This window comes from Nylanderia fulva, unplaced genomic scaffold, assembly GCF_048542155.1.
Source record: "Nylanderia fulva isolate GAGA-0341 unplaced genomic scaffold, ASM4854215v1 Scaffold15, whole genome shotgun sequence".
NCBI lineage: Eukaryota > Metazoa > Arthropoda > Insecta > Hymenoptera > Formicidae > Nylanderia > Nylanderia fulva.
In genome coordinates this window covers 2,260,566-2,724,212 of record NW_028189730.1, presented here as the reverse complement: position 1 = coordinate 2,724,212, position 463,647 = coordinate 2,260,566, and the positions used below count along the sequence as shown (strand labels likewise).

Genomic DNA, 463,647 nt, shown 5'->3' with positions numbered 1-463,647 from the left:
ATTATTAATATTCTTGTAGAATATGCAAAAATAATAAATATGCAATTTACATATAATCCGAAGTTTAGTAATATGTAATAATGTCATGTTGCATCATGTTCAATATTTTTTATTATTAAACGGAAGACCATTCTATTAATATTTTTTATATTTTTAATCGCGCATTATTTCATTGTTTAAAGATTTTTCAACATTATAGCGGCGTCCTAGTTAAAGATATACATATTGCATATTTATTGCTTTATATACATAATGACATGTATGACGTAAGTAGAAAATATGACGTAAGTAGAAAATGCATTGAATATAAAATGCAGTTAAATGTATAATACTTCCTACAAAAGCAAAAGTCGCTTTATTATGCCATTATAACAGCAAATTCCTACTTTATTATGCATTTGCTGAACTTTAACACAATGTAAAATATTAAGTTGATTTTCATTTGAATATGTCATTATACTGATTAATTGTATGCAAGAACAATATCCGGCATTATGTAAATGTATAAAGAAAAGAATTAATTTTGCTGTTGTATCAAAAACGTCATTGCTTTGTATATATTTGATGTGACAGCAATTAAATTTTGCTGTATTATAACTAAGGAAGTATTATAACTAATTTTTTAATTTATTTAATGTTAGAGCAACGTCTATTTAATTGATAAAATAAAAAAATTTTGCTGAGTTAATTTGTTCATATAAACATATTAATTTGTTATTAAAGCAAAATAATCTATTTCTAACAAATATATATTTCGCTACTATACAGTAAAATCATTATTGCTGATGATCATTGCCAAATAAAGATAATTTTTGTCATTATAGTAAAACAATTTGCAGGATTAGCACATATATTTTCAGCAAAATAAAATTAGTATATAAAAAATTAATAAGCTAATATAAATCATTTCAATTTTGTTCTATCTTATTATTGATTTGTTTAAACCATTTATTGTTTAAATAATTTAAAAGAAACTTGCTTTACAAATTTAGTGACACGTTTGAAATCATTTATCTGAATAACGTATGAGTATTACACTATATTTTTTCAACCTTTTTGCTAATTTGTCTCAATATTTAGTTATTTAAACAAATAACTTTACTTTATATTTATATTTAGCAATCCAAAAAGCTTCTGTATTTTGCATTAAATTTTGTTTTTTTTGTGCATTTTCGTTATATATTATATATAGTATTTAAATGTAGAGATTTGGAATTTAGCAATCCAAAAAGCTTCTGTATTTTGCATTAAATTTTGTTTTTTTGTGCATTTTCGTTATATATTATATATAGTATTTAAATGTAGAGATTTGGATGTTGATGGTATATGAACTACCCGTAAAACTGCTTAAGGGCACAAATAAAAAAATACGTGTCAAATATTTTTGATAGTACTACATTTTTGCCAAGTTTGAAAAAGATTCGAGTGTATCACTTGGATAGGTTTACTTGTTAGTAACGTCCTAAATCACGATGAATAAGATATATTTAAAATATATTTAAAAAATCTAACTGTTTACGAACGATTTGGTACTTATTGAATTATTTCTATCTATTTTTACTAGAAATAATTATTTTGTTATAAATAAATAGTAAATTAAAAATTTTTAATTACAAGTTAACTTTGAAAATTTTTAAAACGGCATTTGTAAAGTATATATGTAAAAAATAACAATTTAATCAAAACAACGATAAAAATTAATGAAGTCGCCAGTGATGAGTAAATACTTATTTTACATACAAATTTAAATTGTACCATACAAATTTAAATTGTACTGGCCAGTTAGGTCAAAATTTCAATAAATTTGTATGGTTTTAATCAAAACAGTTAAATATATTTAACTGCAATTTTAACTTTCTTCATATCCTGTAAAATAGACTTTCTAAATATCGATATTGTAGACTTTTTCAATACTATTATTCGAATATAGTGAAAATTATCAATAAAAATTATCAAGAGTAAATTTTATAATTTTATTGATAATAAATAAAACAAAGTATTTAAAAGTATATTACATCTATACAATTTTTCTCGATTATTTTGGGTATTTAGCACTTTTTTCATTACTTTATATCAATAAAATAAACTAGTATACAAATTAAGAGTTTAACAAGGCTCTGTAATATAAATATAAATTTAAAATTTCGTTGGGATAACGCATTGTCATCCGCGATTTGGCTCTTATTGCCTGTTTGACACTTTAAATTTATACTGGTATATACAAATATTTTATTTATATTAGAGAGTTTTTGCAATATCATCTTTTAAACACGCTGTTTTAAACACGTGAACGCTGAAGTCACGTTGTTTCAATCGAATCTTTACAGTAGTCTACGTTAATTATGAACCTTATTTATTCAAAAATAACGTCATACGTTATCTGGATAGCGTTACGGTGAAACATGCGCTGCGTTTGTTTTTTCGATTAAAATAACATGACTTTAATGTTCACCATATCTGAAAGACAGTATTACAAACACTCTCTATTTATTAAAAACTAAAAACTTTTCTCTTTTCAAAAAATTTTTTTGTTTTCGCAATAACTGCATGCATTAAAAAATGACAGCTGATTAGTTTCAGCAATTTTTTATGGGACTCTGTATTTTTACTCTGTATATATATATTGTGAATAATAGTTTGTGTATAATTGAAATATTTCAACAAAAAATCTTTGAGGGAAAAATTTGAAAAAAGATTGTAACAATATGACTTAATATTAGTGATATGACTCAATATTAGAAAGTTCCGGGATAAACTTCATACCTGGGTTCATACATATTCGCACGATTGAAAATAGGAATAATTAATTAAATGATTTTGTCTATATAAAGAGTCTCTATCTATGATTTCCATTCACTTCTTATAGGCAGCGCAAACAAATTCGTACTAATATTACGAATATATTACTAATATTACTAATTGTGGGTAAATAAATTATTTTTTTTCAAATTTTTAATTATACACACCCAACTGTGATAATAAACAAAACAAAGTATATAAAATATATATACAAAAGTATAGATTATTTTTCTAGATTAAAATATTAAAAAATAATTATGGCGGAAGAAACATACGGAAGACCGTGCATTAATATTGATCCTGGAAATGAAATCGTTATATCTGGATTTGCTGGAAGATTTCCAAATTCAAACAACATGAATGAGTTAAAAGAAAATCTTTTCAACAAAGTTGATCTTGTTAGAGCAGATCATGACCGATGGAACATAGGTAATTATATAATTTACAGTTATATGTAATTAACTTGTGATTGGTTAATTTGTAAACTAGCTTTCTCTTCTTCAACTATTATAGTTATATAATATAGTTAAATGTTATAAAAATTATGTTTGTTTTTAGTAAAATGTTACATTAAAAATACACTAATTAAAAAAAAAAATAGAGAACACCTTTTAAACCCTAAAAATTAGACCATTTTCAAACTGTTGAAACTATTAAATAAAGCGTCTTGTAGGAAAAATTTTGTACTTTCTGAAACGTTAGTTGAATTTTTTGAAAGAAATTTTTTTTATCGAGTTTCAAGTTGTCAAAGAATAATTTTAAGAAACAAAACAGTATGTTCGTTTTTAAAGCATACAATAGAAAAGATTAACAAAATTTAAAAATCCATCGACTGTGCGTTAAAGTTGAAACTTCGAGCTTTAAAATGTTTTTTTAATATTTGTTCTACGATGATTTCTCGCCGAGTTTCAACAGTTTGAAAATGACCTAAGTTTTAGGGTTTAAAAAGTGTTCCCTATTTTTTTTACTAATGTAATTAAATACTATAAAAATTATATTTTTGAATAAAATGTTACATTAAAAATATACCAGAAATTATATTACACAAATGTTATAGTTTTTAAGAAATTATTTAATTTGTTAGAACATCCGGAATTACCAAAACGCATGGGAACAATTAATAATGTGGAAAAATTCGATGCTGATTTCTTCAACCTATCTTTCGAGCAAGCAAACACACTCGATCCTATGTCAAGAATGTTACTAGAACATACTTATGAAGCAATTATCGATGCAGGAATCAATCCGAAACAATTACGAGGAAAAAATACTGCCGTGATTATAGCGACATCTTTTCTTGAATCACAAGAGAAATTTCTTTATCAGAATCTTCAGGTAAAAAAAATTATTAATTAATAAATACCGAGACAAACTTAGTTGAGATGAAAAATTATCTTCGTATATGTTAAAATTTGTTATTGCTTACTTATAATTAGGTGGACGGTTTAGGCATTGTTGGATGTAGCAAATCTACAGTGGCAAATATGCTTTCATATGTTTTGGATTTGAAAGGACCATCTTATTCTGTTGACACAGCATGCAGCTCTGGTCTGTATGTTTTGGCACTTGCTTATCACGATATCATGTCAGGCCGATGTGATGATGCCATAATTGGAACTTCACAGACGTGCTTTAATCCTACTTTAAATTTGGATTTTTCTCGTCTTGGTATTTATTATACTAAAACTAATTAATATCTGATCAGATCATATACGTCCAGTGTTGTGCTTAAATGATTTGAAAATTACCTAGATAAATAAGTTGACATGAAAATATACAAATTCATCTTATAATAAATAAGATGAAGATGATTTTGAATTTAAATATTTCTACATAAAATGTACATAAAATCTATATAAAATAAATCTACATAAAATAAATCTACATAAAATGTACATAAAATCTACATAAAATCTACATAAACATATCTAGATAAAATTATATAGCGATTTATCTAGATAATTTCCAGATAATATTATTCTTAAAATTGTTTATATAAAGTTATTTTAGAAAATGTAAATTATAAGAAGGATACAAAAATATAATCATTTTTTTATATGTAAATTTTCATCGCTTACTGCTTATAGTTCTACTATTTAAGAATTTTTATGTGCTATGACTCTAAAGTAAATTATCTGACAATAAACATTATTTTAGATAATTTAGTAAAGATAACACTTTTTTTCTAAATTGCAAATATAGATAATATATATTTTTATTATCTATGCAAAGATAAGATTTTATTATCCATGTAAAAATAAGATGACGTCAAAATTTTATCTAGATGGTCATCTATATAATTTTATTTAAATAAATGTATAAAAATATATTCTAAATGATTTTAGGTGCTTTGTCACTGAATGGTTATTGTAGGCCTTTTGATGTCGCTGCTAGCGGTTATGCACGCAGTGAAGCGGTGTCTGTGCTATATCTTCAAAAAGCAAAAAATGCTAAAAGAATTTACGCCACATGTAAACATATTAAAATAAACAATGATGGTTACAAGAAAGAAGGAATTACGTTTCCTTCGATGCAAGTCCAGAGCATTTTACTGAAGGAATTTTACAACGAGTGTGGAATTTCACCGTTGTGCATAGATTACATTGAGGCGCATGGTACAGCTACGAAAGCTGGTGATCCGGTAGAAATAAATGCTATTAATAATATTTTGTGTAAAAACAGAACGACTCCGTTAATGATCGGTTCGGTTAAATCCAATCTTGGTCACGTTGAACCAGCGAGCGCTTTTACACAGATTGCGAAGGTAAAATAAATAGATAATTGTTATGTATTCATTATAATATGTTTATGATAAGAAAAATAATATACTGTAAATTTTGCGTGCATATCAAATGATTTTTATTACTCATATATGGTGAAACATATTTCCCGCACTCATTTCTGTATTACAAGCAAGCATGAAAATTTTGAAGTGTTCATTATTATAAAATAACTGATTTATAAAAGCACAAAATAAATTTTACCTATTTTTATATTTTTATTATTTAAATTAATTTTTGAATAAATTTAAAAAATTACAATTATATCTGCGATTATATACGCATAATAATTATAATAAAATAAAATATTAAAATAACATTACGCGATTTTATTCGGATAACTTTATAATACGTAAAAATATATTGTGACATAATTAATTTTATTGATTTTTAAGGTAATAATAGCATTCGAAAGGGGATTCGTTCCACCAAATATTAATTTTACATCGCCACGAGACGATATAGATGCCTTTGTAAATGGAAGCATTAATGTGGTTACAAATAACCTGCCACTTAAAAATGGTTACATAGCCATTAATTCTTTTGGTTTCGGAGGATCAAATGCTCATACGTTACTAAAATGGAATACCAAACAGAAAATTAATAATGGAACAGCGACTGATGGTTTATCAAAACTCGTGACAGTGTCCGGACGCACTCAACAATCAGTTAATTCGTTTTTAAACGATGTCAGTATAATTTAAAAGGCAATATTATAGTCAGTAATTAAAAAATACATTGTTACACAAATTTTAAGAAAATTTTGTTTTGTAGATCGCTAATCATTCGACAGACGCAGAATACATCCGTTTAATACACGATATCCATTCTGACAATATAGAGGGTCATCCATGGAGAGGATATATTATATTAAATACTTTGCAACAAAATTCAGTAAGGGAAATTCAAAATAATCAGAATATTAAACGACCTGTTTGGTTCGTTTTCTCCGCCATAGGCACACAATGGCCAATAATTGGTATTTATATTCAATATTTTGTTTCATGTATGATAGCACATTTGAAAAATAATTAAGATTTTAATTATTATTTCTAATAATAATTTAAATATATTCATTATTTTTAAATTTAATTATCTCTATTTTTCAGGTCACAGTTTATTAAAGTTTGACGCCTTTGCGAATGCTGTAAAAATGTGTGACGCTATTTTAAAATCATATGATATAAATATCATGAAAATTTTAACAAAACAAAACGGCTGTGAAAGTGCATTACATGCATTTGTTGGCATAGTCGCTATTCAGGTAAAATATCGTATATTATACAATATCAAAAATATATTTATTATATTTAAAATTATATAATATCGTAAATATATTTATAAATATATTTATAGTTAATAAATATTATAAATATTTATTATAACTTAATATAATAATGGTATATATTAAAAATATGAATAGCGTTTTTAAATATAGTATAGTATAATAAAATTATCTCTTATAGATTGGCTTAGTAGATCTCCTAACAGCCTTAGAAATTACTGCTGATTATATGATTAGTCATTTCGGTGGTGAACTTGGTTGTGCGTATGCGGATAAATGTTTAACTATTGAACAAACTATCCTATCGGCATATTTTATTGGTTTAGCTTGTATCAAAGGAAATATAATTCATAACTATATGGCACTTGTAAATCGTGATTACGAATGCCTTAAAGATATATGCCCTGCGGATATTGAAATAGTATGCTACAATAGTCAAAACAGCAACATTATAAGCGGGCCTAAAAAATCCATAAAAAATTTTGTGAAAGTATTACAGGTATTATTGTTTAACTTTTAAATTTACTTCTTAATCATTCATCTTTGACTTGCCTATTTTTGCTTTAAAAATATTTAACTATTTAACTATGCTACTTGTTTGTATTAATTAACTGTGTATTATTAGATTAATAATATTAACGTGAAAGAAATCTCCTGCGATATTCCATATCACAGTCATGGTCTCGCATCCGTGAAAACTCAGATTTTGAGTAACTTGAACCAAGTAATAGCGCAGCCGAAAAAACGAAGTTCAAGATGGATCAGTACTTCCGTACCTTGCATCGAGTGGTCCAATGAAGCATCGAAATTATCTTCAGCATTATATCACACGCATAGTATATTAAATACCATCCTCTTTGAACAAGCAACGAAATTAATTCCAAATAACGCCGTGATAATCGAAATTGCACCGGATGGCGTACTGCATCATATCTTGAAAGAATCTTTACATCCAAATGTGACAAACATTGTATTAACTCAGCGCACTGAACAAAATACCACCGATATAATTTTGCAAGGGATTGGAAAACTCTACAACTGTGGCTTACAGCCACAAATCGCTAATTTATATCCGCCAGTAGAATTTCCAGTTAGTCGAAGCACTCCTATGATCTCGCCGTCTATCAGGTAAAATGCAACCTTATATAGACAATTTCATTTATTTATATATAAATTAAAAACATTTAGAGATACAAGCATATACATAATATATATACTCCTCGAAATAATTATGAGATAAAAAAAATTGTCTAAAAAACAAACAAAATTTAATAGCAAAATCGATTTGTACAATATGTTAAGAAATCTTGAAGAACAATTGTATAACGTGGTAATTTTTTAACACATCGATCACTTTAAACATATGAATATCTATAAAGAAATTACCACAGCAAGTCTGTGATTTTTTGTCAAGTTTGGGGTAACACGAGGCACAAAACTTTCAATTGAGAAAATTTCTTTAGTCACTTTATGTAACTTTTTTTTAAGTTTAAACAACAAAAAAAAATCTCGCAAATTTCTTTGTTATTTTCACCTATTTGTAAAAATAACGATAAAATTAATGAAGTCGCCAGTGAAGAGTAAAACCATACGTATTTATTGAAATTTCGACCTAACTGGCCAGTACAATTTAAAACATTACGTTTCGACCCTTAGGTACGGGTTCTTTTCAAGTGTAACTGTCAAGATGTTGATTCGACAGCAGTAAAATTACTCAAGAGTAATTTTACTGTTGTCGAATCAACATCTTGACAGTTACACTTGAAAAGGACCTAAGGGTCGAAACGTAATGTTTTAAATTAAATTGTACTGGCCAGTTAGGTCAAAATTTCAATAAATACGTATTTGTAAAAAGTTCACGAATTAAAAAAAATTCAATGTCTATATCATACTATAGAGCAAAGATTCAGCTTTAAGAATCCATTCTTAAAATTGCTGTACAATGATTTTTAACGGAGTTATGAACGATTAAAGTGAAAATGACATTTTCTCTTCAATTTGCGATAACTTGATAAGGAAAGATCGAAATTTAAATTTAAAAAAACGATTTTGCAGGGAAAACTTCAGGCTTTAACGTAAAAATGTCAAACAATTTTTTCAAATCTTTATGTGTATACGACATGACTACAAAGTGAGAAAAAATTTTCCATTTTGTTATGATTGTTGTTTTCTGTATGTAAATAATATCACAATTGTGAAGAAACTGAGAAAAGCTATGATCTTTCCAAAATAGATATTTCAAGCTTTACAACCCTTTTTAAAAATTTAAATTATCATTTATTGAAACAAAGTTACAGCTTTTTCAAATTTGCTTAATTTTTGAACAATTTTTTCCGACACCTTAATTATTTCGAGAAGTGTATATAACAACAAACAAGATTTTAAGAACCGTGTTATACAGATGGGACCATTCTGAAGACTGGTTTGTGCCAATTTATCAATCACAGAAGTATATAAAATCTGGCGAAAGACATGTCGAAGTCAAACTTAGCGATCATTGCTATGATTATATGACTGGTCATGTAATCGACGGTAGAATTTTGCTACCAGCGATGGGATACCTCGCTCTCGTTTGGGAAACAATAGGCATGATGAAAGAAAACATATACACAACTATACCAGTAGTGTTTCGAGATATAAGTTTTATTCGTGCTACTCATTTGTCGAGCGTTGTAAAGTTGACAATATCAATACAAGAAGGTATTTAAAAATAATTTGTGGCCAGAATAATTTTAAAATTATTTTATAATTATCTCGTAACTATGTGCAATATTAAATATAAAAAATTACAGTCAGTGGAAAATTCGAAATTATCGAAGGAGATAGCGTTGTGGTCACAGGTACTGTGCATACTGTAACAAGTCCAGACCAAGAAATGATTCCGACTAATCTATTGCCAAAGATTGCTGACGAAAAAGAATACATGACTGTTCGGGACATCTACAAAGAGCTAAAATTACGCGGCTACCAATATAGTGGTTTGTTCCGCGGATTAAAAAGCGCATCTATTTCAGGCAACAACGGACATATTGCTTGGAAAAATAATTGGGTAACATTTATGGATACAATGTTACAGCTACATATTCTTGGATACGATACTAAGAATTTAAATGTTCTTACGAGTATTCAAAAACTGGTGATCGATCCTGCACTTCACACGTCAAAGCTGCGAGACGTGGTAATAGAGGAAGATACACGTATGTACCATATCTAGTCGATTAAAAATTTAATAATTAAACATTTTTAATTATATGAAATTAAATATAAATATTTAAAACATTGATATTATACTTATACCATTATTTTTAATATTATGTAAAAGAATCATTGTAGCAAAGTTCCTACTTTAATTATCTGATTATAGAATTACCAGTAAGGGTATACAGAGACGTAGATGCGATTATATCTGGAGGAATAGAGATTCGAGGTGCTAAAGCTACCACGATTTCTCGCCGTAAAATAATCCAGAATCCCGTTATCGAGGAATATGTATTTGTAGCTCACCATGATCGTGCGATAATTTCTTTGAGCGAAGCAATACAGATTTCAACGCAACTCGCGTTAGAAGATCATCAAATCGTTAAAGTAAAAGCTGCTGAATTAATAGATGAAATCGATGATGTAGCATTCGAAGATTTATCATCTTTGTCATTGATTGAAACTCTTAATGATATACCGCTAATACAAACGAATATTACTTTATTAACATCATCGAATCGTTTTGATCCAGCAAAATTGCCGCACAATGTTGTAGTCGGAAGTTTAAACAAATCATCTGTAGAAGATAAAGTTTTAATTGCTGTTGGATTTAATCTATTGACAAAACCACAAAACTCATTAGAACAACTTTTATCATACGTGAAAGAAGGTGGCTATCTTTTGTCGCGTGAAAAGTGCAATCCAATTGATTATGATAAATTGCGGCAATATGAATTAAATGTTATTCTTGAAAAGCGTACAGAGAGAGAAGTAATCGTGCTGCTGAAGAAAAAAATTCCGATAAAGCAAATGACTGTTGTCCATATAAACAATGACAATTTTCATTGGCTCAATGAGCTAAAGTTGCTTATGAACGATGAGTTGCAATTTGATAAAAACAGTAGAATCATAATTGTTGGAGAAGGAGAGTGCGGTTTGTTAGGTTTCGTCAATTGTTTGAGGAAAGAATCAGGCGGCGAGCTTGTCAGAGGTATACTTATTCAAGATCCAGAAGCTCCTAAATTCTCTTTACAAAATCCTTTTTATATGCAACAATTGCAGAAAGACCTTTCTATAAATGTTTTACGTTCTAATAAGACCTGGGGATCTTACAGACATTTAAAACTGGCATGTACCGAAGTAAAACCTGTTCGAGCCGCCTACGTTCGTCAAATGGTATATAAAAATTTTTGTATTTATATATCAATAAAGTATCAATATTAAATTTGTATTTTTTACTCTATGATATGCAACTTAGCTATTTAAATATTTGTTTTAATCATATGTATATATATATATATATTTTATATATAAAATGCTTTCTTATATACTTGTAGGTTCGTGGTGATTTAAATACATTTTGTTGGACTGAAAGCGATATACCTATCGATACTTGTAATGAAGATTTAGTACGTGTAGTATATTCATCTATCAATTTTAAAGATGTAATGTTAGCAACTGGTAAATTAAATTCGCACACAACAGCAATGTCTCAAGGACGATTTCAACATATGTCGCTCGGAGTGGAATATGTTGGGTTAGATACCAATGGACAACGCGTAATGGGGCTTTGTGATAATAAGTAAATATTAGAATTGTCTAAACAATTAATATATTACTTATAAAATATAATCAATGAACACTGCTCTTTCTAGAGGTATAGCAAACATCGTTGTCAAAGACAAGGATTTATGTTGGAACATACCTGATACATGGACGTTAGAAGAGGCAGCTACAGTTCCTTGCGTTTATATTACATGTTACTGTGCTTTATACATTCGTGGGAAGATGAAGAAAGGCGATAAAGTACTAATACATTCCGGAACTGGAGGCATTGGACAAGCAGCTATTCACCTTGCTCTACGAGAGGGATGCGAGGTGTTCACTACCGTAGGGACAATTGAAAAGAGAGAATTTATTAAGAAAACATTTCCGACTATTAAAGATGAGCACATTGGAAATTCTCGTGATACTAGTTTCGAACAAATGATAATGTCGCAAACAAACAATCGCGGCGTGGATATCGTGTTAAATTCATTGGCGGAAGAAAAGCTAATCGCGTCTATTCGTTGTTTAGCACGAAGCGGTCGTTTTCTGGAGATTGGCAAGTTTGATCTTATTTCTAACAATCCTTTCGATATGAATCTTCTTCGAAAAGGCATTAGCTTTTACGCAATTCTATTAGAAAATATGTTTGTCGGTCCTTACAAGGATAAATCCCTATTGTCCAAAATAATGGCTGACGGCCTAAGAAATGGAGCCATTAAACCACTTCAGGTGAACGTTTTTTCAAAGACAGAAATCGAAGCAGCGTTTAGATACATGGCGAGTGGGAAACATATTGGAAAGGTATACTAGTGTAACTTGAAAAAACTGATAATATAACCCAGTTCACGGTTCTTAGAAATAATAATATATGTATCATTTTTTAAAATTGCAACGTTTTTAATATATATTTAATTTTTTTAGATAATTTTAAAGATTCAAGAAGAAAATTTACCTTCTAAAGCATTTTCTCTCGCACGTCGTCATTTTTATTGTCTTAGCAATAAAAGCTACATTATAATAGGAGGCCTTGGTGGATTTGGTTTGGAGTTAACCGACTGGCTAATAATGCGAGGTGCCAAGAATGTCGTATTAGTTTCGCGAACTGGAATCAAAAATGGTTATCAGCGCATCAAAGTTAATTTGTGGAAATCCTACGGTGTAAATATTCTTATCATCAAAAATATAAATATCGCCAGTCGTGAAGATATCAAATATCTCTTGCAAATGGCGGAAAAAGAAGCACCGGTAGATGCGATATTCAATCTGGCTGTGGTCTTGAAGGATAATGTTCTGAAGAATCAAACTGCGGATACTTTTGTGGAGTCTTTTAAATCAAAAGCTTGGGCGACGCAAATGTTAGACGAACAGTCCAGGAAAATTTGTCCTAATTTACAGCATTTTGTAATGTTTTCTTCCGTTTCTTGCGGCAGAGGAAACCTTGGACAAATTAATTACGGCATGGCCAATTCTGTCATGGAGAGAGTGTGTGAGAAGAGGGTGAAGGATGGATTACCCGGACTGGCGATTCAGTGGGGAGCTGTAGGTGATGTGGGGCTTGTTGCTGATATGCAAGAAGAAGATAAAGAACTCGTTATTGGTAGCACTTTACAGCAAAAGATATCCAGTTGTCTTGAGGAGCTCGACAAATTTTTACTTCAAAGCCGACCAGTTGTTAGCAGCATAGTCGTTGCCGAGAAAAAAGCAGGATCTTTCGGACTTGACAATATGGTGGAAACTGTCGCTAATATTCTGAGTAAGTATTCGCATTGTTAAATTATTTCTCATATAAAGTATATAATTAATCTTTTACTGTAACTTTCCTTTATATTAATAGATGTAAAAGACTTGAAGAAGATCAGTCAAAATACATCTCTGTCCGAGCTTGGAATGGATTCTATGATGAATGTGGAACTCAAGCAAACTTTAGAACGAGAGTTCGATATCTTTTTGTCTATACAAGAAATACAAAATCTTACTTTTGCAAAACTCGTCAAAATGTCGAGCACTAATACGCATGCTAAACAATCAATCGACACAAAGGAATCGAATCTTCTGAAATTATTCGGTTTCTTAAAGGACGAAGATTTTACGACACAGGTCTGTTTAGATTTTCCAGCTAAAAAAGAGGAAAAGACAGTTCAAGTATTTCTTATACCGGGAATCGATGGTTGTGCAAGTGCATTTAATTATTTAGCATCAAAGATTAAATTCTCAATGACATTCTTGCAGTGTACCACAAACAATATTGACGCTGTAAACACAATATCGGAAACGACCGATTGTCTTATAAAGGTATCGTTATTGTATTCTTAATTTTATACACTAAAAATATGTGTTTTATAAATTGTAGCATGTATAATTTTTTTAATATAATTAGATATAAAGTTCATCGTGAATAATTTTTATAGCACGTAGCATCAAGATTAAAAGATGGAAAATATTTTGTATTGGTGGGATATTCTTTTGGATCTATTATCGCAATTGAATTAGCAAGAAGATTGGAAGTTATGAATTTTAAAGGACGACTTGTTCTCATCGATGGTGGTCCTGAACAAGTGCGAATATTAAATAAACTTTGTTTTCCAAGTTCTATCAATGAAGAATTGAAAATTGATGTTTTGATCTTTATTATGAAAGTTTACAATGTGAAAATCGATGAGAAGGTATAATCTATAATGTTTTTCTAATATAAATGAAAGTGTTTTTTATTATTGTTACACACAAACATTATATATGAAAATGATTTCCATCAAACTCTAATTAACTTAATCGTTAATTAACTTATGTAACAACCAATTCATCGAAATTTCTAACAAAACAATTTTCATATATACATATAATTTCGTATATAATACTAATTTTGAAATTTTTGTTGTTTATTCTGTAAATGAATCAACGATTATATCAATCGGGACAATGATAAAAGTAGCTCTCAGTTTCATTTATGTGAAACATCTTATGTTTCTTACATTACCTTCATTTTGTCATACGTTCTTTATAAGTCAACAGTTATTTAAATACAGTTATATCGGAATAGAAATTTTTACATTTTTTAAAAAATGATTTAAAAACAGAATATATATATATATATATATATATATATATATATAAATTTGACAGGTTCTGATGGAATTAAAGGAATGTAAAACTTGGGAAGAGCGATTTGATATTTTTGCCAAACACTTTTTAGCAGTAAATACATTACTTTCACCTATAAATTTAAAAACATTGTGCATTACGGTGTACAAACATTCCGTCGCAATTCGACGATATTATAATCCTTTTACTTTATCCCCAATACAATCACCGGTAATATTGTTGAAACCAACATCTTCGTATGCATTTGAGATCGAAGACGATTATGGTTTGCACAAGGTATTGTAAGAAAAAATTTTATTTAGATTAACTATATTTAATAAATTAAGTTTAACAAAATTTATTTTTAACGAAATATATATATTTTAGATAACTCAAAACAAAGTAGAAATACATTCCATCACAGGTAATCACGTGACGATTTTGCGAAATGAAAAAGTGGCAGCAGCTATTAATGGAGAAACGCTATAATAATATTATGTGTAATAATATTTCTTATAAATGATGGGCAAAAAGATATGTAATTTACAATACATATATATTTTTTCTTAAAATCAACTATGTGTTTTCTTTACACCAGTTTATTCTTCTTATTATTTTGTGCATAAAAGTATTAAGACAAGACCTTCGAAAATAAAAAAGTATGTAATAAAAAAATATAATCAAATGCACACACACACACACACACATTAAAGTCATTAAAAGAAAACATAAACTTCAATCTTAAATTTTTACATCGTTGTTTTAAGTAAGATCCATTTGAAATGACAGCTAATTATTTTTAATAAATTCTTAAAATAGGATTAAAAAATCCAAACAAAGTGGCGCCAAACTAGCTGAACTAGAAATAGACTCAATGATAATTTTAATTTCCACATTATGTACATAATTTTAAATTCCGCATTTTTATTATGTATACAATTTTTATTCTTAAATTTTTATTATGTTCATAATTTTAATTTGTCGAATTTCTATTATGTATACAGAATTATAATTCTCCAAATTTATATCACGTACATAACTTTATTTCATCAAATTTCTATTACTTATGTGCATAATTTTAATTTTCGAATTTCTATTATGTACATAATATTATATCTTAAATTTTTATTATGTACATAATTTTATTTCCGAATATCATTATTATTAATATATATATATATATATATATATATATATCATTTATTATTAATATATATTATATATATATATATAATAATATAATGATATATATATAATATATATATATAATATATATTAATAATAAATGATATTCGGAAATAAAAATTATGTACATAATAAAATTTAAGATATAATATTATGTACATAATAGAAATTCGAAATGGAGAAACGCTATAATATTATTATGTGTAATAATATTTCTTATAAATGATGGGCAAAAAGATATGTAATTTACAATACATATATATTTTTTCTTAAAATCAACTATGTGTTTTCTTTACACCAGTTTATTCTTCTTATTATTTTGTGCATAAAAGTATTAAGACAAGACCTTCGAAAATAAAAAAGTATGTAATAAAAAAATATAATAATCTAATTTTTACATCGTTGTTTTAAGTAAGATCCATTTGAAATGACAGCTAAATTATTTTTAATAAATTCTTAAAATAGGATTAAAAAATCCAAACAAAGTGGCGCCAAACTAGCTGAACTAGAATAGACTCAATGATAATTTAATTCCACATTATGTACATAATTTTAAATTCCGCATTTTATTATGTATACAATTTTTATTCTTAAATTTTTATTATGTTCATAATTTTAATTTGTCGAATTTCTATTATGTATACAGAATTATAATTCTCCAAATTTATATCACGTACATAACTTTATTTCATCAAATTTCTATTACTTATGTGCATAATTTTAATTTTCGAATTTCTATTATGTACATAATATTATATCTTAAATTTTTATTATGTACATAATTTTTTATTTCCGAATATCATTTATTATTAATATATATATATATATATATATATATATATATATCATTTATTATTAATATATATATATATATATATTAATAATAAATGATATATATATATATATATATATATATTAATAATAAATGATATTCGGAAATAAAAATTATGTACATAATAAAAATTTAAGATATAATATTATGTACATAATAGAAATTCGAAAATGAGAAGAAACGCTATAATATTATTATGTGTAATAATATTTCTTATAAATGATGGGCAAAAAGATATGTAATTTACAATACATATATATTTTTTCTTAAAATCAACTATGTGTTTTCTTTACACCAGTTTATTCTTCTTATTAATATATAATATTAATATTATTAATATATATATATATATATATTAATATTATTAATATATATATATATATATATATATATATTAATAATAAATGATGAATAACATGACTGTACTGTGCAGCAACCTCACGGTGCTTTTGGCGCGAAAACGACGCGGATGCGCGCGACGTTCGATACCTCGATATCTCGATCTCTCGATACCTCGCATGCGCGCGCAGAGTCGCAATATAACCTCGTTTAGTGTTGTATATAACCAAAAAATGACAGAATTATAACAAATGCTTCAAAAAATAATATAAGAAACCTACAAAACACAACAATTGAACGTAATGATTGAAAATGAGGAATATGTCATTACGTAATATATTTTAAAAATATATTTTATACAATTATCTTGTTCAATTATTTTGTAAACAGATCATACGATGCTAAAAATGTGTGTGTGTTTTGATATATAAAATCTATTGTTTTATACTATAATATTGTAAATAAGTAACATCAGTACGATCAGTTTATTCAAAATATTGTATAATAAGATCGATAATAGTATTGTGAATAATTATTACATGATAATTAAAAATGGTAAGTATACATACATATATATATATATATATATTTATATATATATATATATATATATTTATATATATATATTATATTATATATATATATATATATATATATAAATTCATAAATATTAAATATTAGTTTCATTAAATATTAATATATTACTTTAATTTTAATTAATAAATAAATTTTATTCTTTTCAGGCACGAAATGCAGAAAAGGCTATGTAAGTATATCTTTAATAGATTTAATTGAACTAATTAATAATCTACTTCTTTATTAATTATAATAGTAATTATATTAATCATAATTACTAATATCAATAATTAATCTTCAGGACAACACTTGCTCGTTGGAGAGCAGCACAAAACAACGAAGGAGCAAAGAAGGAACAGGAGCGAAGGCCATACCTAGCTTCAGAATGTAGGGATTTGCGCAAAGCAGAAAAATGGAGAATGCAGATAATTCGGGAAATTGCGAAGAAAGTTGCACAAATTCAAAATGCTGGGCTTGGCGAATTTCGTATTCGTGATCTGAATGATGAAATTAACAAATTGCTTAGAGAAAAGCGGCATTGGGAAGCGCAAATAAAAGAGCTTGGTGGACCTGACTATTCCAGAGTTGGGCCTCGCATGTTAGATCATGAAGGACGTGAGGTAAAATTGTAGTTACATTATTAATGTTACTTCCAACCATATCGAAGAATGTCAAAAGCTTTTCAAATATTAATTACAAGGAGTGCAATTGAATCAATCAGTGATGGGTAAGATACATTTAAAATGTATCTCGATACAGATACAGATACGTGTAAAAAAATATATCTAGATACAGATATAGATACACAAATTAAAATGTATATAGATACAGATACTCAGATACTTTAAAAATATCTCAGTTATAATGGTAATATGCACAAAATGTACTGAATAATTCTTTTATCTTTATTAATATTTCTGTTTATATTACGACTTTATTTGTTAGTCTTAACACGTGAAAAATGCCTCAAAGATATCGTCACTCAAATTATTTCATCACGGTACTAAAAAATTTGACCAATGCTTAATAATAGCTCAACCGGTGTTGATGACGTTATGTTGATAACTTGCAGTTTTGATTTTTTAATAATTTAAAGAATTGAAGTATTCAAAAAAATATGTGAAAATGTATCTGCAAATGTATCTGAAAAAAGCAGTTCAGATACCATGTTTTGTATCTAGATACAGATATAGATACTTCAATTCGAATATATCTTAGATACAGACTCAGATACACAAAATGTATCTAGATACTACCCAACACTGGAATCAATATACATTATGCTGGATAATTTTTGGATGCACTATACATATATGTATATATATTTCCTATATTTAATATAAGATGCTTATATTTGTAAAATTATACAGAAAAATGTTTAGATGCACTCTACATATATGATAAATTCTAATAATTGTCTTGATTAAATAAACAGGTTCCTGGTAATCGAGGGTACAAATATTTTGGAGCTGCCAAAGAGCTGCCAGGTGTTAGGGAGTTATTCGAGCAAGAACCACCACCACCCCCTCGAAAAACACGTGCAGAATTGATGAAGGACATCGATGCGGACTATTATGGTTACATGGATGACGATGACGGTATTCTGGTACCATTAGAACAAAAAGCAGAACAAGAAGCGAGAGAAAAATACATTAAGGAATGGACCTCCCGTGAGAAGGAACCAGAAGCCGAGGTTGAAACAACGGCGCAGAAACCAATTCCTTCTCAGCAAGATATTCAGGAAGCGCTATTGCTTCGAAAAAAGAAAGAATTATTGGAAATATATGGACTGGAATAAAGTTTGACTTGAGATATGTTCCGATTGCGATAATAACTATTCGTAAGTTTATTGATTTAATTATATATTAGAATACATTTTTATAAAACGCGATGGAGATGTAATAATTATTGTTAATTTATAAGTACGCGTAATAACATTGATTAAGATAATTAGTTTGTGCAGTAGACATTCAAACTTGAATTAATGTTTATCGAGAAACGGGTGCTGTAGATAAAATATAGATCAAAATCCAATATTATAGTCTGTTTATAATCTTCGCGATCTGGTATCTTTTTCATCATTCGATCTCGTATTTCGCGATTTTTTTGGGCAAATTGACAAAAATACAATGATTCAAATGACATAACGATTTAACAAGTAATCATTTTCTAATCTAAAAATTGTCGCACTCTCTTATTCTCACAAAGGTGTCTCTGGAATGTAACAAATCCATATGTTGAAGCTTGAGATCTCTCAGCTTTCTTATCGTCTCGATACTACAAGCGTCTATCAATTAATAGGAATGTTAAATGCACGTAACATCACTTTTTTTCTAAAAAGAAAAATTCGTGATTTCACCGCATTCTCTTCAGCTAGGGATCGTATAATCCCATAATGCGGTGTTCTAAAATTAAAAATGTATAATGGTGGTCCGATCACTCCCTACATAAATCCAATATTATCGACTTATCACGCAAAACACTAGAAAACGCTGTTGTAAGATTAACGTTATCACAATTACATTACATCAGATTCAAAGAGTTAAAAGGCCTAAAAGTTATCCTGAAAAACTACCCGCTAAAATTCAACATATATATTATTCACATAATATGATTAGAAATCTTGAAACTTTCTCAAATCCAGTTTGTATCTTGTGTAAAACAAATGTTGTTCAGTAATAATCTTACAATCGAGAGATATTAATACTACATCGCATTGATTAATTTACATATTTAAACGTTTCTCTCCTCTCTTCAGCATCGTGCTGTTTATAAACAGACTGTGCATTAAGATATACAATAATATCGCTAGGACTCAGAAGTACTATAACAATATCAATTAACACATAATGCAGCTAAAAAAACTTATCACACTTATATCCTAAATGTGTTTTAGAATCCGTTTTAATCGATTCTATTAGCTCACAGATATAGTTTTTTTACACCTCGTATAAGTACAATTGGAATAATTATAAGAGTATAAAAATCCCTTATAATTTTCTCTCATTATAACATATCCAGTGGCGATTAAAATCGAAAATGTGAATAATAACGCGTATATATATCCTCTTAGAAGAAAAAAATCCAGTTTAAGCTGCGAAAAGAGTTTATAAATGAGATGATTTTCACTGCATCTAGGACTTTGTATGCTTAGAATATTCTAAACTCTTATTTGCAATACATATAAATGCGTATACACAAAAGGAATTCGTACTGCGCGCATAAGGAAATTCTCTTCGTGTCTTAAAGGAGATTTCTGAGTCCCGGCAATCATTTTTTATTTCTAAAACGTAAATGAGACAAAATAGTTCGAGCATGGATTAATAACCATGATGAAAATTTACCACTAAAGGCTTGAAAAAGTCAAGCGTTAAATAATTCACAGCATCTGTTTGTCCGTTATAATCAGTGGCTGGTTTTATCCGCTGATCTGGGGGGTCTCCTAACGATTGTTTGGTCTAAACCCACCTTCCACACTATCAATGTACGTGTATATATGTATATGTTTGTGTGTACGCATTTTTATTACTAATATTAAATTTAAATGATCTAAAAATCGTGCTCAGGTAATAAAGGAAATGTGATTTTCTATAGAGAACAAATAAATAATTTTTATAAAGTTAATAATATATATCAATGGAAATAAACTAATTTGATATAACGTATCGTTAATTATTATATTACAGAAATAACTCTTTCATAAATTAAACTTTTCAAACGCGAATAGATAAATCTTTGCTCTTTAATTTTAACAGTAAATTTTACTTAAAAAAAGACTAATATATAATACTTAATTATTAAAATATTCAATATTGATAATTGTTTCTGTATCATATATCTCTCTTTATATCAAATGAATTTTATGATATCTAACGTGGACATTAAATCCATTTTTAAGTCGTATCATCTCTACTTCTGCGTGTTCTCTAATATAACTTTAGTATGGTGAGAAAACCCCCTTGCTCAAAAATTCTAATAATAATGCATATTTTATATACCACGTGACTACATGATCTAACGTGTATGCATGATCTCGTGTTTATGTTTCTATTTCATTTATATTAATTATTATATCGACTCTCCAAACACATCTGCGTTCACGGAGTGCGTTTTGCGAGTCATTGTGCGTCGTTGAATTGTGGATTTGCTCGTCCCGCGATTTTATTCCACTTCGATTCGAAGTCTCCCTAAAATCATCAATCCATTCTCGAACCATCTCGAGAGATGCCCGTGTTCTTCATTTCATCTTACCGCCATAATCTCTGCCGCTCTAAAATTCGTCCGCTAAGTCTAATCTTTTTTCCCCTTTTTTTTCCAGGCATACCTGAACGAAACGTAAAATAGCGTTTGAAAGATCTTTTAAAGTTAGAAGATTGGTGATTAATTATAAATTAATTGGAGATTAATAAAAATTGCGCACAAATAAATGTAACTGCATATAAGTACAGCGGTTTATAAGCGGTTTTGACAGATGAAAAATGCGGTTGCCATTTAAATTTTGCAAGACAATGTTGATTATAATATTGAGCATCTCAATGATCTCGAGATGGTTTAGCTTAACATTATTGTTAGATATATTAATTATTAATTTATTACACAGCAATAAATCGTTAGTTCTCTCTTAGTAACAACGTCCTTTCCACGTACTAGCTTCCTATTTTTGTGACAAATCTTGGCACTAGACTAGACTGATCTCTCTCTTGTCATTCCCTTTACAGTTACATATATATATATATATATATATATATATATATATATATATGTATATATATTACTAAGCGTGTACGTTTCATTCAGGTATGTTTAAGTTGTGATAGTAAGACTGAGTATCATATTATCGATACTAGGTAGAAATCTAATAGCTAATAATCTCTCAATGTTAAATGCACGGGGAGAACACGGGCTCAGTATTTGTCATATCGATTCATATGAGCAAACACAAGCAAATCGAATATCCGTCGAATGTATGTACAATACATACAATTATATACCGTAAGACGGGTAATATCGACACACTGATACAGTAATACAGCGGTGATTTATGATTTGATAAACAACAAGTATTACTGAAATATATGTATGTACAGCTATAATGAGCAACGTATTCATTGAGAATCACAAAAAATATAAATCAGAAGAGAGAAAATGTATTTTTGACAAGCAAGAACTACTTTTGAAAACTTGATTGTGCGAACTTATAGAATAATAATAATTAATAATTTTTAGAAGTTTACATTCTATAATATTAATAATTGTAGTTTATTTTGAGAAACATTTAAACTTGCAGCAGAGAAATAAAGAGAGCGAAACTTGATATTTTTTAATGTAAAAAATTAAAATAGCATAAACAAGTTCTAAGAAAAAAAGTGATATTCTCAAATTCATTAAAAGTGCTTATTATCGATATTAATTTACTAGTATTTGCTAAAGAAACTAAATTGCTTGGAAAAAAAACAAGGAAGATGTGTCTCAACAATTTCGTTACTCTATAAAAACAATAAGCATAATATAATAATAAATTCACTGTGTCGATGTTATCCAATTTCAGGGTGGACACACAAATCATTCGTTTCTATATAAATTCATCAAATCTCTAAATTCTCAAATTCATCAAATCAGAAATTTTTAGGAATGAAATATTACTTTTCTATCGAATCTCTAAAGATTTATGTAACTTTTGTTAGGCTCTCTCTTTAATGCGAGTTTTTAGGAATATTTTATAAAATTACAAGGGAACTTTTTGCTTCTCCTGAAACTTCGAGTCTCTCCAAAATATTTCCACGAGAGTTTTTCTCGCTCTTGAAATATTTCCAAACTTATTGGAAAGTTCTTTCTTTCTGTGTTGCATGACCACCCTATGTCTTACAATACTATGAAGTCAAAAGATATAACTATTTGTGTATTTTCGAAATGAAAATACACAAATAGTTACATCTCATTCCGCTCGGCCGCTCAAATTTCGCTTACACTTTACGACAATTCTCCATTTAGCGTGGCACGCGGCCTAAAGAGGGTGAAAGGCACAAAGTAAAAAATAAAGACGATCCAGATTGGCTCAGGCACATGTCGAGTCGGAGAGCGTCGTAGCACGTGACAGGACAGGCACGATGAGGCCCGGAGGTGTCGATATCGTCACGTGATCATCCGGGATCCTCGACATCGAAGATTAATAAATCGCACCGCTCCCATCAGCGTATCAAAAAGGAAATGTACTTGGTACATTTAGACAAAGAGTTTGTAACTCAGAGTTTACAGCATTCCAAACAGCATCCCGAACAAAACAAAAGCCCAAACAACTTTGAAAATATGTCTAAAATTTAAGTGACAATTAAAGCATCTCTTTCTTTTTAATACGTGTTACTTAAGATGCCATTTATAGATATTTGTGTAACTTGTCTCTAACAGATGTCTAAAGAACATCTATTCAGACATCCTTTGGTCTTTGTCGCCATTTGTGATTTTTATTTAATAGACATACAACACTGGAGCATCTTTACGCGATGTCATTTGGACAGTTGCGTTGTTTGGGCTCTGACTTATGATTGACAGACCGACTGGAATATTGACTTCCGTTATTTCAACCAGGCAGTACACAACATGTGTGTCTCCGCGCGAGATAAGAGGAAAGAGAAATCTCCTTCGAGATAAAGCCACGAGCAGTTATTCTTTCTCAGAAATGCGCATCTCCGTTTCCCATACTTGTCGCGGCAAGTATCGGTGAAATCGATTTCGCGCTCGAATGGCTGCGTCGAGAATGAATCCAAAAGGAGGCACTCACTCGAGAATGCCTCAAGGACGCAACAGCGAGTGCCAGCGTTGTACTTGCGTCGGTTGCCTAGCCGTCCGCATGTCGTTCCAGTGCTGCAGCTCCTCGGATCCGGAGCTGTTCAGACCCATCGAAAGCCAGCCGATCATCTCTCGTCCCTTTCTACCCATTCCGCTCCGCCGACGATTGTAAATGGATAGGAAGAGCGTCACGTCTCCCAATTGGAACAACGCGACCTATGTTCACAAAAAAAATTCCATATTTTAAGGATATAATTAGATATTAAGGCTCCTAAATCCTCGCCGCGGCTATGTTGGATTGTGACGTCAGAGGCTAAAAATTCTTAGATGCCTCTGACGTCACAATTTCAACATGGTCGTCGAGGAGACAGGCAGAGAATTTTCTCAGAAAATTACCTGAAATATAAAAGTTTCCTTGTAGAGGGGATTCGGCTGGGCGCGCTTTAGACCAGTTTTCGACCGGCCCATCTCGTGGTTGTTGCTGTCGACAAGAGCCAATTTCACGTAGGTGTCGGGTGGTTTCGTGTCGTTTCCGCCTCCGCCGCGGAAATGGGAGCCTTTGATTATCTCCACCGATAAGCGGCCGGTCGTGCCATTATACGCCAGACCGATTAAAATTTCGGCGACGCTGCCACCTTTCATACTGCTGCCATAAGGCGGTATAGCTGTGGAGGCATAGGACTGAACAGACTGCTGGGATCCCGTGGAATCGCTACGAGTTAGACTGCTGGTGGTTCCCCAATCCTGCGCCTGGAAATAAACAATGAACCTCCTTATTCGAATACAATTATTTTCTCGATAATTTTAAGAAATTAATTTCCTTCAAGTTTACTACAGAAAAGTATCTCAACTGTATCCTGAGCATGAATTCACAATATCTATATCTATATTATAATTGAAAGAGATTTTAAAATGGACTTACCGAAGAAGAAAGCGGCGGTTGAAGAGTCAACCAAAGAGTAGTTTCCAGCTGAAGATTAATCTGACCAAAGGATACCCTGGCCTCGCCCAACAATCTCTCCCGACGCATCATTCTACCACCCCAAAGGTATACCCTTAGCCGCACTCCCATTGCGTTCACGTCTTCTGGATTTACGCGAGGAAGTAAAAAGCTCTCCATGTATTGCGGCGATGTCCCTTGCCGAACTCGAGTCTTGCGTCTTTGCTTCTTTGATGGCAGCAAGACTAATCGTACCTGGCTGCCGCCGATGCCGGGGGGATAATTTCGTCCTTGTAACACGTGAACCTAGCAAAACAATTGTATTTCAATTGTCGCGCAATATTCATAATATAATATAACAAGATAGAAAATAATATAACAAGAATAAGAGAATATAACAATAATATAATAATATAATCATAACAATAATATAATCATAATATAACAAGAATAAGAGAATTTTAAATGCTTTTAAAACTTATAAAAATTAGGAAATAACATTTTCATTCCTGATTAAGTTTTTTAAGTAAATGTGTAAATAAATAAATGATAACAGTCGAAATGGTAATCAACTAATATCAAGTTATAATTTAAGATTGACGTTTGTTTTAAAAAAGATACAAGAAAATATAATTATAATAGAAATAATAAAGATAAATATAAATTCGAAATAATAAAATATTGGATATAATTATACGAACTGTCATCTCGCGCATTGGGGCATCGTACATGAAAGCGACTTCCAGACTACCAACTTCCTCGGCAGCCATCGTCCCCATTGTTGTGATGGCATCGTTGGTCGTCGATTCATTTTGCTCGACTTCTATCTCCTGCTCTCTATTGTCGAGTATAATGTTAGACGCCCCAACTTCTACTACGCACTGAAGATATGAAAAAAAGCGAGAAAGAAATACATGTATTGCATCTTGATTCGCTTGGAGCAATTTTTCTTAATTTTTCTATAAACAAAATCAAGAATTCACCTGCTGCTGATCCGTTGGAGAGTGTTCCTCGGTGCAGCTACTGGAAGTGGTCCCAGCATCTACAAATCACGATTATTAAGAAAATTCATTTGAATAAATACTATTATATATATATATATATATATACTAATTTCCTTAATTATTGTTGATTTATATATTTTGAATATATTTTTAATTAGTTTTATTTTCTTAATTTTTAATTTTCTTACTTATATGCGCATGTTATCAATATTAATTATTGCTTATTCTTACAATTCTACTTTATTGTTATTTACTGACCTACGATAGTTGTTGGTCCATCTTCTGCTTGAATAGTTAACGTGTCCGGTGGAGGATGTGAACGCAAATTTAATCGTCGGAGAGCGTCTTCCTCCGAATCGGAACTGGTTTCCGGATCTGTATAGGAGAATGTCTTCCCTAGGAAGCAGATATATCGATTATTAGGAATTATTTCTTATGTTTATTCTTCGCTGCGCAAAGAACCGAGCATTTCTTTCAAAAATTTAGCAATTATTCGATGCAATGAATGATTTATGGATCCATCCATCCGTCTTTCAATCTTAAAATTTATTTAGGAAATTTAAAATAAACTCATAATCTCGCAAGAGGAGAGAGAGAGAGAGAATAAAATTCAAATAAAATCGAAAATTTAGAAAGGGATGAAAATTTGCAAGAAGGGACCGGAACGGGGAGATCGATATAAATCATATACCTATGTTTTTCGAGATTTGAGATGTGGAGCTGTTGGTGGACTCACAGAGGGGTACACAGACTCCGCCGAAGAGCGCCGTGGAGGATGGCGGCGTGAAGCACCACTTCCGGGATAAGTAGAGGAAAAGGGCCAGCAGTAGTACTACGAAACCGGCAACGGCACCCAGAACTGCAGTCGCTTCCACAGGTACTGAAACATCCCCAAGAAATATTATTAGATTTAATATTATTCAAAAATATTTTATATAATATATATAGAAAAATATTTTAATTATTCAGAAATATTATTAAAAAATATATTATTAAATATTATTAAATTTATTATGATTCATGCAACAGAGTAATTTTGTAGATCCCTCTTTTTCTCCCTCTTTTCTCTCCCTTTTATTATACATGTGAATTTTTTAAATAATTGTATATATAAAAAAATCCAGAACAATATTAAAATTATAATTAAAAGTATAATATTTTTATTTTTATAATTTTTTTATTAATTTTTATGAAACTTTTAATTTTTACCGCTGTAAATATTCAGCAGGGTTGGGTAAGTTAATGATTTTTTAAAACTAAGTTGAGTTAAAGTTAGTTGGTTATAAAATAAGTTGCATGAACAAAAAATTAACTCGGTTAAAGTTAAGATTAAATTAACTGAAGTTACATCAAAAGTAAATTTTTAAAAACATTATTTATATTAAATTAGATTCTTCTAAAATTTATAATAACAAAGAAATTTTGATTTTTATATAGAAATATATCTTTTGATAATTATAACTGATGACAAATAAACATAAAAATTAATAATACTTTAATTAAAACAATACGTTTATAACTTATAAAAAACAATTATGATATTCAGAGATAAAACAAATTAAACTTATTAGAAAAAAAAATTAATACATTTTAAATTAACTACGCTAAGTTAAAAGTTATTAATTTTTTTAACTTTTAACTATTTAACTAGTTAAATTATTACCCAATCCTGATATTCAGCCATACGTAGCGTATAAAATCCTTCTAGTCATTGTATACAATTGAGAATCATCATATACATTCTGTGTACATAATAATGAAAAATAAATAAAGAAGGATAAGAAAAAAAAAATTTCTTTTTTGTGGGTCTTAAAAGTCTCTCTCTCAGAAAATTAATTCTAAAGAGTCAAAAGATATCTTCTTCTACCTAATGTGTTATAATATATATTTTAATTTTTTTTTTTCACTTAAAATTTCAACCCCGAGGCTAATGTATATAGGTACCGGTGTATCATATCGGTTGTCGTATCGAGCGCGTTAACGCGACGTCGACATATTACGCCGTAATGACCTGGAATAATTTATTATCGCTCCAGTTGACACAAACTACCTGCGACATGGAATTGCGCAGCGTCGCACGCACGTTTAACGCAGTCGATCGTAACAATAAAAAAAGTCCACGTCTCGGATATCCTCCCACCTTTTCCTGGAAAAATCGCGACCTGAATTCCAATGAATTTTTCAACGCGCCCTTCCTCGACCATTTTGACTCCGGAAATTCGCGGAATCCTCGTTCCGACAATCGTCAGCCCGTTTCTCGGAAAATCGGAGAATCCGCTTGCGCAATGCGGAGGATTCTCGATCATTCGAAACTTCATCTCTTTCCCCTGGATATTTTTCTCCCATCTCGAAAATCAATGTCGAAGGCAATTTCGCTCGCGGCTATTAATACGGATTCCCAATTGACGTATCTGCCTTTCAACGCCCTAATAAAAATAGGGAAAAGAGGAGAAGGCGAGCGCGAAGGGAAAATGGGATTTTCTCTATCTTTCTTTTTTAAATTTAAATTCTCACGATTTATACCGTCCTCGTCTCGAGGACGCTCCCTCGAGCGACCCTCCAGACCAGGCGTTCTCGGCTACTCCGAGACTCGTCGCGCAGCAGGATGACACTTAAGTCCGAGCGGACATAGTGGACTTACCCGCCAAGAAGTGGTCTGATCCAGCCAGAATCATGCTCGACCGCGGTGTCGCGTTAAGATCCTTCCTTAACGTTCGGCTCTCGGCGGCGCGGCCGGGGTTGCCTCTCGCACCGGAATAACGAGACGCATCATTCGCCTCGGCTGTCGCCGGGCGTCCTCCCGTGACAGAAGCGTGGCTGGCTGGCTTCGTCAGCTAGCCGCACAATAATACGTGGGCGGGGGTGTACACACAGCACTCTGTTGCTCGGACCGACGCGACGACGTGCGCCTGCCGCACCGAGACCCGTCGTACACGCATGCGCGCTCCGCCCGCCTCGCTCAGGCGCAGTTACGTCACTACTGTCAGCTGACACCTGTCACTGGCGGCGCGGCGCGCTGCGGGAGAAGGAAGACTCCTCTCTCTCTCTCTCTTTCTCTCTCTCCCTCTCTTTCTTCCTCGGAAAAGCTTTGGAATATTTCCTGTTGATTTGACCTTAGCGAGGATTATCGAATCTGACAGCTGTCAAATTTGACGTTTCATCTTACCGTAGAATTTGTCGAGTAATTAATTGTCAAATGATGATTTTCGTTCGGAGGCGACCGAATATAAATGTCGCCGCTTGTATTGACACTTTCGGAAGAGATGGTGCTTCTTCCTTCTCATCATATGCGCAGTTGCGACTGTTCATTCATGTTTGGAGAACTGTACGATGTGTGGACTTCGTACTCTCGCACTACGTTTTCCCGAATCTAACCTAGAAAAAGAGCCGCCACTTACGCTCGCGAAAGGAATACTCTTGTAAATATATGTGTAAAGTAATTTACGTTTAAGGTAATTTTTTTACAAGATTTTTCATCCCAGATTTAGCAGAAAATATGCGCATTATTTTACTTTATTCAGACGAAAGTGAATATTTCCTCGGAATGTCGAAGTTGAGGTTATATAGTCATTTTATCACAAATTACGAAATTTTAATTATATTCTCAATATTTTAATATAATTAAGCTACAATTTTCGATTATATCGATGCTGTCAAATTTTCTTGAAATAAAATTTGCTCGAAATTTGAAGCACTTTTTATCTTTGACAATTAAATATTTATTAAAAAAATGATTCAACTTGAAATTTATGAGAATAATTTATTCACTTTCTGCCAATTCTCTTGAGAAATATTTTTATATTAAATTATTATCATATTGCTTTAATGTAAAAACATTCAATAATTTTAGTTTTTATTCTGTTTATCAAATAGGAGAAAACATAATGATGAACTGCTTCACTATTTTGCAACTTAAACAAAGATCTGCAATTTTAAACAGAGGTCTAATAGAGCAATGTCTGAGGCAATATCTAATGTGTCAAAGCAGACTCTACGTCGTAGAAAGTAAAAACCGTTACAGACATTGTATCAATACAAAAGACCGAGCAATTCAAAGGAAAACATGGCGAACACGTATTTTGCAGGATATTAAACATACGAGAAGAAAAGTAGAAGAAATCATTGAAAAAGAAAATATCTGGACGATACCCAATTTGCTTTGTATGGGTCGTATAGTGACATCGCCATTTTTAAGTTATTTGATCTTATCGCAAGATTACCAGGTGCGATTCAATATTTTGACAAAGATATTATTGCTAAAATTTATCTCATCATCATGCAATATTAAGTTAAACACAAATATATTGCAACATAGCGTGAAATTCAATTTCTAATTTGTTAACTATTAAATGGATTTTATTTAGATTTTATTTAAAATTTTTTTCTATAATTAAAATAGAAAAATGTGTCAACTATAATTCCTTTGCAATTGAATTTTGCTAGCATCTATAATTGTTCTCTATCATATTATAATAGTTATATTTAAAACTATTTTTCTGCCATGGCATAGATAGCGCTATGGCTGCTTGCATTTGCAGGAGTCAGTGATTTAGCAGATGGATGGATTGCACGTACTTGGACATCGCAGGCTTCTAAACTTGGAAGCTTTTTGGATCCAGTGGCAGACAAGTTACTCGTGGGCACGTTATTTCTCTCTTTAGCATGGGTCGGTCTGATACCTGTTCCACTTACTTGTCTTGTTGTCTCACGTGATGTTGCTTTGGTGACTGCTGCATCTTACATTAGATATCGCTCCCTGCCTCCACCGGTATGTGTACTATATATACCTATTAATTCCATTATACATTTATTTAGCTCAATGAATTAAACATGATCTTTATAATTTCAGAAAACCTTGGCAAGGTATTTTGATCCCACACACGCTACTGTACAATTAGCACCAACCTTAACGAGCAAGCTGAATACCGGAGTGCAATTGATTCTGGTTGCTGGAACACTGGCTGCTCCTATTTATCACTTCGTAGACCATCCAGTTTTACAATATCTCTGTTACATAACAGCATTCACGACTATTGCAGGAGGTGTTAGTTATCTGTTGTCAAAAGATACGTATAAATTATTAACGAGAAAGAAGAGAACTCAGACTCCTTAAAACTAGACTGTACAGCATCAATATATTATATATACAATGTAAATTATGTAAGAATTTATTGTTTGCATTATGTGATATGTATTACTTTTGTATTATTATATCTGTACAGAGGTTAAAATAATAATGTTCTTATTTTTAAAATTTAAAAAAAAAGAAAGTATATATTACTCAAATTTCTTCTATAAAATTTTGCACAGTCTAGTATTTGATACACAGATTTATGTAAAGAATGATCCTTTTGGAGTAATAAATTTTCAATATATATATTATAGAAATATATTTTACAATATAATATTTTATATTTTATTTTATAATATATAATATTTGCAATATTATATGATTATCATGCATGTTTGTATTTTTTTGTGAAATTATTTTACTGAAATTGAAATCTGCGCATGCGCAGAACAGATTTTCTTCCGCGATGCTTCTGCGTGAAGCAGAATCTGCGTCTCTTTAAACGTGGCCTTGTAAATATATAAATAAAAATATTTATATATCGAACAGACACCGTGTGTCCAAAAATCGCGATTAAAAATATTGTAAGGCAAATGAATCGCAAATAACTCGAAAAGATTATTCGGTGATTCAACCTGATCTAACTTTTTAACCTCTGCATGTAAACACGAGAGTTTCAGGAGCGAATATGAATCCCACGCAAATATTTCGGAAAACACTGACGTGTTTTACGATCGGGAGAAGGAAATTACATATAACTGCTCACTCGTCCTTCTACGAACGAGATCGAAGATCAGGCTGGAAAATAGTTTATGATAGACCACCACCGCAGCAAAACTTGAGCCTTGTAGGCAGATTTCGCGAAGGATGCCGGCAGTTCAAGGAAGAGTTCGGTATCTGGCTGGAGGAGAGGAAGGAATTGATGAAAATGGATCCTACTATTATATACAGGACGAATGAAGTGGATGTTGTGTGGCGATTCAAAGGGGACCCAAAATCCTTGGATCAGTGGGTCACCACCTGTGACAGCGATTATGAGCAAGGCTTTTCAACAGCTAAGTAAGTATTAATAATACTTATTTATATATAAATATTATATATATATATATTAATATTTTAATATATATAATTTATATAATTTAATATATATAATATATATAATACATTTAATATATATAATTAAATATTTTAACTATTAATAAATATATATATATATAACATTTATATTATATGTATAATTTACTCATTTTACATTAGTAATTTGTCATCTTGCTTCTTTTTTAGATTAGAATTGTCTTCTACTGGGACCGGCCTATTTTCTGGCATATTAAGCACTCGTTTGCCCAAAGACGGTAGAGTAAAAAATGCTGGCTACTGTAATATTACCTCGGTACCTAAAGAAAAATCCTTCAAACGCGAGGTCCGTCACGATTGGACGCCATACACTCACCTAATTCTTCGTGTCAGAGGAGACGGCAGGTGTTACATGCTGAACATTTCAACCAGAGGCATATTCGACTTGATGTGGAACGACGTGTATCATTATGCCCTTCATACCAGAGGAGGACCTTACTGGCAATACACTAGGATACCATTCTCCAAATTTATCTTCTCCAGTAAAGGCAGCACGCAGGATGGTCAAGTGCCCATAATGCTGGGTGAAGTCGCAACTTTTGGAATTTCGATATCAGACGACGTTCCTGGACACTTCAAATTAGAAATAGATTATATTGGTTTGGAGTGTGATGAATATCACAATGAAGAGTTTGCTTATGAATCTTACAATTTGGCAGGAGTCAGATTTTAATTTTTACATACAAAAATTAATGAGATTCGCGTGACCTTGTTATTCTCTACACAAATGGAAAGTGTAAATAGAAAATATGAAAAAATATGGATTGTACAGTATGAATAATAAACTTGTATATAATTTATTAATACGTCCATAAAAAGCAAATTAATTAGTTTTCCTTTATTTTATCACTTAGCGGAAACACATTTGTTAATTATAATATTTAATTATAATATTATAACATATATCTAATATATATTTTATCTATTATTAGATATCTATATTTAATATTAATTAGAATGTAAACATTTATATTAATTTATATTTATTATATTTATATTTATATTTATATTTATTATATTTATTTATTATATTTATATTTATTATATTTATTTATAATTATATTTATATTAGTTTTTTTATGAAAAACACAAATATTTATCTGACACAGATTGGATAACATATAGAGTTTTTCTAAAAATTGTTATCAAGGATTAGAAAATCTCTAGTCGATAGCCAATCAGAATTAGAGAATTTCTGGTCGGCAGCCAATCAACTTGTCGATCAACTGAAATGTCAATCTTGGTTATGCGTATGTTTAGCGATCAGCTGATATCTGATTAAATCTGATATTCGTATTGTCGAATTGTGCAGAGTTTTAGACAATGGCATTTCAGGATTATTTGTATAAATATTATTTATATTTTTTTTGAAAATAATACTCTTTGAAACGATGGCGCAAAATGATCAATTAAACTTTCCTAAAAAAACAAAAAAATTATAAATTTATATTCGTGTTGTTTACTTTTGAAATAGATTTGAGGTAAATGAAATTATATATTGTTATTTTTTATATCAGAGATAAGATGTAAATTATAAGAGATTTATAACATAATATAATTATTAATATATTTATTTACATCTTGTTTTCGAACTTTACTTTATATTTTAAGCTCTGGTTAATTTTTAAGACTAAATTTCTAGATTTTGATTTTACACATTATTTTTTGATATAATTTATATATATATTGCATAATATAATATTATATGTATGCATTTGGATTTACATAGGTTTATTTAGTAGCTAAGATGACCTCAATGTTTGATCAGTACGAGCAAGCTTCTCAGCGTTCCAAGCAAGTGGTTGCACCACCGATTCGTCCAGACATTGTAAGTTTTTATTATTGAATATTAATTAATAACATTAATATTTAATTATAAACATTAAGATACAATTGTAATATTATTTTACAGAGCACAGCAGGCTTTATTCAAATGAAGCTGCAAGATGATGGGCCAATATTTACTAAACAAAAAGTTAACTTTTTGCCATCCGACAAAATTCTTCACTTGGCTGTTAGCAGCAACACGATTGTGATTGCTATGGCTAACAACATCTTGTTGCGCATTGATATGAAACAGCCTGACAAAACTGAAGGTGTGACAACTTTTTTTTTATTAAGTAATAATAACAATATATAATCTTGTAATGAAAAATTGTATTATAAATGTAGATATTTAATTTGTGTAAAGATTAATTAATTTTTTTTATTTACTTGACATTAATTATTTCTTTGTATTTAATTATTAAATGGAGAGCCTTATATTTTTGCTTACAGAAATCGACATTTCCAAATATGCATTGAGCATGAAGATGTCCAGTTTGTTTCTGGATCCATTGGGCTACCACCTATTGATAACTCTAGTGCCAAGACATGGAGATAGTCCACCTTCGGAGATATTCTACTTGCACAGGAAGACGACAAAGCTCAAGCAGGCTGGCAAGTTCAAAGGTCATGAAATCACTGCGGTGGGCTGGAACTTTTCCAGCACCTCAGAAACTACCTCTGGTCCAATTTTACTGGGCACTTCCAAGGGTCTGATCTTCGAAACTGAGATTGGACTGGATACTGACAAGATTTTTAATACAAGTTTGGAGCAATATTGGCGTCAGGTATTATAATATTTACATACAAATCGCACATTATTCCCTATACCTACCCTTAATCTCTCATCATTATCACTATTCATTGTTAACAAAGCTTCCGAATTACCTGCCTCTTTATGGTGCAAAAGAGGTGGGAGGATTGGTGAGTTCATGTATTCTTCTCTTCTACATTGTTATATATAAATTAATATTTATTATCTATAAATTTTTATATGTAAGTTATATATAAATTACATATAAATTAATATATATAAATTATTGTATATAAATTGATATATATAAATTATTATATACACATTAAAAATATATTTTAATATAAATTATTTGCGTGCATTTAAATATAATTTAAATTTATTTGAAATAGTATGTGAAATATCTTTGATTTGTTTAGGTATTTGACCTGGGGAAAAATAGTAAGCCTCCAATCACTGGAATAGAATTCCACAAAATACCTAACTCGGATAAATATGTGATTATTGTGACTACACTTATGCGCATTTATCAATACATTGGTACTATTGGCAATCCCGAAGAGAAACCTCTCTTGCAACAAGTATTCTATAAATATCTGAATGCGCAAGGTAAGAAAAATATATAAAAGTCTATATGAATGATGTTAATATTTTAAATCAAACTTGTAAGAATTCTGTAAAATAAAGGAAAAGGTTGTTTAATTTTCAAAGAAATTAAAAGAAAAACATTGTTACATGTTAAGGCTACCTATTTTAATAAATGAATACATATTTGTTGCAGAGAGTTTCAGTGAAGTGATAAATTCTCTGCCATATTCCAAAATGCAATTCTACTATCCATCTTTGGGTGTTTTACCAAAGTCATTTGGATGGTTGACAGAGACTGGTATTTTATATGCCCAGGTATAATTATGCTCTATGGCATTTTAAATTTCTAAAAATTATAAATCTAAATATATATCTCAATCTTTTTTACTCTCTTGATTTCTTTCTTGAATTTTCCTTTGTATTTAATTTATAACTCTTTAAAATTTTTATAACTTTTTTATTTCTTATAATAACCAGTTAAGAAATAGAAAAAGTACAAAAATAAGTACATAAAATATAAAAAGAAGATCAAGATTGTATGATGATTTTAGGTGGATCCGAAGTCGGATACAAACGTACTGATCAATCAGCAGATGTTGACGTGTCCGGAAACAAGTTTAATGGGCAGCAATGTTTCACAAACCAGTTCGGTACCATTATCCTTCGTATTGACGGAATTCCACGCGTTATTGTTATATCCAGATCATGTAAAGGGCATATCGCTCTTGAATCAGGAACTGATATTCGAAGATATTTACAATGATGTATGTGAATTTTTCAATTATATTTAAATTACAATTTATATTACAATTGCAGCTCATTAAGAATTAGAAAATGAAAAAAATTATAATTAAAATAACAATACTTAATTATTATTAATTGTAATAAAATGTAATATTACATAGCGCATTATAGCTAAATCTTCTCGCGAGATAATTAAATACAAACTGTGTACGTGTCATTTAATTATGTTTAGGCGATCGGCAAATTAATTGGCATCACCAAGGATCCCGCGACGAGATCGATTTGGGCTTATAGTGAGCGAGCAGTCTTTAAGTACAGAGTAACCAAAGAAGATAGGAATGTTTGGCAGGTAAAGAGAAAATAAAAATAACACTTTAGAAATGATGATAATATGGATGTGTCTTGTCCAGGTGTACGTTGACAAGGGTGAATTTGAGCTGGCTAAGCAGTATTGTAAGGACAATCCAGCGCACATTGATCAAGTACTCATCAAGCAGGCAGAGATGCTTTTCAAAAACAAAGAGTAAGTAGATTTGTGTTTAAAAGTGCAAAGTATTCTTTCTTCAAAATATCATCTAGTATTATCAAATATGTAATCCAAATTTGAATATATTATAGGTACGAGAAGAGTGCTCTAATATATGCTGATACTCATTCTTCCTTCGAGGAGATTTCATTGAAGTTTCTGCAGGAATGGCAAATTGAAGCATTGAAAACGTTTCTGCGTAAGGTAAATTAAATATAAAAATTATATTGATAAGTGTAAGAATCACCCAACACTTCTGTTCCTATTACAAGTAAATATTGAATACATAAACATGTGTAAACGTTATTTATTTCAAGAAACTCGACGGTTTAAAGACTCAAGACAAAACACAGATAACAATGATTGTAATTTGGGTGACGGAGCTGTTCATGAACCAAATGGGGGCCTTGCGCAGTAGCAACACATCCTATCTTCACGATTCGCAGTACATAGAATTACAGAAGCAGTTTGATAGCTTTCTTGCCATTCCTAAAGTCGAGGTAAATAAAAAAACAAGAACGGATTGTAAAATATAATTTAAATATATATATATATATATATATATATATATATATATTTGTTATATATTGCATTTTTTTACACTTTTGGCACTTTATAAATTAATTTGACTTATAAGTTTAATTAACTTTAACACTAATCAGAGCTTTTTTGGATGCTTAGGAATGTATAAAAAGAAATCGTAGTACGATATACGATTTGATGGCCAATCACGGCGACAAGGACAATCTAATACGTCTTACAATAATGCACTGCAACTACGAGGAGGTGATTCGTCAGCATCTGTACAAGAATAATTATCTGGAGGCGCTTGGAGTACTCAAAAGTCAAAATAATAAAGATCTCTTCTATCGATTTGCGGGGATATTGCTGCAAGAATTGCCACGGCCTACGGTAGCTGTTTTGATCTCACAGGGATCATCGCTGAAGCCAGCAAAGCTTCTGCCAGCTTTGGTCTCGTGCAACAGTGATGAGAAACATGTAAGAAACAAGTTATTACTCTTACATAATAATTTAGAAATTATATAATAATTTCTTTGATAATTTATCCTTTTTTTCTATAGGCGAAAGAAATTATTAAATATTTGGAGTTTTGCGTGTACAAGCAGAGCTCGCAGGAGCAAGCAATCCACAATTTCCTTCTATCATTGTACGCGCGTTACAAACAGGACGAAGTCATGCGATATATAAGTTCTCAAGGTAAATATCTCGCACGTTTTATGAATCTGCTTCAATTATAAATAAATTGATATATCTCTTAAAGTTTTTATTACAAATGTTAAAAAAGTTTTTATTATAAATTATAATTTAAAACAACCTTTGAGATGATCTATTACTGTTAATTCCAGGGCAAGATATTAGCATGGTGCATTATGATGTGCATTACGCATTACGATTGTGCCAGGAAGTTGGCTTGACAGAAGCCTGTGTGCAGTTGTCAGCTTTACTCGGTTTGTGGGCTGCTGCAGTTGATCTCGCGCTTACAATCAGCGTCGATCTCGCTAAACAGATTGCCGCTATGCCTTCTGATCATGATGACGAGCTAAGAAAGAAATTATGGTTAAAAATAGGTAAATCAAATTTATTATTAAAAAAGTCTCGTAAATCTGAAACTTATATTATATATATATATATATATATATATATATATATATGGTATATAATTATAATAAATATATAATAAAATAAAAATATATATATTTGTTTTAAATTATTGCTAAATAGATTATTGTGCTGTGTTGCAGCGGAGCATGTGGTGCGAGAAAAAGATGACATACAGCAAGCAATGGAATTTTTGCAGCACTGTGATTTAGTTAGGATAGAAGATATTTTACCATTCTTTTCTGATTTCGTCACAATTGATCATTTCAAGGAAGCTATTTGCAATTCTCTACAGGTACAAATTAAAACTTTGTGAATATATGCAATTAGATTTAAAAAATTAATTTCTTGTTACATTTTGATTTCAAAAACATTTCGAGAACATTCTGTATTATTAATTTTAGCATACTTTGACTTTCTATATATATAGTGATAATTTTATATAAATATTTGATCACAAAAAAGATTGTGTATACTGTGAGAAAAGTGAAGATTATAAAAGAAAGATAAGAGAACTTTCTTTCTATTAATTTTTCTTTTAATATGTAATAGGAATATAACCAGCATATTCAAGATCTTAAGGAGGAGATGCAAGAAGCTACAAAGGCAGCAGAACTAATCAGGAAGGACATTCAAGCCTTTAGAACCAGGTATTTGACAAATAATTTTTTAAAATTATTTTATTTCTTTAGTCCAATTCAATTTATTAACATCTTATTTCATATAAGATGATTGTTTATTACATTAATATAACATTATAAATGTCGTATGTATCGCACATTATTTCTATTTTGTATCTAATTATCAATCTACTTTCTTTCAGATGCACCTTTGTGCATGCAAGGGACACGTGCAACACATGTGAGGTGCAATTGCTGTTGAGACCTTTCTATGTCTTTCCTTGTGGTCATAAATTTCATAGTGATTGTTTGGTGGCGGCGTTAACGCCGATGCTGTCTATGGATCAAAGAACGAAACTGGCGGATCTTCAACGACAATTAACTGCTATCTCGAATCGCCCCGAAGACACCACCTCGATGACATCCGTGTCTTTATCTACGAGAGACCAAATCAAGGCCGATATTGACGAACTGGTCGCCTCGGAATGTCTCTACTGTGGAGAGCTTATGATAGAGTACGTTTTGTAAATACCGCGTTAAATAATTTAAAAAAAAGTATTAAAATTTAAAGATTATTCGTAATTATTCGTATCTGAGAATAATTTTGGATCTTAATGAATCTCAATGCGATTATTTTACTATTTGTATTATTGATTATTTTTCTTACAGGTCAATAGACAAGCCATTTATCGAGGAGGAGGATTATGAACGTGTGATGAAGGAGTGGTCATAATAAAGCTTCTGTGTAAAATTTGAGAATTTTTTTAAAAGAAGAAATTAATTATGACCTGTGTGATAATCATGACTTGGCCATAAATCAGCCATCTCAAAGTTGACGCTTCGAGTTCTGGTATGATTTTAAAAATTATATTTTCTTTCGTAATTATGTACATAATCGAAGATGTGTGAATTTAAGAAAATCCAAAAGGCTACATATTGAACTCCAACTTCAAACTTTTATTCGCGATTATTATAATTTAGAATATTAACGATTATTATAATTTATATGTATATTAGAATTATAGTCGATTTTTTAAATCTATTTTAGATTTTTCTCTATTCCAAGTCAGTTGTTTTTCTCTAAATTAGAAATCTCTTTTTATATTGCTCTTTCACTATTCACATTCGCGAAATTAGAACAAAATAGATGGTGCAATATTTTTATTCAACATAAATTTCATGTTATATTAGAATGAAAATGCATATTCAATCTTAGAGCAGAGGAGATATTCCATTTTAATGATCTTATTATAGAGAAAATCGACTGCATAATTGAAATTCTATATTTAATTATTTTATAATAATACGCTTAACTGTTGCAACAAACAGACTCAATAATTGTAATAAATTTAATTGTTCCAATCGACTCTTTTCATTCCCACTATCGAATAATTCATTTTATTCGCATACTCAGAAATAAATTTAAATGGTTTAAATGGTTACACAAACTATCAACGTTGAGATCAATACTCATGCCTCATAATATATTAATATTTTTTTATGATATTATCTTCAAACTCTTTGAACATTCACACACCAATTGTTACTTTGCAGTTTAAATAATTGTATCATTATGTATTAATATTAATATCAATGTTTACAGTATTATTATTAAAGATATTTGTTTTCATATAAGTTAATGATGATTAATATAATAGAATTCAATACATCTTTAATTATCAATCACTTTTATAGCTAAATGTTAATAAATTTTTTAACACTAATACACAATATTTCATCACTTAAAATAAGCAAAAAAATACAAAAAATTGCGCAAATAGTTTTCTGACGAAAAAGTTTGTTTTGTAATTTTCAGTACTATAAATTATTGTTAGTTAATTATCTCATTTACAAATATTCGTTTTTTTATTTTATAACTATTTAGATTCAGAGAGAGAGAGAGAGAGAGAGTATATATGCTATTAAAATTAATGCTCAATATCATTTTTTATCTGAAAAGAAACGCAGACTTCGTTTTTCTAATTTCTTTTTTAAAATTAATCTCGAAATATTAAGAAATCTCCATTTCTGCCTTTTTGTTTTTTTTGCTGACAGACTTATTGCCGTAAACGTAGTAACGTAAAGGTTTACTGGCCCATTCCGAACCACAACTGTCGATTCCGATTCTGGCGGATTTGACGATCTTGAAATCTCCCGCTGCGCCATCATCCTCGATCCACAGACCTTTCCATGTACAAAGAGAATATCTGTTGTGTTCCTTGTTCATCTGATATGCAATACAAAGCTTCGAAGGACCATTGCACAGTTCGTGTGGCTTTAGATTGGTTTTCTTCGTCTTCGAAGTGCGCTGATCAGCCATGTATGTGATACCATCCAGAGGCTCGAGAGCTCGGACCAGCACTGCGCATCCGTCACCTAAGATCTTACCAACAGGTGAGATGAAATCTTTTGAAAATATAATAGATTGTAGATACAAACGTACTCTTTTTAATTTTCTAAAGATATTGCAAATGACATTAGAAAAAATGCTCCTTTTCATATAGATAAAGAGGCAATCAAAGAGCGATAGGAATGTATAATTTATTTTTTTATGTTGTAGCTTAGACCCTGCACAAAATATATAGGATTTTGACCTTCGGTGGAATTGGTTTTTTTTTGTTCATATGTTGTAAATTATGTCCTACTGAACGAAAGATGTAATACTCTCAAAACTAAATATTGGATAGTTATTGAGTTACAGCCAGTCAAACAACTCGTAGAATCCAAGTTTTTCATATTTGATTGGCTGTAAATCAATAACTCTATTATTTAGCTTTCAGCTCATTCCAGTTTTTGGTCAGCAGATCATAAGCTACAACATATGAAGAAAAAAAACTAATTCACCCAAAGTTAAAATCCTACATAATGGTGCAGGATCCTTTAAAAGCAAAGAGCCTTTCTTTTAAAGAAAAACTCCTTGAAGACTAAAGATTGAATATTATCATGATTTTCATTTATAATCTTATTACATTATGCAGAGTATGTTATTATATATTATTTAATTCATAATAATAGGGCTACAGTTTCAAAGCATATGCACAGCATTTTAATTATAATTTTTCATAAAAAAATAATCGTTTTTTAATAATTCTAATTAAAAACTGAAAAAACTTTTTGAGCAAAAATATATGTATATTTGTGAAACAAAGATCCGAAATTCATCCTTCGGATATAGATATACTTGTAGACATGAGAAATTCTATATTTAATATCTACAAAACTTTCTTTAATATTAATTCATCGCGACATAAGCATGCTTCTCGTACTCGGGATCTTTATCGCCAACGCTGGCGCTTCCCAGGACATAATATCGCGTAGTTTTCGTACAGTTAACATTATCCGACGCAGAATCTTTGGCCGGTACAGCTACTATGGTAGGAGACCTTACGAAAGGTTGACTCTCGAGCCACAGATTATTACACGCGTAAGCGAGTTTTCGATCGAAAGCGTCCTGCTCGATCGCAAACGCGTCGCAAATCTTGAACGGATTGTCACAAAGTTCGTATTGTTTTAAGCGCGTCACACGTCTCGCGATTTGCTTTTCTCTTCCGTTAGCCTTGCGTTCCATGTTTCTTAGCAGTTCCATATACTCGAGGCCCATCAGCGGTTCCACCGCTTTGATCAATACATGCGCGTTTCCCTCTAAATATTCAATATTATACTAATATAACATTAATAACACATCAATGAATATAGATGATCCTTTAGATAAATGTTCTCTTTTGAATTCGATCCGCACGATGAAACCAAATTCTTCATTTGTTACATTTGATATAATATCAAATTATTATATTAATTGTCGCATTTATAATTGCGTGAGGATTAATTACTCTAGTGGTTGTTTATTTTAAATTTAATTGGAAACCGCCCATGATATTTGCAATATTTTTTTTTAGATTAATTATTAATATAAATTAAATAAACAATATATAATGTTACTTTAACATTTACGTGTTGTTTATTAATTATACTATAATAATATTAATTATATATATATATTATACTTATATATATATATATATATATATATATATATATATATATATATTAGTATAATTAATAAATATATTTTTTAGTATAATTAATCTAGCAAAAGTATTAAAGAATGCCCACCTTGACTAGAGATATTGAAGCAATGGTACATGCCATATGTCATGTAAACATAAATAGTTCCTGGCGGCATGTACATCGGCAGATTACGAGATGTAACTTTATTCTGATAAGTATGCGATGCTTTGTCGATCGCGCCCAAATATCCCTCAGTCTCTACAATTCTCCCTTTGAGGATAGTGCCGTTCTCCAGATACCTTACAAGTATTTTCCCTGTAGAAAAAATAAAAATTTTATTAAACGAATATTGCTAAAATGCAGAATAAAATTTTGAAAAATTATAATACTTTGGAAATATATATATATATATATATATATATATATATATATATATATATATATATAAGCATATATATATATGCTTGCTGTAACAAATTGAACATTTTTATCATTACACATCTTACGTAAGAGAAGCTTAATCCACAAACCTAGGAGTTGCTGTGCTAGTTCCTCACACGGAGTATCAAAGAATTCGTATTGCAATCGATTGGAAGATAGCTCCTTTTCCCAGGGTGTCACAGGAGGATCCTCTAATTGACTCAATTCTTTCTTCATCATCTGTAAGTCCACAACAGCTCTTAGTTTTCCTTTGCCAGGACTCGTGTTTGGTTTCAACTTTTCTCCTATATAAAGTAATTGATTAACAAGAATATCTCTATGGAATCAAGAGTCTTGTAATTAATCAATTACTTAATTTTGTAACCAACCCTTGATGCGAATTTCGGTATTTGGCTCTTTCTGATTACTCTTGGATTTCTTAGAGGATGTAGTAATATGAGCATCGCTTGTGTTACCTGCATGCTTGCTATTTTGATTTTGTAAAGACTTGAAGTTCAGTTTTTGTCTCTCCTTCAATGCCACCTAATGACAGAAAACAATAATGAAAATGCAGAATTGTATGCCATTTTAAATAAAATATTTGCAACTTGGAAAAAACTGCAAATGTTGAACAAAAAATTGCCATAAATTAAATCAATAAAAAATTATTTTGATAATAGTCTATTAGTCAGAAAAGCTTAATTTATTACAAAAATTATAAAATATTATATAAACCATTGATGTTGTTTGGATCTTTGATGTAGTTTCCTCATCAATCTTTTCAATAGTATTTTGCTGCTGAATTTTTGCAGCTGCTCTCGTTCGTTTCATCAATTTATCTTGTGTCACAAATTTAGTTGTCTCACAGCTTTCAATTGTCCGAATATGAAGTATTTCTACAAAAAAATAAAAGGAGCATTAATATCAAAATTGGAACAAAGTTTACAATTGTACTTATTTCGTTATCACAAATAAAAGGATCAAAGACATCAATTCCAAGAAAATGTAAAAGAAATTTTACAAAAATAACAAAAATAGATTAGAAATATTCTTGAATATCTTTTAGTCATGAACATCTGTGTTTATTTCAAGTTTGTTCGACAACGAAGTTTCAAAATTGAACATCGCAAATTCTAATTATATACATTTTCTACAACACTTAAAATATTTATTCGTAAATTTATATATGAAATATTATTGCATAGTTTTACGATTGATTAGTAAGTTTTATGTATCATAAAAATATATTTCTCATTTTTATTTAGCCTAATGTAACGAGATAAAACAAGTTTACATATACATGTAATATTTACATATATTTATACATGCATGCGTATAAATCGTAACAATAAGCAGCAACAAAGCATCCCGCGTGAAGTGACAGATGACAGCTGACAGCTGACAGCCGGCGTTGACAACCGTAGAGAATAAATTAACTAGAAGTGAAACTTGAGCTGCAAGCGAATCCGATCAATCGCGATCAAAATGCTCGACTGTGATTGGTCGACCCACTTTACCATCTAACATTTTCCATACTTCGTGACCTTGAAGTTCCATCCGAACCACTCGCGTAGCCATCTATATAACGCGGAGCGATAGACGAACGAACTTGGCGGTTCTGTGCTTTTCATATATTTGCCCATTTTTTTCGACGCAAAATCCTTACAGGACTTCGCCAGTTTGTGTCAATTTTGACATTTAAGCGGAGGACGAAGCGAAGAAGGCGAAACGCAGAAGGAGGAAGTCGAGAGAAACCGGTGAATGAAGAGAAAATCAAGTCTCCTCGTTCCAAACTCGCGCTTTGCCGCTCGACCAATCAGATGCGTTCCCTCTATTTTGTATCCTCTCCCCCTTTTCAGAAACACTTTCCTGGCTTCGTCGTCTTCCGCGAAATCGTGTGCGCGTTCGAATTCTGGTGTTTTCGCTGGTTTCCTGCGGTTTTTGGGCTGTCGAGTGCGAGTGCTTCACGTGGACGAGGTTGCTGCCGTGAAGAAGGTGTTCTCCACCGGGTGCAATGCCGAAGGTGAGTCGATCCAAGGAGATCAATCAATGTCAAGGTCACGCGCGATCTCAACCCGATAACGCGAGATTGCGTTTAGCCGTAATAAAATAATTTGCAGGTGATATATTGCGTGCTTCAGCACTCATTAATGTAACAAATATGAAAATAATGACCATTAATCAAACTTCCATCCGATTAATTACAGAGCCAAACATATAATTAATATATACATATTCTTATTTTTTCCCCCTATTTTGTCATAACTTATATATATATATATATATATATATATATATATATAATAAATATAAATGTTAAACATATATATATATATATATATATATATATATTACATAGTATCTATATATGTGTACTATATAAACATTTATATTATATATATATATATATTTGTACTATATAAACATTTATATATTATGTTATGTATATATATATATATATAATATAATATATAAATGTTTATATAGTACACATATTATAGATATATACTATAGAAACTAGTCTTATATAAGACGATGATACAAACATTTACATTTTTGGTTAAAATGGAATTTTTCATAATGAAGATAATAATGTATGTACATACCATGTCGACATAATCTAATATTTGAGGGAAATTGAAGATACTTAATGAACGCCAATAATAATCTCATATTTAAATGTACGTAATTGCAGTAATTAACTATGAGCTTGTTGTTACAATATTTAATTGACATTTGTTTCCAAAGACAATTGAATGAAGGATTTCGATGTTTCAGATCTGAATTATATTATTGATTTATAGATTTTTGAGTTATTATTAATAATAAATTAATTGATGAGCAAGACATAATTATCAGAAAGGAGAGGAGGAAATTAATTGATAAAAATAAAATCCAAATGACAAATACGTATATATAATAAATATAATTAAATATAATAAAGATTTGTGTGTCTAGGAAGATTATTAATATTGTTTAATGTCGCACATTGTATTTTATATTAATATAAAGAATATTTCAATATATATACTATTAATATACAATGAAATTTTACTATATAATATTATTTTAATATACATTTTCTATGCTATATTGGAACATTATTTATTTCATATTAATATAAAATATATTTTATATTGATATAAAAAATATCTTAACACATATAACGCAATTTATTTACTATATAATATAATTTTAATATAAATTTTCTATGCTATAATTGGAACATTAATTTATATGAAATTTACTAACTTAACTTGGTATACTTTTTTCTAATTATATAGCTCCTTTGATAAGTATCGAGATTGATTATCTCTTTTCAATGAGAATCAATTGAACTTTTCATCAAAGTCGAGCTCGATAATTTTCGAGATTTTTATTGCTTAACGGACTGCTGGATCTCCAGCAAGCTCTTGCCCTTCGTCTCCGGGATCAAGTACCATATATAGGGCACCGCTGTAAGAACGACAAACCCGTAGCTCCAGAAGACGACTTTTTCCCCAGCCGCAGCGATGAAAGGCTGAAATGTCCTGGCGAATAGGAAGGATAATGTGGCATTTCCCGAGGCGATGCAAAGAGACGCCAGAGTCTTGAGATTCGCCGGAAACATCTCTCCCAGAAGAGTCCCGGGTACCGGGATCAAGCCGTAGGATACGAAGAGATTGAACGAAAGCAGGGATGTGATCGGCAACCACGTCAACTTTTCGGGATCGAAGTTCAGGGAAAGAAGATGAAAGTGCAGACCGAGAGCGACGAGCGAAACGAAGACGCCGACGCAGGAAACGATCAGCAGATTCTTCCGGCCGAGAGTATCCACCAGCAGAACCGCGGTGGAACCGGCCACAATCGTGGAGAAACTCAACGCCATCACCACGATCGACGGGGTGATGCTTACCCCGGAATTGGTCACGACGATCTCCGCATAAGAAGTCATCGTGTTGTACGCGCTCGTGTAAACGAAGACGTTCAACCCGAACAGGATTAGGATTTTTTTAAAATTTTCTGTAAATTATTTTGATTAATTGATTCATTTTCATTGGAGTCTTACGAGTTTTCTGTGATGTAATGTAAAGGAAGAAAAATATTTGTATTTAGAACAAAGAGAAAAAGATATCAACTTGTACATATAGATTTTTGATTCAATTTTTCAAACTTAGCTTTTTAAATTGTTTCCAACAAAATTTTTGATACTTGATTAGACTTTTTTTAAATATTGAATTTTTGAAGCTTATAAAATATTAAAAGACCTAGCACCAAATCCATAGGATTTTGGCTTTCGGTGAAATTGACCTTTTTTTCCATATATTGTACTTTATGATTTGCTGAACAAAAGATAGTTTCAAAGCTAAATATTCGATAGTTATTTCATTACAATTAGTCGCATTACAATTTTCGTGTTTGGCTAATTGTAAATCATTAATCATTTATTATTTAGCTTTCAGTCTATTACATTTTTTGTTCAGCAGGACATTTGTAACAGCATATGGGAAAAAACAGTTAATTCCACTGAAAGTCAAAATTTTATATATTTAGTGGAGTCCTTTTTAAAACTTTAATCTTTACTATTTGAGAGTTTTTGGGCAACTTTATAAAATGTCAAAACTTTTTAATTTTATTTGAATTCTTAATTTGTGGATTCTTTATTTCTGTCTTCGAAAAAGAAATATTTGTTATTTTTTCAAAATTTAAGACCATTACCTGGTAATAGGAAGTCTTTAAGCTTCGTCAGAATACTGACGCTGGCGCCGTTAACAAAGTCCTGGAGCTGCTGCAGCTCGGCCTTGACGTCAGCTTCTCGTCGGAACCACTTGAGAGATGCCTCGGCCTCATCGATATCACCGTGAAGAGCGTAATGATAGGGCGACTCGGGTATCAAACTGAAGAGGGCCACAAAGAGGATGTTCGGCACGAGGCTCACGTAGGCGAACATTTCCATAGACAGATAAGGGCCCATCACGGTGGCCAGGAAAGTACCCACGGATGCTACGTTTACATTCATAGATATCTGAATAAGCAATCACATGTTATGGTTTATTACTTTCGTCACATTGTAAAACTTGGCAAACATGTGGATTTTATCCTCGAGATTATTCAGTTAAAATAGCGATGAGAAAGAGAGAGAGGAGAATTAAAAAAAAAATAGAATAGTAATCAATATTTCTCTTATCATATATATAGTATTGAGTTATTAATTTTAAAATATTTGATATTATCTTGTATTACATAATCGCATAACGTTATGTATAATATTTGGATTATTATTTGTATTATACTACTATTATTGATTTTAATAAATTCAATTTATTCGTTATTAGTAATTAGCGAAATGTAATAATTAAGTGATAATAAGTGAATACGGCGAAAGAATTGATAATAGAGAGACGAATTTTTTATAAGAAATCTTTATAATTCTTTAATAATTTATTTTAATATTATTTAATATTATCTTTAATTACTGCGAATTGTTTGAATAATTTCTTTAATATTAATCATTTAAATCTACGAAAGGATTTCTTGATATAATTGTAATAAATCACAATCTGTCGCTCTGTTTGTAATCTACTTTAATAGTCTTGAGAGAAGATAACGAAGTTTAAATATTGAAGATATCGTTTAAATCGAAACTCGATTGATCTCGTTTTCATATCAGTCTGTCTTTTAATACTCATAATGATAGTAAATATTATAAATGTTACATCCAGAATCTAAATTTTAGTAGATATTATTTGTATAGAAATGTCAAAGAATATAATCTCAAACTAATAATTTAAAAATCGTATATATTTCGTGAAAAAAGGTCTCGCATGATGATTTATTAAGGATATTTTTAAGAAAATTAAAGAAAAAGACTATGCGAAGAAAGAGGAATTTTAATGAAATAATGAAGTTACCAGAGAGCCACGTATGGCAGGGTCAGCGACCTCGCCAAGATACAAGGGCATCGCGGGCCACAATATGCCCGATCCGACTCCGGAACAGAATCTGGAAAGGTAGAGCGACGTGACCGACGTGGCGCAGATGTTGAAGATCCAGCTGGAGATCAACGGCAAGCCCGATAACAAGAGCGTCCTTTTTCGTCCGACATACTCTGAGGGATTGTGTCGTGGAGAGACGCGTGTTAAAGACATATCATCCTGAGAACAAGATCACCACAACTCAGAACTGCGGCTCGATCTCTTCGAAGGCGAGAGACGCCATTCTTTACTTCCATTTGCGCTGATAACTCATTTTCTTGACGACGGATATATGCTGAAGAAAGGAGGGAAGACGAAGGATTTCAAGGATTCAAGGACAATTCAAGGAAAAATAATAGTTTTAATCGCAAGACTTTATGGAAATATTAGGATTAGAATTTTGAAGAGATTTCGAAGACACGAGAATTTTAATTCAAGGTGTAAAAGGATGTAAAAATGTGTAAACGATATGGACGATCTCCAGGATGTCTCTAAGGATTTTTGTGTCGCTATATTTCACAGCTCTATTGTTGAGACACGAAGACTTGCTTCCGATTTTCGGCTATTGCTACTGAGTCGTGGCTGGCTTGCTCTTTGGAAGAAGATTCAAAACAGTTTAAACGACAGATCGAAGAAAACATTATTGCACAGAAAGGACTAGATTTTTGTTATCCTGTAATTGTGTGATCTAACAATTTGCCTGTTGAAGTAAGAAAAATAGAATAATGCACATGGTATATAAAAACATGTATTAATGATGAAAACATTATACGGTTTATGTTAAAGTATTAATGTACAGACAATATATAAAAATTTATAAGAATAATTAATTATTTGTTAATTATTATATTTAACGTGATATGTATAAATTATATTAATAGAAAGATAATTAGCAATTAGATCTATGCGGTTTTTTTTATTTTTTTATTTTTTTTTTACAATAGAACTTAAGCGACGAATTTGACCGAATTAAAGATTTATTTCTCTAAAGTTATGATTGATGAATCTTGTTTCCAGCAATGGGAGCGATGGCGGAGGATTCTTACCTTGGCAAAAAGCACCGAGAAGCGCCCCAAATAGACGTCCGAGGTTCAAAAGGGATGCCACCCAAGATGCCTCGGTATCGGTCAGTTTCAAAGGAATATCCGCCTCCGCTGATGTTAGTTGTGCTAAATACGGTGATGCCCAACCAGTTGCCAGACCGCTAACGATGGCTTCTAGACTGACTGTTTGGCAACGTATCGGAAACGTATGGGACGTCGTTTTAAGTGCAGCAATAAAAAAAGAGAGGAAGAGAGTAAAGAGGTAGGTCTTATTTGAGCAAAAGGCACTTTGTTACGCATAATATTCTTTGAATACGAAGTACACGATTTTTAATTGAATATATTTGACAAAATAATTTATTTATAAATATAATTATGATATACATAAAATATAATTTACATAATTTTTCAACGAGTCATACTTATTTTATAGTTGGCAGGTAGAGAAAAGAATTAAGAAATATAAGTTTCAACGCTGTTTTATGTACAAAACTATAGTATAGTTTAAAAGTTATTTCTAACATAGTCATTTTCTAGCGAAACTCCTTTCTCCTTTTCAATATACATAACATATTACATTTAGTTTTCACGGTTAATTTAATGCAAAATATCAAAATGTTTATTCATAAATAGATTTTAATTAAATTAAATACACTTTACACGTGTCAATATTTTAAAATAAATTTTGTTTAATTAGATGAAGGAGACTTACTCGTGAGAGCAGCTAGCCATTGCGGCCAAATGGTGATCTTTCTTTTGTCGTCGAGGACTTTAGGATTCTTGGCACAAAACATCTTTCCTTCAAAAATACGTACAAGGTATATGTAAATCACATTTCACGCGTCTCGTTACACAGTCGACTGATCCTTGCGGGTTCGGGATCGACAGTTTCGCTTCGGAGAAAAGTCGAGGTAAATGCATTTACATTCCGATAAGGATGCGATTTATTTATGGCGTCATCACGCATCGCGTGATTTCATGATACGCTCTCATACAACTACCGGTGTATTTACACTGGCGTAGGGATCTATAAAAAGATATGTCACGGTCGATCTACCATAGTATAAATTCGACCATGTGATGATGATTTTACACTCTAAGACAGCATGATGAAGTTGCAAAAAAAGTTTTGCGCATGTAAAATAATCTTGAATTTTCTTCTAAACAATTTAAATTGCAAGAATTAACCGATCTGGTGATTAAAGCAAAGAAGACCGACTTGACAAAATTATGACATACTTCTCAAATAGTCACGTGTCTAGGAACAATTGGAAAATTTTAAACTTTTCAACCAAAAGCTCGACTTTTTAACCGGGATTATTTAGAGTTGGAAAGGTCAAGAATTTGAATTTCTATGTAACACTCTAAAATTCTGAAAATAACCAAGTATTTAATTATTTCAAATTGAAAAGAATAACAATTTTTAATTATATATCATCTCAAAGACATAATTAATATTAAATAAACAGGAATAATGATTTTATGACTTTTTATTGAAGATATCAGAATTTTATATATATAATTGTTTATCAAAATGCATATTTATACTTGTATATGTACATATGTATATTTGATATCTTATTTTTTTTACTTAGAGTAATATTGACATAGATAAACAGAATATTTAATGTGTCTTAACGTTTAATTCCTTGAAAGCTAGAGTGGCTTTTCGGTTTTGGGAAAATACCAGGCAGCGTATGTGTAAATATTGATTAGAAATCGTAGCGGTAATTGACGGGAATATTGTGCATTCTTATCGCGAAAACATGTCTGAGCACCTCTGCTAGTAAAAATACCGAAATTCCAGCCACCTTTATAAATTTATTGCCTTGACGCGAATATAATCACATTTCACCTTTTCTGGGACATTCTTGTTGAGAAAAAAAATCTCGTTAAAAATCTCTATCTTTTTATATATACTATATCTGTTTAATATAAAAAAATATTACAATGTCGTGATATTTTTTTTATTTTAGAGAATGTGAGCCTTATTATATAATTTAAAATAAGAATTTTCCTTCTCGATATATATGTGCATGTTGATCACATTTTATCCTACTATCTTTAAAAAAACTAGATATTCTTTCAATAACAGATTGTTATCAGACATTTTAAAATCGATTTTTCTTTCAGCGAAAATATCAAGCCATATATTATAATATTTCAATTATAAGTGGCCGAGAAGGAAAGAGAAAAAAAGGGAGCTTTCGGTGACCTAAACTAATCCCAGGTGGAATTCCCTCTTTAATAGAATTTTAATTCGAGGCTTAATTATAAAAGTATATAAGTGATGCTAAAAATTGCAAAGTCGCGATAAATAAAATAATTGCTTCCCTTGGGAAGGAAAAATCGACTTTAATCACCTTTATTATCGCTTCTTATTTGCTTTGCGTTTTGCGCAAATAAAAAAAGAATTGACAGCGTAGCAATGGAGGAATTTTCTTTAATAATTTCGCATAATGAAGGGAGAAACGTCGTACTGCGAATTTGTAATATGCAATAAACACGAGACGAAAATGGCATGCGACTCTTCCGAGCGTATTCCTCTCGTTCGTTTCTCTTTTTTCTTTCTTTTTTTTTTTTTTTTTCAAATTTCATACTTCGTATTTCTCCTCCCTAATCGCAGCATTCTTTCGCTCGCTGCCGAAAAGCACCGTAACTTCCCCAAAAGCACCCATTCGCGCGAGCGCACTCTCTGATTATTCATATCCAATTTCGGCGACAAAACAACCCACTCGCGCGTTCCCGTTCGCCAACCCTCGTTTTCATCCCCTTCTCCGCCTTCATCCCCCTTCACCCTCTGGCGCGGCGCCCCGAAAAGTGCCTGAAAACGGCGCGATGCCTCCGCGAGAGCATCGTTTCACTGCGGACGTCGCGCATTTCCGGCAACATTCGTGCGGCCCTGACAGGGACGGGATTGTCAGGCGAAATTATTTTCTGCTCGCAAATTATAATTTGTATTTTTTATTAAATGATTTTTCGCTTAAATCAGAAACGATTACGAATCATCCGAAGCCTCGCTTAACACTACACTGTAAAAAAAATATGTAAAATTACATAAATAATAAATGTAAAATTATACATGATAAATAATGAAAAAGTGAACATTTCTATTATTTATTGTGTAATTTTACACCTATTATTTATGTAATTTTACATATTTTGGTGTAATATTTTACATATTTTTTTACAGTGTATCAAGATCAGAATCTATCAAACGTTTCGTTCAAATTGAAATTTTAATTTGAATTTTAAACATCTCTTGCAATCTTGCAAGAATAAATATATTTTTATATATTTGTGTAATTATATAATATATTTTTTATCGCGTTTTATTAAAAGAGAGACTTCTCTTTTCTCTCGGAATTATTTGTTTTTAAGAAAGTGTTTTAAGATATTTATTTTAAAAGTATGCACGTGTATTACTTTCTATCTTTTTTGCTTTAGAGAATATTTTACAATGGAAAATGTTTTACCTGAATAAAAAATATTTATTCTAAAATATTCATGCTATGCTGGGATTAACTAAGTACTTTTTTCCAGCTCTTAAAAAGAAAACAATTTTTTTATACGTTATTATTATGTATATTAATGTATATCAGTTTATTTCTATAACTTACATCCTGATAAGCAACATGTAAAATTAAAGCTATCAAAATTTTCAGGGGAAAGAAGAGAGAGAATCTCTCTTTCAATAAAATACAATAAATAATACACTTAATAATTATATGTATATCTGTAAAAATGTATTCTTGTAAGATCTTGATTAATTATTGTGCGAAAATGTATCTTGAATTCCTAAATGTTTTATATGATGTCTTTTATATACACATATTTAAAAAAAAAAAAAAAAACATTTATATACAGCCGCAAATATTTTTAAACGTAAAATAGAGAAAGGTAAAATTTCTTAATTAGTTTCCTCGACCCTCTTTCACGCGCGGCAAATCGGAATTCCCTTTAATGCGGCTGACGGGCTTTAAATTCAAAACCGCGAAAAAAGAGGGATAAAAGACGCGCGTGTCGCCGAAGTGTTTCTCCTGGAGGACGAGATTTCTAGTCACATTCCTGGCCGGCGCTCGCACCCTCTCGGCTCCCATGCGGGGGTGCATTCAGTGCGAATCGCGCAGTCGCCCGAACACCTCGGAGAGGCTGGCTCCGGCGTCGTGATCGCGTGCGAGGGAAAAAAAAGGGGAAAAGGGAAGAGAAACGGGGGCGCGCACGGAGACGAAGAGAGAAAGGCGAGGGTAAGAACTTCAGGAAGAGAGAGAGAGAAAGAAGAAAGCACTCTCTTAAAGCCGAGAGAACTCAACGTGTCCGTGCATCCTCCTTCAGGAGAGGATGACGTTGTTGCCCATGACGTCGCGTAGGCGCTGCGGCCGCGGAATCCGCGTCCGCTGCTGGCCCTATTATTGACTCGGGCGGGTTGGTCCGGCGGCCATGACAAGGAGTTGTATTTTCCCGCGAGGTCGACAGATGGCGCGGCGTGTGCGGTCCGCCACCCTCCGCCTGGAATGCTCTTGGCGAGGATCCTGCCGACGCTATCCTGCCCCACGGGTCCATCCACGACGCTGAGGGCGACTCGACGACGGCCAGCCGGAGGGTATCTCGACGCGGAGCGTCCCCGCGAAAGCGCGAACGTCACCGAGTGAACGCGAGAGCGCGCCCGCGCGCGCGCGCGCGCGTCCGAGTGGAATCGTGCGGGGCGGAAGCGGTGCGGAAAGTCCATTTCGGAAAGGCCGTATCTAGGGTGGACCAAGGACACCCCAAACAGGGGGTGATCTGCCCTGTCGGAACGCGGGTGTTAATCCCTCGCCGGGAGAGACTCGTCGCGGTGGAGGATCGCTCGCGGAGGATCTCCGACGTTTCGCCGAACGGGGTTATTCGAGTGGCGCCGAATCAGGCGGAGCGAAACGTCACAATCTGCCCTCGGGAGTGCCGTCCACCATTTTGGCTGCGCGGAGGTTATTCTCGAGTGGAAAGCGTCGGGACGTCATCCGGAGACGACATCCGTGGAATTTCGGAGTAATCTCTTCATTCTCTTTCTCTCTCTCTCTCTCTATCTCTTTCCTCGTTCTCTATCTATCTCTATCTTTTTATATCTCTAAGCTCTCTCTCTTTCTTTCCTTCTTCCTTCCCCTTCCTTTCCACTTTGCTATCGCCACGGTGAGCTTTCCGGTGATCAAGTAGAGTGATTTCCGGGGGAGAATCCGTGTCGCTTGCATAGGGATCAGCTGAAGCGGATCGGGAAAATCCTGGGAAACCTTTCGGGAACATCGCGACGCCTTGGGACTGGAGCCATTTTTATGCGCTGCATGCCGGGAGGAGCGGCTCTCCCGCTGGAAACTGGGTTACCGCGTCGCTTCCGCTGGAATTCCTTTCCTGCTCGTCGCCCGGAGGCTCGTAGATTCGTGTTACGGGGCTGAAAAGCGTGCTCTGCCTTTGGCTCGGGAAAGCCTTTGCGCGCGATTAATGGCTACTTGGTGAAGGAACTTGGTGCGGGCAGGAAAGGCGTGGATTTCGAGAGAGAGAGAGAGAGAGAGAGATTGAGAGAGTGTGTGTGAGAGAGAAAGAGAGGAAACGTTTTGTGTTGGAGTGATTAATATTTTGACAGAGACAGAATCGAGATATATATATATATATATATATATATATATATCGCGATTCTCTCTCTCTCTATATATATATAATATATATATATATGTATAGAGAGAGTGAGAGGGAGAGAGAGAAAGAGAAAGAGAGGCGTGGATTTGTATCCACGATAGAAGAGATTTGTGCGTTCTGGGTGGAATTCTGTGCGAGTGGGAGAGAAACGGCGCCGTGGATCAGTATTATTGAAATGTGTCCAGGTTTTTAGGCAGCGAAAGCAGTGCGCGGGTTCGTTTGGTGGATCGGTGCAGTTTTTTCTTTCCTCGACGAATCTATCGTCATGCCGGAAGAGGAGATGCGCGGATCCATTAGTTGATGAAGAGTAAACTGTGCTTCGAGGAAGAGTCACGCGGGCAGAGAGCTGGATCTGTATATGTGAAAACTGCGAAGGGACATTTCAGACTGACGGACACTAATCGATCGAATCGGTGAATTGTTAAATGGATACGTGGAGGAATGGAAGAGGCAAGATTTGTACATCGAGGGAGAAGAGAAACATGGATTAGCGAGGATACTTCATTGATCGAGAAGGGTGGCTGCGAAGAAGTAAACATCGTTTCGCATCCGACATCGATTTATCGAGGAAAGTAAGATGCTGAGCAAGTCTGCAGGAATCTTCGGGAAGGAAGAATCGCGCGCTTATCGAGTGTCGGGAAAGATATTCTGCAGAAGAGCGAGATGTAGATCTGTGATCCCCGTCTGTTGAAAAGCATGACGAGTTAATATCATCTCCGACAAAGGCGTCAAAATTAATTTCGCGCTGAGGGAAAAAATTGCGACTTTTCCCATCAAAAGATGAGGGATTTATTTGATTGAAAAAATACTGCTCGCTCGAATCGCTTTGGAAAACTCCTACCTGCGTGGCCTAGAAAACTCAGCATCCCAGGAATATCGAGGGTTTTTGCTCGCTTAGACAAAATTCTTCACAAAAGCACATCCTGGTACCAAAAAAAAAAAAAAAAAAAAAAATTCTTTTTTGCCGCCAAGAATGCGATTTTTGTTTGCTTGAAAAATCGCTGATTTCTTGAAGACTTCTTTATCTGTCAACGTGTCTCTGCTTAAAGGATATTTATTTGGAAGAAGAATTTGCGATGGCAAAAATTGCAGATCCCTCTCTGCGATTCTAAAAGTCGGAACTTTCTCCACCTTCAAGGAGAGGAATCCTTTCGCGAGAGGATGCAGCGAGAGCCGAAGGACTCGTGGGAGCTGAAGGGATGATTAATAAAGACTCCATGGAATTCGCGGGGCGGCAACCGATGGTGGTTCTTCATGGAAGGTGGCTGAATCTGAAATAGCGTCTCTCCGAGAGAGTCGTCAGATGTAACGTTTCGCCTTTTTTCAAGGACATGGCCGAGAATTAAGAGACTCCGATAGGCGTCCGGTACGCCAGGAAGGACGATGGAGCTCGAGTGATTTCGGCAATGGACCGATAAGTAGTTTTAGATGTTTCGTACGGAGTCCGTGTAAGATTGTCGAGATTGTCGAGTGCTACGGAAATAAAGTGATACTCCTCGCTTCGAAGGATTACGATTACGAAGGGCCAGGTTTCTCCGTTTCGCGAGACGTGAGTATTTCGTCACGCCATTTTGTATTATCAAAATATGCGAGAATTGATCGTGAATACAGGGTGTCTAGCGGCCAGGGAAATCTGGAAAACCGGGAAAAAAATTGTCAGGAAATTTTAGAAATCTGGAATTGCCAGGGAAAAGTCAGGAAATTTTACTATTTATCTGGATTTTTTCACATTACTCTAAATTTGTCTCAATAATTTGACATTTTTTATTACATAAATTTATTGGGGTAATATTTTTTTTTAAATAAATTATATTTTTATTATTTTTTTTAATACAAAATATTGCCCGAAATATTTGTAATATAAATTGAAAAAAATAAATTATTTTATACAACAACAATATGTATACTATACAAAATATATTTTATTAGAAATATTTTATATAATAAAATATTTTTATATCATGAGATTATATACACTGTCAGGGTATCTAGCGGTCAGGGAAATCTGGAAAACCGGACATTGTCAGGGAATTTTATAAATCTGGAATTGTCAGGAAATTTTACTATTTGTCTGGATTTTTTAACATTATTCTACATTTGTCGCAATAATTTGAAAATTTTTATTAAATAAATATAAACTTTTCCTCGACTCCCAGCACGCTAATTTTCTGTGTTAAATATCGATTCATCTACAGCGTGTTTGTTCATTTATATTTTCATCGTCGTGTTATTTTATTTCAATGTGTTTGATAGAGACAAAACTAAAAATTTGATTTAGTATAAATTAAATTACGGAATTTTTTTCATTGAGTCTGCTGGACACCCTGGAATAGATCTTTAGAAAGAATGCAAAACGCGTGAATTATTTACGGCTTTTTTTTCTTTCTGTATCCCGAAAAAGTATGGTTTTGCTTTTTTCATGGTATTTTTTTATGAAGATACTTGCGTACACTGACAAAAAATTTATCGTATAAATATTTATTTCAATGCTGCCTGATAAATCATTTATTTGGAACTAATAATATTTATTTAATGTGAAAAATATTTATTTGATATAAGAAAATCCTTTTCAAAACAGATGAATATTTATTTGTTTCAAATAAATGATTTATTAGATAGTATTGAATAAATATTTATTTATTTAATACGTTTTTTTCACTGTATAAAAAGAAATTCTACACTGTTTTATGTAAGATAAAAATAATAGAAGTGAGTTGGTCAGGAATTTCTGTTCTTTCATTAATTGCATTTTAAATCGTAGCTCGATTATTAATACGCGAAATGATCCTTTTCATAAAAAATATCGAATTTCAGTTTGCATAATAAATTGATCCGTAAGATTGACAGAAAAAGAATAATGCGATTAGTCTAGGCGACAGTTCGTCAATTAAATTAATTCGATAAGTATAATAATAGACCGGCTCGCTTGTCTGCGATTATAGAAACAAGGATCTAAAAATTGAATTATTAATATCGATATGAAAACGACTTGATATAATAATATAAGATAATAGGATTATTTAATTTCAATAAAGTGAAATTGCTGGCAACGTCGACATTTTATTTGAATATAATTTTTGAGAGCGTCCATATATTATCCATTTTTATATTCTAATTTCTGTTCTAGCATTTCTTCGAATTTAAGGGATAATAATTTGATATATAATTTTTTCTTTGCAAACTATTGATGATTATTATGTATTTTTTTCAAAGGATGTATTTATAAAAATATATTATTACTCTTTAATTGTCGCAGAAAATAATAATTTACCAGCATGAAAGAATAATCAATAATACATTTTTATGACCGACATCCCATAAAAAGTACATAATATAATCAATATTTTGCAAAAAAAAAAAAAAAAATTTTGAATATTTAAGAGAAAAATCTCTTAAATTCGAAGAAATGCCAGCACATGATAGAAGTTAGAGTATAAATTTAATCTTGACGACAGATTTATGCGATATTATATTTTTTTTAACGACACACCCTGTTTTATGAAACTCTGAAGCATCGGAAATAATAATGAAAATTAACAGCCACGAACTTTTCGCAGAGTGCGAAAACGGCGGAGCATTGTGTTACGGAGTAAACAGCAACTTAAGTTTTAAGCATTTCCCTCGGGTGGAGGATGGCAAAAGAGGGTGCTCTCGAAGGAGGGTCAGGATCCCGCAACCTGCAGTCCCATCTCTCACCCCCATGCACCGGTATATAAAGCCTCGGGAAAGCGCTAACCCACATGCTCGTTCGTACGGCAAATCATATTCAGTTCGCAAAATGAAAACCACCCGCGATGCACACGCCATCGCATCCGTTTCCGCCTCCTTTTTCCCTTTACCTGCTCTCCCTCGCTGATGGATAGGTATAAATGCGACGGAGAGGGAAATCGTCTTTCGCGAAGGAAATCTTCGATTTTAGATAGAGAAATTTATATACCTTCTCTTAAAAAAAAAAAAAAAAAAATTGCAATTTTGCTTTTTTTTATCAAACAAATTCAGGGTATCTAGCGGCCAGGGAAATCTGGAAAACCGGGCATTGTTAGGGAAAAGTCAGGAAATTTTACTATTTCTCTGGATTTTTTCACATTCTACTTTTGTCTCAATAATTTGAAATTTTTTATTACATACATTTATTGGGGGTAATATTTTTTTAAAAATAAATTGTATTTTTATTATTTTTTTTAATACAAAATATTGCTCGAAATATTTGTAATATAAATTGAAAAAACAAAATATTGCTCGAAATATTTGTAATATAAATTGAAAAAACAAAATATTTTCTACAACAAAAATATGTTTACTATACAAAATAAATATATTTTATTAGAAATATTTTATGTAATAAAATATTTTTATATAATGAAATTATATACACTGTCAGGGTGTCTAGCGGTCAGGGAAATCTGGAAAACCGGACTCATTGTCAGGGAATTTGATAAATCTGGAATTGTCAGGTTTTACTATTTATCTGAACTTTTTCACATTATTTTTTGTCTCAATAATTTGAAATTTTTTATTAAATAAATATAAACTTTTCCTCGACTCCCAACACGCTAATTTTCTGTGTTAAAAATCGATTCATCTACAGCGTGTTTATTAATTTATATTTTCATTGTCGTATTATTTTATTTCAGTGTGTTTGATAGAGACAAAACTAAAAATTTGATTTAGTATAACATTTAATTTAACATTTAATTGATTTATCATACAGATATATGCAAATTATATATTTGGAAAAAATACTAAAAAGTCAGGGAAAAAATTAATTTCTGGTCTTGGAAAATCTGAAAAAGTCGGGGAATTTTTTTCACGGAGTCTGCTGAAAATCCTGAAATTTTATACTAAACAACTAGATTAAACTCGACGCAAATTTAGAGAGAATTCCCTCTAATTAAACCGAAGAAAATATTAACAGATGTAATTCGCACGAAAAACAGAATTTAAACGTGGGATAAACAGTAGGGTAAATTGTTGAGGTTTATAATGAGCGAATAATACTTTCTCCAACCTCATTGTGGAATTAATTACCGTATAATTCCCACCGGTCTTATTATATTATAATATTTGTGCTCCTCGATATTTATTTTATTAATTGTAATTAATTAGCCGACTTCGCGGTTTGCTTAACGTAGCATATAACGCCAAGCATATTATGAATATGCTATTAAAGGCAAATTTATATATTAATTTATACGTGAAACGAGACGCAATTAACTGCTTTTGTTATTCTAAAGATGTCGATGTATAAAAGAATCAATTTTAATTTAATAGAACAAAAATCAATCGACAAATTTAAATTATTTATATAATACACGCATAATAATAATAATTACATGATAGAATCTTTCTAATTTTAATCTATTCTGAAGATTTCTTTAATATAAAAATAGAAATAAAATTAAAAACTTTAATAGGTATTAGATATTATTTTTATAATATTTTAGTTCAAAATTTATTTACTGTGATTTCTAAGGCTGAATATATTTGAAAACGGCAAGAAATTTTTTTTTCAAATTTTATTCAAGGAAATTGACTTCAAGTTGACCCTAAAAAACTTACAATTTAAGTTATTTATTTATTTACTTTATTTTTTAGAACGGATTATGTGTAAATAATATTTCAATTCAAGGATGGGGGATGATTCTCTGATCATTATGTCGAATTGAAAACGAGGGAAAAGAAGGCTGGGAGACAGAAGGGATGCGATGATCGCGCTTCTTTCAGCATCGGGATCATTATATACAGTGGTGATTTGTGGCGCCATTAGATAAGGGGCGCATCCGAAATGCGTTTCGGAAAAGCGAGAGCTCGAAATTAATTGCCGGAGTTTGGTGCGAAAGGATGAGGAAGAAGGAAGGAGGGGCATAAATTTGGAGAATCCTGAAGGATATGGAGAAATTTTTCGCTGCTCAGCCGAAATCCGATGAGTTTCGCGACAGTCACAAACAGAAAGCGCGTTTATCGCGGCTGATCTAGTAACACTGTAAAAAAATATGTAATATATTACACAAAAATATGTAAAATTACATAAATAATAAGTGTAAAATTACACGATTAATAATAGAAATGTTTATCTTTTCATGTAATTTTACATTTATTATTTATGTAATTTTACATATTTTTAATGTAATTTTACATATTTTTTTTTTACAGTGAAAGTTAGCACCCCCGTTTATAGAATTTTGATGTAAATGATAGAATCCGGACTCTCCTTTTCTCACAACAAAGTATTAGAATTATTGATACATTTCGAAAAGGGCGATCAAAGTGAAAAAGTGCAAAGAAGGTAATTTTTCGTGTATCTTTAAATAGATTGATTTTAAAGTTTTTTTAGCATATTAAAAAAATAGAGTAGAAAATAATAGGTTTTTTTTAGAATGAAATTGTTTACTTGGCATTAAAATAGATGTAAACTTGAAATAAATTTAAAGGAGATTATTTTTATATACTTTTTCTCGTGATAAAATATGTAGATGTAAATAAAGATTGCAGGCAAAAACACCTTGGGGGATAAATAACAATGATATACGTATATGTACAGAGTAAATATGTAGATGGGATGTTTTTCCAATTTGATGCAGATCGCAGAGATATTTAAACCACAATTTAATTAGGTTTATTAAGCTCATTATAATTGGGATTATTATAAAGGATAAGTAAAAAACAGTGGCTTTTAAAAGTTTGTAATAATGTATAATAAATTCCATGTTAAAATTTTACATTAAAAGTAGAGCATATTGTAATCTAGGATGAATACAGAATAAATTTTAATTTTAAACCAAACACAGGAGATTAGGATTTGAGATAATCTCGGAAAATCCAGTGCTTCTAGCTGTATATTTCCTAACGGCGTTATTAAACTTGGACAGAAGTAAAATAAAATTTTTTATATTGTTATTATATTCTTATAAAAATGAAAGAAGTCATAAAGAGACTTTTATATTTGCATTAATGTTTTATTTATATATGTATATAAAAATATATTTCACGTAGAAAGAGCAAATTTATTTGTAGAACCAGATATTGCTGACAAATTATTATTTAATATATATCAGATAAAACTTTTATCCTTGTAAAAAAAAAATCTCACTAGTTTTTATAACTCACAATTTTTATTAATGAAATGTTACATATGTATAATTAACAATCTTATATACATATATATTTATTCTTTTATATAAATATTTTTTTATTCAATTGAAAAGCAATAAGAGACAGAGGGATGGGAGAATGTTTCCGAAGCGTGAGAAATTGATTAAAAATGAAGGAATTGAGTGTGAAGGGCAGGGTTAAGCAGATGTGTATCTAAAAGTACCTGAAATACGTATTTAAATATACATATATCTTATTTAAATATTGAATAATCAAGTATTTTGATTTTTCTAATTAATTATTTAATTTAAATATATCTGGTATTTAAATGTATTTATGCTATTATATGTTTATTTTAATTATTATTATTTTTTTTATTTATTATTCTATTTTATATTATTATTTTATAATTATTATTATTATTTTATTTTATTTTATTATTATTTTATAAAGTTTAAAGCTCAAATAATTTTTTATTACAATAAAATCATTTACTATTATTTAAAAAAATTTAATTTTCTAAATAATGATAGATAATCTTACTGTAATTACTTCAATGTCAAGTATATAATGAGAAAATTAAAAAAATAATTGTATTTAAAAGTATTGATAAGTGTATTTAAATACAATTAGTATTCAAAAATATATTTGAAAACCAAAGTATTGAAATATAGGTCAAACGGTATCTTGTATTGAAATCTTGGATTTCGAAGTATCTGCTCAACTCTGTAAGGATAAACGCATATAGGGACACACGTTCGATGACTCGCGATTGCGCTTTTCCGCGGCATGGCATCGTGTTCGTAACTTTAAGAAAGTATAACGACGACCGATGCGCACGGAAGAATTGATTTAGTATGCTGTAAAGTAGTGCGGCGGTGACCCCTTTTCGCGAAATCGATATGTACACTTCGATACACCCGCACGCGTTACCTAAGTTCACGTGCACCCACACGAATAAAGGTACATATGTGTATGTGTAGACACACACGTATGTATCAGGATATACCTACATCTCTCGAATCCCAATATCCATTTTGCTCTCCCTCACTCGTTGCTTTTCGCTCCTTTTCGTCCTTAAATTAAAACGTCGATCGAAAGAGTTCTTCAGCTCTGCATCTCGCAATCTATTGCATTTCTCCCTCGCATTTTGCGCTTAAACGAATAAATATAATTTGCTTTGTTTAAAAGCGTGATTAAAATTCTTGAGACACTTTTTATTTCTATGATAACAAAGTATATTTTGCTAAATTGTTATATATTTTATGGGAAATAAAAAATATTAATATGTACATAATACATTTTATTTCGTATTATGGTAGATGATATTAATATTTTTTATTATATCTTTGTAATATATTGACGATGCACAGAGAGAATTTTTTTTTTTTTAGAATCTACTGAAAATCGTGATAATCTGGACAATATATGGTATTGGAAGAATTTTATAAGTTTCTCTAATTAAATATTTACCAAAATAAAATATAAAATATGTTTGATTAATTTTACTATGCATGTACATATTAATATTTTTTATTCTGATAAAATATTAATCAGAGAAACTCTTATAAAACTCTTCCAATACCACATAATCGTGGGATTATCATGATTTTCAGGGTAAATTCTAAGAGAAAATCCTCTCTGTGTATATTGATCACTTTCTTCTAATCGAAGATGCTTATAAGAAATTAATATAATAATTATATGGTTTATTTTTTTAAGATTCTGGCCGTGTATTTGAATATAATAATTTTATTAGGATTTATAGCAAGACCAAAAAATATAAGTATATCTTTACGAGAAAGAAAATGTAGAGAAAAAATTATCTGTAAATAATTTTTTTTATAAGATGCATGGCTTATTTTTTAAAGATAAATAATAAATATTTTAATAAATATTATTTTATAATAAATATTTATGTATTAATAATTTTTTTAAGATAATATTAATGTCCTTATTTGTTTCCGATCCTATTTGAATATAATAATTTTATCAGAATAGATCAACATAAGTATATTTTTACGAGAGAGAAAATACATTTTTACATTAGCATTTTATATACAAAAAAAAAATTAAGTAAATAAATTTCACAGAGAGCTGACCGAGCATAAAGAATAATTAACCTCGCGGTTAGTTTCCTGCAGATATAGGAGGAGCGAAGTAGTTGATTCACTCTTTAAAATGATAATGTGACATTTTATTTTATAGGGAGGAGGATTTTAATCAAATATGCGACTTTCAAAGGGGAGGCCGGACAGGAGAGAATGCATTCTATCGATAGTCCGAGTCGGATAATAGCGAGAGGACGGAAAGGAGAACGAAGGGGAAAGGATTCTTAAAAATGTTCCGGTTTTTTGGAATTTCCCTAAATTCCCCGCCGCTAATGGCATTGAGGTCGCGAGTTGCCCGAGCTATCCGAAGATATTTCATAATGATTCACGGGCGCATCCTGCAGGGGTAATATCCCCGGTGGGAGGGAAGAGGGTGGGACGACAACCACCCCCGATGTAAATCACGTCCCGTTCTTGTCGGCCGGAAGGGCGAGCAAAGTGGATGGGAAAGCCCGGGTCTCTCCCTTCCTCTCTCTGGTCCCCGAAAAATCATTCCGGCTTTTCCATTAAAAAGTTTGATTCGCGGATTCGTGGTCGACGTATACCCAAGTCTCTCTCTTTTTCTCTCAGGGTGGGAAGTTGGTCGTCCGTCTTGAGAAAAGGGAGGAGAGACACTTGGCTCTTCTTCTTCTTCTTCTTCCGAAGTCCGTTTTGTCTTCTCAGTTGTTTCCGTAATGTAGCGAGGTGTATTTTCGTTGGAAATTCTTAAACTTTCGCGCACTGTGACCATATTGGACGGTGTCAGAAGCGAGAAATCGCGCGTCATGTTTCCTCGCGATGAGCAAAGTTGAAGTAGACACGAAATTTCTCCTTCCCCACGCCGTCAATTCCCTTTTTAGACTGACAGATAAGGGATATCGGTTGCTCTCGAATGTAACTCTCGCGCAAAATGGCTCGTTCTCGTGTTAATTAATCGTATGTATGTAAAACATAATTAATTTTGTATTACACGTGCAGGCAAAGTGGTACTTTGTGTGCGTGTTTTCTGTGCGGAAAGCGGCCGATTTCCCACGCCGCCATCCGGCTAAAGCCGTGGGCAATAACTTTGAACACGGCTATTCCCGCACCGTGTCGCCGCAAGATGGCGGCGTGCGATCGGCCACCTCGCGCACAGAAAACGCGCACAAAGCCACTTTGCCTGTACTTGTAATACAAAATAGTACACAATATACTATAGTATAATGAATGTACGTATCAAGCGTGGAAATTATTTATTTTTTTTTTTTTTTTACTGTTTGAATGAATTTTGGAAAAGAATGTTTATTACGTGCAAATAAAATCTCTTTTATATTTAGTTTTTTTCTTTTTTACTTAAAACAGAATGAATTTCCTGCACATATTTATCTACCTTTATTTTTAAACATTTTCAAATATTAAAAAAATTATTGGAAAGTTTTATCTTTTATCTAGTTTACATATTTGCCAAAAATCTTTTCACGGAAACAAGTAAAAAAATTTTTATTTCTCTTTTTTATATATCTATGTATATATATTATTTGTATAACGTTATTCATGTTATATAACTTACTTTTATTTCACTATTTCTGCAAAATACATTTTCTCTAAGAGCAAACAGAAACGTTTTTGTATTATTTGTACATGAAAAACACATCCGCGCAATCGAGAAATATCTTGAATACAAAAATAATATAAAAATATTTCATGTAATTATAAGTTTTCCGTATTTTCTATTGTAGAAAGTTATATCGTGAAAATTTATTTTCTGATTTTTCGCGAGGATGCGGTATATGTTTATAAAATATGTATGTATTCTACATTTTTCAACACTATTTTTATATACATACATATTTCGATTGAAAAACAGAAAGTTTTTACAAATTTCCTGCATTTGTTTCTAACGAAAATAAAAAAATAAAATCGAACAATTTCGGAAATATTTTTTTTCCCTCGAGCAAGAAAAACAGAGAAAAAAATGTTCTCCATCAAACGTTCCGGATTTCATACACTGAAAAAAATTTAGTTAATTCTTATAAGTATTTATTTAAATACTATCAAATAAATCATTTATTTGAAACTAATATAATAATATTTATTTCATATAAGAAAATCCTTTTCAAAACAAATAAATATTGATTTGTTTGAAATAAATGATTCATTCGACAGTATTGAACTAAATATGTATTAATTTAGTCTTTTTTTTTTTCAGTGTAGGAATATTTTCTCGCGGAGTTGCACGTCTTCTCTCTTGATGCTTACCATATCTTTTCATTTTTCCACCATCCGCCACTATCTCCGGGTCAATTTGAAGGAAGAGGTGCGCGACCGTTCAAAGTCTCGTCTAACTTTAAACGACTTCGTACCTCCGGCACCTTCTCGTCATCAGGAGACGAGAAAGCGACGCCTTCGTCCTCTCATCGTCGTCCTTATCGTCGGCCTCGGCTTCTCGCAACAGCGCCAGTTTGCAAAGTCGCGATGTTCGCCGATAAAAGTTACGTCATTTAGTGAAATTCTTAACCCCGACCTCTTCTCTCTGCTTCGTCTCCTCCGAACTCCGGGAGGACGAATAGGATGCGCGTAGCGAAGAGAAAAGAAATGACAACGAGAAATTTAGGAAGGAATGACGTTTATTTAATACTTAGGAAATTCTTCGGATGTCGAAAGTAAATTTCTTCAAGCAGGATATCGCGTCACGTGTAGGATTTATCTGACAAGCTTTTTTTAGCGGAGTATATAAAACATGGTTTATAGAGAGGAACGAGTGAAATAGTAATATGGAATTAAAAATGAAAATTCTCTCATTGATATTATCATATTTATTATTTATACATGTAAAAATTTTGCGATAAATGTGAGAGTGTAAGAAAAAATGGGATAAAATTTAAAATATATATTTTCTGCGAGATTAAAAATTAATTATGTAAATATTCTGAAAAGTGCTGCTGGAGAATCGTTCTATAAATTTGAAATATTTTTAAAATACTTTTTGCACTAATCTTATGTAAAATTGGATTTCGATCAAATTGGCTGACTTTTTGATATATTGTACTTTATGACCTACTGCACAAAAGATGTAATAGCTGCAAAGATAAATAATGGACAATTACTGAGTTCACCCAATATCCCTGTTTATTATTTACTTTATTAGCTACAACATATGAGAAAGCCAGCTAATTTCACCGAAATTTAATTTCATCTGGGATTTCATATAAATTAAATATCCCGCATTAATCTTGTGTAAAATTGAATCTTACACAGAGAGAATTTTCTCGTAGAATTTATCCTGAAAATCATATAGAAATTGAGGGATTAATATTTACCAATAAAAATATTAATATCTACCAATAAGATATAAAATATGTTTGATAAATACTATGTACATATTAATATTTTTGTGATAAATATTAATTAGAGAAACTCTTATAAAATTCTTCCAACACTGTCTCTCGATTACCATGATTTTCAGGGTAAATTTTAAGAACAAATTCTCCGTGTAGCAAAATCTGCTGGTTTTTTCATTTGTTATAGCTTTTGATTTACTTAAAAAAATGTAATATGCTCAAAACTAAATAATATAAAAAATTGCTAATTTTACAACCAGTGAAACATGAAAAACTCGAGTTGTTTGACTGGCTGTAACTCAATAATTATTTATTATTTAGCTTTGCAATTTTTTGGTTCAGCAGGTCATAAGCACATGAAACATATGAAAAAAAACCAACTGATTCAAACGAAATCCATTTTTACACAGAATGAGGGATACCTTGCGAAAGGTTTTCGAATTTTTCCAAAATAATTGGCAACTCGAAAAAGGAAAAATGCACAACATTCTACGCCGAATATTAAGATACGCGTGCACCGGAATGACGTGGAATGCCTTCTGATTGTTGCAGAATTCCTGGCATGCGTAGTACGGGCGAGTCGGGCATAGGGCTCGTTCCGGGACTAGCGAAGGGATCAAAGGAGGGTCGTCTGGCCGCTCTCGAGCGGTTTGAGGACCGGTGAGCACGACAGGGCGAGCAACCCCCTTGCCGAAGACCAGCAACCCTCCCGTCCGTCACTGTCGACGAACAACAGAACAGGTTCGTACGTACACATCTCTGGTGATCGATATATCTATCTATATTACATCGAAACTCGATCCCTACTGGGATTAGAATTTCCGCGTGGGGGATTGACATTTTTTCGCTTTTGATCTCTATATAATTGGAAATGCTATTGCGCGAAAATAAAAATTTTTGCATTTATTTGAAATCGCTTTTCATCTTTTATCGGTTTAAAGAATTCTCCGTATATATATATATATATATATATATATATATATATATATATGAGACGATTTATATTAAATTATTTTTTAATTATATTTTAAATTAACGAAAGTGAATTTTTGAGATACTTTTTTCAGTTAAATTGTCTTTCTCTGTTGAAAGTGCAAAATTAATTATCCAACTTATTTCATTTTAAGACTAAATTGGTGATTTTTTATAAATAATTTTCTGAAATTATGTATGAAAAAATATATGTGCAAATTCAAGAATATAAGTGTCAAAGAAGAAGATATATGCGGAACAGCTGATCTTTGACATTTCGCCTAATATTTATTAAATTATTGATTGTCCAACTTTCTTCATTTTTAAGACTGAATTGGCAATTTTTTTCAAATAATTTAAAATAATATAAAAACATATATATGTGCAAATTTAAAAGTATATAAGCGTCAAAAAGGAACAGCTGATTTTTGACAGTTCAATATTTCTACGCGCGCGCGCGCGTTAATTTTTAAAATAATATCTATAAAATTAATGTTAATTTAAAGTTTCAATATACTCATTTCAAATATGCAAAATTTGCATATATGTATGCCGAAATATTGGTATATAATTATATTTGTCGTTTTCGGGATATCTCGCACGCGCGAGAAAATAATATCTCGCGATATCCGTGACAGTTTTCGCCAGTTATGGGAAAGGGATTAATCTAATGTTGGATTGGATAAGGGGTGCGAATTATGACGTCGGTCTGCACGTGCGGGTCGACGTCTCACGTGGAAGTGGATCGATCATCCCTTTCGAGAGCGGATGTTTGCGCTAGGAATCGCGGAAGGGGTGGAAACGGGCCGGGAGTTATCGAAGACCCGGCGAGAACGGTGAGGGGGCTTATCTCGACACGTGAGACGGTATTCTATTATACGTTTCTAACGGAGGGTGCACGATCGCTCGGTTAGACGCATTGTAAACAGAACCATTTGTCAGAAGCATCGTCGCATCCCCTGCAGGCCGGGAGGAATGTTACTAGGAGCGGTGTCTCTTGAGCGGCCGAGGGTGGATAATTGAATATCGCTTTCGTAGATTTTCGTATATCAGTGTCGTTCGCTGAAGAAGTGTTCCGATAAATGATTTGTAATCTAAAAGAACTTATTGGTTAATCGAGCACTTTTTTTAGCTATATATCTTATTTTCTTTTTGACGTACAAAATTCCACGGATTTTATTTTGTATACTCTTAAATTTGTACACTTTCTTTAACTTTGTATGCAATTTTAATTTAACATTAATTTAAGATATTAAGATATAAGAATTAACGCGCATGCGCAGAAATACTGACCTGTCAAAAATCAGCTGTTTCTTTTTGACACTTACATTTATACTTTTAAATTTGCACATGTTTTTATATTGTTTTAAATTATTTGAAATAATTGCCAATTCTTAAAAATGAAGAAATAAGTTGGATAATTAATAATTTAATAAATATTATTTTGGACAAAATTAGGCGAAATGTCAAAGATCAGCTGTTTCGCATATATCTTCTTTTTTGACACTTATATTCTTGAATTTGCACGTATATTTTTTCATATATAATTTCAGAAAATTATTTTAAAAATAATTGTCAATTTAGTCTTAAAATGAATAAATAAGTTGGATAATTAATAAATTAATTATAGATATTATTTCGGAAAGATTAAGCGAAATGTCAAAGATCACCTGTTCCGCATATATCTTCTTTTTTGACACTTATATTCTTGAATTTGCACGTATATTTTTTCATATATAATTTCAGAAAATTATTTTAAAAATAATTGTCAATTTAGTCTTAAAATGAATAAATAAGTTGGATAATTAATAAATTAATTATAGATCTTATTTCGGAAAGATTAAGCGAAATGTCAAAGATCAGCTGTTCCGCATATATCTTCTTTTTTGACACTTATATTCCTGAATTTGCACGTATATTTTTTCATATATAATTTCAGAAAATTATTTTAAAAATAATTGTCAATTTAGTCTTAAAATGAATAAATAAGTTGGATAATTAATAAATTAATTATAGATCTTATTTCGGAAAGATTAAGCGAAATGTCAAAGATCAGCTGTTTCTCATATATTTTCTTTTTGACATTTTACTTTTAAATTGACATATATATTTTTTCATATATAAATTCAGAAAATTATTTGAAAAAAAATTGCCAATTTAGGTTTGAAAATGAATAAATAAATAAATTTGATGGATATTATTTTCGGAAATTGCGCGAAATATCCAAGATCAGCTGTTCTTTCTTGTTGACCACGTTATCATGTCGAGTTTTTATCTCTTCAACGTCATCTACTCTTAAATGCGACGGCGGGCGCGTTCGGGGAAACTTTTCGATCCTCTTTGGTGATTTAAAGCGGTCAAATGTTTTTTCGTCCCTCTTCCACCCTTCTTATTCGGGGAGGAGGATGCGGCAAAGTTAGGGAAGTAGATCGACCGGTGTACATCGGCGACTTTTCGAACTTGTCGAAGAATGTTGACGTCGACAAAGGCGCCCGCTCTTCAACAAAGGATCACGAGAGTTGAAACCCTACCGGGATCCCGTGGGAGATCGGCTCTTGCCTTACGATTCACTTTGCAAAGTGCATTCAGAAAGCGATCATATTGTTTTCTAGCATCGTTATGCTTACATATGTGCGATAATGCGTTACACACATTGCATACGTGGGCGTCCGCAAGATTTTTTTTTCAAGAGAGGGCATCATTAAATTAAAAAAAAATTTTTTTAATTTAATTTTTTTATCTTCATTTTTTTAGTATTAAATATGCAAAGAAATTCCGGTTTTTATTCAAAAGGAGAGCGAGTGCTTAATTTTTTTATTGAATCCAAGGGAGAGCAAATGCGGACGTTCATGATGTATATATATGCATATTTTCACGATGTAAATTCATAGAAGAATTATAACAAAATTCTCGAGAAACAATAAAATATAAAAAATTGATAAAGTTGCCAAAAGTGCAATAATAAAAATTTAATAAATTAGAGTAGTAAAAATAATTAGAAAAAGATTCGAATTAAGGACCACGAGAAATTAGGATTTTAAATAAAATGGAATCAAAACGTAATCAAAATTACGAGTCTGTAAGGGCAAACTGAAAATGACGGAAGTTCTTCAGAATGGGGCACGTTTCGAGATTTCTCGGCGACCAGTCACGCTCATCGTTCAACCCTATCTACCCGAGAATGATTTATCTACCCCGCGAGAGGGTCAGGATGATCAATCTATATCAATCGCAACTGCGTGATAAAACCAAAAGCAATTTCTCCCGCGGAGATAACAGCTTGTCTTCCCAGCCATAGTCTCATGGATGAGTTAGCAACATAAACATTGTCTTAAAAACCACACTTTAATAATGTATAGATTTATTTAACAAATTTTTATAATATTTTTATTAACATCTTTCGCGCGAAACAAAGTTTTATTTATCTGTATATATTTAGGTATAGGAAATCTACATTTATATTTGAAATACAGTACAATTTTTTTTAGTACCTAAACCTTCCAACTAAATGTAATTTTGTTGGTTGAACATATGAAAACATTTTCAATCAAATATATTTAAATTTAACAAAAGGTATATTTGATTTAAATACTAATTATCCAACTTATTTCTTTATTTTTAAGAATTGGCAATTATTTCAAATAATTTAAAATAATATAAAAACATGTGCAAATTTAAAAGTATAAATGTAAGTGTCAAAAAGGAACAGCTGATTTTTGACAGGTCAGTATTTCTGCGCATGCGCGTTAATTCTTATATCTTAATATCTTAAATTAATGTTCAATCAACGAAATAGTAATTTAGTTGAAAGGGTTTACAATCTTTTTTTACAAAAAGAATTGTCATATCTTTTTTTTTTTTTTTTTTTTTTTATTAAGACACTTGCTTTCAAAGCAAGAGTACATAAATCTTTTTTTTTCTCAGGCGAGAGAATAAAGGAATACTTTTATTTTGCTTTATCGTAAACTCTCGACGCGATCTTATAAATGATGGAGACAAGTCTCGAAGAGATCGCGACACCCTTTCGGAATTAAAGCCGCATAATCGTCGGCTCTTCTCGTTAACTAGCGAAAATAATTGGCCGACGAAGAGCCGGCAAACGTCGCAGTCTATCTGCGATAAGGATTCGAGACATCTCGAGAGGAGTCTCGAGAGGGTAGGTCGAGGAGGACGTCAGTTTTTCCGTAAAGAGAGATAGAGAGAGAGGTGGAAGATACGGACAGGAATGGGGTGGAATCGGAAGAGACGGGGTGGAAATTCATTTCCTTAATGGAGGCTGGAATACTGTATACTTAACCGACGGTGACTAAACACGTCCCCCTGTTTCTCCCCATCGTTTTCATTCTATCTCCAAATCACCCGATAGAGTATAACGTGGTGCTACACACAAGGGACTCGGTTGAACAATTATACAAACTGTCCTATTGCTTTTTTGTTATTTTAAATATGTATCCCAAGAGTATATAATAAGCATGTACCAGTGTGCAACCTGACACATTTTATATATTTTAAAGAGTGCTATACGTCAAGGATAGAGAAGCTGTTTTTTAATTATACACAGAGAGACTTTTCTCTTAGAATTTACCCTGAAAATCATGGTGATCGTGCGACAATATGGTACTGGATGAATCTTATAAGAGTTTCTCTGATTGATATTTATCACATAAAATCTCACTAATTTCAGTATGGAGTTTGTATCGATTAAACAATTGCAGAGAGACTAAAACCTTTCTAAAAAATTTTATTAATTTTTGAAATCTATTTATTTTTTGTTTGAAAGAATTTACAAGACTATGCAATACCTAAGTATCAATTGATATATAATAATAAGAGACGTATATAAATTTACATCTTAAAATTAAAACATTTCTCCGTGTTCTCCCGAATTGAACAAATCTCTTATTCATGGAAAAAATATTAGTTATTATGTCTAAATTTTAGCTATTGTAAATAATATTTTTAAGCTATATATAGCACATAAAAATAATTTAATAATAATAATATCGATATTTTAATATTTTTTAATAATATTTCATAATAATTTCAGATTCTAATATAGGGACACCTAAAAAAATTTCTTTTTCCGCGTTTATGTCATCCCACGTCGCAGATCGTAAGTGCATAATTTTCGTCGGGTTATCACGGGACATGTTATAAATGTTGTAACAGGAAGGAAGGAGGAGATAATATTATATTTGATGAGGAATGCAATTAAATGCGGCCGAATATCTCTCTGTAAGTCGGGAAATGCGAGGGCCGCGAGATGTAAATGGGTGAAAATCGCGACGGAATATAATATGTCGCCGGCTATAAATAATATCGCGGAGAGAAGGAAAAGAGACGACGGTGCTGGGTGGGCGACTGCTGTCGCAGCTATTAATTAGACGAATTAATTGCGCTCATTAACGAGTGCGCAGGAGTTCGCGCGATGAGGAATGCTTTTTTTTTGTTATATCCTTCGTTGTTGCATCGGAGATTTGCCCGGGTTTTGTTGCACCTCCTTGTTCCTCGATAAAAATGTTCATTTCCGCGGAGAGAAAAATATGAAAAATTTTTCAATCTTATATATGAAAATGTAATATATAAATGATACGTGTGATGGAGCTTCGAGCTTTTATTTCTATTTGTTGTTATTGTGGATTTTTTTTAATCATAATCCATTATTAATACAAAGATTTAATTCAAAATTAATTAGTACTTTTTAAAGAAACTTGCCTTGTCACTCTTAAATAATAATATTATTGTATAAACAAAACAGTAGTTTCTTTTTTTATGTACATTCAAAATGAGAAAGTTTCACTATAAAATATCGCTTTAAGTTTATTTAATGCACAGTTGATATATACCAACTTTTATCTACCTATTTATATAAAATTTCTATAATATATTTTAAGCTTCTTAAAGTATAAAACCTTCAATTTTTATTATGATTTACGGGGACAAGATTTTTTTATTACCTTAATAAAAATATAAGCTCTATTTATAAATAATGTAATTTCTCGATTCAATTTATAATATACTTATCAGCGACAAATAACTATATATAATCGTATCTAGGAGCATCTTTTCGCGCTCGTGAAATTCTAATTCTGTTATTTTCATCGAGGGATGATTCTCAGGTGGATAAAATTCCCTCTATTATCGAGTAGACGTTCCGTCTCGCTCGTGTAATCGCGATGATTTTATCAGGCGATAAAATGTTCAATAGCCTTACCCCTCGTTTGCCGTGGAATTCACTTTTCCCCCGGTTCGTCGAAGGGGATGTAAACAAACAGAGGGGAGATATGAATTTTACCCTCGAGCAAGAAATTTGTACGAAATGTATAAAATAAAGACGATTCGAATGAAAAAGGCACATGAAAATAACACGGAGAAAATTTTCTACACTGTAAACAAAATATGTAATATTACATAAAAATGTGTAATATTACATAAAAACATATGTAATATTACATACTTTTATGTAATATTACATTTATGTAATATTACATTCATGTAATATTACATTTATGTAATATTACATATTTTTATGTAAAATTACATAAATAATAAATGTAGCAGCTATATACATTTTCATCATTTATCGTATAATTTTACACTTATTATTTATGTAATTTTACATATTTTTATGTAACATATTACATATTTTTTACAGTGTAGGTTTTTTTAAATCCAGAATCTCGAATTTATAAATGCGCACAATTGATCTTATCAATTTTATCGAGCTGACTGTTCGATATAATTATTGCGTGAATAAGTTGATTATTATATTTGCGATAACGATATTACTTGAGAAAATATATATGTATATATATTGTATTTTGTATTTGCTTGTAACATTAATTTATCATGAAATTATCTACTTATTTATTATCGATTACACGTTGAACGAGTTTTCAAGGAAAGATTGGAAAGCCCGAATGGCATAAAATGTCGATTAATTGAGCATTGAGTTAATTTATTTCTCGAATTCCGGTCAATATCGCCGCGATGTCGATAATTAAAATAAACAACTTATATATCAGTCTCATTCGCGTGTAAAAAGTTTTCAAATCAAATCGCGATGCAAATAAAAGTAAGTTTGGTACTTTGCGAACTTTGAATGCCTTTATAAGCTAGCTTGGAGGACAAAAGGGAACAATGGCGCAAAATGTAAATTGTCCGGAATAATAGAAAAGAGAGGATATTATTATACTTAAATATTTCGATATTTAATGATAAAACACGCGGGAGAACAAAGTAAAGAAATAAAAGCTATATTAAAAGTTATACCAAAAATTCACAAATTCATTTCTCATAAAATGAGTATAGACGATAACTATATTTAATATATACATTTTTGTTGGGATAAATTAGTGAAATAAATTATTAAATGTACCCACAGATAATTTTTTCTTAGAATTTTCCCTGAAAATTATGACAATCGTAGAACACAATATGGTATTGGAAGAGTTTCTCTGATTAATATTTACCACAATAAAAAAATATTGATTAATCTACCACAATAAAAAAAATATATTCGATTAATTTTATATATTTCTATTGTGGTAAATATATATAATATATTAATCAGAGAAACTTTAAATATTTTTTCAATACATGATTTTCAGGGTAAATTTTAAGAGAAAAAATCTTTTTAAAATTAATTATTTAATAAAAAATACAATATAAAAACGAGCGTTTGATGTTAGATTTGCTCAGTTATAAATCAAAGATGGAATTATGTGCCTAATTGAAATTGTAATGTTGACCGTTCTAGGTCGGGCTTTTTAAAGCGAAATAATTCGGGAATCTCTCTAATTTGTGTTTAAAGAGGTGCCTTTGTACAATATTTTCTATTATTTTTAATCCAGTGAAAGGGGAATTATTCGAGGAAAGACTGCCAATTAATTATATATCCAGTATCCTCGAGTGATTCTCCTTTAAAAAAATATTAATACCATCTACAAAATTAATCGACTATTTTGTATCTTATTATGGTAGATATTAATATAATTACACTGAAAAATATTTATTGAATTTGTATAAATATTTATTTGAATACTGTCTAATAAATTATTTATTTGAAACCAATAATATATTGATTTGATATAAGAAGTATTTATTTGATATAAGAAAATCCTTTTGCAGTATTGAAATAAATATATATTAATTTAATAATTTTTTCTTCAATGTAGATATTAAAATTATTATTTTATTATCGTGATAAATATTAATTAGAGAAACTCTTATAAAATTCTTTCAATACCATATTGTCCCACGATTACCATGATTTTCAGGATAAATTCCAAGAGAAAATTCTCTTTTATTAAAATTAATTATTTAATTTAAAAAAATACATACACAATATAAAAACGAGCGTTTGATGGCAGATTTGCTCAATTAAATTAAATATGAGATAATATGCCTAATTGAAATCGTAATGTTGATCGCTCTAGGCCGGGCTTTTAATAAAGCGAAATAATTCGCGAATCTCTCTAATTTGTCTCAAAGCGGCGCTGATCGCCTTAAAACGATGAAAGGAATCGAATTTGATCGCATTGGTCCGGATCTCGAATGGGTCAGGAATTAATTCCTTCATGTTTGCTTCGATGGCCGGCACTTTCGCTCGAGTTGGCACACTCGATGTCCGCCATGTCCTCGATGTCAAAGGCATGCTTTATCTCGAAACGTCGATAACGCGCGATTCGAGAATCAACGTCGGAAAATAAACGCGAAATAACGTAATAATTTGCGCTGTCCCTGACTCTGTGTCTGACAACCATAAGACGTCATTTATCAGAATTGCGATTCTGCGGAGGAGAAAAGGGTGAAATTGATTATAGAGATAATATACACGTGTTTTTTCTCTTTTTTTTTGTCTCTCTAACGAGAGATTGAAAACCGATTCACGAAGATTATTCATTTTTAATTTTATCCAGGCTTCTTTTTCCTTCAAATTCGTGATACATTTTTTATATATTTTCTCAGGAAAGAAAATATTGAAACGTATGTTGGAAATATTTTTTGACTTTTTTTGTGTGTGCGGTGTTTCGATTGCAATAAACTTCTGGCTTTCTTTCTCTCTCTCTTTTTCTTTCTCTCAGATATCCAGCTCTTAGACTTTTATTATTGTATATAAGCTACATAGTGTATATATACATAGAGAGGTATGAAAGGTATATAAAAGAGCTGTAAAAGAGCCGTATGCCCTCATTCCACATGTTATCTGGATGAAAACTTTTCACAAATTGTTACGTGACTGTAGCTTAATTAATTGTATCCTACAGATAAGCTACTTCGGAAATCGCTATTTCAATTCTAATGACAAATGATAAATCTGGGTTGATTTTTTTATCGACCATAACATTAATAAAAAATCATACATCGTAATTTCAAAATGTTTTTTAAATCTTAAATTAAAACTTCAATTTTTTTTTTGTGCGGGATAAAAAATTTATCTTTCTCTAAGCTTAGAGTAATTCTAAACGTCCTGGAGAAGTCTGTGATTTCCGTTCTGTTTTATCGACAAAATGTGGTTAGATAAACTATAAATCTATTTATTGGCTATACAGATTGTTTTTTCACCTGAAATTAGAACGCTTCGCCCTCTGTTAATATTTATACTTTAATTTGTACAGAAAAAGATTTATCAATCTGTATAATTTCATATATCTCGGTTACAGAATTATGAATTCTAAGCATTTATCATAATGCTGTAATCAAGATATACGAGACTATACACATTGATAAGTCGCTTTTCTCTGTACAAATTAAATTATTAATATTAACAAAGGGCGAAGCGTTCTAGTTTCAGGTAAAAAACAATCCGTATAGCAACGTATAACAATCAATAAATAGATTTATAGTTTACATAACTTCACATTTTGTCGATAAAACAGGAAAGAAACAATAGACTTTTCAAGGACGTTTAGGATCCCCTTAAATAAGATATACAATTTTGTTCGAATATCGATTATTTATTATTATTATTATTATTATTATCATTATTATTATTATTATTATTTTATTATTATTATTATTATTATTATTATTATTCTATTATGAGCAATCGGATAGAAATCGCCGAAAATGTGATATCGAAACTCGATTTAACTCGAAGTGCAGGGTCGAGTGAGATGTGTCTCTACGCAATGAAACTCCTTAATTAATTAGTGTTAATTAACAAACGTGCGGCGAAGCTGTTACACCCTCTCTCTCTCTCTTCCCCCTCTCGGTTTTACCCCGGTTCACCTCGGAACTCCCGAGGGATACTTGAGTGCTGCCTTTGAAGCTGCATTCGGTTGCAGATTGCAGGTTGCGAAAGGGCCCCAGCCCTTTCCGCACAATATTCGGCAATGTGCCCTTTGGCCGTCTCCTAAGGGAGGGCGGGTCTGTCGCTCGTTAATTAAATATCGCTGTCGCGCTAATTTTCGCGGCGATGTTTCTCTAATTATTCGCCGGTCGAAGCAACCTGTCTCTCTCCGATTACGCTTAGTTGCTCAAATAAGACGACGAGCCGCGGAATAATTTCCGAATTCCGATGCGCGATTTAGACTCCCTTTTTTAAATTGGCTTTCTCTCATTCTCGTATAATGTGACAATTTTCCTGTGTAACGAAAACAGAGAAAAGGTAACGTAAACGTAAAGAGCTTTTCATGTTTTTGTATTACACGTGCAGGCAAAGTGGCACTTTGTGTGCGTGTTTTTTGTGCGGAAAGCGGCCGATTTCCCACGTCGCCATCCAGCGGCGACGCGGTGAGCGAATAAGCCGCATTCAAAGCCATTGCCTACGGCTGAGCCGCGTTCAAAGTTATTGCTCACGGCTAAAGCCGTGGACAATGACTTTGTACACGGCTATTCCCGCACCGTGCCGCCGCAAGATGGCGGCGTGCGATCGGCCATCTCGCGCACAGAAAACGCGCACTCGTGACCAATTGTCAACTTTCCGCACTTGATACACAATATACTATTGTTGATGATATAAAAATACCAAATACAACAAATGTGTATTAAATTAATATATCTTAAATTTAATCATCTGCAAAAATATGAAAGAACTTTTTGGTCTCACTTCAACCCCTTTTCGTATACACATGACAAAATGTTTCTGGCTTTTGACTTGCTTTTTAAGGAGGGTGGACTCGCCCACCCTCGTTCTTACGTCCGACTCGTCTGTTTTTCCCCGGGGAGCAATTTTTGAGTGACAAATTGTTGCTGCACGGCCGTCGGCGTTCCTCGAGGGTTGGGAAGGGAAGAAGGGTTGTTTCGCTGTCCCACCCTCCTCGCTCCCGCCGACGTTACGTCACTATACGGCGCGTTGCTTTGCGCGGAGATGCGGAGTGGCAAAAGGGAGTAGGGTGGCGGAGAGAAGGTCGATCAATATCAAGCTAAGCGTTCAGCACCTCTACCAACCTCTGTGGCGACCCGAGCAACGGCACGTCCCGCTCGTTGCAGCCGAATAGATTTCGCGAATCCAACGTGGAAAGCCGCGACAGGTCCTCCCCTTCTGCCGATAAATTATTATATGTCCAGAATCCTCGAGTGATCCCCCTTTCGCTGGATTGAAAATGGGAGAACTCTTCGCCCAGAAGAGTTTCTCGGATTATTATTTTTGTCGCGATAAAAAAGAATTAAATAATAACGTCTACCGCAATAAGATAGAAAATGTGTATTCATTATTTTTATTATTAAATATTAAACTCTTAGAAAATTTTCTCTCTACAATATATGATTTTATTTTTAATCCAGTGAAAGGGGAATTGTTCGAGGAAAGGCTGCCAATGAATTATATGTCCAGTATCCTCGAGTGATTAATATTTATCATATAATCAAAAATGATATTAATATCTATATTACAATAAAATATAAAATATTGTTTTTATTATTAAATATTAATCAGAAAAATTTTTGGAAAATTCTCTTTGTACAATATATTCTATTGTTTTTAATCCAGTGAAAGAGGAATTATTCGAGGAAAGACTGTCATTTAATTATATTTCCAGTATCCTTGAGTGATTCCCCTTTAAAAAATATTAATACCATCTACAAAATTAATCGAATATTTTGCATTTTATTGTGGTAGATACTAATATTATTACACTGAAAATTATTTATTGAATGCAAATATTTATTTCAATACTGCTTAATAAATTATTTATTTGAAACCAATAATATTGATTTGATATGAGAAATATTATTATTTGATATAATAAAATCCTTTTGTGCAATATTGAAATCAATATTTATTAATTTAATAATGTTTTATTGTAGATATTAATATTATTTTTTTATTGTGATAAATATTAATTAGAGAAAAACTCTTATAAAATTCTTCCAATATTGTTTCACGATTATCATGATTTTCAGGGTAAATTCTAAGAGAAAATTCTCTTCGTGTACGTGTATAAATAGAGTGTGTCTTATTAGATACGAGTTTGCGATCTATAATTTAAATTACAACAGTAATATACATTTCTAAAATGAGCAATTAATTGTGAGGTATCTTATTGTAATCTCTCTTATTTCGTTTTACATTTCCTTTCTTATACTTTAATTGCGTCTTCCTCCAATACTTTGTACAGATATGAGCAAGAGTGGCTTTTCACTTTTCTATAGTTTCTTATTTTCTTTGTATTTTTTTTTTAAATTCTTTTATCGGAATCCGGTACCAATCTCTTTTGATTTGTACGACTCTTTCCATTTTTTTTTTGTCATTTAATTTTTTTACACGAAAAAATCGTAAACTATGAAAAAAAATTCTTGCAGTAAGAGAAATAAAATTGGGAGATTTTTTTTTTAATTAAAGAATCAGAAGCACGGATTGCCCTCTTGGAATCAATAAAAAAATTAAGCATTTGCTCTTCTTTTAAATAAACGTTGGAATTTATTTTCATATTTAATATAAAAAAAATGCAAATAAAATTTAAAGAAATGAAGAAATAAAAAACAAGAAATTTAATTATGCCCCATCTTGGAGAAAATCTTACGGATCCTACTTTGATTATTTCAGCGGGGATTTCTGAAAAAAATCTCGAATAATATTGTACAATAATGTAGAACCGAGACTGGGATTTGAATTCCTCAATTTTGACGACACATAACTTCTTGGCGGAAGTCCGAGTCGAGATTTCCGGGACGGCGCGCAGCGGAACACGTCGGAAATTAGAGCCCTGCATAATGCAAGCTTGCGCGCTATTAGGAGCCAGGCAGGCGGTCCTCTTTGTTCTTAAGTCACCGATGCGAATTAGCGACGTAATAAACGTATTCTACGTTTATTAGCGGAAGTTTCTAGTGCCCGAAACTCGGCGGCTTCCGGCGGCGACACGGTTAATTTGACGCGCTCGGCGAATCCGAGGGAGGAAACATCTTGGAGAACGTCTCTTATCTCGAAATATCGAAGCGACGAAGTAAATTCGATATTACGGCGAATTATCTTCCGCTCTATATGTGTACGTGTGTATTATTGTACGTATGCGTACGTCGATATATATACATATATATAGGGATTGCTTCGCGAAAGCAGAACACCTTTGCTGGTTGGTAACTTTGCCGTAAGCGGAGTTAGTTTCCGATTTGCAATGTACTTGTGTACGTGCAAACAATTAGTATCATTAAATAGGAGAATGTAATTTCTTATTTAGGATCCAGTCTTTGGCAAAAGAAGATAATTGCGTGTCTGGAAAAATTGGCTGCATAGAGTCTGAAGATTTTCTCCAAGTTTAAGACAAATAGTACACAAAATTATGGTAATCGTGGAACAATATTGGAAAAATTGATTATAGATTTCATAAATATTTATCACAATAAAAAAAAAGATTAATACGTACATAATAAATTTTATTATATATAATAGTAAAATTAATCCAACATGTTTTATATCTTATTGTGGTAGATATTAATATTTTTATTGGGATAAATATTAATCAGAGACTCTTATAAAATTCTTCCGTGATTTTCAGAGTAAATTCTAAGAGAAAAAAATGTCCTCCGTGTATTCTTTCAATTTTTTTCTTACTTTTACGCAAGTAGCACGCTGACGTCATTAAACGTCAAATGACGTCAAGATGACGCGCGCTTGCTACTTCGCTAACTTGAAGAAATCCTTCATTAAAGCTCGAAGAAGGGAACATTATTCCACATTTTTTCCCGTGAAAAGGGGGAAAATATCTTTAATTGAATGGTCGATTGCGCACGAGATCTATTATCGGGACACCCGGTAAATATTGCACCCTCGCGTTCAATTTCTATCCCTCATCCCCCTAGTATGTCGTTACGTTATACAAGTTCCGCGATAACGTGCCGGTAACCGTAAGATATAACTTTCGACGTAGTTTCCTGTACCCAAACACGTACGGGTGCATCTGTACGTGGACGTGTGTGAGCATATATTAGGAATCTGTATATACTGAGCCAACAGTATCGCGTGACAGGCGGTTAACGAGGCTGCTGCGGCTACGGAAGACACGATCTTACAGAGCACACACAGGACGTATTTCCGGGCTCTCATATAATTAGCGTCCAAAATTCATTTTTTTATATACTGTCATTTTTCTTCACGACCGATCTCTGATTAATCGCGAATGTCAGCCTCATCCGCTCTCGATTATAAGATCAGCGTTTACCCTTCTTTCTTCCTGTCCCGTGCGATAATTTTTCCAATTTCTATGAAGAATATTGTGGGTAATATTTAAAAAAAAATCAATTGCATTTTTTTATTTATTTCTTTGTTTTTTAATATAAAATATTGCTCGAAATATTTGTAATATATAAATTGGAAAAAAAGAAAATATTTTATACAACAAAAATATGTTTACCATACAAAATATCTTTTATTAGAAATATTTTATATGTAATAAAATATATTTTTACAGAGTAAAATGATAACACAATGTGTATTATGAAGCTTCCCGATGTTCCACGTATGCGAAGCATTTGACGTCTGATTGGCCCTTTGTATTCGAAGGGGTTGAATTGAGCGCGAACTGGTCTTACGATGACGATAATCATATCGATCGTCCCTGATGCTATAGAGTGCAGTGTACCACTGATCAACTGTAACAAGAGCACGATTGCATTGTGTGCACTGCTAATTTTGCTGTCGCGGCTGCGACACGTCGGCATGCGTGCGCCGTTTAAGCAGAGTTAATTATCATCGGGACAATAATTAATTACGTTTGTTCGGTTCATCTTGTAACGTTGTTTTCGCAACGTCAATCAGTCGTAACGACGATAAAACCTCTATACGTATAAATGTATTGCAACAGTCTTTCCGACGAGAAATGCGTATAGTTGCATTATTATACAACAGTGCAAAGTAATACATATTTTTTCTATTAAATTCGATAGAATATATTGGTTTTATAGAATTAAAACAATTAAATGTAGAATTTAATCTTCTCAAAAGTATAAATGTAAAAGATTGAAAAAACAAATAAGACCTTAAGCTTTCGATGTGAATGTGTATTTAAACAATAATATTGATATTTAAAAATAGTCTAGCCAAATATACAGATGTCTCGAAATTGAAGAATTATCTGTTAATGGCAGATTTCTAGTTGGAACGAATAATTTTCAAGTTATAAGCGTTTGAAAATAAAGGATTTTTCGCAAACTAAGCTTTGTAGAAATAAAACTACAATTTTCAATTAATTTCACATAGAGTTTATTTTAATTTAAAAACTTTAATTTAAGGTTTAGTTATGTATTAACAAAAATGGCCTCTCCCGATATTTTAGATTAGTAAAAAATCGTTTCCAAATGATCCTAGAAATCTGCCAATAATATAATAGATGCTTCGCAAATTTTAGAACATCTCGTATATCATAAAAGTACAAGATAATTGAATTTCGATTTATTTACAAATAATATACCAATAAATTATTCAATAAGTAAATTAACGATTGAATAAATATGTATATTAAATTAAATGGAAAGGTACAGTTGCATATTAAAAAGATAGCGAAATCATGAGTAATAAGGACCCGAGTAGAAACATTTCTGTAAAAACTGATCAATATCTAAAAACTATCTAGTTTTTCTAATTAAGATTTTTCCATTATTTATTAACCAATAATTAAATAATATTTTTTTCGAAATTTTATAGCCAGTTATTAGCTATAATATGATATTCGTTTTTCATTCACCAGATGGCGCTTGAGAAATATTAATATTTTGCTCGAGCGGCGTATAATTTTCGTAGATTGAAAAGTTGAAAGGGATTCCGGGCTGAGACGAGATTAACGAATGCGATAAATAAAATGAAACAATGGCGATTACGAGTAGCCTTTTCCAGGAGGAAGGAACGAGGGCTAATGGAGAATGCGCGATACAGACCAGCCACGTCTTAACGTCGCCATTACTCGACCAACAAATAAGATTTTATGACCCCTACGACCCATTTGCCGGTCACCGGTCATCGACCAACCGGCTCGTTCGCCATTTATTTTTTTTTTCTTAGTCTTGATAACGAGAAACGCCGCACACGTGGAATTATAAATATTAAGGCTCGGTATAATATTTACATATGCAATCGATTAATTGTTCCTCACTAATTGGAGGCTAATGGAGATAATGGCCTGTGTACGCAAATCAAGCTTCAAGGAAGGATGGGTGGAATATGTAAATACATGAAAATCATAATTGGTAGCGGTTTTTTCTAAATGGATGGATCTTGATTTAATTATGCGTTTTTAAGATACATTTTTAATTGAAGTCGCGACGAATTTTTTTGACGGATGATTTACGCGATTTTTTATTTCTTTTTTTTTTATAAGTAATCTATAAAATTATAAAAAAAATTATGCAACAAAGACGAGCGTCGTCGTATTTTTTTTCTCACCACTAACGTTATTTCCGTTCGATACTTTCTCGTTCGCAACTTTGCCGGGCGAAGAAAAATGGGGATCGGATCGGAAAAATTTTAAATTAAAGTCGTGACGAATTTTTTTTGACGGATGATTCGCGCGATTTTTTATTTCTTTTTTTTATAAGTAATCTATAAAATTATAAAAAAAATTATGCAACAAAGACGACCGTCGTCGTATTTTTTTTCTCACCCCTAACGTTATTTCCGTTCGATACTTTCCCGTTCGTGACTTTACCGGGCGAAGAAAAATGGGGATCGGATCGGAAAAGACAAGAGGAGGAAATATCTGCAGAGGGCGAAAGTCAACGGACATGAATTTATTGCATCCAGACGAGGCGAAATCGGTCGAAGGGAGTGGACGATAGAGGAGCAATTCTGGGGGATAAAAGGGGGCTGGTGCGTCGCTTATTATACTTATTATTTATCATCCTTCATAAATAGATCTCCTCTCCGGGTGAGGATGCTTCGAATAGCCAGATAAAGGACGGGATAGTGATTTATAGGGGTCTCGAATTAGTGTCACTCACATATGGCCTTTTTTTTCGCGAATTAATCCGGATACGTGATAATATACCGTATTTTCGGAGATCAATCAATCGGAATTATATGATCGCTCTATAAATCGATTATTTAGTCGTCAAATATAGTTTCTCTATACATTTTCGTCGACAATATTTTTGGGAATGAAATTTTCGGATTTTATTCCAGATTCTTCTCTTTTATTTATTCGATGAGTGTGCATTTTTTAGAATTTTTTGAAAATATTTATTATCTCGAATTATGACTTGTGAGTTGATTTTTAAGAGGAATTTTTTGACAGCTTTGATGACGTTTATAATTTTAAGTTTTGTATAATAATATTATAAAAAATGAATTTTATTTCAGATTCTTCTCTTTTATTTATTCTATGATGGTGCATTTTTGGAAAATATTTTATCTCGAATTACTACTTATTGATTTTCCAGGAATTTTTTGACAGCACCGATGACGTTTATAATTTTAAGTTTTGTAATATTATAAAAAATGAATTTTATTTCAGATTCTTCTCTTTTATTTATTCTATGATGGTGCATTTTTGGAAAATATTTTATCTCGAATTACAACTTATTGATTTTTCCAGAGGAATTTTTTGACAGCACTGATGACGTTTATAATTTTAAGTTTTATAATATAAAAAATGAATCATAATTATTGCAAAAGACAGTTTATCAATTTTAATATGTCACAATATATAATTTTGATAATTTATAGAATTACATATCTCTAAATTGTAAACGACGTTTAAAAAATGTAATTGTTAGCTAGACAGTTTATCAATTTGAGTCGGCGCAAAAGTCACAATATGACGGAGGAATAATAATTGCCTCGCATAGATATCTGAAGCTAATCCAACTTGGAATCTACTAGAATGGCATACTAATTCGGGTACTTTTAGACTCGCATGACCTGGAAGTAAAACAGACGGATGGAATCGAGAATCCATTAGTGACCGATTGAAATTCCGATCTAGTTCGCTTAAGAGCGAAGTACTTAAATACTTTTATGCGAGCGACGAACATCTTTCGCCGTTATTATAGTTTCGTAAGAGTCCATTACCACGTCGGTGGTTATGAGATTAAAAATTTTCCAGCTTGGAAGGCTTTCGCGTTGCACGAAAAGCTGTAGAATTGCGGGATTACTCAAATCAAATTTGTCTCTAGTGAACATTTACGACAAGGATCTTCTTTTTTCTTTGTTATCACAATAAAAATCAAATGACGCGAGCAAACTTTATTTTTTATAATTAATTATAAGAATAAAATTTATGATCAAATTTCCGATTGAATAATGTATATAATTTATGGTATAAAATTTATAATAATTAAAAAAGTAATAGTATATAACGCAATATTTTTTTAAATATAATTCATTGATTTTCGAATTAAATATCGACTGATATTATATTACAGAGTAAGTTAGCGAAAAATAAAACTATAAGAATGAAATTAATTTTTTTTTTCTTTTAGATCGAATGCAATCGTTATTAATTAACAGTTTCTTGCGTTGAAGTTGCGGCGAATCTCGTAAAATCGGAAATTAGGGGGCCATGTCGGTGGGTGGGCGATAGCCCAGGTATTTAAATGGATTCAATTTGGATCGGTGCCAGGCAGACTCGTGCCAACCCGTCGAAAGATGCTCGTAAAAGATGAAACTCTCGACTCGTCATCGGACGAATTAATCGCCATTCGACAATTAATCTCGGCGAATCGAGTCGCTATTAAAGAAATCTCGCGATGCGATAGATCTGATTTGAGAATGATGAAGATTCGTGTCGGACTCAACTCTTCTTCCTACATTATGTTATTGTATAAAGCAATATTTTTATTATTAATTAATTTTTTATCTTATTATCTTAATTAATCTTTGATTAATTCTTTCAATTTTTTATTTATTTAATTTTATATTTTATTATATTAATTTTTGTATCTCATTATAATATAAAAAACATAATTGGTGTTATATATTTAATTAGTTTGTTTTGTTGCATAAAGCGATATCTTTATTATTAATTGATTTTTAATTAATTTATTCAATTTTTTATTTTGCATTATTATTTTACATATTTAATTTTTGAGTAATTCATTCAATTCTTTATTTATTTAATTTTATATTTTACATTATTCGTTTTTGTATCTCATTATAATATAAAAAACAATTGGTGTCTCATATTTAATTAGTTTGTTTTTTAGTGTAAAGCGATATTTTTATTATTAATTAATATTTGATTAATTTATTCAATTTTTTATTTTACATTATTAATTTTTATATCTCATTAATATAAAAAACATTGGTATCATATTTAATTAGTTCCAAACAAACTATTATTTTTTATAAGAAGGAGAGTATTGAAAAATAATGTTTCGTAAAAACATTGTTTCTAGAACTCACATTTTTATTTAATTTATTTCCCTGGATTTGTTTAATTTTTTTGACTCATTGCTGAAATTTTTCTTTCCTTTACAGAACAAAGCGTCCCTCGTCCGAGTATTACCACTATACTCTGGAGAATTTGTCGTCATAAATATTTCAAGCGGCGTCGTTTTGACTTAGGAATGTCGTCCGCGTCGCGTTTCCGCGGACGGGCGACGACATTCTTCGACGTGACTTCCGAAATTTCGTCGGCATTCCCGGCATTCGGGAAAACGTGGCCGCACGCGTGACACGTGTCGCACGCACGTCGACTGCCGAATAAAACCATTTGTCAAATTGCGTTCCACCGAAGGGAGAGGGCGCCCCGAATTTCTTGACGCTCCAATCGCGGGAATCGACAGCTCGCTCGAACCAGAAGTGATGTCCAAAGATGTAGGGTGGATAAGAATGAGAGCAAAATATTTTATATGTATAAAGGAAAGGGAGAGGCCGACACATTTTTGAGAAAAAAAATAATGCTGGATATTTCTTGTGAAAAATATTCTAAAAATGTTTTTTTTCTTTAATGTCAATATTTTTCCAGCTAAAAAAATTCATTCCATTCTTAATTTTATTTTTGTCTAACTTACTCTATAATATTAATCGAGATTTAATTCGAAAATTAATGAATTATATTTTTCAAAAATATAATTTATTGACATTATAGACAAAAAATATCTTTAGAATATTTTTCACAAGAAATATTGTCTATGTAAAGATCACATCTATTAAATAATGAATAATGGATGCATTAAATAACTCAAATAAATTAAGTAGAACGAAAAAAATAAATAAGACATATATCGTATTAACTGGACTTGAACTTAAAAATTGGCAATTTAAGTTGAATTTAGAATTGGGAAGAGATATTTTTTATCGATCTTAGAAATCGAAGGACGCGAATCTTTTTCTTTCTCTCGGGATTTTTTAATCAAATTAGTAAAAAATGAAATATCGATGTTCCCTCTCGATATCATATCTCTGCGTCGATTCCGAGCGGCAGAAGCGCTTTTCCAGGTCAAACGAGACAGGAAACACCGCGGGCGGTTTTCGCAATTAGCGAGTTTAACGCGTTCCACTCGTACGAGAGGTTTTTCGGTTGCGCTTCCAGCGCATCGACATATCAAACGCCGTTACCAGATGTTTTTCGCATTGTTTTCAATATTTTTTCGCCTGACTTCCTCGAGATGACGCAAATATTGCTCATAAGAGTAATCCATGCAAAATAATTTATTTTATCTCTTTATATTTCTAGGCGAATTTTAATATTCCTATTATATACATAAGAAGTATTTCTTATTTACTAAAGAAAAATATTTTTTATTTTTAATATTCGTCGATCTCGACTTTTTATATTAATATTATCATATTTTTTTAATACTATTTTTCTCAAGGATTTTATGGTTAATTATTTTGCAGATGTCCTGACAGTGGACCGTGTAAAATAATTAATTTTATCTCTTAATAATTCTAGGAGAATGTCATGTATATAATAAGAAATATTTTATTCTAATATTCGTCAATTTTCAAATTTTTTTATATTTATCACGATTAATTAATATAATTTTTCTCAAGGATTTTATGGGGTTAATTATTTTGCAGATGTCCTGACAGTGGACCATGTAAAACAATTAATTTGATCTCTTAATATTTCTAGGAGAATGTCATGTACACATAATAAGAAACATTTTTTTCTAATATTCGTGAATTTTCGAATTTTGTCATGTTCGTCAGGATTAATATAATTTTTCTCAAAAATTTTATGGTAAATTATTTTGCAGATGTCCTGACAGTAAACCATGTAAAGTAATTAATTTGATCTCTTAATATTTCTAGGAGAATGTCATGTACATGACATAAGAAACATTTTCTTCTAATATTCGTGAATTTTCGAATGTTGCCACGTTCATCAGGATTAATATAATTCTGGATGGTAAATGATTTTGCAGATGTCCTGACAGTGGGCCCCGGGCCACCAGGATGCCGACAGACGACGACTATGGCCGAAGAGATCGTCTCCTGTTGCACCAGCACCCTATCGCTCAGTACGGATCCTCGTCAGCTCCGCTTCCCGGATCGAGCGCGCCGAATTCCGGTGGCGTGGGGACCCAGATCGGTCCCAACAATCCCAGCGACTGCTTCACGAAGCTACAAGCGGAGCAGCAGCAGCAGCAATCGTCCGACTTGCGTTCGGTGGCGAGCACCGCGAGCCAGTCGGGCCAAGAGCGTTACCAGTCGGATCAACAGACCCAAAGCAGCGAGCATGTCGGGAGCCGAATGGTCGATCGGCACGAGAAATCCGCGGAGAAGCCTACGATCGACTTCTCCAAGTGCGGTGAGGGTCGTTCGTCGGGTTGCGAGCGCTTCGGGCATTACCAGGCTCCGAGCGGTGGCGAGCATGTGGGGAACCGAATCGGTAGTGAACGGCACGAGAAGGCCGTGGACAAGTCTTGCATCGATTATCCCAAGTGCGGAGAGACCGGTCGTCCCTCGAGTTGCGAGCGTTTCGGACATTATCAGACCTCGACGTTCGGCCAGTCCTCGAGCTTGCACTACGGCGCGCATTCTAACGCCGATCGTTTCGCGCGATTCAACGATCTCAGCGCGTTGCACGGCGAGCAACGGGTGGTCTCCGCTGGCGATCGCTACTCCATCTGCAACTCGGAGCTGCACTTCGATCCCACGGGCTCGAGCGGCTCGGGCGAGTACGCGAACGCGAACGCGCTCGTCGGCTCCTTCGCCTCGGAGACGTTCCCGTCGCCGCCGTCGCCGGCACCGGCCAACGATCGCTTTGTCCCGCCACCGCCACTGTCGCCCAGTCCGAGCGAGAAGTACGCCTCGAGCCAGAGCCTGGCTGGTTACCCTGCTGCTGATCGCATTTTGCCCCCCAATTCTCCGGGGCCCAAGTATGGCGCCGACGGCGCCTCTTCAGCATCGCCGATGCCCGCCAAGGAGCGCTTCGCCTCCACCGAGCGGCTGTTGGCCACTCAGCAGTCAGCCAGCGGCGACCCCAAGGATCAGCAACGCTACCCTGGATCATCGTCCGATCATCGTCTGCTCTCGGGCTCCTCCCCGGTTCTGGAGGGACTTCAGACGGGACTTCAGAGCGGCGGAGGAGGCGTCTACGCCAAGGACACTCGCTACGCCGCTATTTCCGCGGACAGGATACTGTCCTCCTCGCCGATACACGCTCCGGTACCGGAGAGATTCAAATCGGAAAGGTACTTGGCCGAGTCGCCCGTTCACGATAGATATCCTCGACAGGATCCATCAGCGACAGCACATCACGAGCGGTATTCGGCGATTGCGGCGGCCACCGAGAGGTGAGTCCATCATCTGTCAACTTGCCAGAGTTTATTCATTATTTTGAGACTTATTACTTCATACATTATTGTATCCCTGTTACTTGCGAGTAGTTATGATACTTTATTTACTTTTGTATTTTAATATTTTATTAGTCTCTCTTTATCCGTTTAATATACCTGACTGATGTCTATTAGACACTATTCTCTTAAAACATTTTTGAATTTTAATCATTCTGTTCTTTCTTTTTTACAAGTACGTATTAATCTCATCTACCTTTAGAACATTAATAGCAAAATCATTTATGTTACTGAATCTCCTTTTTGTATAGTTGTATTACTAGGACTAAAAATATAGTCGAAACGTGATTTGAAGTAATAAAGAAAATTGCCAGTTTGGTCGAGAGAAAGGTGTTTAAATTTATTCTTCATTCTGACTGGCGAGACTTGAAGAGTGACACGGTTAATTAATTTAATATTTTAATTTATTTTCTGTAGTATTGTTCACTTGATAAGGACCACAATCACATGGTCGATTATTGAATTCTTCTTATTGCTTCATATTTTTCGTTTGACGTGTCCGCAGGTTCCTCTCGAATTCGCCTAATCCTGAGAGCGCGCATCAGCGCTATTCATCGTCAGAGCGCGCGTCTCTTCAAGCCTCTTCCAGCAGTTCCGAGCAAAATCGGCGCCTCTACACTGACAGAGGCGTCGAGACAGTTTGTCAGAAGTATACGGATCGATCGATCGGCTCGCCGGCGTCCACCGATTTCGGCAGATACTCTGGCTTCTCGGAAGTCGGCAATCAGACGCGATCGTACGTGTCCAGCAACGATCGCTTCAACGATCTCGCTCTGCAGCGCTGCAGCCAATCGCGCTCGATCGACAGATTCTCCAGCGACCGATACCTGGCTGGATCGTCGCCCGCGCACGACGGCAGGCTGTCCGGTTCCGAGGCGTCGCGATACCTCGTCTCCTCCACTGAACGTCTGCTGGCGCCGACGTCTTCCTCGCCGTCCTCCTCTTCAGAGACTGGTGAGTGCGCTCAAATTCTAGAAATATCAGTTAAAAACCCTGTTTTCATGGTAAATAACGACATGTATTGAAATCAGGGTATTTTTCATCAACAGAATTCTTGCTTCAGTGCTTCTATTTAACGACAGATAGATAAATTGAATAGAATAATCAATGTATATTGTGTCTCTGCCAATTTCCATATTTAATTTTTTGTTGTATCGAAATATCTGTAATTGAAAGATGTTATCGCGCGATGTTTCTCTTTCGAGCTTTTTATTTCACGATTCACAAGCGATATGATTCTCTGTTTGACGCTCAGGCACCAGGTACCACTCGCCCTACACGACGTCCACCGGCACTCAATCATCGGCTTCCAACGAACGTTTCCCGTCAATTTCACCAACGCCCGAAGCGTCGTCGAACGTTCACCGCAGCAATGGCGGCAACAACGGCTATCAAAACACGAAGAGCACCGTCGACAAGTATCTGGTTTCGAAATCTGTTCAAAGCGGCTATGATCGCTATTCGGTCGGCAGCCAGAACGATCATCAGTTTGGTCAAGATCGATACTTTGCCTCCGGCGGCAACGGCGACCGTTTTCAAGCTACATCCGGAGCTGAGCGTTTTCACGCTTCTGCTGATCGCTATTCACCGGCGCGCAGCGTCACCGACAAATATCTGTCTCTGCCGAAGCCCAAGGACAGGTACACCGGCCGTATAACGCCCATTTCTTGCGCCACTTCCGTCGTAGCGACCTCCTCGACCGATCGCGCTTACGGTTCGTCGAGCGCGAGCTACGTGCCACCAACTGCGCATACCCCTGTTGAACGATATGTACCACAGCCGCCGCCCGAAGTGCTCTACCCGGACAGGTAAAGGGACAAACACAATAAGGAATTTCATTCCTACTCCTTCCCTTAACTCTCATTTTATTACAATCAGAGTTCATTTGAGAACATTAGCTGATTTGTTGAACGGAAAATTCATTTTTTTATTCCAATTTTATGTAAAGTGTGAGGTTTTTTGTAAGGAAAATTGTTTGATTTTTTAGTATTTTTAATTTCAATTTTATAGTAAATTAGTGTGAGGTTTCTTTGTAAGGAATTGTTTGAATTTTTAGTATTTTTAATTCCAATTTTATAGTAAATTAGTGTGAGGTTTCTTTGTAAGGAATTGTTAAAATTTTCCTTACAATAAAATTGGAATTGTTCATTTGAGAACATCAGCTGATTTGTTGAAAGGAAAATTAATTTTTTCATTCCAATTTTATGTAAATTAGTGTGAGGTTCTTTGAAGGAAAATTGTTCGAATTTTAAGTATTTTTAATTCCAATTTCGTATAAAATTAGTGTGAGGTTTCTTTGTAAGAAATTGTTAGAAATTTCCTTACAATGAAATTGGAATTAGAGTTCATCCGAGAACATCAGCTGATTTGTTGAAAATTGATTTTTTAATTTCAATTTTATGTAAAATTAGTGTGAGGTTTTTTGTAAGGAATTGTTCGAATTTTCCTTGCAATGAAATTGGAATTAAAAAATTAAACAATTTCTTGTTCAGCAAATCAGCTGATTTTCTCAGGATCCAACTTCACATAAGATTAGCGCGGAATTCTTGATCAGGATCGTGCTATATAAATGCCAATTGTTTTTCCACCGCAAAATCTTGTACTTCCTATCAACATTACCGCCTTCCGCGAATTTTCTGTTGAACCATAAGTCTGAAATTTTCCTGTTTGTCTAGGTATGTGGACAGGTACGTGCCACCCGCGGCGCACACGCCGACCGATCGATACGTGCCCGCGAGCGATCCAGGCGATCCATACATGCGTCGGGACCTTGGCTTTCATCATCATTACCGGCTACCGCCGCCCGCCGGTTTTCCATACCAAACGCCGCACTTCCGGTTCCGCGGCTTCGCGTACGCGACGTCCGCGGGCGGCCGGCACGGCGGCAGCCCCGGCTCCAGCAGCTCCAGCAGCACGGCGTCCAATCAGAGAGAGACCTTCGTCACGTCGCCGCTGCTGAGGCCCAAGGCTCGCGCGTCCGCGGTCGAGTTCGGCGCCGCCACTTCCGCCGCCGCGACGCCGACGACGACGGCCGGCCGTCACGTGTGCGCGAACCCGGCCGCCTGTTGCGGAGACGCGTCAGCCAACGGAAGAGGCTGCTGCCAGATGAGGAGGTCCCTGCCGCCCGGGACCCTTCCGCCGATACCCACCCAGACTTCTTCATGGTGAGTACTTTTATTTGCTTTATTCGAGGCGGAATGATTTATTGCGAAATTAAAGTGCGGTAATAATTATCAAAATACAAATATATAAATTGACGGGTAATTATATACGCATATTCCACAAGATTATTTATCTTCATTTATGCATTTTAAAATGCATGAGATGTTATATGTATATTTATCTACAATGTTTCTATGACGTTTGTTAAACGTGAATATTATGCAAGCTGCTTTTATTATAATGATAATTATGAAAATATGCTTTTAAAGAGACGGAGCAATTTATAAAACTTAATAATGCAGGATACATTTATTTCTTCATTTATTATTATTGCTTTACATTTTATATTCCCGACTATCGTTGTTAGAAAAGCATTTTTATCTTTCAGTTTTTTCCTTGTTTTATTCATATAATTCTCGTAAATCCATGATTGCCCTCTTTTAAGAGGCATAAAATAAAAATTAATACAAGTCGATATTTCGAAATGCGCGCACAGATATTTTTCTAAAAAAATTATATAAAAAGCTTTTTTTGAGATAAACTTTACGAAATAAAAATACAAATTTCTTCATCTAAATAATTAAATAAACAAATCGTGAAATAATGTTGAAATAGACAATCATATTTATTAATACAAAAATATGAATTCTATTATAAATATCTGATGAAGTATTTCAAGTGTACTCTAAAATAAAAGCATTGAAATATCTCAAATGCTTTTTATTATTCAGCGATGCAAAAGCTTTTTGCTACTAGAGATAAACAAGCAATTAATTTCACAATTAATAAATAATAATAAATTGAATAAGAGTACATTGGTCCATGAATTGCTCCACTCGTTCGATGCTACTTGCTGCTTCTTCTTCTCTTGTTTATCTTTTGCGCAGCTGTCACTCGACACTCACTCGCGAGAATAATGCGGTTAATTATGAATTCGTGCTAATCAACAGAATGCAACGATCGCTCGGCACTTTGCATAGCACTATATCAACGTTAAACTTTATTATACCGCGACTGGAGAACAATGCGAGTACTACGATTCTCTCGGAAATCTGCGGTCTTACAATTCTGTATCTCTGTTGCTGATAAACAATGTAAAGAGAGAGGCAGAAAGAGAAATTTATTAGTTTGAAAAGAAACGGAATATTCTAAATATACACTTATTTTTGATTGTATTAAATATTATTTCTAATTGTATTATAAATATTTAAGACAAAGAAAAAATCCTCAAACATTCAAATGTCAAAATCAGCTGATTTCTCGCAGAATTTTCTCTCTCATATGATATTATAGATGTCATAGGAATTTATTACTACGAAAAGAAACAATATTCTAAATATATTTTTATTTTTGATTGTATCAAATATTTAAGGCAAGGAAAAAATCCTCAAATATTTAAATGTCAAAATCAGCTGATTTCTCGCAGAATTTTCTCTCTCATATGATATTATAGATGTCATAGGAATTTATTACTTCGAAAAGAAACAATATTCTAAATATATATTTATTTTTGATTGTATCAAATATTTAAGGCAAGGAAAAAATCCTCAAATATTCAAATGTCAAAATCAGCTGATTTTTCGCAGAATTTTCTCTCCTTCTCTCTCTCTCTCATATGATATTCATTCGGCTCTCGTTCCTGCGGTGTAATAACAATATAGCGCCCTTGTTTGCATATCGTATCCTTATATCGATGTATGCTTATCCGATGTTAGTCGTGCGACGAAGCTCGAGATAGCAAGTATAGTATTAGCTATGTCTTTGTTATTATCCTTCGAAATGCGATTATTTGTCATAAATCGTGATTATAAGTTTTGGCGCGGTTGATTGAACTCTCTCGATAAATGTATTTTATATTAACAGTTTCGCGTTATGACACAATATACATGCATAGAAATGTAAAAGTTAAAATTACACATAACTATATAGCGTGCATACAGAAAATTGCAATATTCGAAAAAAAAATTATATAATTAGATTTGTTAACTTTTCGCACGGACAGATTTCGATCAAATTAAACTCGTGATTAAAATCGGTGAAAAATTCAAAGCGCGAAAGGCAAAATATAATCTATTGCGATCGTATTTGAAGAAATAATTGTTATATCCGCACATAAAATCTCGCAGATATATAAAACAATTTATAATTACTGTCACACTTTGATTCTTAGTTCGAGTGAATATATCCGCTTCGATAAATAATTGTCGCTTCAATACGAGCGGATTTATGACTATAGGCTAACGAGAGTCATTTAATCGCAAGTATTTATTAGGCAATGATTATTTACGAAAACAATGATGATGAATTTATATCTCGCGTATTTATTTTACGCAGAAATCAACTCTCTCTCTCTCTCTCTCTCTTTCGATGGAAATCACAAATTATTGTGATTTCATCGAGATCTTTACGCGGGCGATAATTATTATTTCTTTCAATATGCCTGGATTATAAAATATATTTCGAGCTTTGAATTTTTCACCGATGTAATTTGCTAGTTATTATCGGATTGAGAACGCGGCTGCGATTGTACAATTGAATAAGCCGTATATCTGAAACGCGTATTATTAATTAATTTAAAAAGGGACATATTTCGCGCATATTTTTTATTTTTATTATATTAATTATTTCGGACAAGCAATTAATTATTTATATTCGGGGCTCATTCTGGGAATAACAGCGCGCTGTTGTTACGTCAACGCGTCAATATATCGATTTATCGATATTTCGATATATCGATTTATCAATATTTCGATATATCGATATATCGATTTATCGGTATACTTATATCAAATCCTTATTTATTATATTTCAAGTAAAGAATGATTCGTTCATGTATAAATTTGACGTGAATTTTCTTTCTCGCTCCGTAACAATTAACAGTAACAAATAATAACTTTGTTATAGACTCGTATCGATGCGTCTTTATACGCGTCACTTCCGTAACCCGTCAGTCGTGCTGCGAGACTCGAACGAGCCGGTCGCGAATCGCGATATTATCCATTCAAAACACCGATTATTCGCCTAATATTAATTATCAGTTCGCGCATCGTGATTAAATCGCGCGATAAACGACACAGGTAATCGCGACGACGAGGCTGTCTGATCGAAGTAACGAAACGGTATGACGTATCGATTTGTTCTGCAATGTATACCTAACCCGTACACGTGTATCTCGCGCGTCGAAAATATCTCGTGCTCGCGATATCGAATTTCGATTATATACATTTTCTGACAGTTCGTATCGCGTCATAGTCATTAATTCTTCTAATATCGGAGCAGAATCGACGCGTTTCTCTCGATCAATAATAATAATAATAATAATAACAATAATAATAATAATAAATAAAAACGTTGCGGTTATGATATGGATCGATTTGTGGAACAACATCGCGTTTAATTATAATAAGTAATATAGTATCGTTGTAATTCGTAAAAACGAATATCGAGTTTTTTTTATTCCATCGATATCTGTAAATTTAATTATCATTACATATTTTTGAGCGTGACGAAATCAGCCAGCATTTACTTTATTTTACCGTGAAATAAAATAATCTAGCTTCTCGCATTCTTCGATTGTCATTAAATTAAGTGCGATTCATGTCTGGAAATGTCTCTGCAAAGTGTCACGTGATTGTTGTATATTCTGCTGATTAATTTGCGCATGCGATCATAATTAATTGCGAATGAGTGTCAAGTGTCATGAAGTAACAATAACAACAAAGTAAACGAGAGAGGAAGAGGAGGAGGCTTGAACAATTGGTGGAATCAATTAACAAGGCAAGATATTTATTTAATTTGTTATTTATAAATTGTCAAATTAATTGTGTTTATTTATTTCCCCGTCATGCGATATATTTTATACATTACTGTATATGTAAAATTTTTTTTAGATTTTGTTTTGCAAACTTGATTAATTATCATAAATGTGTAACATTTACGATAAATAATACTAATAATAATAATAATAATACTAATAATAATAATAATAATAATAATAATAATAATAATACTGTAATTAATTATTAATACTATAATAATAATAGAGAGAATTTTCTCTTAAAATTTATCCTGAAAATTATGCTAATTGTGGGACAACTTGATATTGGAAGACTTTTATTAGAGAGTTTCTCTAATTTTAATATTTACACCACAATAAAAAATATGAATATTTACAATGAGATATAAAATATGTCATAGTAAAATTTGCTATACATATAATTAATATTTTTTATTGTGATAAATATTAATTAAAGAAACTCTTATAAAATTCTTCCAATACCATATTAGAGTTACATTAATATTTAGATTATTGATACAATAATGACATTTATGCGCAATAAATTAATTTTTATTTTATGATCTTGAGGAGTAATGCATTTTTGGGAATTCATTAAAATATGGAAATATGTACAATAAGGAATAGCCAAAAAAAGCGACTAAAAATAAGTTTTTTTAAACGTGATTATATAAAAATGTTAAAACATCCGAATTCTAATTTTTTTTTTTTCGAAGGTATATTAAATACGAAAGATTTACATCTTCCTAGCTATAAAATAGCTATAAAAATTTACAAAAATTATAAAACTGAAAATACAAGAAATATAAAAAAAGCCAAAATATAAATATAATTTTTTTAAACATGATTATATGAAAATTCAAATTCAAATTCAAATAGTTTTAAAGCATTCATATCTCAATTTTCTTTTTTTTTCTCGAAAACTGTACGGTATACAAAATTTCAGAGCACCGAAGGATTACCCTCGTATCTTTCGATAGTTATGAATTGCGATGTATATTGCGCGTGTAATCGCCAGAGCCGAGAGAAAAAGCAAATCGTTGATTAGGGCGAGCTTAAGAACAGGCGAAAGCCCATAGTATGTGTGTTGAGAGCTTGCTCGTGTAACGGGGAGATTATAGAGGGTGATGGGGGGAGGAGGGGGAGAATGGCTTCCGCAATATGCACATGCTCTCGCGTAATAATGCGCCTGTATATAATAGAGCTCACGAATTAGAATGGAAGAGCCCCTTAATTGAGGGATAAATATTATTTACGAGAACGATGGGAGGTGTGAATAAGAGATTTTTTTTCAGCTCCGTCGTTCTTTTTTATGGAGATTTTATCGAAAAATTAATTCCATCTTTAATATATACAATATTTTATATGAAAATTTTATATAAAATATATATTTTATATGAAAATTTTATATAAATATATATTTTATATGTTTATAATTTTTTTGGCATTTATTTATAAGTTTTTCATATATTTTAAAATGATTGAAATTTTACTATATATTTTAGTAAAATTAACTAAACACTTTATATGTATATTATTGTGATAAATATTTTTTTATTGTGTTAAATATTAATCAGAAAAATTTATAAAATTCTTCCAATATTACTCTCGATTCTGTTAAGTTATATATTTCCTGTTAAATCAAGTTATAATTGATCAAGTTATAGTTATTCTCCTGTCCCAATTTCAATTTCTACTCTCCACGCTTGTTTATTTCAATTTAATTAGCAATTATTTTATTAACATTGATTGATCATAATAATTACAGAAAACAATTACGCGCAAAATGCTGCGGATGAGTGTTAAATATAAAAATTGAAATATTGTATATATAATATCAGAACGAGCAAAAGTAAATTGAAATATTACGTTGTTTATAATTGATTTTGCGATTCAGTTTATTATTAATTCGAATGATAAATTGATCACGTATGAAATCCACAATAAATATATCTCCGGCATCGGTCTGCACAAATATTTTAATTAAGCATTAGAGACCGGGACATTACTTTTGAATATTAATTATTATTATTGTTTTTAAATAAATAACGGTAAAAAGCCATTTTTTGAAGCAGAAAATTTACACAATTAAAATTATTCAGTCTGACGAATTGTAATTAATGTTCATAATTGGAGAACACGCGATATTGCATATCTTGTGTCTCTCGCGCCCTCTTTCGGACAGATCAATAATAACAGATATAACTACGTCATCGAGCGAGAGAGTATCTCGGCTCGTTCGCTATTAAAGGTATCTTAATTGTCACTGAAACGATTTTACGCGGGATGTGAAAGATATGGAAAGGAGTAAAACGAACTTTGTTCATCTCGCGATACTCCATTAACCTGATTGCCGCGACTCTTTTGGAGCTTTCAATTTTTGCACCGCCAAATGCGGTCTCGCGTTCTAAATTTCTCCGGCTCGCGTTTAAAAAACCCCTCCGTTCTTCGTTCTTTTGAATCCTCGAATGGATGCGCACCGAGAATGAAAGGCGGCTAATAATCAATAAAGGAATCGCCGCGATTGTTGCCAGACGTAAAAAGAGAATCGAGGACACAGAGGACAAGATATATACTTTCGCGGCAAGTTTCAACAATTCGATGTTGTGTATCGCGAAATAGAGTTTTTTTTTCAATCATTTTTTGCGCTTTGTTATGCTAAATGTTTGCATTCAATTTAATCGATACACGGAGAGAATTTTCTCTGAAAATTATTAATCGTGGAACAGTATTGGAAGAATTTTATAAGCTTCTCTGATTATTATTTAAGACAATAAAATATATTTGTCACAATAATATACATATACAATGTTTGGTTAATTTTCCTAAAATATATAGCAAAATTTCAATAATTTTAAAAGATATTAAAAATTTATACCTTCAGTGTTTTGAATAGAAGAGATGTCAAAAAAATGTGTGATAAACTTAAAATATGTATTTTATATACATTTTTTAAATAAAAACAATGCAGAATTTTCTCTTCGAATTTATCCTAAAATTCATATGATAATCGTGAGTTTTTTTTTGGTATTGGAAAAATTTTTATATAAGAGTTTCTCTGATTAATATTTAACACAATAAAAAAATATTTATCACAATTATATACATTGATTAATTTTACTAAAATATATATAAAATTTTAATAATTTTAAAATATATTAAAAATTATAATTCTTTAAGTGTTTTGAATAGAAGAGATGCCAAAAAAGTGATAAACATATAAAATGTTTTATATAAATTTTACAATACGGAATTTTCTCTTAGAATTTATCCTAAAATCTATGTGGTAATATAATAATAAAAATATTGATGTGTATATATAGTAAATTTTATTATGTGTATAATAAGATTAATGGAACATAAAATGAAATATTTGTGTATATAGTCAATTTTATTATGTACATAATAAAATTAATAATATTAATGGAACATAAAATTAAATAAGTAAAACTCTTCTCTCGACTGTACTGGCAAATATTATTTATTAAATCACAACGTTTCGCAAATCACTTGATTAGGACTCAAAGAAGGGTCAAAACGTTGTGATTTAATAAATAATATTTGCCAGTACGGTCGAGAGAAGAGTTTTACTTTTTTAAATTCTGTCTGGCGATTCTCAAATATCTACGTTTTTATAAAATTAAATAGTTTAATTCTATTTTAGATAATTATTATAACTATACTAATTATTCTAGTACTTAATGGGGCTATCCTTAAATTACGTAAGGCTTCTTTTTTTTCGATTTTTGATTCCTCTCTTTTGTCCTTTTTTTAACGTAAAATTAAAAAATTTTATTAATAAAGTTTTTTTAAATACTCTAATTCTATTTTAGATAAAGAATTGATTAAATGAGTGATGTGAAACTTGAATAAATTTATTGTACCAAAGTACATCTTTTCCCAAAATATCAGGTCACATATTTATTATTTTTACGTAATAGTTAAAATTAGTTGATCAAAACTAATCAATGAATAAATGAAATTAAAAATTCATGCTTATTTGACGAATAAGAATTTTAGATTATATTTTATTAGAGGACATTTTTAAATATCTTACGTAAGAATTATTTCAATCCTCCTCTCTTTCTCTATTATATATTTTACGTAAAATTTAAAAATTTTATCAAGATTTCTTAAAATATTTTAATCCTGTTTTAGACCAAGAATTGATTAAATATGAGTGATGTAAAATTCGAATACACTTATTATACCAAAGTAGATCTTTTCCCAAAAAATATCAGGTTACAAAAATGAAATCATGATTTTTTGACGAAAAAAATTGTTTAATTTTCTCTTATTAGAGAACATTATTAAAAATAATAAATATGTAAGAATGATTTCAACCTCCTCTATGCAAGAAAATTCTGACCTTCTTCTCTACCCAAAAGTCTTACGTAAATTCGGGATATGTATAAATCCAGTAAAATCCAATGAAGAATTTGACAAATAACATTATATAAATCATATCAACATTATTAAACATATAACACGCATGTACGGAATATAACGTCAATTTAATTAGCAAATGTTCGTGGAATATCTCGAAATAATTTTCGACCAAGTCGATCTTCACGTAATGAGCAGAGTCCACTTTTGCTCCGAAATCCTTCATTCAAATTTCATCCAAATTAATCCAGATTGCTTCAGTATGATCTCTCTCTCTCTCTCTCTTGCGAGGGTGTGGGATGGGAAGGGGTGGACGAATGACCCGGAAGTCGTAAGGGGAGCATCCGGGCATTGTCTCGCGTCGGCAACGACGATGTTCCACGAGCTGCTGGCAACTTCGGTAATTATGTCGTGCTCGTGAGTTTAACTGGCCCCGTCGCACGAAATTGCAATCTGACACCGGCCGTCGCCATGTCAGTTTCAATTAAGGATTTTATCCTTGCGGTGGTCGTCCCTTCGCCCTCTGATCTTCGACAAACAAATGTGCCGACCAAACTATTAGCCTTTCATGAATACCTGTATATATCATTCTTAATGAGCTCTGACTTCAGCATCTTTTATTTTTTATTGGCGACGCGATATATGCTCGCTATTTTAAATATAATATATAATAATATACACATAATATATAATATATTTAATATTTAATATATAATGTATATAAAATATTTATATATTTTATATATATATATATAATATATAAATATTAATATATACATAATTTGTATAATATATACAATAAATAATAAATTTATATATATATATATATAATATAAATATTAATATACATAATATATATAATACATATAAATATTAATATATATAAGATATATATAAATAATATATATAATATCAGGATCAATTGTCAGGGAATTTTATAAATCTGGAATTGTCAGGGAAAAGTCAGGAAATTTTACTATTTATCTGGATCTTTTCACATTATTCTACATCTGTCTCAATAATTTGAAAATTTTTATTAAATAAATATCTCAAGGATTTCATGATTTAACGTTTAATTAATTTATCATATAGATATGTGTAAATTATATATTTGGAAAAAATAATACTAAAAAGTCAGGGAATTTTTTTCATCGAGTCTGCTGGACACCCTGAAAGTTGAAAACTATCTCTTCATGTTTTGTCGTGAATTTCGTGCACTTTTCCTTTTATGTTGAAAATGAAGGAACAATAAAAAATGATATGCGTATAAATTTATTTTTAAAGAATTATAATTTAGGAAAATATTTTTTTATTTATTGCAAAAAGAAAATAAAACATTAAAGTAATATATTTGATCCAATTATCGAGTGTGAAGAAGCAGGAGATTTATTTTCCGAATTATACGTCCGTGTTTATATATAATATCTAACACAGCCGTACGATAAATAAATACAATTTAAGCTAATCTATATTCTCCAGACATGCAAGTTGCATAATAATGCGTTAGATAATGCAATAGTAACCCATGCTGGTTTGGAGGCTTTTAGTGGAATCTACGCAAACCGCGGAATCCCATTAGATCCCATCATCTCGTTTATACCCTCTTAAAATACTGTTCATGCATTATTATCGCGCATGTGTACAATCGATTATCTCAAAAATATGGCAAAGAGGAGGGTGCACTCATTTTCCGGGAGACCGAAAATTATCGTAGAAATATAATATCACGGATATTCGATTATGCACGAGAAAGCTTATTGCATAAAGAATTCAAAATACGTATAGGTACATTTTCATTCGTTGAGAAAACAGGTCATGCATTTTGTTTATTCACTAACAAAACATCTGATTTATTTTTTATTATTTTTGGTATATTTTAAGTACAGATTATTCGTGCGTATTTTTGCGTTAAAAAATTTCTTTTTGTAAAAAAAATAACAAAAATTAAAAAAATTAGTTGTACGTAAAAAATAAGTTTTTACAAAAATTAATTTTTAATATATTTTGTATTAAAAAATTGAATTAATTTTTTTTACAAAAATTAATTCAATATTTTTAACACAAAACTTATTTTTTACGTACAACTAATTTTTTAATTTTTAATCTACAAATAAAAAAGGCAATAAGAGCTAAATAAGTTCTATACTAGAATTATATTTGTGAAAATTTTTAATTTTCATTAATTTTTTTTTTACACAAATTTTTTACGCAAAAATACCCACAAATAATCTGTGCTTAAAATATACAAAAATAATGAAAAATAAATCAGATGTTTTGTTAGTGAATAGTTTCGTATTAAAAATACTGAATTAATTTTTTTTTTTTTTTTTTTTTTTTTTTTTTTACAAAAATTAATTCAATATTTTTAATCCGAAATTTATTTTACGTACAACTTATTTTCGTCGTGCTATATATTTTAAACGCAAAAATAAGCGTGAAATCAACTGCACGTTTAAACGTTCCAATCTAATCCGCTCGGCAGGTGAAAGTAAACCTTCGTACGATATCTAGCTACATATCTGCACGCTATAAAGTGTATATACACATGAAAATACACCGGCTAATAGTGTACATGTGTGTCTTTTTTCTGCGAATCGAATTGCGTAAGAATTCTCGACTAGTCATCATTCATGTTTATTTTTTGTTCTCTATTCTTGTGCATTTTTTGTCCTCTTTAACGTTTCTTCACGTCTTACCTGTTCAGTTCTCTTCTCTGTCGGATTGTTTTTCTTTTTCTCTCTTTTTCTGTTTCTTTTATTTTTTCTCTTCTTTTTTTAAAAATTAATCTCTTTTACTTTCCGGTGTATTTCTTAGGTTTTTAACATAAGTCCCGTGTCTATTTTCGTAGTTCATTCTATTCGTTTCTCTATCTCTCTTTTTCTCTTTTCTTTTCACACATTCTCTTCTTTCCTCTTCCAGATCTATTTATAAGAATTTACTCACCTCTTTGTGCCATCTGTTACTGCGCTCGTCGCAGTATCTTTTAAATCTTTCAAGTTTACTCGATAAATTAATTTTGTTATTTTAGGTAACGTTTTTATTAGCGAGAAAACACCTTCAAAGCTCATTTTAGTTTTATTCGCTGTTCATCTATATTGCTATTACATGAAAGTTAAATTACTTCGTATAATGGAATAGATAAACTAAACTTTTTTTTTATTAAAATATTAAACCATTTTGTTAAAAAACAAGCAATCTATTTATTCGATGCTTATTTGTTTGATAAAATATTTAAAATAAATATCTATCATATATATATATACAAATCTCTATATGAAAGTAACTTTAAATTGTTCTCATTGAAAAAAAAATTGTTAACTTGATTAAATCGTTCAACTAAATATTATTTTGTTGATTGAACACATACAAATATTTACATTAAATATAATATATTAAATACTAATATATATTTAATTAATAAAATTGTAAGTTAGTTGAATGATTTAGTCAAGTTTACAATTTTTTTCAGTGTTTTTAAGGAGGAAGTATAAAAAAACCTTATTTTCATGAATTTTTTCTCAGAAATATTAGGAATGTTAAAATGAGGTTTTTACTAGTTTATTATATGTATATTTAGTAATATAAAGGTAAAATTTTTATTGAAAAATGTGGCAGATATTGCTGCTGATTTTTCATTGAATTTTTAAAATTCAATATTTGTTAAGTGACACTTATTTGAATATAAGAATGAATTTTTTACTTAAGAAAATCATTTTTTTACTGTTAAAAAAATCCTACGACAAAGATTTATCAGTATATTTTAAGCATCATTCCAGCTTTTTTTCTAATGAATCATATAGATTGCACATTGAGTACTCTAAAACGCAATAGCATGTGACGTCAGCAGCAATATTTGTCGCATTTTTAAATATTTTTTAATGAATATTTTATTTTATAAGATATATACATAATAGATTGGTATTTGAATTCTTGAAAATAGAGTTTATTTTGTTTAGTGCTTCTGCACTGAGAGAGGAGGAAGGATTTTTTCGGAGTGTCTCTAATTAATATTTACCACAATAAAAATATTAATGTCTACCACGATAAAAGAAACAAAATATTTAATTAATTTTCAATTTTATACGTTTTAGTAATATATTTTACTAATTACTATATAGTTTTCATCCACGTTTTAGGGTATCTCAGCGGTCAGGGAAACCGGGCATTGTTAGGGAATTTTATAAATCTAGCATTGTCAGGGAAAAGTCAGAACATTTTATTATTTATTTGGATGCAATTCTTTAACTGTAAAATGTAAGGTGTTTCCAAACTTATGGAGGGTGTATATATATATATATATATATATATATATATATATCGCTAATAAAAAATATATAAATAAAAGTACATTTTACTACAATAAAAGATACAAAATATTCGATTAATTTTCAATTTTCTTTGTTTTAGTACTAAATTTTACTATATATTTTCCATCCACAATTATCATGATTGTTAGTACTAAATTCTGAGAGAAAATTCTCTCACTATTGTCGAAATGCTGCGAGGAACGCGAAACTGCGGAGATTGTCCCGTTCCGTTCAAGCGGTCGGTAACAGAATCCAGAATTCCGCCGTTGCTAGGCATAGCGGGACTTGTTGACGCCCAACAGCTGACAGCCACCGCGCCACGTGCGACGCGCGACGTGACGCATGCGTCCGTTCAGTTCGCAGCGCGTTTCCGCTGGCGGAGCACCTGTTCTAGGACGCGTCGTGAAATATCGCTCGCTTCTTCGCGTCTTAAATCTCGCATTTTCCCTCGTGTTAAACAGCGAGCGGCGAAATGTTGCGGGCGCGGTGGTGACGGAGTGCACATCGCGGTGTAACGCGAAGTAATTTACGTAAAAATGACTCGGGAGACGAGACTGAAAGAGAGAGAGAGGTAGGATATTTATGTAATAATAACCTGTTGGTTAGATTTATACGCGAACGTGGAATAATAGTGAGAGAGGAGCATATTTTTTATTCATTCGGTCATTTACAAGGAAAACTTGTAGGAAAATATACATGTATATTTCACATTTCTCTCTCATGTGTGTTTAGAAATGTGTTTTTATAAATTATATTTCAATGTTATTGATTCAATTTTATATTGAAAATTTTATGCTGAAGTTAGCAAGATAAAAAATAATTTAAAGAAATACTGCATTAATATTAATTAATCATATTATTGTTTAATACAAAAAAATACGAATATTGTAATGCATACATAATACTATTTTTATAATAAAAATTGACTAAAAATATATAGAAATTGTTTGCTGCCTTTAAATAATATTATTAATGTACGAGTTTTTACAAAAGTCCATTTTATGATTCACTATGAAAGGTAGTCTTGTTTAGTTGTGAAGTGATGCGCGAAATTCCGGTGTTAATGAAATAATTGATATCAAGTTATGTCTTATCAGTAAACCGATATCAGTAAACCGATGATATCATCTTCGGCACCTTGTCATTTGATGCGTATCGGTGTTAAAACTATAATTGAATAAGATTTCTCGTGCGTAATAATATCACACATAAATCAATGAAAAGTGTGTTTTATATTCTAAATATTATATTAAAAAAGATATATCTATATTTAATTTTGCTGAATAAATTTATACAAATTTTTTTATATTATTTTAGACGATTTTTTTTAACAAAAAGAATTGAAATATAGTTGAGCAAACTCGTTTTTATACATGAAAATAGAATAATATTGAAAAATGTATCATATGTTATTAGAAACACGTGTCCTGCTTTACTGACGTCACTTTTATCCTTGGAAAGCGCAGGTGTAAAAAATGTGTCGTACTTATATAAAATCATTTTTCTTTTCATGTTAACCATTAAATAATAATGAATAATTTCTATATATATTTTTAGTAAATTTTTATTATAAAAATAATATTGATATATATGTATTACATACAATATTCATATTTTTTACTTTAATATAGTTAATTAATATTAATGAAGTTTTCTCTAAATTATTTTTATTTTTTAACTTACTAATTTCAGCATTATTTTTAGTATAAAATTGAATAAATAATTTTCGAAAATGATATTCAAAATGTATTATTTTCAGGAAAAGAATATTAAACATTTTTTCTTAGTTTTAACTTGACGTGAAAATTCTCTTTCTAAAACCACTCGTTTAATTTATTACGCTATATATTATCATTATAGTAACCTAATTCTACTTTTGTTAATAATAATAAGAATGATGCAGATTCTAAAAAATGACTATAAAATGCAGATGTAAAAATGAATATAAAATAAAAAAAAAATATATATACAAAATTAATTTTCTACAATAGACTAAATAAATAAAAATGAAAGATTTATATTATCACGAAGGTTATCAGTCGAAGACAGACAGTCGATTCTAAGAAAGGGGGCAAATTATTGATCTTTGTGTGCGTATATTTTCATAAAACCTCGATCTCCATCGTCCATGCTATTATCAGAACACCATTATTTCCAAGCTGCCTTAAGCATTCGTTTTCATATAGTCGACACTTATTGATTTTAGCGTCGAAACGCACACAATGGCATCAGGGGAAGGAAGATGGAAGTTGGTGGCTCTAATTGGATTAAAATTTCATCGACGGGTGCACCTCTTTTGCGATATTGTGAGTCTAGATTTCGCTACAAATCCGTGGTATAATGACTCTTAAACGTTATGAAACTGCGGGGGAGATATGAAGAATGATTGATATTGATACGTGAAATTTTCGTATAAAATCGGTATAAAGTGAGCGACGTTAAATAACAGGATATATCGAGAATTAAATACGATTAAATATAAATAAATATAATTTTAATGTAATTTTATTAACGAATTCCTGCACGTATAAAGTGACCTAATTGCTATATAAATGATCGATTATACATTAATATCACGTGCTACATTAATAATTCGTGAGTGCCTTGTAAAATTATTCAATGTAATTTGTTGAATAGTTTGAATTATATGTGATTAATTCTCCAAAACACATTTGACAAGTAATTAAAATGATTCTCTCATTCGAAGTTTAGGATTATTCAAAGGAAGATTCTCAAGGAAATTGACAGTTAATTTATATAAAAAGTGTTTTAAATTCTAACATTAATTAGAAAATCTATATACTTGTTTGATGAGTAATGCTTCGCAAAATCGAAAATTAATTTGTAAAAAAATTTATTCGAGTTTAATGCAAAGAGAGAAAATTGGATAAAATTACAAAAGTATTGAGTCCCTTTTTCTTATACAGGGTGTCTAGCGGTCAGAGAAATCTGGAAAACCGGGAAAAAATTGTCAGGGAAAAGTCAGGAAATTTTACTATTTTGCCACATTATTCTTTGTCTCAATAATTTGACATTTTTTATTAAATAAATCTAAACTTTCCCTTGACTAATTTTCTGTGTTAAAAATCGATTCAACTTCGGATTCTTTTCACTGTTGACAAAAATATCTCAAGGATTTCACATTTAATTGATTTATCATATATAAATATATATATGCAAATTATATATTTGGAAAAAATTAATTTCTAGTCTTGGAAGAGTAATTTTTTTCATAGAGTTTGCTGGACACTCTGTAATAGATCGATCGATTTGAAAAAAAAAATAAAAATAATAGAGTAATGCGAATGTAATCTCGTAAAATCGACTCGGCACAAAAGCAGCGAAAATTGAAGCGGAATATATGCGATTCTTGCGAGAAACTGAGAGGTGTCCGACGCGGGTAATTATCGAATACCATATCAAAGCTATGCGAGCAATGCATGGTATTCTACGGGATCCGACCGCAAGTCTCGCCGCGGAAATCGCGTTCTCGCATGATTGCGGTCTGGATTGGAGATTGCGATCGATCGATTCGATTTCCTCCGAGAACGAATCCCCTACTGACGTATTGTGTGTCATTTTATTTTTCATTAATTGACATTTAAAGCTTTCTCCTTCTATTTAAATCGTGATAATACAAGCACAAAAAATTATTATTTGATTTATAATGAAAGAACTTTTTCAACGTGTTGCTAAATACTAAATAATATTTTATGCTAAAAATATTTTACGTGTATATGGAGAGAATTTTCTCTTAGAATTTATCTGGGAAATCGTGGTATATTATTGGAGGAATTTTGTAAGAGTTTCTCTGATTAATATTTATCACAATAAGAAATATTAATATGTACATAATTTAATTAATAAAATTAATCGAGTATATTTTACATCTTATTGTAGTAGATATTAATATTTTTATTGTAATAAATATTAATTAGAAAAATTCTGGTACACAATTTTTAGGATAAATTCTAAAAGAAAAATCTGTGTATTATGTATTAAAAATTTTTCCAAAACATACATTTATATTAAAATGCAAAATTGTGGTATATTATTGGAGGAATTTTGTAAGAGTTTCTCTGATTAATATTTATCACAATAAGAAATATTAATATGTACATAATTTAATTAATAAAATTAATCGAGTATATTTTGCATCTTATTGTAGTAGATATTAATATTTTTATTGTAATAAATATTAATTAGAAAAATTCTGGTACACAATTTTTAGGATAAATTCTAAGAGAAAAATCTGTTGTGTATTATGTATTAAAAATTTTTCCAAAACATACATTTATATTAAAATGCAATTTTGCAAGTTTCGCACGAAAGAGAATAAAAAAGCCCAGGCAAATCGACATTTTTACGCTCTCTAAGATGGAAGCACATTTATGTAAAAATGTAAAAAAGTTTTTAAATAATTTCGCGAAGAGTACTCTCTTTGGGAATAATACTCTCTCTCTCTCTCGCAATTGCCGTGGTAATTTTTCGTCCTTCGCGTTGCTTTTATTTCTCTGCGGGAAAAATAAGAAAACGCGAGGGTTGGCGGTCGAAGGAGAGATTTAATCCCTCCTCGAGAAATATCCTTTGTATCTTACCCTTTCCGGAACCTTAATGGATCGGGGATAGCTTTACGTCACGGCCGCAAGAGCTGTTTTTCGAGAATACGCCCTCCTCCACCCTTGTTTACGGCGGTTTTCCGCGCTTCTCGACGATGGCCACAAATTCGAAAGTTTTATGACCTGTTTCGATCGTAGAGAAATTCTAAAAGTACTTACTGAAGGATTAGAGGTGGATCAAATATTTTCGTGTTTTTCTTTAACAAAGTTTACGAGCGCGATAACATTTCAGTGAAAAGTGTCATCTTTTTTATATCGTAAATTAACATTTTTTTATTTCCCTTAAAAAGAATGTATTACTGGATTTTTGGAAAAGAGAGACTCGAGAGATTGTAAAATTATTTTAACATAAAAATAACACATATAATTATATTTATGTTGGAATATTATTTTAATGTAAACAATTACAAAATGCGTATGGAGAGGATATTACCAAAGTTAGATAATTACGAGATTTTAAGCTCCCTTTAAACTTTACTTCTCTATATTTGAATTAATATTACATGTTACATTTATTATTACATTACAAATAATTTAAATAATTATTATGCAATATTAAAGTTATTACATATATTTGCATCTTTATCTCTCTAATTAAAATTATAAATTTTACATAATTATATACATAATAAATAATTGTATAATTCTCTCTCGCGTATCTCTGCGCACTCTTATTTAAATTAAAATGCCGGGTAAATGAACCTCGGAGAGAGTGCTGGGACTTTGAAAAAAAAAAGGGTCGCACGGATTCCCAAGGGACGTGATCGCCCTGAAGGAGATTCGGCGGAGAAGCGGAATTCGAAAGCGGATTCCGCACGCGGGCGGACAGGAAGCTATTCCTTAAATATTCATCGCCGCTGCCATATTTAAGCGCGTGAAACTAGAGGAAACTCCGTGTAGACTTGGTGAATCTCCTTCGGGGAACGCCGCAGGGAATCTCGGAGTCCTCCTTTTATACGCGACGCTCTTCGTACACTGTCTATAATTTCGTAATTCATCCTCCGTTGCCGAAGAGAATATATATATATATATATATGCTACGTTACACAAAAGCATTTCGGGAGAAGATGTAAATACTTTGAATACAAATTTATTTATTTGTAGATTTAATTTGAATATATCTATTTTGAGGATTTTATATTTAATTTTAAATGGAAATGTTATAGGTAAATATCGATCGTGCTGTTTTTTTTGCACACAATTATAAGATAATAATAGAAAAATTCTCTGAGACATTTAATTAATTGGTTAAACAAGGCGAAAGAATTGTGGAATTTTTATTTCTTCTAAGACACTCGAATTTCGTCTCGTCATTTTGACGTCTTATATATATTAATTTTATTTATTTACATTGTATATTTAATTATATATTAATTTTCTTCGTTTTTATATCCCAGAACGTTTTATGACGTCATTTGGTGTCAAAATTACGTACACTTTCTTCTTCGCTTCTTTGTTCTTTTATTTTATTTATTTATATCGTATATTTAATTATATATTAAGGGAATGCTGCTGTTGTTCTGTTTTACCGAATTTAAGTTAGGTTAGGTTCACTTTTATTGAATATACAGATTGAAAAATCCTCCACAATAAAAGTACTGATAATAATGAATGCGTTCTTTCATGTCATCTCTATTAGGAGTGTCATATTTTGTGCACAAATAAACTACAGAACTTTTGTATTAAATAAGTATTGTTATGAGGTGATGCAAGAGGCCGATAAAAAAACTATAATTTTTTAACTGTTATTGTTTTTTAATACGAAATTACGAGCGCTTCCCATTCATTATTATCAGTACTTTAATTGTAGAGAAGAATTTTTCAATCTGTATAGTCAATCAAAAGAAAAGCCCTTGAACTCAAAGTCGGTAAAACAGTCACGGTCAGCATCCTCTTAATTTTATTCTTTTTTTATATCCCAAGGAGCAAGCGTACGCCATTTTGACGTTTCATGGCGTTAGCTCCCTGAGATAAAAAAAAAGAGGAAAATTAATATATAATTATTATCAATATTGTATTATTAAATTCTAAATAATGAAAATAATTCCAAGTATTCGCATTTTTGCTGGTTTTGCAAGCGCGCTCGGTATATATCATTTCTTCAATGAAGTGCAAAGAAACATGTTGAAGAAGTACGAAGAAGTATTGTTCTCGGTTCTTTGTTCTTCCTCGGGGAGAAGCAGCAAAGTGTGTGTCACAGCGAGAAGAATACTTCATTAGGTAGGCAATGCCGGGCCTGTCTCGGAAATGGCGACAGCTTTTATTGCGGGATTCCCCCTTTTCATGAACTCGCAAGCTCCGCACATGCTATTGCTTGGAATACTTGGGATTCTAGAAAGCCAACGGAAAATCCACGCGCGATAACGTCATCTCTTTCTGCTGATAATCTCAAAGATGATCCTTCAAAGACCTATAATTTTATGATTCTTGCATTTTTTTGCAATACTTATATTTTGTAATTTTAATTTTTACAATACGATATATAATATATAAATATGATAACAGAGATATGTATATCCTGTATTTCTTAATTAAATAATGATCTTTGAATTTAAAAAATTAAAAAAAAAATCATAGAATTTTGAATTTTTATTTATTACATTCTAAAAATATAAAATTTTACACGAGAGTATATAAAAGAAGATTCAACTTTCTAAAGTAAATGTAGGATGAAATAAAATTAATACTGGAGAGACTTTTCTAAACTTAATTAATTTTCGGAAATTGCAGAATTTCATATTAATGAAAATCACAATTTGTGTTCTGAGGTTATAACATTTTTCGTATAACAATATTTTTAAACGATAATACTTCAGAAAAAGAATAAAGGAAAAAAGTTGAAAAATTACGTAATTAAGAGAGATTAAAAGTATAATGGTGGAATTATAAAATCCAAGGTCTCTCCCTTTGTTTTTTTTTAATCATATACGCGTAGAACTGCAATGTAATATCCGTTGTATAACTGAGATAGTGCAACGTAACTATATCGTGGCCAATATCATGTTACTGCTGGCATCATTATAACGTACTGCGATCCCGCACTTGCAGCGGCTTTAATCTGCCGTTGAAATTCATGCGGGTTAAACACTAACCCTGGATTTTGCGCAAGACGGCCTTCATTGCACATTGCAATGCACCTGCGCGGATGCATATGAGCTCTATCCTGCATAATACCGGGATACATTTTAATGTGGCCAATATCCGGCAAAATGGAATAATCAGATCGACTGTATGCACTTAATCGAATCGACATATTGATCTGTACAATCCTTGAATCTAATATTAATGTCAATTAAGATGCATCAAAAATCTACTTATTCGTTTATTCGCGAATAACAATTTATTTCATTATCGCGTCGCCTTTTTTAGGGCTGTTTATTTTAAGAGTCTCCAAGAATGCGTATTTAGAATTTTATAATTATTTAAAGTTGTTTCAATATAAATTATTATATAATTTAAAAAATTGTTATATGTATCATATTAACCTGAATAATTTAATAAACCTGAAATAGATAAAATTTCTGCAAAATACCGATATATATATGAATGTAAAGAATAAAATATAATATTTTATATTATTAATTTTTATTTTTTATATTCATATATGTCGATATTTTGCAGAAATTTCATCTATTTCAGGTTTATTAAAATAATATGATATATATAATAATTTTTCATTATATAATTATAAATATATAATATATAAAATATTATATTATATTTTTTATATTTATATGTCGGTATTTTGCAGAAATTTCATCTATTTTAAGTTTATTAAAATAATATGATATATATAATAATTTTTATTGAAACAATTTTAAATATTTATAAAATTCTAAATACGCAAGTTTTGTAATATGAATTAATGTAATCAACAACATAATGTAAAATACTAGGATATTACAAGAAATGCACATTCTTGCATAGAAGGAAAGAATGAGGAAGACAAAATTTTTTTGCATATAAAATCAGGTTTAGATTCTATTATAGTAAACAATAATTTTGATCTGAGTGCCAAATATCTTGGCGTCATGCAAATGCTTGGCAAATTGTCTTACATAATTGATCGTGGATTAATACCATAATCTTCTCCAACAGCCATTAGCGAACTAATTTAATCTCCGAGTTAGATTCGAATTAATCGACTAAATCACTTTCCCGGTAAGATTTGAACTATATTTAATTTTTTTTTAAGATTTCGCGAGCGTCATAAATGTTTTATCTTTACTCTTTAAAAAATGACATACTTTCAAAAACATAATGCAATTACGTTATCTTGACATTTCCAAATTTAAATCATCGAGAGGAACATGAAGTCATTTTTAGATTACTTTGCGAAAGTTTCTTTCAGTTTTTGGAACACAATATATATATTTGCAGTTTTTTTTACCATAATTTTAGATTGTTATTATAGCAAGATAGTCCTGTTTTTTTTGGAAATAATGACATATTTAAAATATTCCTATTTCATAATTTTGTTTTCTGCAATTTTAGATAAATCCGGATATTTTAAGATGATAAAATTTTAATATCCGGTTATCTCGGACTAAAATAAACTTGTAACTTTCGCGTCGTTGTAGTTTTACGAGGTAATATCGACTGTTCTTGCAGATTTTAGCACTCTGCGCTTTTAAAACAATATTTTAATACCTCGAAATTCTCAAAAGTTACTATTCAGCGTCATAATATTTTGAAACACTCTTCTATTTCTCTAATTCTCTATTATTAAATGTCTTTTTCTAGTAGCAATCAAATACATCATTGCAATCTAGTAGTAGAGACTAAAATTTGGAAAAATAAAGCATTGTAAGGGATTTGTTATTTATTCGTATAAAAATCGTTTTACTCTCAATTATTTCGAAAGAGAAATTTTTACGAGAGAGGTGCGTATTTACGGAAATGTTTCTCCTCTCATTTCGAATATGATACACATTTATCTCTTCAGATGCTACCCAGCGGAATAATTTGCGATGCAATAGCAATTGCTCTTTTGGCGTTTCGATGAGAATTATTTGGCGTCATTACAATCCGGGATAAAGTGGGAGAGAAATCGCGCCGCTGGGTCGCACATTGTCAATCGTCACACAATAATAATTACGAATTTGAATTTTATTGCAAATTATGCGCAATGCGCATACCGCGTTAAGCTGAACCGGCATTTCGAGGGATTGAATGTGTTTTGGAAATTAGGATCGATACAGAGCACGAGCACGTTATAAGGGCGATTGCTGCTGGCATTATATTAATTAATGGCGATGCATTTATTACGAATGCCTGACATTCACAATGGATCTTGCCTGTGAGAAGCTATAATGTTATGCTACCATTAATGCAACGTTTGGGATAATTGAATGTATGTGGATTTGACTTTGGGTTAATCACTAATTATTCTTCTCGTACGTGCAATGTTTATCGATTCTTTTTATCAAACTGGGTTTTGAAAATGTGTCTTGTTTCTACGTTTTCTTCAATTTAATTTTAGGAGAGGAAAAATCGACGATTATATTTCGAGAAATTCTCTCACTTATTTATTTTTCGATTGTCAATCTTAAGGATGCTGCCGTTGTTCTGTTTTACCGACTTAAAGTTAGGTTAGTTTCATTTTTTATTAAATATACAGATTGAAAAATCCTTCACAATAAAAGTACTGATAATAATAAATGAGTTCTTTCATGTTATCTCTATTGGGAGCGCTATATTTTGTGCACATATAAACTGCAGAACTTTTGTATTAAATAAGTATTGTTATGAGCTGATGCAAGAGGCCGATAAAAAAACTATAATTTTTTAACTCTTATTGATTTTTTACGAAATTACAGCGCTTCCCGTTTATTATTATCAGTACTTTAATTGTGGAGGAAGATTTTTCAATCTTTACAGTCAATGAAAAGAAAAGCCCTTGAACTCAAAGTCGGTAAAACAGTCATGGTCAGCATTCTCTTAATATTGCCGATTTAATTCTGTTTCTATTTTATAATCAGAAACTGTACACATATAATATTAACTTTATTCGGAATAATTCAAAAAAGTTTCACACAGAAAAATTAATTTATATATCAAATTATATTACAGAAATTTAATTTTCTCTTAGAATTTATCCTGAAAATCAGAATTTTATAAGAGTTTCTCTAATTAATACTTATCATAATAAAAAATATTAATATCTACTAAATATTTTTTTGTAGCTATTATTAATCAGAGAAACTCTTATGAAATTCTTCTAACATCACACTGTAAAAAAATATGTGAAATTACATAAATAATAAGTGTAAAATTACACTATATAAAAATAATGAAAATATTTACATTTAATTTTACATATTTTTATGTAATATGTTACATATTTTGTTTACAGTGCATGTTGTTCCATGATTACCATGCTTGTCATCGTAAATTCTAAAAGAAAATTCTTCAATCAATATTCCAATTTTTTAAGAACGTATCACCGACTCTTCTAATCGTTAATGTCACACCGGTAAAAATTTGCAAGATTCTCAGGAATAAAAAAAAATATTTTTGCAGGACATTTTTTCAGTTTTAAAGAATGCTGAAGAAAAAATGTCTTCTCTCATAAAACATTTAACTTATTGTTAAATACACTGCACTATATGGTATTATTGTTCCACGTATAATCTTGATAAAAAAAAAGGGGGAAAAAAATTCTCTAGAGATCGGCATTGGATATTTTCCCGTCTGCTTCCTATCTTCTCGTCACAGCTCGCTGGTCGAGCGTGTACTGACTAGTATCCGAGTGGCAAGTATCCGAGTATCGAACGCGACGGCCGAAGCGGCGCGAGCGCATGCGAGACGGACTCTAGGTCAGGTCACGCGGGTCAATCGCCGAGGTCGTTAACACCGATGCGAGAGTGAGAGAGAGAGAGAGAGGCAGAGGCCTTACACTGCCTGTATAAAGCTGGTCTTTGTCCGACGAGCACATACATAGGAAACAGCGGTTTCGAACGAGCCTGAAAAATCTGCTCGACGATTTCGGGGATCCATAAGTAAAACTCGATCTGCACTCTTCATTCAATCTCTCCTTCGGTTTTTACATTTTTTTTTTGGATTTTTAACATTTATAAATGATATCGTCGAAAGTAATCTCGGTAGTAATAGGGAAAATGAATTATTGGTATTTGAAAATTAAAGGGAAAATATATGTAGAAAAATATTTTTGTGATAAAATAATTTTTATAAATGATATACATATACATGATAATAAATGATTTATGATGTATAAGCATGATATATAAATGATTATAAAAGGTTTATAAATGATATTGTCGAAAGTAATCTCGGTAGTAAAATATAAAATGAATAGTCGGTATTTAAAAATTAAACTGAATATATGTAGGAAAATATTTTTATAATAAAATAATTTTTATAAATGATAATAAATGATTTATGATATATAAAATATGATATACATGCTATATAAATGACTATAAACGACTATAATGACTATAAATGATTTTTAAATGATATTGTCGAAAGTAATCTTGGTAATAATAGAGAAAACGAATAATCGGTATTTCAGAATTAAACTAAAAATATGTAGGATATTTTTATGATAAAAATTTATACGGGGTCCTGTTTTTTCAAAATTTTTTAAATATATATATATATTATTTTCCCCAATTTGTCAAAGTTTCGCAAATAGTCGCATGTTACATTACATTTTTAATGCGTTGCACGATCGGATATATCTAATTATTACAAGACTTCGTAATACGATATCGCGGATATATTTTATTTCAATTACAACGTTATATATAACGGAGTGTTTTAAAAGCAAGGGGATGACATTTATGTACAGAAAGATGCGAGGGGCGATATTCCGCATCCGAGCGACATTTATAATCGCAAAGTCGCTAAAAAGAGATAACACTTTAATGTACTTGTGTGTGTATACGGCCAAGAAATATTATCATTGTAAGACGAGACGATAAGAGAAACGGATATAAGGGCGAAAACTTTTCTACTCGCTCTGTCGACGCCGTTAATTTCCGGCTTCAATTTTCGACAATTGAATTATATCGCCCTTTTTTGACCGCCACATGCTGATGACAAAGTGGTTCGATCGTAACTCAGATAGAATTACGTTTCTTTCGCGACCGACTGCTAGTTCTCATCTCCGGGCATCTTTATTTGGTCAACAGTGCGCGAATTTTGCTAACCGATAGTCCATTTCTTTATATATATATAGATTATATATATATATATATATATTTAAATTATTTAATATTTATAATAGACATATTGTGTGTGTGTGTGTGTGTGTGTGGATTTCCATTAATTTTATGAATATAAAAACAGGAAACTTTCATTTGGTAAAGAAAGTCTTCATATGTATTCTTATATTATTTTTAAAAAATTTTATTTTAATTTCTAATTTTTATTTCTTTCTATTAATTTAATCGAAATAATTTTTAAATTCTCTGGAAATTTTTTTTTTTAGTAAAGATTTTGAATATGCATCTATACATTTTTAAAGATTCATTTTTCCATAATTTTATTCTATGGAATAATCCATATTTAAAATATTTTTTTTTGTAAATTTTATATGGAAGAATTTTTTGAAATGATTAAATAGATAAATTGTGTAAAATTACATATACACGATTTTTTAAATATTATATCAATTACCGAATGTTTAGATTTTCAATTGATTTTATAATTATAAATGCAATAATTAAGAGGGAAATTTTTATTTGGTACAAAGGAAATATTCAATATGTATTTTTATATTATTTTTAAGATTTATTCTATTATAATTTTTATTCCAAGCAATAATACATTTTTTTGAAAGAATATGATTTTTATTTCTTTCTGCTAATTTTATCGAAAGAATTCTTAAATTCTGGAAATTTTTATTTATAGTAAAGATTTTTAATATGCATTTGTAAAGACTCATTTTTTCATAATTCTATTCTATGGTATAATCCATAATTAAAACAAATATATTTTTTGCAAATTTTATATGCAAGAATTTTTTGAATTAATTTTTATTTCTTTCTGCTAATTTTATAGGAAGACTTTTTCGTCTTAATTAAAAAGATAAAATGACAGGTAGACGATTCTTTTAATATTTTATCGACGATATCGATAGTTCAGACTCGCATTATTTCCGTATAAAATCGCGATTGTGCGCAACCTTTTTTGTATCGTACAAGCTTTTTAGACATCGTCGACTCGAAATCGATTGGGCGAGTCTCTGGTGGATTCGCGAAGTGGCTCTGATTAAGCGGCGCCATTAGAGGGTGGTACTCGAAAAACGAACGTAATCATTAGTAACCGAAGGAGTTTCCGGCACTCCCTCTAATAACCGACTCGCACGCGATCGTAATTATTATTTGCGGCTTATGTCGGCTCGCTTTCAACGCAAATCGGTTTATCAATCGAAGCGATAACGCGTCGCTATCTCAGAATCAGGGCAAATCACATCATCTAATTTAGCAGTCGTAAGTCAAATATATATCTAGGCAAAATTGAATTTTATGTTTTAATTTTGTATTTCATTTTTATTTTTTTATATTAAAGAAAATATTAGCAAGGACGTCCGCAGGATTTTTTCCAGGCGTAATTAAATTTTTTGTTTTTAATTCTTCTTTATTTTCTTAATTTTTTAAATTTAATTCTTTATTTTTTTTTTATTTTTTTATATTAAATAAAAATTGAGATCAAATAAAATATATTAAATAAACATGTAAATAATTAATTTCAGCATTTTCCCGAATATCGACAAATTAACCAACCATACTCTTATCATATTTTTCTTCTCGATCAAGTAACTTTATTACATATTATTGGGAGAGAAGGATAGAGGAAAAGTTTTAATGAAGAAAACAAGACGCTATCGCGACGACATAAATATTGTAATCTAGTATATAAATTTCGCGCGCGTAATTACAGAGAGGGATATTCATTTACGCTCAACTTGTCTTTTACATCATGCGATTGCAGTATCGTTTTACGCAGTGCGGCTATTACTGCAGCTACACGAGATGCAATTTTAATTCGCGCGCCGCATCGCGATTAAGGACGATCAGAAGTGATGGCGAGAGAGGCGGAAGGTGAGGTTGACGAGAAAGGAGAGTTGAAAACTTTATTTTTCTCGAGGCTACACATTTATTTTATATCTTGAAGCAGCAGCGAGAAAACAGGTAAAGCGATTATGAAAAAAGGGTGTACAACACTTTGCTTTACTTTTTTCACAATCAATACATTGCAATATCAGGGTGTCTAGCGGTCAGGGAAATCTGGAAAACCGGGCATTGTCAGGGAATTTGATAAATCTGGAATTGCCAGGGAAAAGTCACGAAATTTTACTATTTATTTGGATTTTTTCACATTATTCTACATTTGTCTCAATAATTTGAAATTTTTTATTAAATAAACTTTTCCTTGATTCCCAGCACGCTAATTTTCTGTGTTGCTAAGGAGATGCTGCCGTTCTGTTTTACCGACTTAAAGTTAGGTTAGTTTCACTTTTTATTAAATATACAGATTGAAAAATCCTTCACAATAAAAATACTGATAATAATAAATGAGTTCTTTCATGTCATCTCTATTAGGAGCGCTATATTTTGTGCACAAATAAACTGCAGAACTTTTGTATTAAATAAGTATTGTTATGAGGTGATGCAAGAGGCCGATAAAAAACTATAATTTATTAACTTTTATTGTTTTTTTATGCGAAATTACAGCGCTCCCCGTTCATTATTATCAGTATTTTAATTGTGGAGGATTTTTCAATCTGTATAGTCAATAAAAAGCAAAGCCCTTGAACTTAAAGTTGGTAAAACAGTCATGGTTTGGATTCTCTTAAAAATCGATTCATCTACAGCGTTTGTTAATTTATATTTTCATCGTTGTGTTATTTTATTTTAATGTGTTTGATAGAGATAAAACTAAAAAATTTGATATAATATAAATAAAAGGGTGACTATTTAAATAATCTATAGTGACATGTTTGTTTCGATTATCGTGCATAATGCAGATTATATAATTAATTTAAATGGTTGTTTTTTTTAACTTTTGAATCTTTTCATTTTGTTGACAAAATTATCTCAAGGTTTTCATGATTTAACATTTATTTGATTTATCATATAGATATATGCAAATTATATATTTGGTCTTGGGAAATATGAAAAGGTCAGGGAAATTTTTTATTGAATCTGCTGGATACCTTGAATATGTATATTGATAGAATGCTTAATCGAGAAAAAATATAGAAAGTGCAATTATAAAATTTTTATTCGTAATTTAAATCCTTTGAATAATTTAATTCGGGAATTATAATAATGGAGATAGCGTTAATGCAGCAATAACATCTGCTTAATTTCACGATTGCATGGAGGAATAATTTTTGGAGATTCGTAAACATCATAAAAAAAGAGAAGAGTATTGTATTTTTATATTTAATTTAACAAAAAAGTTCTTTATGTGTAACGCCGTGTTAATTCTTTAATTTTAAGTACAATATGCAAACATAGACTTGAAAAATTGCAATTGCGAAGAAAAACAGAAAAAATTTATAATAAAAATTTACATGTGTAGGGCTAATAAAAAAATATATTAATAAAAGTACATTTTACGAACAATATTGAAAAAATGAAAACATCGAAACAGACAACTGCGCAAGAATATAAATTGCCAATTAATATACATAAATAATTACAAAGAAATTGCGCGTTAACGCCTTTCTCTCTCAAAGGAAAATACATATTTATTAATAAAAATATAATTTCAACCAACGCAAAAATATTTCACAATTTGATGAACTTTAAACGTTCTGTATAGAATTTATATACATACATATATATATATATATATATATATATATATATATTTTTAGAACAAGTTTTCACGTTATTACGTCGAGTTTCCGGATTGCAGTTATCAGATAAAAATAAATGGAAAATAAATTGTAAAAATTTTAAAAAGTTTATCGTTTACACGAATAAAATGCGCAAACATATGTGCGACATGCATTTTGCGTGTGAAAAATCGGCGAATCGACAAAACGAGTGGAAAGTCACAGCGAGAAGAATCGGTTTTATACATCAAACGACTAATTAGCCGGTGTACGTGATGAGGGTGTACATGTCGAGAGAAGAAAAACAGAGGAATCGGTCGAGGGTCGGTTTTTCTAGCGACGCCGAGGTATCATTGTGTAATAAATGAAGGTGGCGAAGCCGATAATTAAAGACAAGGGTCGCAACACACAAGCGACGTGCATGTATGTGTGTTTGTGTTGAAAAAACGATGTGTGCACGGAGAGAATTTTTCGTTATATTTTATCGCAAAATTAATAATTAATTTTATTAATTTCTATGTTTAGTAATAAGTCGAAATTTTATAAAGTTATTTTAATTTTACTATATATATTTTAGTAAAATTAATTAAATATATTTTATATATTATTGTGTCAGATATTAATATTTTTTATTCTGATAAAAATATTAATTAGAGAAGTTTTTAAATAATTCTTCTAATATGATATTGTTCCACGATTATCGTGAATTTAAAACATTTTATACATATATTGTTGTGGCAGATATTAATATTTTTTATTGTAAATATTAATCACAGAGAAACTCTTATAAAATTCTTTTAATATATTATAAATCCACGATTATTATATGAATTTCAGGATAGATTCTAAGAGAAAATTCTGCATTGTAAAATTTATATAAAACATTTTATATGTTTATCACTTTTGTGGCATCTATTCTATTCGAAACACTTAAAGAATTATAAATTTTAATATATTTTAAAATGATTAAAATTATATATATATATATATATATATATATATATAATTTTAAAATATATTAGAAACTTATAATACTTGAAGTGTTTTGAATAGAAGAGGTAGATATTTTATATGTTTATCATTTTTTGGCACCTCTTCTATTCAAAACACTTCAAGTATTATAAGTTTCTAATATATTTTAAAATTATTAAAATTTTACATATATTTTAGTAAAATTAATCAATGTATATTATTGTGGTAAATATTAATCAGAGAACTTATATAAAAATTCTTCCAATACAAAAAAAAAACCCACGATTATCATATGAATATCAGGCTAAATTCTAAGAGAAAATTCTCTTCGTGTGAAAGTTGCAAAGAGAGAGAAGGAGCGAGAACGCAGGCCACACCCTGGTAAAGTCAGGGGTGGCGCGAAGGGAAGAAGGGAAGGTTTGAGGAGGAGGGAGAGGGCAGGGGAGAGTAATATCTCGCGTTGTAAAAATCCATTCGCGTGAAAAACAACCCGGGCATCGTCGCTATACCATTTACCGCTTGATAGGTGGTAGCTTCTCTGCGCTTTAAGCCCCATCTTTCCTCCGGAGCGGATGACACGTATGTGTAGCCACCCTCTTTCCACCCTCTCTCTCTCTTCCATTTCATCTTCTCCCTGGTCCTTTCTCTCGGTCTTCTTTTCGCTCGATTTCTCCCCGTCCGCTTCAGTCGCTCCTCGGCTCGTTGCAGTTTCTTCCGATTCATTTTTACAGACATACCTCGGTCCCTGTCGACATCCAGCAGTCCATCGTTCGAGTCTTTCTGAAGTCTCCTTGCTTCTTCCTTTCTCCTCCCTCTTCCTTCTTTTCTTCGTTATAGCTGTTCTACAAAGTCTATCAGATCTATTCCAGTTTATTCCTTCCAGTTACTCTTCTTCTCTTGATTCCTCTATACCCATGTGGAAATTGCGTTAAGGCTTTTATAAGGCCCCTGTTAATTTTTCTTAATTTTGTTAGAATGCTAATGTGGAAGCCCAATAAGAACCCTTTAAGGTCGGTCATGCTTTTCCATTGAAGACCCTGAAAGGTTAAGTAAGCAGGGTTTTGTGGAAATTACGTTAAGGCTTCCTAATTTTGTTAGGGTGCTAATGTGGAAGCCCAATAAGAACCCTTTAAGGTCGGTCACGCTTTTCCATTGAGGACCCTTAAAGGTTAAGTAAGCGGGGTTTTGTGGAAATTGTGTTAAGGCTTTGATAAGGCCTCTGTTAATTTTTCTTAACTTTGTTAGGGTGCTAATGTGGAAGCCCAATAAGAATTCTTTAAGATTAAGTAAGCGGGGTTTTGTGGAAATTGTGTTAAGGCTTTGATAAGGCCTCTGTTAATTTTTCTTAACTTTGTTAGGGTGCTAATGTGGAAGCCCAATAAGAACCCTTTAAGGTCGGTCACGTTTTTCCATTGAGGACCCTTAAAGATTAAGTAAGCGGGGTTTTGTGGAAATTGTGTTAAGGCTTTGATAAGGCCCCTGTTAATTTTTCTTAACTTTGTTAGGGTGCTAATGTGGAAGCCCAATAAGAATCCTTTAAGGTCGGTCACGCTTTTCCATTGAGGACCCTTAAAGGTTAAGTAAGCGGGGTTTTGTGGAAATTGTGTTAAGGCTTTGATAAGGCCTCTGTTAATTTTTCCTAACTTTGTTAGGGTGCTAATGTGGAACCCCAATAAGAATCCTTTAAGGTTGATCACGCTTTTCCATTGAGGACCCTTAAAGGTTAAGTAAGCAAGGTTTTGTGGAAATTGCGTTAAGGCTTTGATAAGGCCTCTGTTAATTTTTCCTAACTTTGTTAGGGTGCTAATGCGGAAGCCCAATAAGAACCCTTTAAGGTCGGGCATGCTTTTCCATCGAGGGTCCTTAAAGGTTAAGTAATCATGCCTTATGAAATCCTTTGTGTTATCCTAAGATGGCCCAATAATTTCCAGGACTGTACCCGCTTTTTTGAGATCTGTGTGTGTAAAATTAATACAAAAATAAATGCAATTTATTTTTTTATTGCCCTAACAATTTTCTACATGGGTAGATGCTTCTCTCTAGTTTCTCTTCCAGTATTTTAATTATTCCAATTCTTCTTTTCTTATATTTTCCAGCTTTCTAGACTTTCCTAATTTCTGAAAAATTTATCACATAATTTTTTTTTATTTTTATCAAATATATAAATCAGTTCTTATCAATTTCTCTTATGCACGATTTCGATCGCTGAACTCTATATAGACTTCTATTACACTCTTGTGCAATCTCATGACATAAATTTTGCATACATAAAATGGCTTTTCGCAGAGTGAATTATTCTAGAACATCCCGTGTTATTTGTTGTAATTTATGCACGCTTATTTATACATCTGACGTACAATTTATCATCGAGTCACGCATTTATCCGCGGTCTTATCAAATCGAAACGGGCTAATGAAATTGGGCGGGAGGCGGGAGAGACGTCCCTTAATTTCCGGTCCGGGGTGGCACGGGACGGCGGCGAAACAAGCGGAAACAAGACGCTGTATTTATGTTGAAACTTATATATGAACGTTCAAACTTAAGCACTTGCGGAGATACACCGTCGCCGAAGCGACGTCTCCTGGTGTGAGGAATTTTCACGCGGCACTTCCGATCGGAGTATTTCTTCGACGGGAACTTCCTTCGCGCCTTGCCAGCAAGTTTCCGGAAACGACGTAGAAATTATTAACAAACATCGCTAAAATAGAGTCCCCAATATCTTACTCAATTTATTGTTGGATGGCTAATTTAACCGCGCGTTCTTCAAACGCAATTTTACATCAAGCACAAGTATTAAAAAAAGATTTTTTTATCATATATATATTAGCTACTAAAGATTTTTTTTTTTTATATTTACAGTATCCGTATATATTATTATATCCGTATAATATATTATATTAAATATATAATATAAAATGTATATTATATATATTAATTTAATATATTTTTATATATAAAATTGATATAATATATAATATATTTTTGTATAATATATATATATATATATATAAAATATAATATATATATAATATAAAATATATATATATATATATAAAATTTAAATATATATAAAATATAATATAAATAAAATATAATATAAATAAAAATCTATACTATTTTGAATCACACTAATTTGAGTGAAAATGAACAATGGGGGAATTTAAAAATAATTTTATTGTCTCTCCCTGGTTCTTTTCATACCTGGATTTGCATACAAATATTTCCACCTGCTTCTCCATATGTTGTATACGTACATACATATTTTTTTCAGTGATCGCAAGTTCATAAGTTTTCCCGAAGCATATCCGAAATCTAGCGCCTCGCGAAACGGTGTTTTTTTTCTCTCTTTTATGCACTTTCGTGTGCATTCAAGTTGCATGAAAGCTGCAAGCTCGGCGAAGTCCTCAATTCTATCTCTCCTCATCTATTCATGAGACGGTTTCGTGGCGCGGCATTCTTTCAGCGAATTTTCGCTTCGGCGCCATTCTCCTTTCTGGCACCCAAACGTTTTCTTCTTCCCTTATGGTTTAGAACTTGCATACTTTAATAAGTCATCGTTTCCCCTTTACGTCATCCCGAAAAAAAATATAAATGCCCGGTATTCACTCTCTTTATTTTCTATTTCGCAAATTAGATCTTTAGCTCGCGAATCCTTCGATTAATCGCGATTAATCGATGCGTTTTTTTTTTTCGCGCGCATTTTTCCCTTTCACGGTTGTCAAAGCTCTCCGGACCGCGAATAATCTCTTAACCGTATTTTCCGTGCAATTTATTTGGAATTAGCGTGGTGTGTCGGATTAAAAAGAGACAAAAAAAAATTCATGAGTTTTTTTTTATCCCCCGGGAAAAAAAATTAACTGAAACACGGCACGTGCGTTTTCGAGGCAAAGCGACGACAGCGCGTCTAAGAAGGGGCGGCTTGCCATTAATTACCCTTGATGCACGCGATATCGACTCCCTGATACTGCACTCCGCCTAAATGAATGCAGGCGAGGGATGCAGCTGCCGCGAGAAAAATGTGGCGTCGCGGAAATTTCCCGGCGCCAGTTTTCCTTTTTATTTGCGCGAGTATAAATCACGCCTGTGCTGCGTTCCAGCCGCATATTTTCTGCGAAAATATATGTATATTTTCCTATAAATATATTTGCTATAAAAGTGCTATTTATCGCTAATGGCGTAATTAGCAAATAATTTATCATTTTTAATCTCTCCCGAGCTGATAATAAAGGTGGCAGACAGATCTTTTCTTCTGCTTCATATATATAATTTATTTATTACTTAAATAATAAAAATAATATTCTTGAATAATAATTAAAATAATACGAATAAAAATACACAGAGAATTTTTCGTTATATTTTACCGCAAAATTCACTACAAATTTTATTATATTTTGTAATAAGTCGAAAATTATTATATTATACTTTTTTTTTAAATTATCAATGATGAATGATTAAGCTGGATTGAAAATATTATACTACATTGTTAAAATTTATATGAAATGTTTGATATATTATACTTATCACTTTTTTGGTATCTATTCTATTTAATATAGTTTTTAATATATTTTAAAATTATCGAAATTTTATTATATGTTTTAGTAAAATTAATCAAACATTTGATATCTTATTGTGGTAGATAATATTTTTTATTGTGGTAATTATTAATCAGAGAAACTTTTATAAAATTCTTTCAATACTTTATTGTCCACGATTAACATGAATTTCAGGATAAATTCTAAGAGAAAATTCTCTCAGTGTAGTATACATGAATAATAATAAAAATAATAAATTTGAATAATAATGAAAATATATATTTCATATATTTGTATATGTTAAATAATATATTTTATTATTTAATGATATATATGTACAAATAATATATAAAATATATTTCATATATTTTTATATATTAAAAATAATATACTTTTAAGATATAAAAATAATAAATTTAAAAATAAAAATAATCTTAACCTGCCTTCTCATTGTAATAAAATTTAATTTTGTCCCTTTTGTTTTCAGGCCGTCGCCGAGTTCCGGAACAACGGGCACATCGACGGTATCGTCGACGTCCGGCGAGGGCGACGTGACGCAGAGCATCGGGATGTACCCGGTGGGCGCCACGACGTCCTCGACCACGACGGTGACTCCGGTTACGACGGCATCGGCGACCGTGCCGTCTGCCACTTCCGGCATCTCCGTCGCTACCGGAAGTGTCAGCGGCATCGCGAGGAGTGTCTCCGCGCCGAGTGCCCCGCGACCGGTTGTCCAGGTCAGCAGCTCCTCGGCGAGCACGTCGACGACCCAGCGGCCGAGACTCAGAAGGAACCAAAGTCGCACCGATGCTATTCGAAAGTGAGTAGTCTTCAAGAATGTTATTTTTATTATTCAAGTATACCAGTTTTATTATTATTCAAGTATATATTATTTTTGCTAATTATTCATGCAAATTATTTTATTTTTATTTTATTATTCGATTATATTATTTTTATTATTATTTTCACTATTACTCAAATATATTATTTTTATTATTCAAGTATATCATTTTTATTATTATTATTATTATTTATTATATAGTTTATATTATTTTTATTAATTATTCATGTAAATTATTTTTATTATTCAACTATATTATTTTAATATTAACATTCAAGTAGATTATACAATATTCGAGAACATTAATTAAGAGCATGGGGAGCAAGATTTACCTTCCTTGGAATCAGTAAAAGAATTAAGCATTTATTCTTCTTTTGAATAAACACTGGATTTATTTAATATAAAAAAATGCAAATGAATTAACAAAAAAAGTTTTTAAAGAAAAAATAAAATTTAATTCCAGTTACATTAAACGCGAGACAGCGCAGTTCTTCGGAGTCGACGAGGACTCGGAGGCCCTGGAGAAGCAGAGATGGCTGGATCGACGACGACGCATGGCGTCGAGGAAGTACGGCGCGTTGCTACCGGAACACAAGCCCCCGGATCCGGACATCACCAGGGACGTACCGGACACGACCGAGACACCGGAGGTAATCGCATTATATCATGCGTTTTAATGCGATTACAATCGTATTAACGATATAACACGATAATCCCGTGATAATCGATCAGCTGATTGCGCAAAATAGCGGAATGAGATATCGAGAGCTTTCATGTTGCAGGAATAAACTTTCTCCAAGTTTTTCAGCTCGAATCAATTTTTCACGAGAACGATGTAATTTGTGACGTAAATTGTTAAGATGTATAGGAATTTATTATGAGCTTATCGAGGCTTATAAGTTGTTGCGAAAACTTTGATTAAGATAAAGTAATCAGAGAGAACGATACATAGTTGAATTTCTGTTAAAGTTAAAAAATATCACGTGTCTCAAATGATTTATAGAAATTTTTGTATTATAATTTAACATAATATAGATGTGTTAAATGGAAACGTATACTGTGTTAATATTTTAAACTTAATAAATGCAAAACTTCAAGTAGTTTAAAATAAATTTTGTGTAGAATATGTTAATTTTAGATTTTATTATTCTCACTTATATTATAAAATAAAAAATCAACATGTTTGCCTGTAAATTTTGACAGATGAATCTTGTGATGAATGTGTTATTTTTTTTACATCTTGTTTTATTAATTTAACATTTATGTTCAATTAACATACCAGCAATATGTTAAATATTTAACACAAAAATTTTAACGGGGACCATTTTTAGCAAGAAGACTACTGTATAATATTGTTACTCGAACAGAAAAAAATTGTGGCTCTGAGAAATTTGCGGAAAAACTGGCATTTTTAAATATTTACAGGGTGTCACTCTCAGACGATGGCAGCAACCGGTTCGAAGGAAAGATTCTGTGGCAAGGATGACACTGTCGGGTCTTCATTACATCGTCGAGGTGAGTCATTGAACTTAAAATCTATTTCAACAATTTTCTTTTATGAAATGTTTTGCAAATTCCTTCAAAATTTTTGTTTATTCGATAAACGTCGCTTTAATAAATGCGTGTAGAATTTTTCGCGTCGAATGGGTTCCGCGGACGAATTTTTACCGTGATTACGAAACGCAACGTCGATGTGACGTAATTAGCTAGCCGGGTGTAAACCACCTTTTTGCTGAATTACGTTACATTAACTTTAAAGTTTAGATTAGCCAAAGTAGAGAGTAATTCCGGTCATAAAAGTGGAGCGACCCGTGCGCCCCATTACGTAACTTTGGTTTTAGTTTACGCCAGAAGGGCTTATTTCCGGCCATGCAAACTTTGCACTCGCCGAGCTAAGACAAAATTTTACCTTTGAATTATTCAAGTATTTTACTACCCGCGATTGTTTTAAAGATATTGCGCCGCACAATATCTGTGTGACTCATAATCAAAGATCGAACTTTTGGGAAAGGATTTCATTTATTTTAGTGATCCTTCAATAATTTTTTTCTTATTTTTAAAGGTCAGGATATATTATTTATATTAATTTTTTTAAAATATTAATTTTTAAATATTAATAACAATTTTATTTTTTATTTTTAAAGGACAGGATATATCATTTATATTAAGGGGATACTGACCATAAATATTAATAACAATTTTATTTTTTATTTTTAAAGGACAGGGTATATTATTTACCGACTTTGAGTGCGGATCAAAATAATTTCGACGATTTTTCGAAAATACGTTCAGATTTGTATTTTTGGCGGCCCTTCGATTGGCCATAATTGAATATATCGAACGCGGATGTTGCACACACACATGCACGCGTCACACAATGCACTCTGCTGCGCTGCGAACGCGCGGCTGGCCATATTTCAAAACTTACCACTTAACTTGAACTAGCCGGACAACGCCTGGAGCATGTATCGCTGGAGGAAAGTGTGTTTCTCTTTTCGTATATATACACGGTGGACCATTAAAATATTTTACTCGCGACCCAGAAAGCATCGTCGCGTCGCAGTCGCTTCGAAAATCAAACGCAAAATATATATATATTCGCGGTCGCTCATTATTTTACGCAATCAAAAATATTCCGCTTCGAGTATTCGTGCATTTTTTCGTTAATTACGAATTTTTTCGAAGTACATGCCTTACCAATTATATTAAATCGCTATCTATTATTTAAATATTTAATTAATTAACGCTCGATTTATTTCTAAAAATTGTTTTATATAAATTGCGATTTTTGATTGATTTTTAGTTGATTGTTTGAGTTTGCTCCGAATCTAACGATACGTAATATAATTATAATTTAATTGAAATGAAAATTGTTTAGGTTTATACTTTAGAATTTTTATATTTTTTGCTCGAATCATCTGTTTTTCCTTTGACTACTATGTCGCGAGCGGAGTATAAAATACGGGCGAAAATATAATCTCGAAAACGGATAACGCAAATTAATTTTGCCGCGATCCGTTCCGCGCGATCGAATCACAATTCCGCGATTCTTGCGATTGCGTTCTCGCAATAACGAAATTTATTAAGCGGAAACGCGGACTGCGATGCTGCTTAAAATTGTTTTGCGAGAGGCTCTTTTTAGCCCAGATAAATCTGGAATAAAAGCTTTTCGCGCAAACACACATTATTATTTTATCGCGCACACTCGACATTTGCAGACAAAACGGGAAGAAAATTGTCCCTGTTAACTTACGTTAAGTATTCCTCCTAATTATTATTTTTATACTATTTTCCTCTTTTCATATATCTTTAGAAATTTTTAGATATCTTTAGAAATATGGCTGCCAATTATATTGCATTTTAAATAATGAAAAGTACTCCGAATTAATCTTGTGTAAAATGGATTTATTAGCTGATTTTTTTATATGTTGTAATTTATTGACCCGTTGAACAAAAAATTTAATAGCGTCAAAGCTAAATAATGGATAATTACAGAGATACAGTGTCAATTTGTTAGACTGATTGTAAACCAATAATTTATTATTTAGCTTTGAGCATTTTTTGTTCAATAGCTCATAAGTTATAACATATAAAAAGCCAGCTGATTTGATCGGGATTCAATTTTATCTAGGATTTTATATAGATTCAAATTTTGCACTAATTCTATATAAAATTAAACCTTTGTAAAATCTTTCTCATATGTTGTAGCTTATGACCTGAAAATGACAAAAAATGTAATAAACTCAAAGGTAAATAATAGTTCCTGATTTACAGCCTGTCAAACACAAAAAACTCACTTCTGCGAGTTGTTTGACTAGCTGTAGTTCAGTAACTGTCCATTATTTAGCTTTGAAGCTATTATATTGGGTTGTTTGAAAGTTTGTAGCGTTATTTTATGAAATTTAAAGACTTTGTTTAAATTTAACTGCTGTAAATGTAAAAAAAAATATATGTAAAATTGTATTTAAAATATAGTATAAAATCATACAAATAATTAAGTGAGTAATTTTACATATTTTTATGTAATAAAGTACATATTTTTTACAGTGTGTAATATATCACAGGCTGTTTTCGTGCCTTGATTTTCGTCAATTTTAGTAAACTATTTCCGAACGAGAGTCTTCAACAGAATTATTCCCTTAAATAGCACATAATCTTTTGTTGTTTACATTGATTGTGAGTCTTTCCGGGAAATAAGCAAAGATGACGAAAATATAGACTTTATTTTCTTCCATTTTATATGAGTAAATTTATCTGTTAAAACTTATTAAATTTGAAAAAATTTTATATTAAAAGACGCGTTGAAATATGACTTTTTAAAATATGCTGATAAAATATTAACAAAGGACACATTGCTAATTTAAATACAATAGCAGGTAATAAGCTGCAACATGTGAAAAAATCAGCCGATTTACCCGAAATGCATTTACATAAAATTTGTCGTTGTTGAAACAGGATGTCTATAGTCGTCCTTAAAGTCCTTGAAATGTTCTGGAATTTCGTTCTTTAAAAATCCTGGTAATATGTATTTAAATTTTTTGTAGCTCCTTGATTTTCTTTGTTGCTTCTAAACATTTAGCTAAAAGAGCAGTTGAGACTATATTCGAGTAAAAATATTTTATCTTTGTAAATAATATAATTATATTTTATTTAAAAGTCTAAAAATATGTGTTACGCACAAGTTACTTATAGATTTTAAAGAGAATATTGTATTTAATATTTGTAATGCATATATTAATTTTCATTAACACGCAATTATATAGATAAAGAAAATAAAGTGTTTTGTACATCTTTATTGTACTATTGAAAAATCGTGCAAATTTCCTTGAAATGTTCTTAAATTTTATTTTGAAATTTTACTAGACACCTTGTGAAAAAATTATAAAAATGCAAAATATTGCATTTTATTTCTTTCTTCATTTCTTCTCCATTTCTCCTTTATTTCTTCTCTATTTCTTCATTATTTCTTCTTCATTTCTTCATTATTTCTTCATTTCTTCTTCATTTCTTCTTCATTTTATTTAAAATTGCAGTCGATATAAAGGCAAGTTCGAAGAAGTGCAGCTGCTCTAATTAATGCAATGTCGATTTTACTTATTAATGCGGTTTATTAGACTTTCGTTAACAGATGGAAACTGCTGTCTTCTTATTACGTCGCTCGTGCGATGTAGATTTTAATAAAAATTCGCGTGTAAAACGCGTGCACCGGCCGCCATTAATTACATCCCTTGAGCGGAACGCATAAAGGGCGAGTTACGAGGGTAATCTACTCCCTTCGTTACACGCCGCCCTAAGATTTAAAACACCTCGTTACACTTGTGTGACGGCGGTTCTCCTCTCTCTCTCTCTTTTTCTCTCCTCTGTTTCATCTTCCTTTTTAATTTCGCGGAAACAACGAGTCGCCAAGCATTATCACATTTATGCGAGAGATAAATAAAGAAAAATCCTTGTCTCTTTTTTACTTCCTAAGGAAAGGAAATTTATTCCTTTGATTTTCCAGTTATTTTAACAAAAACATTTTTTTTTTAATTGGCAGAATCCTTTAAAAATCCTGGAAATATACTTGAATTTTTCTTAGATCCTTGATTTTTTTTGTTGCTTCTAAATATTCAACTGAGATTATTCGAGTTGAATATATTTCGCAAATAATACAAAATATTTTGTATTTACCTCCAAATCCAAAAATATGTATTATATAAGTTTATAGGTTTTTTTTACTTTCTAAGGGAAGGAAATTTTGAAATTTATAGCTTTGATTTCCCAGTTATTTTAACAAATTTTTTTAAAATTTGGCAGAATTCTTTAAAAGTCCTGGAAATGTACTTGAATTTTTCGTAGCTCCTTGATTTATTTTGTTGTGCTTTTAAACATTCAACTGAGATTATTCGAGTTAAAAATATTTCGCAAATAATACAAAATATTTTTTTATTTACCTCCAAATCCAAAAATATGTGTTATACCTATAAGTTTATAGGTTTTAAGCATTTAAATATACTAAAAAAAATATTGCATCGAATATTTGTGATGCATATATTAATTTTTGATTTAAATATCGACTTGATAAAAAAAATAATGGAAAATCGTGCAAATATCCTGGAAATGTCCTTAAATTTAATTTTCAAATTTGACCAGACACTCTGATTATTGATCCATATAAACGTTATCTTTGCTCGATGATGCAACATCCCGTTAAATTTCAGCGTGTTTGTAGGCCCGATGAAATCGTAGAAATCGATACACGAGCTATAATCATTTGAAAGTTGTTACTGCGCGATGCGATCGGTAGATATAGTCGTTAATGCCGGATTATGCTGATCTGCGTTTAATTACACGCTCGCGAAATGATGGATTTTCCAGTAAATACTCATTACACGTTCACCCATCAGCGTTGATCGATATTAATGGGCGGCCAATAATATTATTCAATAATATAGCTCGGATACGGATTAATAAACTCTCTCTCGAACTATTGCCGATCGAATTTTTGCAAATCAATTCTTTCCCGCAGGTTTTCTTCCCTCGTCTTCTCTTTTAACGATAAATTACTAATTGTGTCATCTCACACTGAAAACAAATTTAGTTAATTCTTATAAGTATTTATTTCAACACTGCCAAGGAAATCATTTATTTGAAACCAAAAATATTTATTTGATATAAGAAAATCCTTTTCAAAACAAATAAATATTTATTTGTTTCAAATAAATGATTCATTTGGCAGTATTGAATTAAATATGTATTATATATATATATAATTTAGTCTTTTTTTTTTCGGTGCACTTTTGCCAAGAATAATGTAATTTGATGAAGTAAAAGTGCATAACAATATAGGCTCAATTTGAGATATATGTGTAATTAATTATACCTTATATCGTCTCTGGAAAATATATGAATATAATATTTTGAATTATTAAAATTTAACGAATTTTTTGCGATTAATAAAAAACGGAGGTAGAATATATGAAATAATTTAAAATTAAAATTAAATTTTTTTTATACATCGCTTTTTAGTGGAATATTAATAAAAATATATATTACAAATATATATATATATATATGTTCTTCTCTTTTTATATCAAAGAATTTATATAAAATTGAGATATTGAGCACGGATGAAGATAGCAAGACGAGGTGCGTGTTTTCTTTTGCGATAATAGCGGGCTCGTTAAAGCGGAAAAATTCCAGAGAAGGCGGGGATCTACGCCTCTATAAAATTCGACGGAATTTAATTTCGCGCACGGCTTGCGTGGAATTAACATTTATCCTGTTTATTGCTCCGTATCGAGGCCCTTCCGATCGGATTTTATATTGTCGCGGCACGATGTCGTTCTCGATCGTTAATCGTCGTTCCCGCAATTAAACGGTGTATTTTGAAAAATGTGCGCGAAATATCAAAAAGAAAAAGGTTCCACAAATCTCTATAAAACTATAAGTATATACATTGGAAAAAATATTGTTAACTTGACTAAACCTTTCAACTAAATTACTATTTTATTAATTGAACATATATTATAGTATTTAAGTCAAATATACGTTTAATGTATTATATTTAATTTTAATATTTTTATATGTCCAATTAACAAAATAATATTTAGTTAATAAAATTTTTTAATACAATAAATTTTTTAGTTAATACAATTTTTTCCCAGTGTACGATACTTCGAGAATGACGGCTCACCGTAGTTATTTAACTTGATAAATCTCTCGCTTAATAAGAAAATGTGTTACGCATTAATGTAACATATTTAATTTTAATACTTTTACATGTTCAATTAACAAAATAATATTTAGTTAATAAAATTTTTTCTCCAGTGTACGATACTTCGAGAATGACGGCTCACCGTAGTTATTTAACTTAATAAATCTCTCGCTTAATAAGAAAACGTGTTACGTATTAATGTAACATATTTAATTTTAATATTTTTTACATGTCCCATTAACAAAATAATATTTAGTTAATAAAGTTTTTCCCCAGTGTACGATACTTCGAGAATGACGGCTCACCGTAGTTATTTAACTTAATAAATCTCTCGCTTAATAAGAAAACGTGTTACGTATTAATGTAACATATTTAATTTTAATATTTTTTACATGTCCCATTAACAAAATAATATTTAGTTAATAAAATTTTTTCCCAGTGTACGATACTTCGAGAATGACGGTTCACCGTAGTTATTTAACTTGATAAATCGCTTAATAAGAAAATGTGTTACGCATTAATGTAACATTTAATTTTAATACTTTTACATGTCCCATTAACAAAATAATATTTAGTTAATAAAATTTTTTCTCCAGTGTACGATACTTCGAGAATGACGGTTCACCGTAGTTATTTAACTTGATAAATTTCTCGCTTAATAAGAAAATGTGTTACGCACTAAAGTTTCGCTCGTTTATTACGGGACACGGCGTATAAACGCGCCAACTTGAACGAAGATGTCTCGTTAAACCGAGGGCCGCAACATCCGAAGAAACAATATCGGCGGAAGTTGGCAGGCTAAACTGCCGTTTAACGCGGTTAGTTTTACGAAGTTTCGCAGGGATAGCGGGGAGCGTACGGTCAGACACGCGGCCGGGCGAGATCGGCAGTCTGACACTTATACTACTGGCAGCCAGTAGTAGATGCCAGCCGATGCTCGGCCGCCGCGCGCGGTCAGAGACTGCTTTCGACAGCTTGGACAGTTTATTAGCGATATCGGAATCGGAAACTCGGGTGTGGCAGCGCAGTTAGCCGCACGCTATTTTCACCTCGATCCCTCCTTCAACATATATATATATATATTTTTTTTTTATTTCTAATCGTTATCAGTACGATCGAAGCAAAACTTTACCGTACAGGCCGCGCCCTTTTACTGTTTACGAAATTCGATGATTTTTTACTTTTATTTTATTTATTCTTTAATATTATTTTATATTTTTTTACATTTTTTATTTTTAAGAAATTATAGATTTTATTATCAATAAATATTTATTTACATAATAAATTTTAATACTGTAATATTCTAGATAAATTTAGTACTAATTTAGTTATACTAGTAATTTAGTATTAATTTTTTTAAAATCAGAATCAGAATGATTTCTAATCATTATTAATATTAAAAATCGTAATGGCACCGTATGTTTAAATCTTATATTTTTATGAAATGATAGATTTTATGTATTATTAATATATGTATATGCGAGTAATAATATTACATAATTTTTATGTAGGCATTAAACTTGATATTTAATTTTTTTTGATATCGGAATCAGGTGTACAATTAAACATGATATTTTAAAATCGATCTTTGTAACATATACATATAATATTTTGATTTTTAATCGTTATCAATATACGATCACAAATTCCACCATATGTTCGTGCCCTTTTTGGAATTTTTTGATATTTATAAGAAATTATTTACAAGGTTTTATTGTTAATAGTGCGTATTAATATTACATAATTCTAATGTAGGTGTTAAATTGATATTATAATTTCGTTGATTTCTAATTATTATCAATGTACGATCGCAAAACTCCACTGTATGTCCGCACTTTTTTTAAAATCTTTCGATATTATTTTATATTATTTTATATTAATATTTTTTATTTTATTGTTATTTTTCACTATTTTTATTTTATATTACTATTTTTTATTAAGAATTTTTATTTCCGGTCTATTTTCAAATGTATATTTTTTACATTATTTTCAAAAAATTGTAGATTTTATTATCAAAATAGCGAATATTAGTATTACATAATGCTAATGTAGGCGTTAAATTAATATTAAAATTTTTTATTTTTTTGTTGAAATAAAATTTAAAAAAAAAAATTTTTTTTTTTAACTCACACAAAAAGGGACCAATTTGTAAGCATATAAACAAAGTCTTTTCGAATCTGATTAATTGATGAATTATTTTTCCTCTTTCACGAGGATTCTAAAGAGTATAATATTTTTAATTCGCACATTATATAAGAATAATTACCAAAAATTTTTAATTTTATATTCTGTAGAAATTTTGTAGGACCTCGGATGTTGCTCTAGCTCTTATATTGTTTATTTAATTAATGTATGTCATCATAATTTTTCCTTTCCCATGTACATCTCTACAAATCTGTTTAATATTAATTTAATATTAGAATCTAGGAATGTTGGGAATGAAAAGGAAGAATCTCCCAATGTGTATTTGTACTCGCGTGCGCAAATATCGCATAATGCCATTAGATTGAAGCACGTCTGTCTGTTTGCCAGTCGCTGACGAGGCAGCGTCCCCGCGAGCGCTCGCAATCGCGTCCGGAGTCGCGCAGCTTCCCGCCGAGCACGATCGCCTACTTATCGAGAACGGAGGGAGTGTCGTATCCCGAGAGCGGCCCGGACGAAGAGCAGTCCTTCTTCGAGAGGCCTCCGCCACCTCCACCGCCTCTTCCGGCCCAGCAGTCGCAGCAAACATCGCAGATCGAGCAGGCTCCCGGTGGAGGACTCGACAAGGACGAGGAGGTCGGCGTCAAGATCGCGGATATCCTCGACGGCGCGCAGGATCGCGAGAGGATCGGTTCCGAGGATCTGGTTGGGTAGGTTCTACTCTTTTCTTAGGAGGATTTTTTTTTAGATTTTTTTATTAAGGCTTCTGGATCCTCGCCGCGACTATATGTCAGATTGTGACGTCAGAGAAGCACACGATGAAAATTCTTGGATGCCATTTTTAAATAAAAGACATGGTGTGTACTTCTTGGAAAAATTCTGGAATTATCATGGAATTTGATTTGAACTCGGGGAATTTTTAAAAAAATTGCCCCTTTGATTTTGAAATATAGTTTTAAAGAATATAAAATTTATTAGTTCTATATAAAGTATATATTAAAATATATTTTGTTATAGTATAATACTATTATAATATATCGGTTCCGAGGATCTGGTTGGGTAGGTTCTACTCTTTCCTTAGGAGGATTTTTTTTAGATTTTTTATTAAGGCTCCTGGATCCTCGCCGCGACTATATGTCAGATTGTGACGTCAGAGAAGCATACGATGAAAATTCTTGGATGCCATTTTTAAATAAGAGACAGGATGTGTACTGCCTGGAAAAATCCAGGAATTATCATGGAATTTGATTTGAACTCGGGGAATTTAAAAAAAAATTGTCTCTTTGATTTTGAAATATAGTTTTAAAGAATATAAAATTTATTAGTTTTATATAAAGTATATATTAAAATATATTTTATTGTAATATAATACTACATTATTATATTAAAAAAATACTTTATTTATGTTAAAAAATTATGTATAACATATAAACTTATTTCAAAGTTGTGTTTCAAATATTATTTAAAATACTTTAATTTTATTTGGAATTTTGAACAAAAGTACCTGGAAAATCATGGAATCCTCAGGGAATTTATTTCTAAGATTTGAGTATACACCCTGAAAGAGATATTTTGAAACACTACTTCAAATGACTTCAGCATTCTTTTAAAATACCTCGAAAACTATTATTTTCCCTTGACAGTCAACCAACAACTGTAAAATGTTACTGTCATTTTACAGCTGTTGATTGGTTATAAAAGGATGAGGATAGTGTTCGAGGTATTTTAAAACCTGCTGTTTTGTCGAAATATCTTTTTATTTCGAAATGGCATCTGAGAATTTTTAGCGCGCGTTTCTCGCCTCTGACGTCACAATTCTCGCCTTTGACGTCACAATTCCAACATGATCAGCGAGGAGCCTTTAAGAAAAATCATAAACGTATAGATTTATCGTAGATTAAATTATTTTCCGAAGGGAATTAAGTCAGTTGTAATTTGGAGTAATTAAAGACTTATCAAAGTGTTTCCCGTTCACAGGTTCGTACAGCAAAAGGACGACAGGACGACGATCGACGGACAAGTTAGACGACCCCGTTCGATCACGAGGGACCACTATATTTCCAGGTGACGGCTCATTTCATTAATTTTTAGTCGAGTTTCTCCAACGGAGGATTAAATATCGTAATCTTTATGAAATATTAGAGATCGTCAGAGATAATTAATTTCTCTCAAATTAATATTGTAATTAAAATTGAATGATCGCAAAAAATTATTATATTTTGTATTTATGTTTGAAAAAAGAATCATCTTTTTCATTTTATAATATTAACATAAATATGATTTTAACATAAATGTCAAGAATATAAAATGTCGTAAAAATAATCAGCTCAATTAAATGGCAAAGAAAAGTTTCCATGCTTCGATGTTTAATTTGTATATATAAGATTTCCACCGCTCTTGATGAATCGAAAAACCCTCGACGTAAGAGAGAAGAGTAGTTTGCCGAGATCGCGCAGTCTATACTTTATTCGAGCAAAAGCAATTTGCAAAATAGATTTGTCGTTGTCCTCCGACAAACTTGCAAGCGTGTATAACGAGAATGAGATTACAGAAAGACAAGTTGGAGCAGGTCGAAGTACGACGCGCCCCCGACGGAGGGTACGAGGCTGCCACAGGAGGAAGGGGTGACTCTCCGCAGGGAGATAACCGGGGCCACAAGGATCTCCCGCAGCACGATCGATCGTGTCTTCGACAACAGCAATCGACGGAGATACGGAATGGGCATCGTCGGTCGTTTCTTCGGGTACGGTTCCTCTCTGCGCCTTTGTGCGATTATTAAACCAGAAGTCGAATTCATTCAATTAATTCCCGCGAGAGAGAGAGAGAGTAAAATTACCTTAATCGGAAAACGCGATTCACTGCGAGACAGAAGTTCGAAAGCAACTTCGCATTTTGCAAGTTGTATGTTAGATGGCGCGAACTTCGCATCGTAAATACAAGTCTTACTAATTATTACCGGTCTTTGCTTAGAATACTATACAATTGCTATTTTAGAATTTTATATATTTTACATATTATATATTTTTATATATTATATATTTTATATATTATATTTTTATATATTTTATATTTTTTATATTATATATTATATATATTATATATTTTTATATATATAAATTTATACAATTGCTATTTTAGAATTTTATATATTTTACATATTATATATTTTTTTATATAAATTGTTATTTTATATTTTTATATTATTTGAAAAATGATATCTTATGATATTTTTTATGTGTCGATATTTTGTACGTATAATAATATTATAATAACATTGTGTATCTCTTCCTGATAATTTTCTATCGAAAACATTTTTCGGAATATTGGGTTTATAGTAAGCATGTTGTAAAGAAAATAAAGCGGATCGTTAAAAATGTTCCTTTTTGTTCCAGACGATCTTTTCGAAAGAGCGTCGCGCAAAAGGTAGACGTAAGGAAACAGTTGGATGACTTCGAGGATCACCGACCATATTTCACGTACTGGATTACCACTGTGCAAGTATTGATTCTGATAATATCTCTGGCGTGTTACGGATTTGGTCCTGTTGGCATGGATATCACTCATCGGTCAGGATTGGTAAGCAAATACAAATTATTATCCCTTGACTTCAGTTGTTCTCATTCGAATCTCATCGTTGACATTTTTCAAAAATTATATTTTGGAATTAATCGGAAAATTCATTCTGCTGTCTCTTGTGCAATAAAATGAATTATTTTTGCATCTGTGCTGAATAAAAATAGATATCTATGATTTCTTTAAACATGATTGAGTGCAACAAAATTCTGAATTTTCTGAGATATACATTTTTGTAGAATGTAAGCTGTGAAGACACTTGATTAAATTGCTGTTGAGCATTTGATTCAAGAATGGTTAAAAATTCTATAAATAAATATATAGATTGAAAAATGATTAAATCCTATCCAGGTTCTCGTGACGAGTTTGTCGTTGCAACAAGTCGACTATCAGGAACCCGCGAACTTCTGGTTAGGTCCTAGGGCCGCGGATCTGATTCATCTTGGTGCCAAGTTTGCGCCGTGTATGCGTCGGGACATCAAGATCCTGAAGGAGATCGACATCTGGCGGGAAAGGGAACGGGATACCGCTTGCTGCATCAGAAACGACGATTCCGGCTGCGTTCAATCCAGCAAAGCGGATTGCTCCGTGAGTTTTCTCGATCTTGAACATTTGTATAAACTGGCTCTTCACGGTCGCGTTCATGTTAATGTAATTTTCTTCCATGCGCGCCAATAGGTTCGAGGATTGAGATCCACTGTTCCGGTAAATCATGTAATCCTTACTTTTTTGATACGAGAAAAGCACTTAAATAAAATTAGGAAATTTAAACGCAGTGTTTCCTTGCTCGCATTATAATAGTCAGTATCATAAACGTGATAAAAGATCCTAATTTATATATAAAAATTTATTTCAGAAATATATTATAAGTAATTTTGAAACATGAATTAAAAAAAAGAAGAAAGTGTAAATATATATATATATATTTTTTTTTAATTAGATTTGTGAATTAAGTGCTTTTTCTCTATTATTAGACACCTTTAGACGTAGTTAATGATTAGCACAGATTAAGAGCACGTATATTTAGTAAAAAGGCTTGAATTTTAGCTTAACTAGCGATAGGATCTTATTTTCCTCGAAAGAAGTTATTCTTGGATAGCATTTTTAAGGTTTTGAATTTTATAATTTTAATTTTCAAGTACAAGAGAGAAAGAATAAACATGTTATTTGTCAATTTTATTTTACTTTGCAATGTACTTTTTTACCTTTTGCACACGAATACGCAAAATCTTGTTGATTTGTGCATGTTTGAATCTGGATATACATATATTCAGAGGTACTTAGAAATCTCAACTTTATTGGTGACGAGGATAAATTGTGGCCATGTTAAATTTCGCAGAATACAATCTCGAACTGGAAGAAGTGGGGACCGTCGGACAGTGGACCCGGGGGCCGCATCAGTGGATCTGTTTGCGGACTGGATCCAAAGTTCTGCGACGCCCCGGCAAGCATCGCGCCTTATGAGTGGCCGGATGACATTACCAAGTGGCCGATCTGCCGGAAAACCAATCCCTTTAATCACCGTTTCAGGTATCGAGCGTCCTCATCCCTTGTCCATTGCGTTTATTATCCAAATTAAGCCTCCTGGCTCCTCGCTTCTGACGTCACAATCTGACATGACCGCGGCGAGGAGCCAGAAGCCTTAACAGAATATCGCTGAGAATTTGTTTGCAAAAAAATAAATAAATAGAATATCACTGAGAGTTTGCAAAAAAATAAATAAGTTTTTAAATTCTATTATAAAATAATATAAATAATTTTTTTTTTTTTTATTTAAAAAACATACTTTATACAGGGTGTCCCATTTTAATGTCCCACCTCAAATAAGTTTTTTTATTTTTGATTGTAGAAAAAAATGTTTCAGACAAAAGTTGTATGGTTTCGAGGAGGACATAAGGTGGTGCCATTAGTTTGATCTTGAATAGTTGCTTAAAGGTCACGTAAAGGTCACCTTGAGGTGAGGAGATCTTGTCTTATAACTCAAAAAGTACTTGAGATAAAAATGTTTCATTATAGTGTTTTGGAAAGCTCTCGATGTGGGATATTAAAATGGGACACCCTGAATAGTTTATTTTCGAAATAATTAATATTTGACATTTAGCAAAAATAATTTGATATAATTAAATGAGGATTAACGGAACCAATTCCCAATAGTAAAAACGGAAATCAAAGGGGCAGCGGCAATTTTCCCATCGGCCGTTACAAGGATAAGATGGCGGAGCATATGGTTTGCGAGATAATCGGTCATCCATGTTGCATCGGGATTCACGGGATGTGTCGAATCACCACCAAGGAGTACTGCGACTTCGTCCACGGTTACTTTCACGAGGAGGCGTCGCTCTGCTCGCAGGTGGAGTGTTTGCACGACGTCTGCGGAATGATACCGTTCCTGCATCCCGAATGGCCGGACCAGTTCTACAGACTCTTCACCTCTATCTTCCTTCACGCCGGGTAATAAAGGGAAAACCAATGAATGAAGAACCGATTTACATATATTTATCGCGATATCTATTTATCTGGAAAGAGCGGAATCGATTTTACATTCGTCTTCATAAATTTAGTTTCAATTGTACATAAATTGCGCACAAAACCAATTTATTCACTCGACTAAGTTATAATCTAAAGAGAAAAAAATATGTATTCCGATTTATTTATTCCAGTAAATTTATTCCGATAAATATCAAATCGTTATATTTGTCACAATAAATTTATTTTGAAAAAGCCGATAAACATAGTTTATTCGTCTTCATCAAAGTAAAACCGACTGCAAAATTTATTTCGATAAATTAATAAAAAAAATCAAATCAAATCAATTTGCTTATCCCATTATTTTGGTGTTACAGAATCGTCCATTTGGTAATTACGTTACTGATCCAGTATTTTCTGATGAGAGATTTGGAAAAGCTGACAGGATCTTTGCGCATCGCTTTGATCTATTTTATTGGTGCATTTGCTGGGAATTTGGCCAGCGCAATTTTTGTCCCTTATAGAGCAGAGGTAAGTTTTTAAATTCTATTATAAAATAATATAAATAATTATTTTATTTAAAAAACATGCTTTATACAGTTTATTTTTGAAATAATTAATATTTGACATTTAGCAAAATAATTTGATATAATTAAATTGAAGAAAAAAAAAACTAAAATTTGTTGAAATTATTACACTACCTTCTTTTATAAATGACATTTTAATCTCTGCTATTTATCGAAGCTATTATAAAATACATTTTATTTTCTCTTTAATATAGTCCTATCAGAATAGCGTTTGTTCCCTAAAATTACATATTTATTTTTTATATATTGGACTATTGATTTCAAACAATCGTCTGTCTACAATGTCGAGTAATTTAAGTTTTATTGCTACAATTTGTATTGCTGTATTTACAATACTGAATTCACTTTTTCCCCTAAAACACCAATTTATTTTTCGATGCATGTTGTGAAAGCAAGCTTTATATTTTTCAGACTTCGTTGATCAATAACGTTTGTTTTCCAGGTCGGCCCAGCTGGCGCGCATTTCGCGCTGCTGGCCACGCTGGTGGTCGAAGTACTGCATTGCTGGCCGATGCTGAAGCATCCGCGTCGCGCGCTGTCCAAGCTGATCCTGATCCTGGTGGGATTGTTGACGCTGGGCATCCTGCCGTGGGTGGACAACTACGCGCATCTGTTCGGCTTCATCTTCGGCTTCCTGGCGGCCTACGCGCTGATGCCGTTCATCTCGTTCGGCCATTACGACCGTAGGCGAAAGATACTGCTCATCTGGGTATGCCTGATCCTGATCATGGGCCTGTTCGCCCTGCTGCTCGCCCTCTTCTACAACGTGCCAGTGTACGAGTGCGAGGTGTGCAAACTGTTCAACTGCGTGCCGTTCACCCGCGACTTCTGCGCCTCCCAGAACATCAATTTCAAACGGGAAGAAGTATGACACACGGGGCCGCGGTTCATGGTCGAGCGCGAAATTGTTCCGTTCGGCCCCCGTCTTCACGCTTCTAATCATCGCGCACATCACTATTATGGTACACCGTCATTCACCGCGCTGATTTTGGCGATTCTCCTCATCGAAGCCCGAAGCCACAAAATCAGTTGAAGCTGATCCAAGGACTTTTTCGGTTTTTTTTTATGGATAACCAAAGCTCGAAATCTTTGAAATCATCAAAAGCTTATTATAATTGTAATAGAAGAAAGTTTTCAGAAAAAAGAATAGACATTTTTTCAATCTTTGGAAAGAGTGTTCTGCGATCTTTGCGAAAGCTAAATGCAAAATCAGAAGAATTTCTTGAATTGCTGAAAGAAAACTGGAAGAGGATGAATAAATATTTTTCTTTGTTAACTGGAGGAAAGATCGGAAGAAGAGCGTTTAAAAATATTGAATCTTTAAAAAATATAAACACGATATACAATATATTAAAACCAAAATTTTATGAATCTTTAAAAAAGTTGCAAGAACAAAGAAAATCGAAGAAAGTCTCTTAAATTTTGGACAAAGTTTGAAAGAAGATCGATGAAGATATTCTCTTAAATTCTTAATCAGAGAAAAATTAATAAACAGGGAATCTTGCATTTCTGAAAAAGCTGAAAGAAAGTATCGAAAAACTAATTTGTTGCCTTTTTCTCGATAAAACTGAAAGAGAGATCCAAGAGGAACATCTCTTAGGCCTTCAATGAATTTTTAACGGTCTGAATTGTCGAGCTTTGAAGAAATTGTGAGAGGTGATGCTTTGAAGATAATCCGGTTATTTAACGATTGCGCTTCCACGACGATGAAACAAATCGGATCATCGAGCTTTTGGATGAGAAAATTTCGCAGGATCTTTTATTATCCAAGTTTCGACGAACTTTGGAGATCAACAACAACGATCCCTTTTTCGGATCGTCCGCGAGAGGGTGGTATGGTGCATTCGGGGGACATGGGGGGTCTGATAGTGCCTGGATCGAGCGGGTGAAGGTGATGGAACCCGACCGACATTTTCGCTACTGCCAACGAACGTCAGAGAGGAACTCGTGTTCGTCGACGCACGACGATGCCTTAACATTATTAAGTCCCAGCGTAGTGATTGGCTCCCAACGTGAGCTGGCCGAGGCCCAGCGGGCCTTGATGGGAGCCCAGAACTCTGAATCGCCGACGGAGTGTGTGTGTGTGTATATATATATATATATATATTATATATATATATATGTGTGTGTGTATATATATATATATATATATACATGGATCTCTTGGATGACCCGCTAATTACGACGGATGGGATGTTCCATGGATCATTTAGGATTCCGCAAAGTTTGCGACATGGTAGCATCCATCTCCTCAAGGTCTGTGTTAATAGGGAGGGAGGAGGAGGAGACGAGAGAGCTGCGGATGTAAATAGAATCGAGTCTTGTTACCGTTGTAAGAACGACTTTAGTAAGTTAACTTTAGGGAGAACTTTGAAAGTGCACACGTCTTTCGTCTCTGCACAATATAGTCCCCCGCACCTCCGACATCCGGAACTATTGTCTGTGATGGCTTGACCTTGGAGATATTTTTCGTAGCACCGCGACGGCCGCGAGCCTTCCTGCAGGGACGATCGGCCGATGTTCACCATCTGGATACCAATCAGGAGCTCGCGAGCAAGCAAAATTTGCAAAGTATCACATTTTTTAAATGAACGATATATTTGTAGAAATGGACAAAATTGTATTATATGCGCAATAATTAGTTGAAGCAATACGTTACAAACTGCTAATTTATTAATATTAATAGGAAATATTGATAATTTCAATTAATCACGAATTTACGAATATTTCAATAATGTAGTTTTAAACAAAAAGATTAGGGTGTTACATTTTGACGATGAATTTCTCTCTTATGAAATTGTAATATATAAAATGTAGTACAAAATATGAAATGTGTAATGTCGTGAAAACTAACAGATAAGCGAGATGTCTGATTGGTGTCCAGAGAGGATACGCTCCTAAAATAGGAGGGAAGAGATAGTCCGAGGCAGAGGAGGCGGAAGGAAAGTGTTAACGATTTAAGGTGAAACGAATCAATTTTTTATAATGGCGTGAGAGAGAGCGAGAGAAAGGAAGGCGCGAATATCAGAATTCTTAATCAATTTCCAAGTCTGTAAATACATATTTGCGATAAGTGAGAGAGATGAGGGAGTAGTTAAGAGAGGCGGTGGAAGAAACAGATACACGATATATAATATGTGCGCGAGATGATTTGCTGAGTTATTTTTCTTTTTTATTTCGAAAGGATCCAGACGCTACCAGCGTTTCATAATTATTATACAAGAGCTTCTTTTTTTTTTTTTTTTTTTATATATATCTATGCGACGTGAATAAATTCAATTCTTTCTATCCGAGTCTGTTTTAATCCGTATTTTATCTACAATTCGTCGCAATGATACATACATGTGTGCATATGTCATTTTGTTAGAGAAATAAATTAATTCAATGATGTATACACGCATGTATATGTCATTTTGTTCCAGAAATAAATTAATTCTGCGGGTCTGTAAAATTATATTATAACCGTGGTCAGATCAAAGTAAAACAGAAATGCATTATTCGTTCGGTCAATCAAGACGATTTTAAATAACGAGAAACCATGTTCAGAGCAAGGAAATACAATTTTAACCAGAAAAATATTAAATATGTAAAATAGATCGTGCAAATTTGCAACTAAAATTATTAAAATTATGAAACAGCAGCACTCTATCGCATGTGTATCTTCTTTATATGATATATTTCTGTATGAACGTGCGTATATACATTTATTTATTATTTCATTATCAATTATTCGAAATACTACTTTTCCCCGGCAGAGCGTCCACACATACGTAATCACTTTTTAGTCCTTTCAAAATAGTTGAACAGATTGAGTAAAGGCGAGTCTACGGCGATACTTCAGTGATGATTTGCATACGAAAATTCGATTATATTACGAATAACATATACGTGCGGGATGCAAATGTAGCTTTACAGAAAAATGCCAATTGCAAGCGTATCATACCGATATTATAACTGACATTATTTCATCCAAATCTGTGCATTTTGGAAACTTTGTGATACACGATTCGATGATCGCACGAAGGGAAAAGATGGATGGAATCTCGAAAAGAGAGAGAGGAAAAATAAGAGGGAAGCTCTCTGTGTATGTGCGTGTGTATGTGTGTACGCGTGTGTATGTGTGTGTGTGTTTGGGGCGATCCACCGCCCTATATTATAAACTTTTTTTCCAATTAAATATATATATATAAATATTAAACGTATACATACGCGAGTTAAGGCGAATCGTCGATGATGAGCAACGTATTGTTATTATTGTAAATGTGTCATATACAGATAATAGCAACACAAACACACAATACACGCAGAGACAGGTATACACGAACGTACGAAACAATCGTATATACACATATACATGGGATAGATCAATTCAGAACTTTCGATAATTCCATACCGATCACGGCGAGGTGGAATGTCTCGCCTTCTCTTGCGGCAGAGAAAGAGAGAGAGAGTGTGTGTGTGTGTGTGGGTGTGTGTGGTGTGTGCATTTGTGTGCGTATGCATGTATGTGAGAGAGAGAGAGAGAGAACAGAGAGAAAAAAGGAAAAGAAAAGGCGTTTTCATCTCGGTCATGGTTGTTGTAAAAGCCAAAAATTGCGGGCGATTTGCGCGATCGAATATAGTTTGTGTTCATTAATTTGGGATATAGTTTACGAAATTTTCGTTATATGGATTGTTTCAGAAATCGCCTACTGAGCCATACTGTAAGAAGCCAAATTAAGAAAACTAGCAGCTCGTTAATGTTTTTAATAATATTGTCTATATTTTATAATTTTTTAGATAGTTTTAATAGATTTTGAATTATAGGCGAGTATAAGAAATTTATTGGGCAAGAAGAGACTTTTTTTTTTAATATAGAATTATCTTATTTTTTCTTTAATTAAATTTTGACTTGATCTTCCGTTTCCAATACACTGAAAATTGATGAAAAAGAGTTTGCCCTCTTTTAAGTATATATATATAATTTTTTAGTTCTTTCTCTTTACTTTTTTGATATTGGATATTTATATTATTGAAAAATGAAGGAATTAAAAAATTGATTAAAACCAATCTTTGTACATTTTTTGTAAGTTTTAATAGCTAAAGAATCATATTATTTTGCACTTAAAATTTACACATCGTCCTATGTTAAAAACACATGTATGATATTGTTTTATTATGTGTATATAAATTTGTCATTTTTTGTTTCATGTGTGAGGAGAATAGAAATAGAAAATTTTTCTTCGCAATGCTCTTGCTAGAGTCTCTCCGATCGCGCGGTTGACTTGCCATTTTTTGCGATGCGGCGAACCACCTTGTAAATAAACGTATGCGTCAAAAATGGACCAAGGATCTACATAGTGCAGCTCGTGCGTGTAAAATTGATCGGCAGTAGGATTGTAAGTAAAAAAAAAAAAAAAAAAAAAAGAACTCTACGATTGAATCTCGATTATGAAGAAAGCCCCGTGAAACGTGAGCGAAACTTCAGGCGGGAAATTTCACGGAGATTCTCTTTTGCGAAATAATCCACAATCTTCGAAATCAAGAATTCATTAAATGGCCAAACCGACTTTCTACAAGTTGAAAATCTTTAATTAATTTAATAAAAATTTCATCCGTTCCGTTTTAGTCTAGTTTACTGTTTAAGACAGATATTTTTGTACGACCTCTAGTATTTTACATCACGTTACGTCATTCAGTCATCGGTCCATGTTTCTGATTTCTTTTCTTATTTTGAAACATTTATTAGTTTGCATCTTGAGATGTTTCTTAACGAGTTTAAATATTTTATATCGCTCTTCCTTATCGGGAACTGTGATTTCGAAGATTAGCGATTCGATTTCGCACGTAATGAACTTTTCAGTCGGTCTTTCCTCCTTTTTTGAATTTGCTTAATTTTTGCGATGTAAATAAAGACGGGCGTCGGCGCGGCGGCGCTGGCTTGTAATTAATTAATTAGGCGCTCTCGCGCCTCTTTTATATAAATATTATACATATATGCATATATTATATATATATGTATATTATATACGACTTAAGAACATTCCACCACGGCCGCGCGGTATTATTTTTCTGTATCCCTGTATCAATAAAAGCGCGATATAAGTATTAAGGACGGACTTTAAGGGAATATACGACTGTATTAAAAATTAAAGATCGAGACAACTTATTATTATTATCATCACATTCGCCATTATCACGCCCATTATTATGATTGTCGTTGTTAATATCATTACGATGATTACCTCGACTTCAGTTCTCACTATAGTCATCGGTGCCCTTCGATTACGATTATTATTAATAATCATAACTATACATTGTACTTGTCGCTGTTATATACATACACATATATAAATATATAAATATATAAATATATAAAAAAATATATATATACGAATGATATATATATATACATATATATATATATATTAATTTAATAACAATAAAGAAAACGTGAAACACGTGATCTAGTTGTGCATCACGGATCATTGATCCTTTCAACCAATAATGATCATTGAATGATTAGCCAATTTTAGTAATATTTTTCTTAAATTCTTGTTTAATTTTATTTTAACATTTGTATGCCATTTTTGAAAAAACGCTCCTTGTCTTTATTTAATTCGAAGTTGTGATATGTTCCAGGGCTTGTTGTTTATCATCATGAAATTGACCCAGCTTCGTCCATGGTTGTTTTAATTTGTTCATTCGTAATACGTTCCCACAACGAGTCCCATCGCGGCGAAATCCGGAGTCTCGATCACATGGGTCGAATAAGTATCTTTCTGAACGTCCCACAATTTGCCGAAACCGACGTGCACGTCTTGCCCTAATTTCTGGACGATTGTCATGATAATTACAACTTTGAATCTGGAAACGAGAAGAAAATGAATTGCAAGAATTGCTCACAATCAGTCAGATAAGAAACTAATTTCTCCGCAACAGCTTGCAAATGGTGTGTAATTATGAAACATTTTTATATACATATATATATATATATATTCATTTAGGAAATTAAAATTTATATTAATAAAAATAATATATATATATATATATATATAAATATAATATAAAAAATAATTAATAATAATATATATTATTAATTTTGTGCTTTCTAAAATATGATAATTTAATTTCAATTATTTTAAAAGTTACATATTGCGATTATTAGATGTAATTATTATGTCTGTTTAATTAGTTGATTGATAGAGATTAGATTACCGATCGTAGTATTTTCTGTAAATTCTGTCACGCACTTCTGCCGACATTTTCTGACAAATTCGGGTGCAAACCTGAGGCTCATATTTCAAACCAGTTAAATAATTCCGCATCACATCGATCAGTATTAAATCTACGGTTTCGCACTTGAATGGTTTGTAAGGCTGAAGGCGGTAAGTGTTTTGATATCTTGGAATCTGGCAAATAATTTCCATCATTTTTTACATCATTATAATATGTTATATATTATATAATTTAATGTGTCAAAATATTAATGCAATTTTTATTTATTTTAAAAAGAAATTGGGAATATTGCAATCTTTATTCTTTTACGATTATTATTTTTTGGATAATTAGATTTTTAAATTGATAAATGAGATTAATTAATATATGATACCTTGAAGCCACCTTTGCCTGTACGAAAGGATAAGCTACCCTTGTATAATCCCGCTAAAAGAGATACAGTACTAAGGTAGGCTCTTGCTTGAAGGGTTTTTCCAATTATGGACCAGCCTTTCATTGTGGGACGTTGTGCTGTCAATTAAAAATATTTTCAGGTTTTATAAATTATTCACAATATCATTTTATTAATGCTATTTAAGATTTACTTACCCATACTCATACTCATGTTTGTTTAGAATATTGCTCCTGGGTCTTTCTTGTCGATTAAAGAATTATTATTAGCGAATTTTCAAAATTCGATTTAGATTCTTATCCCTTTGAAGCTGCCGCATTTATTAGTCTGTCACAATCGCATAATTTTTTTTCTATAAAGATATTTTCTTCTAATGTTATATTTGAACATAGACATATATATATTTTATATATTAATATACATAAATATATATTTATATGTTAATATATATAATATATATACTATTAATGTACATAAATATATATTTATATATTAATATATATAATATATATATATATATATATATATATATTGCAGCTCTATGTTTTGTTATTGTATAAAGATAATTCACAATATTTTCTTCTAATGTTATATATTTCCTGCGTCTGCAATCGAATATTGCGCGCACAAAGCGTAGTAACTTTTCGCGAGTTCTGATTGGCTGCGCCATGTTTAGCTTCCAATCGTGTCCACCCGAGGCGCCACGAGCGTCGTGTTTGCAATCTTCATGAAATAATCTTCGATGACAGCTCGCATCTATGTAATCTATGTTCTGTGTTCTATCGTTCGCATCTGATCGCATCGCATCGTTTATTTGGATTTGGAGTGTCGGTGTCGTCAAGCTGGATCCGCGTTTTCTCTCGCTCGTCACGTGACTATCCTCTCTCCGTGGGAAAGCGGCGTCGAAACTGGTCGCGTTCCGGAATAAACCTCTCTGCAACAAGGATGAGCGACGACGATCGGGACATCGACATCGAGAGCGATGTGAGTAGAATGAAATTTCGATGCGAGAGACTCTTCTCGCTAACCGAGCTCGCGTGTCCCTTTTTTCCAGGACGGCGAAGATTCAGATTCCAGACTACGGCATTCCAACAACACGCAATATTGTTCTCAGGTGAGCGTCCTTGCTCCTCGTCACCTCAATTAAGTCTTGTTGACGTCCCACCGAGGATTTCCGTATTTTTTCTCCTCGATATCTTCGAGGAGATTATGATCGGCGTATCTAATCTAATTAGCGGGTTAGGTTTGCGAAGGAATACTGATTTCTCCATTGAGATACATTGTTGATGAGAATGTTGTGTCTCTTTGTCTTCTTTGTAGAGTAAATCACTGCTGGATTTATTTCAGATTCTGTTAGATTATAATAGAACATGTTTCTTAGCTTAAAGGTGCCTTTTCACACGCAGTATGCTGCAGCAGCAAATCAGTACGATTTTTACTTTTATATTCTCAAAATAATTAATTTCATTCTTTAAAAAATCTGTTGTTTAACTAATACAATATATTTGGCTTTACTGCCTTTGCTGTTCGTTCAATTGAACTTTACCAATAGTAACAAACTGGTGCGGCAGCATGCTGCCCATGAAATGGTACCTTAACGGATGAAGGAGTAGGTGGTTATTTATATATATTCTGTGTAATTCTAGGCAGAGAAAAGAGCGCATCATAATGCTTTGGAAAGAAAGCGGCGGGATCATATCAAGGACAGCTTCTCGAATCTGCGAGATTCAGTACCATTTTTGCAAGGAGAAAAAGTTGCCAGCAGGGCGCAAATCTTGAAGAAGGCAGCAGATTACATCCAATTTATGCGGCGCAAGAATGCTACTAACCAGCAAGCCATAGATGATCTCAAGAAACAGAATAGTATTTTGGAAGCTCAGAGTAAGCATCTTACTGTTGTACATAAAGAATGATCATTTGTTCCTGATCAATCAGGAATATATTTAAATTGAGAAATTATTATAACGACCCAACTGGCTTCAATTTTCTCTATTAATCAACACTTCGTAAAAATATGTAATCAGACTACGTTTTGACCTTTGGTTTAGGTCCTTTTCTAAAATTACAAAGTACATACAAAAATTAAAATTACAGTTATATACAATAATTACATCTTTACAGAACAAGCGTAATAATTTTAAACTTTAGTTTTTATGAAGTGTTGATTAATAAAGAAAATTGAAGCCAGTCGTTATAATAATTTCTTAATTTATTCTTCACTGCTGACATATTTAAATTTATTAGAAATTAAATATATACTTTTAATATCTATACAGCGAGGAAAAAGAATTATAGTTCATAAAAAGGCTTTTGTTTTCAATTATTTATATCTCAAAAATTCATTATATAGTAAAAAGTTACTTCAGACTCGACAAAGATGCAAGATTACGCTCCAACTTTGCTTGTTTTACAGATATTATTTTTCATGATTATTTTTCAAGACGTGTTAATAAGAAAAGCTGTATATGTTAAGACATTATCTCTTCGTAATACATCATATATCATAAAATAATTATTTATTGTTATTGTAATTGCAAAATAAGTGCGATTGGAGTTTTGTTCATTTGTCGATATTTGTTTTTGCAGTTCGTGCGTTAGAGAAATCTAATAAGATTACCGGCAACTATGCCGAGACTTGCGAGATAACCAAGTCTGAATCAGGAGGTGGCTACAACGATACCGAATCGGAATCCTCCGACAGCGAGACTGGCCGAGCAATTCGGCAACCAAAGAAGCTGAAAGTCACCGGCCTCCATCATTGACCACGACGAAATACTATTTTCCATCTTTCTTTCAATGTTATTTTTGTATGCTGATTCTTCTCTCTCTCTCGTTGTTTAATAACAACACTTAATTGTATATTAAATTATAATGTGCGAATGTAGATACTTAAGTGAATGATTTAGATGATATCCTGTTACACATATGTGACATAGGCGATTGCAATCGACCAGATGTCTATTAAAGACTTATAATCAGTCATATAAGTTGCGGGTCTGACAATTCTACGTACAATTTTTAATTAGTCTGAAGAATGTAGGTTCTATTTGATCTTTCATTTTCTATTTTTACTGTGCGAAATAATGCGACTCGTATAATTAAGACTTGTCAAATTTGTAGCATCTGCAATATGTTTATGTTTACAATTCAATGTGTATATATATATATATATATTATATATAATCTATTTGTTAGGTGAAAAATATTGTATACAAATTAATACAATATAAATATATAAATCAATCTGTCGATAGTATATACAATCGATTGCACGTTTTATTGCTGCAATCGATTGTGCCTCCTCGTCAATTCTGGAATCGAAATATTATCAACACAGATTAATTACATAATGATTTTATTTGATTTATCGATAATTGATAACCAAATGTTATCACAAATATTACAATATTATGTCGATGTGTCATAATTTTGAAAAAAATAATTATTCTTTACTAAAAGCATCTGCATTAAATAGCAGTATTATGCTTTTTTTATACTCATAGTGCGATTATTTTTCTCTCTATTGTTTATTCTTCTTGAGACATTTTTATTCAAATTTGCTTCCTTAATCCAGGAATTAAATATTTATTACTTGAAACTGCGCAGAAAAAGTTGATCATGTTTATTGCATTAGAATAATTAGATAGAACATCGATGCTTCGAAGAAACTATTTATAGTGTCAAATTGAAAGGATAAATTGAGCAAAAAAAACAGACTAGGTATAATGATGAATATTTTTATATTTAATTACATTTCTGAATCTATTAAATCTATCAAAATTCGTGAGCGCGTGTCTTATTATTGATATAGAGTACGAAAAATAACAGTTTAAATTATATAATAATTAAAGAGATATAATTTATCTCTACGATCAGAAGAGAGGAGAATAATCACAGTAGTGCACACATCCTCTATACGCATGAAGCTGTTTTTTATGGGACATCTTAATATGACGAGAGAGAGATAAAAGATTGAAGTGTCATTAAGTTTATTTAGGTACGAGTTATTTTACAAACAGGAAATGACACGCGATCCTAGAATCCTGTTCTTCACTTAAAGCCCACTAAGATGACAAATAGATGTATAATCAATCACGGAGAGATCCTAGATGCGACCAGCAAATGTGCCAGCGTCGATCTGTCCGTCCCACTTCTCTACCCAGGCGTTTGGACACATTGAGGTGTAAACTCTCTTAAAGTATTGGCAGGCCTCGTAATTCTCATTGTGCTTCTTCTTGCATCGATGGAAGTCTACATAGCTCTGGTAACAGTATCTATGGATCATCGCATTTAATTAAAGACACTATTCGTATTAATAATGGATGATGCACAATAGTCGATTGATATGTATCTATTTTCTCTGTTTTTGCACAGATTTTTCTACATGTACATTTGACATTGCGTCACTGATGAGAATGTAACTGAGGGAAATGTAATGGTGTAACGATGATGTAAATATGATTTCATTGCACTGCATGGTATAAGATGTGTTAATGTAATTAATTATGTATCTCTGTTCTCTGATTATTCTATTTGCACAGTTTTTCATATATACATTTTCCTTCTTTTTCAAGTGTAATCTTTCATATAAATTTTTATATGGTTGGACTCATGTGTTTATGACTGATGAATCATGAATGATATGATAAAAAGAATACAGAGAGAAAACTGTGAAAATATATTAATTATATTGCACTTTATCGTAAAAAAAAATTGAGCTTCTTAGATGCAAAGTAAAAAATTAATCATTTTACAATCTTGACACACAAAATTAATAAAAATTAGACCATTCTTTTTTTATGCTTACCTGCTCTGATTTTGATTAGGAAACCTAGGATCGAACGGTGCAGTTTGCATGTTATCCTCGGTGAGATCCCTTTGATTCCTCATGCTTGCAGCAATATAGAGCACTGCCTAACAAGTCATAAATTATTTAATCCCTAAATCTTAGCACAGACTCTCTCGCGGATTGTATTTCTCCTCTCTTCCTCCATCTACCCTCTTTCTACGTAAATTCTACGTTTCTAGGTTTCTCTCTCGCTTTTGTCCATTTGTCTCTTAAAGCACACGCGACACTATATCACAAAATGAATCTGCTTCTCTCGGCCACTTTTCCCTTCACCGTCATCGTCATTATCATCATCATCATCATCATCATCATTTTTTCGTTTCGCTTTGAGAGATTCTCACAGAGAAATCTCGTGTCGCTGAACTTGGACGAAAGAAGGGCTGCCTCCAGAAGCATAATTTGTTCCACGTACTTAAGAATAAAACTACAGGTGTCTTATAGAAGAAAATTAATGAGCCAAGTATGTATATAAAGAAGGGAAAGTTATTCGACGCGAATAAGTGTCCAAGTTATTTGACCAGTGGTCGCGTGTTGTCCTCCTCCTGGCAGCAAACCTCCCGATACTTCTTCACCTCCGCCATGTACAGGGACCAAGCGTCCTTCGGCTGTTCCACCGTCTGCTCCGTCTTTGGTTTCGCCACCATGCCGGTCTTCAGGATCCTGCCGCCTCTTCTCTTGCCCACCATCAACGGCGGTGGTACCACAGGCTTCTCCTCTAGCACAGTAGAGGTGGTGGGTTTCTGCGCCGCAGGCTGCATCTGTTCCTGCATCTTCTTGAACATCTCCATGAAACTACCGTCGTTCTTGAAGGCGTTCGGTTGCGGAGCAACAATCGCCGCCTGGTGCATCATCTGGCCACCTGTCCCTTCTCCGTGCTCCTCCAACGCGTCCGACTCGTAGGACGGCGCTCGGTTGGAGTGATGCCTGCGGCTCTCCCTGTACCTGTGTCGATCCCTGCTGCGATTACGACTGCGACTACGTCTCTTGTCCCTCGAGCGGGATCTGCCACGCGACCTCGAGCGCGATCTGTCTCTCCTCGAGTATTTGCGCGACCTGTCTCTGTCGCGATCCCGGTCCCGGTCGCTGGATCTGGATCGTCTGTGGGAGCGTGACGGAGGGGACGATCTGGAGCCACTTCGACGACGTTTGGAGCGTCGTTCCTGAAGGGGCGAGCTGTTACGCGAGGTTCTACTGCTCCGATGGTGCTGGTCCGTGCTTGGTGAAGGAGGCGAACGCTGCCGTGAGCCTCTGCTTTTGTGGTTGCTGTCGTGTGTTGTCGTACTGTAACTTGTGCTATACATAGGAGGCGAGGGCGGAGCAGGTGGCGATTCGGAATTCGACCTGGCGCTGCGTTCGTACCGCTTTGAATCCATCACGTTGCCGGGGCCAAAGGACTCAAGGACGGACACACCTATAAGGATAGAAACTGCCTTCCATGAGTTACACAGCTCATTCCAGATCCTCGCGCCTTCATCTGAACTTGGGCTTTTTAAGTGTGTGCATTCGCGCGAGATATATACATGTATATTTAGAGAGAGACAAGTGGACTTAGAGCGAGAGAGCATAATGTAGTTCTGGTAGTTCAAACAAAAATGGATAGACAGCGAGAAAGAGAGGATGCTCGCTAATGAATCAAGGGCATTGCCTGCGATCACCAAGCTATCGATCCAATTTTATCAGACATGGCCTAACGTTACAAGAGGACACAGCATGGTGATCGCACTGTTCTGGCAGTGTGTCTCGAGGCAAGATGTTGATCATACAGAGGAGTTCTTTGCTTCGTACATGATATCTCTTTTTCTCTGACGCATCACTGCAGATGCAAAAACAATCAAAATTAGATCCAGAAGAGGAGTTAACTTTAATATTAATCAAACTCTGTTAATTTCAGGAATTCCTCATCCCTGGAGGAGGTCAACAGAAGGATGGAAAACTGATGGATGTCACATCCTGCATGAGACGTAGAGGATCACGTTTCCAGAGGATCCAGGATACTGGTATTCAGATATAGGGAGAAGATAGGCATCGCTGTGGATGCAAAAACAATCAAAACTAGATCCAGTAGAAAAGTTCCTTGGAGGAGGTCTAACGCATCACTGCAGATGCAAAAACAATCAAAATTAGATCCGGAAGAGGAGTTAACTTTAATATTAATCAAACTCTGTTAATTTCAGGAATTCCTAATCCCTGGAGGAGATCAACAGAAGGATGGAAAACTGATGGATATCACATCCTGCATGAGACGTAGAGGATCCAGGATACTGGTATTCAGATATAGGAAGAAGATAGGCATCGCTGCGGATGCAAAAACAATCAAAACTAGATCCAGTAGAGGAGTTCCCTGGAGAAGGTCAACAGAAGGATGGGAAGGGATGAAAAACTGATGGATATCACATCCCCTGCATGAGACTAACGTAGAGGATCACATTTCCAGAGGATCCAGGATGCAGGTGCTCTGATATAGGAGGAAAAGAGGAAGAAGGTAAAGGCGAACCGTCCCTCGGATGACTTCCCTCGAGATCTACCACCGCGATGGCGATACCCTCCTATCTGTCCTGCGCGACCGTCTCGTCGAGCGTCTCGCTGGACCGCCTAGTAAGTAACGCTAATTGAGATTTGTGTGCGTAATACCTTAATCAGCCGTGCGGTGCGGAAACAAAATGGCCACTAAGAAACACCGCGCCAGACGACGACTTCGTTACGTCATGCGCTTCAAGGAGACGATCCCTCGTCTCGTTCGGTTCGCCACGAAGCTCGCGACGCGACCCAGACGGGCGTACCACGTGATCGTTTGACAGCTCACAGCTGATTTGACAGCTCGGCTGGACAAGGAGTCCGGCCGGCCAATCCGCGATCTCGCGCGTCGATTTCAGCGCCATCTCTAGGTAGAGATTACTCTTTTAGCGTTGACTTTTCTCTGTTCTTTTCACTTAGTTCATGGATTTCGTAGAAATTTGAGTTGGAGTAACGGCGCCAAATGTCCGGCGTTAATTTTGTATCCCGAGTATACCTGATTATTTGCAGTTTGTCTTGTCCGATGTTTCGTAAGTATATTTAGTCGCGATGTAATATATTGCGACTGTATTTCTGTTGAACTCGAGAAGATCAGTAATTCGCGACGAAATTCGAAGCAGAAGCCCATTTATAACCTTCCATGTGCCGGCACATAAAAAGTTTGGTGGGATACATATATGCATCTATAATAAAATGCATATCAAAACACACACAGATATATATTTAGATATAAGACGCATGAAATTAAGGATAAATTCGTGTTTCGAATTTTGTCCTGAATCATGAGATCATCAAAACCTGGTCATTCAATTTTCCTCGGGTTGACCTTGACAGCGACAGACTTTGCATCGATATATCTGCAGTAATTAGTTGACTATTTTTGCGGGAGATGATAACAATATTATATTTGATTGTTTCCTAACATATCTCCAAAAGGTGTTCAAAGGATATCCAGAAAACCTTCTCTGGATGTCTTCTGAACGTCTCTCGGATATGTTAGGGTTATATCATGTGTTATCATAGATGTCCTTGGAGGAGGAAGTGGGAGAGGCAAGGGGAGGCATTTGCCCCCCTTGGAATTAATAAAAAAATTAGGCATTTGTTCTCCTTTTGAAAAAAGAAATTTAATATAAAAAATAAAAATAATAAAATAAAAAAAAATTATAAAGAATATTATTTTATATTGATATAGATATATTTGTTGTATAATAAGTGTTTTGTATTAAAAATTAAGCAATGTTTCAAATATTTTTTTTTTTTACGTTGAAGTTTATCAATTTGTAATCTCTGGTTAATATATTATTAATTATCTTATACATATTGAGTAAAAAACATATTTCGTATCACGCTTTTTTTACATCAAAATTATTAATAAAATATTAATTATAAGAGCGTGATATATTTTTTGCATTTAAATTTATGCATTACATATATAAGAAAGATAAATGTATTTATCAATAATTGTGTTTTAAATCCTTGGTAGAAGTGGAATGTAAAATTATGATGACGCAATCATTAATTACTGCTCCCTTGCAGAGATTATTAGTTCTTATAATTTATAATCGTTGAATATGAATCATAGAAAGTGTGGATATAATTAATGATAATGAATTTTTATTTTTTTTTATTTATATGATTAATTTTTTGGACACACATAATTAAATTAATTATTTTTGTAAGATATATAAATATAAAAATATAAAAAAGAACAAATTGTTGCATTTGAATTATATAATCAATATTTTTATTTAATTTTATATTATTAATTATCAACTATCATATACTTTAATGTATATGATAGTTCTATGATGAGCTCATTAATTCTACTGATAAGTTCACAATACAGGATGTAAAAGACATTAATTTAACTATGTATGTTTTATCAAAATCTATCTATTTTTTTGAGAGATCTACCAATCAATTTTTTTGGACATTATTTATATTATGACTATTTTAATATGTATATAGATAGTTTCACAAGGTTATAATAAAATTTGCAATTTTGATATTTTTACGCATTTTTAATGTTAATAAGTTTCAACAGATAGATGTCGACTTAATACTTTGGATATTCGTATAACATATCAATTATAAATTTGGAAAAAAATTAATGCAATTTAAAATTTACGAGAGTTTTTGAAATAAACTTATTATGCAAAACAAAATACATTTAAATCTGTTTTAACTATAAAGGAAAGAAATGATAAATATTTTTACTTAAAAAAGTCACAACTCGCTACAGTTTGACTTATGATATTTCTCTAAATGAAAATATTTTAAAAATAACTTTTGCGTCTTAATTTTTCTCGCGAAAAAAGTAAAAGCTTTTATTTAATTCAATTTTCTTTTTCATTAATAATTATAATGTGTACATGCAAAATGCTATATGCTCAAGTAAAATATAATAATATAGAAAATTTATTGCATAATAATTAAGCGATTTATTTTCAGGTCTCACACAAGTCACGATATGAAAATAACACACCAGCTATTATAACCCGGCATTAAAATCTCCTGACGTCACATCTCTCTCTCCGAGCATCGATATTACTTTCCGATGATGCCAATAAACTGCCTGCTTCTTCAATCATCTTTAACTGAGCACACCAAATTTGGTATGTACGTAAGTACATTTATATGCATTTCACATACGATAGTTAATTGTTTAAAAGTAGCTCTTAGCTTAGCCTCCTTCCAATCAATCGGCTACTGTTTGACGAAGCAGAGTTCTTCAGAATTATTAATTGCGTTAATTCGTGACGACTCTCTTCAAATAATTTGTCAAATAAAATACCGTGAAAGGTTCTCCACTTAGAATACATTAGGACTAGTTATATGGAATTTTTTCGAAATTAAGTATTTCTTAGGAAAATATATGTATATAATTATAAATTAATTACAAAAAAGTTATGTGTTTTTAATTTTATATATATGTTTGTAGGTGACAAAAAAGTTGGTCGTTTCTTCCAAACCACGTTATTGCATTGGCACGTAAAAAAATGTTCACGCTGGGTATTACGGGAATCGCGGAAGTTATTGTTTTGTAACATGAAAAGAGACGGAGAAGGAGAGAGAGAATAGAGAGTGAGAGAGAAAAGAGAAAGAAAGAGATGCCAGTGGAGCAATTTCATCACGGCGATGGGACCAGGCATCTCTCTCTCTCTCTTATCGCGGTAGTCCTTGAGGTTCTCCACGGATCGAAAGAGGAGGGAATCGTGCACCAAGCTCCACGCGCGTTGTATGCGAGTTTTGACCTTGTGGCATTTGGTACCTGTCCGTACCAGCCGACGCGCATACAACTCCACACCCAATCCCACAAGCGCGCGAGCAAAATAACTAAGTGTACCATCTCCTTCCCTCGTGAACGTCCGTCTCTCTCTCTCTCTTTCTCTTCTTCTCGCTCACCTTTCCTCTATCCGCTCGCTCACGCAACTCGCGCGCACGCGTACATCGCCGGGGCTTTTAATGGCGATGTAACGGGGACGTCAACTACACGACGCGATAATGACGAAGTTGATATCGCGCGTCGCAAAGATGCGTCTTGACCTTTTCATTTCGCCGAGGACATTGATTTTGCGCATCCTTCGAGGAATTGCGAGTTCCGGTTTCTCCTACAATTATTTAACTGGGTCAAATTGGGTTATTGACCATTGTTTTGTGCGTAAAGAATATGTACGGGTTTTTTTGAAAAATAGATTTAGTCTCTCTTCGATTAATAATGTATATAAAACTCTCGTATTTTTCTGATAGTTTTTGTATCGGCAGTCGAACGAGGTTGAAGAGACAAAACCGAGAATATATAGGCAGGATAATCTCAGATGAATGAGTCTCCAAAAAAAGTCTAACTGTATCTATATAAATATGTAAAAAAATACATGAAAGGAGTATTTAGGAAGCTTAAGAAGTATTTAATAGGAGAGAGAGATAATATGTTTAAATATGGCAAATTTAAAATTGGTATTTCATTATAATATAATAAGTTTCATTATAATATAAAATATAATATAAATTATACTATAATTTGTAAAATTTAAACTACTGTAAACGATTTCTCCTGTTAAAATACATTACTAGTTATGGACATTTTTTCAAAATTAAATGTTTCTTAAAAAAATATATATATATATAATAATAAATTAATTACATAAAATTACATGTTTAAAAATATTAATTTTATATATCTTTTAAGCTGACAAAAAATTCCTTTCAAAACACGTGATAAATGATATGATAATTTATATTATATTATAATGAAACTCATTTAATTTAATATCGCTTATAACGAAACATATTTCTCGGTACTTCTATCTAAAAAAAATCGACTTTACATTCCTCAGAGAGTGAATTTAAAATTATTCATTATTGTTAGTGTAAGACATATATCATATAAATTTGGTGTATGTTTAGATCTCTATCGAACGACGCGGCTACACGATCCTGCTGAATGCTGCCGGGCCGAGAGGATATTCGCGGGTTCTCCAGCAAGATTCGGAGAGGCCTGGCGTCTGGAGAGAGGTGGTAGAATCGTGCGTCTCGGTGTCACCGCATGACACCGCGCGAGCCGGCCGTATTTACGTCGCGGGACAATGGAAAAGGTCGCACCGCGGCAGCGGGGCTGTGGCATTTGCGGCGTTCATCGCTAATAAACGTGTTCACGAGAAAATGCGCAATGTACGTACATCGTACACACACACACACACACACATATATATATATATATATATATATATATTGTATATTAGACCGATCAGTATATGAAACGTCTCGTGGACGGGCCTTTTTGCGAGAGCGGAATTCCCCGCGAAAGAACAGCGCGAGTTGTGTCTCTCGCATTCATCTAGATGGTATTTATCAGCACACGCAGCTGTACGATTAACCCAACAACCTTAATTCTCAGACGTTGCATTATGCGTTATTATATATTATTTTCACAATTTCAATCGTAGGCCCAGGTTGGCGATTAAAATTTTTTGAAGACAGCGTGTGACATTTAAAAATATAATTTTACGACACACATAAATTTCCGAGGAATCCAGAAATTTAAGAGAATTTAAGTGTATAAATAATATTATTTGTACTCACACACACACACACACTTAAATTATATTATATTATCATCTATTAGTATCTATTATATTATTATATTATTTATTTTACTCTATACTTATTACACTCAATAATAATATTTGAAAATGTCAAGTGTGTCTAGGAAGTAGAAGCAGAGGAATTCTATCGAACAAACTCTCATCTTTGACGAAGAGATTTAATCGACACGATAAGAATTATATACATGCGTCTATAATATTATTTCTTTGTAAAAGGCAAACACACACACACACACACACACACTTGCTTATATCTACAATTTATTAGCATATATTAAGTGTAAATTTCTAAGCTGCATTCTTTTTTAATTTGTTTTGCATTTGATGACAAGACAAACGCGTGCATTTAAATGAGGAAAGAGAGAGAGAAAAAAAAATGAGAAATCTAAACGGATGTACAGACGGAACTATATTTTTGTATTAATATTTGATTTGCACTGTTACGATTGTTAATCGCAAGCTTCTCGAGATCTCTCTTCATAATGCAAGGCGACGAAGTCCGGATACGCGGTAAACGTCAATTAAGCCAGTTTGTCTGAAAAAAAAACGCTTAGTCAGACGGCAAGGTTGATCGTCGACGATTTTCCTCGATGTTTGTCCGGCCAGATTTGAAAACTGTCATCGAACGGCGGATGTATCACATTAAATCGTCTTTCATCTCGTCGCGATCGCTTATGAACTTGTAATAATAAAACTCCGCAAAGTGGGAGGCGGAAGAGCGACAGTAATTTTCAGTTACGTTGCGTGGAATTTTCCAAATTCGCGTGCACTGACATGTACGAACGATGTTCGGTGTAAAGCGATCTTGTCAGAGAGATTTCGAGAACCGAAGAGAGCTGCCGCGTGACGCAAGATCTAAAATGACATAGCCGTATTCGTTGAGGATTGTCAGAAAATGTGTTGTTGATGCTAAACAATTCGGAGAATTCGATAATTGAAAAAGATTTGAAGAATTCGCGGTATATTTAGAGATTTCTCAATCGGTTGGGAAATAAAGAAACGCGACACATTTAAGCGTGTGAAAGTTTCCACGGAAATTGTACTCTTCTTTGACGTATATAAAATCGCGTCGTTTAAATTCTGGGCCTATGAAAAAGACCCTCTCGACTTTCGTTTCGCACGCTTAAACTCGCAGTTTCCTAGTTTGATTTTTAAAAAATACTCTCTCTTTTATAAATCATTACATTTTAACTATATTTATAATTAAAAACAGAATTTTTTTCCTAATTATTTTGCTACAATTACATTGCGCTTATAAATATACACGGAGAGAATTTTTCGTTTTAACACAAAATTCACTACTTTTATCATGTTTGGTAATAAACCGAGAATTTTTATGTTTATCACAAAAGAATCACAAGTTTTTTAATACAGTTTTTACTATATTTTAAAATTATTGAAATTTTTTTTTTACTATACATTTTATTGTTAGTCAAATTAATCAAATATATTTTATATCTCTTATTGTGCTAAATATTATAATCACAGAAATTTGTAAAATTATCCATCATGTTATCCTACAAATTATCGTGAATTTCGTGAAATAAAATTCTCTGTGTGTAAATCGTCATAAAAAAAGTGATGTAAAAAAGAATTGAGATAAACGAAATTTTTTCTACCAACAGATTTCGAGTTGCCTCCACCTGTCATCTGTCAGCTGTTATCTGTCAAATGACAATGTCGCCGAAGAAGCCGCGGATTTGAAATCTGAGCGAGTCTCCCGCGTCTCCGAAGCATTCCGACGGGCCTTCCCCCTCCTTGCGTCATCAGCACCACGGTCCAATTAGGGAGGGGCGCGATGGCGCCATGTTGGATCCGCGCGCGGCACGCATCAGTCGCCCGATGACCGCGACCGCGTACACGTCGTCACGCACGAGCCATGAATTGAACTCGCGTTCGCTCGTGTCGCGCGTCCTCTTCGTTTTTTCTCTTTTTTTTTTAATTTATTCCTCTCGTCCGCGGAACAAGTTCGCGGAGCTCTCCGCGTCCGGGAGGTCGTCGTCTGACGGAAGTGGAGGATTTCGCGGGATTCCCGCGTGGGAAAGTGTGTGCGAGTGCCTGTGCTGGACTCTCCTGTTCCCGGTTCGTGTCTGAGGAAGGAAACGCGGTGAAAAAAACGAGAGCGAGAGCAGAGAGGAGATCCCGAAGAGAGGCGGACAACCGGCGTGCGATGGCTGTGCGGCCTCGGCGCGTCGATTCTTCCGGTGGTGAACACGCTTCCGGAAGTGTCGGGGACTCCTCGAGCGGGACCTCTTCATTCGAGGCGCGATGGACCGCAAGGACCACGCTCGTCGTCCTCGCGACGACCCTCGCCGTCGTCCTCAGCCTCGTCGCCGACGTCGCGGCCGTCAGACCGAGTGAGTTTTATATATACACCTTTGAATCTCTTTCTTTTGGGCCTCCTTCCGAGAGAGGAGAGATCCGCTTTCGCCGATCGGGGAAAGCAATCTATCGATCATTTTCAAATTATCTGTCAAATTCGCGGGATTTTCAAAATACGCGGTTATATACACTCTGCAAGAACAATATTTTTTAACTCGACTAAATATTATTTTGAATTATAATTAAATTATTATATATATATATATAATAAATTATAATATATATATAAAAAATATTAAATTATAATCTATCGATCATTTTCAAATTATCTGTCAAATTCGCGGGTCTCGCGGGATTTTCAAAATACTTGTGATTATACACTCTGAAAGAAAAAAAATCGTTAACTCGACTAAACCTTTCAACATAAATATTATTTTGTTAATTGATTATATAAAAATATTAAATAGTTAAATTAAATTTATATTTTATAAAATATTAAATATCAATATATAATATTAAATATTTAAATTAAAAACAATGAATCTCTAATAATATACGTATATTTGACTTTAATAATGAGAAAATAATTAAATTTATATTAATAATTTAATAACAGTAATTTAATTGAAAGGTTTAGTCAAGTTAACAATTTTTTTCAATGTACAGGTGAGGGATGTCTCTCTCTGAATTTTTTTTACCAGTTTACGAGCGTCGTTTGATTGACTAATTTTTGCTCCGATATCATTTGTTTATATTTCTTTTTTGCTTGTGTTGAAATATTGTTTTCACTTTTTTTCCTCGCTTCTCGAGCATTCCTTTGTAGGAATGTTTATGTGACTTCGCACTTTGATTATCTCTTTTATTGAACACGTTTTTATTTACAATATACTTAACACTAGTATTTTACAATATTTATTATCGCGCAAGTGTTGCGGAAGAAATCGCGAATAAATATGTGGATGACATTGAAAATATATTTATCATTTTCTGCTTTTAATTGCAAAATTTCTGCAAAGCCTCGAGCGTGTTTCGAATTATAAAACTGACACTTTTTTTTTACCGATCGATTGAAAAATTTAAATATATATCGATGAGAGTTAGGCGAATTTTTTCAATATCGAACATGTCGATCTTCTTTAAGATTTGACCCACTAGTGACCATCAAAGTGGTAAAACGGTAAAGACAGCTTCGTGTAAATGGGTCTCTTTCGACTTTGAATATTTTTTGGTCGTAACCTCGTTTTTATTCAAACTCGCACTCGAATTATTTTAATTTGCCGCGCATGCGATAATGATTGCGCGGGATACTTTAGATAATTAAGTTCGTTATTTTCTACCTATTATTATGACGATTCAGGTATAGAAAGATTCAACTGGCATCGTTCAAATGCACTTTTCTATATTGAACTTTCTAAATCGAACTTTCTGTTTTATTAAATAATTAGTCTACACCTCCAGTCGGCCTCCATTAATTTGACTTTAATGGCAAAGTTGTGAAACACGTTCTACAAAATTCTAATAATATTTCTTTCACTTTTCCGAAGACTTCAAAGAGAATTAATATATAATTAAACAAAAATCGGTATCATATAAGTTTCGGAAACCAATATTTGTTACACTGAAAAAAAATTTATTCAATTCGCGCGAATAAATATATTTATTATATTATATTATATTATTATTTTATTATTATATCATATTTATTTATTATATTATTTATACTTATTAATTTCAATAAAACCTTTATTAATTAAATTTTTTTTCAGTGTAGCAATCAAATATTATTCGGAAGTATTTAAAGAAGAGACAAGATGCTTGGCTGCTCGTATCTTCCTTTTATCATCTCGAATACTGATGCTGCCCACTGTTATCATAGTGCAAACTGTTACGTTTACTTTTTTCTTACACTCGCGTGGGAGAGGAGGGATAGATGAGGACAAGAGAAGAGGGTAGAAAAGACGGAAACCGGTTTTGCACGGAGGAAAGAAAGAGAGAGAGAGAAAGAGGAGGAGGCTCTCCAGAAATAAAATCTTTGATGGGTGCGCACACCGAATGTATACATATATGTATATCGGACCGGTTCATCCAGATTACAGATTTTCCAAGTTCCATTTTCGTACTTTTCCTATCAGCTGTCCCTCTCGAGGTTCTCCACGTTGATACTATACACATATATTTATTGCGCTGCGCTCTTTTCGACGAAGATAGAAAACCGGTTTGATCCTGGAGACTCTCCGTGTGGAAAAAGTGTGACACAATGCTGGTGTCTAGGCAGAGGAGACACATTTGAAGGACCCTTTCAATAAAACGAGACGCGCTCATCATCTCACGTTTCTAATGACTCTTCATAAATCACCGGCATTGTGAACTTCATTAATGGAGTTCGGAGGCGATGGATAAATAAAATACGGCGAAACCTTTTCCCGTAGAAGTGTGTATATGGTATATACGTATATTAGACATATACCGTAAGCACAAACAGGAATCACGTTGACTCGGACTACTTTATCAGCGTAGAAAAGAAGAATGCGGGTGAAGAATCAAGGTTACTTTGCCTCACATTTATTTTATACACATACACACATAACGATGAAAAGAAATAATTTTAGATACAAAATTGTTAACTTGACTAAAGCTTCAATTAAGTTACTATATTTTGTTGTAATTCAACATATATTAGTATTTAAGTCAAATACACGTTTTATAAGATTTAATGTCTTATATTTAATTTAAATATTTTTATATGTGTCTATTTAACAAAATATTATTTAGTTGAGAGGTTTAGTCAAGGTAACAGCAAAAAAAATTTTTTTTCATTATTAATATGTGTGTATAAAATAAATGATTCTTCACTCGTATTCTTCTTTTTTACAACATCTACATATGCAAAATATTTGCAGAGTATAAAAAAGCTTAACCTTTTTTTTCCCTAAAATTAATTTGCTGTATTTTATTATATTTTTTTATTTTTACAAAACGTAGAAATATATAAGGAAAAAAATAGTGTTATCTGCAGGTTTGCAAAAGATTTATGCCCTCGTTATTTGCTTTCTTTATCAATCTAACATTCGCTAACATTTTTGCTGCAAAGAAATTCGAAAGTTAACACAACCAATTCTTTGTTTTGATCATAAACTGAAGTTATTTTGCAGTCTGTGCGTGCAATTGTGCCGTGAGCAATATATTAAATAAGTAATCCTTTTTCTTCTTTGTCTACAGACATTTGTATATGTACACACACATACATACACGTACTTAAATGCATACACTCATATTTGACGAGCATGAAACATGCAATCGCGGAGATAACGCCGACACCAGTGGAGGGTAAATATCAATAATATGTTGTCGATCAGCTAAATTAAATCTCTGACCTTCCACGATGAACTTGTTACTCAATTCGAAGTGCGTCGGCCATTTCAAATGTTATCAAATCGGCCGGTGAACTTTTTTGTGCAGCGTGACAGGTGGACAGGGTTTGCTGCTATCTAAATAAAATTATATAGAAGATCATCTAGATGAAATTTTGGTGTCATCTTATCTTTATATAGATAATAAAAATATGTATTATCTATATTCGCATCTTAGATGAAAAAAAGTAAATTATCTAGAATAATTTTCAAATAATTTTGGCTTAGAATCGTAGCACATAAAAATACTTAAATAGTCGAATTTAAGCAGTAGGCGATAAAAAATTATAAATAAAAATAGATTTTTATATTTCTTTTATAATTTACATTTTTTTTATAACTGCGCTTACATAAGCAGTCTTAAAAATTATTATCTAGAAAATTCTCTAGATGAATCGCCGTATATAATTTTATTTTTTATCTAGATATATTTGAAACAATCATCTTCATCTTATCTAAGATGAATTTATATATTTTTATCTCATCTTTATCCAGTTAATTTTAAAATCATCTAAGCACAACACTGCAGGTGGATTTTATATAATAGTTTTTTTTTATTTCTATCCTTTGCCCTCTTTTTTATTCTATATAATTATAATAATGAATCTCTGCTTGTAGATTTTTTTTTATTAAAATGATCACGACTGCCGGTGCATTTTTCCATTGTCACGACTTTATTTGATTTTATCGTATAATATAAATTTATATTATAAATTTTCAATGCGAAATTCCAACTTGATCTTTCCACATAAATCTTTACTTATGTATTTATAAACGAATAGCAAGAGAGGATAAGAATATACATAAAGTCATTTATCATTAGTTTTACTCTCGTCTCGTCAATTTTTTATTTATTTTCGGAAAGAATATAAAATATGCAAATGTGTAAAAATGACAACCTGATCTTTGATAAAAAGGAAAGTAAATTTGAACGTTCGCGTTCTGACGGGAAGGGAAAATTATTCCTTGGAGGCGCATCTTCCCAAAAATTCTTGCACCTCTCGAAAAGCTCAGATGGGCCATTATGGGCCAAGTTGGGAGAAGGAAAACAAGTGGGACGAATCAGTGGGTCGACGAAACGACCTTCGTACTCGAGAGCGTCGTGAATTTGCAAGCTCTGATTCCCGCAACGCTCGCAGAAGACGAGAAAGTTCTTCTCCCAGAGGAGTTCGGTAGTTCTTTGACGTATTTAGAGCCGATCTCTCTCTTACAGCGACAAAATAATCGAACGCAAATTTTTTCCAAATTTTCCAATTCTCATTCAGTATCATAGTTTTTTAATTTTTAATATTTTAAAAATGTGAATTTTTTTATATTTTTAAAATTATATATGTATATAAAAAAATATAGTTATATATTTTTAAAATTGGGTTGGGTAAGTTAATGATTTTTTTGAAACTAAGCTAAGTTAAAGTTAAATTGTTTATAAAATTAATTTAGTTAAGTTAAAAGTTGTATGAACAAAAAATTAATTCAGTTAAAGTTAAGTTAAGATTAAATGAACTCAAGTTAAATCAAAAGTTAATTTTTAAAGACATTTATATTAAATTAGAATTTTTTTTATTAATTTTAAAATGTATACTAGCAAACAACAAAGCAACTTTGATTTTTATATAGAAATATATTTTTTTTTGTAATTACAATTGATGACAAATGAACATAAAAATTAATAATACTTTATTTTAATAATAATTAACTTTTTTTTAACTTTTAACTAATTAACTAGTTATTACTTAACCCTGCATTTGGCTGATCCAGAATATTGAATTTTTTTTTATTTGAATAAAATGTATTTAGAGCTGATTTTTCTCTTATAGTGACAAAATAATCGAACGATACATTTTTTTCCAAATTTTCCTTCATCGATTGGACGCTACACATAAATACCATATATACTATATAGAGAGAATTTTTTCTTAGAATTTGCCCTGAAAATCATGATAATCGTGAAACATTACTGGTATTGGAAAAATTTTATAAGAGTTTCTCTGATTATAATATTTATCACAATAATAAATATTAATATCTACCACGATAAGATGTAAAATGTGTTTGATTAATTTTACTATGTACATATTAATAATTTTTATTATGATAAATATTAATCAGAGAAACTTATAAAATTCTTTCAATATCATATATTTTCCCATGATTACTATGATTTTCAGGGTAAATTCTAATAGAATATTCTCTCCATGTACATCTCCAATTTTTTACATTTAACTGGTCCGCAGCTGATCGAAATTACATTTTTCTCATTTAAATAAAATACGAAAATTTGTACACTGTAAAAATGACTAAATTAATATTTCGTTCAATACTGTCAAATAAATCATTTATTTGAAACAAATAAATATCTATTTGTTTCGAAAAGGATTTTCTTATATCAAATAAAAAATATTTTTTATATCAAATAAATATTATATTAGTTTTAAATAAATGATTCACATTTGGCAGTATTGAAATAATAATAATTCGAATTAAACATTTTTCTTCAGTGTCGGATGGTTGAATATTTGAATAAAATTGAGAAGTTTCCTCTCTTATCACATATAAATTTTGCTTTGAAATTTAACGCGACGAACGATTTCTCCGAAATTTTCCGGGGAAAATTTCACATCGTTCACACATGAGACGGCAGCATTTTTTTGCGGTCGAAGGAAACGACATTTCCTGAATACGAAATCGAATAGCGGCATCGGCGGAAACTCACGAAGTCACGATCGGCGTGGCCGGCTACATCGAAAGAAACGGATTCTCATAAGAACCGAAGCATTCATATGAAGAGAGAAATTGCGGCAGATTTTATACAACAATTGACAGCCATAGAAATTTAGCAAAATTAACAGCCTATATATGACATTTTTGATGAGGGAAAAAGTGTCTCTGTTCTTGCGATTTATGTATTTGTAGAAAATAATAATTTTTAATTGCAATTTTAATCTTTCTAATTGTTTAAATATATGTTTAAACAGATGCTTGTAGTGAGGTTTCATTTACGTCCGTCTAGACGTGACGTTGTCACGTGTGATTGATCGATCGTTGCTATATTGAAGCGTATTATCAGATTTGCTGTCTCGATCAAGACATTAAAGAAGATCTCGAGATGGATTATTATATGTTTGTTAAAATATTTATTTGCATGTTTTTATGACAATTTTTACATGTATATATAAATACCCATTATATTATATATATACATTTTATTTTATATATTTAATTAGTGAGTTTATATATGCAATGAAAAACAAATTTGTCAACTCGACTGAACCTTTCAAGGGTTGGATAATAACTAGTTAATTAGTTAAAAATTAAAAAAAAAATTAAAAAGTTAATAATTTTTAACGTTGATTAGTTAGTTAATTTAAAATGTATTAATTTTCAACTTAATTTTTAATTACTAAAAAATTATTTTTATATAAAAATCAAAATTTCTTTGTTATTTGTTATTAAATATTTTAAAAGAATTAACAAACAAAATTCTAATTTAATATAAATATTTTTAAAAATTAACTTTTGATTAAACTTCAGTTAATTTAATCTTAACGTAACTTTAACTGAGTTAATTTTTTGTTCACGCAACTTTTAACTTAACTAAATTAATTTTACAAGCAACTAACTTTAACTTATAACTTAGTTTAAAAAAATCATTAACTTACTCAACCCTGCTATTTTGTTAATAAATTTAATATGTTATATATTTAATTTAGATATTTTTATATATTCGGTTAAACAAAAGAATTTTTAGTCGAAAGATTTGTCAAGTTAAAAGAAATTTGTTTTCAGTGTGTATATATTATAATATTATATGAAACTGTCTTTGAACTGGAACATCTGGCGCAACATATATATATATATATATATATATATATATATATATATTCTTGCGCTAAAAATCTATAAAATATGTTATATATTTAATTTAGATATTTTATATATTCGGTTAACAAAAGAATTTTTAGTCGAAAGATTTGTCAAGTTAAAAGAAATTTGTTTTCAGTGTGTATATATTATAATATTATATGAAACTGCCTTTGAACTGTAACATCTGGCGCAACATATATATATATATATATATATATATATGTATATTCTTGCGCTAAAAATCTATAAAATATGTTATATATTTAATTTAGATATTTTTATATATTCGGTTAACAAAAGAATTTTTAGTCGAAAGATTTGTCAAGTTAAAAGAAATTTTTTTTCAGTGTGTATATATTATAATATTATATGAAACTGCCTTTGAACTGGAACATCTGGCGCAACATATATATATATTCTTGCGCTAAAAATCTCCCTCTCTCTCTCTCTCTTAGGACGAAAAAAATCCGTTATTTCCATCCATAGTAAAAGTAAAATAGTTGAAAGACAATGCGCGAAATTCTTTTTCCCCACAAAAGCGGAGCCCCATAGATCATCAGTGCTATACGTAACTTTAACTAGGCTTTCTCATAGAGCCCGTTGTTTCCGAACAACGGGCGTTTATATAGCAGCTCGCAGACGGAGACGCGAGGCGTCGAATAAATTTATAGGTGAGGAGGAAACTCGGCGCGAGAGCGAGAGCGAGAGGGCCACCATCCGTTCTCCAACGTGCGGTTGTCCTTCTTCCGTCTCGCTCGTGTTCGCTCGCGAAGAGATAGCCTGGCTTCTCCTCGTCGCTGGCAGGTAAAGTCAGTAGGCGGACTCAGGTTCGTTCACCTCGGCCTAGCGGCCGACCGGATAGCGGGACCCTGGCTTTCGTCCTCGTCGTCGTCGTCGTTGTCGTTGCCGTCGTCGTCATCGTCTTCGTCATCGTCATCGTCATCCTCTTCGTGGTCATCGTATTTGTTGGATTATGCGTTCGCGCGAATTCAGGGTGTCTAGCGGTCAGGGAAATCTTGGAAAACCGGGTATTGTCAGGGAATTTGATAAATCTGGAATTGTCAGGACATTTTACTATTTATCTGGATTTTTTTACATTATTCTTTCACATCTGTGTCTTAATAATTTGACATTTTTTATTTAATAAATATCTCAAGGATTTCATGATTTAATATTTAATTGATTTATCATATAAATATATGCAAATTATATGTATTTGGAAAACATAATATTAAAAGTCAGGGAATTTTATAAATCTGGAATTGTCAGGGGAAAGTCAGGAAATTTTAATATTTATCTGGATTTTTGCACATTATTCTACGTTTGTCTCAATAATTTGAAATTTTTTATTAAATAAATATCTCAAGGATTTCATGATTTAACATTTAATTGTAATCATATAAATATATGCAAATTATATGTATTTGGAAAAAATAATATTAAAAGTCAGGGAATTTTATAAATCTGGAATTGTCAGGGGAAAGTCAGGAAATTTTAATATTTATCTGGATTTTTGCACATTATTCTACGTTTGTCTCAATAATTTGACATTTTTTATTAAATAAATATCTCAATGATTTCATGATTTAATATTTAATTGATTTATCATATAGATATATGTAAATTATATATTTGGAAAAAATAATACTAAAAAGTGAGGGAAAAAATGAATTTCTGGTCTTGCAAAATCTGAAAAAATCATGCAGGGAATTTGTTTCATTGAGTCTGCTGGACACCCTGTATTTCTGTAGCTTGACTCTCTCACAGACAGCGAAAATAAATGCATCTGTTTGTGTCTGTCTGACTGTCTGTCTGTCTGTCTGTCTGTCTGTTATAGGCATGTTGAATTATTGGGTGACGATGACCTGGCGATGCAAGATCTCGCTCTTTCTCTCTTTCTCTGTCGTGGATAAGAAATATTAGCTGCAGTAGTTTAATTTTTTCGCCGCTCCTTGCACCTGAAATTTAGCTAAAATTTAGGCATGCTGAATTCAAGTATAATATATAGGTATATATATAGAGAATTTTCTCTTTGAATTTAGCCTGAAATTCATCGTAGGACAATATAGGGGTTTGGACGAATTTTGTAAGAGTTGCTCTGATTAATATTAATTAAAATCAAATAAAAAAGTTTGAATCGCCAGTGATGATAAAAATAATTTATTTTTATTTATGTATGATCAAACTGGCTATGGTTACATAAAAGTGAGCTTATAATAAATTAAATAGATCACGATCGCCTGAAAACTCTGCAACAGAATTCCCTTCACACATATTAAAGATTGTCAAATTAATATTTCATTAATCAAATATTAATTTGCCAATTTTTAATCAAATCAAATATTATCAAATATTAATAGCATAAGCTCATGTGAAAAGGACCGAAATCAATGGTCGAAACGTCGTGATCTATTTTTATGTAACTATAGCCAGTTTGGTTGTATATGAATAAAAATAAATAATTAATTAAAATATTTACACAATAAAAATATTAATATCTACTACAATAAAATAGGTTTGATTAAGTTTAATTTTCTCTTTGAATTTAGCCTGAAATTCATGGTAATCGTATAAGACAATATATGGTATTGGAAGAATTTTATGAGTTTCTCTAATTAATATTAATTAAAATATTTACACAATAAAAAATATTAATATCTACCACAATAAAATATGTTCGATTAATTTTACACAGAGAGAATTTACTCTTAGAATTTATTTTGAAATTCATGGTAATTGTGGGGCAATATATAGTATTAGAAAAGGTTTCTTTTATTATTATTTGTTACAATAAAAAATATTAAAATCTACCACAATAAGATATAAAATATGTTTAATTAATTTTACTAAAATATATAGTAAAATTTCAATAATTTCAAGAAATGTATTAAAAACCATGTTAAAAACTTGTGATTCTTTAGTGTTTTAAGTAGAATCAGATGCCAAAAAGTGATAAACATATAAAATATTTTACAATGTAGTATAATATTTTTAATCCAGCTTAATGAACAAAATTTGTAGTGAATTTTGCAATAAAATATAACGAAAAATATGTCTTACTAACGTTAATTACATATTAATTAATTTCAACCAATTTTGCATCTTTTTTACAAAGACAATTTTTTTATTCTATGATGTCACATAATTTATTTTATGATGTCAAATAATTAAGTCGCAACGTTAATGAAATCGCAATATTAATATCACTATCTACCATGTGTTTTAATCTGATGTTTCATAGTTGTAATTAAAAAACAGCTTTGACTAATTAAGTGAAATTCTGTAGATCTCTTTTTGCGAAATATCTTTGATATTACAATAGATTTCTCCCTATAATTACAATGTGACATACGAACCTGTCATTACAACAGATAGTCATAATTATCTGGTCTTTCTTATGTTAATTAAAAAACGCTTCGAAAGAGTTCGTGGAAGACTGAAAGCGATTGAGATGTATATTTTATCACGCATTTAAACCAGCAGTCATCAATTGTAGGAAGTATACAATTATACACGTATTGTCACAAATTGTTCGATAAAAGGAACGCGCGTGTCGGATGATTCGTCGCAAAAAAAAAAAAAAAAATATTTTGAGTCATGTCTTCGCGTGCTATCTGCATATAAGGTAATGGACGAGCTTCGTGGTTACACGCTGTCGAAGGCAAACCTCGGGATATTATCTGTAGCATTGTATTTTATTTATTTATTTTTAAATTTATTTTATTTTATTTTATTTTTATTTTATTTTTTTTATCTTTATTTTATTTTTTTAATTTAATTTTATTTTTATTTTTTTTTAAATTAAATTTAATTTTTATTTTATTTTTATTTTATTTTATTTTATTTTTTTTATTTTTATTTTATGTTATTTTATTTATTTTATTTTTTAGACAAGGAAGTTTGACATTTTAATATACATGTATATGATATATACAGATAGACAAAAATTGTATGGTATAAATTATATATATATATTTTTTTTTACAGGAAATTATTAATATATCTATATATATTTTTCTCTTGATCCGTATCACACATGATAAATAATACACAAGGCTATATATATATATATATATAGTGGATGATGCAGAAAGAATATATAATAATGTAGCGGCTCGGTTGGCTCGCACAATGCCGATATAATTGAATATTCATCCGAGCGAGTCACGACCTTCATTCTTCGCGGACTTTCCGTTTTTCCTCGCGTATACCTAGATAAATCCACTTCTGTGGAAGCCTTCGCGATCCTCCTGTGCGCGATGTCGCTCGCGCTGATACATTTTGAGCAGCGCACGTTGGAGAAACGGTAAATTTCCCCTAGTCGGCTTTTATAATTCCGCTTTATCGCGAATTACCGTACGTCGCGGGTCACCTGCATATCGGCGAGAGAGACGGAGCGTATTTCTCTCCCGGCCGATGCGATGGCAAATTGATGCCAACCCCGCGTGGGAAACGTCAACTTTCACCCATGAGACTAGAAGTGAACTCGTAGCCGGAGTGTAACGGCTCTCTTCGCTGTTTCAACGAATCGCGAACTCTGATGCTCCGAGTCGAGAGAGGGAAGTATAGAGGCCAGCTTTGATCGTAATTCGCATAGTGGGTTTTATTTAAGGGCAAAAAAGGGAATGCCGCGGAATAGAAGGATATATTATTTCTATACGTATTTTTAGACAATCAAAGATTACATTACTATTATTTATAGGTATTTCATATTTTTATTTAAAAAATTCCTTTTTATTATTATATATATTAATCAATATTTTGAGTTTCACAAATTTTTCTACCGTGTAGATATAAAGAGAAATCGGGCCTTGAATTATAAATCAAATTTCAGGGTTGGGTAATAACTAGTTAATTAGTTAAAAGTTAATAACTTTTCACTAGTTATTTTTCATCTTAAATTTATTAACTTTTTCCTAAGTAAAATTTTTTTATTTCTGAATACCATTATTGTTTTTAAATTAAAGTATTATTAATTTTTGTGTTTATTTGTCATCAATTGTAATTACCAAAAAATGTCTTTGTTATTTGTTATTATATATTTCAAAAGAATTAACAAACAAAATTCTAATTTAATATAAATAATATTTTTAAAAATTAAATTTGACTCAATTTAATCTTGACTTAATTGTAACTGATTTAATTTTTTGTTCATAAAACTTTTAACATAACTAAATTAATTAAAAAAATTATTAACTTTGCTACTCTATATTTCAAATTAACAAACAAAATTCTAATTTAATATAAATAATATTTTTAAAAATTAACTTTCGATTTAACTTGAGTTAATTTAATCTTAACTAAATTAATTTTATAAGTAACTAGCTTTAACTTAACTTAGTTTAAAAAAATCAAACTTACTTAACCCTATGAAATTTTAAAAGAGAAATAAATTCTTTCAGATTTTTCCTATTTTCGTTATCATATTAAATAGCATATAATCTGGCGGTTTTATCATATGAATTACAGATCGTATTAAATCAGTCATTGGATACAATTTATCATATTAGATGTAATCAAATCAATCACGTTTGATAAATCGCGCGTGATTTAATTCGACTTTAGTAGACTTGTAGCTCAGATATTATAATTGTCGTGTTAATGTATATATTTTTTTATTGATATCTTTGAATAGTGAGTCACACGAGGCATAATGGAATCATGTAAATTACAAAGTCCATGTATCACACCCACTTATCGAAAAATCCCGTTTAACGATGTATCATAATGAATGGTTCGTATTTACAAAGAGAGTCGTTGAATTATTCATGCGCGTTTACGTTTATCTGTAGTGTTGAAATAATTCGACTTTAAATAAATGTTTTACATAGACACGTAATTATGTCGGAAAATATTTGCTGTGCGCAAAATTCATCCATTCGCTCCCCAAATCGAGAATGTCGCTCTCATCTCTTTCTTTCTCAAATCATTTTTCTTTCGAAAATTAAAATATTTTAATAATATTAAAAATATTTAATCGACTCTCGAGAATAATATATTTTAATAAAAATAAAATATTTTAACTTGTTCGAGTGGCTCAGTAATAATTTGATATTTAATTTTGAAGCTATTATATTACAGCTTTTAATCAACAGGATATATAAAAAAATATTTAATGCGAGGTCTTTTAATTATTTTAATTTTCTTTTAAAAATTAAATTATTTTAATTTTCTTCCGAAAATTAAAATAATTTAATTTTTCTTTTAAAAGTTAAAATAATTCATTTTTAAAATTAAGTTAAAATAATTTAAAATTGAGTGAAAATCATTAAATTTTTTTTGAAAAAGTTAAAATAATTTTTGAGAATTAAATTATTTTAATTTTCTTCCGAAAATTAAAATAATTTAATTTTTCTTTCGAAAGTTAAAATAATTAAAGGACCTCGCATTAAATAAATATAGGATTCTGGAAGGATATTTTAGAATTGGCTTTTTTCATATGTCCTGTTGAAGAAAATATGTAATAATAAAAGTTATTAACTTTTAATTAATGAACTAGTTATTACCCAACCTCTATATTCTAACAGGCTGAGATTCTACTCGTGTCAGCGGATTCTTCGAGCTTTCGTGACGTGCACTTCGTGCGTGCGCACTTAGGATGCACCCGAGAACGCATGAACATGCATATATTCCTACCTGCACGTACACTTGCACGCCGAATTGCAGGACATTAAACCCCGATTGAATGTAGATTCGTGCTCGAACGAGCGCGGCGAATCGAAGGCGAGGCTCCGCAGGAAGAAATCGTCTTGACAGCAGTGATACAATGTCGTGTTAACTTCTGATACAACCTTTACCATGTAAGTCGTTTGTACGCGCGGGAAGGATGTTCAATCGCGGTCTTTTACATCGTTCCTTTTTTACGCCGACGACGCGGAAATCAAATGTAGCCTGACGTGCTTTCGATACGATCGATTTTTATATATATTTTTTAATTTTTTTAAATTAAATCGCATTTAAAATATATGAAAAAAATTATGTCTTCATGTATTTAATTATTTATAAATTTCTACACTAAATAAAATTGTTGACTTGAAACCGTTCAACTAAATTACTATTTTGTTAATTGAACATATATTAGTATATTTAAATCAAATAAACGTTTTAATGTTATATTTAATTTAAATATTTCTATATGTTCAATTAAGAAAATAGTATTTAGTTGGATGATTTAAAAACTTTTGCTTGATGTAGAAAATTTAGAAAAAATTTCTGTTTGTATTATTGCAAAGAAAATTCAATTTTATTTCGCGCGAGAAGTCAAATTAAATATCAAAATATCAATGCATATAAAATACAAAGATACAAAATAGAAAAAGAAGAAATCATACAAAAATTTCTATTGTACATTGTTCCTTTTTCATGCCGACGACGCGGAAATCAAATGTAGCCTGACGTGCTCCCGATACGATCGATTTTTATATATATTTTTTAATTTTTTTAAATTAAATCGCATTTAAAATATATGAAAAAAATTATGTCTTCATGTATTTAATTATTTATAAATTTCTACACTAAATAAAATTGTTGACTTGAAACCGTTCAACTAAATTACTATTTTGTTAATTGAACATATATTAGTATATTTAAATCAAATAAACGTTTTAATGTTATATTTAATTTAAATATTTCTATATGTTCAATTAAGAAAATAGTATTTAGTTGGATGATTTAAAAACTTTTGCTCGGTGTAGAAAATTTAGAAAAAATTTCTGTTTGTATTATTGCAAAGAAAATTCAATTTTATTTCGAGAAGTCAAATTAAATATCAAAATATCAATGCATATAAAATACAAAGACACAAAATAGAAAAAGAAGAAATCATACAAAAATTATATTTTTTAAAATTGATATTTTAAAAATATATATTTTTAAAATTACATAAAAATATAATTATATATTTTAAAATATTAAAACAACTAGGTTTTATGGTAAAAAAAATGTCTAAGGAATATGTATAGATATATTTTCTTCTCAAGAATGTTAATGCAAAAATGATGTTAAGAGAGAATTGTGCAAATTAGATTACGCGAAATTTCATTCCGATGAGGAAAGGAGGCGTCCGATAATTTACAGTCGTAATCGAATTAACTCTACGATGTGACACAGAAACGAAGGAAGGTCAATGGCTCTCGAACGTCACACGAAAATCGTGCGACGACGAGTTGTCATAATTACGACGTGTCGCTCGTTACACCGAGTGATTCGAAAAAAACCGATTAATGGTTATAGATTATTACTGAAAACATTCATTGATAAGGGGAGGAATTAAAATTTTTAATAAAGCGGAAAGGCTCCGATATATAATTATAAATTCAGGTTTTAAGGAAACGGATTAGTAGGTAATAAAAACCACACCAGAAATTAGATGCAACAAACTTGTTTTAAATTCTTTAGATCTGATTTGATAAAATTAGATATAAAATATCGATTTGATAAAATTGAACATACTTAAATCAAACTAAATATAAAAGAATTTAGAACAAGTTCCGAATTTATGTATCTGGTTGTTTATTAGTCCGTATCCGGATTAAATCTTTATCATCGTGTGAAAGAAATTTATTATGTTGAAAATGAAGGAAAGATGTACAAATATTTTTTTAATTAGAAATATGCAGTGTTTTCTGTTATCTATAAATAAATCTGCATCATAAATGAAAAAAAGCATTATCTTTACTAAATTATATCAAATAATGTTCAGATAATTTCATTTAAAGTCATAGCGCATAAAAAATACTGAAAATTTATAATTAAAAATATGAATATATTTTTATATTCCTATTTATAATTTACATTTTTTTATAACTGTGTTTACATAAGCAGTCTTAAAAATTATTATCTAGAAAATTATCTAGGTGAATCGCCATATAATTTTATCTTTTATCTAGATATATTTAAAACAAAATCATCTTCATCTTATCTAACAATAAGATGAATTTACATATTTTTATCTCATCTTTATCTAGCTAATTTTAAAATTATTTAAGCACAACACTAGAAATATGAATATGACAGTGACGTATTTGTTGTTTCTTCGATATGTTCCTGCGGCGATTTCTGTCGCAGGAAAGTATCGGAAATAAAAATAGCGTTTCCGCTCACTGACATGTAACGAGCCAGACATCGTGTATTAACGCAGACCGAAGCGTTAATTACCTTAAACGTTTCGCTGATTCCCCGCCACGTCACAATCAGCTTGAGTATTGTGTTTCACGCGCGTGTTTCGTGTATTTATTCTTAACCGCTCGCACATTAAGCGCAAACGTTTCTCGTGAAATTTTGCGTGCTGTTTTCTCGTGCTCAATTATTTATAATATTTTTACAAGTGAAAAATATTTGAAAATATTGCCGGCCGAATGATAATGATCCCTCCCCAAGAAACGTCATCGAGATTCCGCGAGCGGGCAAAATATAATTTTATTATTTATTATTTTTCTAACTTTTCATAATATAATTTTATTATTTATTATTTTTCTAACTTTTCATTTGTTTTATTTTTGCGGAAAAAATTAGCCATAAATTAATATTTTTTAACCATAGTTTAATGGAGAATCCTATAGCTAAAGATATTAGCTATCATGGCTAAAATTTAGACATGATAATTAAATTTCAAGTGTACACGACAAAAAAATATTAGTCATCATAGGTAAATTTTAGCTGTTCCTATATTACACCTAAAATTAAATTATCATGCCTAAATTTTAGCGGTGGTAGTAGCTAATATTTTTTAACTACAGTTAATCGGAGGATTCTTCGTTAAATTATAGCTATAAAAAATTTTAGCTGTCATAGCTAATATTTTTTTTCTGTCTAATATAGGAGCCTCTAAAATTGAGCTATAGTAGCTAATTTTTTTTCGTATATTTTTAATAATTTCCTGTAATTTAAAAAATAATCCTCTCCTTCGCTCGAAGCTTCGGGCAACTCGGGAATAAGCGGGTGCGTACACAGTGTACCTTGATCGATGTACGGTTTAATCGTGTATATAGGGAGAGCGAGAGAGAGAATTGGCGCGTGTGTGAATTACCGAGAGGCCTCGAGAGATTTCCCTTCACCAGAGAATATCAATCGTCGTGGCCTTGTACTGCGTACTACGAGCCGGACGAGTCTCCGTATGCTGGCTTATGCTGAATGACACTGGCTGTTGGTTATATATATGTGTCGCACGCGGCGTTCGTTGATCCGCGCGAGTTGATCCAATTAGCGATCCAGGCCGTACCGTGTCCAAGATTTCTACCAACGTTCCTCTGGACGCGTCTACGACAACCCACGACTGACTTATAAACCGATCTCTGGCGCGCAGTTATCTAAACTTTACTGTTATCTAAACAGTGTTGTGCTTAGATGATTTTAAAATTAGCTAGATAAAGATGAGATCAAAATATGTAAATTTATCTTATTGTTAGATAAGATGAAGATAATTTTGTTTTAAATATAACTAGATAAAAGATAAATGCAATGTTGTGTTTAAATGATTTTTAAATTAGCTAGATAAAGATGAGATAAAAATGTGTAAATTCATCTTAGATAAGATGGAGATGATTTTGTTTTAAATATAACTAGATAAAAGATAAATGCAATGTTGTGTTTAAATAATTTTTAAATTAGCTAGATAAAGATGAGATAAAAATGTGTAAATTCATCTTAGATAAGATGGAGATGATTTCGTTTTAAATATAACTAGATAAAAGATAAAATTATATAACGACTCACAATGTTGTGCTTAGATGATTTTTAAATTAGCTAGATAAAGATGAGATAAAAATGTGTAAATTCATCTTAGATAAGATGGAGATGATTTCGTTTTAAATATATTTAGATAAAAGGTAAAATTATATGACGATTTATATAGATAATTTTCTAGATAATAATTTTTAAGACTGCTTATGTAAATACAGTTATAAAAAAATGTAAATTATAAAAGGGATATAAAAATATATGTTTTTATATCTTTATTTATCAATTTTTTTATCGCTTACTGCTTAAGTTCTATTTAAGTATTTTTATGTGCTATGTTCTTAAAGCAAAATTATCTGAAAATTATTCTAACTAATATTTTTCAACTATAGTTAAACAGAGAATTCTTCGTTAAACTATAATTATTGGATATTAGTTGTCTATATCTAATATCATAGGCATGATAAGTAAATTTTAGGTTTAACATACGGAAAGCTGAAATTTAGCTATGGTAGTTAATATTTTTTTTCCGTGATTAAAAGGAAGGAAAGGAATTTTTTTATTTAAAGAGCACAGAGAGATACTTTTCTCTTAGAATTTATTCTGAAATTTATGACAATCGTGGGACAATATATGGTATTGAAAGAATTTTATAAAAATTTTTCTGATTAATTTTTCACAATAATATATAAAATGTGTTTTATTTATTTTACTAAAATATATAGTAATAATTTTACATTATATTAAAAGCTATTAAAAATTTATGATTCGTTTATATGTTTTAAGTAAAATAGATACTAAAAAACATATAAAATATTTTATATAAATTTTACAATGCAGTATGGTAATTTTCGACTTATTACCGAACATAAAATTTGTAGTGAATTTTATGGTAAAATATAACGAGAAATTCTCTCTCTGTGGAATGTTTATATATCGTTTAGAGTTATTTTTTGACATTAAATTATATTAAAGTGCGTTTAATTAAACTTGTCATTCATCAATGTATGTGTTTTTGTTTAACAATTTTTTTCTTTATATTAGATACATTATTAAGAGAAAAGAAAATTTAGCTTCAAATGGAATTTATATACATATTATTGTGGAGTGAATTTTTGCATTAAATTATAATATTAAATTGCATTGATTAATTCTTCTGTTAATGCATAATTTTTCATCCTTTCATCAATTTATGGGTACCAAGGCTTATTTTTAAACACCTTGCACCGTGACATTTTTTTCATATCATCAAACATCGTTTCCCGATATATTTTAGAAGGTTTCCGAATACAAAGATTATTGTTTATTTCGGGCGGAAGGAATTCTGACATTTTTGACATTTAAAGTAGCTTTAGGTATTCAGGTAGCCGTTCGTTGACAGAAGGATTAAATGACCTATCATCAAATTTGTCGGCGACATGTTTGCTTGTAGGACATTTTTTTGTGAGCGTCAAACATCGTTTCCCGATATATTTAAAGGTTTCCGAATGCAAATATTATTTTTATTTCGGGCGAAAAGAATTCTGACACTTTTGACATTTAAAGTAGCTTTAGGTATCCAGGTAGCGCCATTCGTTGCCAGAAGTATTAAATGACCTATCATGTTTGCTTGTATAGGACACACGAAGAAAAAAAAATGTAAGCATTATTTTCCTCTTCCAGCCTCGAGTTCTTAATCGAGCGCACGAAGAATTCAATCGATTCTGTCATATGATAAACGTCCCTGCACTAGTTAGAGCCGCGCATACATGCATGCTGCATTTATGCATGTGCATACAAGCCTCCTCTTTCGTCGCCTTCGCTCGCAGAATGCGTTACGACTATCTCTCGATTCGGTCTCAATAAACAAAATTGCCTCGATAATAAATAATGACGCGTCTTTCGCGATGTCTACTTAATGTAATGATCGGTTTCAGCAGCCTACTATCGCGGCGGGCTCCGTTATATGCCGCGGACGATAACGAAAACGTCTCTTCTCGATGAGAGACTCGGAGAGACTCGGAGAGACATCCGGGTGTATATAAGGTGCTTGACGTTTGACGGCAATCTCCGACTACTCTCCGCCAGCGAGATACGGCGAGACGTTATCTCGAGATATACGCGACGCTCTACGCTGATGCAGCAGCAGCGGTACTTATGACCGGGCTATTGCACCGTCTGGTACGAAAGAAAGAGCTGCTGAAAGAGCATCCGCTTCTCACGAAGGTGAACACGCCGAGATGTCATAGGACAGGAACGCGCGCGAAAGCGTCTCCGGTGTCGCGAAATTCGTCAATTCTCGGGTCATCGAGCCTCCGAAGCCAGGAACGAAGACAGGGTGTATACAGGAGAAATCTGGAAAATTTTTAGTTGGAATTTTTAGGGAACTTTTTAAGAGTGGAATTCCACACTGTAAAAAAAAATGTAATATATTACACAAAAATATGTCAAATTACATCATTAATAAGTGTAAAATTACACGAAAAATAATAGAAATGTTTATCTTTTCATTATTTATCATGTAATTTTACATTTATTATTTATGTTATTTTACATATTTTTTTTACAGTGCACTCTTTTGATGAGATTGTTCAGTTTTCACTCCAAGAAATTTAGAGAGTACCTTGAGAAATCCTGGAATGCCTATGCTGTAAAAAATATGTAATGTATTACACAAAAATATGTAAAATTACGTAAATAATAAGTGTAAAATTACACGATAAATAATAGACATTTTTACCTTCTCATTATTTATCATGTAATTTTACATTTATTATTTATGTAATTTTACATATTTTTAATGTAATTTTACATATTTTTTTACAGTGTACTCATGGAATTTGTTTTGAACTTAGGGAATTTTTTAAAAAATTCTCCCTTTGATTTTCTTTTTGAATATACTTTTGAGGAAGATAAAATTGATTAGGTACATGTAAAGTATATTAAAGTATATTAAAATATATTTTATAATAAAGTACAATATTATATTATTATAGTAAAAAATATTATATTTATGTTAAAAAATAATGTATAACAAAAATAAGCTTTTTTTAAAATTGTATTTAAAATTTTTTTAAATACTTTAATTTTACCTAGATATATCCTGAAAGAGTACTTATCAGCTACGGAGTACTTATCACCACATATTTTCTTAAAAAAATTTTAAATACTTTAATTTTACCTAGATATATCCTGAAAGAGTACTTATCAGCTACGGAGTACTTATCACCACATATTTTCTAAAAAAAGATAAAGGACGTACCATTTTAGGACATTTTAAGATTGAACATTTTAGAGCTTCCTTTTGACACGTTTCTAATTTATTTGACGACCCAAAGAATAGTTATCTATTTGAATTCCTGGAATTGTTCGGAGACAATTTTTCCTCAGCGAAAATATCGAAGCACCAATAATTTTCGACTTATTATTTTTTGCGTTTCCAATTTTTGTCATCATGTATCTTTGTAACTCAGCTTTAAATTAAAATTTTATTAAAAAACTCTACTTGAAATTAATTGAAGAATGTGGTTTTGTTAATATTTTATTTCTACATTGAAAAAAAATTTATTTAAAATAAAAAAAATTTTAATTAATATTAAAATTAATAAAATTTGTGAATAAATATTTATTAATTTAATAATTTTTCAGTGTATAAAGCTTTATATAGTTTGTGAAAAAACCCCTTATTTTCAATCGCTTGTAAGTCTAAAATGATTGGTGCCTTGATATTTTCGCTGAAGATTAATCTCGAAATGATTCTAGGAACAGATAATTCGCAAATTGCGAGACACCCTGTATACATACGTTACTTAACAATACATTATATCATTACTCGCTATTATGCAGATGTAGACATACACCTGCGTAGCGAGAGACGAAGTAATACTGGATGATGAATGGACCGATCTCTGATAAATAATCGCTCGTTTCTGCGTTTTCACCCTCTCGGGTAGTGCACAATACTTTATTAGAGTTTATTATTATTATGCGCATAAATTATCGATTGAAAATAGTTTTGAGAGAGTCATTTCCTGCCGCTGAGATTTAGACCCATGAATGGCTAAGTGACATCTATACATATTCTTAATAATAAGAGTTCGATGCAAGGAAGATTAAGTGGATTCGAGGTGAACTTTATATAGATTTATACGAATGTTCGATTTATTAGTCTATTGTTGTCGTCAATTGAAAGTGTTTCTTGCGAAAGAAACTTATTTCTTACGTAACTTGTAGTTCAATAAAATTAGACTTTGACTTCAGAAAAATTAGAATCAAGCTGAATTTTTGTGGAGATCTTTATTTCGATGTTCTAATAAAATTAAATATCTTTAATTTTATTCAGTTTTTTTAATGAGAGGTAAATTTTAGTTTTTTGCCATTATCTCGAAAACTATCAATTTTTCAATAAAAATAGTTATTATTAAAATTGTAGCTTATAAAATTCTCTACAAAAAAGGTCATTATACTTTTTTTCGCACAACTAATCGTTTTTGAGTAAAACGTGCGGTAAAATTGCAATGTTCGTAAAAAATACATACTCCTTTCCTTTTTTTAATTCGCTTTATATCTTCGAAACGGTTAATTCCACGAAAAAAGTATAATGATCTTTTTTGTGGGGAATTTTATGAGCTACAATTTTGATAATAACTATTTTTCTCGAAAAATTGATAGTTTTCGAGATAATGCAAGAGAAAAAAACTAAAATTTACTTCCCATCAAAAAACGTCCTGGATAACATTAAAAGTACTCTTCAGGATTTTATTAGAACATCGAAATATAGGTCTCCACAAAAATTCAGCTTGTTCCTAATTTTTATGAAATTTTGCCCGTTTCAAGTCTAATTTGACTGGAGTATTAGAGAAATATCAGTTTTAAATGTTTCTATTGTACAACGCACTGCTATTTTTTTCTATAATTGCTTTTCTTACGTAAGATAAATAATTTTCTCTTTGAAGTACGAGTTACTGAAGCCGACTGAGCTAATGAACTTTGAAATCTCGATTAATTTAAATTGTGGAGAAAGAGTATATACATCTGCTTCAGACGTTGATCGAGCAAAGTACTTTAAGAAATTGAACGCGCACTTTATTTTATTTCTCCTCTCGGAGATCTAATGATCGATAAATCATCTCCGATGAGCGAACATGATGAATATAATTTTCAAAATTGATTCGAGAGTATTTTTTTGCAGGAAATATAATAGTTACGGTGACCATCTGTCCTTTATTTTCAATAGCTGTATCCCTTAGATTTTTAATTTATTTTATTTTTTTTAGATTTATTCATTTTTTAATCTCAATTTTGTCCTTCATTTTTTATTTCACGTTTTAATGCCGTAATATTAACAGAGAATATGAGAATTTGAGAAACGAAAACAAGAGATTCTCTTATCTGTATGGAATTTACTTAAGAAATAAAGGCTTTGTTTTATAGTCGACTATAAAGAATAGATATAGATTTCTGATAGTCACGGAATTTTTTTTTTCTCGTCAATTTCTTTCGGTCGCAAACTAATCTGAAAATGTCATGTGGACACAAAGTTCTATTCTCAGGTATGTTCTTTATCTTTTCTCAGGAAATATGGTCACCATATCTGATAAATGTTCTTTTTCCCTTCGGAGGATTAACAAAAGTTCAAGATTTTTTTCACTGTCGAAACAATATTTCAGACTATAAAGAATATGTATAGATGTCTAATAGTCACAGAATTTTGTTTTCCTCGGTGATTTATTTCGATTGCAAATTACATGGAAATGTCATGTTAAAACGAAGTCCTAAAATTTTCAGGTATGTCCTTCATTTTTTCTCAGAATATATGGTTACCGTACACGGAGAGAATTTTCTCTTATTGTTAGAATTTACCTTGGAAATCATGGTAATCGTGGAACAAAATTATATTGAAAGAATTTTATGAGAGTTTCTTTGATTTAGCATAATAAAAAATATTAATACGTAAATTTTATTATGTATATAGTAAAATTAATTAAACATATTTTATATCTTATTAATATTTTTTATTGTAGTGAATATTAATTAAAGAAACTCTTAAAAAATTCTTCCAATATCATATTATAAATCCACGATTATCATATGAATTTCAGGATAAATTCCAAGAGGAAATTCTGCATTGTAAAATTTATATAAAACATTTGATATGTTTATCACTCTTTTGGTATCCTTTCTATTCAAAACACTAAAAAAATTATAAGTTTTTAATATATTTAAAAATTATTGACATTTTACTATATATTTTAGTAAAATTAACCAAACATTTTTTATGTATATTATTGTGATAAATATTTTTTTATTATGTTAAATATTAATCAGAGGAACTCTTATATAAAAATTCTTTCAATACCAAAAAACCCACGATTATCTTTTAAATTTTAGGATAAATTCTAAGAGAAAATTCTGCATTGCTTTTATAAAACAAATTTATAAAAATACATGTTTTATGTTTTATCATTTTTTGACATCTCTTCTATTCAAAACGCTTAAAGAATTATAAGTTTTCAATATATTTAAAAATTATTAAAATTTTACTATATATTTTAGTAAAATTAACCAAACATTTTTTATGTATATTATTGTGATAAATATTTTTTTATTATGTTAAATATAATCAGAGAAACTCTTATATAAAAATTCTCCCAATATCAAAAAACCGACGATTATTATATAAATTTTAGGATAAATTCTAAGAGAAAATTCTGCATTGTTTATATAAAAAAATGTATATAAAATATATATTTTATATTTATCATTTTTTTTGGCATCTCTTCTATTCAAAACACTAATATTTTTTTATTATATTAAATATAATCAGAGAAACTCTTCTATAAAAATTCTCCCAATACCAAAAAACCGACGAGATTACCATCTGAATTTCAGGAATTCTAAATTCTAAGAGAAAATTCTCTCTCTGTGTATCTGATGAGTGCTCTAAAAGTTCCTCATTCCTCCGAAGGATCAACGAAAGTTCAAGCGGTGCGAAAATGTCGAATGGGGGTTGAAAAAAGGAAGAAGAGAAGAAAAATGTCTCGAGCGCCCGAGTGCATCACGCGTGAAAATATCGCTATCTGTCTTCGATGTATTTGCATTCCTACTCCGCAATGCACATTCCCTCCCGACTGCTGTCGGTGCTCTGCTCGTGCCAGGCCGTACAGCCTGGTACGAACGCTGCACTTCCAAGCCGGGGCCACTTCCTCTCCTCTGTTCTCCTCTCTAGTGCCATCAGTCCGTCTCTCTCTCTCTTTTTCTCATTGTCTCTCTCTCCCTAATCGGCGACCGCTTCTCTCTCTCTTGCTCTTGTTGAATGCCTCTTCTGCGATGATGATGAGGCATCCATGTACACAGAACGTGGCTTACTTACACATCTATGCTCTCACCTCCTCACTTTCCTTCGCGGATTTGTGATATATACGTTTCTGAATGTCGCGACCGAATAAGAGATCTCGATTCATGTATATATATATATATATATATATATATATATGTATGCAGGTGTAAGTAGAAAAATTTAGATGAAATGAAGTAGGCCATCAAATTCTTGGAGGTGATTTTTCCTCGGTGGAAATGTCGAGGTACCAGTTATTTTGAAGTTGCAATGTATATTGGAAAAGAAAAAGATTGAAGGAAATGTAGATTAAAGAATGTAATAAATATGAATTTATTAATATTTAGCAGGGTTGGGTAATGATTTTTTAAACTAAGCTTAATTGCTTATAAACAAAAAATTAACTCAGTTAAAATTTAAATTTATCAAAATTTATTTAATAAATTTGAATTTATTAAATTAAATTTATTTTATTTAGTTTTATTTTTATTAGAAAAAATTATGAGATGAAATATGTAAAATAACAAAAAGATAATCTAATAAGAATATAAGGAGATTCAATTGGTTGAGTATCTGCTCATATGTTAAAAGAATAAAAATATTTACAAAAATTCAATAAATAAATTGGTTAAATGGCTAAAGTGATAATGAATTAAATTTTACATTTTAATTAAAAAATATAAAGTGATGATTGATAAAAGGGAGGTAACTCCTTCTAATTTATTAGGAATTGAAGATTGCGTAGGCAAATAGAAAGTATCATTCTGATTGGATGTGAATACAGGTAACTCTAGGGTTTGCTGGAAGAAAATTATCTGGATCGCTAGAAATATAAGGAGTTTCAAAATTAATTAAAAAAAAATATTTAAAAAAATTATAAATTTAAAGATATCTTCTCACAAACTAAAGAGTAGAGTTTATTTTAATATTTTAATTTAAGTTACAAAAGCTTACAAAGATACACGATGACAAAAATTGGGAACACGCAAAAAAATGATGACCTCCTTCGGCATTTTTGCTGAGGAAAGAAAAATCGTCTCCAAATTGGTCAGGAAAAAAATGTTTAAATTGTTCACCGTGACCGTATACTTAAAGAAATATAATGCCTCGAGGAATTTATTTCGGGAACTGTCAATCTTCGGAGAAATAATCGCGCATTTTTTTCACTTCCTTAATTTCGGAGAATTATTATTATTATTTAGGAGAGCGATTTAAATCGACAAAATTATTCTCGCGCGTGTTGTGAGAAATTTATTCTGAAATCCCTCGTTTTATATATTACATTTGCATGTTTACACTTATATGTTAACGAGCGTATCTCGAGGGTTTGCGTGTTGAAAGACACGCGTGTGGCATTTTCTATTCACGCGTTCCATCCGCGAGAGCGCGTAATCGTTCCTTTTTTTCCCCCTTTTTTTTAAACATTAATCCCGACGATTGCGCGCGGCGATCGCAGGATCGTTTTCTCGTCCAAGGACGATGCATCAAGGATCTTCCCGCGAAAGTCTCCGTAAACAGGCCGTGATTGCCATCGCGGCGCGATAGATCCTTTTAAGAGATAATTTTTCCCCTGAAAAATGCGAAATGTAAATTGGAAACGCATGATATATAATATATAATAACTGCGAGAGTCAAGGAAAGCTCATTAACTCTTCTCCTTAGGAGGATACGCAGTTGGAAATTATTCTCTCCTTTATTTAGAACGTTGATGAGCGGGAAAAATTCAGACAATGGATATGGATCTCCCAGAGCCTCGTTTTCATACAAAATATTGGAAAATATAATTTATTAGATATTATCTGAATTACCGTGAATTATTATAATTCTGTCATTATAATTGTATTTCGAGAATTAAGAATTATTATAATTACCTTGTTTTTATTTTTTAGAGTATGAAACTCAAATTTTTTAATTTATTAATTTTTTTTATCGATAATACTTGGAGCAAATCGAATTTCTTTTTAATTCTCAAAACAATGTCGCAAATTTCTATTATTATAGGAAATGTTATAATGCGTTGCATAACACAAGCTAATTGTATTCTTAGAAGAATGAAAATTATCATAACTTCAGTTTTAAGTAATCGTGTCATTAAAAAGAGAGAGGCACGTTTTTTTTTATTGTTTTCCTCATCGTCGCTAATAATTCAAATGACGCATCGAGTCGCGGCATTCGAATATCAATAGAGAGAGACACATTTGCATAACGACACTCGTGAAAAATTCCGCATCGTTATGCAAATGATCCTTCCCTCATTAGTCGATAGACAAAAGTCACCTGCAAACAAAGGCCAAGATACGCGAGACGCCGGCAGCTTCTTATCGTCGTCGTTTTTTTTTTTATCTCGTCTCACGATGCTGCGCAGCAAATTCAGATCGTTTCATAAGCATCGTCGTGCGATGTTTGGATCAACTATCTATTGTCTGCAAAATAAAATTCCAAAGTAAAACATCTTGTTACCAATTTTTTTTTTATATTTTAATTAATTTTTATATTTATTTTTTATATATATTATATTTTTTATATTTTAACAATCAAATTATATTATTATATTATAAATTATATTAATTGATATGAAATTAATTTTTATGCAATCTCGATAAGAAATATTTTTTCCGTTTATGTCTTTGCAAAATTAATTGAAACTATTAATTTCAATTTTATTATATACAATTTAAATTAAATGTAGATTTAAATTGATTCAGTTTTTAATTCTAGATTCTCATTGATTTAAAACACAAAAAGATTTATTTATACGCCGAAAAAAAAATTATTGAATTCGAATAAGTATTTATTTCAATACTGCCTAATAAATCATTTATTTGAAACTAATAATATTGATGTGAGAAATATTTATTTGTCTAAAATAAATAATTTATTAGGCAGTATCGAAGTAAATATTTATTAATTTAATAATTTGTTTTCAATGTAAAAAAATTTATACGTTTTATAGTACTCATATTCGGTGACATTTGGGAATTTTGCGGTGTTTGAAGAGGTTCCAGGTTGAATTTCTAATCCCTCCGGCGTTTTATGGAGCGCGAAGAAACACAATAATCGAGGTGACGAAATGTGCGAAAGTTCATCGGGTCTGAGGATTCGCTCGGACCCGATCGAGGAATTCTGCCTTCTAATTCTATCCTGCGGTTACACCTAGAAACGATGGCAATTCCCCGTAGCAGGCAGGCATTGAACCTTTCACCTATCACGGCAGCGATATTGCTTCTCCGGCCGATCCCTTCATCGCTCTTCTATGCTTTCTGTTGCAGGCGACGGCTGCGGGAACAACATGTTCAGGTGCAACGATGGCAAATGCATACAGTCGATCCTCGTGTGCGATTATCGCGGGGACTGCGACGACAATAGCGATGAGATGCAGTCGTGTCGTAAGTATCGGAATCCTTTCCTTATCGTTGACCTTAGAAAGGAAAAGACAAAAATATAGATTATATTAATTCATATTAAATTAACTTATGCAATCTTAATAAGAAATTTTTTCCACATTATGTCTTTGCAGAATTAATCAGAAAATAAAAATAGCAAAGATATTAAGGGGATGCTGATCATGACTGTTTTACCAACTTTGAGTTCAAGGGCTTTTTATTGGCTATACAGATTGAAAAATCCTTCTCCACAATTAAAGTACTAATAATAATAATCGGGGAGCGCCGCAATTTCGTATAAAAAAACAATAAAAGTTAAAAAATTACAGTTTTTTTATCGGCCTCTTGCATCAGCTCGTAACAATACTTATTTAATACAAAAGTTCTGCAGTTTATTTGTGCACAAAATATAGCGCTCCCAATAGAAATGACATGAAAGAACTCATTTATTATTATCAGTACTTTTATTGTGGAGGATTTTTCAATCTGTATATTCAATAAAAAATGAACCTAACCTAATTTAAAGTCGGAAAAACAGAACAACGGCAGCATCCCTTAAGGCTCCTAGCTCATAGACGAGAAAACACACATTAACAATTTTTAGATGCCATGTTGAACTAAAAAGATATTTCGATGAAATGTAGCAGGTCTTAAAATACCTTGAAAATCACCCTTTTCTTTTTATAATCGCGCATGCGCATGATTTAGTCTGATATCACGATAATGATTATTGATTGACTGCCAAGAGCAAAGAATAGTTTTGAAGATATTTTAAAAGTGTGTAAAATATATCTATTCGTTTAAAAATGGCATTCAACAATGAGAATTTTCAGCGTGTGCTTTTTCGTCTCTGACGTCACAATCTGACATAGCCGCGAGGAGCCTTAAGCGTATAGTTTTTATTACGTCTCGCGGTAGTTTCAGAATTAATATAGCTCTGTTATGACTCGAGTGTTGTATTGAAAATATACAACAGATACGCAGATATGAATGTTCTCTTTTCGAGAGAGATGGATAATGGCTTCTCTGTGCGATTGAAATCGGTTCGCAAATTATTGGTCTTCTTCGAAGAAAAATGCCTCGGAAAACACAATACTTTATATATAGTCGTGTTCGCAATTTGCATAAATTAAGCCGAGTCGTTCTATAAATTGCTACTCGATCGCACGCAGACGAGAAATAATTATTATACGATGCATCCTGCGTTTAGATGCAAGGATAGCGAAGACGAGCTCGATACCTCTTCGCCGATAAAAGGAAAAGAACTCGTCACTCACTTTATTATCCTTATATTGTTACGCGTTTAACTTTATCTTGCGCTATTACATCATATTCTCTCCCGTAACATCGATAAATATATATGTAGCGTATATGTATAGTAAAAGAGCGAGGCTGGATTTTTCGAAGAAATTGGAGCATGTCTTCGAACGTGCAATTTAATCGGAAAGAATGCTCCACTACTTGCGCTGATGAATAATTAATGGCGAAGTGCTTCGTTAAGTAATAATAAAGAGGGATGCGTGTATAATTCGCGATCGCCCGCTGCCCCCATTACTCGGTTCGCGGTGAAAGAACTTTCAGAATGAAGCCATCGCCTTCATTCAGTACTCCCTGCCGTCAAGTGTGTGTATTTGTGTATGTGATGGTGTTACGGTCCGTGAAGATCCTACATGAGAGGCGACCCGCGCGTGAAGAAATTTTTTTTCCTTTTTTTTTTTTTTTGCGTAATTTTTATCGAATCGTCGCTTGACGTTTTATTCTTCGCGGAAAATTTTGGATCCCTCGGAAATAAAGCTGAGAATAAATGTTTATTATTTTCTCTTGGAATTTTAAATTCTCTGAAAATTATGGTAATATGGTGGGACAACGTATGGTATTGGAAGAATTTTATAAGGGTTTCTCTGATTAATAAAATTAAAACAGAATAATAAAATATGTTGGATTAATTTTACTATGCGGAGAGAATTTTCTCTTAGAATTTGTATCTTAAAATTCATGATAATTGTGGGACAATATGACATTGGAAGAATTTTATAAGAGTTTCTTCGATTAATATTTACACCACAATAAAAATATTAATATCTACCACTATAAGATATAAAATATGTTTGATTAATTTGATTAAAACATGTAATAAAATTTCAATAATAGTTTTAAAATCTATTAAAAACTAATGATTCTTTTAAGTGTTTTAAATAGTATAGATGCCAGAAATGTGATAAAATATTTTACATGAATCTTATAATGCAGCATAATATTTTCAATCCAGCTTAATCGTTCATGATAATTTTAACACGCAGTAATTTTCGGTTTATTATCAAACATAATAAATATTAATCAAAGAAACTCTCTTATAAAGTTTTTCCAATACGATATCGTCCCACGATTAAGTACCATGATTTTCAAGATAAATTCTAAGAGAAAATTTTCTCTCTCTGTGTAAGAGATTAATATTTACCACAATAAAAAATATTAAACATCTACCACAATAAGATATAAAATGTTTGATTAATTTTATTAATATATATATATTTATTATGGTAAATATATTAATCAGAGAAACTCTCATAAATTTTAAGAGAGAATTCTCTCTGCGCACTTTAAATAAAAAAGTTTTTTTCCTTTTAATAATAGAGAAAAAATTGCTGGACAAAATAACAATGGACAGAAATATAGAATAAAAATTATAAGAGAGAAATGGACTTTTTTCGGGTCTTCTTCGAGCGTTAAAATAGAAAATTCTCTCTGTATAGTCGAGAACTCGCGAAATTCTGTTCCAAACCGTTGATCCGTGTTGAATTTTTTTTCAACTAATTATACATTATATGTATATGATCGCGGCCTTGGAAGAGCGGAGCCGCATTTTTCGAGCGCTCTCTTCCTGTTTGCCCGCCGATCCGTTCCAACGAATGGAATAAACTCGGCTCAGGGAACCTGATGGAGGTATATACATACGGCTTACAGCAAATCTCTCGCGTGCCGGAAGTGCCTCGACGAAAATCCGAGGCTTCCTCTCGGAAGTGGCTTTAGCTCTCTTTGTCTAGCGTTTTTTTTTTCACGTAGTCGATTACGTGACCGCTTTTTTTGCGATTGCGCTCCTTATCGTCGAATTTACGTTGCCAGGAAGTGCAATGCAATTTGTTGCATTAGCCTTCCGCGCAAACAAGAGTGAACCAATGTCATTTGGGGACTTGAAGGCGGAAAGAAGGAATCTCTTATTTGTCGCAAACAGTAGAAGTTTCTTTTGGAATATATTTTGTAAAAGTAATTAACTCGAGAGAGATATAGGATCTTCAAAAAATTATTTTTTAAAGGAACTGGAATTTTAAGAGTCTATTTTTTGGGGGTATTGAATTTTAGCTATTTGAGGAAAATGGGATTTTTTGAAAAAAATTTTTAGGATCTCTAGAAAATTATTCTTTAAAGGAACTTTAATTTTAAGGATTTATTTTTGGGAGGAGATTAAATTTTAGTATTATTTTGAGGGAAATGTATAGATTTTCTGAAAAGAATTATTTTCGAATTAGGATCTTCAAAAAATTATTCTTTGAAGGAACTGGAATTTTAAGGGTCTATTTTTTTGGGGTATTGAATTTTAGCTATTTAAGGAAAATGGGATTTTTTGAAAAAAATTTTTAGGATCTCTAGAAAATTATTCTTTAAAGGAACTTTAATTTTAAGGATTTATTTTTGGGGGGATTTAATTTTAGTATTATTTTGAGGAAAATGTATGGATTTTCTGGAAAAAATTATTTTCGAATTATAGGATTTTCAAAAATTATTCTTTAAAGGAACTGGAATTTTTTTAAGGGTTTATTTTTTAGGGGTATTGAATTTTAGCTATTTGAGGAAAATGGGATTTTTTGAAAAAAATTTTTAGGATCTCCAAAAAATTATTCTTTAAAGGAACTTTAATTTTAAGGGTCTTTTTGAGGGAATTAAATTAGCTAATTTTGAAGAAAATGTATGGGTTTTCTGAAAAACGATCGGTTGCATATTTTGTTCTACCTAGATCATCGTGCCTCACAGCGGGACCGTTTGTTATGCGGGTGACAACGCAAAACCGGAAGCAAGGCTATGACCCTCTTTCGAGGACGGCGTGTTAAAGTACCGTGTGTCATTCGATGAAACGGATCCACTGGCACGATTATATCTCGTTTTGCGCAGAATCGGTTCCAATCTCGCGAACTAGAGGGACTTTCTTCAATATCCATCTCCCTTCCATCGATCGTTCCAATCTATTGGAACAAAATTTTTATTTTTTTCTTTTTAAGTCAAATTTTGCTCCAATAAATGGAATTGCTCCAAAAATTTTGATAAATAGACATGATTTTTTCGAAATGTTAGAGCAAGAATAAGGACGAAATTCCTGTTTTATAATTTTATAAAGAGTCTTATCTGAAGATACGAGAAAAAATGTCGCTTGAAACACACAATTATATTTTATTTTCTTTACTTTGAATGTATTAATCTAATCTTTTTATATAGGCATTTATTTCCAATGTATAAATTTCTTTTATAATCGTATATTTTTATTTTAATTTGTTTATGTAGTTACTGAAGATGGGACTGAAAAGGTTTAATTTTTTAATTATTCCTCGTTTGTAGCTCTTTTTTTATTAATCAAAATCCTACATTTATATTATCATATTCAGAGTTTTTTTATTTTATTAAATTAAAAATATATTTTTTTTTAGAGGGAACAAAAAAGGGTTTAAAGAATAAAATCTGTGATTAGAGATTTATTTAATTTATCGATATTACATCAAGAAAAAATTAAAGCGCAACAAAGTTTCAACAAAAAAAATGTTTTTTCTTGACAAATATTAATATCTACTACAATATACGATGTAAAAAAATGTTCGATTAATTTTACTATGTATATTAATATTTTTTATTATGATAAATATTAATCAGATAAACTCTATAAAATTCTTCCAATACCATATTATTCCACACTGAAAAACAATTTATGCACTTGACTAAATTGTTCAACTAAATTGTCATTTTGTTAAGATATATTAATATTTAAATCAAATATACGTTTTGTTAGATTTAGTATGTTATATTTTAATTTAAATATTTCTATATGATCAATTAACAAACTAATATTTAGTTGAACGATTTAGCTAAGTTAACAAATTTTTTTTAGTGCACGATTTTTAAGATAAATTCTAATAGAAAATTCTCTCTATATAAAAATATACTTTTTGCGCATTATTTGGGAAAGAGAGATGAAATTGGAGCGATCGGGGATCCCGGCGCGATTATGTCGGATCATCCGGTTTTAAATGATCGGGGGAGCTTCCCTTCAAATCGCTCGGCGAATCTCGACGACCGGCTGATTTTAATGCAATTATTAGCACCGGTGCAATCTGTTGCGCTCTCCGGTTGCACGAATGATTCTTCGTGCAAATTCTCAACAGCAGCGCTTTGTGACACGCCATGTACACCTTTTTATTACCAGCTTCTTATACGGGGATAAAGGAATACCAGTGATAAATATTCAACGAGGAAGAGGTCCCTTTTGTGCGTCCACGAAGTGTATTTTGAATTCCTGATCGTGTCGAAGACAATAGGGTTTGTGGGAGATATGTTTTTTGGGTGTCTGTGAAAGAAATTGAATAATTCAATTTATGCGGACAGTTAATAGCAATTAGTACAACTGCACATTATGTGCAAATATTGAACTTACTGATCGAATGAATGGAGTTTGGGTCTCGAGATCAATGTTATTGGACATTAATTAGCCTAATATTTAGGGTTCTTATTGTTGACCCAGATCCATCACTCTTACACATCAAATAAAAGGAGTTTGTTCTTAAGATCAATGTTAGTGGACAATATCCTGATATTTAACATCATAATATTTAACATCATAATATTTAACGTCCTAATATTTAAGATACTTATTATTGCGAATCCAGATCTAAACAATATTGTCCTAATATTTAAGATTTTTATTATTGAGGACTTGTCAGCTCTATCAATTTTACTGATCAAATAAAAGAAGTTTGATCAATGTTATTGGACAGTATCATCCTAATATTTAAGATTTTTATTATTGCGGACTCAGATCTATCAATTTTACTGATCAAATAAAAGGAGCTTAGTCTCAAGATTAATGTTATTGGGCAGTATTGTATTAATATTTAAGATACTTATTATTGCGGACTCTGATTTATCAATCTTACTGATCCAATAAAAAGGTCTCAAGATCAATGTTATTATACAATATAATTTTTATTATTGCAAACTTAGATCTATTAATTTTTCTGGTCAATAAAAGGAATTTGGGTCTCAAGATCAACATTATTGGACAATATAATCCTAATATTTAAGATTCTTACTGATCCAATAAAAGATGTTTGGTCTCAAGATCAATATTATTGGGCAATATTATTCCAATGTTAAAGATTCTTATTGCGGATCCAGATCTATCAATCTTACTGATCCAATAAAAAATATTATACAATATAAGTTTTATTATTGCAAACCCAGATCTATTAATTTTTCTGGTCAATAAAATGAATTTGAGTCTCAAGATCAATATTATTGGACAATATAATCCTAATATTTAAGATTCTTACTGACCCAATAAAAGATGTTTGGTCTCAAGATCAATATTATTGGGCAATATTATCCCAATGTTAAAGAGTCTTATTGCGGATCCAGATCTATCAATCTTACTGATCCAATAAAAACATTTAGGTCTCAAGATCAATATTATTACACACTATTAGCCTAATATTTGACAATCTTGTTATCGCGCACGCGGATCTATCACTCTCACTGATCTTTTAATCTCTTAATTGATCTTTCAGCGCCGCCTGATTGTGAGATCGGCCAGATCACGTGTGGCCAGTACAGTTTTAACAAGACCTACTGCATACCCCCGCATCAGAGATGCGACATGACCGTCGATTGTGTCGACGGCACCGACGAAGACGGCTGCAGTGAGTACAAATTGCAATTAGCCATCCCCGGCGTTGATCCTCGTTTATTTTCATCGTATCGGCATGTCGGGTCGGTCGAGAACAAAATCTCGGCAAATTACACTCGTAAAAATACGCCTGATATAAGTGTTTGCTAATGAATGAAAAATTGTACCTTCTTCGAAAAACGTAAATCTTCATGACTTTTATATATGTCAAAATTATTGTTGAGGAAAGTATATCGCAAAGAAAAATATTAGCTGTTATATATTTTTAACTATAATTATTGAAATTAATTTTATTTTAACTTGGTGGTACCGTTTCTAAAGTTTAGTTATGGTAATTATTATTTTTTTCCCATGCAATTTTTTAAAAGCTTACTTTTCAGTTAAAAATACGGTCTGTCTATCAATCGGAAATTAAGGATGCGTGAAAATTAGATTCATCGTGATATCGCTTACGTGCAATCAATTGAGAAAATGATCTATGATAACTAATACTTTTAACTATATAATTTAATTAATTTAATCTTAATTTAATTTAATTATTTAATTTTAGTAGGGGAATTTTTCCAACTAAACTATAATTTAAAAATATTATATTTTTATTTTATATTTTTATATTATATTATTTTTATTTATTTTTATATTGTTATATTATTAATTTTTATTTTTGTATTTAATGCATAGTTAAAAATATTAATTATACCATTTCTAAAATTCAGTAGCTAATATTTTTTCCCGTGCAATTTTTTTCAAGCTTATTTTTCAGCTAAAAATATGGTCTGCCTGTTAATTGGAAATTAAGGATGCGTAAAAATTAGATTCATCGCGATATCGCTTACGTGCAATCAACTAATTTGCAAATAACTTTACGCAAAGATTTTATATATATATATTCTTCTCTCTCCTCTTTCTCTTTCGATACGGAAGTATAAATAAATCGGGGTATTAACGAGCGACATTATCAATTATTGCTGTGTCGAGGAATATGACACGATAACATTATCGCGGATGACAAGGTCGCTCGCATAAGAGCGTGATTAAGTAGCAGCTGCGCAGCGATTAGGCAGATTCTTCTTCTTCGTGTTAGGAATTATTAAATTGTCGGCGCCGTGACACTCGCCGCAATTTATGCATGTTATTTAATCGACGACATTACTACGTCTGTCGCGAGGTTGTCAAAATTCAGACCGACGTTTATAAACATTCTATTTGCGCTGCTGATAACATTTCTCTCTTTCGAGATATGTTGCAATGTTCTATAACATAAAAAAAAATAAAAAAAGATACAAGAGCGTGCACTTGATAATTATTTTTCATTTATTATCTTAATTATTTCTCGATTATTTCACAGAAGAACGTCTCGAGTTTTTCAAAAGAAGGAGCAGAGAGGCAGTACTTTTCTACGAAGACGTTCCGTGCTGGTTACAACTCGATCGTGATTTTAAGAAATTTTCGCAAGCTCCGTTTCTCTCTCTACCTTGCTTTTCTCGCTTTTCTCTTATCTTAATATCGCACGAAGCAAGCGAGAAAAGTCACGTTCCGAACGTGTCAGCGCATTTATCGGCGAACGTGTCGTAACAGGTGATATGGTCGCGCATTTGTGGTTCGCAGTTAAATGTAAATTATCACGCGACACTCTACACGGATCCCGAAGAAGCGTGATCAACTCCCGATTTTGACGTTTCGTTATGTAAAAGTGACACGGCGCGCTTTGCTCCACTCGTCACGTTTTCGCGTTTACTGACGCGAGATGCCTTGATTTTTTCCTCATACACGGAAGAGGCTCATTACAATGATTTTTCACGGATTTTTTTGCGTGAAATTTTTTTTTTTTTTTCATTGACGAATATCCTAAAAAATGAATATGCTTAATTAATTAAAAATTTATTTAAAAAAAGATTCATAACATATTTATCATAAAAAAATCTCGTTTTAATGCTTCACAGACATTCTTTCGTGAAAAAAATAATTGTTTTCCGTTGACAGATATCCTGAAAAAAATTTAAGGAAAAAATGAATATGCTTGATTAATTAAAAATTAATTAAAAAAAAAATATATAAAATATTTGTCATAAAAAAATCTCGTTTTAATGCTTCAACTCTTCACAGACATTCTTTCGTGAAAAAAAATAATTGTTTCCCGTTGACAGATATCCTGAGAAAAATTTAAGGAAAAAATGAATATGCTTGATTAATTAAAAAAAATATATATAAAATATTTGTCATAAAAAAATCTCGTTTTAATGCTTCAACTCTTCACAGACATTTTTTCGTGAAAAAAAATTATTGTTTTCCGTTGACAGATATCCTGAGAAAAATTTAAGGAAAAAATGAATATGCTTGATCAATTAAAAATAAATTTTTTTAGAAAAAAAATACTTTGGAAGAATGACAGGAATGCGATGTGTGTTGCAGCGTACCGAAAGTGCCAGCCGGACGACTTCAGATGCGTCGGAACGACCCCAGAGCTTTGCATACCCAAAGAAAAGAAGTGCGACGGTTACCTGGACTGCCGGAACGGCAGAGACGAGGAGAGATGTGAGAACAACATGAAGCCAGCCTGTCGCCTGGACCAATTCAGGTGTAACACCACGCAACGCTGCATCGAGCAAAACGCGAGGTGCAATCACCGGGACGATTGCGGTGACAACAGCGACGAGGAACACTGCAGTGAGCTGGCTGTCTTTTTTCCCTTTTTTTCCCTTTCGCAGCACTTTCGTGCGGTTTGCTCCTCTAACTCTCACTGTCGAGTTTCACAAAATCCTGAGCTACGAAAATCAGCTGATTTTATCAGGATCCAATTTCGAGATTGGATCTTTCAATATATATTTTTTATTCTTATTTTGATTATTTTTATTTTATTTTAATAAATTAAAATTGATATTGCGTTTTAATAAGATATCAAAAATATTGTATTTTTTTAATTATAAAAAGTTTAATATTTTATATTTAATATTTAATTTAATATTTTATATTTAATATTTAATTTAATATTTTATATTTATAATATATATTTATAATTTAATATATAATATTATATAATAATAAATAATATATAATAATATATTTATAATTTAATCTTTTATTTTAAATCAATGATTAAGAGACTTGGATGAATTCGCAGATTTTCCACCCTGCACCAGCGACCAGTTTCGATGCGCGAATGCACTCTGCATCCCCATAGCATATCAATGCGACGGTTATAAAGATTGCCAGGACGGTTCCGACGAGAAGTCTTGCACGATGACAGTCTGTCCAGGAAACAAGTTTATGTGCCCAAAGGGTACACCGGATGGAAAACCGTTATGTATCAATCGATCTCAGCTGTGCGATGAAAAGCAGGACTGCGAGGATGGGGCGGATGAGGAAGCAGCATGTTGTAAGTGCATTTCTATTCTATTATCTCTTATTATCATCGATATTAAATGCATGAAACGTCAATATAAAAGAATCACATACATACAATGTGTTTAAAAGACCTATTGTATTTTTTTTTTTTATAATAATAGCCGTCATTAAATAGTTATATAAGCCTTGCTCGTAATTATCATGTATGAAGAGTACGCAAATAATAAAAATAATATCATATTTTTCTATCCTTTAGCGACAAGTATGTGCGGCTCGCTCGGCTGTCAACACAAATGTCAAGCGTCCCCCACTGGGGGGACTTGCTACTGTCCCGAGGGAAGAATACTCACCAATGATTCCAGGACGTGCGTTGGTAAGTTATTTCGTTTGCGAGAAATTCATACAAAAATTTAATATTTTTTATATTTATATTTATATTTTTTTATATTTATATTTTTTATTTATATTTTTTATCATATATATTATTGTTTATATTTTTTAGTATTTATTATTATTTATATTTTTTATTATTTATATTTATATATTTATATTTGTATTTGTTCATCTTCAGATCGAGACGAGTGCTCCGAGTGGAACTTCTGCGACCAGCTGTGCGAGAACACGGACGGTTCGTACATATGCCACTGCGCGCCCGGCTACGTCCTTCACGGGCGCAACAAGTGTCGCGCCCAGAACATGTCCGCCCTGGAGCTTCTGCTCGCCCAGGAACGCGCGATCTACCGATTGAGCACGACCAGCGAGGACCGGAAGATAATCGCGAACACCACCGGAGCCAGTGGGGTGGACTACCTGCACTCGCGGAACCTGCTCTTCTGGAGCGACATGAAGACGCGAAAGGTGCACTCGGAATCCCTCAACCTCGGCAGCGACGCGCCATTGGTAAAATTAGACATCAGTATGGCGGGCTCCTGGGGACCTATAGCCATTGCGATTGATTGGATCGGCGACAAGCTCTACGTCGCGGATTCCATCGTGCAAAAGGTGGACGTGTTCGAGTTGGACGGACGTTATCACGGAATCGTCGTGGGTTCCAATCTGACCAGTCCGGCCGATATCGCGCTGGATCCCACGAGGGGTCTCATGTTCATTGCTGACAGCAAGCAGGTTCTTCGTACGAACATGGACGGCACTAACGCGTTTCCTGTTGTCTCCGAAGCGGCTTACAAGGTCTCCGGCGTGGCCGTGGACATCATCGCCAAGAGGATTTACTGGTGCGACTCCCTGCTGGATTACATCGAGACGGCGGACTACAGAGGTCGCAACAGAGTTATGATTCTCAGAGGTTCACAAGTGCCATCCCCAATCAGACTCACCCTCTTCGAGAACAGGATATTCTGGACGGACGGCACCAAACAAGCCGTCATGAGCGTCGATAAGACTCAGGGAGATTATTCTATCCAAAACATATTTAAGGTACGAATATCAAAATTAATTTTAGAATTTGACAAAAGCATTTAGCATATGCTTTAATAAATCGAATTAATGGCTGATGATCAAATATTGATTACGTTAATATCTGTTATTATTCTTTCTTGAAAAATTCATAAAGACGATTCGAAGGATTTGCATTTATATTGTAGTGTTTAGTATCATAATCTCTCTTGAAGGTACGCGACGCCAAGGCTATAAAAGCCTTGCATCCGCTTTTACAACCCAGCGTTTCCAATCCCTGCGGCAATAACAACGGTGGTTGCCAGCACATGTGCATCGTCACCGCCTCGAGCGATCAAAACAATCGATTAGGCTATCGTTGCGCCTGCCACGTCGGATGGCGGTTGGCAAGCGACATGAGAAACTGCAATTTGGTGCAGGAGTTCCTCATGTATTCCCAGCAGAGGTTCATTAAGGGCCGCGTCCTGAATCCCGTAATGGAAGGCTTCAGCGACGCCATCCTACCGGTGGTATCCAGACGAGCGCGATTCGTGGGACTTGATTACGACGCGCACGATCAATACATATATTACAGCGACGTTCTTCAGGATGTCATATACAGAGTACACCAGAACGCGACCGGACGAGAAATTGTTTTGGCCAGCCAAAACGAAGGCGTGGAAGGACTCGCGGTCGACTGGGCTGCGAAGAACTTGTATTACATTGATTCGCGCAAAGGTTCGTCGATAATAAAATCTCATTAAGCTTGAGTTGTCAGTTTTCAAGTTTAATTCACTTGTCATACCAATTTGAGACAATAATCAATAGAGAGATTTGTAAAGAGCTGTAAGTCTTAGCTGGAGTTTTCTTTTATTTCTTCCAGGCACGTTAAATGTACTCAGCACTCGCAACGTCACGTATCGGCGAACACTCCTGAAGAATCTCAAGCGTCCTCGCGCGATTGTGATTCATCCGAATCACGGCTACATCTTTTTCTCCGAATGGGATCGTCCGGCTAACATCAGCCGAGCTCACGCAGACGGCTCCAACCTAATCGTCTTTAGGAATCTGACCTTGGGTTGGCCGAACGGACTGGCTATCGACTTCAACAAGGACCGACTTTACTGGTGCGACGCTCTCCTAGATCACGTGCAGCACTCGAACCTGGACGGTACGGATGTGCGTACGGTAAACTCGAGATTGATACGACATCCGTTCTCCATCACTATCCACGAGGAATGGATGTACATCACCGATTGGCGTCTCGACGCCATCATCCGGCTGCACAAGGAGACTGGCGAGCAGGAGGCCATCCTGGTACGCGAGCCCGCCACCAACAGGCTTTACGGCGTGAAAGTCTTTAGTCGCGAGATTCAAATGATGACAGTTAATCTTCCTTGCTCCATCAACAACGGCGGTTGCGAGAAGCTTTGCTTCGCTATTCCACATAACTCCTCCTCCGACATTGTGTTCCCCGGCGCGCCATCCAGGGGAAAGCTCACTCAGGTGTGCGGATGTCCCTACGGAGAACGGCTTCAGAACGATGGCAGAAGTTGCGCCGCGGATCCCGACGGGGAACCACCCTTGCAAGCCTGTCCTCATACTTGGGATTTCACTTGCGCAAATCAGAGGTGAACAGCAATATATATTACTCATTATAATCAATTAATATATGTAGCAATATCCTTGGAAAGTTTAATCCAATAATAACTGCAACAACTTTCACTATTTTAATTTTAATTAAATATTTAATTATAATCTTAATCGAAATCCGTTTCCAGGTGTGTGCCCAAGTCCTGGGTGTGCGACGGCGAGAACGATTGCTTAGACAACAGCGACGAAATGCAAAACTGCACGAAGCCGACGTGCAGCACAAACGAGTTCCAATGTAAATCCGGTCGCTGCGTACCGATGACCTTCCACTGCGACACCGAGAACGATTGCGGCGATTATAGCGACGAGATGGGCTGCCCAAACGTCACCTGCAGCGCCAATCAATTCGCCTGCGCCAACAACCGTTGCATCCCCGCGACTTGGAAGTGCGACTCCGAGAACGACTGCGGCGACAGCTCCGACGAGGGCGAATTCTGCGCGGCGAAGACCTGCTCGTACTTCCAGTTCACCTGCCCGCGTTCCGGCCACTGTATACCGCAGTCCTGGGTGTGCGACGGCGACAGTGATTGCTTCGACCAGCAGGACGAGATGGATTGTCCACCTGTCACCTGTCTCAGTTCGCAGTTTACGTGCGCGGATCAGAAGATGTGCGTTTTAGCGTCGTATAAGTGCGACGGTATCAGTGATTGCAACGACGGCTCGGATGAAGTAGGCTGTCCGTCGCTAGCGCCGGATCAGTGCAACGTCGACAAGCAATTCCGCTGCGTCAGCTCGGCAATTTGTATACCGAGGAGTTGGTACTGCGACGGTACCGCGGATTGCCCGGACAAGTCCGACGAACCGGAATCATGCGGAAAGGTGGACTGCCAGACTGGATTCTTCAGGTCCGTCGCAGTTCTTTGTTCAGGGTTGCCGCAAAAAATGAATTCTGAAATTACCTGATTTTTCCAGACGACAATGCGGAAATTTCCCATTACCGCAATATGTGTAACCTTAAATTTAGAAGTAGGAATTAGGAAAGAATAGCTTATATTATTAGAAACAATACAAAACACAAACTTGGAAGTTTAATAGTATAACGTAATTCTGAATTTAAATCAACGGAAAAAATGCAGAAGAAAATAAGTAATAAGAGAAAAATTAAAAACATTTAATAAAAGATATATTTTAATGTTTAATTTACGTTAAAAAAAAATAAAATTTAAGTTTTTACAAACCTCTAAAAATATTAAAATTGAAATAAACTTAACATTGGTAAATATATCTAATTTCTACATTAAATTTCAAAAAAGGAACAATTTTTAATATATATTTTAAAAATAATAGCTAATGCATGGACTAGTATATAAGATGCAATAATATTGAGCATTTATGGGAAATGGTGAGCAAAATTCAAAATTCCAGGTTCATTTCCACATTTCCCTGATTCTTCCAGGTTTTCCCTGACTAATTTAATATTCCATGACTTATCCCGGTTTTTCAAGTTTGTGGCAACCCTGTTTGTTCAATTCTTGCCTTTTACTCTTTAAACTCGAGCAACAAAAATAAAAGGTGTATTTTGTATTTGATCTTTGATTAATTTGAGCTTTCATTTGATTCTCAGGTGCCAGAATGAGAGATGCGTGTTCAAGGCGTATATCTGCGACGGCAAGGACGACTGCGGAGATGGTTCCGACGAGAACACCGAATTGCACGCGTGCGGTCCTCCCGTGTTCAAATGCGATTCCGAGCAGTGGAGTTGTCCGAACGTGACGAACCGCTGCGTGAACGTGAGCAGCGTGTGCGACGGTAAATTAGACTGTCCTAACGGAGCGGACGAAGGGCCTGGTTGCGATCTCGCCGAGTGCGCTCATCAGGGTGGATTATGCAGCAACGGATGCATCCGGACTCCGCTCGGGGCGCAGTGCATTTGTCCGGCTGGCGAGGAACTCACCACTGACGGCTACACGTGTCAGGATATGAACGAATGCGACTCGCCGGGAAGATGCTCGCAGATATGCGTGAACACCAAGGGTAGCTACTATTGCAACTGCGTGGACGGTTACACATTGCAGAAGGATAAGCACACATGCAAGGCGTACAACCACACCGCGGCGTTCCTGATCATCTCCAACAGACACACTATCCTGGTGGCTGACCTTCAGGATCAAGCGTTGGAACGAGTGCCCATCAACGTGGAGAATGTCGTAGCGACTGCCAGTAACATGCACACCGGCACCATTTTCTGGTCCGACATGAAGCTAAAGAGAATATCGCGACTGGATCGCGGTAGCGATCCTCAGGACATCATCAGTACCGGTTTGGATTTAGTGGAAGGTCTCGCTTATGACTGGATAGGTCAGAATCTGTATTGGTTAGACTCGAAGCTGAATACGATCGAAGTGGCCAAGGAGACTGGAGTTGGAAGGATGATTCTCGTGAAGGAGAATATCACGCAACCGCGTGGAATGTGTCTGGATCCTAGTCCAGGTGCAAAATGGCTGTTTTGGACCGACTGGGGTGAGAATCCTAGGATCGAGAGAATCGGAATGGACGGTACTAATCGATCAACCATCATCAGCACGAAGATCTATTGGCCTAACGGTCTGGCCTTAGATATTGCAAATCGAAGGATATATTTCGCGGATAGCAAGCTAGATTTTATCGACACTTGTCTCTACGACGGCAGCAAGAGGATCCAAGTTCTAGCCAGCTCGCATTATCTATTGCATCCTCACTCACTCACACTCTTCGAGGATACCATGTATTGGACCGATAGACAGCTCAACCGGGTGCTTTCAGCGCACAAGTTTAAGGGTTCCAATCAGACGGTGGTTTCACATCTCATCTCGCAACCACTTTCCATCCACGTGCATCATCCAGTATTGCAGCCTATCACTGCGAATCCTTGTGCTAACGTGTCTTGTGAACATCTCTGCCTTTTATCGCCCAGTAATCCATTGGGCTACAATTGCAAGTGTCAGGTAAGCAGTTATAGAGGATATAAGAAATGCTTGAACACGTTTTCTATATTGAGAGTGTATAATTTTTTTTTTCGTGTTTATACTCTAGGTTGGATTTAAATTATTGCCCGATGGACGCTGTATAGAAGAGGAGACTCCATACTTGATGGTTCTCCGAGGTTCTCAGGTCGTCGACGTTTCTTTGACACCCGGGGAAACTAAAACTGGATACATCACGCCTATTGTTGGCGTAGAGGGCGGAAGATTTATCGAATATGATAGAAGAGACCGTATCATTTATTGGTTGCAAGGTATGACAGAGCAAAGATAAATATTTTTTTTAATTACGGTTTAATATTTCTACTATTTTAATAATAATCTAATATTTTAATATATTATAAAACTTTAAAATATATTTGATATTTCATTATTAATTTAGATATAAATTAAAAAAATACATTAAAACGTGTTTTTAATTTTAGGCAAGGACGACGACAGTGAAAACGGTACAATTTATAGCATCCCTTACAAAGGTGGTAATCGAACGGAGTTCCCCAATCCTTCCGGCGACAGCGGTATCGTCGGTTCGCCATCCACGATGGCGCTAGATTGGCTTGGTCGCAATATGTTCATCGGCAATAAATTTGCCTCCAACATCGAGGCCATCAAACTGGACGGCAAGACGCGATTCCGTACGATTGTTTTGGCGAACGACGGCAACCGGACGTCGGTGTCTAAACCGAAAGCGATGTGCGTGGACCCCATCGACGGACAAGTGTTCTGGGTGGACGAGGGAGGCTTCGGAGTGCCGCAGAAGATTGGACGGGTGAACATGGACGGCACTAATCCGTTGATCCTCATGGACGACTTGGAGCGTCCCGAGGCCATCACCATCGACATTCCCAGCAAAACGCTGTACTTCTCCTCCCAGAACCCGGCTTTCATCAAAGCCATGTCGACGGACGGCCTGAACGTCCGCACCATTCTCACCGTCGCGAACAACATGGCCCTGCCCAAGGCTTTAGCCGTCCACGAGTCTCGTCTGTACTATTTGGACCCGCTTTACGACAAGATCGAGCGCGTTGATCTACCCAACGGCGACAATCCGTCCACTATCATCGACAACGATTCTGAGCTCCGTACCTTGACCATTTATAAGAAACGCGCCACTGGATCTCATCCCTGTCTCGTCAACAACGGCGATTGCGAGCAGATCTGCTTGCCTGCGTCCGGAGGTACTCGCGTCTGTGCCTGCGGAATGGATTACAGGAAGATCACCGACACCAGATGCGAGCCTTACAAGACATTCGCGGTGGTAAGTCAGCTGGACGTCGCCAGGGGTTACAGTCTTAAAGACTCCAAAGAAGCCATGATACCCATCACTGGAATCGGCCATCATATTCTACACGTGGACGTGCATTACTCGGGCAATTGGATATACTGGGTGGAATTTAATCGAGGCATCTGGAACGGTATCTTCAGGTAAGAGACAACGCTTGCGAATGTTTAGATGTCAAACTCTTCGACTGAATACATCATTGCTTTTGATTATCGTTTCAGAGTACGACCCAACGGCACAGAATTGCAACACGTAGTCAAACAAGGAATCGGTTCCAATGGAATTCGCGGTCTGGCCGTGGATTGGATCGCAGGAAACTTGTATTTCGCCAATGTCTTTCCTCACGATAACTACGTAGAGGTCTGCTGGCTGGACGGCTCGAATCGAAAGGTTCTCGTGAAAACGACCACCGACGCTCCTCGAGAGCTCGCCGTGAATCCAATCAAACGGTATCTGTATTGGATCGATTACGGACAATATCCTCGAATAGGCAAAGCTTACCTCGATGGCAGCAACTGGTCCCCTATTGTAACGTCCGGCATTACCACACCGCGCGATCTGACGATCGATCTCGCCACGCACGACATTTATTGGGTGGACTCGAAATTGGACACCATCCAGAAAGTGTCCTACACCGGTGGAAACCGAGAGATCATCCGTAGGAATCTCCCGAATCCGATGGGCGTCGCCATTTTCGGCGGCGACGTCTTCTGGGTGGACCGAAACCTGGCCACCGTTTTCAAGGCGAGCAAACTGAAGGGCAACATGAGCCTTCCCACCGCCGTCAGGACGAATCTGCAAAAGCTCAGGGATATCGCCATCTTTGATCCAAAGCAGCCAACCCCCGGATCCTACGAATCCTTGCACGCAGGTATTGAAATGTTAATTAATTACAATTTTATTTACTCTAGGAGATTAGCAAACCTGTCTTTTAAAAGGAATTGAAAATTATTTTCCAAAGGAAAAATTAACGGAAGTAATTTTTATCCCAGGTACCAAACGGCGAATGCTCTCAACTGTGCTTCGCTTTCCCCAAAGAAAATCAGACCAAAGCATTTACTTGCGACTGCGCAGTGGGTAAACTCTCGTCTAATGGTCGCACCTGTGAAAATGTCGATGAATACTTGGTGTTTGCTACGCGAACCGAGATTCGCGCCATCAATATAGATCCGCACAACACTAACGTGCCCTTCGCGCCTGTCGGCAACCTGACAAACGTCGTCGGGGTGGACTTTGACTACCAGGATAAGAAGCTGCTCTTCACCCAGATCCGTCCATGGGCGAAGATCGCGTGGACACCGTCGGATCGGCCATCCTCCTCCGACTTGCACACGTTGATCAACAAAGGAATCAACCCTGAAGGTATCTCCTACGACTGGACCCAGAAGAAAGTGTACTGGACGGATTCCTCCAACAACAGCATCTACGCGATGGATATCGACGGGACCAACTTGGTGATGATCGCGCGCGTGGATCGGCCACGCGCCATCGTCGTCGACCCGTGCAACGGATCTCTCTACTTCACGGATTGGGGCCGTTTCGGAACGTCCGGCAAGATTTTCAAGACCACCATGGCGGGCTCGCTGAAACGCGCCATCATCGACAGGGATCTCTCGCAGCCCAGCGGCCTGGCGATCGATTACGACGATCGGATGCTGTACTGGACCGACGCCGTGCGCGAGAAGATCGAGCGATCCGATCTCGACGGCAGGCACCGGGAAGTTCTCGTCAGCGCTACCATCTACCCCTTCGCCATCACCGTCTTCAGGGAGCACATCTATTGGACGGATCTCCAGCTTCGCGGGGTCTACCGGGCGGAGAAGCACACTGGAGCCGACAAGCTGGAGCTGGTGAAACGGTTGGAAGACTCTCCGCGCGACCTTCACATATTCTCCGCGTCCAGGCAGCAGTGCACCGTCAATCCCTGCAACATCAACAACGGCGGTTGCGATCAGTCCTGCCATCCGGGCCACAACGGCTCTGCGGAGTGCAAGTGCGACGACAACAGCAGGCTCGTGAACGAGGACAGGATGTGCGTGCCGAGGAACGTCACTTGCGACTCCAACAAGTTTGCTTGCAGGAACGGCAGATGCATCTCCAGGATGTGGGCGTGCGACGGCGACGATGATTGCGGCGACGGCTCGGATGAAAACACCAGCTACTGCTGTAAGTATCAAATAAAATTCAATCCAATTCAAGTTATAGGTATACCAAATTGAATGGCTTAAATAATCTATAATAACTAATGATCATATGAGTTTGATCTTGAATGGCGTCGTCAAGGTCACGTAAAGGTCACCTTGGATTTTTTAAATGGAATTTTTTCATTAAGTACTCTTGTTTTGACATAAAATGTAAAATATTTTGTAAAATAATATCTTAATACTTTTATGCATGGAATAATGAGACCAATCAATTGGTGTGAAGAATTTTCCAGAGATACGGTTTGTTGAGATTGGTCGAATTTTCAGCTCATCATTCGTGCAGCCCGAACGAGTTCCGCTGCAACAACGGCCGGTGCATCTTCAAGACGTGGAAGTGCGATCACGAGAACGACTGCCGGGACGGAAGCGACGAGGAGGGATGCGTCTATCCGCCTTGCGCGATGGGCGAGTTCACCTGCGCCAACTTCCGGTGCATACCGCAGTCTCAGGTGTGCAACGGTATCAACGACTGCAAGGACAACGTCACTTCCGACGAGACCCACGAGCGCTGTCCTCGCAACACCACGTGCCCGTTGAATCATCTCAAGTGCGAGAAGACGAACATCTGCGTGGAGCCTTACTGGCTCTGCGACGGCGACAACGATTGCGGTGACAACAGCGACGAGAATCCGGTTCATTGCGCCCAGAGAACCTGTCCCCAGAACAGCTTCCGGTGTCCCAATCACAGGTCGACATTTGTATTTGATTTAACTATAATTTTTTAAATAATTATAGATATCCCAAGTAACAAATTGACGTCACTAAACATCAAAATGACGTATCCTTACAATCTGGGACATTTTTCAAAAACATTTGTTATGGTAAAGCTTGCTATAGAGAATTTATAGTTTGACAGAATTGTATTATTTTTTTGTACATTTTATTTATATAATAATAAATTATAAATATTAATAATATTAGTAATAATTAATTATAAATAGAATGTTGTCGCGAAAAATTATAGAGCGTCTGAAGAGCGTCTTTTACGAAAAACTTATGGCTTGTCATATATAGGTGTATTCCAGCCACCTGGTACTGCGACGGAGATGACGATTGTTTGGATGGAAGCGACGAGCCTCCTGGTTACTGTCAATCCGAGGGCAGAACATGTTTCGGCGATTTGTTCACTTGCGACAACGGCAACTGTATTCCTAGAATTTACATCTGCGACGGAGACAACGATTGTCTGGATAACTCCGATGAAGACGAGCGTCATCAATGTAGTAAGTTTGTCTTATACTCTCTTTCGTTTTTATTTGTAATATTCTCTTGCATTACAATGTTAAATTATTTTTTATTATTTATTATTAAATTTTTTGTTAAATTATTTATTGTACATATTAATTTTACATTAATATATATTTATTATACATATTAACGACATTGTTTCAATAGATGGCGTTAGTAGTTTTTGTTTTCTTTAAATTTAAAAAGTTCTGTTATTTTTCTGACATACTGTGTATGTTTTTTGATTATATATATGATATTTTGATGGATTAATTAAATTTCCAGACGACAGAAAGTGCGACGAAGAAACGGAGTTCACTTGCACCGCGAACAAAATGTGGAACCGCGCTCAGTGCATCCCGAAGAAGTGGCTGTGCGACGGAGACCCGGACTGCGTGGACGGGGCCGATGAGAACGTGACTTTGCACCACTGTCCGGCACCGACTCCCTGCGCGGAGAATCAATTCACCTGCAACAACGGACGGTGTCTGAATCGCAACTGGTTGTGCGACCATGACAACGATTGCGGCGACGGTAGCGATGAGGGCAAGTTCTGCAATTCTCAGTACAAGCCCTGTAGCAGCCAGGAGTTCACCTGTCAGAACTTCAAATGCATACGCAAGCAATTCCGCTGCGACGGTCAGGACGACTGCGGCGATCATTCGGACGAAGTAGGATGTGGTAAGTATAGAGATGAAGAATTGTGATTGATTCTTCAAATTATAACATGTCAGGAAAAAAATGAAAATTTCTAAATCTTAGATAATTAAAATGACGAAATATGATTGATAAAAATGAGCATCGCTTCCTTTTCAGCGTCCAGAGCAAAGAATACAACGTGCCCGAATCCGAAGGACTTTATGTGCTCAAACGGCAATTGCATCGACTCGCAACTGGTGTGCAACAAGGAACCGGACTGCGCCGACGAGAGCGACGAGTTGCACTGCAACGTGGACGAGTGCGCTCGTATCGAGATGAACCAGTGCGGGCACAAGTGTGTCGACACACCGACCAGCTACTACTGCGAGTGCAACCCCGGCTATAAATTGTTGGCCGACGGCAAGGCTTGCGACGACATCGACGAGTGCATTGAGACGCCCCAAGTGTGCAGCCAGCAATGCGAGAACACGCCCGGTGGATATTACTGCAAGTGTAACGAGCGTTGGTACGAGAGAGAGGCCGACGAGCACACGTGCAAGCGCAGAGATAACACTCAACCCTGGATTATATTCACGAATAAATATTACGTCAGAAATATGTCGATCGACGCGTCCAATTATAGCCTGATGCACCAGGATCTGGTCAACGTCGTTGCCCTGGATGCGGATTACGCCCAGCAGATATTGTACTTCTGCGATGTTACTGCGAAAACAATATACAGGTACGTCGGTGTTCTTCGCGTTAAGGTAAATAAGCGATTTCATTGATTTTAAAACTCCTGGATACTCACCGCGACCATTTTGGACTGATGACGTCAGAAACGAGAAAATATACTATAAAAATTCTTGCGACGTACGTGAAAATAAAAATGTTTTTCAATAAAATACCGGTTGAAATGGATAGAACACACTTATAAAATATACCGAAAACTCTCCTTTTGCTTGGGTTATCAATAAATAACATGCATATGTCGAATTAAATTGAGCCTAACCATAAGGACGAAAACCAGCTGTTTGACTGGTATCGAAAAAAAATTAATATTTGCTTTCACATATTAAATTATGCCAAAATGAGAGTCTTCGATATATTTTAACACCACGACAATTATTTTAAACACAAAAACACTGTACTAAAATGAAAAATAACGCTGTACGTCGCAAGAATCTTTTGGGCTCTCATTTCTTACTTAGAGAAAGAGACAGAACTATAATCCGCCTGATGTCGCTACCGTTGAAATTTGGAGTTCCACGGCGAGTATTCAAGAGTCTTAAGTCATTCGATTATGAGAATGAGAGAATTTATTATTATTATATAGCGATTAGAAAAATAATTTATTTATTTTCAAGTAAGAGCAGAGTCGAATTTGTAGATAGTATTTGTTGTCTTTTTACAAAATAAATAAATACGTTCTTTTATTTAGAGCACCGGTGAACGGCGGCGAAAGAGAACCCATCATCCGTCACGATAGTTTAGGTCTGGAAGGAATCGCGATCGATTGGATTGGTCGAAAATTGTACTGGCTGGATCGTCACGCGAAGCATCTGGACGTTGCCGAGCTCGATGGCACCAACAGAAAGACCCTGCAGTCTGGAATAGCGGATCCACGCGCGATCGCGGTTCACCCTGGCACTGGATACTTGTACTTCACATCCTTGGCACCTTCAGGTTGGATATTAGTCGTATAAATGAAGCTGCGAAAGCTGATGCAAATTGTTTCTAATAATCATGTTTGAAATCTTAGGCGTACATCGGTAAGATGGGCATGGACGGCAGCAACTTCACCCGAATTCTGACATGGGAGGACGACATCGCTTGGCCGAACGCGTTGACAATCGATTACTTCACCGATCGCATCTTCTGGGCGGACGCGCACCTGGATTACATCGCCTTCGCCGATCTCGAGGGCCACAATCGGCGAATCGTTCTATCGGGGTCCTCGGTGCCGCACGTATTCGCCATCACCGTGTTCGACTGACTTTATTTACTGGACCGATTGGAACCTGAAAGCGATCAGCAGAGCGGAGAAGTTCTCCGGCGCTCGTTTACAAGTGCTGCGCAACACCACGCATCGACCTTACGACATCCACGCCTATCATCCGCTTCGACAGTTGCCCTACAACAATCCCTGCGCGGAGAACAACGGCGGTTGCTCGCATCTCTGTCTCATCGCGCCCCCAGCTAGCTCGTACCTGCTCGAGGGATACGGTCAACCCGGTGTGACTTCGTACAAGTGCAAGTGTCCGAATCAATTCATCCTGGATAAAGACAGCAAGACGTGCATAGCGAACTGCACCGCGGGTCAGCATCGCTGCGGACCACCCGATGAGAAGTGCATCCCCTGGTATTGGAGGTGAGATATGAAAATATGTAATACGTAAATCGCGATTTCTTTAATTCAGAATTCAGGACGATAGGATGATCAAATAAAAATTCTTAATAAAATATTAATATAAAATATTAATATTAAAATGTTAATAAAATATTAATATTCTTAATAAAATAAAAATTGCACCGTAGATGCGACGGAGAGAAGGACTGCAAGGACGGTTCGGACGAGTCGTCGAGCTGCCCGGCCAGGAACTGTCGACCCAGCGTGTTCCAGTGCGCGAACGGAAATTGCACGCCCAGCGTGACCATCTGCGACGGAGTCGACGACTGCGGTGACAGGAGCGACGAGGCCAAATGCGCGCTCGAGTGCGGAGAGCTCGAGTTCAAGTGCAAGTCGAACGGTCGCTGCATACACGATTCTTGGAAGTGCGACGGAGACGCCGACTGCAGAGATGGCAGCGACGAGGATCCCGTTATTTGTCGTGAGTAGAGTTTCTTCATTACTTTTTTTCAATCAAATAAACACTGGTATACAAATATTTTATTAATATTTTTAGAGGTTTATAAAAACTTAAATTTTATTTTTTTTTAACGTAAATTAAACATTAAAATATATCTTTTATTAAATGTTTTTGACTTTTCTCTTATTCCTTATTTTCTTCTGCATTTTTTCTGTTGGTTCAAATTCAGGATTACGTTATATTATTAAACTTCCAAGTTTGTGTTTTATATTGTTTCTAATAATATAAGCTATTCTTTTAATTCCTACTTCTAACATTAAAAACTGTAGATTTTCCTCTTTTCAACACAATTTTGGTTTTCTCAATAACTGCATGCATTCAAAAATGACATTCGTATACGAGTTCTGAATGATCCAATCTACTTTCTACATATTTGAATTCGCGTTAACCACGTGTATTCTCTTTCAGACAACCGCGCCTGCGACCCGAGCACCGAGTACAGTTGCAAGAACGGCAAGTGCATTCCCAAGCTGTGGATGTGCGATTCCGACAACGACTGCGGGGACGACAGCGACGAGCCGGCTTACATGTGCCGTCAGAAGAACTGCACGACCGGATGGCAGCGTTGCCCAGGTCACGCCAACTACCGCTGCATCCCCAAGTGGTTGTTCTGCGACGGCAAGGACGATTGCCGCGACGGTTCCGACGAGCGTCCGGAGAGCTGTCCGAAGTGCGACCCCAACATGGACTTCAAGTGCGCCAATAATCGATGCGTGCCGAAGCAGTGGCTCTGCGATTTCGCGGACGACTGCGGGGACGGAAGCGACGAGGTGGACGCGATATGCAAGGACAAGTACCGCGAGTGCTCCGAGTCCGAGTTCAAGTGCAAGAACGGCAAGTGCATCGCCTCCAGGTGGAGGTGCGACAACGAGGACGACTGCGGCGACAACAGCGACGAAATCGACTGTCAACAGTGGGTGTGCAAGGTACGTGGAACTAGGATCAGTGTGTACAGAAGGATTTCTTACCTATCATTTTCTAATGTATTTTCTCTCTTGTCCCGCAGAGCGAGAGCTTCCAATGCACCAGCGGTCATTGCATCGCGCCGTATCTTCGTTGCGACGGAGCGCGGGATTGTCATGATATGAGCGACGAACTGGGTTGTCCTCCTAGATATCCTGGAGGAAGGTACTGCCCGCGATCCCGATTCGAGTGCAGCAACAATCTCTGCATCTCTCTGACCGATATCTGCGACGGCATCGACGACTGCGGTGACAACTCCGACGAGAATCCAAGCATGTGTGGTGAGTTATTACTACCGAAGCTAATCAGCTGTCATTTTTTAATGCATGCAGTTATTGAGAAAACAAAAATTGTGTTGACAAGAGAAAGGTCTGCAGTTTTTAATGCATATAAATAAAATATTTGTATACCAGTTTATTTGATTGAAAAAAAAGTAATGAAAAAAGTTTCAGCAATTTCCTATTTACGCATTTTGCGCAAGAAGAGCGGAAAGTTAATGTTTTGTATGATATGTTTGTGCAGCGAACTTTGAGTGCGATACGCACAGACGATTCCAGTGCGCCAATCACAAGTGCATCGCCAGGTTCCAGCTGTGCGATGGAATCGACAACTGCGGCGACGGTTCCGACGAGAACAACATGACGATGTGCGTGAAGCAGACTCGTCCCTGCGACCCGATCTCCGAGTACACCTGCGCGAATAAGAAATGCATCGATCGTATAAGACTCTGCGACCTTGCGGACGACTGCGGCGACTTGTCGGACGAATTGGGATGCCGTGAGTCCTATTCACTCATTAGGGTTGCCATAGATCTGGAAAATCGGGAAAAGTCATGGAATTTTAAATTAGTCAGGGAAAACCTAGAAGAATCAGGGAAATGTGGAAATGAACCTGGAATTTTAAACTTTGCTCACCATTTCCCATAAATGCTCAATATTTGCATTTTGTACACTATAGTCCATGCATTAGCTATTATTTTTAAAATATATATTAAAAATTGTTCCTTTTTTGAAATTTAATGTAGAAATTAGATATATTTACCAATGTTAAGTTTAGTTCAATTTTAATATTTTTAGGGGTTTATAAAAACTTAAATTTTATTTTTTTTAACGTAAATTAAACATTAAAATATATCTTTTATTAAATGTTTTTAACTTTTCCTTATTTTTCTCTGCATTTTTTTCTGTTGGTTTAAATTTACGAGTACGTTATATTATTAAACTTCCAAGTTTGTGTTTGGTATTGTTTCTAATAATCTAAGCTATTCTTTCCTAATTCCTACTTCTATGGTAAATTTAAGGTTACACATATTGCGGTAATGGGAAATTTCCTCATTGTCGTCTGGAAAACATGGAAAAGTCAGGGAATTGCAAAATTCATTTTTTGTGGCAGTCCTGCTCATCCTCTTCCACTCGAAGGGTACCATAAGGTCTAACACTTGTTCGCCTTTTCAGATCACAGCCATCACTGTGCGGAGAACGATCGCGGCGGTTGCTCGCACGAGTGTCGCAACATCACGAACGGCGGCTACATCTGCGCCTGCTACCCCGGTTACATCATTTCACCGGACAATCGCAAGTTCTGCGTGGACATCGACGAGTGTCAGACCGATCAGCACCAGTGCTCTCACATCTGCACCAACTTGAACGGCTCGTACGCCTGCTCCTGCCGGCAAGGTTTCCATCTGTCAGACAGACATAGTGGCGTGTGTCGCGCCGAGGACGACAACGTCGTCGTGCTGTTCGCCAAAGGACCCGAACTTCGAGCCTACGACTTGCATACCAGGGAGGAGATGGACGTGATAGACAACGAGAAGAGAGTGCAAGCCATCGATTTCGATCCCAGGACGGAGTACGTTTTCTGGATTGACTCGCACGACAATACCATTAAGCGATCCTATATGGTGAACGCCAAAGAAGGCGAGGCCAAAATTGGACACGCGCAGGATCTCAATATGAAGAGTGAGTATTAGTTTCTCTCAAAGATTTCATTAAATCTCTCGAGCTTTCTCAAAGCTCTAATTTCGATTCTTATCGCTGTTTTTAAATCTATCCCTGCAAACACGGTATATAAATGTTATATACATGTAAGTATTCAAGCATGTTACACATGTAACATTTTTAATATAACATATATTACATTGTAGTTATATTGTCATTATATCCCAAGATAGCACTGACTTATCAATACATCAATGTGCTATTTGGTATATAATTACAATATAACTACAATGTAATATGTTATATTAAAAATGTTACATCTATGAGTGGGAAATTACAACTAACATGGATGTTACATGTAACGTACACGTTATATTACCTGTTACATTCCGTTTTATTATAGCAATGTAACAGTTATATATCGGTGTTTGTTGGAATGGAACTTCTTTAGATGTCTCAACAATATTCGCTAATAATATGAATTTTCAGTTGATTCTAAGCCGACAAGCTTAGCAGTGGATTGGATCTCTGGCAATTTGTACTGGAGCGAGGTTGACCAATCAGTCGTCACTCCTCAAGGTCAGATCATGATGTCCAAATCAGACGGCAGGTATCGACGTAGCATAGTCAGGATGAATCTCGAGCAACCGACGTCGGTGGTCGTGGATCCCGAGCGAGGCGAACTTCTGTGGGCCGACGCGGGAAATCAGCCAAAGATCGAAATAGCGTGGATGGACGGCGATAGACGCAAATTGCTCGTGGCCGATCGAATAGCCAGCCCTTCAGCGCTTACCATTGATTACGCAATGGAACACACGCTTTATTGGTCCGACGTTAAGCTAGATATTATCGAGGCGATCACCTTGACCGGCAACAACAGGAGAATCGTTCTGCGAGGCGCGGTACCGCTTAAGCATCCGGTGGCGTTGGACGTCTTTGAGAATAATCTCTATTGGGTGACCAGGCAGACGGGCGAGCTTATTCGACAGGATAAATTTGGCAGGGGAGTTCCGCATATTATCACCAAGGATCTTCCCAGTCCCGGTGGTCTCAGAGTCTATCATCAGCTGAGGTACAACACCAGTTTGAGAGATCCCTGCCACAACGACCAGTGCAGTCATCTCTGCGTAACGATTCCGGGCGGACATCGCTGCCTCTGCTCGGACAGCGTTGATCCTCTTCAGCGTCTGCTCAGGGACAACAACGAGAGGCATTGCGACGCCACCAATGAGAGACCTCTGCCAGCGCCCAGAATATGTCGTTGCCAGAACGGCGGACGGTGCCAGGAGGAGGAGGATGATAAGCTAACTTGTAATTGCCGTGAGGAATTCCACGGTGAACTCTGCGAGATGGCGGCGGTCGCCGCCAGAGCGGGCGGATCCACCGCTGCTATAGTCATTCCCATAGTCATATGCCTGCTGGTGTTGTTCTGCGCCGCCGCGATCTTCATGGTTCTCAAGAAGCGACCATTGTAAGTGTATTCACGAGCTTAGATGCAGTAAGACATCTTTTTTCTTTTATAAAACCTGATTATTATTTTTAGCGGCAAACCCGGCGGCCTCGGCGGTCTCACGGGTGCTCAGAGCGTCTCCTTCCGCCAAGGCAGCAACGTAGAGTTTGGCGAAGCTGTTCATGAAAGAATGGTAAGCTCTTTGCTCCGTTTGCTTTTCAACAAATTAATCCCATCAGTAGCATCGATATATCAATAATAAATATAACATATATATATATATATATATATATATAATATATTATTATTATTATTATTATTTATATTATTATTATTATATTATTATATCATATATGATTGATATATAATATAATATATATCAATAATAAATTTTTTTTACATGAGAGTTATGATTATTTTATCCTTACAGGAACCCCTCGACGTAGAGTATAATTTGAACGATGTCGCCAGTAAGAACCGAGACTTCAGTAATCCAATGTACGACGCGGTGAATATGGAAAGTGGTACCACAAACGGTACCAGCGTTGGCAACATGTACGAAGCACCAGCCGAGATGAAACCCTCGAGCATACAGCACAAAGAACCCCCGCAGCTGCATCTAAAGAGGAGAGAACTGGACCCGACGTCCGTCGACTCGGGCAAGGACACCCAGCAGCTGGTCGAGGAGGACAAGTCCGAGTGCTAGGATTAATTTCTGTTTCTTTTTTTTTTATTGTGCTTCTCGAACTCGAATATGTGCAGATCGACATGTTTGACGACTGCGAGGAATATATACATAGGGACGAACGTAAAGATTAGTTCTACCACTTCTACGTAAATAGTGCGGATGACTTGCAGCTGCTCGTACGTTATTTATTAAGCTGTTCACTGAGACGTTTCTAACATGATGTGTGACGATTTAATTAAAGTTCCGTCTTATCTAGTGATCCTCGGATATGAGAATATCGAGATCTCTAGAATGGGAAAAGGATATCATACATTAAAGATCCTATATTGTCATGGATACAGGTTCTTAGGTTCACGAGTTTATAAAAGTTAGACTTATGTCAAATCTCTAAATTTTAATTCTAAATTTTCTTCACAATTTCTCTCTTTTTCTCTTAGGATTTGGGATAGAGAAATTTGAGAATGCTATTTTTGTAAAGATTCATAAGTCTACAACTTTGCGTATCCTTGCATCTAAGAACCTCGATACATATAGGTGTTCAACTTCCAAACTCTTCAGACCTAAGAATCTTTGAGAGGGAATCACAGATTCTTATCTCTGGATCCTTTATACCAGGAATTGTGAACTGGCTTTAGGATCTTGAAATTTTTCAAGAATACAGAAATGGTAAAACGGAAAATGGTCCCTAATCGACAATATTTCGATTTTGCGAGGACAGTAAAGGGCGAAAGCGAATTGCAATAGGCACGAGCGTGTCATTTTTTACTAGGTGTGTGATTTGTAAGTCTTGTAAATATTATTGCTAATAATAAAGTATAACGCGTTTACGTTATCTGTGTACCATAAAAAAAAACGCAACACATTCCATCTATTCTATTTCGAGGTTGCCGCTTGCAAAGCGTAACAATAACGTGGAACACTTTTTTCGAGAGCTAGAATGTGTATGTATATGTGCAGGTACGCGTGCAATTGTTCGCTGTGCTCGAATTGATGATGCATTTGATTCTTCAATAATCTTTTGAAACGTCTGTCATAATATATATTCTCTTTTTAATATTTTGTCGATATTTGTATTTTTGAACGTAACAAAAAAAGTATAAATAAATAATTCGTACTCAATTTTATTTGAAAAAATATGTTCAATTTCTAGATAATAGCTTATACTTGTAAAATATTAAAATTTAATCATTCAAGCATGTTGTAATATTGATTTTAATCATACAATTCGAGCACTTGTGATGTATGCGTCGAAATTAATTCTCAACTACAAATGAAAGGGATGAAAGATTTAATTTTTTTTCTCTGTAAAAAATCTAGAAAGTCCGAAAGTATTCTTTATTTTATTTTCCATATTATTTCATTCTCCTCTTTACGTAATATAAAATAAGAAAAGCGATTTTAATTAAAAGTTAACATATTATATTTTCATAAAATATTTTTCAGTCAATTATCAAACTTTTATCGAAGCTTATTCATTCTTAAAGATCCTACTCAATGACGATTGTATTATATTGAATTGTAATAGTTGAGTGTTAATGAAATACACGCATGCTTGTTTAAAAAACTGTATTCTTAGAGGGATATATTTTGAAAGGTATGACGTTATATAGTTTTTTATGTTGAAAAACGGCCTTCGAGATAGATATTTTACGCATGAACGTTATTAAGTGTTATTCTTGTGGATGTTATTGCAGAGAGAACGATCGATTTTACGACGAGAAAGAAGTATCTCTTCCACGGTGAATATATGTTCGGTGAATATGTGCTCGATCGACATGATTGTACATTTCCCTAGATATTAATGCGAGGTGTTCTTTTTGCAAAAGACGGCTGAATTAAAAGGAATCCACGAAAATTGACCTATTCTGCGAAGTCTACCTTCCAAACCGTCGAAATTAGATATTTTTTCTCAATATTTTTACGTAAATATTGAGTCCTATTCTTTCTTACTCATTAGCACAATTTTTTATAAAATTAGCAAAATTGTAATGTAACTAATATGATGGAAAAAGGGACAAAAGTGAAATGATTTTCAGCTGTATCTAGTTTACAGTTTTATAAAATTTTATATATATATATATATGTATATATATATTATACGTGCGAGATAATTCAATTATAACGAGGCGATTAATATGGAACGAGTGTCTGTATTTCTTTTCTTCCTTTTAATGCAATCTTTTGCACGGTCAGTAAGCGTGTAATTCTTCTTCCGTACAAATCATTATTGTAACAATCCTTGTATTCTGATATGAATAATTTCCAAATGTTACGTTCCAAAGATGTCGCATTCTTCTGATCTTAATAAATGTTACTCAAATCGTTTAGATCTTCTTCGCACATAGTCCTAGTTTAAAAATTGGAAATCTTTTGATTTGTTGTAAATATTGTTCGAGAGAAAAGTGCTCTTGCTAAATAATATCTAGAATACAAGGATTGAATTTATATAAATTGAGAGGCCACCGCAAGAGCACGCTGTAAACACACGTTATTAATAAGGGAAGAGAATTATCGAGATACTGACCCGTCCTCCAAACAGATTATTATACATAAAAGTATACATAAATAAATAAATATATATATATTTTTTGTTGCAAATCGACTTTGACCTGGGCAGGGTTCCAGAGTGTCCTAATAATATTATAATATATCAGTATTCTCTGTATTTTTTTATCAAGTTGAAAAAAATAACAATTGTTAATATATTGTGCAAATATCAAACCAGATACCGTCCAAGAATAAATTTTAAAGCTGACAATCCAGTTTTCCCTATGCCTGCGAAATATATCGAACGCACACGTAATCGTTGCATATCCTTTATATATACGAGAACGTAAATTGCATTATTTCAGCAATTCTCGTTTCGCTTCCTAATTTTACATAATTTCTATTCGATTAATATACCTTTCTTTCACTAAATAATTTCATTATAATTTTGATACATTTATTAATACATTGCATTTATAATCGAATTAATTTCATTTGATCGAAATCTAATGATTTAACTAATGTAATCATTCGTATTAAAAAAGAAGTTTAAGGTATTTTTTAATGTAAGAGATATTATCATAAAAATTACTGAAAAATATATTTTTATATATAATATAAGCGTTTAATAAAATTTTAATTAAAAGAGCACATATACGCACATAATGAATGTGGAAAGTCTTAAAACTTTAATTAATATGAATAATTCTTTCTTATTATACGACAATAATATCACTATTTATACTGTTAGATATTTTACTTGCAATTGATAAGGAAGAATTGGAATTTATCTGTCGACGAGAAATCAACTTTGTTGGATATGTTGCACAATATGCATTTTCCATGTATTTTTCATTATATATCACCGTTTAGTGCATATCTATAAATGATTCAAGAACGCATATTTCGCATATAAATGTCAATGTATATTTTATTTTAGTTGCGGGATATCTTTTTCTAGTCTGGATATATTTATGGATACATCCGCGATATATAAAATTATCAATCGATTCTTGCTTCACGAAGGAACAATTAACATTTGAATTTCGCGCGCGCGCGCTATTTATGCGGAAAAAAAAGCGCGAAGAATAATCGACTACGTTCACTTCGATTACAACTCGGCGTTGGCGCATCGCACAGGTGGGTGTTAAATTAATTTCGACGTTAACGTAGGAATTATATATCAGACAATTAATTTTTCGTCTATATTTATTATCGTTATCATTTCCGGAACGAGTGTAAACGGAATAACATATGTATATACATTATATACGAATCGCCGAATCGAATAAATTAGATAATGGAAGACCGTGATGTGTAAACTGACTCGTTTATTATTAATCAATTGGAAATGCGAGGATAAATAACGGAATATTCGAAACTATCAATATTTCATGAAGCATTAAACATTTACCGGCAAATCACATTTCGGGGCTATAACGAGTATTTTATTTATTTATTTATTTTTGCGCGCCGCTACGAATTTAAGGTTATTATTCAAGACGATAACCTTATGATTTTTTGTATTTTTTCAGATGATTTGAAGCAACAGCGAATTAAAGAAAGAATTTTTCTAGAAATTTATATATAATTATCTTGTACGATTAATTATAACTTCACGCTTAAGGATTTGTAAATGTATTAAATTCGTAAATGTATCGAGACGGTATAGCTATTTGTCGATAAATATTTTCATTCGAAGTAGAAATCGAAGCGATGGAGAGAATTGCTGCGGATTTCCCGATTTCGGGAGTGTCGTTAAAAAAAGTATTGTGCATACACAAGTGCGGGAGTGCCGTTAAAAATTTCGTTCGACCCTGATGACCTGAGAGATCTAAGAGGCAAAGCAGCTCTGTGGTAAATATAAATAATTTTTTTTATATTTTTTATATTAATTTTATTTATTAAAATTATGTAAAAACGCACGATTTTAATTTTAATTTTTTTTAGGTGATTTAAACAACAGCGAATTAAAGAACAAATTTTTTTTATAGTTATTTATATATAATTAATTTTGTAAAAGTTTCTACTTTTAGAGGATTATAATTATATTTTTTATATAGAAATTATTATAAAGTTATTGTATAGTAGAATATTTCCAAACAAAATTTATCAAATTAAAATTATTAATATCAAATTAATATTTTATTAATTTGCATATTATTAATATATGCATGAAATATGATATTCAATGCATATAATAATTTTTTAATATTTACTTTTATATTATATATAAAATAATCTTTTTTAATAATAAAATAAAATCAATTAAAATTTATAAAATATTAACATATTTTTTAAAATATTTATTATCTTGGGCGTTGTCATAATTTTAATCTTTTATTTGTATGTTACAGATAAAAACGTGACCTTACAATCTGAGAGGAGGAGGAGGAGGTCTAGGAAAGACATCGGGCATTCGCGGAATAACCCTGAGGTATTTATTATTTGTATATTAATTGTTATAAATTGCATTATAATACACGCATTAATTTAATTTATTTATTTGTATGATTCAAGCGAAAGAGGGAAAGAGAAGCAGAGAAAAAATATTATATAAATTTTGGAAAAAATTTTTACTTAATGAGAAGACATATTTTCAGAATTTATATAAAATTAATCCATTAAATATTTATTTATTATTACGCGCATCAAATATAAAATCCAATGCATATATTAATAAATTTTTAAATATTAATTATTTTGGATATTTCTACAATGTTGTTTTCTTTATGTTACAGATCAACGTATCTATCAACTCCACTGTTTTGCATCAATTGGTGAGTCAGAAACTTTTATTTTATTTTAAGGTAACGGAGATCGTAGAGATCGTAGATTATACATGGAGAAAATGTTAATAATGATAAAAATTACAATATATATAATTTTTATAATCGTAAAAGAGAGATTTTTACTTAATAATATTATACAGTACGTTTTATATTTTACAAAAGGCTATTGTACTTAATCAAATATTTTGATGCATAAAACAAATGCATCGTGAAAAATTTACAATTATATTTTATAGTAATGAATATTTCAATATCGTTATATTCCAGCTTTATAATAAACGTTGTAAAGGAGACTGCATTTTCGATATAATTTATATGTCATCAAATTTTTTCTGTAGATATAAAGATATGTAGAAATGTAGATCCGTTGCCTTAAAATGGATGGGCTAGCACAAATTAAATCGAGTAAATTTTAATAATTTTTTAACTTTAATATATTGCAGGAATAAATTAGAACAACAAATTAAAGAGAATATATATGATTTAAGAGAGTATTGATAGGCAAAAATCTTTTTTAAAATAACAAAATTTTATCTAATTTATTTAATAAAGAACGCTACTGATTGTATTAATTGTATATAGTCATAAAAAATAACACATTCTTATAATTTTTATAGCCCATCCATCTATATTGACAAAATAAAAAAATGTTAGCATACGACTTCGCTTTAACTAAGTAAGCCAAGTTATCAATTTAATTTTATAATAACGTTACAATAAATAGCATAAACATTTAAGTAATTTTGTATTATTGCAATTAATTTACATTTTCAAAATCATAAATATTATACAAATTTTAAGCAATCAATAACTTGGCTCTCTATCAGTTAAAGTAAGTTGTATTAAAATAAATTTTTAACGAACGATTGTGCATATAAGAACACAGTTAAAAAATTTCTGTTAAATTTAACAAATATCACATGTCCTAAACGGTCTACAGAAATTTTTCTGTTAATTTAACATAAAATGCAAAACTTTAAATAATTTGAAATAAATTTTGTGTAAGATTAACATAAATTTGATGTAAAAATTAACAAAAAATATGTTAATTTTAGATTTTATCATTCCCACTTACCTCATAAAATAGAAAATCAACATTTTTTTCTGCAAATTTTAACAGAAAAATCTTGTCACTAATAAAGTAGAACATATTTATTGTATAAATTTAAAAATAGAAACATATTGTGTTATTTTTACATTTTTTTCAGTTCTTTTAATAATTTAACATTTAAGTTCAATTAGCAGAACAGTACCTAATATATTAAATTAACACATGAATGTGTTAAACAATATTTAACACAAAAATTTTCACGGGGACCGTTTTTAACAAGATAACGCAAATTATGCCACTGTTCGCGTAAAATGTTTGTATACGCCGACGATGATAATTATTCGGCAACTGAAGTAGTTTTTTCCTTCCTCGATTTTTCTCACAGAGTTTAAATGGCTGAATGACCAGATAAATGCGATCCAGAATCAAGGTAGGACCAATTAATCTCTTATATTGATCATAAGACTCGATAAGTTAAGACCAATAAAAGGCGCATAAAATCTACTTAAAATCGCATCTAAATTATATCCACCAAAATTCGAGACCAATTCTATTTTTTTATATTCATGACATTTATACGCAGAAAAAAATGTCTAAAAGATAAATAGGCTCGTATAATTTTCTATCAAAAGACTCCTTTCCAAAATTACTTCCTCTTATAATAAACCGAGACAGAATCAACCAAACGTCTTGTTCTTTGGTGTTTCATAATAAAAGGTGCATAAAGCGCTTAGTAAGGCAAAGAATATATATATATTAGGGTCGTCGTTAAATTGAACATCATGTTGGATGTATAATAAATCAGCTCCAAATGTAGAAAAAATAATTCTCTAATTTTTTCAGATTTTTATTTTCAGCCTTGAGTCTCCCTGTTTACACGTGTTATGTTATATTCTTATATCAGTTCATTTATTTATTCATTTATATGTTATTTAAATATTATTTATATTATATTTTTTATAATTTGAAAAAATACTTAATTTACTTCAGTTCTAGATGGAGTCAGCTGCAAAAGTAGTGAACAAAATTATTTAATTTTTCATAAAAGATAGTCATAAATATTATATGGGCTATTCCGCTATTTATATTATTTTATACTATATTTTCGGTATTTTCAAATAGTTTCAACTTTTTTTCACTAAAATTTCAAACTATTTACAACAAAAATTGATGACAGAAGCAGCTGCAGAACTGTGGTATTAATAAAATTATTAATAAAATTACATGCCAACAGGGAGACTCAGGACTCAAAATAAAAATCTGAAAAAATTAGAGATTTTTTTTTGTCTACATTTAGAGCTGATTTACGACCATCCAACATTAAAATTTTGAAAAAACCTATATAACGACCACCCTAATATATATATATATATATACAATTTCCTCGGATTTTATCTTCCTCCTATTTACACGGCACGTAATCGTGCATAATACGTACAAGTCCTCGCTTCGGACAGAAGCGAGCGAATTCCGCGCGAACAACACTGGGCGGTATCCAATGGTGTGTCAAGATGGTAAATTATTCATGACCGAGACGAATGAGTTAATAAGCTGTAGTACGAGCCCCGGGTCGAGGCAGAGATGAGTGATCGTAAATGTAAATCAGCCGGAGCTACGGATACTCAGTCCCGCGTAACACGAAAGGGGCGCGTTGCGTCCGAACCGTTCTGGGGCCACCTTCCGCTGTCCATTTCCCTTTCGTGGTGTATATATATATGTATATATAGGTATATGCATATTCTCTCTCTTCTCGTTCTCGTAAATATATTTATACCGAAAATTCCGAGCATTATGCTCCTGCGAACGAGCCGGCCGAAATGCGCTAAGCCGAGTATATTAAATTTTCCCGGAAATTTTTTATATATAAATATAATCGTAAAATTATATAATATGTAAAATATTTGTCTATTTTTATACATAATTAAAATTTACAGTGAAAAAAAGGTTTGTTAAATTAACAAATATTTAGGTCAATACGTTTAAATAAATCATTTATTCGAAACAAATAAATACTTATTTGATATAAGAAAATCTTTTTCGAAACAAATATTTATTTGTTTCAAATTAATGATTTATTTGAACGTATTGAACTAAATATTTGTTAATTTAATACATTTTTTTTTCGGTGTATATATTAATTATAAGAGTTCATATATAAGCATCCCTTATGGAAATTTATCATTAGTAAACTTAATTAATCACTTATTTGTCGAGTACTTAATGGCTGATATACAGTAATATCTACCGATTGAATTATTGAACTTCCAGTGATTACAGTATTAAATTTCCATAAGGGATGTCAAATTATATATGAAATATATATATACATATATATATATATATATATATATATATATTTAAAAAGCACTTTTATATCTAATTATGGACATATTTCATATATAATTTTGCGATATGTATAATTTTATACATTTTTATAAAATTTTATATAGTTATATATAAAACTTTTTTTCCCGGATGCACCTAATTTCTTTCAATTTTTTTTCAGACGATTATTTAAATAATTTCTATCGCGTGTCTGTTAAAATGCCATGATAAAATGCAATTGATCAGGAATATCGTGCGGCATGTAAGTGTGTTTCTATTACGCGCGAACCGTGTTACGTCTGGCGTTCGAGTTATTGGGAATAAAAGGAACAAAAGCTGGTATTCGATGAATTCGGTGCCGCGGTGGTCGCGAATATTGGCCCAATAAAGGACCGGGCCATAAAGCTCGTGGCGGGTTGGTGTATTTCTTTCAGGATATTTTGTCGCACAAAGTGAACACGGTCGCTATTCAATACAGAGTCGCATAATTTGGCTAATTGTTTTTATTTCCCCGTGCAAACCACCGAATTCTCTTCTCTCTCTGCGGACGCTTTTTCGATTATAATTCAGCGAACCAAATCGAGTTAATTTTTCGCAAACAGAGAAATATATCCAAATCGGTTTCAAAAAATCTGATGCAAATAAAAGAACTGACGAAACATGTTTAGAGAGCGATTCAAATTATCTACTCGATCTTCACTTATTGTTTATTCATGTAATTGTTGAATAAAATTCGTGTTACTATATAATGATATCATTAGATTAAGTCAGATCATTGTAAAAAAAATTAACAAATTTAGAGATTTCTCGAGACATAGAAAGATTGAAGAGAAAATATATGAAATTAAAAAAAAATAGAGAAAAATTTGACAACTATTTACGTTGAAATATATTTCAGCTTATTATTCGTTTGTGTAACAAATTTTAATTTAAAAACTCGCCCATTTATTTCGTAATAATTATACTCGCTTTGTAAATATACTGGCTTTGTTAGAATATGCTTGCTTTAAAATTACATATTTATTTGATTAAAGGAATTAAAGAGCGTCAAAATAAAATATAAATATCTTAAATAGTAGCCGAGAAGAAAAAAAGGCAAACGAGATATTGTAAATTTATTCGATTGGCTGGAAGGTGGGAGAATAAAAAAAAAAAAAAAAAACAAAAGGATTCCGCGTTTAAATAAGGAGCTCAGGCGTATTCTTGTGTTCCCATTGTATATTTTTTTTTAACTTTGACTACTGGAGACGGTTTTCATATTATTTTCTTGCTTCCGCTATGACGGCCGCACCGAGCGAAAAACTTTCCGGAAGTCGGACCAGCCCATGCTTGCTCGATTTACCTCGAGGCATAAAAGCTCGTTTAGCTTGTTAACTTAGTGGAAGAGTTACTTTCGCGAAATTACGATTTAAGCGCAAAACCGCCTGGCAACCGAATCCCTTTTGCCCTTTGTATTTCATTTAGGATTAAATATAGTTGTCCGAGTTCGCTTGAGAGTCGACCCTTTATTTCTCTTTCTCTTACGGAGTGAAAGAATCGCGTTCGATTTTATTAAATTTCATGTACAGATATATATATATATATATATTCGATTTTATCTTACGAACTAAACACGATCATTTCGATTTCAAATTTATCATATTTCAGGGGATCCTAAACGTGCTAGAGAAGTTTTTTTTCTGTTTTATCGACTAAATGTGAGGTTATATAAATTATAAATCTATTTATTGGCTATATGGATTGTTTTTTACCTGAAATTAGAGCGCTTCGTCCTTTGTTAATATTAATATTTTAATTTGTACAGGAAAAAATTTAATTTCAGGTAAAAAACAATCCGTATAGCCAATAAATAGATTTATAGTTTATCTAATAACCTCACATTTTGTCGATAAAACAGGTAAAAAACAACAGACTTCTCAAGGACGTTTACGATCTCTTAAATGTATTCTTCTGGTTATCGCATTTTTTCTGAAAGCTCGATTTGAAGATTAAGTCGCGGTGACTTCAATAAAGTGTCGCGTTAAGCAGTCGGGACAGGGAATTTGATATGGGTGTCTGGTCGGAAATAAAAAAAAATAAAAAAATAAAGTACGTATACGAGAGGAGAAGTCGTAGAACGATAAAAGCTCTCTCGGTCGTCCTCTCGAAAGTGTCCTTCACGAAAGTGTGCTCGTTTGTCCCTCAACCCTCGAGCCTTCTGTTGTGACGGTAGCCAAACGTATTTAGGGAAACGAGAAACCTTCACAGTCCGAAGTGGATATATATATCATCCTATTCTCCCGATTTGCCAACAAGATTGCCAATGAATCGCCGGTTAAGTAACGAGCGGTTAACTTTACGTGTCTCTCAATTAAGGGAAACCTGGAAATGGAAAATCAAATAGTTTAGAATTTTCAGTATTTGGTAATAGTATAAAAAAAACATTAGTGATTAAATAGAATTTCTGAGCTTTGTGAATTAAATTGTGTAACATAATAAAATCTAGTGAAATTATTTTAATTAGTTTATTACCGAATGTTTACAGTTTTACATTTTTTAATTATATTTAAAATGTACTTTTCCGCATTTGTGGTCAGTCTTGATGTGCTTATTTTATTATATATTAAATAATTAAAAGAGAATTAAAATTTAGAACTTTGTGAATTAAATTGTGTAATATAATAAAATATAATTAATTCATTATCGAATGTCAACATTTATAAAATTGTATTTAAAATGTACAGTTCGCAATGACCAATCTTGATATGTATATCGATACTTACAATTAACTTAGAAATTAATTATGTTTGTTAAATATGTCTTAGAGTATTAAATATTAATTATAATAATTAGTGAATTTTCCTATTTTCAAATGTCACGCTTTTTACGACTTAAACAGGACATTGAAAATTTTCCGAACACCGTGTTTTTTTCCGAAAAGGTCCACGGTGGGTTTTGGAGGATAGAGGAGAGAAATTGCGAAAGCTTGCAACACTTTTATAATTGCGTATTTGCAGCTGCGCGTAACAAGATGCGAAAGTTCGCCCGCAGGCGGCGTTGCTGCGTTTGTCTTTTTACGTAAATTCGCTTTAACAGAATTTACTACAAACACGATACGCCGCGCGTTGTATATAATCTCATGAGGAAAAGCGGAAGTAACGTGGATGGGCGGATACGAGATAATGATCGCGAGGGATTACGACTTAGCCCCCGGCATCTTTCTCTCTCCCTCTCTCGGGGTCATTCCTCGAATTTCCTTCGCGTTGATACTGGGATAACAATTTGCAAGGGACGCGAATGCACCCGGATACCGGCGAAGGCTCGAGGGAACGTTCGAGGATAGGGAATCGATCCCCTCCCATTTCTCTCTCTCTCTCTCTACGTCTGGAGAATCCACACCTGCAGAATCCGGGATACTGCATTCAGCCGCCGTAATGGCGGCGAGGTTAATAGACTGGACGGAGATTCATCGGTTGATCGCCAGGCTCCTCGGATCTTCCGACTCTATCTTCAAAAGCGACCTCGATTGTTAACACCTTCGGCCCGACTGCTACTTCCGGCTGATCGTCAGTTTTATTATCGTCCGAAATGTTACTTTAAATATTAGATATATTTTGGACAATTTTTTTGACACTGTTATTGTTGGCTTTTATCAAATTTATTCTGATTTATTTTTTATAAGTAATAATTTATTAAAAAATTAGTAAATTTATTAGAAAATTTTTCGACACTCTTGTAAACTCTGATCAAATTTACTGATTTTTTATAAATCATTTTTTTCTAAATATTAATTTATAAAAAAATCAGTAAATTTGATAAGAGCTTATAAGAGTGTCGAAAATTGTTCTTAAATAATCGCAGACGCAATTTCAAAATAATAAATTTATTGATTTTTTTATAAATATTAATTTATAAAAATTTTCTAAAATAATCGCAGACGCAATTTCAAAACAATAAATTTACTGAATTTCAAAATAATTTTTGATAAATATTAATTTATAAAAAAATGAAAAATTTTCTAAAATAATCGCGGACGCAATTTCAAAATAAAGTATAGAGTCCTAATTGTTTGGAGCAAGTACATAATTTGGGACTGTATCTGGTTTAGATGAAGGGAATCGATCATTCATGGAGATTCCAGGAGGGTATTCGAAGGATCCTCCCGATAGTTAGCACTTATCTTCGATAATAGAGCGTCCAACAATGGACTGTCATTACGGTGTGTTTGAAGCCATCTCTCTCTCTTTGATTTGAAACTTTATTCGTATTATTTTTTTTTGTCGTTGTCATCTTCGAATCCAATTGACCCGATTATTCGAACTCTCTCTCTCTCTCTTTCTCTCTCGAATCTGGACGAAATCTCTGATAAACTTGCCGGTAAACTTCGATTCGACGTAGTCCTGATTGTTAATTCAGCGCCGCTCGGTTTCCTCAACTTAGTTACGCAACATAAATTAAGACTTTGGAGTCGTCCGCTACGTTGCTCGTTCATTAGCGGGTTCTTGCAATCGAAATCGCTCTCCCTTCCCTCCTTCTTCATCGCAAATTACTAATAAAACGATTTTAATTAAGAGGAGAAAATGGTCGAGAGCATTATTCATTCATTAGAAATGTCAAATAAATTTTATCAAGATATAAAATATTTCGATACATATTTTAACATGTAATTTTAACAAAGAAATTAATATAATTATTGTAATATAAATAATTAGTGCATTAATTCATTTTTATAAATATATTTTACATTTTATGGCTGTTTTTTAATATTTCTAATATATAAAGAACATTAGATAAGATGCTGAGAGTTCAAATCGATCATTATTATCTTCGCCACCTCGACGCGTAATGATAATTAATAGCTTAGGAATGTTGAGGATAATTAATCGTCGGGAAATAATTAATAGCACACCGTGGTAAAATAAACATGATTGAACCGTAATTTATTATCAGCGAACTCGACCGGGTAAACATTGAACGGCGAATTTTACAGAGAAAGTCGGTTAATTATTTGCGTAAAGATTTTTTAGATCGACGCATCTTTAGATTGTTTATAAATTATGTAATTGCATTTCTATAAACTTTTTCTAAAAATATATTCAAGGAAGGTTTAATAATAGCATATAAGCATCCACAGGATTTTTTCCAGGGAGGGACATAATTAAACTTTTTTTATTTTTTATATATTATATTATTCTTTCTTAATTTTTTATTATTTTAATATTCTTAAATAAAATTGCAAATAAATTCCAGTGTTTATTCACAAGAAGAGCAAATTTATTTATTATTTATTTTTAAGTACAATGTTGTACTTAGATGATTTAAAAATTAGCTAGATAAATAAGATGAGATTAAAATATGTAAATTTATCTTAGATAAAATGAAGATGATTTTGTTTTAAATATATATCTAGATAAAATATAAAATTATATGACGATTTATCTGGATAATTTTCTAAATAATAATTTTTAAAATTGCTTATATAAATACAGTTATAAAAAAATGTAAATTATAAATCGGAATGTATAAAAATATATTCATATTTTTATTTATAAATTTTCAGTATTTTTCATGCGCTATGACTTTAAATCAAATTATCTGAACATTATTCTGGATAATTTAGTAAAGATAATACCTTTTTTCATCTAATATGCAGATGTAGATAATACATATTTTTATCTATCTAAAAATAAGATAACGCCAAAGTTTCATCTAGATGATCATCTATATAATTTTCTTTAGACGTTATCTAAATAAAATTATACAGTTGTCTAAATAAAATTATATAGATGATCATCTCTATAATTTTATTTAGATAACTATATATATATTTATTTAGATACGTAATTATTTAGAAATATAGATGATCATCTATAATTTTATTTAGATAACACAGCCAATACTGTTTATATATGAAACTTGCAAGACAGAAATTTCTTGACTCGCGGATCGGTAAATCTTTTGCCGCTTTTTTATTCCTCGCAAAATTGTAATGTGCTATGTACCTACATACAGAATTATGCGCGCGATATTTTACGATCGCTTTCACGATCGCTAACGTAACGTCGCGGCGAGATGTTAAACACAAGGCGCAATATTACACCATCGACGTCGATGTCGACGTCGACAACCTCGGGATCGACGTCGCCGTCATTCATTCTGGCTTTGATGCATATTGCGTGGCGTTTATACGCGCCCTCATTGACGCATTAACGGACGATAATTGCGATTATGCAACGACACGAGGAAAAAGTCATTTTCCTCTTGACGCCGCGTGCGAATTCTCCTTCAAATGTTATTTAAATTATTTTCCCTCTACCTCACTTTCGTCTCTATTTTTTTTATTGACGATTGAAAATTCTATTAAGCATGAAATGTCATTAACAAAGATTTTATATCTCTGAAGAGAATTCTTTTTAACGCTATACCTATATATAAAATTACTATAAAAAATAATCAAATAGAATTATTATAAAATAATTATTATAACAATTTTTGAATTTTTTATAATCATTGTATAGATTGAAATAATATATAATGATATCGGGGAGAGAATGAGTAGAAAAGTGTTTATTGACGATTGAAAATTCTATTAAGCATGAAATGTCATTAACGAAGATTTTATATCACCGAAGAGAATTTCTCTCTAACGCTATATAAAAAATTACTATAAAAAATAGTAAAATATAAAATTATTATAAAATAATTATTATAACAATTTTTGAATTTTGTATAATAATTATATGGATTGAAATAATATATGATATTAGGGGGGAGAGAATGAGTAGAAAAGTGTCTGAAAAAGTTGCCGACAAAAAGTGCTGAAATTCTGATAAAAAAATAAGAGTTGTTTTTTCCACTTTTATAGAATTACGTTTAACGCGAACTGTAACTCTTCAATTCGGTATTCGGTTTGATTGGTTCGATTTGAGTTCGCCCTAATTCGATCCGGTTACCACGCAATCGGCATAACGATTGGTGTTGGCATGCCAACAATTACATCGTCGAGCCAGCCGCCGGGATTTTGACCCCTCATTAGCGCGTTTAGTGCCTTTCACGTTTGAGCAGCGAGTCGACGAGAACGTTAATTAAGACATTATGTGTAAGTCAATTTTTATCGAGTGTTGCATCAACAGTTGAATCCTACGATCTCGGTGATTAAAAATCGTTTCTTCAATTTTCAGACGTTAAGAGGATGCTGACTGAGTCAGTTTCATCGACAAATATTTTCATTTAACTCTTTATTGGCTATACAGAGTGAAAAATTCTTTACTGGAATTAAAGTATTCATAATAACAAATCTGGGCTATTACATATGTATATAAAAAAAAACAAGAAAGCTAAATAATTACAGTTTTTTATCGGTCTTTCGCATTGAGTCAATTTAACCTAAACGATAAGAAAACTGCATATAATTATTTAACTTTCTTGGTTTCTTTTTATATACACATATAATAGCCCAGATTTATTATTGAATATTCTTATTCTAGTAAAGGATTTTTTATTCCATATAACCAATGAAGAGTTAATAAATGAAAACATTAATTTGAACCAGACTTAGTCAGGATCCCCTTAAGGGAATGCTGCCGTTGTTCTGTTTTACCGACTTTAAGTTAGGTTAGGTTCACATTTTATTGAATATACAGATTGAAAAATCCTCCACAATAAAAGTACTGATAATAATAAATGAGTTCTTTCATGTCATTTCTATTGGGAGCGCTATATTTTGTGCACAAATAAACTGCCGAACTTTTGTATCAAATAAGTATTGTTATGAGGTGATGCAAGAGGCCGATAAACTGTAATTTTTTAACTTTTATTGTTTTTATATACGAAATTACATCGCTCCCCGTTCATTATTATAAGTACTAAGATTTTTCAATCTGCACAGTCAATAAAAAGAAAAGCCCTTGAACTCAAAGTCGATAAAACAGTCATGGTCAGCTTAAGAGTGTCCCAGGACTAAAATTCCGCGAAATTAGCTGCGAGAGGTTCGTCAAATATAATTTTAGGCAGGCAAAAGGATAAAAGGGAGGGGCTTTCATCGTTCAGTTCGACCGACATTGTCCGCGCGGATATTATTACCCGAAGAATGGTCGTTCAGGTCGCTCGTGGGAAGGGAGAACCCGGGTGGGTGGGATCGTCGGAGAAGGTTCCCTGAGTAAACCCGAGGCTTTCCTTTCGACACGAGCTTTCGGCATTGTGCCCGGGCCGAGCTCGCGCACGTAAATACCATGATTGATGGGGTAGAAACAGCCCTTGAATCGCCTCCTTCTCTCTCGCATCTCTCTTCTCTCACACTCTTGCCGACCCGTTCTCGCGCCGAAGTTTACAAGGAGAGGCCACAATGGACCCGGAGCAGCGTGCCGATTTTCCGTGCAACCCCCAGCGATGGGCACTTAACACCCCATCCATCCCCTGTATTGTTTGATTGTTCAATGGCACGTGCTGCGATCCAATCCGAACCCCCGTGAGCCGCGCTCGGGATAGCTCTTCTGCGAAGGTTAGTGAAGCAGAGTTCACCCTCGGAGCCCTCCTCGGAGACTCTCGAACATTTTTATAGCGATTCACGACTCTTCAAAGAGAGCTCGAGAGACCCTCTCGGGGATTCTCACCAGGCCACTCCAGCTTCGATAAACTCTTCCGCGAATAGCGTTTAGGATTTAATTAATAATTTACGTTACACGTATCTGTAAATATTTCTCGGCAGTTTTTAATTGACAGAGTCTAGAAGTTGGTTGCAAGTTTGACGTCTCTTTCGCGACTCTGTGATTACAAGCGAGAAAAACATTTTTTTATTCATACTTTTTTTCTCTTTAAATTTTGGTGCCGAAAAATTCAAAAATTGTTATAATAATTTTATTTTACTATTTTTTATAGTAATTTTTTATATAGCGTTAAATAGAAATTCTCTTCGGAGATATAAAATCTTCGTTAATCACATTTCATGCTTAATAGAATTTTTAATCGTCAATAAACACTTTTTTACTCATTCTCTCCCCGATATCATTATATATTATTTCAATCTATACAATTATTATAAAAAAGTAAAAAATTGTTATAATAATTATTTTATAATAATTATATTAGATTATTTTTTATAGTAATTTTTTATATAGGTAGGTATAGCGTTAAAGAGAATTCTCTTCAGAGATATAAAATCTTCGTTAATGACATTTCATGCTTAATAGAATTTTGAATATCAAAGCTTAGAAAATTAGCGTGTTGGAAGTCAAGAAAAAGTTTATATTTACTTAACAAAAAATGTCAAATTATTGAGACAAATGTAGAACAATGTGAGAAAGTCCAGATAAATAGTAAAATTTCCTGACAATGCCCGGTTTTCCAAATTCGCTTTCCTGTTCGCTTGGCACCCTGATATTTATTATCGTATCAAAATTTCGGTCCTAATTGTCCTGGCAAGATTCTCATTGCGATGCACAGGGCAAAAAGCTAAACGAACTAATTACTCGACGTTACAGGTGCATCGGCCGTAAAACCAGGTGCACTCAGCCCGCAGGTACACTCGGTTAATTGAGTGGGAACAGTCTGTCGCGCCCACGAAACGCCCTCTTTCTCTCTCGTTTCGCCCCATCCTCCCGATTCTTCAGCTAAACGTCGATAGAGAAACTACCCAGTGTGTAAATGCACCAGTACACGTTCGCGATCGCGAATTAATAATTTGTGCGCGGCCCTTGGAATTCTCCTCCGGGTACTTTAATCTTTGCTCCGATGCCTTTGTGAGCTCTTAACTGCATTCGAACATTATAATTTTTAATAGCTTACAAGTTGTCTTTTTGCTTCCGTCATTATTATTTGACGTATTTTTTTTTTAGAATTTAAATTAAATGTGTTTAAAACTTTAAATTTTTTTAATAAAAAGTATACCAAGGAGAAATTTTTGTAATAATAAGCATTTTTAGTAAAAGTATAAAGAATTAATTATTTTGCAATTTTTTAATAGTTAATTAATCATTTTTTTAATAGACTATAACTTATGTCATTATTTGACATATTTTTTTAGAATTTCAATTAAATGTGTTTTAAACTTAAAATTCTCTACAAAAATATCTATCATATTAAAATACTTTTGAATAACAAATATTTTCAGTAAAAATATAAAGAATAAATTATTTTGCAATTTTTTAATAATTAATTAATCATTTCTAATAGACTATAACTTATGTCATTATTTGACATATTTTTTTAGAATTTAAATTAAATGTGTTTTAAACTTAAAATTCTCTACAAAAATATCTATCATATTAAAATACTTTTGAATAACAAATATTTTCAGTAAAAATATAAAGAATAAATTATTTTGCAATTTTTAATCGCGTAATAAATATATAATTATATTAGATTATATTATGAAAAAGGTAAAAGATATAATTATTGCATCAGCGGAAAGCATCATAAATATTCGAGACTTGCATTCAGCGCGTCTCCGTTTTGATGGCTATTCGAGAGCGGGCAGGAATAAAACGTATTGCACGGTAGGAGATCAAGGATGTCGATCGCGGATGCAGCGTGGATGTATGTATAGTATATATATGTGGGATGCATCGGCATTATCGAAATCCAAAGCGACGGCCGAACCCGGAGCGCCGAAGAATTTTTATTCAGGGAGCATCTTTAGAGATACGAGATCAAATTAGATCCAGACGTCAGATCAAAATATACTTACCTCTCTTCGCGCGCGTTCCTCTTCCTTTGACCTTTTTTCATCCCCCGTGCTTTTATTCTATTTTATTGCCGACAGAAAATACCGCGAGATCGTGTCGCGATGTAAGACATTATAATCAAAGATGAAATTACTATAATTTATGGATATTTCACATTTCCATAAAAAAAAAAAAATCCTTTTTATTATTTTATCTTTATTATTGTATGTATATTAATCAATATTTAAAGTTTCGAACGTTGATGTAAATTTCTTTTTAACACAGATAGAAATAATCATCGCGGAATATATTGGGGAAAATTTGGCAAAATGTCACGTACAGCTCGTAAATTATTTTCAAGCTGTAAATAAAAAGGGGTGTATATTTTCACATTAATCGTGTTCATTTTTTGCTTATTTTATTGTAATAGCATAAAACGAACATTTTTATAATTTAATTACATTTAAATTTGAAATGCACCGCTTAATTATTGCATATTTAAAATTTCTCTTATTTACATTAAATATTATGTAATAAGTATTTTTATTACAGAAAAGTACTTTAATAATATTCATCGAATCAAATTACTTTCCGCGTAATTAAAGATGAAAGAAACGAAGAGAAAGAAAGAGGGAGCGAGAAAATTGACGAGAAAAGAGGTGAAATGAGGTGGTGGAACAAGAAACGGAGGGTAGGATAAGACGGTGGACGCAAGAACGAAGCTGCTCGGCGAGCTCGGAGATGGAAGGAATATACCCGTAGAATTGCACGTGATGCGAAAATTCGTTTACATGCTGCCGAGACTGGCATCCCTATAATGTCTACCAATGCCGCGCATTCCATTCTGTTCGGATGACGAGTATTCCCGAGACTTTATATAGCCTTATATATATATATATATATATATCGCGGATAGACAAAATGCTATACGTAACTGCGCCTTTACGATATTTTAATATCGTCTCTCCGGGATCCATTTCTATTATTTTTTTCACCTTTTTAATTGCACTTTGAATGACAAATCTATCCTTGAAATATAGATTTTTATATATTTTTTTATATATATTTTTATAGGAAAAATAAATATAAATATGTATATATATATTTTTTTTCGATTAAAAAATATATTCAAAATTTGTTTCTATAATTTTTTCCAGTTTGTTAAATTTCATATATATATTTTCATTAAGAAAAATAAATTGTGAATATATGTATATATTTTTCTATAAAAAAGTATATCTAAAATTTATTTCTTTAATTTTTTCCAGTTTTGTTAATCGCACTTTTTTAATGACAAATCAAAAAGTTTTTGAAATATATATTTATATACATCTTTTAAAGGTAAAATAAATTAATAAATATAAATATATATATTTTTTTTCCATCAAAAAATATATAATATTATAAATATTTTTTCTCTCAATATTAATATTTAATTAACGAAGTCTGAAAGCATAAAGATCTGGATCTCTTGGCAAACTTGTCTCAATAATACATATGAATAATAATAAGCTTAATAAACTTGTGCATTTACATCTCTCCGTCTTTCGCCACCGCGTTTCCCGACTGCAAATGCAATCGAATTTCGCGAGCGTCTAATGGCTGGATTTTGCGGGCTGCGTGACTTCTCGATCGTTCTGTATCATCCTTCGGGTTCGGGAGATGAATACGAATGGCGAGTCAACGGGATGTACCTGTTGGTAAGCAGAGATGCAATATGGAATATCGAATGCACTGACTCGGCTGTCTCGACCAGACATCCCTTTTCCACCCCCTCCTCAATGGACCAGCCACCGGATGCATTAAATGCACCAAATGCAGCGTGATAACGTCACTCACAGAACGTAGGGTCGGTAATTCCGCAACGACGTGAAAGGGAGGGATTGATCGGGGAGGAGGAAACGAGGTCGAGGAAGGGAATTGCTGTCTCTCTCTCTCGAGTAATTTTCGAAATTGCCCTTCCAGAACGATCTGTCCGCGATCTGTCGATTCCGACACACCGCGACCATTCGCAAAAATCGAGAATGAATAATCGTTTCGCTGATTAAATGTAGCGTTCGCACGCAGCAGAGATTTTTCGACAACCGAGAAATATGGCACGCATGAGAATCTGCAGAGGGAGCTGAAAGGGGACGTGCTTTGCCTCCCGTCTTGGAATCATTTTTAAAATTAAGCTTTTCCTCTCCTTTTGAATAAACACTGGAATTTATCTGCATATTTAATATAAATATATATATAATATATAATATATAATATATAATATAATATATAATATAATATAATATATAATATAATATAATATATAATATATACATATAATATAATATATAATATACATATAATATAATATATAATATAATATATAATATAATATAATATATGACAAATATATAGTATATAATATTAATGTATAATATATAAGATAGAATAAATATATGATAAAATATATAATATATAATATATGTGATATATAATTATATAATATATTATAATATATAATATATAATATAATATATAATATAATATATGATAAATATATAATATTATATAATATATAATATATTTAATATAAAAAATAAAAATAGCAAAAAAATTAAATTAAAAAAATGGAGAAAGAGCAAAAAATAAGAAAGAAAAAATATTAATCATGCTCTCCCCTGAAAAAAATCCTTGCAGACGCCCGATGATGGCGCGTACATATAATTTGAGATGTTGGTTATATATGTTTACACAACTACTATGCGCTTTTCATCATGTCTATATGTCAAAACTGCTGCACCAAACTTTCGCATCTTCGGAAGTGCGAGTGTCTTCGAAAAATTCTGAATTAATGTTTTGCATTTCTGGAAAAGAAGGACTTTTGTAAGAAGAACTTTCCGCGAAGGGAGAAGCTCTCCCCGTATTCTTTAAATTTCAAATTTATAGACTCGGAATCTATTATCTCGGGGCGTTTGATGACTTTGAGATACTCCCTGACGTAGTCTGCCAAGCTGTCTCGAAGTTCGAATATTCCATATTCTATATACGTATATAGGTTCCGGAGGCTACTTATCTCCTCTCTGTCATTCACAGTCACAGGCAGAACGTACATATATACTAGCCAGAGTTAAATGTCTGATTATCATAAATGTTCGGGCGATGATACCGTCGATATTCGTCGTATTGGACGTCCCAGCGATTTTCGCAGCTCGACAGCGAAGACTTGTTTGCGGTGAGAACGTGCCGAGAAGCTCGCCGCCGAGCTTACCGGAAGTCAAGCCTTAGGAATAACAAAGCGTCAGCGCCTCTTAGACCTCCCTGATATCCCTCTCCATGTGTGCGCGAAATGGTCTACTCCTCTGAGAATAATTCTTCCCATCCCATATTCTGTAAGATCCTCAACCGCAGTTTCGAAGCGTTCGATCGTCCACGAATAATTAAATATCTTGTTACTAATTGTTGTAATTATAAAGATGCAATTATAGTATACGTGGGTATATAAAATATTTTTATCCCCGTATTCCTTATTTGTATTTTTATCATATGTTATATGTGTAGGTATTACATTTTTAATTTAAAGGGAAAATTTTAATTCATTTTACACTTTTGTGTTATTTTACATTTCTAATTTATCGTTTTAAATTTTAATTACTTTGCGATGTATGTATATACAAGTCTTTGATATGTCAGAATTTTGAACGAGATACGAACGCATTTAGAAGGGTGGAATTGTATGAATATTGAAAACAAAAATATTAAATTTATTTTATTAATATTTTTATTAAAATAAAATAATAAATATAAATAAGTTACTGTTAAGGAAAAAATTAGAAAAAATATAAAAAATATGTATATATACATACATACATACATATATATATATATATATATATATATATATAATTAAATTAATAAATTAGAAAGGTGGAAATATATGAATATTAAAAACGAAAATATTTTATTTATTATTATTTTTATTGAAATAAAATAATAAATATAAATAAGTTAATATTAAGGAAACAATTAGAAAAAATAGAAAAAATATGTATATTTAGAGTAATTTTAGAAGAATGAAGTGTTACATTAATATATGATATATATATATATATATATATATATATATAATTAAATTAATAATAATACAAAATTTTAATTAGCAGAAATAATATCGTCAGTGAAATGAGTTTCGTTTAATTCAACTTCGTGTTAACTGACATGTAAATCCTTGATTCTCGATCCTTAAATCCGAATAGAGGATTACGCTCGTAACCCAAACTGGAGTGCGCGCGCGCGTTTCATATAATTGCGCTATAATAACCATCGCAGATGTCGGCTCGTTAAATTGTTAATACATCGCCGTGGAGGAGACGGGAATTTCAGCAGTTAATTTTCCGAGCTTTCTAGGAAAGAATTTAAAGAAGTTTCAGGAAAGTTTCGCTCGATTATTTACTCATTAGAAATTAATAACGCTCGCCCGATATATATATATATATATATTTATCGATGATTTACTCGTTAGTTTTACCTCTTTTTTGCAAGACGAAGCAAAGTTTGAATTTTTTGGCACTCCAGCAACTTGGATTCTCTCTTGACTTTTCTTTATCAAAATCCTGGGTAAACTTTTGCGCACAGGTTCCGGATCCTTTATATAATAATATGAGATTTCGCGTTCAAAATCTTTGTTTATGCATAAAGTTTTCAGCAATTTGAGAATATGAGAATAAAGATGATAACAGACGGGAGCCTCGGAATCTTGAGATAGAAAATGTAAGAATGCCTAGAAAAAAGTATAAAGCTTAAGAGTGTGGGAAGCGATATATCTCGTTGTTTATATATCAATATTTCTCGGAGTCTCTGAGAAATGTAAGAAATAAGGAGAGGGAAAAATTTTAGGAACCCGAACTTTTTTTTTATTTCTATCTTTACCAAAATATATAATAATTTTACATGTAAATTAATGATGTAAGCCCTGATGACTGTTGATGCATCGCGGTATCTGTCATCATGACATACACACGTGCGCATCAGTACGAACGAACAACTAATTAAATAAACCATGTACTCTGGCAGTAAATTAAATTAATTATATGATAAATATAACTTCTCCCCTCATATCCGCTAAAATTATTTAACGCATATTGGAAATCCATGAAACAAGTGTGCCAATTACAAGGAGATATGTATATTTGAAACCAAAATTTACGCTTAATATTGCATAATACCTATCGAATTTGGCTTACAAAAATAGCTATTGTCTTTATATCAGAATATTATATATGTACGCCATGAAAATTAAATGTCATTCAAATCGGCTTAAGAAAACAGGTGATAAATTTTGATTTATTCCCACTCTCCCTTTCGCTCGCTCTCTCCCTCTTTGTCTTTTTAAAAAAAATTTTTATAATTTTTTAAATATATTTTTAATACAGAAAAATATTGTTTAAGAATTTGCGGTGTTAAAATCAACATTTCGTTCATTTGTAACAGAAAAAATTAATTATATTTATGAAATAACGGGTATAAACAGTGTTTGCTAAATAAAATTATATAGATGATCATCTAGATGAAACTTTGGCGTCACCTTAACTTTATATAGATAATAAAAATATGTATTATCTATATCTGCATCTTAGATGAAAAAAATATTATCTTTACTAAATTATATAGAATAATTTTGGTTTAGAATCATAGCATATAAAAATATTTAAATAGTCGAGCTTAAGTAGTAAGCGATACAAATTGATAAATAAAAATATGAATACATATATTTTTATATCCCTATTATAATTTACATTTTTTTAAATAACTGTGTTTACATAAGCAGACTTAAAAATAATTATCTAGAAAATTATCTAGATGTGAATCCATAGAATTTTATTTTTTATCTAGATATCTTTAAAACACAAAACTTTGGCGTCATCTCATCTTTATATAGAAATATATAAAAATATTTATTAGTTTTCTCTATCTGCATCTTATTGTTAGATGAAAAAAAGTATTATCTTTACTAAATTATTTCGAATAATTTTCAGATAATTTTGATTTAGAATCATAGCACATAAAAATACTTAAATAGTCGAACTTGAGCAGTAAGCGATAAAAATTTATAAATAAAAATATGAACACGTTTTTATATCCCTTTTATAATTTACATTTTTTATCTTTTATCTTTTATCTTTCATCTTTTATCTTTTATCTAGATATATTTAAAACAAAATCACCTGCATCTTATCTTAGATGAAGTTTACATATTATTATCTCATCTTTATCTAGCTAATTTTTAAATCATCTAAGCGCAACGTTGGGTATAAATAATCGTTCGATAAATTTTACAGCAATACACACGTATAACTTTAAACGTGTCAATTGCTGATGGCAGTCGAGAAGGTTGAGGTAAACGGAGATCCCCTGAAATTGACTTGGGACACATCTATATCGAAATTCTCACATACACAGACGAGAGAGATAGAGTTCTCGATGTGTGGAGGAGATGCACGGGAGATTCCGCGAGAGAAAAGTTTTGTCGCGCTGCCATTAATAATAATAAACGTCGCGACATCGATAATAACTCGTTCTATAATCTCGCCGAACGCTTGCGAGACGTAGGAAACGGAAGGAAGAGACTTCGGCAACTCCCGGGGAACGCATACGTCTTCGCTTACGTTCAACGCGTTATTTTATTACCGTCCTAAATTCGTTTCCCGCCTATCTTCAAATTTTTCTCCCCCAGGACAATCCGCGCGATAAGCGATACATTTTTTTTTTTTTTTTTTTTTAAATAATACATTGAAAGCTCTGATGCATAAATAGAAATTCCAGTAAAGATTAGCAGGCACAGATATCAGTTTTGTAACAAAATTATTTTAAAATTATTTTTCCTCTATACTTTTGGACGTTTCGGTCTTCTCAATCCATCCTCAGAATATTAATTAATTAGTACAAAAATTATGCACGTAGTTTTAAAAAAAATTATACGTATGATTTTTTTTTACTAATTGATATGCTGAGGATGGTTCGAAGGTAGGAACCGAAATACGTTTAAAATAAGTATAATAAAAATTGAAAATATATAATTTTGTTGTATCTAATATATTTGTACCTGGCCCTTTTCATACACTCAAAAAAAAATTATTAAGTTAATAAATATTTGTTTCAATACTGTCAAATAAATCATTTATTTAAGACAATTAAATATTTATTTGTTTTGGATTTTCTTATATAAAATAAATATTTTTCAAATCAAATAAATATTATTAGTTTCATATAAATAATTTATTTGGCAATATTGAAATAAATACTTATTCGAATTCAATAATTTTTTTTTCAGTGTATCTGGATATATTTTTTTTTTTATAATTTTGAAAGATTACACACATACTTTCTTACAAGTTTGAAGTTGGAACGTTTTTAGAATCTTCGTAGATTCGGCAGCAACGAATGAATATTGCATAAATGCATCCTTATCGAAAGCAATCTGTTCAGAATGCGAGATAAAAAATCTCTTTTAACATTTTCTCGCCCATTTCCTCTTTTCAACGTCGAAATTTCGACTTTTATTTTTCACACGCTTCCAAATTCCAACTCACTCTCGACTTCTTTTCAACTTTCAGCGCTTATCTCGAAATTTCAGATCCCTATACCCTTGATTTTCATTCAACATCCTGTTTATTCTCCGACTTTGGCTACACTTTTATAGTTTCAGTGACGCGCTTACCGCAAAACCCACCGACTTTTTATAATTCCTTAAATTCTTCATGTTTTCTCTCTCTTTTTCTCACATAAACACATATACACATGCGCGCTCTTAGTCTCATTTATCTTATATATTTTTAGTTTCTCGGCGACACATTTATCCTTCCTGTCAATGTATAATTTTTCACCTTTTCATCAATGTACAGGAAGAGAATTTTCTGTTAGAATTTATTTAGAAAATTATATTAATCGTAGGATATATACAAACATGTTTTTATCAAAATTTTTAATATTTAAAAATTGATAAGTTTTATTATTTTATAGAGAAATAGTCATTATATATAATCTATGGTATTGGAAGAATTTTATAAGAGTTTCTCTGATTAATATTTACCATAATAAAAAATATTGCACATAAACTTGTACATAGTAAATTTTACTAAAATTAATCGAATATATTTTATATCTTATTGTGTATAGATATTAATATTTTTTATTATGATAAATATTAATCAGAGAAACTCTTATAAAATTCTTCCAATATCATATTGTTCTACGATTATATGATTTTCTTAGGATAAATTCTAAGAGAAAATTTTCTCCATGTAAGAGAGATTAATATTTACCCCAATAAAAAATATTAAATAAATAAGATATAACATATGTTCGATTAGTTTATTAATATTTCGTAGTAAATATTAATAAAAGAAAATCTCTTATAAAATTTTTCCAATACCATATCATCCTACAATTTTTTCATATTTTAAAAGATTTTTCAATAAAAAAGTCTTTTGTACTATATTTCTCGGCAAAGAAAAATTTCGACGAGTATTTTCTTTCCACAAAATTTCTAGGAAAACCGTTGTTGAAAATTTTTTCATATTTGAAAAGATTTCCGAATAAAAAGGTCTTTTATATTTTATATCACATAAAGAAAAGTTCCAGCACATTTTTAACATTTAATAAAGTTCCTTCAGGGTTGTTATACATCGTTCATCGACAGAAGGGTTGAGAGTATTAAAAAAAATTAGAGTTTAATATTTTATTTTATTTTATTTATATTAATATTCTCGAGTGCGTATTTTCTTTCTGCAAAATTTCTAGGAAAATCGTCGTCGAAAATTTTTCCGAATAAAAAAGTTCTTTGTACTTCATATCGGGCAAAGAAAAGTTCCGGCACATTTTTAACATTTAATAAAGTTCCTTTGGGGTTGTTATACATCGTTCATCGACAGAAGGGTTAAGAGTATTAAAAAAGAAATCAGAGTCGAATATTTTCGAGTGCGTATTTCTTTCCGCAAAATTTCTAGGAAAACCGTCGTCGAAAATTTTTCCACATAAATTTTTCCGAATAAAAAAGTCCTTTGTACTTTATATCGGGTAAAGAAAAGTTCTGGCACATTTTTAACATTTAATAAAGTTTCTTCGGGGTTGTTATACGTCGTTCATTGACAGAAGGGTACGAAAAAAAAATCAGAGTCAAATATTCTTGAGTGCGTATTTTCTTTCCGCAAAATTTCTAGGAAAACCGTCGTCGAAAATTGTTCCGAATAAAAAAGTTCTTTGTACTTCATATCGGGCAAAGAAAAGTTCCGGCACATTTTTAACATTTAATAAAGTTCCTTCGGGGTTGTTATACGTCGTTCATTGACAGAAGGGTACGAAAAAAAAATCAGAGTCAAATATTCTTGAGTGCGTATTTTCTTTCCGCAAAATTTCTAGGAAAACCGTCGTCGAAAATTGTTCCGAATAAAAAAGTTCTTTGTACTTCATATTGGGCAAAGAAAAGTTCCGGCACATTTTTAACATTTAATAAAGTTCCTTTGGGGTTGTTATACATCGTTCATCGACAGAAGGGTTAAGAGTATTAAAAAAGAAATCAGAGTCGAATATTTTCGAGTGCGTATTTCTTTCCGCAAAATTTCTAGGAAAACCGTCGTCGAAAATTTTTCCACATAAATTTTTCCGAATAAAAAAGTCCTTTGTACTTTATATCGGGTAAAGAAAAGTTCTGGCACATTTTTAACATTTAATAAAGTTTCTTCGGGGTTGTTATACGTCGTTCATTGACAGAAGGGTACGAAAAAAAATCAGAGTCAAATATTCTTGAGTGCGTATTTTCTTTCCGCAAAATTTCTAGGAAAACCGTCGTCGAAAATTGTTCCGAATAAAAAAGTTCTTTGTACTTCATATCGGGCAAAGAAAAGTTCCGGCACATTTTTAACATTTAATAAAGTTCCTTCGGGGTTGTTATACGTCGTTCATTGACAGAAGGGTACGAAAAAAAAATCAGAGTCAAATATTCTTGAGTGTGTATTTTCTTTCCGCAAAATTTCTAGGAAAACCGTCGTCGAAAATTGTTCCGAATAAAAAAGTTCTTTGTACTTCATATCGGGCAAAGAAAAGTTCCGGCACATTTTTAACATTTAATAAAGTTCCTTCGGGGTTGTTATACGTCGTTCATTGACAGAAGGGTACGAAAAAAAAATCAGAGTCAAATATTCTTGAGTGCGTATTTTCTTTCCGCAAAATTTCTAGGAAAACCGTCGTCGAAAATTGTTCCGAATAAAAAAGTTCTTTGTACTTCATATCGGGCAAAGAAAAGTTCCGGCACATTTTTAACATTTAATAAAGTTCCTTCGGGGTTGTTATACGTCGTTCATTGACAGAAGGGTACGAAAAAAAAATCAGAGTCAAATATTCTTGAGTGCGTATTTTCTTTCCGCAAAATTTCTAGGAAAACCGTCGTCGAAAATTGTTCCGAATAAAAAAGTTCTTTGTACTTCATATCGGGCAAAGAAAAGTTCCGGCACATTTTTAACATTTAATAAAGTTCCTTCGGGGTTGTTATACCCCCCGTCCGGCACATTTTTAACATTTAATAAAGTTCCTTCGGGGTTGTTATACGTCGTTCATTGACAGAAGGGTACGAAAAAAAAATCAGAGTCAAATATTCTTGAGTGCGTATTTTCTTTCCGCAAAATTTTCTAGGAAAACCGTCGTCGAAAATTGTTCCGAATAAAAAAGTTCTTTGTACTTCATATCGGGCGAAGAAAAGTTCCGGCACATTTTTAACATTTAATAAAGTTCCTTCGGGGTTGTTATACGCCGTTTGTTGACAGAAGGGTACGAAAAAAAAAAAAAAAAAAAAAAAAAATCAGAATCGCATATCCTCGAGTGCGTATTTTCTTTCTACAAAATTCCTAGGAAAACCGTCGTCGAAAATGATACGGCGATACGAGAGACATTCACCCTCCCGGCGCGGCGTCGCGCTCACCCCTTCGGCGTCGCTTCCGCCCTCTCCGTCGCGACGCTCGCCCACCGCTCGCTCGGCGGAGAGGCGCACGTTTGCGAAGGGCCAGTACGCCTCGGGCCGCCGGGCGGATCGAACGCGAGAACTGGAGGCTTTCCGTGTCGCGAGTCGCGAGTCCTCGGGTTCGTAGAACATTTTCGCGCGGCATCGCCTATATCATTCTTCTCCTCCTCACTCAGACTAAGAGACACGTGTGCGTCATTTTTATTATCTCGGGATAACGTGGGATTCCGCCCTTTCTCGCTCTCCGTCATCGGGGATGATACACGTGAATTGTTGATATTGTTGTACGATTAATTTTTTTTTTTTTTTTTTGACAAGGTAAAGCTGCCTTGAGATTGTTCGTTCTCCTCTGGAGGTGGGTTCGAATTTTTTTGAACTTTTTTTATTTATATATATTGCTTAGTTAGAGCTCGCACAGAGCAAAATTGAACGTTAAATTCTGCGGATTATTTTCTTTATATATATATATGTATATGGGATTGATCGTAAAAGGTATAATTCAATTTTGAGAATGGATCGTAGGCTATTAAAGAAACGGTATTAATATAGCTCACGCTTACTTCGGGGATCTTCGAAGATGAGTTCGAATTTCTCGAGTTCTGTGTATTCCTAATCCTTAGATCCCTCATCAACCACGGTGTCTGCGGCTGCGACGTGATTGGCTCCCGCGACGATATCCCCAGTAATTTCGTATCACAGTAATTTGCGGGATCGTTTTTAGTAAGATTGATCATAAAGGATAATCCGATTGTTAATATCGTGTTATTAGTGTCGCGAAAGGTGTCAAAGATCCGGAAAATATCGACGAGGGGTGACTGACATATTTTGCGAGGATGGATTTGAACTTGGGTAGAATCCTGTTTCAGGATGTCTAACGGTCAGGGAAATCTGGAAAACCGGGCATTGTCAGGGAATTTGATAAATCTGGAATTGCTAAGGAAAAGTCGGGAAATTTTACTATTTATCTGGATTTTTCAGCAATCTTGCATCATTTTTTAAAACAAAGTTACAGCTATTTAAAAATTTGCTTATATATTGGACAATTTTTCCCCTTAATTATTTCCCTTAATTATTTTGAGGAGTGTATATAGTTAATTTAATAATAAATTAAAAAATTAATAACAAATTTTGCGCGCATACTATTAAATTTTGACAGTTCGTATTTTGACAGTTCGTATTTCGACGGTTTTTTCACATTATTCTACATTTGTCTCAATAATTTGACCTTTTTTATTAAATATATATAAACTTTTCTTTACTCCCAGTACGCTAATTTTCTGTGTTGTTAAAAATCGATTTATCTACAGCGTGTTCGTTAATTTATATTTTCATCGTCGTGTTATTTTATTTCAATATATTTGATAGAGACAAAATAAAAAATTTTATATAATATAAATAAAAAAGGTGATTATTTAAATAGTTTCTTTAACTTTCGAACCTTTTCATTGTCGACAAAAATATTTCAAGGATTTCATGATTTAACATTTAATTGATTTATCACACAGATATATGCAAATTATATATTTGGTTAAAATAATACTAAAAAGTCAGAGAAAAAATTAATTTCTGGTCTTGGAAAATCTGAAAAAGTCAGGGAATTTTTTTTTCATTGAGTCTGCTGGACACCCTATGTCTATATTTTTTACTTGCGATTTCCAAACCGGCGAATTTTTGAAACTTTTACGTACTTGATTCGTATTTCCTTAAATATTGGCCGATCGCTCGACTTTACATTGAGTCGTTTCCCTCAGTTTCCGTCAAATATTTGCCGACTGCTTGCAGTTTTTATATCTCTGTTTGGATTTTCTCCGAAACTCCCTTTTTCTTCAAACTGCATAATCCTATTGTATGATCAATCGGTATTGTTTCTTCTCTTACTTCGAAATTTTTTCGTTCCAAGATCCGTATAATCTTGAAATTACTTATTTTTTTTTTGTTGAATTCCAAAACTCATTTGCATGATAAGTCGCGATGTAAAATGATGAAAATGTATTTCTTTCGCATTTTTATTTCTTTTCAAATCTCGGACGCTTTGATATTTAGATTTTTCATTCTCTAAATCCTCGGAATATCGCGCTTTAAGATATTAAATGTTTAATTTATGAGCTCGTTCGTAATGTATAGGGAAAAAATGTTGACGTGAAATATTTCTGGATTCGGATCTTTGATACCTTAAATTCCACCTGCTCTCTTAACTCTCGAATCCTTATGTGCGACACGATATTTCACGACAACTTTGTTGTGCACTATATCATGAGTTGTCGATATTGAAATCTTGATATTTCCCTCCGTCTACTTTGACTTTTAAAGTATTTCAATCTCATTGAATCCTTAAATTTTTATATTCTCTCGCACAAGCTCGCTTTATCGCTTTATAATATCTCTTCGGAACCTTCATATTTCATCTTGAAATCGCTTGAATATATATATATATATATAAGCGCGTATAAAAATTCCAAAATACCTCCCACGCCTCGTTAATCTTTCTTTATATTATTATCATTAAATATATTTCCCGCATATATACAGGGTGTATTTAAACAAGCGTGAAAAATTTTAGATGATTCTTTGTCAAAAATTAAGGAGGGTTTCTTATATAAATATATATTCTTGTATCCCTCCCTGAGGAGTTACACTTTTTTAATAATGTATCTTTTTCTTAAAAACTATTGATTTTACGAAAAAAAAAGACACAAAAAAGTTTCTAAAGGAATCAAACTCTTTAACGCATATTTTTATTACATGATCATATTCCGGCCCATCAAAAAGTTCTGATAAAAAATTAAACAGGAGCTGTTAGTTTTATCCCCTTATAACGATCAAAAAAAAAATAATAATATCCACCAATATTTATTTTTTTAATTTGTTTAAAATTTTAGAAAAAAAAAATTAATTTTTACCTACTCATTAGAAAAATATAATTCCTCAGGGAGAGACATAAAAATATATGTTAATATAAGAAAAGAAATCCCCTTTAATTTTCGACAAGGAATTATCTCCTTAATTTTCTCGCTTATTTAGATACATATATTTTCCTCATACGCGTCTCCCTTAGATATAATACGTTCGGGGAAGAATTTTCACGTATAATCTCGCGGTAGGAACACACCCTGATTCGCGCTATTCGCCAGGACCCTACACCGGGGGTCCTGTCCAGGATTTGGGACGAGCGGTCGCTCGTGACAGTAGAAAAATATCGCGCACGCCCGACGCTCTCCGCTTTTTCCGCTCGGGGGTTGGAAAGGGGCGAGGAAGGGGGAGGGGTCTGGTCGTCTGACACTGACACGCCGGTAATGACTTCAAAGAGCCATATGTACGAGGTGGTTCGCGTGAAACGCGGAAACGCTCGCCGCGAATTGCATTTTCGATCGCTCCGCTACATATTAGGCTTTTCAATGTTTCTGCAATCTAGAACGATCTTGCCTTTTTTCTCGTCAATTTTTTTTATCCAAATGCAATTATTTTGTTTCTTTATTTTTTCTCCTTTTTTTTGCGCGCGAAATAATTTTTGAATACGGATATAATTATATTAATTTTATTATACTAATTGGTTCAAAGGGAAAAGGAAAAAGAGAGCATATATATATAATATATATATATATATATATATAATATATTATATACATATTATATATTATAATATATATTATTATACATTATATATAATATTATTATAATATATATTATTATATATTATAATATTATATTATATATTATATTATAATATTATATTATATATTATATTATATATTATATTATATATTATATTATATATTATATATTATATTATATATTATATATTATATTATATATTATATATTATATTATATATTATATTATATATTATATATTATATATTATATTATATATTATATATGTATATATGTATAATATAAGGAAAAGAGAGCATATATATACATATATATATATATAATACATGTGTTACGGAATTAAAATTGCGTGTGACATATGTTACGTCGGATTTTTATTTATAATGGAAAATGCGTTCGTTTCACATGTGAATATATGTTCTGTAAAAAAAAAAAAAAATCACGCATTACACAGAAGAGATATTTGTCGCACGCAACAAAATCAATTATACATTACACGCGGATATCCTATCTGCCTATTTGGCGTTTTAAAAACTGCGTGAGCCTCTCTCGAAAAGCGCTAAAACATTCGTTGCACCGCAAAATCGTTCTAATGCAATGTAAATATTTTCCCGCGCGACGGGAATTGTTTTGCGCGGAGCAAATATTTTTCCGCGCGACGCAATCGTTTTAAATTGCATTTCTCGCCTCCCTCTCCCTTTCTCTTTTGCTATCTCCTTCTCTAGATTTCCCAATCGCATTCAGGTGATTCGAACGCGTTTCGGGCCGGACATTTTTTCTCCGCGGGTGTAAGTCGCAATTTTTTTTAATTGAAAAGCACGCACGTACATAATTTGTAATTTCGCGCGCGCGGATGATATGTGCCTTTTTTTCCCGTCTCTTTCCTCGGGAAAAATTCAAAATTACTCTGCGGAGGCTCTTGGCGAAAACTCGTCGGGGAAAATCGGGCGCGGATCCCGAACGCGTCGAGATTTTAACGAACGCTCTTTTTTTTCCCTCGTTCTCGTCCGTCGTCGTCCGTCGAGTTTGATTAGAGCTCGCGGACGCGGAAATCGTCCGTCGCGCGATGCGGAAACCGTAAAAAATCGTCCTCGCGCGATTTTACGCTGACTCGTTTCCGAGCTCGAAACCGAGCTGAAGTTGAATCGCGCTTAATTAGTAGCACGGTTGCCTGCGTCATTCGTTAATGATATATAGCGTATAGGATGTGGCATCAAGCTTTAAAAATTATAAGTAGTTCATTTTAATGATATATACGTATGTATATGTGTTTTATTTTAATTAAAGGTAATTTGCAAGGAGCATCCTTTTTTTTAAATAATTTTATGTATTTAATTTTCTCCAATTGGTTTCTTTCATTTTTTTTTGTATAGGTAAGATTATCGAAAAATAAATATTTTATAGTTTGTTTAAATTATGTCTACTTAAATATAACATATCTCGTAAACTCAGTTGTTGGCCATTCTATAATTTTTGGTATCAAATATTGTATGAGAAATGGATTTATATTAAAAAATTAGGATAAGTCTATTTAAAAAATTAAAATTGCCGTTTAAAATTCAAGATAATCGAAAAATAAATATTTTATAGTTTGTTTAAATTATGTCTAATTGAAATATTACATATCTCGTAAACTCAGTTTTTGGCCATCTTATAATTTTTAGTATCAAATATTGTTTGAGAAATCGATTTATATAAAAAAATTAGGATAATTCCATTTTATCTTATTTTCTTTAATTAATTTCTCTCATTATTTTTATATAGGTAAGATTATCGAAAAATAAATATTTTATAGTTTGTTTCAATTATGTCTAATTAAAATATTAGGATACATATCTCGCAAACTCAGTTTTTGGCCATCTTATAATTTTTTATATTAAATATTATGTGAGAAATCAATTTATATAAAAAAATTAGGATGATTCTAGTTTTAAAAAATTAAATTGCCGTACAAATTAGATTTGAAAAATTACCTTAAAATTCAAGATTATCAACTTTTTCCCTCTCCGAACGTTTTATACAATATTTTCACGCTTCTGCCACATTTTCGGAGATTTTTGACTACATTAATTAAAACGAAACACCTGTATATATTTTTCCCTCTAAAGGAATTGAAAATGAAGAGCTCTCGCGATATAAATTTTAGAAATGCAAATGGATGATGAAAATTTATCGTCCATAAAATTTCAAGCTAACACGTTAAACATACACCTGATGATTCGAAGGCAATTTTGCGCGAAGCATCGCGCTATAAAAAATTTCTTTTTCATTTCCTGCGCTCGCAGATAATTTGTTAATCCATCTAACCGGAAACGCCCAATAATCATAGTTCGAAAAACTCGCCTCCGCGTTGTCGCACGGGCAAAAAAAAATAGATGTGGACGTTCGCGCATATTTTCGCTCCGTCCGCAACCATTTTTTATCGATGATCCTAGTCGCGCTCCTAGTGTCGATTCGAGCGGATATTCCGACACCAGGATGCGTCCGCGAAAAAACAGACCCGGGTTGACAGAAGCTGCTCGTTGGAAGTGTCGATGGACTTTTCCGAACCCTTCCGATGGGAGGTCGGCGCGGTTGACAATTCATTTCAACGTTTCAACAATTTTTTTTCCCGAATTTCTAGAGAATGTACGTTCACGTGTGATCGACGTATGATGGTTAAGAGAGATGGTATTATACGCGGATACGTTTTGAAACGTAATATTTCTCTTTTACATCGAGAGTGTACATTCTATCGGACTTGAAAGTTGCCATTATGAATAAATCGGCGCGATCTTTCGAGAGCAAAATACGTAAATAATACATATTGTGCACTAATTAGACAAGTACATGGTTCTGAATAGCCACGACTTCTTTTTGTTATCCGATAACCAGTGTTTGCTGGTATTTACATGTATGAAATTATATATAGATGATCATCTAGATGAAATTTTGGCGTCATTTTATCTTTATGTAAATAATAAAAATATGTATTTTCTATATCTGTATTTTAGCTAAAAAAGTAGTATTGTCTTTACTAAATTATCTAGAATAATTTTCAGATAATTTTGATTTAGAATCATAGCACATAAAAATACTTAAATAGTAGAACTTAAGCAGTGAGCGATAAAAATTTAGAAATAAAAATATGAATGCATTTTTATATCCCTTATAATAGAAATATATTTTATATATAAATATGAATATTTATTATTGTATACATATATATATATATTATATATAATCAATATTTTATATTTTATATATATTTTATTTTATATATAATGAATATATTTTTATATCTTTTTTATAATTTACATTTTTTATAGCTGTGCTTATATAAGCAGTCTTAAAATTATTTTTTATACAATAAAGTGATGCCAGTTTTGGTCAATTGAATAAATAAATCAAATTTAAAAATTATTATCTAAAAAATCATCTAGATAAATCGCCATATAATTTTATCTTTTATCTAGATATATTTCGAACAAAATCATCTTTATCTTATCTAAAATGAATTACATTTTTTATCTAATCTTGATCTAATTTTAAAATCATCTAAGCACAATACTGTGAGTCGCTCTATAATTTTATCTGTTATCCAGATAAATTTCAAACAAAATCGTCTCATCTAAGATGAATTTACATATTTTATATATAATCAATATTTTATATTTTATATATATTTTATTTTATATATAATGAATATATTTTTATATCTTTTTTATAATTTACATTTTTTATAGCTGTGCTTATATAAGCAGTCTTAAAATTATTTTTTATACAATAAAGTGATGCCAGTTTTAGTCAATTGAATAAATAAATCAAATTTAAAAATTATTATCTAAAAAATCATCTAGATAAATTGCCATATAATTTTATCTTTTATCTAGATATATTTCCAACAAAATCATCTTTATCTTATCTAAGATGAATTACATTTTTTATCTTATCTTGATCTAATTTTAAAATCATCTAAGCACAACACTGTGAGTCGCTCTATAATTTTATCTGTTATCCAGATAAATTTAAAACAAAATCGTCTTATCTAAGATAAATTTACATATTTTATATATAATCAATATTTTATATTTTATATATATTTTATTTTATATATAATGAATATATTTTTATATCTCTTTTATAATTTACATTTTTTATAACTGTGCTTATATAAGCAGTCTTAAAATTATTTTTTATACAATAAAGTGATGCCAGTTTTGGTCAATTGAATAAATAAATCAAATTTAAAAATTATTATCTAAAAAATCATCTAGATAAATTGCCATATAATTTTATCTTTTATCTAGATATATTTCCAACAAAATCATCTTTATCTTATCTAAGATGAATTACATTTTTTATCTTATCTTGATCTAATTTTAAAATCATCTAAGCACAACACTGTGAGTGCTCTATAATTTTATCTGTTATCCAGATAAATTTCAAACAAAATCGTCTCATCTAAGATGAATTTACATATTTTCATCTCATCTTTATCAAGCTAATTCTAAACCCATCCAAGAATATAGAGAACAGAAATCTCGCTGTGGAATTTCTGGTCTCTCGAACGGCCGAAGTTCTCAAGAAGGAGTAATTGCAAAAAGACGAGGAAAAGTGGGAGAAAAGTGGAAAGAAAGGCCTCTCCTTCCTTTCCTCTCTTCCTCCCTTAGATTACGTAGTAATACGGGAAGTGTCGTGCGGAGGGAGAGAGAGGATGGTTTCCGTCAGGCGTGAATCGCGGTCGGTTCGAACTTTTAATTACGTGATACTAAGAAAGGGGGAGAAACAAGGGATCGAAGAGAAAAAGAGGCGGAACAGAGTTAAGCAGCACTCGAAAGTCCTTCCTAACAAGACCGGAAATCTCTGGAGGGCCCTCTCAGAAACTGCCGGGGTGCAACCAACCCCCTCTTTTTCTCTCCCCTTTCTCTCTCTCTCTCTCTCGCACACCATTTTTCAATTAATTAGATCGGAGCGAAAGAATGACGCTGTAATTGCAACTGCCATCTGCAGCGGACATAAATCGCGCGCGCTCGCGTATTACGGGGTCATGTCGATATAGACATTGTGCCGCAAAACGATACTTCCGTTTTTTCCTTTTTTTTTTTTTTTTGTTCACCGGCTCGCCGACCGCTTGTTGGGGCAAAAACCGGAAAGCAATTATTGCTATTACTCCGTTGTCGGCGAGGCGGGAGATTTTTATCGGCTCGCGGTCGAGGGAGAAAGAGAGAGAGAGAGAGAGAGAGAGAGAGGGTGAGATTTCTCGAAGCTGGGGAGCGTTTCGGGCATTTTTTTTCGCGACTATATTCGGCGAGATTTTCTCTTTCATCGCTGAGATTAGGGCGTCGTGGTTTTATTCAGAGCTGACGACTCCTCTCGTTCTCCGAAAAGGATTATTTACGAACCCCCGAACGTGAAGAAGATAAAGAGCAAAACCTGCCCGCCCTCTCTCTCTCCCGCGATTTCAGAGTAAAGAAAAAAAAATCCATTGAGAAAAAAAGTCGGGGACTCTATCTCATCTATCCTCGACGCGGAAAACGCGGTGGCGATAATGGCGATCCATCCTCTTTCACCTTCCCCGTCCTTTTATCAATCCCACCCCCTAACCCGCGCATCTTTTTGCTCGTCTTTTTTTTTTTTTCAAGCCGCCCGCGATAACGGCAATCGGAATTAATTTCTTGGGGAGCGGGCAAACGCGCGTTTTAATGGTTTCTCCACATAACGAGAAATCCATTAACGGTCGCCATTCCTTTCAGAAGAATTCAGGCATCTTTTTACATTTTCATGATATTTCTCGCGATTATTTCGATCGTACGTAAATATATGGAGAATATTTCTTTGCATGTATGTATACCGCGTTTCTTTCTTTTATTCTGGAAATTGTAAAGAAATTATAATAAGCGATATGTTCTGAATTTTTTAAGGGAATATTATTGTCGTTCTGTTTTACCGACTTTAAGTTAGGTTAGGTTCATTTTTTATTGAATATACAGATTGAAAAATCCTCCACAATAAAAGTACTGATAATAATAAATGAGTTCTTTCATGTCATCTCTCTTGGGAGCGTCTTATTTTGCGCACAAATAAACTGCAGAACTTTTGTATTAAATAAGTATTTTTATGAGCTGATGCAAGAGGCCGATAAAAAACTAATTTTTTAACTTTTATTGTCTTTATACGAAATTTCAACGCTCCCCGTTTATTATTATCAGTACTTTAATTGTGAAGAAGGATTTTTTAATCTGTATATTCAATAAAAAGTGAACCTAACCTAACTCAAAGTCGGTAAAACAGATATGATCAGCATTCCCTTAACTTAGGCAGTGTTATTTAAATAAAATTATATAGATGATCATCTAGATGAAATTCTTATCTTTACATATAGATAATAAAAATATATATTATTTATATTTGCATCTTACAATTAGATGAAAAAAGTGTTATCTTGAAGTATCTAAATTATCTAAAATAAAGTTCAGATAATTTGTTTTAGAATCATAGTATATAAAAATACTTGAGCAATAATCGATAAAAATTTACAAATAAAAGTATGAACATATATTTTTATAATTTACATTTTTTTATAACTGTGTGATAATATGAGCGATTTAGAAAATAATATTATCCAGAAGTTATCTAAATGAATCGCTATATAATTTTATCTTTTATCCAGATATATTTAAATTCAAACTCACCAAAACCTTATCTAAGATAAATTTACATATTTGTATCTCATCTTTATCTAGGTAATTTGAAAATCATCTTAAGGCAAAAAGAGCCTATAATCGCGAGAAAGTGCGGGATCTTTTCGACTCAAATTATTAAAAGTGGAAACGAAAAGGGAGAAAGGGATTAATTATAGCTTCTGGCTTTCGTGTTTGCGAAAAGAAATAATACAAAAAAAATTTTTAATAATTTAAAAAATAAAAAAAAACAAGACTGTTCCTAATAAACATCGAGGACACTAATTCGAGAAAGGGAAGTCGGAAATGCAGGGCGAAGGGATGAATCGCGGCGTTTTTCTCGCGCTGCGCAGGTGATTTGCTTCGGAGGATGTCACCCTGAGGTCCGTTACTCGGGAAAACGAAGATGTGTTGCTCGGGTGGTCCAGGTGGTATCGCGTTGACCAGATGCGGGGTCGTGTGCGGCCTCGCCGCTTTAGCGGCCCTCAGCGTCGCCCTTCTGGGCCCGACCTGGCTCCATACCGAGGAGAAGCTCGCCCTGCCGAATGCACCGAGAAACTACGCCAATGTGGCCAGCGTGAGATTCAAGCTCGGGCTCTTCAGAGTCTGCCCGAAGATCGTGAACCCCACCAACTTTACGATTCGTGAGTAACGATTATTCTCTTCCTACGGCGATTCGAGGGTAGAGATAGACGTTAATTGACCAGGAAATTTACGAAGAGAAATATTGCACGCTTTTATATTTCTTATATATAAATATAGTAATTAATTTTATATTAATATATATATATATACATATATATTATTTTATATTATATATTACATATTAATATATATACATATATATATATTATATTATATATTATATAAACATATATATATATATTATATATAATATATAATATATAATATTATATATATATAATATATTTATATTTATATTTATATCTATATATAAACATATTATATATATATACATTAATATATAATATATAATATATAAATATATATATATATTTATATTATATATTAATGTATATATATAAAATATTGCACGCTTTTATATTTCTTATATATAAATATAATAATATATATATATATATATATATATATATTTATATTACATATTAATGTATATATATATATATGTTTATATAATATATTAATATATATGTGTATTAATATATGTTAATTATATATAATTATATAAAAATATATATATATAATTAATTCCATTGATACGTGTATTACTGCGACTGTTATCAAAACTCTGATTTCCACGGACGCCCACGTCGTAAAAAATCATTGAGATTCCCGGAATATCTAAGGAGCTTTATGGTTCATTCTCTCGAAATATATATAGTCCGCGTTTCCCTATCTCTCTCGCCGTTTTCTCGAGAAAATCTCGCGGCGCGGCCAGGTCTGGCGGAGGATTTTCAGGAACGACGAGGAGTAAACGTAAAAACAAATGACAGTGGTTGTAAAGAGAGGGGCGAAGAAAGAGAGAAAGAGAGTGGGGATGAATTGGGAAGAAGGAAGAGGGAGGCGAAATATCCACGACGCGGTTACAAGGGTGGTTGCAGCCACCCGGATGCGATGACAATTCCTTTTTATCTCTTTCTCTTGTCTCTCGGTCGCGCTCGACTTTTATTTCTTCCCTTCTTCTTCCGCTGCTATTTCTTCACCGCATGACGAAGGTATACCTAAATGTATTCCGCGATCGGGCGATCCATTCTTATTGTTCCATTCTTTCTCTATCGGGTTTCGGTTTCTTAAAGGCCGCCCCCGGCATTATTTATTATTCACTAGGTGGTGATGGGGCACCTCCTGGTTATCCATCACCTAGGAAAAAAAACGCGCGGTTTCTTCCCTGGTTTCTTCCTTTTTTTTTCCTTTTGTTAGATTTATTATCATTAAGACTTATGATTTTAACCTACTTTAGATTATAAGGAGAATTATTCGAATGTACGGGACTCTTTAGTTTTCGTTCCTCCAACTCTTTATTTTCTTGCGACGTAAACTTTACGGCCTTGCGAAAGTGCGGAGCGTGATAATAAAAATTGCATAGTAAAGAACGCATAATAAATTCTGATGAATCAAGTCAGTCAGCGCCCGACTTTTAAATTGACAAAAATTTCAAAATTAAATTTAAAATTTTATTAGGGTAACTTAAGTTCCTCTAGAGAGAATTTCTCTTTCTCTCTTTTCTCTTTCGATTTCAAGATATATCAGCGAAAGAATGAAAAAAAAGAATTACAGAGATACAAAACGGGACTGATAAAGTTTAAATGCACAAAAGATTGAAGCAATTAAAGTCAAAATTGGACAATAGAAAACTCTACTAAGATTAGATAAGAGAATTAAATTAAACTTATATAATCATTTTAAATATAAAACACATAAATTCAAAGAGAGAAACTCTTCAAATAAAGTCTGAATTTAAAATACTCTCATTCGACAAACTATAAAGAATGGCGCAAGTTTTTATATACAGATAAAGAAATAATCAAAAATAATTAATTCTATTTTTCCTCTTTTTAATTCATTATTAATTTTTGTTATACCCATACATGCGTACACATGCGCACAATCGGAGTTAGAAATAAACTTACTTGAAAATTATAGAATAATAACGAGGGAATTTAAGCTCTAACGCCTGTTGTTAATTATTGGTTATTTACGTTGGTGAAGTCAAGCGAGAGATTTATTTCGGCGAAACGCAATTATCTGGCTGTATTGGGAAGCTGTACACGCAGCGATTCCATAATGAAGCCGCCATTTGTGCACGCGGTCGCATTATTTGCCGATTAATAAATGATTTTATCCGCGGCGATCCTCCACGCGCGGCTAGTAATTAATATTAAAGCGGGAAATAGCCGCGGAAATCGACTTTCATCGAACTCCCGTTCCATTCGGTGATCTTCTGCATATCGAGAGATATCGTCCCGTTTTCGCAACTACATACTAAACAAAAATTGTTAAATCGTAGTAAGTCAAGGCTCTTATTAAATTATAATAAGTTTGATAAAAGGCTGTTAATAATTAATTTTAAAATATAAATTAAAAATTTATGTTTAATTCTTTTTTTTGTCACCTTTTATTGTAATTTATTATTAGACATTGGATTAAAGAATATTATTTTTATATATGACTTCACTTTGTAACATAATTTGAATTTTTATATTTACTGCTCTTAACAGCCTTTTATCAAATTTATTAAAAATTGTTAACTTGACTAAATCTTTCAACTAGATCACTATTTTGTTAAATCAACATATACCATATTAATATTTAAGTCAAATATACGTTTTGTTAAATTTAATATGTTATATTTAAGTTAAATTTTTTTATAGGTTTAATTAACAAAATAATATCTAGTTGAAAGGTTTAGTCAAGATAAGAAACTTTTTCTTCGGTGGAGATAATAAAAATATATATTATCCATATCTGTATCTTAAATAAAAAAGTGTTATTTTTTAAAATATTTAAGTACAAAAGCGATAAAAACTTAGAAATAAAAATGTAAATACTTTTGTATCACCTTTATTTTCATTTTTTAAACAATATTATCTGGAAATTATCCAGATGAATCGCCATATAATTTTATCTTTTATCTAGATGTATTTAAAACACACAAAATTATCTTATCTAAGATGAATTTATTAATCTAGCTAATTTGCAGTGTTATGCTCAGATAAAAATATGTAAATTTATCTTAGATAAGATGATTTTGTTTTAAATATATCTAGATAAAAGATAAAATTATATGGCGGTTCATTTAAATAATTTTTAAGATTGACATGTAATGACATGATTGATATGTAAACAGTTATTAAAAAATGGAATTTATATAAGAGAGATATAAAAATATATTCATATTTATATATAAAATATATAAATATAATTATATAAAATAAAAAATATTCATATTTATATAATAAATATATTCATATTAAGCAATATAAAAATGTATTCATATTTTTATTTATAAATTTTTATCGCTCACTGCTTAAATTCTACTATTATACTACTTATAAATTCTACTATTTGTATCGTTTATGCTATGATTGATGAGGTATAGATAATACATATTTTCATTATCTATATAAAGATAAGATGACGTCAAAGTTTCATCTAGATGATCATCTATATAATTTTATTTAGATAACAGCAAACACTGCTAATTTGAAATTTCTCTAACTACAAGCACAAACTGTTAATAATGTGACGTGACATTTCGCAGATTTCGCCTCCTTGTTAACAACTCCAATACACATTTTCAAACTTTTACGAGATGATGCGAAACGATCTGGACGCGTTATACAATATTTCATCCATAATATAATAATTCGCACATGCTCCGAGAAAGTTTCGGAGATTGACCTCCTTTCGTGTGCGTTGATCTCCCTTTTCCTCTTTTCCGACATATCCTCGGGATATGTTTTACGGTAGACAGTAACTGAATTAAATTGGAAAGTTTGCTCTGGAAAACTGCGAGGAAAAACCGGCATCGCGCAGAGAAGCCGGGGTTGGGTCATCTGTAAGCAACCGAGGGCTCAAGGCCACGTTCTCTCCTCTTCCACCCTTTTTACCTTCTCTCTCTCTCTCTCTCGTCCCTTTGCGCGCGGGTTATTAGCTCAAATGAGCGGTGAGAACAGCAAGGAAATACTTTTAAGCTCGGATGGAGAGAAACGATCTCTCCGCGGAGACGGTGATTCAAAGATGGCTGGTGCCTCGTGGCAACCCCTCGTAAATCTTTGCGCCCCTTCCGAGGGCGATTTTTGCTCGTACGAGAGAGAGAGAGCGAGAGCGAGAGAGCGAGAGAGCGAGCGAGAGAGCGAGCGAGAGAGAGAGAGAGAGAGAGAGAGAGAGAGAGAGAGAGAGAGAGAGAGTGCGATAAATGATCTTAACTACAAGAGAAATTTGATTCCCAGAAATTCGAGGCCGCGACTCGCGTTTGACAGGATTTATTTTTCTATGAGTTCGGGTCTGGAAAATTTTGAAGAAACGATATAGTATAATCAGTGTTCGCTGTTATCTAAATAAAATTATATAGATGATTATCTAGATGAAATTTTGGCGTCATTTTATCTTTATATAGATAATATAAATAAGTATTATCTATATCTCTGTATCTTGTTGTTAGATAAAAAAAAGTATTATCTGCACTAAATTATTTAGAATCATTTTTAGATAATTTTGGCTTAGAATCGTAGCACATAAAAATAATTAAGTAGTAGAACTTATAAGCGATAAAAATTTATAAATAAAAATATGAAAGATATATTTTTATATCCCTATTATAATTTACATTTTTTTTTAAATAACTGTGATCACATAAGCAGTCTTAAAAATTATTATCTAGATGAATCGCTATATAATTTTATCTTTTTCTAGATATATTTAAAACAAAATCATCTTCATCTTATCTAAGATAATTTTATTTAAGATAATTTTGGCTTAGAATCATAGCACATAAAAATAATTAAATAGCAGAACTTAAGCGATAAAAATTTATAAATAAAAATATGAAAGATATATTTTTATATCTCTATTATAATTTATATTTTTTTTAAATAACTGTGATTACATAAGCAGTCTTAAAAATTATTATCTAGATGAATCGCCATATAATTTTATCTTTTTCTAGATATATTCAAAACAAAATCATCTTCATCTTATCTAAGATAAATTTACACATTTTATCTCATCTTTATCTAGCTAATTTTTAAATTATCTAAGCACAACGCTGAGTATAATGCTAAGATTGAAAAGTGTGAAATCATAAATATTTTACTTCAATTTCCCTGACTTTTATTTTAATTAGTTCATGTTATTCTTTCGCGCCCTCTCCGATGCTTTTCATTGTATTAATCTCTCTTCGCTGAAAATGTATTATTCATTAATCTTCGGGGGGTTTCTCGTGCTGTTATTTTAAGTTCTGCAGCAAATATTAATTAAGTATTTAGAAAAAATACATATCTATATGAGAGGAGTCTAAGTTTATACATATATTTAAAGGACCTCATAAGAGCTGTTATTTAAAGGACCTCATAAGAGCTTTAATCCGTTTTAATTTATTATTTCGGATATGTTATTTTAAATTTGCACGAATTTGCGATGGCAAATTTTGCTCGCTTCCAGCTTGAACGTTTAGCGCAATTAATTTACTAGTTCGTCGCCCTTAAATTCGCAGCTATAGTACATACTTACACAGCGGCTTGTTTCTCCATCTAGCTATAATTCACGGTAATTCGTCGCGCTTTATTTTTCGAGACATTCTCTTAGAAAGAGTGGAGGGTTGTGAAGCGAGCGCAATCAAGATAGAAAAAAAGTCGGCAAACGAGCGACTTTTCCTAGCGGTATTTTGCCGATTCCGCAGGAACTAACGAGTCTTTATTATCCTCGTCATCGCGCGGAATTTGTTTCGAAACTAGAAACTAGCGGAGTAGTAATTTTTCTTTCCAATGGTCGTTTAATTGACTAACGACGACGACATTGAATCGCGAAATGATACTCTGAAGAAAATTCGAAACTCCAGACTTTATCGATCAGTCGGGTTGAACAAAAGGACAGTTGACGAGAGTAATTTATATCTTCAATATCATATATATATATATATATTTTATATGCATGTAATTAATAAATTAATACATCCTAGATATTGAGATACATGTATAATTAGTTATACGAGTAATTAATATACACATTACTGTAATTTGTAACATTATTTGACAATAGTTCAAATAATATTACTATCTGTGCAATTTGTCTAATTATTACCTGTATTGCGCGTCATTCATTATTACGTTAATAATTATATATTGTTATAGTAATATTTTTTTCTCGTTTTTCGGCGCTAGTTAATTAATGGGGAACCGTTGTATTAAATGGAATCTAAAAGGGATTTGCCTAAATCGACGCGTGTCAATAGTCGAGGCAAGGCAGGACTTGTTACGCGACAGGGCAATTAATTACTGTCTTCGTAAAACTGCGGGACGCCGACAATTTGTCTTCATTGCTGGCGCGACTTACCGAAGGGTCACGAGGCAAAGAAAAACGGGGCGAAAGAGATAGGGAAGGTATGGGAGAGAACAACGTATGTAAAACCGAGCGGGCGAAGAAATTTATTCGGATAAAAATTTCAAAAGAAGAGAGAACGTATAAATTCGACGCGAGCCAAACACGCAATGTAAAATATCGCGTCGGATAAAATGGAAATGAACGAATCGAATGCAACTATTTAACGTAATTATAAATGTAAAACAAGGATCGATGCAGTCAGTGTTGTGGTTAGATGATTTTAAAATTAGCTAGATAAAGGTGAGATAAAAATTTGTAAATTTATCTTAGATAAAAGATAAAATTATATGGCGATTCATCTAGATAACTTTCAGATAATATTATTTTTAAAAGTACTTATATAAACACAGTTTTAAAGAAATAAAAATTATGAAAGGGATATAAAAAATATATTTATATTTTTATATGTAAGTTTTTATCGCTTACTGTTCAAGTTCTGCTATTTAAGTATTTTTATGTGCTATGATTCTAAACCAAAATTATCTGAAAATTATTCTATCTATATGTAAAGATAAGAATTTTATCTAGATCATTATTTATAATTTTGTTTAAATAACACTGCCTAAGTTAAGGGGACTGTTTTAACGACTTTGAGTTAGGTTAGGTTTACTTTTTATTGAATATACAGATTAAAAAATCCTTCTCCACAATTAAAATACTGATAATAATAAACGAGGAGCGCTGAAATTTCGTATAAAAAACAATAAAAGTTAAAAAATTACAGTTTTTTATCGGCCTCTTGCTTCAACTCATAAGAATACTTATTTAATACAAAAGTTCTGCAGTTTATTTGTGCACAAAATATGGCGCTCCCAATAGAGATGACATGAAAGAATTAGTTGCCATTCATTATTATCAGTACTTTCATTGTGGAGGATTTTTCAATCTGTATATATTTAATAAAAAGTGGATCTAACCTAACTTAAAGTCGGTAAAACAGAACTACGGCAGCATCCTTTTAACGTGATTATAAATGTAAAACAAAGATTGATATGCGGTATTTATTGCGCAAAGAGATCTTGACATAAATCAGCTGATCGCGATGCCGGTTTAAGAAGCAGATTCGGTTTAAAGGGCCGAGCACGATAATAAGGTTATTTGTAATTCCAGGACCGACTGATCAAATCTTCCTAATTTCCTGGCTCCTAGCTCGCTTAAAATTCCGCTCGCAGGATGCGCCCGTTCCTCGGCATTGTTGCGGAAAGTGTCTGGAATTACGCCGTAGAGAGGAGTCGGAGTCACTTGTAAGGACTCGAAATAATGATCGGTGCTGCATTAATTTCTAATGCTTTCCGTTCCGCGAATCTAATTGCCTCGAGATACTGGAAATTTCGGGAATAACCAGAATTTCGCAGAATTATTCCGTTTAAGGAATATTATCAAAATCATCCAATATTCTTATCTGTTAATCTCTCTTATAGCTGTATTTAAACTTTATTATTATTTATAATTTATTTTATTGTTAAATATTTATCTTTTTACCCTGTCAGGCCCAGAAGCTTCCATCTGAAACAAGTTTAAAAAATAATAAACATTTATTATTTGATTTTGTAATAAATTTATTCACTTATTTTATTTAAATAAAAAAACAGGGTATATGAATACAAAGGAGGAAAACAGATAAGCGCGGATCGACAGATCAGAAAATTGAAATACACGCCGTGTATAAGAAATGATTATTAATTAAAATAACAAAAAGCTATAGGTATTAATAATTTACAATAATTTGCAATATAAATTTTGCGATAATTAGTTTACGTTGTAATTTTCCCACCAAACTGGGAAGCGGGCTCGTTTAGGGCGATTAAAATAAAGCGGCGAGAATCTTTAAAATTCCGATTTGCGCAAACGAAATGTAGTCGCGATTAAATTAATAGCAAACAAAGTCGTCAATATTCCGCGCGGCTCGCTTAAAACGTCGTAACGTTTCGCGAAGCGTAAAATTGCGGCATTATTCCGGTTGCATTCCGACGCCGAAAACATTTGCTTCGCGAATCGTCGCCGTGCCTTAACGCATCCACAAATTGCACCAAATAATGCCCTCTTCTCTCTGCTATTTATTTCGAATTTGTCTTCAACGTTGTTTGTCCGAAAAAGAATTTTTTTTTCCGCAATTTAAACCGTGCAATACAGTTTCCCTAAAACGATATATAAATTATTTTAATACGGCCGTGATTATACATGTATATTAAAAATGATTAAATTAATTATAATACACTTTACGGATAATGATATTTTAAGTTATTAAATTTATGAGAGAATGGTTATTATTTAAATGGATGTTATATAAATTATTTTCAGGATAATAATTATACTAGAAATTATATTAATAATAAAATACAATTTATATGGATAATAATATTTAAGTGATAAATATTATGAGAGAATAGATATTACATAAATGAATATTTTATAAATTGTTTTAATACAAACGTGATTGTATAATATACATATAAAAAAAATTATATTAACGTCAGTATATAATTTATGGTTAAACCGATATATTTATAAGTTATATATATTACGAGAGAATGGATATTCGTATCTTGTTACAACGATTCGTTCGCAAATACATGAAGATTGTAATCTCGTAAATCCAAAAAGATTTCCGCGCGACGTCGTGAGAAAAACGAAGAGAGGCTTGGCATAAGCTCTTCGAAATTTATGCGACGATATTTCTACACGTTTGAAAGGTGGAACGAAGTCGGTCGTTGATAAATCAAGCTTTAATGCAGTACATGCGATTCTACAATTCTGCTCCAATATTTTCTTTCCTGTCAACATGCGCGACATTCTCCAAACACAGATCTCTTTTTCGTAATACATAAATACACATCTTTTTACAATTATCTCCCGATAAGCACTTCTAAAATCGCTGGAATTTCTTGCGGTTTGAGAAAATGATAATCGGAGAATTTGAGAAATTGGAAATAAAAATTGACAAATCTTTATCGTCTAATTGTTAAATTTGAATTTATATTATACATAAAAAATTGAAAATTTTAATAGAAATTTAAAGAAAATAAATAAATAAATAAATAAAATAAATTTGAAAATTTTTGTCTGACATCTTGGAAATATAAATATATAATAATAATATTTTATAAATATTATTTTTTAAATATTTTATAAATATTATTATTATTATATATTTATATTTCCAAGATGTCAGACAAAAATTTTCAAATTTATTTTATTTATTTATTTAATTTAAATTTATATTTAAATTTTTAATTTTTTATGTATAATATAAATTCAAATTTAATAATTAGACGATAAAGATTTTAAATGTCAATTTTTATTTCTAACTTCTCAAATTCTCCGATTATATCTTTAATAAATATTTTTATAAAAATATAATAATATTTTTAAAATATATATCTGAATTTGAAAAACGACACTTTATTGGAGTTAAAATTTTTTAATTCTAATTTTTTCCACGTAAACTCAAATTCCACAGATCTTTATTAATTTCCAAAGTTTGATTAGAAAAATATTTATTAATAAAAATATGTTCGTGTTAAAAATATCATGCTAAACAACGTGTTAAAAAATTCAGAAATCATTTTTGCTGTTTCTCTTTGGTAGTTTTTAGACGAGCATATTGCATTATATAAGACTATATATGTTATCGCTTTTACGAAGGATCTCTCAATACATATGTACACACATGTATGCACACACGAAGTACCCTCGAGGGCATCCATCTTTCTCGCAAATTACACGTCCCCTTTGATCTTTCTGACCACGAACTTGCCCAGACCGACGCTTCTGATACATTTTTCTCATCCCTGCTTTGCTCTCGATTAGACTTTTGCGCATCAAAGAGCCGGCCGGTGAAAGAGCAAGAATGCGTCCTCCATAATTTTGTGAAAGGACGAGGGAGAGGCTTAATGATATGAAATTTCATTATCTATCGAGATGAATTCAGGACATCGGAATCTGTCTTGAAATAAGCAAAGAATTATGTAGATTACACATTTTTACATAATATATTGTATATTTGTACATTAATTTAAATATTATTTATATATAATAATCAGTGTTTGCTGTTATCTAAATAAAATTCTATAGATGATCATCTAGATGAAACTTTGGCGTTATCTTATATGTATTATCTATATCTGCATCTTAGATGAAAAAAAGTATTATCTTTACTAAATTATCTAGAATAATTTTGGTTTAGAAGCATAGCACATAAAAATACTTAAATAGGAGAACTTAAGCAGTAAGTGATAAAAATTTATCAATAAAAATATATTTTTATATTCCTTTTATAATTAACATTTTTTTTATAACTGTGTTTACATAAGCAGTCTTAAAAATTATTATCTAGATGAATCGTCATATAATTTTATCTTTTATCCAGATATATTTAAAACAAAATGATCTTCATGTTATCTAAGACGAATTTACATATATTTATCTCATCTTTATCTAGCTAATTTTTCAATCATCTAAACACAACACTGATAATAATATATACGAGATGAAATTTTAGACACTCTGTAATTTTGCAAAAATTTAGATTAAATTTTATGACACATAGAAAGTTGAAAGAATAAAATAGGTATCTATCAGAATAAATAGAAATACATATAAGTAGCTTTCTGTCCCGATTTTTCTCGCAAATTATAATAGACGATCATCTATAAAATCAAATAATTTAAATATTATTTATCTATAATAATATATACGAAATAAAATTTTGGACAATCTGCAATTTTGCAAAAAATTTAGATCAAATTTTATGACACATAGGAAGTTGGAAGAATAAAATAGATATATATCAGAATAAATAGAAATACATATAAGTATAGCTTTCTGTCCCGATTTTTCTCGCAAATTATAATACAAACGCGATCATCTATAAAATCAAATAAAAGTAACTTATTATTTTCTCTCTCCATTCGAAAATCTTGTTCGTAAACGTTATCGTCTCTCCCGGGCGAAGGGATTTATGTGTCGCTGTTCATGTATAAATTTCGAGATACTGGGAGTCGCGCGGAAATTGGGAATTTTCAGAAAAGGCAGACGGTAGGAATTCCGCGGAAAGCGATTGATCCTGCAAGAAACCATACGTCGCATCTTTCCCACCCCTTTTACCACCCCTTGTATGTTAACACACACTCGACATCGCGGCGCGCGATCGACGTGCTCGGGCTTGACTTTTCGGAGTCCGTGTGGTTTCGGAAAGATCCAGGAAAATCTCGGGGATTTTTCCGCGCCGACGAGTAAAAAGGGAAAGAATGTCGCGAGGAGACGGAGGAGGGTCGAGGAAGGGATGATAAAGCCGAGGGTGAGGCGGTAAGAAACTCGGAGATCGCGACTACCTGATGGGTCGACGTGCCATGTACGAAATGTTCGATCTGTTCGTTTCGGTTCGGATTCAGGCGTCGCGAATTCTGGAATCGACAGGATCAAGACGCGCGCGCAAAAAAAAAGGGGGAAAAAAATCAGGAAAAAAAGAGAACTTTTTTCGATTTACCGTTCGACAAGCGCGAGCGTTTTGTCCCGTTTGATATGTATCGCCCGTGAAGGAAAAGGGGTCCTGAAATTGCAGGAGTGATTTTCGCGCCGAACGAATCGCTCCGATTGAATCTGACACTGGAAATCGGGCGCGGCTCGTAATTCGGAATATTTCAAAGACCTGTCGGAATTTTAAATTGGAAAATGAGAAGCCTTTCGAAGGGAGAATATATATCCTGAGGGTACAGACAATTTTATAAGGATGTCGCGAAGCTTAATTTTATTTTTATTTAACTAATTTTATATATTAATATATTATATATTTATATTAATATACATATATTATATATTAATATATAATATATTAATATATAATATATATTATACATTAATATATTATATATTAATACATTATATAATATATATGTATATATATATATATATATATAATTATATATTTATATATTATTATATGTATATTAATATATAATATATAATATAAAATTATATATATATATGCAATTAAAATAATAATTTTAACAAAATAATTATTTTACAAATTTCTCTCGCTGGAATCATATTTATTTTATATTCCCAAATCAAAATCTTGTCATCACGGTGTTGTTTAAAGCAAAATGAAGTAACAAAAATATTGTTAATATATTTGGAAGATATCACGGTGAAAGATATATAAAATAAATACATACATGATACGTCGATCCGAAAATAAATACAATTTTAATTTTTTTCTCGTGATATATATTTTTTTACGATACATATATATATATATATACGAATGTGTATCGAATATTTTTGTTTAAACTTCGGCGGACCATGTTTTAATGGAATTTTGTGATTTCGAGAGCCTCTTATCGGGGCGCATAGTGCGTTTGAAAGTCGTCGAAGGTATAAACGAATACAAAGTTGACGAGAACGACGTGCCGGCACACTGTAACGGCTCGGCTATTTTGTTTTTTTTTTCCTTTTTTCTTTTTTAATCCCCTTTTCGCCGAGTTTTCCCGCGCTAATAACGAGCGGACGGCCTCGATCGTCGCCATTAACGATCCAGCCCATTCCGTTCTCGTTTCCGTTCGGAATTCCCGGTTCGAATTAATATAGCTTTGCGAGAGCGAGCAACGGAAAGCCCCGGAAGAATTTATGTTTCGCTGCAATTAAGCCGAGACGAGCGGATTACGCGGATCCGCGATCGTCGCGCTTGTGATTAAAGACGAGGAATTGAATGAGCCAATCAGCCGGTCAAAGACACGACTCAATTATTTAGATTAATTAAATTAGACATTAGTTGAGTTCTCGAAAGTTTTTTTTTTCAATTAACTTATAAGCAGTGTTTGCTGTTATCTAAATAAAATGATATAGATGATTATCTAGATGAAATTTTCGCGTCATCTTATCTTTATTATATAAATAATGAAAATACATGTTATTTATATCTGCATCTTAGATGAAAACAAGTATTATCTTTATTAAATTATCTAGAATAATTTTCAGATAATTTTGGTTTAAAATCATATCACATAAAAATACTTAAATAGTAGAATTTGAGCGGTGAGCGATAAAAATTTATAAATAAAAATATGAAGACATTTTTATATCGCTTAATATGAATATATTTTATATATAAATATGAATATTTTTTATTTTATATATAATTTATATTTTATATATATTTTATTTTATATATAAATATAAATATATTTTTATATTTTCTTTATAATTGAAATTTTTTTTTATAACTGTGTTTACAGTTATAAGCAATCTTAAAAATTATTATCTAGAAAATTATCTAGATGAATCGCCATATAATTTTATCTTTAATCTAAATATATTTCAAACAAAAAATTATCTTTATCTTATGTAAGATGAATTTGCATATTTTATCTCACATTTTTACTTAGCTAATTTTAAAATCATCTGAGCACAACACTGCTTAAAATTATAAGCTTCTGAAGCTATCTGAGCTCCTACATACTTATATGCATAAAAAACTGCAACAAATATAAACGAAGAATCGCCATCGATGTTTGCAAAGAGAAATAACGAATTAATAATTTCATTTTAATTAATTTTGCCGATAAGAAATTTGTTGCGCAAGAAACGAGGAAAATATTCGCTGCAAAGAAGCTACAGATCTTTGTAGTCGGACAAATTTTCATAGGCAAAGAGAGAGGAAAGGGAAGAGCGCGTCACTTTTTTCTCGATTTAAATACAAAAAGGAAGCGATATCATTCCAGGAGAACACGATGGGAAAAGGAGAGAAAAAAAAATCGGTATAAAGTGAAAAAGGGTGCAAGATGGAAGTAGTTCGAGAAACTTTCATTAATCCTCTGCGGCGTATTCAAAGCGTTTTAATTTCGCGTACGGTACAAAAGAATTATTTAGATTGCTCAGTACTGGAAGAAACAGCATTATATATACGCTTTTCGTTCCGAACAGTAGGGATCAAATAATAATAATAATAATAATAATAGATATAACATTGTTTTATATTTTTAATTATTTAAATATACACAGTCCGGTAAAATTTTTTTATATATAATTATATAGTTATATATACATATAAATTTATGTAATTATATATAAAAAGCATGTTTATCTAATTATATATGGACATATTTCATATATAATTTTGCGATTATATATGCATAATTTTATATATTTCTATATAATTTTATATTGTTATAGGTATATAAAAAATTTTTTACCGGGAGAGAGAATTTTCTCTTAGATTTTACCCTGAAAATCGTGGTAATCGTGGGATAATACGATATTAGAAGAATTTTATAAGAGCTTCTCTGATTAAAATATATTAATATCTACCACAATCAGATATAAAATATGTTCGATTAATTTTACTATGTATACATTATTAATATATTTTATTGTGATAAATATTAATCAGAGAAATTCTTATAAAATTGTTCCAATACCATATATATTGTCCTACGATTACCATGATTTTTAAAGTAAATTCTAAGAGAAAATTCTCCGCATATCACACTTACAGAAACTTTTTGAAACCTTCTTTGCTTATAAAACTTGCTCATCTTTGTTTGCGTGAAAAAAAGTTATTTTTTTTTTCTGTCAGAGAAATTATTCGTTACTTTGGTACCTTGATATTCTTAATATAGGTACAGTATTCCATTCCATACACTGAAAAAAAAATTCAGTTAATTCTTATAAGTATTTATTTTAATACTGTTAAATAAATCATTTATTTGCAACTAATAATATTTATTTGTTTCAAATAAATTATTCATTTGGCAGTAAAAATGTGTTCACTTGACTAAACCTAAACTTAACTCAACTAAATTACTATTTCGTCAATTGAACATATATTAATATTTAACTCGGATATACGTTTTGTTAGATTTATAATATTCTATATATTTAATTTAAGTATTCGTAGATGTCTAATTAACAAAATAATATTTAGTTAAAAGTGTTTATAGTCAAGTTAACAATTATTTTTCAGTGTAGCAATGCGAATGATTATAGGTCTTTCAATGAACGCTCGAGACTTTGACATTTCTGGTTCCTTAAGGATTGGATTAGGTTAGGTAAGGTAAGATTAGGTTAGGTTAGGTGTTAGGTTAGGTTAGGTTAGGTTAGGTTTGACATTTCTGGTTCTTTAAGGATTGGATTTCGATATCGTTGACCACGAATCGAGACCAGAAGCGGAATTTCGCGGAACCGCGAAAACACCAGTCGCTTAATTGAAATTCCACGTATCGCGCGAGAGCTCGATTTCCAGCGCGATTTTCCTATTTTCCGATCACGAATTAATTATTCCACATATTCGCGCCACTTATGGAGAATGTATTAACTATATGCGAGATATGCGGGAGCTTTCGATAAAGGAAAAAATTTTCACATCCACGAATATTAAGAGAGATTTAATGAGCCAATATGTATATAGTGTTTTGAATAGGAAACGTGTTTCTGTTTTTTTTTTTTTTTTTTTCAAATTACTCGACTTTACTTCTCGACGTATTGCCGCTGTAAATTATTACATTCTTGCGCAACCTGGCGCGCCTTTAATGGCCCTCGTTACTGCGAATGTGTTAATAACCATTCGCGGAAAAGTTTCCCGCAAACGCGGTATTGTCTTTTGTTCGCCAGAAGCTAGTTTCCCTCGTCGTTTAGACTTAAGGAAAACTTGCACCTTTCTTGCATCCGGCGCAAACTAGCGTCGATTCGAATAACGTCGACTCGCCTTTCTTGCGAATTTGTCGGGAAAAAGATTTGCGCAAAATTCTCCTCGCCAAACAAAAATAGCTACATGAATTCTTAATTAATCGCGATGCAGTTTGAATGAGAAACATTGTGATATTAATAAGATTGCACGTATAAAAATGCATCTCTTCTTCTTTACATTTTATCTTTTCCGCGAAATTAAAATATAATGAAAAAACATGACTTGAAACAGAGCTACATGAGTGCTTTCTTGTCCTGTCTAATACTTGAAATTATAAAATAATTATTTTTTTAAATCGCTGATTTTTCCGTCTGTGCAGAAGCTTGATAAAAATTAATAAAATATAAAAAGAGATCATATATTTAAAAGTATAATATTTATAGTGATTTTAACTTGTGATAAAGAAAGAATTAGAAAAAAGATTATTGTTACTATTTGTTATTATACAAGTTTCGAAGAAAAATAAATTATTATATAATATATAATATATAATATAATATATTACATAATATAATTATATAATATAATTTATTATATTATATATTAGGTATATTGTATAATATATTTTATAATATAATTATAAAATATATAAAAATATAATTTATTATATTATATTATATATTATAATATAATTATATACCTAATATAATTTATTATATTATATAATATATTATATAATATATAATAATAAACATTAGACATTTAATACTTTTAATAATTATATAAAAATTAAAACATTCAGTCCAAGTATTTTTAAATATATACATATAGTCGTTCACTCCCTTTTACTTTAAAATTCACGTCACAATGAACAAATTTAAATTTGGGACACGCAATTAAAATAATTGCGCGATATTTAAAGGATAATTGTCAATTATTATCTGGCAAAGCCCGAAATTCCGGCACGCTAAAGAGAAATTAACAATCGCGGGATTATCGTGGAGCAGCAGAGAGTCTCTGCTTGACGACTCATCGCGAAAAGCGCGATGAGTCGTGCATTTTGCCGCGCGATCGGCGCCGACGAGCTCATTATGGTACTAACGAAGCCGGAAAATTAATTTCTCGGTCGAGTACAATCGCGGATTGCATTGTTTAATGACCGCGACGAAGCGGGAAGCCGGAAGCGACGTAGCAACGGAAGGAAGGTCGAGCCGCTTGATTACCAGTGTCTGGGCGGAGATATTATTTCTGATAACGAACTCTGGCTTTATCCGCCCTCTTCCCGCTTTCTGAAACTTCCATCCGGTTTACCAGTGTAACCGCACTTTTTTTTTTTTTACAAGTTTCACTTTTCCGTGTTAATTTCAATATCGATATTGTTAACGTCACTTTTTTCGAGCTATGATATCCATTTATGCTAAAATTGATCGAAGGATATATTAATAATTTTTTTTAATCGTGAACATTTTAAATAATTAAATAGAGGGTAATAAAGAATGTCATCTCGACTAGATTTTTAAATCAAATAAGAGAGCTTCATAATTTCGTAAAAATAAATTATTCATAATACTCCACTGAAAAAATATTATTAAATTAATAAATATTTATTTGTTTTGAAAAGAATTTTCTTATATCAAATAAATATTTTTTTTTCACATTAAATCAATATTATTAATTTCAAATAATTTATAAGGCAGTATTGAAATAAATATTTATTTTAATTTAATAAATTTTTTTCAGTGTGATAATTATTGATAAATAGATAAAACGATTAAATTGAATTTTTATCATGAACAAACATTTGTTGCTCAAAAGTCTTAAAATTAATAAATATTTAAATTATTAAATAAATAAATATTTCCAGAGATAATTTGTTTAATAAATTTTATTTATTTTGAAAAGGATTTTACTATCTAAATAATTTAATAAATATTTTTTTCAGTGTGATAATTAATGATAAACAGATAAAACCATTAAATTGAATTTTGGATTTTAATCTTGAACAAACATTCGTTGCTCAAGAGTTAAATATAAAAAAGAAATGGCGCAACGTAAAATTCGGCAGTTTTGCTGCGTTTATCAATCTCCAAAGGGTCCCTGCGCACATTTTCGCAAACGTGACGCGCTCAAATTTCACGAGTGTCGCGAATTCTGGCGCGCTGAAACTAAAGCAATTCCCCACTTGACCCCAAAATGAGAACGCTTAGCGAAGGGAGAGACATGTCAGGGCGAGAGAAGGGTGGAGGGGGAGGGGTAGCTTTTATCGTTCCGCAAGTGTAGAATTGCGGCACAGGATATTAAATTTATTCGCGAGTCGACGCCAAGGAAGAAATCGAGCATGCTCGGAGTCCTACCTTGGGTCCTTCGTATATCCTCCTCGCACGAGTTCCCTTTTCGATTTGGCTTGGCAGCGGTCCACCTACAACCACCCCTTTCCCTCCCCCCGGTCCTCTCCCCCTAACCGATTTACATGATCTCGTGGAAACAACTCTCCCAGACGATCTTCTTGTCCCGAATGAGAAATCTTTGGTCTTTAATCGAGTAAGAGCTTGCGGCCCGCAAAATTCGAAGGAGGAACCGAGCCACCCTACTCCCTATTCCCGACTACACTTTATCACGCTCGGGGACGAGCAATTTCGAGTTCGGAGAGCAGAAGATTATAAAACGTGAAGATGGCGTAATATCATAAATTTTATTTTTTTTTTTAAATACATATAATTAGAATTTTATAAGCCAAGAGTCGAGAGATATTATTTTTAGGGCTTTCTCGTGATAATAAATATTAGTTATATTAATATATATATATATATATTTATATTATATGTTATATATTAATATATTATATATATATATTATATATTAATATATATGTATATGTTTATATCATATCTTTTATTCTATATATTCATATCATATGTTTACTCTCCTACTCTCCTCTACTTTTATATTTATATCTTCTCTTATCTTCTCTCTGTTTTCTCTCCTCTCTTCTCTCTCTCTCTTCTCTCCTTCTTCTCTCTCTCTTTTCCTCACTCTCTCTCATTCTATCTTTATCTATCTTTTCCCTCCTCTCTTCCCTCTTCTCTCTTCACTATCTCTTGTTTCTCTCTTTTTATAGAATCTATTTTATTTCTATTAAATCTTTCTTGTCACCTTTTATTCTACGTGTTATTACGGCTTGCAACAAATCTTGACCAGCATTGGAGCGTCGGATGTAGCATTAATTCCCGGCAAAAAGTTTCATTAAAGCCGAACTACGTCCGATAAAAGGAGAGGGCGAGAGAATCGCGGTGTAACCATCGCAATGCAGTTCGCCGTAATCGTCGTCGTTGTCGTGTTACAGCATCGCTAACGTAGGAGAAAGAGAGAGAAAGAGAGAGGGAGAGAGACCCTTGGGAGAATTCTGCACGTACATACATACGTCCTGCAAGAAACTTCCAGATGGCGATTCTTGCACGGCGGAATCGAGAAAAAGCGCGCGCTAGAAGGGATGTTAGAAAGAGAGAGAAAGAGGAAGGGATGAAAAGCAAGAGAGAGAGAGAGAGAGAGTGTTGCGCTGTAACTTGTCCGCATTAAGCCAATTAAGATGACTCATGGTCGCGAAACTTTCGCCATCGCCGTACACGATCGATTTCGTCCTCTCTATCGTGCGATTTTTATATCGAAGAGTCGTGGAAGATCGAGAAGGGTGGGACTGCACTGCGTCTTTTCTCGCGTCCAAGAGATATTGAAATACCTAATTCATCGAAATTTTATAAAAATGTCTATCAATGTTTATCAATTCGAAAAAATGTCTATTAACCCCTCCATCAATGCATTATTTTTTCAATATTTCGATTAATGTATGGATTCCTGAATATCAGAGGAAGACTAATTTCCGCATACTTTTTATATTTAAATTTGGCTTCGGTACCTGGATACTTTTTCATTGATATTAAAATTAATTATTAAATTATTAAATTCATGAATTAATAAATATTTTTTTCAAACTCCAAGACTCACTTATACAAAATTGTTTTTCAGATTAAGAAAAATTTCCGCATATTTTTGATATTTAAATTTAGTTTGGATACCTGGATACTTATTAATCGATTTTAAAATTAATTCTTCCAGAGCTTGCGATTTATTAAACCTATGGTTTATAAATTGTATTTGATTTAATTCTTAATGTAAGTAAAAGCTTATTCTCTTTTTTTATATAATTTGAAGTTTAATCAATTTGATTCTCTACTCGTAAATTGAATCTATGAAAATGTCGATTAAAGTTACTTAGAAGATTTCATCGAAGATTAGTGAGTGAGTATTTATCTTAGGGAAAACAAATAAAAAATGAACGCGAGATTCTTGGGCAACTCAAATATTTTTTTAATAAAAAAAAATATATATATAGCTACAAATTTATCTCGTATATATGATATTATATCACAGATTGAAGAGTAGCAATTAACACTAATTCATTCAGCGAGATTTCATTGATTTATAGTGCTATATCTATTAGTGAGACCATCAGTGACTATTCATTTTCTTTCAAAAAAATATTATTTTCAATTAAATAGAATATCCAACGCGTTCCTATGATTGTTATTCAATGAAAACTCAAATAAAAATGAAAAACGATTAATAAAAGAATTTTAATAAATCTATTAAAATAAATCAATTTTAATAAATCAATTAATAAATAAAAAATGAATCAAGATATAATTCTCTCTTGTATAAAAAATTTTTTTAAATGATAACAAATTCTTTCATTTTATACAAAATTGGGTCTTCGAAAAAAAACCTTTGTAAATGCCTATAGCTGTTATAAATTGTTACAGTGTAATGTATCAAAAAGAAAAAATTATTGAAGAGAGATAAATATTGTAATGTATAGCGGAAAAATATTTCAAAATTATAAAAGCTCTTAATAGTTGCAATTCACAATGCAACTACTTAATATCCTCGCATCAGCACAAAATTTTTTAATTTTATACAAAAAAATTATTAAAGTTTTGAAATTCATCGCAATCGTCTAAAAAAGGAAAATAAATATTTTAATATACAGAAATTTGAAAATAAATATTTCAAAATTCTTGAAGATGGAAGTGTTTCAGATAATAATTGCAGTTTACAATAAGATTATTCTTATGTATGAAATTAGCTAATTTTATACTGATGCACACAAGAATAATATTATTGTAAACTGTAATTATTAACTAAAATAAAATAATACCATTCTTGTGTGCACCAGCATAAAACTCTCTAATTTTAAAAAATTATTAAAGTTTTGAAATTTATCACAATCGTCTGCCTAGAAAAGGAAGATAAATATTTCAATGTACAAGGACCTGAAAAATATTTCGAAATTCTTGAAGATAAAAGCTTTTTTGTTAATAATTGTAGTTTACAATAATAATACCATTCTTGTGTGCACCAGCATAAAATTCTCTAATTTTATAAAAATAAAATATTATTAAAGTTTTAAAATTCATCGCAATCGTCTCCCTAGAGAAGGAAGATAAATATTGCAATGTACAGGGATTTGAAAAATATTTCGAAATTCTCGAAGGAGAAAGCGTTCCGATTAATAGTTGCAGTTTACAATAATATATTTTTGTGTGCACTAATATAAAATTCCCTAATTTTAGAAAAAAATTATTTAAGTTTCGCAATTCATTATTAATCGTCTGTCTAGGAAAGGAAAATAAATATTTTAATATACAGAAATTTGAAAAAAAATATATTGAAATTCTTGAAGATGGAAGCTTTTCGTCAATAATTGCAGTTTACAATGATAATACTATCTTGTGTGCACCAGCATAAAATTCTCTAATTTTAGAAAAATAAAATATTATTAAAGTTTTGAAATTCATCACAATCGTCAGCCTAGAAAAGGAAGATAAATATCGCAATGTACAGGGATCTGAAAAATATTTCGAAATTCCCGAAGGAGGAAGCGTTTCGGTTTAATAGTTGCAGTTTACAATAATACTATTTTTGTGTGCACCAATATAAAATTCCCTAATTTTAGAAAAAAATTATTTAAGTTTTGCAATTCATTATTAATCGTCTGTCTAGGAAAGGAAAATAAATATTTTAATATACAGAAATTTGAAAAAAAATATATTGAAATTCTCGAAGATGGAAGCTTTTCGTTAAAAATTGCGGTTTACAATATTGTCATTCTCGTGTGCGCTAGCATAATATCCTCTAATTTTATAAAACAAAAAATTATTAAAGTTTTGAAATTCATCACAATCGTCAGCCTAGAAAAGGAAGATAAATATCGCAATGTACAGGGATCTGAAAAATATTTCGAAATTCCCGAAGGAGGAAGCGTTCCGGTTTAATAGTTGCAGTTTACAATAATACTATTTTTGTGTGCACCAATATAAAATTCCCTAATTTTAGAAAAAAATTATTTAAGTTTCGCAATTATTGATACAATTCATTATTAATCGTCTGTTTAGGAAAGAAAAATAAATATTTTAATATACAGAAATTTGAAAAAAAATATATTGAAATTCTTGAAGATGGAAGCTTTTCGTTAAAAATTGCGGTTTACAATATTGTCATTCTCGTGTGCACCAGCATAATATCCTCTAATTTTATAAAACAAAAAATTATTAAAGTTTTGAAATTCATCACAATCGTCAGCCTAGAAAAGGAAGATAAATATCGCAATGTACAGGGATCTGAAAAATATTTCGAAATTCCCGAAGGAGGAAGCGTTCCGGTTTAATAGTTGCAGTTTACAATAATACTATTTTTGTGTGCGCCAATATAAAATTCCCTAATTTTAGAAAAAAATTATTTAAGTTTTGCAATTATTGATACAATTCATTATTAATCGTCTGTTTAGGAAAGAAAAATAAATATTTTAATATACAGAAATTTGAAAAAAAATATATTGAAATTCTTGAAGATGGAAGCTTTTCGTTAAAAATTGCGGTTTACAATATTGTCATTCTCGTGTGCACCAGCATAATATCCTCTAATTTTATAAAACAAAAAATTATTAAAGTTTTGAAATTTATCACAATCGTCAGCCTAGAAAAGGAAGATAAATATCGCAATGTACAGGGATCTGAAAAATATTTCGAAATTCCCGAAGGAGGAAGCGTTTCGGTTTAATAGTTGCAGTTTACAATAATACTATTTTTGTGTGCACCAATATAAAATTCCCTAATTTTAGAAAAAAATTATTTAAGTTTCGCAATTATTGATACAATTCATTATTAATCGTCTGTTTAGGAAAGGAAAATAAATATTTTAATATACAGAAATTTGAAAAAAAATATATTGAAATTCTCGAAGATGGAAGCTTTTCGTTAAAAATTGCGGTTTACAATATTGTCATTCTCGTGTGCACCAGCATAATATCCTCTAATTTTATAAAACAAAAAATTATTAAAGTTTTGAAATTCATCACAATCGTCAGCCTAGAAAAGGAAGATAAATATCGCAATGTACAGGGATCTGAAAAATATTTCGAAATTCCCGAAGGAGGAAGCGTTCCGGTTTAATAGGCGCAGTTCACCGTGGCACCATTTGGTATTCTCGCGCCGCGTTCCAACATCCAGATCCCGCGATCGCGTGCAACGGCGGCGGGCGTATTCCGCGCTCCGGTTTTCCACGTCGAGAGAAAACGATGCGCGGTATCGATTGTCTTCGGCCTCGTCGGCGGAAGCGTCTTTCTTGTACTACGAGAGAGAGAGAGAGAGAGAGAGGCGCGTCGATTCCCGACGCGTATCTCGAATCGAGTCGATTCTGTCGATTCTGGAGCAGGTCGGCTTTCAAACGCGGTTAACTAACCGGAAGTGACGAGCAGGCAGGCGCGAATGCAACGGGGTAAGGGGAGAATCGTTTTGTGAAAAACGCTGCTCGATTTTTCGAGATATACATATACTCGTTCGCACGGAAATATGTTGCGGTTTTTTTCCGCATCGCTACGTTCGTGAGAAAAAAAATGTCTGAAAAATGATACTTTCCTATAAGCTACACAATTTCTTTTACAGGGTGTATCTGAATAAACGCGAATAATTTTAGATCTTTATCGAAAATTAGAAGAAAGGTTTTTTTACATAATTATATATTCTTATATCCTTCTCTAAGGAGTTACATTTTTTTAAAGAGGGTGGTAAAAATTAAATTTTTTTTTTCAAATGTCAGAAACAATATTGGTGGATATTTTTCACCAATAAAAAGGATATTGATTAATATTTAAAAAGAAGTATAAATACTTTATATGTTTAGTTCAATTTCGCCCTGTTCAAAAATATAAAAATTATTCCCTATTTCTCTTCTCGACTTTTCGTCAAGTTCCTTTTTAATTCGTCTCCCTGCGACTTCGTATCTATTTTAAAGGCCTAATATCGCCGACACGAATCGCTCTCGAGAAAAACGTCCTGCCGACTTTTTTCCATCTTCCTTCTTTTTTCCCTTCCTCTCTATTCACGTCTCGCCCCATCGATTTCACTCCCTACGTCGCCTCTCTTCTCTCTCTCTCTTTTTCTCTCTTTTTCTCTCGCCTCCACACGACCGCTTCTGTCAGTGGATACGAAAGGGACGTCGGAAAGTTTTGTTCTCCCGTCGCGGTGTCTTCCATTTCCATCCCCGTGTCCTCTTTTCCTCCCCCCGTTCCACCCCCTCCCTCGTTCCATTTTCCTTCGTTTTTTCGCGTGCAGATTGAACTTTACGAGCGCGTATCCGCGAAAGTTTTCCGCGACGAGAGAGAAAGAGAGAGAGAGAGAGAGGACGAAGAAGGTAAAAGCCAAATGGAAATCAGCTACGCCGTTCTTTAAAATCGTCCGTGAAATTCATCGAGTGCTCGCCAGAGCGAATTTCCACTGTTTCTCCCGAAATATCCAGTGGCTGACAATTTTTTGAATCGCCAGCCGAAGCGTGTAACGTCTCCGAATTTGCTGGCAAAGAAAATTTCTAGAAACGCGAAGAGCGTCCTGGGATCGGAGAGTGCATTACGATGATACGTCGCAGAGATTTGAAGAGCATGAGAAATGCTGAAAACTTGAAGAGCATAGAGATAAAACTGTTTCTCCATCTCTCGCAGAGACCACGAATTTATTAAAGATTCGAAAGTTGTTAGCGAGCTGAGCGATTTAAAGATGAACCACTTGTAAGAAATCTCGGTAATTTCGAGAGACTCTACTTTGAGTCATTTTTTAGAAATTTAACACATACATTTTTTTTATTTGAAAATCTGAATATCTTTCACTAAAATAGGCGCTAGAAGGATCTTAATTTAAGAGGAAAATTTTCTAAACAGATATTCTTAATATACAGGAATATTTACTTAATAGAATGTTTTTTTTATCAACGTATTATTATATTTGAAATTATTAATCGTGATAACAAAAAGTCTTACAAATGGACATTTATTATTTGTTCCATATAGATATTTAAATGTTAAACAATAATTGAATATTTTTTATGTATATTGTTATAGTTAAATATACATTTTTCTATTACATTATTATTTTTAATATTAATTCATAAACTTATAAATTTAAATAATTTAATTTTATTAATTTATTATATTTATTTACTGCGAAATTAAAATTCCAAAAGAAGATTAAGAATATCTACTAAGGCGATGCTGACCATGACTGTTTTACCGACTTTGAGTTCAAGGGCTTTTCTTTTCATCGGCTATACAGATTGAAAAATTCTTCTTCACAATTAAAGTACTGATAATAATGAATGAGAGCTATAATTTTGCATTAAAAAACCAATAAAAATTAAAAAATTACAGTTTTTTATCGGCCTCTTGCATCACCTCATAACAATACTTATTTAATACAAAAGTTCTGCAGTTTATTTGTGCACAAAATATGGCGCTCCTAATAGAGATGACATGAAAGAACTCATTTATTATTATCAGTACATTTATTGTGGAGGATTTTTCAATCCATATATTCAATAAAAAGTAAACCTAACCTAATTTACCAAGTACAGCAAGTAACCTAACTTAAAGTCGGTAAAACAGAACAACGGCAGCATCCCATTAAGAGAACTTATAAAGTCTGCATTCGAAGAAAACAATTTTTGCGGATTATGAAGCTATGGGTTGGTAATTTCAACGTTTCTCACATAGATGAGAGATGTATTCAATTTCAAAACTGTCTGCAATTAAGTCTACGCGAGACATTGAAAATTTCTTGTAAATAAGTTTTCTCGGTTGGACGCTCGGAGTCACGTTAACTGCGTTCCAAGAATATATCGCGCAGAACTGCATTCCCAAGAAGTTTCATCTCCGCGCTGGAGGAGATGCTGATGCACGCTGTTTCTATCGAGCTGAGACATTGGCTAACTTTTAAAGTGTCATTACGAGAATGCGACGAGATACTCTCTCCCTCTCTTTCTCTCTCGCAGTCATAACGTTTCGCGTACACATCTACCTATATCAAAACCTCGTGTGTATGCGTGTGTGTGTGTGTGTGTGTGTGTGTGTGAGAGCGTTGTAACGTAAAATTTTCAATTTCAATCAACGCAGCACGAACTATTTGACAAATACAAGCAGGCGGAAATAGCGCGGTACTGGAAAAAAATGGAATATATCGGTAAGAAAATAAAAATTAAATTGCAGAATAAATATATGTATATATGTGAAATAATAAAATGGATAATTAAATTGAAAGACGCGCGAGCTATATAATTTTTAAGCACAGTTATTTTAGCTATATTGAGAATTATAGCAGCTAATTTATTGTAAGATTATTAAATATTAAAATATCGTTGACAAAAAAATGGTATACTTTGAAATTGTCGAATATAATATTGATTAAATTCTGTAATATCTCTTTAAACCTCTTGTAGAAATTAAAAAAGTAAGTGCTTCGAGTGCACCGAATTGACAATGAATGCACTTCAAGATCTTTCATTCGAGACACCTTGCACGTATTTTGGTTATTATTGCGAATTCTCGTGGGAGAAAGAATTTCGCAAACAGGAGCAAAAAGCGGCGCAAATAAAATAGATTGGAACGCTCGCGAAAAAATTAATGACGGCAATTTTATTACTGGCTATTTAATAACCGCGTGGCGAGGGGACAAAAAAAAAATATCAGGTCGCAAAGCGGTGCCGTTTTTCAAAGATAAAATTTAGCGCTGTCGTAAATAATGTCGCTCGCTTTGTTTCGTCGTCGAGATATTTCATAACGCGTCTTTAATGATACATAAACTTTGTCGCACGAAATATTATTATACGCTACCAATCATTTTCTATGATGCCAAACAAATCACTTTTTTAGACACAAATGTCATTTTTTAATATATTTTATAGAAGAGATTAAATACGTACAAATTTCTTCATTTTTAACGACGGAAAAGCTAACAAAAATTGCAAATAAATATCTCAAAAGTTGTCAATAATTGAAACCGTAATACTTAATATATAATGTAAATATTCGGAAAAATGTTAAACGTGAATTTATAAATTTTCATATAATTATTTTATTTTTTACGGTTTAATTTCTATATTATTTACTTCTATTTTATTTAAATATGAATCTTTTTTCACATTATTTTGCAAAATCATATTTTCCGCATTTAATTATAAAAATGTGAAATATTTCCTTGAATTATTTTCACTGCCAATCGACGTTGTAACTGCATTTAGGGGATTAATTAAAATTAAAATGATTGAGCTATAAATATTGCAGTGTTTTAACCGCCATTTATGCAGAAAAGCTTTAAATTGCATTTTATGATTTAGGGCAAACAATAACGTAACTCGCGTTTATTAACTTTGTAACTTAATATCAATTTATAACTAACATTCTGCGCGTCGACGCATGTTATCGTTGATAATATCGGTGCATCTTGTTCGCACGAGCATACACGCATACATATAGTATATATATATATATATATATATATATATATATATGTATGTATATCCATATGCATTATACATCACGAGAGAAAGAGAGAGAGAGAAAACTGTTCGAGATTGCGAGGAACGAGGGCGAACGATGGAGGGAGAGACTTTGCACTCTCCGAAAGTTTTCCAAGAAACTCCACTTTTTTTCTAATTTACACCTGGACCTCGATATATACTTTCGCGAGGAAGTACGAGATCCTCTGAAAAAGCGGGACGTTAGTTTTTATCATCGTTTTCTCTCACGTCTATCGCGGATACAATTCTCGTATATACATACATATATATATATATATATATATATATATATATATATATAAAGTATCTCAATATTCTAAGACGCGAGAAGACCAGCGAGGCGAAAAATAAAGGATCAAAGTTAAGCTTATTAAGTTGTTAAATCGATTTTATGAAAGAATTTTTTTTCTTCCCGGAACAAAAGAAAATTGAAAGCGGAAATTCGAGCGATTCTACAGAGATGTTCTACAGAGAGAATTTTCTCGGATGGAATTACTCTAAACTCTTTTTTTTTTTTTTATAAATTCTTGTACTTTCTCTTGAGAATGCTAGATAACGCTCTGAGAGTTTTATTAAAAAAGTACGACTCAAAGCAGTCTGATGTGATATTAAAATAAAAAGAGTTATTGTCACTTTTTTGTTTAGCGAACAATTAAAATTGACGTTTCGTATATATATATATATATATATATATAAACCAGTAATTAATATTTTTTACATTTCATTAGAACTCTTTTCGAGGCGTATCAGAGAAATTCTAGAATTCTATCAATTATATAGAAACTTTAGGAGTGCTCGTAACTTTGCAGAAGTTATAAAAGCGTATTGCAAATTTAATTTTGTAATTATTACGATACGACTTAATGATTGCTCGAGCTTTAACTCTTCTAAAAAAATTTGTACAATATATATTTTTTATATATAATATAATATAATATAAATATTATAATATATATATTATAATATATATATATATATATATATATTATAATATTATAATATATTATAATATATATTTTTATTTATAATAATTCTTGGAGAAAAAGGAAGAAAAAGAGAGATATGATGCGGTATATATTAGCATACCTATACAAGGAGCGAATTTATGTGAACAAATTACAGGGGTTGCGCTTCAGATCGATCGTCCCTTTTCGAGCCCGAGCTTGCAAGTACTAGCTTGCGACATATTGTGCCGCGATAAATCCAGCTTCGACGAGCCTCAGAGTCTTATCGAGAAACCGAGGATTAACTGACGCTGCTGAAGCTCGTATTCACTCGTCGACTAGAAAATCCCACACTAGACTTTGAAAGAGAGAGAGAGAGTTTGAGAACTTGAAAATATTCCTATGATTATTGACTAGTTAGTTTGGATGCAAACTTAAAAGTTCGAAACTGCAGTTGTTGTGAATTAAGATTTTTTTAGCTCGCGAGATTAATTAATTACGATAATTGGTTCGAGAAACTTGCTAGACGTCGTCATTACTTTTTTTTTTTTTTTTTGCGGAAAGTCATTTGCAGGAAACGAAATTCTCCGGAGCTGCGAACTGTTTACGCGAACTTTTATGTATATCTCTATGATAAAAAGCTCCTGTGTTCTTAAATTCTGAATTTTCTCTAGATACTTATATTGTTAAATATTTTAACTGTTAGAGATGTTTCATCCTTTAAACTCTTGAATTCTTGAAAGCGTAAAAAAATTCTAGACTTGTTTTCATGTTTGGAAACTTCGGGAGCGGATACTTTAGAAATTTCTCGAGAAACTTTCGGGGGGGAAACTTTATGTTCCGAGATTAGTGTCCCTCTCTCTCTCCTTCTCCGAACGTATGAGACATAGTTGGAATTAGTGAATGGGAAATGTGTTTCATCGGACTAAATTTTGCGAAGGTGGTAGAGAGTGTCTTACTCTCTAATGAGAACTCGCCTCCGGGGCGATTAACCGCTTAGAAACGTCTCTTGCTAACAATGCTAGAGAGAGAGAGAGAGAGAGGGACTTCTCTTCCGGAGAGATAACGTGACAAAATCTCGGGAAATGTAATTCGTCAGCCGAGAATCGGGAGCGAGTGTCTGAGAAATGCTGAACCTCGCCGGGGCATCCGAGAGGATGCAAGAGGATAGAACGACCTGAAGGGTCTCCGAAGGATGCGGCGGGAATGTTCTCGAGAAATTGCAACTCCCGGCACACGGTATTGCGCGTGAAGAGATCCTCGAGAGAATCGCGGCCGGACCGCGGCGCATTCTACCCTTCAACGTGAAATCTATTTTCCTTCTGCATAAGAAGAATGCAAAACCGCGGAACGGAGAGAAAACAAGGACCAAAAGCTCAAAGATCGAAAAATCCGACTAGAAATACACTCATTGTCAGACAGATACAGATTGAAAAATCCTTCTCTACAATTAAAGTACTGATAATAATAAACGGGGAGCGCTGTAATTTGATATAAAAAAAAACAATAAAAGTTAAAAAATTATAGTTTTTTTTTATCGACTTTGCATCACCTCATAAGAATACTTATTTAATACAAAAGTTCTACAGTTTATTTGTGCACAAAATAGGGCGCTTCCAATAAAGATGATATGAAAGAACTCATTCATTATTATCAGTACTTTTATTGTGGAAGATTTTTGAATCTGTATATTCAATAAAAAGTAAACCTAACCTAACTTAAAAAAGTCGGTAAAACAGAACGGTAGCATTTCCTTAATATTAGGTAATTATATATCATATTTTATAATAAATCTTATTACATTCATTATATAATTATATATATAATTATATTACATATTATATACAAATAATATATAATATATATAATATGTAATATATTATATATAATATATATGTATATATATATATATATATATATATAATAATACATGTATAATATATAATATATGATATATATATATATATATATATATATATAAAATATAAATGTATGTATACATATAAGAAATAATTAAAATACAAATTTTGAGTAAGTGGCAAGCTTAGTTGGGATAAAAGCAAGTTGCGAGAATGAGAGGATATTTTCGGCGAAATATTTATGTCGTTTATTACACGGACTATATGTATCCTTTAAAGCTTGTAAGCTTGGACTCCAGCCGTTGATGGTGAATTTAACTTGGTCCAATGGCTATGCATGATACCCGAGGGCTTTCGTGTGCTCTCGGCGCATTCCGGTATTAGATTTGCGTTCGAGCTTCGTGGCTTCAAAGACTCTTGACTCTTTCAGAAGCCTCGGGAATCAGTCGAATATCACGTGGAGAAGGCTATCCGATCGAAACTTTTTTCTCGCGATCCGGTCAACCTTCTGACTCTCCGTCCCTAAATCTGCAAACTTGAAGAATTCCTAAATCCTTACCCGACAGACAGAGAGAAGACTCTTGAATCTTGCATTAAATGCAGGAAAAAAATGTTAAAGAAATCTTTAAAACATCAAATCTCTTTTTATTCTTCCTCCAAGTTAAAAATAAAATGGAGAATCTGAAAAATTTATTCCTAGATATTGTTTTCGATCAGATTCAACGAAATTCTTGCGCGGATACTGCCGGGCGATTAGCTCGCGATTGAGCGGTATCGAGGGTGGTTGCGAGAACTCCAACTTAACGAGTATAATACGTGTCAAAGTTCTCTCTGAAAGCGACTGCACCTGCAGCTCGGTATACGGGCGCAGGTCCCGAACTAGGCGGCAACTTGCTGCTAACTTGCCGGCAAAGTGCGTGATCCGGAGCCGGCGCTAAACTATGAGAAGAAAACGAGCTTACCCGTTTTACTTACTTACACAGCCCGGAAACGCCGTAATTCAAGCATTTTTGCTATCTCACGGCTTTGCATCTATTTATTGATTTAAATTTTATGTCAAGTTTTAACATTTATGTATGTAAATATAATATTTATATGTACACATAAAAAAAAGTTTTTTGGTCTTTCCATAATTTTTGTGATTTTATAAATTAGCCAATTTTTCGGCACATTTTCAAAAAACTCAGTATTAAAAATGCTAGAATTTATATCCACAATTAAACTTGAATCTCTCTATTTTACTATTTTTCTCTGTTAAATATTAATATCTAACAAGAAGAGAGATACGAGATTGTAAAATGTCTGTGTTGTACATATAATATTATTTATTAGATTCGAGTTAATATAAATAATAAATAATTTTAGTCGACGTAGAGCCCAGATTTTCATTTGTTTTATTGCTACGCGCTTCTTTTACTTTCCGAAAATTCTTCGCAACGTCGCGAATGAACGACTCGAGCTCATGCGACGACACTCGAATCTACTTAGGGGCGAAGACTACACTTAACCCATTTGCTCTCTTGCATCAACCTCTCTTAACCTCTTAGCCTTCATTGCGACTTTCTTCAAAGATGTTCCGCGAAATGCATCGAATTGCAAAAGTAGGCCGCTGCCTCGCAGAGTGCATGAAATTGCCGCGTGTATGTTGGCGTCTTTCAGAAAATTCCAAGTGCTTCCTCCGTGAAAGTCGGTGTTAAAAGTGCTGCAGATCACATCTAAGTGGCGAACATTAAGTTATATGTCGATATATATAAAAGCTTACTCGAAAACACCTCTATTTATTGATTAAAATTTTTTATCTATTTTTTACGTAAATATAATGTTTTTTTTGGTAAAATTTCCAAAATTCTTTGCAGTTTTTCCTATATTTTTTTAAAATTCGGTATTAGAAATATTATAGAGATGGTATCTGGATAACAAATATTACATTATATATATCGATATATAAAAAATTAATTAAAAACATCTATACATTGATTAAAATTGTATACTAACTTTTTATAGCATTTATGAAAATATAATATTTATGTCAAATAAATGCAAGTTTTTTTTGGTAGAATTTCTAAAATTTTTTGCAATTTTATAAATTTTTCCCGCATTAAAAAAGACTTATTTAAAAAAATATTAGAGATCGCATCTGAATGACAAATATTAAATTATACATCGATATGCAGACAGACGCTTAAAAACATCGACGCATTAAAGTTATGCCAATTTTCTATGGCATTTACGAAAATATTTATCTGAAATAAAGACGAGGTTTTTTGCAGAATTCCCGAGATTTTTTCAATTTTACAAATCTATCGAATGCTCAGTTTTTTTTCATATTTTCGAAAAAACTCGAATACTCGCGCATATTTCCGATACATTCAAAAATTTTCGGAACTTGCCGATTTTTTCAAACGGAGAGAAATGAAATCACGCCGTGCAAACGAGTGTTTCATCCGACAGATTGAAGAGTCTTGATCTTGGTGTGAAGAGAAGGGTTCGGGATTTGAATGTGAGTTTTCCCGGAAACGCGTTGAATCGATTAAACGCGGGGTCGGCGGTCGGTTGATTGAAATATCGAGTAAAAGCTGGGGCCTCCGCACCTGAGACTCTGTACATCCGTGTTGTGGGGAGAGTTTGCTCGTTTACGAAGAAGAATCGTTACGAGGAAGCGTTAAACTATCGCTTAATAGTCGGCGGGTCTCCGGGAGACCGCCGCTTACGTAAGCTGCCATATTTACGAACAATAAGGGAGGGATATCCTTCCCGATAAAAATGAAAATGTCGACCGGCACATTCCTGCGCACTCTCCTCTCTCGCTTTTTACAACTCGGCTCTGGATTAATAATTCAACGCCGTAAACGAACTTTCGACCTTTCCCGGCTCTTCGGGCATTCGCATGTTTTACGTCGCTTTTAGATGATGATCGATGATCGGGGATGGACGACGATTTTATCTCTCGTACTCGTACAAATGTTTTCGAGTAATGGCCCGTGTACATTTGAAGCTTGATTATTCGTAGAAGATAGATAATTTGTCAGTACGTCTGCCGGACGTCCGCGACGTCTGACTATTGCTTGATATTACTACTGAAAAAATTAATTAAAGATAATTATGAGACATCGAGAGCGAATGACTTTCTCTGTAATGATATTTTATCTCTCGTATTCATAGAAATGTTTTCGAGACGTCCTGTATACATTTGAAACTTGATTATTCGTAGAAGATAGATAATTTGTCAGTACGTCTGCCGGACGTCTGACTATTGCTTGATATTACTACTGAAAAAATTAATTAAAGCTCTACGTGATGTAATATGGTTTGTGCTATTATTATCTTTCTATATATACCGTTTTTTAGAAAATATTTTATTTTATATATTTGCAAATATCATTATTATTTTCCATTTATGTCGCGATAAAGATGATCTAATGACACATAAAAGAATCAATTAATTAAGAAATATCGAGAGATAATGTTCTTTTTCTATATAATGATATTTTGTCTCTCGTATTCATAGAAATGTTTTCGAGATGTCCTGTATACATTTGAAACTTGATTATTCGTAGAAGATAGATAATTTGTCAGTACGTCTGCCGGACGTCTGACTATTGCTTGATATTACTACTGAGAAAATTAATTAAAGCTCTACGTGATGTATATGGTTCGTGCTATTATTATCTTTCTATATATACCGTTTTTTAGAAAATATTTTATTTTATATATTTGCAAATATCATTATTATTTTCCATTTATGTCGCGATAAAGATGATCTAATGACACATAAAAGAATTAATTAATTAAGAAAAATCGAGGGAGAATGTTCTTTTTCTATATAATGATATTTTGCCTCTCGTATTCATAGAAATGTTTTCGAGATGTCCTGTATACATTTGAAACTTGATTATTCATAGAAGATAGATAATTTGTCAGTACGTCTGCCGGACGTCTGACTATTGCTTGATATTACTACTGAAAAAATTAATTAAAGCTCTACGTGATGTATATGGTTCGTGCTATTATTATCTTTCTATATATACCGTTTTTTAGAAAATATTTTATTTTATATATTTGCAAATATCATTATCATTTTCCACTTATGTCGCGATAAAGATGATCTAATGACACATAAAAGAATCAATTAATTAAGAAAAATCGAGGGATAATGTTCTTTTTCTATATAATGATATTTTGCCTCTCGTATTTATAGAAATGTTTTCGAGATATCCTGTGTACATTTAAAACTTAACTATTTATAAAAAGTAGATAATTTGTCAGTGCGTATCGAATAACCGCAACGTCTGACTATTGCTTGATATTACTACTGAAAAAAATTAATTGACATTCTACGTGATATATATGTGATTCTGGCCATTATTATACGAAAAATATTGTTCTCCAATAACGATTATTATTATCCGGTATTGTCTGATATCTCTCCTTCTATCTTTTTAAAATTTTTTAGAAAATTCGACACTTTTATTATTTCCCACTTATGTCGCGATAAAAACGATATAACATCATATACTGAAATTAGCTGATTTCTCAGAGAGTTTTCTCTTTCTCTATATATAAATTTTTTAGGAAACATTTTATTTAATACATTTGCAAATATCATTATTATTTTCCACTTATGTCACGATAAAGATGATCTAATGTCACTAAAAAAAATCAATTAATTATGAGACATCGAGAGCGAATGACTTTCTCTGCAATGATATTTTATCTCTCGTATTCATAGAAATGTTTTCGAGATGTCCTGTATACATTTGAAGCATGATTATTCGTAGAAGATAGATAATTTGTCAATATGTCTGCCGGACATTCGCAGCGTCTGACTATTGCTTGATATTACTACTGAAAAAAATTAATCGAAGCTCTACGTGATGTATATGATTCTTAAATTTTTTTAAAAAGCATCTTATTTAATATACTTGTTCAATTATTTTATTCAATACTTTTCCACATATCATTATTATTTTTCGCTTACTTCGTGATAAATGTCAAAATCAGCTGATTTCTCGTAGAGTTTTCTCTTTCCTCTCTTCCTCACTCTTTCTTTTTCTAACATTTTTTTAAAAGCATTTTATTGATTATTTTTCCAAATTCCATCATTATTTTCTACTTACGTCGATGAAGATAATCTAATGTCAAAATCAGCTGATTTCTCATACAGCTTTTTCTCTCCCTTCTTCTACCTCTCTCTCTCTCTCTCTCTCTCTCTCTCCTCTCTATTTCTTAAAATAATAGATCACACATAATATCCTCTCGCAAGAGGAACTGAAATATTTCTTTCTCTTTTTCAACGCATAGAAATTCTAAGGAAAACCTGGATGGGAAGAGAAGAGACAGAGAATGCGTTATCACTTTTTTCATTATTATTTTACAATCTCGCATTTTGAGTCGTTTTCTCGCAACGCTTCCGATTGCGAACTGGAAGAAAAGGGAGAGAGAAAGAGAGAGAATCGCGGCGGTGTGCGGGAAGGGAGAGGGGCGCGGAGATATTGATTTTGCAGCAACACACAAACCGGCGGCGGCCGCATTTCATAGCCTACCAGACGTAGCCAGACGCACGTTCGACGTGCTAGAGCTCTCCGTTAAAAAGCCGACCGGAGTCCCGCCGGAAGGACCGGACGGAAGGCTAAGGCTTTCGATAAGCCGCGCCCTTCGACCGTCGACCTTATCACCTCTGAGGTTTTATCGAAGTTTACAGGTCGGCGAATACGCGCCCAGCTCATCCGGACGATTGCGAATATATACCGGCTTTTATAACAGGATCATATCTCTCTTCCCTTTTCTCTCTCACCTCTTCTGTAATCGTCTAGATATACTTAAATAAAAATTTATTAAAGGAAATTTAATATATGCAGTTGATTGTACTTCCACCCTTCTTTAATATCGTCTAGTATTTAAATAAAAAATTATAAAAATTTTATTTAAAAAAATTGTAATTCTGGGATTTTAAATGCAGTTTTTCAGCATATAAATAGTGATTTTTGCCTCCCTTACAAATGTTTCAATATTATTTCAAATAGGATAAAAAAATATGCGTGAAAAATGAGGGGAGATCGATTCCTTCACTCGATCGCGTCATAGAGTGACTTGTTTAATCATACTCTCTCTCTCTCACCCTCCTTTAATCGTCTAGATAAATTTAAATAAAAAATGATAAAAAAATTTTATTTAAAAAAATTGTAATCCTGGGACTCTCTAAATGCAGTTTTTCAGCATATAAGTAGAGATTTTTTGCCCCCCACATAAATGTTTCAATATTATTTCAAATGCTTGGGATTAAAAAAAAAGCGTGAAAAATAGGACGATTCCTTCACGCGGTCGCGTTATAGAGTGGCTTGTTTGATCGGACCGCGACGCGATGCTGTAAAACGCAAACGGGGGCCGAGGCGAGAGGGCCTTTATTAACGGACGCGCGTGATACGCGGGCGATACGCGCCATTGTCTCGCTGATACGCGCGATGTAATACAAATCGCGGCATAATGGAAGAATAGCGGCGCAGAAGTCGATGTGCCCGTCGTAGCTTTATCGCTTTATTATAAACGTCAGACACAAAAGGGGATTTGCGCGGGGAGAGAGAGAGAGAGAGAGAGAGAGAGAGGGAGAGAGAGAGCGTTCTCTGTTACTGGCGGAAATTTCCATCCAAATGACGTGCCGCCACGTCAGTGCCACGCTTTGTCATTTTTTTCCTCCCTTTTTTTCTTTCGGGACGTTTTTTCCCGCTATTTTTTTGACAGAGGAGAGAAAGATATTTTTTCACATACATTTAATTCCTTCAAAATGCACATTTTAGCGGAAACAAAATTCCATGTGGAAAATTGTTAGGACAACCTTAAAAAATGTTAAAGGCTTAAACATGGGGTCCTATTAGGAATTTTCACATTATTGCCAGATTAAATAAGGTAATATCAGTTTTGAGTAGTTAATTTAATGTATGGTCTGAATGAGGAAACAAATAAAGGTCCTGATAGGGCTTAATGAGGGTAACAGTTATTAACATAAATTATGATATTTATAACTTATTATTTATCAAAACTGGAAATTATAGAGCTATCTTAGGGTAATATAAAGGATTTCATAAGGCAACTATCAAAGCCCTAATTACTTATCCTTTAAGGGCCTTTAATGGGAAAGCGTGACCAACCTTAAAGGGTTTATATTGGGTTTTCACATTAGGACCGTAACAAAGTTAGGGAAAATTAACAGGGACATTATCAAAGCTTTAATACAATTTCCACAAGGCCCTGATTACTTAACCTCAAAGGGCCCTCAATGGAAAAGCGTGACCAACCTTAAAGAGTTCTTATTGGGCTTCCACATTAGGATCGTAACAAAGTTAAGAAAAATTAACAGGGGCCTTATCAAAGCCTTAACACAATTTCCACAAGGCCCTGATTACTTAATCTCTAAGGACCCTCAATGGAAAAGCGTGACCAACCTTAAAGGGTTCTTATTGGGCTTTCACATTAGGATCCTAACAAAGTTAGGAAAAATTAACAGGCGTCTTATCAAAGCCTTAACGCAATTTCCACAAGGCCCTGTTTACTTAACCTCTAAGGGCCCTCAATGGAAAAGCGTGACCAACTTTAAAGAGTTCTTATTGGGGTTCCACATTAGCACCCTAACAAAGTTAAGAAAAATTAACAGAGGCCTTATCAAAGCCTTAACGCAATTTCCACAAGGCCCTGATTACTTAACCTCTAAGAGCTCTCAATGGAAAAGCGTGACCAACCTTAAAGGGTTCTTATTGGGCTTTTACATTAGGACCGTAACAAAGTTAGGGAAAATTAACAGGGACATTATCAAAGCTTTAATACAATTTCCACAAGGCCCTGATTACTTAATCTCTAAGGACCCTCAATGGAAAAGCGTGACCAATCTTAAAGGGTTCTTATTGGGCTTTCACATTAGGATCCTAACAAAGTTAGGGAAAATTAACAGGGATTTTCTCAAAGCCTTAACACAATTTCCACATGAGACGCGCATTTTATTTAACAGTAGATTTTCGTCGTTTATTCGTCTTTTCTTTCCTGAGTTTGATGTTTACGACGACGAGAAGCGGGACGAAAATAACGATATTTTGTAAAGTTCCACTGCGTATATTTCATCGAGCTGCCCCTAACTTCTAAATGATATCATGTTGAACAAAGGCGACTAGAATAAACGAAGTGTGTGTATTCCGCGAGCAACAATCGATACCAGCATCAAGATTGTCGACAGGAGGGATGATTACGGTCGATCAGGGGAAATCGCTGGTGATCAAAGGCCGGCTGGTAAGCGAGACACGTACCTTCCGTCAACAGAGATGCTGGTACACTTTGGCAAAGTCCTCGTCGATATCCTCCGCCCAGGACAACGTGATGACTTTGTCCACATGGCGATCGACACGAGATCCTTCGACAAGATCCGCGTTAGAACTCGAAACATCTGTTGATGAAACCTCCTGTGACCAGTGTTGTGCTTAGATGATTTTAAAATTAGCTAGATAAAGATGAGATAAAAATTTGTAAATTTATCTTAGATAAGATGAAGGTATATATCTTAGATAAGATGAGATAAAAATTTGTAAATTTATCTTAGATAAGATGAAGGTATATATATTTTAAATAAGATGAGATCAAAATTTGTAAATTTATCTTAGATAAAATGAAGGTAATTTTGTTTGAAATATATCTAGATAAAAGATGAAATTATATATGGCGATTCATCTAGATAATTTTCTAGATAATAATTTTTAAGACTGCTTATGCAAACACAGTTATAAAAAATGTAAATTATAAAACGGATATAAAAATATATGTATTCATATTTTTATTTGTAAATTTTTATCGCTTACTGTTTAAGTTCTACTATTTAAGTATTTTTATATGCTATGATTCTAAACCAAAATTATCTGAAAATTATTCCAGATAATTTAGTAAAAATAATTTTTTTTTTTATCTAAGATGCAAATATAGATAATACATATTTTTATTATGTATATGTATAGAGATAAGATGACACTAAAGTTTTATCTAGATGATCATATAAATAATTTTATTTAGATAATAGCAAACACTGAGTGCGACAGCGAATTTTTTGACGTACCTGATTTTAATCGGATTAATCGGGTTTTTTCGAGATGAGAAAAAATGAAATACGTCCATCGAAAAATTATCGAGTTCTCTTGAATCGATTATCAGTTAAAAGAAAATACTTAATGGCGAGCCATTTCGACGCTAATAGACAGACACGCTTTAGAGGATCGATGAGGCAGAATTGAAAGGGAGCTAATTATTAACAGCTTTTTCTAATACTATATAGATGAGCAAAAAATCGGGAAACTCATAAATTCTCTATTTACGAGCTTTGAATATCGGTAAAGGGATTGTTTAAAATTAATGACATTTGTTATGCAATTATCTTTTGAAAGATTATTCGAAAGATTATTGGAAAATGTTTGAATAACATATATGATTATTATATATTTTTTATTTATGCATCAACTTAATATAATATGTTTTCTTATATATAATTATTTATATATATTATATTATATTATATATTATTATATATTATTAATATAATAATATATTATATAGATATAATATATGTATCATATATTATATGATATTGTTATAATATTATATAACATTATATGTATACATAATTTATATATTTGATAAAATCTATAAAATATGAAAGAAACACTTGTGTAATTTCACGAATTAGAAGTTCGAAGAATTTCGGAATGTATGTGGCAGGATCGAATCGTGTTTTTGGTCCATATTTCTCCGAAAAGATCCGTAAAGATCCTTCGCGCGTTTCTCGGCTCGTAATAAATCCTCGCTCGCGTGATGAGACCGGCGGACTCTATTAAAATAAAACTACCGTGTGTGAGAGAGAATCACGGGCTCATTCGCTCGCGATGCGATGAGTCGTGAACACGCGCGGCGAACCGGAAGTGCCTGGACCGGAGCCAGGAATCGGAGGCGCGCGCGCGCGTGTCCCGACAGATTTGTTGATGCTCTCTGATGTTGCCGACAAAAGGGGCGCTCCTTCCCCGAAAAGGAGAGGATCGAGGAGGTTCCTCGATCTGATTTATTTCCCGTCGATACGCCGGCCGTTGTTTATCGTTTTACCTTGAGAATGCAACCCGCGCAGACTCGACCGGATGCGGCGATCTATTTTCCGTCGCGGCCGTCGGGATGCGAAATGACGGTAGCGAGGTGGATCCGTGAGAAATAGCTGCGATAAATAAATGAATAAATAAACGGAATATGCTCTTCGCAAAATTTAACGCGTGTAAGAAACCGCGAGATATGTTGCGCAGCAAATTTCTCGGATAATCACTGCGAAGAGTAATTTTTAACTCTTTTCTCTCTCTCTCTCTCTCTTTCCTTCATTGTATTTATATTAAATTTTTTTTTATATTAATTTAAAATATTATATTAATTTACAGATATATATTATATTGATTAATATACTATAAAATATTATAAAATATATATATATATATACTATAAAATATTATAAAATATTATATATATATATATATATATATATTTTTATATTTTAAAATATTATATATTATATTAATTTAAAAAATAATTAGAGAAAATTATCTAATGCAAAACCAAGAATAATTATCCAGTAATCAATTTAAATGCGAATTTTATAAAAATAAATATAAATTATATAAATAATATTATATAATTATATAAATAAATAATATAAAAATTATATATATAAAAAGTGAGTAAATTATATATATTCGATAAAAGGATATTACAACTGTATAAAAAAAGAATTATATCGAAAATGATAAAGAATAGAAGATTTTGACATCTTTAAATCTAAATTCATAGAAAATAGCGGATTAACCGAACCGAAGCTGTTGTCGGAAATGTAAAAGTCATCCGCCTTTATTCCTATCCTCAATCACACTGTATCAAAGTATATCCCTCGTCCTGCTGCCACCTTTTCGTAATTTGCCGACTCGGCAATCTTTCTCTGATATATAGTATAGTTTGAATTTACTGCTCGATCTGGAAGCTGCAGCCAAGTTTTACGACGCAGATAAAGAAGCGTGTCGTGATGTCCTCCGACACTTTCGAGCTTCGCAGATGTGTTTCTACATTTTGACACACGCGCGTATCTCGTAAAAACCTTTTGCAAAAATTCCCCGACGAATTCTCGGAAGAGACGACTTCTTGCCTTCGAAGAAAATTATATATCTGTGACACACGATTACGGAGGATATTCGACGCGGAAAATTCAAGTATGGCAAATAAATATACATTTTGCGAAAGTTTAACTGAAAAACTCCGACCCGTTTCGACACACACACATATATACAATATATATATATATATATATATATATATATATATATATATATATCGGGGAATGAATCTGTTTCACAGTAAACCAGTTCCTTTAATTTTACGCGACACGTAAATGAGGCGATCGATTAATCGGACATGTTCGATCGAGATCGAGATCTCGGGCTCATTCGATGTATCGAGTGTCGCGAGACTCTCGGCGCTGAAGGCGGAAATCGTTGCCTGGAAACGTCCTGGAAATGCGTAGCGAGGCGGAAACGTTGAAAAAGGGTGCACGGCAGCCAATTTTTGTGAGTGCATCTTGAAATAATCATAGCTTCAGTAAGTGGAGTTCCTCGTATCCCGCCATATTCCGTATCGCACATATCGCCAATTCAAAGGAAACTCTCCACCTCGCACTACACGATATTGCAGATACGCGAAACCCTCTAAAACTATCATTATATCGTTTTATATTTATATATATTATATTCGTTATATTAGATTTATATTTATTATATTATATTTATATATATTATGTTATTTTTTTATATAGATTTATTTATATATAAAATATTATATAGAAATTTTTTATTTTAATTTTATATAATATTATATAGAAATTTATATTAAAATTTATTATATTATTATAAATTATTATATAAAAATTTATGTATAATATTTTATATATAATTATTTATACATATAAAATATTTTAAATATAATTATTTATACATATAAAATATTTTAAATATAATTATATATAAATAATTATATATATAATTATTTGTGCATAAAATATATAATTACATATAATAAATGTATGTGTATTGTATTTATGAATGGAAATCCTTTGTTTAAATTATACCTTGCGAGAAATTACAATCTTGTTATAAATTGCATACTGATAAATATAGATTAATTGTTATGCAAGTGAAGAGGCATCCCTTGGGGGAAGGATGTTGGGGTGAGGGAAACGCCGGGAATGCGACGGGGGATTAAATCGGCATTGAATCCCAAGCTCATAGAACGCCGGGCGTGAATTTCCGGGCGATTCCTTTATCGCGCGGCTTTTACATCAGAATTACAAACAATTGCCTCGGGAATGCTTTTTAATCCCGGCCAATAAGCGATCGAGGCGTCTTCCAGCAGTGCCGAAGGAGCCCTTACTCCCTTTCATCCCTCGTCAGAGTCAGATCTCTCTTTGTATTCCATATTCCTCTTTTTCTCCCTTTTTTCCACCTTTCTCTCTCTCTCTCTCTTGTCGCTTTTTAAAACAATCGACGCTCGTAAACAACGTCATTCTCAGCTCTTTGTTTCCGCCGCCATCTTGCAGCCGAGCTGCAGTTAACGCGGTGATTGTTGCTACACGGACAATTATTTTTATTGCTCACGTCCGACGTATTTCCGGTGGCGAGTACTTCGGACATTATTCGTTCGTTTCAAAATGATAGTATAATTCGCGACATTTGCACGACTATTCCAGATAGAAAAACGAATATTTATTTCCTTTAATATCTGTCACATTCATGACGTTTCAAAAGGTAATAACTTTTTCAGCTATCCTCAAACTAAATTATTTTATTACAGTTGGTTTATGTTAAATTGGATTAAATTTTATATATAATATAATTATATATTATGCATATTATTTATAATATACATCATTTTATTATAATATAATATATATATATATATATATATATATATTAATATTATTTTTATAACATATATTAATATATATATAATATATTATAATATATTATAATATATATTAATATTAATATATATTATTATATATATTAATATTTTTTACATATGTTATTTTTACACATATATATTTTTGCATATATTTAAAATAATATTAAATGAATATTATTTTACATATATTTTACATATATTAATATTTTTAATAAATAAAAACGTCACGTTAGATATCAAATGTCAATTAACAAATATATAAATTTTATTAATTAAATAAATAGGAATAATTATCCCAAGAAAGGGATTTCATAAAAAGACATTTGCCTCCTGCTCACATGTAATCGAGTGAATCGAAAAATTGTTATTTCCCGTCGCTATTGTTGTTAGTTCCAGACGACGGGAGCGATCTGGCTGGCGGTCATTTCCGCGCCGAAGCTTTAAAGCCTTTGAAAGAGTAGACAAAAGCTCTTAGCATGTCGGGGTCGGTTAGCGGCGAGTGCTAAATGGAGCTCGACAATTTAAGAGCGGCATGCAATCAGGCGAAACGCGATTATTTGTCGCGATGTTATATACGAAGTTCACGTGCGCTATAGGAGATTTCTCCGCGATAGCGGCCAGTATTTACAGAGATGTACACAATTCTGTGCACAATAAATAGAATTTAGTTTCGAACTCTTGCGCGAAGTCCGGAAAATTAAAACCGAAGTTCCGAGATTTAGATTTAAGCGTGTAATTAAAAATCGATATTAAAATATGCGCGGAAAATTACAGTAATTTCTTTCTCTAATATAATGGTTTCAAACAGAACGATGTTTTTTTTCTAATTGTAAATTTCATATAATTTTGTTTATATTATAATAAAAATATTTAAAATTATAAATAAATAAATAAATAAATATATATATATATATATATTATATACATATATATATATATATATATATTATATACATATATATATACATATATATATATATGTGTGTGTAATATATAATATATATGTATATAATATATATGTATATAATATATAATATATATATATTTATTTATAGCTTTTATATATATTGTATATATATATATATATATATATATTTGTATATATATATATATATATATATATATATATATGTATATACATATATATGTATATATTATATACGAGATATTAATTAAGAAATCTATTATATATTTTTTCTTATCTATACAAGTGATAGAATGTTTAAATTAATAAATAAGAAAATATTTATGCAGCTCTTAAATAAAAATAAATATATTAACAAATTGACATCCCCTAATAAGCCCTTAATTTTTCACTCGGCTCTTCCAGTGAATACATCCTGTTTTGTCTAACTCGCTTAGATAAATATCGTCCCACGTTCGTCCTTAAATAAGGTTTATCCGGGGACGCTGAAATGCCGCTCGTCTTTTAATTTCTCATCCCCGGCTCTTTCAAAATCCCGTTTCCGGGGAAGAACTCCCGCGGATTAATGGCCGCTGGCTAAGGCGGGCTGTTTAACAGCGACGATTAAGCGTCGTCGCATAAGAATGCATCCCGAGCGCATAATAATCCCGGACGATGCCTCATCGCGGCAATAAATGTCTCGTTGAGCGACGCCCGGCGTCGTTGCTCTGAAGGGAAAAGGCGGGATAAATTGAAATTACCACCCGTGTTTCCCTCCCCGTACGAAGGGGGAGAGGGGTTGCAACCCGCAACTAACCCGTCAACCCTCCGTCGTCGGAGTTAAATCCCGGTAAACAACGTGGGAGAGGTAAGGTCAGTCACGATTATTTATTTTGCGGGACGTCGTTTTCTTTTATCTTCATTGTCTTCATTCACCAAATAGCGACGATACACAGTATGCAGGCTGGGTCTGCAAATAACAGCGAAACATTTTAGAAGATGACTCTTTGTCGAAAATTAAGGGGGTTTCTTAGATAAACATATACTTTTATATCCCTTCCCGAGGAGTTGTTTTTTTTTTCGCAAATTTTAGACATAATAAAGAAATGAAATTTGATTCATATTTTTGACTAATAAAAAGGATATTTATTTATATTAAAAAAAATAAAAACTCCTCAGGGAGGGATATGAGAATATATCTTTCTATAAGAAATCTTTGTAAAAACATTACACTTTTCTAAAGAGTGAGGCAAAAATTAATTTCTATTTTTTTCTTATATTTCAAGCAAATAAAAAGAATGAAATTTGATTGATATTTTCGACTAATAAAAAGAATATTTATTAACATAAAAAAAAATAAAAACTCCTCAGGGAGAGATATGAGAATATATGTTTCTATAAGAAACCTTTGTAAAAGCTTTACACTTTTCTAAAAATGGAGGTAAAAATTAATTTCTATTTTTTTCTTATATTTCAAGCAAATAAAAAGAATGAAATTTTTTCATATTTTTGACTAATAAAAAGGATTTTTATTAACATTAAAAAAAAAAAAAATAAAAACTCCTCAGGGAGGGATATGAGAATATATGTTTCTATAAGAAACCTTTGTAAAAGCTTATTTATAAAAAGGATATTTATTAACATTAAAAAAAAATAAAAACTCCTCAGGGAGGAATATGAGAATATATGTTTATATAAGAAACCCTTGTAAAACTTTACACTTTTCTAAAGAGCGAGGCAAAAATCAAATTTTTTTCTTTTCTTATGTTTTATGCAAATAAAAAAAATAAAATTTGGTAGATATTTTCCACTAATAAAAAGGATATTTGTTAATATTAAAAACAATAAAAAATTCCTCAGGGAGAGATATAAGAATATATGTTTATATAAGAAACCCTTGTAAAAACTTTACACTTTTCTAAAGAGCGAGGCAAAAATCAAGTTTCTTTCTTTTCTTATATTTCATGCAAATAAAAAAAATAAAAACGGTAGATATTTTCCACTAATAAAAAGGATATTTGTTAATATTAAAAAAAAACTCAGGGAGGGATATGAAAATATATATTTATATAAAAAATCCTTATAAAAGCTTTACACTTTTCTAAAGAAATAAAAATTAAGTTTCTATTTTTCTCTCAAATTTCAGGCAAATTAAAAATATAAAATTTAGTAGATATTTTCTACTAATAAAAAGGATATTTATTAATATTAAAAAAAAAATAATAAAAACTTCTCAGAGAGGAATATAAGAACATATGCGTTTACATAAGAAACCTCCCTTAATTTTCGGCCAAAAGACTCATGAAAAATGTTTCGCACGATTTAGATTCACCCTATAGATACGATTTATCCCACTCTCAATTATCAAAACGATTTGCGGTGAAAACTTTATCATTTATTGCGCCATTTTCGTTACGCGCGGGGACTAAAGTTCAACACGGACAGTGGTTTCTTGCGTGAGTTTGCACGCGGCTTTCATTAGGGAGAGAGTTGCCAGCCGGAAGGCAGCGCGGTTAAAGTTGGGAAGCTGATTGGAGTACCTTGGCGGTTTACCGCCCCCACAATCTCTCTCTCTCTCTCTCTATCTCTCTCGCGTCTTTTATTTCCTTCGATTGTTTTCTAACTTTTCGAAAAGTGCCCGCGCTCATTGCGAGCGCAGAACAAACAATTCCGTTGAAATTCAATGATCCTGTTTATTCTTGCGAGAGCCGAGTCGACGAAAAAAAGGAGCTATTGTTCGATTAACGTTTAGAGGATATTATTTTCTCTCGGCTCTATCCGAGGAAAAATGTTGGCGCCTCCGTCAGGGGCTCTCGAATAGTTTTTCCTGTATACATTCGACGCGCTAACGAGAGGAAGAAAGAAAACGAGATAGGGTACACTATCTATATTTTCGAGCTATACGACTCCCCTTTTTTTCTTTCAATGTTGACAAATTAGAGAATCAATTTCATAACTCCATTTTATATCATAAATAAGAATAATCAAACTTCAAAATGGATTATAATGACATTTGGAAAAGAATTTAATTAATTATTTTCTAAATTTATTATATTTTTCTAATAATAATAATAGCTAAAATCATATATGACATGTAGAGCTTTAATTAATTATTTTTTCAGTAGTAATATATAAGGTATTAATCAGACGCTGTTCGGTAGACACACTCTGATAAATTATCCACTGTGTTTTAAAAATAATCAAGCTTCAAATTTATATAGAACATATCTCCCTGAAAAACATTTGTATGAAACATAAAATATTATTGCAGAGAAAGCCTTTCGGTGTGTCCTAATCAGCTGAGTTTTCTATTTAACATTAGATCACCTTTATCGCACATAAATGGATTATAATGACATTTGGAAAAGAATTTAATTAATTACTTTCTAAATTTATTATATTTTTTCTAATAATAATAATAGCTAAAATCATATATGACATGTAGAGCTTTAATTAATTATTTTTTCAGTAGTAATATATAAGGTATTAATCAGACGCTGTTCGGTAGACACACTCTGATAAATTATCCACTGTGTTTTAAAAATAATCAAGCTTCAAATTTATATAGAACATATCTCCCTGAAAAACATTTGTATGAAACATAAAATATTATTGCAGAGAAAGCCTTTCGGTGTGTCCTAATCAGCTGAGTTTTCTATTTAACATTAGATCACCTTTATCGCACATAAATGGATTATAATGACATTTGGAAAAGAATTTAATTAATTACTTTCTAAATTTATTATATTTTTTCTAATAATAATAATAGCTAAAATCATATATGACATGTAGAGCTTTAATTAATTATTTTTTCAGTAGTAATATAAGGTATTAATCAGACGCTGTTCGGTAGACACACTCTGACAAATTATCCATTGTTTTTTAAGAATAATTAGGCTTCAAATTTATATAGAACATATCTCCCTGAAAAACATTTGTATGAAACATAAAATATTATTGCAGAGAAAGCCTTTCGGTGTGTCCTAATCAGCTGAGTTTTCTATTTAACATTAGATCATCTTTATCGCACATAAATGGATTATAATGACATATTTTTTCTGAAAATAAGAATAAATTAAGAATATCATCTTAAATTAAGAGGATCCTCTTGGCGCTTAGAATACAATTTTTTCGGTGAGGGTACACCATCTATATTTCCGAGCTATACGACTCTCCTTTTTTTCTTTCAATTTTGACAAATTGGAGAATCAATTTCATAACTCCATTTTAAAGCAATTTCGTTCGACAACCTTTTAGGGTTGAAAGGGATAATCAGCGAGGAGAATTAACGGGCGATTTTTTCACAATAAAAGGATCCGCGCAAAGTTGGCGAGAGCTCGCGAAGGAGTCTCATCGATTTTACAATCTACCTCCTTTCGCGGAGACTATTATCCCTCCCATTTCCACCCCCGACATCCTCTCTTTACATGGTCGCGGGAGAAGAGAGCGATTCTTTTCTTTTTCTTAATGTAGGCAGGTACGTCGCTGATTCGCAGTTAATGAAGCGAGAATGAACGTCGGGACGAAAAAGTCACGCTTCGCAGAAATGGTGGAAATTTTCCGCGACGGACCTCGTGGGAGATTTTTTTGGAATATCATTTTTTTTATAACTCGGGCAAGCAAAATTTTCGCGCGCAGAAATGCCGGCCCAGCTTGAAATTATGTACCGAAGTATATGCTCGTGCCGCACTTTTCTCGCTTCCGCGATTCTTTTCCTCAGTTCGCCTATCCGGGAAATTATGCAAAAGCTCGTTTATTTCTTTGCTCGAAATTTTTTCCGAAGAGAAACCTTGGGATTAATTAAGTTAATGAAACAGTAATTAATAGAAAATTATTAATTAATGCGCTTAGGTAAGAATCTTAGGAAAAAATAAAAGCATATTGTATAATATAATTATATAATTTTATTGCCCTTCTTTTAATAAGGCTGCTTTAAATGACTTGTAATTTGTGAAGAAATTCGAAATAGAATTTGCGCAAAATGATTTTATGGATACTGCATTTTGGAATTCTGTTTTGAATATTATCGCGAATTATATTTACATTGTCTAAAAAGCTTTTATAAATATAAACATTGTTTCTGAACTTTCTTTAATATTTAAAGGAGTTAAGATCTTCATCTAAAATTCGAGAAGAAAGCTGAAGATAAATTATTTAAGGCACTTTATCAACAATAATAATCCTTCATTTTAATGGCCATATTTTACGGCAAATTAATTTTTCGCGATGTAGTAAGTATAAATATTTAATATATATACACATTAAATATATTAAATATTTATATTTACTGCATATATATATATATATATATATATAATTATTTTTAAATAATAAGAGGAATCTGCAAACTAAAAATCCTGCTAAAAATATTCTAATAAAATATTACACTTTTCTAAATAGGAAAGTAAAAAATAAGTTTCTATTTTTTCCTTAAATTTCAAGCAAATAAAAAGAATGAAAGTTAGTAGATATTTAGCACTAATAAAAAGGATATTTGTTAATATTAAAAAATAATAATAAAAACTCTTTAGAGAGGGATATAAGAATATATGTTTATATAAGAAATCCTTGTAAAAACTTTACACTTTTCTAAAGAGGAAGGTAAAAACCAAGTTTCTATTTTTTTCTTAAATTTCAAGCAAATAAAAAAAATAAAATTTGGTAGATATTTAGCACTAATAAAAAGGATATTTGTTAATTAAAAAAAAAAATAAAAACTCCTCGAGGAGGGATATAAGAATATATGTTTATATAAGAAACCCCTATGTAAAAACTTTACACTTTTCTAAAAAACGAGAAAAAAAATTAAGTTTCTATTTTTTCTCAAATTTCAGGCAAATGAAAAAAATGAAATTTGGTGGATATTTTCCACTAATAAAAAAGATATTTGTTAAACTTTCTTTAATATTTAAAGGAGTTAAGATTCGAGGAGAAAGCTGAAGATAAATTATTTAAGGCACTTTTTCAACAATAATTCATACTTGTATATATATAAAATCATTAATTTTCTAAAATAATAAGAGGAATCTGCAAACTAAAAATCCTGCAAAAAATATTCTAATGAAATATTAATCACACGCCGTAGCTACGCGAAATATATACAGACTCTCGTATTTTTCCCTTATCGAGAGTCGGCTCACACAATTTCTTTCCATTGTTCCAGCGTTCTCTACGCCGGCTTGTAGTTACGTGAGATACAGCAGTTTGGAGGACGTGAGGCCGCAGGAGTTGGGCTTCGGCCAATTAGAATTCACGCCCACGGTCGTCTCAAAAATAAGGTAAGACAGCCATAGAGAGAGAGCGAGCTCGCCTGCTTGTTCGCGTTCCTATAATCACGCCATTGTTAACTCACTATTAAGAGGGAGAAAGGCGGGTGAATGTTGTCAAGACTCGGCTCCCTTTTAAAGGGCTCGAATTTAATTATGCCGGCTCGGTAACCACCTCTCCCTTGCAGCGGAGCGAATTTTCTAATTAGCGTTGCGGCTGCCGTACCTGCCTTTTGCACGCGTAAGGAAAATTTGCGCATGCAGCCAACGCAGTTGGAGCGAACTCGCTTCAGCGCGACGCGACGTCCCTGTGTTTTGCGCTTACGCCGTAAACTAATTACATTTTGGTAATCGAACGCGTTGATCAATCACAACATTTTTCATACCTCAAATCCGACGTCGAAACGGAGCGGCGGAAATGCAATTGCAAAATGTTAAATCAAATTGATTTATCGATTGTACTTGATCCCGAGCGAAGATCCTTCCGGGGTGAAAATCATTTTCGAGTGTCTCTCTGGGATATATTTAAAAAATAAAATTTTTTTTTTACGTATTGCTTGAAAATCGAGTTATTATTTATAAACATTTTTTATAAATATATATATTTTAAAAAATATATAATCGGAACAGACATCCTTTCGGGGTGAAAATCATTTTTGAGTGTCTCGTTGGGATATATTTAAAAAATAAAATATCTTTTAATTGATTTGAAAATCGAGTTATTATTTATAAATATTTTTCTATAAATTTTTTTATAAATATATATGTATATTTTAAAAAATATGTAATCGGAACAAGGATCTTTTCGGAGTGAAAATCATTTTTGAGTGTCTCTCTGGGATATATTTAAAAAATAAAATATTTTTTAATTGGTTGAAAATCGAGTTATTATTTATAAACATTTTTTATACATTTTTTATAAATATATATATATATATATATATTTTTTTTTTTTAATATATAATCGGAGCAGAGATCCTTTCGGGGTGAAAATCATTTTTGAGTGTCTCTGTGGGATATATTTAAAAAATAAAATATCTTTTAATTGATTTGAAAATCGAATTATTAAAAATATGTATATATATTTTTTTATAAATTTTTTTATAAATAAATAAATATATATATAAATATATATATATATTAAAAAAATATGTATGTGTATTTATTATTTATCATTGATAATTTACTATTTATATAATAAATTGATTACTAATTTACTATTTTTCATTCTTTTATAAGAATAACCGGTCGAAAATAATGAGAAACACAATTTCGCCTGAACATTTTGCTGTCGAAAAAATTAATCAAATATACAACGAAACTCTCGCGGGAAATAAATAAGAAACTATTTTTATATACGATGCAAGGCGCATCAGGAGTGCATACGCCCACGACGTGTATTTTAATTAGATTGACGATACGTGAAACGCGCCGGTGTGTTAGATTGCGTTGCGTTCGATATCAATTAACGACTAATTATAGCGCAATATTCGCGAGACCGGAATCAAACGCGACGGTGACGTTCTTCAGCATAGATAAACTTGAGTAAATATCTCACCCGGATATTCATACCTCGCGAATAATACGGGAAGACGTTTTATTATTATTATCATTGCATTACGCATTCCTGTTATTATTATGTCATAATCACATTTCCGACATAGTTTGAGAGAGAGAGAGAGAGAGGCTCTGGTATGAATTACAAATATTTGCCGGTGACTTCAAGTATCGATTTTGAAATGCTGATTACACGACGAAAGAAGTGCGGGGGATGATGAAGAGGGGAGAATGGGGAGGCTGGATAAAATTGATTCGTGGGCAAACAAGCGGTGGACGCAGCGAGATAGAAAAATCGTATTGACCGGTCAAATAATTCACCGCGCAATGGAATTTCCGCTATCCGACGTTATTTAAACAATCGAAGCAAATGTTTGGTCATTTCGCAAGGATGCATATGTAATTGTAGAGCCTCGGAGCGTTATTTCGACGTGGCGAACTTAATATAGGTCGTTTAATATTTTTAAAAATTTGCAAAAATTAGACGAGTAGAAATTCTCCTAAATCAGTCATAATTCGCAGAGATTATCAGATCTTTTTGCGGGATATTTAAAAATTCAGAAGAATTTCCGAATTTTTTTCACACTTTTTTTTTGGCATTATTTATTCTTAATGTTTTAAATTCAATTTTTCTTATTTTATTATTTGAATATTTTTATATTAAATAAAATTGCAAATAAATTCCAGTGTTTGTTGATAAAAAAAACAAACGTTTAATTTTTATACTGATTTCAAGAGAGAACAAGTTTTGTTTTTTTTTTTTGACATTATTTATTCTTAATGTTTTAAATTCAATTTTTCTCATTTTATTATTTGAATATTTTTATATTAAATAAAATTGCAAATAAATTCCAGTGTTTGTTGATAAAAAAAACAAACGCTTAATTTTTATACTGATTTCAAGAGAGAACAAGTTTTGTTTTTTTTTTTGACATTATTTATTCTTAATGTTTTAAATTCAATTTTTCTTATTTTATTATTTGAATATTTTTATATTAAATAAAATTGCAAATAAATTCCAGTGTTTGTTGATAAAAAAAACAAACGCTTAATTTTTATACTGATTTCAAAAGGGAACAAGTTTTGTTTTGTTTTGACATTATTTATTCTTAATGTTTTAAATTCAATTTTTCTTATTTTATTATTTGAATATTTTTATATTAAATAAAATTGCAAATAAATTCCAGTGTTTGTTGATAAAAAAAACAAACGCTTAATTTTTATACTGATTTCAAGAGGGAACAAGTTTTGTTTCTTTTTGACATTATTTATTCTTAATGTTTTAAATTCAATTTTTTTCATTTTATTATTTTAATATTTTTATATTAAATAAAATTGCAAATAAATTCCAGTGTTTGTTGATAAAAAAAACAAACGCCTTAATTTTTATACTGATTTCAAGAGAGAACAAGTTTTGTTTTTTTTGACATTATTTATTCTTAATGTTTTAAATTCAATTTTTCTTATTTTATTATTTGAATATTTTTATATTAAATAAAATTGCAAATAAATTCCAGTGTTTGTTGATAAAAAAAACAAACGCTTAATTTTTATACTGATTTCAAGAGGGAACAAGTGTTCATAATTATATATATAATTAATATATTGAAAGCCCGCATATAATCGTTACAACAAAAGCGATTTCTGCAATCTTGAAGTCCGGAGTTAGCATTTCGCGTCTCCATTTCATTAAATAGGATACTTTCGTCTGAATGCGCGGAGCCGCGGATCGAATTAACCTTTTCATCGAATTGAACGTCGTCGGTGCTTGGATTTCCGGTAACGAGCCGCAATGTTCGTGCGCCTCGATACGCAGTGAATAAGATAGAAAGTTGGACGATATCGCGCAAGTTGAAGCAATTCAGTCCAAGTTTAAACAGCCCATTGTTATTATACGTCGCAAGAATCGATTCCGAGCTGTCGCTTAATCCGTCGTCGTTCTGTTGGAACAAATTTAATTGCCTAAGTATGCTAAGCATTATCGCGTATCAATATATAGGTTTCCTCTTCGAGGTTCTCGAAATATTAAAAAAAAAGAAAGAAAAGAAGAAAAATTATTAAATTTAACAATTGACTTGAGGTGATCCTAAACATTCTTGAGAAGTCTGTGATTTCCGTCCTGTTTTATCGACAAAATTATTTCGATTACAGAATTATGAATTCTTAGAACCAAGATATATGAGACTATACAGATTGATAAGTCTTTTTCCTGTACAGAATTGATTCCGAGCTGTCGCTTAATCCGTCGTCGTTCTGTTGGAACAAATTTAATTGCCTAAGTATGCTAAGCGTTATCGCGTATCAATATATAGGTTTCCTCTTCGAGGTTCTCGAAATATTAAAAAAAAAAAAAGAAAGAAAAGAAGAAAAATTATTAAATTTAACAATTGACTTGAGGTGATCCTAAACATCCTTGAGAAGTCTGTGATTTCCGTCCTGTTTTATCGACAAAATTATTTCGATTACAGAATTATGAATTCTTAGAACCAAGATATATGAGACTATACAGATTGATAAGTCTTTTTCCTGTACAGAATTGATTCCGAGCTGTCGCTTAATCCGTTGTCGTTCTGTTGGAACAAATTTAATTGCCTAAGTATGCTAAGCGTTATCGCGTATCAATATATAGGTTTCCTCTTCGAGGTTCTCGAAATATAAAAAAAAAAAAAGAAAGAAAAGAAGAAAAATTATTAAATTTAACAATTGACTTGAGGTGATCCTAAACATCCTTGAGAAGTCTGTGATTTCCGTCCTGTTTTATCGACAAAATTATTTTGATTACAGAATTATGAATTCTTAGAACCAAGATATATGAGACTATACAGGTTGATAAGTCTTTTTCCTGTACAAATTAAAGTATTAATATTAACAAAGGGCGAAGTGTTCTAATTTCGGGTAAAAAACAATCCGTATAGCCAATAAATAGATTTATAGCTGAATCTAACCTCACATTTTGTCGATAAAACAGGAATGAAACTTAGATTAGCTTAGGATTCCCTTAAGCTTGTATTACACAATAAACAGATTTATTTTGATTATTATTATTTATTTATTTTTATTTATTTATTTTCCAAGCAAGAATATAAAACTTAGTTACAAAGTTATTACAACTGGTATCATGAATTAATAACGCATACTACAAATTTAGATATAAATAATAAAATAAAAATCCGCGAGACTTTTGACACTAACTTGTGTCTCTTCAAAAAAAAAAACCACTAATGGAAAAAGATCCTATTCGTAGAGCTTCCTCTCTTTTTACCACCTGGATGCGGCTTCGGAGCGTCAGTCTGGATTAGGCTGACTTTATAAGGTTCCCAATCTCGCTTGGAAACGACATTTCGAATCCGAGGTAAAGAGCCGCAAACACTTTGGTCGATCGACTCGATATATTCTGTCGTCGTAGACGGACCGAAAAGCCAGTGGCAAAGGCGTCGTATACATTCACGCGCGGTTCGTCCTAATACAAAGGGACGTGTCCTGTATAACGCGACGTGCAGGGCACACATCCAACTTTCTGTCTCTCTCTCTCTCTCTCTCTCTCTCTCTCTCTCGCTCTCCCGTGCTTCTATATCCATCTCACCATCCACGGAGCAGCGATAATTTAGTTATCGAGACGATCGATAGCGTTGCGGCCAGGAAGGCCACTGATGTGGCTTGATTAACGAAAATTCTCCTTACGATGGCGATGTTCCCGCTATTCGAGCGTATATACGCCTCTCGCCCTTGCCGATGTTTACGCGGCCACCCCCGCCAAGGGCGGAATTAACCAGCGCGACGCGACGTAATTGAAGGCCCGACGAGGGAAGCAATATTCCCTTCTCTCCTTCGTGTGGAGAATAATTATTGCGGAGAAAGGAGCATTCTCCCTCTCGCGTCTTGTGTTAATCAGATGATTTTTCTGTTTGACATTTGATTATCTTTATTGCACATATAATGGATTATAATGACATTTGGAAAAGAATTCAATTAACTATTTTCTAAATATTCGAAATTTTATTATATTTTTTCTAATAATAATAGCTAAAATCATGTATGACATTTAGAGCTTTAATTAATTATTTTTTCAGTAGTAATATAAGGTATTAATCAGACGTTGTTCGGTAGACACACTCTGACAAATTATTTATTGTTTTTTAAGAATAATTAAACTTCAAATTTATATAGAACATATATCTCTCAAAAAAATTTGTATGAAACATAAAATATTATTGCAGAGAAAGCCTTTCGGTGTGTCCTAATCAGCTGAGTTTTCTATTTAACATTAGATCATCTTTATCGCACATAAATGGATTATAATGACATTTGGAAAAGAATTTAATTAATTATTTTCTAAATTTATTATATTTTCCTAATAATAATAATAGCTAAAATCATATATGACATGTAGAGCTTTAATTAATTATTTTTTCAGTAGTAATATAAGGTATTAATCAGACGTTGTTCGGTAGACACACTTTGATAAATTATCCACTGTGTTTTAAGAATAATCAAGCTTCAAATGTATATAGGATATATCTCAAAAACATTTGTATGAAAAATAAAATATTATTGCGGAGAAAGGGTTATTCTCCCTCTCGGTGTAGCTTAATACAGCTGATTTATGTATTTGATATTAAATTATTTTTATCTCACATAAAATAAATAATAATAATGACGACATTTCAAAGAAAGAATTCAATAAACTATTTTCTAAATACTTTTTCTTTATCTTTCCTAGTAATAATAGCAAAAATCATATATGACATGTAAAATTAATTTTTTTCAGTAGTAATATAGATATTAATCAGACGTTCGTTAGACATGCTGACAAATTATCTCTTCAAAAATCTTTTTTTTTTATTTTATATCTTACAAACATTTGTATAAAAGATAAAATATTATTGCGGAGTAAGGAACATTGTCTTTCTTGATGTAAATCTTTTAATCATCTGATTTTTGTATTTGACATTAAATCATCTTTAGCGCGACTAATTGTAAGTGGGAAACAATAACAAAATTTGGCAAATTATCGAATAAAATATTTTCTAGAAAATTTGGGAGAGAGAGAAAAAGATCAGATACTAATAATTGTTATTCGAGAATGATATATTTCGTAATAATAATAGCCAGAATCACATATATATCATGTAGAGCTTTAATTAATTTTTTTCAGTAGTAATATCAGGCATTAATCAGACACTGCGGTTATTCGATACACACTGACAAATTATTTATTTCTTATGAATAATCAAGCTTCAAATATACATAGGACATCTCGAAAATATTTCTATGAGTATAAGAGATAAAATATTATTGCGGAGAAAGGGACATTCCTTCTCTCTCGAGAAAAGAGAGGAGAGAGAAAACTCTTCGAGAAATCAGCTGATTTTGACATTTATCTCCAAATAAGCGGAAAATAATAGATGATATTTGGAAAAATATTCAATAAAATAATTGAAAAAGTATATTGAATGAGATGCTTATTAAAAAATTTAGAGAAAGAGAGAAAAAGAGGGGTAAGAAGGGAGAGAAAGGGAGAAAGGACAATACCGGATAATAATAATTGTTATTAAAACTGATATCTATTTCTAATAATAATAGCACGAATCATATATATTACGCACAGCTTTAATTAATTTTTTTCAGTAGTAATATCAGACAATAGTCAGACGTTGCGGTTATTCGATGGACACATTAACAAATTATCCATTTTTTATGAATAATCAAGTTTTAAATGTACACAGAATATCTCGAAAACATTTTTATGAATACGAGAGGCAAAATACTGCAGAGAAAGAACATTTATCTCTCTTGATATTTCTTAATCAATTGATTTTTATGTGTCATTACATCATCTTTATCGCGACATAAGTGGAAAATGATAATGATATTTGCAAATATACAAAATAAAATATTTTCTAAAAAATATTACATATAGAAAGACAGAGAAAACATTTTGAGAAATCAGCTGATTTCTGTCTTTGACATTAAATTATTTTTCTCGCGAGATATAAGTGGAAAATAATAATCATACTTGGAAAAGTATCGAATAAAATATTTCCTAGAAAATTTCAGAGAGAGAAAACTCTTCGAGAAATGTATAAAAAAAAAACAGATTTCGAGAAACTTTGAAAGAACGAGAAACATAGTCTGCGAAGAAAAAAAAATAATCCAAGTTTTCTCCTGAACGTTTCGCTACAGAGACACAGAGAGCTCCGGGGAAGAATCTTTGCATTCTTGGAGAGCAAATCCCGCGCGAGATGAAGTATCCGCCGGGTGTCCTGCCCCAAGATTTCACGAGGGCGGACCGGAATACCGAACGACCCGTCCCGTTCCCTCGTCCTCGGGAAAATAATCGCTCGGGCGCTTCGCGCCAAGTGTCGAGCGTCGACGTCGAACGTGTCGCCGAGTCACCGCTGTCGAATTCGTCGCGCAGGGGAAAGGTGGACTCCATTTTAAACGACAATCACATTAGGGCACGGGACGGCGGACTGATTGCCGCGTACTTTCTCGCTCGCTCTTTGATAGTTCCGCGCGCCGAGTTTCGGCCGCGAAGATCCGTCAGAGCCGCCGGAACTTCGCGCAAACTCATTCATCCCCGGCCGCAAAACTTTCCCGGGAACTGTCGCTGTCATCATGCCAAATCGTTGTTGGTAGATAAGTACCGGAGGAATCGAGACTTTCGAGGATCGAGGAGCTCGACACGGAGCTGAGGGGATGATTATTCGAGAGATGACGATAAATCGATCGGAAAAATTTGTACAGTCTGAAGGAAGAGAATTATGGAAATCTTGTGTAATAAATATTAAAAATATTAAATATATTATGAAATTAAATATATTAATATATTTAATATATTAATATATTTAAATATATTAATATATTTATATATTAATATATTTAATATATTAATATATTTAAATATATTAATAATATTATTAAATATATTAATAATATTAAATATATTAAATAATATTAAAAATATTAAATATATTATCCTCTTTAGATTTTTTCTTCTCAACATCGCGACAATAGAAAAAAAAAATAGAAGAGTGGACATTTTTGGGTGAAAGAAAGGTTCATACTACTTTTGGGAAACATAATTTCGATTCCTTAAGAAGCATTCATTCCGTCCTCGAAGGGAGAATAGAAGGGTGGCTAGAAGGGAACCAGACATTTAAATTAAGTGACTTCCTTCGAAATTAGATCAGGGAGAATGTTCGCCGCGTGTGTTTCCCGCCGTCACGTCTTGATCGGAATATTTCATCCGGATCGATGATGGAGTTGACGATCAAATAATAAGATTGTTATTGGATCGTATAATATACAATTATGAAAAATAAACGGAGGGAAGACTTGGAGAGAGCGAGAGTAGAATATAATTTCTCAAGATTTATCTTTCGGATATGACGTCTTTAATGATAAAGCTTTACAAACGCAATCTACATCTGCCCTAAATCTTCCTTTTACTTTTTATTTAACATCATATACGCTCTGAATTATTTAAAATATTTTCAATAATAGAAAACTGTGTACGTATTAATGTGCGATTTGTGCAAATTTTAACAATTATTTCAATTTGCATGAATAAGTATGAAATGGATTTATTCTTCGGAGCTTTCTCTGTCTTTCTGCCTGTCTATTTTATTTTTATTTTTATTTGATTTTTATTTTATCACGATCAATATCCGAGAGATTTCTATATGATAGGATGATGATGTACGCTTGATGGATATCAAGCGAGTCGGTATCTCGAATTTACTTGCAAAGTATGAGAGCGATCGTCAATATTTGTTGATAACAATTATGCAACGATTTATGCGAAGGAAATATTCTGTTTTCCTTCAAGCTGTTTACAATATATATATATATATATATATATATATATATATCGTATGTTATATGCAGAAACTGTGTACCTTCGACAAAGTTGAAATTCTCGGGAAAATCCTCGCATTTTTCGACATAATTTTAAATTCATCATTTTTATAAATTTTATATTTTTCAATCATTGGAAAAAGTTTGCCTGTTTTCCTTTCTCTCTCTTTGTAACACCATATTAATTTTTTACAATATTTAAATGCTATTCTCTTCTATAAAATATTTTTCATGAGCTTTTCAGAGGTTTTATTTATTTTTTTAAAAAAAAGAGAGTTAAAACTTCCTTTAATTTCATATTCTTTATAGAAGCAAAATACGATTTATATGTTTTTGGGAAATTAACTCGACTGAAAATAGATAATTAGGAATACGTTTCTCTTTCTATTTGAGTTTTTACGAATTTTTAAATTCTATTTCTGTGTATAACATTTCCATATCGATTATTCGTCATGATAAATGTGGACCCTCGCAAGATGTGCGAGATAATTTTAGTCATCAAGACGCAAATCGACATTCTCGTTTCACTCACGCTACATTTATCCTCTATTAGTGATACACGATTTAGCCTCATCTTTTTCTCTCTCTCTTTCTCTGACTCATTTCCGCTTCACGAATTCTCTCTTATCGCTCTGTAATACGTCATGATTTATAATAATATCATTGTCGTACACAAATCGACAAAGAAAGTGCTTCGAAAATATTAAACCAACCTATAAAAATCAAATAAATAAAAATAAAAAATTGAATAAAAATTAATCAAATTAAAATTAATAAAATATTTCTCTCCATTGTAAGGCTTTCATATAGCAATCAATAAATGTAAAATAAAAATTATCTTTTCTAAATTGATTGCAACAACTCATCTCAAAAGCTTCATTGTTAATTAAATAAAAAATTATCGGCAACACACGCGGATTTTCAAGAACATTACATAATATATAAACTGTGCTCAAGTTTCTTAAATCAAATAAAAGATTAGTTTTTAATTACAGATCGATTTACGCATTATTTGTATACATTCCAAATTCAGGCGAGTTATTTATACGGAAAAGTATCGAATACACATATGTGTCCAATTAAAAGACGATAATGTGTCCTCCAATTAAAAAGGATTATTTTAAATATTCGAAAACCGAGAGAAAAACGTATCGTAGCTAAAAATATTTTCGTTGATGCGCATCGGAATTGCAAATCTCATCGTCGGAATAAAGATCGGCTGTCATCTGACGTGAGACGAGAGCGGAAAAATGTAAAAATGATGGCCGAAGAAGAAGGCGGTGTCTAGATTAATTTCACATCACACGGATATTTGAAATTTTTAGGAAAAAAATTCTCATCCGTGACAATCAATTTCACGATAATTATTTTTCGATCGAGAGAGACGACGCAACAATAAATTCGAAAAGGCACGATGACAATCTGTCAAACGGATATGCGTAATGACATTTAGATGCGCATTTTTCAAAATTCTTGTTTGCGTTTTGTTTTTCTAAAAAACAAAAATAATAAAAAATAAAAAATAAAAATTGAGTATTAAATAAATAATAATAATAATAATAATAATAATTTTTTCTTGTATAATAAATATAATAATTGTTTGCGTTTTTTTCTAAAAAAAAAAAATAAATAAAAGTAATAAGTAAAATTGAATAATAAATAAAAAATAAAAATAATAATTTTTTTTCTTGTATAATAAATATAATAATTGTTTGCGTGTTGCGTTTTTTTTTCAAAAAAATAAAAATAATAATAATATTATAATATTATATTTATCTTGTAGAATAATGCTCGCAGAGACGGCGCTCTTGCGTTAATGGCGGTAACTTGTTAAATGTGTAAATTAATTCTTTTTAATTGGGGGGACACATGTGTGTATGTGCCCGATGCCTGTTCTCTGTCCTTCTCGGGAGTCCGCATAAATAACTCTCGGCCGCGCCGTTTCCGTTGCAAAACTAATTTCCCGGCGGGACTCAGGTGGATCGTGACAAACCGCGTGCAACTCTCGGTCGGAATAATTGATGCTTTTGTAACAAAATAAAAAAGGGAACGGATTTTCGAATTAAAGCAACCGAAACAGGAATGTGTAAATTATATCTTTTCAAGCTAATTGTAATTGATGCAAACTATATCTCTCTATATATTCTAGAGTTGAAAAACGAATATTGTAAAATAATATTAAAACTCCCTGAAAAACAATTCTTTCTGAAAATGTCGTAACTGCATCATTACACCAGTAATTTTACGAGTTTTCAGACTGAAACATTTATTCATTTATTTATTTATATATTTTTTTATTTATTTATTTTATTTATTTATTTATCCTCAAAAATTATATTTTTTATAGTCATGTAATATTTAAGAAAGCAAATAAATAAAATTAAAAAAAATAATAAAGCGGAATCTGACGCAATTCTTCGAGAATCGATAGCGAAAATACGCGGGAAATAGGCCGATTGCGATTCTAATAATGCACTCGAGAAAGCATATCGTTTCGGTGCAACAGGTGACGCAACTCGAAATTGTCAGCGTTTCGTCTGATGATAAAATCAAGCTAGGTTGAGAAGCTTGGCTCGTTCCTAAAATCGGAGCCCGCGATGCAATCAGATGTTTCAACGCCTCGATATGCATCGGACCAGTTGCATCTCCATGCATCTGCATAACCGCCCGTTTTACGGTGCGCTTTAGCACCACGAATTGACCGATCTCGCATTAATGCCTCGCGTTCGCAAATTCAAAACATTGTTAACGCGCGGAGGTCCGTTTCTCTATAAACCTCCAATAAACTCTCGAATTGTCATTTGAATATTGACATGTGTTGCTCTGCTGAAATTAAGTGATGCACATTCAATTATGAGTCAAAAAATTAAATTTTGTTAGAAGATAAAGGATTTTAAATAAAAATTCTACTTAATTAATAATAATTAATTTCCCTCAAAATTATAATAAAAGAGGAGGAAGAACTAATTTATTGTCATTTGAATCCGACACGTGTTTTCCTGCTGAAATCAATAAATGATGCACATTCGTTCATGAGTAAAAAAAAAATTAAATATTTGAGCAATTTTTTTCTTTTCTTTTTTTTTAAAAAGAAAAAGGATTCTAAAAATAAAAATTCTAATTAATTAATAATAATTAATTTCCCTTAAAATTATAATTTTTTTTATTTTCTTTTCATCTTAAGATATAAATTGTAGGTAAGAGAGAAGAGGAAGAAGAACTAATTTATTGTAATATCCGTGGAAGAGATTTCGGCGCCACTCATCATAGTTTTGCGAAGGTGGGTGGAGGCGAGATAAGATTTTTCGGAAATTTATCGGAGCATCACGACGTCGCCACTGCGAGCTTTAAGACTCTCATTTTCGCTGGCACGTTTCGAACCCTTATCGAGTCGCGAGGAAAGATCGAGGATCTATCGAGGGGCTGGCCGGGAAAAAAATGTCCGACCTGCAAAATGCAGAGACGCGTAGGCGGCTTCTCTCTTTCTCTCTTCTTCTGTTTTTCCTCTCTTTGCGTCCTCAAACAATTTATCAGGGATTTCGGTTCGAATCCTGCGGGCTATCGTTCCGCGTGCACACGACCTATATTTTTTACAATCTTTTTTTCTCCCCAGCCGTTTTTCACGCCGCGGGCCCCCGTACGGGTTTTATCGAATTTATCCGAAAAAAAATAACACCGCATAATTTACCCGGCAAAATTGCGAGGATGAGAATAAGCCGCGGCTTATTTTAATCGTCCTTAAAATTTTACGATTATTAGTACCTTCGCGTGTTAAATCGCGTTTCGAATCGCGTATTCATTTTGACGTTTTTAAGCTTCAGGATTGCTCTTTTCAAGCTGTTTAAATTTTTATAAGTTTTTAAATTTTTTTTCCAAATCCTCGAATATTGTAAGTTTGATCAGAAAAATTTCTTCTAGTTTAAAGAAATTCTTTTTCTTTTATTTCCTTTGATTTCCGTCTGTGATTTCCGTCCTGTTTTATCGACCAAATGTGAGGTTCTCATTCTTAGAATTCATAATTCTGTAACCAAGATATATGAGACTATACAGATCTTTTTCCTGTACAAATTAAAGTATTAATAAAGGGCGCAGTGTTCTAATTTCGGGTGAAAAACAATCCGTATAGCCAATAAATAGATTTATAGCTGAATCTAACCTCACATTTTGTCGATAAAACAGGAATGAAACTTAGCTCAGCTCACATTTTGTCGATAAAACAGGAATGAAACTTAGCTCAGCTCACATTTTGTCGGTAAAACAGGAATGAAACTTAGCTCAGCTTAGGATCCTGTTAAGAATGGATTAAGTATCGAAATTCCAGAATTTTACGAAGTCGGCGCACGGCGACATTTTCGATGATGCGGCGGGTTATTACTAAGAACCTCACTAAGAGGGTTCAAGGGGGATCGTAAATTAGTCTTCGTAAGACATAAAGTCAGCCGCAAACCCGTCAATAATTCACCGAGGAGCATCGACTCGACTCTGTTCGACAAAGGATAGATATAATCAACACACACATACACACGTGCACAAATTCAATAAACTCAAAGCGTCAATGGAGAAGATCCAGGGTGTCTTTAAAATTAAACAGATGCGATCCGCGCGGATCCGAGATGATTCGATAAGAACGAAGGGATATCTCCGGAAGGTTTGATAAGCTCCACGGATCTCTAAGAATCTATGAAGCTCTAAAAACCTCGGCTTTCCGAAATAACCCTCGGAGAAACGTCGCGGCCGCCATTCAGGTCTGGGAATAAAGTCAGGCGAGAGGGCGATTTCCAATCTTTGTGCCTGAAAATCGTCCTTTATCCTTCAGCCGGAATCACCCCGGCGGGAAGAAAAGAAGTATAGGGGTAAAAACCTCTTGTCCCCGGGAAAACTTTCTCGTTTCTCTTTCTCTCACTCTGTCTCTCTTTCTCTCTCTCTCTCTTTCCCCGACGAGTCCGGTTATCCCCATCAGGGAAAACGAGTTCTCGTGCCGCAGGGTAGTTTGGATTACGCAGGCAAAATATGTCGAAACGGCATCCCTTCATCCCTTAAGGCCAGTCTTTTTCTTTGAGCGGCAACGTCTCGGCGGACGCAATGTCGTAAAAATAAAAAGAATTAAATCAGCGGGAGTAAAATTAGCCGAAAAAATTTATTTTCATTATTTTTGACACTAGTAATTTTTTTATTTGTCTCAAATAAATATTACAATAAATATTTATTCAAATTCAATAAATTTTTTTCAGCATATATTTTATTCGAGAATGACAATTAACCAATTAATGGTTATCGTGGTAAGTCTTGGGAACCATTTTCGAGTTGAGAATCCCTTTTACAAATTCTGTGGATTAAGTTAAGTCTCTTGTATATTTAATTGGCTGAAAGAGAGGATAAGAATGATTACCGGAAATAATTAAACAACGCGTGATTCGTTTTGGTGAATCGCGAGGGGGTTGCATAATAGAATCAGATGATTGTAGAATTTTGAAGTTACGTAGCTTCCATCTATTTTACCGTTCTCCGCGTTTTAAACGGAAATAAAAACCCTCGGTGTTGGGAAGATAAAAAGTTAGCGACCGCGTTCAAGAAGGAGAATGCGCGAAAGGACGACAAAGGACATCGCGGGGGAAATACATCGGCAAATGCAACGACGTGAGCTCGGCCTTATAAGCGAACTTATAAGCCAGGGACGTTTAATTCCCTCGCTGCATTAATACAGATTATTTTTCAATTGTAGTAACTGCGCGCGAGACGTTTCCGCGAGTCTTGAAAGTTTTATTTCAGGGAAGACTGCATCCTGAAAATTTGTATTCCCATTCGTAAGGAAAATTTATTTTTCAATTCTTTTCAAGATTATTTAGTTTGCATACAAATCGATCTTATTTAGTAAAGAGATTCTGTATATATATTTATATATGCGTATATATTTTAATTATTAAAAAATAAACAATTATAATTATTATAATATAATATAATAATTAATAATGCAATAATTTTTTTATTAAAAAAATCAATTTTTGCTTAACTTTTCACATCAAAAAAAGGGACTAACTTATCTCGAGCTGAAAATAAGGTTCAGGAGATGCTGCCATTGTTCTGTTTCACCAACTTTAAGTTAGGTTAGGTTCACTTTTTATTGAATATACAGATTGAACAATCCTCTACAATGAAAGTACTGATAATAATGAATGAGTTCTTTCATGTCATCTCTATTGGGAGCGCCATATTTTGTGCACAAATAAACTGCAGAACCTTTGTATTAAATAAGTATTCTTACGAGCTGATGCAAGAGGCCGATAAAAGACTGTAATTTTTTAACTTTTATTGTTTTTTTACACAAAATTACCGCGCTCCTCGTTTATTATTATCAGTACTTCAATTGTGGAGAAGAATTTCTCAATCCGTATAGCCAATAAGAAGAAAAGCCCTTGAGCTCAAAGTCGGTAAAACAGTCATGGTCAGCATCGCCTTAGTAGATATTCTTAATCTTCTTTTGGAATTTTAATTTCGCAGTAAATAAATATAATAAATTAATAAAATTAAATTAATTAAATTATTTAAATTTATAAGTTTACGAATTAATATTAAAAATAATAATGTAATAGAAAAATGTATATTTAACTATAACAATATACATAAAAACCTCAGTACTTCAATTGTGGAGAAGAATTTCTCAATCTGTATAGCCAATAAGAAGAAAAGCCCTTGAGCTCGAAGTCGGTAAAACAGTCATGTTCAGCATTCCCTTAAACAAATTTTCAAGAATGCGAATTTATTCTTGATAATCGTAAAATTCAAGAATATCCTTTTCTCTAGAAAATCCGTCACGATAATAGCATTCGCGACTCGTCTCTCATTCGGTCGAAAATAATTTAACGATCGAGGCGTTGACGCGCCGCGACGGGGATAAAATCCCAGAGGGAATCGAGAGGGAAGACTGCAGAGTTCTCGGGAAAGCCGTTCGTCATTCTTCCCGATGGCTATTCAGCTACATGTTAAATGGCCGTATTCCCTCGCATCCTCCTCCTCCTCCCTCGGACACCCGAGACTCATCATTTGTCTCATTCTGCATCACGCGACGTCCTCTTTTCGTCCCGCAACAACGAGCCACCTCCTCTTCTTCTCTCGCCGCGTGGTGGCCATCTTGCCGCCCTTTTCTCCGTTCCCATTGTTGCCGGCCCTTCATTGTCTCCCCGTCGACGTAACTCGCTCGACCAGCACACGCTTGTGCCGGAAACGGAGCACGCGTCTGCTCGCGTTCCGCTCTCGTCGGGCGGGAGAAAAAGGAATGGAAAAAAATACGCGAAAAATTGCGGGCGAGGTCAAGCTAAACGTTGAACGCATTGTCGGCGCTGATTAAAATATCCGACTAACTCTCGGATTGCTGAGCAAATTGTTCATTCAATGTGCGCGCGTTAAAAATATCATAAAAAATTTATATAGAAGGAGTAAGTAGGTAGAGAGAAGAAGAATCTGTGTATCCACATTTATATATATACATGTTTTAATGATTCTGAAAAAGGGTCGACTTTTATTTAATTAGTCAATCTCGCAGTTTTTGCTTTCAAACGACTAAATGTAATATATAATAACATATGTTGCGGAAAAAAGTATATTAAAATTATATTAAAAATATATATTAAAATAATACAACATTGTAATTAAAAAATATATTACTCTCTTTTCAAGAGATGCAGTTAAATAAATAAATGCATCATCAAGCTTCTTTGCGCCGCGCCGTCTGTCTGACCATATTCGGCCTGTTTCTACTTGTTTCTACACACACACCTATATATATATATATATATATATATATATATATATAAAACATCATGGACCAATCCAACGTGTAAAAGGGTCATGATCGACGTACGAAATAAGGGCAAAATTCACGGTTGAATTAAAGGGCGTCCCAGGCCGAACGTTCGGAATTCTCGTTTATCAAATACGTGACGTCTTTAGCCGCTTAAATTAAACGAGCCCGTTGTAACTACTACTCCGAATACGAACATTTATCTTCGTAACGGTAACTGGTCCCCCTGTTTCCCGACGTGCCTTTAGATGATCTTCGTGATACTCGTTTTTCGTCATGTCAAACGATATTCTTTCTTTCTCCCTCCCTTTTCATCCATTTGCACGATTTCCTTAATGATCTCAATATTCATCTTATTTAAAAGGGGGATAGAAATAGAGAGAAGAGAGAAACTTGAGAGAGAAAGAGAGAAAAAATTCAATTATTGCAGATTAATTCGTCGCATCGGAATCAAATTAAGGAGAAAAGGATGATTTCTGCGCAGACGGAATTTATTTAATTTTCTCGCGTGTAAAATTCAAGATTGCAAAATGTCTCTTTGAAAAGTTAACGCGGGATCGCGTTTAAGTATCGAATCCTTAAACAAACAGTCGAAATTTCATCCGAATTAATAACGAGCGGGAACTAACGCGGTCCTGACTTGGGCTTCTTCGAGCTCTTAGGGAGGGGATCAAAGACTTAGTTTAATTAGAAGCGTCTGCAGGAAAAGCGGCTTCAAAGCGCGGCCGTGATCAGCGCGTTAACGAGCCTGGCGTACTAAAATCGTTACTTTGACGCATCGCAATTATTTATTGTGACGAGAGTCTGCTGCTAAATTGGCTTCTTGCGATCTCTCCAGCGTCGAAAGACAGCGCACGATCAAAGCGCGTATTTACTTTAATCAGCGGAACTGCTTCGCTACGTCTATTCGACGGAATTAACGCGATTCCGGATGTCTCGCGCGTATATTTGCACTCGAGATGCAGGCGGCGGAAAACGATTGTGTCAATTGGAGAATGAAACGCGTGTTTACAGATTCGCGAGTGTCTAAGAATCATCCGTGAGATTAATTCCCTCTCGATTGGGATCGATTGAAATATTATTTTTGCGATTCCTCGTATTTTTCGGTCCTGTTATATACACATTGAAATTTATATTATATTTTATTTGAAACAATATACATATATGAAAAAAGGAGAGAAAAGAATGCATGCTGTCGTTGTTCTGTTTTACCGACTTTAAGTTAGGTTAGGTTCACTTTTCATTGAATATACAGATTGAAAAATCCTCCACAATAAAAGTACTGATAATAATAAATGAGTTCTTTCATGTCATTTCTATTGGGAGCGCTATATTTTGTGCACAAATAAACTGCAGAACTTTTGCATTAAATAAGTATTGTTACGAGCTGATGCAAGAGGCCGATAAAAAACTGTAGTTTTTTAACTTTTATTGTTTTTATACGAAATTACAGTTCTCCCCGTTCATTATTATCAGTATTTTAATTGTGGAGAAGGATTTTTCAATCTGTATAGTCAATAAAAAGAAAAACACTTGAATTCAAAGTCGATAAAACAATCATGGTCAGCATCTTCTTAATATCTCAAATTTATAATAGGTAATAATTTATTTGCGTAAAACAAAATGGAGAACAAAAAATTTGAAAAAATTATAACAAATAGAGATATCAAAACTGTACAAGAGTTTAAATATAAAAATTAAAATTAAATTAAAAAAAATTAATTAACGCTTAATTAACGAGTGAGAAAAAATTGTCTCGAGGTCTCCTTTTGAGAGATAAAGACGCTGCTCTTGGAGAATCTGATCCAAACAATCCTCGTGTGATAAACTGGGAAGAACTTTATCATATACTCAGACAGTGCGGAAAGACGATTTCACAAAGGTATAATGGAGTGTTTCTCCTTTGAAAGCGCGCCCCTTGGTGCAAAAAGCTGGGGAGCATTATGAGCTAAAGGTCAATAATTCGGGGTGGATGCGACGAGACGCGAGTGGATGGAGTGGAGCACTTTCGCGAAATCCGAGCTGTGATGATGCTCGCGTGACAGCGCGTCCTCTCCATCGTGTCTTCTGAAATTTCATGCCAAAGTGTAAGATGCTGCGCCGAGACGCACAGCTGGACGGATACACATTAGAGCTGGGAAACGTGATGCAAAAGAATTTAGTCGAGTTTCCCGGCGCGATTAAAGCCAGCGTAATGCGAGATTTTTAGAAAATAATCCGCATTCGTCGCTTTCTTCTTCCGTATATTTTGTGAAAAATTAATTCTAGCAGAACTCCCTCTCTCTATTAATTTAATTAGAATTTTTTTTTTTAATTTTCAGCTATATATCTTGACTATAAGGAGAGATAAAAACAGAGCGTATTTTTACGTTACAAAAATAACCAAGAATAATAAACCGATCTCTGTTATTGTTTCCTCACTTTATTGGATGTAAACCAATCCGATCGAATAAATATAAGGAACGCGAGAGCAATTCGGTATCGCGTGTGTCAGAGTCGTCGCGAAAATGAACAGGTGCGCGAGGGATCGGGGAGAGGGAGGGGGATGAACGAGGAGATGATTCATGACAAAACCACCCCTCGCTAGGCGTTGCGTTATCGCGCCGGCAATTTACGCGCGACACCGAATGCAATGAGAGAGATAGAGAAAGAGTACCTTTTAAAGTGGCGCGATAATAAAATAAATCGAACGCGGCAATTAATTCGCGGCCGAGTTATTATTATGGGAGGAGGGGGCGAAAGGGGGGAGAGAAACTCCCCGTCGCCATAAATAACAATAAAACTCTATTAATGTGGTAGCGCGCTGATAGTTACCCCGGCCTGGCATCGAGCCAGAAACATACCGCGCCGGCTATTCACCCCGCGAAATACACGCCGCCCGGATCGCCGCTGCTTTCTCTGCCCCTCCCGTGAAGGGTGGATGACGGGGGAAGGGGGAGGGACACGCTCGCATACCAATCCTACATCCGTACGTAATGCAGAACGGTTATGCGGCATTACGCACTCCGTGCTAGGCGCTCCGAGACCGGCCAATGGCATCGTATCGCCGGTCGGCCGTCCGTCAAATTGTCCGAATTGGTGCGAAGTAAACGTAAGGGATGCTTGCGGCCGGCTTCACTTGGGTACATGAAATACCATCTGTCTCTAGAGACGGGTATACTTTTTGGAAAGCGCACAGCGATTCGAAGAAATCGATGTTTCTCGTAGTTTCAGGAGAAAAATTGACGACTGACTACGTTTGACGTATGATCAGCTGATTTACGTCAAAAAATAAAAATGAAAAAATATGTTATATTAAAGAGTATACTTCTTCTAAAGTGCATAGTAATTCGAAGAAATCAACGTTGCTCGTGACAAAGGTAAAAGTTAGCGATTGATTGCGTTTGACGTATGATCAGCTGATTTATGTCAAAAAATAGAAATGAAAAAAATGTTTTATATTAAAGGGAATACTTTTTCTAAAGTGCATGCTGATTGAAAGAAATCAACGTTGCTTATAGTAAAAAAAAGTTAGCGACTGCGTTTGACATATGATAAGCTGATTTATGTCAAAGAATAAAAATAAAAATATATTTTATATTAATAGCATTGTATCGCCGGCCGGCCGTCCGTCAAATTGTCCGATTTGGTGCGAAGTAAACGTAAGGGATGCTTGCGGCCGGCTTCACTTAGGTACATGAAATACCATCTGTCTCTAGAGACGGGTATACTTTTTAGAAAGCGCACAGCGATTCGAAGAAATCGATGTTTCTCGTAGTTTCGGGAGAAAAATTGACGACTGACTACGTTTGACGTATGATCAGCTGATTTACGTCAAAAAATAAAAATGAAAAAATATGTTATATTAAAGAGTATACTTCTTCTAAAGTGCATAGTAATTCGAAGAAATCAACGTTGCTCGTGACAAAGGTAAAAGTTAGCGATTGATTGCGTTTGACGTATGATCAGCTGATTTATATCAAAAAATAGAAATGAAAAAAATGTTTTATATTAAAGGGAATACTTCTTCTAAAGTGCATGCTGATTGAAAGAAATCAACGTTGCTTATAGTAAAAAAAAGTTAGCGACTGCGTTTGACATATGATAAGCTGATTTATGTCAAAGAATAAAAATAAAAATATATTTTATATTAATAGCATCGTATCGCCGGCCGGCCGTCCGTCAAATTGTCCGAATTGGTGCGAAGTAAACGTAAGGGATGCTTGCGGCCGGCTTCACTTGAGTACATTAAATACTATCTGTCTCTAGAGACGGGTATACTTTTTGCAAAGCGCACAGCGATTCGAAGAAATCAATGTTTCTCGTGGTTTCAGGAGAAAAATTGACGACTGATTACGTTTGACGTATGATCAGCTGATTTACGTCATAAAATAAAATAAAAGTGAAAAAATATTTTATATTGAAAGGTATACTTCTTCTAAAGTGCATAGTAATTCGAAGAAATCAACGTTGCTTGTGACAAAGATAAAAGTTAGCGATTGATTGCGTTTGACGTACGATCAGCTGATTTATGTCAAAGAATAAAAATAAAAATATAATTTATATTAAAGGATATACCTCTTCTAAAGTGCGTGATGATTGAAAGAAATCAACGTTGGTCGTAGTAAAGAAAAAAGTTAGCGACTGCGTTTGACATATGATCAGCTGATTTATGTCAAAAAATAAAAATAAAAAAATATTTTATATTAAAGGGTATATTTCTTCTAAAGTACATAGTGATTGAAAGAAATCAACGTTGCTCGTGGGAAAGAGAAAAGTTAGCAACTGCCGTACGATCAGCTGATATATGTCAGAGAATAAAAACGAAAATATATTATACATGTATATTAAGCGAGAGAATAAATGAGATTAAATTTATATAGATTGAAATTTTTACTGAAGTATCTCGATTGAAAATACATTTGTTCGGGAAAAGAGATCGTAACATCAGAAAGATATTTATAGCGCTTATTACATATTTATGGAATATCTATGCAGATACTTTTTCCATCTAAAAATTTTTCGGCGCTTTTTGCAGCGATGTCGGGAGTATCGATATTTTTACGTTACTCGCGTATGTGCAACAAAAAAGAAGCAAATCCGTATTCAACAAACAAAAATTCTGCGATAAAAAGTAAAAGAAATACTTCACATGCATATAATATTGTTTACTATATTTTGATATTAAAAATTGAATTTGAAATTAGGTACATAAAAATTGAGAAATTTTTGGTATTCATGTGTGTGTGCCTAATAGTTGAAATATTAAACGTGTTTAATATTTTATCGAGGATCATCTAAAAATAAGTTCGCTTTAGGCGTAAAGGATAAAAAAGGGACGAAAAAAAAACGAGAAAAAAATGGTTCGCGTAACCTTCGACGGGATAATCTATCCTCGGCCCCTCGAGCGAGCGTTTGTTTTCCCTCGATTGCTATCGAATCGAGGTAGAAACGATATTTGTCGCCCACTTGGAAAAGAAATTTTTCTCTACTTCGTCCTTGAGGCAGCTTTTCGGCGACGCGACATTCTGGAAAGATTTCAGCGATTCTCTCTCTATCTTTTTTCTTCTTCTCTCATATTTTCAAAATGAATTTTGCATCCTAACCGCAGATATTTTAATCCTTTCAAATCCAATACAAAAAAACAGCATTCATATATAACAGGACTCATCAAGAATTCAAGAGTTTAGATAGCACCGAGAGAGTCTTAACTCTCTGTAAGAGTTATTGATCAGTATTATTGACAGATCAGCGTCTACTTTCATAATAAAAATAACTCACAATTAAATAATTTTTAATTATCAATAAAAAATAATTTCCCAATTTACATTTCAGAATGCCCGAATATCAGTACACATAACAAAATAATGTTTCATACTTATCAGTTGCTATAAAGAATTTATAGCAGTGTCATGTGTCAAAAACATCCAGTAGATACCCGAGTATTCTATTATCATTGTTAATATTATTATTATTAATAAAATTTATTAATAATATTATTATTATTAATAAAATTCATTATTAATATTATTATTATTAATTGATATTATTATCAATGAAAGAAAAAAAGAATGTGCGCGCCCTTAAAAGTTAAAAATGCAAATCTGTCATTGAAAACGCGTGTATAACTCGATCATCCTGATCCTCGACAAACGAGATCCTTTGCAGAACGCAGAGATTCACTCTTGAGGCAGGTTGAGCGATGCAACGTTATCGATTCAGCCGAAGGGTTTCGGCGAAACCGCGCCTTGCGAGACTTCTCGATTCCGGTCGTTCTGGGAGCAATGCGCTTTATTACGGCTAAACAGACTGACCGAGCAGTATATTACCGCGGGACGTCGCTGATTTATCGCCGGGCCTGCCTGGCTGGCTTCTGCCTGCCCAATATCCGTACCCCAGGTCCCATCGGCGAACAACGTCGGCCTGTTCTCTCGTCGTCGTCGCCGCGTCGACGCGTATAGCGAGCCTTTCCTCCTCTGTCTCTCTCTCTCTCTCTCTCTCTCTTGCCGGCTCCGAAACTATTAATTCCCATCTCCCGCAGCGAGACCGACGCCGCATAATTCGATTCCACGATATTACCGGGCGGCGACGGGATCGTGAGACGACGACACGCGATTGCATTGTTGCATGCAGAAGAGAGAGTTTCGAGACACCTCGCGTTTCGCCTTCCGAAAACCGGCTGACCGTCCGGAAATTTTCGTCTCTCTCTCTGTCTCTCGCGCGCGAATTTATTCGCGGATTTACGCAAGATTCATCAAAGCTGGGTAATCTTCCTTGAAAATCCCTCCGGGCTCAATTTTCATAATTTACGCGAACTGCGCGTGAATCGTCGAGCGATGCGCGTGTAACAAGTTTCTCCTGTATTTTACAATATTTTTAAAAATGTTGTATTTGATATTAAATTAAATTGTAACATAATTATAAAATTGTATTAAAATCTCTGTCCCTTCAATGGAATTCTAATGATTTTTTTTCCCCAAAAAAATAAAATACAATTTTTTTACTCAAATGGAGTTCTAATGAAAAATATTTATTATTTTTAATTTTTTATATAATATCAAATTTATTATTTAATATTAAATTAAATTGTAACATAATTATAAAATTGTATTAAAATCTCTGTCCCTTCGATGGAATTCTAATAAAAAATATCTATTAATTTTAAGGAATAAATACATTTATAATTGTATTAATTTTATTTATATCTAGGAGAGAATTTTTTTTTCCCAAAAAAAATAAAATAAAATTTTTTTACTCAAATGGAGTTCTAATGAAAAATATTTATTAATTTTAATTTTTTATATAATATTAAATTTATTATTTAATATTAAATTAAATTGTAACATAATTATAAAATTGTATTAAAATCTCTGTCCCTTCCAAAATTCTTATAAAAAATATCTATTAATTTTAAGGAATAAATACATTTATAATTGTATTAATTTTATTTATATCTAGGAGAGAGTTTTTTTTCCCCAAAAAAATAAAATAAAATTTTTTTACTCAAATAAAGTTCTAATGAAAAATATTTATTAATTATAAGGAAGAAACATTTACAATTTTATTTATATTGGGGGAGAATTTTTTCCCGTCAAAAAATAAAATAAAATTTTCTTACTCAAATATTTATTTCTTCAATTTTCTCGCTGCGTGCTCTTTAAACGCGAAACTTTTTAAAGTTGCGCGAGATCGAGATTTAAACCGGTCGGAGCGGATCGATAGATGGGTTTGGTGCGCGCCCTTACCCGGATATACATGCCCCATTTACCCCGATAGCTGCGAATACGTGTATTATGGCGCAGCTTCGAAACTCTCGAGAGCCGCCACATCGCGGGTAGCCACCCTCTGCCTGCAAACGACAATCCTTCGCGATGTTAACGATTCGCGTTCCACTGCGAGGCTGGGTTGAGGGTGACTATACGTATCGAAGGGGATGGTTTAAGGACCGAGGGTGACGGGAATTTCGTTATAAAAGCTATCTTCGCTCCAAACTTCCAAGTATGAAAAATATACTTCGTATTCGCTATCCTCTATCGTGCTTTAAACAACAAATTCGAGTTGGGTGATCGTTCGGGAAGCTACCCCCTTTTTTTTTTTTTTTTTTTTAAGAATCTGATGCGCAGATTTCGAAACGCTACACTGTAGAAAAATTTGTTTTCTTGTTAAAAACGGTCCCCGTGAAAATTTTTGTGTTACATATTTAACACATTTATGTGTTAATTTAACATATTAGTGTTTTGGTAATTGAACTTGAATGTTAAATTATTAAAACAACGGAAAAAATGTAAAAATAAAATAATATGTTTTTATTTTTAATTTTACACAATAAATATGTTTTGCTTTATTAGTGACAAGATTTATTTGTTAAAATTTATAGAAAAAATGTTTATTTTCTATTTTATAAGTGGGAATGATAAAATCTAAAATTAACATATTTTTTGTTAATTTTTATATTAAAAGTGTGTCAATTTCACACAAAACTTATTTTAAATTATTTGAAGTTTTACATTTATTTTGTGTTAAAATATTAACACAATATTTATGTCTCCATTTAACATATCCATATTATGTTAAATCAACACAAAAATTTCTATGGACCGTTTGGGATATGTGATATCTGTTAAATTTAACAGAAATTTTTTAACTGTGTACATAGTTGAAACATTTGTGCTAAATTTAAGAGATATCTCACATGTTCCAAACGATCTACAAAAATTTTTGTGTTAATTTAATATAATATAGATATAGAGACACAAATATTTTGTTAATATTTTAACACAAAGGAAATGCAAAACTTCAAGTGAGTCAAAATAAATTTTGTGTAAAATTAACATAGTTTTAATGTAAAAATGTTAATTTTAGATTTTATCATTCCCACTTATATTATAAAATAAAAAAAGTCAACATTTTTTTCTGTAAATTTCAAGAGATAAAATTAAAAATAAGTGCACATTGTGTTATTTTTACATTTATTCTAGTTGTTTTAATATAATGTAACATTTAAGTTAAATTAACACTTAAATATGTTAATTATCTAACACAAAATTTTTCTCTACCGCATACAATAAAATATATCAATCTGATTGCAGAGGGAATCCATAGAAAATAAATGATAAATTATTTAATGACAGATTAAAGCTGGAACTCGCGTTCGCAAAAAGTCAAATAAGTCAATCTTTTTGAACGACATAGATAAATCGAAATATTCTCTATTTTCCTCGTAGAAGAATTTCCTACCTAAGATGTAAAGTAACACTTGAGCACCTTAATAAGGCTGCTCTATAAATTGCCATCGATTCCGGGTTGCAACAACGAAAGAGAAAGGGCTCTTATATATCGCTTTTTCCCATAGATTGTAAAATGGAATATTTAAAAATAGTGCGACATTCTCTTTCTCTCTCATATCTCCTTTACACGACTATCTGAAAGCACTGTTGTTTATTCTTCCAGGATATCCGCACCGTTCCAAGTCGCCGCCGCGATCCTGATCCTTGCTGCAACAGTGTCAGCTCTGATCGGCCATTGTTATTCCGATCACAGGACCCTCGTGGCCTGCGGACTCTTTCTCCTAAGCGGTAAATAAATACAATATTTTTTCAATATAATCTATTTATATCTTTAAGCTTCTTTATCGGCCTCTTTCCTGTAATAATTTTGCATAGTCAAACATTGTAATTTTAATAAGATCTCTAACTCGAGTACAGTAAATACAAATAATAAATAAATAGTAAATATATATATATAATAGTATATATAATATAATAATAATATAATATAATATAATAAAATATAATAATAAATAAATAGTAAATAAAAAAATTAAATAAATTAAAAATAATTAATTTTAAAAATATTAAAAATAAATGTTAATTTTAGAGATAAAAATAAATAAGAAGAGTTATCTTTTAACGCGAGAGGCGACGTCGGGATTTTTTATATAAAATCTTGAAAACTGGATTGAAATTAATTAAAGTATTATAATTATGAAAATTAGTTATTTTAAACCGCGTTACGCACAAATTTTATTTTCGTCAGTTTAAAAAAATTTTTTTAACAGTGTTTATTTATTTACGAATTTAGGATTTTGTTCGCTGCGCGGAAGCTTGAGAGAAAAGCTCATCCTTTTTCTTTGCGATTTTTCGCGCTCTATCGCGTCACATAAACGGTCAAGTAAAGAAAACGGGTGAACTTTCGATTCGCGTGTGCATTGTCCGTGTGACAGGGAAGCATTTTTAAAGCTCTTGTGATCTGATAGATGAACACGCCATTTATATCACGCGAGTCGCGCAATTCTTCACGAGAAGATTGTTGGCTTCTCACTTGCGAAAGTGTACTTGATACACAGCTGAGGATCAATCAGACCAAACGTGATCGGTGAAACTGAACCACCTATCTTCGGCGAACAAACGCGCCAAAGGAAAACAATCGATTACTTCCATTTTCTCCTTTTTTTCTTTGCTCTCGTTACTTTTAACTCTTTCGCTCGCATCGAGCACACAATTGGAGATAATTATTTAAATTGATGTTGAATGTATTTGCAATTCACAAACCTGTAGTGAATAGAATTAAAAGCTCATTGTCAGTTATAAAAAATTATATCAAGCACACATAAAATATTATATTAAAAATATAAAAATGCTTTTATCAAATATAATATAATATGTTAAAAAAATATATATATATAAAAATATATTATATATAAAAATATATATTAAAAAATATTATATTACATAAAATATTATGTCGTATCGAAATATTATATGTAATATTTATCCTGCTTTTTTCATTACAGTTTCTGTTTTCAAACATTTTTTTACGTTCAACGATATTAAATAATTTTGTAGAGAGAATAATTTTGTTTGATTAAAGTTATTATACAGGACGTATTTCAGAGTGTTCAGCAGACTCAATGAAAAAAATTCCCTGACTTTTTAGTATTATTTTTTCCAAATATATAACTTGCATATATCTATATGATAAATCAATTAAATCATGTTAATGATTAAATTAACGAACCGCTGTAGACGAATCGATTTTTGACAACACAGAAAACTAGTGTGCCGAGAGTCAAGGAAAAGTGTACATTTATTGAATAAAAAATTTCAAATCATAGATAATAATTATAGATAAATAGTCAAATTTCCTGACTTTTCCTGACAGTTCCAGATTTCCGGTTTCCCAGATTTCCCTGACCGCTAGACACTCTGTTATTATCCAGGACGTATTCAAAAGCTTCGCGTATTGCCTCTAGCTTCCTGACAGCTTGATTCTCAGAGGCGATGTCTCAATTCGCGCCACGAACGCGCAAAGGGGCTAAAAATGATCTGTGTGTCCTCCCTGTGGGATCCGTGCGGATTACGAAATCGAGGTGTGCAGCGATCTAAACGTGTCGACGGCGAAAACGCGACGCCTTCCCATTTCCAACCCTTTCCAGAACGTCGATTCCCCCTTCTTCCTTTCCAATCTTCCTGCCTTTTTCTCGCGGATAATCCGGCGAGGCAGGTAAGTCGATATGCGCGCATGATTCAAACGAAATCGAAATTCGGGCAAGAGAGGAGACTCGAAGGGGATGAGAAAAGGCCGGTAATATCGCCCGAGAGTCGAATTGATTTCTTCAACGGGGTGGGGAAGAGGGTTGAACATTTTAATAAAAACCACCCGCGGTTTTGTCGACGACACGGATGAAGGGTGGCGTCGCATATATGAGAAAATAGCGGCGTCATGTGGACGACGCTTTTCTTTCCTGGGGAAGCCGAGCGGAAAACACCCCTTTGAGATGTAGCGAATTCCTCCTTTCTCCAGATATCAAATAGTATATTTTACATGTTATATTTAAATATTTTTATATGTTTAATTAAATATTTTTGTATTACAAGTGCAGGCAAAGTGGTTTTGTGCGCGAGGTGGCCGATCGCACGCCGCCATCTTGCGGCGGCACGGTGCGGGAATAGCCGTGTTCAATACATTGCCTACGGCTTCAGCCGTGGACAATGACTTTGAACGCGACTCAGCCGTAGGCAATGGCTTTGAATGCGGCTTATTCACTCACCGCGTCGCCGCTAGATGGCGGCGTGGGAAATCGGCCGCTTTCCGCACAGAAAACACGCACACAAAGTGCCACTTTGCTTGCACGTGTAATACAAAATATATTCTTAATTATGTATATATATATATATATATATATATATATATATGTAATATTTTGCTGTAACATATTTTTTTCATATTTTTTTTTATTTACACGCACGCATATTTATCGAAAAGGGAGAGAGAGAGCTGGTTTTTCGGGACACAACGTTGATGAAATTTATTCCATATTTTTTATTTGTTCCTTTATGAGAAATTATTCACGCCGACAATTTATCGGACGTCCTGCATAAAGGATATATATGTATACCGTCATGTAATATTAGTTCATTGTGCTTCCCGTCGATATATAGGAATTAAAAGAACCGGGTAAAAAAATCTATCAAAAGACTCCAATTAAAATTCTGTTGGCATCACCCGTTTTCATTCAAGTTAATGAAACTCCAATTAGAAATCCTGTGCAAACTACAGTGCAAGATCGTGCAAAAATATTAGGCGCTCTCATATTTTCCGCCTCGTCCGTGACGAATGGAAGAAAATTGCTCGTACATTTTTTATTAGCAATTGCCATTTTCCTCGGGAGGAGGATTCTATATATAATACGAGGCACTTAAGGGAGATTTCAAACGAGCGAGGTTCAAGTCGCGGCAATATTCCTAAAGGCTTTTTAATAAAGCGCCGAGAAATATAAAAAGCGTGTCCTTTAATGAAAGAAGCTTCTCGCTCGCGCGAGAAATAGAAGTAAGACTGTTACACGAACGAAAACTGAAGATTGATCTTGGAAAAAAACTCGGACTTTCCGGATAATTTGACAGGAGCGAAATATTTTTCGCATACATATATCTAGGTGAAATCGCGGAATTTCATACTTGATCCCATTAGTTTCCGTCCGCGTAAAGCTTGAATTATTATTGTTGACCACTTTATCAGAATACATAATTTATCACCGTAATATTTTATTCGCCCAAGTAACGTAAAAGAAAAACGCTAGATCTAGGAACTCGCATATACAGGGTGTCCCAGAACTGAAGGAAACTTAATATAATTTTAATATAAGGCTTACAATTAATTATAAAAATACATTATAACAAAAATTGGGAATATGCTAAAAATGATGGCCTCCCTCAACATTTTCACTAAGGAAAAATCGTCTGCAAATGACACCAGGAATCTGTCATGAAAAACTTTTCCGCCACTTCTGGGACACCCTGTATATACACGTCATCTGTATAAAAATTCCATACAATTTTTCCAAAAGCAACGTGTATAAACTAAGAGTATCTCTTGCCGACGTGTCGTTTGAATTGTCAAACTGACGAGACGTTGCATGAAAAGCGGATATGCAAACAACAATAAAGCGTATGCGAGGGACAATTTTTTAACAACGCGCCGACTGTTGTGTTGATTTGCATTAACCCCCTCTTCTTTTTCCCAACCAACCTTCTCGTCAATATTAATTCAGAAACACCCTTCGTCGAACAAGCGCTCCCGTGGCGAAACTTTCGCGCGCGCACTTTTGCATAATTGAACATTCTTTCGGCGTGAGAGAGAGAGAGAGAAAAAAAGAAGGGGGCAGCAGCACAATTCCCAAGCTGCAAAAAGGTATAGTAAAAAGAGGAGAAAAAATTCACGGAATGGAGATAGCTTCGCTCATTCGACCGCCCGTGTCTACGGCCTCGCGATAAAATTCTCGACGGATTTTCAAGTAACCCCTTCTTCTTCGAACAACCCCCGTATCGAGGGCGAAGCAATTTCGGAGCGGACTTCGGAATCGTACTCGAGGGGGCACGATTCTTTCTATAGTGTCAATGCGATTTAGGCGGCAACTCGTGACCCCCTGCGTTTTTTTACAAGTGAAAAATTTGCGACAGAGGCAAAAAAAATTTATCATAAAATGTATAGAATATAGGAATTAAATATTTCAAAATTATTGAGTTCGATTCTTATTTAAAAATTTTTGTCAGATATAAAATTAATTATACATTAAAAATTGCACGCTAAAAATGTGGCATAAAATTTATTTTGACGTTTTAATTCTGTTATAAAATATACCAGAAAAAGGGCATTAAATATTTCAAAACTATTGAGTTCGATTTTTATTTAAAAATTCTTGTCAAATATAAAATTAATTATACATTAAAAATTGCACGCTAAAAATGTGGCATAAAATTTATTTTGACGTTTTAATTCTGTTATAAAATATACCAGAAAAAGGGCATTAAATATTTCAAAACTATTGAGTTCGATTCTTATTTAAAAATTCTTGTCAAATATAAAATTAATTATACATTAAAAATTGCACGCTAAAAATGTGGCATAAAATTTATTTTGACGTTTTAATTCTGTTATAAAATATAGCAGAAAAAGGGCATTAAATATTTCAAAACTATTGAGTTCGATTCTTATTTAAAAATTCTCGTCAAATATAAAATTAATTATACATTAAAAATTGCACGCTACAAATGTGGCATAAAATTTATTTTGACGTTTCAATTTTATCATAAAGTATACCAGAAAAAGGGCATTAAATATTTCAAAACTATTGAGTTCGATTCTTATTTAAAAATTCTCGTCAAATATAAAATTAATTATACATTAAAAATTGCACGCTAAAAATGTGGCATAAAATTTATTTTGACGTTTCAATTTTATCATAAAGTATACCAGAAAAAGGGCATTAAATATTTCAAAACTATTGAGTTCGATTCTTATTTAAAAATTCTCGTCAAATATAAAATTAATTATACATTAAAAATTACACGCTAAAAATGTGGCATAAAATTTATTTTGACGTTTCAATTTTATCATAAAATATACCAGAAAAAGAGGCATTAAATATTTCAAAACTATCGAGTAGAAAATTAATCTTAAATCTAAATTCTTATTAAATATAAAATTAATTAACATTAAAAATAACACGCTAAAAATTTATTTTGACGTTTCGATACTTGGGATATAATTTTCAAATAATCCTGCGACTAAGATCACAATTGTTTATCTGTTCTCGAGTCATTTTAGCGAAACTGGGTGAAGCGCGAGATATGAAAATAATTGCATTAATAATGATCTTCGACAGCTGTCACATCCTCGTCTTCGCCGGCAAAATATTTTCCATCGTTCGCGAAATAGGATTGCGAGCCGGGCTGCTGGCCGGCTGCTCCGTCATCAGGCCAGGTTAAAAGTTCGTCGACGTAGATCGATCTCGGCGAAGTGGCGTTGTGTCGATGGCCCCATTTTGGATTTTCGTCGAACTTGGCGCAGAAAACGCGACGGCCTTTGCGATCACTCTCCTCGGTTACATCGTGAATATCCCTGAACGAACGATGATAATTAATTAATGTTCGGTATGGAGAATCAATCGACGTCAAAATAACAAACAATTTTCGACGCGGCTCGCTTTTCACTCCGCTAATTGATGGATAACAATTAAGCGAATGTGATACCTTTCTCTCGTTAATAATGGAACGTCAAAATGCAACGCGCAAGCTCGTTGATATTATCGTCTCAAGTTGAACTGCGATAATTGGCCAGAAAACATTCTATTCTCGTTTTAAATCTTGTTATAAGACCCTCGGGTTTTCCGGCAAAATTTGATACATATTATATATACAGGATTTGCTGTTATTTAAATAAAATTATGTAGACGATCATCTAAATTAAATTTTGGTATTTATCTTGTCTTTATATAGATATGAAAATATGTATTATCTTTATCTGCATCTTATTGTTAGATGAAAACGTGTCATCTTTAATAAATTATCTAGAATAATGTTCAGATAATTTGCTTTAGAGTCATATATCAAAATACTTAAGTAAAACTTAAATAAAAGTATGAATATATTTTTATAACTTTTTTACAATTTACATTTTTTTATAACTGTATTTATATAAACGGTCTTAAAAATATTATTTGAGAGTTATCTAGATGTGTGAATATCATCATATAATTTTATCTTTTATCTAGACATATATTTAAAACAAAATCATCTTATCTAAGATGAATTTATATACTTTTGGAATTGGAATTAGCAGTAAAAATTCCGCATTTGCTCTCCTTTTAAATAAACAAGAAATTTGCATATAATTAATAAAAAAATGAAAATAAAGTAACAAAAAATTAAAAAAAATTAAGAAGAAACAAAACACATCAATCATATAATTTTATCTTTTATCTAGACATATATTTAAAACAAAATCATCTTATCTAAGATGAATTTACATATACTTTTTAAATTGGAATTAGCAGTAAAAATTCCGCATTCGCTCTCCTTTTGAGTAAACACAGAATTTGCATATAATTAATAAAAAAAAAAAAATTTAAAATTTAAAAAATTAAGAAGGAACAAAACATAAGAAACAAAAAATCTAATCATGTCCACCTTGGGAAAAAATCCTACGGACGCTCTCGCATGCATATTATACCATGCATATCTCGTTGCACTTACTCTCTCGCGCATTCCTGAGGATCGTAGTAGGTACGGAAGCACTGCTTGCATTTTTTAAAGTATATCCTTCCCACGGTGGACGCGTACAGGCCGCGCACTCGCGTCAGACAATCGTAAAATTGCAAATCGCACTCGCATAACGAGCTGCGAAAAGTCAGAAGTCAGTTCGCGCGCTCGGCAACGTCATAAATAATTGCACGTTGCATTACATATGTATATTATACCTTCTGCAAATGTATTTGTTGTGCAGTCCGTATCTCGTAGCTTTAGGTTTTATGAAATCCTCGCAGCGATCGTGCGTTCTGCAGCACGCGTCCAGCTCGCTATACACACCCAATTCGGAATCATCGCGAGCGATATTTCCCCGGCCGCACCAGAGCGTACCTATACATATAAGCATACGGTGTCGAGAATACAAACCGTTCGATATCTCTACGTGACGTTAAATAAGAAATTTAGACGTTATACAGGTATTACAGCATCTTTTTACTCAAATAAAATATTATATAATGTATACAAATTATTATAAAGCTGATATAATAATTTTATTTGTTGGCTACAGAGAGATAAAAAATTAACAATAATAAGAATACTAAAAAATAAAATAGAAACTAGAAAATAAAAAATAAGAAATTTAGACGTTATACAGGTATTACAGCATCTTTTTACTCAAATAAAATATTATATAATGTATACAAATTATTATAAAGCTGATATAATAATTTTATTTGTTGGCTACAGAGAGATAAAAAATTAACAATAATAAGAATACTAAAAAATAAAATAGAAACTAGAAAATAAAAAATTAATCCTATACAATACTTTTGCGATAAATAATAAATTGCAAGTATAAAATTTGTTTTTTTTAATTAAATAATATATATAAACCAATTTATAATAAATAATATATTTTTTTACTAAAATAAAATATATAATGTGTACAAATTATTATACCGCTGATATAATAATTATTTGTTGGCTATAGAAAGATAAAAAGATTAATATACAATATTTTTGCGATAAATAATAAATTGCAAGCAATAAAATAATAAAATAAAATATATAAATTAACTTATAATAAATAATAAATTTAGTTACAGGATGTTACAGATATATTATATATATATATATATATATAATTTGCTCATTTTTCTAGTAAAATAAAATATGTATGTAATAATGTATACAAATTATTATACCGCTGATATAATAATTATTTTTTGGATATAGAAAGATAAAAAAATAAAATATGTAAATCGATATACATACAAATTATTATTCCACTGTGTGTGATATATATTATTTGTAGAATATAAAAAGATAAAAGTTATTTAAATAAAGATGAAATCTAAAAATTATGTATTTTATAAAGCAATTGAAATGTTTATTGTAGAATAAAATAAAGAAATTTACCTGGAAGAATTCCATGTCGAAGGTTCTTAATTTGCGACAGTCCGCGAAAAACTTTGAAATAATCTTTCACACTGTGACTTTTTACCATTACACTGTTATTATCGACAAATAACAACACGAATGCGCAAAATGCGATCAAATTAATCGCAGGGATTTGCCTCATTTTAAGATAAATGGTATGACGCAAAGAAAAAAATCACAGTTTGGTGCAAAAAAAAATATTTTTCGAAACAAGACTTTTTAATAAGTTATGACGTCGATTCGTGTCGAGTTTAATTATGCGTGTTAATATCGCGGGATATAAAATGCAACTGTCTGCGATAACCCATCCAAAGAAGAATTATGAGACCGACCTTTGTGTGTATTAACACATGTGCATTAACACATGTATGTATATTAACACATGCAATTAATTTATCGCTCGTTTCCTCGACGTCAACTTCCTTGCGACATTAAAGAAGTGATAAAAATTATCCCAAGGTAACCAAGCACACTGAACTTTCAATATGGATAAAATCTACTTCTAGACGATTTGTACATCTCTACAAAATTCAAGATTAAGTTTTATTTATGTTTTATTTAATCTATTTAATTCAAGATAAAGTTCTATCAAGATTTTATTCTATTTATTTTAAGATAAGTTTTATTTATATTTTTATGTTCACATGTTCTATATATGTGTGTGTGTGTGTGTATTTCTTATATATATATCTTATATAAATATATAATATCACGTATACATATATATAATATACATATGTATTTAATTTATTTAAATGTTTTATATTATATGATGCATAAATTATAAATAAATTTTTGTCCCTAATTGTATTATAAATTATGAATCGTTTAAAGCCAAGATATCATTATAATTTCTCGATCTTTGATTCATAAATCATACATAATACTTATAATGCTTTGTACAGAGAATTTAGCAGAAAATTAAAAAGCCTGTACATACATAATTATAACTACACCAGAAAATGAGGAAATGATGCTATTTTTTCGAAAAATTATTTCTACATTTTTAAAAAATGTAATATCACTAAAAATCTCAATAAAAATCGCTAACAAACAAGCCTGCACGCTAACTTTTTTTAAATCGAAAAAAAAATATTGATACGCAGAGGTCAAAGAAAAACATATTTTTGAAAGACTTATTTTAGATAAGCTTTACAGGAAAAAAAAGGAGAAGAAAAGAGCAATTATCTTAAAACACAAACCCAAGGCTGGATTCAAAGCTTTTGTTAGCCATACTGGTATCACTCTGCAAATTTATGCCACGATTTAATCTCTTAAAACACACACGACATCGCAAATATCAAACATTTGCGATAAGAAGATATGATTCAAAGTATGCATATCATAATTTAAAATCAAAATCGATCGGTATGATTATATAGTCTGTTATTACTGTATATTAATATTGTATATATATATATATAATCAGCTTTTCTTATATAATTATTCTAATATAAATATTCAGAAATTTTTGCTTTTCCACAAATTTATTTAAAATCCAATTTTTTGTTTATATACTATATTAAGAATTCTAATTGTAATTTTTATTTTTTGATATCAATATTTTACACTGTATCATTCAATCCAGTCAATTTATTTACAATATAATTTTTATTGCAATAAAAATAAAAGTTTCATTACAATAAAAATGAAATATCAAGTATATAAAATATTCGACACATTTAATATCGAAAATACATCAATAATTTGCTTGAAATAACTGTCGTCGAATTTCCACTGAAAAACTAAAATTCTATCCGAATTCGTTTAAAGGAACGATTAAAACAGCGTTTCGTAAAATTAATATTGCTAATGTAAAGTCAAAGTAAAAAAAAAGAGGAAATTTTTCTTTTTTTCCAAAAAAAACCCACAGAATTAAGAATTCTAATTTAAATTTTTATTATTTGAAAAATATTTCAAACTGTATAACTCAATCCAGCCAATTTATTTACAATATAATTTTTATTGCAATTAAAATAAAAGTTCAATTACAATAAAAATGAAATATCAAGTATATAAAATATTCGACACATTTAATATCGAAAATACATCAATAATTTGCTTGAAATAACTATCGTCGAATTTCCACTGAAAAACTGAAATTTTATCCGAATTCGTTTAAAGAAGCGATTAATGCAACGTTTCGTAAAATTGATATTGCTAATGTAAAATCGAAATAAAAAATTTTCCTCCCTCTTTTTACTTTGATAATTTACGTTAGCAATGTTAATTTTACGAAACGCTGCATTAATCGAGAAACTAAAATTCTATCCGAACTCGTTTAAAGGACCGATTAAAACAGCGTTTCGTAAAATTAATATTGCTAATGTAAAGTTGAAGTAAAAAAAAAAAAAAAAAAAAAGAAGGAAATTTGTCTTCCTTCCCAAAAAAAAAACGACAGAACTGGAAATGGAATAGGGTGGCTGGTGTCTTCCTGGATTTCTGGCGAAGCTTTTTCGAGCTTTCTCTACATTATTTCAACTGGCCGACCAACTCTTCACCCCCTGCCAATCTCTCTCGAGGCCTCTTTCGCTTGACTGCGCATTCCTTTTAACGATTTCGTCCCCCTTAGACCGCGACATCCGCTTTCGTTTCACGTTCTTCTTCAAGGTTTCCACCTGCCGCCCGCTTACGTTTACTCTGACGCTCTTTCGCACTTTTTCAGAATTTTCTCTCGGAATCGCGAAGTGAGGTAAGTTCAAAGGGATATGAGGGCGGAATAAGGATATGAGGGAAAAGAAGTTAATTGTAAATTCAATCACGAATTTCTTTCCAGATAGTTGCGCGACGTCTTTTGACGGACCGCGGCTTTTAATTCAATATACATGTACTTGCTTTTGTTAATTAGCGATTTCCATAAAAATCGCGGTTCATAAATTTTTTATTTTCCTTACAAGCAGCAGATTCTTTCGAGTCTTCTCTCGAGACTTTTTACACTCTTATAATCAGGGTTGTGCTCAGATAATTTTGAAATTAGCTAGATAAAGATGAGATAAAAATATGTAAATTTATCTTAGATAAAATGAAGATAATTTTGTTTTAAATATATCTACATAAAATATAAAATAATATAGCGATTCATCTAGATAATTTTCTAGATAATAATTTTATAAGATGAGATAAAGATGAGATAAAAATATGTAAATTTATCTTATATAAAATGAAGATGATTTTGTTTTAAATATATCTACATAAAATATAAAATGATATAGCGATTTATCTAGATAATTTTCTAGATAATAATTTTATAAGATGAGATAAAGATGAGATAAAAATATGTAAATTCATCTTAAATAAAATGAAGATGATTTTGTTTTAAATATATCTACATAAAATATAAAATAATATAGCGATTCATCTAGATAATTTTCTAGATAATAATTTTATAAGATGAGATAAAGATGAGATAAAAATATATAAATTCATCTTAAATAAAATGAAGATGATTTTGTTTTAAATATATCTACATAAAATATAAAATAATATAGCGATTTATCTAGATAATTTTCTAGATAATAATTTTATAAGATGAGATAAAGATGAGATAAAAATATGTAAATTTATCTTAAATAAAATAAAGATGATTTTGTTTTAAATATATCTAGATAAAATATAAAATAATATAGCGATTCATCTAGATAATTTTCTAGATAATAATTTTATAAGATGAGATAAAAATATGTAAATTCCTCTTAGATAAGATAAAAATGATTTTGTTTTAAATATATCTAGATAAAATTCTTTTATTCTTTTATTAATTAGCTACTTCGATAAAAATCGCGGTTCATAAATTTTTAATTTTCTTACAAGCTGCTTGTAGCAGATTCTTTCTTAGTTCCTCTCCCATCAATACTTTTTACGCTTTTATAATTATTGATAAAAATGAGATCACTAGTAATGACAGAAAAATTCAAATATGTTGTAAATATCAAGCATTTAAAGAAAGACTGTTAATGCGTTGGTTTCAAGGAAACAAAATCGGCGGAAAAATTGGCTAATTCAGCTGGTGGCGGAAAACCCGCAGAGAAAACGATTGCGAAGGAGATTGCGTAAGATATAGCCGAGGGGAGAGAAAAAAGAAGCTCATTTCTTCTCTCCGGAGGGCGGTTTGCGTTAAACTCGGCGCTCACCGGGAAACGAAGAGGGAAGAAGGGGAGGGGGGACAAAAGGTTTGACGTACACAGATATGTGTATATGTATATGTGCGTGCGTTGCCTGGTTCAGGTTAATGCACCAAGAAGCGCATTACCGGGAGCGCTTACCGCAGAGAAAAGAGCGCTAGTGCAAGACCAGCAGTCACCCCGATGCACGCAACCCCGCCCTGCAGGGGGAGGAAGGGGGGGGGAGGGAACAAAAATGTCGGCGACTAAAAAGCGGAGAACCATTTCTCCCTTCTTCCTTTCTCTCTCTCTCTCGTTGCTGAAAAACGTACCGCTGTGCGGTTTCGCTCGACCGAAAGTTTTATTCTATCGGACGTAAATTTAATTTGGAACATTTTTTCAAATTAAATTTTTAATCTAGATATGTTTGAAAAAATTAATTTACATTATATAGTATTTTTTTATTATTAATATTTTTATTAATATATAAAAATATATTAATATATTTGTTAATATATTTTATTATATATTAATAAATATATTAATATATGAAATATAAAAAAAATATATATATATAAATATAATATATATTGCACTAAAAAATACTATATTATTATATATATTATATTTTATATATTAATATATTTATTAATATATTTTATATTTATAATATATATTTTTTTTGTTATATTTATATATAATCATATATATTATATATTACATATCATATAATTATATAGTTATAAATAATATATATAATTATGAAAATTGGGTACATATACACTACTCTATGCTACCTATCAAATCTAACCAACCTATATTATCCATATCCTATATGGTATAACCATATCTTAACTCCCATATACTTAATATATAAATATAATATATATAATAATATAGTATTTTTTAGTGCGATATATATATTTTTATCGTGACAATAAATATTAAGGGCCTCTTTCGTCATCCCTTGCATTCGCGAAAGTAAGGAAATAATTAACTACTCGTATTGTCGACTCGGCGTAAAGGCTTGACGTTATTTCTGCCAATAGCGTCGCACACCTTTCGCGCGTATTCAAATTGACAAGGCTTCACCTCTCTCTCGTAAAGCCTCGGGCCTAGCGGAGCGAAGCTGAGAATCCGCTCCGGCGAACAAACGAGGGAAATTATCTGCAACGACTGAAGTAATAACATTTAACTGTGCGCGGCGCGGAAGAGGGGCGAGAAGGGGGAGAAGGAGGGCAATTCCTCAGCCAGGGTGGAGGAATGGCAACGTGGAATTATAAATTGTTGGGGCATAGTTGCGATTGTTTCGAGCCGAGGGTGAGAAGCCGCCGCGTCTTTCCATCCCTCCACCCTCGGAGTTACGAACGCAAGGACGATTATTCTCGTCCTGTTTGCTCTCGCCCCCCTCTCTCTCCCCCTTCTCGCCCTCTTCTAAAACGGAAACGTTGCAGAACGACTTGCGGAACAACTCCGCGTTGTTCGCGACACTGCGGGAAAAAATCATATTTCGACTGCGAGTCGAATTGTAACATTCTGGAAATTTTCTGAAAAGAGACGCGAATGCGGAAGATAAAAGTTATGCAGGGAGATTAAGATTGAGTGCACAAAAATAGAGGTACGAGAGGGACGTTCTCATATACGTACTCGCTTTTAAAAATACAATAAAAATTGCAGCTCTAATTCTTCTACAGATATGCACACATATATTAGAGTATTCATTTTTCTCCAAAAAAAAATTTATGTTTGTACCAGAAAATTGTAGACAAATTACTATTCAAATTCGGATCTGAAAGGGGCTAATAAGAAATAGAAGTACAGATTTTAATATCTGTGTCTGACTCTTGTTAGCTCTTTTCCCTGAATTTGTATTTATATATCAAAGATCGTCTTTAATTTATTATTTTGTATTACACGTGCAGGCAAAGTGGCACTTTGTGTGCGTATTTTCTGTGCGGAAAGCGGCCGAATGTATTGCCCACGGCTTTAGCCGTGGACAATGACTTTGAACACGGCTATTCCCGCACCGTGCTGCCGCAAGATGGCGGCGTGCGATCGGTCACCTCGCTTTTTCACAGAAAACGCGCACAAAGCCACTTTGTCTGCACTTGTAATACAAAATATTGTGTGTATCAAGTGCGGAAAGTGAACAATTGTCAACTTTCCGCACTTGATACACAATATACTATTAATATCACATTTTCCGATGCATAATAAAATATTTGCAAATAAATATGTAAGTGCTCCCGGCTATGCGAATTTAAATCTTTCGCTCCCTTCGGTTATCACCGCGAGCCTGGACCTTTGAAAAGTGATAAACCCTTTCATCGTACCACCTCGGCCATCGCGCTTTTACGAGCAACCATCCGCGAGAGGATCCCGCTTTAAGCAGCGCGAAGCTTCCCCAACCTTTTAAACGTTTCTTTTTCATCGCGCATGCTCTTTTTGCTCGGACGGGTGAGAGATCGGCAGCAGCGCGCCGATCTGCTAAAAGAGCTCGTAAGTTCTGCGCAACCCCTAAGACCCGTAATTACGTACCCGGGAGAGACAGGAGAGGCGGATAGCGGAAAGAAAGGGAAGAAAGATCGACGCGAGAGATACCGATGGGAAGACAAGAGGCGCTCTCTCTTTTTCTCGGACTCTGATTTATATCGGACCGGACGTTGGTTCTTCGACCTCAACCGGATTCTCTCGAAGGCTTACGCCGCTCGTCGATTCCCGAAATTTCGACACGGAATTCCTCCTCGGAATCCTTAGCCTTGGCCAGATTGATTCACGCCGCTTTTATTTTATCTCGAACGGAGAGTCGTGTTGGGAGATATTAGTACTTGAATTTGTCCATCCATTGAGATTCCGGAAAAATTTATTCTTTTCTTTGAAAAGTCTGTGATTTCCGTCCTGTTTTATCGACAAAATGTGAGGTTAGATAAACTATAAATCTATTTATTGGCTATATGGATTGTTTTTTACCCGAAATTAGAACGCTTCGATCTTTGTTAATATTAATACTTTAAATTGTATAGGAAAAAAGACTTGTCAATCTGTATAGTCTCATGTATCTTGGTTACAAAATTATGAATTCTAAGCACTCGTAATTCTGTAACCAAGATATATAAAACTATAGAGATTGATAAGTTTTTTTTTTCTATGCAAATTAAAGTATTAATATTAACAAAGGGCAAAGTGTTCTAATTTCGGGTAAAACATAATTCGTATAGCCAATAAATAGATTCATAGTTGAATCTGACCTCACATTTTGTCGATAAAACAGAATGAAACTTAGGCTAGCTTAGGATCTCCTTAACATTAGATATTTACGAATATTTAAAACATTGAATAATTAAAAAATGTTTCATAATTACAGTTTAGATGTGTATTTATTATTAAAATTAAAATGTGTCGAAAATTATGAAATATTCTGTATACATATATATGAGAAAGGAAAAAAGAGAATAAAATATTTTTTATTTCAAACTGGAAATCGTAAGATTGTGTCAGGAGATATTAGTACTTGAATTAGTTTCCATTTTAGAGAGTCTTGAAAAATTAATTTTTTTCGCAGCATTGAAAGTTTCTACCTATAATTAACTTTAAATATTAATGAATATTTATAAAATGGAATAATTAAAAAAGGTGTTTTATAATTATAGTTTAGATGTACTTTAAAATTTATTATTAAAATTAAAATGCATAGAGATTCTTGAAAAATTAATTTTTTCGCAGTATTGACAGTTCCTTTTTATAATAAACATTAGATATAATAGCTGTATTACAAATATTTCAAAAGTTGAATAATTAAGAAAAATATTCCAACATTTTAATTACAATTAATATTTACTTTTAAAATAATTAAAATGTCGAAAATTATGAAATATCCTGTGCACATGAAGGAGAGACAAAAGAGAACAAAATACTTTTTTATTACAAATAGAAAAGCGTGTCAGGAGATATTAGTACTTGAATTAGTCTATCTATTTCAGAGATTCTTGAAAAATTAATTTTTTCACGGTATATCAAAAGTCTCTTTTCATAATTAACATTTTAATATCTATATTATAAATTAAGAAGATAGTATGTAATTAAAAAAAGGTTGCATAATTAGGGAAAAAATACATTGATATTTAATTATTCCTTATCTTTACTCTTAAAATTGAAATGTATCGAAATTTCTCATGCAAATAAGAAAGAAAGTAATAAAAGTAGATGACGGGAGCATAAAAGAGATCATTAGCTGTGACTTTGCGAGAAATCAAGTCTCAACTATATCACCGACTTGTCTCCAGCAAAGTCGCCGCTCTCAGATTACTTCATAATTATCGTTATTATTCTTGTCATGCCGCAATTTGCAAGAAAGACTCTGTAAGTGGTGCTCAAAGTTCCAAAGCAGACAAACAACGCGTGACTTCATTTACAAGTCTTTGCGGAAATTCGTGTATTCGATAATAATGATAATAATAATAATAATAATAATAATAACAATAATAATTCTAGTCGTCAAAGTCATGTTCACAAATTTCCTCTAACAATAAGACATTTCTTTGAGAACGCACCGAAAAAATATTTAAAAAGTTTCCTTTTTCCTAAAAAAAAAAAAGAGAACGTCGCATTGTAAAAAGTTGCGGAAGCTTTTAGCGGGAGATAATACAATTTTTTTATTCGCATCCTCTCTTAGCTTAGCGCGGTTAAATGCGCAAAGAGGGTTGCGAAACGTTCGCCGAGTCCTCTTAATGTGCATAATCTATGTTTTTAATAAATGTCAATCCGCAACTTTTCTCTTTCTCTCTCTCTCTTACAGAAATCGCGACACAAAAACAGGCTAAACACACAGATTAAAAAAAAATTTTCCATATATCTCATAAACGCTTTGAGGCGGCGCGTTCATTAAAACGCCGTAACGTAGAACGGAGATTAAGCTTTATTATAAGAGGGAAAACCGTCGCGCCGCGTAACTAAATTTCCCGGCTGCATTGTGTGTCGTGGAAAAGCCGGCCCGCAATCTTTCAGGCACGAAGACGCGAGAAGTTTCAGATTAAAAATTCAAACGATCGGGGTAATTAACGATTTCATCCCTCTAAACTGCTTCTTAATTCCGAAAGAAATGTTTCATCAATCATAAACATGCCGTCTCGTCGCCATCTCCTGGAAAAGCTTCCATAATCTTGTAAAGTAAGATTTTGAAACAGACTCTAATGAATTTTCGATTAAAAAAAGTTTTGTAATTTAAAATAATAAATAATTTTCTTAAAATCGGAAGATTTCACATTGGAATTTATTGAATTAAAAATATATATAAATTAAATATATCTTGTAGAAATATTATATATCTTCAATTTCGATGTTCTCTATTTTTTTAATTTATCTCGAAATTTGAAGATTAAGCGTTTTATCGAATTAATGAATTTTTTTTTTAATTCCGGAAAAATAGAGATAACTCACCATTAATAATATTTCTCCTACTTCTCTAGAAAATATTATCTTGCAAAAAAAAAATAAGATTTTATACAGATTTTTTAACGAATAATATGTTCTAACTGTAATTCGCGCGTGATGTAATTTATTAAAAAAATACAATATTATGTGTCTTTAATTCCATCTCGATGTCCCCAATTCAAATCTGGAGAAATCTGCAGATTAGGCGTGCATCGATAAATTTAAAAGTAAAATTCGGAAAAAAGATAAAGATATAACTCATCGCCATTAATAATATTTCCCCGTTATTCACTGATCGCTGTGCACTTCCGTGTCTGTTATTTATATTTTCCAGCGTCTGTGAGGGCACAACAACCAACCTCCGTTGCAATATCTAGAATCAATGCGGCACGGAATAACGGAACAATATTTTACCTGTCGGAACGGATCGGTCTCTCTCTCTTTCTTTCTCTCTCGGGGATGGTGCGGGCTAGTTCCGGAAGTACTACGCGGTTGCGAACTTTGACTCAATACGTCAGCGAACTTAAAATGGAAAGTTGACAACCCGCGGGCACGTCAGACATTTCGCCTCTGTCGCGTTCAATTTGAATAAACCCAGAGCCCTCCTTCTCTCTCTCTCTCTCTCTTCCTTCCTTTCTTAGAAGCCCGGCGGGCAAACCGCGTCCTTTTCGAACTTATTCAAATTGCACTCCCACCCTTCGAGTCTTCCGCGGCGGCTCCCTTAATAGAGAGAAGCGGCTCCTATTCAAGGAATGCAACCACCATTATATGAAGCGCCGAATTATTTTAAACCAACCGTATTGGCGATCCGGCTACGTCCGCAGAGACGTTAATAATTTACAATGCAAGTTGTAAGCTTATAATAACTCGCGCGAAGTTGGCCGCTCCGCGCTTCGTAATGACCATAATTAAATTAAGGGGCCCGCGCGAGCGGTGTGAGACATGGCCGCTTTCTGTTTGCCTCAATAATAACGCAACTTCTCTCGAGCGGCCGCGACGAAACAAAATACGACACCTCGAACGAAACGTCGTCTCTACCTGAATAAAGATTAGACTGATCATCGCTCATCAAATATGTATTCGTTAATTAGTACGCGGCTCGTTATTAAAACTTTTTAATCACGATTGCTTCGTTCAAATTAATGAAAGATTAGATTATAAATCTTATTCTCTCTCTTTCTATAAAATAAAAAAAAGTTTTATTATTTTACATAAATTCTTCTCGCGAAAAGTATAATTACAAAAACCATCTTATCCTTAAGGAGATGCTGCTATTGTTCTGTTTTATCGACTTTAAGTTAGGTTAGGTTTATTTTTTATTGAATATATAAATTGAAAAATCCTCCACAATGAAAGTACTGATAATAATGAATGGCAACTAATTCTTTCATGTCATTTCTATTGGGAGCGCCATATTTTGTGCACAAATAAACTGCAGAACTTTTGTATTAAATAAGTATTGTTACGAGCTGATGCAAGATGCCGATAAAAAAACTGTAATTTTTTAACTTTTATTGTTTTTTTATACAAAATTACAGCGCTTTTCGTTCATTATTATCAGTACTTTAATTGTAAAGAAAGATTTTTCAATCTGTATAGCCAATAAAAAGAAAAGCCCTTGAACTTAAAGTCGGTAAAATAGTCATGGTCAGTATCCTCTGAAAGATTAAATTATAAATCTCATTCTCTCTCTCTCTCTCTTCGACTCTTTCTTTCTACAAAATGTAAAAAAAATTTTAATATTTTACATAAATTCTTTTTGCGAAAAGTATAATTACAAAAACCATCTTATCCTTAAATAAGGATAAAATTATCTGAATAAATGATATGTGCGCCTTTGCTCGTTATATTTTCTGCAAGAGTGATTTAAATGAATGTTGAAAATTACCTCTATTTGCGATTTTCATTGCGAGGTATATAATATTCCTATATTTGTGAGAGACGCGACTTTTTTTGTATATGTACATCTTTCTTTTCTGCTCTGCCTGTTGCGCAAAAAGCGCGTATATATCACGGATTCGAAATTATAGTGATGATATTAACAGGAATTATAGTGATGATATTAACAGGAATTTACAGGCGAAAAGGAAACGCGAGGCAGGAGGTGTAAATGAGATGTCGCGGAGCGAATTAATGAGGCGCATACGGGGATCTCCCGTCGATCGCCCGCGGCCTCTTCGAAAGCAATTGGCGATCGCACGTGTGCGATTGATGAGAACACACGATTTGCGAGTTGCAGATAAACACGCGCAACGTATCATGAACCGCTATTTTGCCGCAAGGATACCCTCGAAACAGCCTCGAACGTGTTACGCGTTCTTTGTAATAACATTCTTTGCTCAACAAATTTCGTCTGACGAAACACGAATTTCTTTTTGTAGAATGGTACATATATATGTGTATATAGAAATTAAATAATAAAAAAAAATTATTTTAGAAAATTAAAATTTTTAATATATTTATACAATTAATTTATTACGCGCTCCTAACATTTATTGCTAACAAATTTGGTCTGATAAGACACGAATTTGTTTTATCGTGCCGAATTGCGTCCTCATTTTGATCAACTTTTTCAACAGGCGAGAAAAGTTCTTTTTCAAACATATCTGTACGTTCTATTGTGCGAATTTATTAATTTATTAATTATAATGCGCATTATCAATGTGTAATATTTTTTTCAGTCTGAGATATCAATTACTTCATTGTACCAGAAATGTATACTTAATGATCGATTTATAGTTAAAATGTATAATCTAATCTATAGTTTAAATGTATCAAAGTTTTGATATTAAAAAATAAAGAAATTAAATAATTAAAAAAATTAATATTGACAAATAAAAAAAATTAAAATTTTTAATATTTCAAAAAACAATACAAAAAATTTAATAATAATAATAAAATACATTATGTGATTAATAACGTGTAATTAAACGTAGGCACAGCTACGAAGATTCTTCCTGACGTACGTCAGGATGTTTTCGTATTTTCGCGATGTTTTTCACTACACGTGGAAAAAGTTCATCAAACCCTGACGACGTAATCCAGCATGAGAGCGAAACATGATAAATTGCAGTACGTTTGTATATAAAGCGCGGTTTCTCCCCCATCTTCCCTTCTCCCATTCGCGACCGCGCAAATATTTGATGCGCGTGTGATTAATTGCGGTTGCCTAATTACCAGTGTACAGCTCAAAATTGCACCTGCATGCATGCGGGATGTCCCGGAGAATCGTGGCAGCCTTCAAGTTCTTTGATCTCGTTCATTTGCTTTCGTTTCTCGGAATTATCATTGGCCGCGTTATTTTTCATAGCTCTCTTTGATTCAAATATATATTAAATTTTCATAAACACAAATATATAATCGTCTTTTCAATAATTTTATCATTCACATTCCGGGACAAAAGAGAGGAAAAGTTGTTTAATTTTTAAAAAATACCTCGAATATTTTCGACCGTCTTCTTCATTCCCAAGAACAAAGATTTTAATCTTCAAAAGAAGTGCAAAATAAAAGCGCGAAAAATTAAAAAAAAGATTCAGACAAAAATAAAGAGAGACAAAATATATAAAGAGAGAGAAAACAAAGGACAGTACGGTGCAGTTATAACTGCGATATCTGGCGCACAACAGCCTGTGCATAGAAGAGACGAGGAGATGCATTATATATACAGAAGACATTATCGCACGCTCTTTGGAGATGGAACGAGGACGATACACCGGGAGATACTCTAATGCAGCTTGTTATTGCGTTCAACGTGCAACAATGCTCGCTCACGCTCGAGCGAGCACAAATATGCCCCACGTCGCGTCTGGCTGCTCTAAGACGCTACGCGGGGTGAATCGATCGTTTGGTTTCTCGCGTCGCCTGTTCCGTGTCCCCGGTAAATTGTGCGCAAGTCATTACCGATGGCATTGTCACGTATGTATATATATATATAATATATATGTATAGATACGCCGAAGCCTAGCTCGTGGGAAAGATTACGCAATTCGCTTTTGACACTTGTCGTTAATCGTCGTCGCGAAAGCATCCGCAAGAGATCAAGAGGGCTGGCAAATTTATGCTAATTAGCAGTGTTGTGCTTGGATGATTTTTAAATTAGCTGGATAAAGATGAGATAACAATATGTAAAATTTATAAAATTATTAATATTTATTATTGATATTAATTTATAATTTATTAAATTAAAAAATTTATAAAATTATAAAATATTATATAAGATTTGAATTCTAGAAAATAAAATAATCATTACATTGATTAATTGTTTTTTTTTTTTTAAATAATCATAGGCTCGGATTTTTAAATACACATTGAAGTCGAGCCCATCACTAGTTAATTCGTTCCCATCACTAGTTAATCCGTTCGTTAAAATCCAGGAGCATCTTCCGCGCGGAGATTCGCGGATTCTAAAGGACCCGTATATTATATCTCGAGTCTGTTTCTGCATTCTCCACGGGTCATTGTAAGATGAGGGACTCGAGTCGCCTAACGACGTCATTATTATCACGCGGGATGTAGTTCTTAGTACGTGCTCGACGTTGCTCCTAGAGATTCGACCCGCAAGAAAAGCGACTTGCGCGAATCTCGGACTTTTCGGTGAAGCATCGAGGAACCTGGGATTTACTGTGTTTTCAAGACAGAGTTTTTCCTCCTTATTCCGAGAATATTCTTGTTTACGAACAAAGAATGATGTGTCTGATGCATCAAAGCGGCTACAATTAAAATTTCTGTAAGAGTCTTTAAATTTTTCCAGAACGTTTATCACGGATTTTTACATCATTCTTAAATATTTGATTTTTTTTTCAAGTATACAGACATATCCAATAATAATTATATAGCTATAGTATTCAGAGGAAATTGATTTTTTATGATATTATAGTCAATCTCTAAAATGCATTCTTAATTTTAAAAATGTGGATAATTTCCTCCAACAAATTTGACTATAAAAAATCTTGAAAAATAGAGGGGAAAAAATGAATTTTGCTTGCATATAATTTCCTCTATATACAATGAATTTTTACATTTTTTCCCAAATTGCGTTGGTGTAAAATTTTTTTAAGCAATTCGTTTTTAGCAATTTCGCTGACCGAGGGCTAAAATTGGAAAGAGTTAAATCGCGCGCGATTGACTTTTGCGGCCTTTTGACACGCGATCGGGCATCGACGGAAAAAAAAGAGAATCCGATAGCCGGAGATATGATGCATCGCGACACACACACACACACACTCTCTCTCTCTCTCTCTCTCCGATGTATCCCAATTTATTTAGAGTTTCCCCGCGAATTACTTAGCGAGATAAAATCGGAGTATCGACGGGGCTAGATTTGTACGATGGTCCAGCTGCGATCGGACACGAATCATACGACGTATATATGTATATATATATAACTAACACACGAACTTGTTTGCGTGCATCGTCGTTCGTTTAACGTTTCTTGAATAATTCAGCATCCCGCTGATGTCTGCCCGTCGAACACTTTCGAATACAATACGTTGATATGTATTACTTGTTTCGGAATCCGGAATATTCGACGACCGGCGTCCAGGAATTAATTGGAGTAAATGGAACATGGGATGATAATTTTGGAAAATTGCTGAAAAAAATTTTGTCGCACCGAAACCAAAAATATACGACTTTTTGTGTCGTGTGCGACGATAATTGAACGGAATTCTCAGAGGTATAGCTTGGGAATTGAAATTTAATTAAAATTTTGTCCTATGGGATAATAGAGTCTACTTTTGTTTTTCATAAAAATTCAAATTTCTTTGTTATTTATTATTATTTTTCAAAAAATTAACAAACAAAACTAAGTTAATATAAATGTTTTTAAAAATTAACTTTTGATTTAACTTGAGTTAATTTAATCTTAACTTAACTTGAACTGAGTTAATTTTTTGTTTATGCAATTTTTAACTTAACTATAAATATACAAAGGATAAGTTAATGATTTTTTAAAACTAAGTAAAGTTAGTTGCTTATGAAATTAATTTAGTTAAGTTAAGGGTTGCATAAACAAAAAATTTTTAAAAACATTATCTATATTAAATTAGAATTTTGTTTGTTAATTCTTTTAAAATTTAGAATAACAAATAACAAAGAAATTTTGATTTTTATATAGAAATATATTTTTTAGTAATTACAATTGATGACAAATGAACATAAAAATTAATAATACTTTAATTTAAAAATAATACGCTTATAACACTTATAAAAAAAAAAAAAAAAAACAATACTGATATTCAGAGATAAAAAAAAATTTAACTTAGGAAAAAAGTTAATAAGTTTAAGATTAAAAATAACTAGTTGAAGTTAAAAATTAATATATTTTATATGAGTTAAAAGTTATTAATTTTTTAACTATTTTTTTACTTTTACTAATTATTACCCAACTTGGTATATACACAATGGACTAATTCGATCGATAATAGTCGCGGTATACAAATTGCGAAATTTCTACATTGTCCGATTTAATGCGCGAAAAGAAGGGGATGAAAGGGGACGTCCGTGCTCAGACGTTAAATTAAATTCCAGCTGTATACATATGCACCACATGTGTTGCATTGTGTGTTCCACTTTTAATACCCCGGCATTAATAACGCATCGCGTTCGGAAAAGATATGCGCGATAACGTCGATACTCATCCCTCCCCCCCATTTCCCCCCTTCCCTCCACCCCCACCCCCAACTTTATGAAAATTCGCGTAAACACGCGACATTATTTTTGCGCATTATTTCGCATATTTCGCGAACATCTCGCACCGTGGAATTAATCATTTTTATGAATTACGAGGCCACGGTTCGCTAATACGCTTTTATTTACGAACAAAGCGCAAATCCAGCCTCCCCCTCCCACCCCCTGTATATCTCGGCAGATTTTATTCAGCGTAGAATTATAAAATTAATCGTTTTCCGACAATGTCAAAAGCAATATACGATTGGATATCGCGTTAGATTTAATCGCCGTAATACGACCTCGATCGATGCATCATGCGATATATATATATATATATATATATATATATATTTCGATACATCGAGTGCGTCGCGAATTCCTGAAATACCCCGGGGATCGTTAGCGAAATATAATATTATATATTTACAAAATAGAGGCTGAAAGTTTTATATTAACATTTTATCTCGTTGCAAAAAAGAAAGAGAGAGCAAGATTTTTTTTTTTTAATAAAGCGAAATATCACGTTATTAAAAATGCCTGCGCTTTCTTTCCCTCTTTTTTTATGTATATTATATATCCATCTATATATTTATATATAGTGCTCTGTTTATCATACGTTAAGTGATCTTCAACCGATCCTCTTTATCCGCTTAAGAGTTTCATACACGAAAAATCCGCGATAAAAGAATAATACGTGACGATTTGGGTCACGAGCAAGTCTGCGAGGTCTATTGGATTTCGAAATAAGGAAAAATCAAAAAAATTAGAGCAGAATGGAAGAAAAAAATGGTATCGATCGAAATTTCGCGATTTCGCGCGTTCGAGCGTGTAATTCGCGCGCAAAGGTTTCCGGCGGAATTTAATATTAATACAGGACGTTCGAATTTCGAGAATACCGTCTGCGATATCGGATGACCGATCCAATTCCCGGCGACAGCGATGACAGGCGATGCCCTCGTATCCCGTAGGAATGCGCGTTCCCTGGATTTAGAGCATGCGCGGAGCTAAGGAATGCACCTATGCATCTGTGCGAAAATACGAACGAAGCGAAAACGAGCGAGCTGTCAAGCCCCGTTGTTGTTGTTGTTGTAGTTGTTCCTATTTTTTAATTAATTCCGGATCGCAGGCCCCCTTCCTTTCTTTCCTTCCTCCCACGTTGAGAAATTCTGTCGGATTCGATTTTAATTAATTCATCGCGCGTTTCAAAGATAGACGGAGATGGAATCTATAGGGTCATCGAAAAGTATCGGATTCCCCTAATATCTTCAGTTTGCCTTCTATTTTTTATTGCATATTCTTATAGCTTGTCTCGAGAGCTTTCCAAAACACTATAATAAAACATTTTTTCATTAAGTACTTTTTGAATTATACAGGTTTGAAGTTAACAAGATTAACCTGTATAATTCAAAAAGTACTTAATGAAAAAATGTTTTATTATAGTGTTTTGGAATGCTCTTGAGATCAGCTATAAGAATATGCGATAAAATGTAGGGGGTTCCATTTACAAAAATTAGATTGACCTTGAAATGATCTTGAGGACATGGTTAAGGTCAAAGTCAAGGTCATCATCTTACTCCTCGCTTGAAACCATACAACTTTGCTATTGGACATTTTTTCCAAAATGCATTTTAACTGAAGATATTAGGGGGGTCCGATACTTTTCAATGACCCTGTATATGTACATGTATAAGATGGGAGGATGTGAGGGAAGATGAATAACTTGTAAAATAGAATTAGGTATAAAATGATAACAGAGAAAATCTGCGAGATAGAGATGTATTTAGAGATCTTACGAGTCGCAATAAAGTTAATCGAAAGAAGAAATTAAGGTGATCCAAAACGTTCTTGATTTCCGTTCTGTTTTATCGACAAAATGTGAGGTTAGGTACTATAGATCTCTTTATTGGCTATACGAATTGTTTTTTACCCGAAATTAGAACGCTTCGCTCTTTGTTAATATTAATACCTACTTAAAGGGTGAAGCGTTCTAATTTAGGGTAAAAGACAATCCGTATAGCCAATAAATAGATTTCCAGCTGAATCTAACCTCACATTTTGTCGATAAAACAGAACTGAAGCTTAGGATCCTCTTGAAACCCAAAAGTAATCGCTTTCTTAAATAATTGCGATTGACGAAGGAATTTTATCAAGCTCTGCTTAATAAATTATTCGCGAAAAATCTGTTTAACATACTTTTGTATAAACAATACAGTCAGCATTATTTTTCCTTTTTTTTATTTAATCCATCTTATCTGCGATGTCTGTCTAATATACAGATATAATCTCTGAATAATATCATTTATAATCATCGCAGATAAGATGGATTAAATAAAAGAAAAAATAATGCTATGACTGTAATTGTTTATACAAATCATGAGATGGATGTGGCGCGGAAATTTATAGGACGTCGAGCGGAAAGAATGGGAAAAAAAATGAAGAAAGGTCGGATCGGAATACATATCGAATTCCGTAAATCGCGACGAGATTGCGACGACTCGGGGAAAATCGCCCTCGTTGTCTTCGCTATCGTAACGAGTTTGCCGTACCCAGCGGAGGGCTGGGGACGACGGTCTTCCGGGAGGACCCGGGCAAATATTTCGGATCCGTCCGCGTGCACAGCGTGGTGCATTCTGGCGCGGCTCCGGTGCATAAATTTCGGACGTGCCGGCTATGGTTTATACCGGCGGGATTAAATAACTTGACCCACTGGCAACATATCACCGGGCCGTGTACGGACACGGCACGCGTGTCCGCCGCGCGTGCATATGTGTGTGTGTGTGTGTGTGTGTGTATATATGCATACGTGCATCCCGGAACCGACGAAATACGCGCGGCGCCTCTCTCTCTCGCGTGCGTCAATTTTTGCGAATTTTTTTTTGTTTTTTTTTTTGTTTTATTCGTCCAGTACTCGACGCGCACTTTTGTAGCTTCGTTATCGCCATTGTCATTGTTATCGCGATTTTTCGCCGTTATTATTAGCGTTATTGTGCAAAACGCTGAAATTATTAACAGTTAATAACAATGCCGATTGATATTGAACATCAAACTAGCGGAATTCGAGATTCGTTAATATAGATTATTGAGTGCGAAAACTTGCCGTTTTCTCTACATAAAAATTCTTACAGTAGAAAAGTTTTCTTATTAAAAACGGTCCCCGTTAATATTTTTGTGTTGAATATTTAGCATATTATTGGTCTGTTAATTGAACTTAAATGTTAAATTATTAAAACAATTGAAAAACATGTAAAATTAACACAATATGCATCTATTTTTACTTTTACGCAATAAATATATTCGGCTTTATTAGCGACAAGATTTATCTGTTAAAATTTACAGAAAAAAATATTGATTTTCTATTTTATAATATAAGTAGGGATGATAAAATCTAAAATTTTTACACAAAATTTATTTTACATTATTTGAAGTTTTGCATTTATTTTGTGTTAAAATATTAAGGGGATTGTTTATTCTTGAAATTATGATGATTTGTTAATATTAATACTTTAATTGTGCAAAAGGATTTATTAATCTGTATAACCAATCAAAATATAGGCACTTGAACTTGTAAAATCTCATAAAATTATGAGTTCAAGTGCTTATATTAATAAATATAAATCCTTTTGCACAATTAAAGTATTCAATATTAACAAATGGAGAGAAGCATCATAATTTCAAGAATAAACAATCCGTATAGCCAATAAATAAATTTATAGTCGAATTTAACCTCGCTGTTTCGATCGCTAAAACATATTTGGTCAGCATCCCCTTAACACAATATTTGTGTCTCCATTTAACATATCCACATTATGTTAAATTAACACAAACATTTGTGTGGACCGTTTGGGACATCTGTGATATCTGTGAAAAACAGAAATTTTCCAACTGTGCTTCGATGGAAAAAGCTATCTCGATACCTCGGGGCTGATGTCGAAGTAATGACGGTGAAATGCCTCTTAAGCACAAAACGCGAACCGGCTGCCAATATATCCACGGAATGCATTCGAGGCAGCAGCCGTCAGACTTGCCGACAAGAAACGAGGTCGGGGAAAGTCCCCCGGCCACTTCCGGCGGAATGTCCGGCCTCCTCCTTCTCCCTGTAACAACCGAATTGTAGTTTGATTAGGCGAGATCGCGTGCTGCGAACGGTGAACTATATCCTCCATCGAACTATCCCTTATACGTGAAAGCCAGGAGACGAATGAAGTTTGTCAACTCTGATCCGAGGCACTTTCAAAGGACCGATTGCACGTGCGTCACCTTCCGGGAGGATGAAAGAGAATGCAATGACCCGGCAACTTTCGGCCCTCTCCCGCACTTTGACGAGAGAGGATTGTAATTACCGCTGATGAACCGGCTTTCTCGATGCTCGGCGAAGGACGAGCGAATCAGCCAAGGGATCGCGGAGGAAATGTGACCTGAATAGGATATCAACCGAGTTGTCAGACACGTGAGGAGACGCATATGTGGTGATATAATAATATACGTGAATTATATTGTATATCGGCCTCGCTCGCTCTCTCTCTCTCTCTCTCTCTGTTTATAATCTATCTCAATAAATGTCTGTCGAGGTGTCGCCGTAGTTTCTTTTTATATTAATCTTGTTGACGTATAGGAAACTGAAATTATATGGGAATGATCTGTTTTACGCGAGTGAGAAACCTAAATTGGATTTTTTAAGGAAAGTTTATACGCACGGAAAATAAAATTTGTTCACTTGACTAAACCTTTCAACGAAATATTATTTTGTTGATTCAACATATAATAGTATATTGTGTATCAATTGTCAATTCGCACGTGATACACATACTATTACAAGTGCAGGCAAAGTGGCTTTGTGCGCGTTTTCTGTGTGCGAGGTGGCCGATCGCACGCCGCCATTTTGCGGCGGCAACCGTGGGCAAAGCATTGCCCACGACTTCAGCCGTGGGCAATGACTTTGAACGCAGCTCAGCCGTAGGCAATGGCTTTGAACGCGGCTTATTCACTCACCGCGTCGCCACTAGATGGCGGCGTGTGAAATCGGCCGCTTTCCGCACAAAAAACACGCACACAAAGTGCCACTTTGCCTGCACGTGTAATACAAAAATATTTAAATATAACATGTAAAATATAACTTGACTTAAATATTAATGTTCAATTAACAAAATAGTAATTTAGTTGAGAGATTTAGTCACACAAGTTAATACATTTTTTTCACTGCACTTTTCTAAGAAGTACGCTGGGAAAACATTTATGGAATTTGAATAAATATTTATTTGAAACTAATAATATTGATTTAATGTGAAAATATTTATTTGTTTCAAATAAATGAAAATTGTTTCAAATTTTTTTCAATTGGTTTTCAAATTGTTCCAAATAAATGATTGAAATAAATATTTATTAATTAAATAACTTTGTCAGTGTAAAGAAAATTGAAAATTAAAGGAAAATGATAAAGTGACTGAGACTGTAATTCGAATTAATTTTATGAAATAATACATGGTTGCCTCTCTCTTTGCTCTTCGGATTTGTTCAGAGACCTCCTCGTTTTATTTATGCAGTTTCGCGGGATTATAATCGACGTGGTCTAGAATTTCTTCACTGGTGCAAGTCACGCCTTGCTTTGTCCGCCGACAGCTATGCAAACCTTTGCTCAATTAATTAACAGTAATTGCAATTTAGTCGACGAACGTGGAAACAGGGACAGAAACTGGTGGAAGTTACCCGCCGGTGTATTCTATATATATATATATATATACATATATATGTGTTATAGCATTCGCTCGCGTAGTCAGATATTATTCGAGTGCAGAAGCATATATACACCCAGAGGGGTACACACATTCATATACACCGGGGGAATTAGCAACTGTGCTATAACAAAATTAATCCTTTATATTCGCATGCCTCTCATTAACCGAACCAATTTTTTATTTATGCATATATAATCTGCATTACATCATATTCAAGTAATTTCTCTTTGCAGCGAGAGAAGGGATGCAAGAAATATAAAAATAAGATACTTTTTCTCTCTCACTCTCTCTTGAAAATAAATCTATACATAATCTCTGCAAAGTCTCTCCACTCAAAATTATTATAAATCGCTGGTAATGAGGGCGCTCATTTGCTCTGCGAGTACACTGGAAAAGTTTTCCGATCGAACTTTCCCTGGAATCGCTCGGTGAGACGTCTTTCGAGGTCCCCGAAGCGCGAGATTATTATTTTGTCATCGAACAATTGTTCTGTCCGGAAGAGAGAGAGACGGATTTAGTATCCACGGGGGCGCGACGTCGCATCGCGGCAAGAAACGGAGATCGAAAGAGGAGGGAACAATTGCAATTCCCTCTCATAAGCTGTCTCCCGCGTCTGCCAATCCCGTTTTTATTATAACTCGATCGTCCGTATCTTCCGTAAACCGCGCTTCGCAATATGAGCGACGTCGTTTCTCTCTCGACAAATGCGGGAGATTCCCATGACGACGGCGACCGGAATGAAATCTTTATAGCTTATCGAACCGGAAGCGATATCCGGTTGTTCCGCGCGTTCCGAAAGAAGAGTTATCTCTGTAATCGGCAGCCGATCTTTCTCGCGATTCCAAATATTTCTATATAAAAATTAATAAATACGTGTGCATTTATTTATTTATTGTATTGAAATGTACATAAATATGGGTGTATATTTATTTTCATATTTATTTATATTTCGATATAAATACCATAGTCAATATAATCAATAATTAATATAACTAATATGGTCATAATATATATCAATATAAATTTAAATTTATACAAATAAATATAATTTATATTGATTTGTATAACTGATTTCTGCGAATGAATATAGAATATGTACTTGACTCATTATTAGACTTCCATTTGATTTTGCGCTTAATTTAAAAAAAATTAATTTAAAAAAAAAAGTTTTCGTACGCTTGTAAAACGGAGGGACTCGTATATGGCTGATTCAATTCCGAGTCGGATGATACTTCCTTATGACGAGGATAAACTGCTGTGTTATTGCATTCTTAACTGTGGACATTCCGAGATGCGCGATACAGGCTATTATCGTGATGCAACTTCGAATTGTCGAATATGTTCTCCTGCAGTTGCGCTCTTATTTATCGGTTTACTCGACTATAGCTTCAATAATATTGTAACTGAGATAAAAATAGCCATCTTCTCTAAACGTAACTTATTGTTATGTCCGGGTGTTTATCCTTCTTTTTACTCCATCTGTGGTCAAACAAATAGCATATAGTTGGAACAATTCTACTAGAAAACTCGTTCCATTCAATAATGTACACTGAAAAAATTTGTTATCTTGACTAAACGGTTTAATTTTTTCCTTTCGTTAAACAAATTTTTTTTTTTTTAGGAAAATTCATCAATCTGATCTCATTTTAATTAATTTAATTTTTGCGTTTTTTAAGTCCAAAGGTTCACAAAATTTGTACACTGATGAAATTTGTACCAAAAAAATTGGTTAACTTGACTAAACCTTTCAACTAAATTACTATTTTGTTAATTGAACATATATTATTCAGTATTCAAGTCAAATATACGTTTTGTTAGATTTAATATGTTATATTTCATTTAAATATTTTTAATTAAAATATTTATATATTCAATTAACAAAATAATATTTAGTTGAAAAGTTTAGTCAAGTCAACAAATTTTTTTCACTGTACAAACTGTTTGAATTTTAAAAATGCAAAAATTAAATTACTTAATTAAAATGAGATTAGATCGATGAATTTTCCTAAAAACGTTTTAACGAAAGAAAAAGATGAAACCATTCGTAAAGACGAAACTCTTAATGGATGTGTAATCGTGTGTTTCAGGACTTTCTTTGGGCGGCGGATTGATAGTTCTGGCATCAGCCTTATCGGATGCGTCATTGGAGCTGCCGGGAAAGTACAGCCTGCCGTCTACGTCCGGCATGCAAATGGACGATAACGGTCTACCTCAGTACCACTACGGCTGGTGCCTTCAGCTCTCGGGATTAGCGCTGATGCTCGCGGAAGTGGCGGCCGTTTTAACCATGTCCGGCTACATGGCGCGCTTCTCCACGGTTGAGGAGATGGTAAAGTTGTCGATTAAATTTCCTGGAGTCGCGCGATTTCAGCTACGAATCCACTTGGAACGATTGAGCAAAAGGATTCCCAGCTCTATCGCGCTCGAGGATATAATCATGCCTTTGGTCTTCTTTTTTTCGTTTCTCTTTTAGGTGAGAGTCATGGTGCCGGGAGCGGAGAGGAAACTGAGGGAGCAGAGAGGTCTCAGCTCGGAATATCTCGTGAGGGCGCATCAGAAATCACCAGGACCGCCGCAGACACGACCCTTCGGTCAGCCAACCAAAAGTGGGTGAATTTATTCAATTAAAAGGGTATCCCACGTGCGACGACACTTAAAGGGATGCTGTCGTTGTTCTGTTTTACCGACTTTAAGTTAGGTTAGATTCACTTTTTATTGAATATACAGATTGAAAAATCAGTACTTTACAATAAAAGTACTGATAATAATAAATGAGTTCTTTCATGTCATCTCTATTGGAAACGCCGTATTTTGTGCACAAATAAACTGGAGAACTTTTGTATTAAATGAGTATTGTTATAAGGTGACGCAAGAGGCCGATAAAAAGCTAAATTTTTTAACTTTTATTATGTTTTATACAAAATTACAGCGCTCCCCGTTCATTATTATCAGTGCTTTAATTGTGAAGAAGGATTTTTCAATCTGTATAGCTAATAAAAAGGAAAGCCTTTGAACTCAAAGTTGGTAAAACAGTCAAGCCTGATCTACAATGTGCTCTTTGCGTTGTATTTCGTGTTCTTTGTCCTTTGCACGACGATGTTTCTTCTCTTTTTGTTGCTTGAGATAAAAGTGGACGAACTCTACTTTGTCGATAAAATAGAGCACAAAGAAGCAAGAAAACAAGAGGGATGCAAAGAGCACATTGTAGATCAGGCTTCATGGTTAGCATCTCCTTAACGTTTACGTAAAAGCTCGCGATCCAAGCATGATCTTGAGATCCAACCGGAATGTCCTGATGAAAGGAAAAAAACATGTTGTTTAAGATATTCTCCGGGATACCCTGTATAATAAAAAAATAACGCGCTACTCTTTTGCGAATCATATATATCTGGAGCAAAGGTAATTTCGCGCTTGTATGCCGTAGCGCCTCAAAAAATAGCCGAAGAGGGAACGTCGTTGCTCTGCAAGTCGGCGCCCGATATCTGCGCAGGCTCGAATCCCCAGGCCATCAGTTACGTCGATAAGGCAGACCTGTCCCACGTCTTGCCGGCCTATCCGGATAACAAGGGCATCGATCCGCGGTACAACTTCGACAAGACCGAGGGCAACGTAGTGGATTCCCGACTGAGCGGCTTCACCGACAAGGAGGGCTTTATCGACACCCGGATCCTGTCCGACTCCAGGCAGAACATGATCGCGTTCACGGATACCAACAAGGACGCGGGCCAGGAGCAACGGTACGCCGCTGACTTTGCCGCGACGAGGAGCGCCGAGACCCAGGACATCGTGGACTCGAGACTGAGCGGCTTCGCCGACAAAGAGGGTCTCCTCGATTCCAGACTCAGCGGCTACGTCGACAAGAACGAGTCCTTGCTGGACACCCCATTCGGCTACGACACCAGATTCAACAGTCTGGCTGGCCAGACCGTGCCGATCACCCTGAAGAATCAAAACACGTCCGTGTCGGCCATCCAGTCGCAGTACATATATCAAAACTTCGGGACGATACACTCGGGCATCCTGAAGGTTTCGGAACCCGGCACCAGCTCCAGCTCCAATTCCAGCCAGCGCAGCATGACACTCCAGAACCCGAAGCGCAAGTCGCAGATCGCCCAAAACACCTTCAGCACGATGGAATGTGAGAGGAAGAAGCGGGCGTCCGGCCTGACCGGCAAGGCGAGCTTTTACACCGGAAGTGCTGTATGACCACCACCTCCACCTCCGACCCCAAAATAACTCCCAGAAGAGGAGACCCCACTGTAGCCCCAAACTAGGTGAGACTACTGATCCAGATTGGGTTGGAGGATGCGGATTGCGAGGAAACTGAAGAGGAGAGATTTTCTACCAACGGAACCTGTACTAGATAATTGTACGCTTGCGACAACGTGTGCGAAACAAAGAAAATGAGTTCTTGTTTGCAGGTTCCTGCGGTGGATTTGAAAGGGAGTTCAACTACGATTAAAGCGTTTGTCTCTCGAGATGCAATTAAGGGCAGAAAATTCTTGAATGTAATTCGCGTGGAGATTCAAACGTAACTTTACGCCAATAATGTCGTGGCCAAAACACACACTTACATATACACACACATCATGCGAGTCGAATGAGAGAAGTAAAGGTAAACGAGATCGAAATTGCTCTTATCATTTTACATATTGAAGGAGTAAAATAATGTCTCTGTCACACTCGTTGTTAAGATTTAACTTTAACTCGACAAGTAATCGCGTCTCAGCTGCATAACCAATCAAACAAAGCTGTGTAAGGTGCTCTCTTAAATGGAATCAGTGTATTATCAATGATAAATAAATAGTATATGGTTTTAGTTATAAGAATAGCATTGCAAACGATGAAATCTGTCACTGAAAGTATCAGTTAGTGAGTAGTTGGGGTTCAATCAGTGATATTTTATAAAATGCCTCTTACAATATTATAATATGAGATAAATTTCGATGTATTTTATAAAAAAAAAAAAAATATTTGAGTTTGACTTGAAGTCTTTTTCATTTTTTGATGGATTTTATTACATCTTAAGATTAAAGAAGTGCAATGCATAAAATAATTCTAAATTTAAATACTAGCCATAACGAAAAATCTCACTGCCATCAATGAAACATAAAAAAAAAGAGCAGAGTCTGAGTGTTTGCACTAAAAATCAATGAAATACTCGCTGATCTTCGTAAAATATCGTCACTGTTTTAATCAGTGCCATTTTCACTGATTCTTTAAGAGAGTGGAATATTAACATAGTCAATACGTTATAATACATTTGGTGGTCGATATAATCAAGATACTCACGAGAGAGAGAGAGAGAGAGAGAGAGAGATACTTGGGCGAATACTCGGTACTTTTTCCTCTTTTTTTAAAAATAATAATATAACAAAAAGAGATGTATAATTGGTAAATGCGAAATCGAGTAGATTTCAATTAAAGATTTTTCCCTGATTTCCTTCGGCGATTTCTAAGCGCCTTTTACAATTGTATCACCAATCGAGGACATATCAGAGATAAATATGTTGGTTTCGTTATTAAAGCTGTTTGCTGAAAGGTCTCGAATTTTCAATTCGATCGTTGCGTTTCTTCTTTATATACATGTAAGACGATAACTCGACAGATAAAAGATGTTTTATGTGCGCCCGCATAAATACATGCATAAATATATTGTAACGATCGTAGTTGAGTGTAATAAAATATTCCTTTTCTATAAAATAAAACAATATTCTCCTTCTCTTTTCCCATTCATCATTAGGTTAATATTTCGCTGCAAGATCAAGGAAATATATAAAATTCAACGCTTCGCAGTAATTATTATTAGTATAAACTTGACGAATATTATTTTATATATCAGAATAGAAATATTACATTTTTTTCAAAAATAAATTATCGATTCGACACTGTAAAAAAAAAATTGATTAACTCGATTAAACCTTTCAACTAAATCACTATTTTGATTGAACATTTATTTGTTAGATTTAATTTAAATATTTTTATATATGTTCAATTAACAAAATGACATTTAATTGAAAGGTTTAGTCAAGTGAACAAAATTTTGTGAACGGGAAATTTCTTATTGCAAAGTTATACCTTGTGTTCGTACGAATTCATACGGTCGATATTCGGAGAGAAGCTCGGCCGATGGTACCACAAGAAATGTAGCTGCATCCTCGACAGATGACACCGCTTTGATGTAAATTTCCTCTCTAAAGTCGAAGGGAGAATCTGCAGATTGCGCGAGTCTGCACCGGCGCTCGAATTAGCGGCCGCCGCATCTAATGTTTAATTAACGCCGCATAATTGGCCGGCCAATTAGCGCACGCCGTTTAATATTAATCTGCAATTTGAATTCATTTCAATGCGTTTAAAATTTATTGAATACATAATTAATGCGGCGTGTTGCGAATGCAGATGCGAGCGCGCACGGAGCGGATCGCTCGTTTATCGCGATCTTCACGAGATCTCCTCGAATCCGAAGTTAGAACACAGAGAATCAACAATGATCGTCCTTTATCTTACCGAATAATTCATCATTTGTTTTCCGAAAACCCTTTTAATTTCCCAAAACAATGCTATTATTCGCGAACGAGGCCGCAAGAAAGGGAGGCTTTGACGTGAAATTTTCAATGGAAACAAATTAAGCCGCAATGGAAAAGTTGATTCCCTCATTTTCCCGGGGATGCTTTTCTCTCTTTCTCTCTCTGCCGGCGAATTCGGTGGAATCGGCTGGAAAAGGGAAACCAACCCGGAGTCGCTCATCTCTGTCATTTTACCTGAGTTATCCGCCGCGCGAAACCCACCACTCGCCCCACTCTCTGAAAATATCCCGTCGACCCCTTCCTCGCAATCTCGCACCCTCGAAACGACGAGCCTCCGCACCTTCCCCACTAGCCGCTCTAGCCGTCTCGCTCTAATCCAATTAAAAACGTCGGACGATCGCGCGAAACAGCGGCGCATCGACCACAAGAATTTTAATTGATGTTACAGGTATACGAGAGAGGGTAGCTACCCCCGGGAAAGGGATCGTTATTGCACGCTCGCAAGAGAGAGAGAGGGAAAAAAAGAGAGATGTGTGCCAAGATTTCGTTCCATTATAACATTACACAACATTCATCGTTATAATTTATTTCATTTTATTTATGTCTCATTTTATATATAACGATGACGCAAAATATGACGATAAAATGAAATGAAATTTTCCGGCTTCCGATGCGTCGTGTTGGATATACATTAATTAAAGAAATCCTGGTCCAAAGGAACATCTCTCGAATCAATCTTTTGTAAAATTTATATTTTATTATTTATTTATTTATTTATTTATTAGAATCATGAAACAAGAGTGTTAAAAATTTGAAAAAAATTCGTGACTCCCTCGCAATTTTTTCCCTCAAAATTGATTGACAAGCAAATAAGCTTTCGATAATCAGAGTAGTTTGAAGTTTTCTCGTGCGAAAATTTATATTTTATTTTTATTTTATTATTATTTATTTATTAGAATCACGAAACAGAGGTGTTAAAAATCTAAAGAAAATTACTGGCTTCCTCGCAATTTTTTTCTCTAAAATCGATTGACAAGTGAAGCTTTCGGCCTATTCAATCAGAGTAGTTGGAAGTTTTCCCGTGCAAAAATTTATATTTCATTATTATTTATTTATTTAATAGAATCACGAAACAAGGGTGTTAAAAAATCTGAAGAAAATTCGTGACACTTGCAATTTTTTTTCGCAAAATCGATTGACAAGCTTTCTGCCTATTCGACAATCAGAGTAGTCGGAAGTTTTCCCGTGCGAAAGTCGGACGAGGGTGAGATATATCCGAGGGTGAATAACCCTGGAGGATAAAGCTCGAAAGATGGACTTGGAAAAAATCGAGCTCGTCCCGCAAATGGAGACGTTTTCACGTCGTTCTCCTCGCGAGAGACCTTATTTTTTTCCCTACACCCTCAAGTCGTCCCTCGACTTGACCCGTAACACACCGTCCGGTCTTTTGGAGTTTATCACGATCGTGAAAGCTCGCTCGTAAGCTCTTCCGGGAAAAGTTCGACTCCCTGTCCGCGTAGAGAGGAATCCCGAAATCTTCCCTCAGAAATCGAACAACTGCCCGACAAATTGCATCGAAATTTGCATTTCGTTTCATCAGCTCTCTTTTCGAATGCTGGAAAAGGGAAAAAGCTCTCGGTGTGCGAGAGAGAAAATGGCGGCCAGACACAGCAGGCGCGGCGGGTCAGAATCTCGCTGCCAAATGAAATTATCCCTCCGGAAGCGCCCGGTGATCTCCAGGGTTAATTTCGCGACGGAGTCGTCCCGTATCTCGTCCCATCCTCCCTTCGCGTTCGTTGTATCGGGATATCGCCGGGACGCCTCCGGCTGATATCATAATTTAATACGTAATACCCTTCTCTCCGTCCTTGATAAGAACTCGCATCTCGTGCGTGGACTCAAAAATATACGCAAATTGCAAGAGCGCTGATAATTATCAAACATGTTTAGCTCGAATCTTCTTTCATCAGTACTGTCAATATTGGATAAATAGCATGATATCAAATAATAGCAATAATAATATAAAATAATAGGAACGATATATTTAATTCGACCCAAACTAGCCAAAAAATTTTTATTTTATTTCCACAACGTTTCGATCTGTTTTTGGTCCTTTTCAAGTGAAAAACTAGAATGGTACAATTAATTAAAATTAATAAACATTTTTGATGTTAAACGCAAGAATTAAAAATTTTTTTACATACTTCCTTGATAAAAGCGCAGTTAAATGACACTGTTGTCATGATTATTAAAGAATATGATTATTCAAATTTTTTAAAAACATTTGAATAAAATAATAGCATGATGTGAAATGAAAAAAATGATAATGATCGTCTCTGATTAGAGATACTAATAATATTGGAAATAATGAAGCGAGGAGTTAGCAATGAACTGTCATGATCAGCTGATTCTGTCTTTCGGTCGTCAGTACTGTCAATATTGGATAAATAGCATGATATCAAATAATAGCAATAATAATATAAAATAATAGCATGATGTAAATGAAAAAAATTATAATGATCGTCTCAATTAAAGATACTAATAATATTGGAAATAATGAAGCGAGGAGTTAGCAATGAAATGTCATGATCAGCTGATTCTGTCTTTCGGTCGTCAGTACTGTCAATATTGGATAAATAGCATATATCAAATAATAGCAATAATAATATAAAATAATAGCATGATGTGAAATGAAAAAAATTATAATGATCGTCTCAATTAAAGATACTAATAATATTGGAAATAATGAAGCGAGGAGTTAGCAATGAAATGTCATGATCAGCTGATTCTGTCTTTCGGTCGTCAGTACTGTCAATATTGGATAAATAGCATGATATCAAATAATAGCAATAATAATATAAAATAATAGCATGATGTAAATGAAAAAAATTATAATGATCGTCTCAATTAAAGATACTAATAATATTGGAAATAATGAAGCGAGGAGTTAGCAATGAAATGTCATGATCAGCTGATTCTGTCTTTCGGTCGTCAGTACTGTCAATATTGGATAAATAGCATGATATCAAATAATAGCAATAATAATATAAACTAATAGCATGATGTGAAATGAAAAAAATGATAATGATCGTCTCAATTAGAGATACTAATAATATTGGAAATAATGAAGCGAGGAGTTAGCAATGAAATGTCATGATCAGCTGATTCTGTCTTTCGGTCGTCAGTACTGTCAATATTGGATAAATAGCATGATATCAAATAATAGCAATAATAATATAAAATAATAGCATGATGTAAAATGAAAAAAATGATAATGATTATCTCGATTAGAGATACTAATAATATTGGAAATAATGAAGCGAGGAGTTAGCAATGAAATGTCATGATCAGCTGATTCTGTCTTTCGGTCGTCAGTACTGTCAATATTGGATAAATAGCATGATATCAAATAATAGCAATAATAATATAAACTAATAGCATGATGTGAAATGAAAAAAATGATAATGATCGTCTCAATTAGAGATACTAATAATATTGGAAATAATGAAGCGAGGAGTTAGCAATGAAATGTCATGATCAGCTGATTCTGTCTTTCGGTCGTCAGTACTGTCAATATTGGATAAATAGCATGATATCAAATAATAGAAATAATAATATAAACTAATAGCATGATGTGAAATGAAAAAAATGATAATGATTATCTCGATTAGAGATACTAATAATATTGGAAATAATGAAGCGAGGAGTTAGCAATGAACTGTCATGATCAGCTGATTCTGTCTTTCGGTCTCTTTCTCGTCGATCTTTTGTTTCCTCCGTTAATAACATGTGATGAATGTGTGTACCTCGTCTCTTCCACTTTGTTTCGCGTTCTCCGTGGAAAAGAATCCCCCGGGTATGCCCGTGATATCTTTATTCTTTCTTCCCGCTTCAATCCCGTCAGAAATTAAAACGATAAATCCAGGCACAGCCGCTGGCTGAAATATACGACGTCGGCGTCGCTGGATGAAATACGCCGGTGTCACGAGACCGATGACAAAATTCAATGGTAGGGAGTCTTATTTTTTTTTGCCTCTTTTGACAGAGAAAACTTTTAGATCTTGCCATTTGAATTAAAAGGGATTATTTTAAATTCCCTTGAATAACAAATTCGAGAAATAATTCGAGTTCGAAGAAAGAGTATCAAATCAAGAGATTCTAACGCTTACAGATATATAATGCATAAAATATATAGAATATGAGTACCTAAAAATATATAATAATTGAATTATAAAAAATCCAAAAATTTCTAAAAATAAAAATTTAATCCGGAGATTGTTAAAAGAATAGACGCAACGATCGGAATAAAACGTGAGATCATCGTCAACAAAATTCTCCCAATTCTCCTTAATTAATTGATGACTTCGAAAAGGAAGAATCTAATTTCGCTCTCTCGAGTTTCCGATTGATCCTTTTACGACTCCAACTTTCCGAAGGCGAGACATCCATCCTTCATTCTCCTCTCTCTCTCTCTCTCTCTCTCTCTGGACGAGATACGGCGAGATCGGGAGCCGTCGCGTTGGCGCAATTGGCACTTTAATCTGTATTCAATGACCGACGCGAAGTGCGGAGCAAACTTTTTACGGGGGATTTGGCGCGGCGCGGAAACGATCGCTCGTATCGGCGTTTGCGGCCGCGGAAAACGCGCGTTCCGGTTTCGTGCCCGCGAAACAGGAGCGTTCGAGAGAGCGAGAGAGGCTGGCGTTCGCCATCCGGCGTTGCCATGACAACCGGGGCCGTCTAAATCCGCGCGAAGCACCCTCGCGAGAGGGTGGAAGAGGGATGGAAGAGAGAGAGAGAGAGAGAGAGGAAAAGGGCTGTCCGGGAGGGCGGGAGGACGAGGGAGGGAGAGAGAGAGGGGTGACAATGGGGACGCTAAGTCTGGAGATTTGCAGGGAGCACGCCGGTTGGTCGGTTCATTGTTTCAACGCCAGGTTTCCGCCGGTAAACGTATCGCCTAACCGCCAACGTCGCGGGGTAAAAGAAGGGAAAAAAAAAACTGGCGAAACTTGCACGGAGACGAACGACCGGCGTCGACAGCGAATATAAATCGCGACACCGTCGCCGATAACCGCTCGTTCTACCAAAGAAGCGCCCCTTAAGTTATTCGAACCCTACGCGAAGGAAGAGATGTATCGAGAGGTATAATAATATTGCAGGGAAAATAAGAAAAGAGGGACGTTTTTTTAACTTTGCTTCGAATAATTTTTCGCTATTTTTCTTAAGGGCTAAATACCTGGAAAATTACTCCATATATTCAGATACCCAAGTAGTAGATGAAGAGTACCCAAATTCTTGTATTATATAATATATAATTCTTGTATAATATTGCAGAGAAAATAAGAAAAGAGAGGAATTTTTCGCCATTTTTCTTAAGGGCTAAATACCTGGAAAGTTACTCGATATCTTCAAATACCCAATTAATAGACGAAAAGTGCCCAAATTCTTGTATTATATGTAAATAATTCTTGTATAATATTGCAGGAAAAATAAGAAAAGAGGAAAATTTTTCTAACTTTGCTTCGAATAACTTTTCGCCATTTTTCTTAAGGGCTAAATACCTGGAAAGTTACTCGATATCTTCAAATACCCAATTAGTAGACGAAAAGTGCCCAAATTCTTGTATTATATGTAAATAATTCTTGTATAATATTGCAGGAAAAATAAGAAAAAGAGGAAAATTTTTCTAACTTTGCTTGGAATAATTCTCGCCATTTTTCTTAAGATCCAAATACCTGGAAATATTCAGATATCCAAGTAGTATCTAAAAGTAGTGCCCAAAAATTCTTGTACATCCAGAACCCTAAAACTGTAAAAGGTGCAAAAGGAGACGCGGCAACGTTAACATTTGTCCGGGCGACGCTCGCACTTCCGGTCCACCTTTCCACGAGCTAATTGCTCGGCAATGAGTTTAATTATCGCCGGCGCGTAACCACCGCAACAAACTCGCCGCGATATTTTTTCGTCCCTACGAGTGTCTCTTTCAAGAGCCGTCCCTTCGGGTTCGGTCAAGACAAGCCGGATAAAAGAACGGAGCGAACGAGCAAGAAGAGGTAGAAGAAGAGGAAAAAGTGGAAGAGAGAGAGAGATAGAGGAAGGAGGTGGAGCGGGAACGAGATGAAGAGGGGGCAGAAGGAGCGCGGCAGCTGTTGGCCAAATTAAGTGATCATCTCGTCATCATCAGTGAAGCCGCCGCGAGGGGGGAACGAGCCGCGTTGCTGCCACGTTGCTGCTACGTTGCTGCCGAGGCAATAGGCTTCGCGAGCCCCGTGAAATTAGCATCGGCGCGCCCCCCTTTGCCCCCCCCGGGGGGCAAAGGGGGACCGCGAGAGCGTATCCGCGCCGCTGATTGGAGAACCGCAGCGCCGAGTGGGCTAAAGGAAGGGTACTCGGGGCCCGGCGTGGGATAAGAGGGGAGGAAGAAGAAGAGTGGGGGAACCGGGCCCCGGATGGATTTAATAAGCGCAAACGATAATCGTCGTATTTACGAGCAAAGCCAGAAGTCCGCGCGGCACGAAATTAAATTATTGTCACAATAAAGATCACGCCGAAGAGTCGCTTTATGTGATGTCCTCGAATCGCGTCTAAGCCGACGACAAGTTTCTTGTAAAATCGGAGATCTGTGTCGTTGAAATATGTGTGTTTTATCCCGCAGACTTTCTCGACGTAGAGAAATTTTCGAAAATCGATTTAAAAATGTCATCGATCGTTATTTTTATTTTCCATATACTTGAATCAATCTGAATTGACTCGACAATTTTTTTAAGATAGATCGTAGTTCGTTGCCTACTCCGAAATTGAATTCCCGAAAAACACCAAACCAATTAACAATTCACTTTGCGTTCCCGACTCGCCCAATTCAATTATTTTACCTTAATATAGTCATTTCGGAGTTATATAACGCGCGGATAGAAAGAGCCGAGGATTCTCGAGGACGTTAAAAAGGTAGCCAGCTAGTTATTCGAGCACAGATTCGGCTTCATTACTGGAGGATCCATTCTCGAGTCGGGCCCTCCTCAAAGCGGGGCCGAATTTCCGGAGCTAAAAAATTCCACGAGTGCCGCATCTTCTTAATCCGAGGACGATTATTTATGAACATAAGAGGCATCCTAACCGTCGCCTAAATAAGGTGTGGGTCGCCGCATACCTGTACGTGTCCGTTATTAAATTATTATACGAGCGTAAGATTTACCGAGTCTTTCGTCATCGGGGACCACCGGGTCCCCAAAATGATTTCTTCACACTTTGTCGGACCGAAATTAGAACGAGCATCTTTTTATAATTCAAAGAAAACTATTTTTTTCTTTTTTTACATTAACTGTTTCTCAAAAGAGGTCGCTCTTCATTTATTTTCTATCAATTAGAACGTTGTCTCGCGGATTTCATCCTGATTCTCTTATCCTCTTAATCACGTCATATAAATGATCAGCATCAGGATTATCCAAAATGTACCGCAAAGAGAATCCATACAGATCAAGATTTCCCCTTCTCTTTTTCCCGACAGCTCTCCAAATTCCCATAAAGTTCATAAATTTATCGCGCGGCGCGTCTGTCCTCTGCCGACTTTGCGCTCTCTTCTCTCCGAACACATCTCTCTCTCTCTTCCTCACCACGTATATAACTCAAAAATTTAAATTATGTATTCTATTAGATGCGAGCGGTGCCGCGCGCAAGCGGTTCTCGAAGAAAGAAAGAGAGAGAGAGACCCAGAGCGAGAGATGAGCAACTCGGAGTGTGAACGGAGAACAGTCCTCTTCTCTCTCTCTCTCTCTCTCCATCTTTCTCTCTTGTCGGAGAGGGTACAAAAGGAAGGGTCCAGTAGGTGCGCCGCGGACGCGGGGCGAAAGGTCCGGAAAAGAAATGAGAAAGAGTGTAATAAATTGGCGGTGAGATTATTCTCGACGTGCATTAAGACGTCAAGCCGCGCGACGGACGACCTGAAAAGTATTGCCCGACACTTTTCGCTCCCTCTACGCCGCGCTGTACCGCACACACACACATACCCACGCAGACACACGCACACAGATCTCGTTCCCCCCTTTCTTCTTCACCCCCCCTCTTATTTCTAGAGGCGCGATGGACGGATCGCTCGCAGGGCCCGTCCAGCTTCGAAGAGCCTCTACCTTGCGACCACGAAGAGCCGCTAATCGAGGTGCGAATGCGCTTGAATTCGCTCTCGACGGATTTTTCGGCACCCGATTTTGTGATCCCTCGTTCCGCGCAGATTTTACGCGTGTCTCGAATTATCCAGCGTATCTCTTCGGCAATTATTAAGGGCGTCATTTTTGCGCACTCTTTTCTATTATATTTAGATGTATAGATTGTTAAATTGAGAAATTAAAATTTTTGTTCTTAACGTAAAATCGCACAAGTTCGCGTTTTGTTTCTATATATGTACTTTAACCGTGGAAAAGCATTTATTATTTTATTCAACCAATGAAAAGAAAATAGTGCACAAATAGTATATTGTGTATCAAGTGCGGAAAGTTGACAATTGGTCACGAGTGCGGGGGATGGACCACCCTACACGAGTGAACAATTGTCAATCCGCACGTGATACACATACTATTTTGTATTACAAGTGCAGGCAAAGTGGCTTTGTGCGCGAGGTGGCCGATCGCACGCCGCCATCTTGCGGCGGCACGGTGCGGGAATAGCCGTGTTCAAAGTCATTGTCCACGGTGAAAGCCGTGAGCAAAGTCATTGTCCACGGCTGAAGCCGTGGGCAAAGTCATTGTCCACGGCTAAAGCCGTAATGTTTTAACTCTTATTGTTTTTTTATACGAAATTACAGCGCTGCCCGTTCATTATTATTAATACTTGAATTGTGGAGAAGGATTTTTCAATCTGTGTAGCCAATAAAAAGAAAAGCCCTTGAACTCAAAGTCGGTAAAACAGACATGATCAGCATTTCCTTGATCACAAATTGACCAATGGAAAGATTTTTTCTTACGCAACCAAATTTTTTAATCACAGACAAATGGTGTTATTCCGCGATAGCATCAAGAATGGAATATTTTTCAATAATGAGCGGGATAATGAATGAAGTTATTAAGTGGTTAAGAGATAATAAATGCTTATCTCATTCGGGAACTCCGACGCAGTCGTATAAATGTCGGGAGAAATAAATTTTTTCGATAAGAAGCCCCGGCATTTAATCCGAGCGAATCAGTTTCGCTCGGACCTATTAAAAGAACGCGGAGGAACGACGGGTCCTTAATCTCGCCCGGGCGATCTCCGCGGGGGTGAAGTCGGAACGTCGGTGGTTGCTGGGGTTCGGGGAGGGTGTTAACGAGTCACGATCATCTTCGGGCCGAGAAAGGGAGGCGGCCTTTGTGCGGTCCAGGTGTTGCGCTCACGTAATGTATTACTTAACACGCTCCTCCGGCAGAGCTTGAAGAAGCCACGGGAGGTCCTTGAAGCCTAATTCAGCCAGTCGCGTCGTCCGATATCGAGCCATCATCGATTCGAGGCGCGAGAGAAAACAGAGAGAAAGAAAAGAAGAAGGTATATAATTGTCGACCAGTCTCGTTTCTATATGAAATCGATCGACCCTAATCGAGTCGATATTATTTGGAACAATTACGTCGGGCCTTTCAAATTCAAAGTGTCGTGAAATAATCACTGCTTTTCTTCTTAAATTAAAGGTGTAACTATCTGAACCTTAGTCCAGAGTTATATAATATCTCTGCTGAAAGAAACATCTCGACGGTTCTTTTCAATGTCTTTCAATGAATATGTGTGAATGGAGAAGCAATTCTCCGTTCTCTACTAATAGTAGGCAATTTGCATGATACCTGTTATTAAACGGCAGCGCGCGCTACTTATCAGATTATTTCCGCGCGAACGGTTTGAATCATTCCGCGATCGGGAATATTTCGCGACGACACACGAACACGATTCACCTCGTTCAAAAAAAAAAAAAAAATTCGCGAAATCCCCGAAACGCGACGCGAAGTGTTTCCCATATGACGGCCGCCGGAGGGTGTTATTTAAAAAACCTGGCGTTGCGCCTCGGCTCGGAATCTCAGAAACGAGCCGAACTCGAGGAATTTAGTGACCGGGCCCCGGTCTGACAACCAATCATCCCGACGAGACGGCGGGGGCGGAAAGGAGGGGGGGACGACGACAGGGGTCGGGGAACGTAATCTTACGTATCAATTAGCCCCGACGGTCCTGACCGGCCTTACCCCCCGCGGGCCTTTGACCGCGAGCCGCGCCGAGGTGTGAGAACCGAGACACGGGGCGAGCATTCGTTTCACAACATCTTCATCGGTCCGATATCGTCGGGGGGCAGAGGAATCGTGGATCGCGCACCTGGACGAGAGATGCGCCCACGCTGGAGAACAAATGATGAGTCATTGAACACGACTCCGTTTTGCTTCGCGGGACTCTCGATAAGATCCCCTGATCGCGGATTCGAGCGGTAGTGATCAACTTTAATGTGCACTTGAAAATTCGAGTCGAATAACAGTGTCCAGCAGACTCGATAAAAAAAATTCCCCGATTTTTTCAGATTTTTCGAGACTAGAAATTAATTTTTTCCCTTTTTTGTATTTTTTTTAGTAGGATTTAATTTTGTTTTTTAGTGTTATTTAGACTTTTTAGTATTATTTTTTTCAAATATATTATTTGCATATACCTATATGATAAATCAATTAAATCCCCTGATCGCGGATTCGACCAGTAGTGATCAATTTTAATGTGCACTTGAAAATTCGAGCCCAATAACAGTGTCCAGCAGACTCGATAAAAAAAATTCCCCGACTTTTTCAGATTTTTCAAGACTAGAAATTAATTTTTTCCCTTTTCGTATTTTTTTTTAGTAGTATTTAATATTGTTTTTTAATAAGAAGCGTTGCAATCTTTACAATTGATCTTATAGTATTTAAGTCAAGTTATATTTTACATGTTATATTGAAATTTTTTATATGTTTAATTAAATATATTTTTATATGTTCAATTAACAAAATAATATTTAGTCGAAAAGTTTAGTCGAGTTAACAAATTTTTTTCAGTGATACTTAAAATAAAAGACGTAAGGTCACCGTAATCATGGTTGTAATCAACCATGATTACGGTGACCTTACGTCTTTTATTTTAAGTGTCACTGAAAAAAATTTGTTAATGGTTGTAATCAACCATGATTACGGTGACCTTACGTCTTTTATTTTAAATGTCACTGAAAAAAATTTGTTAATGGTTGTAATCAATCATGATTACGGTGACCTTACGTCTTTTAAGTGTCACTGAAAAAAATTTGTTAACTTGACTAAACTTTTCAACTAAATATTATTTTGTTAATTGAACATATAAAAATATTTCATGATTTAACATTTAATTGACAGCCGACGTGGTCAGCGTGAAACAGCCTAATTAATATTCCTCGTGAGGAAATGAGAATCTTTTCTCCTTTGAATTCGTCATTTCGATAGCAATATGGATTCGCGGATTAACGGTGCCGAGGTTCCTTCTCGGGAGAAAAACGCGCGCGTGATTAGCGCTAATAACTCGTCTTATTATTAGCTATAAAATATCTATCGATCACGGGTATCGAGTAACGAAGGAAGTCCGTGACATAAAATAATCGACGCGGAGTCGTCCAGCGTGACAGGTATATAACTGTTTACCCGACTTCCATTTGACTTATGGAAGAACCTGTTATTCCGGCTGTCAAGAGACGAGGGTCTCTCCATCCAAAACGATATTCGCTAGACACTCTAGACCTATCTGGGAATTTTGGGTCATCACCTGAGGTGCCGACAAGCGCGAAAGCTTCGAGAATCGATAGGGAGATTCGCGAGAGATTCCGGTGAGAAACTCGATCTGCATATCCAACAAGATCTTAGAATTCTCCAACAATGCAAAATAAAAAGACAACTTTCTTTTCTCGTCTTCAAATTCAGGGTGTCCAGCAGACTCAATGGAAAAAATTCCCTGACTTTTTCAGATTTTCCAAGACCACCAGAAATTCATTTTTTCCCTCACTTTTTAGTATTATTTTTTCCAAATATATAATTTGCGTACATCTATATGATAAATCAATTAAATGTTAAATCATAAAATCCTTGAGATATTTATTTAATAAAAAATTTCAAATTATTGCAAATGTAGAATAATGTTTTGCATCACCTCATAACAATACTTATTTAATACAAAAGTTCTGCAGTTTATTTGTGCACAAAATATAGCACTCCCAATAGAGATGACATGAAAGAACTCATTTATTATTATCAGTACTTTTATTGTGAAGGATTTTTCAATCTGTATATTTAATAAAAAGTGAAACTAACCTAACTTTAAGTCGGTAAAACAGAACGGCAGCATCTCCTTAATAACACAGAAAATTACCGTGCTAGGAATCAAGGAAAAGTTTAATTTATTTAATAAAAAATTTCAAATTATTGAGACAAATGTAGACTGATGTGAAAAAATCCAGATAAATAATGAAATCCTGACAATTCCAGATTTAGAAAATTTCCTGACAATGCCCGGTTTTCCAGATTTGACCGCCAGACACCCTGAAATTATATTACCGTCGATGAATCTTCCCTTGTAAAACGCGGATCGATAAAAACCAGTCTTGTCTTTATCAATTTAAAGGATATTCATTTAGCGTCGTGAATATATGCAGCTCTCTCTCTCTCTCTCTCTCTATCTGCATGTTCTCGTTTCACGAGAACCTCCTTTATTATGCATTCGCGACCACAACAGGTTACTATTATCCGCTAATTATATAAATACAACGCGCAACTAGAATCTAGCCTAAGTGCATAATTATAATTATCTCGGCAATTTTAGGGTCGAGCAAAGTTATTTCCGTCATTCAACTTTACGCGTGTTTCAATTTCCAATGCAAACATCCGAGCCGGAAAAACAACGAAAATCAATCGTTCCCCATTATATATAAATCGATCGCATCGTGTTTTTCTTTGAATCCGATTATCGCGCGGTAGCTCATCGATCGGGATGATAAAACGAGCGAGAATCTTTTGCGTCGGCCGGAAATTATCTCGCGGATTTTGCCGGAAGTCGTCGCGTAATTACCGGAGAATAAAATAATCGATTAGTCCGCGATTTTTAAATTCCTTTCAATTTTGTCCTCGATTATTTCACCTTTTCTCGCGAGAAAACGATTTCCTTGCGAGATCCTTCTCGGAGAAGAGATAAAGGGACAGGAAAGGGAGACAGGATAGGGCGTGGTTGCCGAGTGATTTAATGTCGGAGGTGCGTGTCTCTATCCGCGGCCGGATTGCGAAGGGAAACACGTTGCTCAACAACAACAACAACACAGCAGCAAAACCGCAACGCGTTTTGGGGCAGCGGCTTTACAGCCGTTTAGTGTTTTACGGCCGTTTTATGAACGTCTTTCGTACAGGGGAAGATCCCACCGAAGGTATTCCCTCGCAGAAGAAAATTGGACGTGGGACAAAAAGAGGAGAGAAAAAGACACCTCTCGCGGATTTTGAGGGTTTTCGCTGATTTATTGGAAATCGTTACCGCGTCGCCTTTTTTATTTTTTTTATTTTTTTTTAACGCGAGACTAATTATTAATTAATCTTCCTTCTGTATATACAGGTTTGACAAATGAATTTCGCAGAGTATTATGTAAAATATGGAGAAAAAATTGAACGTTAATAATTTGCGGGAAAAATGTCCAAATGATTTATTCTTCGGATATTTAGACAGATTAATTCGGAATCTCTCGCACACACGTCCGATAAAGCGGACACCTTTCGAGAGGGATAAAAAACTTTACAATGTTTTCTGCTTGAATTGGAATATTCAGCTTCGCAGCCAGCTGCACGAAGGTTGCTCAAACTTGTGACGCGTTTCCGTTCTTAATAAGTATGTAATGGGCTTGTTGCGTGTACATTCTTCAATTTCCTTCGGCGACAAAAAAGATTTATTGAATTCGAATAAGTATTTATTTCAATACTGCCCAATAAATCATTTATTTGTAACTAAGATTGATGTGAAAAATATTTATTCGATGTAAGAAAATTCTTTCAAAACAAATAAATATTATTTATCAATTTAATAATTTTTTTCAGTGTTCAAATAAGAAAAAACATCTAATATAAAATATAATTTCTTTATAGATTCCCCAATCACTCTATCAAACAAAAAAAATATATATATATATAAAAATAAAGTAATATTAAACGCGATGGCGAGATCAAAGGATTGTAAATAGATTTTAGACAGAGGTGGCCTATCGTTTAATTTTTCCACGTACGTTAATCTGCAAAAATAAGCGATTCAATTATTTAAACGGCGAATCGAATCGCGTGCAGTTCTCTCTTCTGGGTCCGCAATCTCTCGCCGTATCATAAATTCGCGCACGTCCAATTCGGCACCGCCAAAATATCACCCGGGTCCTCTTCCTCGCGCAAAGGCGGCTCTCAGGAAAGAGCGTGCGAGGAGAGAATATTATTCGATCGAGTCTCTCGAGCCCGGGTACAAGTTTGACGCGAGCGTTTCGCGCCTGGTCGGGCCTCGGCTTTAATTAAAAATTAATCGGCGCAAATTAATTTAAATGCAAAAAGTGGGGCCCATCGGAGGTGGAGTCGCCGTTTGTTGGGGGCGGGCCCACTGAGTTAGGCGATCGTTACGGTGCCCCGGACGATAATCGAAAACCCCGAGACGATCCGAGACAAAAGGCTCGCCGGAGAGCGAACGGGAGAATAAGAGAGAGAGAGAGAAAGAGATCGGACGGGATGGCCTCGACCGATCGGCTAAACGTGAGGCTCGTCCGTGAACAACCACCTTCCCTTCGAACTGGTTCGGCTCCGATCGTTAATACCTCGTTATCGCTCGGGTCAGCCAGGATCGGCCTGTATTGATCACTTTTTGATCGCGAGGCGGATAAACGCCGCCGATCCGCTCCGCTGCTTCTTTCGCGGTTGTGTGTAATCTGTCAACCGGTCGGTTTTTAAGGAAATTCATAGAGATCGAGATATTACGCGCCTAACAGGTTTACAAATCGATAAACTTGTCCGACGATCCGTACGCGACAATTGAATTTCGATTTCGTAGTCGTCGAAGAGAGTTAAGGGGATGCTGACTAACAATAAGTCTGTTTTATCGATAAATATTATTTTTATTTAACTCTTTACTGGCTACGCAGAATGAAAAATCCTTTAGTGGACTTAAAGTACTCATAATAACGAATCTGGGCTACTATACATATGTATAAAAAAAAACAAACAAGTAAGAAAGCTAAATAATTACCGATCTTTTGCATTGGGTCAACTTAACCTAAACGATAAGAAAACTAATTTTTTAACTTTCTTGGTTTCTTTTTATATACACTTATAATAGCCCAGAATTGTTATTATGAATACTTTCATTCTAGTAAAGGATTTTTCATTCTGTATACAGCTAATAAAGAATTAAATGAAAATAATATTTGTCGGTAAAACAGATCTAATCAGCATCTCCTTAATTCTTGAGAAATAATTTTCTAGAGAAAAAAAGACTCGCGCAATTATTATCAATAATCTACAGAGTTTTTTTCAAACCAATCTCTTGGCTCCTTTCAAAAGTAAATTATGTTATTAACGAAAGAATCGATACACTCGGACGTATTTAACGATTAAGGACACGTGTCACGAGCTCCCTATAGGAGAAATTTCATTCAAAAGCCCATTAATCATCGGCCGAATTCGCTTACGTAATATACCGTACGCAATCTCAGCCGAAGAGATCGACGGAGAAAGATGTAGAAGAATGTTGATAAATTGGAGAACCGGCGCGAAAATGATTCCACGTCGTGGCGAGACGGTCAACGGAAGCATATTTCCCTGGGACCGCATTCCCCCCAGGTCGGTTATCGCGAACGCTTTCGAGAGGGGGTTGGAGAAGGTTGGGTGCGAGGCAGGCGAGGTCGGTTTGGACGAGGTTGCAGGAGACGAGGCGAGGCGAGAGATGACGGCGGCAGGAATCCCCGCCTACCCATAACGATATTTTAATTAAACCGAGGCGCTGGCCGAGCCGAGGAGAAATTCAATCTCGAGATAATAAATGATCGCGGCCCAACACCTTCCTGACTGCTGACGAGCCGACACCTCGGCAGCTTAAGGAGTTCACACCTTTTCCCCGTAGCGCGGCCATCGAAAAAATGGCGAATGCCAAGGATACTCTGTTTCTCTCGCCCTCTCTCTCTCTCTCTCTACTCTCTTTATTGTTTGTTTGATAGATACGGACTCGAGAGACTCGCCCTTATCATTAGTCTCGCGGCCGGTTACATGAAGTCGTTAACGCGAGATTAAAGCGCGCGGCGGCAGCTACTGTCCTTTGAAGAGCGTCATAATATTCCATCCGATGGATCCTTCAAGATTCTCTACCTCTCTATACCAGGAGTCTACCTTGACGTTGTCTCGAAACAGCCAACGTGTCGCAAATAGCTTTGCGCGGAATGCGGGTAACGCTAATGATATACGTCGCAGAAACTTTAGATTATTACGATTAGAAATAATATTCTATATTTTTCAGATATATTTTATATTATAATATGTATTATGTATTTATTTATACATGTACTTATAATAATAATAATAATTAATATTTTATACAGGGTTTCTAAATTGGGAAAACTTCAAATGATTCTTTGTTGAAAACAACTCCTAATCAATTTTGTAGTACAATTTTTTAATCAAACGGAACGTGATCATCTAAAAATATGCGTTAGAAAGCTTGATTCCTTTAAGAATGTTATTCCTTATATTTTTTTGTAAAATCAAGTTTTAAGAAAATAAATAAATATATATTTATATGAAAAACCTTCCTTAATTTTCGACGAAGAATTATTGTTCACACTTATTTAGAAACGCTCTGTATATATTTTATAATATATATTATATTATCAAATTTTTTTCCTTAATATTCTGTTATATATATTTTATTTGAGTATGATTTTTAAATATTTATCTTCTTTCCATTGTATGTTATGTTCAGTTTATTGCGCATAATGCATTTATTCTAATGTTCTGTCTTTCATCTCTAATTTTTGCTTATACTTTGTAACAATTTAATTTGTATTTTTAATTAATGTGTATTCCAAAGGGACTTTTATCCCGTTAAAAAAATAAACAAACAAACAAGCAAACAAGCAAACAAACAAACAAGCAAACAAGCAAACAAGCAAACAAGCAAACAAACAAATAAACAAACAAACAAACAAACAATCAAGCAAACAAGCAAACAGACAAGCAAACAAGCAAGCAAACAAGCAAGCAAACAAAGAAACAAACAAATAAGCAAACAAGCAAACAAGCAAACAAGTAAACAAGCAAACAAACAAACAAACAAGCAAATAAGTAAACAAGTAAATAAACAAACAAACAAACAAGCAAACAAGCAAACAAGCAAGCAAACAAGCAAGCAAACAAGCAAGCAAACAAGCAAACAAACAAACAAACAAGCAAACAAGCAAACAAGCAAGCAAACAAGCAAGCAAACAAGCAAGCAAACAAGCAAACAAACAAACAAACAAGCAAACAAGTAAACAAACAAACAAATAAACAAGCAAACAAAGCAGCAAATAAGCAAACAAGTAAATAAACAAGCAAACAGTCAAGCAAACAAGCAAACAGGCAAGCAAACAAGCAAGCAAACAAGCAAACAAACAAACAAACAAATAAGTAAACAAGCAAACAAACAAGCAAACAAGTAAATAAACAAGCAAACAAGCAAGCAAACAAGCAAACAAACAAGCAAACAGACAAGCAAACAAACAGACAAACAAACAAACAAACAAACAAGCAAACAAGCAAATAGGCAAACAGGCAAACAAACAAGCAAACAAACAAACAAACAAACAAATAAATAAATAAATAATTATATATTAATTAAATATTATTATACATGTACGAGACTTATATATGTATATAGGCGTTCGATTAAGTGAATCCTTAAATTAAGATCAGAGCTAAGGGAGTGTCGTCGACGACGATATATATTCGTGCGAGAAGATAACATTTTTTTCCTCGAACGCGCTCCGCTCAAAACATAACCAGACGCGTGGATTTAGTGTCTCGCGCAGCCTCTCTTTCTCTCGCGAAACGGAAGGGGGATGCTGTGTGTATCGGGATATGTTTCCTGATCGTTCCCAGAAGGATTCGTAATTAAACGCGGAGATCGCATTTCGATACACCCGGCCGTATCTCTTTGCGAGCGCGGTCAATGCGAATTCGTACGAACGATATCGCTACGTTCGCTTCGCGAAAAATATTATGGCAAGCGGAAAGAGAGGGAGAAAGAGGGACTCGTAAACATGGCGCCAGTTATATCTCGATCTTTGATTTTTAATCTCGCCTCTTGCACAATGAGAGACGCAAAGATCCGACATTACCAGCTTAACCGGAAATGTAACTCGTTCTTTATATCGAGAGATGAAAATATTAGCCTGACATCAAACTTGCTAAAAAATTACAAATTATATTTTACATGTGCATTTATGAAAAAATAATTATTGAAAGGCAGAGAGAAGCTGAGGAAAGAATCAATATTATATACTGAAAAAATGACTAAAGATAATTGAAGGATTTTCTTTAGTTACAAATAAAATTCATTTGGCAGTATTGAAATAAATACTTATTCGAATTCAATAAATTTTTTTCAGTGTACCTAACTATATTTTTAAACCTTGGAACTGAATTTTCAGCGATAATAAACCAGGCATTTTTCGTATTAAAATGGTTTTGAATTATGAAAAAAAACCAAGAGTTATTACAAGACAAAGAGAGAAGCCGAAGAAAAAATCAATATTATTATAGCTATGGTTTGGAACAAAATTTTCAGCGATAATAGATCAAGAATTTTTCGATCGACACCTTTTGTATTAAAATTGTTTTGAATTACATATACATTTATAAAAAAAAAAATTATTGAAAAATAAGCCGGAGGGAAAAAAATCGATATTATTTTAATCATCCTTTCCAACTTGGAATTTTCGGCGATAATAGATCAGGAATTTTTCGATTGACAGCTTTCGTATTAAAATTGTTTTTAATTACAAAAAGAAAGAAAAAAAAACAAGAGTTATTGAAAGGCAAAGAGAGAAAAAACCTCAGTATTATTCTGGCGTAGTCATACTTTCTCGACTTGGGACTGAATTTCCGACGATAATAGATCAGGAATATTCGCTTTGTCAACTGTAATGGACCTCGGGGAGTATCTTTTGTACGCCGCGCTTCATAGACGCGCGATTGGTCTTGGTCTCGTCATTAGTCTCGCCTGTCTACGCCGAGTCGTTAACGCTAGATTAAAACGTAAATCACCTACCGAAATGTTGCAAAAGCACGTGTTTTTTTTTCTTCCGTTTTTTTTTTTTTTTTTTTTGCACAAACCAACGCCTCGTTGGAATTCGAGAGGGATACAATCGCTGCTCTTCCTCTCCTGTCCCCCCAAATCCCCAGAATTCTTTGCAAGAACGGATATCGTAAAAAACACTCCTGCGGTAAAAATGCGATTTGATTAAAAGTTGTAATCATTCCGCTCAGAATAACAATGACGTTATTAATCCTGTATTCGGACAATGGACGGCATAAGTCACTCGGATACGATTCAAAGTTGCTTATCTTGCGTTGAATAAACACATCTAAGAATATTAATGAATTATGCGTGATATTCACATTTATCGACATTTCACGATCAATTTTGTTATTTTTTAAGGTGATCCTAAACGTCCTTGAGATTTCCATCCTGTTTTATCGACAAAATGTGAAGTTAGATAAACTATAAATCTATTTATTGGCTATACGAATTGTTTTTTACCCGAAATTAGAACGCTTCGCCATTTGTTAATACTTTAATTCGATAAACCATAAATCTATTTATTATTACAAAGGTTCTAATTATAAATAAATAGATTTATAGTTTATCTAACCTCACATTTTGTGGATAAAACAGGAAAGAAGCAACAGACTTCTCAAGAACACTTAGGATCCACTTTAAAGGGGCTCAGAATCTCGACAATAATCCCTGAAATCTCACGATAATAAAAACGATAACATATTTCGAGCTGTCAGGCGAGATAAATTAATAAAGGTTCTAATTATAAATAAATAGATTTATATATAGTTTATCTAACCTCACATTTTGTGGATAAAACAGGAAAGAAGCAACAGACTTCTCGAGGACACTTAGGATCTCCCTTTAAAGGGGCTCAGAATCTCGACAATAATCACTGAAATCTCACGATAATAAAAACGATAACATATTTCGAGCTGTCAGGCGAGATAAATTAATAAAGGTTCTAATTATAAATAAATAGATTTATATATAGTTTATCTAACCTCACATTTTGTGGATAAAACAGGAAAGAAGCAACAGACTTCTCAAGGACACTTAGGATCCCCTTTAAAGGGGCTCAGAATCTCGACAATAATCACTGAAATCTCACGATAATAAAAACGATAACATATTTCGAGCTGTCAGGCGAGATAAATTAATAAAGGTTCTAATTATAAATAAACAGATTTATATATAGTTTATCTAACCTCACATTTTGTGGATAAAACAGGAAAGAAGCAACAGACTTCTCAAGGACACTTAGGATCCCCTTTAAAGGGGCTCAGAAACTCGACAATAATCACTGAAATCTCACGATAATAAAAACGATAACATATATCGAGCTGTTAGGCGAGATAAATTAATTCCGAAATTAATTCCCCGGCTCCGATTCGCCGGTGAGTTCTTTGCGAAATTAATTGCACGGACGCGAACGATCAATATTCGCTCGCATGATCGATCGCGTTAGCCCGCGTGTGACAGATAAGATACGAGGAGCTCTCTGCGCGAAGTGAATCGATGGCGGTCGATTTGAGTATGCATAAGTTTCGCGGGCGCCTGATTAATTTGGCAAAAACAAATGGACCGCGCGCCGCGTCGGTGTCCGCCGATGATTAATGAAGTAATGAAATCTTGACTAACCCTTTAATGGGGAGGACAACGCGAGCGCGAACGGAGAGAGAATCGCCGATCGACTGAGGAATCGTTCCTCCGCGCCGGAGCAGGGAAATCAATTTGGTTAATTGCGATTAATCGCGCGCGAGTTCCGTTCGAGTTCCGCGCGGGTGAGTTATTTCGCTAATTAAAAATGTAGATTGTTCAGGTTTCGGCGGTTCAACGACCGAGCTGCGCTCGTTTTGCTTCATTTTCGGTTAAACGTGCTCGCTTAAGCTGCCGGATGCGCGCAGCTCCTCTTCGCTTGATGAGTCTATTATAAAATAATTAACTATAAATCTTGGCGGAGAGAGAGAGAAAGAGAGACGTGGTAGCACGTGGCGGACCGTTTTTCATACTCCGGTTAATTATACGCGACTGCAAATTGAGCGCGACGAGTAACGAGCAGCTCCTCCCTGTCTTTTTTCTTTTTTTTTCCTCCCACTTCTTCGTCATAGCCTGGACCTGGACTATATAGATGGTGACTTTTTCTAGCAGATTGCAATAAGACGTCTTCTCGCGGTTTTCCTTCGGTTATTCTATTTTGTCAAACATATAATGAATCCTAACTTCGAGCAGGTTTCGACAAAATTATTTGGTTTTTAATATTTATATATATATATATATATTTTTTTTTTAATTATTTATAGGTATTTTCTGGTTCTAAATATCTTTAATGGACGGCGTTAAATCGTAAAATCAGCATTACCAATTTTTTTATTTGGAAAAAGAGGATGAGTTTTAATTCGCTCCCTAGAAAAATTTTCGGAGATGGATTCTCTTTATTAAAAATCAAGGGGGGATTTCTTATATAAATATATATTCTACCTGAGGAGTTACAATTTTCTAAAAAGGGAGATAAAAATTTCAGACAAATTGAAAAATGAAACGGAAAATTAATTTTTTAAATTTGTGAAATTTAAGAATAAAAATTAAAAACTTAATTTTTATCTCAGGGAGAGATATAAAAAACCTCCTTATTTTTCGCACTTATCTAGATACACTCTGCATATGAACATATCCCTATTTCTCTACTAGTCTCGCAAACTAACAGAAGAGTCATTGATCTTTGAAATAGGTCGAGGTTCAATTATACATAATTACGATTCTGTCTGCTCCCTCTTTCTTCCGTTCGAAACTTCCATCTCCTTGCAGAATCTCTGTTCATAATGCATATCCTCCGTTTCTTTCAACACGCTCTCTCAACAGGAGAGATAGAGGATTCCCCTTTAAAGCCTCCTTTCATCCCTATTCTCACGCAGCTATTCGCGACACAAATCATCATCGAGCGATGACTAACGAGACGCGGTCGTTTCGACAGATCGGGGAACTGACTCGCGTTCGTGTTGGGGTTCGCAAGGACAAGAACCACATATAGGAACGGAAGACCGCGTGTTCGGGATCCTTCGGTATCCGGGCGTCGCACTTCGACGTACTCTCACGCGATCTCTCGCTCTCTCGCGTGCCTCGCGGCCATTACGAGGAAACGGCTCACGGCAGCCAGTTTGAATTTCGGAGCCGTCCGGGGGTAATTCCATCGGCGGGGTGTTCTAATTGGCCTCTCATTACCGATGCTCGGCTTGTTTCGGCTCGCCGAGGCGAGGCAGGAGGGTCCCAGCAGCGTCGAAACTAACCGGTGGCTCCGGCCGATTATTACCAGTTATTATCTACCGCGGGATCGTTCAATTTAATGGCCGATTGTTTCGAACGCCGCGCCGTTAATAGAAATTTACCGAGGACCGAATTCTCTCTCTCTCTCTCTCTATCTCCCTTTTGGTCCGAGTCCTCTTCCGTAAATGCTGCGTTGACGCAACCGAACGATTGTTGCCAGAATAGAGTCCGAGAGCTTCTAACCTAACCTGACGTAACCTAACCTAACCACGCGAATCTATATGTGTTCTGGAAGCGACACATGTTTCGGATGTTTCTTTTGTCATGTAATCTTACGATAAGGATTTTATATTATGTACATTGCAAAGTATTATAAGGCGGATGTGTTGTGCTACAATTTGGATTCCTTTTCGTCAAAGTCGAAGACCGGGAGGAGCCGAGTTGCGGCCCAAAGCACGGCAAACCTATAATAAAGTGGCGGAACAGCTTTTGAACGATACACGACGCGAGTAATTGGCCGCTCATTTCGGCAGGATGCTTATGATGTGCCTAATAGAAATAGAGGATATTTGTTGTTCCCTACGCGGGATAATTACGCGGATATTTTTTCTGTTAGAGCTCCTTGGCGAAACACGCTATTTAGATTTTGTCTCCTCGATTAGAGTTTTATAATTATTACTTTAAAATAATTTCTCGTCCTCAAACTTGTAATCAATGCCTTCAGCTATAATAGTTTTGCAGATAAGAGAAAAAATATACTTTTCGTATTAAATATTATTATTTTAAATTTCTCCCATCTGGAAACGTTGATTAAAATTATCATAATTATCTTGAAACATTATTTTGACGACGTCGCATATTTATAATAACTTTTATCGCAAACGTTATAAAAAAAAATTGTTTGATCGAAAAACATTATTACCTACACTGAGAAAAAAATTATTAAATTAATAAATATTTATTTCAATACTGCTTAATAAATAATTCGAAACAAATAAATATGTTTCACATCGAATCAATATTATTAGTTTCAAAAAAATGATTTATTCAATAAATTTTATATTCAATGCACCTATTACACATCGATGACTTGTAAACTGTCTCGTTCTGCTCGAAAAAACCTGGACTTGGAAACAAGACGCGTCAAAGTCAACCGATTGATAAATCGAGGACCCAATGATGATTACGTCGTAGACGTTCGTTCGACAGCTGTCGGTTACATCGTGGGCCATTTTAATTGAAAAAAGTGGAAACGAGGCGTGGAGGGAAGATGGCAGGAGGAAGGAAGGAGGCATCAATTTGCTCGATTATCCCGACCCGAGTTAGGGGGGTCGAAGAGGGGACCCTGGCAGGTCGGTCCCCAAGGCTCGGGATAGAAAACCTACTATAGATTATCAGGCCTGTTATTACGACGGAGAGCGGAGGTTTTTTCGGGGCTAAAAATTGGTTTTTAATGCGGGGTTCGTCGCTTTCTTGTGGCCGCAGGGCCCCCTGTCGGTAATAACTATATTATCGGGCGGGGTCTGTGTGTGACCACGCGCTCTTCTCGGGCCCCTGGTGCACGCCATACCAGAGAGTTGATCACGGGACACGAAGAAGCGGATACAATGTAACTAATGCCGAGGAATATTCCAAGATACACACACACGCTGCAAGGAAGGAACCCCACTCGCTCGGGGATTATATCTTCGGGTCTTTAACGAGCGCGACGAGAGATTACTCGCGGGAGAGTAATCGCGGCTTGATTTACACTGGAAAAAAAAAATTAAATACCGAGTATATTCTCCGGAAAAATGCGACGACGCGAGAATCTCAAAGGGAGCCGAAAGGGGTCCGAAAAGAGAATTGGAGATATCGGTGGAAGTAGATGGATTAAGAGGTCTGGAGGATCTAAACACGTCTTTCTCTCTTTGGCGCGAGAAGAGATGAATAATAATCCTCTCGCTTTTGAAGATGCAACGGAGTGCAAGACGCCTTTCGCGATCTGGGTCGACCCAGACCGTCCTCCCTCTCTTTTCTCCAGGTTCTAACCCTTCCTTTCGGTCGGTGGATCCCTTTGTATGTGGAGCGGGCGTCAGTTGTTCAAGGCGATTTATTATGAGAATTATGAGAGGCTCGCGCTCTCGCGGTGCCCCGTGAAACTCCGGGGTGCAGTGCTCGAGGAGGTGCTAGTAAGAGGCGGTACTGCCTCGTAAACCTTAGATTTACTTCTGGCTGGCCGCCATCAAAGCACCACCACTACGCGGATATCGTTCCAAGTGTTTCGCGAAGTCGGCCCGAGATACTTATCGAGATTATTGCCGCGAAGAGAGTCGATTGCTGCGTCAAAAGAGGAGAGAGAGAGAGAGAGAAAAATGGAGGGAAACACCTAGCAGGGTGTCCAGCAGACTCGATGAAAAAAATTTCCTGATTTTTTCAAATTTTCCAAGACTAGAAATTAATTTTTTAATTCACCCGTTTTTTTTTTATATTATTTTTTTTAAATATATAATTTGCGTATAATAAATCTGTTAAATGTTAAATCATGAAATCCTCGAGATATTTTTGTCAACAACGAAGAGTTTCGGAAGTTAGAGAAACAAAAATTTTAATCAATTATACAATCTGCATTATGCACGATAATCGAAACAAACATGTCACTATGAATTTTTTAAATAATTCACCTTTTAAAACATTGAAATAAAATAACATGACGATGAAAATATAAATTAACGAACACGTTGTAGATGAATCGATTTTTAACAACACAGAAAATTAGTGTACTGGGAGTCAAGAAAAAGTTTATATTTATTTAATAAAAAATTTTAAATTATTGGGAAAAATGTAGAATAACATGAAAAAATCCAGAAAAAATTCTTTTCTAAGTTCTTGACAATGTCCGGTCTTTCAGATTTCTCTGACCGCTAGACACCCTGCTTAGGCCTAATTATTTGAATTTTTCAAGATCAAAACTTACTCAATTTCGTTCAAAATTCCTTCTCCCTTTTTTATGTCAAACAAGCATGCACGCACGTGGAATCGATTTTTCATGCATCAAAGATTGCTTTTCCCTCGCGCGTTGTGTAGAATAATTTCACCAGATCCAATTTTGACCAGTCAATCAAATGTTCGTTTTGCCGTGTCAAACGAGCGACCATTAATTACATTACATCATTTTATACGCCAACGCATACTTGGTGATAAATAACTTATTGATTGAAAGAGGCGAAATTTGCACGCTTCGTTGGGAATTTACAGCTCCATCGTTTTTTTTCCCCTCGATCTGACGGGGACCTTTTCGTTAAGAAATCCTTATAGAGAGATATGTGACAAAAAGACACGCAAAGACAATATAAACAGAAGTTGAAAGATTCGTTCAATATTGATCCTAATTGGCGACGTTCCTTCGCGTTTATCTGCTCAAGATGTGTAGAAAAACTCGGCAGGTGCTCGGGACAAAATAGCGCCGGCGGATAAAATAATCCGGCCGCCTCGTTCTCGAGAGAGGAGACATTCCCTGTAAATGGCGATATTTTCGCGGCATCCTTTCTCGCGGACCGGTTTTTTCTCGTAATAACGGAAAGAGATTTAGCGCTCGTCGGCATGACGCGCGCGTCCCTATATATCGCATGCGGCATTGCCGCGAAGAGTGCTTTTGCACAACCATTCCGCATTAGCATAATACTCAATTTCATTCTTTGACCGCTCGTCGCTGCTGACACATTCGTGCATTAGCAGGTGTCGAGCGAAATTGCCGATCCTACGGGATGATTGCGCCTTCCAGCGTGACGCTTCGTGGAAATTGTATGAATTAGCCGGCGAGGAAAATATTTTACAATACATAATCCGTCACAAGTTTCAGAAATTTTGCAAAATATTCATTTGCTCTTGTTTTGTTATACAATTCCTACATTGACAAAAATTCACTAAGCCTTTCAACTAAATTACCATTTTGTTCATTGAATATATATAAATATATACATGTTTTGTTAGATTTAATATTATATTTAATTGAAATACTTTAATATTTTTAATTAATAATATAATATTGAAAAGAAATCTTTATTTTTCTATATAATTATTTTTTCGTTTAATCCTTGATAGATAAATGTTTCATCTTTAATCCTTGTTTTGGATTGTAAAATTGTTTCATAGAGAAGTCTAATTAAAGTAGACTGATCGATTGCACAGTGTTAATATATATAAATTAAATATAATTAAAAAAAATATAACATTCCTTAAAAAATAACTTCAATATCGATCTTGCTAAATTCTGGATTCAAATTTGTGGAAGCAAGAAAAAAAATCAGATTTATTGGTCGAATAATCTGAAAAGTGTGCGTGATCAAAATTCGCGCGCGACTTCACGGAGGTTCCCGAGATTCGGGACGATCGAGAATCGATTTTGGCAGAAAAGTGAATCCAACAAGCGTGGCGACCGCCTGTGAGGCAGCGCGCGATATCTCGATCCCACGAACGAGAGTATGTGTACATACATATATACATATACAAGCCGGGGGGTCTCCGCGAACAGCCTCAGCTTCACGGCTGGCGAACGATATCTACCATCTTGGCGCGTACAGGCGGAGGAAAATTTGGTAATAAAATTTGTTCCCGCCAGTTAGACCCGGGCCCGTTGCCAAAAGCGGCTATTAATTCCTTATCTCGCATCTTCGATCTCCTGCCAAGTCCCGAGTCCGCCTCCGGTTCCGCCGTAGATGGATGCTTTTCAATATCCGGCGGGATTGCGCTCGCCGCTCACCGAGGAGCGCAAAAGAAGGAAATAAAAATTTATATATATATATTACACCGCGAGATCGATCGATATTCGAGAATTAATCACGCTTGTCCGACGTAATAAACGTTAAAATCATCAGAGTCGCGAGAAGTTCTGCTATAATAATTAAGGTGACCAAATATGTTTTATCGATCGAAAAAGTGAGGTTAGATTCGACTATAAGTCTATTTACTGACTGTACGGATTGTTTATTCTTGAAACTATGATGTTCTCCCTCTATTTGTTAATATTAATATTTTAATTGTGCAAAAGGATTTATCAATCTGTATAGTTAATCAAAATATAGGCACTTAAACTTATAAAATCTCATCAAATTATGAGTTCAAGTACTTATATATTTTGATTGATTGTACAGATTGATAAATCCTTTTGCACAATTAAAGTATTAATATTAAGAAATGGGGAGGGACATCATAATTTTAAAAATAAACAATCTGTACAGCTAATAAATAGATTTATAGTCAAAATCTAACCTCACTTTTTTGATCAATAAAACATATTTGATCTAAACTTATAAAATCTCATCAAATTATGAGTTCAAGTACTTATATATTTTGATTGATTGTACAGATTGATAAATCCTTTTGCACAATTAAAGTATTAATATTAAGAAATGGGGAGGGACATCATAATTTTAAAAATAAACAATCTGTACAGCTAATAAATAGATTTATAGTCAAATCTAACCTCACTTTTTCGATCGATAAAACATATTTGATCTAAACATATAAAATCTCATCAAATTATGAGTTCAAGTACTTATATATTTTGATTGATTGTACAGATTGATAAATCCTTTTGCACAATTAAAGTATTAATATTAAGAAATGGGGAAGAGTATCATAATTTTAAAAATCTGTGCAGCTAATAAATAGATTCATAGTCGAATCTAACCTCACTTTTTTGATCGATAAAACATAATTGATCTAAACTTATAAAATCTCATCAAATTATGAGTTCAAGTACTTATATATTTTGATTGATTGTACAGGTTGATAAATCCTTTTGCACAATTAAAGTATTAATATTAAGAAATGGGGAGGGACATCATAATTTTAAAAATAAACAATCTGTACAGCTAATAAATAGATTTATAGTCAAATCTAACCTCACTTTTTTGATCGATAAAACATAATTGATCTAAACTTATACGATAAAATCTCATCAAATTATGAGTTCAAGTACTTATATATTTTGATTAATTGTACAGATTGATAAATCCTTTTGCACAATTAAAGTATTAATATTAAGAAATGGAAAAGGGTATCATAATTTTAAAAATCTGTGCAGCTAATAAATAGATTCATAGTCGAATCTAAGCTCACTTTTTCGATCGATAAAACATATTTGTTCAGCATCCCGTTAATATTAAAAAATGGACGAGATTTTCGCCCTAAAATTATATACGTAGACGTAATTTTCTCTCCGTGGTCTCGGTTCGATAAAAATCGCTGGAGAAACTCCCGTTCGTCGATTTTTCGCGAGCTCATCCCGGTCGCATGTCGTTTCGTGGAAATGAGAGAGCAGCGAACACGCCGGGGTATACCCTCGCCCTCGTACACGGCGAAACTCGAGAAACGACTTAATACGTGGGTAGAGAGGCCGTATTCTCCGTACACGACGAGCTACGTACTCGCTCCGCGCACCGATTTATGTACATGCATAATGGCGATCGCCGGGCCAAGTCCCCGGTATTTTATGGGACGAGGCTGGCCGCGAGCCCGGTCGAGCTCGAGAGAGCTGTCTCAATTCTCGAAGGCTCTTTCTACGCCGCAGAAAACAATTTCTACAACCACTCCTTTAAATGCAGACGGCGTTCTCTCTAGGAGAATGTATAAATCAAATTTCATTAATTGAAACGATTCGAGTGATTCCCACATTATGAGTATACGATGACCATCCGTCCTTTATTTTTTAGAATCTTTTATATGTCAAGTAATTGCGTCCTCTGGATTTTTTATTTTCCCGAAACTCAATTTTATCCTTCGTTTCTTATTTAGCATTCTCATGCGTCTAATATGAAAATTAATACACTGGGAAAAATGACTAAATTAATAAATATTTATTTCAATACTGCCTAATAAGTCATTTATTTGATCAATATTTATTTATTTTGAAGAGAATTTTCTTACAATAAATTTTTAAACAAAAATGACAGAACCTCTCTTATCCAGAATCTATTTAAAAAACCAAGGATTTGATTTAACACAGTCGAATTTCACAAACTACACCCAAAACAAATTTTAACTTGACTAAACCTTTCAACTAAATATTTTCTTAATTAAACATATAAAAATATTTCAATTAAATATAACATTAAATCTGACAAAACATGTATACGCTTGACTAAAATACTAATATATGTTCAATTAACAAAATAGTAACTTGTCTTTAATTTTCTCAGAAAATATACGATCACCCTAAATATCTTTAACAGAGGATCTCTCATCCTTCTCTCGAGAATCTGCAGGATTTATTGACCAGTTGGAATATTAAAAAAAAAAAAAAATGTCCAAAGTTATTTTTATTAACTATCGCACACACGATCCCCGATGTTGGATCTTTTTTACCAACACACAAAAGTTGGCGTTCCTTCTTTTTCGGTCCGATGCTGAAATATAGCACACCCAGGCGCGAAATATTAATTTGCAGGAAATTATCGAGCTCGCTTATCGAAATGCTCGAATACGTAGACACTTTGGAAAGGAGACGAGGAATTAGTCGGAGGAAGAAGCTGAAGAGAGGAAGAGATGGAAGACCAGACTCAGATATTTAATCTGGTGCGGAGTGGGTAAGGCTCATCTAGACAAGAAGAGAGGGCCTTGTCGGACGAAGATCGAGCGGGAAGATAGCCGATACCTCTGGGAAATATCGGTATCGATAGGTGATCAGAGCTAAATGGTTTATGCGAGCGATCAACCTCCGACCCCTTGTAATAACCGGCAAGGAATCTGCCGCCTGATCTATTGGATCGAGAACTCGATCGAGTTACACCTCGGCGAAAGGGACTGTATACAGCCATATCCCTCCTGGTCGTCCTTTCCGCGGAATTCAGAGCGAGATAAATAGATATCTCTTTATCTTCGGTCTGGCTGCATTTTGATTGCGACACGGAATCTCTTTGCAAAGCGCGATTTAAATACAGATGGATCACGGTTCTCGTGTAAAATGACACCAATTTCTCTCGTTGTTTTTTTTTTTTTTTTTTTTTTTTTTTGACAAGCTTCGTCGAAATTTATTCGGAAATTTAAAAACGAAAGATCGGTATTAAAGCGAGAGAAATCTTATGTATATTCCCTCTTTTCTGTCGCAATATTTTTTCCTCTCTCTCTCTCCTTTTTCTTATCAGCTAATTCATATATAATTTACATTTATATTGGAATTATCTTTTTATAAATATTAATTCTACACAATCGCGACCTGTCCGCTTTAATTAAGTCTTTATATATAAAAATGATTATGTTCATAAAAGTATATGGATGAAATTTGAAAATAATTAAATTTTATTTCTTTTCAACAATTTGAATTTTAAATTTATTTATCCCGATTCGGTTTTAGATAGTATATAAGAGCGCTTGATAAAAAACAAATCTATCATCTACCATAACATTTTCCTGCCCTTTGTGTAATCTTCACAATATATTCATTTATCTAAACGAGCAGCGTTTTAATCTCACGGAACCTGAGAATGATCCTTCATAAAGATTAAATCGTAAAATATTAATATAAGAGAAGAATCTTTAAATATTCCCCACACTTCAACAATTTCCGCGTCTCCAAGAATTGCGAGAGAAAACTTGAGAAAATTTATCAATCTGTCAAAAAAAGAAGTCCGATAAAATGCAAAGGAGTTTCTGACAAGGGGCGAAATTGAATTGCATTAAAGTCAGTAAATAAGATATTCTCTCTTATGATTAGGAGAGCGATACACATTCATTCGATCGACAATAAAAGCGTCCTTCCTTAATGAAGGAGAACGACCGATCGGGGATCTCGTAAATCGTCGGATTATTAATACCTGGCCATTCTCCGTGTGTGCGTGAATCCGGCAGGTGGCTGGTCGACCCTCTAATCGCGATCCCGGGATAATTTACACCCGTGTCCTCCTCGGGAATCATCGCAGCGTTAACGAATCATTTTCGCGTGATTTCCGAGACGCCCTCGAATCAATTCCGAATTTCAATATAACGCGATTCCTCTTACAGAAAAATCGTAAAAGTATGATTTGTGTCTTTAATTGCTCGGAATTTAATCATCGTTTATTATTGTATATAGTAATAAAAATTATATATATATTTTTTTATATATATATTAATTATATATATATTATATATAAAAATTATATATATATATTTTATATAATCTAAATATTATTATTAATTTTTTAATTATATATATTATATATAATAATCATTTAATTTTTTATCATACGTCAGAGTTTTTCAAAAATATTTTCTGCAGTCCAAACATATTTATTGAAAACCTAAAAATGCATCTCGCTGCATTTTTCGATACAGTCGACTGATGCAGCAGAACGTTTTAATTATATTACATGTATAATAATAAAAAAATATTATATATAATTATTTAATTATTTATCATACGTCAGAGTCCTGGAAAAATATTTCTGCAGTCCAAACATATTTATTGAAAACCTCAAAATGCATCTCGCTGCATTTTTCCATACAGTCGACTGATGCAGCAGAACGTTTTAATTATATTACATGTATAATAATAAAAAAATATTATATATAATCATTTAATTATTCATCATACGTCAAAGTCCTTGAAAAATATTTCTGCAGTCCAAACATATTTATTAAAAACCTAAAAATGCATCTCGCTGCATTTTTCCATACAGTCGACTGATGCAGCAAAACGTTTTAATTATATTACATATAAAAATAAAAATATATTACATATAATCATTTAATTATTCAGTCCTTCAAAAATATTTCTGCATGCCAAACATATTTATTATCGTTTTCCTCGGCGATCAGGGAGCTGCTTTGAACTTGGCTGGACCAAAGAGGATAATTTTTCGCGCGCGACGACACAATGGGACGCGACTGGATAAGGATGAGGATGACGAAGAGAGGAGAATCGGGCGCAGTAATAGAGTCCTCGGGCGAGAGAGGGTAGAAAGCATCAGCCGTTTAAGCACACGGGGCTCCTCCGCTGGCTAATAATATTAACCGCGCCGCGCCGCGTCGCGATCGCACAATGGGCCCTTTGTGGAGGCGCGTAAATGCTCGTAACATAAATCGCGAGCGGCGACGCGCGCTTTATTGTCTTCTCGCGCGACGCGCGAATTACCTCCTCTTCCTTCCACCATCTCGCTCACGCGCGTCTCGGCGACGATTTCTATTCGCCAATGCAGCGATATGCCATTTCGGAGCTTTCTCTCTTATACTGTCTTCTCCACCCCGCGAATCTATCGCATTTGCATTTTCAAAGCCCGCTTTAAGCGATCTGCAATTCGCGACGAGACTCGAACGGAATTCTATATTCATCATTTTTTCTTGAATCAAATATACAACTACATACATATGTATATATCGTATATATCAAGATGCATTGTCGAGATATAGAAATATAATAAATGATCAAGTGAATATATTTGTTTTAAATAATATAGATGTAGTGTAAAATCTATATTAACTCTATATTGAAAATATATTATTTATTATATAATTGAATATATTAAATCTATATTAAATAATTCTTAATAAATTGAACTGATAATGAAGTCGTATATGTTTTTATATTAAAAGTTGCTATTTAAATTCCTTGTATATTAAAGCTTTTTTAAAATTATTCTACGAGAAATATCATCTTTTAAAATAATCCTTTCCTTTAATAATCGAGAGATGATAATATTAAATATTATTTCTAAACGCATCTATGGAATTTTTTATTATAGGAAATGCGTGTGCGTTGATGTTATAATTAGTAAAAATATGTAAAATGTAAATTTATTATCTACTTACGTGTATCTTGATAATGCACGTCTATCTTATAAGAAAGCTGCGTTCATTAAAAATCAAAGTAAGTACTGAAAATTCTGTCAAGAAAAAAGAATACAAGGTTTGTTTAAGATTTCAAAATCGGCTGCTATTTTTAAGCGCAGTTTTCTTTTTATGAAAAAAGCCTTATCTTTTTTAAATATAATTTATAATAATATATTAAATGTTATTTCTGTTGCGTCCGTAATAAATCAGTAATAAAATAAGACATGTAAATGTAGATTTTTTAAAAATTGGCTGCCATTTTTAAGCGCCGTGTTTACTTTTTATAAAAAAAAAAGCTTACCTTTTTTAAATATAATCCACAATAATATTAAATGATATTTCTGAAGCAAACGCATCAGTGGAATGTTTTTAATTATAGAAAATAAGTATGCGTTGATGGGTTAACATATAAGTAAAAGCATAAAGTGTAAATTTATATCTACTAAATAATATAAATATATATAGATCATAAATATATAAATATCAACATCAATAAATAAATCTATCTAATAACTAATTTAGAGGAGATCTGTAAATACTTAAATTTTCATGTATCTTTTTGTAATATATGTGCTCGTTGAAAGTCCAAGTAGACTAAAAATTCTGGCGAGAAAAAAGTCAAGGAGGATCGTTCGAGAAGAAGATTTCGAAATCGGCGGCCACGTTATTTTTAACAGCGCCGAATATAAATAGCGTCGCGCAACTGCAATATAACAGCGGAAGCGATGTTACATCGCGTCTATGATTTATGCGCGGCTCATTGTTCGCCACGCGACGCCGACAGCGGCCCGCAATATTGTCATATACATCGTTATTATTCTTTCCTCCTGCCCTCCGCGCATCGCGATGTTTAAACGAACAAAAGCTCTCGACTTTCAGCGAGAGAGCGTCCCGCGCTCTCGGGCATAAATCGCGCTCTCACGCGCATTTACATAAACATCGTATCCGCCGTATGGTGTCGCTGCGAGCGCCGTAAGGTGTCGCACTCTTTTAGGTAAATTCGGGAATTGATCTACGTCCAACGCGGGGAGAATAAATTGCTGGCAAAAAATTGCGATGTTTTCTCTCCCTGACGCTTTCACACTTAATCATCTCTCCGTATTATTCGATTATATCCGTCATATGGAATTTATTTGCAATTTTATTTAATATAAAAATATTAAAGTAATGAAAAATTGAGATTTAAAAAATTAAGAAAGAATAATATAAGAAACAAAAAATATGAATGGTACCTCTCCCTCAAAAAGTCCCGCGGACGTCCATGCGACTATGTTTAATTCCAGTTGGATTAAATGGAGTCGATTAATAAATTAAAAACTTTTTCTGAATTTAATTTTCCACTTACTTGACATTCTTGGTCTCGGTGGGCAAAAATCCTGTCTCTCGCGTCGTTTTCTTCCAGATGCACAGTGGAGAGGAAAAAAAAGGATGGGACCAGGAGGGCGCAATGACTGAGAACGCCGGCGCGTGGTCTGGAGAATAAATTAATATATTTTTAATGGATATATGATAGGTACTGGTTTTTTCGCATATCCCGAATCATCTCGTATGGCAACTCTCTCTCTCTCTCTCTCTCTCTCTCTCTCTCATCACCTCTAACTATAAACTGACGACCTTGTCTTAGGGGGGTCGCGGGAGCAAAAATTCTTTGTACCGCGCTGTAATCACGCCCGCCTCTAGGATCTTTTTTTTAATCTATATACAATGCCAGGCAAATTTCTACCGCAGAGGTTCTTCAACTTTTACCTTCATTCCTGTGTATCTCAAATTGATTTATATCGCAAGGGGTATGCATGTGTTTTATTACTTCAAATAAATTGTTGGAAAATTTCATTCATTTCGCCTAGTTTATTCTATTTGCCCTAGAGAGAAATTAAAGTCACATCAATAAAATCGTAAATAAGTAAAGAGTTGAGAACCCCTGCCCTATTGCTTTAAATAATATCCGCGATCGACGAACACTGGGGTATCGACTATTTAAATTAAATAAAACAGACACTTCCCTCCCGCTATTTACATTAAATACACGCGTACGCACTCATACTCTTTCTTTCTCTCTCTCTCTCTCTCTCTCTCTCTCTCTCTCTTACCTCAAAGACAGATAACCCGCCTAGTCGGCGAGCTCGTCCGCGTTTATTGCACATTTTTTCATTCTTTTTTTTAAACGAAACACAATGGACGAAATCAAACGCACTCGATCTACGACGGTCACGCATGCATTCGATATGTCAAAGTGATATAAGTCTTGCCGATCCACGCCGATGAGATGCGATCTTTAGATCCTCGAATCCCTCCTCCGCAGTGAAAGAAAAATCGCGACTATATTTTCGGATTTCTCTAAAATTGGCGCTCTATCCATAGATTTTTTTTTCCGCACATGCCCTTTAATTTCCTTCAAACTCGAATAAATCTTGGGACATCGAGCATCTAGACGCATTCACGCGACGAGGAACGTGAGAATTGTCTATACGCGAGAATATGCATATGATGAATCTATTTCGAGATTTCGATCGAAGCGAAAACATTCTGATAAAAACGTGAACGGGGAATATTACTTTGCCCGGTTCAACCCTTATCACGATTAGTCCTCTCGCGCAATTATCTCGACGAGGAGAACAAGTTCCACTTTTTTTTTCGCCCACGCGAAACTTCATCCGATGAAACTGCACTTCACCGTTCTCTCACTCGCTCCATATAATCCGGCTCACCTCTCGGCGTGCGTTCCTATCCAACCGTCCTGTTCACTACGTCGTGGAGGGCGATGTACAGGCCGAGGAAACGGGCGACGTCGGCGACGTCGGCGTCAGAGGCCTACGCTCCGACGCCGCGCTCGAAGTCCGGTTGTTGTTCCCCAACAGGCTGTCGATGGAGAACGGATTCAGCCTCTTTCTCTCCTCCCTGCCTTTCACCGAGAGATCAATGCTGCCGCTCTGGACCTCCTCCTCGTTGGCGGCCTGCCTGATCAGGTTGTTCCTGGTGCCGGTGCCGACCGAGTGTTGGCGGCCCGTTCCGACGACGCCCACCAGCTCGCGCCGTCGCTCCAGAAGGCTCAAGCCCCAATGATGGATACCGGGTTGGTGGTTCAAGTGCTCCATCGGCGGGTTCTGCGGATTCTTTCGCGGTTCCGCGATCTCGCTCGCGTTACTGTTGAGCGTCGGATAGCACTCGCCGTCCACGGAACCGTCGGCCGCGGAGTCGACTCGCTCGCTTCCGCTCTCGCTGCAGGAATCCAATCCGCCGACCACGTCGATCTCCTCGTTCGCGTCGTTGCCGGACGCGGAGATGCTGCTCTCGCTGTTCAGGCCCAACTGGCCGAACGAACTGCTCAGGGGACCACTCGCGGTGCCGCGACCCGACGCTGCCTCGCTACGAGATTCCCACTCGGCGCGCAGCGTCGACAGGTCCACCGTTATGCCCTGAAATTCAGAAACAACGAAAAGGGTTTATTAATATTGAAACGGTGTACCTAAATTTAATAAACGTTAGTTTAGGCCAGATGAATCAGATGTAAAAATAATAACCGGGTATTTCATTATGAACTTACAACATTTTTAAATGTCTATAAAATTATACGTTGTCTCCTTTTGCATATTAAATTGGTGATTATAGTTTATTCGCACCTAATCCTGCATCATTTATAGACATTTTAAAATGTTGCAAATTCCTATGTGCGAATGTCGAGCTTCTGCCAGAATTGTCAACATGGCCCAGAAGTGGCACAATATTGGCTGCCAAGACTTGATAGGTGGTACTGCCCCAGGATAAACCACCAGATCAATACTATACCAGTCTCGGTAATTGGTACTGTACCAATACTCCCATGCAATCATATTCTGTTCCGAGCCGAGTCTCGTCTCAGTACTGATCGTGTATAAGGCCGAAAATGGTATTAATGGAAGCAAGCAACTTTGTCTGCAGCACGAGTACCGGTTCAAGTATACTGGAAGAAAATTGGGCTAATGTTTGTGTACCGTACTGACACAAAATATTTTCTATACCGAGCCAAATCTCGTATCAGTACTGAGCGTGCACTGAGGGCGAGACGTGAAATAGTACTGAGATGATAAAAGTTATGTTGGATAAAATCGTATATATTGGATCAGCACTGAGGATACATTGGGCCATACGTTGGTGTATGGCAACAAATATTTTTATTTTGAAACATTAATTTATAATGATTTTAAATATACCGGTTATTCTAATGTTAGATTTGGTCCAATACAGACTAATAAATATGGCCCAATATTGATAATGAATGTTGTCCCAGTACTAATACTCTGTGTCGGGCCAAAGTTGGCGCCGAGACTGGAACCCGTGTTATCATTCCGACATTGTCCCAGTAATGACCCCGATTTCAACTTATACTGGCCCAGAACGTCAGCGACTTTGGCACCAGTATTGAGCCAGTACTGAGCCTTTTTGAGATTCGCACATGGGTTTATGTAAAGATCGTGTAGTCACACTTTTAAGTGTCTAATCGCTGTTATGCAACCGTCGTACAGAGTTTATATATATAGTGATAAGCGAAATCAGTATTTTCTGGAGAGAAAGATTATGTAATTTTTAAATTGCTGAAGAATATATATCTTCGCAGAGTCTCTCTTACTTTAGCAGCGAGCTTCCGCTGTTGTCTCTCGAGAGCCTTCAGCAACTTTTTCTGTCGCCTCTCGCGCTCCTTCCGTCTCAGCTCTTCCGGTGGAATAGGCTCGCCGCTACAACTCTGAGGATGAGCATTATGCGCCGGCCTTCCTGGGCCCTTTTTCGTGTGCTCCTTCTTCCGCCATTTTGCCCTTCGGTTTTGGAACCACACCTGGAACAGCGATAATCGAAAGACACGCTTAGATTATTATTTAGCGTACTTCGGGGTTAACTCTAGGCTATTAAAAGATAGAAAATGAAGAAGAGCATTTCATATCCGGGAAAATAAAATCGAGAAGCGTCGATCGATTTTAACCGCAATTTAACTCCTCCTTTTTTCGAAAGAAGGCGGATTAACTTAACCACCGGTTAAGCGCTAATTGACGTTGATGAAACCGCGCCGGGTTGTTTCCCCGCAAGATCCCTCAATTGTAACAGGTGCTCGGCCGTAACGTTACGTCCCGTAAATCTAAAGATCCCGCCCGGATCTTCCTCCCGGTGGAACGACGCGAAATTTCCCCGCGAGCTACTTAAATCACGGCGCCGCCCTCGCACGGCGCTATCAGTAAGCGACACGAAGGGCGGATGCATTAAGTTCCGAAATTACAGGAAGACTTCTGTCTCAGGAACGAAGGACCAACGACCCTCCCGGGTGTCCTGATTCATTGAGGACGACAACCCTTTGCTCGCGTGAACGCTCGTGGCATGAACGACGATTTAGGGCTAGCGTGAGCCGACCGGGAGAGCGCACTCGTGGGGAGGGAGAGATGAAGACATTAGTTGTACGGCACGGCCGGCGAGCGGCGCTGAGGTCACGCGAGCCGAAGATCAATAGATCACCTCCGGTGCTCCCCGAAACGCCACCCTTCGCTACTCTCCCACGTAGCTTTACGACTTTCTTCGACTTTGGGACACTTTACGTATCCCTCGGAATGAGCGCTAACCCTCTCCCTTTTTCTTTCCCTCTCTCCGTTACTCGCGATTAAACTTCGAACGGTGATCGTAATTAATTCGATTATTTCGACGACTCTATTAGATCCCGTCGCACGATCGGCCCATTTAAATCTCTAGCTTTTGGACTTTCAACCCGAAGGCTACTACTGTGATTAAGATTTAGAGGCACACCTGTGTGTTGCGGCGAAATTGTTTTCGACTCGATATTTCGATGATGGACGAAAATCTTTTTCTATTTAATTTATGTTTACGATAAAAGATCTAAAGAAGTGCAAAAGTTCGTAAAATAATATATGCTAGAACTTATACGTAAAGAGAAATTTTTTGTTAGAATTTACTCTTGGAATTTATCTCTTACTTATCTATTATCATTAAGATGGCTAATATTAAAATTAATCCAACATACTTTTTATCTTATTGCGGAAGATATTAATATTTTTTATTGCGATATAAATATTAATCAAAGTAAAAAAAATTATTTCCGCGTAGAGTAACGTTAAATATTCCAAAACTATGAATAAAAGCAACATTCGACGAGTTTCTTAGCCGAAGAAATTCCGCTACCGAATAGTTGGAAATCTTGAAGGCGCCCTTCGGTTCAGAGAGACACAGCTGTAAGACATTTACGTTAACATGATGCGTGGGAAACATGACTTGAGGCTATTTGTCAGAAATTATCAGGCAACCGATAGCCACTTAACAAGCTGTTTTGTCCGATTACGTATAAGAAACGACCGAATATGGCTAAATAATAGTTTTTCCTTTTTTTTTTGCAGCTTTACATTGTAAGATATAGAGCGCGGTATCTTTAACGGCGACACAAAAACTCGAGGAAGGAGCGACATCGTTGAAGATAACTGTAATCAAACTGCACATGGTGTCTTTGTCGAGAAAATAATGCATTCTACTATACGTAATTACGTTTCGACTAATTAATAAAGCATGCGTTTTCCTGCCGCCGTCTGAAGGGAAGAGCGTCGAGAATCGATTAAACTGCTACTTTTAATTAATCCTTCAATCTTTTGTTTTCACGCGACAACAAAGGCCACTCAATCAGCATCGTACTTTATACACGGGACTCAAAGAAACACAGAAAATAAATGTCTGACAAAAGAGCCGAGAGTATAATCATATCGTTATCTCAGAGAAACTCCATCCAATCTGTATTCGAAGAATGACATTGATTTCTTGCGGACCGAGTTTTGCCGCAAGTCAAGTGCGAACAATGAAAGTGCAATAAAACCATGCAATAATTGCGTCACGATTAATTGTGATACATAGTTTGTCGTTTTATCGACGCGGCTGTTCTTTTTCAAGTTCCTTTTCGTCGTCAAACGCAAATCGTGGCTCAATCGCGATAAATCAAACGCGCCGCCATTTTGTTCGCGATCACCCAAGTGTTTGCGATAATTGCAACGCGAGAATTAACGCGTTATATCTGCAAAAACGGTTTTCATTAAATTTTTCCTCTTAAATATATATTTAACACATGCATGTGTTAATTTTACATATTGCTGTTGCGTTAAAATTGAACTTCAATGTTAAATTATTAAAACGACTGAAAAAAAGTGCAAAAGTAACACAATGAGCATCTATTTTTAATTTTACATAATGAATTTGTTCTGTTTTATTAGCGGCAAAATTTATCTGTTAAAATTTACAGGGAAAAAATGTTAATTTTTTATCTCATAATATATATGTGAATGATATAAAATCTAAATTAACATATTTCTACATTAAAACTATGTAAATCTTACACAAAATTTATGTGAAATTACTTGAAGTTTTACATTTATTTTGTATATTAAAATATTAACACAGTGTTCGCTGTTATATTATGTTGAATTAACACAAAAATTCCTGTGGACCATTTGGAACATGTGAGATATCTGTTAAATTTAACACAAATTTTTCAACTGCGTTGAACGCAGAGATTTTGATCCCGGGAGTTCTCGGATTCTTCCTCTCGAATTCTCTTCCTCCCCGAGATCGTGGAGGAGTCCTCGTATCGGGAGAGATTTTGCCGAGCGAGATGGCGGAGACGATAACCCAACCGAGTGGTGACACAATGTGACACGATGTCGCGCAGCCGGTGCGCAGTCCTTTCGAAGAGACTCTTCCCCACGACAGGGAATAGCTTTCAGATTAGATAACATCGATCACTGAGTGCGATAACCCCCTTTCCCCCTTTTAACGTATGCGTCTCTCCGAGATGTCGCAGCAGCCGGATAGATCGAATTTAAATTAGGAAAATTAAGGAAATTTCTGTGTTTCTGTAACTCCGAATTTTCAGTTGTTACATTCTCGATATATTATATTTTGGGGGAAAGTGTATGAACCCTTTAAGGGGATGCTGACCATGACTGTTTTATCGACTTTTTTTTATTGACTGTACAGATTGCAAAATCTTTACAATTAAAATATTGATGATAATGAACGAGGAGCGCTGTAATTTTGTATAAAAAAGCAATAAAAGTTAAAAAATTCAGCTCTTGCATCACCTCATAAGAATACTTATTTAATACAAAAGTTCTGCAGTTTACTTGTGCACAAAACATAGCGCTCCCAATAGAGATGACATGAAAGAATTAGTTGCCATTCATTATTATCAGTACTTTCATTGTGGAGCAATCTGTATATTTAATAAAAATTCAACCTAACCTAACTTTAAGCCGGTAAAACAGAACAACGATAGGATCCCCTTAAACCGTCCGATTTCGTGACACGTTACGCGGATTTATTTATTCAACGACGCGGTGTCAGTCAGAAATCGACGAGGCGATAGACAGGAATTTAAAATGACTTTGGGATCGAATTTCTCGAGAGGGTCGACACAGAGAGAGAGAGAGAGAGAGAGACCAGGGGGAGGTAGCTTCCGGCCTCGGACCTTTGCCCCCTCGCTCCCGAGGGGGTAGTTAGTCCATCTGGTCCATCCTTACCTTCGAGATCCATTCGAGGGTGCCAAATCGACACAGATTTATCCACTCGGCGATCGTCCATTTAAATAACGCCGGCGTCGATAGGGCGTTATTGTTTCTGTACAACGTTTCTAAGAGGGTGTAAACCCGCTATTTTTATAATTGGTACAGCTGGATATCCTTTAAACTAAATTCCTTAGAAAATATTTCCAACAAGCATTCGATTGATTTTGTACAGAAAAAAATATAATTCAAAATATCGAAAGCAGAAATGCGAATGCTTCGTAGAATAGAACTTAACAGAGATCCATCTCGCTATTCTTTTATTAGCTAAACACTCTCAAAATTTAATTCTTTAAAAACAATTTTATTTTGAGACGGTTAAATACTCTCTAAATTAAATTCTTAAAAAAAAAGTTTTGTTTTAAACATCCAATGAATTTTGCGTAGAAAAAATATAATGCAAAATATCCAAAAGCGTGAATGCTTCAATAAATAGAGTCTTACAAAGCTAAACTTTTACCGATACAGCTAGACGTTCTCTAAATTAAATTCTATAATTAAATAAAAAAGAAATGAACAATGCAAGATATCGAAAGCAGAAGCGTGAGTGGATTTCGTAGAGTGGACCCTCGCAAAAATCTTTCTCAAGCGAGAATCTCTGTTCGCAAGAATCCGTCGCGGGACGTCGCGTGTCATTTGAGCCTCCGCGAAACTGTGGCATTAAATCTGTTCTGAGGAGGTCGGCCAGCCCACTTCCGGTATTCGGACAGCTCACGCCCGCGTTCGACGAACGCCAATCCAGCCGGATCCTTCGACAGGACCGCGAAGGGTGGACTCTCAATTTCACGGCCGGTCGGGCACACACGGTCACCCTCGGATCCTTCAAGCGGATATTTATATTTATCCGCTTAGACACGCGCGTTAGGCCGCGTAAATAGCGCATGCATCCGTTCCCTTCTTTCCTTTTCCCATACCGATTTTTGTATACCTCCCCCAGTTCTATATCTCATTCAACCTTCCTTCTTCAGTCTTCATTCTTATCAACCTTTTGCATCGTACTCCTATTACATTCCGCAAACGACTCGGACTTTAATTTTGCAATTCTATCTCCAGCTCTTTCTTTTGCGCTATTATTGGTCAAAGGAGAATCACGCGATGTTCACGTAACGAATATCGCGAAACTTGCACGGCTCTTTTTTTTTTTTTTTTTTGGTCAACTTGGAACTTTGATAGGAAGTTGCATGAAGAACGTCATTTTTTTACAATTATTTTTTGCCGACTAATAATTTTTGCAAATAAAATAAAATTTCGTTCAAAGTTCGATCTCTATGCAAATTTTGTTTTAAATTAAAATAAATTAATTAATCGCGTTGATTCAAAAAAAAAAAAAAAGTGCAGCGATTAATAAAGCCTTGTGATTAATTTACGTTTCGTATTTCCATTTATTCCTGCCTTGCAGGCTATTTTATAATAACGTTATCCCTTTTATTTTCATTTCTATTATCTCTCAGAGATAATATGCAGCGTCAGACGCGTTCTATATATATGTTTAATCATTGAAAAATGACTGACGATAGAGAAAGGAGAACTCACCGCCACGCGGCTCTCCTTTAATTCGAGTCTCACAGCCAGAGCTTCTCGCATAAAGACGTCGGGATAATGACTCGACAGGAAGGCCCGCTCCAATTCTTCCAACTGCCAACTGTTGAAGTTAGTCCTGCTTCTTCGCCTCTTGTTCCCGCCCTCGTCCGACTCCCCGTCGCAACCTGAAGAAAAGAGAAGACGCGGACTTTAGAAAAATCTGGATCGGTAAAAAAAAAGTGAGACATAACGATTTCATCGCTCGAATAGCAATATCAAAAATTCCAATATTTTAGAAATTATTTTCTTCACAGTTAAAACATTTGTGTTAATTCAATATAATATGGATATGTTAAATGGAGACACGAACACTGTGTTAATATTTTAATACAAAATAATAATACTAAATAAAATGTAAAACTTCAAGAAATTTAAAATAACTTTTGTATAAGATTAACACAGTTTTAATGTGAAAATTAACCAAAAATATGTTAACTTCAGATTCTATCATCCCTAATTATAAAATAAAAAATTAACATTTTTTTTCTGTTAATTTTAACATCTCTTTAAAATCTCTCTCATTAAAAAAACAGAATATATTTATTGTGTAAAATTAAAAATAGACGCTTATTGTCTTATTTTTACACTTATTTTAGTTGTATTAATAATTTAACATTTAAGTTCTATTAACATAACAGCAAAAATTTTAATGAGGACGCCGTTTTTAACAAGCGAAAAAAAAATTTTCCCACTGTGAAGAATTCGAACACGGAAAAAATAGCTACCATAGTTAAATTTTAGCTGTTCATATACAACACATAAAATTTAGTTATACCTAAATTTTAGCTATGACAGTTAATATTTTTTAGCTATAACATTCTCCGTTAAGCTATAGCTAAAATTTAGATATGGTAACTAAATTTCAGGTTGGTAGCTAATTCTTTTTTCCGTGAAAGAATTTCCACAGAAGATTCAGGCATTCCGAGTCTCCCAGAAAAATCAGAATCAAAACTGTGGGAAGCTTTGAAACTCTAAGGAATCATAGATCCGCGAATTGGCTTAGAACAGAGAAATCCCGTAAGATCGCGATCTTGTATCGAGGATTCCAGTGGTCCACCACCTTCGTGAACGGTAGAGCCAAGGTATATCCCAGGTATAAACGATAACGGCGGTGCGACATGCAGCACGAAACGACGAAACACACCCGCAATTACTTAATCGGCGCGAGCTATTGTTGCCGCATTGGTCTCTTGCAGCGAAAACAAACGCAGTAGTTAGGGCTAACCGCCGCGCAATAACGCGGCTCGTTGTTGCGCCGTTGTTGTTGTTGCTGTTGCGGTAACGGTCGACGCGCGCGTTCTCCGATAATGAAGTTAACCATGTAGTAAAGTGTGCGCGCCTCTTCAATCTTCTCCTCCGATCGAGCAGCTGCATCGGGGCGCGCGCTCGCTTTCGTGCTCGCCACTTTGCCGATGTAAATCGATGAATTCGCACACGCACGTATGTACACTTCGCTACAGACCCACAACCGGCCGATCGTGCCATTTATTCTCCCGTACTTGTATTATATGTATATGGACGTAGTGTCAAGCCGAGCATGACGCGGAGAGATTATAGCGGCAATCATCATTGTTCATAGACATAATCTAACAACATAATTTCTAACCCGAAGAGCCCTGGAGAACGCGAATTTCGATGAAAGACTGAATTTCAAACTGCTCCGACTTTTACAGAGATTGGTATTACTCGATTCCGAAATCTAATCCGTTAATTACATCGGTTTACTTTCAATATACCTACGCTGAATTTTCGCAAGTCTTTTTCTCTGTACTTTCGATTTCCAGGTTGCGATTCTTAATGCGAGGTTAATTTTACGATACTTATTCTGCGTATATATTTCTTATCGCAAAAATAACTCTATTATTACTTCCTCTTATTATTATTAATTATCGAAAAAAGGAAATTACGATTACATGCTAGTGAGTAATCTTCTCTTTTCAAAGATTAAGCTTGACGATCGATCGGTTGGATCGTTGAACATCCATGGGCAACGAAACGTTATAATTTGCGGCAGCCTATCTCGCGTGTGATCGATATCGATATCGAATTAAGTACTGTATACTTTCGACGGGAATTATTATGTTCGTGCGACACGAAAATGGAGGACGACGTCGAATGGCGAACGATCGCGAATTTATCTTAATTTCGCGCCGTTTGCTAACGTGCGGCGCAAGGTAAACATTTCGTCGAGTGAGAATTGGATCTTTATATAAAATGACTTCAAGCACGTAATCTATAATATATAGAAAAAAAAAATTACCCCATAAAATTGAAATGAAGCAATCAACCGATCAGCTGATCGGATGTTACGAAAAATACAGTATATAGAAAGGATAAAAAAAAATTACCCCGCAAAATTAAAATAGCAATCAGCTGATCAGCTGATCGGATGCTACTAAAAATTGTGCGAAGCAAGCCGACAAAATATATGTATATAAGGAAGAACACAATTGTGGGTACAACAGAATATTATAAAAAAATAATTAATCTTTATTTTATCATCTATCAGAAAAAAATATTATTTCGCAAAATTGAGACAACAATCAACTGATCAGCTGATTAGATGTTACGAAAAATTACGCGAGCAAGACGAAAAAATTTATGAGGAATTAAATCAGAAAGGATGAAAAAATTACTCTGTAAAATTGAAATAGCAATCAGCTGATCAGCTGATCGGATGCTACGAAAAATTGTGCGAAGTCGACAAACTCTATATAAGGAAGAATATTGTGGGTACAACAGAATATTATAAAAAAATAATTAATCTTTATTTTATTATCCATCAGAAAAAATAAAATTGAGATAACAATCAACTGATCAGCTGATTAGATGTTACGAAAAATTACGCAAGCAGAGGAAGAAATTTATGAGGAATTAAATCAGAAAGGATGAAAAAATTATTCTGTAAAATTGAAATCAGCTGATCGAATGCTATGAAAAATTACGCGAAGCGAGACGGGACTACAACATAAAATTGTGGATAGAATATTATCCAAAAAAAAATGATTAACCTCTATTTTATTATCCACCAAAAGGGATGATTCGATGACGCCGAGCAATATTGCGCAAAATCCCCTCGGTATTGATTAAAATGGCGGTCGGTTCCGGGCATTTCGAGGAGCGAGAGCAGCCCGTACCCATCGAAAATCGTTTCCCATCTTATCTAGGCACGCGCGAGATAAGACGCGCAGAGAAGCGTCCCGACGTATTGAATAAACATGGAATTTCAGTGATTTTACGAGGACGATTCGCGATATCTCCGGCCGGGATCGGCGGTTCCATGCATGCTAATGGCCGGAATTGAATAAAAGATCGGGAATTATGATTGACCGCGCAATACCGGAGCCCTCCCTCTCGGGTTATCTCGATCGTCGCGAAACGAGTCGAAACGAGACGAGAGGATCGACTCTCGACCGACGTCGCTTCATCGGGGAAATCCGGGCCTCGCATCGTTCCGATGTGAAATATATTTTATTTTTACACACGATTTTTCGTCATTAACCCTTCTGTCAACGAACGGGTGGATAAGCAATTTTTTAAGCGTCGAAAATTTTCTCCGCTCAAAATAAAATAAAATGCGGCCTCTACATTCGGAAACCTTCTAAAATGTAAGGAGAAAAAACATTTGATGCCCAGCAGCTGCTACAAAAAATTGTCACGTATCAAAAACATATATTAATTAGGTACAAAATCGAAAAGGATTAAATTTAAAAATGGAAGCCGAAGGCTTGATACACAATTAAGTTCATAATTAATATAATTTATAAAAATTAAATTTTGCCGACGAGTTGAAAATGTCAAAGAATGTAAGACTTATTTCGATCGGCCAATTAAGATTTTCCGATGGCAGGTAGAGATTGTTTGCGAATCGGCTCGTCGTTGAGGTGGCCAAAGGCAGTGAAAAATCGCGAGGGTTGGGCATTAATCAGCGTAATTAGATGCTATTTATCTGGCCCTCGTCTCGCTTCTCTCTCTCTCTCTCTCGCTCATTATTGATAATCTATAATCCGTAATAAGCGCGCTCTCTGGCGCAGTGGCAGGTTGAAGGATCGTCGCCAATGATAATACCTTTATCGTGTCAATGCCGGCCAATCACACCGAGCTCACTTGCACCGAATCTCATAATGGAATATAAGCGACGGTAATTAATAACTCGGAGCGCGAACGAATGGCGGACGAATCTTCTCTTTTTTTCGCAATTACGCGTATAATTAAAGTGTACACGCGAATATTTCGATATTATTTAGGGATCACGATGCAAATTTATTTAGCACTGTAAGACACGCTTTTACGCACCTTGTACAATCTCAGGATGTCAGATTAAATGAAAAAAAAATTTCCCGACTTTTTCAGATTTTCCAAGACCAGAATTTGCATATATCTATATGATAAATCAATTAAATGTTAAATCATGAAATTCTTGAGATATTTCTGTCAATAATGAAAAGGTTCGGAAGTTAAAATAATAAAAATTTTAATCAATTATACAATCTGCATTATGTACGATAATCGAAACAAACATGTCACTATAAACTATTTAAATAATCACCTTTTTCATTTATATTAAGCATATCAAACTTTTTAATTTTGTGAAACACATTGAAATAAAATAACACGACGATGAAAATATAAATAAATGAACACGTTGTAGATGAATCGATTTTTAACACAGAAAATTAGCGTGCTGGCAGTCAAGGAAAAGTTTATATTTATTTAATAAAAAATTTCAATTACTGAGACAAATGTACAGAGAAAATTTTCTCTTGAAATTTACTCTGAAAATCATGGTAATCATGACAATATGGTATTGGAAAAAATTTATTAAAGTTTTTCTGATTAATAAAAATATTAATATCCACCATAACAAGATATAAAATATACTCGATTAATTTTACTATGTACATAGTAAAATTTACTATGTACCTATTAATATTCTTATTGTGCCAAATATTAATCAGAGAAACTTTAATAAAACTCTTCTAATACCACATTGTCCCATAATACGATATAAAATATATTTGATTAATTAATAAAATTATGTATATAGTAAAATTTACTATGTATCTATTAATATTTTTTTATTGTGCTAAATATTAATCAGAAAATTTTTTATTGTGCTAAATATTAATCAGAAAAACTCTAATAAAATTCTTCTGATATCATATTGTCCCACAATCACCAGGATTTTCAGACTAAGTTTTAAAAGAAAATAATGTGCAAAAATCCAGATAAATAGTAAAATTTCCTGACAATTCCAGATTCATAAAATTCCCTGACAATGCCCGGTTTCGGGATCGATGTGCAAATTTATTCAGGACTGTAAAACACGCTTTTACGCACCTTGTACACCCTGCGACACGTTAAATCCACAGTTGATTAATATTCGGCCGTATACTTTGAACGAAAAGAAAAACAAGATAACGCACTTGTAATTTTTTAATTACGTAATTATATGAATCACGCAGGCGCGCGCGCGCGCAAAGACGCGGCGGAGCCGAAGGGCGTCGTGGTCATATCATGAAATTAGTCGACTCATTATCATCATGTCAGGTTCATTATGCACCGAGTGCGTTACGCCGGAGAGACAGGCGCTTCCCTCGTTAGACGGAAATGCGATTCCGCTGCGAGGCGAGACGGCCGCAACGAAAATAGATTAAGACGACGGATCAAACCGGACGTGAAAATTGTTTAACTCGTTCCCTCATAAATTATTTAGCGCGCCGTACGCTATCATCCATCAACTTTGATAGCCGCATCCGATAAAGACTCCCGCGCCTTTTCTCTCCGGCCGACTGCGAGAGAGATCACGGTCGAGCGAAATCGCGCAAATGCATTTCGAATGTATTTTCAAGCGAGAAAACGCGCGAGTTTGTATTCCATGTAATTTCGCGCGATCGCGAAGATCGATTCTCACGAAACCTCGTGAAAAATCGAGCAATTGATTTCTAGTCAAAACCAGAATTAATTGTATACTATAGACAAGATATTAATTTTTTTCGAATAATAATTATAACAAGGATGTAACAAACAAAAAAAGATGATCTTTTTTAAATAATTTAAAATTTTTTGACACTTTATTTGCAGTGGTTTATCGACACAAAAATCTTATTGTTTCTTGTAATATTTTAATTTTAAAATACCATATATATTGATATTATGTAATATATTGCATATATCAAACACACAAAAACATGTTTTACTTTGAATCTCTTGTAGATAAATTTAAAAAAGCCAATATTTGGCTCTATATGTAGTCTTATGCAGATATTTTTATCTGAATCTACAATCTTTATCTTATTTTTATAGGAACATTGCTTTATATAGAATAATCTTAAACATTTTTTTATTTTACGGCTCGCTATACATATTAAACAACGATAAAAAGATTTCATACATTATGTCACAGTGTTTTTTTCTATTTTCACAGAAATAATTATCATATTCGGAATTCAGGTCAGATACCTGACCTCGTATGAGTCTTTTATCTTTCTCAGAAATGCTTTTTTCAATTTTATCGTAATGTTTCGTAATGTCCCTCCAAGTTTGCTTGCATCCACTGCGAATCAATTGCTATTGCAAACTGTATAATTAAATGTAATTTTTGCGAGTATATTTCGATAAGTTAAAAAAAAAATTAATATTACATGTTTTTTTTTCTTACATTGTAATCCTCAATTAAATTGCGTCAATGAATCAATGTCAATATCAACATGAAAATATCAGATCAAGATTACAAAGATCATGCGTGTTCGTTATTAACGCTCAATAAAAAGGTGATTTCGCTATAATAAGTATCCCATTTATCCCAACATACTTGATACTTTTCGCATGTTGCGATAGTCTCTCATTACCAAATACAATAAATACGATAAGTACGGGTTTGTTCACGGATCGCCATTTCGCAAATGACATATACTTCCTCAAACACGATTCTTGTCCGCGATTTCAATGATAATGATCCAATTAGCGGCCGTTTTCTCGGGCGTTCCACTCTGATTGAGTCGCGGTCTATCTGTTCTTTTACTTTCGGTGTCGCGATTCCGCCGCTTTTTAAAATATCCACCTTTAATATCCGTCGGAAAAGCTAATAAGGCATTTAATGACTTACAACGCCAGCGATTTATGTCGCTTGTAATTAAGCCGATGATTCGAATTAACGCGCACCGGAGGACCATTCTTTAAGCTTTTAACTACCGACACATCGTCAATCAAACTAATATACACCTGCGTATAGTATGTAAACAGGTATTTTCCTAAGCTCATTCTTTTCTCATGCATGCATTTTAGAATTATATTATCAGTTTACGACACTGAAATATTTTTCCTATTAATTTCACGGGGTTCTTCAAACGTTTATTTTAGAGCGCAATTAATTGTGTAATAATTAAATTTTATGCAAATTTAAAATAGTTTTCAACAATACTGATATTTCGTAAATTATATTTTCAACTAATTTATTACCATCAATTATATAATATATTAAATTAATAAATATTTTTATTTCAATACTGCCAAATAAATAATTTATTTGAAACAAATACATATTTTCCACATCAAATCAATATTATTAGTTTCAAACAAATGATTTATAAGGCAGTATTGAAATAAACATTTATTTGAATTCGATCAATTTTGTTCCAGCGTATTAAAATAATTTGAAACTGTATAGTTGTTCATAATTGTTATTACCGTATTCCTTACTATATAAAAATATATTTTTAGTCTTCAAAATTATTTAAGAAGAAACGCGTTTTGCTCTCGGAGAAACGCGGCCGTCCAGAAACGATGCTTAATAAAGGTCTCGCGTGGAAGAGGCGATTGAAAAATTTGCTTTCGCCCGTGGGACGCGGCAAGTAGGTACATATACATATGCGTTGACCAATGACGAAGAGCATCATCGTATCCGTGGCGTGGCTCGGCCGGAGGATTTTGCGCGAAATTCTGGACCGGAGAGCTCTCCGCTTCAATCAATTACCGGCGAGCGAGGCGTTTTTATAGACGATTCCGCGTCGGTGTGCGCGATCGCTCACGGCTGTGTGCGTTTAATACGCGTTGACGTGGCACGTTTTTAGCGCGGTGTAATCGCATGATGATACGTTACTGGCCTCTAACGACGCACGCGACCCTTCGTGGCAACTCTCTTTTATGCGGACGTCTTATTCGCCGGGAAAACGAGCGATGGAAATGCGACGATGAGGGAGAAAAGAGAGGAGAAGGAGAGATAGTATGTAGATATTAGCGAAACTGGTTCTGCACATCAGAAAGAGAGAGAGAGAGAGAGAGAGAAAAATGAGAGTTCTCTGAATTGGAATAACGATCGCGAACCAATTGATAATTAATGCAGTCTATCTTATTTGTACAAGATGACTCTTCTTATTTTTCTTTACGAGATAAACTGAACAAATTATGAACCCAGTCTTCGCTTTTTAATTTCTTCTCTACGTTGAATTTTATATCGTATATATTTACATATTACTCTCGAAGCTTTTCCGATAAATTTTAATTACTCGCTATCGATTATAGATATGCATGTACGGTTTCATAAAATTCGTATTAAGGGGATCCTAAATTAATCTAAGTTTCTTTTCTGTTTTATCGACAAAATGTGAGATTAGATGATCTATTTACGGATTGTTTTTTACCTGAAATTAGAACGCTTCGCCCTTTATTAATATTGATACTTTAATTTGTACAGAAAAAAGATTTATTAATCTATATAGTTTCATATGTCTTTGTTACAGAATTATGAATGCTTAGAATTAGCTAATAAATAGATTTATAGTTTATCTAACCTCACATTTTGCCGATAAAACAGGAGGAAACTTAGGTTAGTTAAGGACCCCCTTAATACGGATTCTAAGCATTCATAATTCTGTAACCAAGATATATGAGACTTTACAGATTGCTAAATCTTTTTCCTGTACAAATTAAAGTAACAATATTAACAAAGCGTTCTAATTTCAGGTAAAAAGCAATCCGTATGGCCAATAAATAGATTTACAGTTTACCTAACCTCACATTTTGTCGATAAAACAGGACGGAAATCACAGACGTTTTCAAGGACGTTTAGGACCTTAAACTTCAAGAGAGGAATCTTTTTCCTGTACAAATTAAAGTAATAATATTAACAAAGCGTTCTAATTTCAGGTAAAAAGCAATCCGTATGGCCAATAAATAGATTTACAGTTTACCTAACCTCACATTTTGTCGATAAAACAGGACGGAAATCACAGACGTTCTCAAGGACGTTTAGGATCACCTTAAACTTCAAGAGAGAAATGTTTTTCGATTTATTCGATGGACGAATTCAGACGTCAAAAAAAAGTTGCACGCGTCTTAATTAATTATTCGAGCATCACCGACTTCGCTGATGCACCACCGTGAGAAGATTGAGGTCTGCAGGATAATTTCCCAAGGAAGAGCACCCGAGTATCCTCCTCCTAAGTCTTCTACGATCCTTGCGAGCCAGGCGAGGTGAAACGAGCGAGCTCGTCAGCGTGGAGGCAAGCCCGAAGGCGCTTTAATAAGGCTTCGTCTCGCCTGGTTTTACACGTGTGTGTGCACATCTATGCGTGTATGTGTACGCACGGCCGAAATAACGTGCAATTAAATTTAAATTACACCTGGGTTGTCCCGGGAAACACTTCTGCGTATTAACGCGCCGTGGCCTTGTCACGAGAAGCGAATATCCGACGATTCGCATGCGTTGAACATTTGCACAAAATATCAGCTTTTCTATAGTGTTTTAATTATTGTATTACAAATAAAAAAGTATTAATCTGATATTTAAATATATAGAGATTAGAGAAAAAATTATGAAGTAACTGTCTATTTTTTTCGGAATAAATATATTTGCGAATATTGAAGATTTTCTACAGGGTAGGTATCTACTCAAATTTTATAAAAAAATTCCCTGATCTTGCACATATTTTTTTTAATTCTAAAATAGGAAAATAAAATTTGTAGATGCAATTCTTTTTTTTTAATCTCTTTTTGTTGTATGAACTTTCTAATATTTTCTATTCATACGATTACAAAGAAAGCTATCAGTTTTTCCAGCATTTAATAATGATTTATTAATCATAAAATTAATTTGGATTACATAACAGACTGTAATATATCTAAATGCTAAAAATGTATGTAAAAATATAGAATAAAAATATAATACACAAAAATTAGTTTATAAAGAAATAATAATTTATTTAAATATTATTAAAAAAATTAATAATTTTTTATAAAACTTACATGACTTTGATACTAAAAAACTTCATCAAATGACGTTACATAAAACTTTAATAAAAACTTAAATTTCGTAAAGATATATTAGATATATATGTTTCTTGAATGCTATTAAAAATATTAAATACAAGGCTTTCAAAAAATTAAATTTTAAATTCTTCAAAAACTAAATGCAATCTACATTAATAATTTAATAATGAGAATGCATTGTTTTCTAAAATATAAAATAATATATCCAAAAACCATTTATAAAATCGTATATTTCATAAAAACATTTCAAAATCTATTTTTTAACGTGCATGCTACGATGTATAATTATATTAACTTAATCAATCAACTGTGATTACCGCTTGCGATATAAATTTTTTGAAAAAATTTTCTAAAATAAAATTTTACGAGAATTTTTGAGTTTTTCAAGATCAAAAAAAAAATTTCAGAGAGTAGACACCCTAAACAATATATATTTCTCATTTTTCATATTATACATTTCTGTCATTTTCGATAGTCGACAGAGAATCGCTGGTTTGACGATAAAACGCACATTTTATCGCCTGCACGAGGTGCACAAAGTGCATAGCATTTGCAGGACGACGAATGCAGCAATTCAGAAGTGAATTCGCGAGTTTCGTAATCACCGGCTTGGCGAGCGCCGCCGGACCGCTTCCAGGACGCAAGCCCCCATTTAGAGGGTAGTCTCTTGTTAAGTGAGAGCCAACGACGTCATTAGCGTTAGGAACGACATCCTGGCACCCAAGAGACCGGCGTCGCCTCCTACCTGGCAAGCAACACCAGTTTCCAGGTGAGCCGGGGCGACACGCTATACCCGTTTCGGGTCAACTACGGACTACAACGTCCACAACTCACCCCTTTAAGGGGTTGATTAAACCCCGGAATGCCGCGGAGCTGGTACTAAACGCTCGACTATTTGCGCCTGCGATTGCATCGTTCCCATTCTAATTTTCTGCGCGCTTGAAAAATCCGCCGGAATCGACGAAACTTTTTAATGAAGACTATAAAAATCCAAAATGTATCGAAGGAACTTTGCAATTTATTATTACGTCATTCTTAAGATTTATAAGACCGCATTTACTCGTTTCCTCTCCGGTCTCCGATCTAATCATCGATATTAATCTACCTCGCTCATCGGTAGTATTTTTTTTTATTATTCTATATCTCGTTAGAGAAAGATGTTAACCGAGAGAGCTCACATTTGAATATTGATTCTATTCACGCGTAATTCTCTATTCAATATATCGGATCTATCCAATCTGAGAATCTATTCTTCAAGTTGTCATTATAAATTGTTTGTTAAATGAATGCTCGCGACCTCGCTGGACGTTAATATAAATTTAACGACACCGCAGGATCGCTTCTGAACCGATCGGTCGTTTTGGTCCTTCTCTAAGGGATCGGGAAGGTTGGAAGAATGATCCCGGGAAAAGGGGGTTAATAAAGTAATTTAGTTTGACGCGCGCGCGCGCACGAGAGAGAGGGAGACTGTGTGTGTATGTGCGTGTGTGATAAAGGACACGGAGATGGGCGAAAAGAGAGAGAGAGAAAGGGAAAGAGAACAAGATTATTAAGCTGTAAGGCGTTAACTGGCATAAGGCGTCGGTAGGTGGATACGTTGCTTGCGTGCCAGACTGACTGCATTTGCATCTAGACGCCATCAATCCTCCTGACGCCCGGTTACATTCCCCTCCGAGCACCCTCTCTTTCTCCACCAGGCCGAGCGCCGAACCGAGAGCAGGGAAAGGAGGTCTCGACTCCTTTGCCTCGCTCCGAGAACGACGACTCCTAACGTCATAACCGACTCGCGAGGTGCGAAACGAAGATCCGCCGGAGCACGCGGAACGAGAAATGACCGGTTATTGTGTCTAAAGGAATGCTGACATATTATTTTCATTTAACTCTTTATTAACTATATAGGATGGAAAATCCTTTACCAGGATTTACCAGGATTGTTGGGCAACCTTAAAAAATGTTGGGGCCTTTAAGGGCTTAAATGTGGGGTTCCTATTAAGGATTTTCACAATACTGCCGAATTAGGTTCTAGTAAGGTACCTTGATCAGGCCCTGTCAATGCCCTTATTGGTTTCCTTGATTAGAGCAGACATTAAATTAGCTAAGTTCAAACTAATATTGCCCTATTGGGACCTAATCTGACAATAATGTGAACATCCCTAATAGCATAGAGGCATATATATCTATCCTTTGCCTCTAAAGGAATGCTGACATATTATTTTCATTTAACTCTTTATTAACTATATAGGATGGAAAATCCTTTACCAGGATTAAAGAATTCATGATAACAAATCTGGGCTACTATATGGGCTCTTTTCCCATGTGGAAAATTGTTGGGCAATCTTGAAAAATGTTGGGGCCTTTAAGGGCTTAAATGTGGGGTTCCTATTAGGGATTTTCACAATACTGAATTAGGTTCTAGTAAGGTACCTTGATCAGGCCCTATCAGTGCCCTTATTGGTTTCCTTGATTAAACCAGACATTAAATTAGCTACTCAAAACTGATATCGCCCTACTGGGATCTAATCTGACAGTAATGTGAACATCCCTAATAGCATAAAGACATATATATATATCTATATAATATATATTTGATGATATACATGCAATGTATCATATATATAAAATAACCTTAAAGTTCTTATTGAGTTTCCACATTAGAACCTTAAAAAAGTTAGGAAAATTAACAGGGGCCTTATCGAAACCCTAACACAATTTCCACATGAGTTCTTATTGTTTAGACTTAATTGGCCTAATGCAAAAGATTAAAAAACTAATTATTTATAGCTTTCTCATCTTTTTTTATATACATATATAGTAGCCCAGATTTGTTAGTTAATAAATAGTTAAATGAAAATAATATTTATCGATAAAATATTGTTTTGTAGAAATAACAAAGAGAGAGATGGAGAAACGCGCGAATATAATGAATTGTCAATTTTGTGAAGCGTCCGGGTTTCTAGAAAGAAGAATGATTCTTCTTGATTTACTCGATAGTTGGATCACTTGAATTTTTAAAATACATGGTTTAGTATTTTTATGAGAAATACAATAGAGGATCATATGATACCACATACGATATTCATTGGTTTATGCAAAAATCCGAAAATATGTTTCGAAGAAAAATTTAACATTTTGTAACAATAAAAGCCTTTTCATTTTATTTTCAAACAAGACAGTTTTAACACATTTTTTTCGTTATATAATCGGACCAAATATAATCAAAATATAATAAAAAAAAAATGTTTTAATTGAAATTTATCTACCACGAGGATGATTTATATCACACATGTCGCAATTTTTTTTACCGCGTTATATTTCCTCATAATTGTATCAAACAATAAAAATTAAAACGTAATGGCAAAATGCATTTACACTCTTGGAAAAAAAATCTAATACACTTTCACAGAATCACATCTACAGCGATGCCCTAAGAACCACTGCTAAGGAATATTATCATAAGACTTCTACTATAACGAAGGCGGGGCCGTTCTTGAATTCACCTGGAAGGCGATATGATTTAACCGAACGCGCGCTCTCGGTTTATTAACAGAGACGCTACAATTATATTTATATTTAATGCTCGGGGAGCAGAGTCTCGAAATATTAATGCTCGTTTGTATCCCTCGCGAGAGAGGTTTGTCGCGATTGCGCAACGCGCGGCCGGTGCGGACTGAATTAATTAGACGAAATTATGGCCGGATAGTTGATATAACTGCGCGTTTGTCAAATTCAGGAACCCGTTTCGGACGCTAATAGACTTCACGATTCGGCTCTCTCTCTTTCTCTCTTAGGATTTTAGTTTTGAGAAATGGCCCGACATTTCATTCGAATTCTTCGAAAGCCCTGCGGGATTCGTGGAATTGGCGTCTTCTGTCGCGAGCGAGATGAATTGAGACAAATCTCTTCGACTTTAACCGATTTCGCCAACTTCTTCACTTCTTCATTCTGACTTCTTAATTATGCAAATGTTGTATATATATATATATATTTTTTTTTTTTTTACATTGAATCCAATCGCGCATTTGAGGGATCAAACGTCGAGTTATTACCGTCTATTCCGTAATGATCATTCTTTCGAATTTTTAAACAAACATTTATAGAAAGCCGCGCATATATTTCTCGGGATTATCTTAAGCCGCGTGAAGTGCTTTGCTTGATTACAACGCGATGCGATTACGCGCGTAATAATGTTACACGGCGCAAGTCCGAGATATTAAGTCCTCGTTTACAAGTATCTGATCCCGCCGATTACGCTCAGAAGCGAGGATCCAATTAAGACGAGATGGCAACCGAAGCGAAGATGAAGCTGAAGAGGATCAATCGACGAGCTGTGGAAGAATCCACTGTTAGATAACGCGATCACGAGTACAATATACGAAGACAGATCAATGAACGTGGACGTTGACATCTGTCTAGTAATTCTTTTTTATTTTTACACCCGTCAACGATCGGATTTAGTGTCCGAAATAATCATGCTCGACGATTTTTTCGGCCTTTTAGATCTACGTGTCATCGAACCCTCTCTTTAGATCCCTTCCGAATATTCACATCCTTGAATTGCTTTCTTGAAATGTATACTTTGTGAGTCCTGTTAATAAATATTCTTAATGAATAAGGACGTCTCTCTTTACGATGCTTTTTGAATATTCTCTTAAATTAAAAATATATATTCTTAATTTTCTTTTTGCACCTTCAGTTCCGCAATAAATAAATATAATAAATTGATAAGTTATAATTAATATTAAAAATAATAATATAAGCAGAAATGTGTATTTAACTATGTCAGCACACAAAAATATTCAATAGCATGTGTAACATTTAAATAGATATAAATATATGTGTCTTTGTTATCAATAATTCAAATAATACACTGCGATAAAACCTTGATGTTAAAAATATCTTAATAAGAACATCCTTAGAGAATGTGCCTCTTAAATTAAAAGGATCCTTTTGGCGCCTATTTGAGTGTCAGATATTCTAATTTAAGTGGCGTATACTTAAGATAAGAATACCATTTTTCGGCGAAGCTAATATTTTGAATTGACGAATCCGCGACACTCGCAGAACACAGATGCACGAAGAGAAGGACGAAGAAGATGGCTTCGAAGAAAGGGCGGAGGAAGGGCCGTCGAACGAGCTACGTATAGAAGAGATCCTTCGCATAATATGGGTAGCCGGGCGTCCGATAAGGAGGCTTTCCTGAGATACGATCTAACAACCAAGCCGGTTAATTATATATTAATACCTTCGCGTGTGCGATCCTCGGTCGCGTATAACCGGCATCAAGTGGCCGGTTGACTACCTCGAACGATCTAGGGACGCCTCGTCGTAGAGGAGACCTCGGAGAGTTTCATCGATCGATTTGACGCATCGATATTCTCGTAAACACGATACCTTTTTGCGACGCGGAGGCATTCAGCTTCGTCACGGACTTTTTTTTTTTTTTTTTTTTTTTTTTTTTTTTTACGCACGACCGAACTGTTCCACCAACATTGCACACTCATGGCACAAACATTTCTTTTTTATTATCCTGAATATATAAAGTTCATCGACGCTGTTCATTAATCACTCGAGAATCACGTTTCGACGCAGAGTTCCAATTCAGATGAATTTCCGAGAACCTATATATAGTTGTTATTCAATTTATTATATTTATTATTAATTACGAAAGTGTTTACATTAATCGATTAAATTAATCTTCTTGGGTTTTTATATAAACATCACTTTCGAAATTAATAATAAATATAATAAATTTATAATTATAAGCGAGATGTGTTTAATAAATTCGTTTTCGTTCGACGAAATTTTGTCAAGGTGTCAAAAAAAAAGCTGGAACTCGCGAAGGGCCAACGACAACACGAAACATACAATGTGTGGCGACAAGCGGGAAATATATGGCCGCGCGCGCGTATCTCTTAATTCCCGGTAAATACTGGGAATTTAACCAGCCGGTAATAAATACCCGCATTTAAATCCCACGCGCGTCCACGAGTTCTGAACTTGTTTTCTGGGACGCGCGAGAGGTAATTGCGAGTTTATGTGTTTATTTCGCTCGGCCGACATCTTTTTTATTGGGGCGAACTAATTACCCGTCGTGTTTATTTAACGTGTCAATTAGAAAAATTACCACGCCGCGGCGTGGAAAAAAATACGGGGTCGCTATACGCGATAATTCTTTTTTCGAAACTGAAATTGCCTTAGGTGCTTCAGAGTTGGAACGTGGAAAGTTGAATGTTTACACGCGATTTTTTTTTTTTTTTTTTCAAGGAATTCGAAGCCAATTTCTCTTAAGACACTTTTAATCTGGAATTATATTTGGATTCGAAAAATAGTAATTTAACGAAGAGAAAAATCTGGGTGTCCAGCAGACTCGGTGAAAAAAATTCCCTGACTTTTTCAGATTTTTCAACACCAGAAATTAATTTTTTCCCTCACTTTTTAGTATTTTTTTCCAAATATATAATTTGCATATATCTATATGATAAATCAATTAAATGTTAAAACATGAAATCTTTGAGATATGTTTGTCAACAATGAAAAAATTCGGAAAACATTTTTAATAAAATTAATATATTAATTTTTAATAAAAACATGAACTAAAATAAAGTTCTTGAACAATATTATAATTCTCGAGCAATGTTATAATGTATTTTAAAATATAATACATTGAAATAAAATAACACCGACGATGAAAATATAAATTAACCAACACGCTGTAGAAGAATCGATTTTTAACAACACAGAAAATTAGCGTGCTGGAGTCAAGGAAAAGTTAATATCTATATAATAAAAAATTTTAAATTATTGAGACAAATGTAGAATAATATGAATAAAAATCCAGATAAATAGTAAAATTTCCTCACTTTTTCCCTGACAATTCCAGATTTATAAAATTCTCTGACCGCTAGACACCCTAAAAATGGAGAAACGAGCTGCCTCGTTTGTATTTAGTTAGATCCGACTGCGGGAATAACAAATTGTTGGTGCACTTTGGGGCAACCTATCCCAATTATTAACGTAATAGGAAGCGAGTAGGAAGCGAAAGGTCAATATTGAACGATAATAATTTCGCGTCTCGTTCCCGGCGCGGCCGATCGCGTTCGGCTTAAAGAGGAGAAATTGCGTGCCGGGGCCTGGCGTTGGCTTACACCACCCTAACTACTAACCACGGATTGTTACCCCCATGGCGTGTCATTTCGCCGGGCGATATTATATTATATCCTCGTCGTCGCGTGAGATCTCGAGTCGGCGCGAGTCGATTGTTTTAAATGACCAATCGGCACCGTTCATTATCAGTCGCCGCGCCGGTGACAAAACTCGTCTGACATTTCGCGTATTGGAGAACAAATTTCGATTATATAATACTGCATTCATTCACGTCTCATTCAAGTTATTTCATATTTCACGAATCACTTTTATAACGTAGCAATTGAAGTCTGTCAAATTTCTTTAAGTGATTGTGTAAATTCTAAGTAAATTAAATTAGTTTTTTTAAATAAATTACATATAATTATATATATATATATATTACTTATATAAGTAGTGTTATATAATAAATATATAAATTATATAATAATAGGTACATATAATTTTCATAAGCTTCTGAAAAATAAAAATCAATAAATAGAAAAATTAAGAAATAGAAATTATATATATTTGTAACTTGGAATGTTATTTTTAATTTGATTGGCAATCGCGACAAGCGAGATTCCGGCGGAAACGCTGCATCGAAAGAGTTGGAGTCGCGATCCTTTCGATTCGCGACGAAGCTGAGCGTCCTCGCTTATAACGTAATGAGGTTGCCATTAATTTATGACAACGGCCAGTAGCGCGAGTAATAGAATGTAGCGAGCTGCTGAAAATGATAATTCTCGCGTGGAAGCGGCCGCTCGTAAAAACGCGGATTTATCATGCGGCCCGTCGATTAATCGAATGCAAACGGTTGTACAATATTCCTCGGTGCAGACGTAGGCGTGCCGCGTCTCGCGATAAATTTAAAATTCGCCGAACAATTTTTTTTTGCGTCGTCTCTCACAGGGTGTCCTGCAGACTCAATGAAAAAAAAATCCCTGGCTTTTTCAGACTTACCAGAAATTCATTTTTCCCTGACTATTTAGTATTATTTTTTTCAAATATATATTTTGCATATATCTATATGATAAATCAATTAAATGCTAAAGCATGAAATTCTTGAGATATTTTTGTCAACAATGAAAAGATTCGGAAGTTGAAAAAACAAAAATTTTTATCAATTATACAATTTGCATTATGTACGATAATCGAAACAAACCTGTCACTATTTAAATAATCACGTTTTTTATTTATAATATAACAAATTTTTTTAGTTTTGTCTCTATCAAACACATTAAAATAAAATAGCACGACGATGAAAATATAAATTAACGAATCGATTTTTAACACAGAAAATTACCGTGCTGGAAGTGAAGAAAAAGTTTATATTTATTTATTAAAAAATTTTCAATTATTGAAACAAATGTAGAATAATGTGAAAAAATCCAGATAAATAGTAAAACATATAAATATTACAAAAAAAATTATTACATTGAAAAACAATTATTTAATTATTCAAACAAATATTTATTTCAATACTCTTTTGCACATCATTTATTTGATACAAGAAATCCTTTTTCGAAAAGATAAATATTTATTTAAATTCAATATTATCTATAAATAAATAGTACAAATTCCCTGACGATTCCAGATTTCTAAAATTCCCTGACAATGCACGGTTTTCCATAGATTTCCCTGACCGCTAGACACCCTGAACATGTAAACGACGTACTTCTAATCTCGACTTGCTGCCGCGAAAATATTTTCGCGAGCCTCCCGATAAAGGCCAATCTTTGTCTACACTCGTTCGAATAATTACATATGCCTTATCTTTTGAATTGAAACGCGACTCGCGCGATGTCACCCAGTGATATCATATCCCAATCCTAAGTATCGATATAAGTATCGGGAAGCATCAATAAATTAAAGACGAATGACGTAAACGAATTCGTATTAAGTGCGTATCGCGCTGTTTAGCTACCGTTTCTTCACCGTGGCGTATCGCTTCACAAATCATCCGACCGTTTATGTTCACCCGAGACATTAAGGGTCTGCGAGGCACCGCGGGAAGAAGTTAATTCCCGAAGAAGGACGAGATCAACGCGCGCGCGCGCGCGCTAAGAGCCATTGTATGGCCGATGTATATATGTATACACGCGCGCATACAAAACTGGCGAGAGTTAATTTATTTGAAATTATTCCCGATAATATCGCATCGACACAACGCCGACGTACCATTCGTTTTTATCGCGGCGGGTCGCCGCAATGAAAAATCCACGTCGGCTGATAAACGCTCCTCTTCTCTCATAATTACGCGCATAATCTCTCGCGAGTGTCTTAACTCGCAACAAGCTGAAATTTTGAGAACTTGAAAAATTCCAATTGTCAGTTTCTGCAATTTTTTTTATGTATATATACTGTACAAAATGTTGAATTTAAATATTTATCTTTTCGAAAAAGGATTTCTCTTATATCAAAAAATGATGCGTAGAAGAGTATTGAAGTAAATATTTATTTGAATAATTAAATAATTTTTTTTCAGCGTAAATAATTCTTTTGTAATATTTATATATATATATATATTTATTTTTCTTTCGATTTATAAAAATAAATTTCTGCGTGAAGGATTGAAAGAACCCTTCTTATGTTTCCAAGAGAAAAATTGCGCCCATGTAAGGCAAAGTTTGCAGACGGGAGATCGCATTTACAAGACATTGAGTCGGTGAGGTGAGGAGGGCAGGAAGCGAAATTGGCGAAGTAACTCAGAAAGTAATAAAAGGGAGATTCTTATCGTCAAAGACAATTAGCGGAGCATATAAATATGACGTATTTATAGTCTGTCAGGCATATCTTCCCCGCTATATGCATCTTCCACTACCCCACTTTGCTCTCCGTCGTAACTCAAACTATTTAATTAATGTTTTTTCTTCTCTCTCTCGCTCTTTCTCTCTCTTTCTCTCTCTCTCTCTCTCTCTCTGTTTCTCTAGTCGCGAAGAAAACTGACGATAAGAAATATCGCAGACACGGCATTTCCCTTGTAAGCGCCTCGCGTGCTTCTTTGTAGACGAAACCGAGAATTGGAAAATCAAGATTATCTCATGAGAGAGCGCCCGTCATGTTTAATTTCATTGATGAATTTTTATATCAAACGGGTCAACGCGTCAACGAATAATCAATCGTCAATCATTTTTACAAGAACAATATATTAAAAACTTTTTCTACAAAAAAAAAATGCGTAACCTCTGTCTATTATTTCTGACCGAGCAAAATCAAACGAAATAAAAAAATGGAATATTGCACATCGAAATGCAATCATTACTCTGTCTATGCACGGAGATAATTTTCTCTTAGAATTTACCCTGAAAATTTTATAAGAATTTCTCTGATTAATATTTATCACAATAACAAATATTAAAATTTTAGTATGTACATAGTAAATTTTACTGCACTGAAAAAACAGTTTGATAAATTAACAAATATTTGGTGCAATAAGTTCAAATGAATCATTTATTTGAACGTATTGAACTAAATATTTGTTAATTTGACATACATTTTTTTTCAATGTATAATAGTAAAATTTATCGAACATATTTTATATTTTATTGTGGTAAATATTAATCAGAGAAATTCTTATAAAATTCTTCCAATAAAATACCATTTTGTCCACGTTATCATGATTTTCAGGGTAAATTCTTAGAGAAAACTTATAATTCTATTATGTACATAATAAAATTCATCCAACATATTTTATTTTTTTATTATAGTAGATATTACTATTTTTATTGTGATAAATATTAATCAGAAAAATTCTCATAAAATTCTTCCAATACCACATTGTCCACGACTACCATAAATCTTCATGGTAAATTCAAAGAGAAAATTCTCTCGGTGCATAAATTTCGTATTTACAGAAGTCAAGTCTCGTCACGTTTCCAGTATATACATATAATATAAGGAATAACGGAATTTCGTGTAGAGGCAATTATGAAATCGAATCACTTATGTATATATTATCGACGTATACACACGCGCGTATGTACGTACACGCTTCGTGAAATCTATCGACGGAGATCAATGTAACGTGCAGCTCGAATAATCTGAGGCGAGATGCCCTTCGGCGGCCGAAAGACGAGGACGACGATTCAATTTGTCGGTCGCGCCTGCGTTTCGCGGAGTATTTCCGAAGGGTGGCGAAGAAGGGGGGAGGGGGCAAAGGGGGGTCGGACGAGGGCAAGGGGGCCCGTGGCTATATTCACGACACGCAAGCCACGCTCGAAAATTAGCTCGTGACCGAGCGTTGGTAGCTCGGGTCCGCGCGAGGGTTCGCGAAGCGGGAAATGCAGAGAGGGTATATAGAGGAGAAGGAAAGAAGAAGAAGAAGAAAGAGAGAGAGGGAGAGATGCGCAGGAACGCGGGGGGAGGGGGAGGAAGAGGGAGGAAGAAAGAGAGGAGTTTTGAAAAGGGACTAACGACCGGCAGTTAACGGCGGCTCTGAAATTGCCGGTTGCCGGCACATCTTCCACGGCCGAGAGAGCCGGCCGGGAGAATTATTAAACTGTAGTTTAGTTTAAATTAAGTTATTACCCCCGGAGCCGCGCGAGGGCGCGCGCGCGCGCGCGCGAGCGAGCGAGCACGTTTTCTATGCTCGACTGTTTTCTTTCCGCGCGAGCTTTCCCGCGTATACGTATATAATATAGGGTGTAACTGAAAATCATGTATGGAACCATCACCATCGAGTTCTCTGCTCAATTATTTTTAGATATAATACAAGGGCAGAAATTAAACTTTGTGTTAACAAAACTACGTTCTTCGGTTAGTTTCGGATAGAGTTTACTTTAATCCAATTTTAATTTAGGGTTTAGAAAGATATATACGATGGCAAAAATTAGGAGCATGGAAAATATGAGGATCTTTCTTGATTTGTGCTGAGAAAAAAATTATCCCCAAAGAATCTGATGATGTTGTATACATATGTTTTTTTTCAGTTACACAATTTTATCAAAAAAATAATGTAATAAGTTGAAAGAAGTCAAAGAACTTTTGTGTTCTATTCTGCAAAGGTGTCTTTTTACGTGGTCCTTTTATAACATCGATAGAGAGAAGGGAGAAAGAGTGGACTGTTTAAAAAAACGTGAAAAAATTTAAACAAGCGTATTAGAGAGACCTAGAAGTATTTTCATCTCAATTAAAATTCTCGCGTGAACATTTCACCTGCGTTTCGTGTTTGTAAATCTGAGGGTAATAAGTGATTCGCATGTGCCAGAGTGGAATACGTGAAATTACATATAATATGTAGTATTCCAGAAAATATCATACAAACGTATATATTCAGGATGTCCAGCAGACTCAATGAAAAAAATTTCCTGATTTTTTTCAGATTTTCCATGCAAGACCAGAAATTCATTTTTTCCCTGACTTTTTAGAATTATTTTTTCCAAATATATAATTTGCATACATCTATATGATAAATCAATCAAATGTTAAATCATGTCTGCGTTGACATGAAAAGATTCGAAAAAACAAAATTTAAATCAATTATACTATTTGCATTATGTACGATAATCACTTTTTTTATTTATATCAATTTTTTTAGCTTTGTCTCTATTAAACATATTGAAATAAAATAACATGACGATGAAAATATAAATTAACGAATCGATTTTTAACACAGAAAATTACCGTGCTGGAAGTCGAGGAAAAGTTTATATTTATTTAATAAAAAATTTCCAATTATTGAAACAAATGTAGAATAATGTGAAAAAATCCAGATAAATAGTAACATTTCTTGACAATTCCAGATTTATCAAATTCCCTGACATTTCCAGGTTTTCCAGGTTTTCCGGACCGCTAGACATCCTGATAAATATATATATATATATATATATATATATATGTATATATATATATATATATATATATATATATACACATATACATTATATATAAATATATAAATATATATATACACATATATATTATATAATATATTTGAAACTGATAATATTGATTTGACATGAAAAATATTTATTAGATATTTTTCAACCAACAAATAAAATATTTATTTAAAATAAATGATTCATTTGCGAGTATTCAAATAAATATTTATTAATTCAGTCATTTTTTTCAGTATGTATGTATATATATATATATATATATATATATATGTTATCAACACTCGAATAAGTATTGTCGGCAGCTCTATATATAAACGGGACGACGGATGATACCCGATTGCCATTTTGCACGAGGCCGACTATTATCGCGGACTAATGAATGGCTTCGTTAATGGACGCGTGTGTTTGTCACCCGGTAGAATCTTTTCGAGATTACTCGCAATTTGCGCTTATATCCGAGCGGCGATAATTTCAAGAGCTTAAGGGATGGGGGTGGAAAGAGGGTGGCGACTTGGAATTATCGCGTTAATAAACACGCGAGCGCGAATCGACGCGATTTTACGCATCGATTAAATTTATTATTGCACGAAACTGACAATAATGACAATGACGAATATCCATCTGGCGAAAGGGGAGATGGTGGATGAATTGTAATTTGTACTTGTACGAACTTCACGTTGCGAGATATCGTTCCCCTCGTTGGTATAATCGACAGATTAACGTTCCTTGTATACAAGCGCGTTTAATTAAATTAATATAAGATTGCATCATTATCGCAACAATAATTGCAATGTCTGCGCAATGTCGTCATCTAAGTGTATATATAAACGATGCATTTTTCAAGAGCGCTCATTCTCGATATAGGCAAAATAATTTTATAATCATATGCTGTGATTCTCTCTCGCATAAAATTATTAGCAACGCGCGATATTGTTTTCCTACGATTTACATTCAATGCACGTTGAAAGGTAATAAAATGCACGTGCAGTTTTTTTTAATAGACAAACATATCTAAAATTAGCCGTCGTTGCATTTTAAATATGAACGTGACGTTTTTAAGTTGTTCTTTGAAAAAAAATGGCGCTCGTGCACGCATGAATTTTAAATCCTCGTTTTTTTTTTTAATAGACAAACATATCTAAAATTAGCCGTCGTTGCATTTCAAGTATGAACGTGACGTTTTTAAGTTTGATGTTCTTTGAAAAAAAAAATGGCGCTCAGTGCACGCATGAATTTTAAATCCTCGTTTTTTTTTTAATAGACAAACATATCTAAAATTAGCCGTCGTTGCATTTCAAGTATGAACGTGACGTTTTTAAGTTTGATGTTCTTTGAAAAAAAAAAAAAATGGCGCTCGTGCACGCATGAATTTTAAATCCTCGGTTCGAGGACCTTCCTTCCTTTATTATGATAAATAAGGTATTGCGGTCAACACGTCGACTCGCGAACGGTTAATATTAAACTTCGTATTACGCACTCAAGTTTCCCAATGATAATTGCGGCCTCGCGCATTATTTCGCACCGTTTCGGAAAGAAACAGAGACGACAACTGCGATAAATCCAGACGGTTTTGCGCGAAAGCGTCACTTTTAAACGTTTCTCCGTCCCTCGGCCAATTAAACTTTCTCTGCGCAAGATGCCGAGAGAATTGTATACCATAAGGCGAATTACAGAGGAACGTTTCGACTTCGTCTTAAGTAATTTCCAGCCCGTAAAATGTTCCGCGGCTGGGTAATTAGGGAAAATTTATTCGCGAAAAATATATTGCGGGTTTTCGACACCTGACGAGATGAGAGATGTATTTTTATAGTTCGAGTTTCGTTTTTCAGCATTTTTTTCCTTCTTCCCGACTGTTCGTCCCTTTTTTTGTCAACTGCCCTAATGCCTCGGTCTAATCGTAAAATAATGACAGGATGCCCGCGATAACGCGACCAAAGAAACCCGGCTCGTTTGGTTTCACCTGCATCCCTCTTCGAGTACATCGCGTTTCTTCGAGATGGACACTATTATTTCGTAATGAAGGGGATAGCTTACATTCTTAGATGAGAGGGAGGTCTTTAAACAAAATCTTTTTCCCCGAAAGAAACCGAGTTTTCCGTCTAATGATCGAGCTGAAAAAAAAAAAACACGCCGAAAATCTCACGATTATTAATTGAGCGAGAAGCAATTACAGGGTGTCTAGTAAAATTTGAAAATGAAATTTAAGAATATTTTCAGGATTTTTCAAGGAAATTTGCACGATTTTCTAATAGTATAAATAAAGATATACATTAATGTACATGAAACTCTCTCTGAAAATTTTATTTTCTTTATCAAGTATATAATTGCATGTTAATAAAGATATGAATTGCAAATCTAATAATCTCTTGAACGCTTAAAATCTATAAATAACTTGTGCGTGACACATTTTTACAAAGTAAGGTGAAATATTTTTTTATTCGAATAGTCTTAACTGCTCTTTGATCTAAATGCTTAGATAAATTCTAGATTTATAAAATTCCCTGACTTTTTTAGATTTTCCAAGACCAGAAATTAATTTTTTCCCTGACTTTTTAGTATTATCTTTTTCAAATATATAATTTGCATATATCTATATGATAAATCAATTAAATCATGTTAATGATTAAATTAACAAACCGCTGTAGATAAATCGATATTTAACAATACAGAAAATTAGCGTGTTGCACAGAGAGAATTTTCTCTTAGAATTTACCCTGAAAATTATAATTGTGAAATAATATGGAATTGAAAGAATTTTATAAAAGTTTCCTTAATTAATATTTACCACAATAAAAAATATTAATATCTACTACAATAAAATATAAAATATGTTCGATTAATTTTACTATGTACAATTAATATTTTTATTGTGGTAAATATTAATCAGAGAGAAACTCTGAATAAAATTCTTCTAATATCATATTGTCCCACAATTACCATGATTTTCAGGGTAAATTCCAAGAGAAAATTCTCTCAGTGTGGAAGGAGTCAAGGAAAAGTTAATACTTATTTAATAAAAAATTTCAAATTATTGAGATCAATGTAGAATAATGTGAAAAAATCCAGATAAATAGTAAAATTTCCCCGACAATTCCAGATTTCTAAAATTCCCTGATAACACCCAGTTTCTCAGATTTCCCTGATTTTTTTCAGATTTTCCCAGATTAGAAATTAATTTTTTAAATCATGAAATCCTTGAGATATTTATTTAATAAAAAATTTCAAATTATTGAGACTAATGTAGAATAATGTGAAAAAATTCAGATAAATAGTAAAATTTCCTGACTTTTCCCCGACAATTCCAGATTTATAAAATTCCCTGACTTTTTCAGATTTTCCAAGACTAGAAATAAATTTTTTCTCTGACTTTTTAGCATTATTTTTTCCGAATATATAATTTGCATATATCTATATGATAAATCAATTAAATGTTAAATCATGAACTCCTTGAGATATTTATTTAATAAAAAATTTTAAATTATTGAGACAGATGTAGAATAATGTGAAAAAATCCAGATAAATAGTAAAATTCCCTGACAACACCCAGTTTCTCAGATTTCCCTGACTTATTCAGATTTTCCCAGATTAGAAATTAATTTTTCAAATCATGAAATCCTTGAGATATTTATTTAATAAAAAATTTCAAATTATTGAGACCAATGTAGAATAATGTAAAAAAATCCAGATAAATAGTAAAATTTCCTGACTTTTCCCCGACAATTCCAGATTTATAAAATTCCCTAACAATACCCGGTTTCCCAGATTTCCCTGATCACTATAGACACCCCGTTAATCTGAGACACTTTTATACCAACTGCAACAGTTGAATCTTACAAAGCGTTCTAATTCAATCTCGTCTCTGTTAGCCAAAGGTTCTCTCTATCGAATCGTGAAGAAGAGCCACCAGGTTTTAAGGACAAGCTATTTCGACGAGAGACAGACATGCTTAATGAACAATTCGCACACCTGTCATGACGTATTGGCGTTGTGCGGTGTACAACGCTTAAGTGGCAATTAAAATCCAATCATTTCAAAACTAATATCACTGGTGTAATGCGCGAGTTATGATTCATAAATACTTCATGCTTTGAGAGATCATAATCAAGAAACTATCCGTACGATTAATGTTTATGTTTATACCTTTTTCTCTCTGCTTTACTCTCAACGCGGCGCCGTAAAACACGACCATCTATTTTAGTTACACCTTATACGATATATGATCTATGTACGATGTGTATAGATGCTGCGGAGAATAAAAAAAAAACATCTCTCCATAGATTCCTATCTCTCAGAGATATTATGTGTGATATGAAAGTTATTGTTCTCGGCTCAAATAAGACTCTCCGAAAGATAAGCGTGATAGATATATCGAGACTCTACAAAGAATTAAAGATTCATATTCTATTATGTATTATATTGCTCTAATCGATTTTCATCTCGAATTGTATCAGATTGTTAAACGATGTAAATATTTGGAGTACCTCTGGCTCTCCTCGTTTCCTCGTTTGCACAATTCGCGAGTATGTCTATTTTAATTACATCTCACGATTTATGCTGGAGAATAAAAAGTATTTCTCTATAGATCATATATCTTTCAGAGATATTGTGTGTGTGTGTGTGATATGAAAGTTATTGTTCTCGACTTAAATGAGGCTCTTTGAAAGATTATTAGACTTTACAAAGTTAAAGAAATTCATATTCTGTTATTATGTATATCCTGATTTATTTTCACTCCGAATTGCATCAGATTATTGAACAATACGCATATTTCGAGTATCTGTCTCTTCTTGTTTGAATAATTCACGAATCAAGCGTCAAAAATTTTCTTAAATAGCAGAGATGCCAAATCGAAGAATTATAAATCAGAAAGGCGCGATTTATTGGAAGAATTTTATGAGTTCCTTTGATTTATATTTATCACAATAAGAAATATTAATATGTAAATACATAGTAAAATCCAAATATTAATCGAACATATTTTATATCTTAATGTGGTATAAATTAATATTTTTTGTGATAAAAATATTAATCAGAGAAACACATAAAATTCTTGCAATACCATATTCTCACAATTACCATTATTTTCAGGGTAAATTCTAAAAGAAAATTCTCTCTATGTATAACAGACCCAAAACAAAATTGCTACATGAGTAATTTGCGTGAGATTCATTTAACCCTCCATCAGTAATCATTTTTTAAATATTTACCACAATAAAAATATTAATATGCACCACAAGAAGATATAAAATATGTTCGATTGATTTTACCCATGTATATAGATGTTAATAATAAAATTATTTTATTATTTAACCCTCCACAAGCAATCATTTTTTCAAATATTCGTCACAATAAAAATATTAATATATCTACCACAATAAGATGTATAAAGTATGCTCGCTAAATTACTATAACTTTATTGCGATAAAAATATAAATCAGAGAAACTCTGATATAAAATGCTTCCACATTGTCTCACGATTACCATTTTATTTTCAGGATAAATTCTGCGTGAGATTCATTCAACCCTCCACGAGCAATCATTTTTTCAAATATTTGTCACAATAAAAATATTAATTCGTAGTAAGTCAAGGCTCTTATTAAATTATAATAAATTTGATAAAAGGCTGTTAAGAGCAGTAAATATAAAAATTATTATTTTTATATATAACTTCACTTTCAAACATAATTTGAATTTTTATATTTACTGTTCTTAACAGCCTTTTATCAAATTTATTAAAAATATTAATATATCTACCACAATAAAATATATAAAGTATGCTCGCTAAATTACTATAACTTTATTGCGATGAAAATATTAATCAGAGAAATTCTGATATAAAATGCTTCCACATTGTCTCACGATTACCATTTTATTTTCAGGATAAATTCTGCGTGAGATTCATTTAACCCTCCACGAGCAATCATTTTTTCAAATATTTGTCACAATAAAAATATTAATTCGTAGTAAGTCAAGGCTCTTATTAAATTATAATAAATTTGATAAAAGGCTGTTAAGAGCAGTAAATATAAAAATTATTATTTTTATATATAACTTCACTTTCAAACATAATTTGAATTTTTATATTTACTGCTCTTAACAGCCTTTTATCAAATTTATTAAAAATATTAATATATCTACCACAATAAGATATATAAAGTATGCTTCGCTAAATTACTATAACTTTATTGCGATGAAAATATTAATCAGACAGACTCTGATATAAAAAGCTTCCACATTGTCTCCCGATTACCATTTAATTGTCCGGATAAATAAAGAGCAAATTCCGCGCATCATCCCCCGGAGATTTTCCGCATCCGAGGCGCGAAGCGCGCGAGAAGCGACACGTCTTAATCCCGGCGATCCAGCCTCCGATCTTAATTCGCGACGAGATTGCGCGAAGGAGGCTGCTTTGTGGAGGCTCGAGGAGCCGCCGCGAGCGCCGACGCGACGGACGCAATTTCTCGGCGACGCTAAGCGCCCGGCTTAACGATCGCGCGAACGCTGAAAAAGTTTAACGATCGCGTAAAGGCATGCGCACGCGAGTCCGCGAGTAGCTCGCCGCCGAGCTAATTATGTAAACGAGAGTTTCGCGAAGCGAAGAGGGGAGAGATCGCCCGGGCGACATCGATCGGGAAGGGATGAGGAAGAGAGGGATGAAATCTCGCCGCGAACGTTTAATTAAGAATCGGTGTAATTAAATGTTAACCTAGCGGAATACACAATGCGCCGCGATTACGGGAAACGCGAAGTGGTCAACGCTACGTGCTCTCGTTCATTTCGCCTTCGCGGAAATTCTTATTGTTACGCTGATTTATCGAGTCTTCTCGGTGATAACCGAATACTTTAACACGGGGAAACGTCTCGAGTTCTTAAATGTTGTAATGCGATTGAGAACTTGGCGTTATGAAGATTTCAGACATCGAAAATTTGTAACATTTATGGATATTAAAATGACAAATGACTTTAGATTGTAAGATAATATATGCTAAGTATTATAGAATTTTTTTATATAATGAAGTGTTAAAAAAAAGGGTTTTTTGAAATAAAATTAATAAAATTAAAAAAGAATTTTAATAAATTATTAAAAAACAATAAATTGTCACGACGCTAATTTATCGAGTCTTCTCGGTGATAACCGAATACTTTAACAAGAGGAAACGTCTCGAGTTCTTAAATGTTGCAATGCGATTGAGAACTTGGCGTTATGAAGATTTCAGACATTAAAAATTTGTAACATTTATGGATATTGAAATGACAAATGACTTTAGATTGTAAGATAATATATGCTAAATATTATAGAGTTTTTTTATATAATAAAGTGTTAAAAAAAAGGTTTTTTGAAATAAAATTAATAAAATTAAAAAAGAATTTTAATAAATTATTAAAAAACAATAAATTGTCACGACGCTAATTTATCGAGTCTTCTCGATGATAACCGAATACTTTAACAAGAGGAAACGTCTCGAGTTCTTAAATGTTGCAATGCGATTGAGAACTTGACGTTATGAAGATTTCAGACATCGAAAATTTGTAACACTTATGGATATTAAAATGACAAATGACTTTAGATTGTAAGATAATATATGCTAAATGTTATAGAATTTTTTTATATAATGAAGTGTTAAAAAAAAGGGTTTTTTGAAATAAAATTAATAAAATTAAAAAAGAATTTTAATAAATTATTAAAAAACAATAAATTGTCACGACGCTAATTTATCGAGTCTTCTCGATGATAACCGAATACTTTAACAAGAGGAAACGTCTCGAGTTCTTAAATGTTGCAATGCGATTGAGAACTTGACGTTATGAAGATTTCAGACATCGAAAATTTGTAACACTTATGGATATTAAAATGACAAATGACTTTAGATTGTAAGATAATATATGCTAAGTATTATAGAATTTTTTTATATAATAAAGTGTTAAAAAAAAGGGTTTTTTGAAATAAAATTAATAAAATTAAAAAAGAATTTTAATAAATTATTAAAAAACAATAAATTGTCACGACGCTAATTTATCGAGTCTTCTCGGTGATAACCGAATACTTTGACAAGAGGAAACGTCTCGAGTTCTTAAATGTTGCAATGCGATTGAGAACTTGGCGTTATGGAGATTTCAGACATTAAAAATTTGTAACATTTATGGATATTGAAATGACAAATGACTTTAGATTGTAAGATAATATATGCTAAATATTATAGAATTTTTTTATATAATGAAGTGTTAAAAAAAGGTTTTTTCAAATAAAATTAATAAAATTATAAAATAAATTTAATAAATTATTAAAAATACTTTAACAAGAGGAAAATCTAGAATTCTTAAAAGTTGCGACTGAGAACTTAACATTCTGAAGATTTCAGAGATTGTAAATATTATAAAATTTTTTTATATAATCAGGTGATGAAAAATATCTATTCTTTTGCAAATAAAATCAATATATTATTAAAAAGCAATAAATTGTCACTGAATATCTCAGTTATAATATAAGCAAAACATTGCGAATCGGCGAAACTTCATTGAAAAAATTAATTCGAGACAGTAAAATATCGATCTTTGGTGAAATCTCGTGTCACTGTATTTTAATCAGTAACAAAGTTTCACTAATTTATTTCGACAGAATAACTTCTGCTGAATAGTTTAATATACAATATATCTTCCATATAAAAACCGTATCGTAGACTCTGAATAATTTTATTCGCTACAAACGAATAAGATATGATTTTTTCTTATTTCTACCAACTCCGACGATGTTTTCTATAATAAAGAAATTATATGACAGATCGCGAGACGGATTTCAGCTCGTATATCAAGTATATCAAGAAAAGATATTAAAAACGCGAGAGTGTAAATCGGATTCGCCCGTTATTTTACGTGACGCTAAAAAGAATGTTTGGCAAACGACGTTCGATCAAAGTGGGCTCGCAATTACGCGCGTTACTGACATTTCTAATAAAATTTCTATTTATCATAATAGAGAAGGAGGGACTTAAATTCCCGAAATAACAGGGTCGATTTGATGCACGCTCGCGTGCTCGACCCAACAACGTTCATGAAAACGAAATGCTCTCCTCTCCACGATATAGAAATCATTATGCAATTATAACGAATCTAAGCGTACTTTTCCGGAAGCGGCGAAACCGCCAAGTGTTATTCAACTTTTGCGGCGGAAGAAGAATCGTGAAGAGAAGAAGTCCGTATATGATAACAAGCTCGAACTTTTCTAATTTCGACGAATGAAGCTGTAACTTACTCGTCAGAAATTTTTACAAGAATGTATATACTATATTATGAAATATAAACGTTATTATGTCCGGATATTAAATATCTCTCTCTTTTAAGACCCATAAATTTCGCTGGATTTTTATCCGATGCTGAAAAAAATTAAATTTTAATTTTCATCTTTCATCATTAACGTGTATTTCTACTAAAAAAAATATAAAAGAATGTCTCTCTCCTTCTCTAGGAATCTAGCAGTCCTGTAAAACGAAATGTTACTCGAGACTCTTATTTGAATCATTTGGCGATAGAGTTTTCGGCAAAAGACGCGGATTCGCAGCAGCGGAAACAATCAAAGGCCGAAGGCAGGCGAATTAAGTGGCGCTCCCTTCGAAGCATAAACAAGTGTTAGGGACGTGAATGGGATCACGTAAAAAACAGATTTCCACCCTCAGCAGCGCGGACGTTCGCGCGCACGAAACACGGATTTCAGACGGCAGCAGGCGGGAAAAGAGGGATCAGAGGGACTAACGTCGTAAGCGATCCCAGGGGCTCGTCAGGAACGATCTTATGATTGACCGCGTTACGCCACTCCCTGAAGACCGTTTTTCAAAAGCTATTTCCGGAAACGCCACCATTATCTACGCACTTCAACGCGGGTTCAGAGAAGAAAAGGCTCTCTAAATTCTAGCACTAATTCTGTCAAATTGAGAATTATCATCTATACATCTCGATTAAAATATTGTATATTTATTATTTGTATAGCATAAAATTCTTCTTTTAGATTTTCAAGAGATTCCCAACCAAATTCTTTGAAATAGAGAATCATCTACATCTACATCTCGATTGATATATTTATCTTTATTTTTCTTTTTATTATAGCATAAAATTCTTCTTTAATGATCTTGACAGGGTGTCCAGCAGATTCAATGAAAGAAATTTCCTGACTTTGTCAGATTTTCCAAGACCAGAAATTAATTTGCTCCCTGACTTTTTAGTATTATTTTTTCCAAATATATAATTTATACATATCTATATGATAAATCAATTAAATGTTAAATCATGAAATCATTGAGATATTCATTTAATAAAAAATTTTAAATTATTGAGACAGATGTAGAATAATGTGAAAAAATCCAGATAAATAGTAAAATTTTCTGACTTTTTCCTGACAATTCCAGATTTATAAAATTCCCTGACTTTTTCAGATTTTCCAAGACGAGAAATAAATTTTTTCTCTGACTTTTTAGCATTATTTTCTCCAAATATATAATTTGCATATATCTATATGATAAATCAATTAAATGTTAAATCATGAAATCCTTGAGATATTTATTTAATAAAAAATTTCAAATTATTGAGACCAATGTAGAATAATGTGAAAAAATCCAGATAAATAGTAAAATTTGACTTTTCCCTGACAATACCCGGTTTCCCAGATTTCCCTGACCGCTAGACACCCTGCTTGAGTAAATAAAGTCTAAAAGTCTGTAATTTCTTCTTCGCGTGTATGCTTGAACGAAAATATTGTTAAACCTCAAGTTTCTCGTCTTCCTTCTCGAGCGATCAAGATCATCGACTCACCTTTCTTCTCGTCCTCTTCCTCTCCGTGATCAGCGGCATGATGCAGATGATGTACAGCGGGATGATGCCCGGTGATCGCCGGCACCAACGAATGATTGCTCAACGTCGGATGCGGATGATGCGGGTGATGATGGCTGAGGAATCTGACCGCCGCGGCAGCGGCCTGATGCTGGGCCTGCATGCTCTGCTGTACCTGGCTCTGCACCTGTCCCAGAACCGGATGATGAGGGGGCCATCCTGCCAAATGGAACGGGAACACCGGCGTCGTACGTTGGAAGAGTCTGGTTGGGGCCAGCAAGGATCCACCGGAAGCGCTGGAGCCGCTGCCGGGCGGCAACGGAAAGGACAGACCGCCTCCAGGCTCCAGGACCATCTTCGGTACCAACTCGCCGGTTGTTGTCTCTCCTTCGAGAGAGAGCGATCAGTATGTTCGCATCAATCGTCGACGATCAGTCGGCCCCGATCACTAGGAGAGGAAGAGATCGCTCCCGATCACTGGCGCGCCGGAATCATCAGAAATTGATCAGGAATGCGAGGGATTAGGAAGCTCTCTGGTGTCTGGAAGGTTTCTGGTCTCAACGCGCGTTTACATCTTCCATTCTAGGCCTTCTGAAGCACGAGCAAGCACTATTGAACAATGATACAGTCCATGGATCATTACAGTCTATAAGTCACTAGTTTGTGATGATCGTTGAGAGGTTTGTAAACATTGAGATCTCGCTGCTTCGAACGGAATTTTACATCTGCCATCCTAGATCTTCTCGATCAAATTCATCTCAATCGTCGAGCTTTGAAAAGAACTTAATCTTAAAGAAAAATGGGAATCTTCAAGACACTTCGAGATTATTTACTGTCTTTGTCAACGTCTATTATTCACATGTTCCTGATTTTTGGATGCTTTCCTCGTAGAATCTGCAGGTCAATCTCGCGATCCAAAATGTCAGCGATGGCGTTTCACATGTTTCATTTAATTTTTACTGCGTCGAGAGTTGTGTTGTCCTGTCAGGTAGCCGTCTGACAGAATTTCGCTTGCCGTCGGCCAGCTTCTCACGACGTTTTCACGGTTTTTTCGATGACCTTTCTGAGCAAACTCGAGCGATATCACAAATAATAGTACAATACTTCAATCATACGTCCATGATCAACAATAGCAAATAGTCAACTTCACCAATTATCATCAATACAATCAATTCTTCACTTATTGCGAAGCCGGTCGATGAAAAAGCTTGGTGATTTTCGACGATAACAAAAATCTTCCCAAAGATTCCTCGCGCAGCCTCCTATCTGATGTCACTGCGAGCTCCACGACCCACAGAGCCGATTCCTCTAAATATAGTATACAATTAATGTCCGTGGCCGCGATCGAAGCACTGTAACGCGCACGTTCGCGACAGTTTTTCAGGCCGTGACACGTTACCGGAGACTTCCGGGTCCTCGCGACCTTCGCGGATCCAGTGCGTGCGACAGGCGGATCTCCGGGATTTCCTTGGGTAGCAAGGACCTGCTGTGGTATTAGAACCACTACGGCATGAGCCAACGGCACAATACTATCTGCCCAGAGACTCGAGTCAACGACTCCCCTCTGTTAGCGAGACCAAAACTGGTTTCAGGATCCGCCCATGGGCCGGCGATTGGACGAGCGTGCGTCAGACTCGTGGATGATGAGAGATGTTGGACCAATGGAAAGACGGGACGGCCATGCCCACCGGACGCTTTTTTCGTCCTGGAATTGAATCGACGCCTGGCTGCGACGTCTATAGTGGGGGCGAATCAATTGGCGGCTGCCCTGAAACAGGCCGCAAGATGGCTCCTCCCTTCCCACAGCTGCTGCGAGATACCCTTGCCGATCTCTCGTCGACCGAGGCACTCGAATTCGATCCGAGTCGG

The 463,647-nt window shown here is 33.4% G+C and overlaps 17 protein-coding genes and 1 long non-coding RNA gene across 33 annotated transcripts; 9 read left to right on the top strand and 9 right to left on the bottom strand.

Annotated features, from left to right (window-relative positions):
* Window positions 1–2,867: 2,867 nt before the first annotated feature.
* On the top strand, window positions 2,868–15,264 carry LOC114938894 (fatty acid synthase-like). Of its 2 annotated transcripts, none has more exons than XM_085480495.1 (20): window positions 2,868–2,921; window positions 3,035–3,228; window positions 3,884–4,134; window positions 4,236–4,467; window positions 5,145–5,563; window positions 5,975–6,268; window positions 6,354–6,558; window positions 6,689–6,843; window positions 7,046–7,363; window positions 7,490–7,992; window positions 9,266–9,564; window positions 9,657–10,061; window positions 10,229–11,238; window positions 11,400–11,644; window positions 11,718–12,411; window positions 12,532–13,363; window positions 13,445–13,902; window positions 14,019–14,273; window positions 14,731–14,985; window positions 15,076–15,264. In XM_085480495.1, exons 2-20 carry the CDS (start codon window positions 3,057–3,059, stop codon window positions 15,175–15,177), a joined length of 7,104 nt encoding a protein of 2,367 aa, XP_085336621.1. In that variant the 5' UTR covers window positions 2,868–2,921; window positions 3,035–3,056; the 3' UTR covers window positions 15,178–15,264. The 2 variants fall into 2 exon arrangements, with proteins under 2 accessions (XP_085336621.1, XP_085336620.1); XM_085480494.1 differs by having other exon boundaries at window positions 2,868–2,925.
* Window positions 15,265–17,234: 1,970 nt separating this feature from the next.
* LOC114939073 (pre-mRNA-splicing factor ISY1 homolog) lies at window positions 17,235–21,165 on the top strand. The gene is made up of 4 exons (XM_029313307.2): window positions 17,235–17,599; window positions 17,788–17,810; window positions 17,922–18,240; window positions 19,056–21,165. Exons 1-4 carry the CDS (start codon window positions 17,597–17,599, stop codon window positions 19,416–19,418), a joined length of 708 nt encoding a protein of 235 aa, XP_029169140.1. The 5' UTR covers window positions 17,235–17,596; the 3' UTR covers window positions 19,419–21,165.
* Syt14 (Synaptotagmin 14) lies at window positions 19,437–29,730 on the bottom strand. 2 transcript variants are annotated; one of them, XM_029313304.2, is made up of 8 exons: window positions 28,992–29,730; window positions 27,087–27,230; window positions 26,609–26,746; window positions 26,330–26,388; window positions 26,048–26,227; window positions 25,329–25,652; window positions 24,803–25,156; window positions 19,437–24,622 (listed from the first exon to the last, which is right to left on the bottom strand). In XM_029313304.2, exons 1-8 carry the CDS (start codon window positions 29,023–29,025, stop codon window positions 24,410–24,412), a joined length of 1,446 nt encoding a protein of 481 aa, XP_029169137.2. In that variant the 5' UTR covers window positions 29,026–29,730; the 3' UTR covers window positions 19,437–24,409. The 2 variants fall into 2 exon arrangements, with proteins under 2 accessions (XP_029169137.2, XP_029169136.2); XM_029313303.2 differs by having other exon boundaries at window positions 27,042–27,230; window positions 28,992–29,729.
* CLS (cardiolipin synthase) lies at window positions 29,405–31,506 on the top strand. Its single transcript, XM_029313306.2, has 4 exons — window positions 29,405–29,802; window positions 30,224–30,573; window positions 30,861–31,118; window positions 31,200–31,506. Exons 2-4 carry the CDS (start codon window positions 30,235–30,237, stop codon window positions 31,461–31,463), a joined length of 861 nt encoding a protein of 286 aa, XP_029169139.1. The 5' UTR covers window positions 29,405–29,802; window positions 30,224–30,234; the 3' UTR covers window positions 31,464–31,506.
* LOC146724085 (uncharacterized) lies at window positions 30,973–31,633 on the bottom strand. The gene is made up of 2 exons (XR_014924214.1): window positions 31,256–31,633; window positions 30,973–31,137 (listed from the first exon to the last, which is right to left on the bottom strand). It is a non-coding gene; the product is annotated as an uncharacterized LOC146724085 (long non-coding RNA).
* A 231-nt stretch (window positions 31,634–31,864) lies between these two features.
* CIA30 (complex I intermediate-associated protein 30) lies at window positions 31,865–33,359 on the top strand. The gene is made up of 2 exons (XM_029313250.2): window positions 31,865–32,480; window positions 32,706–33,359. Exons 1-2 carry the CDS (start codon window positions 32,110–32,112, stop codon window positions 33,226–33,228), a joined length of 894 nt encoding a protein of 297 aa, XP_029169083.2. The 5' UTR covers window positions 31,865–32,109; the 3' UTR covers window positions 33,229–33,359.
* A 452-nt stretch (window positions 33,360–33,811) lies between these two features.
* On the top strand, window positions 33,812–40,593 carry dor (vacuolar protein sorting-associated protein 18 dor). 2 transcript variants are annotated; one of them, XM_029313110.2, is made up of 19 exons: window positions 33,812–34,036; window positions 34,285–34,383; window positions 34,468–34,651; window positions 34,833–35,167; window positions 35,256–35,303; window positions 35,553–35,742; window positions 35,915–36,036; window positions 36,273–36,485; window positions 36,698–36,814; window positions 36,876–36,988; window positions 37,084–37,195; window positions 37,309–37,491; window positions 37,673–37,990; window positions 38,074–38,209; window positions 38,359–38,580; window positions 38,755–38,906; window positions 39,164–39,261; window positions 39,435–39,746; window positions 39,901–40,593. In XM_029313110.2, the coding sequence occupies exons 2-19, from the start codon at window positions 34,303–34,305 to the stop codon at window positions 39,962–39,964; spliced, it is 3,000 nt and encodes a 999-aa protein (XP_029168943.1). In that variant the 5' UTR covers window positions 33,812–34,036; window positions 34,285–34,302; the 3' UTR covers window positions 39,965–40,593. The 2 variants fall into 2 exon arrangements, with proteins under 2 accessions (XP_029168943.1, XP_029168944.1); XM_029313111.2 differs by lacking the exon at window positions 35,256–35,303.
* LOC114938941 (uncharacterized) lies at window positions 40,006–45,100 on the bottom strand. 4 transcript variants are annotated; one of them, XM_085480493.1, is made up of 6 exons: window positions 44,973–45,099; window positions 44,395–44,555; window positions 44,049–44,202; window positions 43,770–43,964; window positions 43,345–43,554; window positions 40,006–41,607 (listed from the first exon to the last, which is right to left on the bottom strand). In XM_085480493.1, the coding sequence occupies exons 2-6, from the start codon at window positions 44,488–44,490 to the stop codon at window positions 41,243–41,245; spliced, it is 1,020 nt and encodes a 339-aa protein (XP_085336619.1). In that variant the 5' UTR covers window positions 44,491–44,555; window positions 44,973–45,099; the 3' UTR covers window positions 40,006–41,242. The 4 variants fall into 4 exon arrangements, with proteins under 4 accessions (XP_085336619.1, XP_085336617.1, XP_029168945.2 ...); XM_085480491.1 differs by lacking the exon at window positions 40,006–41,607 and adding an exon at window positions 42,214–42,873 and having other exon boundaries at window positions 44,973–45,100; XM_029313112.2 differs by lacking the exon at window positions 40,006–41,607 and adding an exon at window positions 42,214–42,873 and having other exon boundaries at window positions 44,985–45,100.
* Window positions 45,101–46,737: 1,637 nt separating this feature from the next.
* Window positions 46,738–51,578, bottom strand: LOC114939016 (facilitated trehalose transporter Tret1). Of its 2 annotated transcripts, XM_029313237.2 has the most exons (5): window positions 51,369–51,578; window positions 50,660–50,839; window positions 49,551–49,747; window positions 48,358–48,664; window positions 46,739–47,661 (listed from the first exon to the last, which is right to left on the bottom strand). In XM_029313237.2, exons 1-5 carry the CDS (start codon window positions 51,448–51,450, stop codon window positions 47,036–47,038), a joined length of 1,392 nt encoding a protein of 463 aa, XP_029169070.1. In that variant the 5' UTR covers window positions 51,451–51,578; the 3' UTR covers window positions 46,739–47,035. The 2 variants fall into 2 exon arrangements, with proteins under 2 accessions (XP_029169071.1, XP_029169070.1); XM_029313238.2 differs by lacking the exon at window positions 51,369–51,578 and having other exon boundaries at window positions 46,738–47,661; window positions 49,551–49,793; window positions 50,660–50,724.
* Window positions 51,579–54,785: 3,207 nt separating this feature from the next.
* rho-5 (rhomboid-5) lies at window positions 54,786–154,314 on the top strand. 4 transcript variants are annotated; one of them, XM_085480486.1, is made up of 20 exons: window positions 54,786–55,681; window positions 56,517–57,872; window positions 69,378–69,566; window positions 91,542–92,915; window positions 93,481–93,929; window positions 94,231–94,783; window positions 95,651–96,139; window positions 131,052–131,384; window positions 131,869–132,055; window positions 132,831–132,920; window positions 141,634–141,953; window positions 143,221–143,307; window positions 143,795–143,986; window positions 144,636–144,819; window positions 145,168–145,404; window positions 145,495–145,521; window positions 146,156–146,346; window positions 146,971–147,267; window positions 147,660–147,813; window positions 148,312–154,314. In XM_085480486.1, the coding sequence occupies exons 4-20, from the start codon at window positions 91,573–91,575 to the stop codon at window positions 148,738–148,740; spliced, it is 5,562 nt and encodes a 1,853-aa protein (XP_085336612.1). In that variant the 5' UTR covers window positions 54,786–55,681; window positions 56,517–57,872; window positions 69,378–69,566; window positions 91,542–91,572; the 3' UTR covers window positions 148,741–154,314. The 4 variants fall into 4 exon arrangements, with proteins under 4 accessions (XP_085336612.1, XP_085336613.1, XP_029168873.2 ...); XM_085480487.1 differs by having other exon boundaries at window positions 56,509–57,872; window positions 143,813–143,986; XM_029313040.2 differs by having other exon boundaries at window positions 56,509–57,872.
* On the bottom strand, window positions 154,298–155,821 carry LOC114938967 (dynein light chain Tctex-type 5-like). The gene is made up of 4 exons (XM_029313156.2): window positions 155,676–155,821; window positions 155,461–155,597; window positions 155,067–155,260; window positions 154,298–154,715 (listed from the first exon to the last, which is right to left on the bottom strand). The coding sequence occupies exons 1-4, from the start codon at window positions 155,689–155,691 to the stop codon at window positions 154,550–154,552; spliced, it is 513 nt and encodes a 170-aa protein (XP_029168989.1). The 5' UTR covers window positions 155,692–155,821; the 3' UTR covers window positions 154,298–154,549.
* A 420-nt stretch (window positions 155,822–156,241) lies between these two features.
* On the top strand, window positions 156,242–158,721 carry Max (MYC associated factor X). Of its 2 annotated transcripts, XM_029313119.2 has the most exons (4): window positions 156,243–156,462; window positions 156,533–156,592; window positions 157,125–157,359; window positions 158,065–158,721. In XM_029313119.2, exons 1-4 carry the CDS (start codon window positions 156,424–156,426, stop codon window positions 158,238–158,240), a joined length of 510 nt encoding a protein of 169 aa, XP_029168952.1. In that variant the 5' UTR covers window positions 156,243–156,423; the 3' UTR covers window positions 158,241–158,721. The 2 variants fall into 2 exon arrangements, with proteins under 2 accessions (XP_029168953.1, XP_029168952.1); XM_029313120.2 differs by lacking the exon at window positions 156,533–156,592 and having other exon boundaries at window positions 156,242–156,462.
* Window positions 158,722–159,450: 729 nt separating this feature from the next.
* Window positions 159,451–163,025, bottom strand: COX6B (Cytochrome c oxidase subunit 6B). Of its 2 annotated transcripts, none has more exons than XM_029313116.2 (3): window positions 162,959–163,025; window positions 160,286–160,392; window positions 159,451–159,752 (listed from the first exon to the last, which is right to left on the bottom strand). In XM_029313116.2, the coding sequence occupies exons 2-3, from the start codon at window positions 160,366–160,368 to the stop codon at window positions 159,584–159,586; spliced, it is 252 nt and encodes an 83-aa protein (XP_029168949.1). In that variant the 5' UTR covers window positions 160,369–160,392; window positions 162,959–163,025; the 3' UTR covers window positions 159,451–159,583. The 2 variants fall into 2 exon arrangements, with proteins under 2 accessions (XP_029168949.1, XP_029168951.1); XM_029313118.2 differs by having other exon boundaries at window positions 160,286–160,388.
* Window positions 160,399–163,023, bottom strand: LOC146724084 (uncharacterized). The gene is made up of 2 exons (XM_029313115.2): window positions 162,959–163,023; window positions 160,399–161,738 (listed from the first exon to the last, which is right to left on the bottom strand). Exon 2 carries the CDS (start codon window positions 161,698–161,700, stop codon window positions 160,837–160,839), a length of 864 nt encoding a protein of 287 aa, XP_029168948.2. The 5' UTR covers window positions 161,701–161,738; window positions 162,959–163,023; the 3' UTR covers window positions 160,399–160,836.
* A 268-nt stretch (window positions 163,026–163,293) lies between the features above and the next one.
* mgl (low-density lipoprotein receptor-related protein megalin) lies at window positions 163,294–231,197 on the top strand. Its single transcript, XM_029313269.2, is given in 35 exon segments — window positions 163,294–163,371; window positions 165,293–165,456; window positions 167,249–167,512; window positions 169,572–170,303; window positions 198,804–198,920; window positions 205,742–205,873; window positions 208,273–208,527; window positions 208,982–209,236; window positions 209,462–209,578; window positions 209,777–210,639; window positions 210,834–211,335; window positions 211,481–212,228; window positions 212,379–213,095; window positions 213,815–215,174; window positions 215,263–215,464; window positions 215,636–216,635; window positions 216,714–217,320; window positions 217,322–217,363; window positions 217,485–218,658; window positions 218,964–219,384; window positions 219,711–219,919; window positions 220,209–220,604; window positions 220,740–221,304; window positions 222,004–222,235; window positions 222,237–222,248; window positions 222,325–222,555; window positions 222,557–222,933; window positions 223,101–223,393; window positions 223,841–224,358; window positions 224,439–224,676; window positions 224,918–225,172; window positions 225,850–226,356; window positions 226,825–227,806; window positions 227,879–227,978; window positions 228,216–231,197. Coding segments are annotated over 32 exon segments (13,890 nt in total). The 5' UTR covers window positions 163,294–163,371; window positions 165,293–165,456; window positions 167,249–167,512; window positions 169,572–170,116; the 3' UTR covers window positions 228,492–231,197.
* A 2,514-nt stretch (window positions 231,198–233,711) lies between these two features.
* LOC114938984 (uncharacterized) lies at window positions 233,712–383,411 on the top strand. Of its 4 annotated transcripts, none has more exons than XM_029313193.2 (7): window positions 258,815–259,110; window positions 269,092–269,672; window positions 320,507–320,621; window positions 347,254–347,378; window positions 379,788–380,029; window positions 380,174–380,306; window positions 381,125–383,411. In XM_029313193.2, exons 2-7 carry the CDS (start codon window positions 269,435–269,437, stop codon window positions 381,904–381,906), a joined length of 1,635 nt encoding a protein of 544 aa, XP_029169026.1. In that variant the 5' UTR covers window positions 258,815–259,110; window positions 269,092–269,434; the 3' UTR covers window positions 381,907–383,411. The 4 variants fall into 4 exon arrangements, with proteins under 4 accessions (XP_029169029.1, XP_029169026.1, XP_029169028.1 ...); XM_029313195.2 differs by lacking the exon at window positions 258,815–259,110 and adding an exon at window positions 266,694–268,156; XM_029313194.2 differs by lacking the exon at window positions 258,815–259,110 and adding an exon at window positions 266,694–268,189.
* LOC114938985 (phospholipase A2 phaiodactylipin-like) lies at window positions 352,658–356,062 on the bottom strand. The gene is made up of 4 exons (XM_029313197.2): window positions 355,749–356,062; window positions 354,560–354,719; window positions 354,336–354,479; window positions 352,658–353,202 (listed from the first exon to the last, which is right to left on the bottom strand). The coding sequence occupies exons 1-4, from the start codon at window positions 355,909–355,911 to the stop codon at window positions 352,947–352,949; spliced, it is 723 nt and encodes a 240-aa protein (XP_029169030.1). The 5' UTR covers window positions 355,912–356,062; the 3' UTR covers window positions 352,658–352,946.
* A 35,632-nt stretch (window positions 383,412–419,043) lies between the features above and the next one.
* LOC114939019 (uncharacterized) lies at window positions 419,044–463,293 on the bottom strand. Its single transcript, XM_029313241.2, has 4 exons — window positions 461,761–463,293; window positions 427,682–427,854; window positions 422,182–422,385; window positions 419,044–420,991 (listed from the first exon to the last, which is right to left on the bottom strand). Exons 1-4 carry the CDS (start codon window positions 462,131–462,133, stop codon window positions 420,320–420,322), a joined length of 1,422 nt encoding a protein of 473 aa, XP_029169074.1. The 5' UTR covers window positions 462,134–463,293; the 3' UTR covers window positions 419,044–420,319.
* Window positions 463,294–463,647: the final 354 nt, after the last annotated feature.

Excerpts from the sequence above, each read along its gene's own strand:
- LOC146724084 (XM_029313115.2), bottom strand. The coding sequence starts at position 161,700 with ATGGATTCAAAGCGGTACGAACGCAGCGCCAGGTCGAATTCCGAATCG.
- Syt14 (XM_029313303.2), bottom strand. The coding sequence starts at position 29,025 with ATGATTCTGGCTGGATCAGACCACTTCTTGGCGG. Across the intron at positions 27,231-28,991 it reads ATCAGACCACTTCTTGGCGG|TACCTGTGGAAGCGACTGCA; the intron begins GTAAGTCCACTA and ends GGGATGTTTCAG. Across the intron at positions 24,623-24,802 it reads AGGAAACTTTTATATTTCAG|GTCGCGTTGTTCCAATTGGG; the intron begins GTAATTTTCTGA and ends TTGTGAACATAG.
- LOC114938984 (XM_029313193.2), top strand. The coding sequence starts at position 269,435 with ATGTGTTGCTCGGGTGGTCCAGGTGGTATCGCGTTGACCAGATGCGGG. Across the intron at positions 269,673-320,506 it reads CCCCACCAACTTTACGATTC|CGTTCTCTACGCCGGCTTGT; the intron begins GTGAGTAACGAT and ends CCATTGTTCCAG. Across the intron at positions 347,379-379,787 it reads CGGACTCTTTCTCCTAAGCG|GACTTTCTTTGGGCGGCGGA; the intron begins GTAAATAAATAC and ends CGTGTGTTTCAG.
- CIA30 (XM_029313250.2), top strand. The coding sequence starts at position 32,110 with ATGAATCCCACGCAAATATTTCGGAAAACACTGACGTGTTTTACGATC. Across the intron at positions 32,481-32,705 it reads CAAGGCTTTTCAACAGCTAA|ATTAGAATTGTCTTCTACTG; the intron begins GTAAGTATTAAT and ends CTTCTTTTTTAG.
- LOC114939019 (XM_029313241.2), bottom strand. The coding sequence starts at position 462,133 with ATGGTCCTGGAGCCTGGAGGCGGTCTGTCCTTTCCGTTGCCGCCCGGC. Across the intron at positions 422,386-427,681 it reads TAAAGGAGAGCCGCGTGGCG|GTGTGGTTCCAAAACCGAAG; the intron begins GTGAGTTCTCCT and ends TCGCTGTTCCAG. Across the intron at positions 420,992-422,181 it reads AGCGGAAGCTCGCTGCTAAA|GGCATAACGGTGGACCTGTC; the intron begins GTAAGAGAGACT and ends TCTGAATTTCAG.
- LOC114938894 (XM_085480495.1), top strand. The coding sequence starts at position 3,057 with ATGGCGGAAGAAACATACGGAAGACCGTGCATTAATATTGATCCTGGA. Across the intron at positions 6,269-6,353 it reads TTAATTCGTTTTTAAACGAT|ATCGCTAATCATTCGACAGA; the intron begins GTCAGTATAATT and ends TTTGTTTTGTAG. Across the intron at positions 11,239-11,399 it reads CCGCCTACGTTCGTCAAATG|GTTCGTGGTGATTTAAATAC; the intron begins GTATATAAAAAT and ends ATATACTTGTAG.
- LOC114938941 (XM_085480491.1), bottom strand. The coding sequence starts at position 44,490 with ATGAAACGAACGAGAGCAGCTGCAAAAATTCAGCAGCAAAATACTATT. Across the intron at positions 43,965-44,048 it reads TACCGAAATTCGCATCAAGG|GAGAAAAGTTGAAACCAAAC; the intron begins GTTGGTTACAAA and ends TACTTTATATAG. Across the intron at positions 43,555-43,769 it reads ACTAGCACAGCAACTCCTAG|GGAAAATACTTGTAAGGTAT; the intron begins GTTTGTGGATTA and ends TTTTTTCTACAG.
- LOC114939016 (XM_029313237.2), bottom strand. The coding sequence starts at position 51,450 with ATGTTTTGTGCCAAGAATCCTAAAGTCCTCGACGACAAAAGAAAGATC. Across the intron at positions 50,840-51,368 it reads ATGGCTAGCTGCTCTCACGA|TCAGTCTAGAAGCCATCGTT; the intron begins GTAAGTCTCCTT and ends GTTGCCAAACAG. Across the intron at positions 49,748-50,659 it reads TCTCGGTGCTTTTTGCCAAG|AGTATGTCGGACGAAAAAGG; the intron begins GTAAGAATCCTC and ends ACAATCCCTCAG.
- LOC114938967 (XM_029313156.2), bottom strand. Across the intron at positions 155,261-155,460 it reads CAGGCAAAGGTGGCTTCAAG|ATTCCAAGATATCAAAACAC; the intron begins GTATCATATATT and ends ATTATTTGCCAG. Across the intron at positions 154,716-155,066 it reads TACAGAAAATACTACGATCG|ATTCAAAGTTGTAATTATCA; the intron begins GTAATCTAATCT and ends TCTCGTTTCCAG.
- dor (XM_029313110.2), top strand. The coding sequence starts at position 34,303 with ATGACCTCAATGTTTGATCAGTACGAGCAAGCTTCTCAGCGTTCCAAG. Across the intron at positions 37,991-38,073 it reads GCAACAGTGATGAGAAACAT|GCGAAAGAAATTATTAAATA; the intron begins GTAAGAAACAAG and ends TTTTTTCTATAG. Across the intron at positions 38,907-39,163 it reads CTATTTGCAATTCTCTACAG|GAATATAACCAGCATATTCA; the intron begins GTACAAATTAAA and ends AATATGTAATAG.
- LOC114938985 (XM_029313197.2), bottom strand. The coding sequence starts at position 355,911 with ATGAGGCAAATCCCTGCGATTAATTTGATCGCATTTTGCGCATTCGTG. Across the intron at positions 354,720-355,748 it reads TCGACATGGAATTCTTCCAG|GTACGCTCTGGTGCGGCCGG; the intron begins GTAAATTTCTTT and ends TTATATGTATAG. Across the intron at positions 354,480-354,559 it reads AACAAATACATTTGCAGAAG|CTCGTTATGCGAGTGCGATT; the intron begins GTATAATATACA and ends GACTTTTCGCAG.
- Max (XM_029313119.2), top strand. The coding sequence starts at position 156,424 with ATGAGCGACGACGATCGGGACATCGACATCGAGAGCGAT. Across the intron at positions 156,593-157,124 it reads ACACGCAATATTGTTCTCAG|GCAGAGAAAAGAGCGCATCA; the intron begins GTGAGCGTCCTT and ends GTGTAATTCTAG. Across the intron at positions 157,360-158,064 it reads TAGTATTTTGGAAGCTCAGA|TTCGTGCGTTAGAGAAATCT; the intron begins GTAAGCATCTTA and ends TTGTTTTTGCAG.
- CLS (XM_029313306.2), top strand. The coding sequence starts at position 30,235 with ATGATGAACTGCTTCACTATTTTGCAACTTAAACAAAGATCTGCAATT. Across the intron at positions 30,574-30,860 it reads TCTTATCGCAAGATTACCAG|ATAGCGCTATGGCTGCTTGC; the intron begins GTGCGATTCAAT and ends GCCATGGCATAG. Across the intron at positions 31,119-31,199 it reads ATCGCTCCCTGCCTCCACCG|AAAACCTTGGCAAGGTATTT; the intron begins GTATGTGTACTA and ends TTATAATTTCAG.
- LOC114939073 (XM_029313307.2), top strand. Across the intron at positions 17,811-17,921 it reads CGAAATGCAGAAAAGGCTAT|GACAACACTTGCTCGTTGGA; the intron begins GTAAGTATATCT and ends ATTAATCTTCAG. Across the intron at positions 18,241-19,055 it reads TAGATCATGAAGGACGTGAG|GTTCCTGGTAATCGAGGGTA; the intron begins GTAAAATTGTAG and ends TTAAATAAACAG.
- COX6B (XM_029313116.2), bottom strand. The coding sequence starts at position 160,368 with ATGAGGAATCAAAGGGATCTCACCGAGGATAACATGCAAACTGCACCG. Across the intron at positions 159,753-160,285 it reads CCTAATCAAAATCAGAGCAG|ATACTGTTACCAGAGCTATG; the intron begins GTAAGCATAAAA and ends GATGATCCATAG.
- rho-5 (XM_085480486.1), top strand. The coding sequence starts at position 91,573 with ATGCCGACAGACGACGACTATGGCCGAAGAGATCGTCTCCTGTTGCAC. Across the intron at positions 145,405-145,494 it reads CCAGCAAAGCGGATTGCTCC|GTTCGAGGATTGAGATCCAC; the intron begins GTGAGTTTTCTC and ends GCGCGCCAATAG. Across the intron at positions 146,347-146,970 it reads CCCTTTAATCACCGTTTCAG|TAAAAACGGAAATCAAAGGG; the intron begins GTATCGAGCGTC and ends AATTCCCAATAG.